Here is a 576716-nt window from a genome sequence, read left to right as displayed (position 1 = left end):
GGGACAACTTGGAATGAGAGTGAGTGGGGGGTGGCAGAAGACAGAGCCTCAGATGAGTCAAAAGGGCACCAGGACCCCATCAGGTGGGGACTTGCAAGCTGGTGACATAAAGTGTGATTGTCATTCAAAGGTCCATGGGAAGACATTGATGTTTTAATTGAATGTTAGAGGAACATTTCTCAAGTTGGGAGGACAGCACCCAGCAGTATTGAAAGAGCATTCAAAAGTGACATAGTGCTGCTATGAACATTTGGGTGCATGAATCCTTTTAAATTATGGTTTTCTCTGTATATGCCCAGTAGTTAGATTGATGGGCCACATGGCAGTTCTATTTTTAGTTTTCTTAAGGATGGACCTACTGGAGCTAGAGAACTTTCTTAAGGATGGACCTAGAGAGTGTTTTACAACGTGAAGTAAGCCAGAAAGAGAAAAACAAATATCAGATATTAACACATGCATGTGGAAATTAGAAAAATGGTATAGATCTTATTTGTAAAGAGATTCCCTGGGGTCTCAGATGGTAAAGTGTCTGCCCACAATGCTGGAGACCTGGCTTCCATCCCTGGGTTGGGAAAATCCCCTGGAGAAGGAAATGGCAACCCACTCCAGTATTCTTGCCTGGAAAATCCCATGGACAGATGAACCTGGTGGGCTACAGTCGATGGGGCCGCAAAGAGTCGGACACAACTGAGAAACTTCACTTATTTGTAAAGCAGAAATAGAGACTCAAGCATAGAAAACAAATGGAGAGAAATCAAGGGGGAAAGGGGAGGTGGAAGGGGAAATTGGGAGGTGGGGATTGATGCATATACACTGTTGATACTTGTATAAAAATAGATAACTAACAAGACCCCCACTCCAGTACTCTTGCCTGGAAAATCCCGTGGATGGAGGAGCCTGGTAGGCTGCAGTCCATGGGGTCACTAGGAGTCGGATATGACTGAGCGACTTCATTTTCACTTTTCAGTTTCATGCATTGGAGAAGGAAATGGCAACCCACTCCAGTGTTCTTGCCTGGAGAATCCCAGGGATGGGGGAGCCTGGTGGGCTTCCGTCTCTGGGGTCACACAGAGTTGGACACGACTGAAGTGACTTAGCAGCAGCAGCAACAAGACCCCACTGTATAGCAAAGGGTGCATCGTGGTGCCCTGAAAGGGAAGGAAGTCCAGAAGGGAGCAGGTATATGTATATGTATATGTATATGTATATGTATATGTATATGTATATGTATAGCTGATTCATTATGCTGTGAAGTAGAAACTAGTATAATATTGCAAAGCAACTATATTCCACTAAAAGTTAATTTTAAGAAAGTGATACAGGCTGGGCAAACTAGCTGCAGCCAATGGATTCAAGTAGGTGATATATTCCTATGTCCAGGACATAGCACAGTATTTTGAAGATGCTCCTTTCCCTCTTTTCCCATATCTTCTAACAAAGCAAATATCCTCAGGTCATTTGCTACATGTCCCACAATTAAAGCGTCCTCAAAGTAACCCCAAATATTCTAAAATGCTGTATCTGGATTCCTTTGCCATTCTAGGGGCAAATAATTTGAGCTCCAGTATTTGTATGCATCTGGCCTATATCCATAATCTTTTTTTACAAAATAAAACTGTTAAATATGAAACAGTTGTACAGAAGAAAACTTTATAAAGATTCATCCCCCTTAGCATAACTATTTACATTTTTCTGTATACACATAAAATTTCACATTGCTGCAATCAGTGTTTACATACAGTTGTTTGGCATTTTTATTTATATCTTTTGTAGGCATTTTCATGCTTCTATAATTTTGGCATTTGTTATTTTTATGGGTATATACCACTAACAGTTTCATGTATCATAGTTTAATTAATTCTTACTTAAGAGATAGATATATTATCCATACATTTTCCTACTCCAAATTGGTTCCTAGACCATTTTCAATATATTCCATGGTCCTTCCATGTTTCTGGAGCACCTACGACCTTTTAAAATAGAAATGAAAATTAAAGGAAAATGATTTTCCTAAAATGATCATATATTTCTGACATTCAAAGAGGTTTTTCCCCTCGATTCTTTTATATGTATATTTTTTACGAACTGCCATCTAACTTACTCCATTAGCTTTTAGACTTTATTCCTATAAACCTCTACTGGGTCTTTGCCCTTCTCATCAATTTTAGCTCTTTCTTTGTTTCCATTTTCATTAGACAGAAGGCCCAGAATAGCTAACACACTCAATTGTATTTCTTCATGCTTTTGTCATTTGAATTTCTTCCTTTAGGATCAGAGGCTGGCTTAGACTTCTTCCTTATGAAAAATAGACATTTTTCACCAAAAGAATTAGGGTGGCATGTACTTTAATAACTGTGAAAAATACAGAAAAATTTAAAACAGAAACATATAGGAATTTCTACTGATTAACTATGCTAGACTGAATTTGTTGGTATAGATTCATCCTTTTCTCTGTGTAGTAGTTTTACCTAGCTGTGGTCACACTGCTTTTGTAATTTTATACCATTTATAACAATTTAATAAGCATTTTTCATACTATGATGCTTTTTCATAGCTAATATTTTAATGGCTGCATAAACTTCCTTTGATTGGTGATGTTGTTTTTATTTAGTCTCTAAGTTGTATTCAACTCCTTGCAACCCCATGGATTGCAGCATGCCAAGCTTCCTTGTCCCTCGCTACATCCTGGAGTTTGCTCAGACTCATGTCTCTTGAGTTGGTTGATGCTATTCAACCATGTCGTTCTCTGTTGTCCCCCTCTCCTCCTGTTCTCAATCTTTCCCAGCATCAAGGTCTTTTCCACTGAGTCAGCTCTTTGCATCAGGGGGCCAAAGTATTGGAGCTTCAGCATTAGGCCTTCCAATGAATATTCAGGACTGATTTCCTTTAGGATTGACCTCCTTGCAGTCCAAGGAATTCTCCAGGATCTTCTCTAGCACCACAATTCAAAAGCATCAATTCTTCAGTGTTCAGCCTTCTTTATGGTCCAACTCTCACATCCATACATGACTACTAGTGATACTGCCATTGGTGAGCCTGCCATTTTGTTAACCACTTCTCCGTTTTCTAAATCTGCATAGCTTTCTTGCTGGAATTCAGTGGGTTACCAAGAAGATGAGAACATCCTTAAACAGCCTTAGAGCAGTGTCTCCTTTGTTTTACCAATTGATGCCATTTTTCAGGTATTTGCTTCTTATATTTTAGACTGTATTTTCACCTTGTCCCAGCTATTCCTTTTCTCTCTTGCTCTTTCTGCCTTTCAACATAGCTTGGAATTCCTGAAGACAGGCATTTGATTTTATTTTCCCCCTGTTACAAAGCACCTTCTAATCTGTCAGCAAAGCTCATTCCTTCCATCGCTTACCCTGTGAGCTGAAACCCAGGGAGGAATTGGTGATTGTCAAACACATCATAAGCGATATAAAGATGAGTCCAGAGGGCATTAATTCAGAGAGAGGGAGAGAGGAAGAAAGACAGGGCAGGAGCAACTCCTCTGTGAAAGAAGGGAAGAGTGATGATAAAGGGAAATGGAAGGGCAGCTTTGGTTTCTAGAAGAAACATTCTGCTGTGAGAAATGCCAAGGAATGAAATTGACCTCCATGATGGATCATTATGCATTGATAAGAGAGACCTGGAAAATGGCATCAGTTAAACACCACTATCCATTCAGTGCATTAATGAGACAGCTTTCAGAATTCGCTCGGATAAAGAGGGCTATCAATACTGGAGAAATCCAGAGGTTCTGTGGCAGGTTAGAGCAGGATGAATATTTGCTATGTGCATGGGGATTTTTCATTCTGTTTCTCATTTTCCTGCATACCACCGTCAAAACTCAACTGTGCCCAGAAGCCTGAGAAATCCAGCCTCATTTTTGCAATATTGTATGATAATTTCATAGTACTAAATGTGGAAAACACTAGTGGGTCTTCCATTCTGGTCAGTTTTCAAAGCTATCTAAGCATTCTGAGAATACAGGCTCCACAAAGCCTTGGAGTCAAAAAAATTTTATTTCACAGATGGTCCAAAGACCACACTGCATCTGATTGGGAGATTTTTTGTTGTTGCTGCTACTGTATTATATTAATAAATAACAGACATTCATTTATTGTTTATTTATATATTTAATATTTATTTATTTATATATTCCCTACTACATATTCCACAAAACATTTGAGGCCAGCCTTAGACTATTTTAGGAAAGCTTATATGATTAAAAAAAATGAGCTTATCATTAGTGAAATTTTATGTACTGTGATGAGATGGCTTTTATTGGTAATGACCAGACTATTCTCTCTACTGACTTAAAATATATCCTGGTTATATGTGCTATAACTAACATCAGTGTAAAGGACTCTGTGTATGTGGCTGGACAATTATGTAACAAATGACAATTGAGAAATAGGAGAAGCTTAAAGACTTCTAATTGCACATATGAATTATCTTTGTACCCCCAGGGAACTCCATAAAAATGTAAGAGAATAAATAAAAATAAATTGTAAACACATAAAAGGAGCAGCAATGAGAGGGGATTTTGAGAAGGTTTTGGAATGAGGCAAGTGGATGAATGAATCAGTTTTGCTAAGAAACCTGAGTTCTTTAGCAGAGGAAGGCCTGTAGGGTGTGAGCCAATTAGAACTCAGAACTCAGCATCAATCACAGCAGCACTGGAAGAGACAAAAGGGGGAGATGTTGGTAGGAGTCAGCACCCTGATCTATGATCTATTCTACCCAGTCAGGCATCTACATTTTCTTCACCCCAGCAGGTGCTTCATTTTAATTCTATAAAGGAATATAATCCAGAGAAGTTCCATTATAGGGGCAGGAGGCACAGTATGTAATGGGAAGAATAAGAAGGTTGAATTGAAGTTACCCCAGCCATCACCCACAACTAATTTTTCCCAAGAATGCTGGCACTGACTCCCCTATCTAACAATCAGCTATCCACACCAAACCCTCAGCCTGGACTTCGCTAAAGATAAAGCTGTTGTTTTCTCTTTTCATAAAAGGCATACATAAAATGCAGATTCAAAATATAGCCACTGAAATCCCCATAGTGCAATTTCTAAGACTAAACAATCACTGAATGATGTCCACTCCAGATCTCCTAATCAACTATTCAGTGGCTGTTCTCTAATATAAATTTAAAACACCAAGGGTAAAAATAAGTTCCTAAAATATCCTAGCTGGCAAACAAACAAGATTACCCACAAAGGAATAGGAAAGCTTCTTTCCCATTTTAAGGTTTCAAGTCTTTTCTTCTTGACCTAAGAAGCATTCCTTAACCACTATTGTTCACGATTTTCTATCTTTCTGAAACTTAGCATGATATAAGATTTTTCAGTAGCAACATTAGAAGCTGAATGAAAATGAAGCAATGTCTTCAAAACTCTAAGGGAAAGTGTATTTCTGACATAAGATGCCATACCTGGCCAAAGTATCAATCAAGTATGAGGGAAGCAAATTACATTTTCAGAAATACAAAGTCTCATGATTTCCTCTCATGTATCATTCTCAGAAAATTACTTGAAGCTGTGTCTCTCCAAAACAAGGAAATAGACCAAGAAAGACAAATATTAGTTCAACCAAAAGGCGAGTGAAGAAAAGTCCCAAGAGGTTAGCTGTGCAGTTCAGAATGCAACCAGTCTGGAGTAGAAGTGAAGGATGGAGAGCCCAGGAAGGAAGACTATTTCAAAGAAAAATAACTAAATAAATATTATTTCAGCTGGTGTAGGAAAAGGTATTCTAAAGGAATCTATACATCCTTTGTAGAGTTTGAAAAAAATGATTATGTATTGAAAAGCAAGCAATTTTTTCTATAAAAGCAATCAATAACTCTAATCTAGAAAGTGATGCCATAGTACCCTACTATTGAATAATACTTACATAATCATACAGTGTAACACATCAACATGTATTTAACCAAAACTGGATTGTAATTATATTTTACAAATGGAGGGAAGAGAAGAGGGGAAGCGGAGGTGTTGGAGGGGCTGAGACGGGGTCTAAGGATGTTAAATCCTTATTTACTACACTATCAAGTGAAGAAGTAATGCTCAAAAGTACAAGTCAACAATTGCTAATAGTATCATAGATACTGTAATTGTTAACATAATTATCATCAATGGATACTATTAGAAATATGGAAATCAACCCAAATTTTATTTTTATAGAAAGAGATAGAGATAAAGAGTTAGAAGGAGAAATATGGGTGTATAAGCATGTATATATATATAATCATTGATAGTAATTGACTCTGCAGAACAGGAGATTCAGGAATGAGGCATAGTGGGGGCTAGTAAAGAGAAAGTGTTCTGTGACAGTTTTACAGTATTTTTTATTCTTAATTTGCATGTTCTATATTTATAAATAATTTTTAGAAAAAGTAAAAAAAAAACTTGAAGGGGGAAAAATGGTAGATATTTTTATGTATAGAAGGTTAATATATTTAGATGGGAGACTAAAACAAGGAGAATTTTTTGTTGGTTACACTATTCCTGTGCATTTATGTATGTTTTTATAGTTTCATCATTAAATCCATAAGAGTTATAGTGGAGGTAGATGCTACAGAACCTGTTGACTGCTTAGCTGAATGGCTCATGAGAGGAAAGGATAAGCCAGTCCCTTCTTTTGAGGATGGAAATAGAGCTGTTTGAAGAACCAAACTTAAGGAAAAAGAATTTAAGCAATCAATCTGTTTGTGCTTTTCCCAACGATTCTTTCCCATTTTAAGGTTTCAAGTCTTTTCCACTTGATCTAAGAAGCATTCCTGAACCACTACTGTTCATAATTCTCAGTCCTTCTAGAAATAATAGGCCTTCTCTGGTCTCTGTCTGTTTTTGATGAGTGTAATTCTCTCTCTCATTCTCTGAGTTATACCCATAGTGTGGTAGGTTATACACACACACACAAACACATATATACACACACACACATACGCAGGCCCAGTGATGAGTCTCTATTCTCTACCAGGCATGGAATTAGACGCATGATCTTTTCTATTTTATTGAGTTGGCCAGAAAGTTCATCCTGGTTTCTCCATGTCATTTTATGGAAAAACCCAAACAAACAAACTTTCCAGCCAACCCAATACATTGCTGCCCTGAAGATACCAGGAACTAGGACTGAGGGAGCTTACCTATCTCAATACACTATTGAGAAAACAAAACAACACAACAACAAACCAGCCTCAACATACAGGAACTGGTCTGAGACAGCTGGGCCTTTGTGTGCGTGGGAGCTGGCTGGATATCCAGCTCACAGCTAGGCCAGGTCAGTGACCTGTTGGATGTAAACAATCTTACAAAACACCAACACCAGAAAAATAACTCTGAAACCAATACGAAATGAGACAAAACAAGGTCACTTTACAATTTTGTATATATGCCAACAAGATAAGTCTGCCTCATAACCCACAAAATGCCAAACACCCCTCCTCCACCCCAGCCTTGTATGAGTGACACTGCTTCTTTACCAATTACAACATGAGCCTCACTCCAGTGTGCTTTCCCCAAAGATTAAATATTTTTTACAACTTATTTTGCATTTTTTTTCCTGTAGTGTAAGCATCAATTCGGCAAAGGCAATGGCACCCCACTCCAGTACTCTTGCCTGGAAAATCCCATGGACAGAGGAGCCTGGTAGGCTGCAGTTCATGGGGTTGCGAAGAGTCGGACATAACTGAATGACTTCACTTTCACTTTTCACTTTCATACATTGGAAAAGGAAATGGCAACCCACTCCAGTGTCCTTGCCTGGAGAATCCCAGAGATGGCGGAGCCTGGTGGGCTGCCATCTATGGGGTCGCACAGAGTTGGACACGACTGATGCGACTTAGCAGCAGCAGTAACAGCTAGCATCAATTAAGTTATTAAAGAGTGAAAACATACTATATGTATTCAAAGTTGCCTTCTGGTATATTTGGAGAAAGGAATGGCAACCCACTCCAATATTCTTGCCTGGAGAATTTCATGGACAGCAGGCTATAGCCCGTGGGGTCACAAACAGTCGAACACAACTGAGTGACTAACATTTTCACTTTCTTGCTTCTGATGTATTAGTTAATGTGAATAAACAAAATTTAGGGACTTATTTTTAACTTCAAAATTTTCTTAACATGAGAGGCATAGCTGGAGTTTTGTCAAGCACTGAAATGTCTAGAGTCATGATGCATCTAATAGATTTATTTAAAATGTATCACTTTTGGGAAAAAATTGGGAAAATGTATCTAGCCTGATGAGATACTACAATCTTGTCTAAAGATGAAACTCCCAGTAAGATTTTTCACAGGTCTTACCAGTAGGTGGAATATTTCCACACAAGTCCTCCCACTAAAGTATCGCTTGTTTCTAAATAAATGTATCAATTACACATTGGAAAGAAAGTCTCCATCTATCATTCTTTGGAGATTTGGGAAGGAAGATGCAAAAGTCAGCAAGATCCACCTTTGGCAGCCATGATTAGGAACATATTGCAACAATCAAAGTTGACATTGCTACCAATTTATGTGGCTCAACCTTAATTCTGATGTACTGACAAGTGAAAAGCTGGCAGAAATACCTCGCCCAGATTCTCTAATGTTTCAAGTGCTCTATGATGCTTTCTTCCAAAATCCTTCAACTCAATCCATACCCTAACTCTGTCTTTCCATGGTATCTTTCACAGGCTTTCAACCTTGTTTTGTTATTGTCATGCAAGAACAAGTTTCAAGTTAAAAAGATTTAAATTGATCAATATGTCTTCCTGTTAGTACACATACATGTTTACATTTTTTATGTCAAAAATATCTCTAGTAAAATCTCAGTGATGGATTTTTAAAAAATAAATGATTTATGCAGTATCTTGGTTGAAATGGTGCTTTTGATTAATGTATGAAAAAAAGGTTCCAACGAAATTAATCCACAGCAGCCATTCTCAAACTTTTCCATATATTAGAATATACTCATTCATTTTAGAACTTTGGGGGATGAGGCTGCATCTCATTCCAGTGAAACCTCTGAAAGTGAAGACCAATCATCCATATTTCCAAAGCCCACTCCCAAGATGGTTCTAATGTGAAACCAAGTTTGGGATCAGTGATCCAAATGGGTAACTTGTGTGGAATGAACAGCACTCGTACTAGCTGGAAGCTTGTCAGGAATGCAGAGTGCTGGAGCCCTTCCTACACCTACTAGTTCAGAATCTGATCTAGACCGGGGCTTCCCAAACTTCAATGTACCTTCCAAGAACTTTGGAGTTCTTGAAATGCAGATTTGAATTCAGTTGTTCAGTCAGAGAGCCTGAGACACTATACTCTCAAAGAACATCTACGGGTCTGGTTCAAGACTAGTCTTTGAGAAGGATATAGCTGGTACAGCATGAGCCACATTCCTGGGTACGCAGTCATCAGAGCCTCCAACATAACAAGGATAATAATAGCTACATCTTTTTCAGTTCAGTTCAGATCAGTCTCTCAGTCGTGTCCGACTCTTTGCAACTCCATGGACCGCCGCACGCCAAGCCTCCCTGTCCATCACCAACTCCCAGAGTCTACCCAAACTCATGTCCATTGAGTCGGTGATGCCATCCAACCATCTCATCCTCTGTTGTCCCCTTCTCCTCCTGCCTTCAATCTTTCCCAGCATCAGGGTCTTTTCAAATGAGTCAGCTCTTCACATCAGGTGGCCAAAGTGTTGGAGATTCAGCTTCAACATCAGTCCTTCCAATGAACACTCAGGACTGATCTCCTTTAGGATGGACTGGTTGGATCTCCTCACTGTCCAAGGGACTCTGAAGAGTCTTCTCCAACACCACACTTCAAAAGCATCAGTTCTTCAGCACTCAGCTTTCTTTATAGTCTGATTCTCACATCCATACATGACCACTGGAAAAACCATAGCTTTGACTAGATGGACTGTTGTTGGCAAAGTAATGTCTCTGCTTTTTAAATGCTGTCTAGGTTGGTCATAACTTTTCTTCCAAGGAGTAAGCATCTTTTAATTTCATGGCTGCAGTCAACATCTGCAGTGATTTTGGAGCCCCAAAAAATAAAGTCAGCCACTGTTTACACTGTTTCCCCATCTATTTGCTATGAAGTGATGGGACCAGATGCCATGATCTTAGTATTCTGAATGTTGAGCTTTAAGCCAACTCTTACACTCTCCTCTTTCACTTTCATCTAGAGCCTTTTTAGTTCTTCTTCACTTTCTGCCATAAGGGTGGTGTCATCTGATTATCTGAGGTTATTGATATTTCTCCCAGCAATCTTGATTCCAGCTTGTGCTTCTTCCAGCCCAGCGTTTCTCATGATGTACTCTGCATATAAGTTAAATAAGCAGGGTGACAATATACAGCCTTGACGTACTCCTTTTCCTGTTTGAAACCAGTATGTTGTTCCATGTCCAGTTCTAACTATTGCTTCCTGACCTGCATACAGGTTTCTCAAGAGGCAGGTCAGATGGTCTGGTATTCCCATCTCTTTCAGAATTTTCCAGTTTATCGTTATCCACACAGTCAAAGGCTTTGGCATAATCAATAGAGCAGAAATAGGTGTTTTTCTGGAACTCTCTTGCTTTTTCGATATAGGCAGCTACTACATACCAGACAATAGGCTAAAAGCTTCTCTGTTGCAAGCTCTATGAGGAAGAACTATGATACTTTACATTTAAAAAATAAATTAAGTTTCAGGGAGGTAGAATGTGGCTCAAAACTACTCAGCTTCCCGTATATCAAAAGCTCTCAGAGGTCAGAGTCATTATGAAGCACCCAATGTGTTCATTATGTATGTCAACTATAAAACATTCTGCTTCAGCAGGGTTGAAGTGAGGGGACTCAATAATCTGTCATCATCCCAAGGGATAGTCTGAATCCCTTCTTAAGCTTCAAATGATGGCATCCCAACAAGACGATAGGACTACAAAGTGATGCTTAATGAACATGCCAAAAGAACCCAAACGGATTTCCACCTAGCAACTCTTTATAAGCGTTGGTAAATATTCATTTAACTGTATGTACTTAAAATGGCAAGGCATACTGTTGCAATGAATTTTTCAAGAGATGGGCTTCTTAGATTTCTAATAAATGAGAGGATACCATCACTCTGCTTACCCCTCCAGGACATTCAAAATAAGTGGAATACACAGCACGTCTCTGAAAGCCACTTTAAGAGGAGACAGATATAAACTCATAAAGTAGTTGAGCAATAACACGAGGTGGCATATGGTAGATGCCAAATGAGCGACAGAGGCAGTATTCATAACGATAGTAGCTACCACTTCCTGAATAACTATTACATGGCAGATGTTTTATATAAATTGCCTCATTCGATCACTACAATCCAAGTAAGGTTATAATTACTATTCCTATTTTACAGATAAGGAAAAGGAAACTCAAGGAATTATGTGACTTTCCCAAGGACTCACCAATATTAAAGGCCAAACTGGGATTCCAACCCTAGGTCTCTGTGACCCTAGATACTATTCTACTTTTAGACTACCTTATTGCCTCTCCTACACAATCCTACCTCCTTCGTGTTCTTAGAGATCAGTGAAAGAAAACATGTAGCAACAGAGAAAATTTTGTGGGGAGATTTTTACATGAGCTGTTTTCATAAAGATTTCTGGAATTTTGATAAACAGAGAAGGGCAGGAAAAGAATTTGAATCAGGAAAAGATCAGGAGCAGTATCAGGAAATGAGGGATGTTCAAATTTGGTAAGAATGTCTTGTCTGGGGAAGAATTGTGGGTTGGCGTTCATATGTATACCTGTGGCGGATTCATTTTGATATTTGGCAAAACTAATACAATTATGTAAAGTTTAAAAATAAAATAAAATTAAAAAAAAATAAAAACATTATGAAAGACCTTTAAGATCCTCTCAGGGTCATTGGTCTAAGGACAGTGTGGTCCTACAGAAATTTTAGGAGAGGGAGAGAAATGATGACCCTAGAGTTTGATGAATAAGACCCCAGTGTGATGAACAGTTTATAGGCTAAGATATGAAGGAATCTGTGAAGGACTCTAAGAAGCCACATTGAAGTTTTGTGAAAATACTGCAAATTTTGGGGCAGAGCAGTTCTTTATGAAAACTGAAAACACAAAGCAGTGATGTCTTGGCAGTTCAGAATTGTAGAGTTCTAAGGAGTTTTCTCCAGCAAGTGAAAAGCTATCATGAAGATATTTTAGGAAAGAAAGAAAAAAGAAATATCTATTAGAAAACAATGAGATTTTGGTTTGAGATGTTGTTCATGGAAATGTGAAAGAAATTATAAAATAATAGGAATCAAGGCTCTACAGAAAATCAAAAAATAAAGAATTACTGGAATATTGGCAGTTTGAAAGAATTCAGAATGACTAGAAGATAGCAACACTTGGAGGATTGTGAATTGCTCATCTATTTACTTGAACTTAAAATCTGGACATTTAATTTACAGTGTAAAGGAAACAATACCAAGTAGAATGTATTTTCCTTTCAAAAAAATCCATGGTGATAGATAATAATAGTAGCTTATGTTTATATACTCTGCTTTTACTTATGGGTTTTATTGTCTTATTTAAAAGACTCTTACATAGATTACCTCATTGAAATCTCACTTATCCATGAAGGGATTAGGGTAGAAATTATCACCCATATTTTCTATGTTGGGAAAGTGAAGCAGAGAGAGCTTCAGTCATGTACTTGAGGCCAATTGGAGTATAAAGAGCCAAACCAGAACTGGTCGCCTAGCTGTGTTTCAAGTCCAAGATCAGTCTCCTACAACAAAGACAGCAACTCCTAGCCAGAAGAAAGCTGAGATGGGTGGAGGATGAGCACAGCTTTCTGTAGCAATGTGTCATTCCTTCAGTTAGTCCATAAAGGAGAAGACAATTCAATAAAAGTAGGTAATGACTTTGCATTTTAATTGTCATTAGGCTTAAATTACAGAGGTACTTCTCATCAGCTTCCAGGAAAGTGAGAGAGCAAGAGGAATGAAAGTTGGTTAAAGATGAGGGTTTCCTCTCTCTTTTTCAAAGGGCAAATTATCTGTGTCTAACTGTAGAACATTTTGCATGAATCACTTACCCCTTGATTACTGAGTTCTAAAGCTATTCATCTGCCTGATCAGAAGAAGCCCACTCCAAATGAGGTCCCCCAGTGTCAACAACTCTCAGATACTGATCACAACCCGAAGCAGACATGGGGGTTACTTAAAGTTTCTCATATGCCAATTGGGCAGGGAGGTGATGAACCTTAAGATTGCATATGCCTCTAATTACATCCAACACTGCTTTTTGAAAGGAAACAAACAAAAGTGATGGAATTCTGGAGAATTGGATACACCAGTCTACAGATTGCATATACCTCGAGCATGTTATTCAATCACCCTGTGACTCAGTTCATCTATCAACTAACAATTAAGACATTAATTTCTAAATCTATCTACTGATTTACTGCATGAATTGAAGATTTTACTATATGCCCAAGTGTCAAGTTTAGTGCTAAAGAACTGCATGGGATAACATAGGTTCTAGCTTAAATGAATCTTTGGAATTACCAAGAAAAACTAATATTAAACAAATAATTACATGTAATAACACTAACGGGCTTCCCTGGTGGCTCAGTGGTAAAGAACCCACCCACCAATGCAGGAGATGTGGGTTCAATCACTGGGATGAGAAGATCCCTGGAGAAGGAAATTGAAACCCACTCCAGAATTCTTGCCTGGGAAATTCCATGGACATAGGAGACCGGTGGGCTATAGTTCAGAGGGTTGCAAAAGAATCAGACACAATTTCGCAATTAAAAAAACAACAAATAATACTAAGACCTCAATGTTTATTGGGGCTTTCTAGAATGAAGAGATTTCTAAACTTAAGACACAATATAAAAACAATCAACTTTAAGGTCAGGGGAAGAAAGCTAAGTTTTATTGAGAAGCCAGTCCCTATTAGATATTATGGTTGAAACTGTATATGCATTTTCTAATTTAATCTTCCCCTCAAACCACACATTATCTGCTATTACATGTGTTTTCTCATAAAAGAATGGAGACTCAAGGAAGTTATTTAACTTGCCCAAATTCATTATATTGTGGTGCTTAAGAACCCAAATTCTGGAGTAACATTACGTGAGTTCAAATTCCATCTCTGCCTCTTATTATCTGTGAACTTGGGAAGTTACTTAACTTTCCCTTTAGTTTAGTTATCTCATCCATTAAATGAGAATAATGGTATTATCCAGATCATAGTATTTTTTGAGAGTTTAATGAGTTCATTGTGCCTGGCCAAATGAAAATGTTATACAGATATTAAATTAGTATATTATTATTAATATTAGGTTGTATAATAGTTAATTTCATGTGTCAACTTGGTTAGGCCATGGTACCCATTTGTTTGGTCAAGTGACAGATTAGATACTGTGAAAGTATTTTTTAGATGTTGCTATGGAGGCATTAACATCTACATCAGTAGGATTTCAGTGAAGCAGATTACTCTCCATAATGTGGGTGGGCTCATCCAATCAGTTGAAGGCCAAGACAAAGACTGAAGTTTCCTAAAAGAGAAAGGATTCAGCCCCAAGACTGCAACATAGAAACCCAGTTTGAAGTCAATCCCAAAGTCCCAATTCATCACTCTCCCCAACCTTTCCCCTTTGGTAACTATAAGTTTGGGATTGACATACACACACCACTATATTTGATAGATAACCAACAAGAACCCACTACACAGCACAGGAAACTCTGCTCAATATTCTATAATAACCCAAACTGGGAAAGGAATTTGAAAAAGAATGGCTATATGTATATGTATAACTAAATCACTGCTATATGCCTGAAACTAACAAAATATTTTAAATCAATTATACTCGAATATATCAATAACCTCAGATACGCAGATGATACCACCCTTATGGCAGAAAATGAAGAGGAACTGAAGAGCCTCTTTTTTTTTTTGATGGTTTTGCACTGGTTTTTGTGACTGTTTCTTACAAAAAGAAAAAGGAACGAAGAATAAATAGTGACCATGAGGAACGGTGGTCTTGATTGGGAGTGGGGACGGAGGAGGCTGGGGCCGGGGCAGGAGCTTGGCGGGAGTGAACCGAGTAGAGCCATCCTGGATCTTCTCGAACCTTAGGAGGGACAGCGCCGTCCCTGTGGGCCCTCGTCCACCCTCTCCGGAGCCACGGCCGTGCCACCCACCCCAGCTTGGCCGGCTTGGCCTGACCCTGCTCCGGCGCCCACACTTCCCCCTTCCATGCCAGCCTCCCTCCCCTGCTCAGCAGTTGGTTCATAGGACAAACTGTCCATCACTTGCTGGCGCATTAGCCAGGCCTCAAAAAGCATGGGTCAGCTTTGACACAGCAGGGCCGGAGGGCATGGCCTGCCAGACACCAACACCACCTCCCAAAGGCTGCACTGGCTGCGGGCCTGCCTAGGACTCGGTGGGGGTGCAGGTGAAGAGCCTCTTGACGAAAGTGAAAGAGGAGAGTAAAAAGGTGGTTTAAAACTCAACATTCAAGAAACTAAGATCATTGCATCTGGTCCCATCACTTCATAGCAAATAAATGGGGAAACAATGAGAGACTATTTTATTAGGCTCCAAAATCACTGTAGATGGTGGCTGCAGCCATGAAATTAAAAAAACACTTGCTCCTTGGAAGAAAAGCTATGACCAACCTAAACAGCATATTAAAAAACAGAGACATTACTTTGCTAACAAAGGTCCATCTAGTCAAAGCTATGGTTTTCCAGTAGTCATGTATAGATGTGAGAGTTGGACTATAAAGAAAGCTAAGTGCAAAAGAATTGATGCTTTTGAACTGTGGTGTTGGAGAAGATTCTTGAGAGTCCCTTTACTGCAAGGAGATCAAACCAGTCAGTCTTAAAGGAAATCAGTCCTAAATATTCATTGGAAGGACTGATGCTGAAGCTGAAACTCAAACTCAATACTTTGGCTACCTGATGCAAAGAACTGACTCACTGGAAAAGACTCTGATGCTGAGAAAGATTGAAGGCAGAAGAAGGGGATGACAGAGGACAAGATGGTTGGATGGCATCACCAACTTGATGAACATGAGTTTGAGCAAGCTCTGGGAGTTGGTGATGGACAGGGAAGCCTGGCGTGCTGCAGTCCATGGGGCCGCAAAGAGTCAGACATAACTGAACAACTGAACTGAAGTGATCCTCCAATATGAATTCAAGTGATTTAAAAAATAATTTAAGGAAAAAAAAAAAAAAAAAACTTGCTTGAGTTTCCAGCTTGCCTGGTCTGATCTGTAGAATTTGGACTCAAGACTAGGTCACTTCTCACCTGTGTTTCCAGCCTACTGGCTTACCATATGGATTTTGAACTCATAAACCCCCATAATAGGATATATCCTCTTGGGCTTGTTTTTTTGGAGACCCTAATACCATTGATAAAGCCTGAATGTGAATCGAGCTCTGATTGCCAGGGTTAGCTCTTCATTTCGGAGTTTCAGTGGACTTGCCTGTCATTAAAAGCTGTTCAATCTACACTGCCCTCTTTTACTAATTTGTTTTTCAAAAAAACCAACCAAAGGATTTTGATGAGTTTTTTTTTTTTAAACTTTACAAAATTGTATTAGTTTCGCCAAATATCAAAATGAATCTGCCACAGGTATACTGAAAAAAAAACAGTGGTAGTCAAATCCAAAGAGACCTGACTGCAGGTCTTTTCTCTCTGTTGTCCAGAACGTTCCTTCCCTGAGGGCTTTGTCACGGTGAATGGGGCCACTGCTGACAAGTCATATTTCTTTCATAATGGAGAGAAAAGTTTAAAATGAGATCCTAGACTTTCATTAGTTTTTGTGCTGCCCTAATTTCTTTTCTCCTTTGCTTTCACACCAGCTGCAGACTTTAATTAAACTGTGGCAAGTCTCCTAAACTTGGCGGGCTTTGCAGAGAAAACAAGGGCATTTCCTCCCAGGGCAGAGCTTTCTCAGAGCCCTCCAGCTTGGATTTATTTCCCCCAACTGTCTGGATTAGTGGCTACAAACTTTGCATGTCCTCAAATCTTGCTTCCTCCCATCTTTGATTCTCTCTCTCTTCTCCAGATTTCACAAAAACTTCCCGAGCCATGTATTACTGCCATGAAATAATTCCATGTAATATTTCAGGGCTGTAATTATGGTAAATTACTATACTGGTTTATTATTTTGATTCTTTACTTGAAAGCACCATTTATAGCCATAGGATAAAACCATCATATCTGTATTCACAGATGAAATTAACACATCCCTTTATTATAGACAGTGATAAAATGAGAGGTGAAAAATGAAGGCTTATTTTCTTATTAGGCTGTAGACAATGACAAATATATTCTGGACCATCTCAAAATACTCCTGAAACTCAGTGGCTGTGTATCCTGGGCCTTGTTTTCTGCACCTGTTCTGTGATTATCAAACTGTGTAATATAGACAGTTGAAACTCACAATTCAGCTGTGCTTATATGACATAGTTATCTAAAAAAAAAAAAAACCCATATATTTCTTTATTTATGAGACTATCTCCCTCTATAAAGATTCTTCTAAAAGCTGCATCATGGGACCCCTTCTACCTCAAAATAATATAAGACAGTTTACAGGAAAATTATAGAAAATGTTGTTGTAAAGACACTTTGTTCAGTCACTAAGTCATGTCCAAATCTTTGCAGTTCCATGGACTGCAGCACAGTAGGCTCCTCTGTCCTCCACTGTCTCCCAGAGTTTGTTCAAATTGACGTCCACTGAGTCGGTGATGCTATCTAACCATCTTATCCTCTGTCATTACCAACTGAATAAATAAGGAGGCGTTAGTGACTGGATATGGAGAAGGCAATGGCACCCCACTCCAGTACTCTTGCCTAGAAAATCCCATGGATGGAGGAGCCTGGTAGGCTGCAGTCCATGGGGTCGCTGAGGGTCAGACACGACTGACACTTTCACTTTTCACTTTCATGCATTGGAGGAGATGGCAACCCACTCCAGTGTTCTTGCCTGGAGAATCCCAGGGATGGGGGAGCCTGGTGGGCTGCCGTCTATGGGGTCGCACAGAGTCGGACACGACTGAAGCGACTTAGCTGTAGCAGCAGCAGTGACTGGATAAATGACAGGGGGAAGAAGCTGAGAATCGAAGATTATGAAGAAGAAACACATATGTATCTTTTGCTGAGGAAAGATAATACAGGGGAATGGGGAAAACGGTACTGGGAAATAGCTGAAGACAAGGTTTTAATACCAAAAGTGGTGACATCTAGAATGTCCAGGAGAGCAAGCAAGAATCAAAGATAACCCTCTTTCTAAAACCTAATGTATAAAAGATCATTATTTATCAAAGCCATCCTTTTTAAGCACTGCTGCTGCTGCTGCTAAGTCGCTTCAGTCGTGTCCAACTTTGTGTGACCCCATAGACGGCAGCCCACCAGGCTCCCCCGTCCCTGGGATTCTCCAGGCAAGAACACTGGAGTGGGTTGCCATTTCCTTCTCCAATGCATGACAGTGAAAAGTGAAAGTGAAGTCACTCAGTCGTGTCCGACACTCAGCAACCCCATAGCCTGCAGCCTTCCAGACTTCTCCGTCCATGGGATTTTCCAGGCAAGAGTACTGGAGTGGGGTTCCATTGCCTTAAGTAATTCAACAAATATTTACAGAGAATCTACAGTATGCCTGGCCTCATCTAGGCACCAGGATATAGCAGTGAACAAGAGATATATGGGACCTGCCTGAGTGATGCTTAAAGTTTAATTAGAAAGAGACACATTAAATAATCTCTTAATAGTTTATTCTACTTAGAACTGTTAGAAGTTCTATAAAGAAAAACTACAGGATATTAATAGAGCATGTCATGGGGTGGAGGTTGTTTTAGCTAGCCAGAAATTTCAAAACAAACCTTCCTGAGAAGGTGATATTTTCAAACCTAAACCTGAGCGAGGTTATGCACTGGCTGTTCCCTCTGCCTGGGACTCCTCCCTTCCCTTATTATGGCCAAGAACCTAAGTGTGAAGAAGGCTGATCCTCAGAATGAAGAGTAGCAAACTTAGAGGACAGTGAGGCAGGAGGGAAGAGCCTGAGGTGAGAGGGTGGGTCTCAGGAGGACCATACCAGGATCCACAGACTACATGGAGAATCCAAGCTTTATTATCAGAGAAAGACAAGCAACTTCAGCATTCAAAACTGAGGAATAGCACAACTCGATTTGCCTTTTTAAAAGATGCCCTCTTCTGAGAACAGGTCACAGGTAGAAGAGCAGGGTTAGGGGCTATTGGAACATAATCTTGGTGATGGTTTGTGTCAAGAGCACTGTATATGACAGGCAATGCACTTGATGTCTTTGACCTCCCTTTGCCTCACTCTGTGTGGCTGGGATGGACTGGTTTTGTAGGCATGTTGCAAAGGACCAGCTCGGACAACAGGTCAGAAGAGCCCTGCACTGGGGGTTTAAGGCTCTGTGGCGTCTGTCTTGAAATCCCTAATAATTTGATCTCTGTGTGACTGGATGTAAGGACGGGACAATGGAACATGCCTGGAGCTTAGAGCCTCAGCTCACACACAGTCCTGCCTCCTCTGGCCTCTCTGCCTCTCTGAGATGGGCTCTCAGCTGTCTTCTCACAGCCCCCTGGCACCCTGGTTCCACCAGGCCTCCCTCTTTCCATCCCTGCCCCATGACCACTGCCATGGCCTGGTCATGTTGACCTGGAAAGGCCTGCTTTCACCATCATTTTTGCCCCCAGCAGGGACCTCCCCTCTGCATGAGTACAGGACGGAGCCAGGGCACAAGTGGCCGTCCCTGCCCACAGTCCAGGGCTGGCAGCACCATGGGGTTCTTCAAGGGTGAGAAACAAGGCCCTCATCTCCCCCAGACCAGGCACCAAGTACATCTTGGCAGAGAATGAAAACTTTTGGAGGTCATCATTGGCCCAGGGCTAGGAAGGCAGGCCCTGGGCAGGTGTTTGACTGGGGTATATTGCCATGGTCTGGACCCACTGCCACCTGCCCTCACAGGGTGGGACCCCAGGCCATATGTGACAGTCTATGTACTTCCATCCCTGAGGGTGCATGAGAGGAAAGAGCAAAACAGAAAATAAAAAACATACAAAAATACTGCCATGACAAATCAAGAGACAGACTGCAGAAAAAAAAAAAAAAGAAAGTTTTATATCTTAGTATCTTTAAGGGTTTATCCTGCTTTTTGAACAAGGGACCTTGAATTCATTTTGCACTAAGTTCCATAAATTATGTAGCCGGTCCTGCCCATTATTGTTACCACATTTTCCAGACATGGAAATTAAATTTTATGCAGCTAGTGATGTGACACAGGACAAGTTCTTTAAGGTCTCAGAGCCTGGGCTCTTAATCACCATGTGCAACTCCGTGTTTTAGAAAGAATAGAGTTTGGGATATATTTATTTAGGGTGTTATTGAGGCAACTAGAGGCAACTAGTAAAGATGTTATGGCAGAAATATGTGTGTATATATGTATATGCATATAAGTTAAATAAGCAGGGTGACAATATACAGCCTTGACTTACTCCTTTTCCTATTTGGAACCAGTCTGTTGTTCCATGTCCAGTTCTCACTGTTGCTTCTTGACCTGCATACAGATTGCTCAGGAGGCAGGTCAGGTGGTCTCATATTCCCATCTCTTTCAGAATTTTCCACAGTTTGTTGTGAGCCACACAGTCAAAGGCTTTGGCATAGTCAATAAAGCAGAAATAGATGTTTTTCTGGAACTCTCTTGCTTTTTCCATGATCCAGCGGGTGTTGGCAATTTGATCTCTGGTTCCTCTGCCTTTCCTAAAAGCAGTTTGAACATCTGGAAGTTCACGGTTCACATATTGCTGAAGCCTGGCTTGGAGAATTTTGAGCACTGCTTTACTAGTGTGTGAGATGAGTGGATGGCATCACTGACTCAATGGACGTGAGTCTGGGTGAACTCTGGGAGTTGGTGATGGACAGGGAGGCCTGGCGTGCTGTGTGAAGAGTCAGACACGACTAAGCAACCGAACTGAACTGATATGTATATGCATATATATATATATATATACACACATATATATTTTAAATTTTTCCTGTGAAATAATTTAGAATTGTAACTCTATCACTTATCTTTTTTATAGGTCAGCATTTCAAGAAAAAAGGGCATTATATTGAGTTATAAGTCTAAATTATGCCTCACAAGGAAGTTCTGGGAGTCAATTCAGATATCAAGGACTTTAGGGATCTTTTTAATGGAGATGCTCAGATCAAAAATAAACACATTGAGCATGTTATTATGTGACTGACCTAAAACTAGACACTATGCATGCATGATCTCCATTTATAACTAACTTTATTATAATCTAGCATTACCTCCATTTGACAAATAAAAGCCCAAGTCCTAAAGAGTTAGGTATAATAATTTGCCAGAGGTAACACAGCTTCATTTGCAGAAATGAAGCCTGTGTGTACAATTCACAGGGACGTGAAGTGGAGTCCCTCTTTCCAGGTTACCTTGTGAGGACTGAGGGTGTCTGAGTACGACACTGCTCAGAAAGTCCTCTGGGTCCAGAGCAAGTCTCCTGGTGAATGGCACAGTTAGCTTCTCCATCCTCTCCAGGCCCAGCCCTGGCCAAAGAAATGCCGGCTTCCCTCCCCCTTACTCTGAATGAGTGGGATATGACTATCAAGAGTTGTGCTGAGGTTCCTCACTCCAGTACAGTGACAAGATGCCTTGTACTTCTCTCCCCTCATCTTGACCCCCCACTATGTGAGCAGGTAAACAAGCAAGAATAAACACAAAACATATAAAACAAATACACAGTATATGCATCCTCAGTACTTTTGGACTTGTAAGAACTTCCCAAAAGACTTCATGGATAAATCAATTCAAATGATAAGTCATTCATTCCTTCATTCATTGATTTTGAATTATGTTTTGATTGGTTATCATTCAGGGACCAGAGCCCGCTCTGGGTGTGGGGGATTACAGTGGGGGAACAAAACAGGAAATGCAGCACTTTCCTGGATCTCATATTCTAGTTTGGGAGGTGACAAGATAATTAATTGGGCTTCCCTGGTGGCTCAGACAGTAAAGAATCTGCCTGCAATGTGGGAGACCCAGGTTCAACCCCTGAGTCAATAATTAATTATATGGCTAATGATGATAAATGCCATGGAGAAAAGCAAGCAGGTAAGTGCGAAAAGAAATGCAGGAGAGACCGTCAAGGTGCTATTTTAACAGGGGGTCAGGAAAAGCCTATCTCTCTGATATATTTAGGCAGAAATTTGAAAGCAACAAAAGGCTAACCTATATACTTACCCAAAGAAAAAACATTCCAGGAAGTATTACTATTTCAGCAAGTGCAAAAGCCCTGAGGCTGAAGCTTATTTATCCTGTGCAAGGAAGATAAAGAAGGCAGAGAGAACAGGTAAGAGAAAATGAGGTCAAAGAGGTGATGGCTGGGGAAGCAGGGAGATCACCTGAGGCTTTGTAGGTCAAAGCCTTTACTTTCATTTGGGAAACCACCAGAAAGTTTTGAACAGTGTGGTCACAGAATCTAACATTTCAATAGGCTCATCATGGTTGCTGTGCTGGGAAGAAACTACCAAACTGGGAGGAGGTAGAGGCAGAAAACAAGGTATCTGGTTAACAAGTGATGGTGATGATCCACGTGAGAAAGGAAGGTGGCTTGGCCCAGAGGGGTGGAGATGGAGGTGGTAAAAAGGAGTCAGCTCTCGACATATTTTGAAGACAGATGATAGGATTTGCTGGTAGACTGGCTGTGAAAAGGGGAAGAAACAAGATCATCCAAGTTTTTGGCCTGAGCCATCTGTGATGGGGAACGGAATTTGAGAGCCCAGTTTTGGACATGTTAAGTTTGATATGCTTATCAGATATCAAAAAGGAGGTGTTGAATAGATAAGGTTATTTATAGTCTGCTTTTAGGAGAGTGGTCCTGGCAAGAAATTAAAATGGCTTTTCTTTAGAACACTAATAGTGTTTAAAGCTATCACAAAATAAGATTCCATGGGGGAAATGTACTTCGAAAGAAAATATAATTAAAATGTGAATAATGTATTTAATATACATTAGCTTAAGGAATCTTACATTATCTCTGCAAAGCAAGTGATATGCATCTCATTTTACAAATGAGAAATGCAGGAAGGTCAAGTGACTTATCTAAGTTAATTCAAGCAAGAAATGACAAGATGAGTGACAAATCCAAGACACCTGCTTTCGGACCACACTCCTTCAGTGTAAATACATTGATCCCTCTGTGCTCCGGACACCCCAGCTTCTCCTCAATGTGTGTAATTTTCTCACCTGAGTTGGGAAGTGTTCTTAGGTACTAATCCCCCTGTGTGCAAAGCATCTGAGAGAGGCTGCTGAAGGATAAGGATCATTGCTCTAACATCCTCAGCCCATTTCCTTCCACACCAAGTCCCCCGCCTTGCAAAGTACCCAGGAGGGACCTCAAGAAAGGAGGCCATTGCAGCTGAATGATTTTGTTGTGGAAAGAAAGGACCAAAAAGTTTTACACACATCCCAGAGTTGAATGTTCCTAAAGTTTGTTGCTGATGCTAGGACAGGCTGTGAGCAATGGGATGCAGGACTAATAGGAGAAAGCATCTAATTCCCTGGGGGGATTTCCTGCCATGTGTGGCAGGGCTGCCTCCAGCCCAGGCTCTCCAGTGGAGGCTCCCTCTGCTTCCTAACCTGGATGGCTTGTGGGATTCTTGTGTTTGGTTAATTATAACTGTCTGTCTCTCTCTCATGAATGCACCACTTTTTACAGTGTTCATAGCTCTTAATTAATATAGACCTCTCTCCCTGAACAGCTGCTGGCGTCTTTAGTGAAGTTATGGATTTTCTTTCTCAATTGCTCCGGAGCCACCCCAGGGCTATTAATTTGGGCTATTAGCCTTGGGTGATTTCAAAATCCATATTGATAATGGTGAGGTTGCACTGGCAGCCTGCTACATGGGCTGTAAGTAAACAAGTGAGAGCCTCTTGTTATTTCTGCTGCAGACTGAATTTTCTGGGGTGCTCCTTGGGACTTAAGCTAGGCCAGGTCACTGTTATAAGAATCCTGTTCCACAGACACTTGGAGCCAATATCTGGCTTTCACAAAGGTAAAAATGACATTAATCATAATGATAATAATGATAAATTGACATATAGGCAGACCTCAGAGACTCTGGGGTCCATTGCAGACCATCACAGTAAAGCAAATATTGCACAGAATTTTTGATTTCCCAGTGTATATAAAAGTTATGTTTATACCATACTGTAGTCTATTAAGTGTGCAATAGCCTTTTGTCTAAAAAAAAAGTAAGTAATTTAATAATAAAAATCTATTTCTAAAAACTGTCAAAACAAGTAGTAACAAAGATCGCTGATCACAGATCATCATAACAAACATCATAGTAATGAACAAGCTTGAAATATCATGAGAATTACCAAAACGTGACACAGAGACACAAAGTAAACACTTACTATTGGAAAAATGACTCTGATGGATATGCTCAACACAGAAAGCCACACTTTCAATTCATAATAAATTCAATATCTAGAAGTACAATTAAATGAAGAGCAACAAATGAGGTATGTCTATAGTAAATGAAATTCTATTACTAATAATGTTCATTAGTATTGATTAATAATTCATCATTAGTAAATCTACTTAATAAGGTAAAAGACCTGTGCTTGGAAAATTATAAGACACTAATGAAAGAAGTTGAAGATGACACAAGCAGATGGAAAGATATACTGTGTTCCTGGACTGGTAGAATCAGTATTGTTAAAATGACCATACTACCTAAGGCCGTCTACAGACTCAATGCAATCCCTGTCAAAATACCAAGGGCATTTTTAAAACAACTAGAACAAATAATTTTAAAATTGGTATATTTTAAAATTACATGACTGTAAATTACATTTACAATAATTTTTAAATTGTCACATTTTGGTAATTCTCATGATATTTTAAGCTCATTCGTTATTATGATATTTGTTATGGTGATCTGTGATCAGCGATCTTTGTTACTACTTGTTTTGACAATTTTTAGAAATAGATTTTTATTATTAAAGTATGTACTTTGATTTTAATTTATAATTTAAAATTAATTTTTTAATTTAAAAATTTTTTTAAATGCAAAAGACTCCAAAAAGCCAACATAAATTCAAGAAAGAAGAACAGAGCTGGAGGAATCATGCTCCCTAACTTCAGCTTATATTACAAGCTGCAGCAATCAAAACAGTATGGTATTGGCACAAACACAGACACGTAGATCAATAAAGCAGAATAGACAGCCCGGAAATAAAGCCATCCGCTTATGGTCAATTAATCTACCACAAGGATGAGATAATATACAATGGAGAAAAGAGAGTTTCTTCAATAAGTGATGTTGGGAAAATTGGACAGCTACATGTAAAAGAACATTAAACATTCTCTAACACCGTATACAAAAATAAACTCAAAAGGGTATTAAAGACGTAAATGTAAGACCAGAAACCATAAGCTCCTAGGGAAAAACATAGGTAGAACATGGTTTATCATAAATCATAGCTATATATTTTGGATCTGTCTCCTAAAGCAAACAAAAGAAAAACAAACAAATGGGACCTAATTAAACTTGAAAACTTTTGCACAACAGAGGAAACCACTGACCATGTGAAAAAGCAACCTACTGAATGGGAGAAAATATGTGCAAATGATATGACTGAGAAAGCATTGCTATTAAAAATATGTAAGTTCATACAACTCAAGGGCAAGAAGACAGAGAGCTTGACTAAGGAATGAGCAGAGGACATGGATGGACATTTTTCCAGGGCAGACATGTGATGGCTGACAGGCACATGCAAAGATGATCAACGTTGCTAACCATCAGGTGTTGGTGAGGATATGAAGGAAAGGAAACTTGCATACCTTGTTGTTGGGAATGCTGATTGGTATGGACACTGTGGAAGGCAATGTGGAGGATTCTCAAAAACTAAGAATAGAACTTTCATATGATCCAGTAATTCCACTCCTGGGTATACATTTGAAAAAGAAAAACAAAACAAAAACACTAATTCAAAAAGATATACGCATCCCAATGTTTGTGGTGTCATTGCCTACAGTTGCCAAGATACAGAGGCAACAGATGATGGACGTATCCATCAACAGATGAGTGGATGGAGAAGATACACATATACAAAATGGAATATTACTCAGCTATAAAAGGGAGTGGGATTTTGCCATATGCAACGACACGGATGGACTTGAAGGGTATCTTGCTAAGTGGATTAAGTCATACAGAGAAAGACAAATACTGCATCATGTCACTTATATGTAAAATCTAAAACAATAAACTAATAAATAAAACAAAAAAGAATCAGATTCATAGATACAGAGAAAAAACTAGTGGTTATCAGTGGGTAGTGGAGAGGGGGAGGGGCAGGACACAGATACAGGATTAAGAGGTACAAACTTAAGTATAAAATGAGTAAGCTACAATGATATACAACACAGGGATTATAGCCAAAATTTATAGTAACTATAAATGACATATAACCTTTAAAAATTGTAAACCACCATGTTGTATAACTTATATAATATAGCACATTAACTATACCTAAACAAACCATAATTTATCATTAGTATTAACAATACAGATTTTAATAAGTATGGCATCTATTTCTATGATAATTCATTTATTTACTGCTACTGGCAAGATACTGTTCTAAGTAAGCAACACATTATTTTCATCGACTCCTCACACTGTCTCTAGTAGAGTTTGTTAGTGTTACCATTTTACAGGTGAGAAATCTAAAATTAGAAAATTTATGCAATCTTCCCCATCACCCTCTAAGTGTCTGGGCCTTAAACCTGCATCTGTCTAAATCCCAAACCAGTGCTCTTGGTTTCAGATGTTAGTCCTACAGATTGGCTGATTCTCAATCACTTGAAGGGACTAGTTAACATACAAATTATCACACTCCATTCTAGACCCATTCATCAGCACCTCTGTGCAGACCCCTGAATCTGCAGTAGTAAAAAGCTCGCCAAATGATACTCACCTCTGTATTAATAACTTCTTTAACCACCACATTTTTCCAAGAGTAGGCTCTTAAATATGACTGCTTGGCTATGAATGCCAAATTCATCATTTGCTGTATATCATTCATCTAAACTCTGCTTAGTTTCCTCATTTTTAAAGGAAGGATAATAATGATACATATTTTAATATGTTGTTCAACACTTGTGTTTTGAGCACTTAGTATGCACCAGGCTGCGAGTGGTCAGGATGAGGTACATTAACACAGATGGTTTTCCATCAGTGTCAGACACAGGGTATTCGTTTTTCAAATTTCTGTTGTCAAGAAATGGCTGGTGTGGGAGTTGACAAGTGGAGACAGGAAAATCTAAAAGCAAGAAGTCAAAAGCACCCATAAACACTCCCACGCAAATATAAGCATTTTGGTATATCTCTTTTCAAATATTTTCTGTGATTGCAAATATAATTTTTGCAGTGTCAAAGTCTTTCTGATTATAATGCTGCATTCTTATTTCACTTAATATTTGTATCATAAACATTCCCTATCTTTGAAAATTACTTAAACACATTATTTTATTGAGAGTCACAGTGTGGATGTGCCATAATTTATTCAAACAACCCACTATTCTTTGACATTTCAGTGGTTTCAACATTTTTGTCATTGTAAAAATGGTTACACTGAGCACAATAATGTGAAAATCTTTATTCACATTTTTATTATTATGATATTTACTAGGAAAGCTTCCTCAAAATAGGGTTATCAGGTTCCACTTCTTTAATGCTGTTGATATCCCTAATCCAAACTCCCAACAGCAGTTTATTAAAGGGCCTGATTAATGAAACTCTTGGGATTCCCCAGTGGCTCAGCAGTAAAGAACCCACCTGCAATGCAGGAGACACAGGGGACTCAGATTTGATACCTGGGTTGGGAAGATCCCCTGGAGAAGGAAATGGCAACCTATACCAGTATTCTTGCTTGGAAAATTCCACAGACAGAGTTGGCTCGTGGGATACAGTCCATGAAACCCTCCAGGAAACTTTCCTTTTACAAATGGTGAAAATGCTGAGATCAACACAAAATTTGAACTAGCTAATTTGAAATTAATGTAGCTTTCAGTTCAGATCAGTCGCTCAGTCATGTCCGACTCTGTGACCCCATGAATCGCAGCACACCAGGCCTCCCTGTCCATCACCACCTCCCAGAGTTTACCCAAACTCACGTGCATCAAGTTGGTGATGCCATCCAGCCATCTCATCCTCTGTCATCCCCTTCTCCTCCTGCCCCCAATCCCTCCCAGCATCAGAGTCTTTTCCAATGAGTCAACTCTTTGCATGAGGTGGCCAAAGAATTGGAGCTTCAGCCGCAGCATCAGTCCTTGCAATCAACACCAAGGACTGGTCTCCTTTAGAATGGACTGTTTAGATCTTGCAGTCCAAGGGACTTGCAAGAGTCTTCTCCAGTACCACAGTTCAAAAGCATCAATTCTTTGGCATTCAGATTTCTTCACAGTCCAACTCTCACATCCATACATGACCACTGGAAAAACCATAGCCTTGACTAGACGTACCTTAGTTGGCAAAGTAATGTCTCTGCTTTTTAATTTGCTATCTCAATTGGTCATAACTTTCCTTCTAAGGCATAAGCATCTTTTAATTTCATGGCTGCAATCATCATCTGCAGTGATTTTGGAGGCCCCAAAACTAAAGTCTGACACTGTTCCCACTTTTCCCCATCTATTTCCCATGAAGTGATGGGACCAGACGCCATGATCTTAGTTTTCTGCATGTTGAGCTTTAAGCCAACTTTTTCACTCTCCTCTTTCACTTTCATCAAGAGGCTTTTGAGTTCCTCTTCACTTTCTGCCATAAGGGTGGTGTCATCTGCATATCTGAGGTTATTGATATTTCTCCTAGCAATCTTGATTCCAGTTTGTGCTTCTTCTAGCCCAGTGTTTCTCATGATGTACTCTGCATAGAAGTTAAATAAGCAGGGTGACAATATACAGCCTTAATATACTCCTTTTCCTATTTGGAACCAGTCCGTTGTTCCATGTCCAGTTCTAACTGTTGCTTCCTGACCTGCATATAGCTTTCTCAAGAGGCAGGTCAGGTGGTCTGATATTCCCATGTCTTTGAGAATTTTCCACAGTTTATTGTGATCCACACAGTCAAAGGCTTTGGTATAGTCAATAAAGCAAAAATAGATGTTTTTCTAGAACTGTCTTGCTTTTTTCATGATTCAGCAGCAATTTGATCTCTGGTTCCTCTGCCTTTTCTAAAACCAGCTTGAACTTCAGGAAGTTCACGGTTCACGTATTGTTGAAGCCTGGCTTGGAGAATTTGAGCATTCCTTTACTAGTGTGTGAGATGAGTGCAAATGTGCGGTAGTTTGAACATTCTTTGGCATTGCCTTTCTTTGGGATTGGAATGAAAACTGACCTTTTTCAGTCCTGTGGCCACTGCTGAGTTTTACAAATTTGCTGGCATGTTGAGTGCAGCACTTTCACAGCATCATCTTTTAAGATTTGAAATAGCTCAACTGGAATTCCATCACCTCCACTAGCTTTATTCATAGTAATGCGTTTTAAGGCCCACTTGACTTCACGTTCCAGGATGTCTGGCTCTAGGTGAGTGATCACACCATGGTGATTATCTGGGTCGTGAAGATCTTTTTTGTACAGTTCTTCTGTGTATTCTTGCCACCTCTTCTTAATATCTTCTGCTTCTGTTAGGTCCATACCATTTCTTCCTTTATCGAGCCCATCTTTGCATGAAATTCAAAGTTCCCTTGGTATCTCTAATTTTCTTGAAGAGATCTCTAGGCTTTCCCATTCTGTTGTTTTCCTCTATTTCCTTGCATTGATCACTGAGGAAGGCTTTCTTATCTCTCCTTGCTATTCTTTGGATCTCTGCATTCAGATGCTTGTATCTTTCCTTTTCTTTGCTTTTCGCTTCTCTTCTTTTCACAGCTATTTTAAGGCCTCCTCAGACAACCATTTTGCTTTTTTCCTTTTCCATGGGGATGGTCTTGATCCCTGTCTCCTGTACAATGTCACGAACCTCCATCCATAGTTCATCAGGCACTCTATCAGATCTAGTCCCTTAAATCTATTTCTCACTTCCACTGTATAATCATAAGGGATTTGATTTAGGTCATACCTGAATGGTCTAGTGGTTTTCCCCAGTTTCTTCAATTTAAGTCTGAATTTGGCAATAAGGAGTTCATGATCTGAGCCAGTCAGCTCCCAGTCTTGTTTTTGCTGACTGTATAGAGCTTCTCCATCTTTGGCTGCAGAGAATATAATCAATCTGATTTCGGTGTTGACCATCTGGTGATGCCCATGTGTAGAGTCTTCTCTTGTATTGTTGGAAGAGGGTGTTTGCTATGACCAGTGCGTTCTTTTGGCAAAATTCTATTAGCCTTTGCCCTGCTTCATTCCATATTCCAAGGCCACATTTGCCTGTTACTCCAGGTGCTTCTTGACTTCCTACTTTTGTATTCCAGTCCCCTATAATGAAAAGGATACCTTTTTTAGGTGTTAGTTCTAAAAGGTCTTGTAGGTCTTCATATTACCGTTCAACTTCAGTTTCTTCAGTGCTACTGGTTGGGGCATAGGCTTGGATCACTGGGATATTGAATGGTTTGCCTTGGAAATGAACAGAGATAATTCTGTCATTTTTGAGAGTGCATTCAAGTACTGCATGTCGGACTCTTCTGCACAACCGTCCACGCGGAAGCACGCCAGCTGCGATGGACCGTGCAGAAGGGCAGCGGAGAGGAGCTACCCCACGTCCAAGGTCAGGGGCGGCGGCTGTGAGTAGCTATCCCACACCCGAGGTCAGGGGCGCCGGCCGAGAGGATCAACCCCACGTCAGAAGAGCGGCAGCTGCGCGGGTGCAGGAGGGCTGAGAGGAGCTTCTCCACGTTCAAGGTCAGGAGGGGCAACATCGTCCAAGGTAAGTAGCAGCGGCTGCGCTTTGCTGGAGCAGCCGTGAAGAGATACCCCACCTCCAAGGTAAGAGAAACCCAAGTAAGATGGTAGGTGTTGCAAGAGGGCGTCAGAGGGCAGACACACTGAAACCATAATCACAGAAAACTAGCCAATCTGATCACATGGACCACAGCCTTGTCTATCTCAATGAAACTAAGCCATGCTGTGTGGGGCCACCCAAGACGGATGGGTCATGGTGGAGAGGTCTGACAGAATGTGGTCCACTGGAGAAGGGAATGGCAAACCACTTTAGTATTCTTGCCTTGAGAACCCCATGAACAGTATGAAAAGGCAAAATGATAGGATACTGAAAGTGGAACTCCCCAGGTCAGTAGGTGCCCATATGCTACAGGAGATCAGTGGAGAGATAACTCCAGAAAGAATGAAAAGATGGAGCCAAAGCAAGAACAATACCCAGTTGTGGATGTGACTGGTGGTAGAAGCAAAGTCCGATGCTGTAAAGAGCAATATTGCATAGAAACCTGGAATGTTAGGTCCATGAATCAAGGCAAATTGGAAGTGGTCAAACAAGAGATGGCAAAAGTGAACATTGACATTCTAGGAATCAGTGAACTATGATGGACTGGGATGGGTGAATTTAACTCAGATGACCATTATATCTACTACTGTGGGCAGGAATCCTTTAGTACAAATGGAGTAGCCATCATAGTCAACAAAAGAGTCTGAAATGCAGTACTTGGATGCAAATGTAGCTTTACTGCAAATTTATTTTTCAATTATGTATTATACCCAGTAATCATCCCACGTTGAACCCCATCTGCAGAATTTGGGATAGAAATATATGACTGAGAACTAGATAGAATGACCTCAAGTTCACATATTTGGAGGATATCCAATTGATCTGATTTTTTATGATTCTCTCTGCTAATCTCACTTTTTAATCCATTCACTCATTTCACAAATATTTATTGGGCAACAACTAAACTCACCTTTTGATTCATTAAATAATGATTAAAATAATTTTCTGAGACAAGACACCAACCAAAATTCTAAGGCTATATAGGGGCAAATAAGACAATTATGCCCTCAAGTCACTTCTACATAATTGCACAGGTAATTACAAGTATGAAAAATGTTAGACAAGATAAAGGCAGGATACTATGGAAGAATATAATGGGAGCATATGATGGGAATATCAAGTCTATCTGGATTATGAAGGGTAAGCAGCAGTGGGTCAGTTGAAAAATAGGAGATAATTATATGAAGAAGGAACAACATATGAAAAGCAGTTGAAAAAGGAAGGTTCATGATATACTTGAGGAACTGAACACAATCTGATTAGAGCACAGAGAAGAAGGGCAGAGGAAAGTGCTAGGTTTGGATGGAGAGGATGCTGGCACAGATTAGATCTTACAGGCTGTTTGTAACTCAACAAGTTGGCCCAAGCACTGAAAATAATTGAATACTTAAAGGATTTTAAGAAAAAGAAAATCATTAGAACTGTGTTTTCAAAAGACAATTCCATTTGCTATTTATCACCGATTCAACGGACATGAGTTTGAGCAAGCTCAGGGAGTTGGTGAGGGACAGGGAAGCCTGGCGTGCTACAGTCCATGGGGTTGCAAAGGGTCAGACATGACTGAGCAACTGAACTGACTTGGAAAAGGAAAAAATTGAAAATCTAGTGGCCAGTTATCAGGTTAATGCAATCCAGGAGAGCGATGGTGGTGGTTCGAACTTCAGGATGTCTCAATGGTGATGGACAAAATGGACAGTCTTAATGTTAATAACCACAGTGGTAAAACTCATTGCTATTTGAGTCTTTTGTACAGCTATGGAAAAAATCTTTCTTCTTCTCCCTTTAGGATAAAGGATTCCTGATTACTTTTAATTCTGTAAGATCTTTTTCTGCATAAGATCTACACTATACCATTTCTCCGATCTTTCTTTCCCTTGTGTCAAGTAATCCTATCTCTTTTTATCTTGACTCTCAGGATATACCAGTTCCAATTTTTTAAACAGCTGTTTAAATACATTAGTTTAGGAAGTGGTAGGAAGAAAGCCTCCAAGCTTTGAAAGGTGTATATTTGTCATTGTCCTATGGCAAGAAATACTTAGGGATTATTTTCCTTGGTTATTGTAGAAACACTGCATATATTTAAGAACCTATTCATGAAATGCTAGAATTTTATAGTTTATAAGGCAATATGTTTATTCCATTTTCTACAGTTTGACGAAAATATGATAGGACAGGAGAAATATACCTGCAAATGCATTTATATTGAGGCATGAATGCAAGTGCTTCCTATGTTGGGCAAAAGTGCAAAACCCAGAATGACCACTTTTCTAGTTGTTTTTGACATGGAGGTGGGGGCAGTTATGATTCCTCCTCTGACACTTGCATTGGCTTGATCTTCAATTCTCTCTCTGCCCTGTGTCTGCTCATCACCTCATCTCACAAAAGAGAGAAGGAAGGATTAAGGAAACACTGTGACTTTATACAGCACCTCAAAATAAAAGGGCTATATATATTCAATGCATTATGAATCTGATTGTGTTTATATTCATGACTTTTGCAAACATTGACTTAGCCTGAAACACTTCCTGTTTTCTAATTCTGCACTAGGAGAGAAATCTAGTATTAATCCCATTAGGAAGATGTTTTTGTTTGATCAGGAGAAACCAGAGGCAAGCAGCCTTCTTTCATGGTTTATCTTCTCAATAGTCAACCCCTTTCTCTTTGCATGTTTTCTCTCATCTCAGGTGGACATAGCCCCACCTCTACATGATGTCAGAAAGTAACTATGTATACCTTAGTCACTGCTCTTGCCTCTTCCATTATTTACACCCAAGAGCTGCCTCTGCCTCTCTGTTAATTGGACTTGGGATTTGGAAATAAAGAGGGAAGGATGGTATGCAGGAAATCAAAGAGAACAATATCTGTCTAGCCATTTGCCTCAAGACCCTGCACACTGATCCCTTTTTGTAGGCTCCTGTATTGTATTTGATGTTGTCTGTTATGTTATCATTAATGAAAGCACCAGGCTGAGCATGACATTCTTCCTAAGTATGTCCAGCAGCCTGGGGTACCACAAAGCTGCTTCCCATAATTTCATGAAGATGCCTCAACCCTGATATTTAATTGCTTTTGCAGTTGTCAGACGGACTTGCTATGATTTAAAACAATTATTAGATGTGTTCGCAATCAAGGTGATTTTGTCAGGCTCAAGGAAGACGAAAATGAGCTTCCTCGCCCTGTTTCATGACTTTTTGCAGTACAGAACAATAGAGCAACAGTGAGGCAGGGGCGGGAGGTGGGTGGGGGGATGAGAGCTGAGCTTCCCCCATATTCCTGCCTGGAACCTGATCTACGCCTGGGATGAAGAGGGCGGGACCGAGCTCTGCAAGTCCACAGTCACTTGTGTCACCGTCCTCAGACTCCATTTGTTCAGCCTCCTGGATGCAAGTCTTGTGTTTACTTACTTGTGATTTGTAAAACTGCACCCTTGGCAAACTGCTGGTTTGGGGAGGAAGCACATAGCAGAAACTAGCCAGTAAGTCACATAAAGACTGGGATTGCCATCCCACCTCTGTCAGCAAGAACTGATTTAATGATCCCATTTCCTTCATCAGTAGCCATTAAGACAGGACTATTTACAAGGATGGGGCTTCCTTTGAGTTCAGAGAGAAGGGAGGTCAGGTTTCCTTCCCTTACGATTCCCAAATCCTCTTAGAGCAATTCTGCGTTATTTGTTCTTCGGACCCTTGATTCTTGACAATCTAGAGAGAAATTGTATCCCTAAGATGTCTGGGCAGATCTCAGCAAAACCTCTTCAATATAGAGCCTCCTGTGCCTGGTCTGGGGTAGTCCATGGGGCAGGTGAACACTTTCGAACCCTTTACTGCATCAATGTCTTTTGTGTCAAGGATAGAAATGATATCTCCTTCCAATCCTTATCTCAAGGACTTTGAAAGGGCAGTTCCCCTGGCCCCTTTAGCTGAGAAGATGAAGGAGCAGGGGAACCAGCCCCAGTCAGGAAATTAGCTTTCCAAATGAAGGAAAATAGCAAAGCTCTTGCCAGAGGGAGGGTGGTTAGGGAATCGGTAACATTTTGAAAATGTGATCTTGCCGTGTTCTTTGTTTAAGAGACACTGCACCAAGATGAGTAGTGGTAAGTCCTCTTTGTCCATATTGTTCATTAAGATTATCATTAGGACTAATGAATGATGATGACCTTAGATGACCCCTCTTCTTTCTGGTTCAGCCTCCTCTCCTTTCTCTAATTCCCTTTCACTGTCCTCTTTAAAGCAGAGATTGAGAGGATCAAGTATTCATTTAGAGGCAAGTATATCATTAATTCAAAGTTAGACTTTCTCTCTTATTGGCCTTTTAATTTTAGGAATCTCATTGATACATGGTACGGGTCTGGTAATTAAAGAATACAAGTTCTGTGTATTATAACTATGGATGCTAGCTGGGCCTGGATGTCCTTATTTGTTAAAAAAAAAAAAAAATGAGGTTAAAAATTTACCATATAGAACTAGTGTGAAGGTTAAATGAAGTAATGCATTATGACCAACATAGTAACTAAGAATACTAAAAAAAAAAACATATTGAATGTAGAGATGGATGACAGAGAGACCACTACATTTTTTAGTATCAATATAATCTGGATAAAAACATGAGTAACATGAATGTCCTTCCTTCTAATATTGTCTCAGGATACTCTATCAATATGCTCATGACAGAGCTTCTCAGTCAGGGCTGAATTTCTGGTCTCTCACTTTCTCTTCCTCACAGTCATCAGACCTGATATATGTCTTATTCCTAATAGAAATCTAATGGCAGCTGGCTGTCTAGGTAAGGAAAGGAAGAGGCAATCTCACAGCCACATTAGCATTAAATTGCTAATGACCAGCACAGTTTATTACATTTTTCCATTTAAAGATATTTGCATTTTAATCAGTGCCTTAGCCAAAAAAATGGGTATATGAAGGTGGCTTTTCAGGGTTCAGCATTTATAAGCTGTATCTTTCTAGATTATGAAGCAGTCATAACCCCACCTATCCCCAAGGCATTTAAGGATAAAATAATTTGTAAGTCAGAACATTCATAAAAAGCCTATAAGCAGTCTCTTTTATTCCTTCTTTGATCAAGAAGCCAGTTACCAAGCTGTAGCACACCCCTGTCTACTTGAAATATACACCTATGAGATGTATTTGGAAATTTGTCCATATAAGGTAAGGGTTGGAGGGAAAGCTCTTCTTGATCAATTTTTCTTTTTTTTCTTTTTCAGTAACCAAACACATGTCCTCTGATGGCCCAGGCCACCTACCAGGAAGTGCATCACTGCAACCATGAATGCAGACAAACTCAGAATCAGACCATGCCTTCTGACAAGTAGTGGGTTTATGGGACACGGGAGCAAGATAATTGAAATCTAGACTTTACTGGAAAGGCTTGGACATGGGATTCTCCTGTACCTCTATGTAGGTAAAGAAGCTGCCTTTATCTGACTGGATTAGACCCTGGACAGACAAGTCTGTGCTGTTAGCTACACAGGAGGGCTTAGCAAACAAAGGCATGGTCCCATGGCAGCAAACATCTCAGCAAAGGCCATGTAACAAAGGGATGCTCTTGCCCCTAATAAGGCTGAATATTGGAGGGCAGAAGGAGAAAAGGGTGACAGAGGATGAGATGGTTGGATGGTATCACTAACTCAATGGACACGAGTTTGAGCAAACTCTGGGAGATGGTGAAGGACAGGGAAGCCCGGGGTAGTTCAGTCCATATGGTCACGAAATCTCAAAGAGTTGGACATGATTTAGCAACTGAACAGCAACAAAAGTTGCATAAGGAAAAGATAGTTCTGGGGAGACACTGCACGGACCAGATTTTGCAGAAGGGGAGGTGTTTCTTGTGTTTCTCAGATGCAGATGTCTGTTCTCAAAATAGAAACCTAAGTGTAGCATTGTTGCCATTGGACCTACATGAGTCTCCTAATCTCTCCTGGCCTTAGTTTCCTCCTGTTTGAAATGACAACTGGCATTCCAGCCTTGCAGAACAGAGCCTGGGTGGGGGCTGAAGGGGGGCAGAGGTAAAGCAACAGGCAGTGGTGGGCACGGCTCACCCGCTGCGCCTCCCCAATCCTGAGTCCCCATCCAATGTTCTCACTGCCTTCACATCCATTCATGACAGTGAATCCTCTTTGCCTTGCCCTCTTCTTTAGGCGGCATTTGCTTCTGATACCTGCCCCGATGGAGAAGGCCTTAATAAATACTGCCTGTAGTACTTCTTCCCGAAAGTACTGCCAACTCCTGGGCCCTGACCTTGCTCTCTCAGCCCGAGCGTGTTTTCCCAGGCCTGGCTGAGAACAGCCCACCTCATCTTCAAGATTTTGACCTTTTCCCAATGTCTCTTTGTTGGTTGCAGCTGTCCTCTCTAAAAGCTTCCTATTGATGTTTGGCTCTAATAGAGAAACGTAAACAAGAGATAGATAAAGGTTAACAATACCCAATCAATGCTGCCAAGGGAGGCGGCCCTGGGAGGGACGTATTGAAAGGCCAAATGTAGGGGGGGCTCTATTGAGAATTTAATTGCATTCTTCCTTTCCTCCTTATACATTGAACTAATAACAAAGCTGCCTGATATTCTTTCATAGCTACAGTGAGGTTTTTTTTTTAATAGATGAGAAGAAAAATTGACATGCAAATATGTATAGCATCCTTTTCTGAATTTTTTAAAACTTTTTCTCAAACATCCTCCTAGGTTGCCTACTTTCAGTGTCCTAAGTTCCTCTTCCAGTGCCTGAAGTGTGCTCCCCTATCTTACCTTCACCTCTGTTAAGCTGACCACCCCCCACCCCCCACCCCCAGAGAAAGCCCAGTTCCCCGGCTGGTCTCCCTGTGAAGCATTTCCTGAGGTTCCCACCTGCAAGTGCTGCCCCTTCCTCTGCCACAGCCACCCAATCACAGCTTCCATGGAATCTGTGTTCTCAGATGGAGACTATCACTAAAACCCATCATGTGTGCAAGGAAGATGGAATTCAACAGTTGGCAGGGAAGGAAAATGAGGCTTAAAAGGGTTCCATCCATTTTCTGGAGTCATAAAAAAATCTGTCCAGATTTGGAGTTATCAGTCTTAAGGTCTAACTCTATTTTTCTATCATTTTGTGTGTTTCATTTAGTTTCTTATACAAACAGCATGAGATGAACATGGATAATTCATGCCTGAAGGATATTTAAAACACACATAGATCAAAAAAAAAAAAAAAAATGTGATCAAGAGAAAAGGCAAAAGGAAGGAAGGAAGGAAGGGAAGGAGGAAAAGGAGGAAGGCAGGCAGGCAGGAAGGAAACCCCATGCTGCCAATGAATAATGTAAAGCTCACTGGCGGAATCCCATGGGCCAGGTTCCAACTTCTGCAATTAATCCCAATATTACTTTTTCATTGTAATGATTTATTGGGTCCCACCCCTTATTTTCCATCTCCCTGCATACCTAGCTTAGAGTATTCCAAGAGCCAAAAATATTATTTTTTAAAAGAATTTGGTAGGTAAAAACCTGGTCTTGAAGAAAACATAGGTGGTAATCAGGAGGAATATGACTTATCACTACTGCCACCTGGGAAACCCCTTAATAACAACGTCTATGCCTAAATGATCCCACCTTTACTACATTTTTATATGCTTGGGATTTCCATTTCCATCATTTGATTGACCAGTTTTAAACTATAAAAACACCTATTTGCAAAAAATTAGGGCTACCTAGACAGAAAACTGTGCTTTTTCTACCTTGCCCATTGAGAAGCTTGTCCATCTCTTTGAGGCTTGTCAATAACATAATGCTTGTCTAGAAACCTCACATCTCATGTACAGAATAAGCCTGTGCTTTAGCAGAGATCTTGCAAACCAGTAACTGCAGGGTTCGTTCCAAAAGTGAAGAGATAGAAATCAAGGTCTCTGTTACCTCCAGCATAGAAAAGGAGGGAAGAGGATGCCAACAATTGGGAATCAATCAATTTTCTGTGTTCAGCTCCATTTATATGCTACAGAGAGAGAAACAGCAAAATACTGTTGCATCAAAGAAAAAATTCCATCAATTTTTAATTATGCACTTAACCATCCTCTTCCAGAAGAGCAAGCCATCTTTTGTGACATTTTTACATATTTGAAGGCAGCACTGAGTAAGCCCAGGGCAGGATGCTGGGTTTATTAGATGTCAGAGACAATTTCAACTGACATGAGTGGGTTGATTCAAGGGACAAGAGCTTTTAGAGCACTGTGAGTGCCAGACGTTAAGGAGACATGCAATGCCCAGCCTCAGAATTTATTTTCCTTCATATAGTCACTCAATGAATTTGTTAAGACTAATTCAATGAGGTATAATATTCTAAATGCAAGAGATACAGACATGAAAGATAGTACCTACTTTGAGAGAGCACACAGTGTAATTATTTAAGCAAACATGCCGATAATAAATTAAAAGATTAATGCAGGCACAGGGCAGGCTGAGAGTGCCCTGTTCTGGGGCAAGTAATTGTGAATGTTTCTGGTTTCTCAGGAAAGATTCAGAAGGCTTTAAGTAGCATTTTGAGGGTTTTGAACAGACAATATGGTTTTGTATGTCTGTTTGTACGCTTTTCCCAAGAGTGCATTTCAAAAGAGAAGGGGTGACTTCCAGTTAATGGAAAAAATTACCTTTGAAAGCCTGTAGATATTTGTTAAAAGGTAACATATTAGCTTTCAGGCTAGAGATGACCAAAGGCAGATGTATTCTACAGATGTTGAATTACTTTTCATAGTTCTTTCAACATAGAATCTTTGTTTCTGTGATGCAATTGAATGCAATCAAGGTAAGATAACAGGACAAAGCCAGAATTCTTATTGTTGACTATGGCTCCACTCTTGAAACATGTTAACTTTAAGCTGCCTTAACATTTTTGAAGTTCCTAGTCTTGTATGTTTCTTTTTTTAAATTGTGGCAAAACATATGTAACATAAAACTTACCATCCCAGTCCTTTTTAAATGCACAGTTCTGTGGCATTAAGTATATCCACATTGTTGTGCAAGTTTGACCAACATCTATCCACTAAACACTTTGCATTTTGCAAAACTTAAACTCTATCTTTTAAACAGTAACTCCCCATTACCTCTTCACTCATGTCCCTGGCAATCATAATTCTTTCTGTCTCTATGAATTTGACTACTTTTAAGTACCTCATATAAATGGAATCATATAATATTTGCCCTTCTGTGACTGACTTCTTTGGCATAGCATAATACCTTCAGAGCTCATCCACGTTGTATAATAGCACATGTCAGAATTTCCTTCCGTTGTATGTACACACCACATTTTGTTTTTCCATCACACATCCACGGATATTTGCACTGCTTCTACCTTTCGGTTATTGAAAATAACACTGCTATAAAAAATAGATATAACAAATATCCCTTTGAGACCTTGCTTTCAATTCTTTTGAATACATACCCAGAAGTGAAATTGATGGATGATACAGTTCTTTTTTCTTTAACAGTGAAATTTAGGATTAAGGATTAAACTAGTATCTAGGATATCTGACTCTGCCCTGTGGGGAAATGTCTTGGTACACAAGTCACAAAACATGGGCTTTCACCAAATTTGTATCATTAGCTTGCCACATAATCTTGAATAAGTTCCTTTGCCTATCGGGAACTTAGTTCTCATGTTAAAAGAAGAAGAGGGCCTATATATCATCTAAGTCCACTTTCACCCTGACATTCCAAGGTTTTACTCTTGTGACAGTTGAGTCTTCTCTCAGACTGCTAAAGAAATGAAATTTGCTTTATCCATTATGACGTTGCGCACCCATGCTCTGCCTAGTCCTAGACAGTGGAATGTCCTACAGCGAATACTCACGAGGGCAGGGATGGGGAGCAGTCTAGTTAGAACACCAAAGACTAAAATCAAGATTTAAATCACACTATATTAGGTAGCCTGATTATGAGCTAGTACCATATCCAAGAGGTCCTTTGGCTGTGGCAATCTAGTGATGGGGGGTGCAATTTATGGAACAAGACAACCTGGGTTTGAGTCCTAAATTTTCACTTATTAGCTGTTTGATCTTAGGCCAGTTTTTGAATTATCTTGTGCCTCAGTTTCCAAATTGTGAGACCAATACACATTCTATGGTATTGCTGTGTGGCTACAGCTCATGGGATCGCAAAGAGTCAGACATGACTGAACATGCACGCAACACAATCCTAACCCTACCTAGAGTAAGTAAAGTACCATGGACAGTGCTTTTCTGCCCTTCAGGTGCATGCGTGCATGCATGCTAAGTCTCTTCAGTTGTGTCTGACTGTTTGACACCCTATGGACTGTAGCCCGCCAGGCTCCTCTGTCCATGGGATTCTCCAGGCAAGAGCACTGGAGTGGGTTGCCATGCTCTCCTCCAGGGGATCTTCCTGATCAAGGGATAGAACCTGCATCTCTTATGTCTTCTGCATTGGCAGGTGGGTTCTTTACCACTAGCACCACTTGGGAAATCCTTCAGAGGAACTCTCAATAAATACTATAGAATTGGGTGGGTGGATAAACAAACATTTTCCTTCAGGAGTTGCCTCTCTCTTTAGAGATCAGCAATGATGCTATCATTTCTGGAGTGTGTGCAATGTCAGAAACTGATCTACACACTTACCAATCTTAAGCCATTTTTGCAAACAGTACTTAGCCACACTTTACAGATGAGAAATCTGAGGTACAAAGTTAATCAATCTGCCAAGTTCATACAGCTGCAAATTGGCAGTGGTGAAGGTAAAAATTCAAGCAGGGTAGTTTTAAAGCCTCACTCTCAACCATCGCATCCTCTGACCCCAGTTTCCACACAAGCCAACTCAAATCTCACTTTTTCCTGGTCGACAGTCTTGACTACTCTGGTCCTTTCCATGTTCCACATGACAGAATGAGCACCTACATAAGAGAATGTTCTCTGTTATTCATTCCTATGCAGCAGCAAGCATAAGCCCCCAGAAGTATGAGATGTAGACCCAGAAGGGGAAAGTGTATTTTGGGTTTCCATGTTCTAGCTGTTCGTCTTGGATGAATTTGACTTCTCTGCATCTAGTTTTCTGCCATAGCAATAGTTTTCTCTTGAGGTTCTTTCAAACATCCAATGAAGAAACATAGACGAATTCTGCAATTTTAAGGTGCTGTCCCGATATTTTTTACACTTCTCACTCACTCTCTGTCTGTTCCAAATTAGATTATATCTCAAATTCAGGGCTATTTTTGTCTCTCCCTTTATTTCCTCTCTCACAACTTTCAAATTTTTTATTTGTTTATGACCTTTGCTAGGATATCAGATGCAAAGCAGACTTGCTGAATACTGAAACATTGAGAGTCCCAGTTCTTAGTAACCTCCAAAGCTTTACTTCTCAATAGATTCTCCAGCCCAAAGATGACTCAGGAACCCAACAGGTCTTCCAGCTCCGAGACACACCTGGCCGAGCACACTGATTATATTACATAGGAGGCACAGAACACCATTTATGTTAGTCATATTGGTTTAGCTTCTATTTAGTTACATCATTCAGACATAATAACTGCTACTGCTAAATCACTTCAGTCGTGTCCGACTCTGTGCAACCCCATAGACGGCAGCCCACCAGGCTCCCCCGTCCCTGGGATTCTCCAGGCAAGAACACTGGAGTGGGTTGCCATCTCCTTCTCCAATGCGTGAAAGTGAAGTCGCTCAGTCGTGTCCGACCCTTAGCGACCCCATGGACTGCAGCCTTCCAGGCTTCTCCGTCCATGGGATTTTCCAGGCAAGAGTACTGGAGTGGCGTGCCATTGCCTTCTCCGAGACATAGTAAATGTACTTCTAATTCAGAACCAGCCTTGGGCAACATCATGAGGTTCAGAAGTTTCTCTTTGGTGTCTAACCCTTTCACTCTTCTCCCCTCCAAATCTGCATGTAGAATTCCTTTGATCCTTGGATCTTCTTTAGTGTAGATTAATCTTTTGATTTATGCATATGTGTGTTACTGTGGAGCTTCCTGATGGCTCAGACAGTAAAGAATCCACTTGCAATGCAAGAGACACAGATTCAATCCCTGGGTAAGGAAGATCCCCTGGAGAAGGCAATGGCAACCCACTCCAGTATCCTTGCCTGAAAAAAAATGGAGGCTTAACTTTTATTTATTCCTAGTGCAGATGAGCAATTTAATTGAAGTCTTTGGATGACCATAATTTTACATAAGGCATTAGCTCCAACAGTGGAAATGTTAGGCATTCCACTGGTGTTCGGGTCAGAGATAAAGGGAACTTGAGACAGATAAACATTTCAAAAATTTATCAGAGTGACTAGGAAACATATTCCACCTGTTAATCTATAAGGCAAGTTCATTCTTGATTTAAATATTGAGAATTTGTGAATAATTATTTCTCTTGTGAACTTTCAGAAATTTTTCTATTCTTCAAAAATGAACTGATCCTAATTTGATGTTCATTGCTGCATTGCAATTTGAATAAAGGTTATAATTTGAGTCTTAAGCTTGAAAAATGGCACACTTAGTTGCTGTGTGTTCACTGGAGTCAATTTTACAAGACTTATTGAGAATTTACTTTGCACAATAATTCACTTAAGCTGACAAAGATGTGAATTGTCTCTCTCTAGATAGGTATGCAAATGCAGAACAGTGGGAATGGACACATCTGAATTAAAGTTTAGAAGGAAATCTTACTAATTAAATTATTTAACCTCTCACACCTCAATTACTTTATCTGTAAAATACAAATTATAAAACAGGATATCCTGTATTACAAGTCACTTATAATGAGACAATATAAGAAAGTGCAGGATATATCACCATCTCTCAAACAAATAACAGTTCCATTTTTGTATATAATACACGGCTGCTGCTGCTATGTCACTTCAGTCGCTTCCGACTCTATGCGACCCCATGGACAGCAGCTCACCAGGCTCCCTCGTCCCTGGGATTCTCCAGGCAAGAACACTGGAGTGGGTTGCCATTTCCTTCTCCATAATACATGGCAGATTATGATAAATTTTATAACATAAGAGCAAAGTACCACAAACCTATGGGACAAGATTAATCCTGACTGAGAGATGTTTTATTGTCAAGCTATATCATTTCATCTAATGGGATCCTTAACTTTATTTGCTAGAGTCCATTAATCTCTCAACTTCAAATAGGTAGAGGGCTTGGTTTTAGAAAAATATCTTCAAAGACATCAATTTCCAACTCAGACTCTCCACCATGTAAGAGAATCTATGTTTGCCCGAAATGGAGGCTTTTCTCACTCTGCATTTTCTGCCCTACTCCCTTTCTAAGCCATGTCCAGTCAACTTGATGGGATCCTTGGGCATTACTCCTACCTTTATTCCTACCACCGTGTATCTCCCATAATCAGAGCCCCTGCAATTTATGTTAGCCATGTTTCAAAGAACACACACACGCACATACACACACTGAATTCTTAGGGGAGGTGTGTGTGTGTATGTGTGCGTGCACGTGTGGTGGGAAACAGAGAGCATTAATTCAAACTCCTGGACTCTCAGTTGGTGTTTACTATTCGGAAGACAACATAGATTATATAATATTCCCTCACTCATTCCTTCTTGTGCTTTGGGCTTTTTTTTTTTTTTTAATTGTTGTCATTTTCCTTTCCTTCTGCTTTTCCTATTACTTTTTTTTTTAATTTAATTTTATTTTTTAACTTTACAATATTGTATTGATTTTGCCATATATCAAAATGAATCCACCACAGGTATACATGTGTTCCCCATCCTGAACCCTCCTCCCTCCTCCCTCCCCATTCCATCCCTCTGGGTCGTCCCAGTGCACCAGCCCCAAGCATCCAGTATCGTGCATCGAACCTGGACTGCGACTCGTTTCATATATATTATACATGTTTCAATGCCATTACTTTTGAATTAAACCTGCTCTTACTGAATACTTAAGTGCCCACTGTATTTCCCACACTGTTCAAACATAACCAGGTACTTTTCGTATTTTGTTTTATTTTCAGAGAAATGAATGTCTGGCTGGCTGAAGCACATGGAGTCCACACATCAAAAAGGAAACTTCCAAAAAACTTACATGGATTCTCAGAGCCAAAGCCACATCGCCAGAAAAGGCCCATCCTCATTCACATGCACACAGTTGTTAATTTATCCCTTACACTTAAAATAAAGAAGATACATGAACACTGGATTTCCCAGCAAATTCTGTGTAAGGACAGATCTAAGCATATGGACTGGACAGACTTAACACTATTTTGAAAACACCTGAATTTACACTTACAATGCTATGCACTGAAAGATATATGTGTATCTGAAGTAGGGTAACTTTTTACTTCTGTCTTCAGTCAGTTCAGTTCAGTCGCTCAGTCGTGTCCGACTCTTTGCGACCCCATGAATCGCAGTACGCCATGCCTCCCTGTCCATCACCAACTCCTGGGTTCTGTCTTCAGCTATGTTGTTTAACCTATGCTGCCGTGTATGTTTTACTATTTTTTGTGACTATTAAAGTGGTTTTCTGCACACAGGACCTTGTACCAAGTAATTGAAAAACAAGTTTTTACATTTTCTTCAATTATTTGATAAGTTATTGATTTACAAATAGATATGCACTACAGGATTTTTTTAGAAAAATCTTTCTTTTCTACTTCTTGTATTTCTTGCATCTAACTGACTCTCTGCCAATAAAACCATTGAGTAACATCATCTCACCTCTGACCCTCCCTGAAAAAGGCAATAAACTACTTAATATACAGAATGCTTGCTAGACATTTGTTCAGTGTACATTGACCCTCTCTCTGTATCAGACCCTGTGCAGAGGCAGCTATGATGCAGTGGGATTCACATAACATCCTTGAGCCATAATGTTCTCTGCTATATAATGGAAATAACTATTTTGAACACTTAAAAGTTAGAATGGAGACTTCAGTTCAGTCGCTCAGTTGTGTCCAACTCTTTGCAACCCAATGAATTGCAGCACGCCAGGCTTCCCTGTCCATCACCAACTCCCAGAGTTCACCCAAACTCATGTCCATCGAGTCAGTGATGCCATCCAGCCATCTCATCCTCTGTCTCCCCCTTCTCCTCCTGCCCCCAATACCTCCCAGCATCAGAGTCTTTTCCAATGAGTCAACTCTTCGCATGAGGTGGCCAAAGTACTGGAGTTTCAGCTTTAGCATCAGTCCTTCCAAAGAACACCCAGGACTGATCTCCTTTAGAATGGACTGGTTGGATCTCCTTGCAGTCCATGGGACTCTCAAGAGTCTTTTCCAATACCACAGTTCAAAAGCATCAATTCTTCAGTGCTCAGCTTTCTTCACAGTCCAACTTTCACATCCATACATGACCACTGGAAAAACCATAGCCTTGACTAGACGGACCTTTGTTGGCAAAGTAATGTCTCTGCTTTTGAATATGCTATCTAGGTTGGTCATAACTTTCCTTCCAAGGAGTGTCTTTTAATTTCATGGCTGCAGTCACCATCTGCAGTGATTTTGGAGCCCCCAAAAATAAAGTCTGACACTGTTTCCACTGTTTCCCCATCTATTTCCCAGGAAGTGATGGGACCAGATGCCATGATCTTAGTTTTCTGCATGTTGAACTTTAAGCCAACTTTTTCACTCTCCTCTTTCACTTTCATCAAGAGGCTTTTTAGTTCCTCTTCACTTTCTGCCATAAGGGTGGTGTCATCTGCATATCTGAGGTTATTGATATCAAGAGTTAAACAGTTTTTTTTTTTAAGCCACATATTGGGATATAAATATTAAATTGATATCATGTTCTTTCCCAGCATATTTTCACCTCTTCTTAAACTCATATCATTTTTGAAAGGGCAAGGTTCTGAATACTTTTCAAATTCAGATATGAATACCTGCAATGACAGTCTATAGTCTTCATGGCCTAAAAAATAAAATATATTATATACAATAATTTCTGCCTAATGCATTTTTGGTTGCAAATGAAGAAGCAGTTTCAAGGAAGTTTAAGCAAATAAATAGACTTTGTGCATATGTGTTAAAGATAAAGGGATTATCTCACAAAGCCCAAGGACAAAGAATACTGCTGGCCTAAGCAAATAACTAAAAACATGGAATGGAAAAGATATCATAAACCAAGCTGGAGCAGCTTCTCAGCTTCAAATCTGGATCTCTGGTCTGTGCTTATGTATGTCTGCTTCATTATTCTCTCTCCTCCATTACCATGGTGGAGAATAATGCTGTACAGATCCCAAGGATATATAGTTACTATTGAAGTAAGCACACTTCAGAATTCCAAAGTGATAAATTCTCTAACAGCTTGGTTCAATATCCACTCATGGCCAATGTATATGGCTGCACCTGTTCATCCCTGTTGGTAGATGAGGTGGACTCAGGATGTGGTAGGACTGTTTTTCTAAGAAGACGGTTTCTATAAGCTTCACAGATATCTCAAAAGTTGTCTGCAACAACTATATTTACTTCTATTTTCTAATAACTTTACCTTCCAAGAAGATTCTAAGTATGTACAGAACCATGTATGAAAGTCAATAAGCCAGAAAGGAATATCCCTTCCTTAAGTGTACCCCACAACCATCACAGTTCACATTAGTACTGGAGAAATACTACAAAAGACACATTGACATGCACTCTATACAGGTAAACTAGAGCAAAATATATAAATATATATTAAATATCTCATATGTTTGGGCTTCCCTGGTAGCTCAGTTGGTAAGGAATCCACCTACAATTCAGGAGACCCCAGTTTGATTCCTGGGTTGGTAAGATCCCTTGGAGAAGGGATAAGCTACCCACTCCAGTATGCTTGGGCTTCAATTAAGGCTCGGTTGGTAAAGAATCTGCCTGCAATGTGGGAGACCTGGGTTTGATCCCTGGGTTGGGAAGGTCCCCTGTAGGAAGGCATGGCAGCACAATCCAGTATTCTTGCCTGGAGAATCCCCCTGAACAGAGGACACAACCACTACATTTACACTGGTACTGAAGAAATGCTGCAAAAGACACACAGCATGCACTCTATACAGGAAAACCAAAGCAAATATATAAATTTTATTACATATCTCATATGTTTACAAATAACATATGCAAGTATATAAGCTATATATAAATCATATTTGTATGTTTATATAATAAGCAGCAGCTGCGGGGCCGCAGGAGGGCTGAGAGGAGCTACTCCATCCAAGGCAAGGAGCAGCGGCTGCACTTTTCTGGAGCAGCCGTGAAGAGATACCCCACCTCCAAGGTAAGAGAAACCAAAGTGAGACAGTAGGTGTTGCGAGAGGGCAGACACACTGAAACCATAATCACAGAAAACTAGCCAACCTGATCACATAGACCATGGCCTTGTCTAACTCAGTGAAACTAAGCCATGCCATGTGGGGCCACCCAAGACGGACGGGTCATGGTGGAGAGGTCTGACAGAATGTGGTCCACTGGAGAAGGGAATGGCAAACCACTTCAGTATTCTTGCCTTGAGAACCCCATGATCAGCATGAAAAGGCAAAATGATAGGATACTGAAAGAGGAACTCCCCAGGTCAGTAGGTGCCCAATATGCTACAGGAGATCAGTGGAGAAATAACTCTAGAAAAAATGAAGGGATGGAGCCAAAGCAAAAGCAATACCCAGCTGTGGATGTGACTGGTGATAGAAGCAAGGTCCAATGCCATAAAGAGCAATATTGCATAGGAACCTGGAATGTCAGGTCCATGAATCAAGGCAAATTGGAAGTGGTCAAACAAGAGATGGCAAGAGTGAACATCAACATTCTAGGAATCAGCGAACTAAGATGGACTGGAATGGGTGAATTTAACTCAGATGACCATTATATCTACTACTGTGGGCAGGAATCCCTTAGAAGAAAGAGAGTAGCCATCATGGTCAACAAAAGAGTCCAAAATGCAGTACTTGGATGTAATCTCAAAAATGACAGAATGATCTCTGTTTCCAAGGCAAACCATTCAATATCATGGTAATCCAAGCCTATGCCACAAGCAGTAATGCTGAAGAAGCTGAAGTTGAAAGATTCTATGAAGACCTACAAGACCTTTCAGAACTAACACCCATAAAGAGTCCTTTTCATTATAGGGGACTGGAATGCAAAAGTCGGAAGTCAAGAAACACCAGGAGTAACAGATAAATTTGGCCTTGGAATATGCAATGAAGCAGGGAAAAGGCTAATAGAGTTTGGCCAAGAGAATGCACTTGTCATAGCAAACACATTTTCCAACAACACAAGGGAAGACTCTACACATGGACATCACCAGATGGTCAACACTGAAATCAGATTGATTATATTCTTTGCAGCCAAAGATGGACAAGATCTATACAGTCAGCAAAAAGAAGACTGGGAGCTGACTGTGGCTCAGATCATGAACTCCTTGTTGCCAAATTCAGACTGAAATTGAAAAAAGTAGGGAAAATCACTAGACCATTCAGGTATGACCTAAATCAAATCCCTTATGATTATACAGTGGAAGTGAGAAATAGATTTAAGGGACTATATCTGATAGACAGAGTGCCTGATGAACTATGGACTGAGGCTCGCAACGTCGTACAGGAGACAGGGATCAAGACCATCCCCATGGAAAAGAAATGCAAAAAAGCAAAAATGGCTGTCTGAAGAGGCCTCGCAAATAGCTGTGAAAAGAAGAGAAGCGAAAAGCAAAGGAGAAAAGAAAAGATATAAGCATCTGAATGCAGAGTTCCAAAGAATAGCAAGGAGAGATAAGAAAGCCTTCCTCGGTGATCAGTGCAAAGAAATAGAGGAAAACAACAGGATGGGAAAAACTAGAGATCTCTTCAAGAAAATTTGAGATATCAAGGGATCATTTCATGCAAAGATGGGCTCGATAAAGGACAGAAATGGTATGGACCTAACAGAAGCAGAAGATATTAAGAAGAGGTAGCAAGAATACATAGAAGAACTGTACAAAAAAGATCTTCACGACCAAGATAATCACCATAATGTGATCACTCACTTAGAACCAGACATCCTGGAATGTGAAGTCAAGTGGGCTTTAGAAAGCATCACTACGAACAAAGCTAGTGGAGGTGATGGAATTCCAGTTGAGCTATTTCAAATCCTGGAAGATGATGATGTGAAACTGCTGCACTCAATATGCCAGCAAATTTGGAAAACTCAGCAGTGGCCACAGGACTGGAAAAGGTCAGTTTTCATTCCAATCCAAAAGAAAGGCAATGCCAAAGAATGCTTAAACTACCCCACAATTGCACTCATCTCACATGCTAGTAAAGTAATGCTCAAAATTCTCCAAGCCAGGCTTCAGCAATACGTGAACCATGAACTTCCAGATGTTCAAGCTGGATTTAGAAAAGGCAGAGGAACCAGAGATCAAATTGCCAATATGCACTGGATCATGGAAAAAGCAAGAGAGTTCCAGAAAAATGTCTATTTCTGCTTTATTGACTATGCCAAAGGCTTTGACTGTGTGGATCACAATAAACTGTGGAAAACTCTGAAAGAGTTGGGAATACCAGACCATGTGACCTGCCTCTTGAGAAACCTATATGCAGGTTAGGAAGCAACAGTTAGAACTGGACATGGAACAACAAACTGCTTCCAAATAGGAAAAGGAGCACATCAAGGCTGTATATTGTCACCCTGCTTATTTAACTTCTATGCAGAGTACATCATGAGAAACACTGGGCTAGAAGAATCACAAGCTGGAATCAAGATTGCCAGGAGAAATATCAATAACCTCAGATATGCAGATGACACCACCCTTATGGCAGAAAGTGAAGAGGAACTAAAGAGCCTCTTGATGAAAGTGAAAGAGGAGAGTGAAAAAGTTGGCTTAAAGCTCAACATGCAGAAAACTAAGATCATGGCATCTGGTCCCATCACTTCCTGGGAAATAGATGGGGAAACAGTGGAAACAGTGTCAGACTTTATTTTTGGGGGCTCCAAAATCACTGCAGATGGTGACTGCAGCCATGAAATTAAAAGACACTTACTCCTGGGAAGGAGAGTTATGTCCAACCTAGATAGCATATTAAAAATTAGAGATAATACTTTGCCAACAAAGGTCCATCTACTCAAGGCTATGGTTTTTCCAGTGGTCATGTATGGATGTGAAAGTTGGACTGTGAAGAAAGCTGAGCGCAGAAGAATTGATGCTTTTGAACTGTGGTACTGGAGAAGACTGTTGCGAGTCCTTTGGACTGCAAGGACATCTAACCAGTCCATCCTAAAGGAGATCAGTCCTGGATGTTCATTGGAAGGACTGATGCTGAGGCTGAAACTCCAATACTTTGGCCACCTCATGTGAAGAGTTGACTCATTGGAAAAGACCCTGATGCTGGGAGGGATTGGGGGCAGGAGGAGAAGGGGAGGACAGAGGATGAGATGGCTGGATGGCATCACTGACTCGATGGACATGAGTTTGGGTGAATTCTGGAAGTTGGTGATGGACAGGGAGGCCTGGCGTGCTGCGATTCATGAGGTGGCAAAGAGTTGGACATGACTGAGAGACTGAACTAACCTGAACTGATAATATATACACAATATTCATTTTAACTTAAGCAAAGATATAATGGAAGTAAACTATAACTTATATATAGATCAATGTTTTGAAAAGAGGCAGAAAGGTTTTTTGAGTGTCCTTCAGTCCAGATGAAAAGGATAAGGGGAAATGCAATTGATGACTATCAATCTTTCCTGTGGATTATATTTCAGATGCCTCACCTACTATGTTTCATCATGAAAAAAAAATCCATAAATTGGGGACAATTTAAATGGCAGGAGGCTTTCTTATGAACATTCAATATTGTTTCTACCTAGAAAAATGAGGAATTCTGACCTAAGGCAAAGGGAAAGGAGGATTTGGAGAGAGTACATTCCATTCTCAGATAACCTTTCCAAAGGTAATATGCACATTTCAGTGTTGCTCTCCATTTTTATTGACTTGGGAATCTCCATCATGGTGGATTTATGAGACTTTAAATGTTTACCACCATAACACATGCCTTAAAGATGCATTATTATTTTTTAACCAACATTAAAGTTTAAAAACAGAATAAAAGCTCTGCTCCATGGTTGACCAGATTATCTCTCAGAACAACAACAGCAAAAGTGGACGAACAAATCAGCAGCAAAATTTAGAGTCCAGGGGGATGCAGTTTACTTTGGTTCCTTTGATGGGGCATTTGTATTCACGTACTTTCCTGCAGGAAGAGTTTGGAGAAGCAGGTTCTGCTTTAAGTTTTGTAGTTAACTGGTTTAGGACATTTCCATTTCAGAAATGGAACAATAACCTACAAATTAAATCAAATGCTAGTTAACTGCCCTTGGATGGGATCTAGTTTGAACAGTATTAGCCTATCCAGTGTCTTTAAAAACTGAGATACTTGTCAACATTTTAAAATCTGGCCTTCTTATATTCATATTGGATTTATGGCTCTATTTTTATACTTTTCTGAATTAAGAAGAGGCTGCTGTTCCCTTTACTTATCCTGTGTTCTAGGTTTCTCGAATCTTGTGCCTTGATTGTTGCCTAGACTCTGAGGTTGCACAACAATGGTCATTTAATACAAGGGAAGGTATTTTGGCTCTTTTCCCAGAAGTCAATTCAAAGAAAGAAAATTAAAGCAGGTCTGAGTGACCATATGTTTCAAGAAAAGTCAGATTCAGCATGTCTCTGAAATAAAGAACACTTTCATATGTGTAGGTAGGCAATGAAGTAATATACTTTAAGTGGCCACCATAAAATAAACCAAGCTGCTTCACTCATTTTTTATTAAAACACCAATAGCAATCAAGTATTTGACTCATGGATTTATTAGAATTCTTCTAGTTCTAATGCTTTATTATTCCACAGTAAATTCTGTTTGCTTTACTATTGTGACAGGTGTAGCAAAATAATTTCCTTGTGGGTTTATGAAAATGAACAGGGAAGAAAGGATAATCTTGTTCTATAAAAAGAGGGATACCAAACTAGAGATAGGAATCCAAGGCTCAGACTAAGATCCCTAGATCACAGCCCAGGATAACTTCTACCGTTTCTACTCTTTCTTAGAAGAGTTAGTCAACAGTGGGAGCATTGCTGAGCTCTTTGGGTCTCCAAACTTCTTTGCACTTCAGAGAAAAAAGAAAGTACAAATCTCTTAAATGTCACAAGAATGTCCTTTTCCATTTTCTTAATGACTTCACATTTTGTGAAGATAGTGTGTGTGTGTGTATATATATATATATATATATTTTTTTTTTTTTTCTCTCTCTCTATTCTCTAAGCATTTTTCAGATCTCTTTGGAAACTTCTCTCTTCTGAGCCTGTATAGTGTTTACTTTTTACTGCCATAGAAACAAGAAGTGAATGCTTTCTTAGTTTAACAATAGAATAGGCTTGCTTCCCAAGGCATGTGGTAATTGTGTTTGGTGCAAAATTGCCTACTGCATTTTGAGCACTGATGATTCATGATGTTTTCTAGTCTACTTGCAAATGCTGAGTTTTCTGTTTTCCAGTTTCTCCCTTTTCCAGCACAGAGGACTTCCTTGGACAGAACGCACAAAAACAAAGGGTTCATCAGTTTCATGAAAGAGCAAGTTAGAGTGCATTTAAGGAAGGCAGTGTTTCTAAGAGTCTAAGGAAGATCCTTCAGAAAACATGCACCCATACAGCGCTTGAGAATGAGGCTCTTATGAAAAGAAAACACTGGAAAGTTCAGTACTACAGGAATCAATCCTCAACTTACTGTGTGTTTGAAAGTGAAGCTATGCTTCATAAATCTAGGTAGGAATGTTTTTGCTGTAACAAACAAGTGTTGAAAGAATTTCTAACCTGTAGATTTGCTATAGATGATCTGATCACAGTTATTCACATTCCTCAAAAGACAACACTAAGGATTGCATTACCAAATGCAAAATAGCCAGATTCACATCTAAATCAACCAAAAGTCTGCCTGTATTTAGAGGAGTTCTAGAAGATCAAACAGAGCCCAGAATCTTGGAGCTCCTAAATAATAGAAAATGTACATTATTCTCTTCTAAGATGAGAAATTAGTATAAGACGTTTGGCTTAATTTACAAAATGCACAATTACAATTTTCTTTAAATAAATGTATCATGTAAATTAAGATGCTTCAAAAGCTATGTGGAACAAAAAGAATGACTATTTGCAATATATTTAGTGGATTAAAAGCCCATGAGTCCATAGTAACCATAAAAGGAAATAGCCAGTTACTGCCATTGGAGATGACTACCAATCAATTCCACACTGAAAATTGGCAATTAAGAACATAGAGGGGGTCAACATAGTAGAGTAGGAGGGCATGGAGTTTACCTCCCCCACCAAATACATCAAAAGTACATGTACATATAGAACAATTCTCCCAGAAAAATAACTGGAACCTTGTAGAAGATCCCCTATGCAACCAAGGCTAAAAGAATGACCTTCACATAACTAGGTAGGATAGCGAAAAAGGCATCAGGTCAGGACTGGCACCCTTGGCAGGGATCTGTAAGAAACAGAAGGTACACACAGGTGGACCCTTACCTTGGGGAGGGAGCAAATAGACCCATAGTCTGGGCATCCCAGTCCAGGAATCCTGTACAGAGAAGGCAAGCCTACTTGCCTACTGGGAAATCCAGTGAGACCAGCAGAAGGGCTGGAGAAGCCTAGACTCTACTTGCAAGGAGTGTCCCCATGCTGGCTTGCCAACAACAAGGGCAGAAAAAGCCTTGCACTAGAAGCTGCCTCTTCACCACACTTCCCAATCCAAACAGGCAAACATCCCAGCCTGCTCATTCCACATCACAGTCTGGAGGGAGATCAGGGAAAGATTTGGTTCAGCTGCACAGAGACGGACAGGGACACCTGGAGTGTGATCCAGGTGGAATCATGGAGACCATGGTTAGCACACACACGGGGGCAGCAAGTCGGGCGGGGGAGACACTGTCAGTGTGCACACCCGGCAGGCGGCACCACAGAACCCAGAGTGGCCAAACGCTGAGTCATGAGCAGACAAGCCCTAGGAGAGGACTCAGTCCATCTCCTCAGGGACGACCCCCATCTACTCCACACCACAGGCTTACACTAGATCTGGAACAAACACAACAGAGAAAGGGATGCAAACTTGGGCTGCTTCTAGGCTGAACTGTGGACCCCTACACAGGTTCCCTGTGATGTCAAGGGCCTCACTTGCTTCTGGAATCACCTCCTTTGGGGCAGGGCATGAACTCAAGGGAAATGGAGCCTTGAGACCTCAATGATCACCATGCAATTTGTAATAATGATTGTGGTACAGAGAAGATAAAACTCGAGACAACTGGCTAAGAGGATGTGGTATATATGTATACATATATATATATATACATATATGATGGAATGTTTTTGTTGTTGAGTCACTAAGTCATGTCCAACTCTTGTGACCCCATGGACTGTAGCCCATCAGACTCTTGTCCATAGGATTTCCAGGCAAGAATACTGGAGTGGGTTTCCATGGAATATTACTCAGCCATAAAAATAATGAAATATTGTCATTTCCATCCGTGGATGGACCTGGAGAATATTATACTTAATGAATTAAGTCAGCAGAGAAAGACATATGTTATCACTTACATGTAGAATCTAAAAATAATACAAATAAATATATATTCAACACAAATCCAGACTCACAGACATAGAAAACAAATGTATGGTTACCAAAGGGGAAAGGCGTGAGGGATAAATTAAGAGTCTTGGATTAATAGATACAAACTTCTGTACATAAAGTAGATAAACAACAGGTATTTGCTGTATAGCACAGGGAACTATATTCAATATCTTATAATAAGCTATAATGGAAAATATTCTGAAAATATATATAACTGAATCACTTACTTATACCTGAAAGTAACATAATATTGTAAATCAACTATACTTCAACAAAATTAAACCAAAAAGAATAATTTTTTCAACATTCATGTAAATGATAATAAAATCATTAGGTAAAAAATTAGAGAATGGGACGTTTACACAGTTTTTAAGTATTACTCCAAAAAGCAAACACTCCACAGATGTACTTGATTTATGTGGTTGCATAACAAATTACCACAGACATGTTTTTTTTTTTTCTCTCTCTCTCTCTCTCTCTTTTTCTGCTGTGCCACTCTTGCCTGGAAAATCCCATGGATGGAGGAGCCTGGTGGGCTGCAGTCCATGGGGTCGCTAAGAGTTGGACAAGACTCAGCGACTTCACTTTCACTTTTCACTTTCCTGCATTGGAGAAGGAAATGGCAACCCACTCCAGTGTTCTTGCCTGGAGAATCCCAGGGACGGGGGAGCCTTGTGGGCTGCCATCTATGGGGTAGCACAGAGTCAGACACGACTGAAGCGACTTAGCAGCAGCAGCAGCAGCAGTGCCATGCAGCTTGCAGGATCTTAGTTCCCCTACAAGAGATTGAGCCCAAAGCCTCAGCAGTGAAAGTGCCAAGCTCTAACCACTGAAACACCGGGGAATTCCCCAAAACTTAGTATCTTAAAATGGCACACAATATACAACACGGGGCCTCCCAAGACTGCCATCAAGGTGTCGCCGGGCTGTATGCCTTTGGAAGATTCCTGCAGTTCACTGTCAGGTGGCCTGTCACAGCCCCGTCCAAATAGGACAACTCATTGAAAGACAGGAAAGGACTAGGGGAGGTGGGAAAGGGAAGTCCTGTTCAATGAGCTTAGCATTTCAATTTTGCAAGATGCAAAGAGTTCTAGAGCTCTGTTGCATGACAATATGCAGAGTTAACACTACTCAACTGTAAAACTATAAAACTCCTAGAGGAGAACATAGGCAAAACACTCTCCGACACACATCACAGCAGGATCCTCTATGACCCACCTCCCAGAATATTGGAGATAAAAGCAGAAATAAACAAATGGGACCTAATTAAACTTAAAAGGAAACTATAAGCAAGGTGAAAAGACAGCCTTCAGAATGGGAGAAAATAATAGCAAATGAGGCAACAGACAAACAACTAATCTCAAAAATATACAAGCAACTCCTACAGCTCAATTCCAGAAAAGTAAATGACCCAATCAAAAAATGGGCCAAAGAACTAAATAGACATTTCTCCAAAGAAGACATACAGATGGCTAACAAACACATGAAAAGATGCTCAACATCACTCATTATCAGAGAAATGCAAATCAAAACCACTATGAGGTACCATTTCACGCCAGTCAGAAGGGCTGCGATCCAAAAGTCTACAAGCAATAAATGCCGGAGAGGGTGTGGAGAAAAGGGAACCCTCTTACACTGTTGGTGGGAATGCAAACTAGTACAGCCACTATGGAGAACAGTGTGGAGATGCCTTAAAAAACTGGAAATAGAACTGCCTTACGATCCAGCAATCCCACTGCTGGGCATACACACTGAGGAAACCAGAAGGGAAAGAGACACGTGTACCCCAATGTTCATCGCAGCACTGTTTATAATAGCCAGGACATGGAAGCAACCTAGATGTCCATCAGCAGATGAATGGATAAGAGAGCTGTGGTACATATACACAATGGAGTATTACTCAGCCATTAAAAAGAATACATTTGAATCAGTTCTAATGAGGTGGATGAAACTGGAGCCTATTATACAGAGTGAAGTAAGCCAGAAAGAAAAACACCAATACAGTATACTAACACATATATATGGAATTTAGAAAGATGGTAACAATAACCCTGTATACGAGACAGCAAAAGAGACACTGATGTATAGAACAGTCTTGTGGACTCTGTGGGAGAGGGAGAGGGTGGGATGATTTGGGAGAATGGCATTGAAATATGTATAATATCATATATGAAACGAGTTGCCAGTCCAGGTTCTATACACGATACTGGATGCTTGGGGCTGGTGCACTGGGATGACCCAGAGGGATGGTATGGGGAGGGAGGAGGGTTCAGGGTTCAGGATGGGGAACACATGTATACCTGTGGCAGATTCATTTTGATATATGGCAAAACCAATACAATATTGTAAAGTTAAATAAAATAAAATTTAAAAAAATAAAAAAAATTTAAAAAATGTTTTTATCAAAAAATAAAAATATGTATATATCAAAAAAAGACATCAATTATATTTGAAAAAAATAAATAAAATTGGTTAAGATGGCGAATTTGCATTATGTTTTTTACCAGATTTTTAAAATCCCTGCCAAACCGGAAACACAAACACCTTTTTGATCTAAGGATTAATATTGTAGGAGAGAGTTTACCTACCTGTTTTAGGTGTCTGAAATTGTCAGCTTTTATCAGCCCATGGTGCAACCTTTGTCTCAGGCCCCAAATCACTCTCAGTGATGTAGAATCTGTAGGGAGGTTGTGGCTGCTATATTTTAAACAATTAGAAGTGCCAGGAGGTTGCAAAGACCTTCCTGGCAAAGAGATCCTCCTGCTCCTGATTGGGTCAAAGAGGAGGTGGAGGTATCTTAGGCAGGCACAGCCACAATTTAACATGAGCACAACCCACCTGGAGGCTTGTTAAACTGCAAATTTCAATGAAGTATGTCTGGGTGGGATCTGAGATTCTACAAAGTTCTACACTCTTCAGGTGATGCTGAAGCTGCTGATTTAAGGGCCACACCTTGACTAGAGAAAGCTTAAAGAAATTCAAATAATTATCAAAGGTAATTTATCAAAGGCAGGATTTACCAAGTTCATCTTATCATAAGAATCACCTGGTACTCTTCTTAACATCAATATCTAGGCTCCTGCCCTGGGGATGATGCCTTACTTATTCTTTACGAGAAGTCTGGAATTTTTGTTTCAGCTTTTTGATTGTTATAATCAGCAAATTGGGGGAAATAATAACTAAATAATCTTTAAGATGGTTTTCAACAGTGACTTTCCCTGATCCTGCTTCTCTATGTTCCTCGTAGGGTTAGCTCTAGACTAGTTTTCAGTGGATACCTAGCTCCATCTTTCTCTTGATGTGCTGCTTCAGGGACCTTCACATTTCTATGAGAAGGATCACCACCTTTTATTTTTAATAACCAAATAAGCAACCAATATGTGAATCCACTTTCATCATTTGATGGGTAAGCTATTTCATTCAGTGATATAATTTTATTTGTGTAGATGTGAGGCTTATATTATTTCTCCCATTGTGTTGATTAAAAGATTGATAGAAACCAAATGACTTTCTCAAGATCATACATATGTAGGAACTCGTGAGGTCAAGATTTGGCTCTCATTTCAGTCTGAAGCTGGTCACACTCAGACACTAGACACCCAATCACACTCAGTGCCAATCTCCCTCTGCCTGTTAGCGATGAACAGCACCTGCACTGCTCATATCCTCTGCTCTTCTGTCCTTAATATAATGTCTCCCTTTACCTTGGCTTATGTCTCCTTGTCAGGACTTTATGTTCCTACTTTTGCCTCTGCTCTCCCCAGGTCTCCCAGCTCTAAATAAAGACCAGCCTTGATTCTGGGGGTCAGATTCACTCTTTCTAATCTCTCTCTCTGGTATTTGTGAATATCCACATTCATGAGGTTTGGACAAAAAGCCAAATTGTGATGCAGTGAGGTTCTGATGACAGGCTCCTCAAAACAGCAGTAAAATGCATTGTCTGAGCTATTCTTTAATCAGAACCAGCTATCCTGCACAGAGTCATGTGGTGGGCTTAGTGGGTGGGGAAATTAGCCCTCATAGGTGGTTAATGATGACTATTGCTGATTCTTCTCTGTACCTCAATCATCATTAGTGCAAATTACACAGTGATCATTCATTTAACAGATATACATTGAACACCTGCCTGACACTGTACAAGGTACTTGGAGATGCAGGGCTGAGCCCAGCTGACATGGAGGAAGGTAATTGTAATTAAATAAGCACAATATGAACTTCCCTGGTGGTCCAGTGGGTATGACTCCAGGCTCCTGATACAGGAGCCCAGGATTCGATCCCTGGTCAGGGAACTAGCCCACTCGCCACAAATAAAGATTCTGCATGCTGCAACTAAGCCAGGCACAGCCTAATAATTAATCACAACAACCCATGTGTGATTACAAATAGAAAGTGAAAGAAAGTGAAGTTGCTCAGTCGTGTCCGACTCTTTGTTACCCCATGGACTGTAGCCCGCCAGGCTCCTCTGTCCATGGGATTCTCCAGGCAAGAATACTGGAGTGGGTTGCCATTTCCTTCTCCAGGGAATCTTCCCAACCCAGGGATCTAACCCAGGTCTCCTTCATTGCAGGCAGACGCTTTATCCTCTGAGCCACCAGGGAAGCCCCTGATTACAAATAGAGACCAGGGCTAATAAGGAAAGGAATACAGACATAAAGTCTACAAACATGGTAGAAATCAGCAAAGATCTGATCAGATCAGATCCGATCTGATCTAAAGATTAAAGATCTGATAATCCAAGATCTCTGACAATCTAAAGATCTGATCTAACCTCATTTTTTCTTTATCCTCTTTAGTGAAGTTGTAATGTTTATAGATGTAAAAAGAGCTAACAATTAGAGAGTCCTTATTGTATGCAAGTAGCTTCTTATAAGTACTTGATATGCTTTATTATATTACATCTAAACAGATACCATATTAGCTGTACAAAATAGGGCATTCCCTGATCACTTCAGTTTCTTCCTTTGTGACTTTTGGACACAATTAAATGCTTACATAACCTGCCCACAGCCATACAGCTAAGTACTAGGTGCTGAATTCAACAGGAGTCTACCTGACTCCAGTGCTCAAGTTTATAAACAACTGTGGGTTAGTTACTGCCTTAAGGAGACATGATGATGTTGTGTATTGAGAGCCAGTAGGAACAGTAACAAGTTGTGTCATATAGTAATTGGACCCACGATGGAGAGATTATGACAAGATATAAGAACAATTAGGTAGATGAACCACTGGTTGAAAAAACAGAACCAAAGATGATTTTTTTTTTTTTTTTTTTTGGTGGTTAACAAATAGGAAGAAGGTTTGTAATATCTTGTGTGCATGCTAAGTTGCTTCAATGATGTCTGACTCTTTGCAACCCTGTAGACTGTAGCCTGCCAGGCTCCTCTGTCATGGGATTCTCCAGGCAAGAATACTGGAGTGGGTTGTCATGCCCTCCTCCAGGGGATCTTCTCGACCCAGGGATTGAATCTGCATCTCTCATGTCTCCTGCACTGGCAGGCAGGTTCTTTACCACTAGTGCCACCTATAATATCTTGGCCCTAAAGTATTTTATCACTGGATCTAGGTTAACATATGAAAGGTGAGGGTTCATTACATTTATGGATGAAAAAATGTTGGGAGTTAATACGTTGATTGACAAAATTAGTATACACAAAAATTCCCACCAACTGAAATGAAGGTCTGCATCTCATTAAATGTGCCTCACATTAAATGTGATATTTAATGCAAATGTAAGTGAGGTCTTGCCTTTTGAGTTAGGGATATCAGCTTTTGTGGGTAGGATACTCAAGATGAGGAAACAATAGAAGGTGGCATGTAAAAACTTTATGAGATCTGTGCTTTACTCTGAGATGTGCAAAGTTTAGAAAAAAATGTGAAAAATAAAGGCTATCAGAGACAGCATTGCTTTATCCAAGCTGACCATTTATGGAATAATGTATTCCACATGTCTTTGGTTACATATGAACCAATCATATCATTTAAAAGAGAAAAGCCAGGATGCTAAAAGCTAGGAAATAATGTCATATGAGGAGCAGTTAAAACACAAATGAATAAATAAAACTATGTTTTTACTCTAGGGCAGATATGACTCAGGGAAACTGATGAGCTGTCTGTAGTATTTGGAGTCTCCTGGAAGAGGTGGCATGACATCAAGTTGGGGCTTGGGATAGGGGTTATTGATGAGATCCCTGGGCACAGGAAGACAAAACCATGAGAGAATAACTGTTAGTCTCCATTTTACAGATGAGAAAACAGAGGTCAAGAAAGTTTCAGTAGCTTTAGTCTGAGTTAAGGACATGCTGGATAAATCAAGAGAGACAGAGAATAAAGTAGGTAAACCTTTTTAGGGAGAATGTCAAAAAACAATTCAAGAGTCACTACAAAAAGTACTTGGCAACAAAAATAATAATAGGTAAAAATGCATAGCTCTGATTTTATACCAGCCACTCTATTAAATGATTTCTATACCTGGACTCATTTAATATTCCTAGCAATCCTTTTTCCATTTGAAAGATGAGAAGATTGAGGCTGGAGGAGATGAAGTAACTTGCTTATACAAAGCTGAATTGTGACTCGGCCATATCTGGTCAGACTACAGAGGCTATACTAATACCCAACCCTTTGTTACTTCTAATATAGTTTATTTTTTATTTTTTTATTATTTTATTTTAATTTTACAATATTGTATTGGTTTTGCCATATATCAACATGAATCCACCACAGGTATACACGTGTTCCCCATCCTGAACCCTCCTCCCTCCTCCCTCCCTCCTCCCTATACCATCCCTCTGAGTCCTCCCAGTGCACCAGCCCCAAGCATCCAGTATCGTGCATAGAACCTGGACTGGTGACTCATTTCATATATGATATTATACATGTTTCAATGCCATTCTCCCAAATCATCTCACCCTCTCCCTCTCCCACAGAGTCCAAAAGACTGTTCTATACATCAGTGTCTCTTTTGCTGTCTCGTATACAGGGTTATTGTTACCATCTTTCTAAATTCCATATATATGCGTTAGTATACTGTATTGGTGTTTTTCTTTCTAGCTTACTTCACTCTGTATAATAGGCTCCAGTTTCATCCACCTCATTAGAACTGATTGAAATGTATTTCTTTTTAATGGCTGAGTAATACTCCATTGTGTATATGTACCACAGCTCTCTTATCCATTCATCTGCTGATGGACATCTAGGTTGCTTCCATGTCCTGGCTATTATAAACAGTGCTGCGATGAACATTGGGGTACACGTGTCTCTTTCAATTCTGGTTCCCTCAGTATGTATGCCCAGCAGTGGGATTGCTGGATCATAAGACAGTTCTATTTCCAGTTTTTTAAGGAATCTCCACACTGTTCTCCATAGTGGCTGTACTAGTTTGCATTCCCACCAACAGTGTAAGAGGGTTCCCTTGTCTCCACACCCTCTCCAGCATTTATTGCTTGTAGACTTTTGGATTGCAGCCATTCTGACTGGCGTGAAATGGTACCTCATAGTGGTTTTGATTTGCATTTCTCTGATAATGAGTGAAGTTGAGCATCTTTTCATGTGTTCGTTAGCCATCTGTATGTCTTCTTTGGAGAAATTTCTATTTAGTTCTTTGGCCCATTCTTTGATTGGGTCGTTTATTTTTCTGGAATTGAGCTGCAGGCGTTGATTATATATTTTTGAGATTAGTTGTTTGTCTGTTGCTTCATTTGCTATTATTTTCTCCCATTCTGAAGGCTGTCTTTTCACCTTGCTACTTCTAATATAGTTTAAAACAGGAGAATACCAAGAGGTTGTGGAGGACAGCAAGGGACAGCAGGCCTAGGAAAAGAGAGGTTTTGGATCTTGGGGAGCAATTGGCAGACTCTAGTGGCACCCCACTCCAGTACTCTTGCCTGGAAAATCCCATGGATGGAGGAGCCTGGTAGGCTGCAGTCCATGGGGTCGCTAAGAGTCAGATACGACTGAGCGACTTCACTTTGACTTTTCACTTTCATGCATTGGAGAAGGAAATGGCCACCCACTCCAGTGTTCTTGCCTGGAGAATCCCAGGGACTGGGGGAGCTTGGTGGGCTGCCGTCTCTGGGGTTGCACAGAGTCAGACATGACTGAAGTGACTTAGCAGCAGCAGCAGCAGTAAGATATTGGGGTGAAGATGCAGGGGTCTGGATGGGGAGTAATATGAGTAATCATGGGTTACTAGAATAATCAAGGGAGTGACAGTCCCTGGAAAGCAATGGCTACAACAAACTCCAGCTAATATCAACCTTCCCTGAGTTTGGGTCTTTCACCACATCAAGTCTTTTGACAAAGGTCCTGTATCCAGCAGGACCCCACATCTCTGTCCTTTCAGGGCAATATCACTCGGCTTGAGTGGTGTCTTCACTGCCTTTTGCCCTGATGGGTTGTCCACATTCAACCTATGAGTTTTTAATGAAAAGAAATCATTAACAACTAACATGATGCAAAGTGCTTCGAACAGCAGGGCTACCATACTGATACTGTAATTTGTATTGATGTCCTGCCTCCCTGCCCAAGCTTCTCGTATTTTCTTTCTTGTAGACGTCTCCATGTTCAAGGCAACAAACATTATCTTTCTCTCCAGGTGCTGGGGAAATAAAAGTCACCATGCTTTCTAATGTTAGACTTAGTCTTGGGGAAGTTGAGGCTGGTGAGATATGATTTGAATCCTCAACATCAAAGACCAAGTCATAGAGGAAAGCCCTAAACTAAGATTCTGCTTCTCAAGGCTGTTATCTCCCCTGATGCCCCATACCCACCTCCCCAGATTGCTGCCTCGGCTACTTATGCCAGAGGAATCATTTTCCTTTCAGCATTTTTCATCTGGAATGTCATAAGGCCACTTCTGAAACAGGGCAGAGGGCTGTTGGTAGAAAAAATATCTTGAGCCTCCCAGGATGGGTCCTGGTAGTAGAACTCTCTCTTGCCTCCTAAGCAACAGCTTCCATGTGAGTTAATTTCTTGCTCCCTGGCATCTTGCTGTGTACTGCTTTATTAAGAGGAATTTACTCTTCAATTTCCTGTAGTGATTTTAAATCCCCAAGGTTACTGTCACACCTTACTTTATAGCAACAATTACACACCACTCCCTAAGGTCGTAAAGGATTTGGAAATACATCCTCAGTGGAACCTTTACATGTCAGATGCCACCAGGTTGCAAAAACATTAACTTTCTCATTAGAAGCTCGAGTATGAGATGCTTTGAGATGGGGGGGTGGGGGGTGGGGAGAGAAGAAGCCTAAGAAGAATAAGTAAAGGTTTCTTTAAAAATCCTAACCTTGCCTCAATACTCAAAAGTGTGCCTTAAGAGAGAAGATCACAGTAATGGTTAACAACCATTGGTTTTCTCTTGCAGAGAGCAGTTTCATGCTTGTAGGGGGTCTGATTTCTTTCCTCCAGCCTCTAATCACAGAGCCACACAACTCTCCTCACAAGGGTGGTTGTTTTAAATGTTTAACATTTTTCAAGGAAAGTTACTGCTGAGGCTCTTTTAATCTACAGAGCCAGTTGGTAGGGGGCCTTCATCATGCTTATTTAATGGTTCTCGAACAATTCGCTCAGGGCAGCATCTCAAAGAATCAACCGCTCTCCAAATGGGAGTTGAGGACAATGCTATAGACCATTCAATGCAACTCCTGCATTTTATAAAGGGAAACTGACACTCTAACAGGGTAACTCAGTTGACACATTATCAAACTGTAAGTAAATTGGGAGAGATTTTCTTTATACTTTTATTGTCCATAAATTCCATAGTCGCCATAAAGAGATAAGTGATACACTGATTCACCCACAAGTTACTTTTTTTTTTTTTTCAATTTTATATTTTCTTTAATTCAGTTTGCCTTTATAACACCGCAAATTTGGGGAATTTATGAACAGAGTAAATTAGGAGTACACAACCACTGATTCTTGAAATAATTTAATCTACTTAGAAACAAAACAAGATGTGCAATCCCCATTTATGACAATAGTTATGGAAAGGCCAAGGATTTTGAAGGGTTTCTCATCAGCATACCAGCAAATATGAGATGAAAAAGTTCCCCACCAAATTGCAACCTTCTGGAGGCCTTTTCTAAATAAGATGAAAAATGGCAGCCACCCAGATGACCTGACTTGAAATTTGTCTCATTCTTTCTTATCAGTCCGTAGCCTCAGGGTATGAAATAGTGGTTTGTAGAAACATGTGTTGTTGTTTAGTTACTCAGTTGTATCCGACTCTTTTGCAACCCCATGGACTGCAGCCTACCAGGCTCTTCCGTCCATGGGATTTCCCAGGCAAGAATACTGGAGTGGGTTGTCATTTCCTTCTACAGGGGATCTTCCCAACCCAGAGACTGAACCTGCATTTCTTTTGTCTCCTGCATTGGCAGGCAGATTCTTTACCACTGAACCATCAAGGAAGCCTTGAAATACAAACAAGTTTGTATTTCAAATGACTATTTTGTACATGTAAGAACATATTACTTTTTCTCCTACCTCTGCTGTAGTAGAGACATCCATAGTTGGGGGGGGGGTGGTCGAATACATTGAGGAATATATCAGTGATCTTCATTTGAAAAAAAGTCCCTTCTGGAAAAGAAGATGACCTAGGAAATCTTGAGATCTGGATACTGGTCAGAAAGCTTGTCAAGGAACTTCCCTGGTGGGCCAATGGCTGGGACTCCATGCTCCCAATTCAGGAGGTCTGAGTTGGACCCCTGGTCAGGGAATTGTATTCCATATGCTACAACTAGGAGTTTGCACACCTCAACTAAGAGAGATCCCACATGCCACAACTAAGATCCAGTGCAGACAAATAAAGAAACATATTTTAAAAAAAGAAGCCTTGTGTAAAAATTAATTTATGTATTTATTCAGCAAGCAGTTTGAGAAATGTTTCAGTCTTTGCTTTCAGATGGGAAAATGCAGAAACCCAAAAAGAATAGTAGCAAAAATCTCAAATGGGGCATGATGATAGCCTACTAAGAAATTCAGGAATAAAAGTTTAGGAGAAGAGAAAAGCAATGAACATCTGCTGAACCCCTACCCTGTCCAACTGGATGCTTCAACATTATCATATTTTTGTTTAAAAAAGGAGTTTAAACTCTGCAGATCTTTTGAGCAGAAGAGCTTAATTGCATTAAGTAAATTACCATGAGCTCACCTTTAGGTCTGAGAAGGCAATGGCACCCCACTCCAGTACTCTTGCCTGGAAAATCCCATGGACGGAGGAGCCTAGTAGGCTGCAGTCTATGGGGTCGCTAAGAGTCGGACACGACTGAGCAACTTCACTTTCCCTTTTCACTTTCATGCATTGGAGAAGGAAATGGCAACCCACTCCAGTGTTCTTGCCCGGAGAATCCCAGGGACGGGGGAACCTGGTGGGCTGCCGTCTATGGGGTCGCACAGAGTCGGACACGACTGAAGTGACTTAGCAGCAGCAGCAGCACCTTTAGGTAAGTGCGGGATTAGAATGTAGGTTTGTCTGATTCCAAAGCCTATAGTGCCGGGAGCCGGCATATTGCATATTGAGTGAGGATCTGGAATAGCTCAACTAGAATTCTATCACTGCCGGGGGCCAGCGTGAGGCACTCCGCCCACGGCAAAGGTCATGAGGAAGGAGGCTTGGCATACGCAAAGGCGGGATCGAGCCTCAGGAGTCCCCCTGGAAATTCTCGAGCATCTACCCCCTAAACCAGAGTCTGACTACTTTCTGCTTTGTGCTCTCACCTACACCTCTGACTTTACGGGGGGCTGTCCCCCACTACCTCTCTCTGAAAAGAGAGTTAGCTTACAGCTCCAGTTAATAATTCCTGAGTGTGACAGTGTTTCAACCTACAAACTCCTTTGGAAATCCTCTAGCCTGCCTGAATAGGTTTTTCCGGCCACATGTGATTGTTCAGAGCCTCCCAACTGTGAGAGGCAGGACATGTTCTAAACTGCCTAAACACAGATTCCTTTGAGTAGTTAAAAGATTGATTAGAAATTGTATTGGTGAAGGGTTTTTTCACTTGTTGAGCCAATGTTTGCTGCTAAGTCTCCATACTCCTTACCTACTGTATCCTTGGCAGTGTATTGATTGATATAATGGGTGTACAGAAATGTAAAATGCAGCTTTGTCCAATGCTTTTTTGGAGGCTGGTGCCTGACTTTGGAATAATCACCTTTAGAGAAAAATAAGTTTCTTAAAATGTTAACAGGCCTCCGGGCCAGAAGATGATGTAAATCACCTGAACTTTTGCATATGATAAGTTTGAAAGCCTGGCTTCAATTAGAGCCAGGAACTGCTGTCCTTGCATGACTCCACCCCTTCCCCCATTATCCTTTATGCACAACTTAAGGTATAAAACTATTTTGGAAAATAAAGTACGCCCCTTTTTTTGTTCACCGAAATTTGGTCTCCCCATGTCGTTCTTTCTTTCACCTTCTGGCTGAATCTTTCCTCTGAGGCGGGGAAGGTCGTCAAGCCTACTAATTTTGCCTGGGCTTCTAAGATCCGACCGGGGAGGCCTTAGTGTCTCCTCTCCTTCGGGAGAACGGGAGGACGCCTGCGGCCTTCGTAGGTGATGTTAATACCCTGCTTTGGAATTTTATTCAGCCTCTTTTCTCCACTGAATTTTCCTGTTGAGCTATCCTTATTTCAGCCGCTTTTCTCCACTGAATTTCCTCACTGAGCTATCCTTATTCTATTACTCTTTGTATCCTTAATTAAAGTGTAATTAAGCAGTTGTTTCCTGACCCTCGCCTACGCCGTCTCTCCTTCGAATACCCTGGATCAGCTGGGGCTGGACCCCGGCACTATAGCATTTTTCACTTTCTGTGCGTGTTCAGTCGTGTCCAACTCTTTGCAACACCACGGACTGTACTGCAGCCTGCCAAGCCCCTCTGTCCGTGGATTTTCCAGGCAAGAATACTAGCTAAGTCACTTCAGTCGTGTCCGACTCTGTGCGACCCCAGAGATGGCAGCCCACCAGGCTCCCCCGTCCCTGGGATTCTCCAGGCAAGAACACTGGAGTGGGTTGCCATTTCCTTCTCCAATGCATGAAAGTGAAAAGTGAAAGTGAAGTCGCTCAGTCGTGTCTGACTCCTAGCGACCCCATGGACTGCAGCCTACCAGGCTCCTCCGTCCATGGGATTTTCCAGGCAAGAGTACTGGAGTGGGGTGCTGTTGCCTTCTCCAAGAATACTAGAGTGGCTGCCATTTCCTTCTTGATCACTTTCTGTATGAATTACTTAATGGTACAAGATTCATATATAGGCGGGGTCTAATACAATCCCCAGAAGTGTTAATGTTACTTTTCATAGAGTGTCAGAACAGTTTCCGAGACTAAGAGATAAATTAAACCTGGTTCTACATCAAGTAATCACTGACTTTATAGGGCAACAGAACATGGACATTACCCCCATGGGTTCTGAAATCCATCCTTGGATTTTGAATCCTACTTCAACCACTTAGGATAAAGACTAGGGAATTTGAGGAGAGTTTAATAATAGAGTTTTTCAACTGTTAATCTCAACTGTTAACAGTGCCAGGATCTGCTCCCTCTCCAGAGCTGAAGAGGGAGAAGGTGGAACATGCAGAGAGAGGAGAGCTGTGTGGGGATGGATGGCTGGCTGGCAGAAGATGCAAGTTTCAGTCAAGAGATGCCTCCATCCAAAGGGGACCCCACAGTGAGGGAGCTGGAGAATAAGTACTCCAACCTGACTCTTTCCCTTTCCTACAATTTCCTGCTCCCTGGTGGCAGAATTGAAACAGAAGCCAGAAAGAAGGAATAGCATTCACAGAAGTTGGCCTTCCATGTATTCCAACAGAATGGGAAATTATAGAGGGTGGATCTGAAAACCAATGTGCATCTATCAGATTGGGATGATAATAGTACCTACCTCTGAAAGCAGTTGCAAGGATTACACGAATTAAAACATATAAAGTACTGAGATGGATCCTGATCCCATGAAAGTCTTAGCTATAAGTCCAGAGTTGACATAAACTAAGAATGATCTACTTTAACATCCTCATCTGATGAATGAAGACACAGGGGCCCAAGAGAAGTGACTTGCTCCAAGTTACATAAGGAGTGAGTCAGGATGAAAATTCGGTGGTCTAGGTGCTAGAGATCTACATCTGTGCTGTGTCTAGGGAAGGGAGGGCTCACACTCAATCTCAAGTTTAAAAAGATGAGAAAAATGGGCTTTATGATCCACTGAGCTTACCTCTCCCTGAGATTTCCAGCAACGTCCCTACAGTGGTCTGCCTTCCGCAGTAGGGACTATGATTTCTTGGACTAGTTGGTGCATGAGCTGACCTGCATTTTTCTCTCTCATGGATTCCTCTGTGTAAATAAGAATCTACATGGTAAATTTCACAGGACCAATAAGCAAAGAGCAGGGACCGCTGTTACAGTCCCAACAGTTTTAAAGAGCAGATCCCCTCTGGTCTGCAGCGATTATGCCAGAGTAGGAAGCAGAACCAGGACATTTCAAAAAGCAACTTCCTCTTCCCAGAAACATGAGAACTATTCAGGGGCAAATTTAGCCTAGGGCCCTTCGTGATAACTGCAGCCAATTATATTTTGACCAATCAAGTCAGTTTGCCTGGGATTGTCCCAGTTTTATCACAGCAAGTCCGTCAATCTGCAATGACTATCCATCCCCAATCCTGTTCTCCCTTGCCCAGTCCAGGGCAAACCAGAATGGTCAGTCATGTTAGATGATTTACAGAGATTTAAAGACTTAAGACCAGGCCTTCCCCCGTGGCTCAGCAGTAAAGAATCCATCTACACAATGTTGGAGACAGGAATTTAATCCCTGAGTTGGGAAGATCCCCTGAAGGAGGGCAAGGCGACCCACTCTAGTATTCTTGCCTGGAGAACCCCTTGGACAAAGGAGCCTGGCAGGCTCAGTCCATAAGGTCGCAAAAAGTCGGACACGACTGAGCACACACACAGGCACAGGCTTCTGACCAGACAAGAGCCCTGTGCTTCTGTTCTTGCTGGTTCCTTAATTGCATCCTTTGGAATTTAAACAGTGGCATTTCTAAACAGTAACTTGCATTTGCCTCTGGGAATTCTGATAAGCATATGCTAATAAATCGAAAAATGGTCACAAGGATAGAAACAGAAATTAAGAGGCAGCTTAAAAACAAAACAGAGAACAGACGATCTAACTACTTGTAATTCAGAAAATGCTACATTCCTGCAAGAGACCACTCAAAGCACACGCCTATCTAGTGAGCATGGACTGGTGAAGCGTCCACAAGAAGACCAGTGGGAAACACAGAAAGTCTCAGACCCTCTACTGACTGGGGTGGTGACATGAAGGAGTAGACTCAATCATTCAAGACACCCCCAGTAGTATCTCACAAGGAACTTCGGCTACTTTAGAGTACAATCCATTCTTGGGGAATTAATGAGTGAAGAATGAAGGCATGAGAAATATGCTGCAAATGCTACGAGATATTGAGAAGGTCTTCAACATCACTATTTCTAGATGTTTCTGAACTTGAATGCAAGTGGGTTTCCTTGGCCAACCTGCTTTCCCTCAGTTCTCCCCCAGAGCACTATCCAACACGCTGAGTCCCTGGAGTCCATCAGATAGAGCCATGCACTATGCTCAGGGAGACCTGAATTATACTTGGGATGGTAAAAAAAAAAAAAAAAAAATCAAACAGTCTGTACTGATCCCAGCCATTTTCCTGTCCTAAATTAGGTTGTTTGAGCTTAGACTTTATCTTTCTAATTTCACCATATGAGAGGGAACTCTGATGCCCCAGATCAATTCTTGCAATATCTGTAGTGGATAATTAGGTGAAAAGGCAGGAGGGCTGTGTTTTTTCAGAGAATGGTTCAGTAGAAATGTGACACGGGGAGTTTTCAGTGATATTAATGGGACTATGATTCACTTGCATGATATCCTAGAAATCTAAGTTAAAAGTGAAATAATTAATGGTTAATTTTGTTGCATTAACTTTGCTTATTTTTTAAAACATGGCATCTTTATGGTATAGAAGCACACAGTCATACATATTTAAGTTTAAGGTAACATTCTGCATGATATTGCTTTATACTACTCATAGGACAGGAAAATTGGCTAGTCTGATATTTCAAGGTCAATGAATAGCAGTTGTTTATATCAGTGAACACAACTTACCCTGACATACATTGAAATCCATCTGATGATGGATCATTCTGTTACATATTCTGTTGATATTTTATAACCTAAAATCTTATATACAATTATTGCATTTTCAAGCAAGTCTACAGCATAAGCTAGTTCTGGGTAATAAAATGGTCTCCTTGATTTACAGTGAATGATGATCTTTTATTTAGTAAGGAAGTACACAGGATCAAAACTCCCAATGTCTGTGGCAATCCTAGCCAGGTTACTGATGGGCTATGTGAGTTTTGGAATTTTGATCCACTGCTTTCAGTCCTCAGCAGCTTAGATTTACAATATGTAAAGTCATAATCACAAGACTCAGGGTATCAGATTCTACCCTAAGTAAACCCATTGAAGTGGGCTTACCAGGTGCCAGTGCAGGAGACGTGGGTTTGATCCCTGGTTCGAGACGAGTCCCTAGAGGAGGAAATGGCAACACACTCCAGTATTCTTGCCTGAACAGAGAAGCCTGGCAGGCTACTGTCCATGGAGTCGCAAGGAGTTGGACACGATTGAGCTACTGAGCAAGCATGCAAACCCACTGAGAAAAACGTCAAAGTTTTATACAAATGAAAAGCTATGCATTTCATGAAAACTAACTAAAGAATTAGGAAGATATAAGTGTACCTAGTATTAAGTGGACTTGACTTATAATCTTCCTGTGATGATTCAGAATGAACAAAGGCAGAGCAAGCCCCACAAACTGAAGTGGGGTGATTTGGTTCAGTGGTAGTGCTACTATTTTTGGACTTGGGGATCAAGGTGCTAAACATTTTTAGTTTGCATTTAAATTTCCTCAAGGCTTAGCCTTTACTGATTTAGAGACCAGCTCCCACTGCCTTTCCCACCTCCTTTGCACAAAATGGTTCAATCTTCAGTTCAGTTCAGTTCAGTCACTCAGTCGTGTCCGACTCTTTGCAACCCCATGAATCGAAGCACACCACGCCTCCCTGTCCATCACCAACTCCCGGAGTTCACCCAGACTCACGTCCATCGACTCAGTGATGCCATCCAGCCATCTCATCCTCTGTCGTCCCCTTCTCCTCCTGCCCCCAATCCCTCCCAGCATCAGAGTCTTTTCCAATGAGTCAACTCTTTGCATGAGGTGGCCAAAGTACTGGAGTTTCAGCTTTAGCATTATTCCTTCCAAAGAAATCCCAGGGCTGATCTCCTTCAGAATGGACTGGTTGGATCTCCTTGCAGTCCAAGGGACTCTCAAGAGTCTTCTCCAACACCACAGTTCAAAAGCATCAATTCTTTGGCACTCAGCCTTCTTCACAGTCCAACTCTCACATCCATACATGACCACTGGAAAAACCATAGCCTTGACTAGACGAACCTTTGTTGGCCAAGTAATGTCTCTGCTTTTTAATATGCTGTCTAGCTTGGTCATAACTTTCCTTCCAAGGAGTAAGTGTCTTTTAATTTCATGGCTGCAGTCACCATCTGCAGTGATTTTGGAGCCCCCCAAAATAAAGTCTGACACTGTTTCCACTGTTTCCCCATCTATTTCCCATGAAGTGATGGGACCGGATGCCATGATCTTCATTTTCTGAATGTTGAGCTTTAAGCCAACTTTTCCACTCTCCTCTTTCACTTTCCTCAAGAGGCTTTTGAGTTCCTCTTCACTTTCTGCCATAAGGGTGGTGTCATCTGCATATCTGAGGTTATTGATATTCCAGTCTTACTGACCTCTTAATTCCTAGGTAGCAATTGCTACACACAATTTCAAACCAGGCAAACCTTGCCTTAAAAATCTCAGATAAACAACCTTTAGCCTCAAGGAGAACTAGCACTTGGGAACCCTGGCAGAGAACCTCAAATGGGAGCAGGATGGAGCAGTCTGTTCTGCACTAAATCCTGCAGGATTTCTCTCTGCTCTGACCAGATGGAATGAGTAGCCAGCAGGGAGCTTTAGTGGTCAGTGGAAGCACATACTGAGATTAAGCATTTACTGTTGAGCCTCAGCTTTCTCACCAATAATATGAGATAACTTGCCCATATGGCTGTTTTTAGGACAGCCTGAGATCATTCACATTCATTATCGAGTGAGAGGTACAAACTATTGGACGTAGTAAGATACTCAAGGATGTACTGTACAACATAGGGAATATAGTCCAAACTGCAAATGGAAAGTAATCTTTATAAATTGCATAAAATATTAATAATACATTTTGATTAAAAGCTACTTAATACAGTGTAGGACATGTAGTAAAGCACCAGGTATATATGTTTATCTATTATTATTTTCTGAGCCTTTAAATTAATTCCATTTCCACAGTTATAACTCAAGGAACTGGATTCCTTTGCTTCATGGTTCTGCTACTGGCATGTAATTACACTGTCATTATTGTGATTGTTTGTTTAAAATCTGACTCTCATTGGATCATCACTTCATGAGCACAGCATCCTTGTCTGCTTTAGAACAGTACTGTACCTCCAGCTACCAGATGGTGCCTGGCACATTGTAGGTGCTCAATGCATCTGTATAAAGTTAATAAAAAAAAAAAATGAGTTCCATGGAATTTATACCAATTATCACCAAGATCCAGAAAAGAAAATTAGCCAAAGTCACTATTAACCACCTATGAGGGCTAATTTCCCCATCCTACCAAGCCCACCACATAGCTCTAGGCAGGATAGTTGGTTCTGACTGAGGAAGAGCTCAGACAATGCATTTTACTGCCATTTTGAGAAGCCTGTCACCAGAACCTCACTGCATCACAATTTGACCTTTTGTCTAGACCCCTATGAATGTGGATGTTCACAAAGACCAGAGAGAGAGAGACTGGAAAGAGCGACCCTGACCCCTAGAATCAGGGCTGGTGTTGATTCAGGGCTGGGAGACTAGGGAGAGCAAAGACTAACGTAAGAACATAAAGTCCTGAGGAGCGGAAGTAAAGCCAAATTAAAAGGAGACATTGTGGTAAGGAAAGAACAGAGGATGTGAGCAGTGCACAGGCGCTGTGACTTGCAAGCACAGAGAGGGAGATGGCCCTGCAGGTGATCAAGGGTCTAGTGTCTGAGTAACCAGGCTACAGACTGAGATGAGAGCCAAATCCTGACTTCACGACCTCTTGCATCTGTATGACCTTGCACAAGTCACTTGGCTTCTATCAAGTTTTTAACCCACACAAATGAGGGAAATAATATGAAACTCAGAGTTGTTCTACAAATAAAATTATATTACTTACCCAAATCACTTAACCACCAAACCATGAGAGCAGGTTCACATACGGAGAGCTTGTGCTTGGTTATTAAAGATAAAAGGGGGTGATTCACTTCAGTAGAGATCTTATTGATTCTGAGACAAAAAAAGACAAAAGCAAAAGGCAAAAACTAACAAAAAATGTAGATATAAAATCAATAGCTAGCCCTATGGGAAATACAGAAGAAATACACTGTGGAAAGATCATGGAAGATCATCTACTTAGTGTTCTCCAATTGAAATGATCATAAGAATTTCCTTTTAAAGCACACAATTTCCAGACTTCCACCAAAATCAACTAAGTCACAGTCTCCTGGGGAGGAAGCTAGAAAGCTGGATTAACAAGGATATGAGGTGATTCTTATAACCTAGAAAGCTTGCTTCAGCTTCATCTTTCCTAATTACTTGAAAGCCCTCAGGTGTGCTCCATGGACCAGAAGCAGCAGCAGCATCTAGGGACTTGTTAGAAATTCAGAATCTCAGGTACCAGGGCAGATCACTGAATTAGAATCTGCATTTTAAGATGACCCCCAGCTGATTCTTAAGGTCTGTGGTCTAAGTCATCCCACAGGCCTTTGGATATCTTCAGTGACGGAAAACACACTACCTCTCAGGAAAGCTAGTTCCATCTCTTAGTATCTCTGAGCAGGGGCCACCCTGTTCCCCTGAGAAGTCTCATCATTGACAACCTTCAGGACCTGAACCAAAGATGGCAACATGGACTGGGTAGCAGCTGACATTTCCAGGATACCTAACGACACTTGTTTCTGTTTGTTTTGTTTTTCCTTCTATGTCTCTTCTTATATGTCTCCAAAACAGAACAAAAAGCAGTAAGATGAGTGACATTCTTACAGGGTTGTAAATCACTTTAATGTTTGGCTAAACAGAAGACAGCCAGACTCTCATATCTGATTCTGCACTTTTTCTGATGTGATAGTGCCGGGAGCCAGCGTGAGGAACTCCGCCCGTGGCAAAGGTTATGAGGAAGGAGGCTTGGCATACGCAAAGGCGGGATCAAGCCTCAGGAGTCCCCCTGGAAATTCTCGAGCATCTACCCCCATAACCAGAGTCTGCCTACTTTCTGCTTTGTGCTCTCACCTACACCTCTGACTTTACGAGGGGCTGTCCCCCACCACCTCTCTCTGAAAAAAGAGTTAACTTACAGCTCCAGTTAATAAAGTTCCTGGGTGTGACAGTGTTTCAACCTACAAACTCCTTTGGAAATCCTCTAGCCTGCCTGAATAGGTTTTTCCGGCCACATGTGACTGTTCAGAGCCTCCCAACTGTGAGAGGTATGAGATGTTCTAAACTGTCTAAATACAGATTCCTTTGAGCAGTTAAAAGATTGATTAGAAATTGTATTGGTGAAGGGATTTTCACTTGTTGGGCCAATGTTTGCTGCTAAGTTTCCATATCCCTTACCTGCTGTGTCCCTGGCAGTGTATTGATTAATATAATTGGTGTAAGTAGTAGCTTTAATGTTTGTAACTTTGGACCCTTGAGTTAATTCTTTTTCTTGTTATAGCCCACCACACCTTTGCCCTATAGGAATGCAACTTTATCTTATGCTTTTGGAGGGTGGCGCCTGACTAATCACCTTTAGAGAAAAATAAGTTTTCTGAAGAAAGGGTCTTAAAATGTTAACAGGCCTCCGGGCCAGAAGATGATGTAAATCACCTAAACTTATGCATATTATAAGCTTGCAGGAAGAAAGCCTGGCTTGCTGCATGACTCTACCCCTCCCCCATTATCCTCTATGCACAACTTAAGGTATAAAAACTGCTTTGGAAAATAAAGCGCGGGCCTTGTTCACCGAAGCTTGCTCTCCCCATGTCGTTCTTTTTCTCACCTTTTGGCTGAGTTATTCAGCCTCTTTTCTTCACTGAATTTTCCTACTGAGCTATCCTTATTCTATTACTCTTTATATCTCTAATTAATATTTAATTAAAGCTATTGTTTCCAGTTCGACGGAGCCATCCCCGCTTTGAATTCCCTGGATCCACCGGGGCTGGACCCCGGCATGATATATCGTTAGATTGAAATATAAGAAAAAATTGCCACATATTGATGGGAGGAGTATTTTAATAGTTTTTTGGCTAATGGTGAATATTATTTTCTGATACTATATCAAAACTAGAGAAGTGGTAGTTTATTTTTTGAAAAAATAACATCTTTGATCCCTGGTCAAGAATATTCTCTGGAGTAGGAAATGGCAATCTGCTCCAGTATTCTTGTCTAGAAAATTCCATGGAAAGGGGACCCTGGCAGGTTACAGTCCCTGGGGCCACAAACAGTTGGACATCACTGAGCACACACACAGTAAAAAATTAGTTACAATGTGGAATCTGATGCTCTATTAGTGAACTTTTACTACTCTATTAAAATCAGCTAACTAGTTTACCATACATTTTGGTAGCTCCTTTTATACCTTTGAATGGAAAATATTGGATCATTGAGTAATGAAGATATTCTAAATATAGACACATTTCATCAAAAAGTATCAAATGAATCCCATTCAATAATATCACCACAGATCTCATCAGAAGAGTCTTAAAATTTTGTTAATCTTTTAGGTCATGGTGGTTTAAACAAGTTTTCCAGATTCAATTTTCTTAAGCTTTTCATTGGTAACATCTATTCTAACTTGTTTTCCTTGGAGTGACATACTTACTGCATTTCTTTTTAAAAACATGTCTGTCACAAACTTAAGATGAATAATCTTAGTTTTCCTACCAGTTGTATTAGTCACTGTCTCTGCTCACCAAGGTGTGTTCTTGGTGGATGGTAAACTAGACAAAAAATGAGTAACTTTCAAACTTCTTCACATAGAATGCTTTCTTAAAATGACAGTTGATGCAGAAGCCCAGCCCAAAGAAGAGTCTGAATCAGATTTACTCTATACTCTAGACACAGTGGCTCCAAAAGAGTTCATCAGGTCCTTTGGGCTTGAAGAAGCATGCTTTGTGTACTCCTAGAGAGTGCCACTTCTAAACAAATTCTACATCTTAAAATCAGTGTTTGTATTATATACACAATTGTGGCTGACGTCTGCAGCCATGACTTACATGGTAAAGCCTCACTAATTTTGAATAATGATGCTAATATGACTCAGTAACAAAACCAAATTACAGATGTTTTGTTAACAAAATGCAATTTTATTACTCTCGAGTGAAGAGTGTTTTATAAACTGAGTTATAAATGAATACTATTAAGCTAAATGGAATAAGTTTATGTAAAATTACAACCCACTATAGGCCTACATAACATGGTGATGTATCACAAACACGTAAGTCCTTTAGCATAAGAGAAATAATTGCTGTGGTTGAAAAATTGAAAGCAGAGCAAAAAGGGTCTTCAGTTTATTGAATTTTTGGTTTTCAAAGCTATTACTTGTAATTTGAATATCTTTAAATAGAACACCCCGAAGAATCAACAATAATTATTCCAATATTTACCTGAAAAAAATGAACAGTACATAATTGTTGAAAATATTAATTGAATATTTGTTATTTAGTTGCTCAGTTGTGCCCAACTCTTTGCTACCCCATGGTCTGCAGCACACCAGGCTTCCCTGTCCTTCACTATCTCCAGGAGCTTGCTCAAACTCATGTCCATTGAGTCGGTGATGGCATCCAACCATCTCATCCCCAGTTGCCCCCTTCACTCCCTGCCATTAATCTTTCCCATCATCAGGGTCTTTTCCAATGAGTAGGCTCTTTGAGTCAGGTGGTCAAAGTATTGGAGCTTTAGTTTCAGCTTCAGCAACAGTCCTTCCAATGAATATTCAGGGTTGATTTCCTTTAGGATTGATTGGTTTGATCTCTTTGCTGTACCGTTCAGTTCAGTCACTCAGTTGTGTCCAACTATTTGCAGCCCCATGGACTGCAGCACGCTAGGCTGGCCTGCACCACCAACTCCCACCAACTCCTGGCGTTTACTCAAACTCATGTCCACCGAGTTGGTGATGACATTCAACCATCTCATCCTCTGTTGTCCCCTTCTCCTCCCACCTTCAATCTTTCCCAGCATCAGGATCTTTTGAAATGAGCCATTTCTTCACATCAAGTGGCCAAAGTATTGGAGCTTCAGCTTCAGCATCAGTCCTTCCAGTGAATATTTAGGACTGATTTCCTTTAGGATGGACTGGTTGGGTCTTCTTGCAGCCCAAGGGACTCTCAAGAGTCTTCTCCAACATCACAGTTCAAAAGCATCAATTCTTGGGTGCTCAGCTTTCTTTATGGTCCAAATCTCACATCCATACATGACTACTGGAAAAACCATAGCCTTGACCAGATGGACCTTTGTTGGCAAAGTAATGTCTCTGCTTTTTAATATGTTGTCTAGGTTGGTCAGAGCTTTTCTTCCAAGGAGCAAGCATCATTTAATTTCACGGTTGCAGTCACCACCTGCAGTGATTTTGGAGTCCAGGAAAATAAAGCCTGTCATTTTTTTCATCATTTCCCCATCTATTTGCCATGAAGTGATGGGACCAGATGCCATGGTCTTTGTTTTCTGAATGTTGAGCTTTAAGCCAACTTTTTCACTCTCCTCTTTCACTTTCAAAAGGCTCTTTAGTTCTTCTTCACTTTCTGCCTTAAGGGTGGTGTCATCTGCATATTGAGGCTTCCCTGATAGCTCAGTTGTTGTTTAAGGGACTTTCAAAGTCTTCTCCAGCACACAATACTGAAGTGGGTAGCCATTCCCTTCTCCAGGGAATCTTCCTGACCCAGGGGTCAAACCTGAGCCTCTTACACTTCAGGCAGATTCTTTAGCATCTGAGCCACCAAGGAAGCCTCCACTGAATATGATGAGGGATAAATTAAATTGTATATATAGGTCTAGGTCCTTGATGATATTCAAAGACAAGTACTGAGTCAAACAAGGTTAAATGATGTATATGGGTGTAGGAGTCTTCAAAAACATAATATACTAAAGCAGAGCATCTCAAACTTTCATGTATTTATGAATTGCTTGTAGATCATGTTAAAATCTGGATTTTGATTCCATAGGTCTGGGTGGGACCTGGGATTCTGAATTTTCCATGTGATACCACTACTGCAGGTCTGTGGACCACATTTGGAGTAAAAAAGTGCTTTAGTGCATCCAGACTTTATGTGAGAAAGCTGAATAGATATAATAAAACATTTTTGATTTTGCATCTTTTACAGGAAGAAGGAGAAAAGTTCAAAGATTATTTTATTGAACATATGATTTACCTTTACTCAGCAGGATGACCCTTTAAGTTCATCCTCTTGTTTGTTTTCTCATCTCACTTCCTCTAAGCACTTGGTAGGGGGCCTTTCGCCACTCCAGTACTCTTGCCTGGAAAATCCCATGGATGGAGGAGCCTGGTCGGCTGCAGTCCATGGGGTCACACAGAGTCAGACAGGACTGAAGCGACTTAGCAGCAGCAGCAGCAGCAGCAGGGGGCCTTTTTCATTAGAGTATTAGTGCATTATATTACATGGGAAGTCAAGTATAGAATTCCACAACCCCAGCTCTCTGATGTTGGCATAAGGGTCCTGTGATTGGCTGGCTTAAAAACTTTTTCAGTATTTTCTTTAAGTAAATTAATTTTAATTCATTAATACTATTTAATCAGTGACTTTGCTTAAAAATGCTTTCAGAAAATTAGTTGTTTTACTCAAGAGTAAAGCCAGCCACTATGGAGAACAGTATGGAGATTCCTTATAAAACTAAAACTAGAGCTATTGTGTGTGTGTGTGTGGTGTGTGTGTGTGCACGTGGTCAATTGTGTCTGACTCTTTGTGACCCCACAGACTAGAGCCTTTAGAGCTACTATATGATCCAGCAATACCATTCTTAGGCATGTATCTGGAGAAAACCATCCTTCAAGAAGATACATGCACCCCAATGCTCATTGCAGCGTTATTTGCAATAGCCAAGACATGGAAGCAACCTAAATGCCCATCAGCAGAGGAATGGGCCAAAGCAGGTGTGGTACATATATACAATGGAATATTACTCAGCCATAGAAAGCAATGAAAATGCCATTTGTAACAACATGGGTGGACCTGGGTATTATACTAACTGAAGTAAGTCATACAAAGAGACATATCATATGATATCACTTAAATGTGAAAACTAAAAAATAGAATGATACAAATGAAGTTATTTACAAAACAGAAACTGACACAGACTTAGATAACAATGCATGTTAATGGGTCAGGCTGCAGCCATGAAATTAAAAGACACTTACTCCTTGGAAGGAAAGTTATGACCAACCTAGGTAGCATATTGAAAAGCAGAGACATTACTTTGCCAACAAAGGTCCGTCTAGTCAAGGCTATGGTTTTTCCAGTGGTCATGTATGGATGTGAGAATTGGACTGTGAAGAAAGCTAAGGGCCGAAGAATGGATGCTTTTGAACTGTGGTGTTGGAGAAGACTCTTGAGAGTCCTTTGGTCTGCAAGGAGATCCAACCAGTCCATTCTGAAGGAGATCAGCCCTGGGATTTCTTTGGAAGGAATGATGCTAAAGCTGAAACTCCAGTACTTTGGCCACCTCATGCGAAGAGTTGACTCATTGGAAAAGACTCTGATTCTGGGAGGGATTGGGGGCAGGAGGAGAAGGAGACGACAGAGGATGAGATGGCCGGATGGCATCACTGAGTCGATGGACGTGAGTCTGGGTGAACTCCAGGTGTTGGTGGTGGACAGGGAGGCGTGGTGTGCTGCGATTCATGGGGTGGCAAAGCGTCGGACACGACTGAGCAACTGAACTGAACTGAATGGGGCAGGGGGAAGGTGGAGAGGAGGGATGCAATAGGAGGGTGAAATTGACATATAAAATAGATAAGCAGCAAGGACCTTCTGTACAGAACAGGGAACTGTACTTAATATTCTGTAATAAACTACATGGGAAACAAAACTGAAAAAGAATATATATAACTAAATACCATGATTGTACACCTGAAACCAACACAGCACTGTAAATCAAATATATGTCCAAATAAAAAATAAAAAAAGCCAGCAATTGCTCTTCAGATGCAGACTTATAAGATTTTAGGTTGAGCAGGTTATTAGAATGTGTATCATCTAAAAACCCTTGTTTTTCCTGTAAAAACTAGATTTTATGTTTAGTTCCTTTATCTTTAGTCTTTCCTTGAATTTTTAAAGGGAAATGTGATTCTCAGTGCCTCTTGAATTTAAATACAAATGTCATTTATCTTGTATACTTATGGCTTATGAAAATAGTCATCATATTGATATATTTGTAAGTATATCAGTGTAGAAACCACTTTATTATTTTTCAGATACTTAAAATATGTGCATCAAACTGTGTTACGATGAGTGATTTAACAGTCTAACATCCAGTTGCTTAATTTTGGCTGTCCACATTTATGTTCAGTGCCCATATGAACTGTGGTTCCCAGATAGATTTAATGGAATAGCCATATTGTTCTAGAAAGAAATGTGTTTTGGGGAGCTGTAATGCAGGTTCAGGATCACAGGCTTGCACAGCCTCTGATTATTGTCCACACAGGGTGCTGAATGGTCCCAGTAATCTGGTGAAGTATGCAGAAGACATGCTCTTCAGCTCCAGTCACTTGCCACTTAGCCCTGGTGATCTGGCTAGGCTCCAATTCAGGTAATTGCATCCTGTCTACTCAAATTTCCATTGCAATTTCAATCAGATCCGTTATCCTCCTTAGCATGGCTGCCCAGAATGACAGTTCAGGATTCCCTTATAGCTGCTAAACAGCTGTTGTGTTCAACCCAAGAGGTGACTGTGTTTCAGTGCTGGGTAAAATGATTCCTTGTTATTCCTTTTCCGCATCACAGAGGCATTCTGAAGCTTAATTAATTTAGATGTGTACAGCTTCCGAGAGGCAAGTTAGAGCAAAGATGGTAGACATTAATTATTAAGCATTTTTAAAGAGTTCTGCGTTTACCTTTGCCTCAAAGTGGAATCTGGGCATGATATGTTCCTTATACTATGATATTATCTGGTGTAAATTTAACAAGAAAACTATTGTCAGAAACCAGCATTGATTGAGTTATATGATATGTTCTCTCTTTTTATCACTTTAAATGATCTTCAGAATTAACAAAGCAAACTTCTAACTTAAAACTGCATTAATAAACTTTTCACTGATGGTTCAATTACTAATTACAGACATGGCAAGGGTATTGATCTATTTGGTCCATCACTTCCTAATTTTGCTTTATGAGTTTCTTTGCATGCACCTTTCTGTGAAAGAAGGCTTCATTTAAAAAAAGAAAAAACTATCCCCAAATTGAGTGGCTTTAATCACCATCACTTTATCATACCTTATGATTTTTTGACCAGGAATTTGGTAATAGGTCAACTGGGAAATTCTTGTGCTCCACGTGATGTAGAATAGGGTCATCTGGTGCTTGGAAGGCTCTGAAAATCTGAGACAGCCATGTTTTGTTTTTGTTTTTGTTTTTTAAACATGCTCAGTGCTTAGTTAGAATTATCTAACCCTGACAAGTTTGGGCTCAGCTGAGTCATCCTCCATTTAGTCTCTGGTCTCTTCATTGGTCTCTCCAGCAGGGAGTCCAACTATTACATGAAGACCTCGGACTTGAAAAGCCTGAGACAGAAGTTGGCAGTTCTCTTAAAGACTACACCTGGAAAAAGCTCAATATCACTTTAATTTTATTGTACTTTCTTTGTCAAAGCAAAGCCAGGTCAGATTCAAGGGAAAGAAAAATAGGTCCACCTCTTAATGAGAAGAATGTGAACGAAGCATGAGCACCTTCAGTCCAATACACTGACATTTTAATAATATGTATACATTTTAATAATAGTATTCTTTTCCATAGTGGTTTCAAAGAGATCTGAGGTTTTAATAAGGGACACCTCTACAATTAAACACATAGACATTCAGATATAAGAATAGACTCTGTATCAACCTCTTGGCTTTCACAATGGCCTAAAAAAGCTTTGGAGACAGCCAGTGCAGGTACTTCCTCAGCATTAGCATCTGTAAGAGGTGCTGACCACAGCTCTTTGTTTCTGCTCTCTAAATGATACAGTACCACTCCCCACACTATCACCTCAAATAAGCTTGCAGTTTTAATTATTTCAAGTGTATTTACACCTAAAATACTAAAAACCAAAACAAACCACAAAAACAAAAACCTTGCAGTGAATATAGGTCAGATATTATCCTTTTATTTTGCTGAGGAACGTGAAATAGAGAGGTAGGTAATTTGCTAAAAAGCCTCCAGGTAATGAATAATGGGCCACTCTGTCCAGGACTCCATCTACTTCCCTCCAAATCCTTTCACCCCGTTAAGATTCGACTTGCAACCTAAAAAATCCCAGATGATGTTCAAGGTTTCTGACTTTACTGCAATGACAATGCTTTTGCAAGGGAGCCAAGTTCTTCTCAAGTGGAGATTCCCATTTTCATTGAGAAATATCTAAATTGGGACCGACAGCTGCTGTTGTAGCTAGTCTGCTTTTTCAAGTGTGGAATACGAGTCTTGTATGGTTAAAGAATGCTGTTTGCTTCACTTAGCCAAATCACAGCCAAAGATTCAGGACTGTTCCAGTCCTCTGTGTTTTCTCTTCATAAGCAAAACACATTGTCTCCATTATTCTTGCCCTTTTGTCTAATGTTTCTCATCCACTCAACTCTGTTCTCTCAACTGCTCTAGAAAGACTTCTCCCATTCCTTCAGTCCACATTCTGCTCTTTCCCTTGAATTCAAAGAACTTTACAGTCTGGAGCACGTATTATCAACCATATTCTTTCCTTTACTCATTAAATGTGACATTACTAGTCAGTGACAGAAACAGGATTTAAACCCAGAACTAACTCCAGAAATAAAGCCTTGACCATTAGGTTATAACATTTTGAATTGTGTTATATATAGGCACTTATGTGTGCATGTATATGTGTGTATACAGTCATGCAGGAAAATGTATGGTGACATTTTATCTTTTAAATGTCATGTGTAGTGGCAAGGAGCTATGAGAGTTCAGATAGAAGCAAATAACTTCGTCTGATGTAAGATTCGTGGCATTTGACACCAGCTTACCAGGGGAACAGTGAGTGGTTTGGTTTAACATGAGAAAGGTGTAGGTTGAGCATGAAGTATAAGAATGCAGAAGGACAAACACAAAATATGCCATGAAATTTAAATGTAGTCATATAAGTCACTGCTAAGTTTTTGAAGGTGCTTAGTGTGGGTTGACAAGATTAGACATGAATTTCAGAGGACACATCTGTCAGCCTGAGCAGTAGGATGGATTGGAGTAGGATCTTGCTGAAGATACGAGTTAAGCCTTGCCCTTTTATTTCCTTCCAAAGGACATTATGAGTCTATTGAAACAGTCCAAGTAAAGCAAAGTAACACACAGACTTCAGTGTAAACCTACTCTTGACTTCTTTGTTGATTGTTTTAAGAATGCGGTTCTTGAATTATCACATATTAATAACAATAGTGATATTTTTGTGATATCCTTTCATCAGATCTTCACATATATTAGCCACTGTATTTTAAATGGACCACTGAACACACAAAGCTGAGGATCACAGACTAGCAATGTACTGAGGATATAGTTGCCATTCAAAATGTTGGGCTAACTTACTAATATATAAGCAGTCACTGTCCCTCTGTTCTTGGGGCCATTTTCCATGGTGTCTCTACTCACAGTTATCAAAGCATAATAATCACAAAAATAATGATAATAACTTCAAATAAATAAGTTATTACTATTCAACATCTTGGGTGTTTATTATATTTACTTATTAATATTTATTAATATTCAATATTCTTTTATAAAGAAACTGAGGCATAGAAGGATACATAAATACCCAAGCTTATGTAGCCATTAGGGATAGAGCTGAGATTCAATGTATGCATGATGACTCTTGAGTCTCCCAAATCTAGATTGTATAGTCTTAGTTCCCAAGTTTCTATGAGATAAGAGATCTTCCACTAAAGGCTGAAGGAAGAAAAGCTAATATTTTTGTTAAAAAATATTTTTTGGACACTCTAATCTAAATAGATATTTGGTGATGCATAATTATGTTTAGGATAAGGACCATCTACCTTGCAGATCATGAGTTTAAACTTCTTTGTGTTCTACTGAGGGTAACATGTCTAATGGCAAAAAGGACCTTGAAAACCAGTAGGTGGAAAGACTCCAAATTCCCTTATCTAAAATAAGACACAATTTCTAAATCCCCAAAAGGTTTTCTCCCTTCTAGTAGTCGGCTGCCAGGATCAGAGCGAGTTCACCACAGCCCTGCACAAGATTTAATGGGGTAATTAAGAAGTGTGCTGAGAATTTGGCCTGGGACGTGGTTCTGTTTTTGCTCTGCAGACTTTTTGTTGGTGGAAGCAGTTCAGGCAATCCATCATTTGCGCTTGGCAATGCCAGTGACACAAGTCAGTTCTTGGAATGCAGTAAGGGACAACGGTACTGAATGGGTAGCCAAGGATTGGCAGCAACCTAGAGAGGTTTGAGGGGTACTTTGGCTATGGTTACTGTTCCTCTCAGATAACTCTTAGCAGCACATGGCCGGGGAAAAATGGAACTTTCATTCCCCCAGTCTGTCTAGACTTTGCTACTTTTTTTGGCTTATTGTTTCTACATCTATATGCAGACTTTTCTTTTTATAAGAAAGCTTCACATAATATTACTAATCTTATATAAGTGAGAAATAGTATCTTTAGAGTATGTAAATATATGGGTGAGATAGATCACCTTTCAAATGTTAGAGAATCATTTGCATTTCTTTTTCTATGAGTATGTTTGTTCCATTAAGCAAAGATCCACAGACTTCTGCAGGGAGCTATGAAATGGGTGCCCACTTATGACGACTGTGGAATTACAAATGCATATAGTGATTTGTCAATATCTAGATGAAGGAGCCTGGTGGGCTACAGTCCATGGGGTCGCTGAGAGTAGGACACGACTCAGCGACTTCACTTTCACTTTTCACTCTTATGCATTGGAGAAGGAAATGGCAACCCACTCCAGTGTTCTTGCCTTGAGAATCCCAGGGACAGGGGAGCCTGGTGAGCTGCCGTCTATGGGGTCGCACAGAGTTGGACACGACTGAAGTGACTTAGCAGCAGCAGCAGCAGCAGTAAAAATTAAGTATTTTTGACAATTCCATTCTTCTGTACTTATCTTACAGACAAACTCACATATGTACAACATAAGACCTTCATTGAAACATAGGTAAAATTAAGGTAGGAAACAATATACACACACACACACACACATATATGTGTGTGTGCATATATATATAGCACCTGGTTAAGCGAACTATGGGAGGAACATCTACCTCCAGCCATGATGGAGTAACTGGTATGAGCTAACTCTCTAAACATAAATACTAAAAGGATATACAAAATACATGAGGCAATATTTTTGAGCACTAGATAATGAACCGTATAAGTTTGGTATTCCTAAGCCAAGGGAAACTAAAAAGGTGAGGGGCAAATTGTCCAACCTTCTACCTGAGGATAATTTCCTGACAATGTACAGAGAGTTGGAGTCAAAGCAGGCTGTCACAGTCCTTTTGAATTGCAAAGGCAGAGATCAGAATTTGGGGGAGAGGAGAAGGCTGAAATATACAGTGTGAGCTATCAGAAAGGAAGAGGGAGCTATGCTCAGATAGCTACAAAGAATCTACACAAAAGCTACATATACATTTACACTGGCAAACATCAGGGAATTGTAGTTAAAGCGAGTAATATTTACAAAAGCATAAAAAGTAGGAGAGATAAGAGATGCGGGTTTGATCCCTGTGTCAGGAAGATCTCCTGGAGGAGGGGGCCAACTCCAGCATTCTTGCCTGGAGAATCCCATGGACAGAGGAGCCTGCCAGGCTACAATTCATAGAGTATCAAAGAGTCAGACATGACTAAAGTGACTTACACACACACACACTTAGGTGTTAATATGCCAAATACATACAATATTTTTACTCTAAAAACTATAAAACATTATTAAGACAAATCAAAGAATACTTAAACAATAATGGATTGGAAGGTTAATTTTGTTAAGATGTCAATTTTTCCATAATTGATAAATAGATTTAAAGCAATTGCAATCACCTACAAGTGAATGTGCTAAAATCTATATGGGATAGCAAAGGAACTAAAATAGGCCAAACAATTTCCATAAAGAAGGACAAAGTTGCAAGTTTCACACTATCCAGTTTCAAGATTATTACAAAGCTACAGTAATCAAGACATAGATTAAATGAACACACAAGTGTCCAGAAATACACCCCATACATGTATGTTCAATAGATTTTTGACAAAGGAGTTAAGAAAATTCAACTTAGAAATTATGTTGGAACGACTTGAAATCCATATTAAAATAAATGAGAGAAAGAAAATAAACTGAGTCCACAGCTCACACACATAATTTAACTCAAAGTGAATTATAGTCTTAAATATAAAACTTTTCACAATAACATAGAGGACAATCTTTGTTACCTTGTATTAGATCAAGATTTTTTAGATAAGACACAAAGAGCATAATCCATAAGAGAAAAAAACAGATACATTATACATCATAAAATTAAAATTAAAGCCCTTTGAAAGTTACTGTGAAGAACATTAGAAGCTAAGCCACAGACTGGGATAAAAACATTTGAAAAAACTCATCTATTTCAAGTACATGTAAAGAACTATCACCACTCAATAGTAAACAAACAATCCAATTCCAATCAAGTGGGAAAGGGGAGTATTTTCAACAAACAGTGCCAAAACAACCACAGATCTACATGGGGGAGGGGAGGAAATTGACTGCCATATTACACCGCATGCAAAAATTAACTTGAAGTGAGTCATAGACCTGCTGCTGCTAAGTCCCTTCAGTCATGTCTGACTCTGTGCGACCCCATAGATGGCAGCCCACCAGGCTCCCGTCCCTGGGATTCTCCAGGCAAGAACACTGGAGTGGGTTGCCATTTCCTTCTCCAATGCATGAAAGTGAAAAGTGAAAGGGAATTCGCTCAGTCGTGCCCTACTCTTCGCGACCCCATGGACTGCAGCCCACCAGGCTCCTCCGCCCATGGGATTTTCCAGGCAAGAGTGCTGGAGTGGGGCGCCAGTGCCTTCACTGGAGTCATGGACCTACCTAAATGCAAAACCTAAATCTATAAGAAACTTCTATAAGGAAACATAAGGAAAAATCTTTGCAACCTAGAAGTAGGCAAGGATTTCAAAGCACACAAAAGAACAAACAAAATAATTTTGGTAGTTTGAACTTCATCATAATTAATATCCTTTTAGATTGAACTTCATTGTAATTAATGCCAGACAGAATTATGCCCCAATCCCCAACAAAAAATCCCATGTCTAAATCCCCAGAATGATTGTGAATATTCTACCTTATATGACAAAGGGAACGTTGCAGTTTCTAAATTAGGTTAACAATCAACATACCTTAAAATAGGCAGACTATCCTGAATTTCTGCATAGACAAAGTGTAGTCACATGAACCCTTAAAAGCTGAAGAGAAAAGCAGAGGGAAAAATCAGAGAAATTTAAAGCGCAAGAATGATTTAATGTTGCCAGTCAGAAGATATGGATAGGACCATGTGTTAAGGAAACAGGGAACTCGGTCCTAAAACCACAAGGAACTGAATTTTAATAACCTTAGTGAACTTGGAAACAGATTCTTCCCCAGGGCTTCTGGAAAGCTACACAGCCTTGACAACACTTTGGTGTTGTAAGACCCTTAGCAGAGAATCCAGTCACACAGTGCCAAACTTATAACCTACAGATCTGAGAGTTAATAAATGGGTGATGTTTAAGGCCACACTAATTATGGCAATTTGCTACACAGCAATAGAAAACTAACACAGACACCATTAAGAAAGTGAAAAGACAAGCCACAGAGAGGAAGACAATATTAGCAAGACATAAATTGAATAAAAGACATGTATCAAGAATACATGCAGAACACCTTCAATTAATAAGAAAACAAGCAACACGATTTAAAATTTAAACTGGGCTTCCCTGTTGATTCAGTGGTAAAGAATCTGCCTGTCAATGCAGGAGATGTGGGTTTGATACCTGGTCCGGGAAGATCCCACATGCTGCAGAACAACTAAGCCTGTGTGCCACACTATTGAGCCTGTGCTCTAGAGACTGTGAACCACAACGACTGAAGCCCATGTGGCCTAGAGCTCACTCTCTGCAAAGGAGAAGCAACCATAATGAGAAATCTGTGCACCACAACTCGAGAGCAGCCCTTGATCATTGCAACTAGAGAAAACCCCATGCAGCAATGAAGACCCAGCATAGTCAAAATAAATAAAAATGTTTAAAAAGCAACTTAAGTAGAATATTTTATAGAGAGTTCATGAAAGACAATATGTAAATGAACAACAAAACCATGAAAACATGTTGAACATCATGAATCATTAAGATTCATATCAAACACATGCTGAGATATTGCTGAATGTGCATTAAAATGGCTACAGTTCAAAAGGCTAGCCATACCATGGATTGGAGATCATGATATAAGTGGAATAGTTATACATTACTAGAAAAGAAGAAAGCACTACAGAGAACTACCATCCTGCTATTTCATTCTCAGATACTCGCCAAAGACAATTGAAAACATACAAATGTTCATACATTTATAAACAGAGAACTACCATCCTTCTATTTCATTCTCAGATACTCACCAAAGACAATTGAAAACATACAAATGTCCATACAAAAACTTGTTTGCAAACATACATGGAAGATTTGTTGGTAATAGTCAAAACTAGGGGAAAAATCCAGAGAAGGCAATGGCACCCCACTCCAGTACTCTTGCCTGGAAAATCCCATGGACGGAGGAGCCTGGTGGGCTACAGTCCATGGGGTCGCTAAGAGTCAGACACGACCGAGGACTTCACGACTTCACTTTCACGTGTTGGAGAAGGAAATGGCAACCCACTCCAGTGTTCTTGCCTGGAGAATCCCAGGGACAGGGGAGCCTCATGGGCTGCCGTCTCTGGGATCCCACAGAGTCGGACACGACTGAAGCGACAGCAGCAGCAGGGGAAAAATCCAAATGCCCATTGACAGGTAAATGGATTTTAATTCTGAAATTATGGTATATCTATACAATGGAGTACTACTCAGCAATTACTCAAAAAGGTAATGGACTATTGATATACACAACAAAATGGATTAATCTCAAAAGGGTGATGTTAAGCAAAGAAAGCCAGACCTCCCCCAAAAGTACATCATGTCAGATTGTATTTACATGAAATTCTGTGATATGCAAACAGATCTACAGTGACAGAAGCAGGTCAGTGCTTGCCTGAGCATGGGGATGGAGAAAGAGAAGGATGATAAAGCAGCATGAGGAATGTTAGAGTGACGGAAATATTTATTACCTTAATTGTGATGATGGTTTAACAGGTATATACATATGTCAAACTTTATCAAACTGTATACTTTAAACATTTGCAATTATTGTACTTCAATTATGTCTCCATAAAGCAGTTTAAACAATTATATGGCCCACAAAGCACATCTTCCAGCCAGAGAGGCCTGGCTGTGGTCCAGTAGTTTAAATTCTCAGAACATGATAAAAGTCAGAAGGACACTGAGATAATTAGGATTTTGTCACAGAGTGATCCAAGTTGGGATACCTCTGAGAAGCAGGTGGGAAAAGAGGGATCTCCTGTTCCCCATCTCTATAGGTAATAAGAAAAATTGGCCTCCTAAAAAACTATTTGCTCTGGCTGATTCCCTCGACCCACTTTGTCCTGAGCCACTGAACCTTAATAAGCACCGGGTACTGCAAAGTCAGGGGGATTTCTCAAGTACAGGACTTAGTCTTTAGGATTCTAGAAGACTATATCTGGGCCCCTGCTGTTATTAAGCATTGCCTTTGAGTTTGTTAATGGTGGCTGACAGAATTAGCTAGAGTCACATTTCAGGGACTCCCTCGGTTTAAAAGATAAAGGAAATCCCCTGAGGAATTTTCTAGCCAGCCCCAGAGCAACAAGAGGACTTTATCACATCTGGGAAAGAAAGAAAATTGCTCTCATCACATCTTTTGAATTTTTTATGCCAGAGCCTACTTAGAGGCCTTTGTATCTGCTGTTTCTGCCTGGCAGGGATAGTTTCTCAGCTCAGGAGTCCCATGAAGGCATAGCTGATTGCTGAACAGAAACCAAGGAACTGTCAGTGCCAGGGAGAATCTGCCTCCCCCTGATAGAAGCATCACAGCAGAGCAAGGCAGACCAGTCTCCGTCCTTCCTGCAATGTGCTTCAGCCCTGGCGCAGAGAACAGCCAGCTGCAGAGATGTTGATCCTTCCTCCACTAACAGAAGCAGTACCAGCTGGGAAAACAAGAGGACCTAATCTCTTCTCTGTCCTTAGCAGCCAGATCAGCAGGTACCTCAGATAAGGGTCCTCATGTGACATTGTTCCTGTTTGCCTCAAGAAATCCTTAGTCTCCAGAAAAAGCAACTCATTGCCTCTGAAGTAGGATAACTCATTAACCTCTCACTTCGTCATTTTCCCCATCATTTTCACATTCATTTATTCAATAAATAGTTAATGGATACCTACTTTGTATAGGTCACTCAGGAATGATTGGTAGGGAACAAAATTAAAATCTAGATCTGCTAGAAATTGGAACGATGATTTCTTTACATCATTAAGATTATAACCTGCCATCTTTGAAACACTTTTCTGTACCAGCTGTATTACAGACATGATTTGCTCTCTCATAACTCAAGGTAGGTATTATAATAGGCATTTTACAGTCGGCAAAACAAAGGTTAAGGAATTCATCCAAACTCTGATTAAAAATTTGACACAAATTTAGAAATATCTCAAATGCATGCAGTTTTCACTCTATCAGGCACCTCTGTCAGTCTCTTTCAAGTGATTTTTATATGGTGATGCTTCTTGATTTATAGCATTTCTGTAAACAAGTTCATGTTATTTTCTCTAGAACATTTATTGGGGCACTGAAACAGTAAGGTGACATCTGGCTGCACAGGCCTTCATGGAATTCCCATGGTCCAGTTTTAGGTTCCGGAGAAGGCAATGGCACCCCACTCCAGTACTCTTGCCTGGAAAATCCCATGGACGGAGGAGCCTGGTAGGCTGCAGTCCATGGGGTCGCTAAGGGTCGGACACGACTGAGCGACTTCACTTTCACTTTTCACTTTCATGCATTGGAGAAGGAAATGGCCACCGACTCCAGTGTTCTTGCCTGGAAAATCCCAGGGACAGGGGAAGCCTGGTGGGCTGCTGTCTATGGGGTCGCACAGAGTCGGACACGACTGAAGCGACTTAGCGGCAGTAGCAGTTTTAGGTTCTCAGCCTTTAGGTTCAGAACTCAATTTTATCCTTCATTAGAAAATAATTTTCTAAGTGCACAGGAATCTGATGTATGAGTAAGCATTCTAATTCATTATTTTAAAAGCTAAGTAGACCCAAAAAACAGAGAGGAACGTTGGCTATACTGACTCACCCATTCCACAAACATTTATCGTGTACTAGTTGCCAGAGTGGTTCTAGACGGTGGGGATAAAACAGAAAATATGAGCAGCAAAGGGACTGCTGTCATGGCTATTACAGTGTCACTCCTGATAATCCAGGTTGCTACTTGGGAGGAAAACAGTCACACAGGCCACAGGACATTTAGCTTTGACTAGGTAGAGTTTGCAATGGCACCCCACTCCAGTACTCTTGCCTGGAAAATCCCATGGATGGAGCCTGGTAGGCTGCAGTCCATGGGGTCGCTAAGAGTCGGGCATAACTGAACGACTTCACTTTCCCTTTTCACTTTCATGCATTGGAGAAGGAGATGGCAACCCACTCCAGTGTTCTTGCCTGGAGAATCCCAGGGATGGGGGAGCCTGGTGGGCTGCCGTCTATGGGGTCACACAGAGTCAGACATGACTGATGCGACTTAGCAGCAGCAGCAGCAGGTAGAGTTTGAGATGTCTAACAGTTGAGAGCCAATTGTTTAATTTTCAGTCATTTTGTGAACTGGTTGATGTCAGTTGGTAGCTAAAAATCAACCATGATCAGTATATTTATGTCATGGAAATTGGCAGACTTCACACTGGAGCGTGTCTTTCCTCTCCCTATGAGAGCTGGTTGGTAAAGATTTACTGGCGCATCACTGAGTAGAGGAGCAGAGGATGGATACACAGACCAGAGAGAGGCTGTGACTTCCTAGCATTCTAGAGCCTGTAGTGAAGTTTCCAGGTTAACAGAATACAGATGGTAATAAAAGTCTTGGGATAAATACACTAGCCCAGGGCAGAGTGATGAAAGCAGAAGATTGAGAAGAGGTTAAAACACATACATGCACGCACACACACAAAACAACAGGGGGTGGTTAGAGGAGGAGAAAGGGAAAAACAAGGGCAAGGCAAAGAGATTTGAACACATTGGTTTGAAGTATCAGGAAGGAGTTTTACAAAGGAAAGTGTAATAAGGCATTTCCAGAAGGAAGAGTTTTACTTTGCTCAGTTATTAAAATTATTGTTTAGTTTAGAAAGTGCCCAGGTTTTTTGGTGCCTGGAATGAGGTGATACACTTGGACAAAGCACTTTCAAAGAGTAATGGGGAACAAAGTTAGATGCATAAAAGTCAAAAGTTGATGGAGGTGGAAGTACAAATAGCAAGGGTAACAAACCAGAGAGTTCAAGTCTGATGAGAAGCCCTTCCCTTCCAGAAAGGCAAGAGCTGGATAGTCTTCTTCCAAGACACCGCTTGGACCCTCGTTCCCTTGTCTTCATGCAGAAACTATCCTCTGTTGGCACACTCCATCTTTACATGGAGGATGCAGAAAGCGTCAACTTTAGCTCTGCTAAGCAACCATACTCTCCTGAGATGGATGAGGCCCAAATTATTGAACCTGGAAGTTCGAATGCTTATCATTTAAGGTAGGTTTTTCTACAGATGGCTAATTTCATTTCCTGCATGTTGACTTTTTCCTAGCTCTTGGCTTGGAAGGGAATCTAAACTTCATGCTTAGGGAGTACCTTGCCCTTACCCATGAACATATGCTTAAAGACAGAATATTTTCTCTGCTCATTTTTAACTCATAAAAGATGCAGCAGGCTTGGGGCAGGGAGGAAGAAGAGTATGAAACTTACATGGTCTAGCAGTAGCCATCCCACCACCTTCTCAGAGGAACTGCCTCATCTCTATGTACACCAGAGGAATGGTCATCTCTGCACCACAATATTCCACTAGCCAGGTCTCAGCTGACGGGGCTAGAGTTGGACAATGACTCAAAATCTGCACAAAGACAGTACCTGGCTGGTTCAAAAAAACAAACTGCAATAACAAGATTCCCTCTATCTGAAACTTCCTTCTAAGACTCTTAGCTTGCAGGAGCTAGAAACTTTCTTCTAGGACCCTTACAGTTGGAGGAGCATGCACTGGAAAAGCAAGTGAAAACAGAGAGGGCTAAGAGCAAGCAGAGGAAATCAGAGATGCAAGATGATAGAGATTAAGACCCTATTTTCACGGTCCCCCAATAATTCTCAGAGTGGGAAAAAGAAAAGAGAAACTTGTGTTAAGGGTTCATTGCAAATGGGAGAAAAGGAGAATTAGAAACAGCAGCTAAAGTCATAGTTTGGGGGTAGAGCATTTCTGTCATAATCGAAGGGCAGCCTGATTTTCTGTCAGCAAACCAAGGGCAGCTTGGACTCCCATAAATGACCACAGGGTGCTTGCGGCTTACCTCTGTTTCTAATCATTGGTTCATCACTATAGGCAGTGTACATATTTTAGCCCACTTGAAAGGCTGGTTTATTTATTTATTTATTTTTTTACTTTACAATATTGTATTGGTTTTGCCATACATCAACATGCATCTGCCATGGGTGTACACGTGTTCCCCATCCTGAACCCCCCGCCCACCTCCCTCCCCATACCATCCCTCTGGGTCATCCCAGTGCACCAGCCCCAAGCTTCCTGTATCCTGCATCGAACCTGGACTGGCAATTTGTTTCTTATATGATATTATACATGTTTTAATGAAACTGGAGCCTATTATACAGAGTGAAGTAAGCCAGGAAGGCTGGTTTCTATCTCCGCTACAAAGCCATAGTCTGTCCACTACCTCTGGGTTGTAACTAGAGGGATATACTGATTTGGTCTGGATAATTTCTATAAAATGTAAATATATTTTTCTTCATTGAGAGTTCCAAACCAAGTCACAAGAATAATGTACAGACCAGAGGCACTCAGATTAGTATTTGATAAATGGAAGCTAAGTAGGGTACAAGAATTCTCTCATATAATCCTCAAATCGTACCATGGAACACCTACTATTATTATTATTTACACTTTGAGATGAAAAGAAATTAAGGCTTAGTGATGTGAATTCACTTGCCAAAGTCACCAGCCAAAGGTAATAGATAAGACCCAGTTCTATTTCTGTGGTCTTCATCATTACATCAAGAAGAGACATATACAGAAGACCCCCCTCCCACCCAAATTGATCCAGACTGCTAGCAAGAGCAAGGCAATCAATAGTTAAAGTTACATATTCACCAATCACACTCTTAGTAGTTATGGGCTTTGGGGAGAACAGTTGCAAAGAAAAAACTAGAAAAGCCTGGATTTAATTAAGTAAAAGATAATGTATGAGTAGATAATTTCTTTATAACATAAGGGTCCCAGGTAATATCTTCCATGTATATATGTAAAAACATATGAGTCTGGGTGTGTATGTATGTGTGAATATATATTCAGACCTATTGATGCAAAAATAGAGAAATTCACAGGTCTTATAACAATTATTGTCAGGAACAATGAGCTGGTCCTACTTAGCAGTAATTGAACAAGGTAAGATGGGAGTGTTTTCTTTGGCAAACAGAGATGTTGGAAACTTAATTAGCAAGAAAACCTCTCAAGTTGTGGGCCATACCTCCTCTCTCCAGACAAGGGTTCCACAAAAATAGTTTGTGCAGTGATGAAAATCTGGAGTTAAATAATGAAGCAGGTCTCCAATCCTTGGGAGAGAAGCAGGGCAGCCTTTGAAAGTATCACTTAGTGTTGACTGGAGGGAGGGAAGAGAAAAAATATAAGCGTTCCACTCACACACCAGATGTTCCCAGTAAACAATCACTTTCAAGAAAGCTCAGCTTGTGTGGTCAGTAATCGTTCTTGAGATTGAGGGCTTAGCAGCCACAGAAGAAAACTTCTAGCAGAGGCAGGGTTGTTGCTGTGATAGGCCATTACACCACAGATGTGCCCCATCCAGGAGGAGGCTGGGGTGTTAGAGAGAGACGGTGACCCCTCTGGGGCAGGAGCAAGTGAGGCATTAGCAGCCAACACTCACAGAGGTTGGTGCTGGGTGCACTGCTGTGGTCAAAGAAGTGCAAACAGGCCCAGGGGAAAGCCAGGAAATTGCTTTCATACTCAGCTCACTGCTGTAGCAGCTCTCAGCTAGTATATTAAATTCATTACAGGATGGGGTGTCTCATTTGGTACAAACAATGGCCTGATAAGACAGAAAGGGCAGACATCATTTCTCTTCAAAAGCTGAATCCTTTTTTATAGAAAAGGAAATATGCCAAGATAGATGGAATAACTAGCCAAAGACAACCAAAGAGTTTGAGAAGACTTGGAACTAGAATCTAGGACATGTGATCTCAGTTCCTTGTCCATTTCTGCTGCATCTCTCTGTCTCTTGCCCCTCTCATGGTGAACGGGGAGAGAAAAGTGGTGATAGTACAGTTCCAGGTTGTAGAGCAAACACATGGGAAACGGGGAAAGTAGAGGAAAATTGAGCTGGACTCACTAGGAAGGCTTGCTGAGGGAGTCACAACTGGGCTGGATTTAGATGGATGGAGAAAGTCTGAGAGTTTCTCAGACTCAGGTAGTCCAGAGACTGTAACAATCCTGGGTACATCTGAGGTATGGCATGTGGATTATTCTGGAGAAGGGCTAGATTTTCAGAAGCAGCTGTGTGAATGTGTTGGGAAGAGTGGTGTAGCCGTCTTTCCTCTCACTTATCTCTGTACCCACAGCATGCCCTTCTCTAGCTTCTAAATTCAGCTGTAGTTTCTGGTTGCATTAACTCCTGAATAATTGGTCCCACATGGTGGAGAGTTGCATGAAATTGCTTTCCTCCACCAAGAGGAATAAAGCTCTTTCAACTCAAGATGCAGACGCTATGGAGCAATGGCAGGATTTTATAGAAATAAGATGGTGTAAAATAGGACAGTGTATCAAAAATGCCCCACTCTTGTCTCAAACACTCCTACCTGAGTGGTTCCCAAGAGTCTCACAGAAAAAGACAAAGGGAAACCAATGACTACTTTCTTGTACCTAAGACCTGGGCCACAAACTGTAAATGCAGCATGTTTTAAGAAACCTGAGTGATACCTATGACTTAGCCTTGATATTTATGAAGCCTCTCTATCAACCTTTCCCGTAAGTACCAGTGAAATCACAGGATATAATGGCTCAATCTATTTTATGAAAATACAAGAATGCATACAAAAGAAAACTTTTTGCTGAGGACCAGCCACCTCGTAGCAGCAAAGTGACCCCAAAAATTAACCAAGGAAGTTCAACCAACCTGTGTTCTAGAATCTGAACAATCAGACCACTTTCTCTCCTTCTTTGAAGAGAAGTAGGGACAGGGGTGGAGAAGGCAATGGCAACCCACTCCAGTACTCTTGCCTGGAAAATCCCATGGGCAGAGGAGTCTGGTAGGCTGCAGTCCATGGGGTCATGAAGAGCTGGACATGACTGAGTGACTTCACTTTCACTTTTCACTTTCATGCATTGGAGAAGGAAATGGCAACCCACTCCAGTGTTCTTGCCTGGAGAATCCCAGCGACAGGGGAGCCTGGTGGGCTGCCGTCTATTGGGTCGCACAGAGTTGGACACGACTGAAGTGACTTAGCAGCAGCAGCAGCAGGGACAGGGGAATCAATGGGAAGTTTCTGTCAATGAGAAACCACTAGGCTAAGCTAAGACACCAGGTGATTATAATAGTTCACAACATGCAGATCAGAAAAACAAACCCAAGTGGACAGCCTGGATTCATGTTAGAAAGCTAAAGGGACCCTGGCATGGTAAGTTTTGATGGGGAAGGAAGCGTTAGAGGAAAGAAGTAGATCACAGGGCCTGGTATTGGGTGCTAGGAGTTTCTACACAGATATTCTGCCTATCCCAACTTTCATCCTTCTACCTACACCTTGGTTCATCTTTATTTTTAGGAATGGGTCTTGTAGTGAGTTGAAATGGTGACCCTCCAAAAGACATAACCACGCAGACCCTGTAAATGTGACAGGTTTCTTAGCTGGAAAAGGGATCTTTGCAGATATAATTTAAGGATCTCTGGATGAGATTAATCACCCTAGATTAATCAGATGGACCCTAAATCCAATGACAGATGTTCTTATGAGACAGGAGAACACACAAATGAGTCATGTGAAGATGGAGGAAGAGACTGGTGAGATACAGGTACAAGCCAAAGAATGCCAAGAATTGCCAGCAGGCAGCAGAATCCAGGAGAGAAACAGGAGATGAAGTTCTCTTCAGGGTTTCCAGAAAGAGCCCAAACTTTGCCACACTCTGATTTTGGACTTCTGGCCCTAGAACCGTGAGGGAATCCATTTCCATTGTCCTCGGTTACCTGGTATATGATAACCTGTTAGAGCAGCCCTAAGGAGAGGAATACAGCCAGTTGGGTGATGTTCCGTGGGAATATCCTTCGTAACAGTGGTGTGGGTGGATGGATGAACCGCCAGGATGCTACTTGCTCAGGTTCCCCAGCCATCGGAAAACAAGCTTACCCACCAGCACGGTAACCTACACCACAATGGGGGGGCTTCCAGAGTTCCTCTAGGGCCAGCCACCCCACACACAAGATTCTGGCTTTGGCCCCCAGGCAGCCCTGGGGCTCCAAAATATCCCATTAAACCCAGCTCAGGCACTTCTCAGGGCCCCTGGGAAATACACTCAAATGACAGAGACGTTCTCCTTTTTGGCAAAGGTCTTTCATCGAGCAATGCTGAGTGTATTTTCCATCATTCTCATACCACAGTGAAGAGACAAACCCTGTTGGTGTGTGTTCGCTGAGCAAGTAAAAAAAAAAAAAAAAAAAAAAAGGCAGACGTAAAATGCAGCAGCTTGGTACACCCAGGGACTAGCTGGGGCTTGGAGCGTCCATGAATCTTAGCAGTAGCCAGCGAAGTGTAATTCAATCTTTTTAACTTTATGATATATATTCATGTCAGTGGCTTTAAGATAAGGAAAAGACTTTAGTGAAAAATGAAACTTCTGACGAATAACTTGGAGGACGTTGAATAATATACAAATATTTCTTTCTTCACAGTCAGAGAGATGCCAAATCCTGCTGAATTTTCAGCCCTGTCACTCCCATTCTTTTCTAAGGAGAACAATTTAGGAGGAGGAAAGAAAAGAAACCTTGGCATTTGGGGAAGAGGGAGGGAGGGAGGGCGGAGGGGGAGGGGAGAGGCCAGGAGAAAGAAGGGGAGGGAAAAAACTCAGCATGCCATAATTGAAAGATCCTAAAAGATGCAGGAAAATTGGCACATTGTTGATAATAACCATAATAACAAAGTTAATGATAGGCTCCTGGAAGGCCCTTGCTTGGACTCAGATTTTTTATAAAGAGAAGGAGCTGTTCAGCTGGCAGGCAGGGCTGCTATTTGAAATGCAGCATTCATCCTCCAAAAGCCCACCAGCCTCCTCACTGGCAGGGCTGCTCGTCTCCTTCACTGTCCCAGCCCTCGGTTTGCCTCTACAAAATTATTGCTATCTTGGCTCTTTTCGGAGACTGGACAAAAGAACAGGTGGGGTGTGGGGTCAGGGGCTGTCTTTTCTCATTGTTTTCCATTGTTTCCTACACTAGGGAGGAGAGGCAGCTCTGGGTTGACGAATGGGCTGCAGCAGGGACCCGATGGCCGAGGGGACTGAGGAACACTCCTTGGGGGTCTGAGCCTCCCTGCACTGCTTCTACCTTAGCAAGGAGCCCCTTGCACCCTGACGTGCAGGTGTCCTCAGTTCAGTCGCTCAGTCGTGTCTGACTCTTTGCAACCCCATGAACTGCAGCATGCCAGGCCTCTCTGTCCATCGTCAACTCCCGAAGTTTACTCAAACTCATGTCCACTGAGTTGGTGATGCCATCCAACCATCTCATCCTCTGTCGTCCCCTTCTCCTCCCGCCTTCAGTCTTTCCCAGCATCAGGGTCTTTACAAAAGAGTCAGTTCTTCGCATCAACTGGCCAAAGTATTGGAGTTTCAGCTTCAGCATCAGTCCTCCCGATGAATATTCAGCACTGATCTCCTTTAGAATGGACTGGTTGGATCTCCTTGAAGTCCAAAGGACTCTCAAAAGTCTTCTCCAACACCACAGTTCAAAAGCATCAATTCTTTGGTTCTCAGCTTTCTTCACAGTCCAACTCTCACATCCATACATGACCACAGGACAAACCATAGCCTTGACTAGACGGACCCCTGTTGGCAAAGTAATGTCTCTGCTTTTTTAGTATGCTGTCTAGGTTGGTCATAACTTTTCTTTCAAGGAGCAAACATCTTTTAATTTCATGGCTGCAGTCACCATCTGCAGTGATTTTGGAGCCTAAGAAAATAAAGTCTGTCACTATTTCCACAGTTTCCCCATCTATTTGCCGTGAAGTGATGGGACCAGATGCCATGTGTCCTAGGAAAGCACAGAAGGGTGAGGGCAGAGGGTATGCTCACTTAGGCCCCTCTAGATGTGTCCTATTTCATTTTCTTCATAAGACAAAGGAGAAAATTGAGGCTTGGGAAGATAAGCATCTCACCCAAGACCACACAGGGAGGAAAGGCAGAAACTGGAATTGAACCAACATGGAAGCCCTTCAAAGGCTAAATCCTTCTGATAGCATCATGAGTCTGCCCCCAAATGTGGAGGCAATGCCCTAGCCATGTCTGCAGTGGGACACGATCTCTGAATTCTGAGAGCTCAGAATTCAGAAATCCACTAGGTTTGGAAAACCATTATAAATATTTGATGTGACTTTCACTTCATTGTAACAAAGGGAAGTTATGTGATACACTGATAAATGCTCATAAAAAACATATACTATAAATGAAAAATTGTTTAAAGAGCTGCTGGGGCTAGTTTGAACATGCTTACCTTCCATTTGATGTCTCCTGTGGGTCACCGCATCCAGGTCCATGGCTTCTATAGCTTCAATGCTGAACCTCTAGCTGTCACCCTTGTATCAGATGGTCAGCTGGGTGCTAAATCTCAAGGAAGAAATTTGCTCCAAGTTTCCCTTCTTTTCAAAATGTCTTCTAGCACTAGGCAATGCCTCCCTCAAGCTGAGTTCTTCACCTCACCGTTCATGCAGAATCCCTCACCATGTTTGATAGCCTTTTAAAACCTTAATTGGTGTTGTTTGGTTCCAACATTTGTTAACAACGGCAAATTACTTACAGATGGGACGGTGCCAGCAAAATTGCTCAACAAAAAAGTTTTTTTTTTTACTTTTGTGAAAGGAATAAGACAAAAGAGTAGCACAGAGCAAAATAAGAGCCCATTTATTTTGCCAAGAATCTTGAGTAATGATTTCCTGTATCTTTTTAATACTCATTGTGAAAGACCTAAGTAATTAGTTTCTTTTTCCATTTATAAAGACCAATAAACCATTCTCTCATAGATATTATGCTACCACAAGTCTCTTGAAATTATTGTGCATCTTTGACCTATAAATGTTCTTACTTTAATTATGCTTAATGATCAGTATTGAAGAACAATCTCTTATGATTTTTTAAAAGTGTATTAAAAAGGACTCTAGTGAAATACCTGGAAATCTACTAGATCTTGAAAACTTCTATAAACATTTAATGTGATTTGCACTTTCTTCTTTATTTTTTTAAGTTATGAAGTGAACATACACTCATCAAAAATATTTGAAGTTCATATAGAAAATACAAACTCTCCTGTGCAAATAAGGTCAACATTTTTCTAAACTTCTGACTTTTTTGTTATTTCCTAGTTGTTTTTCTAGCCAATTTCCTACCATTCCCTCATTCCCATTCATCCTCCTGTTCTGCTACTTCCTCAACTTTTAGAGCGCTATCACTTTGCTAGAGAAAGAAAGGAAAGGAACATGCTACATACAGAAAAATGTGAACAAAGACCAACATATTTAATGCCTAGTGTAAATGCCATTTACTTTGCTAATTCTTTCTCAGTTTTTACCACCATCCTTCCTCCGGATGGCAGGATTATCCCTCTCCATCACTCTATTAACTCTCTTTAAATTATCAGAGCATTTTGTCCCCTGAGAAAGTGCTAAAGAAAATTGAATACTTACAAGAATGTAAGGAGACACGGGTTTGGAGACCTGTTAGCACCCATGGAAATGATGGCTGCCTCTTTCAAAGGGATGCTTTTGAAAGGAAGGTATGAAGCCTGCCAGTTGTTAAAAAGCCTACCAAGATCTGAGTTCCACCGGACTTGAAGCTTTTCCTCCCCCTACCTGCCCTCCCTATCGCCTGAATGAGGCTCCGACTTGATCAGTAGGCAACCAACATGCCACTAATTAGGAGGCATGAGGCGTAGCAGAGGATGATTAGCTCGTGATGAGCACATGCTGCCTAGAGTTGTCTTGTTACCATTATAAATAGATTAGAAATCTGGGGAGCATCTGTATTCTCCCCTCACAGAGGAGAATCTGAAATTGACAGGTTGAAATGAGAATGTGTCAAGGAGAGCTTTGTAATTGACAAAGATTAACTTTATTTCTCTCACCTCATCTCTCTCCTCTTCTTCTCTTGGCACCCCACCCTCAGAATATCCCAGCTGCCAATGGAAGAAGCCCAGCAATTCTCTAATTGAACCATAAGATTTTGGAAGGTCAGTGTAAGAAAACCATTCTGGCGTTCCAAGGACCAGGTGTGTTGTTTATGGAGACAATTATGTGCTGCCCGGGTGATTGTAGCTGGAAACCAAGAAAGACAGATTAGTGACAAGAAAAACAATTCTGTTCTGTCTCTGTTTCCTTTGCATGGCCTGCTTTCTCTTCATACCCACCATGCTTGAACACACTCTTAATGGCAGCCAGTCCTGGACCATGGGCAGTGACAACCCTGCAACTTAAAAAAAAAAATTCTCAACGTGGAAGTTGTAAGTTAAGTTTTATTTGGGGTCAAATGAGGATGTTAGCCTGGGAGACAGCATCTCAGATACCTCTGAGAAACTTCTCCAAAGAGACAGGGGAAGGTTAGTATGTACATGACTTTGGCAAAGGGGAAGGACATGCACTCAAGCACACATTTTTTTTTGCAGGGGTTTTCTGCTCATCACAAGGATCAGTCATCACCATGAAGTATTTTAGTGCTTTTCTAGATATGAGGCAGTATAAGAATTGGGCTCACAAAACCAGCTCCTGAAAATATCTAACTATCTGAAGACCTGTTCTGCCAGGTTTTCCCAGAGCACCGACAAGCTCATTTCTGCCCTCCATCCTGAACTCCTTTCAGGGGGTGTTGTAGGCCAGCAGCTGCAGCAGCATGATTTAATCCTTGTAGAGGTAAATGGCAGGCACCCAGGGCATGTGCCAATTAATAGCCGACAACACTTTGCAAAAGAGAATATGCAAGAAAAGACCCTGTTGTGTAAGAAGAGGCTTCTAGGAGAGGCTCCAGGAGGAGAAGCAGGGCTTTCTTGGTGTGGCGAAATTCCTGGAGTCCAGCAGTCTTCAGCACATGGGACTCTCTGCCACAGACATTTCAGCAGAAGTTTCTGTTCTTCACGGACTGGACCACATGCTTTCTCAGGAGCAAATCACTGGAGGCCCCACTTTCTCTAGCTCATTTCTAATGGCTGCAAACAGCACCTTTCCCCAGAAACTAAGCCATAATGACAGATGGCATGTGTGCCTGTCATGATCTATTTTCTTCCATCTTTGCTGACATTTTGGGAAGAATCTGTCTCTTGTGCTCACTCTCTGAAAGAGCTCTTCTTAAGCTGTGACCAGAGTCAAAGGCAAGAAATCACTTCTTTGGTACCTCCATTTATATAAAAGGTATGTTTTTTACAGATAATTGTTTTATCTGATTATTTTTCAATGCATGGAGATAAACTCAATCAGTGACCCTCAGAGAGGCTTCAAGGGACACCAGGACCTAGAAATGTAGATCACAAAAGCTTTGTATGCGAAGCGAATATAAATAAGAAGCAAGTTATATTATAAAGGTTGGAGTAAAACCATAAACAAGCATGGCCAAATGGTTTACCTCCAGTAGAGTGGCTCTCTCCAGGGCATCATTGCATTCTGCAAGTCTAAGCATGGCGCAGGACCTGAAAACCTCCAGTCTTCAGTTTTATGAGGCATTTCTGACAGTCCTGATTGGAAATTTCCATTTCTTGTCCCCACCATATAGTCCAAGTAAAATTAGATCAGTTACATTCACATCAATAACAAAAAGCAATAAAATAAGCAGTGACTTTAGGGATCAAGGTGTAAATAGTGGATTTTAACCAAAAATCTCTTCCTTTCAGCTGGGGATGATGACATGTCAAGGAATTCTGAGTTCTTTCTCTAGCAGAATGGCTCTTGGCAAGAGACTGGTCATTAACTTTTATAACTTGAGGCCAGGAATGACAGAGGAGAAGGATCTAGCACAATACAACTAGAGCTTCTCAGATTCAATTACTTTCTGCTAAGGTCCAGTTATTTCCGGTGTGTTTACTCCAATTATTGGTTCCCTGATGGCTCAGTGGTAAAGAACCCTGCTGTCAAACAGGAGACGTAGGTTTGATCCCTGGGTCAGTAAGATCCCCTGGAGAAACAAATGGTAACCTACTCCAGTATTCTTGCTGGAGAATCCTATGGACAGAGAAGCCTGGAGGGCTACAGTTCATGGGGTTTGTAAAGAGTCAGACATGACTTAACAACTCTACATGAGCACTCCAATCATTCTATTTGATCACTGTTCCAGCACTTCGAGGTAGATGTCATTATTGTCAATTTATAGATAGGGAAACCAGACTCTAATGATGTCATTGTACCCCTCCAGGTCTGAAATAATTTAAAAGCAGTACTGTCAAGTTTTTTTGTTTGTTTTTTGTTTTTGTTTTTGAGATTTTGAGTCTCTGAATAAATTGAACACTGGCAGAGACTCTCCTATTTTGTATACAACATCCCATTGGTTTCTCTTTGAATGAACTGATATTTCATAATGATAATATGGTCTGAAAACACAGAGGCAAAGAGCAATTTAACTCTGCTACTGTCAAGTTAATGGTAAAGAAGCTAAGCTTAAGGACCTGGTGATGCAGGTACTTTGGGAGGTAATTGTTGGGCCACATCTGGTCCCCTTTGGCTGTAACATTGGACCAGACAAGAGAATTTGGCAGGATCTGGTGTGTGTCAGGATGAGGCATCCTCACTGCTTATGTTTGCTCTCTGGCCATCTGAACAAAGCCAAATGCTTTGCAGGGCAAGCAGCAAGGTGTGTGAAGCTGGAGCCTGGTAGCTGTCTGCTGAGAAGCCTTCCTTCAATCCAGTGAGGGAAGCAAGGACAGCAGGCCATAGGCTGCTAAACAGGTGGGGCAGCAGGGAAATGGCAAGTGGAGATGAGCCCTTGAATGATGAGCCCACCTGGGAAGTCAGATTCTAAAGCATTCTGTACATTATGAATATGGGGGCCACACTGCATACCCAATCAGACTCTCTGCTGACTCTCGACAAGGGCAGTTGGATCAGTTCTGCATTTGCTGAGGAGGTACGTGATAGAAATAATACTGCCCTACAATAAGGAGGATATGGATTCTATCTTCAGCTCTGCACTCATCTGTAGTGTAGCCTTAGAGAAGTAACTTTCCTCTCTGAGTCTCAGTTTATCCCTCTACAGAAGAAGAGAGTTCACCTAAGCACTCCTGAGTACCGGTCTCTTGATAACTGTGGAACTGGCAATGTGTTTTTCACATCTGTGGAAATCAAAACTAGCCAATGAGGAAGACCATAAGGTGTTTTCCTTTTACAAATGTAGAAATTGTGGTCTAGAATGACTTGCTGACGGTCAGAGCTCTTCTAATTCCTGGCTTACTATTTGTTGCAGGGCACAATCCATCACCACCCTGACTCACAGTGTGATTTGCTTTAGGTAACTCAATCCAGGAACTTGCCCAGAGTTGCAGCTGTTGCCCAGGAGAAAATGAGCAAATCTGGAAACTGTTCTCACTTCTGTAGGCCAAGATGCCTTGTATCATGGTAACAGGGGCTAGGGGAGGTGACTTTTACCCCAGTGACTCTTACTCTCGCTAAGCTATTTTAGTGGTAGACAGAGTAGTGATTCTCGAACTTCAGTGCACATGAGGATCCTCAGAGAATCACTTTATGGTGCTGATTCTGGGGCTCTGGCTCCAGAAGGCTTCTGTAGGCTTACTTCTCTGGTCTAGAACTCCCTTAGAGAAGACAATTCCCATGCACAGAGAACCCTCACCACTAGTGAGAGATCCTGCATAGAACTCACTACAAAGCCAGTCACACTCTCTGCCATTTGCCTTTCTCTGTCTACCACCGAGCAATCTGCCAGGCCCATGCTGGTGGTGGGTATGGAGGCTATATTCTAAGCATGACTTTGCTCCAATGAACCAATTGACTCATTCCATTTTACTACTGTATTTAATTTTCATCCTCTTTAATCTGGTGAGGCAATTTCATCAACCAGGACATAAAATGAACATGGGAAGAACTCAAATCTCATGGAAAGCAAAAGCCAATTCATTTAGAAAATTCTCCTTTGACTTAGGATAGCACTATTAGACACCCCACATTATTGGAGAAGTTCAAAACCATTAAAAATCCCTTAAAGATGGGGGCCACTTTATATTATGAACCACTGAGGTTAGACCCAAAACCACCACTTCTTTAGAGGTACCATAAATGATATTCTCAATATCTGTTAATTTTTTAAAGGTGTGTATAACTCAAGAAGAGTTATAGCAAGAATAATACATAATTTTAAAATGCATTCACAGAGCAAAAGAAAACCATCAGTTTTATCCTTCAAGTGAGTTCAGAAAATACAATTCCAGGATAGTCACTTATATCCAAAATATGGGATACCATTGACCAAAACTTCTGGTTTCTTGGATCCATGGAAATTTATCTCATATTTTGAATACTAAAACATTAAAACATCTAACTATAGCCCTTATTCTAGGTTTTGGTTCACTCCTTACTACCTAATATGCAGGAGAGCCACTCATTCCACCTTCCAAATTCCTCACTCAGTGTGGGAAAGAGATTTGTTGCTAGTTTGATGCATCAATCAGAATAAACAAGGTTTTAATAAGGGATATATGACTTACTTCATTCTGTATAACAGACTCTAGATCCATCCACATATCTACAAATGACCCAATTTCATTCTTTTTATGGCTGAATAATATTCCATCGTATATATGCACCACATCTTCTTTATCCACTCATCCGCCGATGGATATTTAGGTTGCTTCCATGTCCTGGCTGTTATAAACACTGCTGCAGTGAGCACGGGTGCCTGTGTTCTGTGGTGACCTAGATGGGTGGGCAGGAGGGCCAAGAGGGAGGGGATAGATATGGATATAGACATACATAGCTAATTTATTCTGTTGTACAACATTGTAAAGCAACTATACTCTAATTTAAAAAAAATAAATAAATAAATAAAAAGGATATATATCTTGTTGGTTTCCTCTCCTCTTTTCATTACTCTTTGCTGAAATCTTTCAGACCTGAGGTGGAGTCCCACCTCTACTACTTACTGGGAGCTTGTGTCAGACTCAAAGGCCTTGGAATTATAAGACTTCTGCTCAAAAGTCCTGGCCACAAATATTTGGGATGGGAAACTTGGATCCTGATTCAAATGGACCATCTAATGAAAGCTCCCCATGGGGTCACAGAAAATGAATAGGTAGACTAAACTGAACTATTGTCCTCAATTCTTCTTACCCTCCCTAGATTGGAATTATATATCTACACCTTTTGTCATGTAATTCAGTAATGCCTCGCACCAGTGTCTATTTCCCTAGCCGCTTAATATTGAACATGGCCGTATGGTTTTCTTTAATTAATGGAAGGTCAGTGACAGTAATAGAGGGGCCATTTTGAGCCAAGGCCTTAGAGGATAGCGTCTGCTGCTGGTCTCATTTGGAATTCTGTGATCTACCGTGAAAATAACATCCTGGGGGGCTGCTGGTCTCAGAATGATAAGCAGACTTGAACCAACTGAAGGGTGCATTCAGGAGAGCCTGGTCAACCCCAAGTGAGCTCAGCCAAATCACAGCCAACCTGAAGACTCACAAGCAAAACATCAATATCTGTTCTTACATACTTGTCAGATTCTTTTACCCATGGAGAATTATTGCAGCAATAGTTGAATGATACAATAGATAAAGACAACGGCCCAAAGAGAGAACTCTCAGCCAGGTATATAGCTTTGATGTACAAAAATACATTTATTTTCAACAATTTCAAAACCACTGTCTTTTTTTTTTTACAGTAGAAATATTCAAATGGAACAATAAAACCAAGAACAGTATATGTACATATACTGTATATATAGATATGACTCATGCATTTGTATTCCAGTGTTTAGTACAAGTATTGCAATTGTCTGCCCCATTTAACCCTTGAAATGAAAAAGCAGGATCTTTAGAAATAGTCCTAATTCTATGCTGTAGCCAGTCCAGTTTCTCGAGGTCACATTCTCTCAATGTCTCACAGAGAAGGATGTGAACAATATCCCACAAAAATGGACAGGTACAAAATTCAGCCTCTCCTCCCATATATATATACAGTATACCTTTTCTTTAAAACAAGTGTGCTCAGGCTGAGTCCAAAGTAAAACAATGCTACAGCATGGCTTCAAGCAACCCTCCTAAAAAGAATTGACATGTGAAATGTGTGAAGGGCTGGGGAGCGGGAGAACACTGGCTTTGAAAGTTACTCGCCCCAGATGCAAGAACTATCTTAAGAGAACTGAAGGCAGACATTTGACTGTAAGGAAGTTGTGTACATCTGACAAGCAAGTAGCATAGCTTTGCTAAAATCAACTTTGACTAAGATCATTAAAGGCTAGACCCCTATTTAGCCTGCAGGGTTTGCATGGTCACATGATTCCACTCGTGCCAGCTCCCTTCCCACCTCTAACTTCTCCCAGGCTGAGGCACTCACTGGACTTAACCTAGTGCCCAAGGGTCTTTTCTGAGTTACGAATAGCCAGAGAATTCCCTGTAAGCACTATACAATTCCATGGAATCCAACCAGAAAGCAGGATGCCATTTTTTTTTAGATCCATTGCCTGGCTTCTTTAGAGAAAACCTCAGACTGATAACTATCCTCAACCTCATTTTTCTGGAGGGGAAGCCTTGTTTGCCCATCTGGGTTTCAGTTTGAAGTCTCTAGTGGACTTCATCTTGCAACTTCTTCCACATCACGGATGGGACCAAAAACTCACACATTCTATGATGTTACTCTTGTCCTCCCTTTACCAGTTATTTGTTTCAAAGAAGTACTCCCCCTCCCCACTTTATATACAGAAATAGAAACCAGTGATGGCAGGGACACAGAGATGCAAGAGTTAAGTGCGACAGACAACTGGGGAGCATCCAGAACCCAACACATCAAGCAGGCCTGGGGGTGGTCAGCTCCAAAGCTGAGTGCATAAGCCAACAGACGCATCTTTCTTTTTTCAGTTTTCTTTTTTACTAAACATTAAATTATTTCTCAGGAAATAAAAAGCTATTTACATTGTAATTATATACAATAAGCCATCTGCAGCCTCGCAATGGACATGCATGAGGCAGGGTCTCTTCTGACAGGTGTGTACTTTCTACAGCCACCCTCACTCCCCACCAACCTACCTTCTGCAGATCTAGCTGGGAAATGGTTTCTGTTTTAGGTGGGTGTGCTGGGAGGGAGGAGCTGGGTACTGGTGGTTTGGTGTGGTACGGGGCAGGGAGAGGATGGGAGGTTAGTGGAAAACCAACCCAACTTAAAAAATAAAAAGACAGATCACAGGGGAAACAGGATTTCTTGCACTATAAATGGCAGAATGAAGTAAGAAAGCCATGGGAAGACGCATCCTTTGCCCTTAGCACAAAAAAAAGGCCATTTATTCTTCGTGGCTCATAATCAGCTAAGTATGCTTTGCCTCCCAAAGCTAAGCATCTGCCTGCTATTCATGGGGCCCTTGGTAAACAATAGGTAAAAAAGACACTTTCATTTTTCCATAATAAGAGTAATAGGAATCATCAAAAATAAAAAGTCAGAAAGATGGTTGACCACGCGGCTTCTTGGTGTTAAACGCTAGTGCAGTTGGGGATCTCCTTTGTGCTTTCGCTGTTTGCAATGGTGGCAATGCCTCCTGCAGGGGAGAGAAGACACAGGAAGGTGAGATGTGCATGTCACAGGAGGATGGTCTTTGCTTTATTTATTGCTAAATACCAAGCCACCTTGTTGTGTGTTTATCAAACAGGGCAGCTGGGTGGTCTATCCTATCAGTTCACTGCCTTATCGAATCTGTGTTTAATGTTTGCCCTCTCCCACGCCAGCACACAGGGTAGCATCAATACCTTGCCATCTTATACTCTTGTGATCGCAACAGTACTAGCCAATAGGAATCGAACACTTATTATGTGGCAGGCACTGTGCTCATGACATACGCCACTTTATGATCACAACAATCTTACAAGGCAGGTAATGTTATTCCCATTTCACAGATGAGGAATATGAGGCACAGAGAGACCACAGAACTAGCAGACTGACAGAGCAAGAAAATGAATCCAGGGCTCTCTGATGGCAGAGTCCCTATTTGTGTGATTATTAGGATGCATAATGTTTTTGCCTTAAAGGAAAAAAAATAAAAGTCCAATAGTAGCGGGTAGTTGGCCTCAGCCCTCTCCTACTCAGACTCCAGCACTTTGGATCTTGATCGACTTTTAAGAGAAAAAGTTCTGCCAATTTCATGTGGTCAGAGGAGGCAGACACTTTAAAACCTGGTTATGTCAGGTTTTATGTCACTGAGGCAACTGCTTGTTTTCCCCACCCTCCAGACTAGCTCTACCTAAGGACAGGCCACGTGGGCTGGCTGACTCAGTGTCTGGAAGACAGAGGAATCAGGAGCTCAGGGATTCCAGCACACATACCTATGACCCGGGTGTCCAGCTCTTTGTCCAGCAGTTCCTCGGGCTCGGTGAAGTCACTGAGTGTGATTTTGGGGGCGTTTTCACTTTGGCTCACTGACCCAATCATCTCCTGCTCCTTGTCATGTTGGACTTGAGCATAGATGTTAATCCAGGGTATTTTCCTACATGGGACAGGAGCAAAATCAGATTATAATCACAGAGTGTGCCACACTGAGGCAATTGGAAATCCTGGGTGATAATGGGGAGGAGGAAGCTATAGGATCAAAGTCAGGGAAAGGGGCTGGCCACCCAGATACTGTCTTCACGAGGTCAAAGAACATAAGGAGGGACCCAGATGCCCAGGGGAGTTGTAAACCACAGAACTCCCCAAGAAATTCACCTTTTTCTGGGGCAAAACCAGCAAGTGTAAAGAGAAGGGCAATACTATTGACCAGCTGTGCATTCAGTTCAGTTCAGTCGCTCAGTCGTGTCCGACTCTTTGCGACCCCATGAATCGCAGCACGCCAGTAAAACCCTTAAAACATTTACCAGTTATTACATTTATAAAGGAGCTGAACTTTGAGACTATGAGGTGGCATCACAGTGAAAAGACAGCTTTTTCTAAGTTTACATCAGTTTAATTAACTCACATTGGTTTCCTTTATAAATAGGAGAGGAGATAAAAGACTTATAGCCACTGTTACCATTTTCAGAACGCCATCCATGGACCAAGTATCATAAATACTTTCATAGTCAGTTTCCTCATCTGTTCAACAGGAATAACAATAGCTTTCTCTTAGGATTGTGGAGAGGATTAAGGCAAGGATTGCTGTTCTCTGTTCAGTCACTAAGTCATGTCCAACTCTTTGCAACCCTATGGACTGCAGTACGCCAGGGTTCCCTGTCCTTCACTATCTCCCAGAGCTCACTCAAAGTCATGTCCATTGAGTCAGTAATGCTATCTAAGGTAAGGAATAAAAGAAGTAACTTCCTTCAAAGACACCAAAGTAGTAGGTTTGTAAACAAGGCAGACAGACTCGAGGTTGAAGAAGCAGGCAGGTTAAGACTGAAATGTTATAGGAGTACTTATCTCCTGACTCATCTCTGTTATTTCCTGACCCACTGTGCACCAGCTTCTGTAGCCTCCTTTGATTTCTTTTAATCCCACACTCCTTAAACTTCAATGTGCTTATGCCTCACCAGGTTCCTATTAAAATGCATTTGTTGCTCTAGAGGTCTGAACAGGATGGGTTGAAATTCTACATTTCTACCTAGTTCCCAGCTGGTGCTGATGCCGCTAGTCTGAAACCCAATCTTTGAGTTTCAAGATTCTAATACATCAGGCTTGTCCCCACCTTGGGGACCTTGAATAAACTGTTCCCTCTGTAACACACCTTCTATTCTTTTTGTGATAGTGTCTTTCTTGCCCTTCAGAATTTGGCTTATAGGCCACTCTGAGAGGCTTCTCCTGACCACCCAAACTCTCCCACCATAAATGTGTAATAACAGGATGGTGTCTGTGAAAGAAATGAATAGGGTGTTGGTTTAGGGTGATGGAGTAGGTCATGTGTGTGGACTTGTTTTCTGTCTTTCTCTCCCACTAAAGCCCCATCTCTGCAAGGTCAACATTTTCCATTTTCAATGCTATACACTTAACATAATGCTTGGTATGTGGTTTATATTCAGTAAGTATTCGTTGAATAAACAGATAAATGACCTCAAAGCTAATGCTCTATTTTCATTTATTACGCCCTCAAACAAAAATACCACACTTCTATCTTAGAATTTTACAGGTAGAAGAGCCCTGTCTTACCTCATTAAATGGTGGGGAAATTGGCCTGAAGTTCAGACATTTCATGAAGTTGATTACTGGCATAGATGTTATTAAAACTCAAGACATATGACACCCATCCCAATACAGAACATTCTGTGAAAGTGTGAAGCAGAATCACTCTGCTGCCCTGGTGCCAACCAGCTGTATTTTTAAACATCTACATTCCCTTCCCTGCTTCAACCCCACAACCAGGTAGAACGTGGGCATTTAATAAGGTCTTCTGTAGCTAATTTGGAAAGCCCTCAAAATATGTTTGAAACATGGACAGTTTCTACCTTCCATTGACATCCAATTTTCATGTTTTTAATGGCTGCTTTCCATACATTAAGGGAGGTGTCCCTTGACTCCTACTAGTCTAAACTAGCTTAATATAATTTACAAGAACCTTAAATGAATAGATTATGTGTGTGGCAGCAAGCCACAGGCTCTCTAAATGTGACTAATTAAAATTTCATGCTAGCCCTTACTTTCTTCTTATCTAAATAGAAAGGCAGCCTAATGACTTAGATTTCTTCTAATCATAAAAGTACATATTACTCATGAATGTTGGGATCAACTGTAATATTTATTAGGTGCTGGGGCAGTCAAACCACTCCTGATCACACAAGTCTGGGTACTTCAGAGCTTCAGCCAGAGATCACTGTCTCCCCCTTCCTGCTTTTTTAATGATTGATACCTGTGAGAATTTGGATATACTTGCCCTTATAAAGATTGTTCACCTTATTTGCATCTCTGAAAACACACTTTTTTTCAATATTTTTAATAGATGGTTGGAAGAGAATGAATTTTATGTCACAATTTGGCAGCATTTAAATTTTTTTTTCAAATTGCTGTTCATTTTTTAACACATCTACCTGTAAGACTTTTGAGACTATGCTGCTGCTGCTGCTAAGTTGCTTCAGTCATGTCCGACTCTGTGCGACCCCATAGATGGCAGCCCACCAGGCTTCCCCGTCCCTGGGATTCTCCAGGCAAGAACACTGGAGTGGGTTGCCATTTCCTTCTCCAGTGCATGAAAGTGAAAAGTGAAAGTGAAGTCGCTTAGTCGTGTCCAACTCTAGCAACTCCGTGGACTGCAGCCTACCAGGCTCCTCTGTCCATGGGATTCTCCAGGCAAAAGTACTGGAGTGGGACTATAAGTCAAGACTAAACCCCACTTTGCAGAAAAGAAAGGTGGAAAATAAAGTTTAGAGGCACGCCCTGAGCTATACATTCATATAAGTTTTAATAAGAGGATCTTAATAAGATGAGTAAGATGGAGCAATCCAAATCATCTATATAAATTTCAGCTTTTATTTGTTTGTTCCAACTATGATTAAGTGTTAGAAGTTTGTCAGAAGAATTTAGAAGAAGCAGAGTAGGCGTCACACTATCATGAAAGCCTTACTGGAAAAAAAAAGACTAGAAAATACAACAACGCAAAAGTTTTCTTGGACAATAAGAAAAAAACAAATCTACAGTCTAGAAAGAAGGTGTTATTAGGCAGAATTTTCAGAAAATAAAAGCCATCACAAAATGATTTTTTATTATATTGCCTAAGATATCACAAAATAGCAGTCACTATCCAAGAATAAGATCAAATATAGTCCCTTAACAGAGGAAGGAGGAAAGAGTTATTTTGATCTCCAAGATTCCTTTAAATAATCCGATTCCCCTTCTATTAAGTGACCACTTGGGATGCTGAGATTGTAGACAATGCCTGGCACAGAGCAGGCACTCAATAAATGTTTGCTGAATGAATTATTGGCTTAATGAATTAATGTTGGAGATGGCAGAGAGAAAGTTTGGGGTCTGAAAACAGAGCCTGGTGAGTGATCTAGAAACAGAAAGAGAATGACACTTCCCCTAGCCTATGCTGTCCAAGTGTTTGCTAGTCAGCTATAGCTATTTAACGTTAAATTAATAAAAGTTAAATAAAACTGAAAATTCAGTTTTTTCACCATACCGGTGGCTACTGTATTGGGCAGTAGAGATCATGAAGAATTTTCATCATTGCAGAAAGTTCTATTGGACAGAAATGAAAGAAGCAAAGGAGACTCTGGGAACCATGGATAAGAACCTGACCTTTACTTGCTGGCAGGCCAGGTATCCTCCATATAGCCATCATTGGAGTTCCAGGTAGGTAGTGAAAGAGAAAGGAGAACAAAGATATAAAGGGAGATCCAACAGGACCTCAGCCAACAGGCTTGGGCACTGGAAGAAAAGCTTCCAGAAAAAGTGACTAGAAAAGAAAAGTTAACTGATGATTGGTTACTCTTAACTGACTCAAATCGTTTATCCGTTTTAACTAGTATTTGTTTCCTGTATCCTAATTCAGTGTCAGGGACATAGAAAGGGCTGACTGGTATTTAAGAAAGGGTTGGCTGGTATTTAATTATTCTAGAGAGGTAGAATAATTCAGAAGTGCCATTACCTGGCATAGATTCAAGTATTAAAGTCTACACATTAAGAGATAGCTACATGAATAAGTGGACTGTCTGGTGGCTCAGATGGTAAAGTGTCTGCTTATAATGCGGGAGACCCGGGTTCGATCCGTGGGTCGGGAAGATCCTCTGGAAAAGGAAATGGCACCCCACTCCAGTACTCTTGCCTGGAAAATCCCATGGATGGAGGAGCCTGGTGGGCTACAGTCCATGGGGTTGCAAAGAGTCGGACACGACTGAGCGACTTCACTTCACTCACAAGAGAAAGTTTTCTTAAGTCACAGGATACCTCTGGCCTTGATTTAGAGACACCTGACACAAACACCTCTTTGCAGGACTTCTACTGGCCCCTGTTCTAGCAAACGTGGAGTTCTAGGAGCCGGAAGGTGATAAATTTGGTTTAGCTGATCTTCAAGCCTCAGCAACCACCAGGCATCCCCAAAACCAAATCCTTGAATGAACGAAAATGTGCTTTGTATGTAACTGAAGTATCTCCATAAATGGGTATCGCTCTGACCAGGCCATTTCTATTAATATACTGAATCTTTGCTAATTGGATATGAAGGATTTTCCCTTCTTCAAAGGGAACACAGTGGTGGGTTGACACATCATGATCCAAGAGGACATGGACTCGATCATTAGTCCACATACTGAGAAGGACGGTAAACCCCACTTTGCCCTTCTAGTGGAGAGTGTTGAAGGATCCCTCTGTCTGGCCAGCGCTTAGATGTGCACTGAGTACAACTTTTTTTTTTTTTTTTAACCTGAGAAATCCACTAGCAGGGAGCTGACAGGGGCTGGGGGAAGGGAAGGTAGAGTGAAGCATGTTTACCACCGATCTCTTCCAAAATCTAAAAGCATTACCTTTGGAGTTTAGAAAAATTCCAAAGCTATACTTTCAAAATTCATCTGACAATAAATAGTAATACTTTTACTTTACACAGACCTCCTGTGAAGCACCTTTCTATGCCACTGATACATATGAGCCTACTATGTGCCAGTTTGTGACACAGGAGGCACCTTCCGGAGGCATGCTGTTATTCAAAATAGCTTAGCTTTCATGATTTTTTTTAATTATGTACTGGATATAGATATTTTTGCCTTGAAAACATGTAGCAAACCTATAAAGTATTATCGCTTTTCCATGTTACACATGAGGAAATGAAGGCTTAGAGAGGCAGATTCAACTGCCTAAGGCTGCAAGCACTAAAAGTTAAAACAGTCTGTCTGATTTTTGAGTTCACATTCTTAACCAGTCTATGCTTTGTAGATGCATTACATTATGTAAATAATGGTACAGAATTATTGATTTCAATTTCATGTTTTTAATGAGTATCCTATTATATCACCCCTCCTCTGGTCTTCAAAAATAAATTTTGAATACATGTGGGGTTTGGTTTTTCTGATCTATTTACCTTTAGAAACAGGAAAAATAGGGAGGAGGATTTAAAAATGTATACTTCTGCATGCAAATTTATACAGAGATACTGGATAATAACTACTATACAAGTATGTATGTGTATGTGTGTAACCAGATTTCAGCTATATTTTCTCTATTTAACATGTGAAGTGGGGCAGTGGTAAAGAATCCACCCGCCAATGCAGGAGATGCAAGAAACATGGGTTCGATCCCTGGGCCAGGAAGATGCCCTGGAGTTTGGACAGAGGTTCATGACATTGTACTGAAGACGGGGAACAAGACCATCCCCAGGAAAAAGAAATGCAAAATAGCAAAATGGCTGTCTGAGGAGGCCTTATAAATAGCTGTGAAAAGAAGAGAAGTGAAAAGCAAAGGAGAAAAGGAAAAATATACACATTGAATGCAGAGTTCCAAAGAATAGCAAGGAGAGATAAGAAAGCCTTCCTCAGTGATCAGTGTAAAGAAAGAGAAGAAAACAATAGAATGGGAAAGACTAGAGATCTCTTCAAAAAAATTAGAGATACCAAGGGAACATTTCATGCAAAGATGGGCTCGATAAAGGACAGAAATGGTATGGACCTAACAGAAGCAGAAGATATTAAGAAGAGGTGGCAAGAATACACAGAAGAACTGTACAAAAAAGATCTTCACGACCCAGATAATCACGATGGTGTGATCACTGACCTAGAGCCAGACATCCTGGAATGTGAAGGCAAGTGGGCCTTAGAAAGCATCACTATGAACAAAGCTAGTGGAGATGGTGTAATTCCAGCAGAGCTATTTGAAATCCTAAAAGATGATGCTGTGAAAAGTGCTGCACTCAATATGCCAGCAAATTTGGAAAACTCAGCAGTGGCCACAGGACTGGAAAAGGTCAATTTTTATTCCAATCCCTAAGAAAGGCAATGCCAAAGAATGTTCAAACTACCCCACAATTGCACTCATCTCACATGCTAGTAAAGTAATGCTCAAAATTCTCCATGCCATGCTTCAACAATACATGAACTGTGAACTTCCAGATGTTCAAGCTGGATTTAGAAAAGGCAGAGGAACCAGAGATCAAATTGCCAATATGCACTGGATCATGGAAAAAGCAAGAGAGTTCCAGAAAAACATCTATATCTGCTTTATTGACTACATCAAAGCCTTGATTGTGTGGATCACAATAAACTGAGAAAAATTCTTCAAGAGACAGGGATACCAGACCACCTGACCTGCCTCTTGAGAAATCTGTATGCAGGTCAGGAAGCAACAGTTAGAACTGGACATGGAACAACAGACTGGTTCCAAATAGGAAAAGGAGTATGTCAAGGCTGTATATTGTCACCCTGCTTATTTAACTTATATGCAAAGTACATCATGAGAAACGCTGGGCTGGAGGAAGCACAAGCTGGAATTAAGATTGCCGGGAGAAATATCAATAACCTCAGATATGCAGATGACACCACCCTTATGGCAGAAAGTGAAGAGGAACTAAAGAGCCTCTTGATGAAAGTGAAAGTGGAGAGTGAAAAAGTTAGCTTAAAGCTCAACATTCAGAAAACTAAGATCATGGCATCCAGTCCCATCACTTCATGGCAAATAGATGGGGAAACAGTGGAAACAGTGGCTGACTTTATTTTTGGGGGCTCCAAGATCACTGCAGATGGTGATTGCAGCCATGAAGTTAAAAGACGCTTACTCCTTGGAAGAAAAATTATGACCAACCTAGACAGCATATTAAAAGGCAGAGATATTACTTTACCAACAGAAGTCCATCTAGTCAAGGCTATAGTTTGTCCAGTGGTCACATATGGATGTGAGAGTTGGACTATAAAGAAAGCTGAGCGCTGAAAAATTGATGCTTTTGAACTGTGGTGTTAAAAAAGACTCTTGAGAGTCCCTTGGACTGCAAGGAGATCCAATCAGTCCATCCTAAAGGAAATCAGTCCTGAATATTCATTGGAAGGACTGATGTTGAAGCTGACATTCCAATACGTTGGTCACCTGATGTGAAGAGCTGACTCATTTGAAAAGACCCTGATGCTGGGAAAGATTGAGGGTGGGAGGAGAAGGGGACGACAGAGGATGAGATGGTTGGATGGCAACACTGACTCAATGGACATGAGTTTGAGTGAGCTCTGGGAGTTGGTGATGGACAGGGAGGCCTGTCCTGCTGCATGCAGTCCATGGGGCACAAAGATTTGGACATGACTGAGCAACTGCACTGAACTGAACTGAGAAAATACAACCCACTCCAATATTCTTGCCTGGAAAATTCCATGGATAGAGGAGCCTGGCAGGTTACAGTCCTTGGGGTATAAAAGAGTCTGATACCTCTGAGCACACACACACGCATTTCTCTACTTAGTCACCTTAAATGAGTGGTAAGCTGTAGAAAAAATCTCCTAAATATTTGAGACCCTACTGTAGAAACTTAAATGAGGTCTGCTGCTGCTGCAGCTGCTCAGTCGCTTCAGTCGTGTCCTACTCTGTGTGACCCCAGAGATGGCAGCCCACCAGGCTCCCCTGTCCCTGGGATTCTCCAGGCAAGAATGCTGGAGTGGGTTGCCATTTCCTTCTCCAATGCATGAAAGTGAAAAGTGAAAGTGAAGTCGCTCAGTTGTCTCCAACTCTTCGCGACCCCACGGACTGCAGCCTACCAGGCTCCTCCGTCCATGGGATTTTCCAGGCAAGAGTACTGGAGTGGGTTGCCATTGCCTTCTCCGAAATGAGGTCTGAAAACCCCTCAAACTTCCCTTCAAGAAAATAAACTGACTTCACAGGCTGCCCCTCATTTTCCTAGTGTTGTGTTAGTCACTCAGTCATGTCCGACTCTTTGTGATCCCATGGACGATGCCTGCAAGGCTCCTCTGTCCATGGAATTCTCCAGGCAAAAGTACTGAAGTGGGTTGCCATTCCCTTCTCCAAGGGATCTTTCTAACCCAGGGATCAAATCCAGGTCTCCCCCATTGCAGGCAGATTCTTTACCATCTAAGCCACTTCATTTTCCCAATTCAACATAATTATAAACTGGAGAGATTCATATTAAATCCATTTACTCTCTGACCCTAAAACATTTCCTGTTCTTTCCCAACGCCAAATACAGCTTCAGGGAAAGTTAATATCACATATTTGGGATGAGTTTAGCAATGTAAGTTACAGGAAGAATCAGCCCCCAGGAACCTAGCCCCATGCATAAAATTGAGTGATAGCAGCACATACCTTTTAAACTTGTAGATCAAAAACACAGCCAGGCCGACAAACACTACTGACAAGAGCATAAGCATGGCCGAGCTGCTGTGCCCAGCACCAGCGTCCACCAGCGGAGCTAGGAGGAAAGAACAGACTTGCTGATTCGGAAGCTATTAGCTGGGGGAGTATCCATTGGAGAATGAGGCCAGCTGGTCTCCAACCTTATATACAGCCTCCGATTGCCTTGCATGCTATCTTGGCAGAGGAAGCGTGGCTTCAGTGATGATGGTACCCTGATCACAGCTTCTTAGGGAAAGTAAACTCCTTGCTCTGCCTGGGGAAACCTGCTGTTCCTGCTGTAAATTGTACTCAGCTAAGGGGAGAAGTAATAGGGTATAAATGCTCCTTTTCTTAGACACCTGAGTGCTTGTCAATATGATTATAGGTGATAGAGTGTTTCTGTTTCTTCCTCTAGTCGATTCTGGTAAAACATGGCTAGATGGGCACATGTGGAACCTCTACATCTGAAAAGCTTTCATTAATTAGAAACAGTTAGCAAATAGGCTTTTCCAGAGAGCTAAAGATGGGTGTTCAATGGGACATGGCTTTTTAGAATTTCTTTCATAAATCAACCACCCAGAGCTAGTCCCTCTTTTCACTTTAGATTTAAACATTATAAATTGAAGGGAGTTTTAAAGTTATTTGATCTGGTCTCCCAATCAAGATTCATTGAATCAGATAACTGTAGAAATTAAGGGAGATTGAGAGCTATGTTATACTTAAGAAACTGTTATACATAAGAAACATAATAAAGTCAAGGCCCAAAGAAATTGTAGGTTTTCCTGAAGATCATCCAGAAATTCAATAGCAAAGCCACTTCTAAAGATGTGTTCTTGCCATCCTAACAGGAGGGCTCAAGAAAGATGTAATTAATCTTTCTTTGCCATCACTACACAAAGCCATTTATGAGCATTTATCGGAAAGCACTTAGTAACCATCTCCTCTGTTTTATCTCCAGGATATCAGATCACCATACCCATCTCCCCGCCCCATATGCCTTCAGGCACTTACCTAAGGTCAGCTGTGTGACATACACAATGACTTGAACCCCTGGCTTCAGCTCAAACTGGACCAAGTTTTGGTTTAGAGCATTAAACAGAGTCTCTACAATCTGGAGGAAAAAAGAGAAAGTGAGAAGCTGCGTGGGAAGTAATGTCATGTGATGGTGCCCCCTCATGGAGAAAGAAACCAGGGTCAACAGGGAAAAAAATAACCTATTCAATGAGAGGACAGGATACTGGAACATTTTTATCCATTTGGTTCTTCCAGCCCCTAGAGCCCTGTGAAGCCAAGGACAAGTTGGTATTATTTGCTATTATTGGAGAGTGAGACAGAGGTGTGTCCACAGTCACCTAGGGAATTTGAGTTGACAACGGACATAGATGTTTCATTCAACTCCCAGTTCAGTGTCTTTTCATCCAAGCCTGTATAACTTTCCATAGAGAGACGTGTTATGGGTCCCAATGAAAGAAAGTCAACCACCATTAGTTCTTTAATGTGAACAAGCAACACACACAGGATAGAGGCCCCTGCCAGGATTAAAGCAGGCATGTACACCACAGCCCACTCCTCTGCTGTTTCTCTGTTAGGGACAATGGGAGGCAAACATCAAAGCAGAAGCTGCCTCCTTTTTATGGGATAATTTTTCCTCTTTACTCTTCCCCAGCAAGTCTCAGAACACATAACATCGATTTAATCACTGTGTAATTCCCACATGAAAGCTGAGGCAGACTGAGGCTGTTGTCCCTAACTCTTATCTCGCTGTACGTGCCTTAATATCACAGCTGCTATTCATCACCGTAATTACCTATTTATCTAAATGGATGGATATTGTAGCTTCCAAATATAGTTCACACATGCCACTTGCTATTTCAGAATAAAGAGGTCTTGTAAAAGTGATGTATGCATTGAGAAGCTGAATTTATATCTGGCCGATTTCAATATGCAGCCCTGTAATGCAAGGATCCACTTCATTTCCAGAGAAACTGACCATGATGGCATCTGTGCAGCCCTTGGTGGACTGTGCCCAACGTGGGATGGGGTGGCAGCTAGGTGAGTGGCAGAGGGACTTGGAAGACGTCTGTACATTGATTAATTTGAAAGGGAGCAAATGTGTTTGATTCCTGTTGGCTTTTAGCAGCTCCTTTCTCATTTATTTCTAACTCATCACAGGAAGGCATGGGAAGGTAAAGCAAAGCCCAGTCAAGTAAGACCCCAGCAAGAGCAGGGAGTGAGAGAAGGAGACATGGGACCACTTCCGCCTTCATTCTAGGCAGGTATGCAGATCATAAGAGCTATATGCCATTTGATAAAGGCAGTAAATCATGATCCCTTTGGGGAACGCTGCTTCCTTAGTCAAAGCAAGATGAGGGAATCCATCTCTCTCCAAAGACACACGTTTAAAAGCAGTTCATTTTCTTCCTAGAAGCAGAACTTCTGTTGACCAGGCTCTTTCAAGACAGGAAGCACATTTTTGAGAAATAGACAGGGAAACTCAAATCCTTCTCTTCATCCCCCACAAAACCCCCACCCCATCTCTCTTTGCCAGGACAACTCATTAGCTGGGAAACATGAGCAAGTTACAAGAATGGCAACTCTTGGAATGAATGATTTCAGGAGTGCTTTTCTCTCCTGTGTGGCTAAATGTGCCAGGGTTTGTGCATTTGTGTTTATTCTGGGTAAAGCTGATTGCTCTCCAAAGCCCTGGTGCCAGACAATGAGTGACAGGTTGATGGACAAATAGGAAAGGGTTCAGTCTACCTTTTGGGCTAGAAATGCTTTGTGTTCCCTTAGAGGATGGTGCAGGAGAGTGTCCTAGCCAAGGTTTCTTTCACTTACTTGTTCCAGGTCCCCTTCATTGCCTTTCCTCCTCTCTGTCAAGTTCTTGGGGGGAAGAATGAAGAGCTCTGCAGAAGTGGGGAGGCCAGGGAACACAGCAATGAGGATCTGGTCTTCCGGGACACTGGTTACCTGCAAAGACGTTTTGACTGAAGAGTGGGGTCCTGGAGGATCCAGCCTTCCCCAAGTCAATAACACGGATATTGACTATGCATATTTAATACAGCATTTAAGGCACAGTTTCCAATATACATTCAGGCTTTCCTTTTGCTTTCCCTAGAACTGCTAAGCAGAGAATTAGTTTCTCTACCTCCTCTGCTCTTACATACACCTTTCATGAAACTGAAATACTACTATGAATGATCTGCAAAGTATTGTTTGCTGGCAACATTGGCAAAAGCTCCTCCCATATTTTCCATTTTTTCTACACTAAGAAGACTAGAGCTTCTGGCTAAAACATGAACAGACGGGCTGCAAATGAAGAATAAGAAGTTATAAACAAACACGGGAAAATGCAAATTTAAAAAAGAGCAAAGCAGTTCTTGTTTCCACTTACTAAAGCAGGATTTTTTATTAAGTTAAAATAGCTAATATTGGTGCAGCTTCAATTAAGAGGTTTCCTCAACTGTTGCTGGCAGCACTAAAAATTGATACATGTTGCCAATTTATTTTTCAAAAGGCTTACTGTAAAGTCATAAACATATTCAGACCCTTCATTCAGAAACTGTAACTTGGAGTGTTTGTCCTAAAGAAATAATCCAAAATATAGGAAAAGCCATTTGGAGGAAGAAACATTCATAACATTACTTATAATATCAAATAAATGGGAAAATATTAAATATTTTTAAAAGTTAAGTAAATAATGTTTATGCTACCATAAAGATGATAATTAGCACAGTGAGACAACATGGAAAAATGCTTAATGAGAGCTGTATTCTGATCTAGTTCTTTACATTTCCTTGGCTACAACTCTATAAAAATAAAAATGTATACACATGACAAATAAAACAAGACACTAAAAGTTGAGTTAAGATGCTGAAATTTTAAATGAATTTTTCTATTCCTGAGGGTTTAGTAACAGGATTGTATTGCTTTTTGATAAAAACTAAATGTAAGCTTCCATCTGAAGGTAAAATCCTCAGGAAAATAAAACTCTGAATTCTTCTCTGTAAAGAGTAGTCCTATTCTTTCCTATGTGCGTCCTGAAAGTCTTTTATCCAGAACTAATCTTTTGTCAATTCAGATATGATATCAGTTCCCTTCAGTTCAGTCGCTCAGTCGTGTCCAACTCTTTGCGACCCCACGAATCACAGCACGCCAGGCCTCCCTGTCCATCACCAACTCCCAGAGTTCACTTAGACTCACATCCATTGAGTCAGTGATGCCATCCAGCCATCTTATCCTCTGTCGTCCCCTTCTCCTCTTGCCCCCAATCCCTCCCAGAATCAGAGTCTTTTCCAATGAGTCAACTCTTCACATGAGGTGGCCAAAGTACTGGAGTTTCAGCTTTAGCATCATTCCTTCCAAAGAAATCCCAGGGCTGATCTCCTTCAGAATGGACTGGTTGGATCTCCTTTCAGTCCAAGGGACTCTCAAGGATCTTCTCCAACACCACAGTTCAAAAGCATCAATTCTTCGGTTCTCAGCCTTCTTCACAGTCCAACTCTCACATACAGTTTTTGACTTGGCAGAAATACCCATCTCCTAGAAGTCTCCCCTGACTATCTCACCTTCAATGACCTATTCCATGTCAGCCTCTTGCTCCTAGCACTTCAGATTTCCACGAAAGGAGTTTAGATCATGCCCACAGTAAGGTATGCCTATCTACAGTCTTTTCTCTAATAGGTTCTTATTGTATGTCTGCCCAGATATTCGGAGGAGGGGGGATGGTCTCTATGGCTACCTCACTGTTCCAAATGATGCCTGACAGTGAGGAAAGAATAAATAAACACTGGACTGAATATAAGTGGAGGGGCTGTCTTCCATTAGCTCAGCTCCGATTCGTATTTGGAACTAGAGACTAGCGTTAATTCTCAGGGATGTGATGAAGGAAATAGAGTGCCATCCTGCAGAGAACTAGTGAGTGGCAGTCAGAAGTCTGGAAAGCCCCCCAAAGTGGGAAGGCATCTCCAGGGAGCTCGACAAGGTTTTGCCAGATGCCTCAGTCCCCTGCTGGGAGGCAAGATGGATTTATTCTAACTAGGCAGGGGAAGTAATTCTCGGAGAACAGACTGAGGTCAGAAAATCACCCAGTGGAGAAAATGGGATAAGCCCAGGAGTGTCCTGGCAGGTGTGACCCCCGTGTCCCAGGGAAGAATGGTCACAGGGTGCATCACTCGGTTAGGGAATGTGGAAGGAACTAACTCCAATCATACAAATCCAGCACAATCCTAGATGTCTCATAGTCAAAGGCATACAAGATCAATTTCATTTTCATCCCTCTCTTTGAGCAAGTTTTTGTAAACAGATATGAAGTATGGTTCTTATAGACAGCTCCTCACAGGAATGCTCATATATTATTATCTTTTATCTGTTTTTCCTCTCTGGCAGCTTCTTTTCCATGTCCTTCCCTGGATCTTTCTCCTTTGCCTTGCAGAGCATTAGCATCCATCTCTGCCCTGCTCCCTCTCCCTTTCAGGGTGGTTGCGGGGAGGGGGCAGACTTAAAGACCTCCATGGCCTCAGTTGCAGCCTCACTACCTCCTACAGAAACCTCACTTGATCTCCAATCATATCTTTAACTCTCTTGGTTATCTTTACCCAGTTGTTTCTCAGATACTCCAGACTCATATAAAAGACCAAATCATCATTGTTCCCCAAGTATGTTTCTCCTACACAGTTGCCATCTTGATCAATGGCAAGGAAAATCCTCTCCTGCCTACTCTTATAATCAGAAAGCTTCTCCTTCTCTCTCATTCACAGTACATTTTATTAGTCACCAGTTCTATTTCTCAACAGGTTAAGTTAGCCTTTGGATCTTTCCTTTTCAGGATTTTATTATTACATCTGGTTTAGACAAGTGCAGTAGTCTTTTAACAGGTCATCTCCTGTGAAATCATCCCCTACCCTATTCACTTCCCACCTCTAGAGACCATCCTCTGTATTACCACAAGATTGGGTGTCTGAAATATAAAGCCACTAATCCCATCACGATAAAACCTGAGACTGTGAGCCATGTGGCAGAGCAGTTCTCCTGAGTTCCCTTACCCTACTGCTCTCCACCCAGGCACCACTTCCCAATAAAATCTCTTGCTTTGTTAGCAAAATAAATAAAGTACTTTTTTAATCTAAATAATAAAGAAAGAACACATTTCACACTTCTCAGAACCTACAGGAAGTATGTCAAAACCCCTTTTAGCTGCTTAGACCTTTCACAAAATGATCAATCCATCCCAGCATAACATCAGTCACACCTGCCCTTATAACTTATAGATTGGCTAAAATAAACTGTCATTTATCAAATATGCTGTACTTACCATAGACCATGGCTTTGCACATGCCTTCATTGTACCTGAGAGACATCATCCTGTCTCTGTTAACTACCGTTTATCCTTTAAAACAGAGTTCAAGTATTCCCTCCAAAGACGATTCCACTAGTTCACAAGTATTTACTGAATCACAAATATGTGTCAAGCCTGAACTTTTCTAGATAGAGTGAATTGCGCTTTTTTCCATGCTCCTTTGAAATGCTGGCCATGCCTCTCTCATAGAACTAGTTGCACATTAGACTTAAATTTGAATTGACCATGTTTTATCCATCATTATACTCTAGTGCCTAGGTCTGAGCAAATGGTTAACAAAACCATTTCAACTTGCTCTAAGGAAAATATACTGTTGTCGTTCAGTTGCCAAGTCATGTCTGACTCTTTGTGACGCCACAGACAGCAGAATGCCAGGCTTGGTGCCAACTATCACCCTAGAGTCTGCTGGCATGCTCTAATTCCTAGCTTGTCACCTTCTGACTGCGACATATGGTCAATGGAAATCCTGAAGTCTGATTGTCTGGTTAAAAAACAACAACAAAAGGGAGGGGATATATGTATACCTATGGCTGATTCATATTGAGGTTTGACAGAAAACAACAAAAGTCTGTAAAGCAATTATCCTTCAATTAAAAAACAAATAAATTTTTTAAAAAACAGCAACAAAAACAACAAACAAACAAAAGCTCTCTAAACTTTGGTGGGCCAAACGAGTGAGTGACATTAGTATATACTTAAGCAGTGGTCCATCAATCATTTTATTAAAGGGCTCAATCTCCTGTCTTAGAAAAATGTAGGAGAAAGATGGTGCCAATTTCCCATCCTCAAACATGGATTAATTGTCTTTATCTCTCTCTTCTGAATCTCTCCATCTTTCTTTTCCATCCTTCATTTCCTCTACCCTTCTCTCTCTTTTTACAGAGCAATAATCTTTATTTAACTGTAGAATGGTGGTCTGAATCCATGAAAATGCCTCCGGGACCACACCATCTGGTTCTTTATTCAAGAAGATTTAAGCAAAGATAAAGTCAACTTACTTTCACCAGAGCCCGCTTGATCACATTGGCAATATCTTGCCTCCACTCTGGAATGTCAGGATTGTGGTAATCCAGATTAGGAGAGAAAGATAAGAGCTGGGACTGGAAGTATTCTGCAAGGAGAGAGCATGTGTGAGTGAGGCTGAGAGAGGCTGCGATAAGGTGGGGAGACTCCACCATCTTTGTGCTTTAGGAAAAGGGCTTCCATGCGGCCTCATGTCTAATTCTGTCTTTTCAGCCTGTCTCTTGGCTTCTAAATGAAGTGGGATTTGGTGACTGGAAGTCACCTACTGGAAGTAGTTTTGTGCTCCTACCACTTTTTTTTTTTAATCTTAAGAATTTCTTCTTGTAAATAAACATCCAAAATGCAAGATAATTGTGAAACTCAGGGAAAAGGAGACTTTTGCTGCTACAGGTAGTCATGCAGAGGCAACAATAAAGCATTAATAAATTGAGCTAGATTAGAATGGAGCTTTTTCTTGTTCCATCGATACTGCTGTATCTAGGCTGTGGGTAACATTTGGTTTCTTGATCTGATTGGTAGATACACAGGTCTGTCCACTTTGTGGTAATTCATGAAGCTGAAACATTATCTGTGTACTTCTCTGTATTTTAATTTTTTAATTGAAGTATGGTTGATTTACAATGTTGTGCTCATTTATGCTGTACAGCAAAGTGACCCAGTTTTATACGGATATACATTCTTTTTTTATATTCTTTTCCATTATGGTTTATCCTAGGAGACTGGATATAGTTCCCTATGCTATACAGTAGGACCTTATTGTCTATCCCTTCAAAATGTAATAGTTTACATCTACAAACCCCAAACTCCCAGTTGCACTCCAATAAAAATGTTTAAAGTCTTCCAGGTGCCCAATGAGAGAGCCTGAACCTCAAGTTTGCAGAGTTGTAGGAAAAGGCACTCATCTGGGGTGAAGTGGAAGATATAAACTGAGTCAAAGTTTATAGTTTAAAGTCATATACCTTAGTATAACTTTCCAGAAAATCCTGTTTTCTAGGATTTTCTTTTGGCTTTCTTTTTTTCTATAGTGGCTGTTTTTAGGGTTTGAGGGAGGTTCACTGAATGGTGATAAAAGCACAGTTTGATTGAAAATTAACTTAATAATTAAGAATGGTCCTCCAGGATAGAGAACAGAATGGTGATTCTGTTTACCACTCTCCTGCCTTGTTTTATCCTTATATTCTTAGCCTTATTCTTATCCTTTGCAGCAAAAGATGTTAGAGTCTCCAACAACAAACAAAACACATCGGTTATGTATAGTTCATCTCAGTACTTAAGCTATGAGTTCCTCAAGAGCAGGTACTGTAACTTCTCCAGCTTTTGAAATTACTGGTTCACACCTCACAAAGAATGGATGCTACCTGTGTGTTATAGATACCTTGGCGGTTCAACAGATCAAGATGCTTCAATGATAGTCTTTTTAGCTCAGCATCTCTTCAACTTATGGTTTATCCCTGTCTAATGAGACCATCAGGTTATGATGCAGACATATCACGGAAGACAAACAATGCTTATCTGTACCTACTTCTCTAACAATCTCAGTATCTACTCAAGGACAAGTAAAGAAGTACCTTTAGATACCTTTTGTGGACCTACATAATTTTCCCACGGCCTGGGCAATTTCCAAAGCAGTCAGTGAATGCCACTCGGGTGGCTGGAGGGGATCACTGGGCAGAAAGGGGCATCACAGGGCTTACCGTGAACAGCGATATCTTTTGTGTCCTGGATGAGGGCATTCCCAGCAGCCACCTGGACAGTGATGGTATTAGTTCCCTCTGCTAGGAATGTGAAGGAAATGCTGCTGTCCAAGGTGATGAGGGGCTAAAAGAGAGAAGCCGAAACACTTACTTAGTCCTTTATGGGAATATCAGACTCCCTCCTTTCCTGTAAATCTCAGACTGTCACCAATCTGCATAGCATTTGCATATCCCCAAGGGATCCTAACTTGAAGAAGGAAGAAAAAAATTGCACAGCTTTCTAAATTATATAGCTAGTATCCAGGAAGCATATTAATATACTTGAAATACACTGTAAAATGCTAATTCTAAGAGACAAAGATAAGACTGGGCACCATGGATTTTGTCCATCATTCTGTTACTTCTCCTGGGGCAAAGTAGAAGCACCTTTTGTAATCTATTTCTAGTGACTCTGGGAATAGGTGATCACTTTCTCTTTTCCTCTAATGTTTTGTGCAACTTATATTTTCATCATGTATTCCATTGGGCTGCAAGATTTCTCAGAGAAGTGACCATATTTTATTTCTTTCTGAATCACCTACCTGCCTTTGGCATGTTGTCTTACATCTAGCAGAATCCATATATAAGTTGTATATACAGTCGTATTATTGACATTTTGTTTTATCATATCTATGTGTTCCATTGCAAGGCATTTCTAACAATTTAAATAAGCTGGGAAACAGAGAAACATGCATATCTGTGCTCACTTTTTAATCTTTTTTTCTTTTTCTGTCTTCCCCTGATCATAACAGATAGGACTTGCCAAAGATAAAGAGAGAAAGATAATAAGCACATGCTTTCCCTTAGAAATTAGGATCTCAGTAGAAGCAAGGGTTTATTGGAGAGAAGAGAATGCAGATTCTGAGATTAAAGTGTCATTATTCAGTGGTTATCTTGAGGCCCATGTCCTCTCAAGTTATCTGGTGTTTGCAAGGTAAGGCTTTTCTAAGGCAGCTCATGAATAGATGTCACAAGTGCGGATGAGCAGACCCCATCTCCTCTCTGTGGGTTGGATGACAATAGGCTAGAGCAGTGATGTCACCAGTTGTGAGGATGCATACACTTGGCTTTTAAGAGTGTGGATATCAGCCAGAGTTCACAGCACATCTGTGCGCCTGGATGCTGCAGAGGCTCAGAGATGCAGCATTCAGACTACAGCGTCCCTTCTGCAAAACTGAAGTCCCTTTCTAGCTCAGAATTTTCACCTGGGCCTCTGAAACAATAATTTGATTTCTTGGCTTTAAAATTCTATTGCTCTATTTTATGACCAAACTGATGGCTGGAGTCGGACAGGATTAGACATTGCTCTAAGCTTCCTGACACCCTTTCTTCTCTGTTTGCTAAATGAAAGAAGGAAGTGGGTGTGGAAAGAGTTATACTCTTTTTTGTTAACTAAGAGTAAGCCCAGAGTCCAAGCATGCTTCCTCATACTTATGGTTCTGTGATGATATGCACAAGGATGTGAACTCATTAATTAAACCACAAATGAGGCACAAGTAGTTCTGTGATGGACATCAACTCCAACAGACCAACGGTGGCTGTTCAGTGTCCTGTGCTGAGAAGTCAAGTCAGGCTTAACACGGCAATATTGGCCATGGACATGGACTAAAGGAAAGCTGTGTGCCACTGAGTGGCCATTGTTGGTGTAACAAGAACAGAGACTTGAAACTCTGGCTCTGTTACTATTTTAAGGAATAACCTTGGGAAAAGTCTGTCCCCACTGTGGGCCTTAGCTTAAAGTTGTAAGGACTTATTCAGCAATAAGAACACACAGAATTAATGAATGGCTTTCGGCTAATTTTCTAGTTCCTACTAGTCAACCCATTAGGGCTTGTCTGTCAGAATGCCTTCAACTGTTTCATTACCTTAGTCATATTCTTTGGAAGGAAAATGAAATTCATCTGTATACCCAACAGAATGACAAAAATTTCTTTAAAAATAAGGACAAATATTGTTGAGGATGTGGAGCAACTAGAACTCTCATACATTTTTGATGGGATGTACAATGGTGCAACTATGTAGGAAAAAGTTCACTTTTATAAGAAACTGTAATAATTTTTCCAAGATAATCATGCTATTTTATATTTATAGCTTAGCAATTGCAGTCTGGGAAATTTAGTCAAGATAAAAGAAAACATGTATCCACAAACAGAAGAAAATGCTCATAGCAGTTACATTCATAGTAGTCAAAAACTGAAACGAACCTAGAAGAATTTATCAATAGGAAAATGAATAAACAAGCCCAAGTGCATGCATTCAACAAAATAAAAAAGCAAATATTGATATACATAACAGTATGGATGAGTCTCAAAAACATGCTGCTGCTGCTAAGTCACTTCAGTCATGTCCGACTCTGTGCGACCCCTTAGACGGCAGCCCATCAGGCTCCACCATCCCTGGGATTTTCCAGGCAAGAACACTGGAGTGGGTTGCCATTTCCTTCTCCAATGCAGGAAAGTGAAAAGTGAAAGTGAAGTTGCTCAGTTGTGTCCAACTCTTAGCGACCCCATAGACTGCAGCCTACCAGGCTCCTCCGTCCATGGGATTTTCCAGGCAAGAGTACTGGAGTAGGGTGACATTGCCTTCTCAAAACCATAAGAAATGAAAGAAACCTTATATAAAGAATTCATATGGTATGAATATGAAGTTCTATTAATAGAAAAGATAGATCTAATTCATGATGGGAAAAAATAGTGGTTGGCTCTGGGGTTTGGGGTGGGAATTTACTGAGAAGGGGTATGGAGAACTTTTGGAAGCAATGCTAATAATATATATCTTGATAGGAGTTTAGGTTATAAGTATGTGTATTTCTCAGAACTCAGGAAGTACAGACTTCAGATCTGTCCATTTTGTGATTGATACATTTCATACCTCCATGGAGGAAAAAATGTAAACAAGTAAAGAATGATTTGTAGCCTGAAGCATTTAGGATAAAGTATATAGCTGTCTGAAATTTATTCTAAAATGAATTTTAAAAAATTAAGATCAGTTGATTGCTGGATAGAAGGATGGACAGATAAATAGACATGATAAAACAAGCAGAGTAGATGTTAATATAGACTATGTGTTAATGATAGACTAAGGATGGACAGATAAATAGACATGATAAAACAAGCAGAGTAGATGTTAATATATAATGTCCATGGGATTCTCCAGGCAAGAATACTGGAGTGGGTTGCCATGCCCTTCTCCAATGATAGACTACAGGTGGTGGGTATATGGATATTCACTGTAAAATTATTTCATTTTTTAATTTGTGTTTGAAGTTTTTAATAATAAAATGTTGGGAGAGAAACAAAACAGCAAAGGAATAACTGATGTGTTTTTAGTTTCTCTTGCTTCCATAAATTGTTCTCTCTGACCATAACTATATCACATTACCCTTCTGTTTTGGTTACTGCCCTCAGCTATCTCTAATCTCTTCCCACCTCTCACCATCAGGATCCTTTCTCCCCTAATGGTGTTCTCTTCAAGGAATCTGGCTACCCACTCCAGTATTCTGGCCTGGAGAATTCCATGGACTGTATAGTCTATGGGGTCACAAAGGGTCAGACACGACTGAGCTACTTTCACTTTTTTTTAAAGGAATCTGCACTACTCCCACATCATCCTCAGCACTCAGGGGTCTACGTGGTCCCCACTCTTCTTTCTCTGCACACTCTTCTTGTCTTAGACTGGGCTGGGCAACCTGAAAGGAGAGGGATTCCTCCCGCTCCAGCAGATCTGACTTTCTCCTCTCTGGCTGCTTTCCTAGCAGATCCAGGAACCAAGCAAGGAAATGCCAGCTGAGGTGGGAGGGAGCATGCCATCCCACCAGCCAGTCAGGGCTCTGAGCCACAGCAAACTGTGTCAAATGAGCACACTTGGCCTCCAGGGCAGCAGACCACAGGCTTCCATGCTAGAGAGATGGCAGAAGCTAATTTTGTTTTTCAAATTGCTTTTGTTTTTCATCAGCTATTATAGCATCATGGCTGATTTCACCTCCCTTGCAAAGCTGGAACACTCCACGGAATTCTTGAGTTCTTCACTGGCCACCCATGTCTAGTGCACAACACTAAATTAAATCAAGTATTTTAAGGTTCATTTACTAAATCTATTAGGCAAGCAGACACATTTATTAAGCCAGACCTCTGTTAATCCCAGCAAATTGGCCTTTTAGAGCCCCACAAATCCAACATGCGGCCAATTGACTTCTCTGTGTTTTGTCCAAGCTGCACGGGCAGCCCACGGCAAGGCTCATGGCCTGCATAGGCTGTGGGTTACATCCCTGCCCACAAAGAGTCCCTTATGTGCAACAGGTCACATCCTATCCAGTAAACCCAGCAAGACATCAGCAAAGCTCTTGAACGACTACATAGTTAGAAGATATCCCCCTGAATAATGGATCTGGGAGCTTCACGGAAATGTGTGGATGCAGCCTACACCATTTTCCCAAACACAGTAAATCAACATAGAATATTATCAAATGTCCACAGTTTAAATGTATACCCTGATAAAAACTTGCCATTCCCAAATTAGACAGACTATGCAATCACTACGCTTATCTCCCTTAAAAGTTTTAGCAGATTCCACAATAACATGTGCATGTATGTTTAGTTGCTTCAGTCAGCTCTGACTTTGTGCAATTCTATGGACTGCAGCTGGCCAGGCTCCTCTGCCCATGGGACTCTCCAGGGAAGAATTCTGGAGTAGGCTGCCATGCCCTCCTCCACGGGATCTTTCCAACCCAGGGATCGAACCCACTTTTCTTAAGTCTCCTGCACTGGCAGGGGGGTTCTTTACCACTGAGCCACCTGGAAAGCCCACTCTCTTACAATATCCTCTTCTAAATATGAATTTCTATGACAAAATAAAATGTATTCATTTATGTCATTTAAAGCCATTGGTCACCTATCCACTCCAGTTTTAGTTGTTATGCAATTCATCCCAAATGAATCCCACTTTGGTAGACTCAATCTACACAGAACAAAAACATACCCAAAGCCTTACCACTGCATACAAATCCCTTCCCTCCTTTCTGCCCCAATTCTATTGCTCCTTCAATGCCAGCTTAGGACCAGCTCCATACACGACTTGCTCTAAGACCAAGAAGCCCTGCATCCATCACCCCCTAAGCTGCTTGGCTGGGCCAATAATGTTATATTCCTATTACCATAGCTTATAGTATCTATTCTCGGATGTTAACCTCATATTTTCAAATAGAGGACTTTACCGTCTGAGCCTCAAATAGAGGCTCAGACGGTAAAGCATCTGCCTATAATGCGGGAGACCCGGGTTCGATCCCTAGATCAGGAAGATCTCCTGGAGAAGGAAATGGCAACCCACTCCAGTATTCTTGCCTGTAAAATCCCATGGACGGAGGAGCCTGGTAAGCTACAGTCCATGGGGTCGCAAAGAGTCAGACACGAATGAGCGACTTCACTCACTAAGGGGAACAAATGAAATTTATATTGTTTTTGTGTTCCTCATAACAGCTAGCACAAAATACAAGTTCTTGAGAAAGATTCATGGAACTCCTGATATAATTTCACATCTGCTAATAGGTTTGAAGGTATACGGGCCTACAGTTGGATTTTAGGAACACTGGATCTCTTCCATTTATGCATACATCATCACACTTGAGCACCAATAACTGTGTGTGTATTCACTGTGCCTTCTTATCAGAAATGTACTTTCCCTGAAGGTAGAGACAAAGTGCTCTTCTATTCCTAAGGGCACCAAACAGAAGGTTGACTATAAATATTTGGGGGGATGTCAACTGATTCTTTTTTAAATAAAATTTTATTTATTTATTTATTTGGCCTTACGCCAGGCCTTAGTTGTGGCATGTGAACTCTTGGTTGTACATAAGAGATCTAGTTTCCCAACTAGGGATAGAACCCAGGTTCTCTGCATTGGGAAAGAGGAGTCTTAGCCACTGAACCATGAGGGAAGACCCTCAACTGATTCTTACTGGGAGGTTGACTTAATTCAACCACTGGGGTGAAACTGTCCAATTCACCTGGTCACAACACACAGATATACACACACAAGCCAATTTCTCTTTCATCAGTGATATTCTGATGACTAAATACAATAATGTATATAAAGACAATAGTAGAAATAAATGCTCAAAATTAATATCTGCCCCTTTCACAGATCAGTTTGTTTATCAAAGGCAGCCAACTAGCTCGATACTCAGAGCACCCAACAACCACCCGAAGAAACTCATTTGCCAGGAAAAATCTCACTGGATCAACTTTTCAACACTATGGCCACCTTAATGTGTTTCTGTCTTGATGCTGGCAAAAGCACTGAAAATACACCTTTTTTTAACTAGCAGAATAACCATGCTTAGAAGTGGGAGAGAAATCTGTGGAACCATGTCAGATTTGCTCCCCAAGAGGTATATCCCACTGATACAAAGGATAAGCACAACAGTGACTGATAATATTCAAGTGCTTAGATAGGTTCTAAGCACTTAAGTACCTTTCCTTATTAATCTTCAAAGCAATATTAGAATATAGTCTCTGCTAGCCTTACTTAACTGAGGCACAGAGCAATTACCTGATTTGATCAAAGACATAGAACAAAGAAGAACCTGTATCGGGACTTGTCTCAATATCACTCTGTTTGAATGCCTCTAATGTACTCTCATTCTCTTGGTTCTTTGGAAACAAAAACCAACCAGTAGAATCTTTGATATCTAAGTATTTTTACAACACTTTATGCTCATTATAGGTGGAATTCTTAACCAAAGGAATACTTCAGGTCATTGTCATTAAAAAAATAAAACAATAATGGCTTTCTGCAATTTTAAAATTTCCCCTTCATAATATGGCACAATATAAATTAGAGAGGCAGATAATTTCAAATAATAACTCAGTGATGTTCATGGATTTGATGTTTTTATCCTTGACTTAGAGAAAAGTACATTGAGCTTCAAACTAACACAGATGATTATCTGAGAAATAGAAACAACTCTCTAATCACACTATCCACTTCTCCATTGATCAAATATTTATTAGACACTGCCTGGTATTTCAGGTCACAGAATCAACACACAAAGAAAAAAACTGGTGCCACAGAGAAGCCCTGTCCTCAGTTCCTTGTGGGCAGTTGAGTAAATCATTGGGCTTATGATGGCCAAGAACTGCCCTCTGTACACAGTCATCTCCCTGAAAAGTCCACAGGTGAACAAACACTACAGGAAAAGAACTCCCTGGCTGGACAGCCCAAACCTCACATCCTCTGAGGTGAAATGAACTTAAAGTCCTTCTCTTTCAGGTGTTCTCCTCCCGGAAAACTTTTTCTTTTTATTTCACCATGTTTATGTCTGCTAGTGTTTGAAGCAGAATTTTAGGGTCTATGAGCTGTTGGGCTTCCCTTGTGTCTCAGCTGGTAAAGAATCTGCCTTCAATTTGGGAGACCTGGGTTCGATCCCTGGGTGGGGAAGATCCCCTGGAGAAGGGAATAGCTACACATTCCAGTATTCTGGCCTGCAGAATTCCATGGACTGTATAGTCCATGGGGTTGCAAAGAGTTGGACATGACTGAGTAACTTTCACTTCACTGCACTTCGTGAGCTCCCAGAGACAAACTGAGTGATGCAAAGAAAGCATCCTGGGGCTGGGAATGGTACTGGTATAGACGGGAGTGAGGACACCTGGGTTCTGGCTCAAGAGTGAACCAGATGTTTGCCTTTAGAATGCTCATCTCACATAGGGAGCTTCAAGACTCTAATGTACCAAAGGGGCATCTTATTAACTAACCTCCTTACCTATTGTCCCAGTGAACAATAACACTAGAAATGCAAAAGCATCATAGCCTATACTAAGAAATTAAAAGTACACAGCACAAAGGATACAAACAGAAAATTGTCCTTGGGGTCCCATAAATCTAATTGTCTTTTATCAACCCATCCTAACTGCCATATTTTATACCAAAAAAAAAAAGCATCATTTAGTGAGTACCTAATCTATGCCAGGGAAATACAGATTATTTTACTTAGTTTTCACAAAAATCAAGATGACATAAGCATTAGTCTCTCAGTTTTCAGTTGAGTGCTTTAAATGTTAGGTTGAACCACTTGATCAAGCTCACACAAACAACATGCAGCAATGCTAGAAACCTCACCCTTTTCTTTCTGAACCCACAGTACATATTCTCTCCACCACATAATCAGTTCAGTCACTCAGTCATGTCCTAATCTTTGCGACCCCATGGACCGCAGCATGCCAGGACTTCCTGTCCATCACCAACTCCCAGAGTTTACTCAAACTCTTGTCCATTGAGTCAGTGATGCCATCCAACCATCTTATCCTCTGTCGTCTCCTTCTCCTCCTGCCTTCAATCTTTCCCAGCATCAGGGTCTTTGCCAACAAGTCAGTTTCTCGCATCAGGTGGTCAAAGTATTGGAGTTTCAGTTTCAGCATCAATCCTTCCAATGAATATTCAGGACTGATTTCCTTTAGGATGGACTGATTGGATCTCCTTGCAGTCCAAGGGACTCTCAAGAGTCTTCTCCAACACTACAGATCAAAAGTATCAATTCTTTGGCACTCAGCTTTCTTTATAGTCCAACTCTCACATCCATACATGACTACTAGAAAAACCATTGCTTTTATTGATTGACCTTTGTTGGCAAAGTAATGTCTCTGCTTTTTAATATGCTGTCTAGGTTGGTCACAGCTTTTCTTCCAAGGAGCAAGCATCTTTTAATTTCATGGCTGCAGTCAACATCTGCAGTGATTTTGGAGCCCCAAAAGTGAAGTCCCTCACTGTTTCCATTGTTTCCGCTTCTGTTTGCCATGAAGTGATGGGACCAGATGCCATGATCTTAGTTTTCTGAATGTTGAGTTTTAAGCCAACCTTTTCACTCTCCTCTTTCACTTTCATCAAGAGGCTCTTTAGTTCTTTTCTTTCTGCCATAAGGGTGGTGTCATCTGTGTATCTGAACTTATTGATATTTCTCCCAGCAATCTTGATTCCAGCTTATGCTTTATCCAGCTCGGCATTTCGCATGATATACTCTGCATATAAGTTAAATCAGCAGGGTACTCCTTTCCCTATTTGGAACCAGTCTGTTGTTTCATGTCCAGTTCTAACTGTTGCTTTCTGATCTGCATACAGATTTCTCAGGAGGCAGGTAAGCTGGTCTGGTATTTCCATGTCTTGAAAAATTTTCCAAGTTTGTTGTGATCCACACAGCCTAGGCTTTAGAGTAGTCAATAAAGCAGAAGTAAATGTTTTCCTGGAACTCTCTTGCTTGTTCGATGATCTTAGCTTTCTTACTAAGCACCATTATATGGCGCTTCATTTTACTGAGCACCATACAATGCTGCTTCCCTAAACAAAAGCAGGACTCACAATACTGTAAATCAACTCTACTTCAGTAAAAAACATTTTTTACTTGAAAATAAGAGCAGGAATGAATCATATCCTACTCTTATCATGCAAGAGCTGAAGTTCTATTTGTTCATCTCAAACAAACAAACAAAACTGGCATTGTTCCATTCCTTTTAAAAAGGAATTATTACATGGCAACTGAGTATTTATTTTTTGTACAGTTCTTCTGTGTATTCTTGCCACCTCTTCTTAATATCTTCTGCTTCTGTTAGGTCCATCCAATTTCTGTCCTTTATTGTGCTCATCTTTGCATGAAATGTTCCCTTGGTATCTCTAATTTTCTTGAACAGATTTCTAGTCTTTCCCATTCTATTGTTTTCCTCTATTTCTTTGCATTGATCACTGAGGAAGGCTTTCTTATCTCTCCTTGCTATTGTTTGGAACTCTGCATTCAAATGGGTATATCTTTTCTTCCCTCCTTTGCCTTTTGCTTCTCTTCTTTTCACAGCTATTTGTAAGGCCTCCTCAGACAACCATTTTGCCTTTGTGCATCTTATTCATTATGCCACAGCCTTTGACTGGGTGGATCACAACAAATTGTGTAAAGTTTTTAAAGAGATGGGAATACCAGACCACCTGACCTGCCTCCTGAGAAATCTGTATGTAGGTCGACAAGCAACAGTTAGAACTGGACATGGAACTACAGACTGGTATCGGGAAAGGAGTATGTCAAGGCTATATGCTGTCACCCAGCTTATTTAACTTATATGCAGAGTACATCATGTGAAATGCCAGGCTGGATGAAGCACAAGCTGGAATCAAGATTTTCAGGAGTAATATCAATAACCTCAGATATGCAGATGACACCACCCTGATGGCAGAAAGCGAAAAAGAACCTCTTGATAAAAGTGAAAGAAGAGAGTGAAAAAGTTGGCTTAAAACTCAACATTCAGAAAACTAAGATCATAATCACTTCATGGTAAATACATGGGGGAACAATGGAAACAGTGACAGACTTTATTTTTTTGGGCTCCAAAATCACTGCAGATGGTGACTGCAGCCATGAAATTAAAAGACACTTGCTCCTTGGAAGAAAAGCTATGACCAACTTAGACACCATATTAAAAAGCAGAGACATTATATTGCCAACAAAGGTCCATCTAGTCAAAGCTATAGTTTTTCCAGGAGTCACGTATGGATGAGAGAGTTGGACTATAAAGAAAGCTGAGTGCCAAAGAATTGATGCTTTTGAACTGTGGTGTTGGAGAAGACTCTTAAGAGTCCCTTGGATTGCAAGGAGATCCAATCAGTTCACCCCAAAGGAAATCAGTCCTGAATATTCATTGGAAGGACCGATGCTAAAGCTGAAACTCCAATACTTTGGACCATCTGATGCGAAGAACTGACTCATTTGAAAAGACCCTGATGCTGGGAAAGATTGAAGGCAGGAGGAGAAAGGGATGATCAAGGATGAGATAGTTGGATGGCATCACTGACTCAATGGACATGAGTTTGAGTAAACTCCGGGAGTTGGTGATGGACAGGGAGGCCTGGTGTGCTGCAGTCTATGGGGTCGCAAAGTCAGACACAACAGAGCAACTGAACTGAACTGAAGTGACTTTCTCGATGTGTGTGTGTGTGTGTGTGTGTGTATTAGTTGCTCAGTCATGTTCAACTCTTTGCGACCCATGGACTGTAGCCTCCAGGTTCCTCTCTGCATGGGATTCTCCAGGCAAGAATGTGGGAATGTGTTTCCATGCCCTTCTCCAGAGGATCTTCCCAACCCAGGGATTGAACCAAGGTCACCTGGAATTGCAGGCTGATTATTTACCATTAAATGACTTTCTTGATATTATACACCTAATGCGTAGAAAGGCTAGGATTAAAACAAAACAGAGCAAAATGAATATTAGAAAAATTGATCAGAAGAGCAAGAACAACCAGGTTTATATAATCTTTTCTTCCTTAGGATATTTGAAGTTCCCCTATTATAGCAATGAACTTGATGTGGGAAGGTATGTCATATTCATTGACATGGATTCCAAGCTTCATTGAGTATCTGTTATTGCCCACATCCCCCTGTGCTCCCAGCATCAAATAGAAGTTAGAACATGGGATCATCTAAGCAGATCCCAATCAGAAAGGGTCAAATCTAAGCAGATACTAATCGATAAGGGCCAAACCTTTGTACTATTGCCGAACCACCAGAAATACGTAAGAGTCCCCAGCTGGCTGGGCCACACAACTGCACTGATGTTGACCTCCTTATTTCTTATGGCAACAAAGGGGACCCGGAGATGAACATGCTCCACAGGACCTGAGGGAACAAGGAAAGCAATGTCAGTGTTTCTATTCCCGAATAAACAAAAGCTCACATTCCCAGATTCTTTATCTTTACCATCACCTATAATAAAACAACAATTGCAAACTCACAGATGTTGAGGTGTGTGTGTGTGTGTGTGTGCTTGAAATGAAGCACTGCAAACAACAGGGAACTCAATTTGGGCTTCAGATTGAGTGACATCTGAACTTAACTTCCGTCTGATGATCCCACCACAAATGCTTATGAACCTCAAATCTAAGGACAAAGCTAGTTTACTGGACACTTAGCCAAAAAATAGGAAGATAAAGAGCGAGCTCTTGCATATCTGCCGCCTAGCCTGTATCGTGATTGGGGGTCGGTGCATTGTATGGAGGGCTCTGCCATTATCCTCAATTGTTAATTGGTTCCATCTTGTTCAACAATCGGCCATTGTGCCTGTCATCTGCAACACTCAGTGGGTGTCACTCAGAAGCTGGCAGGGCTGTATTATGAAAAGGAAAAAGCCTGTCTCCTTAAATTGAAGAGAAATAAATGCCAGGTTCACAAATAATAATAATTTTAAAAGCTGTTTGCCAAAAGATGACCAAACTTTTCTTTTTTGCTCCTCAGAAAACTGATGTAAGCAGTCTCAAGTTCTAAACTAGCAAGTAAGAGAATACATTGGAATCCATTCTATGCACAATGAGTGAGAATTTTAATTTAATTCATTTTCAAAATAACATGAGAGGAGGAAAATGCTGAAGAAAAATGTTAATGAGTCAGCACTGCATTTGTGGGGCAGATATTTTTTTTTTTTTTAACTTTACATAATTGTATTAGTTTTGCCAAATATCAAAGTGAATCCGCCACAGGTATACATGTGTTCCCCATCCTGAACCCTCCTCCCTCCTCCCTCCCCATTCCATCCCTCTGGATCGTCCCAGTGCACCAGCCCCAAGCATCCAGTATCGTGCATCGAACCTGGACTGGCAACTCGTTTCATACATGATATTTTACATGTTTCAATGCCATTCTCCCAAATCTTCCCACCCTCTCCCTCTCCCATTTGTGGGGCAGATATGTTATTTTTTAATTCCGTGGGATTTTCTCCCCAACCCTTACCCCTTTCTTTTTCCTTTTCTTTTTTTTCCCTACCCACTGCCTTTCTTCCCTGTGTTCCCTTCCTCCACTTTTCCCTTTCTTACATCCTTTCTACTTCACCAGATCCAACTAAAATGTTCTAGTTCTCTGCCCACACTTTGCTGGAACACATTTTCTGGTTTCCAACATGATAATGCTGATGAGCTAAAGTGACTAAAGGTCACAGCTGCAGCAAGGACATCTCTTTATCCTTGGAACCTTGAGTTCGTCTCATGAGTGGGGCATTTTCCAGGCCACCAGGCCTTCACTAATGACATCCTTGGTTATTTTGGAGATGGCTGTTTAAAGGGAAGAAAGCAGAAAGATACTTTTTATTTCTGCTCCTATTTAATTTTGGCTGTATGACCTTTTCTTCTATTTTATATAACTTTGACCCTACACAGGCTGTTACACCGTCCTTTGCCTTCCTTACAGTAATAAGAAGATATGAAGGTGATCTGGGGATATTAAAAGTATCATATAATTAGTTATGGGCTGACACTATTTCCACCACCACCACCACACCATCATGGCTCCTGTTTATCACTGGGTTAAAGTCTCTCTTACAAGAGTGGGCATTATTGTGAATCTCATTCGTACCTCCTGTGTCATAGGTAAATTTATATTGGGAGAAAAGGTGTTTGGACAGGAACTGAGATCAGATGAGGAGATCAGCCAGACCTGCTTGCCACTGTCCAGATGGTATTTTTCTGAACAATCAACAAAGTATTCAAGAATCTGTGTATCTACAGTGCAAAAACACTCTCTGCCTACAGCTCTCTCAGCTGACCCCAGGCATACAGCATTTCAAGATTTCTTCCAACAAATAGTTTCAAACCTGTCACTTCAGATACACATTTGGCTAAAGGCTTAATTATTTTCAACTCGTGAGCCTGTTTAATTATTTTTGTATGGTTTGATTGTGGGCTAGAATTTAAAAAACACAGGTGTGAGAAAATACTGGCTAGTTTTCATTTCTTTACTCAATTTTAGGAGTTCATCTGGTTAAACTCTCTTTGCTGTTTGTGTTTTATTGATCTGTGTGGAAGAGAATACGGCAATGGGAAGGGGTCCCTGACCAGGCCGTGTCCTGGGAGGGAAATGAGAAACCTGGGTCTTACTTTAACACCTCTGAGTCCTTCTTCATGCCCACATTCAGATTTCTCACTCTCCCCGTAATGGGAATGGAGTCCCTTTATCCTCAAGGTCAATGCTTCTGTTTTGTTTTTCAATTGAAGTATAGTTGATTTACAATATTGCATTAGTTTCAGGTATACAGCAAAGTGATTTAGTTATACATACATACCTACCTACATACATAAATATATTCTTTTTTCTATTCTAGGTTATTATAAGATATTGGATAGAATTCCCTGTGTTGTACAGTAAATCCTTGTTGCTTATTTATCTTATATATGGTAGTGTGCATCTGGCATCACATGCTTCTAATTTACCCCCACCCTATTCCGCTTTGGTAACCATAAGTTTGTTTTCTATGTCTGTGAATCTGTTTCTGTCTTGTAAATAAGTTCATTTGTACTATTTTTTAGATAACGCTCCTATTCTTAGCTCTCTCCTTCAAAATGTGCAGAGCCCATCCTGCTGGCCAGCTCATGAGAACCCTGAGCTTTTTCCACATTGCTATGATTCACAGCACTGGAGGGGCTTCTCAGTTTTCTGTTACTCAGACATCTCCACTCATCTAAGACTTACATTGTTGGGCATTTTGATGCCCCCAAATATAAAATGAGACCTCCTTCTCCCTACTGTGCTCAGTCTCTCAGTCTTATTTGACTCCTTGTGACCTTACAGACTATAGCCTGCCAGGCTCCTCTGCCCGTGGAATCTTCCAGGCAAGAATACTGGAGTGGGGTGCCATTTCCTACTCCAGGAGATCTTCCCGATCCAGGGATTGAACCTGCATCTCTTACGTTTCCTGCATTGCCAGGGGAGTTCTTTACCACTAGCGTCACCTGGGAAGCCCTCTTCTTATCAAATTCATGCCAAACACAAAAGGGGTGGAGCATCCATGAATTAGAACACCATCAAACACAGCCACATATATGCCAGTTTCAGGACAAGTAAACATAATCTCAAGGAACACTAAACAGCTTTTTAGAGCAAAGAACCTGAGCCAGAAGCTCCAGGTTTCCACCTACAGATAAACCATGGATTGGAGAGAAGAGAGTTGGGAGGATTCAGAAGGGAATCCAGGAAACTCCTAAAATCCTCACTGTCAAAGAGTGTTCTTTTTAATAAAAATCTAATAATCTGTGTGAGATTGGTTATTATGGGCGGCTAACAGCTACTTTTGTTAGCTAATGGCCCAAGGTGAGGCCAAGAGCAGTTTCCACTATAATAACTGTCTGGTAAATGCAGCCATGATTGATTTGGAGGGAATTATGAGCACGATAAAAGTTTCAAGGAACATTTCCTCCTTCACGCACATAACCCACAATATAAACCTGTTCCTCGTTGTTGTTGTTTTTGCCACTGAAGTACACTGGTCTTTGTGCCCAGCAGACAAGGTCCACTCTTGGGAGAATTAGGAACATGAGTGGGGCAGGTCATTGGAACAGAGGAAAGTAAATTTGTTTTTTAAAAAAACCTGTGTGTCAGACTGGCCCTTTTCTGGCGTAAGGGAACTTGGCTCTCAGTGTATTTCCAGTCAACAGTTAGCTGATAGGACTGGTTCACTCTGCCTAGAATTTTTTTTCTTTTTTAAGCAATGATATGGTTTATTCTAGGGCTTCCCTGGTGGTTCACATGGTAAAGAATCTGCCTGCAATGCAGGAGACCTGGGTTCGATCCCTGGGTCAGGAAGATCCCCTGGAGATGGGAACAGCTACCCATACCAGTATTTTTGCCTGGAGAATTCTGTGGACAGAGGAGCTGGTAGACTACAGTCCATGGAGTAGCAAAGAGTCAGATATGACTGAGAGACTAGGCACACACACAGACATGGTTTATTCTGAAAAAAGTATTTTCCTCAGGAAGTCTGGAAATTTTGTGCACACTAGGCAGAGGATGGCTATTTGATCAGTCCCCAGTAGAAGCCACGGCCACTGAGTTTGCAATGAGCTCTTCATACGCATTGCTCTAACTCATTGCTGGGGAATTATGCATGTTCTGTGGGACTCCATGGGAGAGGACTTTTGGAAGTTTGCACTTTTTTTCCTACAGACTTTGACCCACAGGCCTTTTCTCTTTGTTGATCTCTCTCTGCTGATCAGTGTAATGAATCAAAGTCTGAACTATGACTATATGCTTAGACTTACAAGTCCTTCCAGCAAATCACTAAACCTGGGAGAGGATGTCTTGGGGACCCTGACACATACACATAATCCAATTTGATTCTCAAAGCCTCACTATAATCTAAATATTATAGGAGAGGGATCAGAAGTTTGTAAAGACTAAGAAAGTTGACAGATATTAAACATTTCACAAAAGGATATGATCAGTATTCAAATACAGGTCTTTTTTTTGCTCTAAAGTTGGCTTGTAAACACCCTGCACACCAGCCACCTGGGTTTCTGACCTGGTGCTGCTGGCACAGAAAGAGTATAGATGGTGTGGTGTGATTATCACCACGGGGCTACTGATGGCCCATTTCTAGCCGTGCTTTTCCTCTCTCACAAGAATGTAAACTCTGCAAGAGGGGGGCCATCTTTCTATACTGTGTCCCCAGTATCTAGCAATATATTAAGAACTCAACAAATAGTCATTGAATAAAATAGTGAATGACTGGATGTGTTATTTGTAATTCCTATCTACTATTGTTGCAAGAGACCTATAGAGCAAGGTACCAGTTGGAATTAAGCCATTTTAAAACGAGTTCAGAAGTTTCAGAGAAGAAATCATTTACCCCATGGTCCAGTAGCTTGGTGTCTTTAAGGATATATCACCCAGGTCTTTCTCCATGCACTTCCCTCATCGCTGCTGGGCCTTATACTATTAGTATAACCAGAATGCTAGGAGACCAGCTAGGTCACTGTTTGCCAGGGACTTTTCAAGTGTAGGTTGTTTATATTTTCACTGAGTTGTTAATAGGAAGTGTCTCTTATGTTCACCTAGGTTCTCTTAAGAATTTAATTTTCACCATATGTAGCATGTATGAGTGTGTGTGCTCAATCACTCAGTCATGCCTGAAACTTTGAGAGCCCACGGACTGCAGTCTGCCAGCCTCCTCTGTCCATAGGATTATTCTGGCAAGAACACTGGAGTTTTGTTGCAATTTCCCCAGCCAGGTGATCTTCCCAACCCAGGGATCGAAACTGCATCTCCTGTGACTCCTCCATTGGCGGGTGGATTCTTTACCACTGAGCCACCTGGGAAGACCATCAGATACAGCATAGCCTCTAAACTATTGTGGGGTATATAAGTAAAAACTACAGTAGTCCTTAGACCCATGATTATCACTATAAAGTATAGGAAACCAATAACAGTCCCCAAACAACATTTCCTTAACCCAACATTTTAAATCATATTTAGGTTTCAATTTATCTAAGTCAAGTTCCAGGATATAAAAGACACAAAATACATCCAGGATTAACATACTACTTTGGAACTTCAACTGTTTGGTTTGTTCCCTGGTGACTCAGACAGTAAAGAATCTGCCTGTGATGTGGGAGACTGGGGTTCAATCCCTGAGTCGGGAAGATCCCCTGAAGAAAGGAATGGCTACCCACTCCAGCATTCTTGCCTGGAAAATTTCATGGACAGAGAGCCTGGTGGGCTACAGTCCCTGGGGTAACAAAGAGTCAGATATGACTGAGTGACTTAACACTTACACTTTTCAAGCAACAGCCAACAGCCATGAAACAAATTCTAGGACAACAAAACTGTTGGGGAGTTCTTAGAATTATTTACATCTGGGATAAACTTGAAGTAACCTTGGGTGTAAGAATTAAGTTACTTTACGCGTTCAGTTCTACATATAAAACAATTTGGGCACATGTTTCTTTAATCCTTCTTTGGCTCTTTCAGTGGAAAGAACAATTTACTTTGATTTGTGCCGCCTTCACTCAGAGTAACTTGAAAATGAGCCTGTGGCTGTGAACCAGATGACTCCTCTCTCCCTCTATTTTAGCAGGCTCCAATGCAAGAGACTTTTACCTGAATATGTGTTTGCATGTGCACACTTATATCAGAACAGAGTGGAGCTGAAAAGGAGAGACGAGGTGGTAACATTTTCCAAACTTTCAAAATAATCCGTCTACTTTAGCATCAGGAAACGCCAACATAGATGAACTCACATCTGTCTTCTGACTGGGGTTATCATTTGTGGTAGTAGTCATACCAATTCCAGCTCAGTGAGGGATCTCAGGAAGCCTGAACAGAAGAGGTAGTCAACCGGGAGCAGGGTAAGGGAGGCGTGGTTCAAGCTACTTACAAACCACATGCAGGAAGAGCACCGCTGTGTCTGAGCCTAGGTTGTTCTCCGCATAGGCTGTCACCTGGAAGATGCCTGCATTCTTGTACACGTGCTTGATGCCGTCCTCAATGGGACTGAAATTAGCGTAGGACACTGCAATCCCGTCCCCAAAGTCAAGCTGGATGTTTGTCCTTTGGAGATCACCCTGCAAAGGGGAATAGCAGCTGGCCTGGGCCCATTTGCATGGTCCAGCCCGACTCCTCTCTGATGCTTGGTCCTCTGCCTTCAGCATCACCCCCAGAGGCCTGAATCTCCCCCAAACACCCTCCTGAAACACTCTCAACACAATCATCAGACTCCTGTCTGATAGCTACTGGGCACTGCGAACAGGTACTATGGGTCTATTGCCTTTGTATGCCCAAACTCAGGTAGCCTGATGTGGCTGATATTAGCAACTATGGAGAAGGTAGAGCCTCTATGAAGCTCTGAAGTGTGGAAGCCAAGGGCGTCCCTCAATCGCTCATGGACATTAATTGTTCCTCTCTTGTTTCATGATAATAATAATAGTAGTAGTAACAGCTAACACTGATAAAGCTTCTTTTCAGTTCCAAGGAATTAGTCCCCTCATAACTCTAAAATGTAGAAAGTATTACTGTTCCCATTTTAGAAATGAGGACACAAATAAAGGAATTAGACCAAAGTCTCTGTAGCCAATAGTGGAAGAGCCAAGTTTTGAACCCAAGTAGTCTGGTGTTGGGAGAAGGCAATGGCATCCTACTCCAGTACTCTTGCCTGGGGAATCCCATGGATGGAGGAGCCTGATGGGCTGCAGTCCATGGGGTCGCTAAGAGACACGACTGAGTGACTTCACTTTCACTTTTCACTTTCCTGCATTGGAGAAGGAAATGGCAACCCACTCCAGTGTTCTTGCCTGGAGAATTCCAGGGGCAGGGGAGCCTGGTGGGCTGACGTCTATGGGGTCACACAGTCATACAGTCGGACACGACTGAAGTGACTTAGCAGTAGCAGCAGCAGTCTGGTTTCAGTACTCTCATTCACTATGCTATTATTAAAATTTTCCTATATTTTAGTATTATCATTAGGTTCCAAACATGATGCTAATTGCTTAACACATATTATATGATATCACCTTCAAAATAACTCTGTGAGATAGGATAATTATTTCCATTCTACAGATAAATACTGCATACCTGCTGAAAATATACCTGTGCTCTATTGATCTTAGCTTTCCCTAAACTTGCCTAAGCCCCCTCTTCCCTGAAGCATTTTTTGACCATCTCAGCTCACAGGTATTTCTGCCTCAGGGATGCCAAGAGCCACCTGGGCCCACCTGAGGAGGTGATGTCAGTGGTTTAGTTGAGTGCATCTTACCATCCCAAGTCGATCCTTAGCTTCCTAAGAGCTGATACTGAACCCCATCCTTTCTTGTACTTTGTACTTTCTTGTACTTCATCCCACTTTATTGGGCTGAGAGTTTGGATAAATTCAACTGAACCTAACCATAAGATAAGGGTTCTGGATGAGAAAGAAGAATCAGGTTTCTCTGCTTATTTACAAAGATTGTTGATGGAGATGAAAGAAGAGAAATACATCATTTTGGAATTATGAGCCAATTCTCCTGCCCAGTGACTGTGCATTCATCACAGTTTCACTGTCTCTCCCGCCATGGCAACCCACATGTGAGTAAAATATTGATAGGTGCTACCTTGCCCCCAACACAATGTCAACTACCCTTGAGTTTATGAATATAAATTAAAGTGGAAATGAACTGAAGGCAATTCAAATGGATAAGATCATGGCTCTTCACATCCATTCAAGAGAAGGTTTTAATAGAGCTGATCCTGGAAACTCCCTAGTGGGAATGCGATAATGACCTCCTCTGAATATTAAAGTTCTTTAATTTAAGCACCCAGTGTGGATGAAGGCTAAAGAATGTGCCGACCCAGGATAAGGAGCCCTCACTGTCCTGTCCATTGTGGGCCAGACTTTAAAGATTTCTAAAGTATTCACAGTTGGGTGGAGGTGGGGGTGGGGGTGGGTGGGGCCGGGACACACTCCTGGCCTGCTTTGGTCTCTTTCCAAGATCTCAGGAGCACACAGTAATTTGCATTTAAATGTAGATGGCTTTGTAAATCAGGCAAACTTCCCTGCCCCAGCCCCTTAGCAAGGAGTGCCTGAAAACTTCCCTGGTATGGAAACAGATGAAACAACTCATATAGGAAGCAAAGAAGCATATAGCAAAGCTATTCTATCCAGAATGAATGAATCTGATCTGGTTTTACTCCCCAGACTGCAAATGACCTAAAAAGTGAACTAATGGAGCAGTCAGCTGATGGAAAGTCAACTCATATGACATTCTTTGACATTCTTTAGAAAAATAAGTTTAGAGGATTGGGATCACCCTCCTCCATCCTCATAATTTCAAGCACTCATACTTTCAAGACTCTCTAGAAGTCTTGTGGGCTTTTCTAATTAGTGGGGTTAAGGGTAAAAGAAAAAAAATAAGGATCCTGGAACAAACAGGAAAAAATGTGAATTCCATTCTGACAATGTTTATAGTATACAGTCTAATGATAATTAAGAGTCCTTTAACAATGCAGGCCCTAAAGGGGTACCTCAAAGAATATATTCAGATCTGCGCCTGCTCAGACACAAGGGGACCCCTTTGGCCTAGGTCTGTGTTGTGGGATGAAGGGAACAGGGTCCCTAAACATCCCAAGCCCTCTTTCACCCCTTCCATCTTATCACACAAGTGGTGCTTCTCACCATTGACTTTGTTTTAAGGTTAGTGGGAACACAAGCTCTTTCTTCTCTTCCCATCTGGATGTGGGACATGACCCATTTGTGAGTTCTGACCTCAGAGGCCCAGGAGGGGCGCCCCTACCTCCTCCATGAGGATGATGAAGGTTGCATTGTGCCCCTGCTCCGCCACCAGGCGCCCATCGGTCGTCGCCACGTGGAGGCCATGCGGGGCCTTTCCAGGGCACATCTGGGCCTTGGCGGTATACTTCTCCCTCAGGCCGTCTGTGCAGTTGTTGGACACGATTCGCCGGTACCTAAAGGGTATTGATTGTTGTCAGTGGTGTGGTTTATCACATGTGTGTGTGCTCGTGTGAAGCACGTACGGTAGGGTGTGCAAGAGAGCAAGAGCGAGACAGAGATTCCACACAGTTGCACCTGACGTCTGAGTCCCAGAGAAGACAGCCATTTAGGAAGCTAAACAAATGCTGAGAAGCCACTATCCCTTCATCTCAGGAAGAGCAGCTCTTTAAACACTATTATCGATCCTACCTGGTGAACCACGGATCAGATCAGTGTCTAAACCAGCCAAGAAAAATCAATGTCTGACTCACGCACGAGGCAGGAGGTGGCAGACCCACTAGTCTAGGGAAGCAAGAAAAGCAGGTTCTTCTCCCTGTGAGAGACAGACTTGTTTCTACCTCCCTGAGGCCAGAAAGCAGCTAGAAGATCAGCCTTCTTCTAACTCTGATTCCTCAGGAAGCCTCTTCCTGTCTTCCCTGGACCACCAGGACATCATGGCATCCCCTAACACCTACTAGTTCTTACTCTGGAGCCATTGGACTCTTTTATGGCAAATTTTCTCTCCTTGCTAATATTTTATTTCCCATTCATCACTAACACCAGACCAGAAGCACAAGTGTGAAACTCCTGTTTGATCCTGCTGTGGTAAAACTGTTCAGAGAAGAAGCCTGCATGGGAAAATCTCCCCATAAACACTGTGACTGTCTAAGATAAGAGCATCTTTGGGCATGGTGATGACATTCCATCTCTCTTGACCGCTGACCCAAGCACGTGAAGCCAAGGCGAGAGCTTGCCCACAGCCCTGACCTGCATGACAGACTTTATCTCCAGGCATACCACTATCCATAAAGCTGCATAAAATCAACGTTCTGGTAAAACCACATAAAATAAATGCACCACAGACACCACTACCACCATCATCATCATCATCACATCACTTCTTTCACTCTGTGTGTCAGGAGTAATTAACCAATCTATCCATGTTGCCTTCTTCTGGCGGCCTTGAAAGCAAATTTCTATATGAATGATATCGGTTCTCCATTATACCTGATATTTTGTCTCTCCCTGACCCCCACATACTGCTGAACTACTAGCCCAACATCTTCATCAGGAGATCTCAAGAGGATGTCAAGCAAATGTTATATGTAGTTACTGCTAATGTGAACTTATAATATATTCTCTTGTAGACACATATTATTTTAATTGCCAACTGAGTTCACAGTGGGTCCAGAGCTGCCCTGTCTAATATGCTAATCACTTTTCACCTGTGGCTACTCAGCACTTAAAATGTGGTTAGTAGTGCTCGTTGAAATGATAAGAATGTTTAGTTAAATAAAATATATTATTAAATTAATTTCACTTAAAAATATTTTTCAGTGTGGAAATTATAAACTTTTAAGTTATATATCCTTGGAAGGAAAGTTATGACCAACCTAGACAGCATATTAAAAAGCAGAGACATTACTTTGCCAACAAAGGTCGGTTTAGTCAAGGCTATGGTTTTTCCAGTGGTCGTGTATGGATGTGAAAGTTGGACTATAAAGAAAGCTGAGTGCCAAAGAATTGATGCTTTTGAACTGTGGTGTTGGAGAAGACTCTTGAGAGTCCCTTGGACAGCAAGGAGATCCAACCAGTCCATCCTAAAGGAGATCAGTCCTGGGTGTTCATTGGAAGGACTGATGTTGAAGCTGAAACTCCAATACTTTGGCCACCTGATGCAAAGAGCTGATTCATTAGAAAAGACCCTAATGCTGGGAAAGATTGAGGGTAGGAGAAAAAGGGGATGACAGAGGATGAGATGGTTGGATGCACACGGGTTTGGGTGGGACTCCGGGAGTTGGTGATGGACAGGGAGGCCTGGCATGCTGCAATTCATGGGGTCGCAAAGAGTCAGACATGACTGGGCGACTGAACTGAACTGAACTGAACTGATGTGGCTCATAGTATAGTTCTTTCAGTCAGCACTGGTCTATATAATCAAATTTTTATAATCTATAGCTTCTTGCTGACCTTTATTCATTTAGAATAATACTGAACTTTACCTGTGATAGACATTTTAGAGGATGTCACATCTTAATGTACACTTGATATCATCCACTCTTGCTCTTTAACTATGGCCAGCTGGTGGATGATTTGTAATAGAAGCTAACATTTAAATAACCTAGAGGTATGTATAGGCATTTTTAGAGAATCTTTAAAAAAAAAAAAAAAAAGAGTAGTTTTTCCCTTTTATCTTCTTGAATTATTTGTTTGGCTTTTAGCGGTTTTGGCACACTGAACTTGCTTAAAATTGGGTCCACATATCACATGATCATACGAGAAGCCCTAATGCAATTACCTGCTTGCTATGTCCAGGTGTGCTCTGGCTGAGACCTGGCCTAGCTGGTCATATATGCCTGTTACATTTCTCTTTCTCAAACCTCAAACTTGATTCTCTAACACCTCATGCCTTTAAATTTCACTCTGCAGGATCTGTAGTTTGAGTGACTTAACTCCCAAGACAGTCATCTACAATAATATTATGTCAACAGTGCTTAAACTTCAGCTCAGATCCCAAAAATAGCTCTCAAGAACCAAATATTTGGCTAAAAAAAAAATGTATACTTCTCAGAGTATCTCAGACCACTCGATACATCTCTTCCATCATGTTTTTTCTTCTCTCTAGACATCAGTTATGTAAATAGTACTCTGGCCACTATTTTAGATGGCTGGATGGCATCACTGACTCGATGGACGTGAGTCTGAGTGAACTCCAGGAGTTGGTGATGGACAGGGAGGCCTGGCGTGCTGCGATTCATGGGGTCGCAAAGAGTCGGACACGACTGAGCGACTGAACTGAACTGAACTGAAAGTAAAAATACTGAGATGGTGAGTAACTTGTGTGAGACGTTAGAAGATCCATCCACTGGAAGAGTTGAGACTGGATTCTAGTCCCTTGTTACTCAAAGATGAGTGCTGGGACCAGCAAAGACAACAATGTGTGGGAGTTTGTTGAAATAAAGAATTTCAATGCCACTGTAGATTGCCTAAATTAGGAGATGCCTTTTAACAAGATCCCCAGGTGATTCATAGCACATAAAATTGTAAAAACACTGTCTTCAACCACCAATCTGCTTTCCAAATCTGTACCTGGTCACCGAAGTGGCAAAGTAAAGGGGAAAGACAACAAATCATGGAAATTTTTTTTTTCAAGCATCTGAGGAAGTAATAAGTAACAAAAAGAGAAATATACATAATTTGACAATTATAGAAAGTATGCTTTGAGCTTCTTATTCCAGGAGTTCCCAGGATGGGACTTTGACTTTTCATTCAGTTTCCATCATTGGTCCACAAGAGCATCAGCTCATCTCTCACTAAAGAGAACCATAATATCTGCATACCACTTGTGTTAATTTATTTCCATCAGGGTCTGGAAAATATGGTGGCATCTCTTTCCAGAAGAGAAGACCTGACTAAAATAATAGCTATGATATTTCAGAGGCAAATAGCAAAAGGCATTGAAATCTGGGTAATCAGAAATCTCTTCTATGTTCAAAAAAGCTAGGCTCCTCTAAAGAACCCCTCGACTTTCTTCAGAAGCCACTTGCTGTAAACAGACTCTGTGTTCTTTCTTGCTTCACTAGCAATGCTCCTCTGATCCCAACTTAGTGAACAGTGAAATAGGAAGGCAGCGAGCAGGGTTCCTTCAGGTAAATTACTTACCCAGTACTGTTAAAGTAGCTTTGACCAAGGCTGCAGTCCTTGGATGGAGATGCTGGATTGTACCAGAAAGCAGGGATACACTGGCTCTCTCCATGTCTCTCATAGCCATAGTCACTGTCCGGAAAATAAACATTGAATGCTGCTGTAGAGGCACAAATGTGAAAATATCCACAAGCACATATAAACACAAATATATCTCTCTAACCATCCCCAAAGTCAAACACATTCTTTAAATATTCCCAGTAGGGGCAAAATTCATGCTTTGGAAACAGATTTTCAGACTCATTTGGAGTCCAGTGTACAGAAGACATGCTGCTGCTGCTGCTGAGTCGCTTCAGTCATGTCCGACTCTGTGCGACCCCATAGACGGCAGACCACCAGGCTCCCCCGTCCCTGGGATTCTCCAGGCAAGGATACTGGAGTGGGTTGCCATTTCCTTCTCCAATGCATGAAAGTGAAAAGTGAAAGTGAAGTTGCTCAGTTGTGTCTGACTCTTAGCAACCCCATGGACTGCAGCCTACCAGGCTCCTCCATCCATGGGGTTTTCCAGGCAAAAGTACTGGAGTGGGGTGCCATTTCCTTCTCCAATGCATGAAAGTGAAAAGTGAAAGTGAAGTTGCTCAGTCATACCCGACTCTTAGCAACCCCATGGACTGGAGCCTACCAGGCTCCTCTGTCTGTGGGATCCTCCAGGCAAGAGTACTGGAGTGGGGTGCCATTGCCTTCTCCAGACATAGATTAGCAAATGGAGAATCCAGGTTTAAAAAGGTGTGAATGTGTAAGGAACACTAGGTTGCGTGGGTGTGAGGGCTGTCATAAGCTTAAAAGCGTATTTTGGGTCACAGTGGATTTACTGAAATAAACGGATGACAATCAAGAAGATGATTTTAAAAGTAAAGATTTATTTATGTGATATGGTTCCACACTTTATTCCAAAATGGATTTCATTGATTTTATCTTCATATTTTCTGAAATTCTCTCTCAAACACATATACACATTTGCATTCACATTCAAACTTTCCCCAACTATTTATAACACAAGCCCCCTGTTTCCTTTAGGAAACAAATAAAAAACCCACAAAAGTTAAACCGTAGCTCTTCTCCATGTTTTTGTAAAAGCCGAGCCATAATAAAATGAAGAAAGGTCAGGTATGATCATGATCCCCTTCCTCTTCCCTCAGCACTCCAAAATGAGGGAGTCAAAGACCAGTGTGTGGTGTGAGAGGAGGGCTCCCATTGGAAATGTAAATGGTGTTGCCTTACTTCTTGAGGTTTTATAAAACTCCAAGAATTGTAAATGCCAAGGTAGAAAAAGAGTAAGAAAGTAGGCATTATTGCTACAACCAACCCCAGGTCATTGAAGGTGGCTTCACTTGGCAGAAGTCATGCCTTTCTAAGTCAAGCATCCAAGGGTTTCCTGAAACCCACAGACAACGCAGACAATCTGGACCTTTGAATATCGATTCACTGAGTGTTAATGAAACATGCAACAACAGGAAATTAACTCTTTCCTGACTCACTCCCCCTTTCTTTTTCTATTCCCATATTTTTTGAGACATGATTTAATTAAAGATCAGTGAAAATAGAGGCAAATTGTCTATGTGGGCCCCTAGGATAGGAATGAAAAGAAGAGAGGAAGAAAAGTTTAATTCTGCATTTATTTATTACTCAGTATGTGCCCTGTCCTGTGAAAGAAGGGCCATCATTCCTATTCTCAAGGGGTTTTCAGTCTTTTGGAGAGAGGAAGACACCATGCCTCCAATCCAACAAAAGAACAGGAATACAGTCTGAAGCAGAGTACAGTGTAACACAGTATGAAGCAGCACAGTTTAGAAGTACCAATTGACTGATGAGATTATATAAATATCTGCTGGGTTTGATCCCACCCTACTTCTCACCACCTTCCTCCAAACCAAACTCAGACCAATCTTTCAACATTCTTTGTCTTTGTATGTGGTATTCCCCGGAGCTTTTGAAGCACTCTACCCTTTTCTGTATTAGGCAGTTTCCTAAACATCCTTCAGTAGCTATGCCTGATGAAGCCATCCTTGCTTTCTAAAACCAAATCTTTGTGGCTCTACCACTTTGGGAAAACACTGAGGCTAAAAAAGGGCAGTTACTTCTGTTGGTTTTGTTCAGCAATATTAGGCTCTAGACTAGGACACTGCAGGTCTTGAATAAATATTTAGTGGATAAATGGTACTCTGACTGCATTTTTAAATAACCACTAATTATCCCATTGCATTGGTCTGTTTCTGCAGGGAGACTGTGAGCCTATGGCTAACTTCCCAGTGTGTACCACAAAGCATCCCAGGAGCTCAAAACATGTCTGTGGAGTGAGTATGAGCTCGAGTCATTGCAGATGGCTACACAAAAATGTGAAGCACAAGACCAGCTTCAATAAGGTGAGTTTAAATGAAACTAGAAGAAAAGGAGAATGGGACATGTTTGTCAAGGTAATCTTTTGCCATGCCTCCCAATTAATGATTGAAGATCTGCCCCCTGGGAGTTCATATGGACTTAGCATTGTGCCAGCTGCTAACAGCCCATGAGAGCCTACTTAAAATTCCAGGAACTTTGTGAGTTAGTTAAGGTTGTTAAACACAGTTTAAATAATGATTTAAAATTTATACAAAATTGTACTTATATTCAAAAGATAATACCTAAAACACAGAAATTCCCCCATTATTTTGCTGCATTTATTATTACTATATACAATAAATACTACATATAAGATGTCATGATATAATCATTATATGCTCTTGAAATCATTTATGTCTGTGTACCTGTGTATAGTAGAAATACATGTTGTGTTTCCTAAGTCTTCGTTCAGTGATGTCATGTTGGCAGCATGAAATCATATATCATGGGGATATTTACAGCAATCACCAATCAGTACTAATAAGGGCTTATTTACTTCTTTGTTCCTGAGAAAACTGAAAGTCACCCAGTTGTGTCCAACTCTGCGATTTCATGGACTACACAGTCCATGGAATTCTCCAGGCCGGAATACTGGAGTGGGTAGCCTTTCCCTTCTTCAGGGGATCTCCCCAACCCAGGGATCAAACCCAAGTCTTCCGCATTGCAGGTGGATTCTTTACCAACTGAGCCACAAGGGAAGCCCAAGAATACTGGGGTGGGTAGCCTATCCCTTCTCCAGAGGATCTTCCCAACCCAGGAATCGAACCAGGGTCTCCTGCATTGTAGGTGACTTCTTTATCAACTGAGCTATCAGGGAAGCCCAGGGAGCCAGTAATTAAATATTTTCCAGCACAGTACTGAATATCTGATTTCAAAGTATTATTTACCTGTAGAAGGATTTGGGCTGTGATGGGTCTGCACTACTAGAAAATCCCCTGATAGCTTTATGTGGTAAATCTATTGAATGTCCTGTTAATCCCAGAAATATTTGTAATTTTTGAAGGAAGGGCGCTCTCCTAAGCAGCTTTATAAGGGAGAGAAATGTCATATGCTCCTTGCTCAGTGTAACCATCTTTAGCAGTAATGTTCAGCTCTGCTACCTGTTAGTGATGCAGTAATTAAAGAAGGTGCATCAGCCATGCTGCTTTGCCCCAAAGAGAAAAAGCACCACATTAATATTTAATAACATTAATGGAAACATCACTAGCTGCCCCCAAGCTGTGGTTTTCTTCATTACCTTCTGCTAAATGTATACTATTGAATAAAATCTCTCATCCTATCCAAGTCCCCTCCCAGCTCTGAAGTTTTTATGATTTCAGCAAATAAGCAGGGCCAGCTGCTGCTCCAGCTTCCTAGGGAAACGTGTTTTTCTCTTGAATTGTGACATTTGGAAAGAATGTGCCAGAAAGTTCGATTCGCCTCAGGAAAGGAAGCTGCCACAGCTTCTGCAAACACACATGTAGTCTTCTTTAAGAAGTAAGTCACCTCTGTGTCTTCTTTGACTGTAAATGGGTTGAGAACTTCTAAAAGTTTAGAGGAAAATTGTCCATTTCCAGGGGCATGTGTGTCCTCAAAATCCCACCCCGAGAGAAGCCTCAAACAATCCAGAGAGGGGATAGATGAGGAAAGGCTCAGAAACCAAACGGTTTCTGCATGTCAGAAAAGGAAGGGACACTAGTATTACTTGGACCCAATCCCCTCAGTTCACAGAATGGAAAGGAGAAGAAAAAGAGAAAAAATGACTTGCTAAAGGTTGTACACAGCTGTTGGGATGTCAATCAAAGGTGATAACTGAGACTCCTGACCCCTGGCTTGGCATTAGTATAAGCCCATGAAATAGGCATTTAATTATCAGTTCAGTTCAGTCTCTCAGTCATGTCCGACTCTTTGCGACCCCATGGACTGCAGCATGCCAGGCTTCCCTGTCCATCATCAACTCCCAGAGCTTGCTCAGACTCATGTCCATCGAGTCGATGATGCCATCCAACCATCTCATTTCCTGTCATCCCCTTCTCCTCCTGCCTTCAATATTTCCCAGCATCAGGGTCTTTTCCAATGAGTCAGTTCTTCACATCAGGTGGCCAAAGTATTGGAGTTTCAGCTTCAGCATCAGTCCTTCCAATGAATATTCAGGACTGATTTCCTTTAGGATGGATGGACTGGTTGGATCTCCTTGCTGTTCAAGGGACTCTCAAGAGTCTTCTCCAACACCACAGTTCAAAAGCATCAATTCTTCAGTACTCAGCTTTCTTTATAGTCCAACTCTCGCATCCATACATGACCACAGGAAAAACCATAGCTTTGACTAGATGGACCTTTGTCAGTAAAATAATGTCTCTGCTTTTTAATATGCTATCTAGGTTGGTCATAGCTTTTCTCCCAGGGAGCAAGTATCTTTTAATTTCATGGCTGCAGTCACTATCTGCAGTGATTTTGGAGCCCAAGAAAATAAAGTCTGTCACTGTTACCATTGTTTCCCCATCTGTTTGCCATCAAGTGATGGGACTGGATGCCATGATCTTAGTTTTTTGAATTCTGAGTTTTAAGCCAGCTTTGATGCCAGATGTCATTCTGAGCCCCTTGGAGCTGGCCAAGAAGTCATGGTCTCTGCTGGCCCAGGGGTAGGGAGTATCCTACTCTCAGACCATGCACAGTCCCATCAAGACTCACTGATCCCCAGTTCTTCCAGTCTCCCATTTGGGATTTAAGGCTCTAGGATGAGTATTTCACAAATGTCTCTGTCTCATTTTAGGAGACAATAGAGTGTGGTTGATTTGGGGTCAGATAGAGGTTTTTAGCAGACACAGCATGAACACTCAGCAAAGAGAAGCAATCACAACAAAAACAATGGACTAATAAACAAATCATTTTGTAATGCATAAGTCTAAATGCAGCCATAGAAATAGAAAGATAATTATATCCCAACCATTTTCATAAATGGTTTGAAAAACCAAACAATGATGGCTCAAGTATTTCTCCTAATCTAACACCAAGCTACCTATCTGCCCTTACCCCTGTATGCATCAACAGCCTTCATATAACTGCTTTCTTAGATATGCTGCTCATTTTCCTCATACTTACTTAGCAGCAAGTCTACATAGCTCCATCACCACCTCCTACAGGAAGCCTTCCATCATTACTCCAGTCTTTGGTGGGCTCTTTGTTCTGAATACTCCCAATACTTTCAGGTAGGACCAATGTTGTCCTAAAGAACTTTCTGTCTGTGCTATCCAATATGGTAACCACTAGCCACATGTGACCATTAAGCACCCAATACATGGCTAACTGAAGAAATGAATACTTCGCTGTTTTTAATTTTAATGCAAATGACCACATGTGGCTAGTGGATACTATACTATACAGCATAGGTCTGGATCATGAAATTCAACACCCAATTATACTCTTTATTATTTGCTGTTATGCTTTTTTGCATCCAATAACTCTGCTTTATATATCTTCGATTTTTCTACAATGTGCTATCTATAGAAAAAATACAATTGATTGGAGTCTATACGTAGAATAATAATGTTGAGTAGATTTCAGACATGCCTGAATTTATGTACAATGGCATATCCAAGTCTCTTCCCCTCACTCGTCTACATTACCACTTGATAAATGCATTCTGTGGATCTGGAACCATACTGGACATGGAAGATAAACACTAAGACATACTGAGACTTAGGACTCTGGAGTCAGACTATTATAATTTTGAGTAAATATATTAACATTTTTTGTATCTCCATCCCTTCACCTATAAAATGTCTAAAATAGCAGACTCTCCTTCTGGTTGAGAAATTAAGTGAGATTATCCATCTAAAAATCTTGGCACATAGTAGATGCTCAGCAAAACTACTGCTGTGAGAGTGGTTGGATGAATGAGTAGTAAAAGAGAATAGAGAGGCATAATTTCTAGTCCATACGGGTTTCTCACTGAACAAATGCACTTGGACCTCCCAGGGGTCAACTACCTCCTAGGAGACTCCATAAGACTTGAGAGACCTCTTACTCTCCCTTTTCTAACTACCCACTAGTCTGCTTACTTCTCAGGGAGGATTTGCCCCTGGCCCCTCACCAGTACCACGATGGAGGATGCTTCAGAGTGGTTCTCTACAGTAAACCTGAGGCTGGGGGATTTATGAGGCTATTAAGTAGAAACATCCATATTTATGTAAACTGCATACTTATTACTGATACCCACTCTGCATAGAAGAGTAAGTGTAGCAAAAGTCAATGAAAAGTGAAAGCATTCGTCACTCAGTCATATCTGACTCTTTGCTATCCCAGGGACTGTAGCCTTCCAGGCTCCCCTATCCATGGAATTTCCCAGGCAAGAATACTAGAATGGGCAATCATTTCCTTCTCCAGGGGATCTTCCTAACCCAGGGATCGAACCCAGGTAATGGTTCCCTACAAATAACTGCATCTGAGCATCTATAAAGCCTTTCGTCTTCAAATAGAGAAGGGATACAAGTGGAAAATGCCTTTGCTTTGTGAATCCAGGCTGCACTCCTTAACTTTTTCACCAGAATCAAGGCATTTAATCCATCCTCCCAAGTCTCCACTCCCTGCTGTCTCTCAGATTTAAAAGTTGCCTGAACCAGTCCAATGAACATTACCTGATCTGATTTAGGGAAACAGCTAGGTAGAATGTGCATAAAGGCTTATACTAACCAAGTTGGACTTTTCATATTTCTTAGCTAACAATTCCTGGTAGGAAGAAGCCTTGAGAAGGAAGCAGGACTATGAAACTATTGCCATACATGGATTTTCCAGCACAATCATTAATAACAGACAAACTATTTTTGATGGAAAAACTGTATTTATGACTAACACTTATGCTTACTGAAGTTGACTTAAAAAGAAAAAATAAATACTCAGCCCCTTGTCTAAGACATCATCATAACAGCAAAAAAATCCCAGGAATTTCAGAAATCAAACTCTCTTTGCCATATTCAAAAGTAGTACCTAAATACTTTATTAGGTCACATGATTTTTTTTTTTTTTTTTTTGCTTTTTCTCTCAGATTATGACAACTAAGCCAGCCTCAAGTCTTGTGTGTTTGTTTGTCTTATCTCAGACTCAAGTTCTTCTATTTTCTTTTTAATATGAGGCGTGATCCCATTGTTCATTGCAGCACTATTTACAATTGCTAGAACATGGAAGCAACCTAGATGTCCATCTACAGATGAATGGATAAAGAAGTTGAGATACATATACATAATGCAATATTATTCAGCCTTAAAAAGAAATGCATTTGAGTCAGTTCTGATGATGTGGATGAACCTAGAATCTATTATACAGAGTGAAGTGAGTCAGAAAGATAAAGATAAAGATAGTATTCTAACACATATATATATGAAATCTAGAAGAATGGTACTGAAGAACTTATTTACAGGGCAGCAATGGAGAAACAAACATAGAGAATAGACTTATGGACACGGGGAGAGGGGAAGAGAGCGTGAGAAGTATGGAAAGAGTAACATGGAAACTTACATTACCATATGTAAAATAGATAGCTAATGGGAATTTGCTGTATGGCTCAGGAAACTCAAACAGGGGCTCTCTATCAACCTAGAGGGGTGGGATGGGAGGGAGGTTCAAAAGGGAGAGGATATATGTATACCTATGGCTGATTCATGTTGAGGTTTGACAGAAAACAACAAAATTCTGTAAAGCAATTATCCTTCAATAAAAAAAAATTTTAAAATGAGGCATGATTGGCTATAGAAAGGCAAATGTATCATATCTTATATATCTCCTCTTAGAATTCTATAAAGTCTTCTTGAATGCCATATACTTATTACAATTCTAATTATTGTTGTTTAGTTGCTAAGTCAAGTCTGACTCTTTTGCAACTGTATGGACTTTACAATTCTAGTACCAATGGCCTAAACTATTTGATTTGGCATTGGTTTAGAGTTAACGGCACATTCTATATTAAACCTCATCGCCAGCAGTTAACCTAAATCATTTGAGGATGAGTTTTAATTTTAGAATAATCAAATTTGGGGACTCTTTCTTTAAATAAAGTAAATCTAAAATAACAAAGACTTGTTTGATTTCTTGAGAAATGGCATAATATAGAGAAGAGAATGTGGAATTTGGCTAGATTTGCTTTTGCTCTTCGTCTCTTTCTCTCCCAGATTATGTGATCTCAGTCAAGTAATTTATATTCCAGATGCTAATTTTCTTCTCATTAAAATATCATAGTAACGCCACTGACATTATAGCGTGTTAGGTCCAGGTGGTACTTGCACTGGCAAGCTGAGAACCATAGAGCAGGGGCTCCCTTCCTCCACTTCCTCACTTAGAGATGCATTTTGACAGCAGTTTCCAAAGAAGCATTTAGGAATACTCTAAGCAAAGCCATCACCACTGAAATAAATGGATAACACCCCAAGGTACAACTCTGAACATAGTGCTTATATGGATATATGAGCTCTAGTTCACTTGCTAAAAATACCATGGGGACCACTTAACCCTGGGGTATAAGACTAACAATAACCACAACAGCAAAAGCTATGTACACCATTAGGATAAATTCCTTATTCACATTAACGATGAATATGAATTCATTTATTCCTCCCTAGGACCCAATGAGATACATGTTATACATTTGCAGTTTATAGCCCAGGATGTGAAGTTGTAGAGATTAAAAATTTTCCTAAGGTCAGAAATTGAGCATCAGAGCTGGGATATTTTTTTTTTCCAGACTAGTAAATATTAAAGTAATTGCTGAAGGAAAAATATTTACGTTACAATTCTTCCTTCAACTGTAAGGTTTCCCCAAAATGGGTGAGGGTCTAACAACTCAGAGAGACACAGGAGAAAATGTGGCATGACATACAGAAAGATGTGGAGTCAGTCTGCAGAAGGACACAAGGAAGGCTGACACTGACATTCTGAATACTCAGGGTGACATCAATATGTCATGTACCATAAATCTGAGTGGGCCACTGTATATACTGCTATGACTATTCTTCTGGATTATGGTTAATAATTAAAATTATTCTTCCCAAGTATGAAAATAGCCTTTGTTTCCAAAGGGTCAAAAATACCACAGATAGGATCCTGCTATTCAAATTAAATTCAACTTAGCACAATCCATTCAGATGATTCTTCCTGAAGTCAAGCTTTTCAAGGCGGGGATGAAGAGCAGGTTGGGAGCAGTCATGATTGTCTACTTTGATCGCTATTACCAGTATAGTCCTGGTAGAAAGCAGGAAATGAAAGATGGATTCCCAAACATAATCAAGAAACAAGCTGGATGAAATGAGAATGAAGGGCATGAGGCTGTTGGGCAGGGGCAGCTGTTCTGTGCCTATATGGACTTAATTTAGCTATTAGACACCATTTAGTGGTAAAGAATCTACCCACAATGCAAGAGACACAGGTCCGATCCCTGGGTCGGGAAGATCCCCTGGAGAAGGGAATGGCAACCCACTCCAGTATTCTTGCCTGGGAAATCCCATGGACAGAGGAGCCTGGTGGGCCACCGTCAATGGGATCACAGAGAGTCAGACACAACTTAGTGACCAAACAACAACAATAACAAAACCCTAATGCAACTCTGTCATAGTCCTGCCCCTTCCATGTTTATAGGCTGTTACCTGAGCCCTTAGATTTGTCTTTTAACCTATAATTAATATAATGAAAATATATAAACTGAACTTCAGCTTTTGAATATGACACAGAGAAAGAATTCATCCAGTTGGGATGAGCATGGAATCACTCTGCAATTACTAATGAGATCACTCATTCCCACATTTGGGAAGGTTTTTGCCTCTCCTAAAAGAAACAACATTCAGAAACACTGTACAACTGTTTTGTCCTTACACTGGGGAGGCACTGAGCATACAAAAATAAAGAAAATCAAAAATTCCTGCACTCACAGCACTTATTCTACTTGGGAAAGACAGGCAAATTATAAAGCAATCAAAAAACACAATCTCTCTATTTGTGATTAATACTAAGATGACAATTGAATGGGATGATACGCCTGAGAGTGCCAGGGTAGGGGTGAGGTTAGATGGTCTCAGAAAGCATTTCTGAGCTGCGGTTTTTGCTGAGGTATGAGTGCTCCAACACTGCCAGTCATACTGAGATTTGAAAGAAATATCTGTTCTTGCTGTTTCCTTTGCTTGGAATGAGTCTGGGTTAATCAAGGTGCAGGAGATAGTGGTATGGCTGCAAAATGGTGAACGAAGAGAGAATAGTAAGAAGTTAAGGAACAGTGCTAGTGGGTCAATCATCTACAGTGGGGCAAAGAAAGAAGGTTATATTATATTTTAAGGGAGAGGGAAAGCCACTGGAGTACTTAAAGCATAGGAATGATAAGATCTGACTTGGGTTTTTAAAATATAATTTTATTTCTTCTAAGGATGGATGGTGCTGGAGAAGGCTCTTGAGCCTTGAGCTTGAATCCTTGAGCCTTGAGCCTTGAGTCCACTGAACAGCAAGGAGATCAAACTAGTCAATCCTAAAGGAAATCAACCCTGAATATTCACTGGAAGGACTAATGCTGATGCTGAAGTTCCAATACTTTGGCCACCTGATGCAAAGAGCCAACTAACTGGAAAAGACTGATGCTGGGAAAGATTGAAGGCAGGAGAAGAGGGTGACAGAGGATGAGATGGTTGGATGGCATCACTGATTCAATGGACATGAGTTTGAGCAAACTCCAGGAGATAGTGAAAGACAGGGAAGCCTGCTGTGCTGCAGTCCATGGATTCACAAAGAATTGGATATGACTTAGTGACTGAACAACAAGGATGGATTTCAAGGTGATCAGAATGGACATAGAGAGTGAATTAGTAAGTTGTTGAGGTGATCCAGATTGCCATGGACATGGGTAGCAGTGCTTTGTGTTGGAATGTGTTTTGGAAATAGAGACGTGCAGGGACTTCTGGATGGCCTGCACATGAGGGTAAAGAGGAAAATTAAGCTCTCTTGGGATTTGGACTGAATGTCTATGTGTTTTACTGAATTTGGAAAACCTGGTCTGGGTTGGGGGCAGCTCAAGAGAAGCTGAAAAACTGCTTCTAATAATGGGCATTCAGGAAGAATTCTGCTTGGCAACATAAACTTTGAAATCCCTGTTACCAATTCAAGGGAAGATGGATGCTGAGTAAACAGATGGACACAAATGTCTTCATCTAAGAGGAGAGACAGGCTGGAGCTGGAGGTAAATATTTGGAAATTTGTGAGTCACTAGCTAAGAGGTGAGATCCAAACTCATTCTCTCTGGCTGTCATTAGAGGGAGGAAAAAAGAAATGGTGATAAGAGAATTCATTGGAAGGAGCACAGTTTGAGCTCACGTGCGTGCAGGTGACTACCCATGGTGGCAGCTCTCTAAGCTCTCCATGCCCAGCCCCTCCTCTTGGGGACTTTCCAGGACAGCTGCTAACTGAGAAGTCCCCTTGGACACACCACTCTGGTAGGACAATGATCTTCCCTGTGAAAAGCTTCCCCCTCCTCCTTCTGGGGCCGTAGACATCCCATCTGGCCAGGACCTGAGGCAGCCAGGCTGGCAGGCCAGCTGAGTCATGCCTCCCTCCTCAACTTCTTCTTCACTCTCATCCCCCAAACCAGTCAGTGTCCAGCTGGAACTGCTGATGAGACATAAAGAGACTCACCATTCAAAGTCCCAGTCAGCACAGACACAGGGTTCTGAGACCACTGTCCCTGAGGAGTCTCGGCCCAGGGCACACTGAGCTCCTGGCTTGCGTTTCTTGAATATTTTCCTTTCTCCCATGACGCAAGGCTCCCCCTTAGGAAGAAAGTCCACAGTGAGAGAGGCAGAAAAACACAAAAGACAGTAAAATAAGCCAGCATTAGTCTTTGCATTCTCTTTTGGTCACTTTATGTAGAAATCTCCCTTCCAGGAACCATTCAGGAGTATTCAAGCTTAAAAGACTGATCTTTTACTACCAGGCAAGAGGAGCAGTGTGGAAGACTGGACTATTACTGTCCCTCCACCCAACCTGGCCTGTGATGTCTGCTTCTCCACCTCTACAGAGAATGCACACACTCCAGTCATCCCCACAGACCACTTGGCAATTGCCTGAATTGCCGTAAATTCCAGTGGAAAGTAATCCACTGTTGGCATCTTTTTCACATCATCTTCAGAGTGAAACTGAAGTGGACTCGATATGTTCCCTCTCTATGATAAACAACCATGCCCGAGTCCTTATTCCTAGTCAAGAACAAAAAGAGAAGAAATTGGTACAAATTATAAGGACTCAATGGTTCTGAAGACAAAAGAATTCTGCCTGTGTTGAATAGCACTAAATATCTGCCTTGCTAGAGTCCCTCGCCCTCAGCTTTCTTTGGTGTCCTGTTCCCAGTGCTCCTGGGCCCCAACTTCAGGATGGCCTGAGAAATGCTCCCACTGTTTCCATTAGAAGGTAAGATGATCAAACCGTTAGAGGGTGTGCTGGTTTTCTGGGCTTCATTTTCCATGGGTAGCACTAAAACCCCAGGTCATCACTGCTGCCCCTCTTCCAGGCTGCTTGGTGATTTCAATGAGTAGATCAGGATTCCAGGGTGCACAGCAGTTCCAAAATATCATATGCCCTTGCTCAACCTGGTGTATGAATTCCAACCCCACCCCCACAATTCACCATTTTCCCCAGATGGCCCACGACTTCCCTCCTCCAAATAGGAAGACCCAACAGGACCAAACAGGGCTTGCAGTGGCCCCTGCTTCCAGGAGCCAGGATTCCCAAGCCGGTGTTGTACCTGATTGAGCAGGTGCCAGGTCTGATAGTCCTCCTTGCTACAGTGTCGGCTGAAGATTGATTTGTAGTCCACCTTCACCAACTGCCATTCTGAGCGGAGGCTGAAGTGGCCAAAAACTCTAAGTGTTTATGGAAGGAAGGAGAAAGACAAGCAGAGAGTCCCATAGTCAGTCACTAAAATGCAAAGACTAGAGAGAGAGGACTGAATTACAGCCTGGATTTTAAAGATTCTTCCAAAACCAAGTGTTGGAAGTCCATTGATGGTAAAGTCCACTGCCCACACAACTCCAGCCAACTGACATGGTATTCACTGTGGATTTAAAATCATATATATATATATATATATATATATATATATAATTGCTTTTGAATATATATATTTGCAAAATTAATATGTGTGCTTTATAGGAAGAATATGAAGTATAAAAAGGTATACAGAAGGAAAAACTTTTCCGGTTGTCTACAATCTTCTACACAGGTATTAATTTGATAGCCAGCCTTCTTCTTAATACAAGCAACTACTGTTATATCCACTGATGTCCAAAGGCAGGGTTTCAGTTTTCTCATCTGTAAAGTAAAATTTATGTGTGTATTTTTCTTTTGGGGGCGGGGGTTGGATTAGCTAATCTAAAGTACGATCCTGCCAACTCCAAAATTCTGACTGAATCTAAGCATGTTTTAGTTGAAATTGTCACCACTTAACTCACATGAATATCACCTTCTCTCCCTCTTCCCTGAAAAATCAGTCATCTCATAAAAAGAACTCATATTTATGTAAATCAAAAAAGCACACTGTCTGCATGACTTAGATAATCAATACTGACCTTTTCAAAGTCCAGCAGTTGATAGCCCTATAAATATGAATGATCAATCGTTTCTAGAAAAATAGGAAAAAGACTGATCACCCATACTCCACTCGGGTGGCATGTCTTATAATTACTATGCAAGGCATCTATCACAGTGATGTAAAGGGGAGACCAGTCATGTCCAGAACCAAAACCCACTGAAGTCTTTCAAGGAACTGGATGGCTTCCATCCCAGTAAGACTTAATCAGAGTCCTAGCTCTGAATTCTCCTTTTCCCAAATTCAAATATTCTTATGGTGACACCTAAAATACTAACTGCCCTCAAGAGACACTTCCTTCTGCTCTCTGAAAGATGAGGAAGCTTTGGGAGGGATGGAGTGGATTAAACCTGTGAAATGCAGTAAAAATTGTTTTGTAGATTATATAACTTAAAATACACTGTAGGAAATAACTTTTAATGTTTAAAAGCTATGACAAACCTAGACCATGTATTAAAAAGCAGAGATATTACTTTGCTAACAAAGGTCCATATAGTCAAAGCTATGGTTTTTCCAGTAGTCATGTATGGATGTGAGAGTTGGACCATAGAGAAGGCTGAGTGCCAAAGAATTGATGCTTTCAAACTGTGGTCTGGAGAAGACTCTTTATAGAGAGTCCCTTGGACAGCAAGGAGATCAAACTAGTAGATGCTAAAGGAAATAAACCCTGAATATTCAGCTTCAGCTTCAGCTTAATGCTGAAGCTGAAGTTCCAATACTTTGACCACCTGATGCAAAATGCCTACTCACTGGAAAAGACCCTGATGCTAGGAAAGACTGAGGGCAGAAGGAGAAGAGGGGCGACAGAGGAGGAGATGATTGGATGGCATCATCAACTCAATGGACATAAGCTTAAGCCAACTCTCAGAGATTGTGAAGATCCAGGAAGCCTGGTGTGCTGTGTAGTCCATGGGAGCACAAAGAGTCAGACACCACTGGGCGAGGCTGAACAGCAACAACAATAATCATTTACACATTAAATAAAGCTTTTTAGATCTTTGTCTGAGGAAAAAAAGATTAAATAGACTTCAAGGGAAAGACTGGTTTTCTCCTTTAGTAAAACTGTATGGTCTTTGCATGAACCTTACCTCACTCCTGACTAGTAGGAGCTGAGGGGTTAGAATATCCTAGATTGTGTGGCCAGTACTATGCGGGGTACCTGCTCTGCCATCCTTTCTGTTCCATCACATTCTTGCTACATTTAGTAGCAAATATAATATATCTATGCCAAGTCTATATTAAAGTATTTCTACCATTTACTAATAGATCTGATACAGTTCATGGAAAGGTCATGAGTCAATCAAATTTCAATCTTTAACAAAACACTTCTTTTTTATAAAAAGTTTCTATTTGTTTTAAGAGAGGAGAATAAGGGTAAGAGCTCATCAAAAAACAAAGAAACAGTGGGAGAAACTTTGAGGAATGTCTTCTTCCCTCCTTATCCAACCTATCTAAATCCTCCCACATTCGAATGCCACCTCCTCTAGAAAGTCTTCTCTGATTAGAGTACCCTGAGTAACAGGATATTAGTGATGCTAAACAAAAAATAAACACTTCTGCCTACTCTGCATAGTTTACAGTTATTGTATGGATCACAAAATACATTATGTCAGATTAATCACATTTCTTTCTATGGTAAGATAACTAGGCAGACAGAAGAAGGAAATATGAGGCACACGGTTTACCCGGATATCAATGAGGCATCTACAGAGTCTGCTGCTGCAGTCTTGAAGAAAAGATGAAAAATATAAGCCAGGTGCTGGTAAAATTACGTGGCTGAACAGGACCCAATTAAGGCATTAAAATCAACCAGGAGGGAGGGGGTGTGTAGTCAGCTGTATCTGCAGCTGTCTGCTCTTCCTTGTTCATCATTTTTATTAATGACTTTATGACATGGAAATAATGGTCATCATTGAAAATTGCATTTTCTGATGACACAAAACTGGAAGAAACAGTCAATATGCTTGATGGCAGAATAAGGAACCAAAAAGCTCTTGACAGATTAAAGAGACAGGCTGAATTTAATAACATGTGACGTAAGAGGGAAAAAACTGTCAGGTCCTTCCCTGGCAACTACATAAGTATTGGATAAAAGAAATGCGACTTGTTGCAGCCCAGGATAAATAATGATGATGATGACAATGAGGATGGTAGTTTAAGAATTTTCATATACAATGTGATTAACATAAGTAAACACTTTAGAGACCAAAAATACTTAAGATAATCTTAGAATGCATTAATGAATGAAAAATATTGTATATTACCTAGAACAAAGAGGCAATGTCCTGGTCTGTTTTACACTGACTAAATCACAAAGGAAAATTTTACTTAGTGTTGAGTGTCAGCTTTAATGCATAGAATAGACTGAGTATCTCCAGAATTGGGGGCTTTGGTAGTGGTGGTGGAGTTTTTATCTCTTGAAATTTTAAATAAAAATATGCATTTATTGGGATGTGTTTGTTTATCCATGGAGAAGTTACATATCTTTTATCAGATTTTCAAAAGGGTTCACAGTTCCCAAAGTTTAAGGACCATTGAAAAAAAGAGGATTAAGATGATGGACTAGATTAAATAGTGGATCCCCAAAGAGATATGACCACATTCTATTCCCTGTAACCTGTGAATGTGGCAGGTTAACTGCAAAAAAGTCTTTGCAGATGTGGGTTAAGAATCTCAAGATAAAATCATCCTGGCCCTAAGTCCAATGACAAGTGTGCTTATAAAAGATACAAAGAAGAGAGACATGTAGAGACGTGAAGCCTATGTGAAGACAGAGGTGAAGACGAGTTACACAGACATAAGCTAAGAAACACCTGGAGCCACCAAAAGATGGAACAAGCCTAGAATGAATTCTATTTCTTTTTCCATTTCATCTAAATTAAGGTTTATTCTTAAATGCCACCCAGTTTGTAGCAATCTGTTACGGGAGGCACAAATATAAGAAATAATAAATAAAATGAAATAATAAAAAAAGAAATAATACAAAAGGTGCTATGATTCGAGGCCAATTTTCAGCTACCAATCCAAGAAGTGGTGTAAACACTATGGCTGGTTAACCTGGAGATGACTTAGGGAAGGGTCAGGGGAGTGAAGACCAATAAACAGGTGCTCCAGGGAGATGTCTACAGTATTAAAAAATAACAGAAAATAAAAGTTCAGAAGTTTACAAAATAGGAGAGATTGTTCTAATGGACAAAGTTGCCCACACAGGAAACGAATAGCTCAAGAGTTAGTAACCAGAGAATCTCACCCTCAGACTTCATCATTTCCCAGGGCTGATGCTGAGGAGGATGCAGGAAACATCCAAGTACATAGCTGAACTGACACTGAGCCTCTAAGCAGGTCCACGGTGTTGGTCCTCCCAACTCTTTGGGATATCTGTTTCTGATCCCAGGGTGCTCATTTCAGAACTGAACACAATAGGTGCCCAGTCGGGACTTGGGGACTAATTCAGATTCTTCTCTTCTGCAATCCTGGCAGGTCACTTCCTTTCATCTACATTTCTTTGATATCTGTGACAGATTTCCTTGTACCATGTTTCCTAGGTCTTTCCCCAAACTCTAAATTGACTCACTAATATTTCCATTTGAAAGTTGGCTAGTCTGCTTCTCCCATGGGGTCACTTTCATGTGCCAGATGCAAAATTTTAAACATTTAATGCTAGCATTACTAGCTTTGTTCATTTTCTCACTGGACCCCAACTAAGATTAGTAGGGTAAAATCTCTTGGCAACGTTCAGACACTGATGTACTTCCATTATCAGTTCATGGTGGACTCCTTCCTGTGGGGCATGAGTGACTCTGATACAGGGTCTCTCTTTTGCAGAGATGTGGCTTCCCTAATTCTGTTCAATATTGAATTCACTCACTGATCTGATTAGAGTCGTGGAAGATGAAATGACAGAAACACAGCAAACTAAGTAGGAGATAAAATAAGGACTTATTTAATTTCAAGCATTTTTCAACCCTTTTCATATCTAACCTTAGAACATATGTTAATATTCCCAACAGGATCTGTAGAAGTGAGAACCCCGTAGAGAAGTCAGAGGGATTAGAAAACAAGCCCCTCACTTTGGGGTGATAAACACTAATTAGATCTACTTGGTCCTGGATTGGAGAAAGAGAAAGTCTAGACTGCTTTTAAATAATAGTATAAGAACAAAATTTCTCTGGTAAAAACTCCTCATCTCCTTAGGGAAATGTTCCCCTGAGCTTATGACCAATAAACTAGGAATAGCATACTCATCCCACTTGTGGTAACTTTTTGGGAAACAAAAAGTTTAATTTAATTGTATTTAATTTTCTTGTATTTTTGGTCAAATTTGTATCAGTGAGTTAGAAAGCTCCGTAAAGCTGGCAAGGTTCTTATACTTCTTTGGACCACATAAAAGCTTTCAATTGTGGTTGCTTGACAAAGAATGGCTGACTCCTGAGTACTAGTGGACCAAGCAATTCTAGAGCGTGGCTTCATTTTCAAGTCTGACAAAGAAAAGCCAATTCTTAGCATAGCCAAACCACAGTCATCCACAGCCGTACTTTCTTGCCATTATCAAGATAAACTATTCTGACCTCTGTTTTTTCAGAAATGTATTCCTAGTCTCCCTTAACTCAAAGTATATTTTCATCAACATAATCAAAACCCTGAGATAATGTATGGAAATATCTTGAAAATCCCAGTTGATAATAAGTGTTCATTCCTATCTCCATCATTCTCATTGTTGGGACCCCCATAGAGTCATACCCAAGACCCTGCTCATCAAGAGGTTTCAATAAGGTTGGCTCAAAATTCCCTTTCCAAGGTAAATACTAACCTCAAATGCAGGGCTTCTTTGTCTTTTGTGTGTGTGTGTGTGTGTGTGTGTGTGTGTGTGTGTGTGTGACATCTTCTATACAGCCTTGGAGAAAGTAGATAACTCATACAAAAATACAGATGACTGTCTGGAAAGGGTAGGCTACTCTTTAGTTCCTCTGAAGAAGCTACTCCCAACCATAGAACAAAACAAATGAATTCTCAGAGCCATTTCTCACAATATGGATTTTCAGGAAAAATCAATTAAAATTTATTACTTCTGTGTTTCTTTTTCTTTTTACCTTGTCACCTGTATTTTTTTTTTTTTCATGAGAGTTTTTGGCTCCACTCAAGATTCACCTACTTCTTGGGCTTTACAAACCTGAGAGCATCTCTATCCTTCTTTAACCTCCTCTGTTGCTATGTCTGTGCTGTTGTGACTCTGGTCACAAAGTGTCCTCCTAAGCTCTTGTGTGGTTGTTTAACTTTTAACATACAGGTAGTCTGGGCATGGCAATACCAGGTAAGGGAATAGAAGACTTGTCTTTTCCTAGTCCTTGTCTACTACTAAATTAGCGAGGTGACTTTGAGCAAATCACTTCATCTCTCAAGCTTTCAGCTTCCTTACACAACATTTTTATTCAGTGACACATATACTGAAAGGATGGGATGCAAAAATTGTCTAGATGAAACATGGCTCATTAAAAACAATTTCCAAGAGTTTATTTTCTTTTAATCCTTATGTTTACTTTGAGGTGAACGAACTATTTCCTGGTGACCCCATACACAAAGGATTTAACTATTAGAGTCACTAACCTTTTAATCTTTGCCTCCACTGGCACTTCTTTCATATAATAGATGCTCAATAAATAGTTCTGGGTTGATTAAGGGGTAGAATTAATCTATCAAAATTGTCTACTTCTTCCAAAATTGGGGTGATAGCTTTATCTGGCCTTATTTCTGGACCAAAGAACATGGTTGAGTTGTATGTCCTTTGGGGTTTAAACGAAAACAGTCTCAGGAAAAATAGCAGCAATATCTCTACCTGTTGTTATCATGGACTACACTAGAATTTCCACAAACATCTGTGATTTGTTGGGACCCTAAATAACACACCTTCTCTAATCACTATCCAGACCTGAGTAGGCCTTGTGGGGAGGGAAGTGATTAATTTGAGGGAGGGAGGTAGTTTATAAAAGTAAAAGACTTCATTAGAATTCCATCCACACAGAGGGTTAGCTACACATTAATTAAATGATTTCAAAGGGGATCTTCGTATATAATTGCTATAATTTAGGTGGAAACAATGCCACACTAAGTGTAATTAGAGGAGCAGACTCTGTAAGGATGTTTTCCTCTTTACTGGAGAGTAACTCTGGGTCACCTGATTCGCCCCTGCATAGTAACTGGGTGCTTTTTTCAACCTCCAAATGCACCAACTTTATATACAGTTGCGAAAGCTGAATGAAATTTCAAGAAGAGACTGGTTGACCACAATTCTTCCAAGAGGAAAATGACAAGAATTCATTATTAGAAAACCACTGGAAATACATAAATGAAAGAACAGTTCTTGGAGAGTCAGATTAGCAGGCATGTCACTGCAGACTGACTTTTGAGGAAACACTTGATCGAACTCAACTAAGACAATATTTTGCTGTCATCAACCTGCCCCAGGACTCCCTTCCTTTATCTTCCTCGGTGACTCCAGCACAAGCACCTTGACTTCTTGGAACCACCAGCTCTTGAGTTCTTGGAACCACCAGCTCTCTCATCTCTATCTGCCTCAAGAAAGAGAACAAGGCCAAAATTGGCTCTGTCAGTTTCTTCCTAATTTTCCTCTTTCTGTTAATATTAGGCTAGAAACCTCTGCATTAGCAGAGACTTAGCCCTCAGCCTGTCCTCGCTCTTAAACTCCAGGCTGGTACTCAATCCTTTTCTTACACTTCTACAAAATCCCTCACATCCACCAACTTCTGTATTCCACTCCTATGCCTTGATAGCTAATAACGGCTACCATTGACGGCTACCACTGACGACATGCTTGTCAGACTCCAGGGACTCTGCTGAATGTTCCTCAGCTATTATCATCCTGAATCCTCCACAGAATACCTGAGAATCTTAGGCACAGCCATTTCAGATGAGGAAAACTGTGGCTCTAGGACCATGCTCAAGGTCAAGACTGAGTTGGGAATCAAGCTGACATTCATGTGAAGCCAAAGCTCTTCCTGGCTGTGCTTCCTCCTGCTGAAGACGATATTCCAGGCTCTCAGTACCTCCTGCCTCACTAGTTTACACCTACATCTTCATGAAACCTGTCCCCCACCTGCTCCTAGACCGTTGTCTTAGAAATGGCACCCCACTCCAGTGCTCTTGCCTGGAAAATCCCATGGACAGAGGAGCCTGGTGGGCTGCAGTCCATGGGGTCTCGAAGAGTCGGACACGACTGAGCAACTTCACTTTCACTTTCATGCATTGGAGAAGGCAATGGCAACCCACTCCAGTATTCTTGCCTGGAGAATCCCAGGGACGGGGGAGCCTGGTGGGCTGCCGTCTATGGGGTTGCACAGAGTCGGACACGACTGAAGCGACTTAGCAGCAGCAGCAGCAGCAGCAGCACACACCTGCTCAGAAATTGCAGGTTATAGAACAGGGACCACTTCCTAGAATTAGTATTTCATCCTATGCCATTCCATCATACTCCTTTCCAAACTTTCTTCCTTCTCCCCTCTCTGTCCTAGCCAAACTGGTCTCTTTCCCTTTCTACAGGTGCCTGCTCTACATAGGTACTTGTGTTTGTGTGCACACACATGTGCTGATAATAATAGCTGCGGAATGCTTATCAGAGTCTCTAGCAAACACATGTACGTACATACATACATACGCACATACACACACCCACATATACTCCTGATTACACACTTTGTTTTTTTCCATGTTTTTCATTAGAAATAGCTCCTATGGTCTTTGCCTGCTCTAAAACCAACACAAGCTCCAACTTAAAGGCCACCTCCTCTTAAAAGTGTTCCTTATGTATTCAAAGTCTAAAGGATCTCTCTTCTAAACTTTTGACTTCCTATATGAACAGATGGTAATCTTCTCCTCCAGGCAGAGGGCTTCCTCGGTTTTTCAAACACCATACTTTCCACCTCCCTCTTCTCTAAGTATACTTCTCTCCTCACGCCTCCTCTTCACATCTGTGCTGGTAACTTAAGCCTTCTTTTTCTCTATCCCTACACTTGGCATTTGTGCTTCACATGTGGGTCAAGAGGTCCCCTAATGTCCTTCTATGACACTCATCTTTTCAACTTCAACTTCTATGCAGAAAATGCCCAAGGAACCTACTCTTGTTCCTGAACTCTTACAAGATTTAGTAGTGAATATGACACTAAGAACTGCGAATTTGATATAAGAGCCTCCCTATCTACCTTTGTAGTATTACGTCCTGCTACTTCATAGTATTCCTCATGCTCAGACAGAATTCCATTTGTTCCAGTAAAAGAAACATGACTTCCTAGTGCCTGCTCTTCTTCTGCCTAGGATGCCTCCCCCAACATCTTATATGTCCAACTCCTGCCCATTCTGCAAGTCCCAAGGCAAATAATATGCAGTGTTTCTTGGGAGGGAGATTAAGGGGGAGGAAAACTGTTCAAATCTAAGTATTTTGTAGTGACCATATTGATTTCTCTTTTCAAAAATAAACAGATGAAGGTTTTAAAATTTATTTTCTTATCACTTAAAGATTTTGATCAATTTGTAATGTTTAAAGAGAATATAATCTCAATGATATCAGTTCTTTGGAATTAGTCCAGCCTTTCTATGTGGTCCAGTATGTAGTCAATTAAAAAATATATTAAATGTTTTCTCTAAAAATGTATTCTCTATTTGTTGTATGGAGGGTTGTATACAGTTCTTTTAAATCCGGTTTCTTAATAGTGTCATTCATATCCAAAATCACATGAACTTTTGTACTGCTTGCTCTATGTGAAGTTTATTAAACTATTCCTCTATGATATTTTAAATCTTCCATTTCTTCTCGAGTCTTTGTAGGTTTTTATATTGTGTAAACATAGCACTCTACAGATTTTGAGATTTTTTCTATCTTCTTGATGGATTATTCTTTTTTTTATTTTAATGTAAAGGCTAACTTTTTGCTCTCTGTATCTTTCTTCTTCCTCTATTCCTTTCTTATAAAGAAAAAAAATGATCTCTACTTTGAATTTTTGTAGCATTTTTTTCTGTTTTGAGTATCATCCTTAGCACTTCCAACAGGTATCATAATTCATAAAATATGTCCCTATATATGGTATTGCCTTCACTAGATTTTAAACTCTTACAAGTCTTCAACTTGCACAAATTCTGCCTTGCACAGTACCATGTGTTGTCTGGGAAATGGTCCAACGTAAAAGATGCTGACTCCATATGGGCCAGCATGTGAGCCCCAGTCCTGGACCAATGGGAAGTTCTGCATACATATTAATTAGACTTCAGTTTTCTCATGTGCAAAGTGAAGATAACAGCATGACCTAGAAGAATTCTGAGGTTTAAATGTGTTGTATATTTGTAACATTTAGTAGAAATTAAGAAATGAATACTTTAAACTACCTTTCATATTTTATATAATAGGACTTAAATATTATAATTCACTTCCTATCTTTTGTTGGATGCCTGAGGATTTGTGGGCAGATAGTACATCTTATGCTTTTATATTCCCACTATCTCTACTTTAAGACCTTGAAAACAGTAGGTATTCTAGCAGAAGTCAATCAAATAACACCAATAATAATAAAAACATCAATATTAGTGATCATTTATTGAAACTTATAATGTGCTAACCACTTTGTGTGAATTATCTCATTTATTATTTCCATGTAACAGATAGGGAAGCTAAGGCTCAAAGAAGCTAAATAGCTCATATAAAAAGGTTATGCAGTGAATAGGTATTGGAGCCAGGAGTCCAATTGATGTGATTGCTGCTGATGTTATAACATGATTCTCAGCACTGTGCTTTCAACAAGACTTCATATCCCTTTTCAAACATTTTGTGACTTATTAGCAATCATCTGACTGCACTGTTTGGCACAGACGTATGGGTATGGGGGTCTATTAGGTTGCTTAAATAAAAGACAGAAACACCATGAAATATATAAAACTGAAAGCACAGTTGCTGTAAATAGAAAAGAGAAATAGGCAGAGAAGGTGTTATCTAGAGAACTCCAGTTATGGCCCAATTTGTCTCAAGGTCTAAAGCATTTACTACATGGAGAATTATGTACCTGTACGTGTACTATGACAATCTTCATTGCCTTGGCCTCTAGTTGGAAGTCCCTAGGGTAGGAAAATGAACAAACCAAGCTATAAAGTCTTAGTGCTCAAGACTAAAGGTCCTTAGGGATAAACCTTTGGCTGAAACCCTTCACCTGCTAACTGGGGAAACCAAAGCCTAGGTAGTGGTCTGCTCACGAACATAAAGGAGTAGAGTCCAAGTCACCTGAGCCCCAAGTCTTTCTCCTGGCTGACTGTTTTTCATGGAAACCTCTGCATCTTGCAGGATGAGTCATGCAACATCATATATGACAATAGCATCATGAGTAATTGCTGGAGGAACACAGGGTAAGAAGGTCATCACATCCAGAGCTAGGGTTGACCAGCGAAGGCTTTAGCCAAGACCCACTTTCCACACTTTGCTGGCTTTTCCTTAAGGCTCTTGTATCTAGAGAGTTCTGGGTTTTCCAAACTCTAGCCTGAAACTCTGGAACTATAAACTGAGCTACTAGGTTCTTCTAAGAGAGCATTATCTTTGATGTGCTAAGATGTAGCATTCCTCTGTATAGTCTAACGGATCAAATGAGTCATCAGAATGACATAGACAATGATGTATCCTGGTCTCTGGGAAATGAGCCCCCCTTCAGAGACAGTTTAGCTGCTCTCATCAAGTTCCTACGCTGGGTGAAGGTTGGAGATACTAGGGAGGGTGACAGAATCTAAATTGGACTTCATGGGTGGTCGGCAGGCTAGAAATAAGGCATAAACCTTCAGTTCACAAATGAGGGAGAATCTTTGTAGGTACTAGGGAAGAAGGATGCTCCATTGGTCCAGGTGTTGCCTTCATACTGACATGTAGACAAATATGCCCCAAGTCAAAGGTGGGCTTCCCTGGTGGCTCAGCTGGTAGAGAACCCATCTGCAATGCGGGAGACCAGGGCTCAATCCCTGGGTTGGGAAGATCCCCTGGAGAATGGAATGGCTACCCACTCCAGTATTCTGGCCTGGAGAATTCCATGGACTGTATCTATGGAGTCACAAAGAGTCAGACACGACCGAACAACTTTGATTTCATTTCAAGTCAAAGGCTCTGCAATGACAGTCTGGGTACTTGCAATTTCCCCTATAGACACACTGGATTTATTTCTCATTCTTCTAAGTAAACAATTAAACCAGCTGTGGATTCCGGTGAGTCACACACCATCTTCTATGCCACCTCCATCCAGGATTCAGAATTAGCCATTGCTAGGAAACCACAAATCCCAACTCAAACCTTTTACCCTGCCTTGATGCCTTTCACTGGCTGGATGTCATTAATTTGAGAGCAAATTATTAGAAACCTGGAAAACAGTTCTGAAATACCTATAGATTTATGATGAAGTCATTTCACAAAAGGTCACAGGCAACCCTGCTATAATTAAATCTTTCATTAATTTTTAAAATACACAATAACTTACAAATGAAGCATAAATTAACCAGATGACCTTGAAAAAATTATTTAGAGCACTGCTTCATCCAAAGCCACTATCTAGTAATTTCCTGAATTTTTATTTTACAAATAGGATTTATCTTTTTTCCTTCTTGTCTTTGATTAGGTTCTAGTAGCTTTCTTATTATTGGAGAAGGAAATGGCAACCCACTCCAGTGTTCTTGCCTGGAGAATCCCAGGGACTGGGGAGCCTGGTGGGCTGCCGTCTGTGGGGTCACACAGAGTCGGACACGACTGAAGTGACTTAGCAGCAGCAGCAGCTCTCTTATTTGAAATGACTTCGTATTAATTTACTCAGAGCATTAGTTAGCACTGAGGAGTGATGGTGGGTAGTTAAGACTCTTCCTTTCTTTAGGTCCTGACCTCAAAGGCAGAGTAAGTGTGACACAAACAATCATCTCCACATGCCTAAATGCAGCCTCTATTCTTTCTTTATCTGGAAGCTACTTTTTATTTCATGAGTACATTTTGATAAATGATTTCCATTTTCTCATTATAAAAAGAATGCATTCTCATTATAAAAATTGAAAACTATAAAAATCTATAGATGGGAACATAAAAACCTCACTAGAGGTAACCACTTTTAATATTCTGTGATATTCCCTTCCATTCACTGACAGTGTTCTTCTTTCTCAGACTAAGAGATAAGCAATAATCGCAGTTCTCAACTAGAGCTAAAGACTTTGGAAATTAGAAGTAATCCTGCACTCTCTCTCTCCCTACCCGCCTTTCTCTCTTTCTGTAACACACAGACACATACGTACCACCACCGCTACCGCCCCTATCACCACCACCACCATTAAAAATTTGATTATGGAGAATATTCCATAAATACTAGTGCTGAAATAAGCCTCATACAAATTTGCTTTCTTTTATAGGGTGTAGAAGAGCCTATAGAACATAGCACCTTTCCATCAGCAGAGACCCTGACTGTACTGTTTATGCCTTAGCTCAGCTCCTAGAGCAGTGTCTACCTTGTAGTGGGTACTCAATACATACCACTGAATAAAGAAATAATCAATGTTCTTGTATAGCAACTTGATACAGGTGGATTCCTGTGCCCTTCTTCAGGGGTTCCTGGAGAGTTCAGTTCTCTCTGAAAGACCTAGGCTCCCTCACGTCCTTTGCCTCCTGCCTCCATAAGCCCTCCTCTCTGCCTCCATGGAGGAAGCTGCCAAGGACCAATTTCACATCAAAGCAGAAAGAGCAGTGCCCTAGAAAGGTGAGGCTTGGAGGCCAGCAGTTGTTGGTCTCCAGAAATTCAGGCCACATCCTTGACTTTCTGAGTGTTTCCATGCCACCTGATACTCTTCCCATTAGGGAGCAGAGGGATTAGTGGTAAAGGAGGTCAGCAGCTACAGAGGAGCTGCACTGAGTAAAAGTGAGACACAAACTAGACCTTAATAGAAATAGACAGAAGATCAGCAGCAAGGATGGAGAAGGCGATGGCACCCCACTCCAGTACTCTTGCCTGGAGAACCCATGGACAGAGGAGCCTGGTGGGCTGCCATCTATGGGGTTGCACAGAGTCGGACACGACTGAGCGACTTCACTTTCACTTTTCACTTTCATGCATTGGAGAAGGAAATGGCAACCCACTCCAGTGTTCTTTCCTGGAGAATCCCAGGGATGGGGGAGCCTGGCGGGCTGCCGTCTGTGGGGTTGTACAGAGTTGGACATGACTGAAGTGACTTAGCAGCAGCAGCAGCAAGGAATCCTGCATGCAAAGCCTGTGTTAGTTACACAATATGATGATGAGTGAGATGGTAAAAAGAGGCAGGGATTAAAAGGTTTGAAATAAGTACCGGGAGAGAAGAAGGGAAGATTGAGAAAGAGACTAAAAGGCTTTGGATCTGAAGAGGCAAAAGAAAGAAAGTTGATTTTTAAATGCATTGAAAGAAATCATTCAATGTCCAAACAACTTTGACTCTTTTCTCAAAATTTAATAAGCTCCTTCAATGGGCTTGAATGTTTAAAGTCCACAACATTGGAAGTGTGTTCCATGAACCTGTGAAAGATAAGTCAGGAGTTGGTGATGAAGGAGAACCTAAGAGATGGAACCAAAAGGGAGAAGATGGATGTTCAAGATGAAATTTGAGAGAGGAGGAAATATCTGGGAATCAAATAAGCCATAGAGAACAGGGTAAAGAGGGACTGGTTTTCCTTTGTCATTTCTCAGTCTCCTACTTCGTGTCAAATCCTGAACCAAGAAGTAAAAAGAATCAGAAAAAAATTCAGCTCCTATCCTTAAATAGTGTGCAGTTCAGTTCAGTAATAGTATTACTCACTCTTTACATATCTGCTGAGCCCAATTATGGACAGGCATCCACATTCAGGGCTGTGGAGGATGACAAATCAGACAGCTGCCAACCTCATGAATCTTTCAGACTAAAAAAGACCTCAGACTATAACTGCAGAGATGACCAATATGTAAAACAGTTAGAACACGGTGAAAAATAAAAGTGACAACATCAAGTCACCATGAGCCAGCAATTCCATTTTTAGGTCTGCAGCTCAGAGAACTTCTGTGTGTGCATTTGGAGACACATATAAAGGCAGGACAATATTGTTTGCAATAGTGCAAACCAGGAAAAAAACTAAATGTCCATCAATAGGAGAATGGAGAAATAAACTATGTGTATTCATATCACAATAGAATGCCACAGCATTTATGTGTCTGTATCAGACGGATTTGTCCCAGGACAGGTAATACTCAGTGACAGCCACATAGAGGAATAATAGCATTTAGATAATTAGACATTTTTTAAAACAAAAGAATACTACATATATTTCTATGGATAATTAAATATGTACTAAATGTATCAATACCCTTACTAGAAGGATATACACCAAATTCACAGCAGTGGTTGATTAGTGTAGGAAGCAATGGGAAGGGGTTTGGAAATGGGCAACTCCAAGGAGACCAACTCTATCTAGGATCAGTTCAGTTCAGTCGCTCAGCCATGTCCAACTCTTTGCGACCCCATGGACTGCAGCACGCCAGGCTTCCCTGTCCATCACCAACTCCCGGAGTTTACCCAAACTCATGTCCATCATGTCAGTGATGCCATTCAACCATCTCATCCTCTGTCATCCCCTTCTCTTCACACCTTCAAACTTTCCCAGCGTCAGTGTCTTTTCCAATGAGTAGGTTCTTCACATTAGGTGACCAAAGTATTGGTTTCAGCTTCAGCATCAGTCCTTCCAATGAATATTAAGGACTGATTTCCTTTAGGATGGACTGTTGGATCTCCTTGCAGTCCAAGGGACTCTCAAGAGTCTTCTCCAATACCACAGTTCAAAAGCATCAATTCTTCAGCATTCAGCTTTCTTTATAGTCCAACTCTCACATCCATACATGACAACTGGAAAAACCATAGCTTTGACTAGATGGACCTTTGTTGTTAAAGTAATGTCTCTGCTTTGAAATATGCGATCTAGGTTGGTCATAGCTTTTCTTCCAAGGAGCAAGTGTCTATTAATTTCATGGCTGCAGTTACCATCTGCAGTGATTTTGAAGCCCCCCAAAATAAAATCTCTCACTGTTTCCACTGTTTCCCCATCTATTTGCCCTAAGTGATGGGACCGGATGCCATGATCTTAGTTTTCTGGATGTTGAATTTTAAGCCAACTTTTTCACTCTCTTCTTTCACTTTCATCAAGAAGCATTTTAGTTCTTCACTCTTTGCCATAAGGATGGTGTCCTCTGCTCATCTGAGGTCATTGATATTTCTCCCAGCAATCTTGATTCCAGCTTGTGCTTCATCCAGCCCAGCATTTTGCATGATACACTCTGCATATAAGTTAAATAAGCAGGGTGACAATATACAGCCTTGATGTACTCCTTTCCCAATTTGGAACCAGCCTTGTGTTCTATGTCCAATTCTAACTGTTGCTTTTTGGCCTGCATACAGATTTCTCAGGAGGCAGGTCAGGTGGTCTGGTATTCCCATCTCTTTAAGAATTTTCCATAGTTTGTTGTGATCTACAGTCAAAGACTTTGATGTAGTCAATAAGGCAAAAGTAGATGTTTTTCTGGAACTCTCTTGATTTTCGATGATCCAGCAGATGTTGGTAGTTTGATCTCTTGTTCCTCTGCCTTTTCTAAATCCAGCTTGAATATATGGAATTTCACAGTTCACATACTGTTGAAGCCTGGCTTAGAGAATTTTGAGCATTACTTTGCTAGCGTACCTAGAATACCCTGCATATTTATTTTAGAAATATAAAGCTAAAATGGTAACATGTTAGTATTTATTAAATTCCAAGGGGCTGGCACACAAGTGTTTGTAATACTATTCTTTGTGCTTTACTATATTTTAAAAGCTTTCTAAAAAGAACTATTAGGAAAAAAATAAAGGCATAAAATTAAGCATGTAGAGTCGATATTGGGAATCACAAACCCAAAATCATACAGGAGCCAGGGGGTCAACTTAAATGAACAATGAGTAAGCTGATACAGCTGGAGAAGATGTACACATCAGATGAGAGGCGGGCAAGAATCAGCTCAACCAGTGGAAAGTAGGCAGCTTCCACGTAGCTCCAGCAGCCTGTAGGATGATGGGCATTTGGGCTCAATGCCACAAGATGCTTCCGATTGAAAATTTTAGTTCCATTAAGAAAAATGTAGAGCAAACAATTTATCTGTGGTCCAAACGCAGAAGCTTAACATAGGAATTTAATGAAAGAAAATAAGAGCTGGAGGAACTGTGGAGGGCTTCCTGAAAGAGGTGAGATTTGTCTGTATGGCTAACATAAGAAATGAAGAAACTTCCTCAATAAGGAAATGAGGAAACTTCCTCAATGAAGAAATGAGGAAATCATTTCCAATGATTTGTCAATTCAATATAGTTAGCCCAACATATCTGCTGGTTTCATATCTACGATTTCAACCAACCATGGAACAAAACATTAAAAAAAAAAAATTCCAGAAAGTTCCAAAAAGCAAAACTTGACTTTGCCATACACTGGGAACTATTTATATAAATTTTATATTGAATTAAATATTATATAAGTAATCCAGAGATGATTTAAAGTATGTAGAAAGATATTATACAAATACTATGTTATTATATATAAGGGATTTGAGCATCTGTGAATTTTTGGTACCCACTATGGTGAGCAGTGTCCTGGAACCAATCACCAGTGGATACCAAGAGATCACTTCCTTCATTAGCAACTAAAATAGTTTATGGATAGGGGAAACTTGTATAAATCATTTCAAAAATTCATATTTGTAACAACAGCCACAAAAGATTAAACTGCATGTACCCTCTTGTTCAGAGTCAACAAACTATAGCCAATGGGACAGATCTGGCCCAATGCCTCTTCTGGCTGGCCTACAAGCAAACAATGATTTTTTACTTTAAATGGTTGGAGGGGAAGGCAAATGAAGAATCACATTTTACACCATGTGAAAATTGTATGAAATTCAAAGTTCAGCATCTATAATTGAATTTTCATGGGAAGACACTGCATGCTGTCTTCCATATTGCATATCCATTCACTGCATACTGTCTGTGGTGGCTTTCACACTGGACCAGGAAAACCAAGAAGATGCAGGAAAGACCCTGCAAAGTCTAAAATCTTTACACAGAGTCTGCTCACCTCTCCCCTAGTTGGCTAAAGTTCTTCCTGCAGGTGGCCCATTTCTTGATCATTAGACTATGGAGACTGAAAGCATCTCAAATGTCACTCAATGTTAGTTATTTCACTTAATTCTCACATTCACACGTGGAACCCAAAGCTAAGAAAGGTAAGTAAAACATTTACGATCAGAGGGATGGCAAGTGGCAGTCTGAGACCTGTCCCTGGAGAATGACTCTACAAAATCTACGCTCTCAGCCACCACTCATCCCACACAGCAATCTACTGGTCCACATAAGCCTTTTCTTTCCAGATTACTGCCAGCTTCCAGTATCTCCCAAAGGGCTTTGGAATCATTCAAAGCCCTTTGGAGTATCATCCAAAGCCCCTATGTAGGCGTGAATTCTGCTTTTGTACTCCTTGGCTCCCACTCAGCAGGCCTCTGAATGGATGGCAAGTCTGGTGACAACCTGAAGGACCTGAATCCAGCAAGCAGCCTGAGAGGCGATGATTTAAGAGTTCCACTGGATTTGCTGATTACTCAAATGACTTACTTCGGGCAAAGTAAAATCAGATTCTTCCAGCAAACAACAGAGAATTGAAAAACAGATCAATGGAAGCAGTGCTGGTTAATTTCCAATGACTTTATCGGATGCAGTCACTAGAGGCTAAACAATACATTTAAACTCAGGGCTGGGTCTCTGTGTTACACCAGGGCTGTATTTGAGAACATGTTTCTTGCTAAGCATGCAGTCACAGTCTCTTAAGTAGAAAGAAGGTCTTTGCTTTTTTTTTTCTTTAAAACCTCTGCAGCTTTGGGGTTTGCATAATTTTCTACAAAAATGTTATCTCTTCCCCTTCACTTCGGCTATTAGTTCTGCTGGTGGAACAATGGATCAGAGATTTATGCCAATTAGAAATGGATTTATACAGGGACTCAGCGAGGCAATTGGCCCTAGACAATTTGCTGAGAGCATCTCTGGCCCTTCCCATTTCTTGCTTTCCCCTCTTCAGGCCAAACAAGTTCTTATTGCTCCGTGTTTGCTCATACTCTCCCCACACCTGGATACCTTTGCTCCTCCCTCTCCGCAGAGATACAAAGCTGTATCTATTCTATTTTAATCACTTCTTTGATATTTAATGGCAACTGCAAGTTGTCCCACCCCTTTACCATTTACTTGTTTTCTAGTGTTTGTCATATTTTTTCAGATAGGTTGTGTTTGAATAGGTCTGTTGTGACTTCATATCTGGCAGCACAGTGGGTAAAATTCTTGGTGAATAACATCCCTGCCCTTCTTGTCCCAAACACCGTGATCCTTTAAGTGAACAATCCTTGGAGAACTCTAGTACCTTTCTTCAAATTTCAGTTCTGAGCCTAAAGTTTGAAACTCACATTCCTTGCTCTGCTTTCCTCTTACTGAATCTATGAGCTGAGCACTTAATTTCTCTGAGCTTCAGTGTTTTCCCTTGCCCAAGGACAATAATCCAATCTACCTGGTGGGATTACTGTGAGATGTCAATGAAATCAAGTTTGAGGGAGAGTTCAGCACGACAGCTGACACAAAGGAAGGAGTAGAGCAGATGCCAGCTAGCTGACACTTGCTCCTCCAAGGGAGTATCTGCTTTCTTCCAAGGAAGCTGAACCCCTCCCTTTGGGGATTTCTTTTCCCGTGACAGGCTGCCAGGTTCTCCTTGGCCCCTGTAAAGGATCAACTAAATCACAACCAATTGGTTAAAATATTTCATATCAAGAAAGAATTTCAAATGTTGCTTTGAGACTGCAGAATCTGATGCCACATCTGAGCCAAGCAAAAAAGAGCTCTCCTTAAAGCACTAATTTTGGGGCCAATAGGAGAAGGCAATGGCAACCCACTCCAGTACTCTTGCCTGGAAACTCCCATGGACAGGGGAGCCTAGGCTGCAGTCCGTGGGGTCTCGAAGAGTCAGACACGACTGAGTGACTTAACTTTCACTTTTCACTTTCATGCATTGGAGAAGGAAATGGCAACCCACTCCAGTGTTCTTGCCTGGAGAATCCTAGGGACGGGGGAGCCTGGTAGGCTGCTGTCTATGGGGTCACACAGAGTCGGACACGACTGAAGTGACTTAGCAGCAGCAGCGATCCAAAGAGAAGGCAATGGCAACCCACTCCAGTGTTCTTGCCTGGAGAATCCCAGGGACAGGGGAGCCTAGTGGGCTGCCGTCTATGGGGTCGCACAGAGTTGGATACAACTGAAGTGACTTAGCAGCAGCAGCAGCAGCAGCAGCGAACCAAAGAAACACAAGTGCTCTAACAGCCATGGGCATCTCTTTGACTGGAAAGCCTCTGCCTGAGATGGCAATAGGCCCTCCGGCTTGTCAATCATCCAGCCCCGTTCTCAGCCTTAAGTAATAGGAATGGTCACATTTCACTGTGAATTAGACTAGACTAGATGGTTCCTGTCAAGGTTACCTGGGGAATGTTGAAATAATAACCTTTGAAGAGACAGTGGAAAAAAGACCAATAAAAGCAAGCAAATCCCATGCCTGCAAGCTGGGGACTGTATCCCCCACACAAATATATAAAACCACAGTGTTAGAAGGTTGCCTGCTCCTGAGCTTTGGCTTCTGGTAGAAGTGGAAGCTGAAAGGAGTCTGTGGATGGTGGGGGAAATAAGAAATTCCTGGGATGTTCCTTATTTTCTAACTGCCGTTCTGGGCCCACTGCCATTCTACCCCCTGCTTCATCATCACACATTTGCACAGAGACATGCACTGCTCAGATTCCTCCCCAACTCCAGGGTCCCATAATTTGCAACTCCTGGATTCTGATCACATAGAGCACTTCAGAATATCTGGGGTCTATAACGTTCATTTCTGCATTCAATCAATCAATACATATATATGGTTAAATCCTCAGTGCTAGTACAAAACTGATGCAAATGGTAGTCAAAGAATAAGGCACACAGAGATCTGCCCTCATGGGAACTTAAAGCCTGTGTGTGTGTGCACACTTGTGTGCATGTTTGCCTGTGTGTGTGTTTACATGTATACACATATCTCTGTATCTTAAGGGTAGATGAAGAGGGAGGGGAAGCTACTAAACCAACTGCCACTTTTGTTAATATGTATTGCCTAAAGTGTTGTGAAGGAAAAAATATGTGAGGTAGGACTACATATAACATGGGGCCCCAACCTTTTCTGGTGGGCTAAAGGAAGATGTGCCAGAAAAGCTAATACATAAGCTGAGACCTGAAAGATACTTAATTAGAAGTTTGGTTATTCAAGTGGGGAAGACAGGTATATTCCAGATGGACACACAGATAAAGACCCCGGGGCAGGAAGGTACTAGTGAATCAGAGAAGGGAGGTTAGAGCATGGGGGCCCGAAATGAGTTCTAGACATGGACTCAGTGTAGGTATTTGTAGACCATTCAATGAGTTTAGACTTTATCTGAAAGGCAATGGAAAGCCTTCCACTTTGGAGAAGAGTTTTGAAGAAGGGTTTTGAGAAGAGGAGTGGTGTTTCCATGTTATCAATTTCAAGAACACTCTGAGTATAAGTCAAATTCCTAGATATAACCTAAGACCCTTCATTGGTTCTACTGCTTAATATCACGTAACCTCAGGCATATGCTCTCATGGTTCTTTCCTTTGTTTTGAAGTCACTCATTCTTTCAACCAATAACTACTGATTTCTACTCTGCGCCTACTCCCATTTCAGGCACTGCAGTTACAGCACTCGGCAAAACTATTAAAAATGCGTGCTTTCTTTGAACTTACATTCTATTACCTATAAATTGCTTTTCTACTGGTGAACTGCTATTGAAAATTCCAGACTGACTCAGTTCTCACCTTTCGTATATGTGAAGTTTTTACTTCCTTCTACTTATGTCCTGGTTTTCTAACTAGGATTTCCTGAAGATTGTGTATCTCATTTCCCCCCACACCAATACACTGGACTGAGAGCTCCTTAAAGGTAGAAAGAGTTGTATTTACCTCTTTAATACCCCTTAAAAGAGTCTAAAATATATTAGAATCTCATTAAATGTTTTTGAATTAATTAACTATGTAGTAGTCAGGGCTCTCTAGAGAAACAGAGTGAATAGGCGATAGCAATAGAAAAAGACACAGAGATAGGGATGGGAAAGAGAGAGAGAGACTTACTATATGGAACTGGCTCATACAGTTATGGAGGCTGACGTGTCCCAAGACCTGCAGAGTGGTTTAGCAAGCTGGACAGACAGGAGGGCCAGTGGTGGAATCCCAAGCTTGAATCTCAGGAAAAGTGGAAGTTTCAGTTGTAACCAAAGGCAAGAAAAAGCCATGTCCCATTTCAAATGCAGCCAGGCAAGAAGTCTTCATTCTCTCTTGCTCAGGGAAGAGTTAGCCTTTTAGTTCCTTTTAGTTCTATCTAGATTTTCAACTGATTGGATAAGTTCCACCACATTAGGGAGAATGATCTGTTTTACTGGGTCTACTGATTTACATGCTAATCTTACCCAAAAACACCTTCACAGAAGCATCCAAAATAATGTCTGACCAAGTATTTGGGTACCTCATGGCCTAGTCAAGTTGACACATAACATTAATCATCACAAACTTATAAATATTTAAATGAATGTAATAGGATAAGGCAATAAAACCTCAGTGTGAATGAGTTTGCTTTTACTTCTGCCTGACTCTAGTTGAGTATCAGAGTCAGGGTTAAACAGAAAGAGGAAAGATACAGAATTCAAATAACCAACATCATTATTTGAATTACATCATTAGTAAGTTTCTGTTTAAATGGCAAGGTTAAGCAATCTTGTCCCCAAATGAACTTCCTGTCCTTGAAATTCATAAGGGATATATAAAATTTTTTGAACTCCTGCTTCAGTCTCTGCATGGCCATTCCTTGAAGAAAAGCAGTGGTTATCCTAGTGGGTCACTTGGTTTTAAAGTCCTTTTTAAACCTAAAATCGAGACAGAAATTGCCTCTTGGCAATCATTCCAGAGACTACCCTTCTGCTATCTAAAGGGCCCTGGGTCATTTTCATACTACAGAAACTTTGATTTAATGAAAACTTAAAAATAGGAAGCTTGAATTGTTTATAGTCAGTTGGGTGTTTGCTTCCAAAACTCATCTTTATTTCATTAAAGACAAACACCTGCCTGTCTCAAATCCCATATAAAAAACTTATGCACTATTCTAGATCCTTTTCTGCTTACTAACCATTTAAAAGATCTTGATAAGCAAGGTAGAAGGGGGACAAACTCTACCACACTCCTTGGAGTCTTATTGGGGAGGAAAGGAAAACAGAAGGGCTATATTGTCTTTTCAGTAAATGGTTTAGCCCTGAGGTCAACCTCCTTCATATCCATGTGACCAACTAAACCCCATCTGAAGTTAAGAAAAAAAAAATATTACTGTTTATGATTAGATAAATACATAATTTAACTATGGCCTTAAACTTGCTGGGGAGTGCCAGGTCATGTACAGATTGGTGTATAAGCACTATTAGTCAAAGTAATGCCCAAGAGAAGCATGAGATGAGTTCAGAGTGGCCACACAGAGGAGCATGCAGGATATATCACATAAAGAGATGAGAACACAGAATAAAAGGAGGACTGGTGTATCTCTTTGCTACATAAACAGGGAAAAGCTAACCTTAGGACCACTTGTATCGTCACTGCCCGATCTTCTAGAGCTGTATCAATTTTCTAGGGCTTGTCATCAGATCTGAAAAGCCACATCTGGCTTGATAAATTCAAAGCAGATTGCACAATCTTGAGTGTAAGTACCTTTGCCTTATAGAACTTGGAACTCATAACTTAAAACTCTTTAGTGGTTGTATTACAGGAGGTTCTAGAAAGGAAGGCATTCTTTTCATAGCCAGTGACAAAGTATGGGAAATAATTTGTAAAAGTCAGCTTACAAAAAAAAGAAGGTGGTATTCCTAGTATTCTGTGATATGCTTCCTGGAGTTCCTACAAAAATATTTTAATCTCTCAGCAGAGTATTCTGCACAACATGACCGAGTCATTTGTGCCGTGTTTATTTAATGCACAGGTACGCGAAGTCCACAAGGACGGGGGTTTCTTCGTGATTTGCTCATCAATAAGAGTATCTGGCAAAAAGGTACCACTAGTTTTTTAGTAGTATAACTTTATAAAAGTTTTGCCACAATCCTAGATCCTTGGAATTTCTCTCTCATTTGTGTATCTCTGTTGTCTAAATCTCTCCATATATACATGTGTATCTATGTGTACAGGTATATGTGTGCATATGTCCATATACAAAAATACTTGCACATACATATTCACTATACAAATATATCTACATATTTCTCAAATCATTTATATTTTAGAAATAAAGTTTGTATTATGATAGTGTCTTTGAATATTTAGTCCTTGTGTATTCACCAAATGATGAAGCTTTAGATGCTAAGCATTGCTGCTGCTGCTAAGTCGCTTCAGTCATGTCCGACTCTGTGTGACCCCAGAGACGGCAGCCCACCAGGCTCCCCCATCCCTGGGATTCTCCAGGCAAGAACACTGGAGTGGGTTGCCATTTCCTTCTCCAATGCATGAAAGTGAAAAGTGAAAGGGAAGTCGCTCAGTCGTGTCCAACTCCTAGCAACCCCATGGACTGCAGCCTACCAGGCTCCTCCATCCATGGGATTTTCCAGGCAAGAGTACTGGAGTGGGGTGCCATTGCCTTCTCCACAATGGCTAAGCATTAATAACATCTATATCTTAAATATTGTCTATGGCTTGAACAGCTAAACTTGCATACAATATTGTTAACTCTTAATTAATCAAGTGACTCATCAGCTTACCCACAGAGTTCACTTGTTATCATAGAAACTTTAATCATAAATTTTGATGGTAAGATATCTGTTTTAGAGGATATTTTAGGAGAATGAAAAGAAATTGCTGGAAAAACTCAAATTAAAGCTGAACTTCCTTAGTAACAAATTCTACAGGAAATCCTCAAACTGTACAACAGAATTGTCTAGAGAAGTCCTGTCATGGCAAAGGTTTGCACCTAAAGACACCAGTTACAAATGAAATCCATCCACTGGGAAGATTTATAGTAGTTCCTCATAGGGTTTGACATCATGTCTTTCACTTTCCAACCATAGAGTCTATGTGCCAAGCACAAACAACATGCTCAAAAATGAGCATGTCTTTTAAGGCTTTAAAAGACACATTTTACAAACCCTTGAAGTTTGAGAGAAGTTTGTACAGGCAATTTGGAAAATTCGGGGAGAGTTAAAGATAATTTAAAATCGCTCTTTGCTGCATTTGTTCCAAATAATTTCAAAGACATACTGTGGAGCCAAATTTTCTGTTATAAACACTTTTTAAATAATGAGGACATTGAGAATCCTATAAGACTCTTGCTGTAGACAAGAAACCCCTTTGTAGTGTTTCTGCTGAATTTCTTAGGACTGGACTTTTGTCCATTTGTTTTGTTTGCTTGTTTTCCCCAATTTGTGCACCATTTTCCATCATGGCTGGGTTCTTTCTGTATTTCTGAAAGCTCAGAGAAGTGGCTGGACAACTCTCTGGATACGAGGCTGGAAGCGGAGGTGAGGAACATGGTAAAAGTGGTGCAGTCAGGGGCCAGATTATAACATTTGATCAAAACTGCATATCCACAGTTATAAATAATTTTTTAACATCACTCTGGGGGAAAAGTAAAGCATAGGAATTAGCCATTTGCCTCCTCCTCAAAGCTTATCAGTCTCTTTGGGAAGACTGATTCTAGCTATAAAGAAATTAATGAACACAAAGTTTAAAAGAACAGCAGTCTCTCTTAGAGTAAAAAGACAACCTTCCCCCAAACCAGTCCAGAAGCACTCTGTAAGCCTTTCTGTGACAACGCCACAGTACAGCAAATTCCCCTTAATCTTGCTCAGAAGACTCCCTTCATTTTGTTCAGTGAATGATTAAAATGTAAAGTATTCCAGTCTCGGGACCGGGGAAGATGAGGTGAGGTGCGGTTTGGTATTACTGGTGAAGTATTAGCATAACTATTCCCCCACACTCCTCTATTTACACAAGCGTGCACACACACACATGGGTCATCCATTTTTTGAGAATTAGATTTTGATATATTTTTAGAAAACATCAAGTTATCTTCTTTAATATTCAGAAAGTACTCTGGGGCTTTATCTAGCTTTCAGATATATATCCCCACCATCTATTCTCACTGTAAAGGACTACGGAAAACTTTTCACAGCAAATGAATCTGAAGTGGAACAGCAGTAACTCTGTGTATGTGACTCACAGACTCCAGGCGGTTCCCTTTAAACATCCCCTGTTTCCAGTAAGTTGGCTGCTTATTCCCTGTCCCCATCCTTAGTCCTTTACTGGGCTGTTTTGGAAAGAGAAAACACATCTGAAGCCTTAAGTTTCCTGTTGACTTGGGTTTTGGATAAATGGAAATTTGTTACAATACTGTAATTCTATGAGAAACCTTAACTTTTCTGTTAGAAGCCCAGCTTCTGTAATCCCGTCAGTAGCCATTTGAATCGGTGGCTGTGAGCATCTTACAGATGAGGAAACTTTGGCCCAGAGACTGAATTGCTTCAGTGTAAGCCTCCCTGGGGAAAACCCACGGCTTCCGTGGAAGCAGAAACCAAGCCCCTGGATTCCTCTCAGCCACAAAGAAGTACTCACGTCATAATCTGGGTCTCCACGCCTGCCTCCACCAGGGCCCCATCCACAAAGAGAGGAACCGAAGTGAAACCATACTTGTCCCAGGAGTGGCCCTCATCAAAACTCACCCTGGGTTGGAAACAAGAACATGGAAGAGACAGCTGAAGAGAAAACCACACTCTTTCACAACTGTTTTTCAGGTTATTAAATTCTCCTCTTATTTTATGGCAGTCTGGATTATCAATAGACATTAATCTTCAACATCTTTCTATATTATTAAGAGATTTGATAAAAATGGCATTTCCTGGCTCAAGCAGAGACAGCCCCAAGAAATGCAAAAAAAAAAAATATTTCAACATCTTAGAACTGGGGGAAAAAAAAAAAACAAGCCAGGCAGGAGGGCTTAGTGGATGAAGTGTCACGTTTCTAGTACTCAGAATGAAACCTGAGGTTCAGTTACAGCATAATCAATTCAGTCTCTGGACTTTTGGACACAGATAAATTGAGTAGTGTGGGGTGTACCCTATGGGAAGGGAGGTGTGTGTCTTTCAGATCAAAAATAGCAATTTCCTATTTGTTCAGAATGGATGAAGTATCATTTTCCCTCCCTGATGCCACTTTAAGGGGCTTTTAGGAACAAGTACTGAGTGCCTGAGACGTTCCGGGCAACTCTGTTCCATCTTTCGACCAGCGAGAAGAGGAAGGCCTGGCCCTTTGTGGACACAGCATCTGACACTCTTTAAAAGGATGCTGCTTAGTGAAGAAGAGTTGAGCAATCTTGAGCGGTCAGTTCCTTAATAATATCCCTTTCTTGATATTATGGAGTTCCCAACTGTTGCTTGATTTAACCAGAGGACAAAGTTCAAAGACCATCTTCTCTGAGAAACTTTTCTCAACTCTCCTCCTTCCCAAAAGCAGCTTTACTTGCTTCATTTTCTGCGATCCTTTTGCCTGGTTAGTTCTTAATTCTTCTCTGACTCCACAACACACAGTTCTCTGAGTTCAACTGTAGAAACTCTATTTTCCTACAACATTCATGCCTTCCCCTATCATAGTGCTGAGTGATGAATTCTTAACTCACCTGGAATCCCTCTGTTCAACATTATAATCGTGTGAATTCAGGGGTCACGTAGGTTATGTTCATTGTCTGACCCGCCACCCACTTGATATCACACCTTTATTATAATGCTTCTTACCTGATGTTACATACAGTTTTAAAACATGTCTGACTCTTTCAATGAACTGTAATCTTTTTGAGGTCAAAGACCATACTATTCATTTTTGCATTCCTAGCAATTAGCAGAAATATTGGCACATGGTACTATATAAATGTTAAATGAATATATAAATTTTTTAAAAAAGGAATGATTAAGAAAACTTCTAATCTATCCAGGCACTTTTCAAGCATGACTTATGCTAACATCCATGAACTAGATACAAATCTCTGTCCCCATTACTTGTCAACCTACTCAGTCCAGTCTCTGCAAATGTGTCTCTATCTTATCCTCTCTCCCCAAATAAACTGATCTTAAAAATAAGAAAGTCAATCTCTTTACTCAGCTAGAAAAACTAGTCTGTCATGAAACAAGTTTTATATTTCTGGTATACCTGGACCTGCTTTTATAAACAAAATCAGACAGCGGTCATAAAAATGTTTCAGTTCAGTTGCTCAGTTGTGTCCGACTCTTTGCAGCCCCATAGACTGCAGCATGCCAGGCTTCCCTGTCCATCATCAATTCCTGGAGCTTGCACAAACTCATGTCCATCGAGTTGGTGATGTCATCCAGCCATGTCATCCTCTATCATTCCTAAATTATCAACATCAGTCTTGACTTTTATTTTCTCTTAAACAACTTTACTGACATATCTTTGACATTAAAAAAATTGTACATATTTAAAGTGTAAAATGATACTTTGATAGACAGAGATATAGTGAAAGGTTGGTCATAATGAAGCTGGTCTCTAAGAGAGTGGGAGTGGAGAATGGGCGGAAGTGGAGAATGGGCAGGAGGGAGAAATGGTCAAAGGTACAAAGTTTCAGTTATGCAAGATGAATGAGTTCTTGGAGATCTAATGTACAGCATGATGATGACAGTTAATCTTATTTCAACTTTAATGGACTTGGCTTATTTTTTTAATAGGCTGAGGCTAAATAATCATTGATGTGGAACCAGAGGAAGTTGGGCAAATCTGAACTGCTTCTCATGGAAATGAGTTTCTCATTTCAAAAGTGAAAGTGAGTCCATAAGACTGTTCTCTACATCAGTGTCTCTTTTGCTGTCTCGTACACAGGGTTATTGTTACCATCTTTCTAAATTCCATATATATGCATTAGTATACTGTATTGGTGTTTTTCTTTCTGGCTTACTTCACTCTGTATAATAGGCTCCAGTTTCATCCACCTCATTACAACTGATTCAAATGTATTATTTTTAATGGCTATATCCTACATCCTATAACCCTATATCCTATATCCTATACCCTATAGGATATAGGATATAGGATATATATATAGGATATATATCCTATATCCTATAACCCTAACCCTAACCCTATATCCATTGTGTATATGTACCACTGCTTTCTTATCCATTCATCTGCTGATGGACATCTAGGTTGCTTCCATGTCCTGGCTATTATAAACAGTGCTGCGATGAACATTGGGGTACACGTGCCTCTTTCCCTTCTGGTTTCCTCAGTGTGTATGCCCAGCAGTGGGATTGCTGGGTCATAAGGCAGTTCTATTTCCAGTTTTTTAAGGAATCTCCACACTGTTCTCCATAGTGGCTGTACTAGTTTGCATTCCCACCAACAGTGTAAGAGGGTTCCCTTTTCTCCACACCCTCTCCAGCATTTATTGCTTGTAGACTTTTGGATCGCAGCCATTCTGACTGGTGTGAAATGGTACCTCATAGTGGTTTTGATTTGCATTTCTCTGATAATGAGTGATGTTGAGTTCTTTTCATGTGTTTGTTAGCCATCTGTATGTCTTCTTTGGAGAAATGTCTATTTAGTTCTTTGGCCCATTTTTTGATTGGGTCATTTATTTTTCTGGAGTTGAGCTGTAGGAGTTGCTTATATATTTTTGAGATTAGTTGTTTGTCAGTTGCTTCATTTGCTATTATTTTCTCCCATTTTGAAGGCTGCCTTTTCACCTTGCTGGAGAGGGAGAGGGTGGGAAGATTTGGGAGAATGGCATTGAAACATGTATAATATCATGTATGAAACAAGTTGCCAGTCCAGGTTCGATGCACGATACAGGATGCTTGGGGCTGGTGCACTGGGACGACCCAGAGGGATGGAATGGGGAGGGAGGAGGGAGGAGGGTTCAGGATGGGGAACACATGTATGCCTGTGGCAGATTCATTTCAATATATGGCAGAACCAATACAATATTGTAAAGTTTAAAAATAAAATAAAATTTCCAAAAAAATTTGAAATAAAACATAAAAAAATAAATTAAATTAAATTAAATTAAAAAAATAAAATAAAAGTGAAAGTGAGAGTATAATTAGGAATGAGTTTACCTTTCCTGCCATGTATCCTCTTGGTTTGATTCCTAATGAATCACAGGTGCTTCAAAATATGTCATGGCCGCTAACTAGTTAACTCTGTCTGCTAAGTACAGGAGGTTAAAAAAAAATGTATTTATTTAGCTCCTGGTTTATTTTGACAACTTTGGATTGACTATTGTCTTGATAGAAAGAAGTCAAAGTGGTTATTAAAGGCCTCTGTCCTGGTCTCATTCTCAGTTTCCTTAATGATGAAGTTCAGCAGAAAAAAATTGCAGTGAGTGCCACCAGCATCCCAGGGAAGGAGGAGCCTTCACGTCACTGCCATTAATAGGGCAGAGGACAACCATCTGTACTTTATACATGAAGATAAGATAGCAGTAAGTAGAAACAGAGGGACCATTCACAGCCTTCTGAGCTCTGAGTTCTGAGATGGAAGTTCCAAAGAAAAACTGAGCCCAAGGTGGAGCAATAGGTTGCTGGAAAATAAAAGCACGCTGCATGAACTGAATCTACATGAAGGAGCAAAAGCATGGATTAAATGGAAGGATAGGATCAGCCAAAAAAACTAGGAAATGCCAACATCCAAGTGGGAAGACTAACACAGACAATAACCAAAGTCTATAGATGATATAAAATGAGCACAAACGAGGAGACAATCTCCAGAGCCAGGCTGAGGGATGAAAGCTGGGACTATAATTTATGGTCTGCGTATCACTAGGAAGCCCAAGTCTGTGCCATTCAAGTGACTTTCTGAGGTCAGTAATTTCCAGCCCCCAAATTTCTCAAACTGAGATAATTATTAAAACCAAAACTCCTAAAGAAAATCCACAAAATACAACATTATAAAAGTTAATCTCTTGAGTATCAGAAATTTGGGTCTGCCATTTATGAGAGCTATTCTTTCAGATAACTAGGAGCTTTTAATGTTCTGAAGTAACTATACTGAATGGTAACCCTTCAGGACCCACCTTCTCCTTCCCAATTCGTAGCTCATTAATGGGCAAGACAAAGGAACTGGGAATTCCTTTAGGCCTACAGGTGAAGCTGAAATGATAAGATCACCAGTACCAGGGAGATAGGAGTAAAGTTACCATTGACCTCTAAATAGTGACAAGGCAGGACTATAAAACATAGAATTCACCTATAAATATCTAGTTATGTGCCTGGTCTGGCAGTAGCCTATGTGTAGGGATAAGCAGTGAACAAGAAATGCCGTAGTTTCACTGGGATCATATTCTAGTTTGAGGAGACAAACAACATGTAGGTAAATGGACTAAAAATACATGTTAAAAATAAGTGTCATGAAGGCAGTTAAAATAGAGTGATATGATAGAGAGTAAAGCTACTTTGCATTGAAAATTTAAGAAAGTCCTCTCTGAGGAGGTGACATTTAAACTGAGATCTGAATGATAATAAGGAATTTACTATGCAAAGATCAAGGTGAGAGCCATTCTGGAGGGCAGATCTGGTGTGAAATGAAGAATAGAAGGCCAGTAGGTGGTTGTAGATTAGTGGAAGAGGGATTGACAGGAGGAAATGGAGTCAAGAAAATAAGGCTGGGGCAGATTACAAATGACTTTGCTTTCAAATTGAAAAGAGAGACAGAGAGGACCTGATTTAACCATTACAAGATAACTTTTATTCCTTTGTGGTGAGTGGACTGTCAGGGCCCAAACAGGATGTAGGGAGATGAATCAGTGTGTGTGTTGGCGGAGTGGGGGGTGGTGGGGGGAGGAAGGTGTTGGGAGTGAGGGGAGGTGGGGTAATTGTAAGAGACCAAGTAAGAGAAGGGGCTTGGACAGAGGTTATAATAGTGGATATAGAAAGAGATGGAGAGATTGAGGCTATTCTTACAGGTCAAGTCAATAAGACTTTTAGGATATTTTTACAGATAAAATCAATAGGCTTTTGCTTGAACAAAAAGAAATCACAGACAACATGAATTTGGGGGGTTAAGCAACTGAGGTAGGGAAATGGGAAGAATAGGAGAAGCAAAGCTTTCTGTTGTTTTGTTTGTTTCTGCTCAGTCCACCTAGGCTGAGATGTGCTTTGGATTTCCATGCTGTAACACTGTCAAGAAGTCCTTTGGATGGATGCATCCAGATTTATGGAGAGAGATCAAAGCCAGGGATGTAGAATTGGCTGTCACTTATAAGATAGGACCAACTTAAAGCAGAATACTTTATTTAAAAAAAAAAAAAAAAGGCAAAGATTGCCATAGCCAGAGAAAGGAAAAATAATAACTTGCATGAGAAGCTCAAGCTGAAAAAAAAAAAAAAAAACTTACGTGATTGTCAATCACAAGATAAATATTTTCCAGCAAGGTCGCTTTTGTGATAATCAAGTCATTGTGAGTCTAGGGTGTGTTCACAGACAGCTAGCATACGCAAGAGAAGAAATTATCCTTTCACCAGATCCTAAACACTACGTTCAGTTTCAATCATTATAGAAAACTGACAATCAATGTGATTAAAATTAAGAAACAAGTTGTTCTAGAAACAGGTTCTATGAATTGAATCAAGTTAAGGGAAAGAAGAATTAGAGCTGAATAATTTACCATCGCCTTTTAACTTTCTAAGTAAGAAAGATCCAAATAGTTCAGCACACAAAAATAATTGTTGCCTACAGAAAAGGGGTAATGTCTGTGAATGAAATTAGAATGTGGATAGATGTGTGAAAATATCAGTTTAAAAACAGATAGAATAAGGTAGAAAAGATTTGTATTCTCATAATTGTTCTAAAAAAGAAAGTCAAATATTTGAACAACAACAACAACAAATGAGCATTCTGTCTTGTCCTTTGGCATATCCCAACCCCTACATTAATACTGGGGAAAGAGTATAGGCTCAATCAATATGTGAGAAATAAATGAACAAAGGCATGGGATCAGTCTTGAATTGCATATCTAATCGCTTTCCACAACTTAGAAAGCCTAGACCGAGCCATCTCTTTAGGTCCTTTCCAAGTGTAGGACTCTAAAATTCACACCCATTTCTGGAACAGATTTACTCTGCATAGGTCTGGGCAGCAGAACAAGGACTGGCAGACAGAAATTGCAAGTAGATTCATTATTGTTCGGCACAAAGCTAACTTTCTAACAACTAAAGCTGATGTACAGGGTGGGAATCCATCTGTATGTTGGTCAGCTCTGTGCTGTCCTGGTAAGGTGGGTGTCTCACGAGTTGTCAGAGAGGTATCTGCTGTACTGTCTCCTCAAGACCTTTCCTAACTCCATGCATTGGTGACTTTATCATACTGAGATGAGAGCCACTAAAAGAAATGAAATCTTTCAACAACAATCAGAGTCCTCCCCTGAAGACTCTAGCACAGAAATAGAGTTAAAATGGTCATCGATGATCAACGTTCCTCCCTTCGGTTAGGTGTATTGCTCCATTTTACATTATCCCAAATGCACGAGGTGATGGCAATGAAGCTACAAGGAAGTCCTTAAGAACAGCACCTGCACTTTCACTTCTCAGAGGCACATACTGGTTGCAACTATTGTTTTCATGTGAATGTTTCTCTGAACAAAAACGCCAGTGCTCATAACTACTTACAGAAGAGCAAAGGAACAAAAATGGCCAGGTGATGTTTTGTTTTCAGTTTCCAAGAACATTCCATTGAAAGGAGACACTGACAGTTTGTCAGGGCTAAGCAAACAGTGGGATCCCTGTCTACCTGCTGATGAGTAACTCTATTATAAGTTTTCATTAGAGCATTGCATTCCACGGGGCTCCATTGTTCATTTCACTCTAATGCTTCTAAGGTACAAAGGTAATACTAATAATACTGGATGGAGGGCTTACCTGAAATAGCACTTAAATTCTAATCTCAATGGATCTAAGTGTATACAGTCACAAATGGATGGGTTCATTTGTATGCTGTTTTGTCTCCATGCATATCTAGCTACCTATCATTTCAATTTATAGGAAACAGCATGCCTTGTTAGCTGAGCTCAAGTTTCCCCAGCTCTTCAATTATGGTTCCAATTTTTTCTGAAAGGTGATATAGCTATTATTTAAATTTGAGAGCCACTCTACCCTTACAGGAGAGTGGGTAGGCCAATGTCTTTTTCTTATGCAAATATATATACATCTGTGTGTGCTGCCAAAATAATGTCAGTCTGAGACCTACTACAGAAAAGAACAATGAACTGATTACTTAACCTTTCTTCCACTTAAAATAAGCTATTTGTTTACCTTGAAGGTTGTAACTTAATTAGAAGCTACTGGTGATGAAGAAATTGCATTTGAGTTTCACAAACTTGCAACTCATAAGCCAGCCAGAGACAAAGTCAAGAAGTTTATAAGGAAATATTGACGATAATGATAAGGTCAGGCCCTTATAAAACACTCACTCAGCTTTGAAAGAGGAGTGCAAAGAATCTGTGAACGAGTGAAGTGCCACTGCTGTCTGCTGACACACTCAGTAGCTGGCATTTAACCATTGCAGGGACTATTTCAGAGAAGGGCGTTCATAAGTGGGCGTGTAAGCAGACATCATGGGTGGTAACTAACTCTAGGGAAATATTTGTAGCATTTACGACAGTATCAACATCCTCTAAATGGAAAAAAAATTTGTTTCAAGAGCTTAGTTTGAACAATCATCTTTAATCTTTTGTAAACTGAAGTAAACAAGGTGAACAAATTGGGGTAATATTATCGTTACTATTTTAAGAGAAAATTCAATAGGAATGTAGCTTTTTTTTTTTTTTCTGAGCTCTATAAATATTTATTTTCCCAACAAAAAAAAATATTTCATGGGATAAGGGAAATATCAAACTTTGTATTAATGACTTTGAGAAGGAACATTTGATCTTATTACATTTTCCTGAGTAAATATTAAATAATTTTCCCAAGTTGGATAGCAATGCTTAGAATACAATGATAAGGACTAAGAGATGTGACTTTTCTTGGTTAAAAAAAAAATAACTTAATGAACTTAAGAGTCAAGCTTTCCTCTCTAGAAGTGTAAGCCCTACTCAGTCCTCAACAGAGAGAGCTCTTCCTACTACAGAGAGAGAGGTCTTGGTACTAGAAGGAATTACCTACGGATTCAACCCAAATGCCTGAAACTTGTGTTTTAGTTCTTCTGAATCCTACCCATCCTTACTTACTCACTTTCTTGATTCCAACCAAATACAGTCTTCAGAGCACTCCCTACGTCTTCTGAATTCCAGGCTTGGTCAGAGTTTTCTCGTCCCTTGGCTTTCCTCCCATCACTTCTACTCCTGCTCCTGGCATCCTTTCTTCAAGGATCAGCCCTCATGCCACCTATGGTATGAAGACCCCCACCCCTGTGCACACACTGGGGGTGTGGAGGCTCCATGCAGCCTCAGGATTCCAGCAATGCACAGAGTCAGCATCCTTGTGCAGGCATTGCTTAGATTTCTGATGATATGTGGACGATCTAAACTCCTTACCTTGATTATGATGTCCCAGAGGACAGGGACCATGTAATAACACTCTGTGTACTTATTAAAGTATCTGGAAAATGAGCAGGTAAAAGAGAAGCATATTGGTGATAGAAACCCAATTTGGTGCTTCCAGGTACTAGCTGTGTAGCTGAATAATGTATTTAATATGCTTGCATTTTAATACTATTCATTATACCTCCTCATCTAAGTCATCTGGTCTACTACTGTTACCTAAGAGTTGGATGATGTAATGTACATTAAATGAAGGGGTGGATAAAGAAATGGATGAAGAAATGGGTAAAATGGGTATAAAACCATGCATAGCAACTTGTCCCAATATTTTCCACTGAAAAGTTTTCCATTAATAGGGTAGGAAGCTGTCCTTACCACAAATGCCTGACTGGCAGAGGTGTGTGTTTCATGGCCACGAGGGCGCCACCCCAGTCTAGGAACCAGACATTGTACTCTTCATCAAAGATCTGGAACAACAACAACAACAACGATCATAGCAACACCTTACATTTGCATGGAGCTTGAAAGTTTACCAAGTTTTTCACATATATTTTTTCATCTAGATTCTGAGCCTTCCAACAATCTTATCAAGAAGTTTGACAAGCAATATCATCCTCATTTAATAGATGAAAAAATGGGCTAGCAGAGAACAAATAACTGTCAACTGTCCCTAATCCACTCAAATGGCATTTCCAGGGTTCTTTCCCCTCGTACTGTGAGTCAGTGTGCCACAAGAAGTTCAGGCAACAAGACCCATGCTCAACTAGATAACCCAATGGAAAACACAGCTTCAAAAAACTTTTTCATCTTTTCATCTGAGTATGTTACTAGTCAGCTTTCTCTTTCTCATCTTTTCAAATGAGACATTTGCTAATTTATAAATGGTGTGTGTCTCATTCAGTCGTTCAGTCATGCCAGACACTTTATGACCCCTTGGACTGTGGCATGCCAGGCTTTCCTATATTCCACCGTCTCCCAGAGTTTGCTCAAACTCATGTCCATTGAGTCGGTGATGTATCTTATAGTAGGGTTATAAACTTTCTAGGAATTTAAAGGACAATCCCTTTTAGACATGTGGACATTAAAGTCTACATGATAACTGAGTTCTCAGACTTAGCCACCACATCCTAATTTCCCATGCTGGTTGAATGAAGACTTAAGTTTAGTGCTTGGGGATCCTTACGCTAAATGTTCAATGGGATACTATGCTTCCTGAGATGCAGAGTTACTCATTCTTTGATTCATTCATTTGTCCATTACCTATCAATCCTTCCACTCACTCATCGATTTATTCAGTGATCCATCCATCCATCTGCATACGCATTTACTAAGCACCTACCATGACGCAAGTCTCAGAGCCTTAGCTCAGACCTAACTCCACATACAGCAACACTTCTACAATTTATGACTTTTAAGTCTTCAATCTAAGACAGAAAAAATTGTCTCCACCAGAGAACAAGTTCTCTCCTCTAGATCTTCTAGAGAAAAGTGGAATTAGAGAGTTCCTCCAGTTCTTAACCACTTATGTTGGCTCTTAAAAGCCAACATTATGGATGGAGAGGTTGGGGTGGTGGGTTAAGTGAGACATACTAGAAGGGGTAAAAAGATATAAACAGAGCTCAAAAGGAGGGGATAGGAAGAATGTATCCCTTGTAAATATGACTCAGAGAACACCACAGAGAAAAGCAAATGGACTCTTGGGCCTAAACCTTTCAATTGGTTTTCTTCTCATATTTGCCTTTAAATGTCCACACTAATGGTGTGGTTTTTTTATATTCCAGATATAAACACAGACTCTGAGTCTGAATTCAAAAGTGGACTCTATGAATAGAAGCACTGGATCAAAGTCTGAGAGTAAGGACTACAAGAAGATTCTCAGTACTGAGGAAAAGAAGTTATTTTTCTTCATACTATCTTCTCTAAAATAGTATTCTGGCCACTTCTAACTCTTGCCCTGTTCAGCACTGTAGTGGAAGCTGGAATGCTTAGTTGTTTGGGAAAAGAGACAAGGAAACCAAAGTGGTGATAACACAAGGAAGGAATGTTGCAGTGGCCACCTGGTCAGGTGAGCTATTTCTTGTATTCAGGGACAATATTTTGTCTGTTGTGAATTTCTGGACCAGAAGAATTTACGTTCCAATTTCTACCCTATTTGGCACTTATAAGAGAGTATCCTATGTTGAAAGTATGTTCTTATTTATGTGTCTGTTCCTCATCCAGTTGATTCCCTTGTGGGCAGGAATCTTCATTTATTCTTTGGAGTAGGCCTTATAGTAGTTAACACAGGAGTTGTGTCTAGTATGTCCTTGGTAATTTTTTTTGTTGTGATAAGTGGAAGTAGTGGAAGTGATGGCAATGGGGGTGGTGATGACGATGATGTTGGTGATGGTGATAATCTTCACTAAGGGACCCAAACAGAAAGTTGTGCAAGTAGATTTCAGACAGTTGCTTCATCTTCATCATTAAGACATTCAATACTCATCCTTTTTCTTCCTCAGATAGAAACCTTCTCATCTTTAAGGTTTAGTAAAATGTCAACTCTTCTCGTGAAGTCTTTCCCAGTTTGCCCAAGTAGAATTAATTCCTTCCGTTTCTCTGCAAGCTAATAATGACACTAAAATAACACAATCTAAGCTACAGTTATTTATGAACCCGTTTCCTCTACTTAATTTTGAGCTCCATGGGAAAAGGGACTCAACAGTATTCAATGGCCTCATCAGGTTTATACTTGACACCTTGTTGACACTGTATAAGTCTGTGTCGTCCAATATAGTAGCTAGAAGAAACAATTTAAATTTAAATTGATTAAAATAAAATTAAAAATTCGCTCCTGTGTCACCCTAGCCATATTTCAAGTGTGCAACAAACACAAAGGACAGCATATACACAGAACATTTTCCTTATTGCTGAAAGTTCTACTGGACAGCACTACAAACAAAAATGTTTGTAAAATTGAGTTAATTTTTCATATGGTCATATATCTATTAAGCAGTCTCATCCTTAACTAAGGTTGGGCCCACATATTATTTAAGCCATCACAGATGGCTTAAGCCACTTCTGTGGCTTTGCTGGTCTTAGTATTCTATACCCTTCACCTTGTAGATAAAGAAACAGATCTAGAAAGGTAAAGAGGCCTGCTTGCCAAGATCCCGTGGCACATTAATGATACAAAATTGTCTTATTGATTGTATCCCCTCACACAGGCATGGTAATTAGCATCTGGTGACTGTTCCATACCATTTGCTGAATGAAAGAATGAAAAAACTAGGGAAACCCCAGTTCTTCTTATTCCTTGCCCAGCTCTTTCCATTTTACCCCATTGCTCATTGATTCTTCCAGCTACTTTGACCAAACAGAATTGCTGCTTCAATTTTTTTTTTCAAACAAAAAGTCACAATGAGCCTGAGAATCCATTGATAAGAGAAATATTGGCAGAATTTGCCCTAAATATCTCTTCCCTGTTCCCGAATCTCTCAGTTACCTGTCTCCATGTGTTGCCCCCATCAGAAGAGATGAACACACTGATGTCAGTATATGAGAGCTCTGGACCAATGTTGCCTAAAACAGAAGCAGATTATTTGAAAATGTCAGGCACTTTACAGATTACATGTGCTTGGGGTTGAGGAAAGGGGTAGCAGAGAGTACAGGTTTTCCAAGTTATGTTTAGAATATATTTATGCAGTTTTTTCTTGGTGTCATATTAAAACCCCAGCAGGAAGATAACCTAACATGGAAAACAACAAATAAATAAATAATACAAGAGGGACGCCTGTGTAAAAGGCAACACCCAAAGACCAAATATTGATTAGCTTGGATCTCTTGAACTATTCATTCTGTATACCATCAGTCTCTCCAAAATTGATCTTGATTATGGCAAAGACCAGAAGAGTAAACAATTATGCTAGCCTAGGAACACCTTCCTCCTCATATGTAATTTTATGTTAAGAAAAACTGGTGTATGTGTGACTATATATATATGTGTGTGTGTGTGTGTGTGTGCATATGTGTATCTGTTTCCAAGTTAAACCTGTCAAAATATTTCTTGTGTGCCAGGCCATTGAATAAACCAACAGTACAGAATATGTAACCAAAGTGATAGAGTTTCCAGAAGAAGATGACAATATTCAGCAGACTGCGGTCGTCAAGTACCTGGAGAAGGAAATGGCAACCCATCCCAGTATTCTCACCTGGAGGATCCCATGGACAGAGGAGCCTGGTGGGCTACAGTCCATGGGATCACAGACTTAGCGACTTAGCGACTAAGCCATGGTCATCAAGCATGGTGGGAGAAGTCACCTGGATTACACCTAGACTGACCACAATTCCTGTCTTATTCCTTCACACCTTTTCCCTCTCCCCTTCTTTTTCTTCCCTTTGCATCACCTTGTGGTTATATTTGTAAAAACAAGAAAGTAGTTAAGATTTTCTAGCCTATCCATATTGCCCAAGTTTACCCACAAACCCTCTGGTCCCAGAACAAATGTCCCAAACTTAAAAGTGAGCTGCTCAATAAATAATTGTACAACAGATGAATGAGGAAACACGTGATTGAATTATGTTATGATGTTGATGTGCATTTGGGGAGGTCTTTAGAAGCAGGAGAGTGCCCTAAACATGTAAGAATTTATCATGGAGGCTGATATTTTTTCTTTAAAAATAGCAGGAAGGGAATGTTAGCTCCCACACATCTGTAGCCTAAATAAGAGCACAATAAAAATGCAATAATGAAAATGTTAATTGAGCTCCTGACATTTAATGCTTCAAAATGAGAAATTAAAGCCAGGCTACAGCTTGTCAAGCTCACATCAGCATCAGGGAGCACACAGCTAACCAATTTGTTTTGACACTCAGACTTCCAAAAATAACCCTAGGGCTCAGGGCTCAGGCAGTCAATACCAGTGGAGTGGGGAGTGGCATGGTGAACAGTTCTGAGGATCTATGTCTAGAATCTGGACTTCAACTCTTCAGATCCAGGTTTTGGAAGACACAAAAATGAAGAAGTAAAGAGGGATGGGACAGAGAATGTCAATATGGCCACCTGGAGCATTGTGCTAAATATTCTGAGCCCATGTTTGGTTTCAACAGAACAGAGTTTGGCGACTGATTAGTAACATCTACCAAGGGTGGTAGAGAGACAGGGAGGCAGGTGTATGTATAGTCCCCCAAGAGCTAGAATCTGCCGGCCCTGTCAGGGCTTAGCATCTGTTACATCCTCTTTAGGAGCTGGTTCTGCCTATATCTTAAACCTCTCTTGCAAAGCTCAAGGAGACTGATTTTGGAGGCATGGTGATGATGAGAATCCAAGGCTCCCAGTGAAGCTTGTTTTAGAAATATCTTGGGTCAATTGAAAGGATCCCTGAAAGAAATGTTACTGATCACAGAGACCAAAAGTCAGTTCCCAGAGGAAAGGACAGAAAAGGGGGTGTCCAGGATGACTTGATCTTTGAACACATTCTGTCCCCAATTGGACCTATAGCAAGGAAACCTCTGAGGGAGAGTCTGGATTACGGTGTGAGAGAAGGAAGATCTGAATGCTGTGCCTCACTTGTTACAATGAAACTGGAGGAGGGCTCCCAGTGTGGCCCCAGGCCAGGTTAGAGGAAGAGGCAGCTGGTCCCCCTTGGAGTGGTGTGATAGGAGAAATGGGGAGAGCCATGGAAAACAGCGAGCTCCTCACAACAACAGCTTGGCTGGTCAATCATCTGGGTTCTGCGGCCCATCTGGCCGGCTTTCAACAACATGCTTTTAGCCTCATGTCCTCCCAAGGTACCTTTCTCCCTAAGGCTTTATTTAGACACTCCCGGAAAAGAGAGCACGTCAAGGCTGTACATTGTCACCCTGCTTATTTAACTTATATGCAGAGTACATCATGAGAAACGCTGGACTGGAAGAAACACAAGCTGGAATCAAGATTGCCGGGAGAAATATCAATAACCTCAGATATGCAGATGACACCACCCTTATGGTAGAAAGTGAAGAGGAACTCAAAAGCCTCTTGATGAAAGTGAAAGTGGAGAGTGAAAAAGTTGGCTTAAAGCTCAACATTCAGAAAACGAAGATCATGGCATCTGGTCCCATCACTTCATGGGAAATAGATGGGGAAACAGTGGAAACAGTGTCAGACTTTATTTTTTTGAGCTCCAAAATCACTGCAGATGGTGACTGCAGCCAAGAAATTAAAAGACGCTTACTCCTTGGAAGGAAAGTTATGACCAACCTAGATAGCATATTAAAAAGCAGAGACATTACTTTGCCAACAAATGTCCATCTAGTCAAGGCTATGGTTTTTCCTGTGGTCATGTATGGATGTGAGAGTTGGACTGTGAAGAAGGCTGAATGCCAAAGAATTGATGCTTTTGAACTGTGGTGTTGGAGAAGACTCTTGAGAGTCCCTTGGACTGCAAGGAGATCCAACCAGTCCATTCTGAAGGAGATCAGCCCTGGGATTTCTTTGGAAGGAATGATACTAAAGCTGAAACTCCAGTACTTTGGCCACCTCGTGCGAAGAGTTGACTCATTGGAAAAGACTCTGATGCTGGGAGGGATTGGGGGCAGGAGGAGAAGGGGACGACAGAGGATGAGATGGCTGGATGGCATCACTGACTCGATGGACGTGAGTCTGAGTGAACTGCGGGAGTTGGTGATGGACAGGGAGGCCTGGCATGCTGCGATTCATGGGGTCGCAAAGAGTCGGACTCGACTGAGCGACTGAACTGAACTGAACTGAACTGGAAAAGAGAGAGAGAGACAGAAACACAAAGAGACAGGGGGAGAATTTTAACATGCTCTGAGGTTAGAGATGCTTCTCTCACCACCACTGATGTCCACTCAGGGTAATTAAATGCAAGAGGAAGCAGACAGTACAGGAAAACACCTCCAGGGAGGGGACAACATAAGGGTATGAACATTCAGAGTGTACAGGAAGCATGGCAGGGAGCCTGGAGTAGCTATGGGGCTGGCAGGTAAAGGGGCTCGGGACTAGGTCTGGCTGAATGGCTACTGGATGGACTAGACTTGGAGGCAGAGGGAGTGTGAGTGAGGGCAAGATACCTGTTCCTCCTGCCCTCCACCTCTTCACCCATAAATCATAGGGCCATTTGCAATCACAGCAGGAAAGTGCTCTGTACACCTTAAGAGCCTGGAAGGATGTATGGTCTCGATGACCAGCTTGAAACCACAGTGTACGGATACTTAGTACTCTGGTGCTTCTGCTGCTAAAAAGCAATTGCCAAACTCTCCAGACTGGAATTCTATCTGCCTTCAGAGGTGGTCTCAAGAGGCATAAGAGATGAATCCTGGCAGGCAGTGTCATCCATGCCGCTTCCCCGACCCCTGGTCTCAGTGGGAGATAGGAGGAGGCAGTGAAGAGTGAAGGTGAGAGGGACCAGAGCCATTGACACCTGAAGGCAGGAGACATGCATGGATCTGGAAAAGGCTTCTGGAGAGACATGTCCATCCAGACCACTGAAGGCATCCTCGGCTAAGTTCGTAATTATTTTTCCGATAGTGAAACGACCTTCAGGGAGAACCGGCAAGCAGGGTAAGGAGAAGCTGGGAATAAGGAGGCATCTGTCAGTGACCCAGTAAGGCTTTTCATGAGGATCTTGTCAGCTGTGTTATGCCCCTCTCGATGCACTATGCAAAGTTACAAGAGTTACAAAAGGGAGAGTATTAGTAAATTCTCATGCATATGGGCAAAAGAAGTTTCAGAATCCAGTCTTGAATGCCTATGTGTTTGTTAGCTCATAAAGACTTAGTTAGAGTAATTTAGAGCCCCATGATGGTTGTAGGTGATACCAGCCACAACTAACCCTCCTGACTATGCTCTGAGCCCTCAGCGGGATCTTGTAGGCACACTCTCCAATCTCTAATTCTTACAACACCCTCACAAGGCAGGGAAAGATAACTTGATTTGCAGATGAGGAAAATGAAGCACAGAGGTTAAAGAACTTGGTCAAATTCTTAAGGCTCCTAAGTGTCAGAGCTCAGCTTGGAAAGCAGGCCTACAGAGCTCCTAAGCGCATTCATTCATCCTGGAGATGCACACTGAACTGAATGCACATTATTTGTGGATTCTATTGAAAGAGGTGTACAAATCATGTTCTTCTGGTGCAATAAGAGCAGTTCTAAATTTCTGTAATATTAATGATGATATTATAAAAGGTATCATGTATTGAGCATTCAATATCTCCTAGGCACTGTTTTGAACACTTGAAACCCATCACTTTGTTTAATACTCCAGTTCCATTATGTCAGTACTATTTTTTCCACTGTCAGTGAAAACACCAATGTTTAGAGTGGCTAAGCCACAGAAGGCAATCCTGGCTACATAGTTAGCATTTACATAATGATAACTTTTATTATTTTTTTTTCCTTTTTTTACAATTTATTTTCATTGGAGGATAATTACTTTACAATATTGTGACGGCCTCTGCCACACATCAACATGAATCGGCCACAGGCATACATGTGTCCCCTCCCTACTGAAGCCCCCTGCCACCTCCCTTTCTACTCCATCCCACAGGGAACCCAAAGTCTGTGCTCTGTAACTTTTCTATTGATTACTGTTCTCCAGTGTTCCTTCCACTCCAGTCCAGGGCCTCCTGTAGGCCTGGAGGAGAGGCAAAGTACAGCAGTCCCACAGTTGGGAGGCCTAACAGGCATGGATGATGGAGTGTGGGGGTCACTCCCCCTGTCAGGAACATAGTACCAGAGCCTTCCTTCAGCACTCACTGTGCTGGGCTCCCTGAAGCCAGTGGTGTTAAATATGGTGGATCCAGTTTCTATGGGTGGAGAGTTGACTGAGGTATCTTCAGAAGGCTATGCTAGCTGTCACCCCAATTCGAGTGGATGGTCACTGGTGGTGTTTAAAAGTTCGTGCAGTTGAAGGGTTGGAGAAGGAAGTCATGGCTAGCAGAGCAGTAACTCCAGGGCCTGGAGCTTCAGGTTGATGAGTTTACCATCTCGGCAAGTCTCTGTGAATTTATCTACTTTCATTAGAAAAAAACTGCCTCATACCAGAGCTCTAACTTCGAAGATTAGAGGCCTGCTTTGCTTTATGCCATTAATGTATTCCTGAAAAGGTGTATGGAAATCAAATGCATGCTAATCAGAGCACTTTCCCCAGGAGACTTTCGTTTTCATCTCGGAGTTGTTTTATCTTCATTTCTGATTGATGTTCAGTGGACAGTGGTTCCAACAATGCAACCTGGAGTTTCTCTGCCCTTTCCCCCAGGCCCTCAGCCAAGTGGTTAATCATGTATAAACAAATCTTTACACGCACCAGAGACCTCCTGATTAAAAACAGCTCTGGGGTGAAACCTTTTGTAAAGAATCCTCTGTGCAAAGAGAAAACTACCCCAACTTATACTTGGTGAGCTAAGAAGTTCATATATCACATTTTCTTAAAGTGAGAATTCCCTATTGCAAACAACCTTTCTGATCAGTTAGATGACTTGAAAAGGAACTCTGGCCTCTAGCTAACACAGGGGACTGCCCTGTGACCACGTGAAATGTTGCATTTACCAAAAGTTACAAGGTTCTGGAGCTCTTTGCCTGGGTTATGAGGTTGGCCTTGCAGTTCCACAAATTCTGCCTGTTTTCTGGGATGAATGCCCACAGCTTTTACCTGATGCTCAAATGATTACATGAGGTCATGACGCATGCCAGAAGCCCTCAGTAAGAAGAAGCTCAGTCTTCCTTACCTGTAGCCACCACGAGCCCTGGAGCTGTCTCCTTGCTGGAGATTCTTCCTGAGGAATATGGATTTTCGGAGATCTGCAAGTGTAGGTGTAGGGAGCAGAAAGGCTAAAATGGAGAGAAAGAAAGTAGTTTCATTCCTGGGAACTTCATTCTTGTCAGGGAACTCCTGACATGCATCCCTGCCCCACCAGATGCAGGGCTCGCAGGTGCCAACCTTCCACGAACAGCAAGGGTTAGATGTGAGTCACTTATTCACTGCCCCAAGAGATGACCTGGGGCAGGAGTCATCTCTCCCTGAACAGCTGATAGAATCACATCAGAACCTGCCCTGAGCACCATTCATAGGCCCCTTCTTGTCCCTGCTCCCACCACAACTGTATGCTTCCCCTTTCTTACCCCCACTCTATCTATCAAGGTCCAGTTCATGGTCAGCCTCATGAAGCCTCCTGACCATTCCTTCCCACCCACAGGATGACATTGGCCTTCTCCCATCTTTCACCATGGCCATCACACTCTGCTTCTTGGAGCTCTGTGGGGGCCACTGGGAGCAGTGGAGGGGAAAGTGAAGTGAGACAGTCTTGACCCTCTACCCTCTTCTTCAATCAGATGGTCCCTCTTTCTGCTTCATGTGTTTGGTTCCTGTTTATAATTTTACTTTGAATTTCACTTTAATTGTCTGAAGCCATTATCTGAAATTTGTATAAGTTTGTCTTCTTTACTTATTTATCCCTAGTTGAGTTTCTTTAAAAGGATTAGGGATTTAGAAAGATGTAGACACATAATAGGAGAAGGCAATGGCACCCCACTCCAGTACTCTTGCCTGGAAAATCCCATGGATGGTGGAGCCTGGTAGGCTGCAGTCCATGGGGTCACTTAAGAGTCAGGCACGACTGAGCGACTTCACTTTCACTTTTCACTTTCATGCATTGGAGAAGGAAATGGCAACCCACTCCAGTATTCTTGCCTGGAGAATCCCAGGGACAGAGGAGCCTAGTGGGCTGCCGTCTATGGGGTCGCACAGAGTCGGACACGACTGAAGCGACTTAGCAGCAGCAGCAGCAGACACATAATAAAAATATATATATAAAAAAATTGTGAAATTGGGGAAAGGAGAAAATTAGGTTAATAAAAAAAGATGAATCCATGGGTAAGGTTTAGGGAGGGGGGAATTCTTGCTGTGACCAGTTCTTGGACACAGGCAGGCATATGTCTCTGACCTTCCTAGTACCCCAAGCCAAAAACATGGAGCTGGACTGAAAACTACAAAAGGAAAAGGCCATGTTAATCCTATTTACCACCATACTCCCAGTTTTTAACCTAATGTCTGGAATATTCAGTAAGTAGTGAAAAGCAACTTTTTTTGCAAAGGAGAAACATAATCATTTCTGGGACTGTAGAAATGTTTCTCACATATGTCCTCTTTAAGAGGGCACTGAGGGTTGTGAATTTCACTGTTAATGATATGGCTTCCCTCCTCATTTGGAGTTGCGGCCCCTGAGAACAGAGATCATGTCTTATACATTAGATCCTCCATGTGCCTATGTCAATATCCCATACAGCTGGAACCCTGGGAATGCTGAGAGATTAACTCTTGTCCATGTGGACATACCAGCCTGCATTTCTTGGGCTTCTAATGCAGCTTTTACTTACCTTACCCATTTTCAAGCACTTATCAAATGGCGTCATATCAGTATCAGCTAATAGGTATTTACCACTACTGAGCTCTGCCTGGGACCCTTGGGCACAGGCTTTGTCTTATGCATCTTTCTATTACTAGAAGTTGTAGCACATAGTATACGCTTAAGTAAAAGCTTGTAGAATCCAACTGAACTTTCCATCCAGATGATATGGCAGTTGGAGTCCACAGATCAATGCCCTAGGAGTTGTAGGAAATCCCTGCCCAGCACCAGGCACACTCCTCAGGCCTCTTTGGTGGAATGAGGCCCCTGATGGAGCAGCCCCAGGTAAGCAGTCTGCCCCGTGGTCTCCCTGAGACCGGGACACTGACCAGCAGGCAGTGCACTGGGTCCCCTCTCAGGTCCGCATCTGGAGCTTGCAGGAGGCGCCAATCCCTGCCTTTATTGTAGGTGATGTATGTCTTCACCTGGTCATCCACCTTCTTGTTTGCCAGGAATATCCCTTTGATACCGGCTACCTAGGAAAAAGGGCGAGAGATGGAGAACCATGTTGGGCCAAAATGCTTACAGTTTTGGAGAAGCCTAGGGAGAAATCCCCCAGGATTGTCCACAGTGTGTTGGAGAACACAAGAGGAAAAGAGGAGGAGCATGGTGAGAAATGTCACATTCCACATGGTCTACAGGAGAAGTTTAAGCTCATTATTCTTGCCTGGAGAATCCCAGGGACAGAGGAGCCTGGTGGGCTGCCGTCTATGGGGTCGCACAGAGTCGGACACGACTGAAGCGACTTAGCAGCATCAGCAGCTGCTGGCCTCCACACAACCCCCCTACTCCCTCAACCACCTCCCGCCACAAACCAGATATTCCATCCTCCTTGTACTCATCTTCTTTGCCCCACTCTACACATCTCTGTACTTTGTTCAGAGGACTTTACCCTTAATTAACTTATTTATCCTTAATTAACCACCAAAATTTCCTCTGGGGTGGAAGTGGATGATAACAACTCAAGTAGTTACTCCTAGAGAACATTTGAGATTAACCAACATATACTATACATAAAATAGATAAACAAGAAAGACCTGCTGCATAGCACCAAGAAGTATATTCAGTATTTTACAATAACTTATAATAATGGAAAAGAATTTGAAAAAGAATACACACACACATACTCATACACATATATGTATACATATGTGTGTGTGTATATATATATACATATACATATACATATATAACTGAATCACTTTTCTGTACACCTGAAATATTGTTCAGTTCACTTCAGTTGCTCAGTCATGTCCAACTCTTTGCGACCCCATGAACCACAGCACGCCAGGCCTCCCTGTCTATCACCAACTCCCAGAGTCCATCCAAACCCATGTCCATTGAGTTGGTGATGCCATCCAGGCATCTCATCCTCTGTCATCCCCTTCTCCTCCTGCCCTCAATCTTTCCCAGCATCAGGGTCTTTTCAAATGAGTCAGCTCTTCTCATCAGGTGGCCAAAGTATTGGAGTTTCAGCTTCAACATCAGTCCCTCCAATGAACACCCAGGACTGATCTCCTTTAGGATGGATTGGTTGGATCTCCTTGCAGTCCAACTGAGAAGACTCTCAAGAGTCTTCTCCAACACCACAGTTCAAAAATATCGATTCTTCAGTGTTCAGCTTTCTTTATAGTCCAACTCTCACATCCATACATGACTACTGGAAAAACCATAGCTTCAACTAGACAGACCTTTGTTGGCAAAGTAATGTGTCTGCTTTTTATATGCTGCCTAGGTTGGTCATAACTTTCCTCCCAAAGAGCGAGTGTCTTTTAATGTCATGGCTGCAATCACCATCTGCAGTGGTTTTGCAGCCCAGAAAATTAAGGTCAGCCACTGCGTCCACTGTTTCCACTTCTATTTGCCATGAAGTGATGGGACCAGATGCTATGATCTTAGTTTTCTGAATGTTGAGTTTTAAGCCAACCTTTTCACTCTTCTCTTTCACTTTCATAAAGAGGCTCTTTAGTTCTTCCTCACTTTCTGCCATAAGGGTGGTGTCATCTGCATATCTGAGGTTATTGATATTTCTCCCGGCAATCTTGATTCCAGCTTGTGCTTCCTCCAGCCGAGCATTTCTCATGATGTACTCTGCATAGAAGTTAAATAAGCAGGGTGACAATATACAGCCTTGACATACTCCTTTTCCTATTTGGAACCAGTCTGTTGTTCCATGTCCAGTTCTAACTGTTGCTTCCTGACCTGCATATAGGTTTCTCAAGAGGCAGGTCAGGTGGTCTGGTATTCCCATCTCTTTCAGAATTTTCCACAGTTTATTGTGATCCACACAGTCAAAGGCTTTGGCATAGTCAATAAAGCAGAAATAGATGTTTTTCTGGAACTCTCTTGTTTTTTCCATGATCCAGCGGATGCTGTCAACTTAATCTCTGGTTCCTCTGCCTTTTCTAAAACCAGCTTGAACATCTGGAAGTCCACAGTTCACTTATTGCTGAAGCCTGGCTTGGAGAATTGTTAGCATTACTTTACTAGCATGTGAGATGAGTGCAATTGTATGGTAGTTTGAGCATTCTTTGGCATTTCCTTTCTTTGTGACTGGAATGAAAACTGACCTTTTCCAGTCCTGTGGCCACTGCTGACATTGTAAATCAACTATATTTCAATAAAAATTAAAAATAAATAAAAACAGAGAACATAGGATTTTGCTCAGAGGGGGTTTGTAGACAAGTTTTCAAGGCATCAAGGTATAATCTGTAATGGTGCTAAGTTGAAGTGTCCTGACTAGTAGTGAGGTAGATGTTCTCTTAAAAAGTTAATCAATAAGATAATTAAGGATAAAGGATCACAATAAACTGTGGAAAATTCTGAAAGAGATGGGAATACCAGACCACCTGACCTGCCTCCTGAGAAATCTGCATGCAGGTCAAGAAACAACAGTCAGAACTGGACATGGAACAACAAACCGGTTCCAAATTGGGAAAGGAGTACGTCCAGGCTATATATTGTCACCCTGCTTGTTTAACTTATATGCAGAGTACATCATCGGAGAAGGCAATGGCACCCAACTCCAGTACTCTTGCCTAGAAAATCCCATGGATGGAGGAGCCTGGAAGGCTGCAGTCCATGGGGTCGCTGAGGGTCGGACACGACTGAGCGACTTCACTTTCACTTTTCACTTTCATGCATTGGAGAAGGAAATGGCAACCCACTCCAGTGTTCTTGCCTGGAGAATCCCAGGGATGGGGGAGCCTGCTGGGCTGCTGTCTATGGGGTCGCACAGAGTCGGACACAACTGAAGTGACTTAGCAGCAGCAGCAGCAGAGTACATCATGCGAAATGCTGGCCTGGATGAATCACAAGCTGGAATCAAGATTACCAGGAGAAATATCAATAACCTCAGATATGCAGATGACACCACACTTGTGGCAGAAAGCAAAGAAGAACTAAAGAGCCTCTTGATGAAAGTAAAGAGAGGAGAGTGAAAAGTTTGGCTTAAAACTCAACATTCAGAAAACTAAGATCATGGCATCTGACCCCATCACTTCATGGCAAATAGATGGGGAAACATTAGAAACAGTGACAGACTTTATTTATTTGGGCTCCAAAATCACTGCAGATGGTGACTGCAGCCATGAAATTAAAAGACACCTACTCCTTGGAAGAAAATTTATGACCAACTTAGACAGCATATTAAAAAGCAGAGATATTACTTTGCCAACAAAGGTCCATCTAGTCAAAACAAACTATGGTTTTTCCAGAAGTCATGTATGGATGTGAGTTGGACTATAAAGAAAGCTGAGCACTGAAGAATTGATGCTTATGGACTGTGGTGTTGGAGAAGACTCTTGAGAGTCCCTTGGACTGCAAGGAGATCCAACCAGTCCATCCTAAAGGAAATCAGTCCTGAATATTTATTGGAAGGGCTGATGTTTACGCTGAAACTCAAATATTTCAGCCACCAGATGTGAAGAACTGACTCATTGGAAAAGACCCTGATGCTGGAAAAGATTGAAGGTGGGAGGAGAAGGGGACGACAGAGGATGAGATGGCTGGATGGCATCACTGACTCAATGGACATGAGTTTGAGTAAACTCTAGGAGTTGGTGATGGACAGGGAGCCTGGCATGCTGCAGTCCATGAGGTTGCAAAGAGTTGGACACGACTGAGTGACTGAACTGAACTGAGATGTCTTCTATCTCAGATGACCCAGCTTGGTGACCTGGCCCCTATCATCGGCTGTGACACCAGTTCACTGTGGACTTTGGATAATTCTTATTTTATCTTGGGTCTCAGCCAACTGTCACTTTAAAAAATGTGGAATAAGCCCTTCCCTTTCTTTTTTTCCTCCGTTGGTTGGCAAAGGATATCACAGATAATGTAGACCACTCTTGCCAGAGTTCCCCATGTATTGGGATTTGCATACCTTTGATATTCTGAAGGAAGAAGAGCATCACCACAAGTAGCTACAGACTGAGGAGATTTATCATCCAGAACGGTTCAAGACTAAGCACAGATTTGACTCACTTTTATTACTTCTCTGCCCACATCTGAGCAATAAGAAGAGATATTTAGAATGACAGCAATCTATGTTGTCTTGACTTTCCATTTAAGTTCCAAAGGAAAGGTAATTCAAATTGTTTAGATACATATAAAAAAGACTTCAGCAGATTTTCTAGATAACACTCAGATATCTCGAAATTTTAATTGTATTCATACTTACCCCCATTCTTTGAGGGTCATCGTGAATTGAGGTGTATTGCAGTTCTGAGAGGATCCCAGTGGGAGCAAAGGGAAAGACTTTCATAGAAGTCAGCTCTTCCGTTTTTTGTTTGTTTGTTTGTTTGATTTTTAATGACATAATTTAGCTGATGAAACAAGAAGTGCTTTTTTTTTTTTAAGTAACCTGACTGACCTTGAAAGAGAATAAAGAATGCCAACCCAAATACAAAATAAATAAATAAATAACAAAAACCGAACAGGGCATGTCTGGAGGAGAACAGACTGGGAAGGACACCACTAGGGGAATTTGACAAAGGGCCAAGGGTGGAATTGATTAGAATCCTATTGTGAACAGAGGGTGGGAAAGGACAGAAGCCAGGGTGGGGTGAGGGACAGTGGTGTCAGCGTTATGCCCTTTCCCAGTGGTGCCCTCCCTGCCTTAGCTGCTCAGAGACAGTGCCATTTCAGGAAGGCTGGTACCTCACATACTCATCCAAGGTCTGTGAGGCTCTGCAGACACCTCAGTCTTTAAAACCAACTGCAAAGGTGTCTGTCTCAAACCCAGTTACTGATAATTCCTCACAGGGAATCGAATCTGAGTTTCCTTAGAACCTTCTGCCTAATGGAGGCCTTTTGTTATTCTCTTTAGACACAGGGCTGGTACCTTTTTTTGTGTATTACCAGTTAATAACGCCATCTCTCTCTCTCATACCAGTTGCCCCTCTCCATCGTGCACCAGAGGCCTTGCTATCTAATTTCTAGAACATAAACAGGTCAGAATCAGACTCTTGTCTGTCACCTGCACCCCCTGCCTCCTAGTTTGATGCATTTCAGCACGAATTACTAGCCACTCTGCTGCTTCTTGTGTTCTTCTGGATAAGCATGCTTGGAAAATATATGCCAATATTACATTAGCATTTTTCCCCTAAGAACCCCACCACACGGGTGGGTATTTTCTGTGTGCCTCACTTAGTCTGAGAACAAAATCATGAGAATGGAGACTGAAAAGATACAGAAAGGAGAGATTTTGAGGGAACCCAGATGCATCTCTGAGGGTGTTCCTCCTGCAGCTGCACATAATGCCAAAGAAATCTCAGTCTTGTCTGGGGGAAAAAAGGAACACTTTCCATTTGTATTTGGATTCTTCTAAGCCCCATCATTGCTGCTGAATTGCTTCTTGGCTCCATCTCTTGAATAAATGGGCTGCAAGTTTGGAGGGTACTTTGCTTTCTGTATCCTAGGCCAATAGCTTTCAAACTTTCCAAGCACAGCCCAAGTATGAAATCCATTTCCATTGCCACCTAGTAGACTCATAACCATATATGCATATATGTGTACACATGTAGCTATATATATATATATATATATATATATATATCCCAAACAAAAGTTCCATGAAACACTACTTGCCTTCACTACATGCAGTATAAAGAAACTGGAGAATAAGACACACATTTTAGCTTCTCCATTCAAGGAGGCATTTAGAATCTGATAAACTTAAACATGCTATGGGCCACTGTGGTTTGAAATCAGAAGCATAGCTGCTGCTGTTGGCCCCGAGAGCTCAAGGAGAAAGGTACCAGCTTGTGGTAGTCCCCACAGAAGAGAGTAGTATTGATACAAGATTTCAGGCCTGCATGGCCCAGTTTCCCCCTGGGAATCAGTCTGAGGTGCACAGGGACAGTGACAGCAGCCCCTTGGCAGAGCACTGAGTCCAGGTGGCATGCTCATCTGTCGCTCACTCTCCTGGGCCCCCAGGACAAGGGAACCAGGGTTCTGCTGAGAAAAGCAATTATCATGGTGTGCCTTGGGCTGTCCCTAGAGTTGGACCTGTGGTGAGGAGCTGAAGAAGATTAGTTTGGGTAAAATGTCCCCACGGAGTCTGTAAGTAGTTGTCCATCTGTCCAAAGAAGGGTAATGTAAGGTCAAGATAAAGCAGTGGGTGGAGGGCAGTCACTGGAGACAAGGAAAGCAACGAAACGTCAATAATATGGGCAAAGAGGCCAGAACACTAAGGGTGGCTCAGAGTTTCATTTTATCCATCCAACCAAGTATAGTGAGGTCAAGATATAATTAGTCATTAGGAAATCTAAATAGAACTAACAAAGTACCACTAGGCCTCTCAAAGAATGTCTAAACACACATGCATGCCACACACTCCCCACCTCCCCCCCACATGCACACACACACACCTGATAATACCAAGGTGAAGCAACTAGAACTTGTTTTCATCTCTGGTGGAGAACAAAATGATATTGCCAGTTAAGAAATGGCTTGGTGGCTTTTTATAAACATAAACACATTTTTGAGAGTCCCTTGGACAGCAAGGAGATCAAACCAGTCAATCCTGAAAGAAATCAATCCTGAATATTCATTGGAAGAACTGTTGCTAAAGTTGAAGCTCCAATACTTTGGCTACCTGATGTGAAGAGCTGACTCATTGGGGAAGAGCCTGATGCTGGGAAAGAATGAATGCAAAAGGAGAAGGAAGCAGCAGATGATGAGATGGTTAGACAGCATCACCGACTCAATGGACATGAATTTGAGCAAACTCTGGGAGACAGTGAAGGACAGAGGAGTCTATGGTGTTGCAGAGTTGGACATGACTTAGAACTGAACAACAACACACACACACATTGGACCTAGCAATTCTGCTTCTAGGTATTTATCCATGAGAAAGAAAAACTTATGTTCACACAAATGTTTACAGAAATTTCATTCATAGTCACACAGATCTGGAAACAACCTGAATAACCTTCAACTGGCAAATGAATGAACAAACAAGAACACATGCAGGCAATGCAGTGCTACTCAGCAATAGAAAGAAAGGACCATCTCTTGATATTTAATAAGAGGGGTGGATCTCAAAATAATAAGTGAAAGAAGCTAGACTCAAAAGACTCCCTACTGCACAATTTCATTCATATGAAAATGTAGAAAAGGCAAAACTGGAGGGAGAGAAATCATATCGGCTTGCCAGTGACTTTGGATGGGAGGAGAGTGATCACAAAAGGGCCATAAGAGGGAATATTTTGGGACAATATCCTATATATTCAGTGCTCTATATCTTGATTATGGTGGTAGATGTACATATCTCTGTTAAGACTCATAGAACCAAAAAGGTTAAATTTTACTGCACATGAATTATACCTCAATTTAAAAAAATGAATGTAAAAAAAAAAAATTTGTAATAGGAAGAGGCTGAACTTTTGGGTCAAATGGACGTAAGTTGGTTCACAGATAGCTTCTCCCTTTTACTAGCTGTGTGACCCGAATCAAGTTACCAAGTTCTCTGCATCTTTGTACTCTCACAGGCACAATAGGGAATAACATCTACCACATGGAGATGCTATAATAGATAAATAAGAAAAAGTGTATATATATATATATATATCATTAAGGGTTATGCTGTCCAATACCATAGCCACTAGCCCCATAGGGCTCCTGAACACTTGAAATGTGGCCAGTAGGAGTGAGAAACTGACTTTTAGTTTTATTTAATTTTAACCAATTTAAATATAAATTTAAAACTGATATCAGATTCAGTTACTGGCAAACTTCTAAATATGCTTGGAATCGCCAGGGTATGTGAATCTACCTTTTCTACTATAAATTTTATGAAATGTAAATGCTGATGAAGTATTTATGCTGAAAATTTAGCATATGAATTGAGATGCTTGGGAAGTGTAAAATACACCCAGGATACTATAGACTTGGTATGACAAAAATATAAAATATTTCATTAGTAATTTTTCATATTAAGTATACACTTAAATGATAGTATTTTCGATTTTTAGTTAAATAACATTTAACATTATAATTAATTTCACCTGTTTCTTTTTTACTTCTTTTTTTCTGGATTGTAAAAATGCCTGTGTAGCTTGTGTTATATATTCATTCAACGAGGGCATTTAAGGAATTATTTGGTATGCCATTGTTATTACTGTACAGATTTACAAGTTGGAAAATACTGAAGAAAATGCAGCAGCTCAAAGCATGTTTCCATAATACAATTGAGACTGTTGGAAATAATATTTGTTACCAGATTTATCAGTGGAGAACAGCTAAGAAGAAATGTAGTTTATATTTAGAGATATGAGAAAACAACAACAGAACTCTCCATGAAAAGAGTGTTGTAAGAGTAATGGTGAACACACCTAATCAACTACATTCATTGTCAACATTGACCTTGGATGGAATGGGCTCTGTTATCTTAAAGAAGAGATTATTATTTGGCCTTCAAGAAGTATTTTCTCCCCTGATTGTATAATTACAGCCATGACAATACTGCACTCTGAGGCAGGGAGTGGACAAGAGTCCCTCTTTAGCAGTAAACTGTTCCAACAGACCAGGAAATGAACAATATTTCCCTTTAGATTTTACGGAGTTGGGTGAGATTGATCCCCATTGATCTCCAAGGTGTCTTAGTGCCAAAGACTAGAAGGTAAATTTCTCAAATAAATTCTTAGTTTCTTTGTTCCCTTTCCAATGTCAAGAAGAGGTTCACGTAGAAGACAGAATGATACACCAGTAGCTTCAAGTGGCCACGGTCAGCTCAGGCCACTTCACATCTGTGTTAACTATACGTATCTTAGACAAGGAAAAACAGATGTGATATCCTGTTACACTAGAATATAAATCTTTGAATTAACTTCGCACAGGGACTAAGTCGTGCATATATTTATTTGCTAGATGTAAAGAGAAAACAGATACAGTAGCCTGGAGAATAAATGTCCAACTCTTTAGTCAAGCTCTTTCCTAGCATCTTTAAATTTTTATCCCCATTATTTTCCAAGGTCATCTCATATTCTAATAAAATGGACCTCTACTCATCAGACTCTTGTTCTCTTCTCATGCTGGGACTCAAGCATGCCTTACTCCCATGCTCTAATAATTCATCATTTAAACCTATGCATCTGAAAGACTTCGCAGATTCATCAAATTAGAATTAGCTTTACTCTTACAGTAATTCTATAACATACAGGAATTACACCTCTAATACAAATTAGACCATGATCACAACTCTATTAGAGTCACTTACATCTTTCCAGTAGATGGTCTCATGCACCAGCTTCATCAAACAAAATACACTTCACAAAAGTGTGTTAATTTAAATGCAATTGAATGTAAAAGCATGCTGTTTTTTTTTCCAGCTGTATTACTCAAGGGCATCTAGAGTCCACAAAAATTATAGTCTCTTTGTTAACTGGCCATATGGTACACAATCTCAGTTTCTATGAGAATCTCCAGTGAAGAAAGTTAAAGTCTAATGATCCCTAGAGACCAATTAAATTGAGCTTTATCTCCAGATCACAGAATGCATATCCAGGTGCAAAACAGCATCACCCTCTAAAAATCTTCAATATGGTCATGGTCCAGATAGTGTCAGGATACAATTTATTCCCTTGGTATTAAACACCTTTTAGAATCTGAACCATAACTTCTTATCCAGCATTCATTCTTGTACTTGACAACCAATTCTACACAATTAGACTGGCTAGTTCATGGACATAAAAATTTATACCATCTCTCTAACTCTTGGCTTATGTCATTCTTGACATTCCACTTCTTCCCTTCTTCCTCCTGACAGCAAACGTACTGATAGTCAGATCGATAACATTCTGGTGCACTGCATCCCTAACTCAACTATTTTTGGAACCTGCCTGCAAAGATCACATCCTCTGTATCACAAGGTTGTGGTGTTATGGAGACAGGCTTCCATAAGAGAGCTTTTGATTCACAGTTTCTGCCTGAGACTGGATGGATGAGTTCAATTCTGGGGAGCAGTATTACCAAGAACATTTCCTCCTTCATGCTTTTAAAAGCAATAAAGCTGGCATCTGATCTCCTTTTGTCTCACCCTTTGCTTCTATCTCAATTGTTTTCACTCTTGGGCAGGAAGAAGAGGAAATTCATTTATGGACCCCTTCAAAGCCCAACAAACTGGATTGCAAGCTCCCTGAGGTGAAGGGCCCTTGTCTTTCCTGCTTTCCTCATGGACTTGAGCACAATACAGGGACACAATCAACCCTGATAAAAATGAAGGAAGAACAAGGACAACAGAATTGGCTTTAGAGAAGTTACCTTGCCTAATATATCTTGCTTCTATGTGAACACAATGACACTATGTAATTTTTTCCCCTCAACAAGACCAACTTCAGCAAGATTAAAAAAAAAAAAAAAAATCACATGTATCTTGGCACATTCTTCATTTTGATTCATACTCCAGAGCAGAATGTCTCATTGTTCTAAATGACCAAGGAGTTTCAGGAACTTTTTTTTTTTTTTTTAAGGAAAAGGAACAGCACAGTGGCAAAATGCACTCCATACCATATCAGCAGAGTCTGAGAAACAGGGATTTCTCAACTAAAGGTCATCTGCAGCAACGTCTACCTCTCTTAATGGGCTCTGACCACAGGAGCATGAATAATCCTCTTACCTCTATAGGCTTACTTGTGCAAACAGGAATGGCCTCCATCCTGGGAACATTCATCCAAACCTTCCCACAGATACGACTTACTGCACAATAACAAAGGTATAGTTCTGCCTCCTGGTGTGATCAGAGGCATGAAAATGTAAGCTTCTCAAAGCCATTTACACTCTTTAGTCGTCTCTACCAGTCTTTACAACTTTGGGAAGAAATCTAGGTCATTTCCCAAGCTGGAATCTTGTTGCTAAGTGAATTATTTCAGCACCAGTCTACTTCCTAGAAAATCAGGGTATTTCTACCCTGACATTCATGTCTCTCCTTCTTTTTATATACTTCCATTCACCCCATGCCTTTTTGCAATCCTCCTTCTACCTTGTAAAATAATTGGGATCTTATATATTTCCATCACTGTTAGTAAAAGAGCAACCAACTTAGATACCAGAGTAGGGGATACTGGATCTTTGACATGAGAGGCTCAGAAGAGACCACTGTAAAGCAGAAGTCCATGTACCCATCTCTCTGTTTTGACAGCCACTCCCACATCCCAAAGGGGAAAACTCACATGGAAGTAGCTTCTGCAAGCAATCTGCAGCTACCACCCCCAAGAGGCAATGGGGAATGAATGACCTCCACCAGCACAGTATTTATGGGTCTGACCACAAGTTACTGGTAAATGTGGGAGATAATGAGACACACCTACTTTGCTAAAATCAATCCATCTAGTTGAAGTAGTCAGTCAAGTACTTTCACTGAGAAAGATCACATACATTGTTACTAGAAGTATAGACATACAATATATCATTAGGGTTACTGAAACAATTAGGTTGCTTTCTTAATATAGTCTCTAAATGGAGTCACTTGGTTTCCTAGATAAATTATTCTTTAACTGGTGTGTGTGTATATATATATATATAGTGATATACATATGTATATCTAGATAGATAGATAGATATATGTATATCTAGATAGATAGATATAAACTCAATGAAGGTTATCGTATTTAAAAATAAGAAAATTTCAATGTTAAGTCAAGGCCGGTTCTTTCCCACACATAGGTGTTGGCATCTGGCGGCATTTTAGAGGAACCTTCACTCTTACCACTGATATTTGCTTTCTTCTCTTATAAAGTTGCTCATAAAACATGATTTTCCAAATAATTTAAAGCATATAAATAGTACTAATCCCTCCACCTAGACTTCATAGAAAGAAGCAAAGATTTAAAAAGGGTACTTAAGAGACCACTGACATCAAGTATCTTCACTTCTGGCCTGCAATCATGCTATATTTAAGACATTGACTCGAGCTACCATTTGTTGAAGGCTTATTGAGTCAACTACCACACAAGGTGCTTTATAAACACTATCCCTCATTCTCACAATAATTTTATTAGATAGATGTTTTATCCCCATTGTACAGGTGAGGGAATTGAGGCACAGAGAAGTTAAGTCCCCTGCCCCAAATCACAACTGCTAAGCGCACAGCTGATATCTGAACTCAGGACTTCATGACTCCAATGCTTGTGTTCATATTGTTAGAACTCATGAAAAAGAGAGGCAGATTCAAGTGCAGGATAATGTTGGCTACATACCTCATACAATTCAATAATGATGTTTCCCATCAGACCTCGGCTGCTCTTAATGTTCTCCATGGCCAGGGTGAAGTAGATTCCACGTGTGTCTGAGATGTAGAGGTTGTATGTGTCATTCTGGTTCCATTCCTGGACGGCTGCAAACACTTGGTTCTCATTGGTACTAATGATGTGCATGTCCTGTAAGAAGATGGAAAGCCCATAAGGCAGCAGATCTCCGTATCTCCTTGCCCACTGGGACCCAGAGTAATTACCATGACTTATGAAATGGCTGAGGGAAAGCTTGAGTTATAGGCAATGTTAAACAATTCTGTGCTGGGCCAAGGCTATAAATTATGAGCTTCATGATTTCTGCTCCTTGCTAAGTGACAGTAAGATGGGTGTAAGGGGCTTTGGTGGGTATCATTTTCCATGGCTTCAAGGGATTTATCCACTTTCATTTTTTATTTTTATAACTGAAAATTGGTGTTAGCACTAACAGAGACATACAACCTTGCATGAGGAAACCCACACATGAAAAAAAGACAGGGCCTCTCCTTTCACTCAATCTTAATTCATGGTTTCAACATTTCTAGGATAGTGGTTTTCATGCCTTTCTTGGAAATCTTCAGATGGGGTTGAAAGAAGGGTGGCCCAGAGGCACAGCCAATGGGTGGGGCTCTGGGTTTCCAAATCAGTTTCAAACATACCAGCACTACTTAGATTTGCTGTATCATGGAGTTCTGTGTAATATTTTAGGAGAAAAAGGTGGGGGGGGGGTGGTTCTACTGCTAATAGAATAATATTTGAAAACCATGGTTTATAGAGGAAAGGATATTTAAGCTTGAATTCAGAGTTCTGGGTCATAATAGTGTTCTACTATAAGTCAGCTGCATGATATTGGATGTGTCAGCTTCGCTGAGCTTCCAATTTTCTCACTGAACAGAGTGAAGAGGTTAAGCTACCAATAAAAATAGCTAACATTTGGGCATACTCTAAGTCATCTAAATGCATTATTTCAATTAAAAAAATCCAAATAATTCTACAGTGGAGGTAGTATGATTATTTCCATTTTACTAAGAAATTAAATATGGCACACAGAGGTTTCCCAACTTGCTTCAGATTATATAACTCATAAGTAGCCAAACCATGTTTTGAACCTCTGTGACATGATTTTAACCTAATTGTTAGCTTCTAACTAGTTGTATACATAACTGCTAAGCCAGAAGTTGCAAATGAATGACCCATGAAATGAATATGAATCATAATTGTTTGGTCTGATTATTATTGTTGTTGTTGTTCAGTCACTAAGTCTTATATGACTTTTTCACAGCTCCATGGATTGAAGCCCACCAGGCTCCTCTGTCATATGGAGTGGGATGCCATTTCCTTTACCAGGAGATCTTCCTGACCCAGGGATTGAACCCACATCTGCTGCATTGGCAGGTGGATTTCTTTACCTCTCTGCCACCAGGGAAGCCCTTGGTTTGGCCAAAACCTCTACCATATACCTGAAAGTGTAGTATTTTAGATGGAGTCAGTACTCATTGAAGTCTTAGCCTTCCACACCCAAAGATTCCTATCATCTGCCTGCTACTGCTACTGCTGCTAAGTCACTCCAACTGTGTCCGACTGTGCGACCCCATAGACAGCAGCCCACCAGGCTCCCCCATACCTGGGATTCTCCAGGAAAGAACACTGGAGTGGGTTGCCATTTCCTTCTCCAATGCATGAAAGTGAAAAGTGAAAATGAAGTCGCTCACTCGTGTTCAACTCTTTGCAACCCCATGGACTGCAGCCTCCCAGGCTCCTCCATCCATGGGATTTTCCAGGCAAGAGAACTGGAGTGGGATGCCATTGCCTTCTCCAATCATCTGCCTATATATATATATTAATGTTACCTTCTTGGTCCCTCAAGCCACTTTGATTTGTATCCCTAATTCCTAATTCTAATTGTATTTAGAAATGACTGGGTCATTTCTAAAATCATTTCTAATAGTTCAGAATTCAAAATAGTTTTCAAAACCCAGTTTGCATATGTGGCTAGGAACTGTACACATATTATCACAAACTCAAGTCATTACCTAAATAACTTATACTGTCAGAAGGAAATGTTGACCTGGATAAACATTTGACAACACAAGAGTAATTTTTAAAATGAATAACTATGAGTATACAAATGCATATGCCAAGGAGTAATAGAATGCTGGAAAAGCAAAAGAGAGGCATCCTTGTCACTGATGCAGAAAGCACTGGTGACAGGGACACAGGCAAGGGAAGTGACAGTAAGTGAACACGTAGGGTGGATCTAGCCTTTACCTTATTAGACCAACCTTTCCCAGATATGCTTTCAACAAAAAAACAGGAGCAGCCACGTCTATAATATCAGAACCATGGAGAGCTCCTCCGAGCTGATTTCGAAAAGAAGCAAACTCATTTGATTTGGACAGCTGGGAGGTGGGGAAAGTAAGAAAAGGAGTTCTGGATCTTTTTTATTGGAGATCCTCTGTGAAATCTCAGCCTCTAGCCTTGGACTTCCGAGGTCACCTTGACTAAGACCTCACCTGCTCTGCTCGTTTGTGTTTACACACCTTGTAGAATTGCAGGTTCCTGCTGAGGTGCTTGAAAATGGAAATGAGGCTTACTCTTAAAAACCATCTGATGAAGTCATGTTGTGCTGGTGTGGAATGAAAGCCCAGGAACCCAGTAGGAGGGGAAATAGCAGCTGCAGGAAATTCGGATTAAATTCACTTACCCTGTTAAAAATGCAATAGAAATGCTTGGCTTTCCCCAGATGTTTTGGTCATAAAAATGAATGAGCTAAGTTATTTTAGACTAAACTAATGTAAAAGAATGGGGCGGGGGGAACAACTTAAAACACTGGGACATGGTCAGGATTAGAAGCAGCCAGATTTGCTGTGAGTGCATCTTAGTTTAGACCTGCACTGGGACTGTGTCACATGGTGAGCAGGAATTCCAGGCTCTAGGATGAGAGACTACTCTCTACTATATAGAGTTATGGGATTTCTGCTTGAGAATTCCTTAGCTAGTCAAAGTCACTTAGCTAATAAAGTACATTACTAAGATTTGAGCCTAAGACTACCTAAAGAAGTTAAACTCCTTACCAGTGGGTGTATAATGCAGTGTGCATCAGTATGACCTGGAGCTCCTGATAGCATGCAGACTCAGGGTACCCAATGCCTGAGATTCTGATTCAGTGTGTCTGGTGTGGAACCTTGGGTTCTATCACCTGAACAACCCTCCAGATGATGCTAGTACATGCAATTTGGTGCGTCAATTCTTGAAAAACTCTGAACGATGTGTCCTCTCTCCTAACAAGTCTTAGAATTGAACAGGGGTCAACCAAGAATCAGAATATTAAGTCTTCTAGAAAAACAACAACAAAAAAGCACTGTTACTTAAAATTGGTCCAATAGGAATCTGAATGACAACAAAACTTATTTCTTTCATCTTGCTACCCCAACCTAATTTCAAAGCATGTGTCACTTCCTTATTTAAATGATTATAAATAACACTCCCCCTACACCCTCTCAATACAGTCAATAGGAAGAATCATAGTTGCTTTTCGAAAAATTTAAGCTTATAACTTCCTAGGTGGACAATAATAAAAATACCTCTGCGTTATTGAAACATTTTATTTAATCTGGGCCCAGTATAACTTCATTCTTGTGCCAAACACCATAATAAATACAGAGAAGAACAAAACATGGGGCCTGACTCCCACTTGGTGGTGGAGACATCACAAACTTGTGTAGCCTTTTGTGAACTTGACTAAGGACTATAATAGACATCCTGAAAATGGTGAAAGGAGTACAAAGGCTTAGAGGTGAGAGAGAGGGTGGAGCATTCAGGGGAATGTATGGAACCTAGAAGAGCCTGAAGGCAATTTTCTGCTGAGGAAGATGAAGATAGAAAGTGGTCACATTACAAGGGATTCTGTATGGCACAGTGAAGTTCTACCCTGAAGAGGGTACAAAGGTGACACAAGATTTGAAGCAGAAGGAGAAAATTAGAGTTGGTTAATGCATAGATTTTGTTTAAGATGATCAAGTTCTTTACATGATAATATTCAGTGTGGAAGCAATGTGATGAGTGGATTTAAATGGGGCAATGCTAGAGGCAAGGAGAAGTTTTAAAAGGTCATGGCAACCTTCTAGGCAGGAGTGTACAAGGGCTGAACTGAGGAAGTAGATTCTCTATAAAAACCCTATGGAATGAACTGGTGAAGTAGTAAGGAGGTGGCATGTACAGGGGCTAAGGCAGAAGGCCATATCTTTAATATCTCAGATATCTGACTTACAAAATTTTCTATTTTTTCTTAGAGTATTCATTACAATCAAGATTAATAATCTACTTCTATAATTATCTGTGTGATGTCTGCCTCTCTCATTAGACTCTAAGCTCCCAGAGAGCGGAAGCTATGTCTCTCTTTTTTATTAGTTTATTTTTAGCACTTACCAGAGTATCTAGCATGTGGTAGACATCCAACACAAGCTTACTGAGTAAATAAATGAAGTAAATAAGTAAACATGTGAGGAGGAGGAGATATAAAGGACCAAAGGGAGAGACTCTGAGCTCAGTTGTTAAATGGGACTATTAAGGAGAGAAATATCAATAACCTCAGATATGCAGATGACACCACCCTTATGGCAGAAAGTGAAGAGGAACTCAAAAGCCTCTTGATGAAAGTGAAAGAGGAGAGTGGAAAAGTTGGCTTAAAGCTCAACATTCAGAAAACGAAGATCATGGCATCCGGTCCCATCACTTCATGGGAAATAGATAGGGAAACAGTGGAAACAGTGTCAGACTTTATTTTGGGGGGCTCCAAAATCACTGCAGATAGTGATTGCAGCCATGAAATTAAAAGACGCTTACTCCTTGGAAGGAAAGTTATGACCAACCTAGATAGCATATTCAAAAGCAGAGACATTACTTTGCCAACAAAGGTCCGTCTAGTCAAGGCTATGGTTTTTCCAGTGGTCATGTATGGATCTGAGAGTTGGACTGTGAAGAAAGCTGAGCATCAAAGAATTGATGCTTTTGAACTGTGGTGTTGGAGAAGACTCTTGAGAGTCCCTTGGACTGCAAGGAGATCCAACCAGTCCATTCTAAAGGAGATCAGTCCTGGGTGTTCTTTGGAAGGACTGATGTTGAAGCTGAAACTCCAGTACTTTGGCCACCTCATGCGAAGAGTTGACTCATTGGAAAAGACTCTGATGCTGGGAGGGATTGGGGGCAGGAGGAGAAGGGGACAACAGAGGATGAGATGGCTCGACAGCATCACCGACTCAATGGACGTGAGTTTGAGTGAACTCCGGGAGTTGGTGATGGACAGGGAGGCCTGGCGTGCTGCAATTCATGGGGTCGCAGAGAGTCGGACACAACTGAGTGACTGAACTGAACTGAACTGAAGGGGATGTCCATCTAAACGGCAGTTAACAATGCAGTTCAGAATTTAATGCACAGATGCGCATAGGAGCTGTGGATATAGAACTCATCGGTATGAAGAGAAGGAATGAGGTCACTCAGGAACCATGAAGGAAGCAAGGAGAACTTAGGAACATCAACATTTTAAGGATAGCAAGGGAAGGGGATCCAGGAAAGGAAATCGGGGGGTGGGGGGCGGGGAACACTGCCAAAGGGAATCTACACACCAAGTATTAATTTTTCTCCCACCAGTGTCAGATGCTCCAGAGAGGTTTAAAAAAACAAAAAAAGATAAAGATATGGAGATGTCTGGTTGGATTTGGCATGTAGGCAGTAACAATGGCTAACAGATTTTTAGTGGAATAGTGGAGAGATGGATGTGGGAGAGCTGAGGAAAACTAGCAGCAAGTTCAAGAGTGAATGAAAGTGAGAAAAGAGGTTAGAACTACAGATGACTCTTTAGGAAGTAAGGCTGTGACAGAGCAAGGAAGGCGAAATCAGCATTTGGGGAGATGCAAACATTAAGGAAAACATTCCTAAGGAAATTAAGGAAAAGGTTAACATCACTATGATTATAATAAAGTATCTGAAGCTTATTTCCCCCCTCCTCTTACATTATTCAAAGTGGGATTAACTGTGGGATTTATGCAAGCAGAACTCAGGAACATCAACATTTTAAGGATGGCAAGGGAACAGGATCCAGGAAAGGAAACCAGAAAAAAAAAAAAGTGGGGTTTCTACTGTCAGAAACAAACCTAGACTCAGGTAAGGAGAGATTTTATTTGAAAACACTATTGTAATAGGGAAAGCACTCTGATCAAAAGACCTGCAAGCACCCCCAGAGTGAGGGCAGAAAAGAATCACTTGTTTGGGGAGAAGTAAAGTAAGGCTGGAATGCGCTGTGGGGAGTGAGGTGAATAGGTAGGAAATTGTTTTCCTTAAGGTCAGGTGATTCTCAGAAGAAAAGTCAGACTTAAGTTTGGTCCAGTTGAATTAACAAGCATTTTATCCAGATTGGTCAGTGGGGACAAATGGTTCAGCTAATCATTTACGAGAAAAAGGACAGGAATCTGGTTTTGCCAAAGGTAAACACAAGGAACATTTAAGAGAAGGCAGGGGTGGGGGGTTTGCAGTAAACCATGTTCAGGAACACAAAAAGGTAGGAGGATTTCCTAAATGTTGCTGTTTTCCAGGAATCTGGAGCTCAAGTCAAGTTCAACATTGTCATCAATGAACTGAGTTCCACGTAAAAATAAACCAGCAAAAAACAATTTTTTCTCTTGCAGAAATGACTGTTACAATAGGAAGTCAAGAATAAGTCCAGAATCTAAGAGACAAGTGGAGGTCTATGAGACTCAGAGCGGTCCAGTGAGGCAAGCAGCTTTGAAAGCAAGGGAAGTCTGGGATATGACCCTATCAGGAACTCAACTGGCATGTTAAGAGCATTAGTAGTATTTCCCCTGATCACAAGTGTTGCTTAGACTTGCCCAGCACATTATGCTTTACTAAAAACAAGTCATTTGCTGCATCCTTACAACTTTACCACGTGGTATTATGGTACCCATTTCACAGATTAGAAGACATGGGCTCATAGATGAGCAGGTGGCAGAAAGTCCTGGTTTCTGTTCATCCTCTTCATGAGCTCCATTGTCTTTTCCCGAGGCTGCCAGGGCTCCCTTCATCTGGCTCCAAGCCCTCTGCTGGTGCGTGCTTTTCATGACAGTGGCTTGAGAGCGCCAACTCGATGCCCAGGGGCTGGGTTATGGAGGACTCAGCACAAGGTTGCTGCCCCTAGTAATGCTGCTCATTATTAATGGCCTTCATTTCCTTCCCTGCAAAACACTCCAAAGCCAAGGAGTGCCCCAGGAGAGCATATTCTGAACAGACTGGGAGTAGAAGTGTGAGAGCAATGATGACAGGGAGCTTTTCTGTGTCTTTGTGTTTAAGCAAGATGCCCAGCAGCAGCTGTGGCACTATGTGGAATGGCAACAACTTGTTTAAAAGCCATTTCAATTTTTAAACAATGGAAAGAACCAATCTCCTTCCGCCCACTCTGTCCTCACATCCTAGTCCGAGGTTACAAAAATCCGGGTCAATGCCGACTAATAAAGGGGATCAATAACCATCCAGCTATTTTCACAGCAGCCCTCATATTAATGAGAAGCTGTTCTGGATGAAGTTCTATCAAAGGAGCCGCATGGATGGTAGTCCATCGCAGTAAATTGCCATGGGGCTGCTAATCACTAATGGAGTGTTCTAGGGTTGTGATCAATGCCAGGCTTCATTTGTTCCCACCTGCAGACATACTGCCCAGGGGAGCAAACTGTTTGTTTTCCTGAGAAGGTTAAAAATACATAAAATAGGCATACATAAAGAAACAAAATAGGTGCTACATGGAGAATGTGGTTTAGAAAGTTCCTGAAACTCTTTTCCTGGGCCAATACATGGAAATCACCAGATTGCTGCTAAAGGTCATTCTCATGAGCATGAACTTCCTCTTCTTCATGTTCTGCAAGAAGCATACCTCTTTCCTGCTTGGGTTTAGAATAGCTGATGGGTACATCCTACAACCATGATCCTATAAAATGGTCCTATAAAGTCAATCACAAAGACATTACAGAAAGTGAGAGATTAATGCCTGTGGCCCCTGGGGCTACTTACTATGATCCTTGCCAACATCTCCATCTCTTCTATGCAACCCTGTCCCTTAACATGGCCTTCTAGTTTGTTAAACATGTGCACACATGTGTGCATGCTAAGTCACTTCAGTTGTGTCTGACTCTTTTAACCCTATGAACTGTAGCCCACCAGGCTCCTCTGTTCATGGGATTCTCCAGGGAAGAATACTGGAGTGGGTTGCCATTTCCTCCTCCAAGGGATCTTCTCGAACCAGGGATTGAACCTGTATCTCTTACATCTCCTGCACTGGCAGGTAGGCTGTTTACCTTTAGCACCACCTGGGAAGCCTTCTCTTAAAATAGGGCCAGTGTATGTATTTTCTACCAGTTTCCTAAACACTTATTTTCAGGGTTAACTCCTCATCTTCCTTGAATCATCTTAAGTATCACTTTCTTTAGAAAACTAGCCCTCACTACCCATATTTGGTGAGCTTCAACTATCATGTCACAGTGGACCTTGAACTTCTGTGCCTAGAACACCTCTCATACCCACAATTGCTTGTTTACCATCTCTACCAGAATACAAGCTTTATGAAGGTAGGGAATGTCTGTGTCTTATTTACCACTCTAACCACAAAGCTTAGCTCAATGCATGGCACTGAGTAAAAACCTAAATGGAAGAAAGACAAGATCAATAGGTGAATAAAGAAAGGAAAAAATGAATGAATATGTGCATGATTATATGAATAAATGAATGGATAAAAGCAACTAGGGGTAGATGGTTATCTACCTTCTTATCTCATAATCCCATCTGCCTCTGTACTCATTTCACTTTTCATGATATGCTTCCTAGCACCAGCTTGGAGATCTAAGTCTTTGTAACTTTACATTTGATATATGTCCAACCTGAGACTTGGCTTCTTTGCAGCCTCAATAATGCAACTGAGGCTTTAATGCAATTAAGGCCTGCCCATGTTCACACTGAGGTTCTAAGATCCATCTCCTCCAAGGAGCCACTGTTTACAAGGGATGAGGCCCACAGAATAAGTGTTGTGATTTTCCAAAACAGGAGTTAAAATGCCATGATTCAATATTAACATTATAGTAAATTATTCCTTTTTAATTACTCATTGTGGCAGAAGGGAGTGGAAGTACAAGCAGTGCATTTATATTTAGCATTAAAATGTAGAGAGAAGCATGAAAGACGTGGGACTCACCTGTGCACCTTACATATATATAACTGTATGTAGCCCCAGGGGCCATGGGCATTAATTTCTCATTTTCTGTAACATCTGTAATTGACTTTATAGGACCATTGTATAGGATCACAGTTGCAGAATGTACCCATCAGCTACACACTCTCTCTGATGTACCCATCAGCTACAGTCTCTCTCTTTCTCTCTGACACACACACACACACACACATATATGTGTGTGTGCATATAAAGTTTCTACCTAGGCCATTCTGAGTCTGGCCTTCTATTCATCAATAAGGCTCTTGTGAAAGATAGGGACCCACAGAAGAGATTTCAAAGCTAGTGTTCCTTTCACTACCAGTCCTGGGAAACGACACAAGGTTATACTGTATATTTGAGTCATAGGAAATCAAAACTCTTGCCTGGGTATCCTGCTGGGAGGGGAACACAGAACCCAGATTCACTGACATGCTGCTGCTGCTACTGCTGCTGCTAAGTCGCTTCAGTCATGTCCGACTCTGTGCGACCCCATAGATGGCAGCCCAGCAGGCTCCCCTGTCTCTTGCCTGGGATACTCCAGGCAAAAACACTGGAGTGGGTTGCCATTTGAGCAGAGGCCAAACCCCCAGTGGTAAGTCAGGCTGAATGCCTGCTGTCTCCCAGAAAGGGATCAAACCTTCCGCAGCCCAACAAGACAGAATTTCCCTGCTGCTTTGTCTGGCAGGACCCAGGGCAGCAGGTGATGAATACCTTGGGCAGTGAGTACTTGGGCAGCTTTATCTGAGCGAAGGCCTCTCTCCGGTAGGACACGTAGTAGCTGGCTCTTCCACCAGTTGTTACCTGGATCATAAGGAAACACAGAAAGGTCAGATGGGGCTACAGATCCAGTGCAAGGTGGAAAGTAGTAGCCTCTCCATCAAAAACCACGGTAGGTTTGTGACAACCTTTAAGGGAATATTCCCTGCTGCCTTTGATCCTCCAACCCCACGGCACCCTAAGTTACTCCCATGTCACAGCACTTAGACAATAAATGAGCAATTCCAGCAGTCTTTCCCCATGGCTGGTGATATCTGGGGGAGCAGGGACTCTCTACTTGGTCACTATGCTCTGAATTCATACACAATAAATATTTTCAACAGAAAACAGAGAAGCTATTGATATGGGCTATACTTATGATCTACATATTCTATTCTTTTCTTAACAGTTTTTAATCTATTGCAATGATGACATGATTATCAAAGAAAGTATTTTTCTGAATCTGGATAATTACTATTGCTCAAAGCTCTTGTTACTTTGCAATTAATTTCACTTCCCATTTGAGCACAATTTCCCTTTATTTTTACAAATCCATGCACTGAACAGATACTTATTGATTCTTTCCATATGCAAGTTAATTAAAGGCATCAAAAGTCAAAGAAAGAACTCTGGATTTGAAAATCAGAAATCCGAAGCCTGAATCTCAGTTCTACTAGTTCATGACTGGTGACATCAAGGTCTGAAACCTCACTAGAGGAAAGATGGCTTCTTAGAGGAACCCAGAAACCACAGCAAGAAATGGTCCTCTGGCTTGCACTTGCTGGAAAGCCTGCCAAATTGCATAGCTCTGCAGATGGCTGCTCTTGGTCCAATTACCCTAACTCAGGGGAGATTAATATTCACAGGAGAAGACAACATAGCCTGTTCAGAGAAAATAGCAGGGAGACAATAGCAACCAGACTTCTGTGCTGAGGAGGCAATTACTGGGAGCACAGGCTCTGTGCTCACTAAGACCCCAGCACTTGCTGGAGACAGGCCAGTCCCCCAAATCTGGTCCAACCCTGGTGCCCATCCATAGCGGCTGCTGAGAGTGGGAGGTTGTTACATTTCTAGTGAAAGCCACCCATCGCTCCTCACCCTGAGGCATGGCATCTCCTGTGGCTCCTCCTTAACCTCTGCAGATTGGAAGCCCACAAAGCAGGCACCACAAGCTGCCAGGGACAGCAGATGTTCGAGTCAGTGTGAGGGCAGAGCTGTGAAAAAAAACCTGGTGCAAAGACTTAGGCTGGAAACCAACAGGGGAGACCAGCTTTCTGCCTGATGGTCATTGCTGTCCTCACATCTCTATTTTCTAACTAGAATCACTCTTGTCTTGTATTCCAAGACCTTTATTTTTTTTTTTTCTGGGTAAGATATCTGTTCGAAATCTATGTTGTTCTATGTCAGCTTAGAGGTGGGATGTTGACAGATTAAGATCAATGAGTTGCAGAGAACTTTTTTTTTTCTTTTTAAAATAAATCTCAATTGCATAGAATCTGGTTAAAATGTAACCCTTGGTTCTAAACACAGTCACCATTAATCCTGGCAATTATTTGCTTCTTTAATTTGCTATTTATTTGCTTCTTTAATTTGGTTTTACTTTTAATTGTAAAACCAACACATGCAAACATACCTGCAAAACCCAAGAAGCAGATCAGTAGTTTTGAAATTTCGGGATGCACCAGAATCACCTGGAAAGCTTGTTAAAACTCAGACTGCTGGGCCCCACCCATGGAGACTCTGATTCAATCAGTCTGGGTGGGGTCCAAGAGTTGCTTTTTCTAATAAGTTTCCAGATGATGTTGATGCTGCTGGTCTGGGGACCACACTTGGAGCAGCACAGAAGCAGAACTTTAATGCCAACTGACATACAGCTCTGTGCCTCTCTGCTCCTCATCTATCTTGAACCCGGCCTCCCTCTCAGATGCAGCTTCTTTCCTGAATTTTGTGCTTAGTGATGATAAAATTTTGTTGTTGTTTTTTTTAACCAAGGTGAAATTCATATAAGAGAAAATTAACCATTTTACAGTGTACAATTCAGTGACATTCAGCATATTCACAGTGTTATACTACCACCACCTCGTATGGTTCTAAATCATTTTTATCACCCCCACAAGAAGACCATTTGCCCAGTGATAAAGCTTTTAAACCCCAGAATAATCCTCTATCAAATGCTTAAAAATCAGTTCTCTACAAGACATCCTGAACCTCACCATCCTCACTTTTAGTGAATGAGCCCAGCATCAGAAGAGGCAAATCCCAGCACTAACGCTGGCCAGAACTCAGCAACTAAAAACGCCTTTCCCCAGGAGACCCAGTCAGTCACCTCCATAGGGAACAGGATGACAGCAACTGCCAGACTTCTCATCAGTAGCACAGAGCAAGGCTGGTGGGGTTTCCAAATCACCGAGGCTTGAAGGAAAGCAAAGTCGTCCCCTTGAGTGTGTGTTCAGTCCCACTGACTCTGGAACTCAGGCCAGCTGTGCCTGTTATAGCCCTCTTCAAGCATAGACTCTCTCTCTTTCTCTCTCTCTCTCTCTCTTTCTCTCTCTCACACACACACACACACACACACACATACCACCCGGGAGAGTCTGCACTTAAGTATATCATAAAGATGGAACTACACTTCAGAAATACCATGGAATAAAGTATTAAACGGCTGCACAAAGCCCAAGGAGCGCAGAGGCTATCTGCTGCCTCTGACATCACAGCACCCCCCAGAGACATCCAGGGGCTCCTGCAGCCCTCCCTCTGTCCCAGTCATGCCACTGGCTGTTCTGCAGGATCCAACCTGAGGCTTCATACCTCATGTAAGGCCCAGGAGTTCACGGGCCTTGGTGTGGACAGCACCATTCTAACTTCTCCCTCCTCTTAGTTCCTGAATTTTGTTATTTCCATTTCTACAGCACTTTCAACATTTACTCCTGTGGTGTACATATACCTATAGTGATCCCTCCATGTCTTATTATAAGGTTATAACTTCTTAATTCCTAAATAATGCTGGTCTCATGGCAGGCAATCAGTGGATGCATGATGATAAAAATAATGATAAAATTGTCATCAATTGGGTTCATCTTCCATGCTCCAGAACTGCACGTAGCCCTTATATAAATTATCTATTAATAGTTTAACCCCACGGACAACCCTTCCGAGTCTATGGAATGACTTGCCCAAGACAAGTATGAACCTAGTGAAGTTTGGCTCTAAGCCTGCTCTCCTCCTCCTGTGACTGACAAATCCTCTCTTCATCTTATTCATGTCACCAGTTGTATTGTACTTACAGCACTACATTTCCTTGATTCCAATGTCTTTAAAACATGTTCTTTTAAATTGCTCTAACTGACATGTGTGTATATGTTTACATTCCCAGAAAATCTGTCATGGCATTGATGCTACATCTTAAAAATGATGCCTTCTTAGAAAAGAAGTGGTGAGTTAATAAAAACAAGCAGAGCAGTGATTACCATGCAGTGAAAACTTATAACATGGAAGATGCTACAATAAGCAGTTTCTAAATCATACTTCATTTACATATATACATATACACACACACATTATATTATATATTCCTGACCCATAGAGGATATAGCCTCTATAGGTCAGGAAATAGAGGCTAAAAGGTCACTAATTTGTCCAACAACATACAGCCCTTCATTGACCCTGCTGCTAAGCTGCTAAGTCACTTCAGTCGTGTCCAATTCTGTGTGACCCCATAGATGGCAGCCGACCAGGCTCCCCCATCCCTGGGATTCTCCAGGCAAGAACACTGGAGTGGGTTGCCATTTCCTTCTCCAGTGCATGAAAGTGAAAAGTGAAAGTGAAATCGCTCAGTCGTATCCGACCCTCAGCGATCCCATGGACTGCAGCCTTCCAGGCTCCTCCATCCATGGGATTTTCCAGGCAAGAGTACTGGAGTGGGGTGCCATTGCCTTCTCCATCACGCTCCTCACTCCTTCCCAAGAGTCCAAAGTGTCCCACCGACAAGCAGGAGCTCCTTGGGAAACACTTCTTACCTAAGAGTCACCCTGCTGATCTCAGTCTAACCCTCATTTCACTCACTCTGGAAATGGAGAGAACTTGAGGACCATTTACCCCAGTCTCCCTAAACTCTGCCAAGTTCCAACACCCAGGAGCCAAAGTTTTCCTGTGAACCCTGTATGTCCAATGGCAAAAAAATCATAAAACTACTTCAGATGATTTATAGCTATAATTTACAGCTAATTCATAACTTTTACCAAAACAAATCATTACTTATCTCTGGTCTTCAGTTTCCCCACCCATAAAGTACAGCTAATACTTCCCTAAGACAATTTATATGAAAAAGCCCAATACAATGCCCAACGTAAAGTAGGCATTAGATAACAGGTTGCTTTTATCTAAGAAGCAAAAGTCTGTAGGAAGAAGATAAAATATTTGGGCCTGAAAATAAATATGCCAAGAATCAAATATTTAGTGGTACTCAATCAAGGGAGTTAGAAATGTGTGCAGTGAGAGAGGAAGGGTGGCTGTCAAGATGAACAAGATGACCCAGCCATGTACAATTCCAGCCTATGCTTGAACATATAACCAGGAATGAACACATCCCCAAAAATGTCAGGCATAGGGCAGGAGGTCAGTACTTAACTAACTGGACAATGAAATGTGATTCATTCACTTAACTGGAGAGCCTTCAGATTCGATTTTCTCTGTTGTTTAGTGGCTAACGAACGGTGGCTACAGAAGCAGCCGCCATCCCTGCCCAGTGCCTGCTGGTCCCAGGGACTCACCTCCACACAGGAGTCCTAGCTCCTCCCCAGGGAGCAGAGTCCTCCCAGCACTGAGTGATACTAGCCTAGTGCATTCGCTGCCTCTCCGCTATTATTTGTGTGGTTCTCTGGCAATCACACAAGGAAGGAATAAAGTTTAGCAACTATTAATCTATTTTGATGAACTTTTCTCTTCCTTACAAGCAAATTTGCTGGCACTGTAAATCCCAGAGATTATTACCACTTTCCCTTTCAGTGACACCTTTTATTTTACATTTGATGAATGTCATCCAATTATTTGCTCTGGGCCCATCTGTCATGCTAAACACAGAATTAGCTGGGTCTTTTCCTCATTAATGACTGGCTCGTTAATCTGATTTTCTGGATTTCCATTTTACAGGTTTAATTGGGCTCCTGGCCAGTGAAAATGATTCCTTTGGACAAATGCATTGGCCATTAAACACATCTGTCTCTTCTGACTTGTTCCCATGCGTCTGTAACCAAGTCTAAACCGACATATCCTTTATTTTTTCCATTTCTCCTTGCTTCTGGATGATGACTTGTCTTGGAGGAGAGAGAGAAATCTGCCCCTCAAAATTGGAACCAGAAGGCCTTGAGTCATATTGAACCTTTTTCTGTCACAGAGAGAAGAAAACTTGTAATGTCTCTAGAATTCATAAGTGGACATATGGCTTCTGAGAAGAGAAGTAGAAACTAACACATCCAAATACCTATCATGCGATGAGTGCTCCAGATTCATTTTACTATTCAATATCCACAATAAATATTACTATTACTGTTATTGTTAAAACCATTATTAGTATCCTTACAAGGTAAAAGTATTGATAAATTTTTTGAGCATTTATTATATGCCAGGCACTGTTCTGTATGAACCAGCTTTCCGATTTATAATCAGGTGAGAAACTGAGGCATAGGGAACTTCTACAATACGCTCAAAGACACACAACTAGTAAATGCTGGAACTGGAATTTGAACCCAAGTTTATGTGACTGCAAAGCTTATTCTGGTCCCTCAGACTATGTGGGTTTCCATACCTCTCCATGGAAAAGAATGAATCCTGGTCACTCAACTCCCAATTTCCCAGGTAAGATACCCACCAACAAGGTAGATCTTTCATGTCAGTTCCCTATCCCTGAGAAATCAAGATTCTATTGTTGCATAGGAGTCAATGGTGTTGCTATTGGAACAGAGGGATAATGGAAATAGATTCAGCTTACACAAGAGCCGTCACCTTCATAGGAATTGACATTTAGAAGTTTTTCCAGCTAGAGGACTTTGCTAGGTCCAGGATGATGTGAAGAATCTAAGACAAGAGGAATGACTACCTTTATGGGCATACATTACTTATTTCTCTTGCAGCCTTTGCATTATTTCCTCCTTCTTAAAAAATGAAAGGGGACAGTTGAGTTGTTAAGATGCACAATTAACTTTTCCAATTTCTTTGCTCATTAATTCTATTCAGATTACTTAAAATACATTTTGACGTTGTTAGACCTTTCTCTTCTTCTCCTCCTACATAATTCCATTAAAGATCATAGTTCTTCTTCAAGAACAAAGAAACAGGCTTCTGACTACCAGGTCACAAGAGTCAATAAATAGCCACTTGTCTCATTAGGATGTGGCTCTATGTGTCAGGCTGGCCTGGGAGCTTCTACATGGTAGGTTACATCACCTCTGTCATCTTGAGCTCATTTCTGAAAGCTTTCTGCTAAGGCACTGCACTGTGTGTCTGAACCAGAATTGGGTACGGCATTTGGAACAAGACACCTATCAGCAAGCCATCTCCCCTACTAGACTGTTTGATGTTGAATTTAATGTTTGTCAAACTGGTGTTTGCTTGTTTTATGTCCTGGAGGCTCTGGTCTACTAATGAAATATGCAGTTTTATCTGCCTGTTTCTAGAAGGAGTGGGTCTAATGCCTAACAACACTCCTGCTGAGGCTGAACATTTTTGAAACAGATTTTCCCATAAAAATTTTTTATGGGGGCCCTAACGTAGCCCCCAAAAATAGCTTCATCAAGAATAGATTTGGGATAAGACAGCTGATGTGAAGCCAGTATTGCTCTGTGTTTGAGTGTGCGTGCACACGTGCATGCAGAGTGGCAGTGTTGGAGGAAAGGCATGTCCACCACACAACTGGCCAAAAAACTACTGACAAATCAAGTGCCCAGTCACCAGCCCTGCCAAGAGACTTCTTGGAGCCTTCACCAGCTATGGGGGATGCTAGCAAGGTGCAGAACAGGGGGCGATTTAGAAAAGCATGTTACAAAGACCATGTCTAGACCACACACAACACTATAATAAGAATCAGGAGGCCTAGTTCTCTGAGATTGTTTTTCAAATACAATGAAAGGGTTAGACTTGATAAGTTTCCAATTATCTATTTTCAAGGAAAACTCTTCTGATTGTTAAGCATTATAGTACATCAGCTGGGATCTCAGACATGTGTTTGAATCCTGCTTCTGTCATATGCTAGTTTGGTGACCTTGAACAGGTAATTTAACGTTCCTAATTTCTTCTTCTAGAAAATGGAGATATTAATGTTGAGTTCATTTCAGTCACTCAGTCGTGTCTGACTCTTTGCAACGCCATGGACTGCAGCACACCAGCCTTCCCTGTCCATCACCAACTCCCAGAGCTTATTCAAACTCATGTCCATTGAGTCAGTGACGCCATCCAACCATCTTATCATCTGTCGTCCCCTTTTCCTCCTGCCATCAATCTTCCCCAGGATCAGGGTCTTTTCCAATGAGTCAGTTCTTTGCATCAGGTGGCCAAAGTATTGAAGTTTCAGCTTCATCATCGTCCTTCCAATGAATATTAAAGACTGATTTCCTTCAGGGTTGACTGGTTTGCTCATCTTGCAGACCAAGGGACTCTCAAGGGTCTTCTCCAACACCACAGTTCAAAAGTATCAATTCTTTGGCACTCAGCTTTCCTTATAGTCCAACTCTCACATCCATACATGACTACCGAAAAAACCATAGCTTTGACTAGACAGACCTTTGTTGGCAAAGTAATGTCTCTGCTTTTCAATATGCTGTCTGGGGCTGATAAGTCATTTCAGTTGTGTCCGACTCTGTGCGACCCCATAGATGGCAGCCCACCAGGCTCCCCTGTCCCTGGGATTCTCCAGGTAAGAACACTGGAGTAGGTTGCCATTTCCTTCTCCAATGCATGAAAGTGAAAAGTGAAAATGAAGTCGCTCAGTCATGTCTGACTCTCAGCGACCCCATGGACTGCAGCCTTCCAGGCTCCTCCATCCATGGGATTTTCCAGACAAGAGTACTGGAGTGGGGTGCCAGTGCCTTCTCCAAATATGCTGTCTATGTTGGTCATAAATTTTCTTCCAAGGAGCAAGCATCTTTTAATTTCATGGCTACAGTCACCATCTGCAGTGATTTTAGAGCCCCAAAAAACAGTCTGTCACTGTTTCCACTGTTTCCCCCATCTATTTGCCATGAAGTAATGGGACCAGATGCCATGATCTTAGTTTTCTGAATGTTGAGCTTTAAGCCAACTTTTTCACTCTCCTCTTTCACTTTCATCAAGAGGCTCTTTAGTTCTTCTTCGCTTTCTGCCATAAGGGTGATATCATCTGCATATCTGAGGTTATTGATATTTCTCCCAGCAATCTTGATTCCAGTTTGTGCTTCATCCAGCCCAGCATTTCACATGATGTACTCTGCATGTAAGTTAAATAAACAGGGTGACAATATATAGCCTTGATGTACTCCTTTTCCCAATTTGGAACCAGTCTGTTGTTCCATGTCCTGTTCTAACTGTTGCTTCCTGACCTGCATACAGATTTCTCAGGAGGCAGGTCAGGTAGTCTGGTATCACCATCTCTTGAAGAATTTTCCACCGTTTGTTGGAATAATCCACACAAAGGCTTTGGCGTAGTCAATAAAGCAGAAATAGATGTTTTTCTGGAACTTTCTGATATTTTATCATGATGATTGAATCCACCATGGCATGTAAAGAATTTAACCTTAAACCTGGCACATGCTAAGTACTCGATGCATATTACCTGTCCCTGCTGAAATAGAGGCATAGATGCCTGTATCGGTCTAATATATTGGAGGGTTTATGGTGACTGACCATGGTGACAATTGACATGCAAACGGGGGACTTCAGGAAGTGCTGAGGCAGCCAAATGGGCTTCCTGGTCAAAACCAACCAGTGATGGAAGACTGAAATTCTTCTTGCCATAAGCAAGGATGACTTTGTGGAGAAGATTCATTTATAGAGACTGCCAGCCCAATGTGCTTTGTGCCAGATATTTGACCAAGACTGGTTACAAATCTTATCTTCATGTTCTAGCCTTTATGATTTAAAAAGAGTGAAAGAAGTTCTTGGGATGTTCACTTTACCCATAAAAATCGAAGTTCATTGCTTTTTCTCTCCTAGTTTTGTTGGTGGATGAAAAGGCAAAGATGGTTAGTGCAGCAATAAAACAAATTGATATGGATTTGAATTGTTATCCTGGAGTACAAAATTTGGGAGCATTTGAATACTCCCAGTTAATATAGTAATAGTTAAAAAAAAAAAAAGCTAAAACTCAGTCAGTCTACATTGAGTGTTCTAAATCAGGATGCCAGAGCTTCACAGAAAAAGGAAACACTACTTAGGGAAACCTTAAAGACAAATATTACAACTTACTATCAAAAGAGCCCGACTTCTGTTTTCACAAATGTTCCTTGTACACTGTGAGTGTAGTATGGTTTCATGAAAGATAGACTGAGAAAGGGCTTGAAAAGATATTGCAAGGAGTCAAGCTTATACAGTCTTCTTATACTTATATAAAAGTTTTTCTCTTTGAGATATTACATAGGCTAGTTCCTTTATACTGGTAGATACTATAAGGTCAATTGATTGGCTAAAATATTCCCAATCCAGACACTAGCCTCTGTCTTTTATATAACATTCCAGAATTTCAGAAAATTAAAACAAAAGAGTGGGAGAGGAGGAGGAAGAAAGGTAAAAGGTACCAGTATCTGTAATATTAGTGATTCTAGTTTCAACTCCATCATGTATCAGGCATGCATGTATCAGACATGCAATTTTAGGCATAGTAAATAGTCTGTTGGAGTTTCAAGGTTATTTGTCTATAAAATGGAAATAATAGTTACTCTTCTCTTACAGAAAGTAAATGAGATAAGATAGTAAAATGTTTTCATGTTATCTGTAAATTAGTCTATGAATACAATGAATAGGATGTAATGATTGACCTGTTTATGTATCCAGGAACCTAAAGATTTTAAAAGTATTTTCACTGACAAATTGCTATAAACTGAGTTTTTGTATCCCTCTGTAATTCATATGTTGAAACCTTATCCCCATTGTGATGGTATTTGGAGGTGTGGCCTTTGGGAGATGATTAGGTCATGGGGGTGGAGCCCCCATGAGGAGACTAGTGCTCTTACCAGAGAAACCCCAGAGAGCACTCTCATACTACACACGAGGACACAGGAACAAGTTGACCATCTATGAACAGACACCAAATCTGTCAGCGCCTTGATCTTGGACTTTCCAGCTCCAGACTTGTGAGAAATAAACTTCTGTTTTTCATAAACCACTCAGTCTACAGCTTTCATGGCAGCATTAGCACAGAACCCAAGCTGATGATCCAGACATGCCCAGTCTATAGATTGTGTAGGGCATGAACATTTGCCACTGGGGCAGAAGCTACATATACCCTGTGGGGTTACAGTCATCTGCAGACTGAAAGGTTAGCAGCAGTATGGAATATGAGACGAGAAGCAAGAAATGGACAGGCAGAGCTATAGAACAGACGTGTCTTCAGCCACATGGAATAAATGGCAGGTGCACATAGTTTCTTAGAGAATGACTAATTTTATTGATATGTTCACAGTATTTTAAAGAACTTAATAGGGCAAGGCAAACAAAGCCATTAATTTTCTAGAGAAGCAGGGATGTGTCTTTGAGATATGGGATTTCTAGGCAGACTTTGAGATACATGGGCTGCTAGATAGAACAGCCAAACTTCTCCAACATGGGATTTGCATCCCTCATGAGTGAATTTGGGGACAGCAGTGGATAGATTTAAACCATCTGTCAACCTGTTTTCTTCAGGAAACATTGCCACTTCCCCAAGAGAGCCATGAATACTTGTAAAATGCCAACTGCTATTTCTTGGAGCTTCCCCATTGTACTGTCTATGTCATTCTAGTCCTGTCCTCCACTAGCAGAAGCATCATTGTTGAAAAGTCAGACTTGGTGCTCACCTCTTGTTATGCACTGTCTGCCCTCATGCACAGCAACCTTGGTGGAGAGATACTGTACAGCCTCACTTTACTGATAAAGTTAATGATATGCATAAGGTCACTCAGCTTCAAAGCAGCAAAGCCTGGATTTGGACTTGGGTCTTTAAATTTTGACAATGTCCACTACCCTGTGCAACCCTGAACGAGTCTACTGCAGAGCCTCTCCAAAGAATAGCTAGTTTAGGACCAATTTCCTGAAGGGATTCATCCTGACCCAGATCCTTAGAAATACCAGCATTAAGGAAATCCACACTGGCTTACATCAAAAGCTACCTCCTTAAAGAATCGTCCTCCATCTGGATTTCCCAGCTGGAATGCATCCTTTCTTTTCTGATTCTCAGGGCTCTCTGTAGCTCTCTTGTTGCACTTATCAGCTGCTGAGGAAATTACTAGAAGAGGGTCTCTTGTATCATCTTTGAGGGGAGACAATATGTCCTGTTCCCATTTGACTGCCTCTTGGTACCTGGCACCTATGTCACGACTCATATTTGTAGAGCATTTTGCTTTGTACCATTCGTTTTCATCACTGGACTGAATCTCATTTGGCCGGAGCACAAGCATGCCAGGGAGGTCTAATTATCAATACATCCCCATGTTAGAATTCAGGGGCCCTGAGACCCAGACAGGCCCCACTAGGTCACCTTGCTACTAAAAGGTAAGGCTCACAGCCAACCTCTGAACTTCTGACTTGAAGCCCGAGGCTCTTTTCATGTTGCTAGGCTGCGTCATTCTGTGTTCACTAAATCAAGATTAGAAAAACACAAAGTGGAGATAATTGCATGGATTTCTACAAATGGGTCATGATTTTACATCAAATACTCCTTTGAGTGGTTGGCAACACCACAACATGGAAAACCAGGGGCCATAAGAAAGAGTGCTTTCCTGTGGGACATGAAGAAGCAGATTACAAGATGTTTTTCCCTATCTGCTGCCGAAACCACAGATTAATTAAAGGTCTGGCCAAATTCACATCATTCCTCGAACATTAATCACATTCAGACATCTCATTAGGGATATCAGCCCCAATTCTACTACGTGTTACATTGATCAATCAATCCACGTATTTACTTATTCAGCACTTTTGTGCCCAGGCTGTGTTAGATGTCACAGGAGTCATGGGCTGTGACCTCATGGAGTTCACCATTTCTTTGTAAAAATAAGCCAAACATGTAAGATGTACCAACGGCAATGCAGAATGAATGCCAATGCCATGGTACTCTGAGCAGAGCAAAAGCTAAGAACTTTAAAACAGAGAAACCCCTGAAGGAGGAAACAGACAAAACAGGTTCCATCTTGGAAGCAGGACTCCATCTTGGGCTGGACTGTGGACTTTGAGCTATGTGCCCTGTATCTATGGAAACAACATACAAACTAGAATATCAGACCCCCGGATGGGATAGCCCCAGGGCTTGTACCTAGACTCTCCATTGCCTAAAAAATACCCTAATTATCTGTGTAACCAAATAGAATCATAAATTCTATTATGCTTATTGGGGTATGACCACAGGCCTATTGATAATTGTCCACTGTTAACTACCTAGGCTTAAGGCATACGAATCATGGGTTAACTTTGATTATATCTTTCTTTTCCTTTGTTCAGACTAGTTTCAGAGAATCTGGGGAAGTGTGTTTGAGCACGTATACTTAGAGTATATAAGGTTTTCACAAAAACTGGTCGGTGTCCTTGGCTAAGAGAAGACTCTGCCTTGGGCCTGCACTCCACTATCTGCATTGTCCCTCTGAATGAGTTTGTTTCCTGGAACGCATGGTTACAACACCCCTACCCCAGAACCACACCAGTTTACTCAACTTATCCTCATGATCCTTCTAGAATTAAAATAAATCAATGCTGGACACTGTGGAGTCCATGCTCATCCTTTATCATTTTATAGATAACATGCCTAATACATGGAGATAGAAGAGTGACACAGCTGGTAGAGGGCTGAGCTTGGATTGCAGCTCATACCTGCCTGACTCCAGAGAGGTAGGCATAAGCCTTCTGTATCACCCTCCACAGTGTGGTGTGCATGTGTGTGCTGCTACTGCTAAGTCGCTTCAGTCGTGTCCGACTCTGTGTGACCCCATAGATGGCAGCCCACCAGGCTCCTCCGTCCCTGAGATTCTCCAGGCAAGACCACTGGAGTGGGTTGCCATTTCCTTCTCCAATGCACGAAAGTGAAAAGTAAAGTGAAGTCGCTCAGTCGTGTCCAACTCTTAGCGACCTCATGGACTGCAGCCCACCATGCTCCTCCGTCCATGGGATTTTCCAGGCAAGAGTACTGGAGTGGGGTGCCATTGCATGTGTGTACATACACACCAATAAGTGTATGAAAAGTAGAAGTGTTAGTTGCTCAGTTATGTCTGACTCTTTGCAACACCATGGACTGTAGCCTACCAGTCTCCTCTGTCCAAGGAATTCTCCAGGCAAACATACTGGAGGGTGCAGCCATTCCTTTCTCCAGAGGATTTTTCCCACTTAGAGATCAAACCCTGGTCTCCTCATTGCAGGCTGATTCTTTACCGTCTAAGTGTTATTTACACTCTCACTGCCTTAGGAGGAGAGGGGATTCTCACATTGAAGGACATCTTTGCCGAATGAGGAGATGGACATGAGGACAGAAAATTAGAGAAACCAGGTTACAGCTGAACTGACCTACACACCAAAGTGAGATGGGGAGAGTAAAGATGGGGTGGACCTGGCCAGAAGAGCTGGAGAGGCAGCAGGACAGGAGATCCACGTGAGTGGTTCAATGGTGCTTGACCGGTTCCACAAGAGGCACTTTGGAAGAAGGGCAAGAAACAGTGGGTGTGTGTAGGTTTTATTAAGGGTTTTTGCCATTCAATATCGGACATAAACACTCTGCTTCATTTTTACTTGACACTTTCAATAAAAAGTCTATACTATACTGCTCAATAATCTCATTAAAATTTTATTTGTTTATCTCTGCAGAGGTGGTTCACGTCAGGAATGTGATTTCACTTCAAGGAAACATCCAAGAGTTACAGCTGGGTTATCAGGGATTTTATCTTTCTGCATCTTTTGGGGTTACTGACTTAGTTCTTTGTTATAAAAATTTATGAAAAACATCAGAGCAGAAGCTCAGACATGGATGCCAAACTTCCCCCAGCCCATCAGCAATTAGGATTCTTTAGAAAAAAGCACTTAACTGCCCCACACCTCAGTTTCACCTCAAAGCAGATAAAAAACTCAAAATATAGGCCCAACACACACCTGACAAAAAGCAGAGGCTCAAAAATGTCACATCTCTGTGCACCTCATTTCACTTCCTGGTCCTGGTTTCTTCAGCATGAATGTTTTCTTCAATTTCCATCTCCTAAGAGGAGATCCAACCAGTCCATTCTAAAGGAGATCAGCCCTAGGTGTTCTTTGGAAGGAAAGATGCTAAAGCTGAAACTCCAGTACTTTGGCCACCTCATGCGAAGAGTTGACTCATTGGAAAAGACTCTGATGCTGGGAGGGATTGGGGGCAGGAGGAGAAGGGTACAACAGGGGATGAGATGGCTGATGGCATCACCGACTTGATGGACATGAGTTTGAGTGAACTCCGGGAGATGGTGATGGACAGGGAGGCCTAGCGTGCTGCAATTCATGGGGTCGCAAAGAGTCGGACATGACTGAGCGACTGAACTGAACTGAACTGAAGATCCTATGCTGTCAGTTTCTTTCTTTTTAACCTTTTATTTTATTTTGGCATATAGCCAATTAATAAAGTTATGACAGTTTCAGGTGGACAGCAAAGGGACTCAGCCATACATGTAGGTGTATAGCCATTCTCCCCCAAGCTCCCTCCCATGCAGGTTGTCACATAACATTGAGCAGAGTTCCCTGTGAAATACAGGGGCACCCTGCTGGTAATCTATTTTAAATACAGCAGTGTGGACATGTGATCTAACTCCCTCACTGTCCCTTCCCCACCCTTGCCCCCTGCTGTCAGTTTATTTTTTTTAATTTAATTAATTAATTTATTTTACTTTACAATATTGTATTTGTTTTGCCATACATTGACTTGAATTGGTCATGAGTGTACATGTGTTCCCCATCCTGAACCGCCCCCGCCACCTCCCTCCCCACCCCATCCTTCTGGATCATCCCAGTTTATTTTTGTTGTCATCATTCAATGACGCCACAAATCTGTTTTAAGCATCTACTCTGTGTTAAGCTTTCCACCCCTGCTCATGCCCCCTTACATAGTTCTTGACCCAATTTACTTCAGGCAAACAAGGAAGTTTACGTCGTGACTCTTATTTGAACAGCAGAACAAGAGCAGAGATTGAGAAAGAATGCTCTGGTGTCAGTCTGCCTAGGTCAAACCTCTGTTCCACTCTTTGCTGGCTGTGTGATCTTGGGAAAATGACTTAACTGCTCTGTGCCTCTTCTGTGAAATGGAATTAAGAGCAGGTCTCTCCAAATACAATGTCATAGCAATTAAATTCATTAACAATATTCCTAGCTCATACTAGCCTCTCAAGAAATGGTAGCTGATTCTTTATATACTATTGTTTCTCAAAGAACTATAGATTATTCAATACGAGAGAAAATTAGATAAGAGATAAAACTTGTGGAGGAAGGGCGAAGACAAATCTTAAGAGAAAAAATGCTTACATAGAAGAGGTACGTTCAGTCTGCTTCACAGGACTCATCTCAGATATTTCAGAGGAAGTAAGAAAGTCACGGATTCTACACCTTCCCTGCCTGCCCCCACAAACACCTAAGAAGCAATTACACAGCGCCCTGAGATAATAAACACAACGTACTAAGAGCCCTGGGATGATTTCTCCACACTGGAGTCTGGAAGCAGATGCCACCTGGGGCAGGCAGTAAAACTGCAGGCGTTTATTCTGGAGAGCCAGACAGAAGGCCTTGGGTATGGCTCCCTCTCCATTCTGATTGCATTCACTGGAATTACCACCACACAGAATCACAAGGTACACATGCCTTCCAAAAACATTTTTCATAGAAGAAAGTGGAAGCAATCTAGCCCAGCCTCGAGAGGTTTCCAAGGCTAGAGGGAGAGAGGGTAAGTGTCTAATTTCATGCTCCCATTACACACAAGCTGGATTAGAAGAAAACAAGGGAGGAAGAGGAGAGAATGGAGAGTAAAGAATCAGACAATTTTAAAGCCCAAGAAACACAGTGAGAGAAGAACCAATCAATTTCCTTTTTTTTTTCCAACAGATGTTTTGCTTGCAGTTCTGAATCTAACAGAGTTGATGTAGTAAGGATGAAATAGGAGAAGAAAGAAAAGGAAAGAGCTTAAAAGGAAGGGAGGGAGAGAGTCAGGTTGGCAAACAAGAAGCTGATCCCCAAGGCCTCCCCTCTTTCCAGCTTCACCCTGATAGGTTTTACCCACTGGGAATAACAGGATGTCCCGCTGCCTTACCCACCCCCCACCTGAAGGCATTTTTCTCCAGGAAGGCAGGGGTAATCAGGCCCATCCTTTAAACATCTTCATCCTATTACTTTCATAATCAGCTTCTGAAGTTCCGTTCAATAGATGTGGGGTCGACCAGACTGACTGCTTGAACAGCTGCTCAGGCCATGGAGCTATTCTCTCTGCCATTGATCACAAAGACAAAAATCAATCCTGGCTAAGGAGAAAGAAGTTAAAAATAAATTGCAGGAATTGATTTCTGTTCAGACCTTCTGACTCCCAGTTTAGGAAGGGGGAAGAATGAGGATGCATGAATCCGCCTATCATGAAAACACTTGACATGTCCCAGCCTCAAAAGCAAAATCAGGGAATGGTTTATACACACGCACAAGCACACACATACACAGTTTTTCTTAATTTATACTTTTACATTATTTTATTTTTGCCTCCTAATGACTATCAGAGATGAGAATCCATCTAAATCGTAAGCTCCCATAAGACTAGGGTCAGTCTTGTGTTCACTACAACATCTCCACAGTGGGGCCCCGTGCTTTGTGAGTAGTAGTAATTGCAGAAAAACATGTTGAGGGACTGATAGAATCAAAAAAAGAATGAAGTCCCCTCCTTGCTATTATTGGCTCTTACAGTTATGCCTATTTCTGCCCAGATTTCTCACATTTGCAATTATTTTTCTTCTTTATTGTTTTGCTTATGTATTATCTCCCTCTGTCCCACTAAGTACAAACCCTCCCATGGCAGGAACTTTTGGGTTTTTCTGCTGTTTAATTTTTGATCTGCTGCACTATCTCCACACTGAACCCTCAGTGAATGATGTGAAAGGAAAGACAGGAAGAATGATTCAGCAACTCTGTTGAGGAATTAGCTGCATCCCAATTTTTAAATTTTTTTTTCTGACGCTGGAGAAATGAGTTGGGAAATACTTCCAAATAGTAGTCCCTTCTCTGTGTCTGAATCCATGGACCGCCTGGTAGAGTGAGCAGTCTTGTGGAATTTTATAAGAGGAGGGAATTTCTGGAGTCATATCATACAGTCCACTGCCTTCCAAACTGGATTCTATGGCATTCTAGAATTCTACAGAGATACTTTGAGAGTGTCTGTAAAAAGGTGAAGAGGAGGCTGGGTGGATGAGAGAGCTGATATAACTCTTCACTCGCTTAGAACAGGATCCATTCCACCTGCATCTGTTTTACACATTGGAATTCCTTGAACATTGTTGTCTGAAAAGTGGTTCCCACTGTTAAGAACAGCAACAACAAAAAGTCTGAAAGCTCTACTTGGATGCCATCTTACCATTTTGTGATAAGGCAACTGAGTTCCAGGGAGGAAAAATAATGGCCCAAGGTCACAGAATGAGTTATGGTGAGACCAGACTTAAAGGCAGGAGTACTTGCCACCCCTTCCCCAGCCGCCTACTCCATACCACGGACACTGTCTCCTGCCATCAAACGTTTCTTTTCTTTCGAGCACTGGCTGGTCCTGAAGATGGACTCCTCAAATCAATTTCCTTCTTTGGGAACTGGCTTGAGCCTTGCATTCTCTAGGAAATGCCTCTGATCATATCATGCCCCATGGGTCTTTCTCTCTCTGGGAAGGAGCCTTACATACCTTAGCTGCTTTGAGCATCGCTCATGGAGACTGTCAGGCCATCCAGTCCTACTGCTTCATCTAAACTAACAAAACTGAAGACAGCCACTTGGTCAGTCTTGTCTACCATTATACCCCTTTCATTAAGCACAGTAATAGGAGCATCATAAGTGCTCAGTGAATGACTGTTGAATGAAAATGAATGAATGGATCTACCAAACAACACTTCAGTCTCATACAGCCTTGGGTACATAGTACGCATTCAATCAAATCAAGCTGATTGCTTACCCACTGGCTCCACTACTATAAAACTTCAAGAAGATCTTATTCTGGCTGACCCTGAGGATTTTCAGAATCTGAGTCTTAAAAGCTACTTGCAGAAATCCAAAATGTCTGTTTACCCCATTAGCTAGCAATGGAGTTAAACAAAGAGCGATTAAAATTTTTAAACGCTGAACCTCTGAAATATATATTCTAGTTAGAATGGTAATGGGGAGAGAACTGGACTTAATAGTCTGCTTCTCAGTCAACAGTCCAACTACCTTCATTATCAACACTGCTGTTTTTACAACAGTGCAATTATCTTTAATAGAAGGCCCCAGAACAGGGATCCTCCTGGGAGCTGGGCTTAGCAGAGTGTGTGGTAGAGACCTGCAGGAACTTGAAGGGGCAGGGTAACAGGGAGACCTGATTGGGTCATGACTCCACAGTTCTTCTGCACCCTGGAATGGAATACAAGAGACACAGTTTCCTGAAATATATCATGGAGATTGGCTCAAACATCAGAGGTGCAAGGCAAGTGGGGAAGGCTGGAGAAGAGTGGAGCTGGGGATGGCAATGATGATTAACCATGTTGTCACTCACCCCCTTGGCACCCCAGTGATGAGTATTTGAATAATCCTCTAAGTGTATCTGAGGGACAACTCTCAGAGATGCAGGCATGATTACCTTGTACTGAATTCCATTAAGCCTTTCTTTGGTTAATGATGCAGAAATTTTCTGATCTGAAGCAAAATTGAAACAGATCCTGACAAACAGGCCACTGAACTAGGAGGGGAATGAAGTTTTCCTGCCACTGCTATCTACCAAGACAGGGGCAGCATCTGCCTATTTCACCTTTACAGTCATCCAGAAAAGTTACTGAGAATACCAGCATACTCAGGGCTAATGTGAAGATCTTCAGATTGGAGACATGAATGAGAGGATCCTGGTTTAGTTTTGCCACCCTTTATGAACCCAGGCAGCCCTGAAGTCAGATCCTCCTCACTCTACCATTTATTAAGCTATACAACAAAGAGTGAGACTCTAAAATTTCCTGAAATTCAGTTTCCTCCTTTGCAAAATAAAGATGATGCTCTGCACCATACTGAGATCTTATGAAGATAAAGTAGAATAAAGTAAAATAAAATGCACACATACCAGGTAGGAACTTGGCACTAAATAAACATGAGGTCTTTTTCCAACAAAGAGAACAGTTCTTCTAATTTTCTGCTTGGTGGGTAAAAAATGGTGCGGTGGCTCGGTGGGAAATCATTCTGAAGAACCACTGCTTTGGAAATAGCAACTTGCAGATTTCCAAATAGCAGAAGAGATTTGAAAGTTGTGGAGCTGATCTCATTCCTTTGAGCTGAATTTAGAAGTGCTTGTAGCCCTGGACAGTGTACCAACCTTCCAGACCAGAACACACAGGTTGCATGCACCCACGTGAGGCTCCTGGATAGCAAGACACTGACTGCCACTTTCCCTGTAAGATGCACTGCCCAGCAGACACGTCACCACCCTCCCTCTCATGCCCACGGAGATACTGTTAATTAACAAAATCAGTCTTTCCTACAGAATCACGGTAACACAGTTTTCTATGCAGCTATTACCAATTACTCAGAGGTAATACATAAAATGAAAAAAAAAAAAAAATGACGCCCCTAAACCAGACATATCCCATCCATGTACTACTAAAAAGGCAAATACTTAGGTTTTAATACATAGCTAATCACAGAACAATTCTCTGAGATTAAGGAAAAACACTCCTTGTTATTTTGGCCTAGCAAGCAACCAGCACTGTATTTAATAACTTCCATGAAGCCTCAGCAGATCTCCTGGGAAGAAGCAAACTGGATTCACTTATTAGAGACAGGCACAACAAAGCTTTGAATAGAGTGAAGAGATCGCCATGCCAAAAAGATTGATGGGCATCCTGAAAATAAAGAAACCCTCCCCAGAGCCACTCTGTCTCAGCAGGAGACACTGGGGAATCATCAACATCTGGTTGGTAATTGATGCTCTGCTATAGGAATAGATGGGAGGGAATGATCACAGGGAAGAAGTGAGCAGAGAGAAGGAACCTAGTGTGGGCCCTGAGAAAAGACCAGACTTAAAAGGTGGGCAAAGGAAGAGGCACCTGTGTAGGAAAGGGAGAAGAGACTGAAGGGGTATGGGGAAGAGATGTGCTGCACATTATCAAAAAGGCAAATGAGAGAGGCTGCTTCGAGGAGGAAGGAGTAGTCAGATTAAAAAGCTGCAGATGAGTCCACCAATGTCATTATTGAGGGGTGTTGTCCAGATTCCATTCCAAACTACCTTTGATGAACTTGGCAAAGGTAATTTCAATGAAGTGGCAGATGCAGAAGTCAGACTCAAGTGGGTTTTAAAAAAAAGAAAATGAGAAAAAGGCGTAATGAATGTAGACTGAGCTCAAGAAATCTGGTTGTGAATGAAAGATGGGTCATTTATAGAAAGGAGTACAGAGTTCAAAAAAGCCTTGTTCTGTTTTGTTTTAATTGAAGGATGGTAGATACTTTAAAATATTTAAATGCTGATGGAAAAATCAGAAAAAGGAATGAATAAGCTACAGTTAGAGGGAACAGATGAATTAGCAATAATTCCAGGTCCCTGAACAGTTAGAAGAGATGGGAATGGGTGTTTGGATTGAGACATTTTATACAGGAATGAGGGTGATTCTTTCTATTTGTCTTGTATCATCCACCTGATCTGCAATCCTAGATGGATAGTTCAGTTCAGACGCTCAGTCATGTCCGACTCTTTGCGACCTAGATGCATAGCAGGGATTCAAAGAGAGTCTTTCCAAGTGGTCCTGAGTTGGGTTCCCCCCAAAATTAGAGCCTGATACAAAGGCTTTTGTGGAGATTGTTTGGGTTTTATTTGTTTTTCAGAAAGTTTCCTAGGGAACAGGAGGGGTAGAACTAGAAAGCAGGAGACAAGGAGGGAGAGAAAGCCATGCCAAGGTCCTTACTATAAGCCACTGGGGCTGTTCTACTGTGCACTCTATAAAGACTCAGGATGAAGCTCAGAATTGCCCTTCTGATGCAGGAAGAGAGGAGTTCTTATCCACTGGCCCATGACTCTGCTTGGTCAAATCATTACAGAGGACCTTGACACCTTTACAATTCAAGGTAGGCACCGGCACCAGAATGACTAAGGGGTCTCTCATTAGTCTCCTACTTAGGAACACGTCAGCCCTAGGACAAAAAACAAGAGGTCCAAAGAGCAGTTGAGACAAGGTGATATACTTTGCAGTAGAAGATGGAGAGGCTCTATACAGTCAGCAAAAACAAGACTGGGAGCTGACTGTGACTCAGATCACCAGCTTCTTATTGCAAAACTCAGACTTAAATTGAAGAAAGTAGGGAAAACCAGTAGACCATTCAAGTATGACCTAAATCAAATCCCTTAGGATTACACAATGGAAGTGACAAATAGACTCTAGGGATTAGATCTGATAGAGTGCCTGAATAACTATGGACAGAGGTTTGTAACATTGTACAGTAGACTATGATTGAAAGCATCCCCCAAAAGAAGAAATGCAAAAAGGCAACATGGTTGTCTGAGGAGGCCTTGCAAATAGCTGAGAAAAAAAGAGAAGCAAAAGGCAAAGGAGAAAAGATATATCCATTTGAATGCAGAGTTCCAAAGAATAGCAAGGAGAGATAAGAAGGCTTCCTAAGTGATCAATGAAAAGAAATAGAGGAAAACAATACAATGGGAAAGACTAGAGATCTCTTCAAGAAAATTAGAGATACCAAAGGAACATTTCATGCAAAGATGGATACAATAAATGACAGAAATGGTAAGGACCTAACAGAAGCAGAGGATATTAAGTAGAGGTGGCAAGAATACACAGAAGAACTATTCAAAAAAGATCTTCATGACCCAGATAATCACGATGGTGTGATCACTCACTTAGAGCCAGACATCCTGGAATGTGAAGTCAAGTGGGCCTTAGAAGCATCACTACAAACAAAGCTAGTGGAGGTGATGGAATTTCAGTTGAGCTATTTCAAATCCAAAAAGATGATGCTGTGAAAGTGCTGCACTCAATATGCCAGCAAATTTGGAAAACTCAGCAGTGGCCACAGGACTGGAAAAGGTCAGTTTTCATTCCAATCCCAAAGAAAGGCAATGTCAATGAATGTCCAAACTATTGCACAATTGCATTCATTTACATGCTAGTAAAATAATGCTCAAAATTCTCCAAGCCAGGCTTCAAAAGTACGTGAACCAAGAATTTCCAGATGTTCAAGTTGGATCTAGGAAAGGCATAGGAACCAGAGATCAAATTGCCAACATCCATTGGCTCATAGAAAAAGCAAGAGAGTTCCAGAAAAACATCTATTTTGGCTTCATTGAATACGCTAAAGCCTTTGACTTCATTGAATACACTAAAGCCTTTGATTGAATACACTAAAGCCTTTGACTGTGAGGATCACAACAAACACTGTGAGGATCACAAATGTAGGAAATTCTTGAGATGGGAATACCAGACCATCTTACCTGCCTCCTGAGAAATCTGTATGCAAGTCAAGAAGCAACAATTAGAACCGGACCTGAACAATGGACTGGTTCCAAATTGGGAAAGGAGTATGTCAAGGCTGTATATTGTCACCTTACTCATTAAACTTACATGCAGAGTACATCATGCAAAATGCTGGGCTAGATGAAGTACAAGCTGGATTCAAGATTGCTGGGATAAATATTAATAACCTCAGATATGCAGACGACACCACTGTTATGGCAGAAAGCACAGAGGAACTAAAGAGTCTCTTAATGAAAGAGGAGAGTGAAAAAGCTGGCTTAAAACTCAACATTCAAAAAACTAAGATCATGACATCCAGTCCCATCACTTTGTGGCAAATAGAGAGGAAACAATGGAAATAGTGACAGACTTTACTTTCTTATGCTCCAAAATCACTGCAGATTGTGACTGCAGCCATGAAATTAAAAGATGCTTACTCCTTGGAAGAAAAGCTATGACCAACCCAGACAGCATATTAAAAAACAGAGGCATTGCTTTGTTGACAAAGTTCCATCTAGTTAAAGCTATGACTTTTCCAACAGGCATGTATGGATGTGAGAGTTGGACTATAAAGAAAGCTGAGCACCAAAGAGTTGATGCTTTTGAACTGTGGTGTTGAAGAAAACTCTTGAGAGTCCCTTGGACTGCAAGGATATCAAATCAGTCAATCCTAAAGGAAATCAGTCCTGAATATTCATTGGGAGGACTGATGCTGAAGCTGAAGCTCCAATACTTTGGCCATTTGATGTAAAGAACTGACTCATTGGAAAAGACCCTGATGCTAGCAAAGATTGAAGGCGGGAGAAGGGGACAACAGAGGATGAGATGGTTGGATGGCATCACCAACTCAATGGACATGAGTTCAAATAAGCTCTGGGAGTTGGCGATGGACAGGGAGGCCTGGCATGCTGCAGTCCAAAGAGTTGGACATGACTGAGCAACTGAACAATGTCTTTATTGGATTTCTTTTGAAGATCATCTCTGAAACTCTTTCCTTTTTCTTTAAACTCCTGTGTTGTAAATGTATCCCTAATGATGAAATTGCTATTTATCTAACATTCAAAATCTCTCCCATTAAGACAAAATTAACATCATTTAAAGTATTGCCAAATAGTTTCTCTTTGAATGATTACACTCTATTAATTTCTGCCTCAGGGCTTTTTTTTTTCTTTCAGAAAGATAAAAATTTATTAGGGATATAGTAGCCACATCATAGAGGCTTTTCTACCACTCATGTGGGTGTATAAAGCAGGGTCTTAAACAAAGTATCAAAACCCAAGCAATCTGGGGACCAAGATGCTACAATAAGGTACTCAAGAATCTTGAAAGACAATTAAGTCCCAGAATATCTACAGTTATCTATACACAAAAGTTGGTTTCTTTGAAAAGGGTATGGAAGGTATGTGGGACGAGTTTATCATGCACACATGTCCATATATGAGTTGAAACCATGAATAATTAAAGGATGAATTTGAGGAAAAGATTAGTAATCTTTTATATGCTAGGCTTATAAAAACCCTTCAATGAGGAGGTGCATACACAAAATATAGTGAAGTGATTTTTGTATGTAGATTACTCTCTTGAACCTTGCATTTTATAGGGCTTGTTTTCAAAGGATTTCAAAGCCATTATTATCTTGCTTGATCCTCACAACAACCTCCTAATTTAGGCAGAACAACTACCATGATTCCATTCTACAAAGATCAGGAAATTAAAGCTATGATCATCCAAGTGATTTGCCCAATGTTCGTTCTCTGACTTGTAAGTGGCAGATTCCTGATTACAACCTAGGTCTTTGAGTTCAGGATTCATTTCCCCACATCAGCACCAGCTTTCAAATCATTAAGTACTTGAGAGGGGGGACAACAACTTCTGTCTCTTACATGCTCTGTTGTTTTTATTTCTAGTGGCTCAACAAACATCTGTGATTTGGCTGCTTGTACTTGTTAATTGCTAATACTTCTGGACTATCTCAAATAATACACAGGAATAATACAATGGTGCTATTTTTCTATATTTATACACAGAACTCTTAAAAACTAACAGCAACTTATATCCAAACTACCTGCTGGCTTCATTGTACTATTGGGATTATATGAGAACCACCCATATGTATGGCATTGCTCCACTCTCAGATTCTCTTGCTATAGAGGGGTCTTCTCTACACAATGTCACCAGCAGATGAAAGTGGCATTAAGTAGCAGAAAGATCGACACTAAATTACTGGTCTCCTTGTGGATATGGAGAAGGACCTGGCAGGCTGGGGTGGCCTTCCTTCCTTTGAATTTTTGGCTTTGTCCACCCCTCTAGAGTACTTTATTTGTATCTTAATTATGGATTTTTTCTCTTACACTTTAGACATTTGAAGATAGGTCAATATCATACATTCTTTTTTTTAAATTCAGTTGCATGTAAAATTAAAGCATTCAATGAGTGGCTGAATTCATATTACATTCAGGGCTACCTCCTGTGCCAGAAGAGAGGAAAGGACCAGGCTTCATATAGCTTAGTTAAGAAACATACAAATCTCTTGTGATGACTTATTAGGGTGTGGCTCCTGTTTCTTTAACACACTCCCTAAGAGCCAGGGTATGAATCATATCAGTGAAGGGATTTTACTGCTAACCACTGCTGAGCTACAGAAAAGCTATTCCATAAGGAGAAAAGACAGGATTTCCAAGCATCTTGGCTCAGAACACAGAAACCAACTTATCTCTCTCTACCCTGCCCCGACAGAGGAAAACTGATTTCTCTTTTATCCATGTGGAACTAAGGCATTTCAGGCCGACACTTTCCTATTAAAACAAGGGCTCTTCTGGGAAGGATTAACTCCTTTTGATTTCACTACGAAACCCTAGGCCCTGGGCCCCCTGCACAGAAAAGGCACTGACTGATGAACACATTTCACAGCTTCCTGTACATCTCCAGCTCAGCTTCTCCAACAGCAGGAGATCACACAGTAGTTTCCCTAAGCAAAACCATCGAGATGGCTACCTTTACCTCTTTGTCGATGAAACAGTAAAAGATGAGGCAGAATGTTTGGGGTCTCTCAAAACTGTAGGAGCTGAGTGAGTAAGTACATGGACCTTTCTCCATACAAGATACAGGATCAATGCTAATAATGTGTCTACAAAAAGGAAATTATACAGGGCATGGGAAGTTTGCCTGTAGAGGGGCATATGAGGGAGGGTGAATATTTTATGCAAAGTTAATATTATGAGAAGTACATTATGAAGAGGTAAGCTAGGTTTTGGGTTATTCAACCCGCTCTCTCAAATACCTATACATTTGTATATAATGATTCACTTGTGGGTAAATAATTATGCCTCAAAAACATGCACCTCATTTATGAATATGAAGAGACAGATGCAGACCTGGATATTACCTGAATTCCTAGTGGTTCAGTTGTCCACACACAAAAAACGCCTGACCTTGACCTACACAGTCAGCAGCTACAAAAACATCAGTGGATTTCAAACATTTCTCAGTGGCAGATTCCTTTTGCCAAATAAAAGTACTAAGAACCATGATACACAGAGCAAACAAAAGCAGAAATACACTTTTAAGGAGGGACTAAGAGTCCTGGAACCCCACCCTCCCAGACAACCTCTTCCATTTTTGTTAGCATCAAGAGAAGTTTTCTAAGAGCCAATGTACAAACTACCAAGAAACACCTGGGAACATAAAGGTATGAAAGAGTGAAGGGATAGACTTGTCTCCTTTTCATCAAGGCTTTGTTTGCTTTCCCCCTTTGGAGTTCTACCTCTGGTGGCATGAAACAAAATATAAGATATCAATACTTTAAAAAGCTAGCAAATTTAAGTGGTAAGTCCCTTAGAATTATGAAAAACCAAAGCCACTTAATACCCGTACTGCTGTTATTTAGCTCCTCAGGTCATTGGCATAGAAGCAAATAATCTGCCTTTACAAATCTCCCCTTCGGAAGTCAAATATGGAAGGAGGACAGACCCTGTCCGTGGCAGCATAATCCTCAGTGTCCAGCTCTGCCTTAGGAAGACTCCACGGGGATGGCACCCGTGAGCGCTGGGCTGGACCCAAGCCTGGGTGAGCTACAGCTGTTTCTCCCAAGACTGTTCTTTGGCAGACTTCTAGCCACTGTGGGAAGGATACAACCTATCCCAAACCCATGATAGTTTGATCAGATACAAATCTGTGGGTTCAAACTTTGGAGGCTGCTGGTGGTCTCTGAGGGTTTGCTGCTCTGACAAAAAGCTCTTCTGTAGCAGCTTTATCTCAACAAACAGAATGCGAAATCTTTGCTCTCTCCTTGCCTCAGAGGTTGATATTCATTCAATAAAGTGTAAATCTTACCTTTTCCATAAAGCCCTTCCTGACTATCTATTCAACTATCAAGCAAAAATGTGTAAAAACACACACACACACACACACACACACACAACTGAATAAATAGAAGAGAGGTGCCAAGTCATCAAAAATGACCAGTGGTAAGGAAAACAATATCATAGAGCTTAAATGGAAGCTGCTGAAACGGACACAAACATTAGTTTTGAAATTTTTAGCAGCTGTAAAGAGGGAAAAACAAAACTACCAATGTCTAATGACAGGAAACAGAAAAGGTTTGCCTCTCCAGGACAGTTTTCTAATTTATTTTCCAGCCACTTCATTTCCTCCTACAATTACAACTGTCCTTAGACAGAGGTCCTGATACACTATGGTCTCTCACTTCCTTCATTTTACCCCTGCCGCCCCTGCCTGCAATGCCCTTTGTCCTTCACCTGTCTAACTGATACTTACAGCCCAGCTGCCAGGAAGCTTGCACTGACCCAGGGCAGGGTGAAGAGCTCTTCCTCACTCTGAGAGCAACATGTGCTTCCCACAAATACATCTCTTATCACACTCGATTATATTTGTTTCATTGTCTGTTTTCCCCACTGGGCTGAATGTATTTTAATACATTTAAATGAATGAATATAAAAAAGACACTGAATAACATAATGGATAATTCCTGGACAGCAGTTCTATAAAGATACAGAGACATTCTACAAATGGTCATTTCTTATGCAGTGAGCAATTGCCAATTACCCTAAGTTGTCTTCTATTGTTAGTCGGAGAAACAAGACTTCCTTGCTTTTTAAAAAGATAACTAACTACACTCCCTGGGAATGAGGATGGTGTCTTATCTTCTCAGTTCAGTTCAGTTTAACAAACATTTATTAAGCACCAAGTCATTATGCCAAGTGCAGAAAAAACAATGATGAATAAGACATAGTCTCATTCCTCTTAAAGATTACAGAACTTGTTGCAGGAGGCTTAATGCACATAGATAAGTAATCAGCATAGGATCTGACTGAGGGTGTCAGGGATGATACCCTATAGGAGGCATTGCCTAAGTTGAATCTTAAAGATTGAGTTTGTCTGATAAAGGAACATTCCAAGCTGGGAAAAACAAAACAAGAAAAGCATATTAGGCAAGAAATGACATAGTGCAAAAATGACATGGTGCATGAATAGAGACTAAAATAGTTTATTTTTATTGAAGTGTAAACTATGAAAAAGAAAGTACATGGGGGACAGTGGTGGGAAAGGAATTCACACCTGATTCATTCCTGATGCAGTAGTCAGGATCCAGATCACAGAAGACCTTACAGGCAATTTTAAGGAAATTGGATTTTAACCTATAGGTGATGAGAAGCCACTGAAGGCAGGGACATTGATTTTTATTTTAAATAAATTACTTTGGAAGTAGTGTTGTGAACTGATTAGAGGTGTGCTGATCTGGGAGTAAGAAAATCATTTATTGCAACCTTTCAGAAAATATAAAAGGGTTTATAAATGGTTTTTAATAGCCAAGTAATAAAGATGCTTCCCCCTATTCTTTCATAAATCATCCTGGAGCTACAAGGAAAACATGCAAAAAGAAAAACATAAATTCTATACTTAAGGAAAACATAACCCTGAAACACTATACGTGGAAATGAAGCCAAAGGCAGTGAAGGACAAACAGGATACAGACAGGCACCAGAGCACAAATGCCTGCAGCTGCGGTCTTAGATCAAGCTGGAGAAATAGAGCTCTCTACAGACATTTTCAAAGGAGCAAAACTAACAACCTATTACTTGGAACAAAGGAATTGTAGCCCAGGAACTGGCAGTGGAAACGTTCCTGGAACTGGTTGGTGACAAGGAGAAGCTGGAGAGGTATGGCTGGATAGAGAAACACTCAGGTGGTTTTACCTTATAAGAAAAATCCACTAAAAGACTAATACTATTTCGCTTTATGGGCTTCCTTGATGGCTCAGTTGGTAAAGAATCCACTTGCAGTGTGGGTAGACCTGGGTTTGATCCCTGTGTTGGGAAGATCCCCTGGAGAAGGGAACGGCTACCCACTCTAGTATTCTGCCTGGAGAATTCCATGGACTGTCTAGTCCATGGGGAATAATTTAGTTTTATAGAAACTCACTGAGAACCAAAGGGGACTCTTATTAAGCTGAAAAAGAACCTTGATCAGAGCCCTGATCCCCAAGATGAACCTCTTCAAATAGTTCAGCTGGAAGAGCTCATATAATAAAACATAAAGATGGAAGAAAACACGGGTTATAAAACAACAAAATTAAAGAAGAGAGGAAAAAGAAAAAACAGAGCAGATATAGAAAAAAAAATGTGATCACACTGGTTAATTTTAATGATTCAAAATAACTCACATGATGAGATCACCATTATAAGAGAAGAGGTCAAAGCCTAAATACAAGAGCTCAGGGGAGATATGTTAAGACAACAAAAGTAGATAAAATATAAGCTGGTAAAGCACATGCAAAAAAACTTAAAAACAACAACAGCAAAACAGGGAGAGAGAAGCCTGTGTGTGCTAGTCACTCAGTCATGTCTGACTCTTCGACCCCATGGACTGTAGCCCTCCAGGCTCTTCTGTCCATGGAATTCTTCAGGCAAGAATACTGGAGTGGGGGATTTTCCTTCAGGGGATTTTTCCCAAACCAGGGATCAAACCCAGGTTTCCTGCATTGCGGGCAGATTCTTTACCATCTGAGCCACCAGGGAAGCCTGGACATGGCTAAATACTCATTCAAGGATAGTATGAATAAAACTGTTTCTATAAATCTCATTTTGCTCATACTGGAAGAAAAAAAATCTATGTCTCCCCTTTGCTTTTCTTGTCCATTGTACACATTCTAAGTGTCTAGAAGAAAGAGAGCCAAAACACAGAAACTTTTGAGTAATTAAAAAGGAAGGAGAAATTGAGCCAATTAAATGAGACATATTCCAGCAGAAAGAATCAACATAGTATTACCAACCATAAAACATACGCCAAAAAAATAAAACAGTATGCAAATATATATATATGCTAAGTCGCTTCAGTCGTGTCCGACTCTGTGTGACCCCATAGACGGCAGCCCACTAGGCTCCTCTGTCCCTGGGATTCTCCAGGCAAGAATACTGGAGTGGGTTGCCATTTCCTTCTCCAAGGCATGAAAGTGAAAAGTGATATGATCTTTACATATCAAGGGCGAAAAATACATAAAGATGCATAGCAAGTAAAAATATGAGACTAGCCACAGACAGTAACATTCCATAAGTTAACAAAACAAAGTTCTCATGGAAAGTAAATAACACATAAGTTTTATACTTAAAAGCTAATATTAAAGCATAAAGGGGATAAACAAACATTTTTGGCATTCAAGAATTCATCTTTCTTGAAGACTTTACTGAATGACAAATTTCAGACAACCAAGAGATAAATGGGAAACTCTAGTAAAAGGACTGATGGTGAGCACTGAATTCATTTACCTATAAAATTAAAATTAAAATAAATGCAGGAATTCTGGTTTGAGCAGAATATAAATGTTCCAAATGATTTAATTAGCAAACTGAGGTTGTATAGAAGGGAGACAGAAGGCGATCATAAACACACATACTATTTTTTCTACCTGTTTTCAACAGTGCTTAATAAAATATTTAAACTAATAGAAAATTGCATTTCAAGACAGGAAAGCAAACACTAAAAGATAATATAACCAATCAAAACTGGGTGGTAGAGGAATTAAAGAGGAAGCGGAAGAAAGGCATGGCAATGCACTAACTTTTAAACTGCTCACAGGAGGAAATCAATAGATTATACAAAATAGAAGATATGCTATACTCTATAATGTCATATTCATAAATCTTAGAACAAATATTCAAAATCCTCAAGGAAATACATATGCAGGGAAGCAAAGAAAACAGATCATATAATTTTTTAAAAATAAACAATTATAACTAAAAACTAAGCATACATACACTGTCAGAACTAAGATATATCTCTCACATTGATCAAAATCAACCCTCAAACCCACCTATGAGGAGGAAAGGACTCTGATTGAGTACTGATGGGCAACCTACTTACATCTGTACCTGCGGTGTGTATTATTGCTTACCTGCAACCCACTGACTTTATTTCATCTTACCTGATTGATAGTTGGAAATAACAGCATTTAATCTGTGTTTACTTCATTATTAATGAAATTCAATGCTTTGCTCAAGAGCATTAATCTTTTGCATTATTTGGAGCATTGCTATTTTACTGTTTTACATTTCTTTCTTATTATTTAGTAATAATAATAATAAATCCTTAAAAACCCTCAAGACTCTGGAGTCTACCAGCCTATGCCTTTCTGATGTCATCTCTAAACTTTTCAAGTCTCACTTGCCACTTCCCTCATCTCCCTGAGCTCTATATATTGGAGTACCCAGTGGCCCAGTCTTTAGATCTATTCTCTTCTCTTCTCTATCAACACTTACTCCTTTGGTGACTTCAATGTTGTGGTTCAAAAGTATCAATACACTGACACCCTCCCAATTTATATCCCCAGCCCCTACCTTTCCACCATTCCTGCTTCTAAACTCAGCCTCAAATTTCTACCTGCCTACGCCACATCTGTATCAGGGGCTCAAGAAAGCATAGAGCACAAGAGACCTGGCTCCTCATCCCCCTCTGACTGCAGACTCTGGCCATTCTCTCCCTGATCACCAACCAAAGAGGTCTCCCCAGGTCATCCTAAATAGAAGTATCTACAGACCCTCAAAATTCATGGCCCCTCATTTATTTTGACCCATAGCACTGCCATTATCTGATATATTCTATAACTAAATTAATAGATGGTATAGAAGATAGATAAAGAGAAAGCAACATTTATATAACATTGTTTTGGTGGTTCATAGATTTAATTGACAAATGTCATCCTCTTAGCAACCCATGAAGTAGATACCACAATTTTCCTCTTTTTATAGATGAGGTAAAGATCATTCAGCTGTTTGGCAAGGGGCTGCCGTCTATGGGGCCGCACAGAGTCGGACACGACTGAAGTGACTTAGCAGCAGCAGCAGAATAAATGCTGGCTGTCAGGCTCTAAACTACAGGTCATTAGCCACTACCCTTCATGGCCTTTCATATCAGTGTGTGTGTATATCTCTCTCTCTCTCTCTCTCTCTCTCTCAGTGTGTATATATATATATATATATATATATATATACACACACATCATCTACATATCTACATATTTTTCCTGTCTCCCATTAGCATGTAAAACAGGAACTCTATTGTGTTTAATATCTTACCCCAGCACTTAAAACAGGGGGTTTGCAATGTAGTACAGAATCAATAAACTTTATTGAATAATGGAACTCATATCTCTTTCAAAAGAAATTTTAATACTGATCAAAGAGAAAAAAATTCTATTGGTTTCCAGAACAATAATATTTTTTTAAAAAAAGAGTATTTCAGAACACTTAGAAAACAAATATAGATATTGGCCTGCAGTTACAGAAAACTTTATGCAATACAAGGAAATGAAACCAAAAAAACTGAACATTTTAAGTTCTAAGTCATATTTCCCAGAAACAATTCTGCCATGTTCATCATTTTATGCAGTATTAGCATTAAGAAAAGGGCAAAAAGATTGGTAAATTCATAAATCATTCCTGTGCTTTTACCTTAAAAAAGTAAACACTGAGAAAACAATAATAAAGCCTTAAACTGGGGCCATAACAATGGGGATAGAATGAAAGGAAACACTTGAGAAATAACTAACGGTGACATTAGCAGAGGCTGTGGGTTCATTTAATTTTAACTGATGACATCCAGGTTTCTACCTTGAATGATCTGGCAGAGTAACTCAACTCAACCACCAACTACCCTATCCTGAGGGTAGTTGAAATTCAAAGGGGACATGGCAATTATATTTTACCTATGTAATAGCTACACTGAGATGGCTGTTAGATATGCAGGTCTGCTGTACATGATAGAGGTCGTAGCACATTCACTTAAGAGTTATCAGAACATGGAGACGGCAGGCGGGGTGGAAGGGGTGGGTGCTGGTGGAGCTGGTGGTGGTTAAGGTCAAAGCAGAAAGCTAGGGAACACCAAGTGTAGTGCCTACTACTGTGTATTGTGGAATGTATGTATTCAATAAATGTCTATGAATAAGAAAATTGTAGTATCAATGACCTGCCAAAATTTAGAAAAAAAATTCCTAAAATTCTGGCTTTTAATTAAGCTGAGAAACCAGTGAGTATGTAAACATAAAAATCTCTCTTTTACTCCTTGTTTCAAGCTTGTTTTTGAATGGCTGGCTACTTTTGCTGTATCATGCATGCATGTGTGCTAAGTCACTTCGGTCGTGTCTGACTCTTTGTGACACTATGGACCATAGCCCACCAGGCTTCTCTGTCCGTGGAATTCTTCAGGCAAGAATACTGGAGTGGGTTGCCATGGCCTCCTCCAGGGGACCTTGCTGATCCAGGGATCAAATTGGTGCCTCTTATGTCTCCTGCATTGCCAGGAGTGTTCTTTAGCATGACTGCCACCTGTGAAACCTCTCCTGTATCATATTAGACCTCAAAAATCTATGCAGCTAATTTGTAAAAAAGAAAAAAAAAAAAGTAACTGCTACATGTAGAGTCAATCAATAAAACAAGTAGTCATTGAACATCCTTGATTTGCAAAGACATCTTGTTAGGGTGAAAGTTCAGTGTAAAATGTGTGTATAAAACATTGTCCTTATTCTCAGAGAGTGCAAAACACAATTTGGAAATAGACAACTCCACTAAGACTGAAGTAACAATGCCTAATAGCCTATGTGCTAGAGGAACAGCAGATAAGAGCTTCACAATTTCAAGGAAGAGTCGTACCCAGCTTGGAAATACACAGAAGGTCTCACAGAGAAGATAGTCCTGCTATGGACAGAGAGGCCAGTGAGGCAGAGAAAACTTAGGGAAATTTCAAAGGGCAAAGGTTCCTAAAGGAAGCAGTCTGGAAAACAATGGACTGGAGAAAGGTGGAAAGGCGGGGGTTGGGAGGAATCAAACTTGCCCTCAAATCCAAGTATGATTTATCTCAATAACACACACACACACACACACACACACACACACCCACAGAGTCCATCACTCAGTAGAGCATCTTCTTTTCTTTTCCCTCATTTTTAAATCTATTTTGCACCTCCTTCCAGTGAAACTCAAAGTCTAAACCAAGGCTTCCCTTGCCTGCCTAAAAATGTTAGTTCCATCCAGTTTTCTCTAAAAGTCATAGAGTTCTTGGAGTCAAGAATTTGGGGCTTCACATTTGAGGGTGTGGTAGGCACTGGAAAGGAAGGGGAAGATTTAGTGAGATTTTCACTAAATTAGATTTTCACAGAAATAAAATCCTAGAGAGGCTTAATTTTTTGGAGATTTTCATTCCCACATTAGACAAGTCACTTTGGACAGAAATAGAATGTGGCTTTGATAAATTACTTATCTCATCTCTGATTACTCATTTCTAATGAGACTTGATTCCAAGTAATCTCAAACCCCAGCCCAAGTCCTGGTCATTTCAACATCCCATTGATAGAATAAAACGGCAATTCCACCACAGGGTTCAGAGCGCCACTAAAGTTCCCTGTAACAATAATGACCCATAACACCTTCATCTTTCCCCAGAAGTCTGGGGTTTCCCCAGGGGACTGGGTACCCAAAGCAAAGAAGAGACAGCACCCCAGCTCCACATCTTTACAGCCTCTGGAAAGCCATCCTCATATTCCTAGTGATCAGCTGGACTTCACCCGTGCATCTTCCCTCTATCAGTGATGATGCATCTGGACTCACCTGAATGAATATATATTCATCCTGGACCACCAGGGAACTGATGTCGATGGAGCGGGCAAAAGGCCCACTCCGAGTAGTCTCGGCACATTCCTGGATCCTGCAGGTGAGGTAGTGAGCATCTGAAAGGGGAGGGAAGAGCGACACTTAGACACAGGGGAAAATGGTCAGCAAAGCTCTCAGCACACAGAGCTTTACCTCCTGGAAACAGGGATGCAATTTAAAACAACCATTCTATTGCATTTTCTTGTCCACAGAATTTGTAATAATTTTTTAAAAAAGCATATCTAGTTCAGGCAAGGGAGCAGGAAAGAGTTAATTTTATATCCTACCAGTTAAAGAGAAATTGGTACAGATTTCTGGAGGAACAAATTTGAAATATCTATCAGAATTTTAAATGTACATATCTTGTACCAATAATTCTAACTCAAGTGATGTTTTCTAGAGAAATGTTCGTATATCTTCACAAAGAGGCAAGGGCAAAAATGTTCATTGTGGTATTGCTCACAGCAATGAAAAACCAGAAACTGGCTAAATGTCCATGAACTAAGGAACGTTTAAATAATCAAAGGTAAGGATGTAACAAAGCACCGCTGCGAATAAAAGAGACTTCCCAGATGGTGGTAAAGAATCCACCGGAAATGTAGGAGACACAGGTGACGTAGGTTCGATCCCTTGATCAGGATGATCCCCTGGAGGAGGGTATGGCAACCCACTCCAGTATTCTTGCCTGGAGAATTTCATGGACAGAGGAGAGTGGTGGGCTATAGTTCATGGAGTTGCAAAGAGTCAGATACCACTGAAGCGACTGAGCATGCACAAGAATCCATGGCATGATCCAATTGATGAAAAAAAAAATCAAATAAAGATGTCTTTATAAATATAGGTTTGTGCCATAACTGCATAGAAATAAAATCTTTTAAAGAATACCTACACAAATGAGCTATGATTAATTCTGGGGAAAGGAATGGGCTTAAGGAGACAGAGTTGAAGTGGGGCCTTTCCTTTTTATATTATACACATCTTTATTTTGTCTACAATAAGAATATATTTACTTATTATATACTTGTAAAATCTTCCTCAATCAACCCCTGAAATCTATGCACTGAATGAGAAATCCAGGAGTCCACACAGGTGTGTTTCTATAAAGAAACCTCTGCATACACTTGCTTTAAAAATAATGGTGTTTAAAAATAAATGGGTCAAAGTAAAAAGTAGAGATCACTTTAGGGTTAAAAGCAGAGAACTCTTTGTTATTGTCTAAAATGACATGCATTACTACATACATCTAATGCATTTGCCCACTTAAATATGTACACAGGTGTGCATGAGTACTGGAGTCGACATTGGAAGGCGTGGTAAGCAGCAGAGACAAATGAAGGCAAAACTTTAAATGAACAAAAATTTATAATAACTGAGTTTATAACAAGGGTACTTTAAACTATCCCTATTTCGTGTTCTTTAATTAAGTGATTTATGGAATGATCCAGCAAGTGTTCCTTGTGTGTATATATCTAGTGGGTATTATTTTAAAAGCACCAGGAATATGGCAGCGAGTGAGGCAGAGATTTTCTATTCTGAAAGGCCCTGCTGTCTAAGAAGGGGTTCACACATATCTGTAGCTAGCTATTACACATATTTATTAATTAACACAATGCTAATTTAACAAAGAAACATGTTTTGGTAGGAAATGAGTTCATTACATGTGACAGCCCTATTTTTCAAATGTCTATATCTGGGCAAAGTCAATTTGCTTTAGTATCCTACACCCAGACACATCAAACACTGATTTCATTCCCTCCATCAGTAGTCTCATCATCTGCCCAGCAGCTCAAGCTCTTCACTTTTCTTTCTTCCACATGACATGCAACGACCCAGCTGGTCCAAACCTTGAATTCTGTCCCTAAAGTGCTTCCAGAATCTCTCTTCTTCTATCCATGACCCTTGCCACTTGCCTCAACAAGGCCTTCCGTTTCCCAACTGCTACTCAGGTGCAGGATGGATTGGAAACTGGCGGAACCTGAGGAAAGGAGCCAGCATCGTCTCTCAACCCTAACCTCAGCTAATCTCTCCTGGGTCAAAAACCATCAACAGTTCTGACTGACAGGGGACAAGGCCGAGAAATAGCAGGTGTTTTACAACTAGCCTTTGAAATCAAATGTCTAAGGGGCCAGGCGAATAACGTAAGAGGAAACTGAGTTGGGAAAGATGAGGAATGACAGCTGGCACATGGCCTCAGTATCCGGGATCGCTGCGGAACAGCTGGGACTATAGTAACATGGCCAACACTTGCCTCTTTATGGGGGAGCTGCTTCTCTGTATCAGTCATCACTGAGATGCAGGAATAAGCTGTTTTGAGTTTCTACATAAAGGTAAAGGTCCCAACTTTTTTAATGTGAAATTTCCTGATGCTTAAAAAATTGACAGCTAATTTAAATTTAAAATATGATGCAGGCCAAACAGTACAAGGCCAAACAAAACAAACCTACAGCCCAAACAAGCCCAGGAGCCATTCATTTTGCATCTTGATTCTGTGATTTGGTCCCTCCCTACCCTCCAGAGAAAAGACAGTGCCCCATCCCCCTATGCCTGAAGCATTAGCAAGACCAGCTTGCTTCCTGTTCCGTGAGTGCTGCCTGAAGACCCCTTCCTCTTTGTCTCCATCCACACAGAAAGCCAAGAGTGCCCTGGCTTTGCACGTCTGGCTGGGAGGACAGGGAAGGCAAGAAGCCCAGGCTACCATTTGGAGCACATGGCCTGTCCACCAGGAATATTCTTGGCCCCACACTGCCTGAGTAATTTGTTCCTAGAATAAAGCACTAAAACCCAGCAAAATGCTGTAAATACATGTAAAGAAACCACAAGTGTTGACATGACAACCTGCTTCTTTCTTGCCAGCCTGGAAAGCTCCTTATACCAGTAATCAAAGGTGTGCACAGGAGGACATCTGTTTATCCCTCCCACGGGCTCATTTCCTCCCTGTCTATTTATTATTTACTCCCACACTTGGACACTTTGAAAAAAGAATCAGGTGTATTCAAGGCCACCCCAAACAAAACCAAAACCTACCTAAACCTTGGCCCCTAATAGGTCAGCTATTGTGCCAAACATCTTATTTGCTGGCTCCCACCCTGCTTGCCACTGCCCAGCATGGAACAAAAGGTCCAATTCAACAGGAAAGCAGCACTAAAATGAATTTTAAAAGTCAGGGGCCTTGTAGTTTCTGGTCAGACTCATATTTGAGAAGTCTCAATACTTTTATTTTCCAAAACAAAGAGACACAATAATAAGTGCCTCTGCACCCACTGTCTGGGGAGAACCCAAAGTGGGGGGCCTGGGGAGAGGAAGGAGTCAGGCGGGCCAGGCTACCAGGTGAAAACGACCGAAGGTCACAGCACACTGTGGGGGTCATAGGTGAGCAGGAGTCACCACTTGGCTCAAGCCTCTGATTTGCCAAAGGTCTTAAATTTGGACTTGGGACATTATCTCCAAATGAGGCTGAATAAAGATTCTATGATGAAACTGAAAGCAGATATTTATCATATAACTTGAGATCCCCAAATAGGCTTCTAATGACTATGACACTTTTTTAAAAAATTATTCATTTATTTTCTTTTTGGCTGGACTGGTCCTCATTTCTACATGCAGGCTTTCTCTAGTTGTGGTGTGAGGACTTCTTACTGCAGTGGCTTCTCTTATTGTAGAGCACGGGCTCTAGGGTGTGCAGGCTTCAGTAGTTGTGGCTCTCCAGCTCGAGAGCACAGGCTCAGTAGAAGACTTAGATGCCCAGTGGCATGTGGAATCTTCCTGGACCAGGGATCGAACTCCTGTCCCCTGCATTGGCAGGAAGATTCTTAACCACTGAACACCAGGGAAGTCCCATGCCTGTGGCACTTCTGTATGTTTTAATAACACAAGATGCCCGATAAAAAGGAAGAGGTCCAGATCTCTCAAGGATATTGTGGTGTAAAACAAAGGCCTCTGAAGGTAGAAAGTTGTTATGTTGCTCAGTCACGTCTGACACTTTGCAACCACATGGACTGCAGCACACCAGGCTTCCCTGTCCTTTACCAACTCTGGGAGCTTGCTCGAACTCATGTCCATTGAGTCAGTGATGCCATCCAACCATTTCACTGTTCCCTTCTTCTGCCTTCAATCTTTCCAAGCATCAGGGTCTTTTCTAATGAGTCAGCTCTTTGAGTTAGGTGGCTAAAGTATTGGAGTTTCAGCATCAGCATCAGTCCTCCCAATGAATATTCAGGACTGATTTCCTATAGTACTGATGAGTTTGATCTCAGTGCAGTGCAAGGGACTCTCAAGAGTCTTCTCCAACACCACAGTTCAAAAGCATCAGTTCTTTGGCATTCAGCCTTCTTTATGGTCCAACTCTCACATCCAAACATGACTACTGGGGGAAAACTATAGCTTTGACTAGATGGACCTTTGTTGGCAAAGTAATGTCTCTGCTTTTTAACATGCTATAAGGAAAAGTGAGAAATTCAAATCCTGAACTTGCTACTTGCTGATTATCCGTGGTTAAGCAGTAGTACCACGTTTCATCTGTAAAGTGCAAACAAGCTAGTATTTGTCTCTCAGGACTGTCATCAGGATTAAATAAGATTAGGTATGTTGGTGATGGACAGGGAGGCCTGGCATGCTGCGATTCATGGGGTCGCAAAGAGTCAGACACGACTGAGCGACTGAACTGAACTGAATTGATGAAATACGCTTAGTATGTCGGAGAAGGCGATGGCATCCCACTCCAGTACTCTTGCCTGGAAAATCCCATGGACGGAGGAGCCTGGTAGACTGCAGTCCATGGGGTTGTGAAGAGTTGGACACAACTGAGCAACTTAATTTTCACTTTTCACTTTCATGCATTGAAGAAGGAAATGGCAACCCACTCCAGTGTTCTTGCCTGGAGAATCCCAGAGACGGTGGAGCCTGGTGGGCTGCCGTCAATGGGGTTGCACAGAGTCGGACACGACTGAAGCGACTTAGCAACAGCAACAGCAGCAGCAACCGCAGCAGCATGCTTAGTATGTAGTTGAATACATTTTAAAAAATCAAAAAAATTTAGTTCTTTTTGTATTATGAAGAGAGAAAGAAGGGGATTTAACATCAGTATCCTTCATACATTCAATTAATAGCAAGTAATGTTGTGCTTTATTGTGGAGAATCAAAAGACCATGATAGCACAAATCCTACTAGTAAAGTCATACTGTGGATGGACATCACTGTTCATTTTCTCTAAATGCTATAGGTGTTCAGACAAGAAAAAGCATGCCTGAGCTGGAATAACCAAGGAGGACTAATTGAAGAAGGAGAGATTGCTTGTGTTTAGCCTGGATGGAGAAGTGTTCTGTGAGAGAAGGGAATTTTTAAGAAAGAGAGTAAAAACTGTATGTGGATGTTTAGGTAGGGAAAGCCCTTGGAAGGTATTATATAATTACACAAAAATTGGTGGACATTGATAAATCCTTATTTTTGAACTTAAAACCAGAAAGACTAGACTGAATGAAATTATCATTTGGTTACTCTTGTGGTAAAACCTGAGAGGGATTTCCCAAATGGTTGAGAGCAACATAATCTTCATGACTAGTGTATTTCTAAATATCAAATGCCCTTATAAACTATTTCTAAGATTTGGTACAGTCACTCCTCAACTTACAAAAACTCAAAGTCAAAGGCTTTGTTCCTTGCCCTGTGAATAGAGATCTGCTTCATAACTTTATTGACTAGCTATAAGGTGGTACCATCACACCACTGTGCCAGCCTCATTCCTCCCCATCTAGCAGATGGCAGGCCAAGGGTCTCATTTGGTGAGAAAGGGTGACTTTAGATTCACTGATTCATTTCTTTTGTATTTGGTCAAGGTGTATAGAGAAGCTGCATGCATCAGACACTTCCTGAGGTTCCAGAAACCTGAGAATATGTCTGAGTCTTGCCCTCAGAGGAATCCCAGACCAGTGACAGAGACAGGATATTTACTCAAGTGAACATGCCTTGGGATCTGTGCTGCAGAGAGGCTAATCAGAGAACTTAGGAATTCTGAAAGAGTATGAAGAAGATACCCCAGCATCCTTAGTTTTCCCAATAGGCTGAATCTCCACCAGTTTTGTAAGGCAAGCTTCTCATCCATCTATATCAATGAGTTTCACAGTGAAGTCCAGCATTTTTCCTGTGTCAAACCTTTCCAAAAGGATCACCTCCTTAGAAGCCTGGATTAAAGTCTTGTCATCTTTGCTTCTCCCCTAGCACTGACTTTATAAAGCTTCAGTAAATGCAAAATGCCAAAGAATGCTCAAACTACCACACAAGTGCACTCATATCACACGCTAGTAAAGTAATGCTAAAAATTCTCCAAGCCAGGCTTCCGCAGTACATGAACCGTGAACTTCCAGATGTTCAAGCTGGATTTAGAAAAGGCAGAGGAACCACAGATCAAATTACCAACATCCACTGGAACATTGAAAAAGCAAGATAATTCCAGGAAAAAACATCTATTTCTGCTTTATTGACTAAGCCAAAGCCTTTGACTGTGTGGACCACAACAAACTCCGGAAAATTCTGAAAGAGATGGGAATACCAGACCACCTGATCTACCTCTTGAGAAAACTTCATGCAGATCAGGAAGCAAGAGTTAGAACTGGACATGGAACAACAGACTGGTTCCAAATAGGGAAAGGAGTACATCAAGGCTGTATATTGTCACTCTGCTTATTTAACTTATATGCAGAGTACATTATGAGAAATGCTGGGCTGGATGAAGCACAAGCTGGAATCAAGATTGTCAGTAGAAATATTAATAACCTCAGATATGCAGATGACACCACAACTTGTGCCAGAAAGTGAAGGGGAACTAAAAAGCCTCTTGATGAAAGTGAAAGCAGAGAGTGAAAAAGTTGGCTTAAAGCTCAACATTCAGAAAACTAAGATCATGGCATCTGGTCCCATCACTTCATGGCAAATAGGGAAACAGTGGAAACAGTGACAGACTTTATTTTTGGGGGCTTCAAAATCATTGCAGATAGTGACTGCAGCCATGAAATTAAAAGATGCTTGCTCCTTGGAAGGAAAGTTATGACCAACCTAGACAGCATATTTAAAAGCAGACACATTACTTTGCCAAAAAAGGTCTGTCTAGTCAAAGCTATGGTTTTTCCAGTAGTCACGTATGGATGTGAGAGTTGGACTATAAAGAAAGTTTGAGCACCGAAGAATTGATGCTTTTGAACCGTGGTGTTGGAGAAGACTCTTGAGAGTCCCTTGGACTGCAAGGAGATCCAACCAGTCAATCCTAAAGGAGATCAGTCCTAAGTGTTCATTGGAAGGACTGATGCTGAAGCTTAAAGTCCAATACTTTGGCCACCTGATGCAAAGAACTAACTCATTGGAAAAGACCCTGATGCTGGGAAAGATTGAGGGCAGGAGGAGAAGGGGACAACAGAGGATGAGATGGTTGGATGGTATCACCGACTCAACAGACATGAGTTTGTGTAAGCTCCAGGAGTTGGTAATGGACAGGAAGGCCTGGTGTGCTGCAGTACACAAGGTTGCAAAGAGTTAGACATGACTGAACTGAACTGAAATGCAAGTTAAGCTGAACTGAATTACATTACATTTTTGTTACATTCAGATTTACGAGTATGTTTTGCTTTTAAAAGTATTAAATATTCAAGCTATCCTAAATGTCATGCCTCCTGCCATCTCAGAGAGGAAAGAAAAAAAAAAAAAAAAAAACAACTTTCCATGATTCTCTCAACTTCCATCCCTTTGGGTATACACATATTGTCAAAATTTTAAAAAGTGAATTAAAATTGTGAACAAAAAGCAAATTCTGCTCTTCAGGTCTTTTCTTAGAGAAATATTCAGGAGCTATTTATTTTAAATAACAGTATTAACTCTCAAATGCAAATAAGTGAAATGGAGCAGATTCCAGGAAACTCTGAAAAAATATTTAGCTTCCAAAAGCCTCCCTTTTCTCGCCTGGGGAGTGGGGCTAACCTATTTGTAGGCATAGTGCAAAACAGCAGAGACTGACATTATCGAAAAAGTGTCCAATACAGCACCCAAGACAAGGTAGGTACCACAAAACAGCAAGAAAAGAGAAGATAGCTACCATTCCTTTCTATTGTGCTTATGGATTTAGAGTTTTGGTGAAACTTTTTTGTACCCACAGGAAAATTCTAGTGTTTTTTCCTTCCTATGGCATGAGGGTAATCTCACAGAGTTATAGACATTTAGAAATCATAGCAATTCTGAATGCCTTAGGATTCCTAATGCTCCATTCTAGGCTCTTTCTGCTCCACCCACTAAATACACTCACTGTGATATGATGACTAGGTGGTAACAATGATGATGATAATAAGTAACATTTTTGAGCCTTCACTCTGTTGTCTGGTCCAATAAAAAATATATGTGTTAAACTGATTATTACAAGAACATTAAGAGCCATGCAGGAATTATTGCAACCCAGATAAGAAGTTACAATTATTATGATTCCTTTTCATAGATGAGGGAACTTAAGCAACAATTAAGTAAATGTATCTGAATTCCATGGCTCTAGAAGGTGACAGAGCTGGGATTTGCCCAGGCGATTGGACACCAGAACCAGTAATCCTAACCATTGTGTATTTAAACTGTGAAAGGAAAACCAGGCTGAGAATCAGACCAGAATCCACATTCTGGTTCTTTCCCTGTCACCGACTATCTATGTGTGACCTTGGGCCAATTGTTACATATCTTGGTGCTTTTTGGAAAGTGATACAATTTGAAAACTTCAAATAGAGTCCAACTATTTTCTTTTTTTAAATTCTGAGATCCTTTATCAAGTGAGAGTGAAAGTCACTTAGTCATGTCCAACTCTTTGCGACCCCATGGACTATACAGTCCATGGAATTCTCCAGGCCAGAATACAGGAGTGGGAAGCCTTTCCCTTCTCCAGGGGAATCTTCCCAACCCAGGGATCAAACCCAGTCTCTCTCGCATTGCAGGCGGATTCTTTAAGGCAAAATTATTTGCCTTACTAATGACTGAATGCTCTGTTAAGATGTAGTGGGTTTAATCTTGGCTTAGTCAGAAGGTACAGTAACTCATGAAGAATTGATAATGGTCCCAAGACAAGGAATGGTACTACACATGGTATGGGCTTTGATTCTAGAAATGTGAAGTCTAGACATTTCAAAACCCTTAGCTCATGTACAGGTGCACTTATTTCAGAGTCCTATAAGGCACACATATAGCTTATGCTTGAGAATTTTCCATGAAGAGAAACTCACTACTTCACAAAGCAGTCAGCATCATTTTGGGGTTGGTTTAATGGTTACACATTTGTTCACTGAATTGAAATCTGCTCATTGTAAATTTTATTCCATATAAGACCCTTGTTAGACAATTGATGAAAAAATGATACCAAAAAATATCCCTTATATTTGTGTTTTCAACATGTGAAACACTGGAAGATCACAGAAAGGTTAGAAATCTCATCCAAGGTCAAACAGACCCAACTTAACTCTTAGTGAAAGTCACTCAGTCGTGTCCAACTCTTTGCAATCCCATGGAATATACAGTCCATGGAATTCTCTAGGCCAGATTACTGGAGTAGGTAGTCCTTCCCTCCTCCAGGGATCTTCCCAACCCAGGGATCGAACCCAGCTCTCCCGCATTGCAGGCAGATTCCTTATCAGCTGAGCCACCAGGGAAGCCCTAAACTCCTAGGGTACCACATTAATACTCTATTGATACTCAGTTGTCTCTTGGATGGGGAATGTGTATGTGACTGAGTAAGTGCGTAAAGGAGAAAGAAAGAGAAGAACATGAACAGGAATATTCACAAGGGACATTGACGACATTCCAGAGAGAGATGATTTCCAGAAGAGAATGGGAGAAAAAGCCATTTGAATCTTTAGTCTTGCAGCAGAAACAGGCTTTACACTGTTATTAACCAAATTGGGTTGGCTTTGCCCTGTTAAACTGTGCCAAGGCAAGAGAGAACTCAATGGTTTTAGTTTAATCTGGAAATCTGACTGCCAAAGAGGAGGACCAGGACTGGGAAGAGTGGAGATTCTTACAGCCAAAGAAGAAATGGGGCCTATTCATGTTGGATTTGTTCAGGAGTGTGGGAGCCAAGTTTAGAACAGGATTGTCAGTGCCACACCATGGCACTGAAGAGACACAAGCCCTGATGCCACACCTGCAGTCCCTTCATTCCAGGGCAGTGCTGTCCAATGGACACACAAGTGGAGACGCTGTGCTGTGCTCAGTCACTTCAGCCGTGTTGCTCTGCAAGTGCTACAGAGCAGTGTAATTCCCAACCCCAGTACCAAGGCTCCTTCTCCAGGCTTATTGAGGACAACTGCCCCTGGGCTGTGACTTCAGTACCGTGCAAGGTACAGGATCCACACAGCAGTGTTCCTGAATAGGCACCTGGATGAAAATCACGTTGGGAGTGTGTGCTTCATAATATGGAGACTCCCAAGTCCTGTATCAGACCCCTTAAAGCAAAACCTCTGGGGGAACCCAGGAATCTGCAATGAAAACTGCTCACCAGAGGATGGTCATGAATGCTACCTGTTGAGCAAAAGGGCCATGTGAACTGAGATGAAAGAAGATGAAGAGAAATAGAATTTACTGCTCAAGATCCCTTTGACTATAATTTTCAAAACAGCAATTGGCAAATGTATAACATAGGGTTAAGGGTCTGAAACAGGCTGATTAATGAGCAGACTTTTCAATATGCCAATAGAAGTGGTATAATGAAAGAAAGTCTGAGGAATTTAAAAAATATAATTATCTAAGATCCACTATTTCACCTGATTTAAGATTCTTAGAGACATTATTGTTCTTTTAAATATATGAATTACAAAAGGACTCAAGGGATCTAGTACTATTTAATATACAAACACAAATATTTGTGTTTATTTGTCACCTTTATATTTTCCTTGGTAAATGTTCTGTTCAACTTTTTCTTATTTTTTAATGGGTTGTTTCTTACTCCTATGTTTAAAAGTTCTTTATGTGTTCTGGGTATAAGCCCTCTGTTAGTTATACGACCTACAAATAGTTTCTCCCACTGTCTTAAATGCATCTCCTGAAGAACATTTTTTAAAAATTTTGATGAAGTCCTAATTTATCAATCTTTTACTTTATCAATTTTTCTCTTGGTGTCAATCTAAGGTCAAAAAGATTTTCTCCTCTATTTTATTCCAAAAGCTTTATAATTTTATATTCTACATTTAGAAATACGATCCATTTTAAATTAGATTTTGTATAAGTTGTAAATCACAGGTAAAGGTTTGTTTTTCCATATGGTTGCCCAATTTTTCCAAAGCCATTCATTAAAAATTATTATCCTCTCTCCACTGAATGTTTTGTATCCTATAACCCTGCTTTACATATTTGTTCTAGAAGCTTTGCCCCCCCCCAGATTCCTTGTGATATTCTATAAAGAGAATCATGTCAATGAGAATAAAACAGTTCAGTTTTTCCTTTGTAATCTATATGAATTACATTTCATTTTCCTACTTTTCATGCACTGACTGGACTTTCAGCATAATGTTGAAAAAAGGAGTTAATAGTAAACATCCCTGCCTTATTCATACACTTATGAGGGAAGCATTCAACATCTCATTATTAAATATGATGTTAGCATTGGATATTTCATAGTTTATTAGAAGTTCTCTTTCATTTGTAGTGTGTTGAGAGTTTTGTGTTCATGCTTTTATTCTTTCACTAGGCTAGCCATGTGAATTTGCTGAAATTCAAGTTTAAGTCAAATTCAAGTTTAAACTACCACATCAGGGTGAGGGGGAAGGAAATAAAATATATTTTGTGCCATGTTGCAATGATCAAAAAGATAGAGATGTAAGTTTATGCGTGAGTGTGTAAGAAAGCATTCACCACACACCAAAGAAGAAAGAAATCATGCATTTCATTACTGTATGCAAAATAAAACATCCCCAGTTCAGCTCAGTCTTCTGTGCACTTTCTAAATAAAGGGGGGGTTAGAGCTTAGAGCCAATTCACTAGGTTGAAAGAAGATTCTTTGAACTGTTGAAAAATTGATTTTATAAAACCTAAAAAATCACACAGAATTAATATATACCATACTTTAACATAAGTGTGGCACATGACATTTATTCCTATTTATATTTCTGTCTGCTGAGAAATGGAGTGTTTCCTGCTATAACAATGATTTCACATCATCAGCAATTCCGGCCCTCCAAATGTGAATTCCTGAGCCCTAAGAGCACTTAGGATGGAGGAGAATACCTGTGATCTGGCAGGCACCAGGCTGCAGCCACTCCCTATGGTGAGCACTGAGGAACTCAGGATGTGAAAAGCACAGAATGACCCCAGATATGAAAGGAATGATTTCAGTGAGCCCAGACTCTTGCATCTTCCCATATGAAGAAAAGTGCTGTATTCTTTAATTTGGGATATCTGGCTTTTCTTTAATTCACAAAATACTTTTGATGTTCAGACTACCTTCCCTTTGTTGCAGAATTCTATATAACCTGACTACTTCCCCCACCTCCTCAGATCAGCTCTCTGAGGGTTACTTGAGATGCTGTCTCCCAGGCGTGATGTCCTAAAAATTCCCACCAAATAAAATATAACTCTCAACTTTAGGTTTTGACTATTTTTTAAGTCGACTCTGCTTTTTTCAGTTTTTGACAAGAGGCCAGGAACTTTTCTATGTGTTTTGCATTTTTAATCTTATAAAATTCCACAGCAATCCTGCACTATAGGCCTTATTCTAATGTGGACCAGAATTCTTGAACTTTCAGAAAATAAGTTTAAGCTTAATGTAAGAAATTACTTTTTTTAAAAGGGACAGAAACTTTGTAATTTGTCCAGCAACAGAAAAGGATATGTGTTAAGCCTGAGCTCATGGAACCTGAGGACACACTATAAGGGGTTGTTGGTGAAGGGATTCCTGTATCAGGTAGAAGGTCACACAGGCAGATACCACAGACCACATATATGGCTTAAAAAGGTTGACATGCAATCAAGGCCAGGGCCGGCTTTGTCCTGAAAACTGGCCTGTGGTTCATTTTCTGAGAGCTGCTGTCTTCTCCCCTCTGGCTCCTCTACTACACCCCTTCAAACCCCTCCATCTCATCCTTCCTCCAGTGTTCCAGTTTTGTTTTGTTTTTTGTTTTTTTTTCTCCTCACCAGTAAGAGTAATTTAGAATTCAGGTTTCACCACACTTATGATCACTGAATTTGGATATGTGGCATTATCTCCCTAAATCTTAAATAGCTTTTCTGTTAAAAAAAAAAAAATGTACAAAGAGTGTGGGTCATCCCTTATCCTTGGATGCTTCAGAGGTACATTTACTCAAGAATCAAAAAAGAAAAAGGAACAAAGGCAGGAAGGAAGGAACTCAGTAGACTGACAGGCATAGAGTAACATGCCAATTGCCTTCTAACTCTTTTAAAAATAAAAGCAAAGCAAATAAAATATATTCCCCAAAGTGCATGTTTTTATCATACATCTGTGTTTGGCCTCAAAAGCGGTAGATTTCTCAAGGACACAGCTTACGCAGCTTCTTTACTTAATGTATCCTGAATGATATCCTAATGTCAGCATACAGGCCAAACACAATCTCCTTATGTTTGTACATTCAACCCATAACCCTGAGGTGAGCAGGGCAAGGATGAGTGTCCCCAGATAATAGGGAGCTGGAGAACAGAGTGGTTAGGGGGTCTCGGTCTCATAGCTAATGGGTAGCAGAATCCAGGACCTCAACTCACAGTATGGCACTTTGATCTGCTGCACTGCTAGATCACTGTTATTTTCATGGATTATTTAGGTCTATTTATGAGCTAGAATATGCTAATTAGTTTTCATATATTTTACATATTTCATGTATATCATATATATTCACATATTTAATACATTTTAAGTTGATCTTTTTTTTATTGGACAGGAAAGGCCCCTATGGATACTTTCAATTTCAGTTTAGTCTTAAGCTGGTACAAAATGATACTTTATCAGTCAAATTCTGTTTAAGATACATATAGGTGCATGATGGACTAAGGAGTGAAATCCTGGATTCCATTGCTAATTTGCAGGGACAATAGAGGTCTTGCTCAGCACGGTATTTCCAGGGCTGAGAAATTTGCCTGGCACACAGTAGGCCATTCCTAAATATTTGCTGAACGGATGAACAAATAGTTTGCAAATAATTTTTCTAGTTACATTTTTTTCGTAATCTTGACTATGTAAAGGTTTAGTTTTTCTAAAGCTTGCAATCCCTGCAATTCACCACGTGAATGCAAAATACCACGATGAGCTATGGACATTCCTATTCGAATTACACTGAAGATGCCAGGAAATTACTAACAGGAGCCTCAAAATTCATCTCATTAACTCCCATCCCCAGAAAATTCATTCCTGAGAGTTTATTTCAATGAAACGTCTCCCTGGGGACTGAAGGCCTCTCCCCCACTCTAGGAAATCAAGATGGATATGGCGGTAAGGGAGCGCAGGGCTTTTCATCTTCCCAAGTCATTAAAATGCAAATTGGTGGGGGTGGAGGAGAGAGGCCCGCGGGCAGATTTCCCCGCCCCGCCTGCGGCCACAGCACTCACATCCGTCCGCTGTCCGCACCTCCATGTGCACCAGGTCTGCCTCCTTATCCAGTCCGGCCACTGACCTGGGGAGGAAAGGAGAGTCAGAAGCTCAGTGACAAGGACAGCTGACAACAATGTGGGGAGGCATTTGGGGTTGTTACTCAGAAAGCTGCTTTCTAAAGGAGGCCTGTCTTATACTGAGGATCCACAGAATACGATGACTCCCAGGCCCTGCAGAGTGGTGGCCTCTGGCAGCTGCCACGTGTAATGGTTACAACTCAGGTGTCCTGGAGCTCTGCCAGGGAGTCACTAACTCTCAAAAACATAGAAACAAAAAGAGCACAGAATAATGTGCCCCATAGTAAAGCTGGTCTAAACTTCTGTCACTGACTCTCTGCCATGTCGCACCTGACTATTTCTATGACTTCCTTTCCACCTGAGGTGCCATAGTCCATACCACTTTCTTCTCCCTGGGGAAAGTGGTTAAACCTCCCTTCTGGCTGTTTGCTTCCAGACACTCCTGCCCTCCTGAGTTTGGACCTATCTGCCTTCCCTTACCTCTACCTTGTAAACAATAAATATTTGGTAATAAATATTCAATATCTGGTCTGACAAGGACACAATTCTGGTGGTAGGAATGGGGAACCTTAGAATTCTAAGGCCAACAGCCAGAAAAAGGAAGGCTGAGAAATCTTTACAATCTAATTCCTGTGGGCCTCCAACCTTCCACATATAGAGCCCAGTCTTGCATAAGATAGCCAGGCGAGAGTAGGACCCAGAAAGTCAGCTTAGAAAGGCAACACAGACATGAAAACATTCACATACTAAAGACATCGCATAACCCACTCTCTGCAGCAAAATTGGACACTTAGTCTTTCTACTCTTATTTTCAGTCTCATTCAAAGATTGGTTTTCTGTTTTTTTCAGTTCTAAATAGATAAGAGGCAGCAAGTTAGAAAGGAAAAGTCAAATTAAAACAATGAGAATCAACAGCTGGTACCCAGATAGCAAGACAAAGAGAAAACTTATGAAAAACAGACCAAAGAACCCAAAACCCAATCTTCCACACCATAAATCTACTATGCATCTTCTGGTCCTAAGGCCCTAACTGTTATTATATCACAGTTCACTATCTGACATCTGTGCCAAGAGGCTGCAGGCAGAGAAAATGGGAAGCAGAGGACTAATGATATCAGTTAGCTCAGTTTAAGAAAATAGGGCTGCAAATGACCTATGTTAGGAAAAATAAAATGATTTTTGTTAATGATTATTGTGTTGAATGGAGAAGGCAATGGCAACCCACTCCAGTACTCTTGCCTTGAAAATCCCATGGATGGAGGAGCCTAGTAGGCTGCAATCCATGGGGTCTCAAAGAGTCGGACATGACTGAGCGACTTCACTTTCACTTTTCACTTTCATGCATTGGAGAAGGAAATGGCAACCCACTCCAGTGTTCTTGCCTGGAGAATCCCAGGGACGGGGGAGCCTGGTGGGCTGCTGTCTATGGGGTCGCACAGAGTCAGACATGACTGAAGCGACTTAGCAGAAGCAGCAGCATTGTGTTGAATAGCTAAACTTCAGTTACTTAAAAAGTTCATTTATGTGGGCTTCCCTGGTGGTCCAGTGGTTGAGAGTCCGCCTGTCAGTGCAGGGAACATGAGTTCAATCCGGGTCTGGGAGGATCCCATACGCTGCCAGGAAACTAGGCCCGTGTACCACAACTACTGAGCCCCACGCCCTAGGGCCCGTGCTCCACAACATAACAAACCACTGCAATGAGAAGCCCAAGCACTGCAGCTAGAGAATAGCCCCCACTCACTGTACTGGAGAAAGCCTGTGCTCAGCAACAGACAAGGCTCATTTATGTGAAATAGTTCTTTCCCCAAAGAAGCTAAATGAAAGAGGTTTTTACTCTAGTGCTTTATTTTTTGCTTAATGGTCATCAATATACTATCTTTTAATTTTTCCTCATCTCATTTGACCTTAAAGCAAAACACTTAAGGTAAGGAGAACAGTTATCATTAGTTATATTTGAGTGAATGGGAAACTGTGGCACAGAGCAATGGACTTGTGTCTAAGATGACACAGGAACTAGGCCAGAACTAGACAGACTGACTGACTTAGTTCTCCATCTAGAGCAGCTCCCAGCTGTCTTGACTCCTATCCCTTCTGCCTGCAGTGCCCTTGTATCCAACACTCTCCCTGCCCCTTTTCTTCTCCAGATACCTCTTACCGTTCCTTCACTGCTTAGTTGGCCTCTTCCTTCCAGCAGCATCCTTCCCTCCAGCAGATAAAGAAGAACTTTATCTGCTTCCTTACCTTGGTGATTCTCAAACTTGGCTGCCTGAAAGAGTAACTGGGGAACCTTGGAAAATCCAGAGTCTTGAAGCCCTCCCCAAACCAACGAAATTAAAACCTTTGGGGTTGGATCAAGGCATCTGCATGTCTTAAACTCCGAGATGATTTCTATGCACAGCCAAGTCCTAGAATCACTGCTTTGCATGGTTTAATCACATCACTTATGCAATTGCCCTTGTATGTCTTCTATCAGTTCAGTTCAGTTACTCAGTCGTGTCCGACTCTTTGCGACCCCATGAATCACAACATGCCAGGCCTCCCTGTCCATCACCAACTCCCAGAGTTCACTCAAACTCATGTCCGTCGAGTTGGTGATGCCATCCAGCCATCTCATCCTCTGTCGTCCCCTTCTCCTCCTGCCACCAATCCCTCCCAGAATCAGGGTCTTTTCCAATGAGTCAACCCTTCACATGAGGTGGCCAAAGTACTGGAGTTTCAGCTTTAGCATCATTCCTTCCAAAGAACACCCAGGACTGATCTCCTTTAGGATGGACTGGTTGGATCTCCTTGCAGTCCAAGGGACTCTCAAGAGTCTTCTCCAACACCACAGTTCAAAAGCATCAATTTGTCGATGCTCAGCTTTCTTCACAGTCCAATTCTCACATCCATACATGACCACTGGAAAAATCATAGCCTTGACTAGATGGACCTTTGTTGGCAAAGTAATATCTCTGCTTTTCAATATACTATCTAAGTTCGTCATAACTTTCCTTCCAAGGAGTAAGAGTCTTTTAATTTCATGGCTGTACTCACCATCGGCAGTGATATTGGAGCCCAAAAAATAAAGCCTGACACTGTTTCCACTGTTTCCCCATCTATTTGCCATGAAGTGATGGGATTGGATGCCATAATCTAGGTTTTCTGAATGTTGAGCTTTAAGCCAGCTTTTTCACTCTCTTCTTTCACTTTCTTCAAGAGGCTTTTTAGTTCCCTTCACTTTCTGCCATAAGGGTGGTGTCATTTGCATATCTGAGGTTATTGATATTTCTCCCAGCAATCTTGATTCCAGCCTGTGCTTCATCCAGCCCAGCGTTTCTCATGATGTACTCTGCATAGAAGTTAAATAAGCAGGGTGACAATATACAGCCTTGACGTACTCCTTTTCCTATTTGGAACCAGTCTGTTGTTCCATGTCCACTTCTAACTGTTGCTTCCTGACATGCATATAGGTTTCTCAAGAGGCAGATCAGGTGGTCTGGTATTCCCATCTCTTTCAGAATTTCCCACAGTTTATTGTGATCCACACAGTCAAAGGCTTTGGCATAGTCAATAAAGCAGAAGTAGATGTTTTTCTGAAACTCTCTTGCTTTTTTGATGATCCAGGGGATGTTGGCAATTTGATCTGTGGTTCCTCTGCCTTTTCTAAATCCAGCTTGAACATCTGGAAGTTCATGGTTCAAGTATTGCTGAAGCCTGGCTAGGAGAATTTTGAGCATTACTTTACTAGCGTGTGAGATGAGTGCAATTGTGGGGTAGTTTGAGCATTCTTTGGCGCTGCCTTTCTTTGGAATTGGAATGATAACTGACGTTTTCCAGTCCTGTGGCCACTGATGAGTTTTCCAAATTGCTGGCATATTGAGTGCAGCACTTTCACAGCATCATCTTTCAGGATTTGAAATAGCTCAACTGGAATTCCATCACCTCCACTAGCTTTGTTCGTAGTGATGCTTTCTAAGGCCCACTTGACTTCACATTCCAGGATGTCTGGCTCTAGGTCAGTGATCACACCATCATGATTATCTGGGTCGTGAAGCTCTTTTTTGTACAGTTCTTCTGTGTATTCTTGCTACCTCTTCTTAATATCTTCTGCTTCTGTTAGGTCCATACCATTTCTGTCCTTTATCGAGCTCATCTTTGCATGAAATGTTCCCTTGATATCTCTAATTTTCTTGAAGAGATCTCTAGTCTTTCCCATTCTATTGTTTTCCTCTATTTCTTTGCACTGATCACTGAGGAAGGCTTTCTTATCTCTCCTTGCTATTCTTTGGAACTCTGCATTCAGAAGCTTATATCTTTCCTTTTCTCCTTTGCTTTTTGCTTCTCTTCTTTTCACAGCTATTTGTAAGGCCTCTTCAGACAGCCATTTTGCTTTTTTGCATTTCTTTTCCATGGAGATGGTCTTGATCCCTGTCTCCTATACAATGTCACAAACCTCCGTCCATAGTTCATCAGGCACTCTGTCTATCTAGTCCCTTAAATCTATTTCTCACTTCCACTGTATAATCATAAGGGATTTGATTTAGGTCATACCTGAATGGTCTAGTGGTTTTCCCCACTTTCTTCAATTTAAGTCTGAATTTGGCAATAAAGAGTTCATGATCTGAGCCACAGTCAGCTCCTGGTTTTGTTTTTGCTGACTGTACAGAGCTTCTCCATCTTTGGCTGCAAAGAATATAATCAATCTGATTTTGGTGTTGACTATCTGGTGATGTCCATGTGTAGAGTCTTCTTTTGTGTTGTTGGTAGAGAGAGTTTGTTATGACCAGTGCTTTACTTAGATACAAATTTCAAAGAAGTAGGATTCGATTTTTTTTTAATCCTTGGTAACATCCTTGGTAGACCATCAACAAATATGTTTTGAATAAATGATTACAACACTTTCACTCAAGCAAAACTTCATAAGGCCCCAAGTAAGCCCTGAGCTCACTTTTGGGTCTTAAAGAAAACTTTTCTTAGGCTCAAACAAGATCTCAGTTTCCTGTCTATGTCCCAGATCATTTTTTATCATGAAAATTACTCAACTGATGAGAAAACAGAAAAGAATCTACACAGACCTGAGTAACGTGTGAAGTGGTTTCCTCCTGGGGCTATTTAGTTTTTTTTTTGTTTTTTTTTTTTTGTTTTTTTTTTCAGTGAAAGAAAGATATCTTTATTTTTTTTATTCTTTTTTTTTTTTTTTACCTTTACAATATTTAGTTTTATAAAAATTACCAAACTCAGCATCAGCACACAGGATCATTTGAAATCCTAAAGGGGAAAGATAGGGATTCTTCTCCAAAATTGAGAGTTCTTGATCTGAGCAAGGACCAAGGACACAGAGGACAAAAGGACATAAGAAGCCACAGCCAAGCCTCCAGGGAAGAAACTGAAACTTCATGTGGCGCCTGGAACCACATGCTCACAGATGTTATGTCAGAACCACATGCTCACAGATGCTACGACGGAAGTGCAGCTGTTACTGATGGAAGTACCTGGAAAAGGACAAGTGGCTTTCAAACTTATTTTTAGCAACTGAATTCTCTGTTCATATACAGTCTCCAAGTTCTAACGTGTGCAATAGATCAAACAGGAACTTATCAGGAATCAGGAATGGCTCACCCAGACAACCATGCCCAAGAGAGCTGGGCGCAACTGTGAGCCCATGATCTCGTTCAGTCCCTTCATTAAGCAGATGAGAAAACTGAGCTTCACACAACTGTCCAAAGACACACAGTTATTAGCCAGTGTCACGTGGCTCTAAAATCCAGTTCAGAACTTCAGGACAGCCTCTTTGTAGCACATGGGCTGCCGTGAGGAAGTGACAGAGCAAAATTCTGGTGTGTTTTTCTCTCCTTGTGGATGTGAATTCTAGAGAAAAATCTTCCCCAGAAATAAGAACACTGGATATTGGTGTGTGCATCAGGGAGGTATTGGAGGGACAAAGGACAAATGCTTGACAAAATGATTTGCTAGACTGTTAAATTTCAAGATAATCTTGTCTCAACACATTTCTCCAGCTCACACCACCAACATTCTCGTCCTTGGTGTTTTGGCTCAAATTGACCCTCCACCTGGAAATTTCCTTCTGCATATTCCCCACTTATGCTGCTGCTGCTGCTAAGTCGCTTCAGTCGTGTCCGACTCTGTGCGACCCCATAGACGGCAGCCCATCAGGCTCCCCCATCCCTGGGATTCTCCAGGCAAGAACACTGGAGTGGGTTGCCATTTCCTTCTCCATCCCCACTTATGGTACAACTCAATACCACATTCCATGAAAGCCTCCTGATCTTGACTAAACATTATATTGCCATGAGAAACTTTCTAAAAATATTGAATACTAATGCACAGGTCCCAATCCCGTAAATTCTGGTTTCATTGGTCTGGAGCAATAGTCCTCTCACATTTTAGCTACATCAGAATCTTTTTATTAAAACAGATGCTAGGCTCAGCCCTCAGAGTTTTGTATTTGAGAGGTCTGGGGTAGGGCTCAATAATTTGCATTCTTAGCAAACACATAAAACATATGATGTTGATGGTCAGGGAACACACTCTGAGAACCACTACCCTGGAGTATCATCCAGGAATCAATAGCTTTTAGATGCTCGTGAGTGATAAGGATGTGCAGTCAGAGTTGAAAATCACTCATTAGAGATTGAAATGCAACCTTCACAAACCAAGCTGAAATATCCCTTCCTTTTTATATATCAGTGGGGTAGTTAAAAGCATACATTCCAGAATCAGACACTCTGAGTTAGAGTCTCAGCTCCATCACTCAGTTGCCTTGGGATCACAGGCAATTAACTCAATCTCCTTGCTGCATTTTTGTAATCTGCACACTGGGGATATCATAATAGCACCCTTTTCATTGTTTTTATGAGAACTAAATGCATGTAAACATTTCAAATAGAGGCATACATCAACAACTAACTCTATGTAATGCTTACTAATATACAGCTCACATTATGTGGAACTAATACTTTTTAAGTGTAATATTTATTGAGTATCTAATGTACCAAAAATGTTATTATCATCTTTGTTTTGGCCATGTGGCATGTGGGATCTTAGTTCCCCAACCAGGAATCGAACCCACACTCCCTGTAGTGGAAGCACAGAGTGCTAACCACTGGACCTTCAGGAAAGGCCCCTTTTATTATTAATTTAATATGTTGTCTCTCTTAATTCTTAAACAAACTTTTGAAATTGGCAGTATAATTTTTTCAGATGAGGAAATGAAAATTTTGAGATGGCAAATTGCCTAATCATTGGTACAGAGTGAGAAAGAGATGGATCTCAGATTCATACATAATTCGTTTATGCCACCATCAATTATCTGTGTACCTCAATTTTTTTTCTCCTTCTTTATTGTACTGTCCCTAAAGATACAATTTAGATCTGATTAAATTATTTTTCCACTAGCACCTACCATTGTGCCTTCTTGCTCTGTATTATTAAATATCGCCTGAGTAGAAAGATGAACACAGAAATGAAAGTAGTAATAACCCCAACAGTATGTTTAGGATAAATGTTGAAAACGGTTCCATAATATGGTGGAACAGATTTCATCTGTTTAATTAATCTCTAGGCAATTAAGTAAATAAAGTCTTCATTTTCCATTATTATGCTGTTATTTTCACCATTTATCCTCAAAGCAATATTGGATCTGTCAAACACAGTCATCTGTGATTTGCTTGGCAAATGCACGACCATCCTTTGAAAACACTAGGGCCACAAAAACCCAGGGATCTTATCTAGCTCAAATGAATACAGCTCCTCTAGTGGGCACTCTGGGAACCCTCTTTCTGCATCACAATAATCCCTGCCTCGGTCAACTGCTGGCTCCTCCCAGATCCACAGATTTCTAGGTGTAGAACCCTATGCCCATGTTGTACTACATGGCTCTGTTCCTGTCTATAGCCGATTAGACCAGGGTAGATCCTCACCGAAGCTGGTTCAGAGACACGTTTCCCAGACTTTAGGACTGCTTTGAGAAACTGTAGCATGAGACTCGGAGAAAGTTGTCTTGGACACCTTCAACTATTCAGCCAGAAAGAAGAGAGAAGCAGAGACGAGAAGAAAAAAAGAAAGAAAGAAAGAAGGCACTTTGTGAGGTTATGGGATAGGGACCTTTGTGAGGTCTAAATGCATTCCCTTTCTGGGATTCTAATAATGTCTCTCTCTCTTTCTCTTTATCTCTCTCTCTCTCTCAATAAGCACAGAGATCAAACCAATCAATCCTAAAGGAAATTAAACCTAAAATATTCACTGGAAGGACTGATGCTGTAGCTGAAGCTCCAATACTTTGGCCGCCTGATGCGAATAACTGACTCATTGGAAAAGACCCTGATGCTGGGAAAGATTGAGCCAGGAGGAGAAGGGGAAGACAGAGGATGAGATGGTTGGATGGCATCACCAACTCAATGGACATGAGTTTCAGCAAGCTCTGTGAGATGGTGAAAGACAGGGAAGCTTGGCACTTTGCAGTCCATGGGGCCACAGAGAGTCAGACATGACTAAGCAAGTGAACAACAACAAAATTAGTTACTGTTTCCCATACCCAGAATCATCATTAATATGCTCTCTAAAAGTTGCTCAGCATGTGCAGAGCCGTTTCTGGACATAAGGGTTAGCTACTGTTCCTTCAGCATTCTGGTGCTCCCAGAAAATTAAAAGGGCTACTGATTACTATATCACTATGTCTCTAACAATAGGCTATGTTCTACTGGTGGATTGTAAAATACATCTAGTGGATCAAATCCCAATTATTTTTTATAAAATATGGAATGGAAATATCAGAGAGCATCTCATGTGGTAGACTAAGTATTTTTCATAACATGTAAAGATATATAAGAAGATACAGGTTTATCCAGGGACATAAGTATAGCATTCCTTACCAGAGAAGCAGTATTGAAGGGAGGGAGGGAGGAACAGCAAGAGAGAGGGAAGGAAGGAGGAAGGAAGGTAAGGGCCAGGGAGGAAGGAAGGAAAGAGAAACTACATGGTCTAATTTAATATAATACCTTTCTAAATTCTAAATGGCTAGAATGAAATTCAGCAGTCACATGAACTATTTTCAGGACAAGGCATACACACATCAGGAGGTCACTTGCAACAGATGAGGAGTTTGAACTCAAATGAAGAATCTCAGTGAACCATAGCTAATATCATGCTCATGCTGGCAGTAGCAATTTGAAGCTAAGCTTTGGTCACTGGGGTTTGTGATTGTGCTAATATAATGACAATCCATGAGGTTTTCCCTGAATGCAACTGAACAGCTGGTCTACTAGGACTATAACCAGTAATCCCTTTGCAAGTGCTTACTGAATACTCACTATGTGTGAGCACTTAGGAAGCTGCCAACCAGTCTACCACACAGCCCATTTGTTTTCTACATACATATGGGCTATAGACTAGCATAGCTCTAGAAAACAAGATCATGTCATATGATCACAGCTTAAGGAAAGGCTGCTCATAGAAAACTATTTGATCCTATTAAACAGACCAAGCACATTGCCTCATTTGTAGAGGGACTGCAAAGAACATGCAATGCTCTTATTCCCAGCCATTAGATTTTGGAATGTTCATTCTCAGATCCCACTACCTATCTCCTGAGAGTACCTTTAATAGGTATTTATGGGGTAACACACAGAGGGAATTTCAGTCTTATTGGAAAGGTGCAGTGGATCAGGTAGGGTTTCACAGCGATGGGGAAACAAGGAGAAGGCTTGAAGAATGTGTGGGATTGGAAAGTCAGAAGGGAGAGAGGGATGATATGGCCCAAGGCGTGATGGTGCAAATAGACATGATGGGGAGGAGAATACTGAGCAGTAGTCATAAGAGACCACTTTGGAGACAGAATAAGAAAGGATCTGAAGTCAGTGAAAAGCCACCATGCCAGGAATTATGAATTGCTTCCTGCAAACTAAAATCTGTGACATTCCATAACATTGGACAAATTCCTGTCTTTCTGTAGGTACATTCACTCTATTTCTTTAGAAGTTAATTTCTATTAAAACATCTTTTATAAACTGCTACTTAGAAAAGTCTATACTTTTTAAAAATGTTTTATTGGGAGATTGGGACTGACATATACACACTACTGTGTATAATAAAATAGATAATAAGAACCAGCCATACATCACAGGGAACGCTACTCAATACTCTGTAATGACCCATATGGGAAAAGCATCTTTTAAAAAAGAGGATATATGTATATGTGTAACTGATTCACTTTGCTGTCCAGCAGGAACTAACACAATATTGCAAATCAACTGTAAGTTAAATGTTAGTCGCTCAGTCACGTCTGACTCTTTTTGCAACCCCATGGACTATAGTCTGCCAGACTCCTCTGTCCATGTGATTTTCCAGGCAAGAATATGGGAGTGGGTAGCCATTCCCCTCTTTAGGGGATTTTCCAGACCCAGGGATTGAACCTGGGGCTCCTACATTGCAGGCAGATTCTTTACTATCTGAGCCACCAGGGACAACTGAATCAACTGTACTCCAATACAATTTTTTAAAACTTAGAACAACTGAAGAATGTTGCTTTATCTTTATTTATTTTTGGTTTCTATGGGATATGCTTAACATATCACAACATGTGTTGTGTGACCCCCAAATGGCAGTGCATTGTGGGAATCCTCTCATGTCCTCATTCACTGAGGTCCTGAGCCAATACCTGAAACTTCCCAAATGCTTCTTGGGTATCCAGCATGGACCCCAGCAGAAAAATGAGGGTCAGGAGCCAGAGGTAGTGGAGGGGTTAGAAAGTGGGGTAGGATATAATTTGAGAGAGAAATAGGGTATAAATATATAATAAAGAATAGAGATCAGTTAAATAAAAACAATTCAATTCAGTTCAGTCACTCAGTCGTGTTTGACTCTTTGCAACCCCATGGACTGCAGCACGCAAGGCTTCCCTATCCATCACCAACTCCCGGAGCTTACTCAAACTCGTGTCCGTCGACTTGGCCATGCCATCCAACCATCTCATCCTCTGTCGTCTCTTCTCCTCCCACCTTCAATCTTTCCCAGCATCAGGGTCTTTTCCAATGTGTCAGTTCTTCACATCAGGTGGTCAAAGTATTGGACTTTCAGCTTCAGCATCAATACTTCCAATGAATACTCAGGACTGATTTCCTTCAGGATTGACTGATTTGATCACCTTGCAGTCCAAGGGACTCTCAAGAGTCTTCTCCAACACCACAGTTCAAAAGTATCAATTCTTTGGTGCTCAGCTTTCTTTATGGTCCAACTCTCGCATCCATATATGACTACTGGAAAAACCATAACTTTGACTAGACAGATCTTTGTTGGCAAAGTAATGTCTCTGCTTTTTAATATGCTGTCTAGGTTGGTCATAACTTTCCTTCCAAGTAGTAAGCGTCTTTTAATTTCATGGCTGCAATCACCATCCACAGGCAGTGATTTTTAAGCACAAAAAAATAAAGTCAGTCACTGTTTCCATTGTTTTCCCATCTATTTGCCATGAAGTGATGGGACCGGATGCCATAATCTTAGTTTTTTAAATGTTGGGTTTTAAGCCAACTTTTTCATTGTCCTCTTTCACTTTCATCAAGAGGCTCTTTAGTTCTTCTTCACTTTTTGCCATAAGGGTGGTGTCATCTGTGCATCTAAGGTTATCGATATTTTTCCAGGCTATCTTGATTCCAGCTTGTGCTTTACCCAGCCTGGCATTTTGCATGCTTTATTCTGCATGTAAGTTAAATAAGCAGGGTGACAATATACAGCCTTGATGTACTCCTTTCCCAATTTGGAACCAGTCTGTTATTCCATGTCCAGTTCTAACTTTTGCTTCTTGACCTGAATACAGATTTCTCAGGAGGCAGGTAAGGTGGTGTGGTATTCCCATCTCTTCAAGAATTTTCCACAGTTTATTGTGATCCACACAGTCAAAGGCTTTGGCATAGTCAATAAAGCAGAAGTAGATGTTTTTATGGAACTCTCTTGCTTTTTTGATGATCCAGTGGATGTTGGCAATTTGATCTCTGGTTCCTTTGTCTTTTCTAAATCCAGCTTGAACATCTGGAAGTTCACCAATCACGTACTGTTGAAGCCTGGTTTGGAGAATTTTGAGCATTACTTTGCTAGCGTGTGAATGAGTGCAATTGTGCAGTAGTTTGAACATTCTTTGGCATTGCCTTTCTTTGGGATTGGAATGAAAACTGACTTTTTCAGTCCTGTGGCCACTGCTGAGTTTTCCAAGTTTCCTGGCATATTGAGTGCAGCACTTTCACAGCATCATCTTTTAGGATTTGAAACAGCTCAAAGACAATTAGGAAGGAACAAAAGTCTCCCTGCGGGCTGGGGGACTGGAGAAGGAGAGAGTGGGACAAATAGAGAGAGTAGCATGGAAACATATAGATTACCATATGTAAAATAGATAGCCAGTGGGAATTTGCTGTGTGACTTAGGGAACTCAAACCAGGGCTCTGTGACAACCTAGAGGAGTGGGATGGGGTAGGAGCTGGGATGAAGGTTCAGGAGGGAAGGGACATATGCATACCTATGGCTGACACATGATGATGTAAGGCAGAAACCAATACAATATTGTAAAGCAATTATCCTTCAATTAAAAGTAAATAATTTTTTTAATGAGAAAAATCACATTATCTTATTAAAAAAAGAAGTTTCACTGCCCCACATTTCCTAAACTGGAGTCTGGGATGACACAGTCAGTGTTTACTGGGGTTGCCTGATCACACTAGGTATTATTTTTAACCCATAGTCTTTTTTTAGGACAAGAACTTGTCTCTTCTATGTCCAGTGGTTAGGAGCTTTGGAATCATCAGCCCTAGGTCCTAATCCTAGCTCTATATCTATTAGCTGTGTGACTTTGAGCAAGTTACTTAACCTCTCTAAACCTATAATTTTCCATAAGAGTTAAAACTTCCTTGTTTTGTCTTGATGAACATGAAATAGCATATGCATATATTTAGAGAATATTCCCAATGGTTCCTGGCATCTTACATTCAGACACACACAAAGATGTGCACACATACATACACTCATCTGAATACCACTGATTGTGTAGAAAGTCATTTCCTAGGCAGGTTGATAAGAAGTCTAGGGGTCCCCAAGGAGAGAGGGGTCTGGAATTCTCAAAGAGGAAGAAAGGACAAACTTTTCTTTCCTCGACATTCCTTAGGATTGTATAACAATAATGTATCCTGCCTGAAGATAGTCTCTGGATTAAACCTTCTGGCTAATCCTGTTATCTTAAAATGTAAATTATGGGAGTAGGTCTGGTGAGGTCTTTACAACCTCCAGACATTCTTTGGATTCATTGGAGAGTATATAACTCCATTGCTAACACTAGCAAGGGAGTACTCTTTCTGCCCCCTTCTGATGTCTATGTCAGAAGCTTTCTCTATCTCCTTTATACTTTAATAAAACTTTATTACACAAAAGCTCTGAGTGATCAAGCCTCGTCTCTTGCCCCAGATTGAATTCTTCTCCTCTGGAGGCCAAGAATCCCAGCATCTTTACATGGTTCAACAACAACCTTTCAAAAGTGTCTAAGGAAAACTTGCATTGGAGTGTAGGAGAAAGAGCACTGGGCTGGGGCAAAGACCTTAGTTCTGGTCACAGTCTAGCACTGTGGCTTTGGCTATGCCACTTGACCCCTCTGGGCACAGTTCCTCTCTCTGAAAATCACAGGGCTTGCCAGGTGTGGGGTGGGTGATGCCAGGATCCCCTCCCCCTCTGCCCTCTGGCATTGAGAGGCTCTGTGGCTGTGGAGGATGGAGGTACATGAGCTCTTCCTTTGCCCCTGTTCCATCCTGTTCTGCCCTACTTCTTTGAGGCAGGGGTGGGATATCTTTCTAATCAAGTGAGTGCATCAGAAGGGAGAGGAACCTCCTGCTGGGAAGGTCCCTGAGGTGTTGCTAGCCACTGGCAGGGTGCAGCTGCAGCTGAAGAGGGCTTTTCTCAACAGTCTTGTGCCACCAAATCCCATCTACCCTGCACCTCTATGGGGACCAGAAGACCAAGGGGGGAGCAGGAAGACAAAGTTACTGCTGGTGACCAGTGATCTGGAGGGCCCCACACGCAAGAGTTTACAGAGTACCTTCCCATCATCCTCCTGAAATCTCACTGTTTTATTCCTAGCAGGTATTGTTCCCATTTTGCAGATGATCAAACCGCAAGCCAAAGTCACTCAAGATAACCAGGTGAAGCTGGGGTTCCCACCAGACTCTGCTGACTCTGAGCCCAGAGCTCTCAGTGCTGTGGGCTTTCCCCAGCTGCTTCCCCGTACATCAGCACATGTAATTAGATGCAAGATTGTGTGGTATGGACTGGAAGTACTGGAGGAACTGAGAGAGTTAATTTTAAAAGGCAAAGGGCATTAAGGAGACAGCTTGGGTGGATATTTTGTAGAAATTCTAGAGAAGAAAGAGAAAGGAACCAGGTATATTTATAGACTAATAATGTGCAGAAGGGGGGAAAAATGTGCTGCCTCTGGCAATTCTCATCAAGTTAATGGATGTTGCCAATTACTGTGGTAACATTTTTAATTGTATCTTAGCTCTGAAGAGAATAAAAACAGAAATTCCTGATCTTTGCCTCAGGACTGTTAGGGGCACACATTCTGGTACATTATGGTAGCATGGACATGCTTGCTCAGAGCCTACAAAGACAGCCACTTCATGGGAAAGCCTTACTAATTAATGGCTGTGCCAGACCTAACCGGGGCTGAAAGGAATAGTTAGAGAAAAGGGTCTCTGCTTTATACACATGGGTTCATGTGTATAAATGGGTCTGGAAGACAACAGGAAATTATGTGAGGAAAGAGGCTATAATCACATGGGACCCTCATGAAGAAGACAGTAACCACAGCATCACTGATGCTCAGGTACTGATAGCTAGTATGTGTGTGCTATGCTATGGTCCCTGTGATATGAGGCATTGTGTGTGATACTATTTAAGACATAATAATTGGTGTGGTTATTTGAATAATGCCTGCCTCTCCTTGAGAATGTACGTTTCCTAAAGGGAGGGGGCCTTGCTTTGTCCACCATGGTGAATCCACTTCCTAGCATAAAGCTGGTACCTAATCATGAGGTTCAACCAATGATCAAAACTTCTAATTTTTGTCTGCATTTCACTAGCCAGGGACTACAGGCTCAGAGGAGCTAGGTTGGTGGATTGTCTAAGTCATCACAGCTAATAAGTGGCAGCTCTCAGATTTAAACCCAGGTCCACTGGACTCGGCCCTGGAGGACATTCTATGATGTACCATGGAGCCTGCCATTCTCCACTGGAGAAAGGAGGAGGGAGGTGAGAAAATGGCCAACACATGTTTATCAGCTACAATGTTCCAGGCACCTCATTTCTTTACATCATTACATCATTTAATTCTAACAAGAAATCTATGAAGCATGTATTGCCCAAAACTGAAAATGCATAAATGTATAAAGAAAGCCAAAGGGTATACAAAAAGATGTTCAACATCAATAATCATCAAGGAAACACAAAGCAAAATCACAATGAGACATTACTTCACACGTGTTAAAATGGCTATTTTCAACAAGACAAGAAATAACAAGTGTTGGCAAGGATGTAAAACAAGAAAGTTTTATTGCACTGTTGCTGGGAATTAAATTGCCAGCACTATGGAAAACTGTATGGAGGTTCCTCAAAAAATTAAAAACAGAGCTACCGCATGATCCAAAAAAATAAATGCATAAATAGAGATCCTGAGGATTTAAGTGGCTTACCCAAGATTCTTCAGCTGGAAAAGGAGATGAGAGAAGATTCAAATGATCCCATTAGTTAACCTCAACAGAGCTTCCTTTTACTGCATGTGTCCCAAAGAGTGACACAGATCAAACTAATCCTAGAAACACAGGCATGGATGGGTGGAAAATAAAAGTGTACAGTCTCCTGTTCCTTCAAACAACTCTTTTAGGGACAACTTGGGGACCAACTGTGGCACAGGCAGTTCTTTGATGATCCCTCCCACCCCCATCCCCGATCCCCAGTTCCCTTTCTGTACTTCTCTGATTTCTACATTCAGGGGTCTCACTCACGCTTCTCACCCTGCATGTGTGCCAGGACCCAAGACACTCATCTATCTACATAGGCCTGCCCTTCCTGAATAATATCCTGGGATCTAAAATCAACCACCAGCAGCTCATGGCAATGTCCAGACCCTCAGCCAATAGCAGCCCAAAAAAAGTAACTGAAAGAATCAAAGATCTCCTTCAGTAACAAGTGAGGAGATCTAGGGAGGGGCAGCAGAGCCAATGAATGCCAACCAGTTGCACTTAAGATGCAAGGATCAGTCACTGAACACCTTTGCCCAGCAGCCTCACTCTCTAAGCAGAGGGTATATGAGTGAATTACCCGCTTTCCTAGGCCTGGAAGGGAACACAGCCTACGTATTAACAGATTTGCAAACACTGTAAGATCTCTGCACCTGAGACCTGCACAGAGAGCTCATGCCACATGCCCAGGCTTCCCAGTTCAGGACACTAAACCTGGTTGATCTGAGTATCAGCCATTTCAACTCAAAGTCAGCACCAGTCCCTTCCTGTCTCTTCCTCTTCTGCATTTCTATCTTGTTCAGTGCATTTCACTAATAAGCAGGGACAAGAGGGGGCTTTGCAGCCCAAGCTCTCTCTGATTCTAGCTCCCCCACCAAGTTATGTGACCTTGACACTCATCTGACCTCTCTGAGCCTCAAAATCCCCTTCTCTGTTAAGAGAATAATAACATACTTACTTCTAAGGGTTGTTGTGAGGATCAAAGTCTGTGATAGTAAGGCTTTAATAGTAAGACATTCCTAGGCTTAGGAACACTCAACAACTCATGCCAGGTCTTCCCAGTGTGTTGTCAGTCTTTGACTCCCACTTCTGTTCCAAGCCCCCACACTCCCTTTTACCTGCATAGACACTGCTGGAGGCACATCTCCTGGCTAAGAGGAGAAACAGGTAAAATCACCAGCTTCTATCTAGGAGTTAGAGCTATTTCATCTACCCCCAAAGCCCCAGCACATTCCAGAGGCAACACATGAAAACTCCCAAGCCCTGGAAACTGAGACCGAGGTGAGGACTCAGAGCGCTGGCACAGGACAGCGTACTCCTCTGAGACATCACTCACACCTGCATCTGCCGGCCTGGAGAAGGGCTGCCTGGGGGAAGAGCAAGAAGTCAGACCCTCTGGGACAATTACAATTAAACTGAACCAGATGCTCTGAATTCCTCTCCTGGGAGCCATTCTGCTTAGTCCAGGGCTGGAGCAACATCAGTTAATAGGCCCTTTTTCATCTTTAATTTCTCTGATTCAGAAAGTTTACAAGATCAATTGCTAAGAGGGCTAATGTGAGGAGATGAGGCAGCAAGTTGCTCTGGGCCCAGAGTCAGCTAATTCCTTAGCTTCTAACTAGAGTCCACAGGGACTCACTTATATAAAGCCTGAGAACTTGCCTGCTTCAATAGACCCTCCCACCCACAAAGACCCTCTAAATAAAGAATTGAATTGTAATCCAGCAAAAATCGGGGCTTCCCTGGTACCTCAGCTGGTAAAGAATCTGCCTGCAATGCAGGAGACCCCAGTTCAACTCCTGGGTTGGGAAGATCCCCTGGAGGAGGGATAGGCTACCCACTCCAGTATTCTTGGTCTTCCCTGGTGGCTCAGACAGTAAAGAATCTTCCTGCAATGTGGGAGACCCAGGTTCGATCCCTGGGTTGGGAAGATCCCCTGGAGGAGGGCATGGCAACCCACTCCACTATTCTTGTATGGAGAATTCCCATGGATAGAGGAACCTGGTGGCTACAGTCCATGGGGTCACAAAGAGTCTGACATGGCTAAGTGACTAAGCACCAAAGAACAGCTTATCAGCCTCAAGGCAGCCAACATTTCCCAGGAATCTCAGGAAGATCTTGCTGAATATTTTTCTGCTCTGGCCCAGAGCAGGGCTCCTGAGCATGGAGCCTGCCCTACTCAGTCTTCACACCTAGCATCCCAGGGACCCTGATTCTTCAGACTAACAGAGACAATACAACATCATGACCACATCAATGGGAATCCAGACTGTATGAGTCTAAATCCCATATCTACCTGTTTCTAAGCTTTGGTTTCCTCATCTGTAGATGGGAGTAACAGAACAGGTTTGTGGGCATATAACTAAATGATGCCAGTGATGTGCTTAGCGTGGCACCTGCACTTGGTAAATGCTAACTATCACTCACTGTCCCTTCTGCTTGGGGCACCTGGGGCCAGCACATTGTGGTCATTCAAGGATGAATTCAAAATGGGCCAACACTGTGAATCACTTGTGTTTCATGGGGAAAATAGGATTATACTCAGACTTCATTTTAGCCAGTGTTCTAGTAGTAGGCACTACATCCCTAAGAGATGTGACAGCCTTTTCATTTCACTATTTTCCTTATCTCCTTTATTCTTATAGTAAGTTAAACCCTCCCCTCCTCCATTCCCTTCCCACAGGTAGCCACATACAGCAATGATGCTGGCTAATGACAAGTTTACCAAATGATTCTTGGAAACAGCATGGAAGAAGGGGAAAGAAAAAGAAAAAAAAAAGTGCCTCCCAACCAGAGGACATACATTCTCTGAAAGGAAAAACAAACCAGAAGGGGGCTAGCTCCCACCAACTGTTCTGGAGGACACATTCTCCAGGGTCCTTCATTTCCTAAACAGGACACTTGCCTCACTTCCCCCAACATGTCTGCATATTTTCCTTAATGATGGCAAAATTAAACTGAACTTTTTCTGCACAACTAGCTCTGGGGGATTCTAGAAAACCCAGGAAGGAAGTTTCAATTTGTGCACTTGCTGAGAATGAATTCTGCCTCATATAACTCCTGACAAATTGCCATTTTTAAAGGGTTTGTTAATTTCCAATGAGCAAATGGCACATCAGATATCTTGTTTATTCAACAGATGCTCCTGAGCTAAACAAATGGTTCTTGTTTAACAAATATGGAAACATCTTGTCAGCTTTGCTGAGATCATCCTGTGTAACCATCAAGGAAGGGTCCTGTGGTTTGTGGAGAAAATACGGGCTGCCTCCCTCCTATGCAGGGTTCTCCAAAGGGCTGGGGATGGAGGTTTTCCATTGAAAGACATGATGTGAAGCTCCTCGATCACAGGCTGGGAAGCCCTTAGACAAAGGTCCTGGGATTTCTCCCCTCCTGTGAAGATGTCAGGTATTTCTGATTCAGGTCTATTTGATCCAGAAATCTCCTTCCTGTTGAATCTGAAAATAACCTTGAAGGAGATAACCATCTGACACAGAAACGTGGTATAGGAATTGTGGTTAATATCTCAGCTCTGGAGTAAAGCCTAGGTTGGATTCTGTGTGAATTTGGGCTACTTACTTAACCTCTCAAGCTTAGTTTTCTCTTCTGTGAAAGAGGTCTAATAATGACATGAAAGGCAAAGATGCTAGTGATAGTAATAAATGTTCATGCTATTAATCCTAGTTACATTATTTTTTTTTAATGGAACTGAACCCAAGAATGGCTCTAAGGGGCAGAGAAAAGGTTAGGAAGGTCCCTGTTCCCATGTCCTCTATTGTCTGGGGACAGTAAATATGGCATCTTTGATAATGGGACAGCTTGATGACTCTGGTCAGAAATGAAATCTAAACAGAGAATGAAGTCCTTCCAAGTCTCAAAACTCCAGCCTGATATCATAATTAATTTCAGCCAATGAGCTAAGGATCTGGCTAGACTAAGAGGTAGGGTATGATGAGAAGGGCTGGGAAAGAAGGAAAGGAAAGAGGCCAGCTTGTCAGGAGCACACAAGGACATGTAGAGAGAGTTGAGGGCTGACCTCTGTCAAGTCCAAATGTGCAAGGATAAATCCCATCTGCTGATGAGCACAGCATAGTACATAGTACTAATTAGAAGAGGGATGTTATTTCAAAGCCTCCCTGCTGGGAAGAATCATGGAAAATTACCTTGAGACTGCATCTAACATGCTGAAAATTAATTTATTCCACACTTAAGGTGCTTTGGAGAGATGCAAAGTGAGGCTGATCCCAGATGAGCATAGTATTACCATGTACTGTCTGAAGGAGCTGCAGACGTTAACCGACCTGAACCTGTAAAAGGACTGCAGAAGATACCCAGCCCCAACCAGGCGTGGTTAATTACCTGATGCATCTCCACAGTAACTCTATAAGGTAGAGAACAGCATGATTATCATCGTTAGGTTGATAAAGAAACTTAGGCTTAGAAAAATGGCACAAAATATTAGAACTTTTCTAATGGAGAAGCCAAGATGCCTAGCTCAAGAAACCCCTTAACATGTCTGAAAATAAAATGGCAAAGAGTTCAGGTGGTTTCAAAAGTTAGGTAACTTTTGAGCAGAATTTTAGGAGATATTAAGTAGTTTGTCTGGAACTGCAATGTTCCGCCTCCACTATCCTGGCAAAGGGAAGGCATAACTGAAGACCTGGAGGTAAATGATCTCCTGATATGTATGAGATGAGTGATAGGTGTAGAGTGTAAGTCAGTAGGTGAATGTGAGTTTGGAAAGATGTTTCAAGTATTTGGTGTGAGAAGGCAGTCTACACCATGTTAAAGGGTTTGGAATTTAATCTCTAGGCTAGCCAAGACATGGAAGCCACTCAAATGCCATTGGCAATAAATGGGTAAAGAAGATATGGTACATATACACAATGGAATATTTCTCAGCCATAAAAAGAATTAAATAATGCCATTTGCAGCAACATAGATGGAACTGGAGATTACCACACTAAATGAAGTAAGCCAAAGACAAATATCATATGATATCATTTATACTTGGAATCTCAAAAAAAAAAAAATGATAAAAAAGAACTCATACACAAAACAGAAATAGATCCACACACAGAGAAAACAAACTTATGGTTACCAGAGATGAAAGTGGGGGTTAAGTTAGAAGTGAAGTGAAATTATGTCGCTCAGTTGTGTCCGACTCTGCGACCCTGTGGACTGTAGCCCACCAGGCTCCTCCGTCCATGGGATTCTCCAGGCAAGAATACTGGAGTGGGTTGCCATTTCCTTCTCCAGGGGATTTTCCTGACTCAGGGATTGAACCCAGGTCTCCCACATTGCAGGCAGACGCTTTAACCTCTGAGCCACCAGGGAAGTTAGAAGCTTGGGATTAACATATATGTGTGTGTATGCTCATTCGTGTCTGACTCTTTCTGACTCTACAGACTGCAGCTCACCAGGCTCCTCTGTCCACTGAATTTTCCAGGCAAGAATACTGGAGTGGGTTGCCATTTCCTACTCCAGGGGATCTTCCTGACCCAGGGATTGAACCCTCATCTCTTCCATCTCCTGCAATGGCAGGCAGATTCTTTAAAACTGTGCTACCTATGATCCTTACTACTCAATATAAAGTAGATAACCAACAAAGATTTACTGTATAGCACAGAGAACTACATTCATTATTTTGTAATACCCTATAAGGGAAAATAACCTGAAAAACTATACACACACACACACACACACACACACACACACACACTGGAAAAGGTCAGTTTTCATTCCAATCCCAAAGAAAGGCAATAATACCAAAGAATGTTCAAACTACCACACAATTACACAATTGCACTCTTCTCACACACTAGCAATGGAGAAGGCAATGGCACCCCACTCCAGTACTCTTGCCTGGAAAATCCCATGGATGGAGGAGCCTGGTGGGCTGCAGTCCATGGGGTCACGAAGAGTCAGACACGACTGAGCAACTTCATTTTCATTTTTCACTTTCATGCATTGAAGAAGGAAATGGCAACCCACTCCAGTGTTCTTGCCTGGAGAATCCCAGGGACAGAGGAGCCTGGTAGGCTGCAGTTTCTTGGGTCGCACAGAGTCGGACACAACTGAAGTGACTTAGCAGCAGCAGCAGCAGCACACGCTGGCAAAGCAATGCTCAGAATTCTCCAAGGTAGGCTTCAACAGTACGTGAACCCTGAATTTCCAGATGTTCAAGCTGGATTTAGAAAAGGCGGAAGAACCAGAGATCAAATTGCCAATAACCACTGGACCATCAAGAAAGCAAGAGAATTCCAGAAAAACATCTACTTCTGTTTTATTGACTACGCCAAAGCCTTTGACTGTGTGGATCACAACAAACTGGAAAATTCATCAAGAGATGGGACTACCAGACCACCTGACCTGTCTATTGAGAAATCTGTATGCAGGTCAAGAGGCAGCAGTTAGAACTGGACATGGAACAACAGACTGGTTCCCAATCGGGAAAGGAGTACATCAAGGCTGTATATTGCCACCCTACTTATTTAACTTATATGCAGAGTACATCATAAGAAATGTCAGGCTGGATGAAGCACAGGGTGGAGTCAAGATTGCTGGGAGAAATATCAATAACCTCAGATAAGCAGATGACACCACCCTTATGGCAAAAAGTGAAGAAGAACTAAAGAACTTCTTGATGAAAGTGAAAGAGGAGAGTGAAAAATTTGGCTTAAAGCTCAACATTCAGAAAACTAAGATTACGGCATCCAATCCCGTCACTTCATTACAAATAGATGGGGAAACAGGGAAAGACTATTTTTGGGCTTCAAAATCACTGCAGATGGTGACTGTAGCCATGAAATTAAAAAGATGTTTGCTCCTTGGAAGAAAAGGTATGACCAACCTAGACAGCATATTGAAAAGCAGAGACATTACTTTGCCAACAAAGGTCCGTCTGTCAAAGCTATGGTTTTTCCAGTAGTCATGTATGGATGTGAGAATTGGACTATAAAGAAAGCTGAGCACTGAAGAATTGATGCTTTTGAACTTTGGTGTTGGAGAAGACTCTTGAGAGTCCCTTGGACTGCAAGGAGATCCAACCAGTCCATCCTAAAGGAAATCAGTCCTGAGTATTCATTGGAAGGACTGGTGCTGAAGGACTGATGCTGAAGCTCCAGTCCTTTGGCCACCTGTTGTGAAGCACTCATTGGAAAAGACCAACGAGCTGGGAAAGACTGAAGGCAGGAGGAGAAGGAGATGACAGAGGGTGATATGGTTGGTTGGCATGGCCGACTTGATGGACATGAATTTGAGCAAGCTCCAGGAGTTGGTGATGGACAGGGAAGCCTGGTGCGCTGCAGTCCATGGGGTCGCAAAGAGTCAGACATGAATTGATGGCACTAGTGGTAAAAAACCTGCCTGCCAATCCAGGAAACATAAGAGACACGAGTTTGATCCCTGGCTCAGGAAGATCCCCTGGAGGAGGGCATGGCAACTCACTCCAGTACTCTTGCCTGGAGAATCCCATGGATGGAGGAGCCTGGCAGGCTGCAGTCAAGTGGGCTATAAACAGTCAGACACGACTGAAGTGACTCACACACATACACATATGTATGTGTGTATATATATATATATAACTGAGTCACTTTGGTATACACCTGAAGGTAACACAATGTTGTAAATCAACTATACTTCAATAAAAAAATCTCTGCTGCTGCTCCTGCTGCTAAGTCGCTTCGGTCGTGTCCGACTCTGTGCAACCCTATAGACGGCAGCCCACAAGGCTCCCCCATCCCTGGGATTCTCCAGGCAAATCTCTAGGCTAGTTTTTCTCAATCTTGATTCCCTGGTTAGGTTTATCACATAAGACACAATCTGGTGGGTACACCTTGATTTTGAGACTATCTCAAATAATCTTTAGTAAAATACTGCCCAACAATGATTCATGTTTATAGCATCTCTTTCTGGCTTGCCCAAAATGGCAGATTACTATGGGCAGTAAGACAGAAATGACTGGGGACACATTAGCTGTCACTCAATTGATTTCTGTTCATTTAGGAGCGCAAGTGTGTAAGAATGACGTAATGTTACTGGTAACCTTGGATTGCCTCAAATTTACCGAAGAAAAAAAAAAAACGAAGAAGTGATAACTCATCAACATCAGTTTTTATTATTGGTCACAAAATTTTTGTGACACACTTCGTATGTAATCATGACTCACCAGGGTGTCATTACATTTTTATTTTAAATTCTTTTACATATTTCTTTTAATTTCAACAGCAGTTTTTAACCAAAAGGATAACATCATTTTGTCTGCATTTCAAAACTTACAAGGCAACATTAAGATTCTTACTCAAGAGGAGCAAAACTGGAAGGCAGAGAGGACAGAAAGGAAGCTGGTCTAGGTGAAAGATGATGAGGATATATATTTTTTTTAAATGCCCATTGGGATGATAAAGACGCAGCTGAAAAAAAAAATCTTATAAGTATCGTAAACTGGCATGGGTTCAAGAGGCTGGGGATTACTGAGAGAATGAATGGAGTCCATGTGATTTGAAATTTCCATGTTGGAAAAGATGGGTGGTGAGATTGCTTACTAAGATAATTCAAGAACTCAAGAGGAATGATTTTAACTAACTTGGGGGAGGGAGGAAGGCAGTATGTTCTGTCATGGAGATTTTGGGCTTTGAGGTCTATGAGGAATATCTCACTAGGGCTATCCCTCAGTGTCTGAACAACATCAGGGTAGAGATGTCTAAGTGGGACATGGGAAGCACAAAATTCTGGAAAGCGTAGAGTAGGGGAAGGATTTGGTAATCGTTATAGGAACTAACCGTCTTGAAGATAGTGGGTATGCTTTTCGGGGGAAATGAATCTTTTTAAAAGCAAACAATAAAATGGTGAGGACATCCTGGGAAGATTGACATTTGTGGGGTCCCCAAATTAAGAGGAGCCAACAAAATACAAAAATGGGATGGTCAGAAAGACAGAAGAAAAAAAAAAAAAAAAACAGAAGAAAATCACAGTGACCAAGGAAGGACAAACTCTAGAAGGAAGCTGACACCAGTGAGAATATTGCAGAAGTGAGGAAGAATGAGGAATGAAAAGAAAGCACAGGATTCAACACTAAGAGCTCCCCAAGGATCATGGTCCAAGGAGTAGTGGTGCAGAGACCTGACTGAGTGGGTTTAAAGGTGATTTGAAGATGAGGAACCACACTCATTAATTATACATAGTTTCATAAAATTTGGCAATGGAGAAAAGAGTCAAATAGAAAAGTCACTTGAGTGGAAAGGACAGTTCTGTTTCCTTTTTTTTCTTAGATAGAGGAGAATTAAGGATCTTCTTAACTGCAAGGGAATAAAGAGTTTGAAGATACTGGACCCAGAGAGTAGCTGCTGAAGTAAAACTCCTAACAGGTTGGAAGAGACAGGATTAAAGGTGTAATTGAAATTTAAGTTCACTAAGAAGGTACTGTTAACACAGCAGAGAAATACAGAGAAAGAGAAAAGTTTTCAGGGAGAAGGGCAAAGGAAAGCCGGATGTATTTATATTCAGTCATCTCTAGCTTTTGGTGAAACAGAAGGCTCAACGATTGCTGAAAGTAAGGGACAGGGAAGGATAGGAATGAAGGCGAGTGGTGAAGGCATGGTAGAGAGTTGAACAAATCCACATCAGAACAGTAAATTAAAAAACACTCTGTGGCAAGAGCAAGGGCTGTTTGGCTAATCAAATAGGAGTGGAAGGAAGCAAGTCATGGCTGGTGTTGAGCTATTGTAATTCTCTTTGTTGAAGAATGGAGTGACATGCAGTGGTGCCTACCAAATGAATGACAGACAATAATGACAAAGCCAGTTAGGTCTCTAGGAGTAATGATCCGAACATGAGGTGGCAAATCCACAAGCCCATGCCAGCTCTGCTCCTGGAGAGGAAAAAGTAGCCTTCTGTGACCAATGAGATGAAACCCCAGGCTGTCCTTAATTTATCCCCAGCTCTTCCAAACCAGCTCTTTCAATCTCTAAACCTAGACCCTTCTATTGTCCATCTCAACTTACTCAAGTCCACTGTTTCCTAGCAAGACCATAAGTCTAGAATAGATCCCCCATGCCCTGAAGCATTGGAGAAGAGAGCCAAGAAATTGAGGTTCACAGGGAAAATTTCAGGGGGCAGCAGGGAGAAGCTGCTTTTTAGTAATAATGCAGGTCTTTTGTGCAACATGGTTACAAAATGTCAGCAGTGGATGGTTCCACTGGAAGAGTCCTGAATATTAATTTTTAAAAACCTTTTCTGAGTATTGGCTTTTTATAAAGCACAATGTTTACCCAGGGGACCATCCATAACAGTAGTTAAACAGAGACACTATAATTCGTTGTGTTTCCAGGGTCTTGGGAAATAGAAATCCTTTAAGTACCTTTACCTTGCTTCATGGGAGCTACTCTTCAAAGTTTAAATTGCTTATGTTTCAAACTACTCACTTCTTAAATTCCATTTATAAATCCAAGTAGCTTTTGAGCAGTTAGATGGGAGTGAAATGGATTAAGAAAGAGCAAACATACTGGGTCATTTGAGTTTATTGGATTTTTTCAAAATTTTTACTTCTAACCTCTTCTGAAAAGATGCTCTGAGTTAGCTCTGAGACTAGAGCTTTGGCCTGGAAATCAAGTACGTTGCCAGAAAAGGACATGTTGTGACTGTCTTCTTAAACCACCAACTCCCGCCTCCAGAGATATCATGTCTTCTTTACTCTGGAGTTGGCCTGGCTAATGTCTGAGAGATCTAGCTGAAGGAGAGTTCTTTCTAGAATAACATCTTCTCATTCATAATCACTCAACTCCAGGCTCTAAAACTCACATTGGATATTTTATAACAGTGATCTAGAAGTTTCTACCCTCATCCAATTAAAATCAAAGGCTCTAAGTGCCAGAAGGGTCCTCAGAGGACATCATGTAGAGTTGGTTTTCAAACCACTTGTGAATGAATAGATTTTCCTGAACTATTACCAAATGATATTTTTATAAATGCAATAAAAAAAAATCACAGAACATCAAACTGCCGTATGTCTTGGAAGATTCACAGTGAATGTGCTTATCTTTACTTGTCTGATCACAAATCAGTAGCAGTTGTGGACCAGTGCTGGTACCTGGACTATACTCTGAGTAGCACTGATGATGGTAAAAACTTCCTCATGTACATAAGAAAGCTGAAATGTATGAGGAAGAGGCAATTAACCACAAACATAGAATGTCACTGCGAGAGAGCCAGGCTAGGACTGATGCTAGCCAGAACTACTGCATCTCTCATATTCACTCACGCAGAGATCAAGAAAGATGGACCCCTACACGAAGAGTCCTCATTCCCTGCACCCTACATAGTTTGATTTTAAATATATTTGTTTATCTGACAAGTTCGGGTTCCTTGTTATATGTACACAATTCAGGCAGGCTTTTCAGACTCCCAGACTAGCTTAGGTCTCTCGGTTTTACCCTCACATTACAACCTTTACTCGTCCTTCACTGCTTTTACTAGAGTAAGCAATTACATCTTTATCTGATCATTTCATTACCATCTGTTTTCTCTGTTAGGCTATGAAGACTAAGAGGGTAAAGACCATGTCTGTTTTGCCTACCATCATAGCCTGGTGCCTAGCATAGTGCTTGGCTTGGAGCAGCTAATGAACACGTCTGTTGAAAGAATTCATCAGAGTATCGAAGCATGCTAGGGTGGCACTCTGGGGCCACCTGCAGGCACTACAGGAGCTAGCAGGATGCCCAGAACTGCCACCACAGGGGCGCTAGGAGAGCTCAGAGCTGAGCCTAGCCAAGCTTTCTCCAGGGCAGCTTAGTTCTTCATGCCCAGCAACTTCTCCAGGCTTATTTCAAGTGGCATTTTACCAATTCATTTCTTCCTTCTCTCCTTCTTGTAATTATTTCTTTAATTATTTCAGTGTGAGGCAATGTATACAGGGATAAACTATCTGGCAAGACCTCTGCCGAGCAAGTTTACAATATAGATGGGGGAAGAGAGAAGTGCAAACGATCAGCTGATGAGAAAAATTAGCAAAGATAAACATTAAAACAACATGAGTTCTAGGAATTTCAACTCCTCTGTGTAGGTCATGAGCCCTTCACAATCAGTTGGCATACTACTTGGCCAAGGTGTATTTGGCGTGCTTCAGAAAGTGCAAAGCTTTCTGAAAGTGCAAAGTTCCAAAACATCACCCTATTTCAGTCTCCAACCTTCAGCTCCTGCTGTGGCTCTGGCTGAAACTCTCTCCCTCGTTTGGCTTTGCTAGACCTCACCTCACCAGATGTAGCTCAAGTGCCACCACCTGTGAGACCTACCCCACCCTTTAGTTTCCTGAGGCACAGATTATCCAGATCGTACAGGTGAACACTGAAGCATTCAACACCTGATGATCAGGCCTCTCAGTTGATTATAAGCTTTTGAAGGAGGGATTGTGGCTGGTATATAGTCACTCTCCCCAGAGTACTTCAAATCCAAAATCGTGAATGTTTCACTAGAAATAGTTGGAAAGGCCAAAATGACTTAGTTTTAGGTCACTGTACTGAGTTTACCATCACCTAGCACATGTACAAGCAAATTTAGGGCAAAATGCAAGTCAGTGTCATTGGAAGGCAACACAATCTATTTCAGAAGTGGCTGTGCTTGGGGTAATGACAAGGGAGTTTTCCAATACTCGGTTTGTCATGTATAAAATGGGGACAGTTAGTCCAACTGGGAATAATGAGAACAATATGTAATTAAGAGTAACCATGGTATGAGGTAACAATGTCACGGCACCACTGTCTACACCATGAGTCGTAGTGAGTCTCTACTCTCTGGGCCTCAGTTTCCTTATCTGTAAGCTAAGTCTGCTTTCTCAAGACTCTTTCTGCTTTAATTGTCCAGGTGTATCTTGGAAACCAGTATGTCTCACTTGGGTTCCCAAGGTCGATGGCTGTTTCAGAAATGACTGCTGATCTCTTCTGAGCACGTGGAAGGAAATGTTCTTATTCATTACATACCCCCATCAATCATCTGGAGTCCAAAGGATGTTTAATATGGAATCACTTAATTTAATAGTCATTTTGACATAAGAAATTGTTTTCTTAAAGCAAGAACTGGCTGTAAAATCTCAAGTGATATTTTATGGCTGCTGTATAATAAAATCATTCAGCAATTAGTGATTAATGACATACAACAGTAAGTTTCTCCGTGGTCACCTCCCCCCACGGCTGTTTCCCTCTGGTCTTACCCACTTGCCAGTCCAGCAATCACACCAGCAGTGACAAGCCTCTTTCTATAACCAGGGTGGATTTCTGAGCCTAAAACGTCTTCATCTTCATCAAAAACTGTCCAAAGAAGCTTGGAGCCATAATGGGGCTGAATGAAAGCATTTATTAACAAATAGACACATTCCGTGGCATGGGGGAAAGTTAGAAAACATGGAACTCCCTCAGACAACCACGGCTAATGTTCAAAACAAAAGAACAAAGTGTTGACTCCCTAGGTTTCATTCTTCAGGGGCAGGGTTTTTGTGGGAAAGGCATGTAGACCCTGTGAGCTAACCATCTCCAGCAGTCTCCTGCCATCACACAGCCCTCTTAGCCCTGACCCTCCCACTCCACAAACGCCAAACACCCTCTCATTGAGCAAGGTCCCAGCTATGGCATCCATCTTTGGCCTATCCTCACAAGTACCAAAAATTAAACTTGACAGTGTGGGATTTTAACCCAGAAAGATCATCTCCACCCTTTCCTAGTTCATAACACTCATCCATACAGACTACTGGTACTAATCTCATCTTACAAAGGAAGAAACTGAGGCCCTGCATGCCCAAGAACACACGGCTAATATACAGCACAATCATGACTCCAACCTGGGTGTCTGCAGTCAGTCAGTGGACCCACCTTGGTCCACTGCACTGTTCTGCCTGCATGCCTGTTAACAGATAAACTGCAATAATAGGGGCCATGGATGAAGCACATTATTGGCCTAGCATAAGCCCTCAATAAATGATAATTTCTGATTATCATTGTTACTTATTTCACAATGCTGTTTATGACTGCCTTGTTATTTACTGCTATTATTATCAAAACTCACTTCCCTTTAGGAACAAGGACAGGATTTGGAGTAACCTCTGTGCCCCCGCTGTAGTGGATACAGTGGTGTGCTATCTAGACCCCACCCTCTTCAGGCATTCACTCCCCAGTGTTAGAAGTGTGAATGGCTGGTGACTCCCAGCTGAGTCACTGTCTGGAATATAACACAGCTGACAGCACTTCACCAAGGTCACACTTTTCCCCAGTGGTGGCCCACATCTGTGGACGGTCAATGTGAGGTAGGAGGGCTCAATTCCTTGGCTCAAGGCTGGACATCTCTGAAGGGCCAGCCCAGCTCCACAGCTCTCATGGGATCAGCAACTGCACCTACCTCACAGTAAACGTCTTCCCTGACCAACACTGCTCCCCCTCACCCCTCAATGGGGTGTTACTCCTGAGCTCCAGTAAACCTCCTGCCACAAATTCCTGACTCAAAGTCTAGTTGCCAAGGAAGCACTGCCTATAACATCCACCCCCCAAAAAAACTACACAAAAAACAAATACAAAAACAACAGAGAATATTGCTTCAGTGCCTTTTTACACGAGGGGAAATTACACCCAAGTCCAGAGTATGGTTTTCCATGAAGTGTGCAACTATCATGCTGAATTTAAATACTCATTAAAAAGGTATCTGTAAAGTCTTTGAATCTGTGGTCACTATAACTTGTTGATTTATTTCCAAGTAGAACTTGAGTTTTTAGATATTATAAAGACAGGAAACAACATTCTAGAATGGAAGATGGAGTTAGATTAATTTTCTATTCTTCAAGATGTTCTTTTTCTTTTTTAATTGCAAAGCACATCTTCCAGAATTTCCTGAAGTTCCATCTCCTCTTTCCAGTATTTGCTACTCCCAGTAATAGCCTTTTAATAGGCCACCTGGTCCCCAGCATTCCCTTTTATGACTTGCCCTTCATCCCACTGCAAGGATGACCTTCCTAAAGGCTGAATCTGAGTATGCCCATCACTGAGCAGAGCCCTTCAATTGTATTAACTGCAACCTAGCATTTAAAATCTCTAAGTTATCACTTTAATCTTCTTTCCCAGCCTTATCGGCATCTCTTCTCTCATGAGCATAGAACTTGAACCTCCTGATAGACTGAACTATTAACAATTTTCTAAACACACCCTATGCTCTCCTACTTTCAGACTCTCCTTCTCCTTTCTCTGCCTGAAATGCCACCATTATGTCACACTGCTGCTGCTGCTGCTGCTAAGTCTCTTCAGTTGTGTCCGACACTGTGTGACCCCATAGACAGCAGCCCACTAGGCTCCCCCGTCCCTGGAATTCTCCAGGCAAGAACACTGGAGTGGGCTGTCATTTCCTTCTCCAATGCATGAAAGTGAAAAGTGAAAGTGAAGTCGCTCAGTCGTGTCCAACTCTTAGTGACCGCATGGACTGCAGCCCACCAGGCTCCTCCGTCCATGGGATTTTCCAGGCAAGAGTTCTGGAGTGGGGTGCCATTGCCTTTGTTACGTCACACTAGAAGGCCCATAAGCACAAACATAGGTCTGCCTATGAAGCCATCTGTAAAGGCTCCTCTCAAATGCCACCTCCTCCATGAAGACTTTACTGATACCACTTCCCCTGGCCACAGTAATCTCAGATGGTACCTCTGTTGTGCCACTTCACCACTGTCCTTTGTACCAGGCACTTGTCTATTTGTCACAACTTTTCTTTGCTCTACTGTATCAGTAGTTTTGCTGCACAATAACCCATGCTAAAATGCAATGGCTTACAACAGCAATGATATATTTTGCTCATACATCCAGGGGATACTTGGGGAATTTGTCTAGACTGGGCTGCATAGAAGGCTCTGCTCCAAACTAGCGATTGGGGCGGAGCTGGGCTCTGCACAGAGGTACAGGTGTAGTGTGCCTCTTGTTGTTAATTATGGAACCTGGAATGAGAGGGTCACAGCTACCAGGGGATGGCAGAGGCAAAAGACACATGCCCCAACCAGGAAGGCCTTTAAAGCTTCTGCTGTGTTACATCTGCTAAATCTTGTCAACACACGTCAAATAGATGAGCCACAGCCAGGCTGAAAAAGTACCTGCTGTGTACAGTCAAAAGGCATCATAAAGTTAAATGGCAGCGAGTTTAGAAGTACAATTCTATTACTTAAGAGATAATTAAGCATTGAAACAATAACCCACATCTATAATCTTGGCCACTACCCAGTGGCAGAAATAGAATTATACTCAGATGCCCTGACTCCTTCTCAGACTCTTTCCACTACACCTCACAGGTCAGAGATTTGCTCTTCCTAATGTACTGAGTTTCTCTCAGCTCTGGAAAATCCTAAGAAATCTCATATTAAAAGAATAATATGAGATGTCCTTTGTATGAATACACGATGCACAGAGTTAGGGAGTCCAAATAGTCTCTTGAATAGAAGTCCTTAGTAAGTACAATGGACATAGATAAAATCCATAATCTCATTTATGCCACAGTGTTAACAAAAACTAGAGGCATTATTTTAATAATGACGAACATCTATATAGCACTTTACAGTTACAAAGCATTTTAATAATGCCTTACAGCTTTCAAGCACACTTGAATATATTATCTCATTTAGCAGGGACTGTATGCATTTTTAAAAGATGCCTGGAGGTGGCAATGTCTCCACTGGCTGTAACTACTCTTTCACTGCGGATGGCAAGTACTGAGGAGAAAGGAAAGAGGGTCTGGTAAGGGAGCTTTGGCAACCCCAGTCTGCAGGACTCAGAGCGCAACACCTAGGACCCCACTACCAAACCTCTCTGTTTCCAAAACCACTTCCTAACGAACTCCTCTGGTTTCTAAACCTAATATACAAAGAAACTGCTGGGAAAGAGTGCTGAAACAGCGATACCTGAGGCCAGGGTCTATTGATTTCAACTGAGGGTTTCAGGGTGGGGCCCAAGAATCTGTGCTTAAATAAGCAGCTTAGGTCAATGCACTTCAGGTTCTCCCATGACTACCATCTGAGAAGCAAAATTAGCTCTGTCAGAGGACTGACGGGATCTCCTTTCCTGCCACCACTTAACGTTGGAGATCAACACTCAGGCTGCAAGAGGATCATTGATGCCTAGGAAGAAAGCATGGAACCAAACCTTCAAGACCTTCAGCTCTTTGAATTTTACAGATTAATATGCAGAAAGTCACAGGAATCCCATGAGCACCCCAGGCTTGGCCACTACCCAGTGGCAGAAATAGAATTATACTCAGAAGCCCTGACTCCTTCTCAGACTCTCTCCACTACACCTCACAGGTCAGAGGTTTGCTCTTCCTAATGTATTGAGTTTCTCTCAGCTCTGGAAAATCCTAAGAAATCTCATATTAAAAGAATTAAAAAGAAAAGAAATTACAAAAGGAGACATAGCGTCACTCCCCTTACTATGTCATTCATGTTTCAAATCTCTTCTTCCATGAAAGTAGAAAATAGTCATAAAACCCAACTCTATTTGCTCTATTCTGCTGCCACTTCTTTTAGTGACACATGTTAAACAGGGGGGCGGTGATGCTAAGGAAGGTTATGACTCAGGATCCGGGACCTCTCATTCCCAGCATCACTTGGACAAGTGCATGACCACCCATTTTAAATCCCCCAGTGCTTCTGGCCCAGCTCCTTGGCAATTATTGCACACTTTGGTGCTTTTTATAGATCAGACTCACTCCAGGGTCTGACCTTTGCAACGCTTCAGTCTCCCCACATCCATATGAAATGCTTAGTGGGCAGAGCGAGAGATCCCCCTGGGGCTCTCTCTCTCTGCCTCCACTGTGCATGGTTCTGCCCAAATTACTTGACAGCTTGTCTTCAACACTGTGAAGGGAAAAGGTTGGAATGTCTGAACATGACACGGCTGGCCAGTGGGGAGATGAAAAGGGGCGGGGCATGCCCTTAATCCATCATCCAGACCCTCTTTCCAAAGAGCAGATTCAAATAAGAGGCCTGAAGGTGGAGAATGTGTTCTGATTTGGGAGGAACTGAGCAACTGAATGATAGTTCTGTCCCTCACTGTATTTGTAAACAAAGGGGATCAAGGTGGTAGCATACGTTAGTTGCTGGATTCAGAAATACACAAACATGTACATGGGAGGAAAACTGCTGCCTTTGAAAAGCAATTTGTTGACAGCTGAAAAAGCCTAACTGACTAAAGGAATTTCCTGTTTTAAGCATCCCTGGTGGCTCAGAGGGTAAAGCGTCTGCCTGCAATGAGGGAGAACCGGGTTCGATCCCTGGGTTGGGAAGATCCCCTGGAGAAGGAAATGGCCACCCACTCCAGTACTCTTGCCTGGAAAATCCCATGGACAGAGAAGCCTGGTAGGCTACAGTCCATGGGGTTGCAAAGAGCGACTTCACTTTCACTTTCACTTTGAGAACAAAACAAGCTAGGGTGTAGTCACAACACCTAGGCTCAGTGCCATTTACCACCAAGTAAATCAAAGTATACATTTTTTTCCAATTCAGTCACCAGTCATTCACCCACTCTCACATCTGGCTCTATGAATTATCACTTAACTCGTCAAAATCATTTCCATGTGAATGTGGACCTTTGTCTTCTCACCAAAATACGTTGAGCCCATTGATAGAGTGGAGGGTCAGCAGACAGTATCCTCATTAGCACAATAACTTAGGTACTTTGGCAAAATTTTAACCATTCAGTAAGTGTCTGCACTACAGGACTGAACACTTCAGGGTGGTGCAGCACTAAGGAAGGATAACCTTTAGACTATTACACCAGTAGGCAGCTTGTGGAAAATGAAAAGATCAATCTAGATCAGTGATTTTATAAATATTTTTGCTTCTTTATTGAATGGTCTTCTATCTTCAAAATAAATCTTATGCATAGCCTAATATATAAAACATTAAGAAGCTGAGTAGTTCTGACTGAGTAAAAATGATGGAGCCAAAGAACTGATCACTAAGCACTCCTAAGGCTTCTCTGTGTATCAGGTAGTTCCTGGGGCAATTAGTCACCCTTCTCATTTAACTTCTATGCAGAGCACATCATGTGAAATGCCAGGCTGGAGGAGGCACAAGCTGGAATCAAGATTGCTGGGAGAAATATCAATAACCTCAGATACGCAGATGACACCATCCTTATGGCAGAAAGTGAAGAACTAAAGAGCCTCTTGATGAAAGTGAAAGAGGAGAGTGGAAAAGTTGGCTTAAAACTCAACATTCAGAAAACAAAGATCATGGCATCCAATCCCATCACTTCCTGGAAAATAGTTGGGGAAACAATGGAAACAGTGACAGACTTTATTTTGGGGGGCCTAAAAATCACTGCAGATGGTGACTGCAGCCATGAAATTAAGACAGTTGCTCCTTGGAAGAAAAGCTATGACAAGCCTAGACAGCATATTAAAAAGCAGAGACATTATTTTACCAACAAAGGTCCATCTAGTCAAAGCTATGGTTTTTCCAGTAGTCATGTATGGATATGAGAGTTGGATTATAAAGAAAGCTGAGTGCTGAAGATTGATGCTTTTGAACTGTGGTGTTGGAGAAGACTCTTGAGAGTCCCTTGGACTGCAAGGAGATCCAGCCAGTCCATCCTGAAGGAAATCAGTCCTGAATATTCATTGGAAGGGCTGATGCTGAAGCTGAAACTCCAATACTTTGGCAACCTGATGTGAAGAACCGACTCATTTGAAAAGACCCTGATGCTGGGAAAGATTGAAGGCGGGAGGAGAAGGGGACAACAGAGTATGAGATGGTTGGATAGCATCACCGACATGATGGACATGAGTTTGAGTAGGCTCTGGGAGTTGGTGACACACAGGGAAGCCTGGCGTGCTGCAGCTCACAGGGTCTCAAAGAGTTGGACACAACTGAGTGACTGAACTCAATTTATCAGAACGTGCTTAGAATTTCCAAGAGCACTAGTGAAGAAATCACTAGACCAGGGTGATTAGTCCTGGTCTAATCACCTCTTAGATGTCTAATCACCTTAGAGATAGAATCACCTCTTAGAACTTCCAAGAACACTAGACCAAAATCACTGGATCTTTTAGGGTCCTTTCCACTCTAACTTTTCCATATTTCATTAGTATAAAAGAGAGTTTATTAATTCAGTATGATACTCTGCCACCATGAATATAATAATTATAAATACTCTGCCTATACACAGAAAATTGTTTAGGTTAGGAAAAAGTGAAAAAAAGACATAAATGGGGAAACCTATTACAACTATATTTTTGTGAAAAATTACTTTCATGTGTACAAAAATTAGAAGAGTACAAGAATAAAATGTGTGTTAAAGTGATTGCATCATTCAATAAAAATCTATAATGCTGTTGTATGATTAAAGTATAAACAGAAATGAATTATTTAAGAATACATACTAGGTTTATATTTTTTAAAGTTCACAATTCCATACTTTTTCCACCAGAGAAGGAAACTTGGGATCAAGATACGTTAGAGGAGCTGCATCTGTCTTGAGAAAAATCAGTAGCTTATCTATTGACAGAGAGTTGTGCAGAATGCACTTAAGCATCGCAAGGAAAGTGCCAAATGTTAATAAATCTTCATAAAATATGAATATCATGTCATTTCCCTGCACAAAAGATGAATTCCCTCCATTAGCCAGAGAGACATGTCTAAACCACTTACCGGGTATTTGAAGCCCTTCACAGTCTGAATCTAGTCTATATGTCCAGCTTCATTTCTCACTGCCCCTCAACACAAATCCTATCTTCCTAGCACAGTGACTCCTAGTCAGGGGTGAAGATGCCCCTCAGAGAATATTTGGCAGTGTCAGAATATTAGAGATACTTCTGGTTTTCACAACTAGAGGGATACTGTAAGCATTTATGGAATAAAGACCAAGGATCCAGCGAAACCTCTCAGAATGCACAGGATAATTATTCATACCAAAATGGTAAAGATGCTGAGGTTGAGAAACGCTATTTCAGCAGATATACTAACTGCTCTCCAAATATCCCGTGACTTCAGCTTTGTTCCAATCAGCTTCCCTTTGCAAGAAAACCTGTCTCCCTTTCTTACTCGCCAAGTAAACCCACTCTTCAAGGTTCATTAATCCCATTTTCTCTAAGAAACCTTCATTTGGTATACCAGACTAACCTGGGCTCTTCAACTTCTGAGCAATCATGACATTTCTTACTCATATTCTATTGGTGCTTCCCATTTCTAGCCATGTTCCATTCACAATCTGCATGGACATGTCTCAACATTTGCATCACATCTATTAAAGTACACAGGATAAGATACAATGCAATCTTTAGCTTATGGTTTTATGAATTTTATTAACATCAAGCTAGAAATATTTTCTCTAAAAATATCTTTAACAAATATAATAGTAAGACATATCCTGATAGCTGGAAAACAGATCAGAAATATGAACACTGACTATTAGGTAATGAATGGGATTTGAACATAGAATAAAAATAAGATATGCAGATGCATTCAACCTTGCTCAGTTTCAAAGAGATGCTAAGTATTATCTGCCACTAAATTAATGCAGATGGTCATTTCTTCCAATCATCTTCTCATAAGTTGTTTTATTATTAATTTTCTATCTAATATTTATTGAGCACTTACGATATTCCAAGCTAAAAAGACTGACATTTAGCCAGGAGGCAATGGCAGGGTATACTGATGTCCCACCAGCCAGAAAGGACACCAGCTGATTAAGTACCATTGCCCAATCTCATACAGCTATTAAGGGCAAAGCTCTCCTCCTATTTTAATTCCTAAACTCCCACAGGAATGAATCTGTAGTCATATCACACTCTCTTGATCACTTAAAAATCTTAAACGCATTTTCTTTATAATATAAAGAATCTTAGGGCACCAACTAAATATGCATGTAGGCAAATTACAGATATACCTCTGTTGGTTATAGATTATAGATACACTTCTTATATGTATCAGATTAGAGATCAGATCAGATCAGTCGCTCAGTCGTGTCCGACTCTTTGCGACCCCATGAATCGCAGCACGCCAGGCCTCCCTGTCCATCACCAACTCCTGGAGTTCACTCAAACTCATGTCCATCGAGTCAGTGATGCCAAATTATATATACACTTCTAACTGAATTGGTTACCAAATTCAGTCATGCCAGCCTGATAAAGATGTTACATACAAAATATATTTACTTATAATAATACCAAAAGTGAAAATTCCTAGAAATAATATTAACTAGAAATATGTAAGACTGATATAAAGAAAACTATACAATTTTTACTGAGAAACAAAGAAGTAATATAAAAGGAGATACAAACCATATGGCCAAAAATGAAAACTGGATATTGAAAAACATTCAGTTCTTGCCAAATGAATTTATAGCTTTGCCACAATTCTAACCAATAACCTAAATAGCTGCTTTATAGTGGTGGGGGGAAGCAGGACATTTTGAAACATGACAAAGTGATTCTAAATTTATTTGATGGACAGATGAGTAAAATAAGCCCAAGAATATTTGGGAAGAGAAGAAAAGGTTCTATTTTTGTTTTATGTTTTGTTACGTTTTGCAAGAGAGGAGACTTGCCCAGTTAGGCACTATGCTGTGTTACAAACAATCACTAAACACGGTCTGGTCTGGCTCAGGGCACAGAGGACTGACCAACCCAGCAGGATAAAGGCTGTTGACAAATGTTACCAACCTCAGTGGTCCCTAACTTCTGATCAGAGTTTCTCCTGCAGGAGACCATCAGAGAAAGTAGTCAGAAATATGGGCACAGAATTAAGTAGGAAGATGTTCAGTAGATTTTAATTACTTAAAAAAAATTAAAATCCTATAAATTCTAAAAATATCTATCCATCTAAATTCTAAAAATATGGATAAAAAAATTATAAAATGATTAAATTACAATACAGTCACAAGATGAAATAGACAATTATCAGTATGAGATTTCTGAAGCATAATATGGGAGAATACAGTCTTTTAATATATATAATCTAATATATAATATATATGTATTATATACACTGTTTAATAAAGGAGCGCTGCAAATCAGAAAACTCCAGCTAACAGTTGCATGATCACAGTTGAGGACATAATCTACACATAAAGTAAGAGGAGATATAGCAGAAAAAATAAAAAGATTTGAGCAATTTTTTTAAAAGTATGTTTGACATCATAAGCCGATTAAAATACAAAGAACAAACTGGAGACAACATTGAAACAAAATGAGAGACTATATAAAAAACTTATAATAAAGAAGAAGCAAAAACAGATGGTCACATAAAAGAAATACAATGGCTAATAAATACATGAAAACTTGTCTAAGCTCACCAGTCTGATAAGAAATGCAAATTAAAACAAGGGAAATCCATTTTTGCATATTAAATTAGATTACTTTTTTAAATTAAATTTTTATGAGGTGTTGAAATGGCATTTCACTAGTTCGAGTGGAAATTGGTATAAACTTTCCAGAGAACAATTTGGCATGCTAATATTTATATATATTGTTTTGGTAGTCTATCCTTAAAAATCATAATAAACCAACCTTGGAAAGATAATTACTTAGAGGCTTTCAAAATAACATTCCAGTAACTTCCTTAATAGTAAATGTTTAGAAGCAAGAACAATGTAAAATAATAGTAGAGTGATTAAATTACTATATAGCCACCAATTAAAATACAACTCAAATAATACAAATTTTAAATTATGTTTAGAGAGAGTACAGAATGGTACAGGAAAATCTTCAAGTATGTTTTAATAAGATACAAAATTTCATAAACAGCATGATTTCAATTGTCAAACAAGTATATTGAAAATTATACTACATTATAATAAAGGAAAAGTCTATGGAAAAGTACTTGATTTTTTTAAAGTGATGTCTTCTGGGCAGTGAAATTAGAAGTAATTATTTTCTTTTTATTTTCCTGCATTTTCTTGAATGTCTACAATAAGCTTTTGTTGATGCTACAATCAGAAAAAAAGAAGTATATTGTGTTTGTACCTTTTAAAAATTGTTTTTGTATTTTCAGTATTGCCTTCCCATCTATTCCTACAAGCCTGAGGCACTTCTGCTCCAGGATTCGTCTTGGTGAGAAGTTCTCTGGAAATTTTGCATTTCTTCTCAATGTCTTCCCTGCTTTATCAAGCTGTGGACTGAACTGTGTTCCCCACTCCCAACTCATCCTCATTCACATGTTGAAGCTTTAACCTCTAATGTAAAAGTGAAAGTGTTAGTTGCTCTGTCATGTCCAACTCTTTATGACCCCATGGACTGTAGCCTGTCAGGCTCCTCTGTCCATGGGATTTTCCAGGCAAGAGTACTGGAGTGGGTGCCATTCCCTTCTCCAGGGTATCTTCCTGACCCAGGGATTGAACCCAGGTCTCCTGCATTGCAGGCAGATCCTAAGGCAATGCTAGGCATTGCTATCTTGAGAGGAGACCTTTGGGAGGTAATTAGGGTTAGATGAAGTCATGAGGGTAGAGTCCTCCTCATGGCAATAGTGTCCTTATAAAAGGCAAAAGCATGAGAGGACACAGCAAGAAGATAGAAGTCTACAAGCCAGAAAGAGAGCTCTCTCCAGAAACCATGCTGGTACCCTGATCTCCTCCCAGCTGCCAGAAGCAGGAGAAAATACACACCTACTGTTGAAGACACCCAGTTCTAGGGCAGTTTGTTATGGTAGCCTCAGGTTAATACACACTCTTAACCCAACCAGAAACAGAGCAAGCTTAGATTTCCTCAGTGAGGAAAAGGGTGATTCCTCCTGCCTGTCACACTGTCTCCAACCTGCATATTAAACAACCTCCAACCCTTCAGTTGGGGCTTCCCTGGTGGCTCAGAGTATAAAGCGTCTGCCTGCAATACAGGAGGCCCGGGTTCGATCCCTGGGTTAGGAAGATCCCCTGGAGAAGGAAATGGCAACCCACCCCAGTATTCTTGCCTGAAGAATCCCAGGGACGGAGGAGCCTGGTGGGCTACAGTCCACAGGGTCACAAAGAGTTGGACACGACTGAGCGACTTCACTTTCACTTTCAACTCTTCAGTTGGATACTTTCTCCTTGAGCTGCTCAGCTCAATATCCTTTTCTTTCCTTTCTCTCTAGACCTCTCCTTGACCCTCCAATTCTCAGATTCCCTAGTCAAGGCCACTAAACACAGCTCATTACTATCAGTGGTCCACTGTCCCCACTTCTTCATATAGAGAGAAGAAGCTCTAAATGGACAATTTGAGTTTCAGGAAGATTAGAGCTGTCTAAGTGCTTTACTCCACGTGGGTCTCTCCTGGCCTCTCCTCAAAGGATAGTAACCTCTGAAATCTCACCCATTGTGAGAACAATCACATTTCATACCCTCTGAAATTTTATCAGTGAGATTCCCCTTTCTCTGAGCTGAAGAACTATTTCTCGTGTTTTCCACATAGTCATGGGGGGGAAGAAGCATTTGGAAGCCATGTGTCTCTAATTCCAGAGAAACCATCCAAGAAGCTGAGAAAAGAAGAAATTATGTTTCCCATTTCTATCTTGGAATTTTTCATAGACTGGATTAGGTAAGTGGATACATTACCTAATTCAGTGTTTGACTTCTCTGCTTGACACACAAATCTTTTCAGAGTTCCCAAGGCAGGGTCAAATATGACACCTTCTCTTCACAGCAAAGAGTTCGTTAAGTCTAGAAGTACCTACATCTCCTTGTTTACCCTCCTTCATAGAACCCATCTGTGCTTAGGATAATTATGAATGAGTCCAACAGGTCTTGATTGAGCTTTCTGTTTTCCTCAGTGCACGGGCTGAGAACCATGAATAGCTTTCAAGCGCTGCATTTGCTCTCAGCACTAAGATAGCTCTTCCAAGGCCAAGATGCAACCAGACATACAGCATATGGGTGGCCCTATCAGCAAAGTAGAAACTGATTTCTCCTTGAGAGCTGAGCTTTCACATCTCCCCTTCTGACCTTGCGTGTATTATTCTGAATGTAATGCATTTTTAAATTGCTGCACCATTTAAAAAATGTAAGGGAAAGTTGAATTAAATATTATTTGTGGCATACCCTGGTTTGCAAAGGGCCTCTAAATCTGATTCTATCAGGTCGATGCCTAAATCCCATTATTCGAGATTGCAAATGACTGTGTTTGCAAAATTGTAGAGGCTGCCTCAAAAATTCCGCCCATAATGGTAACTTTGTTTGAAAAGACCTTGATTTTCCAGGAAGCAATCTCAGGCCATTCTGCCTATCCCTTAACTCTCCTTCTGTCATGAGTAATGTATTAACAGACAAAGGATGACTCGCCATGCAGTTCCTCAGGAACCATAGTTTAGGAGCTTATCCTTGAAGCAAAACACAGAACACATTCCAGAACAGGTGAGATCTCAGAGTTTAAATTGAAGTCAAGATGTAAGAGGGTTCACTAGCCACGTTATCTCAAGGTAATCATGTCCCATTTTCACCTCCTGCTTCTCTGCTCTGTCTTCCACTCTCACAGCCACTACTAGGCTGAGCTAGGTAAGCCTAGGACTGAGATAAACGGGATTTTTGTAAGTGAGATTAGCATTTCTCTGAATGGGAATCTGCACACTGGACTCACCCTCACACAAACACACACAGGCATCAAAGAGTATACTCAGAGAGCAAAATCATGCCATCAGAATGTAAAACAGAATAGAATGAAACAAGTTCAGACAATCTCACTAGAAAACCTAGCAGCTAAAAACAACAAATGTTTATTGTCTCACAGTCCTGTGTGTCAGGAATCTGGGTGTGACTCCGCTGCGTGCCTCTGTCTCAAGGTCTCTCACAGGCTTGATGGCTGGCCAGAGCTGCACTCTCCCCTGAAGGCCTGACTGGAGAAGGACCTGCCTCCCAGCTCACTCACAAGATTGTTGGCAGGATTCAGCCGTTTCTTGCTAGAACCCAGCTGTTGGACTGAGGCCCTCACTTCCTCACTGACCACTGACTGCAGCCTCCCTCAGTTCCTTATCATATGGGCCTCTCCATAGGGCAGCTCACAAAGCAATCACAAGAAGGTCTCTAAGACAAAAACTTTTGTAGATGAATCTCTGAAGTGTCATCTTTTCACTTGTGCCATGCTCTAGTCACGAGAAGCAAGTTACTAAAAGGAGCTCAAACTCAATGAGAAGGTGCCCAGAAGACAGCGGGCACTGGGGACCATCTGGAAGCTGCCTGCCCCAAGAATGAAGTCAATATTAATTATAAGTAGACTCATACTTGCATATGTTTTAAGTGAGAACATACAACAGCACACAATTGACATTTTTAAAGAAAGGTATTAAAGATACTCAAAATGTATATATTTGATGTAATTATTCTTCTTTTAGTAGTGATTAAACCAGTTATTGGACTCTAACAATCACCTGCTCCTCCTCCTACGTTTTCTAAGGGCTGTGCAGCAAAGATTGATTTCCTGGAGGGAAGGGTAAGAGTGACAGATGGTGAGATGAGCTTTTCTATATAAGAAAAGCTGATGATACCTGGGGAGGAAGGTGTGTGGGATACAAGGTATTCTCTGGAAGGGGCCATGCTGTGGACAATGAACCTCTGTGACTGAGAATAGTTTTAGAGCCCATGGAAAGAGAAGGAAAAGATGAGACAGTAACTACCATGATGATCAGGATCTTGGACTGTTAGATATGGACAAAGGAAGTTTTATAAAGACTCACTGTATGCTGTGTGATGTGATGCTTCTTTGCAACTCTTTTAAGAAAACATTCAATAAAAAACGTTATTTCCCTAAAATGCTTCAGTGTTGAATTTTGGTCATTCCCTTTGAATGTGACACTCTGTTGAGACTGAGAAAAAACACAAGTTTTTATTTGGGCTACCAAGGACACTTGTCCAAGATATTAAGGAAATATGCATAAAATATTAAACTGTTATTTATGACAATGAAAAATATGAAAATTTCCAATGGTCAATAAAAACAGTGTTATAAAGTATGTCTCTTTACATAATGAAGTGTTGCATAGACAATTAAAATGATTGTAAAGATTTTATAATATCATAAAATTGTTATAATAGAACATTAAAAGGGGAGAAGGCAGATTATACAAATTGATGTGCAAAATATTTAAGCTATGTATAAAAGAGCATATGCATACAAAGAGACTGGAAAAAACAAGAACAATGGAAGATTGGAAAGGAAATATTGTGATGAAAGGAGTTTTTAGTCCATACCCTTCCTTTCTTCTTTAAAAGATATATTCCTAGGACATTCTAGTTCTACACACCAGACGAGACATGTTTTGCTTTTACATTTTTCCTACCCTCCCTAATGACCTTTCTGAAAGAAGAAAATAGAAGCTGCTGGCACAACCATCATTAGAAATCTACAAAGAATAAGCCAAATTAAATCAAAGGACAGTAGCGATGTGAAGCCCATCCTGGCTGTCCCTGCATGCCAGCCACTCTCAGCCTGCAGCCTGGCATTGTTACAGCTTCAAAGAGCCATCCATCAGGAGCCTTCTCTCCTTGAGCGCCCTGAAGTAGGCTGATCTAGAGCTTGTTCCACACCTGTTGACTACTTATAGGGCTTTCTTTTTTCTTCTACTCTAAAGACCAGTCCATTTTACAGCCCAAAGACCCCAGAAAAGGGGTAAGAATTTAAGTTCCTGGCAGCTTTGGATGTATTACTTTATCAGAACATTCTCCTGCAGTGACATCAAGGAAAAACAAAGGGACCCTGGTCTTTCAGGAGAGAGAACAATTAAGGGGAAGTCAGTAAGAAAGAGACATAGGAGACATTCTTTCTCTTGTTCATGATACTACACAAACAAAAGCTATCAGGGATCAGAGGCACTTAGAGGCCAGCCCAGTTACACAGAGAACTCAGCAAGGCCTAGGATGCCTGTCCCCTCATCGGAAAAGAAGCCAGAGGACGGTGAACACCTAGGGAGACTGAGGGGCCACCGAGGTAAAGCTGTGAACCATAACAAGTATTCAAATTGGATGTGCAATGAAAACAATCGTCCCACTGCAGAATGTACCTGCCTGTTAAATATCTCCCAACAGAAGAGTGGAGGTACTATTCATTTGCAGCTCAGTAGGCTATTAAACCAAAAACCACCTTTCCCTGTGATACCCTTGCCCAGGCAGAGACTAGAGAAAGATTACAGTAGGGTACTTAGCTACTCCTGTGTTCTCCCTGCAAACTAAACTTGCTAAAGCAACTGGGGTGATGAATAGGAGCATAAGACAGGGCTAGTAATCTGCCTGTTAACCACATATCAAATGAGTGAAAGGGTCACACATAAAAGAGTTTGCATGTCAGTCTGATGCTCAGGGCATGATGGTGGAGTCACTCAATAGTACAAGATTCCTAGGTGACCTTTCTTGATGGCATTAGAACATCTGGAATTCATAAAGAAAATTTTACCTCTAGTGAATCTTTTATTATTAATGCTAATATTATTGCCCATGGGAAAAGTATGGCCCATGCCCTGTCTAACTCATAGGCATTGTAGGCCACAAAGGAGGAAATGAATAATCATGATACCCCTTACAGTTCTTGATGCATTTTCACAGCCATTACACTGATCATCATCATAGATGGTTGATTCTTCTGCACCCTTGGCAGAAATCATTTCTGTATCACAGTGTTCTTCCCCACAGGTCCCCTCTAGGTTGCTACTTCCCACCAACTGAAGGCAGTATGGGAGAAGAAACCTATAGCATTCATGAAGGATCTATCCCTAGAAATTTGAAAATCTCCAAATTATAGACAACAATATTTGGGCAATATTCCGTCTGGGTTGCATGTTTACTCTATTTGTCTACTTACTGCAAGATAAGTCTTTTACTTCAATTTCTTGTTTTGGGCATGACTGCCCTTCCCTCCATGTGTCCCTATCAGCCCCAATACCACTTCACTCTGCATCATCCTCCAAAAAGAAGCAGTTTTAAGGCTTTTGGCTGTTGATTTGTCTTGTTTTTATGACATCAGAAAAATCAAGACTCAAGAAAGAGCGAGGAAAATAAAGTTAGGTTGAGATGTGGCTTCTCGGACCCATTCAATTGTTACTAGATGTACACAGGAAAAGTCTCACCGGGCATAGGATTTTCTGGATCCCAGAAAAAATGACAAATCAATTACGTGTTATGGTCTTCAGAACCTGATGCTGGGAAAGATAGAAGGCAGGAGGAGAAGGGGACGACAGAGGACAAGATGGTTGGATGGCATCATGGACATGAGTTTGAACAAGCTCTGGGAAATGGTGAAGGACAGGAGGGAAGCCTAGCAGGCTGCAGTCCATGGGGTTGCAAAGGGTCAGACATGACTGAGCAACTGAATAAATTCAGAACTACTAATAAATATAGTACTTAAAGATATAACTGACAAATTATAAATCTGAAACAGAGAAATAAAATTGCCAAGAGTCCAATTCTGAAAGGATGGTATCTTGTCCTTTCAATAACTATATGAAGTTAACAGGAAGAATACTGTTCCCATTTATATGGATGCAGAGACCAGATCCCCAAGAGGCTCTGTCTTAACCAAAGCTGTGTTCTATACCCTGACAAATGCACACTTTGTCTTTTCTCAAGGAGGTATCGAGTCGATATTTCCACACCTAACCCATACAAGCCAAGTCTTTTCAGCATAAGAGCTTTCTACAATCATGATTCTATCAATGGGGGAAAAAAGGTCTATGTAAAATGAGTTCTTTCTCTACAACTCCAGTGACACCTAAAAGAATAATCGTGGCAATTATATATCAGAAACAGAGAAGTGGTAATTACAAAAATGGAATTTTCAGCTACTACTTGACTAGCCAGCACAGGCACTAACTTTTATATTTCCCCATGGGGGTATATATGAAAGAAGTACAGGGTGGAAAAGAAATGAAACATAATTATCAGGACCTGGGGATTTACTCTTTTTGCTCTATAAAGGAAGGGGGAAGGCAGACAGAATCTGGAACATTCCCTTCTTGCCCTCTGCAAATAGGAAAATGCTACCCTTCATCCACTTAATTTAATTTCCTTCAGGAATGATCACAAGGCTTATCCAGTCTACTGTACTTCCCTTCTTCATCAACTTGACTTCCTAGTCAGCTAACTGCCTTACCATCTCAAGAATTTGTTTCAGAAATAGCAGAGGGTTTTTTTATTTTATTTTATTTTATTTTATTTTATTTTTTTTTTGAGGGACTTTTGAGTGATGGGTGGGCTTCCCTGGTGGCTCAACTTGTAAAGAATCCGCCTGCAATGTGGGAGATGTAGGTTTGATCCCCAGGTTGGGAAGATCCCTGGAAGAAGGAAACAGCTACCCACTATAGTATTCTGGACTGGAGAATTCCATGCACTATTCTACAGGGTTGCAAAGAGTCGGACATGACTGAGCAACTTTCACTTTCCACTTTCTTTTTGAGTGATGGTATGCCGAAGAATTGATGCTTTTGAACTGTGATGTTGGAGAAGACTCTTGAGAGTCCCTTGGACTGCAAGGAGATCCAACCAGTCCATTCTGAAGGAGATCAGCCCTGGGATTTCTTTGGAAGGAATGATGCTAAAGCTGAAACTCCAGTACTTTGGCCACCTCATGCGAAGACTTGACTCATTGGAAAAGACTCTGATGCTGGGAGGGATTGGGGGCAAGAGGAGAAGGAGACGACAGAGGATGAGATGGCTGGATGGCATCACTGACTGGATGGACGTGAGTTTGAGTGAACTCCGGGAGTTGGTGATGGACAGGGAGGCCTGGCGTGCTTCGGTTCATGGGGTCGCAGAGTCGGACACAACTGAGCGACTGAACTGAACTGAACTGAACTGACACTGAGAAACTGGTCCATCCTAGCTGAGCAAAAGGCAGTAATTATATAACTAGCACATCAGAAAAACAAATATTTCCTTTTTCTGTCTCGGTCTATTGAAAAAATCTTAATATAATTCTAAATACAGACCAAATAATAATTGAAATAGTAGTTATAGAACAAATAATAATTGGTCTGCAAAGGGAAAAATGACTGGGAATAGTCCAGGCATTGAGGTAAAGCAGTACTACCGGTTCCCTTTTTTCTCCAAGGACTTTGTATATAATAAGACATAGTTGATTTTTACAGTGTGCTTCAGCAATCATCATTTTAATTCTGAACATAGTTCTGTAGGTGCAGAGGGGATAGGGTGAAATGTTGCTTCCAAAGATGCTGGCATGGTTGTATATATATACATATGTTCAAAGAAGCATATATGTACATCCCCCCACTGCCCCCCCACACCACCCCCACCTTGTGGAAGGCATGAAGGGTCATCTCATGACTCTTTAAGGAAGCTGAACTAAGGTATTTAATATGAGACATGGAATAGGTACTACTTTTAAGTACTGTTAATTTTGTTTCTATTTCTAATTAAGCACATAATTAAGCATATTATACACTTTGGTATATACTTCCTACATACATTCCTAGATATATTTGGCCATTGCTTCTGCAGAAATGAAAGCATGATACATGTTAGAAGCATTTCATATAGCTAGGAAGAGTAAAAAGTAAACCTTATACCAAACCAAGTTTACTCTGCTACAACCAAATTAACAATAGAATTCATGTATAAAAAATACCAGTTAACAACACTTTCTGAATAGGGGAAAAGGCTAATTTTCCAGCTGAAATGTATTCACTCCTTGAAAAACTTGTCAAAATGTGCTCCACAGAAGTTGTTCTAAAGGATGATCAGGTATGACATGAGAAAGGGATTCTAGAGTACAGTGCGTTTGGGAATCTGTGGCTTCATGTCTGGCAGCTTCCTTTACTCTGCATTTCTCCAGAGGCTCTAATATCCTAATGTGAATCCTGAGTCTCCACGAGGCCAGAGTTGGATAACTGTTACCTAAAATTATGTGACCGCAGAAACACTTTTGGAAGGAGAAGCACTGCTAGTGTTCTTCATAGTATGTTTTAGGAAATGCTTGCTTTTCAGAATAGGTTCAAAAAACATCTACTTCTTACTAAAAGAGGGGAGATTAATACATAGCTAAGAGCACCCAGTCATGACCTTCTCAAGAAGCTGTCTAGCCCAGGGCTTCTACTTCAATGTGCACATAAAATCACCAGGGATTATACTACATGCAGAGTTCTGCTTAATAAGTTTCAATGGGCCCGAGATTCTGTATTTCTAAAACTTCCCAAGTGATGCTAATGCTACCAGTCCATGAACCAAACTGAGTAGCAAAGGACTAGGACACACAATGACCTCAAGTGCTGAAGGTGTTCAGGAATTGCCAGAGTGCCATGTTGCCTGATTCCTGTCCCAGAGAGTGGTGAGACTGTGGATGGGGCTTACCAGTAAAACCTGTTGGGTGTGATGCGTTCATGCATGAGTTGCCACCGTCTTCCAAAGTCCATGGAGCTGTAGAGCTGCAAAACAAGGAAGTGAGCAGAGCATAAGCGTCAAGGGACACTGTTTAACAGAAAGATATGTGCCATCCTTCTGGAGATGAACAATCCAACCCACCAGAGTGCCTAACACACTCAAGTAGACATGCATCCTATCCAGATAAAAATATTATGAACATGACCGTGCTACGCTTATCATGGGGTCTTCTAGCTCAATATATACCCAACCAACTAAGGCTTTTGAGTTGAGTGTAAACTATTTCTGATGCCATCCATGTCCCACTTTTAGAGGTAAAACCTTTAGTAAAATTATATCTTCCTATTTTCTTCAAATTCCATGAAGTCTTTAGCTATATCTAAAATAACTCAGCAACACTAATTTTTAAAATATTTACTGAACAACTGTTACATGAAAGACACTCTGATGGATAAGAAGATAAGAAAGAGGTAGATTCTGTGCTCATAGGAAAAATAAGACACATGGGTAAAAATGCTCATCAGCTGATACCTGAGCCAATATTACAAGCAAAATATTGTACTCTCAGCTTTATCTCTTACTTTATCAATCTTTCCTAAATGAAATGGACCTTTCAATGCCACTCAAGGTATCAGGCTCATTCACGCTCTCATGTCTGTGTAAGATGGCAAGGAAAAGACCACTCTTGTGCCTCAGAGTGCATGCAGGGCCACTGCAAGTGTGGCTTCTTCCCCAGAGCTTTTTCTGATCTTTAGCCCACTCACTATTCTTCCCTTTCAATGCACTGCACTCATCATTGATTTCCACCGAGCACTTATCATGGGTAAAATATAGCATGTCTTTCAGATTTGATTGTATTATTTAATTATATTTATACTCCTTGAATACATACAAAGTGTTCACTAAATGTGCATCACCTAAATCAGTAACTAAAACAGGTAGGTGAAGACAGGTATCAACTCACGGAATGAGAAAAAACAACAGCAACAACAGAAGAGCCCCACGACTTTGGAATTTAAAAAAAAACAACCCTCTGCAAGGCCAAATGACTCAGATCACACATTCTCTTATTTTATGAATGCAGAGTCTGATCCTTTATAACACAAAAGGGAAAACTCAACATCCCTGTAAGAGACTCACCAGGAGTGTGGAGTTCATTTTTCATTGAATACCTAAAAGTATAATATCTGAATGTGACTGATAATGGAACAATAATGATGTTTATTATTATTTATGTATTATTATTATTAGTGTCTGACAGTGTTGCTCTTTCACATACCTTTTAGCCTTACAAGGACATGGAAGGGAAGGCAAGACAATTATTACTAATGGAAAGCCCTGCTGTCAGACATCCTCTGACCCACTCAGGCACAGTTAACCACTTCCTCACAGTGTCACTGCTGTCCATACTACCTGCCTCCAAGAAGCGGTTCACACCTAGTCATTACTGGTTAGCTCTCCCCTCCCTAGATGGAGAGTCAATAGAGGGGCAGTGATCATGCCTTATTCACCTTTGTGGTCACACAATGCCTGGTACATAACCAAAGAACACACAAAGCTGTTTTAATGAGACAGTCCTCGAGAAATGACATTTTGGTCAAATGAACTATCAATAGGATATAGGTTTTTGGAGGCCCTAGCTCACATCTCCTTCCATGGAATCACAATGCCTAATTTATACTGAGAATTCCATCATGTTTACACTTTTCCACAAACATCTACAAATGGGGAAACTGAGTAAGGCAGAAGTAGGTGGCCTTCAAGTTTATGGGAATGGGGTCAGGAGAAGGCCATACACGTAATCCCAGGTAGCTGCTGACCCACAGTGCTCTCCAGTGTACCACACCCGGCAACGTTTCCACCTGTAAACTGTGAGCCCATAATCTCACAGTGCATACAGAATTAACTTTTGTATGAACTTCTGGTAATCTCAAAAAAGTTGTGAGGGGCCTGGAGAAGCCTGGTCCCATTTCAGTTTCATTCACCAAATATTCATTGAACATTGTCACCATGAACTACATTTTTGAAGTCTTCTTTTGGTCTAGTAATTAACAGATATGTTTGTGTGATGTTTTATATATATATATAACCTGAAGACACTGAAAGATACTGAAAACACAGAAACTCATTTCTACAAAGGGACTGTAGCAACAATATGGAAAGCCAGGATACCCAAGCTGATCGAGCTGATTCCAGGTTTAATACTATACCACAGCAACTCCACCAGCTCTCATGGTTTTTATTCAAACTGGGCTTTCACTCTGTGAAAGTGAAAGTTGCTCAGTCATGTCCAACTCTTTGTGACTCCATGGACTATAGAGTTCTCCAGGCCAGAATACTGGAGTGGGTAGCCACTCTCTTCTCCAGGGGATCTTCCCAACCCAGGAAGTGCCAGATACTATATGTGTCCAACTCTGCACATGGAAAAATGGGCAAAACTACTGTCCCATTGCTCCGAGTCTCTTTCTTCATTCACCAATGTAGTGAATAAAATGATGCAATGGACATGAACTTGGGAAAACTTCAGAAGATGGTGAGGTAGGTACACAGAGGCCTGGCATACTGTAGTCCATGGGGTAACAAAGAGTCAGACACAGAGTCACAAAGAGCTCAGTCACAAAGAGTGGCTGAACAACAACAGCAGCTCTACATCATAAATTAAAGAGCACTCGACCACATTTAATTATTCAGGAAGCTAAAAGGGCAACCACATCTGGCCCTCAAATATATATACAGTTCCACCATGTCAAAGAAGAAGCTGAAGCTGAATGGTTCTATGAAGACCTACAAGACCTTTTAGAACCAACACCCAAAAAAGATGTTCTTTTCATTATAGGGGACTAGAATGAAAAAGTAGGGAAGTCAAGAGATACCTGAAATAACAGGCAAATTTGGCCTTGGAGTACAAAATGAGGCAGGGCAAAGGCTACAGAGTTTTGCCAAGAGAAGGCACTGGTCAGAGCAAACACCCTCTTCTGGCAACAAAAGAGATGACTCTACACATGGACATCACCAGATGGTCAACACCGAAATCAGATTGACTATATTCTTTGCAGCCAAAGATGGAGAATCTCTGTACAGTCAGCAAAAACAAGATGGGGAGCTGATTGTGCCTCAGATCATGAACTCCTAATAGCCAAATTCAGACTTAAATTGAAGAAAGTAAGGAAAACCACTAGACCATTCAGGTATGACCTAAATCAAATCTCTTATTATTATACAGTGGAAGTGACAAATAGATTCAAGAGATTAGATCTGATAGACATATTGCCTGAAGAACTATGGATGGAGGTTCATGACATTATACAGAAGGCATTGATCAAGACCATCCCCAAGAAAAAGAAATACTAAAAAGGAAAATGGTTGTCTGAAGAGGTCTTATAAATACCTGAGAAAAGTGACAAATGAAAGGCAAAGGAGAAAAAGAAAGATATAATCATTTGAATGAAGAGTTCCAAAGAATAGAAAGGAGAGATAAGAAAGCCTTCCTCAGTGATCAATGCAAAGAAATAGAGGAAAACAATAGAATGGGAAAGACTATAGATCTCCTCAAGAAAATTAAAGATACCAATGAAACATTTCATGCAAAGATGGGCACAATAAAGGACAGAAACAGTATGGACCCAACTGAAGCAAAAAATATTAAGAGGTGGCAAGAATACACAGAAGAACTATACGAAAAAGATCTTCATGATCCAGATAACCATGATGGTGTGATCACTCACCTAGAGCCAGACATCTTGAAATGTGAAGTCAAGTGGGTCTTAGGAAGCATCACTAGGAACAAAGCTAGTGGAGGTGATAAAATTCCAATTGAGCTATTTCAAATCCTAAAAGATGATGCTGTGAAAGTGCTGCACTCAATATGCCAGCAAATTAGGAAAACTCAACAGTGGCCACAGGACTAGAAAAGGTCAGTTTTCATTCCAATCCCTAAGAAAAACAATGCCAAAACATGTTCAAATTACCGCACAATCGCACTCATTCACACACTAGCAAAATAATGCTCAAAATTCTCTAAGCCAGGCTTCGTGAACTAACAGATGTTAAAGCTGGATTTAGAAAAGGCAGAAGAACCAGAGATCAAATTGCCAACATCCACTGGATCATCAAAAAGGCAAGAGAGTTCGAGAAAATCATCTACTTCTGCTTTATTGACTAAGCCAAAGCATACTGACTGTGTGGATCATAACAAACTGTGGAAAATTCTTCAAGGGATGGGAACACTAGACCACTTTACCAGCCTCCTGAGAAATCTGTGTGCAGGTCAAGAAGCAACAGTTAGAACAGGACATGGAACAGACTGGTTCCAAATCAGGAAAGGAGTACATCAAGGCTGTATATTGTCACCCTGCTTATTTAACTTATATGCAGACTACGTCATGTGAAATGCTGGGCTGGATGAAGCACAAGCTGGAATCAAGATTACTGGGAGAAATATCAGTGACCTCAGATACACAGATGGCACCAGCTTTATGGCAGAAAATGTAGAACTAAAGAGCCTCTTGATGAAAGTGAAAGAGAAGAGTGGAAAAGTTGGCTCAAAACTCAACATTCAGAAAATTAAGATTATGGCATCTGATTCCATCACTTCATGGCAAAGATGGGGAAACAATGGAAATGGTGACACTTTTTTTTTTGTCTCCAAAATCACTGCAAATAGTGTCTGTAGCCATGAAATTAAAAGATGCTTGCTCCTTGGAAGCAAAGCTATGACCAACCTAGACAGCATATTAAAAGGCAGAGACATTACTTTGCCAACAACGGTCCTTCTAGTCAAAACCATAGTTTTTCCAGTAGTCATGCACAGATGTGAGAGATGGACCATAAAGAAAGCTGAATGCCAAAGAACCGATGATTTTGAACTGTGGTGTTGGAGAAGACTCTTTAGAGTTCCTTGGACTGCAAGGTGACCAAGCCAGTCCATCCTAAAGGAAATCAGTATTGAATAGTCTTGGAAGGACTGATGCTGAAGCTGAAACTCCAATATTCTGGCCACATGATGTGAAGAACTGACTCATTTGAAAAGACCCTGATACTCAGAGAGATTGAAGGCAGGAGAAGGGGACTTCAGAGGATGAGATGGTTGGATGGAATCACTGACTTGATGGACATGAGTTTGAGTAGGCTCCGGGAGTTGGTAATGGACAGGGAAGCCCAGGTGCTGCAGTCCATGGGGTTGCAAAGAGTTGGACACAATTGAGTGACTGACCTGAGCTGAACCATGTCAAAGAGGAAAATGGGGCAAAGGCTAACACACTAGAAAATGAGAGATAGGAAAGATAAATTGGGGTAGAAATGGAACAGTGAGGCTTCTTGGAGAAATGCACTTTGAGCTAGGCCTTTGGCAATAGGCAATATGGAAAAGAGGTATGTTAGATCAAGATTTTCCCGGGTGAGACACTAAGAACAAAGGTATGAATATGGTGAAGGTCTCGGGCTGGGTTCTGGGGAGCTTTTAAGAGAAGTAAGGGACATGATGGCAGTTTCTAGCCAAAAGCAGATGGAAACTGTCTATTTGTCTGCCTCCCTATTCATCCATTCATCTATATCTGTCTTTACCTTTGTGGTTATTGTTCAGTTGCTCACTTGTATCCGATTCTTTGCTCACCCATGGACTGCAGCACGCCAGGCTTCCCCGTCCTTCACCATCTCCCAGAGCTTCCTCAAACTTGTGTCCATAGAGTCAGTGATGCCATCCAACCATCTCATCCTTGTCCCCTTCTCCTCCTGCCTTCAAGCTTTCCCAGCATCAAGGTCTTTTTCAGTGAGTCAGTTCTTCATGTCATGTGGCCAAAGTATTGGAGTTTCAGCTTCAGCATCAGTCTTTCCAATAACTATTCAGGACTGATTTCCTTTAGGATTCACTGCTTTGATCTCTTTGCTGTCCAAGTAACTCTAAAGAGTCTTCTCCAACACCACAGTTCAAAAGCATCAATTCTTTGGAATTTCACTTTTTTATTGTCCAGCTCTCTCATCCGTACGTGACTACTGGGAAAACCATAGCTTGTCCAGGTTCAATGCACGATACTGGATGCTTGGGGCTAGTGCACTGGGACAACACAGAGGGATGGTATGGGGAGGGAGGAGGGAGGAGGGTTCAGGATGGGGAACACATGTATACCTGTGGCGGATTCATTTTGATGTTTGGCAAAACTAATACAATTTTGTAAAGTTTAAAAATAAAATAAAATTTAAAAAAAGGAAAAAAAAAACTATAGTCAAAGCCCCTTTGTTGGCAAAGTAATGTCTCTGCTTTTTAATATGCTGTCTAAGTTAGTTATGGAGAAGGCAATGGCACCCGACTCCAGTACTCTTGCCTGGAAAATCCCATGGACGAAGGAGCCTGGTGGGCTGCAGTCCATGGGGTCACTAAGAGTCAGACAAGACTGAGTGACTTCACTTTCAATTTCACTTTCATGCATTGGAGAAGGAAATGGCAACCCACTCCAGTGTTCTTGCCTGAAGAATCCCAGGGATGGGGGAGCCTGGTGGGCTGCCATCTATGGGGTCGCATAGAGTTGGACACGACTGAAGCAACTTAGCAGCAGCAGCAGCAGCTAAGTTTGTTATAGCTTTTCTTCCAAGAAGCAAGTGTCTTTTAATTTCATGGCTGCAGTCACCATCTGCAGTGATTTTGGAGCCCCAAAATATAAAGTCTCTCACTGTTTCCATTGTTTCCCCATCTATTTGCCATGAAGTGATGGGACTGGATGTCATGATCTTAGTTTTTGAATGTTGAGCTTTAAGCCAACTTTTCACTTTCCTCTCTCACCTTCATGAAGAGACTCTTTAGTTCCTCTTTGCTTTCTGCCATAAAGGTGGTATCATCTGCCTATCTGAGGTTATTGATATTTCTCCCAGCAATCTTGATTCCAGCTTGTGATTCAATCCAGTCTTGCATTTCACATGATGCCCTTTGTATATAAGTTAAATAAGCAGGGTGACAACATACAGCCTTCACATACTCTTTTCCCAATTTGGAACCAGTCCATTGTTCCATGTCTGGTTCTAACTACTGCTTCTTGACCTGCATACAGGTTTCTCAGGAGGCAGGTAAGGTAGTCTGGTATTCCCGTCTCTTTAAGAATTTTCCAGTTTGTTGTGATTCACACAGTCAAAGGCTTTATTTTAGTCAATGAAGAAGAAGTAGATGTTTTTCTGGAATTCTCTTGCCTTTTCTATGATCCAACGGATACTGGCCATTTGATCTTTTGTTCTTCTGCCTTTTCTAAATCCAGCTTGAACATCTGGAAGTTCTTGGTTGATGCACCGTTGAAGCCTAGCTTGGAGAATTTTGAGCATTATTTTGCTAGCGTGTGAAATGAGTGCAATTGTGTGGTAGTTTGAACATTCTTTGGCATTGCCTTTCTTTGGGAATGAAAACTGACTTTTTCTAGTCTTGTGACCACTGCTAAATGTTCCTAATTTGCTAGCATACTGGGTGCAGCACTTGCACAGCATCATCTTTCAGGATTTGAAATAGCTTCACTGGAGTTCCATCACCTCCACTAGCTTTGTTCGTAGTGATGCTTTCTAAGGCCCACTTGACTTCACATTCCAGGATGTCTGGCTCTAGGTCAGTGATCACACCATCATGGTTATCCGGATCATGAAGATCGTTTTTGTATAGTTCTTCTGTGTATTCTTGCCACCTCTTCTTAATATCTTCTGCTTCTGTTGGGTCCATACTTTTCTATCTTTTATTGTGCTCATCTTTGCATGAAATGTTCCTGTGGTATCTCTAATTTTCTTGAAGAGATCTCTAGTCTTTCCCATTCTATTGTTTTCCTCCTTTTCATTGCATTGTTCACTTAGGAAGGCTTTCCTTTTTATTCTTCAGAACTCTGCATTCAAATGGGTATATTTTTCCTTTTCTCCTTTGCCTTTTGCCTTTCTTCTTTTCTCAGCTATTTGTAAGGCCTCCTCAGACAACATTTTGCCTTTTTGTGTCTCTTTTTCTTGGGGACTGTTTTGATCACAGCCTATTGTACAATGTTACAAACCTCCGTCCATAATTCTTCAGCCACTCATGTATCATATTTAATCAGATCTAATCCGTATATTGGAGAGGTGTTTGGATGGAAGAAGAGGGTTTGTGAGGACCCCACCATCCCATTGGGAAGAATACACCTACATAATTTATTGCAAGGACCAAGTATCCCATGCAGGGTTTTAAGAAATGTGATCACCCTCTTTCTCATGGCATTGCTCAAACTTAAGACAGGTGTTTCTCAATTAAAAATAGAAGAGACTTCAATTGGTGCCTTCTATCCAAAGATATCAACCAGACTCTCTGTCAAAACAGATTCCAGACAGACAAAGTAGAACCCCAAATTCCTTCAAATAAACCCAGCATTATTGTGTCTTCCTCTGCTGCAAAACCTAGTGACAGGTCAGGGAAAAACCTTGAAGGTCACACTGATGCCACTGGAATCTTAATCCCCCAGGAAATCATCAGCCCTTCCATCACAGGGGACCCTGCACATGGCAGAATGCAACCCCCCACAGCTCCTGCTCGGGCATACTCTTGGGAGAAGCATGACTCCTCTCATCCCATGCTCTTCCCAACAGAAAGAGCAAGAGCTCAGCTGCCGATCTCCTCATCTAAGCCTGTTCCACTTCCTGCCTCCCATCTCTGGTTTTGCTTTTTCAGCTCTTCATTTTGATTGATGGGAGAAAAACTAAATTGAATTCTCTGTCTCAAGGCTGATTTGAATGAACAGAAACAGTTGGCTCCAATTCATTAAGGGTCTTGGGTTATCTACCTTGTCTCTCAATCTACAGTAAGTTGCTGAGTCTGAAACGAATTTTATTCTCCCACACGCTGGATCTTTGCAGCCTCTCCAATTCATTCATTCACTCATTCATTCACTAAAAGTGTTCCAACAATTACTATGCTTTAAGCACAGAACTAAATTCTGGGATTGCAAAGATGAAAAATATCATGGACAGTGGAAGACAGAAATTCAGACAATTACACTGCTATGAATTATATGTCATAATATTAATACTGATTATCTCTGCAATGGTAAGATTGTGAGCAATTGATATTGTCTTCTTTTGGTTACCGGGATTTTTAAAAATCATTTCAAACATCTATTACTTTAGTAATTTAAAGAATAAAAGCTTTAACACTGAGAGACAAAGTACATAGGCAATCATTCAATAGATGGTGCTAAAAGATTTTTTAGTAATATAAAAATGCTCATAATATATTATTTAAAATGTTATAAAACATGCATATTTTGATGCTAATTATATTTAAAATATTGCATATCTTGAAATATATTTGAAGAGAATATGCTAAAATATTAGCAGTGGTTACCTCTGAATTGTGGAATGATGGGTAATTTACATACTTTTTAAAGTTTCCCATCATTTTTAAATTTTTTAAAAATAGATACATATTATACTTCAATAGTAATATAAACTTATACTTTCTTCTATTTCTATTTTTATAATAATTTTCTATCTATAATGTATATATTTGTCTATTTTTCAAAAGGCCAAGGATTAAAATTGCAATTTTTCCACTAGGGAACTGGTGGAATTAGACAGAGCAATATGGGATTTTCCATAAAGTGGTATTTCAGAGAGATTATCACAGATAGTGGTGAATCCTTCCTAGGACAGGCAACATATTAGTGTTTATATAGTTCTGCGTGGCTTCCACCCAAAGTGTTTCATGCAACATTAAAATAAAATGTATTTTCCAAACAGCAAATATATTTAAAACATTCTTGTTTATACAAAGTTACATATGAGACTGTGTTCTCCATATCTAGCCTTATGATGTCCCCTTCCTGCAATGATGTCATTCCTGACTTTTACCAAAGAACAATCCAGATCCTCTTCTCTCCCTTCTTTCACTATATGACATGGTCTCATCTCTCTTAACAAGCACATATTCAGTAGCAACACACACAGCGACCTAAATGAATCATCAGCACAGCTGGAAAATATGAAAGAGCACGCTCTTTTCCTTATTGATTCAGTTATTCGTTTCCTAATTACATCAGCCTGCCAGGGAAAAGCATCTGATAGCTGAAGAACTAAAAAGGCAATTTAAGCAATGTTAAGGAATGTTCCTTAAGAAGAACAACATGTTGTATACAGAAAGCTTAAGTTCAAAGAATAATATGATTGTGTTAGGAGGTTATGGGTTGAATTATGCCCCATCCTCCTCCTCCCCTGAAATGGTCTGTCAAAGTTCTCACCCTCAGTATCTCAAAATGTGACCTTATATGGAAATAAGGTCTTTGCACATGTAATCAAGTTAAAATGAGGTCAGGCTGGATGGGCCTTAACCCGGTATTCTCCTAAGGAGAAATCTGGACGCACAGACAGACATAGAGGGAAGACAAGAAGATGCCCAGAGAGAAGACCACGTAAAGACAGAGAGTTTTAGTGATGTATCTACAAGCAAAGGGATGCCAAAAACTTCTGGCAAATTACCAAAAGACAGGGAGAATCAAAGACTCATCTATAGGTTTTAGAGGGCCCATGATCCTGCTACCAACTTTATTTTGGACTTCTAGTCTCCAGAATGGCAGTACAGTGGACTCCTATTGCCCCAGCACATCCAGTTTGTGACACTTTACTATAGCAGCCTCTTACACCTGATACTAGGGGTAATAATGACAGATTATGTTACATTTCTCTGTTGTTTTCTTGTCTCCACTACTAGATATTTAGTTGTAAGGCCAGAAGTTTTGTTTAGGTCCAGATTGTTTGTGGTTGAAAGCCAAAGTCTAATTTGCCTATATTTCTCTGTCCTGTGTATCTTTACCACACCCTTAAGGGTATTTTCTAAGAATATATTTGAATTCATAATAACCATATGGCAGTAACCAGACATAATCAGAAGAAGCAACAAAACACACATTTTATAGCAGCCTTTGGTATTCCAGCCAGATTCCCTAGAGCCAGCAGATCTTCCATGTACAGGGAAGGATGCTTTGGAATACATTTACACAAAAGCTCTAGTCTATAGGCAAACTCAAACTTACTATGTAACTGTTCTGACTTTTTTCTTCAAAACTCATATAGTTTATATAGCATTCTGCTGAATTGTGGTCATGACAGCCTGATCTTTCTAATAAGATGAGACTGGTTTCTGCTCAAAATAAGTTCTCTGTATCTATTTCCTTGGTAATCACAGAACGAGTGGGAGGGCTTAGCTGGGCTACAAAGGGCTACAGGAAACCGCCCCCCCTCCCTCCCCCACCCTTCCTGGGTTGTGGCAATAATTGCAGGAGACAGGAGAGAAACCAGGATCTCATAACAAGAGACAGCACTTTCCAGTATGTGCCCTGGCTCCTTCTACAGAGGGGATATTTCCACCTAATGTCCCTTTAAGCTCTGGGAACAGAGACAAGAACTTTTGTCCTCAGCAACCATTTTCCTCTGCCCTTGGCAGGTACAAGGCATCTACACCATAGACGTATTTATTAAAAGAGAGAGAGAGAGAGTCACCTAGTTATGCCATTCTATTGGAGATGGCAACATTTTTCTTCACTTTTTGAAGACTTCTAGCCACAAAGGTTTTCTCTCTCTCAAATGGTTCATATCATCTATTTCTTCAGTTAACAAATATTGATCAAATACCTATTAAGAGCCAGTCCTGATCCATGGGCTTAAGGTACATCAGTGAACCAAAATGACAAAAAGTCTCTGCTGTCAGGAATCTTACATTCTAGTGGAGATCAAGAACTCAAATGCTCTCAAGTCTGTTGTGTGAATATGTGAGGGGAGGTATAAGAAAAACAGGACCATTACTTGTATTCTTTAGAGGCAGGCTCATTTTGCTGGCACTTAAGGCACTAAGGAAATTTCTTTGCTTACCAAAGAAGATTTTTCACATTTTTATTGAAACCCTTGACACTCTTACGGCTATCTTTTCAGTTCAGTTCAGTCATTCAGTCGTGTCCAACTCTTTGCAACCCCATGGACTGCAGCACGCCAGGCTGCCCTGTCTATCACTAACTCCCAGAGCTTTCTCAAACTCATGTGCATCGAGTTGGTGATGCCATCCAACCATTTCATCCTCTGTCATCCCCTTCTCCTCTTGCCTTCAATCTTTCCCAGCTCATTGGTATTTTCCGATGAGTCAGTTCTTCTCATCAGGTGACCAAAGTATTGGAGTTTCAGCTTCAGCATCATTTCCTTGGAAGGAAAGTTACGACCAACCTAGATAGCATATTGAAAAGCAGAGACATTACTTTGCCAACAAAGGTTTGTCTAGTCAAGGCTATGGTTTTTCCTGTGGTCATGTATGGATGTGAGAGTTGGACTGTGAAGAAGGCTGAGCGCCGAAGAATTGATGCTTTTGAACTGTGGTGTTGGAAAAGACTCTTGAGAGTCCCTTGGACTGCAAGGAAAGCCAACCAGTCCATTCTGAAGGACATCAGCCCTGGGATTTCTTTGGAAAGAATGATGCTAAAGCTGAAACTCCAGTACTTTGGCCACCACATGCGAAGACTTGACTCATTGGAAAAGACTCTGATGCTGGGAGGGATTGGGGGCAAGAGGAGAAGGGGACAATAGAGGTTGAGATGGCTGGATGGCATCACTGACTCGATGGACATGAGTCTCAGTGAACTCCGGGAGTTGGTGATGGACAGGGAGGCCTGGCGTGCTGGGATTCATGGGGTCACAGAGTCGGACACAACTGAGCGACTGATCTGATCTGATGTGATCAGTCCTTCCAATGAATATTCAGGACTGATTTCCTTTAGGATTGATTGGTTTGATCTCCTTGCAGTCCAAGGGATTCTCAAGAGTCTTCTCCAACCCCACAGTTTAAAAGCATCAATTCTTTGGTGCTCATCTTTCTTTAACTCTCACATCCATACATGACTACTGGAAAAACCATATCTTTGACTAGACGGACCTTTGTCAGCAAAGTAACATCTCCGCTTTTTAATATGCTGTCTAGGTTGTTTATAGCTTTTCTTCCAAGGAGCGTCTTTTAATTTCATGGCTGCAGTCACCATCTGCAGTGATTTCGGAGCCCCCCAAAATAAAGTCTGTCACTGCTACCATTGTTTCCCCATCTATTTGCCATGAAGTAATGGGATCAAATGCCATAATCTTAGTTTTATGAATGCTGAGTTTTAAGCCAACTTTTCCACTCTCCTCTTTCACTTTCATCAAGAGGCTCTTTAGTTCTTCTTTGCTTTCTGCCATAAGGGTGGTGCCATCTGCGTATCTGAGATTATTGGTATTTCTCCCAGCAATCTCGATTCCAGCTTGTGCTTCATCCTGCCCAACACTTTGAATGATGTACTCTGCATAGAATTTAAATAGGCAGGGTGGTAATATACTGCCTTGACATACTCCTTTCCCAATTTGGAACCAGTCTATTGTTCCATGCCCAGTTCTAACTGTTGCTTCTTGACCTGTATACAGATTTCTCAGGATGCAAGTAAGGTAGGCTGATATTCCCATCTCTATAAGAATTTTCCACATTTTGTTGTGATCCACACAGTCAAAGGCTTTGGCATAGTCAATAAAGCAGATGTTTTTCTGGAACTCTCTTACTTTTTCGATGATCCAGTGGATGCTGGCAATTTGATTTCTGGTTCCTCTGCCTTTTCTAAATCCAGCTTGAATATCTGGAAGTTCATGGTTCATGTACTGTTTAAGTCTGGCTGGAGAATTTTGAGCATTATCACTTTCCTCTTAACTCTAAGAAAAACACCATATGTGATGTTCGGCAGGTGACATTTCCCCACAATCCTGGGGAGAAGCAGGTAGTCCTGAGAGCTCATGTTCCATCTGAAAATGGGCTCAGTTACTCCTTAGCTGGACAGAAATGCTAAGCCAATGTGTTCAGGTTTTACAACATTTAAGAGAACCTGAAAATTCTGATATTTTTAATGGGAAATTTCCATATTTTTTTCAATTTTGGCAAAAATTTAAAATGTATCGCAGGACAAATAAGATATGTTTTAAACCAAGTGACCAGGTGCTGCCTGAGGACTGCCAATCTGTGAACTGAATCTTAGTGTGGACTTACAACTGCCTGCAGTAGTGAAAGTCACTCAGTTGTGTCTGACTCTTTGCGACCCCATGGACTATAGTCCATGGGGTCGCCTATAGTCCATGGGATTCTCCAGGCCAGAATACTGGAGTGGGTAGCTTTTCCCTTCTCCAGGGGATCTTTCCAACCCAGGGATCGAATCGAGGTCTCCCACATTTCAGGCGAATTCTTTACCAGCTGAGCCTCAAGGGAAGCCCAAGAATACTGGAGTGGCCTGCAGGAGAGAGTAGGACTATTTGACCTTGGAGTAGGATTGCTGGATTTATCAAATAAAAATATAGAAGTCCCAGAGAATTCAAATTTCAGTTAAAAATGAACAAATATTTTGTGTAACTGTACACCATGTAACATTAAGGATATGCCTATTTTTTAATGTTATTTATGTGAAAATCAAATTAAATTGTGTATCCTATAATTTATCTGACAATATAACCTTGAAGTCCCACCCATTCCATTTCTACAAGTCTAGATTATAAGATGCATTCCCTTACATTGGGCTTATTTACTCTTGAACACTGGATGCCACCAATGAATAAAGTGAGTGAAGTTGCTCAGTCGTGTATGACTCTTTGCGACCCCATGGACTGTAGCCTACCAGGCTCCGCCATCCATGGGATTTTCCAGGCAAGAGTACTGGAATGAGTTGCCACTTCCTTCTCCAGAGGATATTCCTGACCCAGAGATCAAACCCAAGTCTCCCACATTGTAGGCAGATGCTTTACCATCTGAGCCACTGGGGAAGTGAATAAAAGAATCTCAAAATTATTATAAATATTTCCTGTAATCAACTAATTCAAACCATTTCACTTTATCTATTTAATGTCAACTGAGTACTGAGTGAGTGAGTGAGTGAGTAAGTGAGTGAAGTCGCTCAGTCGTGTCTGACTCTTTGAGACCCCGTGGACTGTAGCCCACCAGGCTCCTCCATCCATGGGATTCTCCAGGCAACCCAAGGTTCCCTGATCCTGTGAAATTCAAAGCCTGGAAGATACGATGGATGTGGCAACAACTAAGTGCATCATGACACAAGGAGACTCCTGCCCGTGGAAGCAGAGGAGAGCTAGGAGAACTCAAAGGAAGGAGTGGTCAGTTCTGCTGGACTTGACACTAGGCCAGGAGCTGAGTCAGAATAGATGAGTAGGACTTGGCCTGAAGGATAAGTTCCCCCCAAAACATTGCAGCTAACAAAGGTGAAGATTTCTGGACATTAGAAAAGATGTTGGAAATAAAACAAACATTATCTCATCCTCTTACAAAAGTAAAATTCATTTGGCTGTGGATCAGCGTACATTGGTTTAGCTGTCACATCTCAAAGGAGAAAGCAGAGATGGAAAAGGAGCTGAACAAGGTCATGTAAAAGATTCAAGAAGAAGAGGAGAAAACAATTCCAGAAGAGTGAGTGTGAGGAATAAAATGAAGACTTGAAGATGGGCTGTGAGAGTGCAGGCTATGAAAGCAGAGAGATGTAAATAGATACACACTTTTCTTATCCAATTTGAAACATCCTCCCTTGAAACTTAAAAGAGGTAAGATTACAACAGCAAAAATGAAGGACTATTTTTAAAAGCAAGTTCATAAGTTTCATTACTCTAAGAAGTCAGTGAGGAAAGCACAGGATGTCCTATACACAGTTTAAGACAATGCTTTCCAGAGTTTTTCATCAGAACACCTCTAATGGCCAAAGGGAATAAAGCATTCCACCAGGAATCTAGGGATTTCCCAGGTGGCGCTAGTGGTAAAAATCCATCTGCCAATGCAGGAGACGTAAGAGACACAGGTTTGATCCCTGAGTCAGGAAGATCCCCTGGAGAAGGAAATGGTAGTAATGGGTTTCTCTTATAAGCTTTCAAATTGCTTTTATGTAATCCATCCAACCATTAATCTGGTCATTTGTTCACTTAATGCACCATAACTTCAGGCAACCTCTTCAAATAAACTAGAGGCCCTTGGCTGACAGAAAACCATCTGAAATTATGATCCCTGTAAACAAACTTCTACTGAGCTGCTTGATGACACAGAATCAGAGAATAATACTTTTATTGCTGAGAGTGCCCAGTTCTTTTTACACATGGAGAGTCTAAGGCTCAGAAGACCTGCATGACTTGTCTAGTGACACATAGCTGGCTAGTTGTGAAGCTGGAATCTGAACCCAGGCTCTTGACTCCCAACCCAATGCTCTTATTACTGTGCTGTATTATCTTTTGGGGCGGGGCAGGGGGGGCGGTAACTGCTTAATCTAAGAGCAAAACAAGTTCACATAACCTCACAGGAATGATGGCTCATTTGGGTATACCATGCATGAATGACACTGTGCCTTGAATCTATTCAGCACTTTTATTTACAAATCATTTTCACAATTCATTTTATCCTCTTTTATGCTGAAGAGTATTTTCTGAGCTAACAGTCATATAAGAAAATCTTGTAAACAATTCACATATTATTTACCAAAATCTATTCTTTTGTCTCCATAGTCTTATTCTCTTGACCATTTTCCTTTGCAATCAGATTCTATTCATTTTTATGCATTATGATTCAGAAACATCTCATTTTAAGCAGTACCTTTTGAACACAAATGTTGATATTCCTCCTCTAACAGACTTTATTTGTTCTGACCCACAACCCTCCTCTTGCACCTGTGTTCTTTCTCCTTCATCTACTTTGGTCTCACATCACATCTTACAATTAATATCCTCTTTATCACTTATTTTCCTAGCTATTCACTACATTCAATTTGTCTTTAACTCTTCCAAGTTCAAATTTGTTTTTCTTTCCCCAAAACCTGAATCTAAAAGAGATGGGAAGAACATATTATTATTATTATTTAGTTTCAGGTCATTTAATTTAAATTGCTTTCTTTAAGTATCAAAACAATAATACTTGCTTTCAACATGAAAGAGATGAAGACTTCACTATACCTACCATATGAAACACCATTTGAAATATATTTTCAGGTGGACTATTTAAAAATGTTCATGATATTAGTATTAATATGTGGCCAGAAAATCTAAGAGTTCATTAAAACTCAAGACACTAAAGGGAATAATAGTGTGTACTTCAAAGTATTCTTTCAGAAAAATAATAATAAAGACAAAAATAAACCAATATTTATGGAGGATCTGCCCCTGACAGGTATTTTTATATACAGCCTGACTGATTCAAAATAAATACTGTTATATGTTTATTTCTCTCCCTACTTCCTGCAGGACGGCATGGAGGCCCCATGGGTGTAATGGACTTGCTCAAGATCCCAAAGTAAATTCCAAGCCATCTGATTCCAAAACCAGTGTTCATTCCAAAACATATACTCCCATTGAAAAATGAATGTTATCAAGGAAACAACCTGAATCGTAAGAGAACTCAAACTCTTTCCTTGGAAAGTTTTTGAAACTTGGGTTTACAACACAAAAAACTGACCAAGGCAAACTCTATCCTAGAAAAGTTGTCAGAACTTGGGTTTGTGACACAAAAACCTGACCAAGGGGCAAAGAGGTTTATAACTGTTTTCAAATATGGGGAAAAGTTGTTCTGTGGAAGGACAATGAGACTTTCTCCCGCTGTATCAAAGGGCAGAAGCAGGACCAGAAGGTGATCTAGACAGAAGTAAGTGTTGGTTTGACATAAGAAATAATATTTTAATGGAAAGAACTCCCTAGTGCTGAAAGAAGCTGTCTCGCATGGCAACAAGTTCTCCAGGGAGTTACTGGATGTGTTTAAGTAGAAAATGGATGAGCACTTGGATTAAAGTGATACCATCAGAAAATTAAAGTGTCAGATGGGGTTTAAGCCAATGAGTTCTTAGGTCCCTTTAGATTCATGATTTCTGATTCTTATTTTATGAGCAAAATCATGGAAGAGAACCCAAGGGAATATTCATTTATGATGTTCCCTAAACATTTGTAAAAGCTGACAGAGGACCATTTTTCAAAGGTACTCAAATGTTGAAAAGGCCAGGACACTGTGTGGCAGCTCTGATGAATTCATTCAGCCTCCCTGTTTCTAAAACCTTTGTAAAAGGATTCTCAGTTCCTCCCTTCAAGAACTAGTCTTTATTTCTTCACCCCGTGTTTTGGCATCAGAATGCAGTAGAAATGATGGTCCTGGTTCTGAGCATGGTCCCTAAGAAGCTGTGAACATTTCCAATCTTTCAGAATGCTGCCACTGTAGGTGAACAAAGCTGGGCTGGCCTGCTAGGGGATGTAGGACCACATACAACAGAACCCAGTCTACAGCCATCTCAGACCTGCATACAGCCAGCTGAGTGCTAACTAGAAGAGAAAGCCCACCCAAGATGAACTTAGCCACAGTGGACCATGGACACATGAATGAATCTAGCTGAGACAAAAAAAAAAAAAAAAAAAAAAAATCCACCCAACTAATCCACAGAGGTGGGAGTCATAATGAAGGTTTACTGTTGAAAACTTCTAAGTTTAGGGAGAGTTGGTTATACAACATTAACTACCTGATCCACAAAACTTTGATACAGGCCTTGGCTTTCTCAATGGACTGAGTTATTTTGAAGAATACTTTAAATCGCTCAATCTCAATGTTCTTATATAAGTATAACGAAGAGCTTTCTCCACAATTGCAGCTCTCAAATTGCAAAGTTACTCAGATGTCTTGTTAAAAAAAGTATATTTTGCACACCCCCTAAAAATTCTGATTCAGAGAGCCAAGAGTGGAGCCCAAAAATATGCATTTTAACAAGATATTAGATGATTCTAACATAAATGCCGAGGAATGATACATGGAGAAACTCTGTTCTAGATCTTTCTTATGTGAGCTTGGACATTTGCAACTAAGCTCATTGGGCTGTCTCAGTCAACCTCTACCTTCATCGCAGGTAGATGATGCCCAGCTGAATATTTGGAGCTCCTCAGAAATAGGAGTGTCACCATGACTCTGTGGCCCATTACAGAAGAGTGATTTGTCCTCAAGTCTGACACATTGTGACTTCTGGGAAACCCACTTCTAGCGCCATCCTAGAAACCAGAGCCTTGGAAAAGGAGATGGGCAGACTGCTTCCACTCAAAATGATTCTGTCCAACTGCCAGTGTTGGAACACAATTAAACAGCAAACAGCATAGCCCCAGCTAAAATGCACAGTAACAGCTGGACTGTGTGCCCTGAAAGTACAGTGCATTTATTACACAGATAATTAGATTTCCTTCTAGATCCAAAAGTCATACAATCTGGGCATTAAGCAAAGGGGACTTACCACAGTCTAGTCAACCTTTTCCCAGAGTGCACAGAAAAATGCTAATCCCTGGGTCCTAAAATGAGTGAGGAAGGAGCTGGGATAGAGCCAGAAGCCAGCAACTGCTCTGATGCTTTTCTGTTCTTGGCTTTAGTGACCCAAGTCAGTGGTTCTCAGCTCTTCATTAGAGTTGCCTAAAAGTTCTAAACAATACTAATACCTGGGCCCCATCTTGGAAAACTTAAATCAGAATCTCTAGGAATAGACTAGCTAGGCAAAGGTATTTTTAAAGGTCTCCAAGTAACTCTAATGTGTGAACGGGGTTGAATACTACTGGTCTAAGGCATAGATTGGCAAGCCATGATCCACATGTTTTCACAGAGAAAGTCTGACTGGAACCCAGCCACGTTCATTTGTCTATAGTTGAGTGTTGCGACAGAGATCACATGGCTGGCAACGTCTAACATAGCATTCAACCCTCTGCTGACCACTGCTCTTAGGTACTGATCTTCCACATGGGCTAAGAGGTCCCAATAGAGAAATTTTATCCTGAGTGCCCCTCACCTTGGTTGCACACCCTTTAATCTTATTTTTCCAACACCAAGAGCCCGAAGTACATGATGATAAAAATAACAACTAATGTCCAACAAGCACTTATTATATGTCAGGGATTAGGTTTGCATCAGTGTGTTTAAACCCTACAACTACCCTGAGAGGAATTCCAGTTAACATCATCTTACAGAACAGAAAACAGAGCTTTGGAGAGAACTAAGTCACTGGTCTGAAAACACAGAGTAAGTGTAGAGGTCATATTTAATCCAGGCTGTCTGATTCCATGGCCCGTGTGCTCAATAAACACACAAGCCAAGATTCACAACATGGAAATGTGGAGCTTCTGATCCAGACAGCAGCATGAGCTTGGGCAGGTTACTTCCATGGGCAGAGGTAGGGCAGTTCTAAGAATACATGTCTTACAGAGTTATGGTAAGATTAGGGGTAGCATGATCCATGCCTACTAAAATGATGTCTGGAAGGCCAAAACTAATTTTTGTCAAAATTTTTTCTGGAGACATTCTTGATAATATTTCATTAATTATCTTCATCCATTGAATCACTCAGTAATTTAGTGAACACTTCATCTCAACCATGCGTGGTTCTACATTCTAAGGATTCAGCAAAGAACAAGATGCTGGAAAACACAGTTGTTAAAAAATAAATACTGGGACTTCCCTGGTGGTCTAGTGGTTAAGAATCCACATTTCTACTGCAGCGAGTGGGGATTCAATCCTTGAAATAAGATCCTACATGCGAAGATATATTTTAAACATATTTTACCCACCTGCTGCCCATTTGTTTCTGCTACTATGTAAACTCCATGATATGAGGGGTCACCAGCCTTTTGTGCTATGAACAGTAGACAGGTCCCCAGTACTCTGCTTGGGTTCCATTGTAAATAGTGAAACCACCAAAGAAAAGCACAAAAATACACACACAAAAATGGCACAAAACAGTTGTTTATACTCCGAGAATTCAACAAGAAGGCAGAGCATTGCCTTATTCCACTTCTGTTGGGAACATGCGTATCAGGTGACTCAATTTTTTTGCCACTCAGCACAGGTTTCCAAATGTCCAAAATTATGAGTATTGATTTGGGGATTAGAAATGAATTTTACTGAGTAGATGAATTCACATATTCAGAATCTGAATCAATGACGATCAGCTGTCTAACATCATGCAAAGATAACTGCTAAGAAGAAAATCAAAGCAGGATAATGGGATGAAGCAAGACAAGCGGTACTATTTCTGTGAAGGCGGTCAAGGAAGACCACTCCAAATAGCTAACATTTGGCCAGAAACCTGAATTAAATGAAAAAGCAGGTGATATGAACATCTGAAGCATGACCTAGGATGGAAGAAGAGTGAGGGTGAAGGTCGTGAAGTGGGAACGTGGTGGTATGTGGGAGGAACAATCCAGCCCAGTGTATCTAGAACAGTGAGCACAGAAGAGAAGCTTCAGGAGACAAAGTCAGAGAGGAAGCAGGGAGGACTTCATGTATAAGGCATGTCTGTCTTTAATAGGATCTGGGGTCTTACATGCATGATGGAAGTGTACGGAAGCATTTCCGGAACAATCTGCCATAAATCTGATTAAAGTTTTAAAGAGCATTGGCAGAAAGTGGAGGAACCACAGAGAAGAGACTATTGAGGTGGTTCAGGGAAGAGGGACATTGCCTTAAATTAGCCTGTGAGTGGTGAAATTGGGAAGGTGAGAGATTTGCAAAATATTCTGGAGATAAACCAGTAAAATTTGGTGATAGTACAGTTGTGAGATCTGAGAATAAAAGAGGCATCACAGACAACTCAAAAATTTTGGACTCCTACCAATTGAGTAGTATAGGAAGATGAGTGAAATGATCATTTCAGGATATATTTTGCAGGTAGACATTACATGATTTTCTGTTGTACTAGAGCCAAGCTTGAGAGAAAGAGACAATTCCGAAATGTTGAGCCTTTAGAAAGGAATGTCATTTATTAAAATTCCAGTCTGGAAAAGGAAAGAGTATGTGGGGGGGTGGGGGTTGAGTTGCATGCATTAACTTAACTATTCTTTGGATTTTTATGTGTGTGTGTGACAGAGAGAGAGAGAAGAATGAAAATTATAAAGAAGTAATAGGTACCCAACAAATGTGTATAAATTACCTATTGGGTATACTCTGCTATACCCAATGGTATATGGTAGGGACCTAACAGAAGCAGAATATATTAAGAGTTTGCAAGAATACACAGAAGAACTGTATGAAAAAGATCTTCACGACCCAGATAATCACAATGGTGTGATCACTCACCTAGAGCCAGATGTCCTGGAATGTGAAGTCGAGTCAGCCTTAGAAGCTAGTGGAGGTGATGGAATTCCAGTTGAGCTATTTCAAATCCAAAAAGATGATGCTGTGAAAGTGCTGCACTTAATATGCCAGCAAATTTGGAAAACTCAGCAGTGGCCACAGGACTGGAACAGGTCAGTTTTCATTCCAATGCCAAAGAATGCTCAAACTACTGCACAACTGCACTCATCTCACACGCTAGTAAAGTAATGCTCAAAATTCTGCAAGCCAGGCTTCAGCAATACATGAACCATGAACTTCTAGATGTTCAAGCTGGTTTTAGAAAAGGCAAAGGAACCAGAGATCAAATTGCCAACATCTGCTGGATCATTGAAAAAGCAAAAGAGTTACAGAAAAACATCTATTTCTGCTTTATTGACTATGCCAACGCCTTTGACTGTGTAAATCACAATAAACTGTGGAATACCAAACCACCTGACCTGCTTCCTGAGAAATCTTTATGCAAGTCAGGAAGCAACAGTTAGAACTGGACATGGAACAACAGACTGGTTCCAAATAGGAAAAGGAGTACACCAAGGCTGTATATTGTCACCCTGCTTATTTAACCGGAGAAGGCAATGGCACCCCACTCCAGTACTCTTGCCTGGAAAATCCTATGGATGGAGGAGCCTGGTAGGCTGCAGTCCATGGGGTTGTTAAGAGTCAGACATGACTGAGTGACTTCACTTTCACTTTTCACTTTCATGCATTGGAGAAGGAAATGGCAACCCACTCCAGTGTTCTTTCCTGGAGAATCCCAGGGACGGGGGAGCCTGATGGGCTGCCATCTATGGGGTTGCACAAAGTCGGACATGACTTAAGTGACTTAGCAGCAGCAGCAGCTTATTTAACTTATATGCAGAGTACATCATGAGAAACGCTGGGCTTGAGGAAGTACAAGCTGGAATCAAGATTTCCAGGAGAAATATCAGTAACCTCAGATATGCAGATGACACCACCCTTATGGCAGAAAGCGAAGAAGAACTAAAGAGCCTCTTGATGAAAGTAAAAGAGGAGAGTGAAAAAGCTGGCTTAAAGCTCAACATTCAGAAAACTAATATCATGGCATCCGGTTCCATCACTTCATGGAAAATAGATGGGGAAACAGTGGCTGACTTTATTTTTCTGGGCTCCAAAATCACTGCAGATGGTGACCACAGCCATGAAATTAAAAGACGTTTACTCCTTGGAAGAAAAGTTATGACCAACGTAGACAGCATATTAAAAAGCAGAGACATTACTTTGCCAACAAAGGTCTGTCTAGTCAAGGCTATGGTTTTTCCAGTAGTCATGTATGGATGTGATAGTTGGACTATAAAGAAAGCTGAGCACTGAAGAATTGATGCTTTTGAACTGTGGTGTTGGAGAAGACTCTTGAGAGTCCCTTGGACTGCAAGGAGATCCAACCAGTCCATCCTATAGGAGATCAGTCCTGGGTGTTCATTGAAAGGTCTGATGTTGAAGCTGAAACTCCAATACTTTGGCCACCTGATGCGAAGAGCTGACTCATTGGAAAAGCCCTGATTGTGGGAAAGATTGAGGGCAGGAGGAGAAGGGGACGACAGAGGATGAGATGGTTGGATGGCATCACCGACTCAATGGACATGGGTTTGGGTGGACTCCAGGAGTTGGTGATGGACAGGGAGGCCTGGTGTGCTGCAGTTCATGGGGTTGCAAAGAGTCGGACACAACTGAGTGACTGAACTGAACTGATACTCTGCTAATTACTAGGGATGGTGGTGATGGTTTAGTTATTAAGTCATGTCTGACTGTTGTGACCCCATGGAATGTACCCAGCTAGGCTCCTCTGCTCATTGGATTTCCAGACAGGAATACTGGAGTGAGTTGCCATTTCCTTCTCCAGGGGATAGGCTTAAACAAAATACAGCCTCCATGGAGGAGCTCAAAATTTTATGGGGGAAACAGACAAGTAAACAGATGATTATTCTGTTAATAATTTTTTTTTTTTTTGCAATAAAGGTTCTAAAACCAGAGAATGACAGGCAATGCCCAGAGCAACACAGAAAGAACACTGGAGATTCAAAAATCCTAATCTGCTGAAACACCAAGTTATCCAAAGAAAGACCAGAGAAATAATGACTTTGTTAGTCTCATAAATATAGTGAAGAGTTTACAGCTCAGCTGCTGATTAAATTTCTACTAGTTCTCTTCGGAAAAAAGGCTCCTGAGAACCCTGGCAGGCCAATAGTTGCCATGACATCAAGTGGCACATAAATGCCTCCTTGCTCAGAGGGCAGCCTCAGCTCCCAGAACTGGAACCCCAGGTTCATTCATTCACCTGCTGAGCTTGTTGCCTTTAATATGTAACCAAGAGCAACCTTTGGAGAGAGATGCCAACAAAACTCAAAGTCCTCAAGCAAGGGAAATGCCTCCATAACCAAACAAAATACAATTTCCTCCAAAGTTTGAGCAAGGGGAAAAAAGCTCTCTTGAGGAAAAGCTCTGCTGAAAGCCATATTCTTTTCCCTCTGAGTATGTTTCTATCTTTCTCTCTGGTCTCAGTGCTGACAGAGACCAAACTGAAAGACACAATCCTTTCCCTTAGACCCCACAGTTCAGCTGGTAGAGGCCAGAATTTTCAAAAAGAACTTATGGTAGCAATGCAAGAGGGAAATAAACAAAGAAAATATAAAAGCCATGAAACCGTTGCACTCCCACAGCAGAGGTTCCTAACCCCATGATAGCTAAGAATGTTACCAGGCACACAGGCTGTTTTGTTACACATTCTGTCTGAAAGTTCTACCTTTAGAAAATGGCTCTATTTATTGCTCACACACACACGCGCGCGCGCACACACACGCTTTTATACACACTCCTTGACCACTTCTTTCCTAGATAATGCCTGCAACTTTTACTCTAGTCCAGAAGCATGAAAATATGTGGATATTGAGAATGCTGAAGCCCCCCTTGAAGGGGAATGAACAAGGCAAAACTCAGATTCCTTGAAACATAAGACAGCTAAGACAGGGGTTAGGTAAAGACTTGATCCCCTCTTCGCCATTTCTCCTGCCCCTATCCTGTTTCATGAAAACTTTGCATTTCAGGGCTGGAACCATGCAGGAGTACCCTGTGAACCCAGGGATGGGCATATTATATTTTTGTCTGATGGTAAAGTGGCCCCAAACCCCTCCATTGTTGACATTTTGTACTCAAAGAACAGTGAAGGACAACCAACAGTCAAATGCATTCTCAGCTATATCAGAAGATACCAGAACAAGACAGTCTGTATAATCTTTGAGGAAAACCAGTTACACAAGGGGCTATGCAATGAGCGCTCGCCCAGAGGTTAGTTTTGTGCCACTGTATATCACATAGCCAAATATACAGATGCCGTTTTATTTTTGATTTTAACATTATTGCACCAAAAACACTAAATTCCAACAGTGTTGTCATGATATGGTCAAATTACAATAATGAAAATAATGAGGAAAAGGGAAGGCTGGCTACTCCTTGAATTGGAGATTGCCCAGCTCCTGTCTGCCTAGGTAAGCACACAGGAACTACCCTGCCCGTGAGCACCTCCTCTCATTTGAAACTGGATTTTATGGTTTGCTAATTTATTACTGTTTGCCCGCTGCTCTCCCAGTCCTATCAGTGTTCAGCATTCATAATTTTGCCAGGAAACTTAGAATTTATTTTCTATTTCTTCCCCACTGGCAATGGCATCCCACTCCAGTACTTTTGCCTAGAAAATCCCATGGACAGAAGGGCCTGGTAGGCTGCAGTCCATGGGGTCGCTAGAGTCAGACACGACTGAGGGACTTCACTTTCACTTTTCACTTTCATGCATTGGAGAAGGAAATGGCAACCCACTCCAGTGTTTTTGCCTGGAGAATCCCAGGGACGGGAAGCCTGGTGGGCTGCCGTCTACGGGGTTGCACAGAGTCGGACACGACTGAAGCGACTTAGCAGCAGCAGCAGCAGCATTGCTCATCAACTACCGAGATACTTCAGACTGATTTTCCAATACTGCGCTCCCACCACCACTGTCCCCAGGCGAGGGACAGAAGTTCCTACTGGACCCATCACTTGGATGTGCTCATTCTCTGTGGCATGATTTATAGAAAGGCAGCCTCAATTACAATTTATCTTACTGTTTGCGTTGATGAAATGCTGAAAACACAGAATTGCCAAGATGGCACGGTACACAGCCTCCGACACAAACAGCTTTCTGCTAACAGCCTCAGGCATACGCACGCAAAAAAAGCTGCGGCACCAAAAACAAAGACTCAATCCATCAGTCTCAAAGACGGAAAGACCAGGGGCTGTTTTCCTGAGTCAGAAAAGTGGCCCCGGCGCAACTGTCCTCTCTCCAACACTGGGAACGCTCTGCTTTTTCTTCTGGCAGGAGCTTAGAGGCAGCCACCAGTATGGGCCAAGCAATTTCAGGAATGGCAGCCAGCAGACAGGAATCGGGAGAATAAAAAAATAAATCTGCATATGGACTTCTATTTCTAGCCCTTGTTTACTCACAGTAATAATAATAAAAAAATGAAACCAGTAACTGAAATAAAAACAAATAGACCCATTTATCTACTAGCTTTGGTTTCACTTTTATTCTGTCAATTTGAAACTGGTGACAACTCCATGATCGTGCTTCACTCAACAGGAGAGTTTGTAGAAATAGCTTATCCCAGTGCTCCTACCAGAAGTGAACCTGGAATGGGGCAGAGAGAGGGAACTGTAATATGTTTCATTGGGTGGTAGAACAAGGAGCATTTTAAATACAAGGTCATTCTTGGACTAACTACCCACAGATGCTCTATTATTTTTTTTTAATCCTGTCTCTTCTAAAGTATTTTTATTACAGACTTAATGATCATGACATCTTAGAAATAAATGCTTTAAAAGTTCTATGTTTGGAAAAAGTACTCAAGGGAATTAACTGTCATTTTGGCTTACCTAGTCTACTCTCCTGGAGAAGGCAATGGCACTGTACTCCAGTGCTCTTGCCTGAAAACCCCGTGGACGGAGGAGCCTGGTGGGCTGCCGTCTATGGTGTCGCACAGAGTCAGACACAACTGAAGCGACTTAGCAGCAGCAGCAGCAGCAGCAGTCTACTCTCCATCTCCTTAACCATAGAAATCCTTGCAATGGCCTTTCTCTAACTTCCCACGTTGACCAAAAAGAATTGCTTTAGGTAAAATATCTAAGAAGTCATCTCTTGACAATTGGGATATTTTAGTGTCTTAATTATTCAAATTAATGATTACTGATTATTTTCTGGAGCAATTTTCTGGAGCAATGGTTGCTGAAAAACAGGTGGCAATTCCCAGACAGCCTCTCTTTTTCTCACTATTATTAACATCTTGCATTAGTGCGGTACATTGGTTATAATTAACTAAAGCTCATTGTTTTTACTCTTTGTGTACATCCTATGAGTTTTGACAAATGTAGAAGGAATGATATATATCCACTGGTGGCACACAATAGTTTCAACTGCCCTTAAAAATTCTCCGTGCTCTACCCTTTCATCCTTCCTCTCTCCCTAGTCCTTGGAAACCACTGATTTTTTACTGTCTCCATAGCTTTACCTTTTCCAGAATTTCATATATTTGGAATTATACATTATGATTTGTAGCTTATACAAATTGGCTTATACATATTGGAAAACATAAATGTCTCCCAACTTTCTCTTAACTGTAAGCTCTGAACCAGATTGGGGACACCGTGAAAAACAAATCAAACAAAAGCCTAGTGCTTCCTAACATTATTAAGCGCAAATTCACAAAGATGCATTTTATATTATCCAGTGTGTTTATAGATATGTCAAGTGAGTCAACTGAAATTATCCCATCTCAGGGAACATTATTACAATTACCGGTTATTAGAATTATTCATTATTAAAATGAGAATGTGTCAGAGTTCAGGTGGGAAAATAAAAGAGTGTTTGAGCTCTGTAAAACAGCACAGAGAGATAGTCATGCAACTGGTTGGTTAATTCTATTTTAGTGTACACACACGCTGATGGATCAAGTACCAGCCAATGGGTGTTACCCAAGACTCTCTTAATGACAAGGCTTTGTGTGATGCACTTTGGACATATGGATGTCTAAGACACACGCCCTGCACTCTAGTAGCATATGATCTCCTGGGGGAATGCGTTGCTTGCAATAATTAACTACAATGTTGGATATTATGTGCTGGAGTAACAGAGGTACAGATGAGTGTAATGGGAGCTCAGACAAGGGAGATGCTTTCTGACTGACTGACATCTGAGCTGGTAGCTCTTCAGCAAGGGCAGAAACTCATACATAAGCAACGGTATAGTGACAGGACAGCATAAAGAGGATGAGGGAAATGGTGAAGATCAGGTGCCCTGCCCCCAACTCTGTAATCCAAATCCAGCTTTTGCTACTTCACGTGGAGAGTTTTGGGGGAGGAAAGGGAGTTGCTTTGGTTTATTTGTTTGTTTGCTAAAACAGCTCTTTAATGAGTTTGACTATCTCTAAGCAGAGCATGCTCACACTAATTTACTATAGTCCAAAACTGTTATTTCTATGATATTCCCATACTTAGTGTGTATCCAAGATACATCCAATGAATAGGGTTTGCAGAAAGAAGCAGAGGGTAATGCATATATGTTATAAACTGCATAAAGGTTGAATTCTGTGGTTACAAACTTGAACTTCACCCTGACAGCAAGGGAGAGCCATTCAAGATTTGGCAATTTCATTTAGAAGAAACTATCTTATATGGTCAAACTTTATGAGACCCTTGTCTTAAAAAATTCTCATTCCATAAAGAGCAAATCCCATATCCTAGACATCCAGTGACAAGTAAGTATGAGCAACCCTGTGGATTCTAATAGCAGATCCAGAAAGCTGTCTGGTACAGCAATAAGACCATGGATACAACGTATTTGAAACAAAATTGTGGATTTTCCAAGACAGCAAATTTGAGCTCTGGTTTAGTCACTTGGGCTTCCTTTGTGGCTCAGCTGGTAAAGAATCCATCTGCAATGCAGGAGACCTGGGTTCACTCCCTGGATTGGGAAGATTCCCTGGAGAAGGGAAAGGCTACCCACTCCAGTATTCTAGCCGAGAGAATGCCATGGACTGTATAGTCTATGGGGTCACAAAAAGCTGGACACGACTGAGCGACTTTCACTTTCACGTTAGTCACCTGAGTTAGGTGAAGTCAAGAAATATTAGAGCTCTAAGGCCTTGACATTGAAATGCAAGTTGTTGGTGCTTCTGCAAAATTCAGGTAAGAGAAAGGAATGCATTTCTATGGTAACCAGTCCCATTCTGACATAGAACAGAAAGATCATCTGCCATTTTCATCAGGAATAATGGACCCCTGCATCAAGCTGATCTTTAATTTAGAAATAATTGCATTCCTTCATTTATTGACTCTTTCATCCATTCAACAGATGCCCACTGATGATCTCCTGCATGCTGGGTATTATTCTGAGTAATGCGAAAGTAACAAAGATGACAAGATGGATTAACTCCAGCACGGTTATTAGATACAACATAGGAGTGGGCATCTTTGAGCAAGGTAGAATAAGTAAGGGCTTGACACAGGATGTGGCACAAAGTACACACCTGATAAATAGCTACCCTTGGTATTAGATGAAAGGATGAAGGAATATTAAGACTCAGAAGTAGCATGACCACTTTCTGTTGGATGACTAAAGGAAGCACTTGGGAAAATGGCATCTGCTCAAGGATTAGCATGTGGGTTGGAGAGGTAAGAGAAGGGAGAGAAAGAGGCAGAACAAGAAATTTTACAGAGGTGAACAGAACCCATATGTGTCTAGAATGTGAAGTACATGAAGCGGAAAAGTAGAGATGGAAGGTGCAGTCTAGAATGGAAGACACGAATGCTAACTCAAAATATGAGCAATGGAGAACAACTGGTTATTCCTCTGTGTGGGAATGACATATGACATATGCACAATACCACACCCTGACTTCATGACACTCCACGGTTATCTTGATCTCTTTTCAGTTGTATTACCTGTAAAATGAGGAAAGGGTAGAGATGACTTCTAAAGAATGATCAAATATGTTATTCTGTAGGAATTTTAACTTAGGTCAGTGCATAGGAAGCAGGTAGAGACACTGAAAGACATCTGAAAACTTAGGAAGCCTCTATAGGTGTTGTAAAACAGACAGAAACTGAGGTGGTAACAGTGGCAATAGAAAAGAAGCGAAGGTAATGAGAAGAGAGTACGATACAATGATTTCAACATGGGTGACATGGGAGAGAAGCCCCAGACTTAAGCAACAGGAAGAATGTATGGGGCATTGGTAGAACAAGGGAAGAAAAGAAACAAAATTAAGTTTGTAGTTCAGCAGGTAAGGTGGAAGAATTAAATAGTTCCTTGGTGCTCTCATGAAGAGAAGTTTAAGATACAGAGAGAAGAAGAAAGAAACTGAGTTCATAGTAACAGTAATTAGTCAAGGGAGAATCTAGATGAACAGCTATGGCTCTTCTAGACTCTACCAAGAGAAGCAATTCAACTCAACTGTGTTGAGTCTGTATTATATCAAAACTGTATATTCTGTTTCAAAATTAGAAGAGATAAAAGAGGAAAATACAGCCTCACATGTAATAACCTCCAAATGTAGCAGAGAAAAATGCCAAATCAATATAAGACCAATGTTCATCACAGCACTGTTTATAATAGCCAGGACATGGAAGCAACCTAGATGTCCATCAGCAGATGAATGGATAAGAAAGCTGTGGTACATATACACAATGGAGTATTACTCAGCCACTAAAAAGAATACATTTGAATCAGTTCTAATGAGATGGATGAAACTGGAGCCTATTATACAGAGTGAAGTAAGCCAGAAAGAAAAACACCAATACAGTATACTAACACATATATATGGAATTTAGAAAGATGGCAATGATAACCCTGTATGTGAGACAGCAAAAGAGACACAGATGTATAGAACAGTGTTTTGGACTCTGTGGGAGAGGGAGAGGGTGGGATGATTTGGGAGAATGGCATTGAAACATGTATAATATCATATATGAAACGAATCACCAGTCCAGGTTTGATGCATGATACTGGATGCTTGGGGCTGGTGCACTGGGACAACCCAGAGGGATAGTATGGGGAGGGTGGAGGGAGGGGGGTTCAGGATGGGGAACATGTGTATACCTGTGGCGGATTCATGTTGATGTATGGCAAAACCAATGCAATATTGTAAAGTAATTAACCTCCAATTAAAATAAATAAATTTATATTAAAAAAATAAAATTAGATTAGAAATTAAAAAAAAAAAGCATCAATTCTTCAGCACTCAGCTTTTTTTATATAGTCCAACTCTCACATCCATACATGACTACTGGAAAAACCATAGCCTTGACTAGATGAACATTTGTTGGCAAAGTAATGTCTCTGCTTTTTAATATGCTGTCTAGGTTGGTCATAACTTTCCTTCCAAGGAGTAATTAAATTTATATTAAAAAAAAGAAACTTAAAAAAAAAAAAAAAGACTTGTGTCTGTTGCTTTGCTACTCTGCTCATCTGTACAGTTTCCAGTAACTCTGAAATTCCCTGGCACCACCTGTCCTCCAACTAGTTCATGAGATTTGTGTGTGACTATTCCCCCATTCTCACCTGGATATCAGGGTCAACATGTGATCTAGACCTAAGCCAAATGTAATAGCCTTGGTGATTAGTTTTGGGGTAGGTATGTGGCACAGCCAGAAGCAATTGGAGCTAATATTGAGACTCTTTCCACCAGGGTTGTGAGAGACTAGGACAGAGGCATGGAATTGCTGGCCACCACTCTGTGGGGCAAGCTTACTTCTCAAGAACAAAGATGCAGTCAGAAAAAAGAAGAGCTGAAAGGCACAGGAAAAGAGCGCTGCCAGCATGTTTTGATCTCTTAGACTCAATCACACTTGAAATCTGATCTTCTCTTGAATGTCATACCTACTAACTCCACAAATTCCATCTGCTTATGTCAATTTGAGATGGGATTTCATCACTTCCAAACAAAATATTCCTTACTATATACAATATATATCCATAGGTAACACTGCATCATACAGAAACTAAGTCTGTATGTTCTGTAGGCTATGCTAGTCAGTGAATACTTCGTGCAAAAGGCCAGTTCTTAGAGGTTGGTTTGCTGTGCTTTGGCTAATGACATTTTTATATGGCACTGAAGGGAATATAAAAAATTATCTCAGTGCAGCTTTTGCTTATTGGGGGCCTCATGATTTCATGTAGGAAACAGCTGCACGCCAAATTCAACAAATGAATGAACAAAGCTTAAGGAGATGAAGAGTGGAATCTAACGGAGAAGGACCCATCCTTGTGAGACAAGTGAAATTAAAGAGGACCACTCCAATATTCATGCCTGGAAAATCCCATGGACCGAGGAACCTGGTGGGCTACAATCCATGGGGTTGCAGAGTCGGACACGACTGAGTGACTTCTGTGTGTGTGTATGTGTGTGTGTGTGGTGTTTTCTCAAATGAAGCATTTATTGAGCAACATTCTGTGTGCTAAAACTTCTCATATTTACTATCTCTGTAGTTCTGTTCTCAAAAGCATCAGTAATAATAACATGAGCCATAAAGTCCATGACTGCTTCCTCTATTTTGTTTTAGACTGGACTATGATGGACAGAGAGGCTTGGCGTGCTGCAATTCATGGGGTCGCAAAGAGTCGGCCATGACTGAGCGAATGAGCTGAACTGAACTGATGTAACCTAAAATCCGTGCTTTAACCAGTAAGCTATACTACCTAGCAACCTCTTGCTGCCTGGCTGATCCAACTGGCCTTTCTGGTTAATCTATCCTCTTTCCTCCCCTGAGTCTACAAAGACTCTTCATTTCACTTCTGGTAGTTAGAAGTGACTACTGCTACTGCTAAGTCGCTTAAGTCGTGTCCGACTCTGTGCGACCCCATAGACAGCAGTGACTAACTACCTTCCTATTGCTTGACTGCTTCTTGGAACCCTATATTCATCCAAGTTAGGACCTTTCTACCACCGCCACCACGACTGCCCCTACCCTGCCTCTGGCTACACACACCCTAGCAGTACAACGGTTTCATGCAGAGACCAGCAGAAGAAGCAGAGGGCTCTCTCAAAAAAGCCCCTTTCATTACAACAAATAAGCTTGATAATTATCCAGAAGTGGCAGAAAAAAAATATTACCAGCACAAAAAAACAAGCGACTTAATCTTTAAATGAGATATAATGCAATTTCTAGTACCACATCAAAGTCATTGTTAAAAATATTGTTCTCCAAATGAGAACACTGCTCTCCTGATTTCAAGAGTCAAACTGGTTCAAAAATTTCTTCCTTGAGACAGTTTTCAAGATTAATAGCAGTGTATATGTTGTTTTATGCAACTTTCCCTGCCCCACCCCCACCGTAACTTGAAATAACATTTATTTTTTGACCTTTGAGCAAGCATGCTGAGTGAAGAGAAAAAACAACTTTCACCAGGGATGTCAAGAAATTGGAGTGGCAGACAGGAATATCACTGGCTGCAGTCAGAGTCCACCTTCCAGACAATATGATAGAGCCCTCAGAAGGTTTATCTTTTATGATAATAATTTATATGAGGGAGCACAAAAAAACTGATGACTACTTACAAAAATAGTTACAATAATAAAAGTGACAGCAATCAGTCAAATACACGGTGCTAAGTTTATTTCGCTTTACAGTTTCTTCCCAGTGCTATTTCTCAGTTTTTTTATAAGTCCTATAAATATTTTCTTCTTATAAAATATGCAATATTTATAATATGCAATTATATAACATAAATGTAAGTTTTGAAGCACAACAGAATAAATACACCTGTGATTCCCTACTACCAAAAAACCTCACCTATTGCACTGAAGCTATCTATGTGCTCCCCCTGAACCCCAAAGGTAAGCAGTCACCAGAATTGGAGTTTTATTGTCCCCTTGATTTTAGAAGTAATTCTACTCCATAAATATGTAACTCTAAACACAACATTGTTAGGCAGTGTTTCTTTCTGAAATTTAAAAATGAAGTCATTACTGTTTAAAATCTACTTTGATAGGATTTGTTTTCTACCCAGGATATTTTTCCAAGATCCATCCATGCATGTTGTTCAATGCAGTTTTTAGTTTGTTGATTTTCATGGCTGAATAATATTCTATTGTGTGAGTATAACACAATTCATTTGTCCATCTGCCTATTGATGGATACTTATTTCCAGCGTTTTTTGCTGTAAAAAGCAATTATGTATGAGCATTCATGTGTGTGTCTCCTGGCAAGAGTTTCCCCAGGGTTTACACCAGGAGTTGATTGTTCAGTCATAGGCTCTGCATGTAGTTGGTGTCAAAGCTACTGCCAGACTGTTTCCCAAAGTGATTATTCAAATTTAAGCTGTTACCCAGGATGCACTAGGATTCCCAATGAACTTCAACCACCCTCATACTTGAAATGATGAGGTGTCATAATTTTGCCCATTTGGTTGGTATTAAATGCTATCTTATTGCCATCTTAATTAGCATTGCACCAATTACTAATGAGGTCGAGCGTTTTTTTCATGTTTATTTTCCATTAGTGTATCCCCTTAAATGTTATGCCTTGTCATTTATTCTGGCAATTATTCTGTTAATTTGCCTGTCATTCAATTATAAATTTGCACTTTTTCTTTATATAAAATAGATCCTTATCTTTTGATAGAGATATTACAAAAATTGCAAATATCTCCTCCAAGTTTGTGGCTTGTATTTTCACATACCATTTTTGGTATTTATTAGTGAAAAATTATTCCTCATTATTATGAACTTTAATTAATGTAACTTGAATGTATTTATTTTTAGGTTAGCATTTTTAGGGTCTTAATTAAGAAGCCCTTTTCTATAATAAAGTGTAAAATAAGACTTTCAGAATTTTCTCTTAAAGGTTAATATTTTCTTTCACATTTAATTCTTAGATTCATCTGGAATTTTATTTTTATGTATGTTAAGAAGTTCAAATCCAAATATATTTATTTCCTCTGAATAAACAGTTGTGCCATAATCATTAAACAATTCATTCTACACCTACTGTTCTGTTTTGCCAACACTGGTATTATTAATTTGCCATATGTTTTGCATGAATCTTTTCTGAGCTCTATATTCTGTAACCACTCGTCAATATGCCTATGTCTCTGTGTGTATGTATGTATGTGTGTTTGTGTGTGTGTGTGTATGCATGTATAAACTGAACAGGGACACAGAATAAAACTGAAACTGTTGATATCTGATAACCCAACAACATACACTTTATTCTCCTTTAGGTGAATCTGGGTTATTTTGAGGCCTTTGCTGTTTTTCATGTATTAGAAAATCAACTTAATAAGTTTCTACAAGCATATGTTGTTATTTTGATCAAATTATATTAAAACAAAACAACTTGAAGAGATTGCCTTTTTTATGCTACTGAGACTTCTATTAAATGTGCATGGTATATTTTTCCATTTAGTTTGCTTTCTTTTAAAGTTTTGAAGTTTTCTCCATAAAGGTTTTGCACTTTACTCTTATTTGAAAGTGAAACATGTTACACAGTATAAATTATGTTTTTAATTATGTTTTCTAACTAATTATTGTGGAGGAATAAAAATCCATTTGATATTGATAAGATTTATTAAGTTTAATAAATTGTAGTTTTTTTTGAGTCTTAAATGTAGAGAATCATATTATCAAAGGATGACTTTTTTTTCTTATTATGATGCTTAAGATTCTCAGTGCAACACTAATTCAAAGGCATAGTAAGTAGGCATTTTTGTCTTAGTCCTGATTTTAAAAGAAATATTTTTAATACTTAGCAATTTAAAATAACATTTATTACACTTTCTTATTGATAATCTTTATCATGTTAAAGAAGCACTCATCTTCTACACATTTGCTAAAGTTTTTGTTTGTTTTGTTGTTTTTGTTTTGTAAATCCTAGTGGATGTTGAATTCTATTCAAGAATTTTCATGAGTCAACTGAAATGTTAATGTAGTTTTTCTCCTTAAACCTTTAATACAGGTAATTTCATTTTTCTAACATTAAATGATACTGCATCCTAAAAATAAATTATATTTTAGAATAATACATTTTCTTTTGCATATGCTGCTGGATTCAGTTTATCCCACTGAATCTTCACATTATGAAGTAGGTGCTTTACAGTCTCCTTACAGAGTGTCATTTAGTAGAGATATGATCAAGGGTAAAGGTAGAACTTGCAGTCAAGCCTGTCTGGTTGCAAACTCCAAGATTTTAACCATCTGCCATAGCTCTTTGGATCCTTTGAAGTTTACAACTCATGAAAGTGCATCAACATACATTTGCATAGTGTCCACTAGTCTAGTTTTTTCCTCTTGAGACAGTAAGATCCAACAGGCTGATGTAATTAAACTGATGGACCTTGAAAATCAACCTTATAGATGTTTGAGTGTAAAAAGAGGAAAAGATGATTGAACTTCTGGCATTAACATGCTCCAAGACCAGAGGGATAGATTATAAATGCAGACTAAAATGTCTTTTAGGTCTATTAAAGGGAATGATTCTAAGTTTATCAAGTTACCATCTTAATAGGAAGGGAGGGACCTCATCTCCTTCCCATTTGTGTATTAATAGATTTAGGTATCTATCAAGTCTATTTACCCAAGCTCACCTGCACTTACATACTTCCTCATCAGAACCTTTACCATTGTCAATCGTTCAATACAAAAAAGACATTCACTGGAAAAAAAAAAAAAATTGGCAAGCTTTCACCAAACCATTCAATGTCCAAAAATTAATTCAGATCTCCTCTTAAGCATGTTTTTCCTTCACTTTGAACATGTATGTTTTCTCAACCTACTCCAGTTACTGCACATCCTTTTCTAAATTCAGTCACTAGAGCCAAAAACCATAGAGAACCCAAATGAACTGGAAAGAACCTAGGTCAAGGGAGGCAAATGCTTTGGAAAATTCAAGAATGGGTGTCAAGAGGCTCTGTCCTTTCAGTGCTGTTAAAAGCCTGCCCACATTCAAGAGATCATGTTCTAGGCATTAATGGTATGCTGGATATCCACAGAACTGACTGGAATCTCTGCTCTGGAACTTTGCTTCTCTCACATTGTCTTGAGGAGCCCTCTTTTGACCACCTTAAGTTGCAGCTCTCCCACGCTGACTCTCCCTAATCTTTCTTATGTTATTTTCCTTATAGCACTTATGACAATAATTAACAACACATGTTATTGTTAGACCAATTCCAATGATAGTTAGCCAACTACAGTTGACCTTGAACAATGCAGGTTTGCACTGCCCAGGTGCACTTACATGCAGATATTTTTCAATAGTAAATACCATAGGGAGGGCTACATAATCAGTGGCTGGTTGAATTCACAGATAAGAGGAACCAAGGATATAGAGGGCTGACAATAAATTATGCACGGATTGACCCCCACATGGTTCAAGGGTCAACTGTATATCAAGAGTTGGCCAACTATACAAACCAACAATAACAATAAATATAGCACTTTATTTTTAATTTGACACACATGGAAAGTTTCATGATGGGAGAAATTTTTTGTCTGCTTTTTGTTTGTTCCTTAATGTACTCAGGTACCTAGAGCAGTGCCTGGGACATAGTCACTGTGCCCTGAATAGTTCTAATGAGGTGGATGAAACTGGAGCCTATTATACAGAGTGAAGTAAGCCAGAAAGAAAAACACCAATACAGTATACTAACGCATATATATGGAATTTAGAAAGATGGTAACAATAACCCTGTGTATGAGACAGCAAAACAGACACTGATGTATAGAACAGTCTTATGGACTCTGTGAGAGAGGGAGAGGGTGGGAAGATTTGGGAGAATGGCATTGAAACATGTAAAATATCATGTATGAAATGAGTTGCCAGTCCAGGTTCAATGCACGATACTGGATGCTTGGGGCTGGTGCACTGGGACGACCCAGAGGGATGGAATGGGGAGGGAGGAGGGAGGAGGGTTCAGGATGGGGAACACATGTATACCTGTGGCAGATTCATTTTGATATTTGGCAAAACTAATACAGTTATGTAAAGTTTAAAAATAAAATAAAATTAAAAAAAAAAAAAAGAGAGAAAAGGAAACTGGAATGGAGGGAGGTAAGGAGAGGAAAGTGAAAGTGAAATCACTCAGTCACGTCTGAAGTTGGCCTCAATCTCTCACTGTGCAACCTGGATTGGAACATGCTGACCACCACTGTTGGTCACTAGAGCAGTGTCTATATTCCTAAAATGTGGAGACAAATGATCTCAGCTCAGATATGCATAGAGAGTTTCCCAAGTACACAACCAGCAAGAATAGCCATTTAAAGGTTTAAGAATTGTATTAACCTTAAAACACCAAAATCAATAGAAAGCAGTAGAAAGGAATGGACTACTGATATGCACAGTGACATGATGGAATCTGAGAATCCCTGTGCTTAATGAAAAAAGCCAGGCACACAAAAGAAGCGGGCATTGTATGACCCCATTTGTGTAAGATGCAAACTAATCTACAGTGATAAAAAGCAGAGTAGTGCTGGCCTGGGGCCACAGGTGGAGGGAAGAATGGACTGCACAGAGGCACGAGACACCTCTGGCAGAGGTGATGGAAATGCTCTGCTTCTTGGAAGTGGTTTTATAGGAGCTTATGACTGTCAAACCCCATTGAACTGTGTACTTTAAATAAGTGTGGTTTATTAGACAGAAAATATTTTTCAATAAAGTCAATAAGGAAAATAATACCATAACTAGCACAGGGAGAGGCAGATGGCTCTTTAGCTTGGTTTTCTATCCAAAGAACAGCAGCAACCAGACCTCTGTATAATCATCAGTCCAGATATCTACAATATGCAATCTCAATTATTTCTCTCACTTGCCCTTCCCCCCTTTCTAGCCATCACTCCTCCTCCTGATATGAAGAAATCCTGAAAAAGTATATCAGCATGCACAGTTCCACTCCTTCCATCTCAGTACCTGTGCGGCCACCCTAGATGTTGTTTGTACCGCTTGTCACCATACAAGGTTTAACCAACACTCCTTTTGAACCAAGGCAGCCATAATCCCCAGCATCTCCCTAAAGATTCACCCTGACCGTAGCCTCCCCTTACTGTCTTCTTAGAAGTGTTTAAAGATCAGGAAAGTACCACGGAAAGAAAGAAAAAAAAAAAGAAAGAAAGAAAGTGTACTTCCAATGGAAAGATTTTTCATTTAAATGCACTTTATTGTGTGATGTATTCCTTTAATTAAAGTGTGTGTCTGGGTGCATTGGTTGCTATTACAGTGCAATTCCTCATGTTTATTGAACGCAAGAGAAGCTAGGGCAGTGCAGTGGAAACTCACACATCAGCCAGAGTGCAACTTAAAGCTATAGTTCCCTGATCTTTTGAGCTTTTAAGAGGCAGATAATCTTCAGAGTTTGTGGCTCATTGTGATGAGATGCTCTCTATCAATTTGCATAGGTCTCTTCTGAAAAAACAATGTTTATTTCCAAAACCCTTAGGTGGTTCATCTTGTTGTCTCACCGAGATTGCATCTTTCACCCCTAGAAGAAACACAGAACCAGACAGAGAAAGGGCAGATGCTAGACAGTTTCTACAATCTTCAAAAGATGAGACAGGGATATTGCTAACACTCCCATCATCCATGTGACTTTATGGTTTATAGAGAACTCCTCCTAAAGGGCTTGTGAAGTGTTATTACCTCCCATTCTGACTGTGGAACTAAAGAGGCAGAGGGTGAATGAGGTACCCAGGTGGTACAGAAAACAGCAGAGATGTGCCAGACCCATGCCTCTGGCTCCAAGGCTGGTGCTCTTTCCACCACCACAGAGTTGGCAGAAAGGTGGCTGCTCTGATTCTGCCATGAGTCCTGACCAGCTTTAGAACAAATCCTGGAACCTCTCTGGGTTTTAGTCTCTTTATCTGTAATTAGAGGGGATATTTCAACATCCATTTAATTCTTAAATTCTAATAGTCTCTTAAATATTCTTTCATAAACTGAGAAATGGGAAACCAGAGAAAAGGGAGTTTTATTTATGATTATAGGAGAATGGTTAGTTTTCTTCCCTGTGAGGGCTCTGCAGCAGCATGAAAAAAGGCAGCATTTATTTCACTGTTGCTCCTGCCTTTTTCTCAAACATACTGAGAAAAATGCCATCATAAAATATCAGATCTTAAAAAATCAGTTATTAGTCAATTAACCCCAATAGAGCAACTGTATTCATTCCCTCATAATCTCTGACAGGTCTCCTCAACATACATCTATACATTTCCATGCTGATACATTATCTCACTGCGATTTTTTACAAAGAAGAAGGTTTATCCTTTTGTTCTTCTTTAGGGCAAATATTGCACCTCTTGAATACTTTTTCTCTCCACCTGGATTGTGAGCTTCTTGAGGGCAGAGATCCTAAATAACACATCTTCACATGTGCCTCAGTATTTATTATTTATTATTAGTAACACTAAAAGCCTTAATTGCAAGGAGATCCAACCAGTCCATTCTGAAGGAGATCAGCCCTGGGATTTCTTTGGAAGGAATGATGCTAAGGCTGAAACTCCAGTACTTTGGCCACCTCATGCGAAGAGTTGACTCATTGGAAAAGACTCTGGTGCTAGGAGGGATTGGGGGCAGGAGGAGAAGGGGACGACAGAGGATGAGATGGCTGGATGGCATCACCGACTCGAAGGACATGAGTTTGAGTGAACTCCGGGAGTTGGTGATGGACAGGGAGGCCTGGCGTGCTGCGATTCATGGGGTTGCAAAGAGTCGGACACGACCGAGCGACTGAACTGAACTGAACTGAACTGAAAAGCCTTAATAGACATTTCTAGTATGTTCTTCTGCTTCTTGAATTTGTCTTTCCACAATTAAAGCTCCTCTTTCTTTTTCAGATTCCTCTAATAAAGTCAATTTGTCATTTTGGCTCTGGCATTCACTAGCTTTCAGTATAGAGGCAAATCACATACTTCTCTATGACTTATTTTTAATTCTTCAATTTCAAAATTAAAAAAATTACCAATTCACCAGATAAATGTGGTATAAAAAGTACATGGAAGCACTTAGCACAATACCTAGTATATAACAAGGGCTCAATAAACATGTGTTAGACACAAGAATACAAAACAACATGTGTCTATGTTTATAGTTCCCCTTAGAGTTCAAGGGAAAAGAGAAGAAGAAGAAAAAAGAAAAACTATGCAGTCACAACTTGATCCAATCCGAACTTCTCAAAACTACTCACCATTACTCTGTCAGTAACGTTCAACAAGATGGACAACACCCTCTAAAAACACACTGGCTATAAAGTAGTCACCACAAGCCTCTTCTGATAACTCAAATGCAACAAAAACCATGATTCAGGTACCAAAGGATAGTTCAAAAATACATCAGAAGCATAAATGCACCCATAATACTATTATAGCCTTCAAGTTCATCCAGATTGGAATAAATTCAGGACTGCTGATGGGAAAAAAAAAAATGTCTCCATGGGGAATTTCTACTGGATATCAGGAAAATACAGACCTTCATCCAAGAACTGATTATTGGGTATATAGTATATGCTGGGCACTAGTGATTCACAAAGGGACAAGGATCTTCTCCACTGTACACACAGTCTATGCAAAAAATAAATAAATAAAAGAAAGAGTGTTTATAATATGAAGTGGTAGATGCTAAGATGAAGCTGTGTCTGTGCAAAACCGAAAAGGAACCTGAATTTTACATAAGGCAGTTGGGGAAGGCATTTTTTAAAAGATAGGATTTGAGCAGAGACTTGAAGGCAACGAGAACCTAAGTCAAGTGAATACCCTACAACCCAAACAGAGTGACAGAAAAGAGGGTTGAGCTAGGATTGTACTCGGCAATGGAAGCCTGTGTGATGGGGACTCTGAGAGACGGAGATGGGCCCAGGGCAGGGGATGGGCAGGCACACAGGGAAGACTACATATGGTGCCCGGGCCATGAAAGACTTTAAGGGTTTTACTGAGTGAGGTGGAATTGACTGGAGTTTGTGTTTTTTTTTTTTTTTTTAATTGAAGTAACATTGGTTTATCACATTATATGTTTCATGCGTATAATACTATATTTCTACTTCTGTATACCCTATATCATGCTCAGCACTAAAAATTTAATTTCCGTCTATCATCATCACATATGTCAATTCCCTTTACCCATTTCAGCCTTCCCTCCACTGGCCCCTTAAACTCGAGTAACTACTGCTCTCTTATCTATACCTTAATGTTTGTTTTTCTTTGGTTTAGTGTATTCATGACTTTTTTCTGTTTGTTCATTAGTTTTTTTTTATATTCCATATATGAATGAAATCACAAGATGTTTGTCTTTCTCCATCTGACTTATTTCACTTAGTGTAATACCCTCAAGAGGCATCCATGCTGTCATCATGGATAAGTAGCATTCCATTGTGTATAAATACCACATCTTTTCCCATTCATCCACTGAGGGGCACTTAGGTCATTTCTATAACTCGGCTATTGTAAATAATGCATGTGTCGTTTTTGAATCAGTATTTTTGTATTCTTTGGAGATATTTAATCAGGGATGACATAATACTTACATTTAGTAGATCATTTGGCTGCTTTATGAAGCCAAAATTGATGGTAGGTGGACAACAAAGGAAGAGAATGTGAGGGCGGGATGATGGAGCCACAGAGCAGACTGGAGCAGTGGAGGAGGGCATGAGCAGCACTGGGATTCTAGATACGTTTCAGAAATAGAGCCAAGATGACTTGCTTAGGGATGGATGGTAGAATATGAAATAAAGAGAAGCTCCAAGACTCTAAAGTATTTTCCCTGAAAATCTGGAAGAATGAAATGGTGAGAGGGGCAAATTTGTGAAGGGGAATGAATAGAAACCATATGCTTATTTTAGGATGGAATATTTGGCCCATTTATGAGATACCTATATTGGGAAGTTAAGTAGGCAGTTGGCGATGAACAAATCTGGTGTACAGAGGAGAAATCTGGGCTAATAATTAGGATAAATAAATGGTATTTAAAATCATGAGCCTGCCTGAGATCATAATAAGAGGTACAAGATCATAAGAGGTACAAGAATTGTGCCCAAGGGCTCTTCAGTATCTTAAGAGGTCAGAAAGATGAGGTAGCATCAATAAAGGCTTCTGATAAGGAGGAGCCAGTGAGGGAGAAGATATAGTGTTCCTTCTTCCATATAATTCCCCGCCACCCCTCACTCCTCCTCCTACTGAACACTTTTGACTGGCATTGCTGTATAACTTCTATCCATCTTCCAAATCTCAGTCTTCATACTAATTTCTCAGAAAGGACTTCTCTAATCCCCAATATAAAGTTTTCCCTAGTAATCACATCACATTGGTCTTTGCCTTCTTAACATTTTGGGTATAAGTCTGTGCACATATGTCTTTATTAATAGAATTAGATATGACAATTTGTATCATTCCATATTTGTTTACATGTATACCACAATGAATATCCTCCTTCAATTGGACTATCGGTTATCTGTATGCAAGTGAAAAGTGAAGTCACTCAGTCGTGTCTGACTCTTTGCAACCCCATGGACTGTAGCCTACCAGGCTCGTCTGTCCATGGAATTGTCCAGGCAAGAGTACTGGAGTGGGTTGCCATTTCCTTCTCCAGGGGATCTTCCCAACCCAGGGATTGAACCTGGATCTCCCGCATTGCAGACAGACACTTTACCATCTGAGCCACCAGAGAAGCCCTCTGCATGCAAGCTCATGGTCTAATCCCATCCACCACAGGGTGCAATTGTTGAATTAATACAAGAAGGAACATCAGACTCCTGGATAGGTGTCCTATGTTCATTATCTAATTTCAATGTAATAGCAATACTGTGATGTTTACAAAATTACTCCCACTTTGCAGGCATGAAAACTGAGGATGACAAAGTTGAATAACTGGTTGAAAGCCACCTTGCTAATAAGCAACTAGACCAAGATTTAAAAGAAAACATAAGTCTAATTCCAAGCAGATGCCCTTTCCATATTGCCCCTACATCATAGCAGTTCCGTTAGTATTTGATGCTGGTCTATTTAGAAAGTAGTCAATTGCAAATGGAAGAAGAAGTGAGGAGACTTGTTAAGCTCAAGCCTCATCTTCCTGGTCATTACCCCACACCTCTCAAGTTCTCCACCTTTACTCACTCACCACCTCACACACTACACACTGTGCATGTCTGTCTATGCTGAAAGGTCACCATTTGGCCTCCCTCTGTAGCCATAAATGGTATTTAAAATACCATTTCTGCCATCCTCTGGCCTGTTTTATGATCTCACAGGGCCCACCCACGTGGACTGCATCAGCCCACCTGGCTTCCTCACCTTCCAGGTGGATTCAGCCAAAGGAAGGCACCTGCAGGAGCTTGGCAGGTCGGAAGATGAAGATGGCAGGATTTGTCTTTCCCACTTCCTTCCTGCCTGCCTGGCCCCACATTTTCAGCAGGCGCTCCCTCTCCTATGACTTCAGCTGTTGGATGCTGCCCCAGGCCACTTCAGCTCACTCCAGGAATTCAAGTGTGCTTGCTCCTACAGGCTGTGAGGTCTGACAGCTTCCTATGGCTGCTTCCTACTGCTGGTCTTAGGGCCTTGTTGTGCTGGCCTGTTCCCTTCATGCTGTACACCCCTCTGAAGAGTCCCTTCTCTCCATTCTCACTGGAATTCTAGCTAGGGCCAACCTCCTCCTCTGGGCCTGAACCTTTGCAAGGTCAAAGCACACCCCTTCTTGGTGTCATCTTGCTCTGGCCCCAGCCCCTCCCATCTTCCTGCACAGCCCAGGCTGTCGGGCAGCCCACTGTACCATGCCCACTCTGATTTTACAGCCATCCACAGTCCCATAAAAATCAATGGAACAAAAACCCAGAGAATCTTTATCACACCTGAGAAATTTCCCATAACTGCCCTGAAATTGTCCTGGATCTCCTGTGGTAAAACTTAAAGAGATGAATAAAAGAAAAAGAAGGAAGAAGTTTTGACATCCACGTGTAAACAAGCAGTAATTCCCATCTTTTCCATGACTGGATGAGAAATGAAGTGCCCTGGAGGTGCTTGGCTGTCTGAAGACAGAGATAATGCCTCATGGGCCTCCAGTTCTGAGGGCCACACTGTTTGGATAAACATTTTCCAAACCCCAGCTCCCAATTCCTCGGGAGGGAGCCCTCGGCATCAAATAGAGCCTGGGCAGTAGGAACAGTGTGGGGGACAGGTGCCCAGCCTGGATTCCCACCTCTGCCCACTCATGCTAGGATGCTGGGTAAGCACAATTAATGACAAAGCAGTTTGTACAGTTTATGTAAACATATTAAGACCTTGCTCTGCACGTTTATCTGACATTAAGTGATTAACCAGCTGCATAAGCTAATATTTATACATGACTTGTAATTGTGCAATGCAAATTAGGCCCCATTTATCAAGGAATCGGAGAATTTAGAAAAGGAAACAAGAGTCCAGGGACACTCTAGTAAACCCTACATGTTCTAGGTGAGGAAACCAAAGCAGAGGAGGGGAATGAGATGTCCATAGTGGGGAAGAACAAGGGGTAAGGGTCCCAGTCTCCACAAGGTCTTTTTCCTGCTTTATTTTTTTCTATTTTCCACTCACAAGGAGAGCACAGTACCAAATTCTTAACGAGAATACAAATTCGAGTTTTTCTAACTTCTTTGAAGGCCAGAATAATAATAACTAACATTCTGTCAGCTCTCCCTCTATGCCAGTCAGATGCTAAGATCTCCATGGAGTAAAATGATTGAATCTCCCAACATCACTATGAGACTGATGCACTTGTCAGGAATTTAAAAGATTGAGAGCACAGATTCTATATCCTGGGTTCACATCCAGCTCTATTAAAGAGCTGCTTTCTGTCCCTGCCTTTACATCTATGAAATGGCAATGATGGCATTTATATCCTAGGGTGGTTGCATGATTAAGTAATAATCAAATAAAGCAGTTACCATGGTGCCTAAAACATAGCGAGCACTCTTAAGATGTTCCCTATTTTGTTGGTAATTATATTCTGTATTTTGTAGATAAAGGAAGAACGGCAGAGAGATATTTTTTAAATGTGCTCAAGGACACACACAGATTCCCAGCTGCTAAACGACAAGGCCAGGTTCCAACCCAGGCCTTCTGTTTCCAGAGCCAACATTCCTTCTCACTGATACTGTCCAATAGCACACTCCATGATGGTGGGAATGGCCTACAGTTGTGCTAACGCATACGCTGGGTACCAGCTGCATGTGGCTACTGAGAACTACAAAATGTGGCAAGGGCAGCTGGGGAGTGGGTTTTTTAATCTTATTTATTTGTAAGTAATTTATAGCCTTATTGAGTAATGACTACTGTATGGAACAGCTGACCTCTTCACTACCTTACTCATTTTGGAGTCTTTACACCTAGCTTAGTACCTGACCTACGGGAGGCACTCCATTCACTCTCTTAGATATAAACCCTTATCCCCACCTTCCTGACATCAGGGTCTTCACAAGGCTATCCTCTATAAGGGGTTATATAACTAAGATGATCCCATAAATGTCTGTAAAATGGATGAATAAATAAATGAACTGCCACCTCAGTGAGGTCGAAAATGGCTCCATGTGAAGCAAGGAGGGTCTCCTGGTCTCCCCTCCTCTGTCATGATGAAGACCCCTTACTCAGCCTGCAGCCTTTCAGGCTTTGTCTGCTCTTAAGGAAAAACAAGTGGCCAGATTCAGAGGCCATAAATTATTGGTCACTTGGTCCCTACCTGGGCATACAGTTGAGTGTCTGGAGGAGAATTTGGAATGCACTGATCTCTCATTTTGATTCTGGTGGATGTATCTCTCCATGTGCCTAGAGAACTTTTAAAATGCACTTAGAGTCCACTTATATCCTATCTGGGACCTGAAAAATTAAGACACCTCAGCATGCAGTCTGAGCAGCCTCTGTTTGAATCCCAGTTCTGTTGTTTCTAGCTTGGGTGTGTTGAGTCTATTGATGCTGTAAAACCTTAGTCATCTTATCTTTAAAATGGGAACAACAGGGCCCTTCCCCAAAGGGTGGAAAGAGAGGCTGAGTATGAAGAGCTTAGCGCAGTGCCCAATGTGTTGTACTTGTTCAAGAAACAATGTTCTACATCTCCCTGCAAGGTTGGAGTTATGGCAAACGCCCCCTCTAATCAGCCTGTCACTAGCCCATCCTTCCTTTCAATGTTTTTCCCTTGAGGGGATTCTACAGGCAACTTTTCAAAGAAAAAGAATATTCAAAGAGTGAGCATAATGCTGGACCCAATCCATATTTTTGCATAAATTTTCAAATGGCAAATGCAATTTCAGGGAAAATTTTGGATAATCACCATCACCATCAAAAAGCACTTTAGTGCCTCTTCCTAAGTGGTACTGAAGGAAGAGGACAAGACCACAGAGTCCTGCCCTCCAGGCACATTTCAAAAAATCACTTAGATACAATCTGTTCTGTTCAGAAAATCTCCAAACCCAATGGCTTTCTCAGCTCTTATCCCCCTAACAGCATTTGATTCTCATCGAAACCTTGAACCTCTTTCCTTCCTTATGGCATCGTGCATTTCTGGTTTTCTTCCTGCCTCAGGAACATTCAACATTCTTCCTTTGTCTCCTTGGCTGGCTGCTGTTATCTCTGTTCTGCTACTTACTGCCCACTAAGGTTACTTAGTGACCTCTGAAAACTAACCTAACCATCCTGAACCTTGATACCACTATCCACAAAATCAACATAACGATACCTACTTCAGAAGGTTAGTTTGAAGATTATATAGGAGAAATAGTCCATAACTAGATGGTATTTCATCTCTTAACAAGACTTTTTACATGATAAATAAAATAAAACTCAGAATCTTAAATAGTTTCCCAGGTTGGAAGGAAATTCCAAGGTGTCAAAATCAAACTGAAAACTCAAAAGTTATAATCAGGAGCTGTCTCAGTCATGATCAATGGTAAATACAGGCTCTTGGAACTGAGGGGTGGGTTCTAAGACCTATTGAAGGAAAAGAGAAATCTTTGTATCCTACAAGGTAAATAGTTGGAAACAGCCCATTTTAAAAGTTTGCAATGTTATCAGACATGAGACAGAGCCTTAAAATATGTTAGTCAGTGTCTGGACAAGCAACAACAAATTGCCTACTGATCAAAGTCTTGGATTAGGGTGTGTGGGAATAGCCACCAAAGGTAACAAAATCACAGGCTAATTACTGCTATGGATCTGGAGTTTGAATTCATATGACCTGCATGAGAGATAGACAAATAGACATACAGATAGATAGATACGGCATATCCATTCATATGCTAAGGGATCAAACAGAGGCAAATGCAAAACCACCTATGGGGGATATTCTACAAGCCAAGGAACCTCCTAAGAATTCAGAATAGAAAACTCCATGTGAAGATGAACTAATTACTTAAAACACATACATAATTCCCACCCCCAAAACACATACACACACACACAAATAAAACTCTATGATATCTGAAATTAATGGAATTAATGAATGAGTCAGAAAGAGGCTAGAATATTTAAACTAGTATAAGTAAAACAGAACAATGCTTAGTATATATCAGGTATTCAACAGGTTCAATTTTCCCACCCTCTTTTCTTCTATATCCTAAATATTGCTTCCAAAAGTCTGCCTTTGTCTCCTTGTGTGGGACATTTATTTTTGCTTTTGTTATAGTTTATTCATTCATTCAGCAAAGGAGCCCATGAACAGACCTGAGCTTTAGGAAGACTGTTCTTTGTGCTACCACCAAATTGACTCATCAGATCAGATCAGATCAGTCGCTCAGTCATGTCCGACTCTTTGCGACCCCATGAATCGCAGCACGCCAGGTCTCCCTGCCCGTCACCAACTCCCGGAGTTCACCCAAACTCACGTCCATTGAGTCAGTGATGCCATCCAGCCATCTCATCCTCTGTCATCCCCTTCTCCTCCTGCCCCCAATCCCTCCCAGCATCAGAGTCTTTTCCAATGAGTCAACTCTTCGCATGAGGTGGCCAAAGTACTGGAGTTTCAGCTTTAGCATCATTACTTCCAAAGAAATCCCAGGGTTGATCTCCTTCAGAATGGACTGGTTGGATCTCCTTGCAGTCCAAGGGATTCTCAAGAGTCTTCTCCAACACCAAAGTTCAAAAGCATCAATTCTTCGGTGCTCAGCCTTCTTCACAGTCCAACTCTCACATCCATACATGACCACAGGAAAAACCATAGCCTTGACTAGATGAACCTTTGTTGGCAAAGTAATGTCTCTGCTTTTGAATATGCTATCTAGGTTGGGCATAACTTTCCTTTCAAGGAGCAAGCGTCTTTTAATTTCATGGCTGCAGTCACCATCTGTAGTGATTTTGGAGCCCAGAAAAATAAAGTCTGACACTGTTTCCACTGTTTCCCCATCTATTTCCCATGAAGTGATGGGACCGGATGCCATGATCTTCATTTTCTGAATGTTGAGCTTTAAGCCAACTTTTTCCCTCTCCACTTTCACTTTCATCAAGAGGCTTTTGAGTTCCTCTTCACTTTCTGCCATAAGGGTGGTGTCATCTGCATAGCTGAGGTTATTGATACTTCTCCCGGCAATCTTGATTCCAGCTTGTGTTTCTTCCAGTCCAGCGTTTCTCATGATGTACTCTGCATGCAAGTTAAATAAATAGGGTGACAATATACAGCCTTGACGAACTCCTTTTCCTATTTGGAACCAGTCTGTTGTTCCATGTCCAGTTCTAACTGTTGCTTCCTGACCTGCGTACAGGTTTCTCAAGAGGCAGATCAGGTGTTCTGGTATTCCCATCTCTTTCAGAATTTTCCACAGTTTATTGTGATCTGCACAGTCAAAGGCTTTGGCATAGTCAATAAAGCAGAAATAGATGTTTTTCTGGAACTCTCTTGCTTTTTCTATGATCCAGCAGATGTTGGCAATTTGATCTCTGGTTCCTCTGTCTTTTCTAAAACCAGCTTGAACATCAGGAAGTTCACAGTTCACATATTGCTGAAGCCTGGCTTGGAGAATTTTGAGCATTACTTTACTAGCATGTAAGATGAGTGCAATTGTGTGGTAGTTTGAGCATTCCTTGGCATTGCCTTTCTTTGGGATTGGAATGAAAACTGACCTTTTCCAGTCCTGTGGCCACTGCTGAGTTTTCCAAAGTTGCTGGCATATTGAGGGCAGCACTTTCACAGCATCATCTTTCAGGATTTGGAATAGCTCAACTGGAATTCCATCACCTCCACTAGCTTTGTTCGTAGTGATGCTTTCTAAGGCCCACTTGACTTCACATTCCAGGATGTCTGGCTCTAGGTGAGTGATCACACCATCATGATTATCTGGGTCGTGAAGATCTTTTTTGTACAGTTTTTCTGTGTATTCTTGCCATCTCTTCTTAATATCTTCTGCTTCTGTTAGGTCCATACCATTTCTGTCCTTTATCGAGCCCATCTTTGCATGAAATGTTCCTTTGGTATCTCTGATTTTCTTGAAGAGATCCCTAGTCTTTCCCATTCTGTTGTTTTCCTCTATTTCTTTGCATTGATCGCTGAAGAAGACTTTCTTATCTTCTTGCTATTCTTGGGAACTCTGCATTCAGATGCTTATATCTTTCCTTTTCTCCTTTGCTTTTCGCTTCTCTTCTTTTCACAGCTATTTGTAAGGCCTCCCCAGACAGCCATTTTGCTTTTTTGCATTTCTTTTCTATGGGAATGGTCTTGATCCTTGTGTCCTGTACAATGTCATGAACCTCATTCCATAGTTCATCAGGCACTCTATCAGATCTAGGCCCTTAAATCTATTTCTCAATTCCACTGTATAATTGTAAGGGATTTGATTTAGGTCATACCTGAATGGTCTAGTGGTTTTCCCTACTTTCTTCAATTTGGCAATAAGGAGTTCATGGTCTGAGCCACAGTCAGCTCCTGGTCTTGTTTTTGCTGACTGTATAGAGCTTCTCCATCTTTGGCTGCAAAGAATATAATCAATCTGATTTCGGTGTTGACCATCTGGTGATGTCCATGTATAGAGTCTTCTCTTGTGTTGTTGGAAGAGGGTGTTTGTTATAACCAGTGCATTTTCTTGGCAAAACTCTATGAGTCTTTGCCCTGCTTCATTCCGTACTCCAAGGCCAAATTTGCCTGTTACTCCAGGTGTTTCTTGACTTCCTACTTTTGCATTCCTACACCAATGCAAAAAAAGGAATAAAAGAATTCAAGGCAATAATGGAGAACCAGGGACCAAGACAGAGGCAGGCAGTTCAAGGGAAAGGAAATCTATCTGCTTACAAGAGAGTAGCCATGTGGTTAAAAAATATATATGAGAGAAGGAGCTAGTGGGATAGAGCAGGGAGCCACTTGAGGAATCTTCAGTGCCACTAGTGGATTCTAATGGGTTGGGTCCCCAAGCTAGGAGTGGAAAGCATCCTTCCAAACTTTGTGTGTGTGTTTTAAAGGCCAAGAGTTGGACCATGGAAGAATGAATCCTCCTGATCCCTGATTATATAATAGGGCTACATTCAGGGTTTTCAGAAGTTACTCTTGGAGCAAGAGATGTTCACTCTGGAGGGGACAACAGTAACTGGAGCAAGTACTAAGCTGTGCCACCTATTTGAATGGTTTTCACAAGGAGAGAAAGAGGACTTCTGAGCTTTGGAAAATAGTGTTTGAATGAGGTGGTACCAAAAGAGAAATTATTTCCAGTAGATAGAAGAGTAAAGGAGGTAGATTTTTACTTTAATGTGATAAGGCCCTAGCTAATAATTAGAATTCTCCAAAACCAGAATTGGCTGCTTTGAGAAAATGAGCTCCCTGAAACTGGAAATGTGTAAACAGAAGCTCTGTGGTTGCTATCAGAGCTAATATACAAAGGATTTGGGAGCTGGACTAAAGACCTGTCCAGCTCACAGATTCTATGAGAAGACCCTAAGAAGATAAAAGGCAAAGAAAAAAGGTTAAAAGCTGCAGCAAACACACTGCAAAAATATTTACCAATGAGAATATATAAAAGAAATTCTATATCTAGAAGTATTAATGAAAACTAAAAGAATTTAATTAAATAAATGATAATAAGAGTGTTTTCCCTCTCTTCCTTTTTCCAGTTTCATAACAGAGGGTGAGTACTCATTCATATATGCAATCCAAAGGAACAGCACCAAGTGACACAGGCACAACTGAAATGCTAAAAATGTCATAGTTCCCACGCTGTCATCACTTCCCTCCTCTGTGTATATTTCCATGAGAAAGAGCTGGATCAAGCTCTGCTGTCTTCAACCCTGTGATTAGAGAACATGGGCCCTGATGCATAGAGTCAGAATCCCAGCTTGTGGCTTAAGGGGCAAAGATAGCCCAGTCACGGCCATCCACACTTCATGCTAACCAAGGGCTGATGCTTTCTCCTGGGAAACTCCTTACTGATATATGGTCCTATTATCCAACTATTGCCCAAGTGGCCCCCTTGGCCTAAGACCTCTGGCCTTTCTACTTTTGAGTCTAGACAAATAGACATTAAGGAGATTGAAGGATCAAAGAACCTTGGGAGGTAACTTCACTCAAGAGAAAATATCCTCTGAAGTCCTAGAAAAGTTAAAACTCAAGATATTACTAAAAAGAATTAAAAAGTTAAAAGAATTAAAAGTTAAAACTCAAGATATTACTAAAAAGAATTTTTTTAAAAATGCAGAATAAGAAAACAAACAGAAAAAAAAAAAAAACCTGCCAAGAAGGATAAGGACAATCAGAGGCCAAATCACATGGAGATCAGTGTCATCTGGTTGACTGCAGGGCCAAGCAGAGAGCTCACACTGAAAAAGGATTTAGCACAACCGTGATGTTGGAGAAGACTCTTGAGAGTCCCTTGGACTGCAAGGAGATCCAACCAGTCCATTCTGAAGGAGCTCAGCCCTGGGATTTCTTTGGAAGGAATGATGCTAAAGCTGAAACTCCAGTACTTTGGCCACCTCATGCGAAGAGTTGACTCATTGGAAAAGACTCTGATGCTGGGAGGGATTGGGGGCAGGAGGAAAAGGGGACAACAGAGGATGAGATAGCTGGAGGGCATCACCAACTCCATGGACATGAGTCTGAGTGAACTCTGGGAGTTGGTGATGGACAGGAAGGCCTGGCGTGCTGCAATTCATGGGGTCGCAAAGAGTTGGACATGACTGAGCGACTGAACTGGACTGAACTGAAGAATCCTTTACCCACAGGACTCTCATGGAACACCCATGAGCTTTATATCAGGATTCTCACCTACATAGAATGAAGTAAGTTCAGAAATGTAAAGTCACATACTCCAGGTCTCACCATTGGGAAAAAAGAGAAGCATGGAGTTATAAACCCAGGTTTTTTGAGTCCAAGTCAATTCTCTCCAGAGCCTAACTCTGTGTCCCTCAAGAGGGTCAACTTTCAGCTGACTATTAATTATGAATTGTCCTCTAAACTGTTTCCTTAACTGAGCCTTTTTCCATAACAGATCTGTCACCAAGCATGTGTCAAGTACCTAAGAAGTACCCCAGTGGGTTTCCCTCCTTGGTGAAATCTCCCTCATCCTTCAAAGTCCAGCTAACTCCCTCCCCCAATATTCTGTAGTCTCCACAATCCCTTCCCTGTTGGTGGTCTCAGAAAGTCATTAGTTTCTTAGATTCCTATGTCAACATATGTGATTAACAGTTCATTACTTTTTCTCTCTCATTAGACTGAGCTACTTCAGGGAAGGTCTGAGTCTGATTCATCATTATATCCACATAAGCACTGTATACAATTATTTCAACTTTTCAAGTTCTCAGTGAAGTTTTGTAGAATGGAAAAGCAACCTCCGGCATAAGAAAATGAGGGTCTTGTTACAGAGCCAAACTGTACACATGAAACAGACATTGAAGAAAAGATCATTACATGCTACACTATGTATCCCAGATTTTAATTACTGCAGAGATAATCCCTAAGGGACAGTCCCCGGAAAACAAAAAGCACACATATACCTCTCCCACCTCCAGCTCCAGATGTGCTCTCTCCTCTCAGAGATTGGAAGCATCAACAAAGGGTTGTTCCCTATGACTATAAAGACAGGTCACTGTCTGATCAAGACTGGATTTCTTGATATGATTATTGATGGAAAGTCCAAGTCTCACACCAAGAGAGACAGAGTTGGATAGAAAAGCACACATACTAAATTCTAAACAAAACTGAAAGTCTACATGAAGCTGATAAAAGGCAAAACTAAAGATTATCTCTGCTGCTGCTAAGTTGCTTCAGTCGTGTCCGACTCTGTGCAACCCCATAGACGGCAGCCCACCAGGCTCCCCTGTCCTTGGGATTCTCCAGGCAAGAACACTGGAGTGGGTTGCCATTTCCTTCTCCAGTGCATGAAAAGTGAAAGTGAAGTCGCTCAGTCGTGTCTGACTCTTCATGACCCCATGGACTGCAGCCTACCAGGCTCCTCCGTCCAAGGGATTTTCCAGGCAAGAGTACTGGAATGGGTTGCCATTGCCTTCTCCAAAGATTATCTCTAGGTTTTGGATAGTTTATGGTAAAGAACTGATGCACTCAAATAGCCTTTGTTATTTTAATACAGACAGTTCCCAACCTCCAGGTGAACTATGTCAAGAAGAAATCACCTTCACAAGATTACTTAGCCTTTTTATCACCTGTAATATCTTCTCTGTGTGGTAATCTGAGTTTCCAGGGACCATCTCTGGAAAAAAAGCCACGTTTTTCATTTTCCACACACCTTGGCTGCATCTTTCTTCACTGAAATACTGAAGTATTTCCTTTCATCTCTTCACTGGGATGTGAGGGCAGAAATTTGTATTTACCTGACATTTTAAAGTTACATTTTAGTAGTAAGGATTTTTTTTTCTCTATTACTAATTCTTTTCTCTCAAAGTCCCTTTAATAGCTTCACAGCATCTTCTCTTACACTAGGTAATTTTACTTTTCTGAAACTAGTTAAAATAGTTCTATTTTACAAGTGAAGAGGTACAAAGTATGCTCAGTCACAGAGGAACACAGTATGGCCAATCCTGGTAAGTATTCTACGTGCTCTTGGGAAGAATGTATTCTGCTTTGTTGGATGAAGTATTCTATCAATATCAGTTAGACTAAGTTGCTGTGTTGTTTAATTCTATATCCTTACTGATTTTTCTTTCCACTTGTCCTATAAACTAACAAAGAATCAAAAATTAAATTTTAAAATACCATTTAAAAATTATAATTATGAAATGCTTAGGGATAAATCTGGCAAAAAGAGATGCAAGACCTATAAAATATTTATATAAAATATTGCTGAGTTAGATTAAAGAAAACCCAAATAAATAAAGATAATATGTTCATGAATCAGAAGACTAAATATATGTAAAATGCCAATTATACTCAAATTGACCTATAGGCTTTCTGTAATCTTAATAAAAAATTCCAGAATCTTTTTCTGGAGAGGTGAAATCAACAAGCTGATATTCAAATTCATATGGAAATTTGAAGTACCTAGAATGACAACAACTTTGACAAATAAGAACTTTAACAGACTTACTCCCTGACTTCAAGACATTATAAAGTTACAATAATCAAGATATTGTAGCATTGGTGTCAAAAAGACAAATAAATGGTTGAAATGGAATAGAGTCCAGAAATATAACTGTATGTATATGGACAACTGATTCTTGACAAAAGTTCAAAGGCAATTCAATGGAGACGTTATGATCTTTTCAATAAGTGGCATTGGAATAATTTGGCATCCACATGCAATAATAATAAACTTTGACTTATACCTCGCATCATCTGCAAATTTAACTCAAAACAGATCATAAGGCCTAAATATAAAACTTAAAACTATAAAACATGTACAAAAGGGCAGAGGAAAAATCTTTGTAAACTTGACTTTGGCAAAGATTTCCTAGATGTTATACCAAAAATATGATCCAAAGACAAATAACTGAAAAATTACACTTTATCAAAGTGACAAGAGTTTCTTCATTGAAAGACACTGTTTAGAGAATTAAAAGACAACCTATGGTATGGGAGAAAAATATCTGGAAATCCTATATCTGATAAAGGACTTTCTTTCAGAATACAGAAGGATTCTCAATACTCAATAATAAGACAAAAACAACTGAATTTTTAAATAGGCAAAATATTTTCTCAGTGATATCATCAAATAAATAATATAGAAAGCAAAAAAGCACACAAAAAGATGATCAAAATATCCTTAGTCACTAAGAGAATGAAAACTAAAATCACTACATCACTACACACCTATTAGAATGATCAAAATTTTTTAAAAATAATCATAACAGATGGGAGTATGCTGCTGCTGCAGCTAAGTCGCTTCAGTCGTGTCTGACTCTGTGCAACCCCATAGATGGCAGCCCATCAGGCTCCACCGTCCCTGGGATTCTCCAGGCAAGAACACTGGAGTGGGTTGCCGTTTCCTTCTCCAATGCATGAAAGTGAAAAGGGAAAGTGAAGCCGCTCGGTCATGTCCGACTCTTCACGACCCCATGGACTGCAGCCCACCAGGCCCCTCCATCCATGGCATTCTCCAGGCAAGAGTACTGGAGTGGGGTGCCATTGCCTTCTCCGAGATGGGAGTATATCAAACTAAAAAGTCTTTGCAAAGCAAAGAAACTATCAACAAATGAAAAGGCAGCCTACTCAGTGGGAGAAGATATTTGCAAATGATATATCCAACAAGGGGTTAATATCCAAAGTGTACAAAGAACTAGCGATCTCTTCAATAAAATTTGAGATACCAAGGGAATATTTCATGCAAAGATGGGTACAATAAAGGACAGAAATGGTATGGACCTAACAGAAGCAGAAGATATTAAGAAGAGGTGGCAAGAATACACAGAAGAACTATACAAAAAAGATCTTCATGACCCAGATAACCACAATTGTGTGATCACTCACCTAGAGCCAGACATCCTGGAATGTGAAGTCATGTGGGCCTTAGGAAGCATCACTACCAGCAAACTAGTGGAGGTGATGGAATTGCAGTTGAGCTATTTCAAATCTGAAAAGATGATGCTGTGAATATGCTGCACTCAATACGCCAGCAAATTTGGAAAACTCAGCAGTGGCCACAGGATTGGAAAAGGTCAGTTTTCATTCCAATCCCAAAGAAAGGCAATGTCAAAGAATGTTCAAACTACCATACAATTACACTCATCTCACACACTAGCAAAGTAATGCTCAAAATTCTCCAAGCCAGGCTTCAGCAGTACATGACCCGTGAATTTCCAAATGTTCAAGATGGATTTAGAAAAGGCAGAGGAACCAGAGATCAAATTGTCAACAACCATTGGATCATTGAAAAAGCAAGAGAGTTCCAGAAAGCCTTTGACTGTGTAGATCACAACAAACTGTGGAAAATTCTTGAAGAGATGGGAATACCAGACCACCTGACCTGCCTCCTGAAAAATCTGTATTCAAGTCAAGAAGCAGCAGTTACAACTGGACATGGAACAACAGACTGATTCCAAATAGGGAAAAGAATACATCAAGATTGTATATTGTCACCCTGCTTATTTAAATTATATGCAGAGTACATCATGAGAAATGCTGGGCTGGAAGAAGCACAAGCTGGAATCAAGATTGCCAGGAGAAATATCAGTAACCCCAGATATGCAGATGACACCACCCTTATGGCAGAAAGCGAAGAACTAAAGAGCCTCTTGATGAAAGGGAAAGAGGAGAGTGACTTGGCTTAAAGCTCAACATTCAGAAAACTAAGATCATGGCATCTGGTCCCAACACTTCATGGCAAATAGATGGGTAAACAGTGGAAACAGTGGCTGACTTTATTTTATGGGGCTCCAAAATCACTGCAGATGGTGATAGCAGCCATGAAATTAAAAGACGCTTATTCCTTGGAAGAAAAGTTATGACCAACCTAGACAGCATATTAAAAAGCAGAGACAGTACTTTGCCAACAAATGTCCATCTAGTCAAGGCTATGGTTTTTCCAGTAGTCATATATGGATGTGAGAGTTGGACTATAAGGAAAGCTGAGCACCGAAGAATTGATGCTTTTGAACTGTGGTGTTGGAGAAGACTCTTGAGAGTCCCTTGGACTGCAAGGAGATCCAACCAGTCCATCCTAAAGGAAATCAGTTCTGAATATTCATTGGAAGGACTGATATCACAGCTGAAACTGCAATACTTTGGCCACCTGATATGAAAAACTGACTCATTTGAAAAGACCCTGATGCTGGGAAAGATTGAAGGCAGGAGGACAAGGGGACGACAGAGGATGAGATGGTTGGATGGCATCATCGACTCGATGGACATGAGTTTGAGTAAACTCCAGGAGTTGGTGATGGACAGGGAGGCCTGGTGTGCTGCAGTCCATGGGGTTGCAAAGAGTCAGACACAACTGAGCAAGCTGACACAACTGCCAGCCTCCTCGTCCATAGGATTTTCCAGGGAAGAATACTGGAGCTTATGCCATGCTCTCCTCCAGGGGATCTTCCCCACCCAAGGATTGAACCTGGGTCTCTTATGTCTCTTATGTCTCCTGCATTGGCAAGTGGGTTCTTAAGCCCTAGTGCCACCTGAAAAGTTCATTCATAACATATCCAAATGTCAAATCATTAAATCATCATGCAGTATACCTGAAACTAACATAATATTTTGTCAATTATATTTCAATTTAATTCATTAATTAAAAATTAATTACAACAAGTGTTAATGAGGAGGTGGCACAACTGTAAGTCTCATGTTCTACTCTTGGGAATGTGACATGGCATGAGGACCTTGGAGAACAGTTTGGCATGTTCACAAAAATTTGAACCTACAGCTATCATATGATCCAATCATTGCAGTATTAAGTAGTTGTCCAAGAGAAATAAAAGCATATATCTGTGCAAAACGTATGCAGGAGTGGTCATAGCAGCTTTATGCACAATAGCCAAAACCTAGATTAATCCATTAATACGTGAATGGATAAACCGATTTTGGTATAGAATGGAATACTCCCCAGAAAAACTAATAATAAACCACTGATACGTGCAACATGGATGGATCTCAAAATACTATGATAAGAGAAGAAAGCCATGCAGGAACAGAGTACATTCTGTTCCCTTTATACAAAATTCTAGAGAATGTATGCTAACCTATAGTTACTGTCAGCAAATCCCCAACTGTGAACACTGTGAGGGGTGGGAGGAAGGAATAACAAAGGAGCATAAGGGGGTGATAAATATGCTGATTTTCTTGACTCTAGTTATGAACACATGGGCATGCTAGTGTCAAAACTTATCAGATTAGTACAGTTTAATGTGTGCAGTTATTACACATCAATTATGCCTCAATAAAGTTGCTTATAAACATCTGAAAGCAATTCATAGACTGACCTTAGTTTTACTTTAAATAATGTTTATGAGCACTTAAAAATGCTTAACTCCAGAAGAACATCTTAACTCTTCAATATCTATATCTTCAAGATATCACTCCTCAAATGCCAAATAAACCATTTTTGAAACTAGCTCAGACCTTTTCCCTAAATATGTTTTCATAACCATGTAGAGTTCTATTTTTGTCGTGCCTAGCATTTGGGACAAGCCATAAACACCTTTGGGACAAGCAATTTCACAGTACAACTATTCAATACAATAATTAGTTGAAAAGCAATTTTGACATAAAAGATAAAATAATTGGTTGGCAACTTGGTTTCATTTTATCATTGACATGCTGCTCCTATTTTTATATTATATAAATTTTAGGTCTCATATGGTCTATACTGTGATGAGTGGACACGATGCCCTTAAATTAGTGGATAACAACTCTGGTCTTAGGAAATATGGCGCTAAGAAAACTTACAGGAAGTGTGAGGCAAGAGAGTATAAAGCAAGTCTGTACACTACTAGAAAATGATAACAAAACAGTCTGCAAATCTTTCAGGAAACCCAGCCACCTTCCCACTCGTCAAACCAAGCTACAGCAAATGAAAAAGAGGTTGCTTATGATTCACAACAGGCTTTGGGAGCTTTAATTATGGAGTCTTTGGCTGATTTAGATACAATAGCTTGTTCACTCATGTCATCTTTACCAACTTTATCACACAACACGAGAAACTGAAGGCAAGGAAGAAAAATCAAGCTCCCCCTATCCCCCTCAAAGACACGTTATGCGATTCCTGATGAACTTAAGTTTCTTGAAAATGATAAAAATTCTTTGCTATTTGTTAGTGCATAACATGATGCCAACAGAATTTCAGCATTCGATATGGAAATTGGCTTTGATGATTTGCTGAAATATGACTGGGCATGTGATGGAACATTTAACTGAAATCCACATATGTTCTGCCAGTTATGTACATTACACATATTGATGAAAAATAACAGCATCCCTCCTCTGTTTTCCTTCCAGGGAAATCTGAAGAGTTTTACAGCAGATTTTTCTGTATCATGAAGAATTTATGTCCAACATTAGATCCTGAAGCCTTAACAATCAACTTTGAGAAACAAATTAATTGTAGTTTTCTCTAAGATACACCCAAATATGATGATAACCATCAGTATACACATTTTAAATATATTCAATATTTTTTATAGTTTCATTTTTCACAATAAAATATTTTGCTAATTTTATTATTTTTCCATGTTTCATTGTGTTCTTTTAATGCCCTTCTTTTATTTTCATTATTTTATCTTTTACAGCAAATTATCTTCTGGTCAATTAGTTATGCAGTGAAACTGCCTGCAGTGAAGGTAGGGAAAAGATTCAATACCTACAACTCTATTTTGTAGACTTATCATCTTTGCCATCAATTACTCCGTTCATCAATGCTTCTCTGTCCATGACAGGTGAGATAGTATCAGTATCCTTCATTATTGCATCCCTATGTCATGGAACACAGTATGTGCTCAATAAGTACTTGTGGACTATAATATCTCTGACCTGTTATCTGGGTGATTAAGGAGGAGGTTGTTGATACTTTCAATATGGGGAGGGAGGAGGGAGGAGGGTTCAGGATGGGGAACACATGTATACCTGTGGCGGATTCATTTTGATATTTGGCAAAACTAATACAGTTATGTAAAGTTTAAAAATAAAAAAAAAATATGAGAGAGTTTTTGCTCTCTAAGCTTTTCTTCATTTTCCCATTTATTCTGTCAATATTCATTTGAGAAAAAAATTATTTCAAGATTCTAAAACATGAATTGATGCTTTTGAACTCTGGTGTTGGAGAAGACTCTTGAGAGTCCCATGGACTGCAAGGAGATCCAAGCGGTCTATTCTAAAGGAGATCAGTCCTGGGTGTTCTTTGGAAGGAAGGATGCTGAAGCTGAAACTCCAGTATTTTGGCCACCTCATGCGAAGAGTTGACTCATTGGAAAAGACTCTGATGCTGGGAGGGATTGGGGGCAGGAGGAGAAGGGGACGACAGAGGATGAGATGGCTGGATGGCATCACTGACTCAATGGACGTGAGTCTGAGTGAACTCCGGGAGTTGGTGATGGACAGGAAGGCCTGGCGTGCTGCGATTCATGGGGTCGCAAAGAGTCAGACACGACGGAGCAATTGAATTGAACTGGACTGAACTGAAAACATGAATCTTTGTAAGAATTTGTTAGGCCCTGGTATCAGTTAATAAGTTACTTGGGAGGGAAAAAAAAAAAAAAGACATACATCATGGCATACTTTTCAGTTATTTTTAATGATTAAGTTGTGATACCTGTAATGGTGATTAGATGAATAATATCAGTTGTTTACTTGATTTTTAAAGTGGTATTTCTCAGCATCAAAAAAGGGAAGAGATTGTAAAAACCTGAGGGTAAACAGACTATATCAAGGGTAATGATCTACTAGTTAAACTGGAAAGCTCCCTTCAAGGGCTGGAGCGTCTGGGCTAGAAGGTTCCAGAAACCATCCTTACCTGAGATTAAAAAAAAGGAGACAGTAGATACCTCAGCCACCTTCCAGCATCTCAATTATGAAAACACTCAAATCCAATATTAGTACAACAATACTGGAAGAGAGAAAAGTTAATGAATCTTTTCTCCCTCACTCATTTCCCAGCTGCTTATTACAAAGCTCTGAATTACGATCCCTGCTATCTCTACCAAGCGCTTCAAATCAGAAAGTCTTCATTTTAAAAAGACTGTTTCAATAACTTTCTCAGACAGATACTGCTGGATGCTGCCTCCAGTGCTCTGTGCAGCCAAGGGAGGCAATGGGCAAAATGTCAGAAAAGCAGCCGAACAGAAAAGCAACCACTAAAGAAGGTCTTTGTCCCTTTCATGCTACACCTTGGTGGCAACGCCCACCAGGGCCTTCCCCCTGCACTCAGTGTGTTTGAGAAACAAGTATCTCCTTGGTCAGGAAAGAAATGTGCTAAGGGCACAGCCTATGGCCTTAGATATTTTTGAAGGCAATTAGACCATCAGATCAATGATCCCTGTCACATCAGGGTTATCGGGCACCCCTCCTTCCTATAACTACTACACAATCATCAAGTTTGCTCCTATTTTCAAATCCCTCTATAATTTGTCTCCTTTCTTTTCCACTCCACAATTATTATCTTAACTCAGGTCTTCTTTATCTCTTGTCCAGGGACTTAAAACTTAAGATCTTTGGATGTCCTAAATACTCAGAAGCATTTTGGCCTCTCCACCCCTCATGTACTTACAGTATGTAAAACCATAAAATCAAAATGTTTCCAGTATGCTAACATTAAAATAGCTTTTTTTCTAAATTTTTCTTAAAAGTCAGGATAGTTATATTTCCATAGATAAGGTTGTCCAGGGAAAGTTTTATTTCAGAAGTCATATAAGCATTGAGTTGTAAAAGATAGAGATAGATAACTAGATAAAAAAGGAGAAAAGGACTCCCAGAGGGAAGTATCTATGCCAAGGTATTCTGGGCTGAACCAAGAGGATACATTTCCCTATTACATGAGTGAACAAAAGACTTGGGGAAAGGGTTAGAAAATGAGACAGTCTTCAAATTACAATGATCTCTCTGCTGAGCTGACTTTATCTTGCAAGCTATGGAGAAACATATTACAATGACGAATTTAAGAAGATGTGTACGTTTCCCTGCTGATTCAGTGGTAAAGAATCCACCTGCAATGCAGGAAACGTGGGTTTGATCCCTGGGTTGGGAAGATCTCCTGGAGGAGGGTATGACAATTCACTCCAGTATTCTTGCCTGGGAAGTCTCGTGGACAGAGGAGTCTGGCAGGCTACAATCCATGGGGTAGTGAAGAGTTGGATACGATTCAGCAACACCTTCAGGTCATTTAAACCTCTTTCTCTGAGATCTACTGACATTTTCAAATGCAAAGAGAAAATGAAAATCTTAGACATCAAAACCAAAAATCAAACACAACAAATCTAGCTTATACAAGCAAATAGCCATGATTCTCAAAAATAAGTTTCTAGCAGAGATTTCTTTCAAACTGTTCCCCTATATTCTCCATGGCCTGAGCACCATCTTTCCTCTCATACCTTCCATGATTCCCTAACCCAGAGTCAAAGCCAAAGACCGGGTTGAGACCTTCTTGACTAGTCTCAGGAACTCTCATGAGCATTTGGTTTTCATTCCAGGGATAAACCCCACCCTTACTTCCTTAACTTCCCACCCCAGCCTCCTAACACATTCTTCCTGGTGGCTGGTTACATTCCACTTGCCTCAGAAGCAATCGTGCTACACAGAGGAAACTCTTCAGGTCAGCACAGACCCAAAGCACAAGATTTTTATCACTTAGTAACCTGGACAAGCATTTATCAGCTGAATTGTATCTTCTCCAAATCCATTTGTGGAATGCTAATCCTAGTACCTTAGAATATGACTATATATGGAGATGAAGCTTTTAAAGAGTTAGAGTGAGCCCTAAAGAAATATGTTACTATAGGAAGAGGAAATTAGAACAGAGAAACACACAGAGGGAAGATTTCCTGAAGTACAAAGAGAACAGCCATCAAGAAGCCAAGGACAACATCCTCAGAAGAAACCAACCACACTGACACCTTGATCTAAGACTTCCAGCTTCCAAAACTGTGAGACCTTACATTTCTGCTCTTTAAGCCACCCAGTCTGTGGTACTTTACTACAGCAGATACTGTACACTAATACAATATGTGACAAGATGGGCAACAGGTTTGTATTTCTTTTCACTGTAATTCCTCTTTGGAGGAACTTTTCTTATTTCAAGATGGCATGGATTAATGTTGCTGCTGCTGCTAAGTCACTTCAGTAGTGTCCGACTCTGTGTGACCCCATAGACGGCAGCCCACCAGGCTCCCCCGTCCCTGGGATTCTCCAGGCAAGAACACTGGAGTGGGTTGCCATTTCCTTCTCCAATGCATGAAAGTGAAAGTGAAGTCACTCAGTCGTGTCCAACTCTTAGCGACCCCATGGACTGCAGCCCACCAGGCTCCTCCATCCAAGGGATTTTCCAGGCAAGAGTACTGGAGTGGGGTGCCACTGCCTTCTCTGGAACAATGTTAAGAGAAGTCAAACGTATGACCTGTGTCTGGAACTCTGGATACCTGGGCTTCCAGGAAGCAGAGCCAGGTAACTAGAGGATTTTGCCTGCTGTCAGACAGAAGATGCACTGAAGCTGGGGGAAGGTTAGTGAGTGTGTTAGCTTCCTCTCACAGCTGTAACAAACTACCATAAAGGTAGTGGCTTACAACAACTCAAGTTTATCATCTTATATTTCTGGAAGTCAGAAGTTCAAATGAGTCCGACAGGGTTAACACCAAAGTGTCAGCAGGGCTGTCTTCCTTCCAGAGGTTTTGGAGGAGAACCCATTGCCTTGTCTTTTCTAGCTTCTAGAGACTGCCTGCATCCCTTGGCCTGTGGCCCCATCTTCAGAAAGCATAATTTCAACATCTGCTCCTATTGTCACATCTCCTTTTTAAATGCTTATTCTTCTGTTTCCTTCTTGTAAAACCAAACCCCTGAGCACACCTGGTAATGCAGGATACCCTCCTCATCTCAAGGTCCTTAATTTCATCACATCCACCAAGTCCCCCTTTGCCCTTTATGGAAATGTATTTACAGGTCTGAGGATTCAGAGATGGGCATTATGTTGGGGGAGAGGATATTATTTGGTTAACAACAATGAGGAAAATGAGAGGGTGGCACAGCCCAGAAGGGACTTAAGAACACAGAAATGTCAAAGGAGACTTGCTTGTGTCCCCTGTCCTTCCCTTTAGAAATCTTCAGATACCACTACCAAAATCACAACACGCTTGTCACAGTTGGTTAGAGTTCCCCCAGGAGCAGACACTGAGATAAGAACTAAGTGGTGTGTTTGGGAAATAGCATGGGAGCACAGAAATTATAACCAATGGAGTGTAGAAATGATATGTTATAAAGTCAGCTAACTCTGAGCAACTAGAACTTCATTCCATTGGGACATTCTGGAAAAAAAGTGTAAAACTCTTTGGAGTTGTTCCACATGAGAAGAGAAGAAACTATGTTATCTCTACACCAAATTCTGTTGGTCATTGGCTGAGGGCTGCTCCTACATGTTAATTCCATGGCACTGCTATAGAAATGGATTCAGATCAGATTAGTCACTCAGTCGTGTCCAACTCTTTGCGACCCCATGAATCGCAGCACGCCAGGCCTCCCTGTCCATCACCAACTCCCGGAGTTCACTCAGACTCACGTCCATCGAGTCAGTGATGCCATCCAGCCATTTCATCCTCTGTCGTCCCCTTCTCCTCCTGCCCCCAATCCCTCCCAGCACCGGAGTCTTTTCCAATGAGTCAACTCTTTGCATGAGGAGGCCAAAGTACTGGAGTTTCAGCTTTAGCATCATTCCTTCCAAAGAAATCCCAGGGCTGATTGGGTAGCCTCAAAAGGCTTCAGAGAAAGCCCTCCAGCAAAGAAATGCAAATGTTGGAATCAGAGGTCAATGGGACCATTTCCTTTACAGTGGAAACACCAAATGGATATGGGCAGGACTGTTTAAATTAGATTTTTCAAGGAAATCAGTGACATGGCTGACTTTTCCATCCTTATTGATATGGGGTTGAACTATTTCATAAATACAAGGTAACAGCTGACACCTGGATTGCACAGAGAAGAAGCAACAACAGAAAGTGACTTCTGTGCTTGTCTTATACCTATAAACCTGCCACGGCTGCAACTCACAACAGTCTCTGTCCCTGAAAAAACCAGCCTTGAACTCATTGTTATCTGGCCCCCGTTCAGGACTTCTGTAGAGCCCTGTTTCCAGTATTTCCCTGGTCCAAAGCCAATTTCCCCCTCCTCTCACACTCCCACATTTGGCTTAGACGGAACATCAATCCGCAGTGTTGCGCATCTCTATTGCTCTTTTGAGTAGACAAAAATATATTGGATAGAGTTTCCCTCCACCTACTACTTCCTCCCTTCATTAAAAAAAGAAAATTAAAAAAGAAATTACCAAAAAAAAAAAATCTCCAACTGTTATTTTCTCCTTTCATTTCACTCCCAAGTCCTCAGCACTTCCTCTCCATTCTCAGCCATAAATCAGGCCTTTCTGGAGTTTCCATGTCCAAATGCACAAGGACAAAATGCATGTGGGTACTTTTCAGTAAGAAGTCAATGTTCTATAATTTAATTTTCTCCTCTGACATTAAACCTGCCATTCTTTGCGTAATCGGAGTGATAAATGCAGAGTCAGACTTCATCTTCCTGACATTAATACCTATCAGTACTCCAAATGCAAACAATTGTGACATTAGACTTTATAAAAATTACTAAGCACACTAACTTCGCTTAATTAAACCATTTAAAAGCTGCTTTTGTTACATTTAATGAATGATATATTATACTGCAATGAAACATGCAGCAATACAAATACTTCACAATGGTCCCAATTAAGACTCACTTCACTTATGCCAATTGACAACACAAGTATTCCACACTTCATTCAGTTTGTGCATTTTAAATGAACTGGTTAGTGAGAAGGGTGCTTCTTTGCTAATGAGTTTTGTAATCAAGGCATCTATTTTAATTTCAAATTGGTTAGATTGGGGGAAATTGCTAGACTAAATGACTGGTACTAATTAGGATTATAAAAATATTCATCATGCCATGGAATTAACATGGGGGTCTGATTTTCCTATATTTGCATATTGCTTGAGTTTTGGGGAAAAAATCTTGACAAATTGTCTTCTCTTTAGCAAACTGAACAAACACTATATCTGTTTTAGCCTTTCTTTTCATTTAAAGCATAATACATATTCATGGTTTGTAAATGAAGTTAAATGATTTCAACTTCTATCTTCATTACCATATTAAAGATGTCTCTATAAACTTCCTTAAAAAAACCAGATTATAGTATTACCTATTTGAACGGCAAAGACTTTTTTCATCTATATATGTTAACTCAAACACTGGAGCAAATGGATGGGAAAAGTGAGCAAAACTGCATGAAACCTGAGACACACACACACAAAACTGCTTTGTTGTTTATTTTCTGCCAGGGGGAAATTCTTCAGCCCTATGACTTATCAGGAAGCAGTCTGATGACTTTCCTGTTCAAGGCGCCACCTTGGCAAGTGACATCAGCTGAGGCGTGTGCTAGCAGTGCCTGGACTCCTCTGAGGGTCTGGTCTCCGCCTGGCTGATTTTGTTGTGTCGCTAGTACAGCGTTCTCTGAGGCTAAGGTTCAGTGTAAACTGGCCCCTATGGGATTCTGCCCCAGGTGGCGGAAAGTCTGTCCATCTACTAGTCAGAGTCAGGTGTGATGGTCATAGCTGAGGGTCTCAGCCAGATGCAGAGAGCAGGCCAGTGCCCTCACTGTCGGGGTGACCTTGAGCAAATGGATACTGCTTTCAGGAGTCACATACCTATAACTTGGAAATAACAATACCCACTTGGCAGATTCCTGTGAGAATTCAATGTAACCATGTACATAAAAGCACCCATTGGTGCCCATACACAGGGATACCTAAGGACATATTTGCTCTGTTTCCAAGAAGCACTTACATGCTCAATACTGAGTAACATAACATGAGGAATATAAGAGTTACTGAGCACAAATACCAATTCACTGCACATGTCTATACCTCTTGGCTCCAGAGTATTTGTTTCCATTAAAGCTGTCAAATCAAATAACCAAATGCCAAGTCAATTTTAGGATATAGTCACAAAATTCATCTGAAAAACCACCAGAAGAAATCACTTTCTTAATATCTAACTATAGTGGGTGCTTCTAAATAATAAAACCTATATCTATCACTGAGTTGTAAATAATATGGCTTGAGGTTATATCCAAAAAGAATATTTTTTGTTAGAAAAAAACATAGTTCCTTGAGTTTCACAGTTAAAAAGGGACCATACAGTGAGAAGCAAAGCTAAAGAAAAGAAAATCCTCAGACTTTATATATTCCCAGTCCAGGGAAAATTTCCTCTACACCACACCACCTCTTGAAAATGTAGTTAAATTATAACTTAAAGTGATTTTACCTAAATTGACCTTATTCACACTTAAACTGTTTTTTTAAATATCACTGTCTTATATTTGGGACTAAACATTCAAGGCAGCAAGGAGATCCAACCAGTCCATCCTAAAGGAAATAAGTCCTGAATATTCATTGGAAGGACTGATGCTGAAGCTGAAACTCCAATACTTTGGCCACCTGATGTGAAGAACTGACTCATTTGAAAAGACCCTGATGCTGGGAAAGACTGAAGGCAGGAGGAGAAGGGGACAACAGAGGATGAAATGGTTAGATGGCATCACCAACTCAATGGACATGAGTTTGAGTAAACTCTGGAAGTTGGTGATGGACAGGGAGGCCTGGTGTGCTGCAGTCCATGGGGTTGCAAAGAGTCAGACATGACTAAGCAACTGAACTGAACTGAATTGAATCATAAAAGTAATCTAACAAAATAATACAAAATCTAAAAAACAAATGGCATTAAAAAAAAACCCTAAAAACAATACCATCATCTTAACAGAACTCAAGTAATATTTGGCAATATCTTCTACCATTTTTAATTTTTTTCTTCTTCCTTCCCTCTTTGCTTCCTTCCTTCCTTCTTTTATTTGCTGCATACTTATACTCAAAGCATACTACTTAATTTTCTATGAATCATGTATTAATTTATATATATATATAATGTCTATGAGATATACAAGTACAAAATAGATATTAATATGTATCCATGTTGCTACATGGTCATCATAATCACCATTTTAATGGCTGCATAATATTCGGGCAAATGTATATACCCTGATTTAAAATCCCTTAGTGTTGAACACTCAGCAAATTTCTATCCAGATTTTATGAGTGATTTTGATAAATTTTATTATGCCTAAATCTTTTGGGTATTATTCTCTTGGTTCAGTCTCAGAAGTAAAGTAGCTGAATCAAGTTATGAAAACATGTTTGTCTTCTGATACATTGCCAAGATGTTTTTCAGGAAGGAAAACTCATTTGCATGACCATCAGTACAATTTCAGAATATGAGTTTCACCGAAACTTTGTCAACACTAGGTGTCTTCCTTATGGCACAGAAAGGAAAATATATTTAAATTAAAACTTATTAATTTTAAATGAGCATCTTTGGAAAGTTTCCTTATGAATTCTCTGGATTAACTAGACTTATTGAATGTCAATGAATTCTTGCCTTTGGCTTACACTAATTCTTTAACGCCAATATTTTTAAAGTCTCCTTCTCTGTCGGTTACCTCACTTGCTATCTTCCAACCTTTCTTCAAAGGAATTCATCTTGAGTCTATTTCTTCACCAGTTTAGCCAGCCATTAAAAACGACCCTACTGATAGCAGCTGGACTTGGGGTGGAAGGTAATAACTGAAAAAGTACATAAGAGGGATGCTGCTGGGATTCCAATCATGTTATGCTTCTTGATCAGGGTGCTGGTTCCATAGGTGCATTCAGTTTATGAAAATTCATTGAGCTCATGATATGTGTACTTTTCTGTATATATATTATACTTTGATTTAAAACATTTAGACTGACCCTGACTTTAAAAGGTCAGGTACCAGAGGAGTGGGTCATGGTAGAGGCAGAGAATGGAGGAAGGATAGGAGATTTGGCCATGTTAGATCAGCCAGATCATAAGCCCAGAGAGGCTTGCAAAGAAAGGAATAAGCAGAAGAACTCCTAGATTCAACTGGAAAACTGGAAACCTAGGGTCAGAATTAGGCAAAGGGATGAGAGTTAGGGACACTGGGCAGCAGTGTGAGCACAAAGGACCAGCATATATGTGAAGGTAAGGTCACTCCACACAGGAAGGGGCGGAGGAACACAGAGAAGCTTACATGCAACCAGAAGAGACTGCATCACACAAGCCCTTGCCCACCTCTTCCTATTCCTATTCCTATAGTCACCTCTTTCACCAAAGGATTACCACACCGGAATTTCTATCATGAAAGCATAACTGCTTCAGGAAAGGTGTTGTTGAGAAGAAACACCTGTATACCCTTCTTAATACATATATATGTCGCATCGTCCATTAATTACTTTAGCAAATGTTCTTTTCCTGACCGAAAGGTGTCAGGTTACCAAAAGGGACACCTGGAAGGCAGAGGCAGGGACCTGAAGTCCGGGACACTGTATAGAAAAGGCAGGCTGGGCAGATAAAGACTTCTGCTGAAGTCTGTTCCTTTGAGCCAGCATCCTTAGAGCAATGTTGCGAAGACTAGAGATTCTCACTGCATCCACCCTCACTGAATGCAAGTTAATATTGTGCATTAAATCAGTTTTGTCATTCAGAACTCAGCTCAAATAGGTTAATGCTCACATCTGAATAACATGGTGGTTGTGCCATCTTTTTTAATACAAAATAGGGCTGTTCTCTCTCAGTCCACTGTTTCTGTGTTCACCTTCAGGAAAGTGGCCTCCTGGAAACTGGTGTTTCTACGGTGATGGAGACAGCATATTTCTATTGTATGGATGAGACATCTGTGAGAGCAGTGTGGGCTCACCCTAGGTGAGTGGGGCTATGGATTTTCCTTTCTCCTCTTCAGTGATACACAAGTGATTTTATAGGCATGAAAGAGGACCCAATGAAAACGCAGTGTCTCTCTCTAAAATAAAATGTACCTTTTGTCCCAGTCTTATTCCAAAGGGAATAGGCTTCAACACCACAGCCAGCCCAAGGTAATTCCCCACAGCGCCATCCTCACCAGCTGGGGAGCCATGAAGCCTTTCTGTCAAGGCTGCTGAGGAAAATTCCCTTCTCCTGCTAATCCTGAAGGCTCTGAGCACAATTACATTTCTAATCAGAGGGTTTTCATGAGAATATAAATGAAAGAAACGTCTTCATTTGTACCAGCATTCCAGAAGTACAAATTTAAACTTCCCTTTGAGTTTTCAGGCCTTCTACACACTAGATACACCCTAATGCACTAGTGTCCTGCTCACGTGTGGCAGCCCATCCCCTCCACTGCAGACCCTGTTTGACCAGTGACCATGCCCAGAGGAGGCTCATGGGGTCACAAAAGAGTCAGACACAACGCAGCAACTAAACAACAATTCCCAAGATGGCATCAGTTTCTTAACCAGCTTGTCACTCTGTCAGCTGCTACTGAGCTTGGTGGGTGGCCAGCAATAAAAACAAGACACCCATAGCTGCACACCCCCCTCCCTCCCAATTACCATATAGCAACCCTTCATTATGTGTGCCAGTGTTTCAGAAAGTGGTTTTTACATTGAAATTTCAGGCCATTCTAGACTAGTCTAGCCCAGAAGCATTTGAAAAACAATCATGTCTGAAATCCCATTGAGATTCTCATTTCTGATGGCCAAAGCCAGCTAGGTGTGCTAAAGTTTCATTTTGCCAAGAAGACAAATGGTAACAGAGAGCCCTGCAATCCCACCTCTCATGCAGGAAAACAGCTATTATCAACTCTACATCTCTGCATCTCTGTGTCCAGGTTGTATGCATCTGTGAATACATGAGCATGTGCCCATTCAAAAAACTATACTGAGTTCCTTGTCAAAATGAGGGATTGTTTTTAAACATCAGCTTTCTGTAACTCTGAGAGTAACACCTAACTTTTTAAAGGACTGCAATGTCCTCAAAACCTATCACAAAATCTTTTCAAAACTTCTCGGTTTGAGTAAGATTATTGAGCCCTCCAGCTAATTCAAAATATCACAAAGTGAGTTGTTTCAGTCGTTAGCAAGGAAACAGTCTGATGGAGGCAAAAGAGAATCCTGCCTTCTAAATAACTGGTAAATACGCAGTTGCCCTAAGATGTTCTAGAGCTTTGGTTCTGAGAAGAGAGGAGTAGCTTTTCTTTTATTATTTCCAATTTGGTCAACCATAACATTATTTCTGTTGTGCTTTTTTTAAACCACCAAGATTCTTATAAAAACATCTCCAAGATTCTTGTACACAAGAAAGAATCTCATCTTTACTGAGTCAGTTAATGTTAAAATGCAAGATGGCAGGAGAATCTGTAAGGCAGAGGGGAGCTGGCATAGGAGGTAATAGGACCCATAGTATAGGCAGAACAGGACTTGATCAAAGGCCCACATCACACTGAGAAGGACACAGAAAGACTCTGTGAGACTGGGACGCATCGGAATTGGAGAGGCATGATCCTCCCACAGGGTCAAGTTCAAGGTGCATTTGCCCTACCTCCACGCCCCTTCATCGCTTTGGAAGTTGGAAGGCTTGGCTCTCTTTCACCGCCAACCTGGCCCTGACCAGCACAAGGTAGCCAAGTTTCCCAGGGGATTCACAAGCTGCCAACCAATATCTCAATGAACACAAGATTATGTGCACTCTCAATTTCTAGACACAATTTTGTTCTATCCAGAAGGTATTTCCTTAATTCTCCAGCAGTGCCTTTATTGAGTGAGAGCTCCTGGCAAGTTTCCTGCAGCTTTGGGGTAGCAATTTGGAAGGTAGAGCAATTGGATATTGTCCTTTTAAAATATCATTCAATTAGGTCTTTTGTAATACATACAACGTAAAGAGATAGCCTTACAGATTCCAAAGAAATTGCTAGTGCATTTCATCAAAGGCACAATAATGGAAGCATCGATTCTCTCCTCACCACAAACATCTCCCTTTGATGCTGCAGTTACCTTAATACAAGCACTTTTCATTCTCTTTGGAAGAAGCCCGCGCCTCAATGCATGCATGTCAGAGAAGGCTACAGTCCGAAACGAGACGTTTGTATATCAGTCTCGGCTACCCTTGCATCTTCATTTGCTGCTCCAAAGCATCCCTCTCCTTGACTCTAAACCAATGAATCACCCCCAAATAAAGAAAAACTCTGCTGTAACCTGAATGCCTGGATGATGTTTTATGGCATCTCTACAAATGTTGCGGGGGGCATCATCAGCCTTCTCATACCATTTATTTAAAAGAGTGTCAGGGCACCAGTTAGAAACTTTATGGACCTAAAGAACATTCAGCCACTTCACACAAAAGATGTCAACAAGAAAGAGAACTTAAGGAAGAATGCATCCAGAAATGTTCAGTGTGGTTAGGAAAATCCATCAGAGCCCACTGCCACATTTGCAAATATTTTCACCAGGTGAAAAAGCAACCACCGAGTCAGAAACTATCTTGAATGCATTATATCTGTAAGGGTACTTCACGAGCAATGCTGTAGATGTTCTCAGTGCTGTGGAGCTGGAGAAAAGGAACACTTCTATATTGCATTTGGTTTATCAACCTCTTGGCATGAGATGTCTGCTGCCTAGCTTGTCTAACCTAGCTTGTCTCTGCATAAATAAAAACATGGTTTAAGAGTTATGAGTTTCAGCTAAATAAATTATCATACAGCCATTTAATAACATCTAAATGATTTATTTTTTTCAACACATATTCAAAATTCCTGGCTATACTAAGCATTTAAACAGAGACTATCTGACATTTGGCTAAGTCTTTCATACGATATCCACCTGATGCCATGAAAGAAATGTATTTGCAATGGTTTTTGCTCTGCAAATGTCATGCGGGTGTCCTTAGGGGACTGCATTTAGCACCTGATGCCCACCTTGAGGCTCTATTAATGAGAGATATAAAGGTTATGTTGAAATTATTGTTTAAAGGTGCTGACACCTCATACACACACACTCACATTTACAAATTACAGATTCAAACATATAGTGAGGAGCAACTGTTTCAGGACTTGAGAGAACAGAGACAAGAAGCTATTTCAACAACATTATTCTGTAAACAACTCTATGTAGACAGTACTCGTAAGCATCCATCCCCTTTCATTGATTGATTCCACAACATTGTGACATAATAGTTTGTCATTACACACTATACTAAGGTTCTGGAAAAAGCAGGAAATACAAAGAACAATCTAAATTCTCTTCTCATAGATATAAATTGATCAACTATAAAGGGCTCCTTACCATAGCAATGCATCCATCCACTAATTCTTTTGCTTAACAAATATTTGTGCTGTGCTTAGTAGCTCAGTTGTGTCTGATTCTTTGTGATCCCATGGACTGTAGCTCTCCAGGCTCCTCTGTCCATGGGGGATTCTCCAGGCAAGAATACTGGAGTGGGTTGCCATGCCCTCCTCCAAGGCTCTTCCCAACCCAGGAATCGAACCCAGGTCTCCCGCATTGCAGGCTGATTCTTTACCGTCTGAACGCCCATGGAAGTCCAAACTTTCAAATATAACAAATATTTACTGATCATTATTAAATGGCAGGCACTGTCCTAGAGACTGGAGCTACAACAGTGAGTAAAAGTAGACACAACCCTGCTGTCCTGGAACTTGCAATCTAGAGAGAAATGCAAATGATGCCAAGTGCACATCAATCAACAGGAAAATCTCAACCATGACAGGTACTCTGAAGGGAAGTGTGCATAGCCTTGTAAGAAAGAACATCAAGGGGGATTTAACTTTGTCAGGGAGCTTAGGGACGATGTCCTGTGGAAGTGATGTCTGAGATCTGACAGTGAAGAGGTTTTACTGGATGGAAGACCCCAGGCCCAGGAAAGAGAGCAAGGGAGACAGCTGTGGGGAGGGACTGAAGATGGTCATTAAAGTACTATCAGTGAGTTAGAAGAGAGAAGGAGGGACCAGATCAAGCGGGTGCTATTGCAGCCTACTGATGACTTTGGACTAATCTGTGAGCAAAGAGAAGATGCAGAAGGAATTTAAGCAAAGGCATGAAATCTAAAGATCTACATTTGGGAAATACACAGTTCAAGTTATAGGATGAACACATACTGTGAGAACTATCAGGGCTACCTCCTAGGTTTCTGACTTTTGCAACTGAATGAATACAATTAGGAAATACTGGAAGAGAACCAGCTTAGATGTGGGAAGATCAAGAGTTCATCTTTGGAATATGTTGAATTGAAAGGCTTCCGAGACATATAGTAGACAAGTCAAGTACACAGCTGGATATAGGTATGGATCTGAAGCTCAAAGGGGAGGACTTATCAGGGTACTCTATCTTGAATGTACTTTTAGAAAACAATGAGATGGACATGTTTGAGGCTTTCCTCCTTTTGCTAAACTGAGAACAATGGTATATTCCAATTCAAGACAGCATGGTGTGATAGAATATGCCTAGACTTGAAGTCTGACAATAAGCTTCCAAGTTCTGGCTCCTCTAGCTACCAGGTGAGTGGTTTGGAACAAGTACCTTGGCTTTTCTGCACCTTTGCTTACTTCAGTCTCCATAAAATTATTTTGAATACACATTTCCCATTTATAGCACAGGGTTTGTTTTAAAGGTTAAATGAGTAAAATCACACAAAAACCCATCTTAAACCTGTGAAATGACAAATGGCATTGTCATTAATGAAATATACCCGCCTGCATATTTTGATATTAAAGACTAAAAAAGGAAAGTTAGATGCTGCAGACACAATCAATGTAGTTGGAACAATGCAATGTCATTGAATACCCTCGTGTATATGGACTGAGTAAATAGGCAAGTGCTTTTCACGGGTGGTACCTGGGTGACAGGATGTGAATGAAAACAGAATGTGTTCACCTTTTGATCCAAACTGTAGGCCAGTACCCAGTCCTCCTGCTTGGGGTGAAAGAGCAGACTCTGGATGTAGAAGGTGAGCCGGTATTTCTGATAGGTTGCCCCTTCATCTGAGCTGATCAATATGCTGCTCTCTATCTCAGGATCACTAAGAAGCATGATCTAAAGAAAGGAAAGAGAAGAAAATATAGACAGAGTCAGTAGCAGAGAATAAATACAAGAAATTAAAGCATAAATATAAAGTCATTTCTACTTATATATCACAGCACAGAAAAGGGCATCTGGTCTCTAGATGAAATACTGGTATTTTTTTTTTCCTGATTCAGTCCTTTATTGGTGAATTGAGCTAAAATACTGTGCAAGGTTAGGTCTGCATACAAATGAGGCTTCATTTTTCTGATGTCCATCTTCTAAATACTTTCATTTTTGATATTTATACTTGTACATATTGGAAGTTTATTCTTATGGTCCTCTGTCCCTTGACCTTGGGATCATCACACCTCTGTCTTTTCGTCTTCCCTCTGTCAATTCTCCACATCACTCTCCATCACTCTCTTGCTTTTAAGTCATGAAAAAGATCCCACTGTTTTGTTCCTTCTGAACAGTTTTAGAGATTTAATTGATTTAGGTGGTTTCATGATCCCTTTGCTCTAGTTGTTTTCCAAAGCACATAATCTCGAAGGCCATTTTGGACAAATACTGATGCTCAAGAAAGTCTGTCCTTCCCAAGCCGAATGCACAGAGTGGTGTAGTGAGCAGACATCTGAGACAGCAAGTCCAGGTCTCAACACTTCTCTGCATACTGTCACCTTGGAGCATTACTTAACTTCTAGAGGCCGCAGTTTCCTCAACAATAACTGAGTCTGATGATACCAGAACTGGCTTTGAATGCTTGGCATAATGCATATTCGTGACAAGTGATAGCTATGGTTACTATCAACCTCTCAGGAGTCAAAAGTCTTCTACTCATAGGACCTCAGTGGCATTGGTCTCACTAAATGTGTGAGTGACATTTCAGTATTTAAATCCAGTAGACACTCAGACCTATCTTTCCCTTAGTTAAACCCTTTGCAGTCTTTGTGGCCACTGACAACTCCATCCTTCTGGAAGCATTTTATTCCAGGGGCTTCTGTAACACCATACTTATCTTGGTTTTCCTTTCTACCTCTTTTGATTACTTAACTTTCTATGATTATCCTTATAGTATAACCATTGCTCAACCCTCAGTTTTGACCTTCTCTTTTCACTAGATATATTGTTCCTCAGTGACCTCTTCCACTCTCATTTTTATTTATTTTTTCATTACCACTTTTCTGGCAACAATTCATAAATTAAAAGTTAATCTAAGGTCTCCTCTCAGTTTCAGACTTGAACACTAAGTGTTCTGGCACTTTCTTCAGCTTGAATATCCCACAAGACCTAAAACTCAGCATGTCCCAGGATACTTCAACCAAGCCGTTGTCCCCACCCCTAGTGTTCCCTGGTTCAGTGAGGGTTTCCACCAGCCACCCATGTGAAGCTAAATGCCCGGGGTTCATCCCTAACTCTGCTTTCTCATTCACCTCCTATAATTAATTAGTCTCTAAGCTCTGCATGTTTTACCTACTAATTAACTCTAAAATCAGATCCATTCTCTCCCTGCCCATTGTGGTTCTGTTAGTCTGAAATGTGACCATTTCTGTATTGGATTCCTGTAAGATACCCCTAGTCCATCTCACAGATTCAACCAGTATTCCTCCAATTCCCTTTGTATACTGTGGCCAGAATAATCTAAAACCATTCAGTGACTTATCTTTGATTTTCCTATATCCTAAATTCTTCAAATGGGTCGACATAACCTGCCCCTTGTGTTTGTTTCGCTCCATCATTAGCGCAGCTCTTTTGACCTTTATCATCCAGCTCAACCCAACTTCCTTGAGTTCCTAATGTTTGTTAAGTGACTTAATGAGCAAATGAGTTTATTTCCTCTTGTAATTTGTCCTGTCTTGGGCTGTACTGCCACTAGTTGTTAGGGTTACAGCTACACACAGTATGTACCATGGGGTCCAAAGTACCAAGTAAAGTCAAAGAAACATTTCCTTATGCTTCTAAAATGAAACTCTTGAAGAGTAGAGTTTTAAAATTTTACCAATAGTATATATCAGTATTATAAAGTAAGCTTTACACAAATTCAATGCCTTTAACTGCTAAGATTCATAGCCATTTTCCTTTTTTGTTCCTGTATAACTTCCAAGACAAACCTACTTTCTTTTTCTCAAATATTTGCTTTGGCTTCATTGAAATAAGTTATTACTAGTTATCAGCAAATTTTTGAGAAATAGATGCAGTATAGGCAGTCTAGTTTCTTTTTTTTTTTTTTTTAATTCATGTGTGAATAATCTAGGACGAAAGCTCTTAGATTCGTAGACAGAATAGCTGTCTCCTCCCTTGGTACTGTGAAGGGTAAGGACTACTGGGAAAAGCACCCCTGCTGACCTTGAAAAAACCTCAGAGGATGCATCCACACTCCTTGAAGACTGCAAGGACAAATATACTGGGAAAGAATGAGGCTTTCCTAACTACTCTCCCTCACTTCTCACCAAGTACTGATGGGCTACATAACAGGCAATGAAATCATTTCTCCCCTGGTGCAGAGAAATTAAACTGCTTCTTTTATGCAGGTATAAAGAAGTTTCATGCCCATGATTTTAATTAGAAGATAAGACCAACATCATAAATGAACTTTATTTTATATACCATGAGTTACAATAAGGGTTACCATCAAATATCTAGTGCAATGTACTCTCTTCCTCTAGCCCTGTTTCTTCCTATACACACACTCCATACTTGCATATACAAAGCACATTAATCTGCACACAACACAAACGTTACATGTATGTGTACACACATATGCTTACACGTACACCTCTGTGGCACATTTATGCATACACATGTACAGAAAAGCAATTATATATAAGGTGTACTGACATTGTGAGCTGGTTTTAGGGGGCCCTTTTTGGCAAGAGTACATTTTTATTGCAATCTTTCTCTGAAATCCTTTTATATACTTTGATATCACTGGCAGTGTCTATATTCAATCTAGTGTCTGAGAAGAATGGAAGGAGGGATGTAGAAACCCATATGTTTTAGATTTCTGACCTACGCTGGGTATTTTGCAGGATATTTTATTGAAACCTCAAACAAATTATGTAATGGATCATTATTTGTGTTTTACAGGTAAGGAAACAGGCTCAGAGGAGGAAAGTAACTTGCCGATTACCCCCTCTAACTGACTCAAATGCACCACCTTGAGTCACACACACATACTAATGCTAATGCTTTGCTACATCTGGAAAAGCACTTTGTCATCTTTACCAAGGGACAAGGGGAAGTCAGAGAAGCAGCTTTTTAGTCTTTTTTTAAGCATCTTTAAGAAACTGGCTCACTAGTAAAGAATCCGCCTGCAATGAAAAAGACGTGGCTTCAATTCTTGGGTCAGGAAGATACCCTGGAGAAGGGAATGGCAACCTACTCCAGTGTTCTTGCCTGGGAAATCCCATGGACAGAGAAACCTGGAGGGCTACAGTCCATGGGATCACAAAAGAGTTGGACACGACTTCATAACTAAACAACAAGAAATCTACACACAAAAAAAGCAGTTTCAGGAAAGCCCCTTTCCTTCTCTGACTCATTCAACTTTGGTCAAGAGGACATGAAGAATTAAATGAATAGGAATCCAAAGGGACAGCAGAATGTTAGTGCTTGAAAAAGAAAAAGTGAAAAAAAAGAAAAAGAAGGAACCATAATATTAACATAAATGGAATCAGAAAGCAAAGCCTCAGTAGAAGTTAAGCCTCAAAGTAAAATATGTATATTTTGTATGACTCTACATAACAACTTCTATACCTACATATATAATGAAAATCACTCCACGTCCACCCAAATTGTTACTGGGAAGCAGGGATTTCAAAGGTAAAGAAAAGCCTACAAGGACAAAGCAGGTAAGCTAAGAGGGCAAAGCAGATAAAGCAAGACAAGAAGCAGTAAGTACTTTGTCAACATAGAGAGTGCACACATTTCCTTCAAATGTTTAAAATGAGATTGTTACCAAATACATTATACTCACATTAAATATCGTCTGTGGACTAAATTTGTGATATAGGCATGTGACTCTTGGCATAGTTATGAGAGTTTCATCCTACAAAGAAATTTACAACCCTTGCCTTTGAATCCATAATTGTAGGTGTATATGTAGAAAGCCTATGGCAATACAGGTTCAGACATCTGTGAATTCTGTATTTATGTAATTTTGATAGAATGAGCAGGAAAGAGTTCCCACTAGAGATTTTTGTTTTGTTTTGTTTTGTTTGGCTTTTGCTTCAGTTTGGCTTTGATTCTTTATCCAGCTTGTCCTGATACAAGATATGTATTGGGTATACACATATGCTGGAAGAGAAGGGGGTCTTTAAAACATGAACAGAGTTATCAATGCTATAGGCTCTGGGGCAGCTGTCCTGGGTTCACATCTCCAGTCTGCTATTTTATGTGTAAAAGTGAGGATATTACCCAGTTTTTCCAATCAGTTACCTCATCTAAGAAAAATACAGATAATAATCATGTTTAACTCACCATGCTATTGAAAGGATTAAATGAAATAATGATTAAAGAGCTTAGCATAGGGCCACAACTGCTAAATAAACATGAATGTTTATCTATAAATTACCCAGAATAAGAACATAACTAAAGGCAGAAGTCAGAGAAGGCAATGGCACCCCACTCCAGTATTCTTGCCTGGAAAATCCCATGGCGGAGGAGCCTGGTAGGCTGCAGTCCATGGGGTAGCGAAGAGTCAGACACGACTGACTGAGTGACTTCACTTTCACTTTTCACTTGCATACATTGGAGAAGGAAATGGCAACCCACTCCAGTATTCTCGCCTGGAGAATCCCAGGGAAGGGGGAGCCTGGTGGGCTGCCATCTATGGGGTCGCACAGAGTTGGACACGACTGAAGTGACTTAGCAGCAGCAGCAGCAAAGGCAGAAGTAATGCCAAACAGGCTGGAGATTTAGGTATTATTTGCCTCTGTCACGACACCCCTCGTTCCAGAATTTTGTTGATAAAAACCTAAGGGATGAGTGGTGGGGGTATAGGTATAGGGGAAATGCTGTTCAATGAGCATAAGGTTTTAGGCCTGCAAGATAACCAAGTTCTAGAGATCTGCTGAACAGCATTGTACCTGGAGTTAACAATACTGCATTGCACAATTGGAAGAGTTTGATAAGAGGATAAATCTCACATTGTGCATTATCACAATTTTTAAAAAAAATGTGAAAGGATGGGGGGAAAACAAAACTACATTTTACACTTATTTTACACGCATTTTACATTCCTGGCAACATTTTAAGAAAAGCACACTCTATTACCAAATATAAAACACCACCAAAATGAACACCAATCAGTAAATAACTGTCAACTCAGTAAATACAATTGCACTTTGAATGACCACTCTCATCTCTTCAGTGGGAGGCTCTGGCCCATGAAGTAACTAAACATACCTTACGGGTAAGAACATAACTAAACATTCCTTAGGAGTAAGAACCTCATACAACCTATCTCTTTGAATTGGATTATTCCCTGTACATGGGTTGTACCTCAGATTAGAGATGAATAAGTTTTAGAGTTTATCAATATACATATGGTCCTTTTATCTTTTAGTAGGAAATTCCTGGTAAAGTTGAATAATGGTGGCCCTAATTTTAATGCTGGGTTGCAAATTACAAGGGACACAGGTGGAAGTCATGAATCAGGCAGAGATTTTGCTTCATTAACTTAGATTTTCAAAAGCCTATAAAGCTTGTTTGTGTGTAAATCAATCAAAATCAGTACTGGAAATGATAAAATTCTCCCCAGAAATCTTTCTAGAATGCCTACCTTCCTGCTGCTGTGTAAGTCTTAAAGCACTCAAATTATAAAATTAATGAATATGTTAACTTTATTCAGTTGCCATACTCTGTTTCTCCTGTGTATGGTCTACAAAATGAGATGAAAGCTATAGGTTTCTCAGCCTCTCACTCTGCCAGAGTTTCCAGAAATGCAAAGGAAACAAATTGTAGTTCAATGCTTTGAAAACAGTCTCTGAATAGGAGTAAGCAGACTTCCTCTGAATAGAAAAGGAGAAATGCTATAATTTCCTGTATAATTGAGTCCTAATGGGAGACTCTTAGGAGCTCAGTAAGAAATAACAATAATATCAATATAAGCTCACAAAGAGTATAAGAGGCATTCTTTAGGCTGACCCCTAAACCTACTGACATAATCAATATGTAGTTGAATATTGGTTTACACACAAATAGAGCCTGTTACAGATTAGGCTCTTAATCACAATATAATAATATACTACCAGTATCCACCCAAACCACCCTCTATCTATTTACCTCTCTAACATTTCCTCTTATAGCAGACATTATAGCTGGCAGGAAAAGGGGTTGCCCCCAGGGGATATTCAACAATGCATGGAAACATTTTTTTCTATTAAATCAAAATTAACATACAATATTATATTAGTTTCAAGTGTAGAACATGGTGATTTATATTTTTATACATTCTGAAATTGCGTCAGTAAGACCAGATACCAACCTGTTACCATACAAAGTTATTAGAGTATTACTGACAACGCTCCTCATGTGTACTTCACCTCCTCCATAACTTATTACTTTATAGCTGGAACTGTGTACCTATGAAACCCCTCACTTATTTCATCCATTTCCCATCCCTGGAGACATTTTAATTGTTAAAACTGCGGGGTAGGGTCGAGAGTAACTGGCATTTAGTGGGTAGAGGCCAGGTATGCTGCTAAATAATTAAAATGCACAGGACAACACCGGACAACCAATAATTATCTAGGCCAAAATGTCAATAGTGCTGCTATTGAGAAGACTTGTTACCATATTTGTGCATTTATAAGTGTATGTATGGATATATATGTGTGTGTATATATATACATACACATATATGCACGTGTATATTATATATATCCTACTTAGGGGAAAATATGTAAACTACATATACATTCTTCAGATGGAACATCAATGAATATTTATGCTTATGTGCATGTCCCTTTCACTCATTACCATTTATACATGCCATTCTCTTTGCCAAGATTAGACTCCCCACCTTTTCAGCCCTGCTGCTGCTAAGTGGCTTCAGTCGTGTCCAACTCTGTGCTACCCCATAGACGGCAGCCCACCAGGCCCTGCCGTCCCTGGGATTCTCCAGGCAAGAACACTGGAGTGGGTCGCCATTTCCTCCTCCAATGCATGAAAGTGAAAAGTGAAAGTGAAGTCGCTCAGTCGTGTCCGACTCTTAGCGACCCCATGGACTGCAGCCTACCAGCCTCCTCCATCCATGGGATTTTCCAGGCAAGAGCACTGGAGTGGGGTGCCATTGCCTTCTCTGTTTTCAGCCCTACCCATTATATTAAGTATATTTCTACTTATCCTTCAGAAATTAACTCAAGCATCACCAGTAAAGCAACAATCATTGAGGTCAATCAGGAAAAAATATATAAAAATAACAAAATCAACAACAATAAAAAATAACTAAAAAATGAGCAAAGGACTTCAATAAACATTTTCCCCCAAAAAATACAAAATATATTTTTGATGAGGATTTAAGGAAATTGGAACCTTTGTGCATTGTTGATGGGAATTTAAAATGGTGTAACTGCTCTGGAAAACAGTATCATAGTTCCTCAAAAAATAAAAAATGGAATTACATATGATCCAGGCTTTTTCCTTCTGGATATATAGCCTAAAGAACTGAAAGCAAGATCTTGGAGAGATATTTGTACACCCATGTTCAATTATTAGTATTAACCACAGCCAAAATGTGGAAGCAACCCGTGTCTACTGATGGAAGAATAAACAAAATGTAGTATATACCTCAGAGAAGGCAATGGCACCCCACTCCAGTACCCTTGCCTGGAAAATTCCATGGACGGAGGAGCCTGGTAGGCTGCAGTCCATGGGGTCACTGAGAGTCGGACACAACTGAGTGACTTCACTTTCACTTTTCACTTTCATGCATTGGAGAGGGAAATGGCAACCCACTCCAGTGTTCTTGCCTGGAGAATCCCAGCAACGGCGGAGCCTGGTGGGCTGCCACCTATGGGGTCGCACAGACTCAGACACGACTGAAGCAACTTAGCAGCAGCAGTATATACCTATATTGGAATATTATTCAGTCTTAAGTAGGAAGGGGATTCTGACACATGCTACAATGTGGATTACACTTAAAGACATTATGTTAAATAGAATAAACCAGTCATAAAAAGACAAATACTATATGATTTCCACTAGAGTAATTACACTAGTCAAATTCATAAAGAGAGAAAGTAAAAAAATTACAGCCAGGAGCTGGGGGGAAACAGAAAATTAGGAGTTGCTTAATGGGCATAGTTTTACAGATAGAAAGTGTTCTGGAGACTGGCCGCACAACAATGTGGATGTGCTTAACAATTCTGAAATGCACATTTTAAAACAGTTATGTTAAACTATGTGGTATGTGTATTTTACCACAATTTAAAACATGAAATTAGATATGAAATGAGATGAAACAATGGTTTAAGAAAACTTAAAAACTAATCGGACATAAACACTATTCATTCAACCATTATTTCCAGTCTTTACTTTATGCCAGGCTCTACTATAAGGTCCAGGATAAGAGCAGTAATCAAGCCAAATGAAAATCCTGCCCTCAGAAAGCTTGCATCCAAGTGAGGGAAGAACAGAAAATAAGTAAATAAGTAAAATATATAGCTTATCAGATGGTAATGAGTACTTTAGAGTAAAATAAATCAGGAAAGGAGACAGGAAGTGCTGAAGTAGTGGGGTGGGGGTCTGAAGCGTGAAGAGCAGGGTCAGGAAAAGCCTCACTGAGAAGGTGACATTTCAGAAAGGATGTAGGAGTCCAGAGAGCTAGAACTGAACAAAGGCGGCAGAAGCCTCACTGAGAAGGTGACATTTCAGAAAGGATGTAGGAGTCCAGAGAGCTAGAACTGAACAAAGGTGGCAGAGTGCTGAATGTGGGGGGCAGTAAGTGATACAAGCACCCTGGCTTTATCCCAGTGATGTGGAAAGCATTGGTGGGCTTCCAGCTAGGCACTGGAGCCTACGGCTTGTATTTTGATCCTTTCACCATGGCTGAATAGTGCATTGTGAGAGGCAGGGAACAGCAAGGAAAGAATCAGAGAGACCAGTAGAAGGCCACTGAATCCAAGTGAGCGAGACTGTCAACACAGGGCCAGCTCAGTTACTGAGATGCGGTCCGTCTGTGGGTATAAAGGAAAAGTCCTCTTACAGATGAGCTGTGGGGAGTAAGAGAAACTGAACAGTGCATTAGAGAGCTTTATACTTGTATACCTGTATGTTCATCTCTGTGTTGCTTATCATGATCAAAAATCAGAAATAACTCAAATGATCAGGCAGATTTTTGGTCTGAATAAGCGGGAAAACAGAACTGGCCTTTATGAGACAGGAAAGCTCATGGGAGGAGTAGATTGCAGGCTGTAGAAATAAGGAGTATGATTTTGAAAAGGCTAGGTTTTGGATGCTTAATAGCCATGCAAAGGGACAGTAGATATACAAGGCTTATTTTCAGGAGATGGAGCTGGCCTGCAGATAAGAATTTAGGAGACATCAGTGTTCGAACAGCATTTAAAAATATGAATCTGGACATCAGGGAGACATGATAAAGATACAAAAGAGCCTGAGAACTGGGTTCTAGCATGCTTTGGAAGAGTCAAAGAGGTAAGGAGGGGCCAGAGATGGAGTGTGTGAATGAGGAGAACCCAGAGTGTGTTGTGTCCTCAACACCTTGAAACCAAGGGAAGAAAGTATATCTGAAAAGAGAGTTGTTCAACTGTGTCTGACACAGTTGTTCAATGTAGCTGACAGTTCAGTAGGATGAAATCTGGAGAACTGACCACTGAATCTAGCAATGCAGGGGATGCTGGTGACCATGGCAAAGGCAGAGGAGTGAAGCAGCCAGTCAGTGTTGATGCACGTATAAACTGGCATGACTGTTCTGAAAAGCAATGTGGCAGGAGGGAACAGGACTCATAAATATTCATAATTTTGACCCTATAATTTCTCTTCTAGGACTCTGTCCAAGGAAACCATCAGGGACCCAATAAAAGGCTTATGCACCTGTGTGTTCATCTCAGTGTTATTTATAAAAATAAAGCATTGGAAATAACTCATATATCTGATAGAATAATTAAAGTAGGCTAAATCCATTCAATGGAATATTATGCAGCTATTAAGTAAGAATTCAAGTAGTTTTATGAAATGTGAAAAATAATCATATGTGGAAGCAGTGCAGAAAAAGCAGGCTGAAAACATATGAGGCATAATCGCAAATTTGTTAAAAATGGTTTCTATCTCATGCCATATATATGCACAAAAGAATTGGAAGGAAAAACTCATTGCATGTTTAACAGTAGTTATTCCTGTGCAGCATGATCATGAGTAATTTTTTTCTTTACACTTTCCTATTTTTCTAATATTCTGCAATTACCTTTATAATGATGAAATGTTTCTATGCTCCTCCCCATACGCAGATATTCATACACACATACACACACTCACACATTCACTCTTTCCCACTAACCCTTTCAAGAATCCCAACAGAGTTATGCTAACCACTGTCTGGCCTTGGAAAAACTGAGAACCTGGACAAATAGGTGTGCACACTGTGACCACTGTTCTGAGAGCAGAACAGGCCTGGGTGAAGGTCAGGTAGACAGCGTACCTCACTGCAGAAGCAACAAGAGCACCTCCCAGCTCGGAGAGTTGATCTCTCTGGAGCAGGAATCCCTGGTGTCCGCCCCCACCCACGCTCTAAACCATCCACCTGCTTTGCACTGCATGATGGCTCCCCCCAGCACAGCTCTGATCCTGACCATGGCGTTTCCTCACCATAAGAAATTCCAGTCCCCTCAACAGGTCATGAAAATCAAGTCTGGCACCTCAAACATCGTATAAGTGGGTTCCTGTGCTGTTCTCAAGCTTGATCTCTACATCATAGCCATAAACCCTACCCAAGAATTCCCTAAAAGTTTTTTTTCCCCCCAATCACTATGCCCACTCCTCTAACATTCCTGTCTTTGCTAATGTTCTTCCCTTACCTAGAAAGCCCAGCATCTTCCCTCGTCCATACCTTCCTTCCAGGCCCATTTTAACTCTCTCCCTTCCATGAAGTTTCTCCAATGCTTCAGCAGAATGATCTCTACCTTCCACTAACTCCACTGCCAAATTCATTGTCACAGTGAACTATGGCTTCATGTTTAAAATATGTGAAAAGTTATAAATATATTCATATATTTTGACTTAGTTAAATTTTGTTTCACTTGTATTCATTTCACTGTGCCATCTGGATGTTAAGTTCCTGAAAAACAGAGAATGTCACATGCCCTGGTCCTTCTGGGGTTCAGAGAAGCACATGATAAATATCTGACGTGTGGTGAGTGAAGGTCATTCAAGAGTTTCTAAGTTTGCTTGACCAAACGTTTACTACATTGGATTTGTGGTTCACCAGTTCCCTGGCCAGAGAAGCTGGCTTCATCTCAGTAAGAACAGTCAGCAAATCTTTATGGAGAGCACTGTCTGCTGGCAGCCCACCCCACCCCAGCCCCACCTGCGGCAACGATTTCTCAGGGCAGTAATCTGTCACTGTGGTTCCTCTTGTCAAAGTCTAATACAGATCAGTTAATAAATTGATGGCCATGTTAGTTAATAAACTGATGGCCATGTTATTTTTCTGCAAGATGTTTAATTCCAATATTTTTAAGAAAGCAATTTTATCCCTGGAAGAGAAGAAAAAAAAAGTTTCACAATTAAAAAAAAACAAACCTGAAATCTGTAAGATTGGGTTGGAAGTCATTTTCATTCCTTCTGTCAAACTGTTTTAATGTTTTGTTATGGTTTGATTTGAGGGTCTTTGGTCTGCTTGTTTGGTCTTTCTCCATCTTAGGAACACTAAAGAAAGATGCAAAACCAGACACGCACACCTGAGATCAGAGGGAGGGTGCTGAGACACAGGTTAGAAGGCAAAGGATTTGGTACAGTGTTTACACAGCCATCAATCATAACCAGCTGTATTGGAGAAGATCCTGAGAAATATCCAACTAGCTGAATTAAGATCATCCACATTAGTTATTGTTTCAAGCCTCCAACTTGCTACTGTGCACGTCTGGGACCACAGTGGGGCCCCAGGGTTAAGAATCACTGTTCAAAATTCTAAAATCAGAAAGGCAATGACTATATAAAGAGATAAAGAAAATATGCTCACCAGCCTGCATATTATCTACCATCTACCACAAAACACACCTAATGTATAAGCATCTTGTTGAAGCCATGGGTGAGAAAGATTCTGAAAACACTCTAATGCACAAGGGATGGTAAATGGAAATTAATTGCATAGTACTCATTATGACTAATTTTAAAACTGCAGATTGTCATTGATACAGTATTTATCTAGTATGGTAGCTTTAGTATTTCATTCTGGGAACACTATAAAAAAAATAGGGAAACCTGCCAAACTATTTTTCCCAACAGATCTTGAATTCTTCCTATTAGAAGCCTTCAAAACCTATGCAATTTTCAGGGACTTAATCCTACTGGGATTAGCAATTTGGGAATAATTATTCTTGTTAAAAGAGGCAAGACAAGTAATAGCTTATGCCAAGGAAAACAAGTAGGGGAATAAATACTCTTGGAAATGTCCTATGTCCTGATCTAGTTGGAAGAAACTATGCTATGGAGAGCTTCATTAGCATCAGGAACAAATCACTCCATTCCAAGAGCACCTTCTCTTTTAAAAATTAATTAATTTATTTTAATTGCAGGCTAATTACTTTACCCAACAAGAATGAGAAGCATGTGAACACGAGTTAGAACTCAACTCCTCACCCCCATCACCATTTATGCTTCTGAGGGATAGAACCGGCTCCCAAACAGCTAAACGCTGGATGTGATCCACAGGGAGCAAGGTGACTTTCTGAAGAGCAGCCCTTGGGGCCAGTGGACCACCTAAAAGCCAGTGTGTCCCAGCTAGTGGTGTCTCACTGTCCCTCAGCAGCGCAGGAGCCATCCTAAGAGAGGCAACTGAGGCACTGGGTCCAGTCTTTCAGACCAGAGACACTGAGCTTCCAGAAAGAGTGAAAGTGAAAAAGAACCAGGCTCTGCAAGGAGCTGGAGGCGCTCGATCTGTGATCTCCACCTCTAGCTCAAGACATCTGCTCTGCCTTCCTTCACCTTTAAGTGGAGTTCATATCGAGGCCTTTGAGTGGCATCACATTTTATATTTTGCCAAGTCCTTCCACAGCTGTTTTCTCCTCAGTCTGCTCCCTGAGGAAGGCAGGGCTGGTATTGTTACCCACTTTATTAGCTTCCTGTGGCTGGAAACAAATTACCACAAGCTTAATGGCTTAAAAATACGTAATTTTATTACCTAACAGTCCTGGATGTCAGATGCCCAAAATGGGTCTCACTGGGCCAAAGTCAAGGTGTCAGCAGGGCTGCCTTCTCTCCTGGAGGCTTAGGGTGAGACTCTTCTCCCTTGTTTTGTCCAGCTTTTACAGGCTACTCCCAACCCTGGTCTCAAAGCCCCCTTCCATCTGCAAAGCCAGCAATGGCCAGTCCAGTCTTTCTCATATCACAACACCCTGACTCTTCTTCCCTCTTACAAACTATCAACTAAAAAAAGCACAACCTAAAAGCTGAGAATTCTGTTTTATTCAGTGAAATTGCTGAGGACTTAGGCCTAGGACGCATTCTTTCATATAGCTCTGAGGGATGGCTGTGAAGAGGCAAGCCAGGAGCCAGGATGCAAAGCAGTTTATGCAGCAAAACCAGGTAGTTAGAACATCAAAAGACTACTGTTAATTAAAGAAAACTCAAACATCTCACCTTAATGAATTTAGCGCTATTCTATACATGAGAAGATGCAATAGTCTGGGCTCATTGAAATCATTCTTTTGAGATGAACCCTGCCTTTCCAGGGCCAGTATCCTGTTTTTTCTCCTACCTGAATCTTTTCAGGGTACACAGCCAGGGTTGACAGCAGCAGCTTGATGGTCACAACCGCATTTACTTACTGATATGGCAGGGACAGTCTTTGTCCACACCACTTTTAAGGACCTTTCCAGAGCACTCCCCTGGCAACTGAGCCAGGCAGGTACTCTCTGTAACCATCACCATCCTAAGCCAGGCAGTTTCCAGACAGGAAGGGGAAATAAAGCCACAGTGACAGTACAAATTTTTAAGGGCAGCAGATGAACGACCTTAATTCCACCTACAATTTGAATCCCCCCTTATCATGTAACCTAACATATAAACAGTCCAGGGATTGGGATTTTTCCAGGCGGCCAACCACATCCCTTTCTAGGGGCAAGGAAACCAGGAGCCTGTGATGAGCAACTTGCCCAAGGTCACATCTGGTTTACACATCTGTAAAAACGGGGCTCAAACTCAGAACCTGCTTTCCCAAGTTGAGAGCTCTGTCCTTGCTGTTCTGTATTGGTAACACGTGAAGGAAAGCGAAAGGACACAGCAAGGGAACAGAGTGAGTGCAACACAGGAGCAGAAAGGAATCAGATCTGGAGAGACTCCTTAGGTCTTTGTCCACCACCACCCCCAACTCCCCCCACCCCATGCCCTGCTTTGGTTCCCACCCCACCAGTTGCAAATTTGACCCCTTTCTTCCCAAACAAAAGAGCCCTTGGCAGAATGTATTTTTCTTTTCCTTTTGGGTTTTCAGGGACTTGGGTTGTTTGGTGGGGTTTCCTCTCTTTCCCAACAGGAAGCAGGAAGGGAGGGGACCAAGAGGCAGCAGTTTTGCCGGGCAGGTATTCTCTGTGATGATCATCATCCTGTGCTGGGCGTCCCCAGACAGGCAGGGGGGAGAGAGGCACAATAACAGTAATAAGCAGAGAAGAGGGTCTCCCAGGTAACAGCATAATGAGGAGACCCAGCTGCTGCAGTCGGGGAGAGTGCGTAAAGGCAAGAGAGGAAAAACTGAAGCGGAGAGAGGATGGAGATGTCCAAAGGTTGTAGTTTTATATTTTGCCCCAGTGACTGCAACTCTGTGTATGTGTGTGCACGTGTGTGAGCTTGTGTGTGTGTTCTCTCCCCATAGCTCCAAGGAAGAAAGCACCACACACACCCTCACAAACTTTAAGTTGTTGTTAAGGATGAAGCAGCACATTTGTCAAAAGGTCCAACTGCCACCTCAGATTCCAAAGCTTGCAAAGGATCCACCCCTATGGTGATTTAGATTAATCGCTTCTCATTAAGAGCCAATAAACAAACGGCACCAGGAGCGCTCCTCTCAGCCACAGCCCACTGTTGTGGTGTCTAATTGCCAAGCAAGAGCAGAGGCAGGCCGGAGAGTTGTCAAATGTAATTTATAGGTTTTTAAGATCTAATCATTTTCTATAACATTAGATTAAATGACAGTTTGTATTAAAGAGGAAATTACATTTCGGCTCGCTTTCTTCACTTTTCCCCAGCTTTTCTAGCTATGGTTTTCAAAGAGCTCTAATTCCACAGCGCAGGGCCAGAAAATGCCCTTGACAGTGTACTTCAAAAGCATCAGTCCAAGGGCTTTCCTGCACCCAGAAGTCTGTCCAGAGAAGGGGGACCAGAGATGAATGGGAATATTCTCTTAACTGAGGCCCCTCCATTTAGGAGCCCCATAAAGTCACCCCCCCTCAACTTCACCAGAGCTGTGCTGTCTTACCCTGTGACCACCCTCATCACTGAGGCAAGGAAAAACTTGTACAAATAATATACCTACATTCCACTCCCAGGTATATATCCAAACAAATTCAAACCAGACACTCAAATACATGTACATTCCTGCTCACAGTGGCACTATGCACAGAATGTAGCTAAAACATGCAGAAACAGTCCAAACATTCATCAACAGACGAATGGATAAGCAAATTCTGGTACATATACATGGATCATTGCTGCTAAGTCACTTCAGTCGTATCCGACTCTGTGTGACCCCAGAGACGGCCTCCTACCACACTCCTCTGTCCCTGGGATTCTCCAGGCAAGAACACTGGAGTGGGTTGCCATTTCCGTCTCCAATGCATGAAAGTGAAAAGTGAAAGTGAAGTCTCTCAGTCGCGTCCAACTCTTAGCGACCCCATGGACTGCAGCCCATCAGGCTCCCCCGTCCCTGGGATTTTCCAGGCAAGAGTACTGGAGTGGGTTGCCATTTCCTTCTCCAACATGGATCATTACTCAGCCATAAAAAGGAATGAAGTACTGATAACCTGTCACAATATGGATGAACCTCAAAGGCATTATGCTAGTGAAAGAAGCTGGTCAAAAAAGGTCACATATCGTATGACTCCATTTGTATGAAATACTCACAAAAGGCCAGTCCCTAGAGATAGGCAAGTTGGTGGTTTCCAAGGACTGGCTAGGAAGGAACAGGAAGTGACAATTTAATAGTTACAGGGTTTAGGGGACGGTGATGAAATGTGTTGGACAAGATAGAGGTGGTAGTTGTACAGTATGGTGAAGGTATTCAATGTCACTGAAGGGTTCATTTTAAAATGGTTAATTTTATGTTATGTGAATTTCACCTCAATAAAAATACAATAAAAGAGCTACGGGCAGCACTGGTTGTCTCCAGTCTCCCCTGGGCAGGCGAAGAAAAACTAGGATGACAATACTAAACCAAAGTTACTAGTAAGCACAAAACTGACTCCCATCTGGCTTGTAAAGTAACTAGTCGCCTAACAAACCCCTCTCCTTGATGAAAAATAATAATGATATAGTTGGTCTAAACAGCTCCCACAGCCCACTGCCATGAGGAAAGCCTGAACAGCTACACTAACCCTGATTCCACGACTGGCTTGTGAGTCTCAGCACTGGTCTGCTTTCTTCCCACGATGCCCAACTGCAGCTCAGGCTGAAGAATCCACATGAAGAACTCATGTGTCCTGCTGATGTAAGTAACAGTTCCAGGCTGATGACCACTCCCAGGAACAAATCCCATTCGAATCGTCTCAAGCCTCCTCTTCCTATTTCTTGAAAATTAACATTACCAACAGATTTAATTAACAAGCAGAGGCTCCTTCATGCCTAAACACCATGCATGAATGCTCTCTTTTTAGAGGATGGAGTGCAGGTGCTTGCTTTATATAGCTTTATGAAGCATGTGTTATAAAACCACCTCATCCATATGGCTTTTCTATACCATGGCAGTCCATTCATTTCAATCCCATAAAATCCTAGCAATATTTAAGTGTTAAAGGTGACTTTCACTATGATATTTATTATTGGATAATGAAAAATGGGACAGATAGCCTTCAAACCTCCAGGCAATGGACTGAACCACGTCTCTTCTAAGCTTTTCATAACAGGACTACTATATTTCCTGGAAATGACACAAATTCCCAGAGTCCCCTTTGAGATTCTCTTTTGGCAGCATGAATTTTCTTAACAGTTCTTTTTATTTTTACTTTAGTGGAAACCAAATCTCATATCAGTCAGAGGAAAATCAGTTAGTTGAATATTTGAATCTGCTTTCTCCATCAGGCTGGACATTTTTAGCATAGCCCTGCCCTTCCCATTTGGCCAAGAATTCCCTATGACTCGTGTCTCCCCTTGCTGTAGATACCCCTATAGAACTCAACATAGAGAACTGTCAGAACACAGTGGGAACTAACTTATGTCACTGTTCCCATCTCTGGACACTCATGAATCCTATGTCCTGTTGCTATTATATGAGTTAGCTTGCTTATGGTCATCTATTACTCTGTATGTTTGTGTCTTTAGCAGACTGTGACATCTCTGAGAACAGTGACACCTGACTTGCCTTTCTATCCCTGGCATTCAGCATAGTATCTGGTATGTTGCAGATGCTAATAGCTATATCTGAGTAAAATAATAATTAACTAACTCTGAGAAAACTATAATAGAGTATGATCATCAATCACAACTATATCAACACATAGTTGAGAGCACATGAAAGATACAGTAATCTTCTTAAAATCCTACAGTTGTCAATGATATAATTGTTAGCCAACAGTGGCACCATGGAAAAGACCATCTGAATCCTCTGAAACCCCTGTTAAACACTACATCTTCCTACATTCTACCACAGATACCCCAAATTGGGATTTCGGACTCAGGAAGCAGACCCCTGAACTGACCTTATGACAAACACTGAGATTATTCTAATGCATACACGTGTTGGCATCTCCCCTTTAGAGTGTCTGCAGCAAGAATATCAATTTTCCTCCAGTTTCTTACAGAAAAGAAGTAAACTTCTAGTGTCTGATAGCCCTGTATTAAGGGGGTGGCCATGGAAAGTTTGAAGGGCTCTCACAAATTAAAATGGAGCATGAAATGCTGAGGCATCCGTTGCACAATGGGTTAGAGTTTCTGGACTCAATGGGAAACCAAGGGCTGCAGAAGAGATGAAGGTGGCCCAGGGGCAGAACCAACCACAGCAAGGGAATCATGGCAGCAATGATTAATATCCTCCTCTGACTAGTCTTTAACCCCCACTACTCTGTCACAGGGCTTCCCTGGTGGCTCAGCTGGTAAAGAAACCGCCTGCAATGCGAGAGACCTGGGTTTGATCCCTGGATTGGGAAGATGCCCTGGAAAAGGGAACAGCTACCCACTCCAGTATTCTGGCCTGGAGAATTCAATGGACTGTATAGTCCATGGGGCTGCAAAGAGTTGGACATGACTGAGTGACTCTCACTCACCTGTCAGAGGTGGGATCCCCAAACTGCCCCCCTTATAACTCTTTGTCTTCCCTGCTAAACAGCCTACATTTTTAGCTTTCTAAACATCACCCATTTACAGAACTGGCAAGAAATTAGCATCAACTGTGGAGCAATGAGCTGCTTTCTACATTTAGTTTCTGGACTAGAAATGAGCAGGAATTAGCCAGCTTCTCTCCTCATTAATAGGCAATAGTTGCCATCCTGCTAATTTACAACATGTTAACACAACTTGAGCTACTCCCTGGCTGTCATGACTAGCTTACGGTGACATCAAAGGGAAACACATAATATTTGGTGTCACTGTGTGAATTCATTTAGGCTAGAGAGGCAAGGATGTGGGAATGCAAACTTGAATTTGATCAGAATAGAGTAAGCATAGCTCTCAACTCAGTTCCAAGGTGGAAAGCTAGAGGACTTTCAGCCTTTGTTCCTGCCCCATGGTTTAAGGCAGACCCTAAGGATCCTGGACATCTAGACTAGGAAGGGCCAATTTAAGTCAAAGGGGAGAAAAAGATATAGTTGAGAGCAGTGAACTTCAAGTTTGAATATGTTCATGGATCACCAAAGATTGTATTAAAATACACACTCTGGTTCAATGGGTATAGTGATGGGTATGAGATTCTTTCTGTACTTCTAACAAGCTCCTAACTTAAGCCAATGCGTCCAGGTCTAACAGACCATACCTTGACTAACATGGACTTAGAGGAAGTAAGGACTCTGAGATATAAGTGGTGTAGTCTTGTGGTGCTTAGGCTTCAGTGTTTATCAGTCTCCCCTGGAGAACTTGTGGAACCACAGATTGCTGCCCCGCACCACAAAGTGTGATTCAGGGATTTAGTGGGGGAGGTCTGAGATTTTGCATCTCTAAGAAGTTCTCAAATGCTGCTGATGCTGTTGTTCAGGAATCACACTTTAGAAGCATTGAGTCACAAAAGGACACTAGACATAGAATCTGGCAGCCCTGGATTCAAACATCATTGTGGGGCCAACTCTCTCAGCTCTCAGAACCTGGTGCAAAAGCGAATAATAACAACTATGGGTTGGTTTGTTGGTTTGAGTGGGTGTTAAATAAATGAGATAACATACATAAAATTTTGAGCATAATTTGTTAGCCCCTCAACAATAGGCAACAGTGAACTTCCTTCTGGTTGTCAAGATTAGACAGAAGGAGGAATGTCTAAATGATAAGACTATCCCGGAATGTGGCTTCACCAAGATAAGCTTTCACATCAAAAGCCAGCTTTGCCCAGGAGTCAAGATAATCATGAATCTATATATTGTACCTGATTCAATTTGCCCATGTCTGACCTTCCACCTCTGATATGTAGACTGTTCTTTATTTTCTTGGGCTCCAAAATCACTGCAGATGGTGACTGCAGCCATGAAATTAAAAGACTCTTACTCTTGGGAAGACAAGCTATGACAAACCTAGACAACATGTTAAAAAGCAGAGATGTTACTTTGCTGACAAAGGTCTGTCTAATCAACGCTATGGCTTTTTCAGTAGTCATGTATGGATGTGAGAGTTGTACTATAAAGAAAGCTGAGCGCCGAAGAATTGACGCTTTTGAACTGTGGTGTTAGAGAAGACTCTTGAGAGTCCCTCGGACTGCAAGGAGATCCAATCAGTCCATCCTAAAGGAAGTAAGTCCTAAATATTTACTGGAAGGACTGATGCTGAAGCTGAAGCTCCAATACTTTGGCCACCTCATGCAAAGAACTGACTCCGTGGAAAAGATCCTGATGCTGGGAAAGATTGAAGGCAAGAGGAGAAGGGGCTGACAGGGGATGAGATAGTTGGATGGCATCACCGACTCAATGGGCATGACTTTGAGCAAGCTCCAGGAGCTGGTGATGGACAGGGAAGCCTGGCATGCTACAGTCCATGGGGTTGCAAAGAGTCAGACACGACTGAGAGAATGAACTGAACTGATGCAAGGCAGGTGAAAGGTGCCTCTGAGACTGGGGACTGAGCAAGATGGTTTGTACCCTCAAGAAACATACAATCTCACAGGGGACATGCAGTCCTAAGTAGTAAGAATTTGGTCTGTTATGTGTGAGACATTTCACAGGGAATATGCAAAACAAAGAATACAGTGAGTAGAATTAGTGAGGACTAAAAAGTAAATTATCTGTAAATAATAAAAAATAACCAGAAAATGGAAATACTGCTAGTATCCTCTGTAGATGTCTGAAGGGCTCAGTAAAGGAACAGCTATTCCTCTGTAGATAGGAAGGTCCAAAAAGCAGACTTTCTTCAAAAACACATTCCACTTAAGATACTCCTATTACACTATTACTTTGTTGAAATTGTTTATATTTAAGACCCAACCTTTCAGTTATGAGACCACTGACAGAACAGTATTTACATATCAATTTTGAAATGTTAACTTTAGTGTATATAAGAATCACCTGGAAATTTTGGAAGACCATCTGCATCCCATGCTACATGCTCTGGAGATGCTGATTCTGAAGTTCTCAGGTAAAACATAAACCTCCCAAGCCCACATTTTTTTCCAAGACACCATTTCTCCAGGCTGAGCTGAAGAAAAATGTTGCTTTTCCCCAAGCACTGAAACTAGCTCTGCTATTTCAAATGGAAATTTCCAGCGGGTTTTCTCCAAAACTGATTTATAAAACATTTTTGTAACTAAACCAGATCTATAAAAATAGCCTTAAAATTTTAATCACAATCATAATAGCTAATATTCCTTGCTCTTGCAATGTGCCAAACTGTATGCTAAGAATTTTTTACATGCAGCATTCACTTAACCCTCACAAGAACTCTAGGAATTAACATTCTTTATTAACCAGTTTTCAGAGAAAAGTCCAGCAATTTGAGGAAACATATAAGATTATACAGCTAGGAGGCAATGTTGCAGCAACAAAAATTTGATATTTTTAACTCTTAAACTTATTATTGTATACTAGTCTAAAATCAGTATTTGGTGTGTGTGTGTTGGGGGGAGGGGTGTCAAAAAAGGCAATAGGCAGTATCTCATTGGCTGTGAGTAGTGATCACACAGGGCTTCATTTCAAAAGGTGACGTTTTGAATGGGATAGAAAGTTAACAGGAAACAGAGAGTGTTGCAAAGAGAGCACAGTGTGTAAAGGTGGGGGATGCCCAGAGCACCCCTGGTTTCTCTACTCTGCTTGTTGTTGCTTTTATTTTTATTCCATCTTTACATCTCTTATTGCCCTGGCTTCTACCTCTAAATCTTATATTAATGTTTACTGTAACTCACACCTGTAACAGACACCTGTACAGGTGGTCTCATGCAGCTTAAACAAAAACTGCACACAAACTAAACTTGTGTATAAACTGGGAGTTTGGGATTGACACATAGCACTACTATATATAAAACAGGTAACCAACAAGGACCTACTATATAGCACAAGGAACCTGCTTAATATTCTGTAATAAATAACCTAAATGGGAAAAGAATTTGAAAAAGAATAGTATGTGTATATTCGAATCACTTTATTGTACACCTGAAACTAACGCATTACAAACCATAGTCCAATCTAAAATAAAAATTATAAAAAATTAAATGCATAAGTCAAATCTTATTCCTCCACTGGCTTAAAGTTTCTTTTAGGTTCTCTGCCATGTAGCTAATGATTTGTGAATCCACAGTGAACTATACCAAGGCATTGCCCAGTAAGTTCACTATTTGCTCCTCCGCTCCAACCTCCACACACACACACTCAAAGCCCACCTATTTTAAAATTCAAAATATTTATATTGTGGGTTTTCTTAAAGGGAACACAAATTTAAGTATACATTTGGTTCTGTTCAAAAAAGTCACAGTGAACAAAGGCCCCAAACCTGGACCAGGACAGATGACTGCTCTAAGGTTCTCTTTATTACATAAGTATATGGAATAAAAATAGAATGTATTTATGAAAGGCTGAAAGAAGTTCCAAGAGATAGCATCAAATTCCCTAAGAAGTAGAAGGTGGAAGTCATACTTATTTTCTTAATATGCTATACTTTGAACCCCTTAGAGAATGCCTACTCTGTTATAATGTTTCACTGTCTTACTGGGAAAAATAAATCAGTTCATCTATCATTTTCCTGAACTGCCAATTCCAACTAAAAGCCTGACTTCCCAGGCTTGAATTACTTTCCAAACTATTTCACTTTCCCTACGGCATCTAAGCAAAAAAGCTCCTTCCACCATCCGTGTCTCCCCATTGACACCCAAACACTAATATAGTATCTGTGGAAAACATAGCAATTTGGAAACAAAGTGAACATAGCAATTTTAAATAAAGCCAACTCTCAATTTTCTGCCTCTGGAGTGGGGTGGGGATTATGTGTGCTCAAGAAACCTGCTGATGTTTTAAACATGCAAGAAAAAAAAAAAAAAACTTGACTTTAACTGTCAAAGCTTGGTTATTCATAATGTGAAGAAGACCTGGAAGGGTGTGATCCCAAGTGGTGACTAATTAAAGCATTTGTATCCTGGATGGTGGTCCTTTCTGCAACAAATTAGCTTGAATGAGCTGGGCTACTATTAGCATGGATTTGCATTCCTTGACAAAGTAATATTTAGTGGGTGGTTGGCAGGAATGAGGGTGGTAGCAAATGTGACGGGGTGAAGAGTGGGCTATCATTAAATACTTTGCATAGAGACACAACTATGAACAATCAACATTACAGTAATGGAGTTGTCTGTCCCATTTATTAACTCCTAAGAGGCAAATCTGATTTTCACTCATTCATTTCCTATGTGTTCTTCCTCTTGATGAGGTTTCTTTCATTAGAGACTCTTTCTTTGGACTCATGAGGCATGTCAGGTCAAAGAAAAGGAAAGTCACTAATAGACACAAAACTGGAAAGTCAACAACATGAGGACAGGGCTATATTAAAATTTTAACTACTGTGTCCCCAGGCTTGGCACCCTGAAGATGCTATGAAATGAATTTTTTTAATTAATTATTTTAATTAGAGGTTGATTACTGTACAGTATTGTGGTGTTTTTGCCATACAACATGAATCAGTGACGGGTGTACATGTGCCCCCCCCATCCTGAACCCCATTCCCACCTCCCTCCCCACCCCATCCCTCTGCATTGTCCCAGAGCACTGGCTTTGATTGCCCTGCTTCATGCATGGAACTTGCACTGGTCATCTACTTTACATATTGTAATACACATGCTTCAGTGCTATTCTCTCATTATCACCCCACACTCGCCTCCTTCCACATAGTCCAAAAGTCTGTTCTTTACATCTGTGTCTCTTTTGCTGTCTTGCGTATAGGGTCACCATTACCATCTTTCTAAATTCCATGTATATGCACAATGTACTGTATTGGTGTTTCTCTTCCTAACTCACTTCACTCTGTATAATAGGCTTCAGTTTCATCCACCTCATTAGAACTGACTCAAACATCTCCTTTTTTATAGCTGAGTAATACTCCATTGTGTATATGTACCACAGCTCTCTTATCCATGCATCTGCCGATGGACATCTAGGTTGCTTCCATGTCCTAGCTATTGTAAACAGTGCGCAATAAACATTGGAGTGCATGTGTCTCTTTCAATTCTGGTTTCCTTGGTGTGTATGCCCAGTGGTGGGATTGCTGGGTTATATGGCAGTTCTATTTCCAGTTTTTTAAGGAATCTCCACACTGTTCTCCATAGTAGCTGTACTAGTTTGCTTCCCACCAATAGTGTAAGAGTGATCCCTTTTCTCCACACCCTCTCAAGCATTTATTGTTTGCAGACATTTTGATGGCAGCCATTCTGACCGGTGTGAGACGGTACCTCATTGTGGTTTTGATTTGCATTTCTCTGATAATGAGTGATGTTGAGCATGTTTTCATGTGTTTGTTAGCCATCTGTATGTCTTCTTTGGAGAAATGACTGTTTAGTTCTTTGGCCCATTTTTTGATTGGGTCATTTATTTTTCTGGTATTGAGCTGCTTGTATATTTTGGAGATTAATTCTTTGTCAGTTGTTTCATTTGCTATTATTTTCTCCCATTCTTAAGGCTGCCTTTTCTCCTTGCCTAGTTTTCTTCGTCGTGAAGTGAATTAATCCACGTCAACTAAGTTCCCAGCTGGATCTCTTCTTTCATGAGAGGTCCCTCCTTCTACTCCACTGAACTGCACACGCTGTCCTTGCCCATTCCATATAAATCACTTCCATACCCACCCAGCCTCTACAGTTTTCATGTCCAGTTGGATGTCATGTAATATCTGAATTTGGATTCCCAGATCTTTGATGCTGATTTCTTTATCTTGTATGATGCACCCACATCTCAGTTTATTGGTAATGATCTACTAATTTGGTAAAGTCCTCATTCTTGGGCTTTGCACACTGTGGTTTGTGACTTCCACCAGGCACAGTAGAACCCTGGGGATGGACTTAAATGCTAAGGGGGAACACAGCTGACCTCTGGGAGTAAGCAGAACCCAGGGGCACTCGGGACAGGGCTGGATAGGGGTCAGTATCCTGGATCAGTCAGAGAGGTGGACAATGTCCATGTGGGAAAAGCATGCTGCCTATATATGTGTTATTTGTTTCTTAATGCCAAGTCCATTTTTTATCCTGCTGGGAGTTCTCTATAAGGAGTTCTTTAAACATTCTCACTCACTTTTACAATGACAAAAATAGATCTGGTGTCTAGACAAAAGCAGTTTTATTTTCCAAATGCTTATGCTCAAGGTGTTTAAAAACCATAAAAGACAGCGTTGGGTCAGGAAGTGGGTCCTGGTAAGCAAGCAAATGGGGCAGACAACTCTTGAGTTGATGGGATAGACGTGTTACTAAGTGCATAAGCCTCACTGTCCATAGAGGGACGACATCCCTGTTCCGAGAGAGCCTTGGTATTTCTAGAATCACTGAGCCTCCCTCAAGAGGAGAGAGACAAAGCTCTTCTTTCTAAAACCCAGCATTTCCTATTCCTCCCTCAGTCCTAGCTGGAGTACGGAATTCCAAATCGTACCCGTTCTTCTTTCAAATACTGATAGAGAAGGAAAAACTTTCCCCAATCCACGAAAAACTACAGCAAGCATGGATCATACTGCTCGTCTCTGCCAGAGAACCTTTATTTTTCAAAGTGCACCTCTCTCCAACAGCCTTTCCTTGGTCAATCACATTCCCTCCTGGAAGAGGAAACAGAGGAATTCTTTACATGTGACCTAAAGAAAAAGCAATGTGATGGTAAGGAAGGGGGTAGCATATTAGACTAAGTATCAGTGCTAACCTCAACAGGCCACACCGTGGCTTTTTCTAAAACATGAGCGGCCATCACCTTTCTCCACCTCCCATGCCAGGTGCTGTAGACAACCCCAACCTGTCACCCCAAGAAGTGAGTTTGGCTTCAACACAGGCTCCTGTTCCCTGCAATCCTCATTTCTTCTACATCTGCCTTCACCTATTCCCACACAAAAGGGACAGGTGGAGAGCTCAGAGGGAGAGAGGGCTTCAGTTTCTCTAGGATGCAGAAACCCCACCAAGAAAGGATAAAACTATCAACTCCAAACAAAGAGAAGCTGCTCTGATGCCTTCACTTCTTGGGCCACATGTGATTGGTTCTCCCGCAGAAGAGGGGAAGGATAATGGGCTGTGTGATCCCAGGACGTGGGAGTGCTCGTTGCTAGGGGAAACAGAGAAATCATGGAGTAAGAAAAGCTACTGATCTGCAGCCAACTTCACCTCTGAGCAGAAGAGGGCTCCCAGCATTTACAAAGAACTCTGAATGTCCCATTCCCACGTCAAAGCCCAGTGATTGTCTAAATACCACAAAGTATTTATCAAATGATTTTGGTTTCTGCTGATACATGAGAAACAGACTGCTTCCTTTATAACCATACCTACCACTCAAAGAAAGGGAGGGACCATGTGGCCCAGGCAGGGGGCAGTGTGGCTGGAATTTACTAAACTGCTGTGAAACAGGAGAGGAGTGGGGCAGGGGGAGGGGGTTCCTAAGGAGAGAGAGCAGGGGAAAGGAGCCTTGAGCAGGAAAGCAGAAGGAACCAGCCTGGCAGTCCAAGGTTTGCAACTGTTTATTCTCAATCCCCTACAGGCGTCTTACACAGCCCCCTATTCCCTTCATAGCCAGTAGTATATAAAGAACTTGTGGTCCCCACCACCAAATCTGTCAATTCTTGAGTACATATGAAATGCCAGTCACTGTGTGAAGCATTTTCATGAGCTGTTTCATTTCATAACAACACCCTAGAGGGTAAGTATTAATATTATTCCCATTTCACAGACAAAAATTCTGAAGTTTTCAGAACTCAACCTACTCATTCAAATAACACTGGTAATAATAAGTTGTAGCACCTAAAACTCAAGTCTGCCTGATGCCAGCTTAGGGGTCTTAAAAACCACACTGGATAGCTGTAAAATGTCCCATTCCCATAGCCCCAAATTGGGTCTCCTAAGCCACACAACTTTCCCAACATGACTGAGGATTCACTGGTGAAGATAAAACACAGCACAGAGCAAACACCCTTTCCTTTTTGGTGGGAAAAGGTATGTGTGGCAAATGTTTTCAAAAAACTGTGTGCTGCTCAACAGAGCAGCCATGCTCCTCATTTTAAATCAAAATGTCTCCTTAACATCACAAAATAATATTATGTAAAGTATTAAAGTCAATATACACAGAGTTCACAGATCATTAGGGTGCAGCCTGGTGAATTTTCATAGGGGAGTGTGCTATATATATTCACTTTCAACATAAGCAAAAAGAACATTTAGCAGCCACTCAGAAAACCACCATGTGCCCACTCTCTTCCAAAAGTAACCCATATTCCCTCTTCTACAAACACTCATTAGTTTTGAGCATTTTTAAAATGTTGTATGGTAACAATAACCCTGCGTACAAGACAGCAAAAGAGACACTGATGTCTAGAACAGTCTTATGGACTCTGTGGGAGAGGGAGAGGGTGGGAAGATTTGGGAGAATGGCATTGAAACATGTATAATATCATGTATGAAACGAGTTGCCAGTCCAGGTTCGATGCACGATACTGGATGCTTGGGGCTAGTGCACTGGGACGACCCAGAGGGATGGTATGGGGAGGGAGGAGGGAGAAGGGTTCAGGATTGGGAACACATGTATACCTGTGGCAGATTCATTTTGATATTTGGCAAAACTAATACAGTTATGTAAAGTTTAAAAATAAAATAAAATAAAAAAAAAAAGCCTTTCACTCACAAAAACAAAACAAAACAAAATAAAATAAAATGTTGTATCAACAGAACTACACTTGTTTGTATGACTCCACATTCTATGAGATTAACCCATTTTGTTGCTTGCTTATCAAAGTGATTTCTTCTTTCCTTTGCTGTACAGTTTTCCATTGTATAAATATTCCACAACCTATTTGTCCATTTTTCTGTCAGTGGACATTTGAGTTGGTTCTAGATGGTGGCTTTTATTGGTATGAACAATAATGTTGGGAAGCTTTATGATTTCAACATTCACATTTATATCTGTAATCTATCAGGAATGACTCTTTGTAGAAGTAAGATAGGAGTTCAGAATCTTCTTTTAAAAATAATAGGACATTCAATAGACCAAGTTACATTTTTTAAAAAAAGAACATCCTCTTTATCACAGCATTTCACTGTTATTTTTGTTATACATCAAGAAACTATATATATGTGTGTGTGTGTGTGTGTGTGTGTGTGTCTATTTCTGGGCTCTAGTCCATTGGTCTATTTTTCTATCTTTGTGCTAATATCATATTGTCTTAATTACTGCAACTTTAAATAAGTCTTGATATCTGGTAGTGTAATTACTCCAGTGTTTTGTGTTTTTTTTCAAGATTGTCTTATATACTCATGGCCTTTTATATTTTTCTGTAAATTTTAGAATCAGTTTGTCAAATTCTACAGAAAAAGTACACTGGAATTTTTATTGGGGTTGTTTTGAATTAATAGATGAGTTTGGAAGAAAATTAACATGCTCATAATATTGAGTCTTTCTATTCATAAACATGATTTTTATCTCCAATGTATTTAAGTCTCCTTTATTTTCTCTCAGCAATATTTCACAGTCTTCTGTATCAAAATCTTGTTCACTGTGTACTACACTCTATTCATTACCTCATTATAGTTACCTATTCATTTATCAGATATTATTTGATGCTATTACACAGAACCTTTTTAATATTTTTATTTTCTATTTGCTTACCATCACATAGAATTTTATATAAATATATAAAATATAGAAAAATGGTATATACACACACTAAAGACATTATATTGAGTGATCTTGCCATATTCACTTATTAATTCTAGTGGTTTGTTTATAGACTCTCTTGAATACATAGACAATGACGTTATCATTTCCTTCTCTTCAAACCTCATACATTTCATTTCTTCCTTATCTTTTGCACTTGGTAGAACCTCAATTATAAAGCCAAATAAAAGAGAAAGTGAGCATCCTATTCAATTGTTAATTGTAGAGGAAAAAACATTAAAAATTTCACCATTAAGTGTTATTGATTTATATATATATATATATATATACACTTCATTATAGTAAGGAAATTCTCTTTTCTAGTTGGCTAAGGGTTATTGATACGAATGAGTGTTGAGAATGTTGAAAAGTGAAAGTCACTTAGTCCTGTCCAACTCTTTGTGACCCCCCTGGACTGTATAGTCCATGGAATTCTCCAGGCCAGAAAACTGGAGTGAGTAGCTTTTCCCTTCTCCAGGGGATCTTCCAACCCAGGGATCGAACCCAGGTTTCCCACATTGCGGGCAGATTCTTCACCAGTTGAGCCACAAGGGAAGCCCAAGAATACTGGAGTAGGTAGCCTATCTCTTCTCCAGCGGAGCTTCCTGACCCAGGAATAGAACCAGGGTCTCCTGCACTGCAGGCGGATTCTTTACCAACTGAGCGATCAGGGAAACCCCGTGAGTGTTGAGTGTTATCAAATATTTGTTCTGCATCAACTGAGATTAGCATATGATTTTTCTCCTTTATTATGTAATTGTGAATTATGTTTCATTTTTAATATTAACATCACCCTGCATTTCTGAAATAAACCCAACTTGGGTATAATATATTATCTTCTTTATATTTTGCTGGCTTGAATTAGCTAATGCTTTGTTAAAGACGTTTGCATCTATGTTTACAAGAGGAACTAATCTGTAATTTTTTATTTATTTTAATGTCATTCTCAGGTCTTGATATTCAGGTTATGCTGCCCTCATAATGAGCTGGAAAGACATCCACCTTTTTCTATTCCCTGAAGAATTTCTCTAATATTCCTTTTGTTTCTTCCCAAACATCTGGAAGAATTCACTGCTGAGGCCACCTCGGCCTGGTGACTTCTTGGTGAGAAGATTTTTCATCATTGATTCAGTTTCTCCAATAGACACTGGGCTCTTCAAATTTTCAGTATTCCAAAATATTTCAACAATTTCTCTAAGAAACTATGGTATTTGACTCCTAAGAGTTCTCAGAAAATGCTCCAACACATCCCATGGTCAGATTCCCTCCACATTGGTCAGACTCTCCTTCCTGAGTCCTGATCTTTTAGTCTGATCTTATTGACTTTCACCCTATCTCAGCACTGCCTCTCTGAAGAATACAATATGTTTTTATCTCTTAAAAAGAAAAGAAAATCCCTGTCCTTGCAGTAGGGTGATTTATTGAGAATTTAACACAGCAGGATAACCTATTAAGACAGAAACACTGTCTTCTTTCTCAACGCTCCAGACTCATCAGCTGGAACAAAGGCTAGGTCCCAATTCCCCACGTAAACTTTCCCAGACAGGCAGCCAGCACTTGGTTTCCAAGTACTGGACTCTCTTTTCCCCCAAAGGAGACTTCACAGCTTTTTTGTTACCGTGTTTCAGAGCCAGAGTGAGAAGAGAAAGAGGCTTGTACTTGGAAGTCAGTGCTAAAATCATCTTTGCTTGTTTCTCCAAGGCCTAGACCAGTCCAGGGAAGTTAGTCAGATTTGTTGAAGTTTTGGTACTCTGGTTGAAAAGAGAAAAGTCCAAATCACTGAAGTCTATTTCAATAACAGTAAGAAGAATTGTTGTTCTCTTAGCCAGATAAACAACATTCAGAATGGCAGATACTCACACAGGGTTGCCTGTGACTACTCACTGTATATAGACTATGAACGAAGCCTTGGGAAGGTGTGCACAACTTGATTCAACACAGAGGGAGTGAAGACGGCTTTGGAGGGAGCCACGTCTGAATGGGCCAGACAGACACCTGTCAAGGGCCAAGTGTAGTGAAGACCATCACCAAGTGACGTTAAAGCCATTCCCACCCTTCCCTGGGCTGTGTGACAGCCAGCATTTTTACAGGACCCAAGGCGGGAGAGAGCCTGAAATAACTGATATGAAATAGATCAATAACTGTAGTAATTAAGGGCTCTAGTCCCCAGTTTCTTTTTTCATTTTTCAATGAAAACAAATTTTTATATGTTTAAGGTTTCCTATCTTTTACTCTCCAAGTGTTATGGAACAAGGGGAATCCATGCCTGTATTTCTTTGGACAGTTTGGAACAGGGTCAACTGTGGAAACTGACCAGGAAATTAATTTTCTAAGTAGGTTTTTGGTGTGGGCAGTCACTTCACCGAGCCTCAGAGATGGTTTGGCCTGCCTTGACCTCCTTCTTCCCCAGGGGTACTTCCACCCAAAGGACAGAGATGTCCCCTAAAGTTGCAGGGTATGTTGCAAAGAGTAGCAGGAATGTGATATGAAGTTGGATGGTTCATCTGCTTTGTTTGGGCACTTCCTGAGGTTATTTTCACTCCATAATGGCTTATGAATTTCAGCTTAGTTAAAATGAATATCAGTGCAGTGCCATCCCGTGTTAGGTACCAGGAAGCCTGGACAGATAATGCTTGGTTCTGGCCCTGGGGGTCTTCAATGTTTATCAGGGGAGACAGACAGGTGAATGGCTAAACTACAGGGAGATTTATGCTAGGAGAGGAGAAACAGAATGCTGTAAAAGCAGTAGGGAGGGAGTAATCAACTCCACCACAAATGCTCCCCTCCCCTTCCTCGTCTCTCTCCCCCCAGCAGAAGGTGCTAGGCTCTGGATTCTGGCAGAGGATGCTGGCGAAAGATCATAAGCTATAACAGCTGGAAGCCATTAGTCCCGATGCAATGACAGGAGAGGCCAGCAGAAGGCTGAACACAGGAGGTGAGTCCAGGATGAAGCAGCCCAACTCAGGTGCCATCTGGATCAGGAAAGCAGATAGGGAAGAGATAAAACCTGAAGCAAGAGACCTCTTGCTTAGTTAACTCTCCACAGGCCATGCCCAGGGAAAGGCTGAGAACCATCGACATGTGACTGGGATCCAGCTATACTGGAAATGTCCTCAACACCTGCACCATGGTTTCTGTTCAAGGCAGCAACATGAATGCTGTTTTCTGAGAACTGGAGACCTTGTATCAGGCATTCTGACGGGTACAGGAATGGGAAAACTCAGGCCGGGCCCCAAAAGAGCTAGCCATGTTTCTACAGATAGAAACATTAAAAACAGTATGTAAAGTGGAAAGGCCAGTCAATGCAGGAGGAAACACTGGGTGAGTTGATAAGTAAAGGTCTCAAGGAGGAGATGACTCTGCACGGGGCCCTGAAGATGGTTGGAATCCAAGTAAGTAGAGAGAGAGCACGGGCAGAACTTCTAAGAAGACATAGTGAGCCCAAGCACAGGACCTGCTGGAGAAACGAAAGGGAACGTGGAGCATGTCTGAATTCTACGAGGGTAGAAGAGTGGGCAGGAGGAAATATCTGGTGCAGGTAAGTGTGTTAGTCGCTTAGTCGTGTCCAATTCTTTGCGACCTCATGGACTGTAGCCCTCCAGGCTTCTCTGTCCAAGGAATTCTCCAGGCAAGAACACTGGAGTGGGTAGCCATTCCCTTCTCCAGGGGATCTTCCTGACCCAGGGATTTGACCCAGGTCTCCTATGCTGCAGGTGGAGTCTTTACCATCTGAGTCACCAGGTGAGGGAGGAGCTTTAATCCCTTGCTATGGACGTTAGCCTGAATCCTGAAGCAATGTGCAGTGGCTAGCAGATTTTGAACAGGGTGGGGACTACATAAAAGCAAATTAACTTACATCATATTTTTCCCTGGAAAACAGACCTCCCTGCCCAATAAATGCCATCTGATTGCAAGATGTCAAAGCACAGCCTAGTCTCAGATTATAAATTTACCTGCCAACTACTGAGAGTCATATCAGCTTGAGAAGGTTTGGTCTCTGCCTTGTATTTATTTCCCAGTCAAAAATGCAAGGCACTAATAGCAGTAGAGAAAGAGGCAAGCTGAGGTTGAGTGGGTTCCCGGAGCACAGGAAGCCCTGGAAGTACAGAAAACACAGTAAAATGTAGCAAAATCAAAGGGTAAGATGGAAGTCCAAACTCTGCCATTCAGTCATCCTCCACCAGGTCAAGCATCTACCACTTGGCTGGCTTCCATCCCCACTGGTGGTCAAATGTGAACCGGTCCTTACTGCTGTGCCTCATAATTCAAGGCAGAAGTACATACAAGCACTGCCAAAGGAGAGCAACCAAACATGTGGGCAGCATCATTTGGAAGTGCCTGGTGGTGCAGCAAGGTACATGCAGCAGTGGGATCCCACCACCACTTTGCTAAGTGACCTTCAATAACCCCCTGGGAGGTGAGAAAAGGTGCATTCACCCGTTCTTATTAAAGCAACCGGGGGCATCTGCCTGGAGCTTAGGGAAGGGCTGTCCATCCAAAACCCATGCTTGACTTGGCTGTGATGAACAGGAGGAAAACATATCACAGGCACCATCTGTATTCAGGTATTCAATGCTTGCTTTGCCTCGTGGTAAGTGAAGGTGACATGAGCTCTTCAGTGAGAGAGAACTTAAACTGGCTTACAAAACACGTATTCAGTTTTAGCAATCACATAGAATGGAACTTGAATTTTATAGTGAAAGCTTCTAATGGATTTAATATTCAGCTTCCTGGGATTCAAATTAATACCTACTTTTTTCTACAACATGCCTTCTAAAGTGAAATTCAACTACAACCACTAATCCATTTGACAAACTCACTCATCTTTTAAAACTTAAGTCAAACATGACCTCAGTTCCATGTCTTCTACTAACCACTCTCAGTAGACTTAATCACTTCCTCTTTTGTTACCAAAGCATTTAATACACCTCTATCGTAATATGTTTCCCTGGACAAAGACTGAGTCTTGTTCATCTTGGTGATTCCTGTGCCTGGCACTGTGCTAACCACAGAGTAAATTTTTAATAAATGTCTGCTTTTTTGATGCCAAACTGGGTTTATTTGCTCTTAATCCTATGTTCAACAACAGAACTGCAAACATACTTTATTGTTGAATTCATCTTTGTTTGCCAAGACTTATGTGTGCTCTTAAGTATAAGCCTGTCTCCTAAGATCTAGACCCATAAATCCAATTGCCTAAAAACTTTCATACCTGGATGTTCCATGAGGTCAAGCTCAACATGCCCTAACCAAACTGATTATCTTTTGCCCAAAACCTGTTCTTTTTCTGTAGTTCATCCATGTCTAATTAATATCCCCAATCCCCACTCATTTATCTAATCAGCTGAAATCCTGAGAACCACCCTAAAATCTTTTGTATTGCAACATCCAAATAAACTCTAAGTTGAGTTGACTCCATGTCTTTAGCCCTTCTCAAAGCCAACCTTCCTCTCCAACCTTCCACCACTGCAGGAGTCCAGGCCCTCAGCATCCCTTGCCCAGAGCACCATGTCAGTCACTAGCGTTTCACTTGCTCTATTTCAAATACATAGGTCCATAACTTCTTTTTTTCTAATATATAATGAAGAACTTTTCATATCAACAAACCTGATCTTTAATTATTACATGATATTCTACCACACTAATGCATTTTAATTGACTAATAAATCTCTCATGGTTGGGCATTCAGATGACTTCTAATCTTTTAAATAATTATTTCAATAATAGCAATCATTTTAATGATAATTTTTATAAAGCATTGTCATACTGGACGCTGATGTCAATCTCACCATCCTTCACCCTTACCTCCCGGAGTGACCTTTCTAAGCAACAGATCTGTTCCAATGACACCCTACTCTGTATTCTGTTAAGAACAAAACAAAACACCCCACTACCTAGCCCAGAACAGGAGACCCTTACTCGGGCACTTTACCACCTCTCTTTCCTCCTCTGCCACCTCCTCACATGGGCTTTCAGTCTACCCCCTGCAAAGTTCCTGGGGCTTCCTGAACATACTTCATGCTCTCATATATCTAAGCTTTCACGCATGTTATTTCCTCTGCCCAGAAACCCCCTGTAACCCACCCCCACCACGAGTCCTCAGTAAACCCTTCCTGATGCGTTGACCTGGCTTCAATATTAGGTTCACTGTGAGCCCTCCTGCCCTGCCAGGTAGAGCCAGCACCTCCTTCCTCTGTGACCCAGAGCATCTATCACCCTCCTGGACAAGCCTCCATGAAAGCAAAGGCCAGGGACACAAGAAACACACTCCAACATATTCGATAGATAAATGATTTTTTTCTTTCTTCCAACTAGACCAGTGGTTCTTGACACATTTAAAAACTTGTCCCAGGTCAAAGAACTGATGCAGTTGAGCAGGACAAAGAAGCGTGGACAGGTGAGCTTAGAACCTGTAAAGGTAAACCACACATTGGTATAGACCTCTGCCCAGTGATACTGAGCAGGTCATGGAAGTTTCTGAGTAAGGAATGCCATGATCAAAGTGACAATTCCTAAAAATAAATGACACATTCTGACTGGTATCATTTTTTGAAAGGATGACTGGGGTAAGAGTCTGCTTCCTTACCACTTCCTCTCCCTCCATCACTTCTAGAGGTTGATGGTTCGGACCCTAAGTACTCACCTGAGGAGTTCAGAGTAAACTCAGCATGCGTGAGTTCATACACAAGCAGCTGGGGGTTTCTAAGGAAAGCATATTTATAGCTGCTTGAGAGGAGAGGGTGATGCAGAGTACTTTAAACCATTTATAGCTGTCTTAGGGTCCAACGGAGGCAAGATGGGCTCTCCAGACAGCCGCGTCATGAAGCTATTATTGTTGAGGAAATCTTCTTTAAGAAATAACTTTTTACAACCTTGCATCTCCAAGACTGCTCTCCTTTGAGCTATGGAATGCTGATGCACTGTGATTTGGGATCAAGGCAGGGCGGCTGAGACCAGGAAGCCAGTGCTTTATCATTCCAAGCCGACTTTCTGGAGCTAACCCGTGTGCTAAGAGTCTGCTCTGACATCAACTCACTCCTCTTCAAAGGTCCAGACTGGCGTCAGGAAATTGTCCATGCATATATCTCCTGTCACTGTCTCCCCAGGGATGATTAAAGATCGGAGGTTCAGGCCAAAGACCACTTTGGATAATTGCATCCTATCTCTCTGCTACTCTTCTTCTGTGTCCGTCCTTCTTGTCTGGCCTGGCTTGACTGTTTTAATCAGTCAAGTGCCTCTCCTGCTACCATCCCCCAACAAGGGAAAAGGACCCCCATGAAAACAGGCTGCTGATAACCTCACAGTCTCAGGAGCCTGTGCCCAGGCTTGCCTTGCACCCCTTTCCTCCAGCTCTCTTCCCTTCAGGTTGGTCTCTCCATTAGGCGTCTTTTCTCACCCTCTGACTGTAGCACACCTTCTTTCTCCAACTTGGACCTTTTCCCTCTTGGTTCAGCCTTGTCTCAGACTCTTTGATTTTTCTGCCTTGGCCTGCTCTGGGTCCAAGATGACCTTGAGGACCTTACCCATAGCCAGCTGCCCTTGGGAGACTCTCCACCTGAGTGACCCTGGTCTGAAAGACTGACTTGGCCCCTTCTGATCCCAGTGCCCTGCAGGCTCTAAGTTTACTGGACACACAAGAACCTCAGAGCTCCCAGTTGTCTGCATCCTCCTTGGCCACCTGTCTACCTAGATCTGTCGGCATTGGGCAGTGTCTTCTGTGCCACTTCACAAGAAGAGAACTGGGCTTGAAGCTAGGACTCTGATGTCCAAAGCCGTGCAAGTGAAAACATGAGTCGCTCAGCTGTGTCCAACTCTTTGCAACCCCACAGACTGTAGCCCACCAGGCTCCTCCGTCCATGGGATTCTCCAGGCAAGAAATCTGGAGTGGGGTGCCATTCCCTTCTCCAGGGGATCTTCCCAACCCAGGAATCAAACCCTCATCTCCTGCATTGCAGGCAGATGCTTTACCATCTGAGCCACCAGGGAAGTCCTTAGTTCTGACATTAAGAACCTGGGTAACCTTGAGTATATGAGAGTCTTCTCATGGGGACTTAGTTTCTTCATCAGTTTGATGAGAGGCTTGAACCTTCAGGTCACCTACTAGCTCTGCACTGCTCCAAACTGATCACATGATGCCTGAGAAGACCCTGAGTACCCAGCTAGGATGAGGGCCATTTGTCAATGGGCAGCCCCAGCATGGGATTACCCCTTGTTCATAGGCATCAGTTGTCCTGACATCAGGGAAATGATAAGAGTAATAGTAGTAGGACTTACTGACTTTGACACCTGGAGTCAGTCACTGGCTAAGCATTTGCAAGTATTTTTCATTTATTCCTCCTCTCAGCCTATGAGGTAGGTACTTGCATTATCATGATTACACAGATGAGGAAATAGAAGCTTAGAAATGGTTAGTAATGTGCCCCAGACACCAGCTGCTGAGAGGCAGAGCCAGGATTTGCACAAAGTGGCTTCTTGACCAAACAGCCCCCTAGGGACTAGCCAGCCTCGCCCTATGGGGGTTCCTCGTGGGAATGCCAGAGCAGAGCCCTGCAGCTCACTCCTGGGAACTACTGAATGCTCAGGCATCTTCTGCAGGTGACACGCCACTCCATTCTCCCTGGTTTATCGTCTGTCTGACTTTGAAGGAAACTCAGCACCCCTGCACTCCTTGACTTCTCCTCAGTGCAGGAAATGTTTTCCATAACTTCTTAGCACAGGGCCATGGCACAGCATATCGACACTATTTTAGATGTGTTAAAGAGATGATTCTGGAAGGTCAGAGTGTCCATCTAAGCCAAGGGAGGCCAATAAGCCATTGTATTATAGAGCTCATGTTTCCAATTTGGACAATCTGGGTTTGAAGCCTGGACTGGCCTCTCTGCAGCTGCAAGACCTTTGTCTTTTTGCTTCAATGTGCTCTCTCTCTCTCTCTCTCTCTCTTTCTCCCACTTTGAACACCCACATTCATTCTCACTCTGTTGCCTTCCCAACTTTCTCATAAAATGGGGATAATTTTCCATTCTAGCAGTTGTTGCCATAACTGCAGTTCCTGAGGTCTTACACCACCCACTTCTCTCCCAAGTCTCAGTCCTAAATGAAAGTTCCACTTAAATACAATCTCTGCCTGTGTGGGGTCCAGGCCTGAAGTGCCTATGTGCTCCCTGGGCCTGGCACAGAGCCCCCACAAAGCAAGGAGCTCCCCAGACGCAGTGTTGAGACAGATCATCTGTACACCACCAAGAGGGAGCAATGAGACTGTGTGCATGTCTGCACAGATGGAGATGGCTTTCCGTGGGGTTACAACGCTGGAGGGCTCTCTGGGGCTCTGGAGCCAGGCCGACCTGGATGCAAAGCCCTGTTTCACCAGCTCTATGTGCCTAATGGGGCTTGGGTAATAATGGGTGGAAACTTGCTCTGCACATACTGCCCAAGGCTGGCAACCATCGCTTTTAATTTATACTCCATTAAGAGAGATAGAAGCAATCAATGGATCAGTGAGAAAGTACACAAGACAGGTGGCTGGATAGAGGGAGAAATAGAAGGGATGCAGAAGGGACAACATTTACTGTTGTTTTGGAAGTTGAACAGACTTTGCCTAATGCTGGCTTGAGACAGGTAGAGATTCCTTTTCCCATGAAAAAATCAGCTATCAGAGATGGGCTACCTGGAAACTGGGAGACATCGCTGAGCAGACGGGAAGCCAAATTGAGGTTCCTTTAAGTGGGGTGGTGGTGGAAGGGGGTTGCAGTGTTGAACATCTACTCTTTGCACTCGATATAAATTCATTCATTCTTAGGTCTGCTTTTTTGACCCCATTGTGAGCCCCATCTACAGATGAGAAAGCTATGGTTTAGAGAAGGTAAACAGTGCATCCAAGGTCACACAGCCAGGCATGGAGTGTACTCTGAAGCCCTTTTCTCCATATCAGAGCTCCTTGCTGGGCACTAGGGAGGAACAGAAACAGTGAGTAAGTTTCTAAACCAAGCTGCACTCTGACCCTCTCTGACAGCTGGGAGATAGTCATCTACATTTCTCGCACCTCTGTCCTCTCTGGTTCATTTCTTTCCTCAGTTTGGTCATCATAAGACATCCTGGGCCATTCCTCAGGGTTACACTCATGCTGTGGAGGGACAGGCTGTATGTCTGCTCCTGCACCCAGGGCTCTCCACATGGAGGTGCCAGCACAAGTTGGGTGCCCGTTCGTCACTGAGGTCAGTGTCTCATGTGCACTGGCTGGTCTGACCCCAACTGCGGGGGTGGGGCTTTGCATCCTCCAAATCTGCCCTGGAGTTATTTGGCAGCCAGAGGATCCCAGGATGCTCGCCCCTCATTACCCAGACATGCCTGCCAGCTGAGCGTGTGCTGAACATTGACGTCTGTCATTCTGACCTTGGGCTGGTAATGGGGGGACAGGCTGCGGGCAAGGCACGTGTGCCGGGAGCAATCTCTCTGCTTGGCTGAGCTCACCAAGAAAGAAAACGATAGTCATCTCTTTCACTGGTGGTGATGGCTGTTTTTGTCCCAGGCATCTCTACCTTAGGGGCAGTGAGACCCATTTGCTATGTAACTGTGCATCAGAACATTAGGAAGAATATATCGCCCTGGCTTCCCAGACTCTCTGCAAAATTGTCTCTTGTCCGTGATGCTCAGAAACATACCCAGAAGGTCCGGGGAGGACAGGGCAGGGAGAAGAGATGGAGTAGGATGCCCGACATGGGCACCTCATCAGCCCAAGAGGTTCTTCTCATGTGCAGCTCTCTTGCTATCAGCCCCCAGCTCAGAAGCCTGCTATTGTTCCCCATGCCCTTTGCACCAAGTTCTAACTCCATTGCTGAGTTTCGACGGGTCTACAACATCTAGCCCCACCCATCCCTCTCCAGACGTGCCACTGCTAAACACAATATGCCTCTAAAGACCTCCAAACCCTCTTTCCCCTATGAGATTGTCATTTCTCTCTTCAAATCCCAAGCTTTATTCCAAAAGTCTGCCTGATTTGCACCTCTATCTTTCACTGGCTCAGACTATGCCACAGGATAGCATCTTTCTTCAAGTCTGGCACAGTATTAATTCTTCCAGTTATTTCTAAAGCTTGCATAATGTTCTTTGTTGAACATCTTCTATACACACATAGATGCATATATGCATCTAAAGAAACCCAAAACCAATAAAAATAAAATTACAAAAAAAAAAAAAAAAACAGGTTAGGCAAACATAAATCATGATGAAGTACAGTAAAGAGCTAATTTTTATTATTCCTCTTAAATGCATGAATAATCTTAGTACAAATCACATCTTTATTTTAAAAAATATGATATACTCAATGCAAACCTCAAAGGGCACTTTGGAGAGAAGCCAGGCTATAGGTTTATATTCTTCCCATTTTCAAATAAAATGCAAAAGAAAAAAAAAACTAGTAATCATTTTAATGAGCCTTTAAATAAAATTTTGGCTAGAGCACACTGCAGTAATTTATACAGCGGACCACATGCATATATTTGCTGAGAAAGGGACTTTGTGACTAAAGAGTGAATTTCCAAGAATCACTCTCGATTCCTTTCCTTTAAGTGATTAGCTTGAATTGAACCACACTTCACATCCACCCCATCGCTGAGTCACACTTACAAAGGCAAATGGAAACCTGTAAACCAGTGTCTTTCCCCTCATTGATTCACCTCTCTTTTGATTTCTTCTTTCCTTTATTCTGATTTCTCAGTCCCTGAAGTTAGCCACTTTCATTCTTGGGGTTCTACTTTCTGGTTCTTTTTCTGAACATACCGAGAAAAGAAAGGTTTGGAGTTGGAATCAGTTATAAATGAAGACAGTTTGGTCCAAGTTCCGTTCTTCTCCTCTTTTCACTCCTTCCTTTCACACATTTTCCCCTAAACTCATCTCCTGAAACACTGCTCTAGCCTCTCAGTAACTGTTAATTTATGAGGCAAGAAAAACGAGCTGGTTGTGAATTAACAAGAGTGGGACCATTTCTCTCCATCAGCAGAATAATCAATCTCTCTCAGTCAGGCAGCAGATTTGGTTTTAAAAGACAGGGAAGATGATTGGAAAAAAACACAGGTGGTGGTGTGCCTCCTGAACACGGCAGGATGTGAGGCTTTCAAAAAACCAGGGTTCTGGGGTCTGCTTCCTCCCTACAGAAGCCAGGAAGCAGGCAGCCCAGCAGTGGAGGTCCAGGAGCCCTGCGGCTGGCTCACGGGGCGCCTGGATTCCAGGGTGTGATCCTGGGGGCAGCTTCTTCTCAGGGGTCCTTTTCTGTAGTTGGTTTCCTCCAAAACAATAACACTTTTCTCATTTTACTCTAATTATGGTCCTAGGAGGAGGCGACAAGTAAACAGTCTTTTATCCCCACTTTACAGCTTAAGAAACAGAGGCTCAAGCAATTTAAGTGACTTGGTCAAAGTTCCCCAGCTACTGCAGAGAGAGGCCTAAACCAGAAATCCGATCTGTTTTTTTCCTGACACTCTGCCCTGAAGGACCCAGTCTGATTTCTCTGATAACTGTTTGCCTTGGGCACACTTTTCAACCATTGTGTGCTTCCAACATGCTAGAGGCAGCCTGGATTCCAGACCCTTGATTTCTCATTCAGGTTCATTTGAGACAGAATTCCAGCTGAGATATCCCTCAGGCTTCGAGACCAGAGATGTGAGAAGCTATAGATATTTGGATGAAGCCTATAGTTTGTAACACGCACTGACTGAGATGGGTAGGAAGTACATATTCCCAACTGCTCCCCACCTGCACCCACCGTGGAACCCAGTCAGGGTTCTCCATCAGATCTGTGCTCTCTAGCTGTCAAGAGCTCCCGGGCTTGGCAGAGAACATGGCTCTGCTGCAAATGACTTCATGACCTTGGGCAAGTCCGCAAGTGGTCTCTTCTGTTTAGTGATAGCCTTCCTAGACAGTCTCTGAGGGCCCTTTTATCCCTGATACACAGTGAGTCTAAGAATTAAGCATGAGTAAAAGTGAGTTACTGAGCACATTAGACCAAGGTAAGTGACCATCAGCAATCAAATCTGAATAGGTCACTGACCTCTTGGTGTCAAACTTTCATTGTCTGTAAATGGACTAATGATAGTACCAACATCATACAGTTGTTGGTGAATTATTAAATGGGTTAATTTACATAAAGCTGCCAAGTCGCTTCAGTCGTGTCTGACTCTGTGCGACCCCATAGACGGCAGCCCACCAGGCTCCCCCGTCCTGGGATTCTCCAGGCAAGAACACTGGAGTGGGTTGCCATTTCCTTCTCCAATGCATGAAAGTGAAAGTGAAAGTGAAGTCGTTCAGTCGTATCCGACCCTTAGCGACCCCATGGACTGCAGCCTACCAGGCTCCTCCGTCCATGGGATTTTCCAGGCAAGAGTACTGGAGTGGGGTGTCATTGCCTTCTCCGTTATATAAAGCACTTAGAATAATTTTGGCACATAGTGAAATTTCTCAAAAGCTGCTGGCTGCTATTTCACCTTCTTATCATCATTATCATCAACATCATTATTATTGCCATTTTATTACTACCATAAACACTTGTTACTTTTGTTTTTTAAGTTATTACTGTTGTTAAATTTTTATTTTATTTTGAAGTATAATTGATTTGCAGTGTGTTTTTAGTTTGAGGTGTATAGCAAAGTGATTCAGTTATATATATATATATATATATCCATTCTTTTTTAGATTCTTTGGAAACAGAAACAAATATTAGCTCTAAGAGGGATTTCTCTTATTTGCTTTTTAAATATAGTTTATTATGCTTCTTCTTCTGAAGGAAGAAATCAGGGTCAACAGAGATGAGATGCCTGGTTGAGACTGCAGGAAGTAGGTGGCTATGATGGAAGAAGTATGCCACAGAAGAGCTCTTCCCTTGCCTGCTATTTTGATATGCGGTATCCTCGCCCCTGGGTTGCCAGAACAGATGCAGACAGCTTCTCCAGCTCCCTTTCCTGCTGGAGGAGGGCTGTGCATGCCTAGCTGAGAAAGTGATGCTCATAGGAATTGCATCAGCTCATGCTGATGGGGCTCCTCAACTGTGCCATGGAAGATGCTACCGTTTTGAGTTCCACCAGCAGAGACAGTTGTTGCAGGGAATCAGCCACCTTCTGAACAAGGAACTCTGACTTCAGAAGACCTGACCTGAATGACAGGGCTTAGCTGGCCAATGAAGAGAAAGTGTTAGCCGCTCAGTCGTGTCTGACTTTTTGCAAGCCCACAGACTATAGCCCACCATGCTCCTCTGTCCATGGAACTCTTCAGGCAAGAATACAGGAGTGGGTAGCCATTCCCTTCTCTAGGGCATCTTCCTGAATACATGGCCATAAATCCAAGAGTTATGGGGATCACACCTTCCAAGGACTACCCACCTGACTGCCACCAAACCCAAAGTCCACAGATCGTCACATATCACCGTGTAGCCCTCTGAGAGGCATAGTCCAAATGGTGGCCAGCCAGACCATCTAAGCAGGAAGGAGCCTCAAATAGTTCAGGACCCACCCTAGCCACTGTACAAATAAGGGAATGGATGCTCTGCGAAGAAGCTCACTTATTCAAGAACACTCAGTCACCCAAGTGGAGAACCAGGACTGTAAAGAAGATCTCTGCCTCCTCTGCCTGTCTTAATGGTCTTACCTTACCTGATATAAAAGGTCCCTCTGCACTGCAGAACCTACTATGTGAGTCCTTTGAGTTGAAGGGAGTGCTCTGTGAGCATTGCTCAGCTTAATTTCTCTCTCACACAGATCATAAAAGCAGCACCGCAGGGCCCCAATAAGAGCACCTTCCATGTGTCATCCTTATCCTGTTGCCCCAAGGACCACACTAAATACCAGCTTTTTATCTGGAGACTTACTACTCAGAATATGACACATGAGGCCAATTGGGTCCAAGGGATTCAAGCAAATTGGGGACAGCCTGCCAGGTCCCACACACTGAACTCCACATCCTAGCCTATCTAAAACATTTCAAAATAAATTTATAAGAAAATAGGCAGAGAAAAATCTCTTAAGGAAATCAGGAAACAGGGACAATGACGGTGCGGCTGCTCTGAGCCTTTCTCCTCACATGAGGACGGTCACCAGGAGCCCAGGTTACCACGGCAGTCCCCGCCTAGCCCACACCTCTCACGGGCACTATCTGTCTGGCCCTTGTCTGCATTCACATTTGAGACCCTAGGTCTATGCATGCAGCTGTTTTCTGTGCACATCCTGTCTGGCTGAGTAGACTCCATATTTCTGAAAGCAGGAACCTCCCATCCAAAATACTTTGCTCAGAGCAAGACACTTAACAGATGGTTTAATAGCCTAAAATTATCCTTCTTTTTTTTTTTTTTTTTTTGCATTCTTCTTTTGCTTTGCTTTCGTGTAAGAGATTTTAATATCTGTGAATTGAAAGCATACTACCTTAGAACTGATTTTCCCTGACCCCCCAGCAATCTCAGGAGACATGGTCAGGGAAGGCAGGGGGTGCAAGATTTTAAGATTCTGTGTTTTGTTTGAAGGTTTTCCATTGTGTCAAAGAGAGCTCAGGGTTATGCTGCTGTATTGAGAGGCTGACATGGAAATAACCAACATCTGATCAGACACACAATGCCTCTTAACAGCTTGACAGAGATGGCCGGCTCATCAGAGAAATGTGAGTGGTGATTCCCACTGTATTTCTGCAGGGTAGCCTGGAAGTAATTATCCTTCTCACTGGTAAATCAATTAGGAAAGGAAGATCTAACACTCCTCTCCTCTTCCAAGAAACTGATAATCCTCTAACAGTAATGGGCAGAAAGCTCCAGGCAACAGAGTTACTACGCATCCAGGAATGAAAGCAACCTGGTCTTTGTACCTGTGGCAGGGGCAGCCAAGCTGAAGCAGGTCAGAGTAGAGAGCATGGCTTATGTGGTCAGACAGAGGTGAGCAGGGATCCTGAACCCCCTCTTACCAGCTACTTTAGAGAAAGCAAATGGCTCATCTGCCTGAGCCTCAGTTTCTTCACCTGCCAAATGGGAATAAAACTACCAGGGCTCAGGGGATTAAGAGAGAAACTAAAAACTAAATGTAGAAATGAGCTTAGCCCAGTGCCCAGAACTTATTAGGAGCTCAGTGTTAAAAAGTCCTCATTCTCTTCTGATATCAGTGCTTACCGTCTTCCCACACCCCCCTCACTCCATCCCCACACACAGGCACACACACCTCTACCCTGCAGCAGTTTGATCACACTCCCTGGCAGTCAGGACTTTCTGTGCTCTCTGTCGTTTCCAAAACACTGTTTCCAAATCTGCAGGTGGCAGCCGCTTTCGAACCAGAGCAATTAGGCCATAACCCGCCTGCATTTCTCCATTCACTCAAAGATTTGTTCTTAAATAGACACCCATGATAGCTGAGCCCCTCTCTTGTTGAGGCACAAAGACTTCAGCCTGTTTTACGAAGCACAGTGCCAGTAAATGCAGGCTTTTAACCTTGACATGTGTCATTCTGCATGGGTCTGTGGACAGAGTCAGCTGACAGTAATGAGTTCCAGGAACCCAGGGATGTTTATCTCCTACAAAGCGAAGGGTAGGCTGTGAGCTGGAGCTCAGATGCCACCAGAACAGAGGGCTCCTCCAGAGGCAAGCCTCAGACACACGATCAGAAACTAATGCACTGGTCCTCAAGCTCAAAGTGCCAGGCTCAGACATCACCCAGGAAATGATCAGAGAAAGGCAAACAGCAAGAAATGCAGAATCACATCAAATACAACTAGTGCAGATCAATGCCATTAAAACAGTGCTGAGGCCACCACAGGATGGCCTAGAACAACTTCAACTCAAGTAGTTCCCGGCATTTCGCATCTATACTCTATTTAGGTACAACTAGTCCAAATTGCAGAAGGCAATGGCACCCCACTCCAGTACTCTTGCCTGAAAAATTCCATGGACAGAAGAGCCTGGTGGGCTGTAGTCCATGGGGTTGCTAAGAGTCGGACACGACTGAGCGACTTCACTTTCACTTTTTACTTTCATGCGTTAGAGAAGGAAATGGCAGCCCACTCCAGTGTTCTTGCCTGGAGAATCCCAGGGACGGGGGAGCCTGGTGGGCTGACGTCTATGGGGTCGCATAGAGTCGGACATGATTGAAGCGACTTAGCAGCAGCAGCAGCAGTCCAAATTGCAGCTTCCTTAAGGGAGTATTTTTCCCTGGTGGCTCAGACGGTAAAGCATCTGCCTACAATGTGGGAGACCTGGGTTCGATCCCTGGGTGGGGAAGATCCCCTCAAGAAGGAAACAGCAACCCACCCCAATACTCTTGCCTGGAAAATCCCATGGATGGAGGAGCCTGGTAGGCTACAGTCCGTGGGGTCCCAAAGAGTTGGAGACGACTGAGCAACTTCATTTTCACTTTTAATGAAGTCTAGCATTGCCAGACGGAGAAGGAAATGAAAATCCACTCCAGTACTCTTGCCTGGAAACTCCCATGGATGGAGGAGCCTGGTAGGCTGCAGTCCATGGTGTCGCTAAGAGTTGGACACAACTGAGCAACTTCACTTTCACTTTTCACTTCCATGCATTGGAGAAGGAAATGGCAACCCACTCCAGTGTTCTTGCCTGGAGAATCCCAGGGACGGGGGAGCCTGCTGGGCTGCCTTCTATGGGGTTGCACGGAGTTGGACACGACTGAAGCAACTTAGCAGCAGCAGCAGCATTGCCAGATGTTTCCTAATTCATCCCCCAAATAAACCTTTATTTATAAATAAACCTGGGAAGACTCTTGAAGACTCACCATTTACAAGTATAACAAGCATGGTGTGATTTACAGAGAGGCTCTTTCCTTATCTTGCCTGCTTTCTAAAGTGGTTGGGAGGACTGGCAATTTATACAGATAACGATCCTAAAAAGAATCTGAGCACAGTAGATGCTCAATTAATGCTAAGATTAATACTAGTAGGAGATTCTACACACATCAACATTTCTACTTTCAACCTAATAGCTTATTAGCTTTCTACACTGAGAAATTTTATGTTGTCAAAAAAGTATTAAGACATCAACAATTAGCTTTGGGAACAACTATATAAATATGAGCATACTTTACTGTCTTGCTAAGGGTGACAGAACTCTGATGCACTCACAGCCTCCAGCGAAAGCAGTAGCCATCTGTTACATAAGTAACTCATTAGGTGAAAAGTCACTACTTCAACAAGATTAACTGAAAAATCTGCTAGAGACTACTGCCATTAGCCGCTTGATGAACATCGGGAGCTACAGATAATTTGAATGCTGAGAGAATCAAAAGAATCTTGCTTAATTGAGACAGATGAGAATTCAGATGACCGCTGGTTTAAACTCTGAGATACATGTAAGACAGGACCTTTTTAAAAAGTTGCATTACAAGGTCATAATGACCCACACATCACTAGACCAGTAAAGAAGCATACAAGGGTATTTTATTTATATCTATCATTTTTCCTGAGTGGCTTGAGAAGCGTAGGTCTAGTAAACTTAAACATTCTGGTTAAGAGAAAGTCACCACTTAGATTGTGCATTGCCAACATCTTGAGGCTCAGGATACAATCAAAAACACTGAACAATAAAATGAAACAGAATTTAGTTTCATCCCTCCTTGGATGATTCAGAAAGCACTTCAGGATCACTCAGTCTCCTTATGAAGTCAATTTCTATGGCTAGTTCCAAAATAAATAAACCAGCAAATCCATGGCACTAGCCAATTTTGGTCTCTTCCTGATCTGAGTGCAGAAAATATCTGCACTTTTAGCTTTCTGGGTGGCAGTGCCTCTTACATGGGATTTAACTGCGTTTTGGTGGTGTTTCTCTGAAAACACAGGCAAAATGGCCTTTTGGAAAGAGTTTGGGAGTTCCTTACGAAGTTAAAACATATGCGTGTGTGCATGCTTAGTCAGTCATGTCTGACTCTATGCAACCGTATAGACTATAGCCCACCAGGCTCCTCTGTCCATGGGATTCTCCAGGCAAGAATACTGGAGAGGGTTGCCATGCCCTTCTCCAGGGGATCTTCCTGACCCAGGGATTGAACCCACATCTCATATGTCTCCTGCATTGGCAGGCAGGTTCTTAACCACTAGCACCACCTGGGAAGCCCATAATTGGCTTAACATTTGTTAACTGGGCAATAATTCCTCTGAGAAATTGCTCCAGAGAGCCCATGGTCTGAACATCATCTCTGGGATGGGGAAATGGAGGTGCCTTCTCCACCAGTGGGCATCAAAGCCTAGCTTTACGTTCTTTCTAACCCTCAACATTTGTCTTATCCTCTCTTTGTCTCCCACCTGTAGGTTATACTAAGAAGAGATAAACTAGGAGTAGAGAAAAATGGCAGAAGACTGAAAGATATGTTATGAGTAGGAGTCTAATGGAAAACATATGCGACAGATGACTACCAGAATGGATGCAAACAGGCATGACTCTTCATATGCCCCTTGGCAAAACCCTTACAAAGATAGCTGATCTATCATCTCCATGAAGATATGATTACTTTTGTTGTGGTCCAGACACAGGTGAGAGATCATTGCTGAAGGACATCTGACATGTGTCAAACACCTACTTCTTTCTTCTCCCAGAGTGCAGACACTTCTTGTGATTTCACTTGACCCCAAGTCACTGTGTGGGTGGGAGGAGCTTTATGCTGAGAGTCAAAAACAAACTATCCATCCTGCCATTGACTATCTGAGCAACATGGGAAGGACATTTGTCCTCCGTTGCACTCAGCTTCCTTCTTAATATAAGGATAAGGCAGAGTGGAGATGGATTATGGCTGACTTGATTCAGTCAAGTTTAATCACATGTCCATCATGGACATGGCACTGAGCTTAAATTCCAGATCATGAAGCAAGCTGCCTCAAGCTCCCAGGTCAGGACTAAACCATCAATTTTAGAGCCCAGGGCTATGACCATATGGAAGGAAAAGGAGCAAAACATGGTCTGAAGCTAGAAAACCTGGACTGAGCATCAGGAGCCCTCAGCTCTTACTCTGGCTCCTTTTTTTTACCTGGCTTTGGGGGCTTTTCTGGCTTCAGTTTCTCATCTGGAAATTGAGACTATTGTTATACATGAAAGATTCTTAAACAAGACTCCATGGACATCTTGGGCCAAGAGATGGAATTAAGGGTGTTCATTAACATCCAAAAATTCTTAGCAAAATTTTGTGTGTGGGGGTGTGGTATGTGTCTAAGAGGAGATCTAGAGCTTTAGACATATTTGCTGAGGAGTTGCAGTTCAAAAACCATCAATAACTGCTTGTTCAGATGAAATCTATGATCCTTCCCAGGTCTAACATTCAATAATTCAAATAACAATATTGAAAAATGGAAAAATGACAACCCTTTGTGATTAAAAAAGAGAAACCACTCAGCTAAAACCAGGAACAGGCATGTACGCAGTCATCCTGATTATCAGTTTTTTGGCACCTGGCTGGTGGGCACACTCCCAGGTGTGGGCACCCCTGGAGCTGCTGGATCTTTGGACAACAGCCACCAATGCTGAGCCAGGAGTCAGTCACCAATTCTGCTCCTCCCTTCACTGGGGATAGCTAGGTGGGAGTGAGGAGAAGGGTTGGCTCTGGGTTATGATGCTAAGGGTTTGAGTCCAAGTTGCTCTGCTTTGAGTAGCACTGGCAATCATTGTTCTCGGTCACAGCTTGGACTCTGCCAGGTTGGAATCAGAAATCAGGGACACCTGAACAATGGGTTGAAGATCACCCCTGCACCTACCTCGCTAAAGAAAAGGTCTGCAAAACCACTGGGGAGTAAAAATCAGATGACAAGGGGAGAGCTGGACAGTGCAATGCCATTTTCAGTCCCTTCAGTTCAGTTCAGTCGCTCAGTTCAGTTCAGTTCAGTTCAGTCGCTCAGTTCAGTTCAGTTCAATTCAGTCGCTCAGTCGTGTCTGACTCTTTGTGACCCCATGAATCGCAGCACGCCAGGCCTCCCTGTCCATCACCAACTCCCGGAGTTCACTCAGACTCATGTCCATTGAGTCGGTGATGCCATCCAGCCATCTTATCCTCTGTCATCCCCTTCTCCTCCTGCCCTCAATCTTTCCCAGCATCAGGGTCTTTTCCAATGAGTCAACTCTTCCCATGAGGTGGCCAAAGTATTGGAGATTCAGCTTCAACATCAGTCTTTCCAATGAACACCCAGGACTGATCTCCTTTAGGATGGACTGGTTGGATCTCCTTGCAGTCCAAGGGACTCTCAAGAGTCTTCTCCAACACCACAGCTCAAAAGCATCAATTCTTCAGTGCTTAGCTTTCTTCACAGTCCAACTCTCACATCCATACATGACCACTGGAAATACCATGGCCTTGACTAGACGGACCTTTGTTGGCAAATTAGAAACCCTAAAATGGCCTTTCGTATCTGTGGGGTATCTACTGGGGCCAGGCCTGCCTAAGTTTCTGAATAGGAGTGCCTCCCTCGCTTGGGAAAGATCACATCTCCCCACAGCCAATAGATCATACAGCACTTATTTACTATAATCATCCATCATTCTTTGGAACCCAGGCTCTCTTCTTCCAAGAGGTCTCTGTGAGCAAAATCTGACCTTATACAATTTCACCCAGGGGATTTTTCCCAACCCAGGTATAGAACCCACATCTCTTACATGTCTCCTGCATTGGCAGGTGGGTTCTTTACCACTGCGCCACCTGGGAAACCCAGAGTCAAGCCAACCCATTCTCAAATCCCAGATCTGTTAATCACCATACTATCTGTTACTGTCTGGCTTTAGGCTAGAAAGTTACTTAAACTCTCTGAGCTTCAGTTTCTTCCTCTGTAAAATGGGGATAGTAATCATTTGTACCCTAGAGATTCACTGTGAGGACACATGAGATACAGTGTATAAAGCACACAGCACAAGCCCTCCTTGGCACAGAGAAGCTCCTAAAATAGTTACATCATTTTACCATTGTTGTTGTTATTACTGCCACTACTATCTCAAGGCAGTTGTCTGAATTAGTGTCTATGGTGTTCTTGACATATAAAATAGACATTCTGCAAGTGACTCCATGGCTACTGTCTTTTTCTTAACTCTTGGCCTTTGGCTTCCCTGCCAGTCCACAGGGAGTGCTCAGGACCCGATGATCCCCCTTCTCACCTTCCTTTTGTTGGTGGGGTTGACGTAGAGGTAACTGAGGACAGTCTTCAAACCCACTTTGTCATTCAGCTTTTCATAGGTGGTGCCATAATCTGTTGATCTGCAGGTAAAAGAGGAAGAAAGAAAGGAAAAGATTGTTTTACCAAATGGGGGATTGTGCTTCCAGGGGAGCCCAGCTCTACCCCAACCTGAATCTTTGTTCCCAAATTACATGAGTGCTTAGAAAGTGTTCCTCTGAGATGAAAGGCCCCATTAATTTTAGAACAGCAATTAGACTAATGCATCTGCTTACTACCTAAGCTTGCTCCCCTTTGTTCCCGGACTTTCTCAGAGACCTACTTTCCTGCCCTTTGTGAAGTGGTGCGGTGACAGGAACTGTGGAGGTAGGCTGCCTCTGGTGCTCAGCCCTCTATCCTCCCAGAGCTCTGTGGGGAGAGGCCTGAGTCCCTGCTGGGGGAACAATAAGGAGAAAGGCCAGACCTTCTCCTGAGGTACAACCACCTTCATGCCCCTCTACTGAGCCTGAAACCAGGAGACCCTCAGAGGGGCAGGAAGTGTTGCATCCAGGAGCCTCATGGGATCCAACAGCCAACCCCACCCACACGCAGCAGAGTCTGATGCTTCCTTCCCACAGGAGCAATGGTGGATTAGGGGGAAGAGCCAGCAACACTGAGCAGCTACCATTCGTTCTCCATGCCAATTTCCTGCTGGCTACCTGTTCCTCCTTTGGGTGCTCTGACCAAGACCACGAGCCAGGGCTCTGAGAACAAAGGCAGGCCAACCAATCCACAGGCTCCTTCCTTTCCATCCCGCCTCTCTCCTTTCCATGGAGGAGGGACAGCCAGTACCCAAAAGTGGATTCAAGAAGCCAAGCTTCCTGCTGCTCCCGCCTCGCTTCCCCACCCCCACCCCACACACCTCCCTCCCTTTTCAGGACCTGTATCATCAGGTTCTCATTCTGTCTGCCATCACCTTCCTTAGCTAGACTCAGGGAATCTCTCCCATTGGAACTTCAGGAAGCCACAGAGGACTACTCACCATCTCTACGGTCAGGTGACCCCAGGGGTGCCTGCATTCCAACTCTGGCCCTGTGCTCTCTTAGTAACAGTAACTACCTGCCCTTGCCTTTTCCTTGATTACCTTCTAATCTAATCTCCCTCGATTTACCCACCTTCTAACTTTAATCTGCTTCTGCCTTGGCCCACAGCTTAGCTTTATAAGCCAAGTGTCCCAGGCCTGGCTTAATTACCCACCCTCACCTCTGGTAAGGCTTCACTGGCCTTCTCCCTGGTTGCCGCTCATTTCTCCTCTGCACAAGTACAAAGTTCCCCATCTGTTGTACACCCAAGGCACATACTGTGCATGAAATGTACTCTTTGATTTTCTGATATTGTCGTGATTAGTTTCCTTATATTCTGTTTCCCTCGCCACAACATAAGGTCCTCAAGGACAAGGAAATTCAGGGAAGGCTATGGGAAGAGTAAAGAGCATGAACTTGGGGCACAGCAAACTCTAGTTCATTCTTAGATGGGCAGATCCCTGGTTTCAGGACCAAGTGCAGGTTACTGCACCTGCTGGAGCCTCAAATTTCCTACTCAAAAAAATGGGGATAATCTAATCTTACAGGGCATTTACGAGGATAAAAAATACAACATGTTGGAAACTTCCTAACAGGATGTAGGCATTCTGAAACGTCATAAAATAAATATACATAAATGAAAATACAAAGGACCTTCATGTCTTCTTTCAAAATGTACAGAACATCTTATACATCATGCACACTCGGCACATTTACTGAATAAACAAACGTCAGTATTTCTAATCCTTCCTTAGGCTACAGGCCCCACATGGTCATTGGTTATGCTAACTTTAATAATCAGCATCCCCCAAAAACTGAATTCTTATCTTCTGTCTCCTGTCTACCTTAGGCACTAGGAATCACTGCCGATGAGAGAAATCCTTGCCTTTATCTCTCGAACCCAGCTCGGTCTCCGGGTCTTAATGATTCTATCTCCTAAATAACTGAGACCCTGATCGTCTCATGCTCATTCCAATGCAGTGGCTAGTGCACCATCGTTTTTGCAACAATCCCCCAATCAGATGCTTTTCTTCAAACTTCTCCCCCTCCCACCAGTCTCTATGCTGTCATCAGGCTATATGTCAACCACACAGATCTGTCCACCGTACTCCCTGGTAGTAATCACCCACTGCCTACCCACAGTGAAGTTGTATCTTTCAAGCTTAGTCTTGTAAAGTCTGGGTGTAACTTCCCTTACTAGACCCATTTCCAGCCACTGGCTCCTCTGCCCCTTCCTCTCCAGCCTCATTCAGCTCCTGAATGTCCTGAATTTTTATTGCCTACATTTGTGGCACAGCATTCCTCTCTGTCTGAGCTATCTCTACCCCCTATTTCCTTTACTTAGTAAATTTCTCTCTAATCTTTATTCTCAACTCTATTATCACCCTCCTTCCAACTTTCTCACTGGGGAATTAATCTCCATTTCCTTCGTGTGCTTGTACTACCTCACACATTTTACTATTCTAGTGTTTATCCTATTGTTGTGATCATACTATTTTTATTCTGTAACTTTTTCCTCAACTATACTTCCCCAAGAGCAAAAAGCCATTTCTTATAATGGCCCAATGCATTGCACCATACATGGTACTAAGTGTGCTGAAAATCTACTGATTACTGTATTGTTTTGCTTTGTTTTTATTTTCAAGGGTTAATGAATACATGAATCTGTCTAAATCTACTCACATGTTCTCAAACACCTGCTGATGTCCAAGGACAACTCAACAGAGAGCCACACCTAGAAAACATACCTGATACTTCAGATGCTGGCCCAATTTGCAGAATGGTAAAGTCTTTTAGCATCTGGTACCAGGGAAGGATCTAGCATCAGGTTAAATGACACGAGAAGTAAGGTTAAATGACCAGTCATTCTGATCTCCTATCCTACCCAGGGCAGGGGAGAAGACATATCATAATCTTGAGAGACTATCAATAGTATATTTTTATTAATACAAATAAAAAATTTTTATAGAACAAACTGCTTCTTGATTCTACAGTCCTGAAGGCACAAAGATAGCACCAGGTGGGGAAAGAACATTGAACTTGGAATCTAGAGTAAAGAACTGACTCTGAAATGTACTCAAAGTGTTACCCTGGAAATGTCTTCTCTATGTCTGTTAAAGAAAGAATCACCCTGACATTTCTTAAAATGGCAAGGCAGACATAATTCAGGACTATTGCAACAGGTATAGGGACCACAGTAATGAGGTTTTGAAATAGAGAAGGGAGATTAGGCCATACTTCAAATACACCAAGGAAAATGTAGGAACTTAAAGCCAAAGAGAAGGGTGGGAAATCAGTGGATAGAACATTACTAAGAAGGTATGGAAATTCTTTGCTGACTGACAAGATTCTTGCTGAAGGCAGGCTGGGGTCATCAGATGTCACCTGGGTTATGGTTGGAGATGAGGACTTCGATCAGATATGGAGTGCAATGAGATATTGTGAGGGGTGGTGGGGATTCTGGCTAAACTCATTTAGCAGGATTGTTGCTAAAAATGGGCTCTTGAGGACATACCTAAGGACTGGCCCTAGGTGAAAAGAGCTCAGAGGATCCTGACTAGAGCCTGGTCAAGAAGAGAATCTTTGCCAAGCCCCATTCTATCTTCAACACAAGAGTTTTAACTCAGATAATCATAAGGCCCCTTCTGGACTTTAAATCTTATTATCCCACCAACACAGTGCTAAGCTGTTTCCAACTAACGACTTTTCTTCATGCTATATATAGTAAACATCTTGCTTGTAAGAGCTAAATTCTCAGGTCTCCTTTCATGACTGATGTCACAACAGACTTCCTTCCAGAATCCAAATAACCCTCATCAAAGGTAGTGTACTTAACATGACGCATAGTCTCTCTTTCTGGAAGCTGCACAACCAACTCACATTGACTTTGCTCTTTTCCAAAAGTGGCTGCTGAGGGTAGGAGCTTCCCAACAAAGGATATGCCATGGCTCAGCTTCCTTCGCTTCTGGGGCAGCGGCTGCTCAAGCAGGCACATAGACACAAGTCTCACTCAGTGAGGGTGCCTCAAGGAGCCAGTGGGCCCTGGACCAAAGGAGGCCTGGACTCTGTCCTTTCTAGCATGGTCACTGCACACTGCGCTGACCACAGAGTGTGGTGGGCTTCCTTCCCCTGGGCTAGGGGCAGCTGGCAGAAGCCTCTGCACCGCTGCCAGAGCCAGCAGTGCCTGGAAAAGTCACTTTGACAAAAAAGCAGATCATCCTTCACCTCCTGACTCTAGACATCTGCTGGCAGGGTCACTTAGAGGAAGCAGGCTCATTTCCCTATTTTAAAGCTAACTTCCCAAATCCTGATGCTAAACTCCTAAAGCTGAAATGTCCAGAAAGCTGGAGATGCCACACATGCACTGGGCACCTGCCATGGGCTGGGCCCTGGGCCAGTTACCATTTGGAACAGCTCAGAACACACAGCTAACCTGGCAGGCAGCATGTGAGAGGTGCCCAGCCACAGCGCTCCCAGCTTCTGTGTCTCTGCTCAGATTCCTCCAGTTCCAGAAGGTTATTCCACTGCTGTGTGTGTGTGTGTGTGTGTGTGTGTGTGTGTGTGTGTCTTGCTCTTCTGTTGTCTTTCATTATGAATTATTTTCAACACACAGAAAACTACAAGATGCCAACCATAAATCTACCACTAGATGTATGTGTTGTCCATCAACACAAATACTTGATTATCTTTTCAAGTGTTTTTACATTTACATAAATGTTATCCCACAGGATATATGGTCTGCAGCTAGTTTATTTTGTCCAACATTCAGTTTGGAGGATTTTATGCATGTTGACACACCTAGCCATAATCCATTCATTTTAACTGCTGTGGAGCATTGTAGTTTACCAATAAACCATTGTCTATTTATCCTTTCAAACTCTGATAAATATTTTGTCTTTTAAAATTTGCTATGATAAATATTTCAATCACCATTTTTACACAAGTCTTTTCCAGAGACATCTTGATGTGAAATTACAACTCATACCCCATGCACAACTCTCATACCCTAAACATAACTTCTCTGCTGGTTATTGACAAATTTTTCTCTAAGGGGGCTGTACCTTCAAAGAGACACTCCCTTAGTCTCCAGCTCCAGAAACTGAGTCCTTCTTTATTGCCAGGGTCTGAGTTCACAGCTCCTGACCAGTCTTGTCCCAGCTCTCTCTGTGTCCAAAATCTTCAATTCCAGAGCAACTGAATCCAGTTAGTAGCTGGACCCTGAGTCCTGGCCTCAAGACTCAACCATCTCTTGTTTTCCCATTTGCATCACTGTTGGTCATCTGCTCTGTGGCTTCACCCTGCCCAGGGACCTGCTTGTTGTCAGGTTGAGCCTCCCAGCTGCCAACTATTCACACTCCTCCCCAGGTACCCCAGGCTCACTGGTAGACTAGATGTCTACCCTCTTCAACTCCCCCAGGACTCCTGGTTTGAGCCCTCTAACTATTTAGGAGCTCCTGTCCCATCCTGATAAGCCTCCAGAAGACCTCCATGTGGGCCAGTACACTCTGGGAGCACCGCCGTACCTCACCAACCTAACCTGTCATAACCCAGGTAGCTACCCAAGGCCACTTTCTCAATGACAATTTCCAGAGCTGAGTTGTGAATATAGTATACTTTCATCCACCCAGCAAGCTCCCATTTCTCTGATGAGCTTCTAGTGGAGAGGCTGCTGGCAACAAACATATGGGCTGCTATTTTAAAAGTAAAAGAACAGAAAAGAAAAACTTCCAGCCAACGCAGCCAAGTCGGCTTCCCATTAGAACTGAGCTGGAGCTCAGTACTCACCCCCCAACCTCCACCCCAGCCCACTCTGCATTCCCAGCACCACGTTCCTGCCAGAGGTGAGAGGGCTCTGCAGGGCATGCTGCCAGTTCTTATGGGGCCACCAGATGTTCAGGATGGGCAGACGCACGGCTTTCCTAATCCTGCCAGCTGCCTGCCCCTTGTGTGCCACCTGTGCTCCTCAGCTCCCCCCTCCCGCTCCAAGGCTTGTCCCTGAGAAGGAACTATGAAATATCAAGTCTTTCACCTTTGATTCTCTTATACATCTTTCATCTTCTCGGTGGACTCCCTTCTCTGTGATATTATCTAAAATTAGTAAACCACCTCAGTCCTGATAGTTCCTTTTCCTGTTAGCAATTTTATTTTACGTTGCTTAGTTCTTCATGCATATCTGTCTGTTCTGTTTTATGGTGTTGACTATGTGCTAGATACTGGGCTTGCCCTCTGCTGCACCCAAGTCAGGGGCACTTATGAGGCGGTTTAGCACAGGCAGTGAGCTGTTTCCTGTAAAAGGGCCAGAGTGTAAGTATTTTCGGTTTTGATGATCTCTGTCAAAACTACTCAGCTCTGCTCTTGTAGTTCAAAACAAGCCAAGCAGGATACCCGATTGAATGGGTGTGCTGTGTTGCAATAAAGCATATTTACAAGAGCATGCAGGGCATAACTTGTGGGGCACTAGTCTAGCTGACTGCAATATCAACCCCTACCATCCCTACCAACAGCCAGGCTTCCACCTCACTTTTGTCTCTCAGACAGCTTCCCAAGATTTCAGCCAAGGTATCTGATGCCCTGTCTCACCATTCCCTGCCTGGTTGCCATCAGGTCTAAGTGTCTGCCTCAGCCTGGCACTCAGGTGTGTGTAGTCTGCCCCCTTTCCTCCCCTTTCCCACTCTCCCAATGAGATTACGGCTGGCAAGTGTCCGGATTTCCTCCTTTCTGACTCCCAGTTCTAGTACTAACTACATCGCAGAGACTTTTCCTACAACTTCAGCCCACACTCTCCTCTGAATATATCAACAGCATTAGAAGTTCCATATTTATTCTCTGAATATACATATGTGCTCTTTTCAGCAATGACTAAAAGCTCCTTAAAAGAAAAATAACAAATAAAATAAATATATTCTGAAACTCCAAAAGTGCAGAGCACTAAGTAGAGAAAACAAGGAAGACAGAAGCAGGGCAAAGACAACTATACCCAGGGCTGGGCAAACTAGACCATGCGCTCTTCACTTCTCTGAACAGTAGGGTCGCTATTGTAAGTGCTCCATAGAGAATGGTGAGAAACTTACTTTAGCATCTGATAAACCTTGTGCATAAATGTGTATGGCTGTCATTTTTATGACTACTCACCCAGATTGTCTTTTTCTCAAGGACAATCATCTTGTTTTTTTCCTTTGATTTATAAACTCCTTACTCTTAAGGGGTGAGGCACACGGATGCCCAATTAATCATTAAGGAATTTTTGGCTACTGTTTCCAATTGTGCCATGAAAATACACTATGGCCCAGCTGCTGGGGAATCAAAAGGAGGGCCCATGCTTCCCAGTGCCAGACCCAGGGACGTGCCCCACCCCCAGCCATTCCCCCTGAGTGTGCTGCACTGAGCTACCCTACACTGAGAACAGTCAGCAGTCAAACACCAGAGGCAATGAGGGCTCCAGTGTGCAGTGAACCTCAGCCCACTCTGCAGGCAGGTCAGGAGTTTCCACAGGGCAGCTCCAGACCCATGGCTGCCCAGAGAGTCTTTACCATCCAAATGGGAAAATCACTGATGCTCCCCTCTGGCCTGTTCCACTCCCAGTCTTAGGGCCAGTGCCTAAAGCCACATTAATTCATGTCTTTGCAGTGGCAGAAGCCCAACCTGACCACAAATAACCAGCCAGGAAACTAATTTCGGACTTCAAGCCAAAGGCAAGTGATTGAAATAGCTTCCCTCCTATGTGGGTATTGGCCCTATCCCCTACTTCAGAAAAACCATAGACAGGCTGAAGCCCAGGCGGAAGCTCACACAGCTCTCCACAATTCTTCATGTCATCCGACTCCACAGCCTCATTATCTCGTTTCACAAAGAGAGACACAATGATACAGAATAATTAATGTTCTCCTGCCCTGGCTATCTGAAAGAGAGCCATCATAGTGCTCCAAGTACAGGGAATTGAAGGTTACCTGACTCTGCAGACCAGATCATGCAGAATTCATAGTTTATATAAAATAAAATGTAGACCCACCAGCAGTACCGTTCCAGCTCAGATCTCGGAGGGAAGGATGGGGTGTGGGGAGTTAGACAAAACATTCAGATCTTTGGTCTTTCCCATTGAAGTATGAACACTTCAATTCTCACTGAAGAATCTCAGTTCAGAAAATAGGGTTACTGGATTGTTATTCTGAGGACTCAAAATGACAAAAGACCTCAACACTATCAGCCAAGAGGCCAGTTTGTGTCATAATGGGTGAAGGGAGGAAAGAAGTCCTCCAGAGAAAGGAAACAGCATGAGCAGACCTCTGAGAGGAGGTGGCATCCCATTGATTGTACCTTTATTCACATGAATATAGTGTATTTTATACAACACACATACACATACACTATACAACAGCATTAAAGAATCAGGTAATATCAAGATTATTGACCTAGAAACATCTCTAAGACATGACTAAATGAAAAAGTCTGCTGAATAATAATGCATTAAAGACACAAACAGTGTACCCAGACAAAACAAACCAATATATTTCCATTCGGTTTAGAAGTGTGTATCCAAGTGCATTTTAAAATTTCTAGAGGAAAACACAAATGCATGGTAATAGAAGTTACCTCTGATTAGGGGTCCAGGGTGGGTTGGTTGGCTATAAGAACTAGAGTTTATTTGTAATGTTATAATGTTTTCAAAACAAAAATATATCCATATATCACTCATGCAGTTAAAAATAATCACAATAAAGTGATTTGTTACAGAACAGTTACAAGGCAGATCAGTAAATTAACACATCTGTGAGGAACTCTATTATAGATAAGCATTTGCATTCAAAAAGACAGCCCTGGCATAACCATAAGAGGATTCGTTTCAGAGTCAAGCAGATTTGGTTTCAAATCCAGCCTGTGCAACCTTAGACTAATTACATAAGTCTCCTATTTCATAGCTGCTCAATGGGAATATAAATACCGCCTTCACAGGATTACCATGAAGCTTAAATAGCCCTAATATCATGCAGTTCACTTCACTGTCAGTTGTTGGGAGACCTCATGGTGGAACAATAATGTGATCACTGGAGGAGAAACTGTCTCATACATCTCTTAGCAAATAGAAGGTAAATTGTAGTTACATAAGCACCAGTGGGCAGGCTAAGGCCATCTCATCCCCACCATATAAGCAATCAGCGACCATAAGGCACATGGGAAGATGGAGGAGTTGCTACACATAATCAGAGATAGCCTCCAGCAGGTAGAAATTAAAGTCTAGGGAAAACAGACTTCACTTTTTTTCAGCAAGTTTTCCTGGGGAAAAAAATAATGAGGCACAAACTAGAAGGTTCTGGACAGTTTTAGCAAGGCATTTCTATCTGGGGAGTAGATGTTTACCATTTCCCTTTAAAATTACATGCAGCCAGTTGAGTCCCTATGACATGCACGCAATTATGTCTATCTGTGCACAACTAGAAACCCCCAGGATAAAATGGGTAGCTGCCTCATGGAGAGATGTGAACTCATGGAGAGCCTTCAGACCATCCCTCTACCCTGGAGAAGCTAAACTCTGTGCCTCATTCATTTGTAAATCGTTTTCTTCTCTGGCATAAGCATTATGTCTTCTATGTGGTAAGCACTCAAGGCATTAATTAATCTGTCAAAATGGTCTATTTCTTCTCTGAACAACCAGCCCTGTAGAGAAGACAGTGGTTCCTCTTGCTTCCTCTGAGAAGCCTCTCATCTTTCCTGCCTCTGGTTTCCTAGCACTCAGCATCAGCATCACTCTCAGGGAGCACTGTACCTACTCCCTAGGGATACACCTCTTTTCTCCTCTGCTGTTGTTTTATGTCATTATTTAACTTTTTGTGCATGAGGTTCCTTTTTCCAGAGAGAATAAGTCCTCTGAGGTCAAGGAGCTGTCTCTTTTAACCCCTAATGCATGCTGAATAATGCCATGCAGTTTAGATATTCAGGCTGAGCAAATGTGTTCCAGGGACTGAAATAGTCACATTCAGATTCCCTGCTGCTTGTGAAAGGTTCTCCTGGGAGATACTAACAGCAAAGCAGATGTTCCTTCAGGCAGAGCTGGTTCTATCAGTTTATCTTACTGGTCATTTGGGGAAGAAAGAAGACTAAAGTTATGCCAGCACCTGACATTGCCCAGCCCAAGGAAGAAGAGGAAATTCCCAGATACCCAAGAGTGGATCTCAGGAACCATGGACACTCCATCTCCTCATGGGCCCAGAAATCTGAAATCTCACTTATCCCTTCTTCTAAAAGAATTGTATGTTAATGGCTATGCTCCCTGTATATTATTTAAACATTGCCCTGTTGAGCACATTCTACACTCCAAATGCATTTGACATGAGATCAGAGCTGTAGGGCTTGAAAACCAATCTCAGTTTTTTAAAGCTTTCCTTAGAAAGGTTAAGTAAGAAAAATAAGCAATTAGCCAGAAGTTGGGTTTGTTCCCAAGTCACAGAGTATTTCTTAAACCATCCTGTGGCCCTTAAAGAAACGCTCCTCTGAGACCCGAGGCAGGGTTCATTAAGTCCAGGTGACATGGACTGCCTCATCAGACTGGTGCCCATGGCTTTAGGGCAAATGAATGCCATACTCTAGGGTATTTTTAGAATATACATAAAAGGACTGAAAAGCAATGATAGAAATATCATAGAATATAGAAAAGAATAATGTGCAACACAGACATCAATTATAGCCATGCTATACAAAGAAAAATCCACTTAATATTTTAGTATTTTTTTCCTCTAATCTGTGGGTATGTGTATATTTACAAAATTGGGAGTCGTTCTCTGTATACAGGTTGCTGTCCTACTTTTCCACTTAACATTTTAAATGTCTCCCCATGCTGCTACATAGCCTTCCAGAATAATTTTCAAAGCCTTACAGCATCTCAGTGTACAAACGTATCATAAATTACTTTAACTGCCTTCTTGGTCAGATGGTTGGTTTCTGGCCAAATGTTTACATTAAATAACTTTAGTGTGTATTCTTCTACATAAATCTTTATGTGCATCTCTATTTGTTTCCTTAAAGTACATTCGTGTAAGTGCAATTATTAGTTCAAAGGGTAAAAATTATCATTAACATTCTTGTTATAAAATATTCTATATGACATAAATATGCTGGTCAATCTGCACTTCCACTAACAGTACATGGAAGCGCCGGTTTCACTGAATACTGGCCAACACTGGGCATAACTGTTTTAAAATCTCCAGACATAGGTGTGGTGGCAACATGTATTGCAAAAATATAAGCCCTTAATCCTGCCTTCACAGTAAAATGCTTTGTCTTTAACAGTGGTCCCCAAACTTTTATGACTTGGGACTCCTTCATACTCTTAAAAAATAATTCATACATTACATTCACAAATTTGCAATTTTAGAAATTACATCTGGCAAAATTTTACAATATTTATGAATTTATTTTAAAGTAATAAATAGTTTTTTTATGATAAAGAAACTAGAGTTTCTCAAGCAAAAATAATTTAGTGAGAAAGCACTGCACTGTTTTACATTTTGTGCCGAGTCCCTTAATATCTCACTTAATGGAAAACAGTTGGATTATATCTACATCTGTGCTTGATCATTATGATATCACATATGTCATACAACTTCTAGAAACTCCACTGTACATTTGAGAATGAGAATTTTTTTTTAAGCCCATAACATTTTATTATCATTTAAAAATAGCTTTGACTTCATTAATCTGCTGATAGGGTCATGGACATTCCCCAGGGTTCCCAGGATCACACTTTGAGAACTGCTCTATGCCAAACAACTGGGTCCCAGGAGGACTGCAACTTACCAAGAGATCGTTTCTAATTTTAATAAAAGCTATGGACTTCTTGCAAATGTTCTCACTTCATTCTTCTTCCACCCGACCCTGTAAAGTTCAAATCCCATCTCCTGCATAAAGCCTTCTCATCTAACCTTTCAGTGATATTCCCTTTCTCTGATTCTTTACTGCTTTTATATAACTGCAGAACAATTTGGCCTACAATTTGGCCCTCTCATTTTCATAGTCTCTTGTCCCCACCCAAACTATAAGCTTCTTGAGGTCGGGGATCAAGTCGTTGGCACACACTTGGGCTCAATGACTGATTTCTCAGAAGAGAGCTGCTCTAAGTCACTGTGGCATTTAAGGAACTAACATTTGCATGGTACTTTACACAGAACACTTTCTCTTGAGATATTTTATTTAATTCTCACAAGGACCCTTTGACATAGACATTTTATCTTTGTCATAAAAATGAGGAAAGAGAGACTCAGAAAGGTTAAGTGACTAAAGCAAATGACAACACTGAAACTTGAACCTTGGTCAACAGATTCCAGATCCCATGCACGCTACTCTGGTGCTTGGCTACTAACTGGCAGCAGTGGAGACTGAGCCCCACGAAGTGTCACAGAGGAGAGATGTCACAGACTCATCCTTTCAGGGGAACTCCAAAGACATTCCTAAGGGGAGGTACTACACAAGTATTAAAAACAAGAGTGTTTGAAGTCAAAACTTAGTTGGAATTCCCATCCTCCCACCTACTAGCAATATGAAAGTGGCACACTTCCTTAGCTCTCCAGGCCCCGCTTTCCCCGTCTCTAATACAGGCATGACAATTGATACCAGGCAGAGTTGTTGAGAGAATCCAGTGAGAAAATCTACATAAAGCACAGTGCAAGAATCAGCTTAGTTCTTGGATATACTTCCATTCCTTCCAAAAACCATCTCATCACCATCCCTTATTTCCCCTCTGGAAAACAAGAAGGATTTCATGAAATGAAGCTAGGCACTGCCTAGAGCCTAAGCAATCTATTAAACAGGAAAATACTTCATCCCAGACACCTGGGTCTGGAGTCTTTGTAACATAAGGTTGCAGAAGCCCAGGCCAAAAGCATCACTGGAAAGAAAGGACGGTGTTTTGTACCAACAGACACTCACTGCCAATCCGTGTGAGAGCCTATATGGGTCTTAGCTCTGGAAGCCAGCCTACTCCTCTCAACATACACATAGATTCCTCAAGCTCTTGTCCCCTAGGAGTCTCTGGAACTCAGTACGTTTCCTGACACAGGTTGCTTCTCTGGGGAAAAGGTAGTGCTCAGTTGGTCAGGTCAAGATGCTGACAGAGGACAGAGGCCAGGCTGGGAACAGTGCCTCCCAGCCCATTAACAAATACTAGGACTGGCAGCAACACTGTGTGTTGACTATCTCCAGCGGCTCAAACTTCAGCCTTCAGCAAGTCCCATAAGTTATGGTCGACTGGGTTTCCAGAATCCTGTGGTTATCGACACTCCTAGTTTCTAACCAAAAACAATGATCCACAGTTTGAGTACTTTCCTCTTTTATAAAATGAGAGGGTTGAAATCAATGATCTCAAAGGTCCTGCCATCTCCAAACTTCTGTGCATCTGATCAAGCTCCAAATGGCTTCTGCTTGCTTTCAAAATGCAGATCTATGCTCTAAGGATGCAAATCTGTCATCACCAAGGGCCACTGAGGTCCTGCAAAAAACTGCCTGAGGTCAGACATGTCCCTAGAATAAGTGTTCAGCTTCCCAAACGTCTACGAGTCTATGGATCACCTAATCTAGACAACTAAGGAATGCTCTCAGAAAGTGTCATGTGGTCTTGGGGAGACAAGATCTTTTCTTACTAAATAACTAGGAAGCATGGCATGAGTCAGTCTTGGAAGCCAAGGGAAAATAATATGTGTCATTTTAAACACAACATCTGAACCATCATGAAATGATAGGCAAAATAACATAGGGTATCAGCGAAATTTTGATACAGCCCTCTCCTGGAAAGATTAGAGAGGAGGCAGAAGCTCAGAGAGAGGGACAATTAGTAAAGGGATACAAAAAAGCAATTAGATAAAACTCTGTGAGGACAAAGGTCCTACTAAGTCCCCAGTATCCACTCCCTTGGCCCTCAATCACTATTTTCAATAAATAAATGAATAAAGGACAAATGAGTAGGAAGCAGTTAGAACAAATTCAATAGGATAACAGTGTTGTTAAATGAACACATTTTGGAGTCGGAGACACAGCAAAGAGTCGAATGTGACTAATACACACACACACACACACACACACATCTATAAGTGGGCATGCTCAGTTGCTTCAGTCACGTCCGGCTCTTTGCCACCCTATGGACTATAGCCCGCCAGGCTCCTCTGTCCTTGGGATTCTCCAGGCAAGAATACTGGAATGGGTTGCCATGCCCTCGTCCAGGGGATCCTCCCAATCCAGTGATTGAACCTGCATCTTCTGTGGCTCCTGCGTTGCAGGTTGATTCTTTACTGCTGAGCACTGGGGAAGCACACTAAACCAAGCACCGCACAGGGTTATTTGAGAACTCAGTGATAACTCAGTGAGGAAAAGTGCATAAAACATTTATCACAATGTCAGGCTTATTATATGTGTGTGTGTGCTCAGTCACTCAGTCACGTTGACTCTTTGAGACCTCATGGACTGTAGCCCACCAGGCTCCTCTGTCCATGGAATTTTCCAGGCAAGAATACTAGAATGGGATGACATTTCCTACAGGGGATCTTCCCAACCCAGAAACTGAACCCACATTTCTTGTATCTCCTGCATTGGCAGGCAGATCCTTCACCACTGTGCCACCTGGGAAGCCTAGGCTTATTATTACTTAGGTTTTTAATATTGATGATGGCATATGATGGTAATGATGAAAATGATGCAGATAATGATATTCATCAGTGCTAGCGGGCTCAGAGAAAAAGGAAGGAAGATTTTATTGAAGAGGTGAGCTTTGAAGGAAAAGATGGAGAATCAGGAGTCCAGAGGAAGATAAAGGCTTGGAACCTAAAACACATGAATATTTTCAGAAAATAATATATATATTATAATATATATAATACATTAATATTAATATAATATATATATTATATATATATATAAACACATATAATAAGCCTGACATTGTGATAAATGTTTTATGCACTTTTCCTCACTGAGTTATCACTGAGTTCTCAAATAACCCTGTGCGGTGCTTGGTTTAGTGTGCTTCCCCAGTGCTCAGAAGGAAATGAGCCTGATCTGAAAGAAATGTTCTTACACAGGCATAAATGAGCATAAGTTTCTATAAGTAGAATAAGATTTGGTAGAGGGTCTTGAATATCTGCTAAAGAGCTTGAACTTTATCTTACAAACAACAGGGGCCTCCAAGGTTCTAGAATCTGGCAGAGACATAATAGAAGTCCATTTGGAAAGACTAATTGGTCGCTGATGGATATGATGGGCTGATGAAGCATGTTCTTCTAGAGGTAGAAAGACTTATTAGGAATCCATCTCACTAGCTTGATGACAGCAGGGTGTAAGAAATGAAGAGGGACACAGAAGAAGCATAATGTGTTTACTCGCTTGGGGCAGAGATGAAGGAGAAGAAACGTAAAGACAACTTCAAGATTCCAAACCTGAGTGCCTAAGAGAATAGTGTTACCACAGACGGAAACAAGAGTGGAGCTGACATCTCTGGAACAGCTTATAAAGTGTTTTTGAGAAAACAGAAAAACATCCTAGGCTCAGTTGGCTAAAACCAGAGCCTAAGACTGGCTCTAGAAGCTTGAGACAGAGAAGGCAATGGCACCCACTCCAGTACTCTTGCCTGGAAAATCCCATGGATGGAGGAGCCTGGTAGGCTGCAGTCCATGGGGTCGCAGAGTCAGACATGACTGAGCGACTTCACTTTCACTTTTTACTTTCATGCATTGGAGAAGGAAATGGCAACCCACTCCAGTGTTCTTGCCTGGAGAATCCCAGGGACGGGGGAGCCTGGTGGGCTGCCGTCTATGGGGTTGCACAGAGTTGGACACGACTAAAGCGACTTAGCAGCAGCAGCAGAAGCTTGAGAATGATTGAGGGAATACTGAAAGTGAAAGGCGTTCACTCGTGTCCGGCTCTTTGTGAGCCCATAGACTGTCCATGTAATTCTCCAGGCCAGAATGCTGGAGTGGGTAGCCTTTCCCTTTTCCAGGAGATCTTCCCAACCCAGGGGTCAAACCCAGGTCTCCCACATTGCAGGCAGATTCTTTACCAGCTGAGCCACAAGGGAAGCTGAAGAACACTGCAGTGGGTAACCTATCCCTTCTCCAGGGAATCTTCCCAACCCAGGAATCGAACCAGGGTCTCCCTCAATGCAGGCGGATTCTTCACCAACTGAGCTCTCAGGGAAGCCCTGACTGAGAGAATGCTTGTAGGCAAAACCTAATGGAAGAGAGGGAGGCAAGATCGGGGTTCAGGTTCCAGGTAAAGCCTGATCCACAGGGGGGCTCCAATGGGTAACTCTCTCCACAGACTTGACCCACTCTAAAGCAAGGGGCCAGGATTTTGTGCTCCACACCAGCCAGTTATTGGCCATCCCAGATGTAGGAAGTGGTGACCTCTGGAGGAAGTCATCACATCTTGAAGCTGATGGGTGCCTAAAGGGAATGTTAAGCTAAATTTAACCTAAGGCTTATTAGCATGTAACTCTCAGCAATTGCCTTCTATCATTACTGTGATTGTTAGCGTTGAGATGATGGCGAGATATCCAACAAAGTTGATGCATGAAAGAAAACAATACTGGGCAACTACAGTCCTCTGCCTCTGTACAACTTCCATCTGAGAATATCACTTCCCCTTTATTTTCTGCCCTGCTTTGTGTAAGCAGCAGATAGCCTAGGAGCTGTCATACTCCAGAGGTTCAACATCAGTCCTACAATTCATCAGAGGTGCAAAAGCATGAAAGAAAAGCTAGGTGAGGCTTTCTAAAAGTGAAGGAAAGATAGACTGTTTCTATTTTAAGCACTTGAATATGAATGGGAAAACCTCTGGGCCCTTACATTCTCTTCAAGTTCATATATCCTGGCCTAGAACCATTTCCTCTGGATGGAGCCCATCTGCAATGCTGCTCTAACACATCTAGAATTCTATATGGCTGGACTTTCCTTGTATGTGGTAGGAATCTCCCTGAACGGCTGTGTATACATTTAAAGTTAGTTTTAATGTTCCAGTTAAGCTGAACTCTCTGTTTAAGAGCTGTATACTAAATCCTGTAGTAGAGAACCACCCCCAAAAGTATATTTCCTCTGAAACTAAGATCTAACAGAAAGCATGCTTGCATTTTATAGGAAGCTGGGCTTCAGTCTTTGACCCAGAAATCAACAGATGTTTATCAGATGCCCATAGTGTGACAGGCACTATGCTAGATCCCGTACATCTTGGGAATAGTAAAAAGACATTCTGGCTAGAGAACAAAAATGAATATAGGAATAGAAAGGCTGCATGTGCATTCCAGAGAGTATATACATTGAAGCATTAGCTGCAATAGCAAACACCACCAACATGTCAGTGACTTAACACTATGCTAGTGTACTTCTGATCCACTTCATAGTCTATTACAGACGAGCAGTGAGGTGCGGGCAGGAAGGCGCTCTTGTCTGCACCATGATTCAGAAACCTGGGCTCTTATATCAAAATTCTGCTATCTTCTAGATGTATTAGGAATTCTCAGTTGAACTGGTGGAAAGAGAAATGAGTGAGAATTGTTTTTACCATGAATGGAAGTGGCATCCATCATTCCCAGCCTCTCTCTCTGTGGGCCAGGATTCAGTCATATGACTATGTTTAAGGGAAAGAATGCTGTTCAGTCACAAGTCATGTCCAACTCTTTGCGACCCCATGAGGTGTAACACTCCAGGCTCTGCTCTGTTCTTCACTATATCTGGGAGTTTGTTCAAACTTATGTCCATTGAGTCAATGATGCCATCCAACCATCTCATCCTCTGCATGACTGAGTGACTAAACAACAACAATAACACACGCACACACAGATATATATACATATATATTATATAGTGTGAGTCACACAGTCATATCCAACTCTTTGAGACCCCATGGACTATAGCCCACCAGGCTCCTCTGTCCATGGGATTTCCCAGGCAAAAATACTGGAGTGGATTGTCATTTCCTTCTCCAGGGAATCTTCCTGACTGAAGACTAAACCCAGGTCTCCTGCATTGCAGGCATGTTCTTTACCGTCTGAGCCATCAGCATTTGATTTTATATGTATATATATATATATATATACATATATATATATATACACACACATATACACACACACACACACACACACAAGTAAACAATGAAACAATATTTAGCCTTAAATAAGAAAAAATACTGCCATTTGTGACAACATGGATAAAGCTGGAGGGTATTAGTGAAATAAGCTGCTGCTGCTACTGCTGCTGCTAAGTCGCTTCAGTCATGGCTGACTCTGTGCAACCCCATAGATGGCAGCCCAGCAGGCTCCCCCGTCCCTGGGATTCTCCAGGCAAGAACACTGGAGTGGGTTGTCATTTCCTTCTTCAATGCATGAAAGTGAAGTCCCTCAGTCGTGTCCGACTCTTCGCGACCCCATGGACTGCAGCCCACCAGGCTCCTCCGTCCATGGGATTTTCCAGGCAAGAGTACTGGAGTGGGGTGCCATTGCCTTCGCCAATGCATGAAAGTGGAAAGTGAAAGTGAAGTCGCTCAGTCGTCCGACTCTTAGCGACCCCATGGACTGCAGCCTACCAGGCTCCTCCGTTCATGGGATTTTCCAGGAGTGGGGTGCCATTGCCTTCTCCTGAAATAAGCTAGTCAGGGACAAATACTGCATGATATAACTTTCATGTGGAATCTAAAAAAAAATAAAAGAATCAAAATCATAGAAATAGAGTAGAATAGTGGTTGTCAGGGGCTGTAGGTGAAGGAGTAGAGAGAGGCTTGCAAAAAGACACAAATTTTCAGTTTTAAGACTGAAAGGTTTTAAAGTCTGAGTATCTAATATCATGGCCACTGGTAATAATGTGTTATACAATTTAAATTTGCTAAAAGAGTAGAATTTAAGTGTCCTGACCCAATAATAATAATAAAATTATTCAACAAACTTGATCTCCCATGCAGTTAGAAACCTGTGCTCTTGGGGCTGGTGCGCTGGGATGACCCAGAGGGATGCTACAGGGAGGGAGGAGGGTTCAGGATGGGGAACACGTGTATATCTGTGGCGGGTTCATGTTGATATATGGCAAAACCAATACAATATTATAAAGTTAAAAAATAAAATAAATAAAAATAAAATTAAAAAAATAAATAAATAAAATCTATATAAGTTCTGGGAATAGGTAGTGGTGATTATTGTACAACTTTGTAAATATACTTAATGCTATTGAATTATGCCTTTAAAATGTCTAAAGTAGTAAATTTTATGTATATTTTTACCACGATAAAAAAAAAATGTTCGTTAGAAAGAAAGGGAAAAAAAAAAAAAAAACTAGTCTCAATGAGACCAAGTGGCTTGCTCTAGTTCACATGTCTGCTAAGCAGCGTGGGTATTTGAAACCATGTCTGCTTGACTTTAGAACACAAGTCATTCTTCTCTGAGCCAAAGAGACTGGCAGATGACTTAAAAAGAGGCCATTGCAACCCAATCCTAAATCACCTCCTCAATGGTGCTAAGGAACATATGTGTAACCAGGGAGATTTTGCCCTCTATTCTCCACCTCCATGAAAATGAATGAGCTGAACTGCGTGTAAGAAGTCAGGGTAGGCTGCAGGTATCTGAATCTGTGTCCCCAAAGGTTAGCTGGCAGGCATGAGTGGGGCTACTCCACTCAAAATTCGATATTCTTCTGTTTTTCAACCATTTAAAAATGTGAAAGCTGTACTTAGCACACAGGCTACACATAAAACAGGAGGGAGGCAGGATTTGGCTCATGGGCTACAGTCTGCTGACCTCTGCCTTTGGCCCCTGCCTTCTTGCCCCGTCCCCACTATTAGCTCCCTAACAGCTTGCTGACCTAGAAGCACCAACACTCAGCTTACCTCCTAGACCAAAATCTGCACGCATACTTCAAGCCATGCCTTCTCTGAGTGTGCCTTGCCTGAACCACCCCAGTCCCAGGGCACCATCCTGGACTTCGTCCTTGGTGGCTAGAATGCTCATCTGGTTTGTGCTAGCTTTAATAGTGGGAGAGCAAAGAAAAGGGCTGCTAAATGCTGTGCTCCTTCATGCCTTCAGAAGACCTGCACGTTAAGAGTGGCCAAGATGCAGCTTACCCAGTGGACCAACATGCAGACTGCCCAAGCTGGGGTTCTTCCCAAAGTGAACGGGAAGCATCCACCACCTCCCTTTCTTTGCCACAAGCCCAGGGATGAAGCATGTGTCCTGTGAAGAGGGGAAGTGACAACCCCTACAGGGGAAAAGATGCACCAAACCCATCTGGCCAGTGCAATCTGGCCAGGCCCATGCGGCTAAACTCATGTTGCCTAAAGCAACAGTTTACCTCCAGGTTGGAAAATGGCAGCAATAAAAATATAAATGGAACCCAGCCAGAGAGATGATTCTCAGTAAAAAAGCGACTCTGCATAAGGAGAAATGGGGGGAAAATATTTATATCCATAGAGAGAGAGAGACATTATCTTCTTCTCCAACACATTTTTCTGAAGTTACAAATCAATGGTTTCTATTTATTCCCATTGGAGAGAAAAACAAAAACCCTGAGATTTATGAGCAGTGTTGTTTATTTATAATCCAAAAACTCTTCTCATACCATATGGTTGGGAAATTTACAGAGAGACAAAGTGAGAGGAAATTGCCTGCTTAATTCAATGGTCTTGGCAAAGCTAGTAGGCAGAGAGCGCATCCCAAACTCTTCCTCTGACACATGTGTAAGCGTGTACGGGTGAGGAGGCCTGCATGCAGAGAGCAGAGGGAGCCCTTCCCTCACCAGAAAAGCCACAATGTAGTGTAGTGGGAATGAGAGCAGCTGATGAGCTCAGCTGAGAAGGACAGACTCATTTCTCTATACCAGCACAGGCCAGAGAAAGGGATACTGAGAAACAGACCAGAAAGGAGGGTGAGGGCTAAGAGATGTAGGAGCAACCAGTCTTCTGGACAAGTAAAGAGGATGCACAGCACATGAGGGTTCTCGGGAAGGCAAAGTACACACAGCTCTCTACTACACTTCTGTTCAATCATTTTCCTTCTCCATGTTAGTGAGAAATAAGCAGAAATTTCTGATTCCATCTCTGCTGCTCAGCGTGCTCTACAGAAAGGCAATCACTCTCTGCCTTGTAGGAACAAACACAAGTTTACACTGGACGCCTTCACTTCCTCCATGCTCTACCCTCCCCTTTCAGAATGATGACAAGCAGAAAAAAGGAAAACACTGAGGCTAAAGATGATTAATACAAAGGAAAAGAGTGGCCAGATATGAAAAGGGATTGAAAAGCATGGAAAAGGATACAAGTGGCACAGTGGGGCAAAGGAAAGTTCACCTCTTTGAGAAAATCCTCCCTGACGATCCTGGCCATGGGGCTCAATCCACTGAGTGTGCACAGCCCAGAGGACCTACTCACACGACACTAGGGTTCCACACCTGCTGCCTGCAGTACCAGCTACCTTTTAATACGCATACAGCTGCTCTCCTGGCTCACCTGCCACTTCTGTTTGGAGGACTCCCACAACTTCTCCTGCTCCAGCCTCTCCTGTGAACTCCAGTCTCACATCTCCAAATGCTGTGCAATGAGCCATTGGCACTTCAGTTCCAGGATGCTAAAACTGAGCTCAGCACTCCTCCACCATAACACTGTTCCCCCTCCCCACTTCCTCCCTCCTTTTCCTCTTCCATTCCCCACTTCTGTAATGGGACCAAACCCTCCCAGGTCTGAAAGCTTATAATCATCATGACAATTTCTCCTCCTCATTCTCCTCTAATCGCTGTCAAGTCCTGTTAACTGTGCTTCAGAAATCTCTCTTGCATTGGTCCTTCTCTCTCTCTTTCTGAACAACTGAAGTTTAACAGGATGGGCTGCATGGGCAGCTGTAATGCTCCACCAGATCTCTGTCCCACCTCTACACATCTTTCTCCTCAGCCCAGGGTTCACAGTGGTGTCCAGGCTACCTTCCTACAGCATAGTTATAGGCACAGTCATTAACCTCACAGTTTCTAGTTACTATAAGCTATAATTCTGGTTCAATATTCTGTGTCACCCTCCATCATCACTGTTCACCCCAACTCTAGGGGCTCCACACAGCTGAATCTCAGTAATTGCCTGATGACATCTGATGAATGGACAATATGCAGAACAGCAACGCTTTCTCTCTTCTCCTCCATGACCATTTGGGAGAAATGCTGCTGCTGAGAGGACCTGTGGCTTATAAAGCTGAACTGATTTGACAGTTACAAGTGTGTAAAACAATGATAAGAAAGCAAAGGGTGGATGAAAAAAAGGAGACTACACCAGAGTTCGTGACAAATAACAGGGAGGCAGCCACGTTGGTAAGCAGATCAAATAATTAAGAGCAAGACCCCCAAAAGATCTGCGAATAAAACAGAAGGTCCCAGGTGAGTGAGGAGAAGTAATTTATTGATGAGGAGTAGATGTAGCTAAACAATGAAATGAATTTGTCGGGGAGGAGTGTTGCAAGAAGGGAGGAGGGGACAGGTGCGGGAGGAAAGGCATAAATTTGCCATGGGAGAAAACCCAAAGTCTTTATCAGAATGGGTGAAGGAGCATCTCTGAAGAGCAGAAGGCTGACCAGACTGCTAAGTTGACAGGGCCTGCCTGAGAAGGAAATAATTGGAGGGAGCACAGAGCCATTCATCCTGCCATGGAAACTGCTGGCTCCTCTCAGCATGCAGAGCAGGTACGGCAAGGCGTCTTGGGTGCCTGGAAGGAAAGGAGCCCTAATTCAGAGAAACAGACTCCACAGAAGCACCTGTTAAAGGCCTCACACCAGGAGACTGGGCAACCAAAATGGGACAAGACACAAAAGGAGACAAGAGGGACACAAGGTGTGTCACGTGTCAGAGGCATTAGAAACAACTGGTAGGTAGCATTGATAAAATCTGATAACCAAAAAAAAAAAATCTGATAACCAGAAAATCACACAAATAGTGCCATCAAGCTGGAGTGAACTATGCCCTACCTTGTTCTGATTGCCAGAGCTGACAATGCAGACAGTGTGGGGATTGGATGGCATTGCCATCAATTGCTCTATACCCAGAATGAGGTTATGCTTTGTACCCAGTGGTGCCTTTGGTGATTCTATTCCACAAGTTCCTACTGAGTATCTCCATCAGCCTTTACGACATTATTTATAAACACAAATCTCAACAAATGGAAACCACACATTTTCCCATTGTCTCATCATCTAAATCAACCACTCCAGGAGTGATAAAGAAAATAAGATCCTAGACCTCATCAGTCTCACTATCTAAAATAAAAACAACAAGCCAGTATAATAATAAACAAATTCAAAAGCTAAGATTATGAAGGATGCTGAAGAAATGAAGAAGGACTAGGGAGAGAGACCAGTAGGGGGCAATATCTTCTAAGAGGAAATGTCATTTAGGCTGGATCTGAAGCATAAAAGCATGCAAAGTGTGGAAGAAAAAGCATCACAGTGCAAATGGCATGTGTAAAGGTCCTGTGGCAGGAAAGAGGCTGACCAGTTTAAGGAATTAAACAGAGGTAGTAAGGCTAGAGCATAGTGAACAAGGGAGAGAGAAGCACCTTTGTTGTCCAGTTTCATGTTCCACACTGGGATGACACAAAATTGGAGAAAATAACATGTATTGATTGCCTTATATGTTTTCTATGTGGGGTGAAGTATTTTTCAACTATGGTTTCTGTTTTTGCCTGCACAAGCTTATAGAAAGGACACAGTCAATCACAATGGAGATGTTTTCATTGGTCTTGGTTTGGCAAGAACTTGTAGATAAGACATAATCTCATTTTGCACCTTTAGGCAAAATAACAATCACAACTACCCTGATGCCTCTCCTTAAACACAGTTTTACTACATTTTTTATATACTTAAAATGTAAGTTTCTTAGCAACAGTGATGGACAGAACCCTGAATGGATATATCCTAAACATCAAACTGAAATTTTTTGAAGGGACACATCAACAACACGCACATAGTTTTACAACATCAAACAAAGCTGTAAAACTTAAAACAAGAATCTTCACGAAATATTCAGGCTGACACACCGTCTGCATATTCTTCCTGAGAATCACAACCCTGGCTACAGAAACATGTGTTTGACAAACAAGAATCAAAGAAGTAGGAATTCCATGAGATTCTGTCTAGGATTTCAAGCTTAGACGATTAAAGATCCAGTGGCCAAATAATTACATTTGGAGGTAACAGTTGCAGAGTGTAAAATGACTAAAAGAGGAAAAATATGGAAGAAAGAAATCTGGGATCCAAAGTCAGCTTTGCCTTTAGACTAGTTGAATAAACCTTAAGTACCATTCACCTCTCTGGACATTGATTTAAGAGTATAAACTAAGGAATGCTGCTGCTGCTGCTGCTGTGTCGCTCCAGTCGTGTCTGACTCTGTGCGACCCCAGAGGTGGCAGCCCACCAGGCTCCCCTGTCCCTGGGGTTCTCTAGGCAAGAGCACTGGAGTGGGTTGCCATTGCCTTCTCCAAACTAAGGAATAGACACTACTGATTCTGAACATGATGGAGTAACCAGAACTGAATCTACCTTTTCACATGAAATGACTGTAAAGTAACATAAATAAACAAAACAATTACTTTCAAGTCATCGGGCAACAGGCAACAAAAACCAGGGATCCCCAAGAGATTGGAAACAAATGAGGTAAGTCTTAAAACTGCCCTGGATCACTGCATGGAAAAAGTTTCCAGGCTATATGGTTATATGCAAAGTAAAGTATTCATATGAAGCCCAGTGATCTCCCTGAGTTGAGTTGATGAAATGGGGGATCTGGCCAGGCAAATGTACCTAGAATTTGCAAAAAATAGTACTAGAGAAGAGACAGCTGCAGAAGCAGAGAGAACTCTAGAGTGATGCAGAGCACCCACCTCTCAAGTCTTCAGCTGAGTGGTTCATTGGTTCATGAAAATGAAGAAACCAAAGGATGGAGAAAGAATCACCTGAAAGGACCAGAAGGAGCAAACCCAGAAGCTCGTTGTGTCCAGTCGCTTCAGTCATGTCCACCTCTCTGCAACCCTACGCACTGCCGCCCACCAGGCTCCTCCTCCATGGGATTCTTCAGGCAAGAATATGGAATGGGTTGCCATGCCCTCCTCCAGGGGATCTTCCCGACTTAGGGATTGAGCCTGTGTCTCTTGCTTCTCCTGCACTGGCAGACAGGTTCTTTACGCTAGTGCTTCCCTAGATGTTTACACAACGTCAGTAACCGTCACTGTGCCCACCAGCCAGAGTGCCAACCCTCATAAATCGTGGAATGAATACCTCAGAGAAGTTCTGCCTTCGTAGTGGGGCAAAATCAATCCTAAACAAAATGAGGTTCTGATCCCAGCTTATAAAGCTTAAAATTAACACCTGAAAGAATTCAAACACCCGCAAGTAACTTAAGTGTGTCCCAGAATGAGGCTCAACAATATTCACTGGAATTCAAAAATATCTAGCAACATGTAAGACAAAAATCTTAGAATCTGGCACTAAATAAAAATTATCTGGCATTGTAAGAAACAGAGAAAAAGCATGCCCATAATGAAGAGAAACATTAACCAATCTAAACTACTAGCTCTTAACTAGGGGTGATTTCCTACACTCTCCAATCTGGCAATCAAGGAACATGAGCCAATGATGAGAAACATCTAACTGTCAAGACTGAAGATGCTACTAGCGTCTAGTGAATGGAAAACGGGGATTCTGCTAAATACCCTACGATACACAGGAAATTCCACCACAACAACAAAAACAAAAAATTAGCCAATCTAAGATGTCACTACTACTAGTGTTGGAAATATTATTCAAAACCACCTCAGAAATGATACAAGTTATAGAATGAATAAATAAGGACATTAGTTATTAAAACTATATTGCATATGTTCAAGAAGCTAGAGGAAGAAGTGTATATGTTAATTATATACATACAAAAAATAAAAAGTAGATACAAACCAAACTTTCAGAGAGAAAAACTGTAATGTTTGACCCTAAAGTATGCTAAATGGAATGAATGGCAAATTAGACAATGCAGAGGAAAAGGCAAGTGAAAGTAAAACCATAATAACAGAAACTGCACAAATGAAACACAAGAGGAAAATCGGGGGAAAGCATCATCAGCGTGCTGGAGGACAGCATGTGTAACTAAGAGTTCCTGAAGAGGCAGGGAACAAAACGCATTTGAAGAAGTAATAGCTGAATATTTTCAAAAATTGATGAAAACTATAAAGCAACATCCAAGAGACACAAAAAAATCCCAAGTCATGAATAAAACAATATCAAAGTTCATCATAATCAGATTGCTTAACACCAATAATAAAGACACAGGCAAGAGAGAAAAAGGGTATGTCACAGTGAGAGGAACAAAGATACAGATGTTAGCAGATCTTCTGTTAGAAATAATGTAAATGACAAGGAAGTGAAGCAATATTTTTAAGTACAACAACAACAAATGCTGTACCACGTGGAAATCTTGATCTATATGAATGAAGAGCATGGAAATGGTAAATGCGTGGATAAATATAAGTTTTTGTTATTATTTACATACCCTTGTTAGATAAATGATTGCTTAAAGCAAAAATAATAACAATGTATTATGAGGGTTATAACAGAAGAAATGAAATTCATAGCTACACTGACTGAAGAAAATTAGAGATACCAAGGGAATATTTCATGCAAAGATGAGCACAATAAAGGACAGAAATGGTATGGACCTAACAGAAGCAGAAGAAAGAAGATCACTCACCTAGAGCCAGACATCCTGGAATGCAAAGTCAAGTGGGCCTTAGGACGAACCACCAAAAACAAAGCTAGTGGAGGTGATGGAATTCCAGTTGAGCTATTTCAAATTCTAAAAGATGATGCTGTGAAAGTGCTGTTTGGGAAACTCAGCAGTGGCCACAGGACTGGAAAAGGTCAGTTTTCATTCCAATCCCAAAGAAAGGCAATGCCAAAGAATGCTTAAACTACCACACAACTGCACTTATCTCATATGCTAGTAAAGTAGTGCTCAAAATTCTCCAAGCCAGGCTTAAACAGTACATGAACCATGAACTTCCAGATGTTCAAGCTGGATTTAGAAAAGGAAGAGGAGCCAGAGATCAAATTGCCAACATCCAATGGATCATCAAAAAAGCAAGAGAGTTCCAGAAAAACATCTATTTCTGCTTTATTGACTATGCCAAAGCCTTTGACTGTGTGGATCACAACAAACTGTGGAAAATTCTTCAAGAGATGGGAATACCAGACCACTTGACCTGCCACTGAGAAATCTCTATGCAGGTCAGGAAGCAACAGTTAGAACTGGACATGGAACAATAGACTGGTTCCAAATCGGGAAAGGAGTACATCAAGGCTGTATATTGTCACCCTGCTTATTTAACTTATATACAGAGTACATCATGAGAAACGCTGGGCTGGAGGAAGCACAAACTGGAATCAAGATTACTGGGAGAAATATCAATAACCTCAGATATGCAGATGATACCACCTTTATGGCAGAAAATGAAGAAGAACTAAAGAGCCTCTTGATGAAAGTGAAAGAGGAGAGTGAACAAGTTGGTTTAAAACTCAGCATTCAGAAAACTAAGATCATGGCATCTGGTCCCATCAATTCATGGCAAATAGATGGAGAAACAATGGAAACAGTGACAGACTTCATTGTGGGGGGCTCCAAAATCACTGGCAGATGGTGACTACAGCCATGAAATTAAAAGACACTTGCCCCTTGGAAGAAAAGTTATGACCAACCTAGACAGCACATTAAAAAGTAATGACATTACTTTGTCAACAAAGTTCCATCTAGTCAAGGCTATGGTTTTTCCAGTAGTCATGTATGGATGTGAGAGTTGGACCATAAAGAAAGCTGAGCACCAAAGAATGGATGCTTATGAACTGTGGTGTTGGAGAAGACTCTTGACAGTCCCGTGGACTGCAAGGAGATCCAACCAGTCCATCCTAAAGGAAATCAGTCCTGAATATTCATTGGAATGACTGATGTTGCAGCTGAAACTCCAATACTTTGGCCACCTGATGTGAAGAGCTGACTCATTTGAAAAGACTCTGGTGCTGGGAAAGATTGAAGGCAGGAGGAGAAAGGGATGACAGGATGAGATGATTGGATGGCATCACTGACTTAATGGACATGAGTTTGAGCAAAATCCAGGAGTTAGTGATGGACAGGGAGGCCTGGCATGCTACAGTCCATGGGGTTGCAAAGAGTCGGACATGACTTAGCGACTGAACTGACTGACTGATAATACTTTAAGGACACAAATAGGTTAAAAGCTAATGATAGGGGAAATAATGGAAAAAGATGTACCAATCAAAAGAAAGCCAGGGTGGATTTACTATTATCATGAAATGTAGGTTCTGGAGTAAAGAATATTACCATGGATTAAGAGGGCCATTATATCATAACACAGTAGTCAATCTCTCCAGAAGACATAACAATCCTATGTTTATGCACCTCCTAATAGAATTTCAAAATAGATAAAGCATAACAAGGCATAAACAGGGCTAATATTCAAACATAATAATGTTAAAATAATGGAATTTGGTAAATTAATGATTTTCCCAAGGCCCCTAAATATCCCCAACCATCCCTACCGCTCCCCCAAGATCTTCCCACAATTCTGTACAAGAGGCACATCTGTACCACATGGTGCCTCATCACCCTGTTCCAACCCTATTGCCTCTGTCTACTCTGATTGATTTAGTATTTTAAATATAATTTCTGAGCTTAGATAAAGGTAGTATCCAAATTTCCTGCCACTTATAAGGTTTTACCACTCCATGTATTCAAGTTGACTCACCACAGAGAAAAGAGCAGGTGCTGAAGGGGTGATTAGAGCAAAGAAACAAGAATGGGCGTCTTTATTTTGCACTGGTGGTATACGTAGAATACAAGTTTAGAGAAACATGAAACAAGGCCTCCTCCATTTCACATTTCTCACTAAACACTACAAGGTCTGATTCTCTGCAGGGAAATACAATTCAGCTCAATTCTTGGTATCAACCAGCACATAAGTCTCTTTGCCCAATCACCCAGACTGTCACTTTGCTCTGGGATTTATGGATTTGATTTCAACATTTAATTCTCAGTTTTATTCTCAGTACTAAGAGAATAAAAGAGTAAAATCGTTTAAAAGAGGTTAAGTGTTACAATTGTATGAGACTCTAAAAAGTGAAAGTGAGGGGAACGGTTTTACGGTGCTCTCTAAAAGAAATCTATGATGTCTCAATGCTGTAAGCAAGAAGAAAAGAGGCCTGGAGAAAAGCATAGCTTCCCAACCATCTCAGAAAAGATGACCATAAACCTGCAACTCTTTTTTTGTTTTTGTTTTTATTAATTAACTTATTTTTTAATTGAAGGATTAATTGCTTTACAGACTTTTGTTGTTTTCTGTCAAACCTCAACATGAATCAGCCATAAGTATACATATATCCCCTCCCCTTTTGAACCTCCCTCCCATCTCTCTCACCATTCCACACCTCTAGGCTGATACATAGCCCCTTTTTGAGTTTCCTGAGCCATACAGCAAATTCCCATTGGCTATCTATTTTACATATGGTAATGTAAGTTTCCATGTTGCTCTCTCCATACATCTTGCCCTCTCGTCCCCTCTCCCCATGTCCATAAGTCTCTTCTCTATGTCTGTTTCTCCATTGCTGTCCTGTAAATAAAATCTTCAGTACCATTTTTCTAGACTCTGTATATATGCTTTAGAATATGATATTTATCTTTCTCTTTCTGACTTACTTCACTCTGTATAATAAATTCTAGGTTCATCCACCTCTTTAGATCTGACTCAAATAGGTTCCTTTTTATGGCTGAGTAATATTCCATTCAGATAAGGCAATGGCACCCCACTTCAGTACTCTTGCCTGGAAAATCCCATGGACTGGTAGGCTGCAGTCCATGGGGTCGCGAAGAGTCGGACACGACTGAGTGACTTCACTTTCCCTTTTCACTTTCATGCATTGGAGAAGGAAATGGCAACCCACTCCAGTGTTCTTGCCTGGAGAATCCCAGGGACGGGGGAGCCTGGTGGGCTGCTGTCTTTGGGGTCGCACAGAGTCGGACTCGACTGAAGTGACTTACCTTACCTTACCTAATATTCCATTGTGTGTATGTACCACAACTTCTTTAGCTATTTGTCTATTGATGGACATCTATATTGCTTCCATGTTCTAGTTATTGCAAATAGTGTTGCAGTGAACAATGGGATGTATGTGTCTTTTTCAATTTTGGCATAAACTCCCAATTTTTTTTTTTTTAAACTCCCAACTCTTAATAGCACTCATACAGGTCTCAGGCTGTCTCCATGGGCTCACTCCTCTGCATGTTGCTGGGAGGGTACAGGAGATAGGAGAGATAGCCTGGCTTGTACTAAATGTGCAAGCATCTGTACCTGTACACCCAATGCAGATCTGGCCACTGTACATCATGATAGAAGCAGCAGAGCTTAAAACATACACAGAAACACAAGTAAAACAATAAGGTAACAGATTCAGAAGATATAAGCACAACTCTCAAAAGCAGTACCATTTGAAAAAAATTCAGTTCACATGAAATCTAGGTAATTTTCTGAATGAAAGCTGCATGTCATCAACATTACCATTACCACTTGGAGCTCCTGGAGCAGAGAGGATGCTGAGGTAAGCACCCATCGCCTAACCCACAGTGGCAAGTCCAGCCCTTCCTATCCCTGGACTCTTGTTTAGGGGCTGCATTCCATGTCACAAGCCTACAGGAGCAACTTAAGCTCCTTGGTGGAGCTTTTAAAGCCCTCTAGCACCTACATCTTCCGACCTCCATGTCTGTAACCATGTCTCTGATTATTCCTCTGCAGTCCCTCTCTACACCAGCAGGAATGAGTGAGTCCAAGTAACCACAAAGCCATGCTCATTTCTGATTCAAGCTTTTTCTCATGCCGAATCTTTTTCTAGAATACCCTCCATGACTTCCATGTCCTGCTCTTTCCTAGCCATCTTTTCTGCCTTAGCTCAAGCTGCTCCCACCCAAGTTCCCTTTCCCAAGCACTTCAGTCTGTAATGACTGCTTCTTACTCTGAAGTCCGTTAGCATTTACAAACAGTAAAGTGTCTATGCCATTTGTTCATAGAGGTTTTCCATTTGCATATAATTACTGCTTATGTGAATTTTAGCTCCCCAACTAAATCATAAATTCCTATAAAACAGACACTCTAAAATAAATAATTTTCCCTACTATGTTTAGGGACATATTCATTAAATTACTTGCAAAATGAAGAAATTTGAATATCTAGGATTACTCAGATGTCCCCACCTAAATATTACTTTTGAAAAATTCTGCTGTCAACCTGCACTGCATCTCCTAAGCTCACAGATACGAAAGTTAAAAAAAAAAATCATATATTACAAATTCCAATCAGATTACTCAAAAAGTTGGGCCAAGAAGATGGTGGGTAAACTGTGAAAAAAAAAAAAAAACAACTCTAAGCAGGACTGAAAGCTATCACCATAGATAAAAGTGTTAACATTTTAATTCAGGAAATCCAGGAAGAAATATTTTCTCCACTATCTTACAAATTTTATATATTATTTTAAACAAATAGCACAACAGTAAACAGGCTCTATCTGACATGTCATTTCTAGCTGATACCTAACTACTGTCCTGAGTTCTAATGCAAAAAATATTATAATTCCTAATCTATATCTAGAGAAAAAATGTACATATATACACCACCATCAGAATGAATTCAGCTTTTTGGGCTTCCCAGGTGGCACCAGTGGTAAAAAATCTGCCTGCAATGCAAGAGACACAAGAGATCCAGGCTCCATCTCTGGGTTGAGAAGGTCCCCTTGAGAAGGAAATGGCAACCCACTCCAGTATTCTTGCCTGGAAAATTCCACGGATAGAGGAGCCATTGGTCGCAAAGTCAGACACGACTGAGCACACACCACCACCATATATACATACATTATTGTATAAAATATACACTATACATATACACAAATATATGCAACTTTTTACTTATATGGTGCCAGGGCACATTCTGTGCAGGTGCCTATTCTGAACAAATGGAAATATATATAAAATTAAATCCATAAAGTAAGTGGAATGAATTCACCATTTATCGTTGTGACAAAGATATTTAAATTCAATTTCCAAGAATATTGAAAAGAGAGAAGCCATATCTGAACAAGAATTTTGGGACTGCTGATGAGAACGAGGGGATCCAAATAGATTTTGCTGCCTCCATACAGGGATGACCAATCATTATGTATCATAATCCCCAAAATAAAAGCCTCCACTCCACCCCCAATCCATTATATAAAACTCCGGATCAAGTAATTCTTACTAGGGAAAAAAAAAAAATAACGATGTATTTAAAGACTATGGAACAGGGAGCCAAGAGACATAAACATCCTGACACAACTACTATCTAGCTAGGAATCTATGAGATCATCGCCTGATATTTCTGAATTCTCAGTTTCCCAGTCTGTTAAACAGGAGGAAGAACTGTGATGTCTTTTCTGACTCTGAGGCTCTTGCTTTACTTTGAACATTACCAAATCACCTGTCACAGAGACTAGTTATAGCTATGCTCTCTCTTTTCTAACTATTCTGCTGACATTGCTGTCTTTGCTATTTCACTTCATATCACGTGAACTAAGAAAAATTCTTGGGAATTTTGAGAAAAAAAGTAGAAATCCTAAAGCTGAAATACTTTTGCATTAAGTTGCATTCAAAACCTTCCCAGGATATTAGGATAGCCATCCTATTTATGTTCTGTCAAATTTGATGGAGCATCTGCTTTATAGCAAACACTTCATGTAAGTAGGCTGGTATGGGAGTGGAAGAGAAGTAGAAAGAAACAAACTAAAAAGTAATTTCTTGGTTATGCATTTTATTTTTGAGGGAGAACCTTTTCTCCTAAGCCTTAATAACCTGCAAGTATTTTAAAAGATGATGACCATTAACCTTTTTTCTAAGTCCAACAAAATTTAAAAAATAAAATCCTGCTCAGTATTAAAGACCATATTACCACAAGGACCACCTGTACAGCAGGGTCTCTGGGATAGAAAGAAATGTTTTGAACATCTTTAAAGTGCTTCTTGGGCACTTGAGACATAAGTGTGTGCCCTCAGAAATCTAGGTCTCCTTGGCAGCATAAACTGAAATCTGTTGTCCTTGAGATCTTTGTTTACATGACCCTAATAAAGGCAACGGTTTTGGTTCCAAAATGTCCAATAATAGACATTGTTTCCATAGGAGACAGCAGTGCATTGGCTGTGCCTGTGAGCGTCCATAATGGAACGTGGTGATGATGCTTCCTGCATGGGCAAGCAGCAGTTCAGGTCCCTTGCATGGTCCGGGTTTTAGAGCAGAGATTAGCCTGTTCAATGTATTCCCAGCTCCCAGAACTTGGGGGATTCTCAGCTCTGTTAAAATACTGACTTGGAAATTTACTACTAGTCCATCTACAATTTCCTGATTTTCTACCAACTTTGATGAAACAGAAGAAATAGAATTAGAAAATCTACAAACAAGAAATACAAGAGATGCGCTGGGCAAGTACCTAGTGCAGGTGTACTATGATTAGTAGCAAGGATCTGTGGAGGAATGTGGAAGAAAGAAAACCTCGGAGAAGGCAATGGCACCCCACTCCAATACTCTTGCCTGGAAAATCCCATGGACGGAGGAGCCTGGTAGGCTGTAGTCCATGCGGTCGCTAAGAGTTGGACATGACTGAGCGACTTCACTTTCACTTTTCACTTTCATGCATTGGAGAAGGAAATGGCAACCCACTCCAGTGTTCTTGCCTGGAGAATCCCAGGGACTGGGGAGCCTGGTGGGCTGCCGTCTATGGGGTTGCACAGAGTCGGACACAACTGAAGTGACGCAGCAGAAATGTATATGGAACCATTTTCTGGAGAGCTTTACTGATGGGCACCTTCTTTTTCCTCAACTGATACTTATAGGAATTCAGTACTTCTTTTTGGAAATGTTTTCTTTTCCTTATACCTAAATGTCCCATTAAGTGTGATGGATTTTGTTCCATTCTAGTTCTCAAAAAGGTCACCTCTTGTCTATATCCAATGGACCCTAGTCCTTGTTTTCTAAGACCAACCTATTACATGCATCTCATACAGTATCACCTGATTATTTTTCCTAACTTCTACTTCTAATCTTTCTGCTGCTGCTGCTGCTGCTTCAGTCGTGTCCGACTCTGTGTGACCCCATAGACAGCAGCCCACCAGGCTCCCCTGTCCCTGGGATTCTCCAGGCAAGAACATTGGAGCAGGTTGCCATTTCCTTCTCCAATGCATGAAAGGAAAAGTGAAAGTGAAGTCACTCAGTCATGTCTGAGTCTTAGCGACCCCATGGACTGCAGCCTACCAGGCTCTTTCATCCATGGGACTTTCCAGGCGAGAGTACTGGAGTGGGTTGCCATTGCCTTCTCCCAAAATCTGATGACTGCTTCCTTGATCTGCTATCCAAAGTTCACCATCCTAGCTTCTCTCTGAACTTCACAGTATTTAAAGGTCTCTGATAGAACATACTGGTTTTTACATTGCAGATCCTAGATGTTAGATTGCTTTGTGTCACTTGTTACATCTCATTTATCTTTTTATCTGACCCAGGGTAACCTAGCAGGTGGTAGCCCTCAGTGTCTGAGGAATGAATTAAATAATTAAGTCATCAAAGCATACTTGTGTTAAATACCTCCTCTCTTTTCTGATGATCTGTATCACTTGTGGAATTGCAAACTGGAAGCTTATGGGCTAAGTCTTCCTGATTGTGTTTGATTTAGCCTGCCAAGAAGTATTTAAAAATCAGAACCTGAATGATTTCAGGGGGAATGTAAATGCTCCTGTTGACCACAGGCTCCGCCCTCCTCTATTATCTGTTCTGATTTATCCATTTGTTCTACTCTGAATATTTGATTCTGCAATATTTGACTTCAAATTTATATACTCTTGAATTATGACAGCAACCGACTTTTATTGGGAATTCACTTGTGCCAGGACTTGTTCCAGGGATTTTCACGTACTACTGCATTTAAACAATCTGAAAGTCAACAGTAATGGCCTGCTGTTAGGCATTTAATAGTTCAGTGGTGCTAGCATTATCCCCTCGGAGAAGGCAATGGCACCCCACTCCAGTACTCTTGCCTGGAAAACCCCATGGACGGAGGAGCCTGGTAGGCTGCAGTCCATGGGGTCACTGAGAGTCGGACACGACTGAGCAACTTCACTTTCACTTTTCACTTTCATGCATTGGAGAAGGAAATGGCAACCCACTCCAGTGTTCTTGCCTGGAGAGTCCCAGGGACAGGGGAGCCTGATGGGCTGCCGTCTATGGGGTCGCACAGAGTTGGACACGACTGAAGCGATGCAGCAGCAGCAGCAGCATTATCCCCAACTGGGCAGCTGGATCTACAAAAGTAGAGGCTGGTCCCTGCTGTGATTCATATACAGAAGGAACTTAAGGTATAATTACTGGCTGCTCACAGGAAAGAAGCCATGCCTTCTTTAAGAAGTTCAGGGAAGCTCGGGATAGTGGAGCATTGGTCTCAGGGACTACAGTAACAAACACAACTCCCAGTTTTCTCAGAGGAATAGAAGTTGAGTTGCCCCAGTCTGGCTCTCTAATACTTGAGAAGCTCCAAGTAAAAAGCTGTCTCCTTTTAGAGTCTTCTAATGCTTAGTAGGATCACCAATAAGAAATAAGACATTTCTGGGAGTTTTGGATCAACATGTACACACTACTATACTTAAAATGGATAACTAACAAGGACCTGCTGTATAGCACATGGAACTCTGCTCAATGCTACATGGCAGCCCAGATGGGAGGCGAGTTTGGGGGAGAATGGATACATGTATATGTATGGCTGAATCCCTTGGCTGTTAACCTGAAACTATCACAACATTGTTAGTTAGTCAGCTATACCCCAATACAAAATGAAAAGTTTAAAAAAGAGAAATAAGATGTCCCCCACAGATTCCTGCCCCAGTTGGCTGCTCTGTGCAATATCTCAGCAAGACTTGACCCAAAGAGCCATTTTTCTCAGTTCAGATTCTCCACCAAGCTTTTTATGATACTAATAAATGAGGTAGAATCTAAGGTTTTGCTTTTAAAAATACATATTTCAGAGTTTTCTTATCCTCCCTTCATTGCCGATGAATCCTTAACAGTCTTCTCATAGCCTTTGCGCAAAGGCACTTAATCTTCTCATCTAATGACACTGTCTACAGAGAGAAGCCGCTGTGTCTCCATTCACCAATAGCCAGATCAATCATGTGTCTCTAAGAAAATGAAGTCATACCAAGCTGGTTTTTAACATCACTGAGGGGTGTCATTAAGACCTCGGAGACTATGTCTGTCGACAGGCTCTGATAGGTTATGATTAATTAGGCAACTCTTTCCCATAGACTCCCGCCCTGCCTCTGCTGTCAAACCCACTCACCCAAAAGTGGAGACTCTTGGGCTCCCCAGGCCCTATGGCAAGCAACTTGAATGAGGTCCAGGAAACTTGCCCACACTCACTGTTCTGATCTGGAGCAGATAAAGGAAGCTTCTCCTTTTTCTGCTGAGGATGAACCAAGCAGATGGCACAGCCACCTGTAAACTTAAAATGTGTGTCCTTCCTCCCTGTGATTCTGTGATGTTGCTCTCCTGAGGACCCAATGCTTTCTTCTCGACTTCACTGTAAATCAGCAGCATTATCTTTGAAGTAGAAGAGACGGGTCAACAGGGTAAGTGATGTGTGACAATGAAACGGCAAATTAGCATTCTTTTCTCTAGTCCAACTGTTCACTGGCCTTTGTGATATTGGCAAAGATTCTCTCATTCAAGGCTGTGGCTGGGAGGGGACAGTGGATGGGGCTATTGGGATAGGTTATTACAGGCAACTATAGTTTGGGACTAGGCAGCACCAAACTGGAAGATTGTCCAAGGAAATTTACAAATCACAATGTATATTATGGACAAGGGAGATGCTTTTGATCTTGAGCATGATCTTGATCTGGATGCTCCTTCTCTAAATAGGAGGGTTGAGTCAGATCCATGAACACATTTCCCAATGGGCTTTTTCTCTTCAGGCTTCAGTATACTGATTCATAAAATGGTTCTGTAGAATTCTACAGTTCTGGGAGGCCATGCTCTTTACCATCACAAACAATGAGGTCATATTCATCAGGATTTCCCTGCAAAATCATAGCATTCTGAGGATACTTGCTTCATTAGCTGATGCTCTCATACTCATTTCTCCTTTCCCATTCCAAATATTAAGCTTTGCCCAAGAGTGTCTGAAGCCAGGAGGTTTCTTTTGACTCAGGACATAGTCACACTTTCAATCTTGCATCAAAGCCAAACTGAAAAAAGTTATTTGGGAACCACTTTTATGATAAATCTGGGCATTCCATGAGTGGTCAGATTGAGAATAAAGCAGAGATGGAAAGTAAATCAGGTGGATCTCTCTCCACACTTTATTGCAAATGGAAATTCAGATTATTTTTTCCTTTAACTCTACAAAACTAGGGTATTAATCAGTGACAGTAATCTGTTAAACTTCTTCAAAGGAGAACCTAAAATTTTCAAAGGGAAATCTACCTACCAAATTCCATTGTGCATCCACTGTGCATCACCTGTGGCTTCAGATTCCATATGGAATCTGAAAAAACTCACTTTTTTTCCCAATGGGAAACAGAGATACCTGCTGACTGCTGAAGAGGCAATGAGCTTTTATCACATTAAATATACCTGAAAAACATATGAATTCCTTAAGATAAGTATTGATGCTCCCATTTTACCAATAAGAAAAATTGAGCCCAGACAGTGTGGTGGCTTGGCCAAGGTCACAGAGCAAGCTAGGGATGGAGGTAGATCTGGCATTCAGGTGCATCCAGCACCATGCATTCTGATGATAAAACCCATTCCATAACCTTTCTGCTACGCTACTCTACTTGTTGTTTGTTTGTTTTTACAAAACTACAACACTCTTCTTCAATTGCCAGTGAAGCAAAGCTTCTGCCTTTATAGCTGTCAATGTGCATACTTACACACATACACACACATATATATATATAAGCAACTGAAAAAGTGAACACTGCCCATCCTTCCATTCTTAACATGAAGTTCTTTAGTCTGTTACTTTTTTCTCTATTAAAAGAATTCTCCTTAATCAAGGAAAAAGGCTCAGAATCTGTCTGCATATTGTAGGTTCCCTCCCAAGCTTGGTCTTTGAATCTGAATATTTCCATTTAAATGCTCCATCAATTCAATCAAAATGTTAATATTCTGATTACAAAGTATTGCTCTATGCATTTTTAACGTTTCTTTCCCACTTCTTTCCCTCAGCAAAGAACAGAGCTGGAGTTCACAAATAGGCAGGTCATTTTGGTTTAAAAGGGGAAAATTTACATATCACAATGCTATAGTAATTGATCAGTAGAAATATTTTGGCCGATTAAACTACAATCTATATGCACCCACCCATATTCAAATCACTTTTGTACTCTGCACACAGCTCCACAGTTGCTAAACCTCTGTGTGTTTATACTGATCAGGGGGACCAGTAAACTAGCAGCTATCCATTTAAATCTGCATTAAAAATGGGTTTAGTGATGTGATTATGAAGTGTAACTCTTTTTTCATACTTTGCTGCATAAATGATGCTGAAGTTGGAGCAAATAAATAATCACAGTTTCAACTTCAAGGCATTATCTCTCAGACTACAGAGATTATATATTTTAACAAGTCAGATACACAGAACCATGTCAGGAATTTTAAAATATTAATCTCTTTCTCCCCTGTATGAAGAGTGACAAACATGTGGTTTTGAAATCCAATTGTGGTTCACATCCTCACATTACCACTGCAAAATGGACAGCATGTAATTGGAGATTCGCTTAGTAATGACCCCATCAACATGAGCTACCTCTCTGCTCATCTGCATTACAATATTACAGAGCAAAGCAGGGAGGCCAGGCAGTGGAAAATGGGGTTTCTAATAAGGGGTTGGAGACTGTGCTTCAGTGTTCTGGAGGAAGGCTTCTCTCCCCACGGCGGGTGAAGGGGCAGTGTGGAGGGGAAAGGCTGCTAGAAGCATTGGGGGAGGAGGTGACAATCACAAGGATAGGTGTTGGAGGCACCAAGAAGCCCCTGACCCCAGAACACTCTTCCCACCTGCTCTGACAAATCTTTTAACACAAAGCAAAAATTTGAATTCTGTAATTAAGCATCAAACACACATATCCTGAAAGGATACAGTGATAGACTCAGTAACTGCTAGCAGATTTTGACAGAGGAAAGGAAAGGCAGAGAGTATGCAGCAGCCAAACCAGAGGAAGAAAAATCTCACAGAGAAAAGGAGTGTTTAAGGAAGGAAGATAAGCTCTGTGGTCTGACACATTTTTCTCCGTGTTGCCATTAGAAAAAGATAAAGACAGAGTGTGTTGGTAAGTCTCAAAAGTCTTTAACAAGTCCCACCACATTTTATCTCAGCCATTGGTTCATTTAGGCCACCAATGTCATTAAGTATCTAATAATGAGGTTGAGCTACAGTGAATGCAAGAAGAGAAAGAAGGCATGCCACCTTCCAGGAACTTCCAGCCTGGTTGGAGAGGTGATATAAAATTATTCAAAAGTATAGATGAACTATGAGTGAGTGAATTCAGGGTGGCTTGGGCCCTGGGGTAAAGGATCTGAGCTGTGGACTCCTCACCTGCCCCAGGGTATCACCCTGGTTAACCACCACAACCTTCACTGTCCTGAGAAAGAAGTAGTAGGTAAAATTCACTGGACTTGAACACTTTTTTCTGGATGTCTCCACCTTTTGACCTTGCCTACAGTCTCTGTATAGTGTTCAGCAGGTTAAGGACACTGTGCCAAGGGAGAGTGGGCCCAGTGTATGTTCTGCTAGGCAGGCTGTGAACCTGTTCAGTGGAACAGGGTTGGGGTTAAGGTTAGAGGAATTTCTCCAATTCACATGCACACACTGTCTTTTTTTTACCAAAGGGCTGTGTCCAACTAGAGGAAGTAACTTTGTGCACATTAGACAAATGTGTATGCTAGATGATAGGACAGTAATGGCCTAGCCCTACCATCCTTTGCATGTACATTGTGGTAGGAAGAATAATGGTCCATAAATTGTCCATGCCCTAATTCCTGGGATCCATGAATTCATCACCTGCAAAAGGGTCTTTGCAGATGTATCTACAGATTTTGAGATAAGGAGAGTATCCTGGATTATTCAGGTGTACCCAACCTAAGATGAGTCCTTAAAAGAGGAGAACTTTACCCAGCTGTGGCAGATTCAGAGTAACGGAGGATGAGAAAGCCTTGATCTGCCATTCTTGCCTTTGACACTGGCAAAAAGGATCATTAGCCAAGGGATACAGATCAGATCAGTTGCTTAGTCGTGTCCGACTCTTTGCGACCCCATGAATCGCAGCACTCCAGGCCTTCCTGTCCATCACCAACTCCAGGAGTTCACTCAGACTCATGTCCATCAAGTCAGTGATGCCATCCAGCCATCTCATCCTCTGTCGTCCCCTTCTCCTCCTGCCCCCAATCCCTCCCAGCATCAGAGTCTTTTCCAATGAGTCAACTCTTCGCATGAGGTGGCCAAAGTACTGAAGTTTCAGCTTTAGCATCATTCCTTCCAAAGAAATCCCAGGGCTGATCTCCTTCAGAATGGACTGGTTGGATCTCCTTGCATTCCAAGGGGCTCTCAAGAGTCTTCTCCAACACCACAGTTCAAAAGCATCAATTCTTCGGCACTCAGCCTTCTTCACAGTCCAACTCTCACATCCATACATGACCACAGGAAAAACCACAGCCTTGACTAGACAGACCTTTGTTGGCAAAGTAATGTCTCTGCTTTTGAATATGCTATCTAGGTTAGTCATAACTTTCCTTCCAAGGAGTAAGTGTCTTTTAATTTCATGGCTGCAGTCACCATCTGCAATGATTTTGGAGCCCAGAAAAATAAAGTCTGACACTGTTTCTACTGTTTCCCCATCTATTTCCCATGAAGTGATGGGACCGGATGCCATGATCTTAGTTTTCTGAATGTTGAGCTTTAAGCCAACTTTTTCACTCTCCACTTTCACTTTCATCAAGAGGCTTTTTAGTTCCTCTTCACTTTCTGCCATAAGGGTGCTGTCATCTGCATATCTGAGGTTATTGATATTTCTCCCAGCAATCTTGATTCCAGCTTGTGTTTCTTCCAGTCCAGTGTTTCTCATGATGTACTCTGCATATAACTTAAATAAATAGGGTGACAATATACAGCCTTGACGAACTCCTTTTCCTATTTGGAACCAGTCTGTTGTTCCATGTCCAGTTCTAACTGTTGCTTCCTGACCTGCATACAGATTTCTCAAGAGGCAGATCAGGGGGTCTGGTATTCCCATCTCTTTCAGAATTTTCCACAGTTTATTGTGATCCACACAGTCAAAGGCTTTGGCATAGTCAATAAAGCAGAAATAGATGTTTTTCTGGAACTCTCTTGCTTTTTCTATGATCCAGCGGATGTTGGCAATTTGATCTCTGGTTCCTCTGCCTTTTCTAAAACCAGCCTGAACATCAGGAAGTTCACGGTTCACATATTGCTGAAGCCTGGCTTGGAGAATTTTGAGCATTACTTTAGTAGCGTGTGAGATGAGTGCAAATACAAGCAGCCTCTAGAAGCTGGAAAAAAAGGAAACAGATGCCCCGCTGCCCCTCTTGAGCCTCTGGAACAGAATGCAGCCTGTGGAGACCTTGCTTTTAGCCCAGTGAGATCTGTCTCCAACTTCTAACCCATAGAACTGTGAACATAATAAACATTTGTTGTTTGAAGACATTAAATTTGTGATAAGTTGTTACAGCAGCAATATGTTAACTAATATAAGCTTGATCCATTATAGTCTACCTATCCTAAAACTCTCACTGGGACTCTCAGGAGTCCCAATGTGCAGCAGAAGTCTTGGGAAAAACATGTCCCAAGCAGTCTTTTGCAACATGCAGCTGTCCATGAAAACCAGCAACTTTGCCGATGTAAACTGATGGCATGGGTTGGCGTTTCCCAGAGGTTCCTAAATGTTTGTCATCATTTCAGAGTGAGCCCTTAAAAATATCCATTATGGTGCTGCTTTTCCTTTTCTTGGGGATGGTCTTGATCCCAGCCTACAGTACAATGTCATGAACCTCCATCCATAGTTCTTCAGGCACTCTATCAGATAGAATCCCTTTGAATCTATTTCTCACTTCCACTGTATAATCGTAAGGGATTTGATTTAGGTCATACCTCAGTGGTCTAGTGGTTTTCCCTACTTTCTTCAATTTAAGTCTGAATTTGGCAATAAAGAGTTCATGAACTGAGCCACAGTCAACTCCAGGTCTTATTTTTGCTGATTGTATAGAGCTTCTCCATCTCTGGCTGCAAAGAATATAATCAATCTGATTTCAGTATTGATCATCTGGTGATGTCCATGTGTACAGTCTTCTCTTGTGGGGTTGGAAGAAGGGTGTTTGTTATGATCAGTGCATTCTCTTGACAAAACTATTAGCCTTTGCCCTGCTTCATTCTGTACTCCAAGGTCAAATTTGCCTGTTACTCCAGGTGTTTCTTGACTTCCTACTTTTGCATTCCAGTCCCCTATAATGAAAAGGACATCTTTTGGGGGTGTTAGTTCTAGAAGATCTTGTAGGTCTTCATAGAACCGTTCAACTTCAGCTTCTTCAGCATTACTGCTCAGGGCATAGACTTGGATTACTGTGATATTGAATGGTTTGCCTTGGAAACAAAGAGAGACATTCTGTCGGTTTTGAGACTGCATCCAAGTACTGCATTTTGGACTCTTTTGTTAACTACGATGGCTACTCTATTTCTTCTAAGGGATTCTTGCCCACAGTAGTAGATATAATAATTATCTGAGTTAAATTCATCCATTCCAGTCCATTTTAGTTTGCTGATTCCTAAAACGTCGATGTTCACTCTTGCCATCTTCTGTTTGACCACTTCCAATTTACCTTGATTCATGTACCTAACATTCCAGGTTCCTATGCAATATTGCTATTTATAGCATCAGACTTTACTTCCATCACCAGTCACAGGCACATCTGGGTGTTGTTTTTGCTTTGGCTCCATCTCTTCATTCTTTCTGGATTTATTTCTCCACTGATCTCCAGTAGCATATTGGGCAGCTACCAACCTGGAGAGTTCATCTTTCAGTGTCCTATCTTATAGCCTTTTCAAACAGTTCAAGGGGTTCTCGGTGCAAGAATACTGAAGTGGTTTCCCATTCCCTTTCCAGTGGACCACATTAGTCAGAACTCTCCACTATGACCCGTCCGTCTTGGGTAGCCCTACAAGGCATGGCTCATAGGTTCATTGAGTTAGACAAAACTGTGGTCCATGTAATCATATTGGTTAGTTTTCTATGATTGTGGTTTTCAGTTCCTCTGCCCTCTGAGGGAGAAGGATGGGAGGTTTATAGAAGCTTCCTGATGGGAGAGACTGACTGAAACTGGGTCAACTGGGTTTTGTTCTGATGGGTGGGGCCATGCTCAGTAAAACTTTAATCCAATTTTCTGTTGATAGGTGGGGCTGTATTTCCTCCCTGTTATTTACCTGGGGCCAAACTATGGTGGAGGCAATGAAGATAATAGTGACCGCCTTCAAAATGTCCCATGCACACACTGCTACAGTCAGCACTCCCAACCCTGAAGCAAGCCACCACCAACTCACGACTTCGCCAGAGACTCCTGGACACTCACAGGCAAGTCAAGGTCAGTCTCTTGTGGAGTCGCTGCTCCTTTCTCCTGGGTCCTAGTGCACACAAAGTTTTGTTTGTGCCCTCCGAGAGGGATTAGATCTGATAGACAGGGTGCCAGAAACTATGGACAGAGATTCATAACACTGTACAGGAGGCTGCGATCAAAACCATCCCCAAGCAAAAGAAATGCAAAAAGGCAAAATGGTTGCCTGAGGAGGCCTTACAAATAGCTGTGGAAGAAGAGAAATAAAAGGCAAAGGAGAAAAGGAAAGATATACCCATTTGAATGCAGAGTTCCAAAGAATAGCAAGAAGAGATAAGAAAGACTTCCTCAGTGATCAATGCAAAGAAGTAGAGGAAAACAATAGAATGCAAAAGACTAGAGATCTCTTCAGGAAAATTAGAGATACCAAGGGAACATTTCATGCAAAGATGGGCACAATAAAGGACAGAAATGGTATGGACCTAACAGAAGCAGAGGATATTAAGAAGAGGTGGCAAGAATACATAGAACTATACAAAAAAGATCTTCATGATCCAGATAATCAAGATGGTGTGGTCACTCACCTAGAGCCAAACATCCTGGAATGCAAAGTCAAGTGGGCCTTAGGACAAATCACTACAAACAAAGCTAGTGGAGGTGATAGAATTCCAGTTGAGCTATTTCAAATCCTAAAAGATGATGCTGTGAAAGTGCTGCACTCAATATGCCAGCAACTTTGGAAAACTCAGCAGTGGCCACAGGACTGGAAAAGGTCAGTTTTCATTCCAATACCAAAGAAAGGCAATGCCAAAGAATGCTCAAACTACCACACAATTACACTCATCTCACACACTAGTAAAGTAATGCTCAAAATTCTCCAAGCATGGTTTCAACAGTATGTGAACTGAGAACTTCCTGATGTTCAAGCTGGATTTAGAAAAGGCAGAGGAACCAGAGATCAAATTCCCAACATCCACTGGATCATGGAAAAAGCAAGAGAGTTCCAGAAAAACGTCTATTTCTGCTTTATTGACTATGCCAAAGCATTTGACTGTGTGAATCACAATAAATTCTGAAAGAGATGGAAATACCAGACCACCTGACCTGCCTCTTGAGAAATCTGTATGCAAGTCAGGAAGCATCAGTTAGAACAGGACATCAAACAACAGACTGGTTCCAAATCGGGAAAGGAGTATGTCAAGGCTGTACATTGTCACCGTGCTTATTTAACTTATACTCAGAGTACATCATGAGAAACGCTGGGCTGAATAAAGCACAAGCTGGAATCAAGATTGCCGGGAGAAATATCAATAACCTCAGATATGCAGATGACACCACCTTTATGGCAGAAAGTGAAGAAGAACTAAAGAGCCTCTTGATGAAAGTGAAAGAGGAGAGTGAAAAAGTTGGCTTAAAGCTCAACATTCAGAAAACTAAGATCATGGCATCTGGCCTCATCACTTCATGGTAAATAGATGGAGAAACAATGGAAACAGTGACAGACTTCATTTTGGGGGGCTCCAAAATCACTGGCAGATGGTGACTCCAGCCATGAAATTAAAAGATGCTTGCCCCTTGGAAGAAAAGTTATGACCAACCTAGACAGCATATTAAAAAGCAGAGACAATTACTTTGCCAACAAAGGTCTGCCTAGTCAAAGCTATGGTTTTCCCAGGAGTCATGTATGGATGTGAGAGTTAGACAATAAAGAAAACTGAGCACCAAATAATTGGTGCTTTTACTGTGGTGCTGGAGAGACTCTTGAGAGTTCCTTGGACAGCAAGGACATCCAACCAGTACATCCTAAGGAAATCAGTCATGAATATTCATTGGAAGGACTGATGCTGAAGCTGAAACTCCAATACTTTGGCCACCTCATGTGAAGAGCTGACTCATTGGAAAAGACCCTGATGCTGGGAAAGATTGAATGTGGGAGGAGAAGGGGACAGCAGAGGATGAGATGGTTGGATGGCAACACCAACTCAATGGACATGAGTTTGAGTAAACTCCGGGAGTTGGTGATGTAAAGGGAGGCCTGGTGTGCTGCAGTCCATAGGGTCGCAAATAGTCGTTTGCAACTGAACTGAACTGATGGTGCTGCAGTCAGGGTTTCATGGTAGCATCTCTGGCCAGTTCCCCCTGCCCCAAGCACTTCCAACAGGTTGTGTAAATCCCTCCAATTCTCTGTATGAAAATTGTTGACAGTTGTAACACATAGAGTGTATTCCACAGAGACTAAAATATGAAAATGAGGAAGACAAATTTTATGTATTTACATTCTAACCCATATGGTTTTATTAATTTTTTTACAAAAGTATTTTATCATTATTTAAAACCCTTTGTCAAATCACTTAAACCGTCTCATAATATTTCATGATATTATATAAAATAAGTTGTTTAACCATTTTAATTGAGAATCCTCATCCTTTTCTATTGTGAACATCTTTTCCTAAATAATGCATACATGTGTACACTCACAGAGACACACACACACAGACGTTTATAGTTAAAGACGAGAAACACAAGAGGCAATAGTTCAAATTCTTCATAGGTTTTAAGTAAATCTTCTTGAACATCAAGTACCAAGTCCTTTGCTCAAAATGTTCATATAATGGAATTCTCCACAGCCCTACCCACAACCACATCCGTTTCCTTATCAAAGTAACTTTTCATTTCTTTCACAGCATTTACTACCAGCTTTCATTATATTGCCTATTAATTTACCTGATTTTTACATGCTTCCCTCACCAGCACACTGGCTTGCCAGGGGCATACCATGAATACTCTGTCTAACATCACCCCAAGAGCACAGCCCAGTTTCAGCAACAGAGTGTAGGCACAACATATTTGTAAAGTAAATAAAGAAATACAGTTCTCCATGGAAATCTCCAAGGCTGTATATCCTTGTCCCTAAGCTAGTGCCCAATAAAAAGACAAAAGAATTTCATGAACATATGTAACTGAAAAAACTGTGTATATTTCTTTAAAAGCTAGATTCAACATGACTATCTTGATGACAGTCAAGATACTATCAGGTCATCTGAAGTCCTTTCTGAAAAAATGGCAAGTTATAAACAAGCAAAAAATTGTCAAAATATAAATGTTATTACCAAAGAGACCTCTTTTTAAGAAAACTAACTTTATAACACAGAGACTATAGAAGACTTTCAAAGTCAATGATAATGACAAAATTACCTTTTGAAACTGGAAACTGTAGATAACAATACAGCAAGGACATCCTGTGTGGCATCTGATTCCTTCCCAGGAGATTTTCTTGCCCTCTCCCTGTATAATTAGCCTTCCTCTCCTCTCTTAGCCTGTTTTCTGCCCCTTATATAGCATTTCTTTATAAGGTCTTGCCTTGAAATTACTTGTGAACATCTTTCTTTCTTTGGTTCTGGGCCTCTTGAAGATGTGTTCAGATCATAATTTATCCCCTGTGCCCAGTCCAGGTCCCTACACACAAGACTTGAGGGAATAAATGACAATAAGCTAAATTAACAGTGACAGGAAATTATTTATATTGAATATCTATAATGAGTCAAATACTTGTGTACTGACTACTGACTTAATCCTCATAAAAGGCATGATAAAATTGTTTCCATTTTATAGATGAGGAAATGAGGGATCAATAAGATTGTCCAAGGTCACACATATCACTAAGGGTTGGAAAGAAGTGCGGCTAGGCATTGAAAGATGGAGAAGGTGAAAAAGACAAAGGAATGAGAGACATTTCAGGGTCAACAATAATGTGGGAAACTACAGGGCATGCTGGATGGTGGGGGTGGGTGGTGGTGGTGAAGCAGGGGTTAGAGTTACTGAGAAATTGTAGATACTGTGATTAGAACAGCTAGACCTGGACTGGGGTGTGGTGTGCATTTTATACGCCAGCACTCAACTGCCATGCAGAGTTGTGTGGCATTCAGAGGAGGCATCCTTTTCATTCCACAATCTGCAAGGGTCAGAGCCATGGAAAGCTCTACCCAAGCCTCCTAACCTCCAACTCAGGCTCTTTCTTCTACAGCAAACTGAAAGTATTATTATTTTCTAAAAGGACCTGAAGGCCTTTTGGAGTCTCTGGTATCATGCTCATAGAAACAGGTTTTTAATTGACATGCAATTTCTATCATTCGACAGATTAATTTGAAGGGCATATAACTAAAAAAATATTTTAGAACCTGACTTGCTTTGTTAATAGGTACAAGAAAATGCAGAAACCCAAAGACAAAGAATAACCTTAAGAAAATAAGCACCACTCCCCAGTGACCAGGAAAATCAAAGCAAGTAACTAACATCCGATGCTAATGTTATCCAGGACAAACTGGTTACAATAGGAGATGATTACAATCCTTAGAATACACTCCCTTTCAGGGATGTTGCCTGCTCTTTGTGACTTAAAACAATTGAAGCCACATCTTCCTTCGTCAGCAGCTTTGCTGTTTTTCTTAAGAAATGTCAGGTCTAACAACCACATTAAGGTGAGAAATACAATCTGCTACTTATTGGCATTTGACCTTGATGCATGGAGTAATACTAATGAGAGAGAAAAGACATGGTTCAAGAACTCCCCAATAAACTTGAGGAGTCTGTGGTGTATGTTTGGCAGTGCTGTGTGAAAAACAGCCACTTTCCTTTTGCCACGTTAGTCTAGCCATTCTAAAGTGTTCCCATCACTGTTATAGTGTCTAGAAATTCAAAAACACTAATAATTATGTCCACTGTAAAGTTCTGCATTGACCCTCAGCCTGGCACTTATTCACTCAGACAGGCATGTAAGTTTTACAATTTGGAAACATTTCTAATATGCGCCATTGAGCTCATGAGACCATCTATTTTTTCATGGACGTGGGCAGGCCAGCAGCAATAACTAACTAGGAATTTCATTAGAGCAGCTGGGTCTCAGCCACAATTTATAGACTCAAACATCTTCAACACTTTAGAGCTGAATCTGAAATTTCAGAGGTGCATTTAGGCAAACCCTGATTTGAAAACTGAGCAGGTCAGTGACTTCTAGTAATAACAATTAACACTCTTTAAAGAACTTACTAAGTTCCAAGAGCTATGCTAACCACTTTACAAATATTTATTAATGTAAATAACACAATTAATTTACAAGGTGGACCCTATCATCATGTGTCATTTTTTTTAATTACAACACAAATATATTTCTTATGCAAAATAGGACAAATGACACATATTTACATGATGCAAATAAAGTGGTGATAATGAAGTTTTGTCTCTGGGGTACCGCTGTGACTATGTGGTTTGAATGAGGGTTAGTGCCACACGGGGAATTTGCAACCATGATGAAGACAGTATAGAAAATGCGCTTGGGTAGAAAGCTAGGTATGTGACAGGTCGCTAGGAAAAAATGAAAACAGGAATGACAGCAGCATATATTCTTTTACACACAAAAATGAAGACCTCAAACATGATTTGCTGAAGTAGCCATCCACAAGACGTTAAATTACTTTTCCTTTGCTTTGGTTAAAACAGTCTAGGAACGACAATCAGTTCCCCTTCTATAAATAGTATATAAACACCGTGATAGGACTACTTTTAGGAGAAAATAATTAACTTTTAAGAAAAGAAATTAAATGAGTCTTAAACTAAATTAAACATTTACCAATTAATAAGTTTCTTAAAAAGGTACCATCTTCATCCTACAATCTTGGGCATAACACATACACTACTTTAAAAAATAAAATTTATCTCACAATAAGTGTTAATGCAATGAGCTAGAAAATGCAATTAATGTATCTTTTTAAAAAAATCCTAGCAACAAAAAATAAATTTTAAAAATAGACATTTTTGGAAGATAGTACATTCTAAAAGAATTAATACTTTATTACAGGACATAAGTCAAACAACTGTTGGTATTAATATTTCACTATATTCTTAAAGAAATATTTAAAAAGAAGTTTCATGCTTCAGAATTGGAACAGCACTTATAGTTCCATTTATGGCTATGAAAATGTAGTCAAGTTCCATTTAAAACTGTAGCCAGTGATGAAATATACTTCAAAAACATAAACATTTGGTCTGAAAATCTTTACTATAGGTTAAAAACAGACTGATGTCTATTGCTGATGGAAATAACTTTAATCCAATGTGCAAAAAATGTGCAGATATTTGTACTTAAGATACATAAGACCAAAGCTTCTGTATTATTTACACACTTAAAAAGATTTTATTTATTTTTATTTTTTAAATAGATTTATTTATTTTAATTGGAGGCTAACTACTTTACAATATTGTATTGGTTTTGCCATACATTGACATGAATCCACCATGGGTGTACATGTGTTCGCCATCCTGAACGCCACTCCCACCTCTCTCCCCATCCCATCCCTCTACACACTTAAAAAGATTTTAAACATAATGATTTCAGGAAGGACACTGCATCTCCTTTATGGATAATCATGTGCTACAGAGAACCCAAAAGCTTGATGACATTCTTTTAAATTACACAAATGTATCTAAAGAGGCATACCTGTTTCTGTCCTAATGTTATCCTAAAAAACAAAAAAAATTCAACTTCAAAGGCAATTATTTGGAATTGTTACAAATGTGTCTCTGAGAGCCAGGTTCCAAACATGCCTCATTTTGAAGATGGGAAAGTTGAAGCTGAGAGGAGTAACTTGCCCAAGGTCACACAGCTATTTTGTGGCAGAGCCAGGACTTAAACTCAAGATTGACTGTTCATGTAGACCACTGTTGTGAAAAAAAAAGTGCAAATAATGGTTTACATGCCAAGATGGCATCTTGACCCAATGTACATCCCAAAATACAAGATAGGGTATAATTTTCTTGATTGGTCAAATGTTCTTGACTTTCTGGGGAAAAAAATCTACATATTGACAAACATTCATTGATCATTTATTTTAAGCAAAGTACTGTGTATGTTGAAAACATGATTCTTGCCTTTGAAGAAGACAGTGTCTTAAGCATGATAAGCCATGTGCCTTGAGAACTTGAAGGTAAGGAGGAGTTGAAAAAATAAAAGACATCATGTATTCAAATAAAAACACAAATTCAGCAGACATAAAAGTATGAGAAAGTTGTAGAAGAAAGAGAATGTGATCAGAGAGGCAAATTTCAGGGTTCACATTATTATAAAAAAGCCAGCTCCAAATGATGATGAGAACCAAGAGTTGGTAATGCTAGCAGATAGCTGAAAGAGAGAGCTAAGACTATGAGGTCAAAGCACTGACCCAGTGACTTCCATTATGAATGGAGAAGTCATCACAGAGGGTAGATATTAAGGGACAATGATGAGAAGGAGAGTTGTAACCAGGGACATGGGAAGGAACATGGCAAAGCAGACTTGAGGTTGTTACAACCTAAAGGGTCAGTAGGCAGTAGTTGTCCTCCATTATGACACTTTCACAGAGGTGGAATAGACAGTAGCCATTCCTAATTTCACCTGTCTGAATTACATATCAGGTCTGCTTTCATTTATTAAGAAAATTACCTCTTGGGAGTTTTAGAAGGCCTCCAGTTTTGATGCCCCCAAACTTTGGTGAATTAGCCAGCCTACAATAGTCAAAAAGTATAGGTAATAAACATTGGAAAGGGACCAAGATACACAGTCCAGGGAACAGTAAGACCTTTAAAATCTTTCTCGTAATAGTTAAAATAGCCCTCAGCATCAGATATTCCCAACATCAACCAGAATGGCAACGTGTGCTGGAGTGTTAGTCGCTCAGTAATGTCTGACTCTTTGTGACCCCATGGACTGTAGCCCACCAGGTTCCTCTGTCCATGTGATTCTCCAGGTAAGAATACTGGATTGTGTTGCCATTTCCTCCTCCAGAGGATCTTCCCAACCCAGAGGATCAATCTCCCAACCCTTGTCTCCTGCATTGCAGGCACATTCCCTACCGTCTGAGTCACCAGAAAAGACCTGTGTGTGCTGGAGACAAGATAGCAAAGGGTAAATGGAGGTAAGAGAGAAACTCAGCAGGATGTTTGTGCCCCTCAGTGGCAGATCAGAATGGCAGATACCTACATCCAAACCAGGAACTATACAGAAATGTCTGGTATTCTGTCGTTTATCAGAATTTGTCAGCATGGCCAAACGCTCTCACTCAAACAAAGAAGGAAGGTTTGGAGGAAGCAAATGAGATAAGCCCATGGCATCCTCACCCCTATTAATGTGATTTCTTTGCATGGCCTTGTTCAGGATAAGCTCCCATTGCTGTGTTCACCTTACCACGGCAGTGAATTTTTAATGCAAGTCAACTGTCTAACAGTATTTGTATTACAGTAATAACCTGGAAGAACTTGTTTAATATCGGAAGACTTAGTGGAGCAGATGAATAGGTGCAACATGATATTCACGGGATAGAAATTCAATTAGAAGCCGCAAGTAGTGCTGGAGAGAGGTGGTTATTGTTCAACACGTACCACGGGGCCCTTTGCTGGAACACAGCTATTAGCCGAACTGGTTGAGAAATTCTGTTTTCCTTTATGGCAATCTGTTAGCTTGTACAAAGTTAAATTAATAAATACACCAAGCTGCCTCTGTGGTGGGAGAGCAGGATGAGGCCAAGGGCTAGTCACATATTTTAGAATTATGGATTAAATGCATTATGCCATGCAAATTAAAGATATGCCACAATTATAATAAAAATGAGAGACTGTGCATCTGCAAACGGTGAATGTATGACTACTGCATCCAAAAGAGAATGCTAGGGCCCTACCTGCAAAAAGCAATTGTTTCTGCTCTAAAGAAAAAAAGGGAGGAAATTACTTTTCAGGCACACTTTCTTTCTGAATAGGCAGAACAGTACTTCTTCTAAAGACAGTCAGGTGAAAGTCAAATGGGGCTCTTAACTGTCTCTACTCTGTGCTCAGAACTGGATCTCACTGCTCAGAACCTATACTGTTCAGTGGGGGGCACCTTGGAGTAAGTGGAGGTTGTCAAGTTATTTAGGAATGAATGGATTCCCAGCAACTAAGGAAGAACGGAAAGCCAGGGGTCTTATTCCACAGAGGGAAAGTGGTCTAGGAGAAAAAGACATCAAGCATTCCACCCACCTTACTGCATTTCTGCCTCAGAAGAAGAAGCCCTTGCTACGTTTTTCTATTTTCTTTTAGTTTTGAAAACAGGAAGCAACAGCCCTTCTTGTGAAAATGACTGACACATTGGCATCCCCTGCTCCCTGCTGCAGAGGGCACAGATTCCTTGGATTTTTCTTTGCTTTTTCTTACCACATTTGTTGTGTGGGAGCATACTCAAGTGTATGTGTCTGTGTGCCTGTGTGTGCATGTGATTATAAATCACGTTCTGCAAACAGAATATCAGTCCTTCAAGCCATTCGAGCCATAAGCTCTCACACAAGGCAAATGATGGTGCTTTCAGCACATAACACAATTTTCTTTCTGCCAAGATTCCAGCATATTGTGCTTTTCAGAAAACAAACTTTTCAACCCATATTGTTGGTAATAGTGCATGGGAGTGGGCGTGCGCCTGTGCATTTGGGCAAGCACATGAGATGCACACAAAGAAATGGAGCTAAAGAAAGGACGCTCATCAGAAACCCAGACACCCCAAAAGGAGGTGTCCATGTGATTAGCTGTTTCCTTCACTCCTGTATTATTTTTCTATTTCTGGGGTTCCCAAACGATGACTTATGGACTAACCTCTTAGGATTTTTGCAGAAGTATGAGGATTTTGAGGTCCAATTTCACACTTACTGGACCAGAGTCCCTGGAGGATAGGAGTGAGAAGGTAGAAATCTTAGCGAGATTGTGGTCTGTCATGGCCAGATGATACTGATGGACACTCAATTTGAAAAGCAATCATCTATTTTCTTGTCCAGACAAAAGACCCTAACTTGCAGATATATTCTCAAAAATACTTAAGCAGGAGTATCATCAGACACAGTCCCCTCACTTTCCAGACAATGAAGCCAAAATCCAGGAAGGAAAACCAACTTGCCCAAGGTCACACAGGAGTCACTGCTGGAGTTCAGGCCAGGTTGGCAACAATCTCTGCCATTTATAAGTTAACACATAATTTAAGAGCACTTTACCAATTACCATCACATGCATTGCTCATGGCATCTTATGCGTTTCATGCAGGAGTTATATTTATATGACATATTTGGGTACAGAGACTTGGAGAAGGAGGTGGCTGACCAGTGTATAAACTTTGCTTTATTCAGCCACGTAGACCAGTGTCTGGCTACATGTGAATGATTTTAATTTGAATCAAATGGTCAGTGAGCAAAGCAGTTAGTGTGGGACAGAGCAGAAGTCACCTCCTTGCCTAAAGTACAACTGTGTTCCAATCAGTTAAGACTCTCATCAGAAATATGAGGCAAAAGAATAAAATAAAGACCTCTCAGCAGGGTGGGAGAGTGCCAAGCAAGCATATCCCACAATCCAGAGTCTGCGCATCCCTGGGTACTCCCCACACTCCCCTCCCCTAGGTTTCCAGGAAGAGCAGAAGCAAGATTCCAGTTCAGTTGTGTCTTAGGGGCAGGCGCATCTGGGCTTCAGCTCACAAACACTGATAGAAAGGATTCCAGCAAGATGGCTCAAATAAAAATGGATCAAGGATTCAAAACCAATTACCAAAGTATAATCTCACTCAGATGGGCACGGTAAGAATAATTACTCTCAGTAAGAAAAATGTCTGTTGTAGGCACATTGCAGAAGGCTGCATAATTAAATACAGCTGCCAATTCTCATTTATCTTCCTGGCGATTTGCACTTGAGGGTCCACCTGCATTGCCAGAGGCCCGCAGCCAGCACACACAGTGGAGCTGAGAGCAGGGACCCCACACTTCTAAAGTAACCAAACTCTACTGAAGACACTGCACCTTCAAAGAATCCTGACTCTGAACATCAGCTGGCATCACCAGTTTAGTTAAGGGGATGACATACATAGACTGCATGTCTTTCCCCCTCCCTTCCTGGAAAGCTCTCACCAATCTCTTTCATAATTAAATCCTAGCCATCCAGCAAGGCCTAATCCACACTGGAGCGGGGTTCTCTGTGAAGCCATCTCTGTGCCTTTATCTCTTTATCTGCAGAATGTGGATCACGAGAGTAGTCACCTCCTCAGACTGTTGTGAGAACTTAATCTACATGTAATTTTTGAACAGCACATGGCACATAGTCATCTCTCAATAGATGCGACTATTGTTTTATCCTCTTACTCCTCTGGCCAACACTGGCTCACTTCTTCTGACTACTCCTGTCCCTAAGAACGCAGAGGATCCCTTGAGCATGCAGAGCTGTTTTTGCTCACCTTGATCTCTGCTCACTCCTGTGCTTTGTGTTGGTCTCTAGGCTCCTTGAGGGTTAGCAGCCTTAAATTCTTTGGCCTGTGACTATATAAGCTGCTCAGAAGACAGGCCGGCAATACAGTCAAAAGGATGCCTTAGAGGTGGGCTCCTTGCAAGATTCCTTCCAAGTCAAACATCCAGGGGAGGTAAGAGGAGCAGTGGCTAGAAGAGATGGGTGTGGGACAGGCATGCCTCATCCAAATCAAGCTGGGCACAGCCCTGCAGGGCCACTCTCAACATGGCAGACACCATCTCCACTATGGCCAGCTTATCCCTCTCCACCATGAACTTATTTCTCCCTCTGCTCCTCTGGTCACTCTGAGGTCTGCCCTCTCAGCCAGCTGTCCTATGCCCTTTGCTATCCCCAGGACAAAGGTAGCCTGAATCCTCACACCTTCCCCACTACCTCATTAAAGTCTCTCTCAAAACTTTCCCTCATGCTGAGGTCCCAGGAGATGACAGCAATTATAGGTATTACTTTTCTTTGAATTACTATAGTTTTAAAGAACAAAAATATTTATTAAATATAATAATGATCCATCAGTTTCATCAGGGAGACAGCACAGAGCCTGGCACATAGTGGGGTTTAACAAATATGTGTTCAATAAATGCATGCATGCATGAATGAATGAATGAATGGCTCCCATTCACTGCCACTTACTAAAGGTGGCTCAGTGCTTCTCTTTCCCAAGTATTTAGATTGGCCAGGAAGGAGAGTTGCAGATGATAGGATCAATATGGAAAAAAATAAATAGTAATTGATTTGAGTGCTTTTGTTTACACATATTTTATCTGAAAGATAAAAATAGGGTAAAATTTATGCCATCCTTTGAGAGTTATTGAGACTTAGAATATGCATCTACTATGCATCAAACCATAATAATAATAGGAACACTAACAACAACTATAACAATGACAAGAATCTATAGCATTTCTAGAGCTCTTTTGATGTGCCAGGCAGTGTTAACAAGAACTCCCTATTTACTCCAGAAAACAACTCTATGTAGTCGATGCCTTTATCATTATGCCCATTCTGCAGATAAGGACACCAAAATCCAACAATGGGAAAGGATGTGCAGCTAATAATAAGGAGGCCAAGCAAGAGCACTGCGGCAGTCAGAACTACACAATATGTGTGGTGATCATGCTTCCTGATATCCCAACTCAGATCTGAGTTCAGACATTCAATCTAACACATTCAAATATGACACATGGTATGTTCTGCTTCAGGTTTGAGGACAGACTGCTGGTAGAACTGCCTAGAAGGGCCTGAGAGATCCATCAGGAAATCAGAGGCAGGGGAAAGATCGCTGGACTGTTTGGGCAAATTCTGTCCTGGAAGCCATGGCCATGGACTAGCCAGGTTAAAGGGACCTCTATATGAAGTGAAAGACGCAAGTGAGCATCCCTGGCAAACTGCATGAAGCATGGGAGGTGGGCAGTCCCATGAGAAAACAGCTCTACAACAGCAGGAGATTCTACTGGGGGATGAACTCCTACCGAGTTCACATCAGACAGAGTAAGACATCAGACAGAGCTCAGGAGTTAGAACTTTCCTCATAGTTTTAGAACACTGCAATGTGGCATTTCTCAATGATGTGTTAATATCACTGGTTTGCTTTTAATTAATGATCTCTAGCTGCACATATTATTTATAAAGAGATATTTCTCCAAGAAAGCAGCCAAGACATTTTCCTTCAGTCAGAGAACAAGCCCCTGGAGCATTCTGAAGTTAGAGTAAAGGAAAAAATGGATGGAACCACCTAGGCTGAACCACAAGGCTCCTCAGCAATTAAAAGCAACCATATATGAAAAGAGGAGACTAGGATGGGGCGGGGGCAGCGGGGTGGTGTTTCTAAGAACCACACAGGGCCAGATCCCTGCGAGCTAATGAATTCAGAGAAGCTTGGGTTGTAAAACAAGATGAATACCACCCCTCATTAGTGCTGCATTTGATGGCTGTGTAAAAGGAAGAAAATGATCCACTTAAAAAGGGTCTTTAACATTGATGGGTCAATTTTGGCAATTACAGGATTTACGCAGCTATCTTTGCACCACACTGAAATAAGCCACAGCAAAAGCAATCTTCACTCACATGCTTAGCTGATGAGCATGCAGCTTTTTGAAAGCTTGTCTGCTCATTAGCTTTTAGGTCTTAGCTCAAATGTCAACCCCTAGGCAGGGCTGGGACCAGCAGGAGATAGGCACGCAGGGTGTCTAGAGCACAAAATGTAAGGAGGCCCATGCAGGACCCTAAAAGTGAATGCCTCCTTAAATAATGTGCCCTGGGCACCTCACCTGCCTCTTCTGTCTCATCCTAGTCCCAGCCCCTCTTGTAGGTGAGGTCATCTCTGACCATTCTAATAAAAGTGCCCCTTGTTGACTGAAAACACACACACACCATGACAGCTGTGAGTTCAGTTTTATTTGGGGCTTACTGATGACTACAGCCTGGGAGACAGCCTCTCAGATGGCTCTGAGGAAGTGCTCCAAAGAGGTAAGAGGGGAGGCCAATATATATGAGTTTAGTGAAGAGGATACATGCAACCAAGCACACATCTTGGTAGAAGGTTACTGCTAGTCATGAGGAGCAGATGTCTCTGTGACTGATTTTAGAGGTATTCTAGGTATGAGATGCATGAAATTGCATTCATAAAATTTTCTCCTGAAAGTATTAATTACTATCTGAAGGCCTATTCTCCCAGTTTTTTCCAGAACACAGAGTACCTCATTCCTGACCTCCACCCTGATCTTCTTTCAGGGTGTGTTAAAGGTCAGCTGATGCAGTCACTAGCAACTACTTCTTGTAGAAACTGATGGTGACAACATTCTTTATTTGGTCCCCTCACTACTCCTCCCCTCTACCCACTGGCCACACACCCCTGTGGCGCTCACCGTATTCAGTTATCACTGCTATGCATCTACTTCCTATTGTCCTCACTCTTGTGTCCACTCCATGAGAGCAAGGACATGGTGTATCTGTCTTCTCTACCCCTGCCAGGAGTCCCTATTGCCTCGCTGTGTCCAGCACATTGTAAGGAGGTTGCTGGGAATGTATGTGCTAAATGGGAATAAAACAAGAATGTTAAAACCTCCCAAGAGAATGGTATCCAATAACTCTAGACAACCCAACAAAACCCTCCTAAATCCTTTTTTTTTTCTTCTCATATTAAAGTTTACAGAAGGAACTAGTGGTGTGGGTCCATGTACAAAATTGAAATACTCCAAGAGAGACTTAGGGTGGGGGAAGCACCCGAGTTAGTAAAGAGCAATTCAGAAAATATGAACTCCCCAAGCATTAGAGCCACATTTTCCCAAAATGTTGACAGGAAAGAAAATAAACAATCAATGAACAGTCACTTATAATAAGCACTTTAAGATTATTTCAATTAAAGCTCACATTCAGATCAGATCAGATCAGATCAGTCGCTCAGTCGTGTCTGACTCTTTGCAACCCCATGAATCGCAGCACGTCAGGTTTCCCTGTCCATCACCAACTCCTGGAGTTCACTCAGACTCACATCCATAGAGTCAGTGATGCCATCCAGCCATCTCATCCTCTGTCGTCCCCTTCTCCTCCTGCCCCCAATCCCTCCCAGCATCAGAGTCTTTTCCAATGGGTCAACTCTTCGCATGAGGTGGCCAAAGTACTGGAGTTTCAGCTTTAGCATCATTCCTTCCAAAGAAATCCCAGGGCTGATCTCCTTCAGAATGGACTGGTTGGATCTCCTTGCAGTCCAAGGGGCTCTCAAGAGTCTTCTCCAACACCACAGTTCAAAAGCATCAATTCTTCGGTGCTCAGCCTTCTTCACAGTCCAACTCTCACATCCATACATGACCACAGGAAAAACCACAGCCTTGACTAGATGAACCTTTGTTGGCAAAGTAATGTCTCTGCTTTTCAATATGCTATATAGGTTGGTCATAACTTTCCTTCCAAGGAGTAAGCGTCTTTTAATTTCATGGCTGCAGTCACCATCTGTAGTGATTTTGGAGCCCAGAAAAATAAGGTCTGACACGGTTTCCACTGTTTCCCCATCTATTTCCCATGAAGTGGTGGGACCGGATGCCACGATCTTCATTTTCTGAATATTGAGCTTTAAGCCAACTTTTTCAGTCTCTACTTTCACTTTCATCAAGAGGCTTTTGAGTTCCTCTTCACTTTCTGCCATAAGGGTGGTGTCATCTGCATATCTGAGGTTATTGATATTTCTCCTGGCAATCTTGATTCCAGCTTGTGTTTCTTCCAGTCCAGCGTTTCTCATGATGTACTCTGCATATAAGTTAAATAAACAGGGTGACAATATACAGCCTTGATGAACTCCTTTTCCTATTTGGAACCAGTCTGTTGTTCCATGTCCAGTTCTAACTGTTGCTTCCTGACCTGCATACAAATTTCTCAAGAGGCAGATCAGGTGGTCTGGTATTCCCATCTCTTTCAGAATTTTCCACAGTTTATTGTGATCCACACAGTCAAAGGCTTTGGCATAGTCAATAAAGCAGAAATAGATGTTTTTCTGGAACTCTCTTGCTTTTTCTATGATCCAGCAGATGTTGGCAATTTGATCTCTGGTTCCTCTGCCTTTTCTAAAACCAGCTTGAACATCAGGAAGTTCACGGTTCACATATTGCTGAAGCCTGGCTTGGAGAATTTTGAGCATTACTTTACTAGCGTGTGAGATGAGTGCAATTGTGTGGTAGTTTGAGCATTCTTTGGCATTGCCTTTCTTTGGGATTGGAATGAACACTGACCTTTTCCAGTCCTGTGGCCACTGCTGAGTTTTCCAAATTTGCTGGCATATTGAGTGCAGCACTTTCACAGCATCATCTTTCAGGATTTGGAATAGCTCAACTGGAATTCCATCACCTCCACTAGCCCCATGAAATAAACTTTGTTCCTGTTTTCCAGATGAGGACATGAATATGAAGATTAAAGAGGTTACATAATCTGTCCATGATTTTACAGAGAATAACTGAGGTGCAGTGTTCAGATTCAGGTTTCCAAAATTATTCTTTCACATGGCTGCAGAAAGCATCTAGATTGATCTAACTTCAAGGACTCAAGGTGTAAACATAACAAATTCTGCTGGTCATGGGCTTCCCAGGTGGCCCTAGTGGTAAAGAACCAGCCTCCTAAGTCAGGAGATGTAAGAGACATGGGTTTGATCCCTGGGTCTGTAAGATTTGCTGGAGGAGGGCATAACAACCCATTCTAGTATTCTTGCCTGGAGAATCCCATGGACAGAGAAGCCTGGAAGGTTTACAGTCCATTGGGTCACAAAGAGCTGGACAGGAATGAAGCAACTTAGTACACACACACAGCTGGTCATGACTGTTCCTAACTCTGGTTATTCTAAAGAATTCCTGGATCAATAAATCCAATCCTGAAAGAGCAGTCAGCATGATGAGATAAAAAATTTTTTGGAAGTATATATCTTTTTACATGTTTTAAATATCTGTTGCTTTCCACAATAATTTCCATGAACTTCTACTATATAAGTCTCCCTTGCCTTAATCTGCATCTGTTTCTTCTTGATCAGATCTCTCTGCCTCAAGTAAGTAACGATGAAGTTAGGTCAAACTCCCTCAAAAGAAAACACCAATCACTGTGTCCCTCTTCCTTCTCAGACTTCTTTTCAAATTCACTGTTCACTGTTTTAGCTATATTTTACATGTATTTTCTTGCTCCCTCCCCTTTCAAATTTCAGGGATAATACATATGAGGTGTCAACCACAAGCTGATGAATGTCAAAAGTGAGGAGAGAACTATTGTTTGATCCCTACACATCTGTTGGCTTCCCAGGCAGCTCAGTGGTAAAGAATCCGTCTGCAATGCAGGAGATGCGGGTTCAGTCCCTGGGTTGGGAAGATCCCCTGGAGGAGGGCATGACAACACACTCCAGTATTCTTGCCTGGAAAATCCTATGGAGAGAGGAGCCTATCGGGCTACATTCCATGGGGTCACAAAGAGTAAGACGGGACTGAGTAAGCATGCACTCATGCTACACATCTGCCTCCCACAAAGACTCGTGACCAAGGACAGGAGCAGTGCAGTCAGCCTCTAAGTGTGAGCACAGGCCCGCAGAGAAGGTGCAAGATGCAGGAGCCTTGCAACCTGGTCAATTCCAAGACAGAGCCTGACTTTCTCATTGTTAGGTGCACTGTGCTCAGCTTGTAGCTTCACTTCAGGGAAAAGAAAAAAAGCCAAGATCCTCTCAGAGAAAGGCCTTTCAGACCCACAGATTTCTCCTGGGTGAAAGCCCCAGCATTTGATTACCTCCATGTCTTCAGTTTCCCACTTCTATTCAAAAGCAAAGGGTTTAGTCACAAACCCCTAAAGACTGGACTCCTAAGACCTTACAGGGTTGTCTGCCTTCCATCTGAAAGTGTGCTGGTTTCAGCTTTGGTCCAATGTCTTGCTCCAACCAAGTGACATGAAGTAAGTCACTTCCTTTCTCTGAATCTCACTTTCAGGAGGGAAGGCTTAACGAGATATTTTTCTCCTACAGGAAGTATCAGCAATCTAGTTGAGAGAATGTATAAAGGAAGAGATCTACGAGGAGTTATATCAAGAACTGCCATCCAGAGAGCTGAGAATCTTATGTCAACCTGTCTGCCTTGGCTTCTGCCTCCTGTCTCCCTTCTTGCTTCCCTCCCTCCACATGGTTCCCATCACATGTCAAGTACAATGCTTGGAAGTGAGAGAGAATGTTGTACGATACAAACACACTGCTGCTCTCAGTGAATCTCTGTTCAGTGGGAAAGGTAGCACAAAAGTAAAATAATTAACAGCTACATAAGACATAAAATCAAATTATGTTGTACAAAATGAAGTTGTATAATAGTTAGAATTGTTAGACACTAAGAGGCCAGATCTGAAACCTCTTTTAGAGAGGATGGACAAGTAACATCTCTCTGGAGAAGAGATGCTCAGATTGAAGAAATAAAAGGTGAAGAAGAACTAGACTTGCAAAAAATGCAACTGGAAGCAGAAGGAAAATGACAGTATTTTCCAGACAGATGTGAACTCCCCAGGCAGGAAGAAGGATGCTTTGTTCTAAAGCATCTGAGAAAGCACCAGCTTGCCTGTGGTGAGATGGGGCGGCATTCACTACCACTCCACTAATCGCTCTTAAGGTCTAGAAAAACTTGGTGCATTCATATTTTATCACTGATGCTGTAACAGTGGACAATGAGGAGCAAAATGATATGTCCAATAATATCTCTGATGCAAAGATGTTGGGAGTACCCTGGTCCAGCCCTCACGGGCTGAGGCTGTCCATCATAACATACACCAAAGGGCATGAAAGATAGTATAGCCCAGTGAGATCCTTATCAACAAACTTCCTGGAGCTTAATACCAAGATGTATCACCACTCCAGGATGTCTTGGCCACGGGAGTGAGCTGAACCCTGAAGGGACTGAATGTGGCTTTGGTACCAATGTGTATGAAATGTCACTGAGGTTTGCTTAGATGCCCAAGACTGGACAGGTCCCTCTGTGCTGCATCCAGCCAGTGGAGGCCACGCTTGCTAGGGCTCTGAGGCCGTGGCTGCAGTAAACACTAAGCACTTCCCAACTCCTGCAGATTCCTAGCAGGGGAAAGTCTATTTTAAAAATTTTAAACTTAAGACTTTTATAAACATGTAATAATTCCTGACACCTCTGAGCAAGACAGCAAACCCAGAACTCCATTCCCATACACAGAGACCATCCTGCTCAGCTCATACTACACCCCACACCTCTCCACACATCCTGCCATCAAGATGTTTAGATTGTAAATAATATCAGAAAGTACCTATTCCTGGTGCACAGCAGATATTCAGATATCTTAACAAATATGAAAACAGCCCCTAAACATACACTGCCCCCACTTAATCCCCCACTCTCTTGGAAATTTTCCTTTTGTCAAGCCCGATGAAACAATCTGGAAACTGCCTCAAAATGGCCAGTGAATTTTTATAACTGTGGCATGCTGTGTGTGGCATGCTCAGTTTTCAGCTGGCTGGCTTCCAACACATGCTGTCACTCCAAAATATCCATTTATCCCATCCCACACCATCTAACTGACAAAGGACAGGCTCCAGAGCAGAAAACACTGCTACTACAAAGCCGGTGATGACAGGAGAAGATGCACCAAGAACCTAATGTCTGCCGGGGGCTGCCTGGCACTTGGAGTCGCTGCAGGACCTGAGGCTACTGGACGCAGCCAGGTTTTCAATAGACCCATATCAATATCAAGTACACCCAGGTGGACCCCGGTCCTCTGACTACCCAAAAGACATCTATTCAGCACACAGACACTCAGAGCACACAGCCAAGTGCTGTGGGTGGTCTTAGGAAGCCATACATGGTAAGACCAAGTAGCAGGTAAGTGGGTAGAAAAGTAGATTCTAAGGGACTCAAGAGAGAAGAGAGTGCCGGGCTAGGGTGCTCAACAAAACAGAGCATACATCCTGAAAGTGGTTAGCAGGAGAGAGAAGGGAATTCCAGGACAGACAGGGCATAAATAAAGGCAGGGCTGTTGGGAAATGAGGTAGTACCCTGGCTAGAACAAAATCTATGGAAGCATTTTCTCTGCTGGGAACTTCCTAGTTTCCATCTGTGAAGTGGGTACTAAGCTCTGAAGTGATAGGGGGAAGGCCACCCAAGATACCACTCGAAGCTTGTAGTGGAAAAACTCCTTAGTTACAAATAAGTCATGAGTCTGTTCTTCTTGGTTAAAAGTGAAAATCACCTGTGTGAACTTAAGCAGATTACACATTTTATTAAAAACTCAGTTTCCCCACCTTCAAAAAAGAAAAGTAATAATAGTCCCTAATTCATAAATTTTGGTGAAGGACTAGATGAGATAATTGAGCACAAAACAAGCATATGTTTCCCCAACTGAATGTCACAGCTTATTCAACCATTTTTAGCACACATTTCCTAAATAAGAGATGGATGTGCTCTTTCATAAGAATAGATTAAAAAGGTAAGAGCTCTTCAATCTTAATAAAAGTAAGAAGGAATGTGATTTTTTAATAAAGATTAGCAGATTTGATTATTTACAAAATGTAAAACTTGTTCATGAAAAGCAAAACTATGATAACAGGAAAAAACAGGATGGGGGAAATATTGGCATAAGATTCAACAATGTTTTCCATTTATATATTGTATTAAAAGATGTATAAATGATAAGGCAAACAATCCACCAATAGATAAACACACAAAATGCATAAAAAGAAAAATGCATAAGGGATTACAAGTGAACAACAAAACAAAGAAAAAACTTCCACTCACAATAATAATACAAAATCAGTAATAAAAAAAAATTAAAGAAAATTCCAATAATAATAGTATTCATTAGGGCTTCGCTGGTGGCTCAGTGGTAAAGAATCCACCTGCAATGCAGGAGACCTGGATTTGATCCTTGGGTCAGGAAGATCCCCTGAAGAAGGAAATGGCTACTCACTCCAGTATTCTTGTCTGGAAAATCCTATGGACAGAGGAGCCTTGTGAGCTACAGTCCATGGGGTAGCAGAGAGTCGGATGTGACTTAGCAACTGAGTGCACACACAAAGTATTGATTAAATGATGGCACACTCCTGCTTAAAGCCTTCTAGTTATCTTCCGTATGCCCAAAGTAAAACCCGTGTTTTTAAACGGCCGACCAGACACCACAGGTGTGCCGCCTGTCACCTCCTTGCATTTTATAGGCCACTCCTCACTCACTCACTGGCTTACTTTGGCTTCTTGAAAAGGGAAGCCCCCGACCACCACAGAATCTTTGCACAGGGCTGCCTGGAATGTTTCCGCTCGCTCCTCTCCAACCCCTCAGCTCCTGGTTAATTCTGCCTCATCTTTCAGCCCCAGCTATGGGCACCTCCCAGATGTTATGGGTTGACTTATATCCGCCACAAGGATGCACACATTCATGTCCTCTCCCCAGTAGCTCAGAATGTGACCTGATTTAGAAACAAGTTTGTTGCTGGTGTCATTAGTTAAGATGAGGTCAAATTAGAGTAGGGGAGAGGGACTAATCCAATATGACTGGTATTCTTATAAAAAGGGGAAATTTGGATGCAGACATGCACATAAGGAGAAGGCCATGTAAGCATGATGGAAGGGACGGGGTGGTGATGCTTCCACAAGCCATAGAGCCCCGAAGACTGCCAGCAAATCACAGAAAGTAGGGGAGAGGCGTGGAACAGAGCCTCTCGCACAGACCTCAGAGGGAACCATCCCTGCCAATACCTTGTTCTCAGACTTCCAGCCTCCAGAATTATGAGGCATAGATTTCTGGGGTTTAAATCACCTACTTTGTGATATTTGTTACAGCGGCCCTAGGAAAGCCCTCCACGATCCTTCCCCCCTGGAGGAGCTCCTGCCATGGCAGTGCCTCATGGAGCCATGCTTTCTCTCACCCTCTGGAGAATCCTGGGTTACTGTCTGCCTCCACACTGGAGGAAAGCAGGAAAGGAGCCGGCAGCAGGCCTCTCTGCTCCCTTTCCACCCATGGAATCGCGCATGTGGCACACCCCACACGTATCTGCTGACCGTGTCTGGGAAACACGCAAATAAGCCCTGGCAGGCAGGAGACTGGATTGAGGGATGAGGACAAAAGGCAGAGTGGTCCAAGACTGAACACGCACAGAGGGCATGTGCTGTGAGCCCGTGTTCTTCCAAACGCTTCACCACGAGTAACTCACGGTGGCTCTCGGCTGCCCAGTGAGGTAGGTAGCGTCGTCACTCCTACTTCAGAAAATGATGAAGTGGGGCCCAGAAGTGGGGCCCAGAGAAGTTACTGCCCAAATCTCACAGCTGGAAATAGCTGAGATGTGAACCCTGGCAGTATGCACTAGAGTCTGTGCTCTCAACCTCTGCATACAGTGATTCTCAAGAACATATAGGCAAGCAGGTACAGATAATAGGAAAGACAGAACAGAACATATAAGTTTCTGCTCAGCAAGTCCCTCAAGGGTTATTAATAAAATTGTGGAGATGAGACCTATTTCAAACCTTTACAGGAAGGAAGAGACTAGGCCCTCCAGTGTTTCCACCCTTGATGATTCCATCACAGATCATACCCTGAGTTGGAGGAGCTGTAGGTAAAATCCAGTTGGAACTCCCTCCAGTCTCCCTCGTCCACATGAATCTTGCACCAAGATCTTGCATTAAGAACATTATAAATCTTAGACTGGTTGGAACCTCTATAACAACTTCCAGCCTCAGTCAGGTCATCCTTAGTGGCTGTCTAGACTAGGATGAAGTGCACAGGCTCTAGCATCCAAGCATTTGGATCCAAATCCCAGCTCTACCATCTGCTAAGTGCATGACTTGGGAAAGTCATTTAAATTCTCTGGCCTTGAGCTGTAAAATGGGGATGACAGCACTCTTTACCTAACCAAATTTTCATAAGGCTGAGTTAAACATATGTAAAGCACTTCAATCAGTACCTGACACATAGTGCTAAGTATGAATAGCTACTTATTGTGGTTGCTATTTTCATCTTATCAATGCAGATGGGCCTGAATATGCTCAGTGAGCAAGGGACATGTATACCCTTCTTGGAGACTGGGATACATTGCTTCCCAGGATCTTACTACCCAATCTTATTCCAATAATTTTACATAATAATTTAGGCACACTAACATATATGCAATATTCACATATTACATACATATATATGCACCCTGTAACTGTATTAACTTTTTAAATTTCAGAGGCTTCTTTTTCAGCATAAGAGTTTCAGAAATACACCTTTTTCATAACCAACTCAAATGTGCTGAAACTTATAATTTCTCCTCTAGAAGTCTACCCTAAGAAAATCATCTAAAATGCAGACAAAAGCAAAGCTTTATGTATCTAGATATTCATGGCAAAATTTTTAAATAGTGAAGAACTATAAGACAATCTAAATCTCTAGAAATAGAGAAATGAATATAGTTAAGTAAATTACAGAAAAGCAATATAATACACTATTATGTAAACATTAAAATTATGTTTGCAAACCATTTTGAATAACACAGAAAAATGCTTAGTCAAATGTTTTATGAAAATAAGAAACAAACCTGTTTATACAAGAAAATCACAATTATATAAAATTGTATAGGTAAAAAATGGCCAAGTATATATGCTAAAACTTAACAATGGTTTTAAACAGGATTGTATATAGTATTTTTATAGTACTCTTCATTTTTAAGTTTTGAAAAATATTTTATTATTGAAATTATTGCATGAAAATTTAAATATGTAAAAACTATTAACAAAAATAGAAGCTTAGGAGGCTTATTGTTTCTTCCTTGTTGGCCACACAAAATCTTGTATAACAATTCTATTCTCAAGTCCTAGAGAATTCAGGCAGATGTTTTAAAAGAGAATGCCAATATAAGGCACGAGAGTAAATCAGAATTTGGTCCAATTCCAAATTCTTTGCAGTTTGCATCGTTACTATCCAGTCTTCCATATCCCCAACAGTAAGTTATGAAATGGAATAATAATCTTAGGCAGTCAATCACATCCTTTTTCCTCTGCCCCATGCTTCCAGAATGCAAAAGTTTGAACTTTGTCTGAGTACAGAAAGCCAGTAAGGCATGCCTAGCTCCTGATGGCCCTTCATCAGGTCCAACTTGATAAGCCAGTCATTGGATTCTAACTTCAATGATATAGAACTTATGTTTATATAGCTGAAAGCCAGTCAGACACTCAGGGGTATGAAGAGAAAGTTTCTGGTTTCCTTCAGGCAAAGGGATTTTAAATTTCAGTTTCCTGCCTTCCTCATTCCTGATCCATAAATACCATTAGATCATTGGGCATTCTATAAAGGTAAGCAAATAAATAAGCACAGAAGCAAATGTGTGTATGGATGGATGGATGGAGGTAAAAAGCAATAAGAATGTCACACCAGTCTCAGAATAGATCATCCTTGCCTATAGCTTTTTTCCCACACTAAATCATATTTTCTAAACATATCTTTCTAACCCCATTTGGGGTTATATTTCTATAACCCCAAATTTTGTTAATGTTCATACTACTCAAAATGATCTACAGACCTGATGCAGTCTCTATCAAACCCCCAAAGGCATTTTACATAGAAATAGAAAAAAATTCTAAAGTTCATACAAAACCATAAAAGACCCTGAAAAGCCAATGAAAGGCCAATGAAATTTTGAACAAAACGAACAAAGTTGGAAGAATCACACTTCCTGATTTCTAAATACATTACAAAGCTACAGTATTCAAAACAATAGGTACTGGCAAAAAAACAGGCATGTATTAACCCTGAATACTCATTGGAAGGACTGATGCTGAAGCTGAAGCTCCAATACTTTGGCCACCTGATGCAAAGAGCCAAATCATTGGAAAAGACTTTCCCTGAAGGCAGAAGGATAAGAGGGTGACAAGATGAAATGGCTGGATGGCATCACTGATTCAGTGGACATGAATTTGGGCCAATTTCAGGAGATGGTGAAGGGCAGGGGCACCTGGCATGCTGCAGTCCAAAGGGTTGCAAAAAATCAGACACAACTTGGCGACTGAACACAAGACCAATGGAATTAGAATAGAGAGTCCAGAAATAAACCCACACAAACACAGTCAACTGACCTTTAACAAAGGTGCCAAAAACACACAATGAGGAAATGACAGTCTTTCCAACAAATAGTGTTGCAAAACTAGATATCACATGCAGAAGAATACACACACACACACGCACACAAAAGACTCAAAATGGATTAAAGACCTATATGTAAGACCACTATAAACTCCTAGAAGAAAAAAGGGGAAAAACTTCTTGACATTGGCCTTGGCAATGATTTCTTGCATATGGCACCAAAGCGTAAGCAACAAAAGCAAAAATAGATAAGCAGGATTACATCAAATCAAAAACCTTCTTCACCACAAAACAATCAACAAAATGAAAAGGCAACCTACAGAATGCTAGAAAGTACTTTAAAACCATATATCAGCATGATAAAGCCTTAATATTCAAAATATAAGGAACTTCTACAATTCAAGAGCAAAAAAAAATTTTTAATGGGCAAAGGAATTGAGCAGATATTTTTCCAAAGAGGATATACATTATACATGGAAATATGCTCAACATCACAAATCATCAGGGAAATATGAATCAAAACGATAATGAAATAGCACCTCACACTGTTAGGATGGCTGTTATCAAAAGACAAGAGATAAAAAATGCTTCTGAGAATGTAGAGAAAAGGGAACACTCAAATTATTGGTTGGAATGTAAACTGCTAGGACCACTATGGAGAAGAGTAACAAGGTTCCTTGAAAAATTAAAAATGGAACTACCATATATTCAACAATACCACTTCTGGGTATATATCCAAAGGAATTGAAAGGATCAAAGAGATATCTGTACTCCCAAGTTCATTGTAGCATTATTCATAACCATGAAGATGTGGATGCAACCTAATTGTCTATTAACAAAAGAATGGATTTTAAAAATGTGAAACTTTCTACCCTTTGTACAATGAAATATTATCCAGCCTTAAAGTGAATGAGACTGAAGGATGTCATGCTATATGAAATAAGCCAGACACAGAAAGATAAATACTACATAGTATTAATACAATTTACATGAGGAATCTAAATAGTGAAACTCAAAGAAGCAGAGAGTACATTGGTGACTGTCAAGGGTTATTGGTGGAGATGGGAAGTGGGGAGGTATTAAAGGGTACAAAGTTTCAATTATACAAGATGATTATGTCATAAAAATCTACTCTACAGCACAGAGCTACAACTAACAATACTGTACTGTATACTTAAAATTTTGCTAAGAGGGTAGTTCAGTTCAGTCACTCAGTCGTGTTCAACTCTTTGCGACCCCAGAAACTGCAGCACACCAGGCCTCCCTGTCCATCACCAACTCCCGGAGTCCTCCCAAACCCATATCCATTGGGTCGGTGATGCTATAGACCATCTCATTCTCTGTCATCCCCTTCTCCTCCTGCTCGCAATCGTTCCCAGCATCAGGGTCTTTTCAAATGAGTCAGTTCTTCACATCAGGTGGCCAAAGTATTGGAGTTTCAACTTCAACATCAGTCCTTCCAATGAATATTCAGGACTGATTTCCTTTAGGACGGACTGGTTGGATCTCCTTGCTGTCCAAGGGACTCTCAAGAGTCTTCTCTAACACCACAGTTCAAAAGCATCAATTCTTCAGCACTCAGCTTTCTTTATAATCCAACTCTCAAATCCATACATGACCACTGAAAAAACCATAGCCTTGACTAAATGGACCTTTGTGGACAAAGTAATGTCTCTGCTTTTTAATATGCTGTCTAGGTTGGTCATAACTTTCCTTCCTAGGAGTGTCATTTAATTTCATGGCTGCAATCACCATCTGCAGTGATTTTGGAGCCCATAAAAATAAAGTAGCCACTGTTTCCACTGTTTCCCCATCTATTGGCCATGAAGTGATGGGACCAGATGCCATGATCTTAGTTTTCTGAATGTTGAGCTTTAAGCCAACTTTTTCACTGTTCTCTTTCACCTTCATCAAGAGGCTCTTTAGTTCTTCTTCACTTTCTGCCATAAGGGTGGTGTCATCTGCATATCCAAGGTTATTGATATTTCTCCCAGTAATCTTGATTCCAGCTTGTGCTTCCTCCAGCCCAGCATTTCTCATGATGTACTCTGCATATAAGTTAAACACGCAGGGTGACAATATACAGCCTTGACATACTCCTTTTCCTATTTGGGACCAGTCCATTGCTCCATATCCAGTTCTAACTGTTGCTTCCTGACCTGCATACAGGTTTCTCAAGAGGCAGGTCAGGTGGTCTGGTATTCCCATCTCTTTCAGAATTTTCCACAGTTTATTGTGATCTACACAGTCAAAGGCTTTGGCATAGTCAATAAAGCAGAAGTAGATGTTTTTCTGGAACTCTCTTGCTTTTTCCATGATCCATTGGATGTTGGCAATTTGATCTCTGGTTCCTCTGCCTTTTCGAAAATCAGCTTGAACATCTGGAAGTTCACGGTTCACATATTGCTGAAGCCTGGCTTGGAGAATTTTAAGCATCACTTTACTAGCGTGTGAGATGAGTGCAATTGTGCCATAGTTTGAGCATTCTTTGGCATTGCCTTCTTTGGGATTGAAATGAAAACTGACCTTTTCTAGTCCTGTGGCCACTGCTGAGCTTTCCAAATTTTCTGGCATATTGAGTACAGCACTTTCACAGCATCATCTTTCAGGATTTGAAATAGCTCACCTGGAATTCCATCACCTCCACTAGCTTTGTTCGTAGTGATGCTTCCTAAAGCCCATTTGACTTCACATTCCAGGATGTCTGGCCATAGTTGAGTGATCACACCATCGTGATTATCTTGGTCATGAAGATCTTTTTTGTACAGTTCTTCTGTGTATTCTTGCCATCTTTTCTTAATATCTTCTGCTTCTGTTAGGTTCCTAACATTTCTGTCCTTTATTGAGCCCATCTTTGCATGAAATGTTCCCTTGGTATCTCTAATTTTCTTGTAGAGACCTCTAGTCTTTCCCATTCTATTGTTTTCTTCTATTTCTTTGCATTGATCACTGAGGATGGCATAGGGTAGATCTTATGTTAAATGTTGTAGTCACAGAAAATAAAAATAAAGAGGGCAGTATAGGAAAATTTCAGAGATCATATGTTTATGGCATAGATTATGGAGATGGCTTTGTGGATATACACTTATTTCCAAACTCATCAAGTTGTATACATTAAATATGTCTATTTTCAATCATATTTCCTCATGTGTTTAAAAAAAAAAAGGCAAAAGACAAACAGACATTTCACCAAAGAGAATATACAGATGGAAGGAAAAGCACATGAAAACTTGTACAACATCGTTAGCTATCAGGGAAATGCAAATTAAAACCATAAAAAGCTATTATTGCCCATCTACTTGGAGAAGGAAATGGGAACCCACTCCAGTATTCTTGCCTGGAGAATCCTGTGAGGAGAAGGGCCTGGTGGGCTGCTGTCCATAGGGTCGCACAGAGTCGGACACGACTGAAGTGACTTAGCATGCATGTGTGCACTGGAGAAGGAAATGGCAACCCACTCCAATATTCTTGCCTGGAGACTCCCAGGGGTGGAGGAGCCTGGTGGGCTGCCATCTATGGGGTCGCACAGAGTCGGACACAACTGAAGCAACTTAGCAGCAGCAGACCATCTACTGGAATGGGTAAAACCAGTTGTCATGGTGCCTGGAAATATACAGATCCATGATATCCTATGGTCCCTTGAGATGCCTAGGATTTTGCTATTCCTGTGGTTTTGTTGTTATTTCTTCCTCCAAATGTTGAGCTATACCAGTATGTTTCCTATAAATCCTATATGTGGCCCAAAGCCAGTGATGATTTTTGCTGCTTGTAAACAAAAAGTATGAATAGAAAGCCTTTCAAAGTTGCCTGAAAACCATCCCCCATTTGCTGCACTTTTTGATCCTCAGAAAGCCTAGACTTGCAGCTGCCAACTCACCCTTACAGATTTATCTCAACACAACTCCATGGAGAGCATCACCTTATAACCATTCTCCTATGGCACCAATCTCTGAAATGAGTGTTAATTGTCCAATTAAGAAGCCTGATGCTGACAGAATGTGAGCTAACTAGAAAGTGCCAAAGCTCATTCCAATTACTAACCTTTATGGTTGTCATCTATGAAGATGAGGGTACAACTATGTATTTTTGCATGAATGATTGCATTTGTCATTCTGAGCCAGCCAGAAGGAAAAATGGGTAAGAGGGCAAGAGGGCTGGGGAGAAGATTCTGAAAAATAAGTCTTCATAAGCATTTAAAAAATAAAAATAGCTATGAAGTCTCTTAGGTCAGTGGTCATATCAAAATCAAGTGGTGAGCTCTTTAAAACCATAAGTTCTTAGATCTTGATCCCAGAAATTGATTCAGTAGATTTGGAATAAGGCCCAGGAAACTGGACATTCTTGTATTTCCCTGGTGATTTTCATGAACAACCAGAAATGAAAATCACTGAGACAAGTGTCCAAGGAAACCCATTTCTGGTCCCCAAAGTAGTCCCTTGGTCATAGATCTCTTATGAAATAAATGTGAATGGTTGCTGAGCTGGAAAGGCCAGGAAAGACTGATTGCTAATGAAAGAGCAAGATCATGAGGCTGCTGAGAACTTGGAGACCTAGATCTGGGTACCAGATTTGAAATCACTGACCACCAACCTACTCAAGAAATTGAGTTAATCCATCTGTAAAATTACACAGGCCTCCCATTCCTCCTAGAAACATGAGACATGCTATGTACTCATGTGGGCAATGACTACAAATATTATACCAATTTAAGATATTAGAGCCATTGAAAGGGAGATCTTTTAAAAGATAACTATGTATTGCCTTATTTTTTTTTAAATTTGTCTTTAGTTGGAGGATAATTGCTTTACAATATTGTATTGCTTTCTGCCGTACATCACCATGAATTAGTCATAGATATATGCATGTCCCCTCCCTCTGGAAACTCCCTCCCACTTCCCACCCCATCTCACCCCTAGGTTATCACAGAGCACCACATTTGAGCTCCCTGCATCATACAGTAAATTTCCACTGGTTATCTAATTTTGCATACAGTAATGTATATGTTCCAATGCTACTCTCTCAATTCATTCCACCCTCTGCTTCCCCTCCTTGCCCACAAGTCTGTTCTCTATGTTTATGTCTCCACTGCTGCCCTGTAGATAGTTTCATCAGCACCATCTTTCTAGATTCCATATAAATGCATTAATATAAGATATTTGTCTTTCTCCTTCTGACTTCAAATTTTAGCTTGAATTTGGGCACAAACCATTTGGAAGCAAAAGTAAGCAGTGAAATGCTTCCCTTATAAGTTCAGCAATTTCTGAAAAGAAAGCTCACAGGCACTTAACATAAACAAGAGGTCTTTTTAACCAGTTTATGGCTCTCCAGATAAAGTCTAGGATAGTGGTCTTCATGGGAGAAGTTGCCAAGAGCCTCCTAATGACATTTACAGTCCATGTCCAATAAAGTAATTGGCTTCCAAAGGATGAGAAAGTAACTATGAAAGCTTGACTACCTAATCTTTATAGTCATTATATATCAATATATAAGCAGGAATGGAGTATATAAAAATTCACTCTCCTATAAACTTGAAAATAGATAGGCTCTGTGTGAATTGAAATTTTTCCCTTTATTGGGGGGGGGGGGCTTCAAATCACATCCCAAGGGCCCACCCATCATAGTTTTACACACGTGGACATCTGGCAGGAAAAAAATTAAGGCACTACCTGAGAGAGTTGGGGGAAAAAATCCATTTATAAATGTTATTTTAGAAGGAACTATCTGATCCTGTTTACTTATTAACTTCATTAGAAGGCTAATGAATCTACTGCTGAGAAAATGAGAGGGAGCTCAGGGTTAGGAGAGGGACGGGCAGAATTTCACACCCCTTCTCCTAATGGTGAGGTTATTTATGATCGTGATAAAACAGCACCACGTTTGGAGGGAAGGGAAAACAACAGAAAATAACAATCAACAGGCACAATCCGTACAAAAGGATTGCGTTCTCTCAGCCACTGGACAAAAATCAAGATTTACACATGTCAAGATGCAAGAAAAAAGACTAGGCCATAAAAAGAAACCTTTTTCCCATAATAAATAGGAAAATATTAAATCAGTAAACCAGATCTGTTTCTCCAGTGTTCACACTGCCCTATTCTCCAGCAAAGTTAAGATGTCTAAGGTTTCAATATTCAGGGCAAACTCTTTTCTCATTCTGTTTTTTGGGGGAGCAAAAAGTTTATAGCTTGGATGATGCTCTTTATGTTTAATGAATTTAAATTCAGTAGTTAGAGCAGGTGTTCTGGCTAACACCTGCCCCCTGGCTACTATCTGTCCATGAACAGCACATTAGTTTTCCTTAAGGGAGATGGCTGTGCTCACAATGTTAGCTCATAAAAGGTACCTGCTGCTGCTGCCAAGTCACTTCAGTCGTGTCCGACTCTGTGCGACTCCATGGACTGCAGCCTACCAGGCTTCTCCGTCCATGGGATTCTCCAGACAAGAACACTGGAGTGGGTTGCCATTTCCTTCTCCAATGCATGAAAGTGGAAAGTGAAAGTGAAGTCACTCAGTCGTGTCTGACTCTTAGTGACCCCATGGACTGCAGCCCACCAGGCTCCTCCATCCATGGGATTTTCCAGGCAACAGTACTGGAGTGGGGTGCCTTTGCCTTCTCCCTAAAAGGTACCTGTTGGCCATCATAAATCCTGTGTGTGTTTCTTGTTTGACTTCCCAGGTTGACAGCATCTGTGGACCTGGAGTGGAAAGGGACTTGAGATCATTTCATCTAATATCTTTATTTATGAGGAAATAGAAGATGGCATGAATTGATTAATTAGCAACTGAGACAGGCCTAGAACCCAAGCTTCCTCTGAGCTCAGTGGTTCCCAGTCCTACCTGAAAAACAAAAACAATCATGGGGCTTTTAAAAGTATACTTCCTGAGTAACCTCCAGCTTTACCAAACTGGAATCCCTTGGTTAGGGGCCAGGAATCTAGATTTTTAACACAGTCCACAAGTAATTCTGAGGATACACCAAATTTGAGAAACATGGATGACCCCAAAATGCCTTCCATATTAATTACGTAGGAGGTAAGAAAGCTCTTCAAGAGGCTTACATCCCTTAATAGTTGCAGTAAAAAGAAAATAACCAGCAACGAATGAGTTAACTCAACACTATGTTAAGGGAACTTAAATCGGATTGTGCTTTGCATCCTACACCCCAAATCAGCAGCAATAGCTGATGTAGCTGATGATGTAATATATTAACATCCCCCTTGTGCCAAGCACAGATGAATATCTGAAGGAAAAGACTCCAGAACATTCTCTCAAAAGAAATGTAACATTTCCAGGCCCCACATGCTTAGGATTCTAGGTATGTCCTGCACCCCAACCTCCTAAAAAATATTAGCACAACTGTCCTCCGGAGCTGGTAGAAGCTGCTGGGCTAGGAGGATATGGGCCTACGAACAAACAATAATTATTACATAAAGTACTAACTAAATAGCATGCATTTTTTGCATTCCATGCATTATCTCACTGAATCCTCACAAAGCTTCCATGAGATCTGTCTTACTGTCATCTTACTATATGGATAAGTAAACCTAGACATAGAGAAATGAAGACATTGCTTAAGCTGGTACAGTTAGCAAGCAGTAGATCTCAAATTTCTACCCAGGCAATTTGAAATCAGAACCTTTAACCACTACACATGCACTATCCCATCTGTGACCAGGGGTTTCTGAGAACTATGGGAACTACAAGTTCTCATATGAAGCAGTCTTTCCTCTGAAAATTTTCGTATCCTAATGGAGAAATTTAGTTTCATTGAAAGTGAAGAAGAACTAAAGAGCCTCTTGATGAAAGTGAAAGAGGAGAGTGAAAAAGTTGGCTTAAAGCTCAACATTCAGAAAACTAAGATCATGGCATCCGGTTCCATCACTTCATGGGAAATAGTTGGGGAAACAGTGGAAACAGTGGCTGACTTTATTTTTATGGGCTCCAAAATCACTGCAGATGGTGACTGCAGCCATGAAATTAAAACACACTTACTCCTTGGAAGGAAAGTTATGACCAACCTAGACAGCATATTAAAAAGCAGAGACATTACTTTGTCCACAAAGGTCCATCTAGTCAAGTCTATGGTTTTTTCTGTGGTCATGTATGGATGTGAGAGTTGGACTGTGAAGAAAGCTGAGCACCGAAGAATTGATGCTTTTGAACTGTGGTATTGGAGAAGACTCTTGAGAGTCCCTTAGACTGCAAGGAGATTCAACCAGTCCATCCTAAAGGAGATCAGTCCTGGGTGTTCATTGGAAGGACTGATATTGAAGCTGAAACTCCAATACTTTGGCCACCTGATGCGAAGAACTGACTCATTTGAAAAGACTCTGACGCTCGGAAAGATTGAGGGCAGGAGGAGAAGGGGACGACAGAGGATGCCATGGTTGGATGGCATCACCGACTCAATGGACATGGGTTTGGGAGGACTCCGGGAGTTGGTGATGGACAGGGAGGCCTGGCGTGCTGCGGTTTGTAGGGTCAGAAAGAGTCACACTGCTGAGCAACTGAACTGAACTTAACTGAATGGAGAAATAAGACATTTTATATTAAACAGCAAAACAAAATATATGAACCGCATTAATCATTCCTCTAATTCATTCCTAGAATTGCTTTACATCCTCATAGAGTGAGGTGTGATAATAATAAAAATGTAAGTACTTCTACAGTAGGGCCACTCATCACAGAATACAATGTGTTTTGCATGTACCTATATATACTTGTATATGCCTGACGCTGTTCCCTGTATGCATTAATCTTATCATTCAACCAAACTAAACATTCCTTGAGGATAGCAATCACGACATACTTATTCTGCATCCCCCAGCAATGAGCACAGGGCTGCTTACATAATGAATGCTCAATTAATATCTGTTCAGTTGAACTCTCTGTGACCAATACAGGAGTTTTCACCAGATTCATTACCACTGAAAACAAACAGAAAAAGACCCCAGTTCTAGAGGGAGGATTTCACAGCCTGTATCCACCCAGTCTTCAGGACCTCACATATGAAGAGCCTAGCGAATAGGATGGAAAGCTTTTAATTAACAGCCTAGCCAAAAAAAAAAAAAAAAAATGTCATTCCACTCTGCAGTTTTGTTTCCATTAATTCAGTCAGATTCAGCAGGAATTCCACTAAGGAATTGGGATGAACAGCTGTAGAGGGAGGGAAGTACATAAATAAATCATGAGTGTCATTAAAATTTGTAAACTAATAACTTCTGGGAAGTCTTGGCAATTATTATCAGGGTTTTCTTGGCAAACAAAAAAATTAATAAATTCAAAGGTCTCCACTTTCTATTAAAAAAAACCGCATCCCCCAGAAAGGTCAGTGACAGAACAATTAGAGGAGAAAATAAATGGTCCAGACAACAGCTTGCAAAGCAGATGAAAAGTCACAGGATTCCCCAGTGGCAGGGGGATAAGACAACTCAATACAAGGAGAGCAACAGGACAAGGCAAGGCTGGGGCTGGGATTGGTTTGGGGCAATTGGAACGTCAGTTCAATTCTTTCAGCTTTTACTTAGTGTAGCCCAAGTGCTGACAGTGTAGATCCAGAAACAGAAAGGGCACTGGTCCCTGTTCTGGGCTTCCAGGCTGGGAACACAATGTAAGGATGAGACATTAGTGGGAAGCAGAGGAGAGGCACCCGGCCCAGGGAGAAAGGAGAGGGAAGGTATTCAGGAAGTTGTAGGAAGGTGTCCAGGAGGATGTGCCCAGGAAGTGGGCGCATAAACACCCTAACCAGGAGCCCCTTGATTTGAAGTCCCCTTGCTGTGTGGGCCCTGAGACCAAGCACATAGCAGGAAGGGCTGAGAATACTTGTTGCTTTTCCAAGAGCATATTGATTCTCACACTGCCGGGCTGGGGATGGATGAAATGGAGCAAGAGGGGAAGAGGAAACTGAGGGGAAGTAGCAATACCAGGGGACCATCCACTGCAAAGGATTCCTGGTTCCTCTTATGCCCAGAAAACTGCAAATTTGTTTAGCTCTGTGAGGACCCCTAATCCAATAGGAATTCCAGATGAAACCTCGCGTGGGGACCTCACACCCAGTCAGAAGCTGGCCACTCACAGACCTTTGCCAGAGACTAGTGCTTGGGATGGACAGACAGAAGCTGGGGGATTGCCTGCTAGCTCATCCACCTCCATAAAATGGGACCTTCAATCCAAGTGTTAATGTTTAGGACATGGAGAACTGAGTCCAAGAAGCAATCTGCCAGTCCAAAACATAAATCCCTACCATGACTTATATTCAAAACTAAAGACTCAAAAACCTCAAGCAGTGGCTTAATCAGTCTTTTCACAGGGACCATTTCCAAAGAAAAGTGGCACACTTGCTCCCAAATCAAGGACCAGGAATGCCACCAAGCTCAGCAGAGATGCACAGATCCATGTGTGCAGAGGGGCATGAAGAAGACACCAAAGCATGTGCTACATGCCACTGTCATAGGAATAAGTGAGAATATGACCAGTCTCTGAATGTATGATGCCTGCACACCATGCAACAATGGTCTATTCTCAGTTGACAATGGAGATGTGAAGACTCTCTGAACAGACTCACAAACTTGAGAGAACAAACTTGTGGTTGCCAAGGGGTATAAAAAGGAGGGAGGAGGGTGATGGAGTGGGATTTCAGGTTAGCAGATGTAAATTATTATACATAGAATAAACAAGGTCATATGTATAGCACAGGGAATTATATTCAATATCCTTTGACAAACCATAATGAAAAAGTGTGTGAAAAAGGAGATATATATACACATATACACATAAAACCAAGTCACTTTGTTATACATTAGAAATTAACCCAACATTATAAATCAACTATACTTCAATTAAAAAAAAGGAAAGAAAAAAGAAGAGGGCTGTCTATCCAGTTCCAGGGTTTCCATTTAGGAGATGTGTGTGTTCATGGAAGGAGATCAGGAGCCAGGGAACCCTCTTTATTTTTAATTGGAGGCTAATTACAATATTGTGGTGGGTTTTGCCTTGCATTCACATGAATCAGCCATGGGTGTACATGTGTTCCCCCATCCTGACCCTCCGTCCTACCTCCCTCCCCATCCCATTCCTCAGGTTCATCACCAGAGCACCAGCCCTGAGCACCCTGTCTCATGCATCGAACCTGGTCTGGAGATCTATTTCACATATGATAATATACACCTTTCAATGCTATTCTCCCAAATCATCCCACCCTTGCCTTCTCCCACAGAGTCCAAAAGACTGTCTATACATCTGTGTCTCTTTTGCTGTCTTGCATATAGGGTCATCGTTAACATCTTTCTAAATTCCATATATATGCATTAATATACTGTATTGGTGTTTTTCTTTCTGACTTACTTTGCTCTGCATAATAGAGGAGCCAGGGAACACTTTTAGACTTCTTATCCAAGAAACTCAGCCGAAGTGTCTTCCTCTCCCTGAACTCACGTCCTTATCTTTGCAATGATAAGATTCTGGGGCTCAAGGAGAATGTTTGCTATGATCCTTTCTCACCCCAAGTCTCTTCAACTCTAGGGTCAATAGTCATGATTATTTCAGAATTACCAAGAATCACAGTTCAAAGACCTAGGAGTTCTGGTGACAACTTTTCCATTTCTGTGGACAGATTTCCACAGCCCTCGTTTCATTTTAGATGACCAGAGTTTTAATATGGATCAAGTTAGCCCTTGACACTTCCCATATTCCAAGTAGCATAACATTATAAAATAATTTCCTTCCAGAACAGGTGGAATTTTTTACATTTTGTCCTTTGATGAAACAGATATGCATTTCTATGGTGAAAAAAGTTTCCTGCCTCCCACCCCCACCTCACCCAATGAACTGATAATATTTGAAAGAGAGATTACTAGACCTCTACTGGGCACTGTGGTATCCAGCAGCCATATTTAACTATTAAACAAACTGTGGCTGCATTTTGTATGTAAACTTGAGATATGCCCTTAAGTGTGAGATACACATTCAATTTCAAAGACTTACTACAAAAATCTAATGCAAAATTGCCCATTAATAATTTTATTGATTGTCTATTGAAATGATAGTTCTATATAACTAGGTTAAAGAAAATTTATTAATAAAATTAATCTCTACTGTTTCTTTTCACATTATTGACTGCTGGGAAATTATGTGGCTCCTATATATTTCTAATCAGACAGTGCTGGACTAGAGAGCATCCATCTCAATTACAGAAGGAATATTTTAGCCTAGAAGTTGAAATCCCAGTCCAACCACTTGAGGGCAATTTTCCCACTCTGGGAACTTCTCCCTCTTCCACTTTCCATATCATCCCAATCTTCTAGTCATAAAAAATTATCTTATTCTGGAGGAGTCCATGAATCCACTCTTGCCCAGCATCAGGGCCAGCACACAGGCGGACTAAGCACAGGCTCAGGGTTCAGTAGGATCCCCCTACTTCTTAGTTTCACAATCTGGGGCATATTGTTTAACCTCTGCAATGCTCAATGTTCCCATCTGTAAATCGAGCCCAGTGATACCCGACTCTCAAGTTTCTCACAAGAGATAGAACAAGACAGCTCAGGTATAGGAACTCACAGAGAGAAGCAGCTCAAGTTGCAGATCGTACGATGACACCTAACTCTCTCCGAGCACCTCCCATGCATAGGTGCTGCAGGGCAGGTATTTTTCAAGGCAGTGGACATAGTTCATTTCAATGAAATTTCAAAACAACCTTATGCGGTAGGCGTGGATATAACCTTCATGGTACAGATAAGGAAATAGAGGCACAGCGAGGTTAAGGAACGTGTTCAAGATGACTCAGTGGCTCGGTGGAGGAATGTGGACTTGTAACCAGGCCATCAGTCCCAGAGCTTCACTTTTAATTACCTTGATGAGGAGGAAGCTGATTAGATCTGAGCCTCCTGATCTGGACTCATCGCTCCTCCTTGGGTCTGGCCTCTATAAAGTCTGATAGAGTCGGTCTCTAGTATCACTCCTGACAGATGGACAACCTCCAGGCTTGACACACTATGGACTGAAAACACCCTAAAAACAAATCCCTGGGTCTTTTTAAAAAGTCACTCCCCAGCCTCATTAATTCTACAGGCTTGACACTCCATATGTAAAATGTCCTTTGACTAAAGGATGCCAACAGATGGTTGTGCAAAATGACCAATTTATGCACCCATTCTTGTGCTGGTGGAGAGAAAATATTTTGACCACCCCCAGTATAATGGCACCTAGGCGTTCCAGAAAGAGTGTCACCAAGGACACACACTACTGCTATGCTACAGATTGCTTTTAAACAGCCTTTTGTCTATGTAGAAGTAGATGGCTTCTGAATTATTAATTCAGTGAGACAAATAATTATGTCATACTGCAACCTGGCGGGGCGCATCATCTTGTCATGACAGCCGCTGCTCCAGGCGCCTCTGCTGTACAGAAAATTGAAGAAGAATCACCAAATTCAATTTCAACTTAGTTAAGCATGTTGGACCAAATCACAGAAATGAAAAGGTGTGTGTTTAATTTAGTTTCTTTTCTGTGCTCACTGTATTAGTAAGGAACATCACAGTGCTCTAGGCTCTAACTGTAAAATACATCACTAACGGCAGAGAAAAGAGGATAGGGGCACGGATCCTTAGGGATAAGGATAACAATAAGAAGTCAGAAGACACACGGTGAGGGCCCAGGAAGCTGGAAAGTTTCCACAAAGTTTAGGATCAGTCCCTTTTCTCAACTGCCCCCTCTGCAGGGGTTCCTAAGCTGGGCTTTATCGGACCTGTGAACCCTCCGGATAACACAAATACATATTTGCATAACGCGTATCCATAGGGAATGCCTATAACATCTACCAGCTTGTTTCAAATCCCTGAAGGGTCACACCATATATACTCTGTTATTTACAGTCTATGCTGAGTAACCCCCATTGGTTTGGCCCCTCCTGTGAACCTGATGAGTCCTCCCACCCTCGTCCCTACCTAGTCCAGCACCCAGCTGCTCTCCCTGCCTCCTTCCTGGTCCCCTTATCTCCTACAACCCCGCCTTGCCTGGCCTTTGCCCTGTGTGAGGGACATTTTTCCACTTTCCATTTGCCAAACTGTAGCTCACCCATCACTCCAACAGCCATTCAGAGAATCTTTCTTACAAAGTAACATCTCCAACTAGGTAGAAACTGCTATTCCAATTCCCCCTCCCCAGTCAGCATGAGGAACAACATCATAAATCACTGTTCTCCCCTCCCTATCCCCCTGCCAACACCCTGGAAGGTCTGTGATAATTCCTAGACAGCACGGAATACAACCCTTTGCATGCACTTACAGTTTCCATCCCATGGATCCCTGCCTTGCTGGATTCTTACAAACAAAACTACACAAATACACAGGGTTACAATAATCATTAATTATTACAATTAACTGAGCACTCTCCACATGTAACTGTCCTAAATGTTTGCACATTTAATATTTAATTTAGTCCTTACAGTCCATCCATGAATTTATTCATCAAGCAAACATTTATTAAGTACCTCCTGTGTGCCAGATACTATTTGAGATATTGAGGATACAGCTCTGAAGCAAAATGGAAAAAAAAAATTCTATCTTTACAAGCTTAGATGTTAGTGGGTGTAGATTGAATATAAATAAATCAATAAGTAAATATTTAGCAGCTAGACGGTGACAGGTTCCAGGGAGGAAAATGCAGCCCAGTAATGAAATGCCAAGTCCTGAGACAAAGGCTTCACTGATGAGGTGAGCAGAGAGGAAGAAGCTCAGACCCAAGAAAAGCCAAGTGTAAGGGTCCTGAGGAAGATGCTGCCTTGTCCGAAGAACAGCAAGGACAATGTGGCTGGAGCAAAAGTGGGATTTGTACTGTCTCCAATTTACATTCAGAGAAACTGAGATTTATGAGAGCGAAGTGGGTTGAGTGGCACTGCCCCTATCAAAATACGTCCTAACCCCTAGAACCCACAATGGAATTATCCTTGAAAGAGCATCTCTGCAGATGTAATTAAACTAAGAATCTGAAAATGAGAGCATCCTGGATTATGGGACTGGCCCCTAAGTCCACTGGCAAGTGTCCTTCTAAGGGAGAGAAGAGGAGAAGACAGAGAGGGCAATAATGGAGCCCAAGGAATACTGACAGACACCACAAGCTGAAGGAGGTGAGGAAGGATTCTCTCTAGAGCCTCCAGAGGGAGGGGGCCCCAAAGACACCTTGATTTCAGACTTCTGGCCTTCAGACTGGAAGAGAACACATTTCTGCAGTTTGCAGCCACTCAATCTGTGGTCCTTGATTCCAGCATCCCCAAAAGTTGATCCAGAGAAGTTAGATAAAGTGCCCAAAGCCACAGAGCTCTTTAGGTGGACAACCTAGATTTTGAATCCTAGCAATGGGACATCAGGGTGCCCTTAGGGCCATTCGGCCATCTGCTGTCCTTGACACACACTAGTGAATATACTGACTCTTATGTCCATGGGGCACACACTCTATCACTTACTGGGCCTCCAGCATTAAGCATCTGGCCTTGGCTCCCTGGCTTTGCCTGGTTCACCCTTAGAACTACCAAACCTTTCCTGAAATATGATAGGGCTGCCAGGTATAGCTGTCTCTCATTATAAGGACAGGATTCTCTGGCTTATTTCATTATTTGCACCAAGCAGACAGCACTGGAGTCAGGCTTAAAGGATCACCACAGCATCACTATGATAGGGCCTGAGGGGATGGCTTCTGAGGCTCTCGTTCCCCAGGAGTCCTGTGTGAGTGGAAAGAGGCATGCTTTCATCTACGAGAGGCAGCCTGGTTACTTATACCTCTGCCAATTTCCACTGAGCACCAAATTAGGTTTTGGACATCCTGTGCAAATGAAGGCAAGCCCCGCCGATATGAGCAATTAACCCCTAAATATTTAATAGATGCTGTGACTGCTCCCCTCCCAGGAGAGAGGCTCTGGCTGGTCCTCTGCAAACAGGTCAGATAAAGAAGCAGCCAGGTTCACAGATACTCATGCCCCAGAGCCCTCTGCTCCAAGACTCCAGAGACCCTCAGGACAGGCGCTGGCATGAAAGACACCACCAAGTGAATGGCCTTTTGTGACCGTGTTCTCTCCAGTGTTTACAAATGACAGAGTAAACAGGATAGACACACAGCCCTCTTGAGGCCCACGGATGTAATAAGCAGAGCATGAAGCGCCGACTCAGAGAGGCTGATGAAACTCACTGGGGCCCTCTGCGACTGCCAGCAGCATAGCTGGAATAGTGAACTTGCATGTGAGGAGGTGTGTGCAAGAGTGAGTGTGTGGTGTCTCCTGTCCAGAGAAACTGTCAGGTTCATGGCTTCCTTAAAGCCCTCTCTGGCTTAATCCACTCACATCCTTCTCCCCATCCCGGCTTCTTGTCAGGGCTGATTTATTCAGCAGGTACAGAGACATAGAGCCTAGGGTTCACAAAAATGCTGTCATTTCTTTTAAAGTCAAAACCAAAGAATGAACATGTTAGGCTGAAAACAAGTTTTAATATACAATATTAATATATTTGTTTTTACTCCAATGTAGTTGTAAAATATATTTTTAATATTATTTTATGAAAGAAGGAGTCCAGGAAGGCTAGGGACCACAGAAGTCATCACACAGATCCAATTCTCATGTGTGTCTATGCCCAGAAGCACAGGCTTCTCAAGAGTCACAGCAAAGGACAAGAAACAGTCCTTAGGCCAAGACTCATGCCAAGGCTAGCATCCTTCCTATATCAGGCTCCCTTATCCACAGTTTCCTCTTGCATCAGACATGCTCTGATCTCTTTATCTTTCATTCACGTTTGTTGAGCCAAAGGAGACATGAAGCAACCATAATGCCAAGGAGAATGTGTGACGGGCCCCAAGCAAGATCAGCAGAGTGCTAAGGAATTCACAGATAGAGGCCATCATTGCCACCGGGGCATTAAAGTGGGCATCCAGGAGGAGGAGCATCTTCTGCTCCTTTCAAAACATGCTCTCCAGCTGCTCAGTTGGTGCTTCTCACGTGAGCCCAACCAGAGAAGCTAGTGAAGGACCTCTAATCCACTTACCTCCAAAGTGAGCTCTCTGTCACGCTCCCCAGGTTGAAGTCATACAGCTTCGTCAGGATAAGTATAACCTGAGAGAGGGATGCAGGGAAGGGCACAGGAGAGGAATGAGAGGGGGAAAAAAAGAGGAAGTCAACTTTAGTTTGTGCAACAATATTCATTGCATCTCAAATCACCCAGAGGAGGACTTAGCATTTATCTGTTGAGTTGAGGGGTATTATAGGATCAAGCATGGGGGAAAAATTATTAATTTAATGCTACCTCATAACTGGTAGCATTTATTTTAATCCTGACAGTGCTTTGCACTTGAAATAAAACGTGGCAACAGGGATTAACTGGATATCTACAGTTGTTTCCCCACATCTGTCCTCCTTCAAGGTCAGGCACAGGCTGGCTAGCTCTGTTCACTCAGATGGCCACCCAGAGATCAGAGGATGGGCTTGCCTTTGATCTAGAGATGACTCTGACTTACAGACGTGGACCTAAAAGGGTAAGAAAGAACTGGGCCTGATTCTGTCTGTCTACAGAGGGGTTCAAAGAGATTTCATGTTCCCACCCCACCGCTAGCACCTCACAACCATAAAATCTTGAACAACAAGCAAGCCCAGCTGCCAACGCTCTCTGATGCTGTCTGTCTTTCTCTGTGTCCCATCCATGGAGTAAGCAGACATTAGACTCCACCGGACTCCAGGACCACTTTCCTGACTCCAGTTAAAAGAAACCCAGAAGAAAGCTGCACATGAAAAACAGCTGGATGGCCCATAATAGGGTCAGCAGTTTTCTGAAATGAACTTCCATTGGCTAGACTACTCCCAGTCCCCTTAAACTTTTACAGCTGAGGACTTGGATCTCAGCCATTTCCCTGCTGCCCCCTCATGCACCTGGACAGTGGCTAAGGCACAATCCCATATCTACAAGGATGCAAAGTGCATGCACCTGAATCTATTTTAATCAAAACACAGGTGCCTAATATACAGCGCCTGCCTTGCCTGCACACGTGATAATCCAGTTACACATAATTGTGTTTATCTAAATTTAATGCACAACTCATTTCACTTTTCTCAACTCCTTCCCATTCCACAATTTAACTTCCTCCAGTTCATTTGCACAGCAGCCATTAAACTCTTTCCAAGATAATGAATTTCTGCTACCAAGATGGGGCTTTTGCATGCTAGGTATCCATTTAAGATTAAAGAAAAATAATCAGCCATTATATTGAACATTTTTATGGCATTTAACCAACTACAAGACACTCATTTTTTGAGATTTATTCTCATCCAGCACCCCATGGGGTCGGTCAGCACCATTTCCATCTCTTTTATGTAAACTAAGAAAAAATTAGAGGCAAGGATATGACCCCATTATGGGTCAGAAAGAGTCCCTGAAAAACCTGACTTGGAACCTTCAACTTCTCTGCAAGGTTATGACTGGAGGGTTCTTTAGGTCTCTTCCCAGATTTTGTCCTGTGATGAGGAATCGTAGGTTGGAAAGAAACAGCCAACCCAAGAAGAACATCAAAGACACAACTATTTTAAGAACAGTAGAATCTACCAAACCACCTGACCTATTGGTACCAAAAACGCAAGTTTGTGTGGTCGACGCACAATGGGGCCAAAAATACCAGAGTTTGGAGCAGAAGAAAGGTTTACTGCTGGGCCCTGCAAGGAGACAGGTGGCTTATGCCCTAAAAACTCTGAACTCGCCAAAAGCTTTCAGCAAAGCCTAGCTTTTCTAGCAAAGGTGAAGAAAGGGTGTGGTTAGTTGTGGCAAACTTTCTGGTGTTAGATCCTTTGTTCTTGAGGTCAGGTCATGGTCAGGTAACGATGTTCCTGTAAATCTCTACCGAATGTTATTCTCTATTCTGACAAGAAACGGCACAGCTTTTGCCCTCTGAGGTCCCGGTCCTGACTAAGAGGCAGATCTGTTAGCGACTCCCTCAGGGCCAGGTCACCAGACCCTGCCCAGCTTTCATTGCTGAGGGAGCCAGGCACCCATAACCCAACTGGTCCTCTAGCTCCTCAGGCAACCCCAATGGCGGGGGCAGGTCCTAGACTGCATCCAATGTGGACAGCTGTTGCCATTAGGTCGCAGAGGTGGAGATGGGGGAGAGGGTTCATGGTCACCTCAAGGCCTGGGATGAGGCCAATGGGTGTCCCCAGCGAGGGCTCTGGAGCCCTGCAGGACACAGCTCCCAGGCTGTTCCCTGGGAACCCCCCCCCCTCCCCAGCTTCCCTGCTGACCCCCAACCAGGAGCGCTGGCAGGCACTAAGGGAGAAGGCTGGATCCAACTCTTACCTCACTCTCCACCTGACGACCACCATTCCACTGACAGTTGGCTGAATGACCTACTAACAGTTGCTCATTGACAACTGGCCACTTGTGGGCGGGGCCCACTGTGGTGCCAACCAATGGCTGAGTAGAACCACCAAGAGTCGCTCATTGACAGTTGCTTGCTTGGGGGAGGGGCCAACTGTGGTGCTGACCAATGGCTAAGCGGGACCTCTAACTGCCACTCTAACCTCCCATAGGTCTTCAGGTAATTAGATAACTAACCGTTGCCTGGTAATGGGTCTTGAGGTAATGGCAACCAGAAGCAGCCTTGTGCTAAGGGCTGCACACGCTCCCACTCTATTACACTATTAGCACAGCACAAAAGCAAGGAGCATGTATCGTATGCAAAGTATTGCACTCCATGCCTTTCCCGTTTGCTTCCTCAGTTGTTAAATTCGGGGGCTAATGGAGACAGGACTTGTCCAAACCTTCTCCAACTAAATGCCTAGCAATGTGCCAATAATTCCGATTTGTTAAATTAATTCAAATGCATACACACCAGATTTCTCTTCATTTTACTGCTTTCATTGACGAGATCATTCTTTCACAGTCACTAGGTAAAAATATGAGTGGCTACATGTAGACCATCCCAAATTCTGGAGAAACTCAAAACTATGTTCTTCTAGAAACAGGTCAGAACCCCTTTAGTGTCTGCTGGAGCAAGTCAGACTACTTGAGTGTCTTCTGATATCAAGCTTTCTGGGGCACCAAGCAATTTCCCGGAGAAGGCAATGGCACCCCACTCCAGTACTCTTGCCTGGAAAATCCCATGGATGGAGGAGCCTGGAAGGCTGCAGTCCATGGGGTCGCTGAGGGTCGGACACGACTGAGCAACTTCACTTTCACTTTTCACTTTCATGCATTGGAGAAGGAAATGGCAACCCACTCCAGTGTTCTTGCCTGGAGAGTCCCAGGGACGGGGGAGCCTGGTGGGCTGCCGTCTATGGGGTGGCACAGAGTCGGACACGACTGAAGTGACTTAGCATAAGCAATTTCCAAAAAGTGCAAAGCCCATAAGGGGAGAAAAAAGAGATGTTGAGGGTTAGAGTCCTACTACTTAATAGAAGGTCTAACAAACAACTGAATCTGAGAACACTTCTAAGAACCCAGAGCTGTTCTCATTCTATCAGCATTTTTACCCAGTGCTTAGACCACAGTGTCAGACTTTATTTTGGGGGACTCCAAAATCACTGCAGATGGTGACTGCAGCCATGAAATTAAAAGACACTTACTCCTTGGAAGGAAAGTTATGACCAACCTAGATAGCATATTCAAAAGCAGAGACATTACTTTGCCAACAAAGGTCCGTCTAGTCAAGGCTATGGTTTTTCCAATGGTCATGTATGGATGTGAGAGTTGGACTGTGAAGAAAGCTGAGAACCGAAGAATTGATGCTTTTGAACTGTGGTGTTGGAGAAGACTCTTAAGAGTCCCTTGGACTGCAAGGAGATCCAACCAGTCCATTCTGAAGGAGATCAGCCCTGGGATTTCTTTGGAAGGAATGATGCTAAAGCTGAAACTCCAGTACTTTGGCTACCTCATGCGAAGAGTTGACTCATTAGGAAAGACTCTGATGCTGGGAGGGATTGGGGGGCAGGAGGAGAAGGGGACAACAGAGGATGAGATGGCTGGATGGCATCACTGACTCGATGAACGTGAGTCTGAGTGAACTCCAGGAGTTGGTGATGGACAGGGAGGTGTGGCATGCTGCAATTCATGGGGTCGCAAAGAGTCGGACGCGACTGAGCGACTGAACTGAATTGAACTAGACCACTCTCCTTCCCTCCCTCCATCTTCTCAGTCTTTATTATGTTTCTTACATATCTAATTTCTTTTTGGTGTCTACTTCTCAGAGGATTCAGATAAATACATCCTTCCACAACTCCATGAATTTTACTTCTGCCTTCATAATAGATAGTTTCAATTTTTTTCTTAATACACATACGTTTTTGGTTAGAAGCCTTTACTGGATCCTCTGCCTAAGGATGAAATCCAGATTCCTTACCTGGTATGTAAGGCACCCCATAGTCTGACCCACATACTGTCTCCAGGCACTTTTCCATAGATATCAAGAAACTGCCCTCTGCTTTAACAATCCAAGTTCCCAAGGTGCTGCAGATAAGGAAATCCATTTTCACGTCTCTGCTTTCGTTCTTTCCAGCTGTCTTGTGGTGTCATTGCCTGTGAACAGTCCTTTCATTACTGCCTGAATGTGTCTACCTTTGTTCAAGAAACAGCTCAGGATCCATCTCCCTCAAGTAGCCTGAAGTCCTATCACATTCAAAATTGCATTACATAATTTGCCACAAAGTTAAATACTATCTAGATAGCTTCTGGATGCCACAGGATCTGCCTTCTCAGCTCGATTCTGAACACCATGAGGCAGGCTTCACGTTTTCTACTCCTTTCTCCAAAGAGACAGGCTCAGTACATCAAAGGTTCCCAAAGATCATTATTTTTGAGTCAGTGGAAGATAATGGTGTCTTAGCTGTAAAGCATAGTCTTCAGAAGGGGATGGTGTCAATCCAGTCTATTATCCCTGTTTTACAGACAAGGAAACAGACAGAGAGAGACAAAGTGACTCAAGTTAAAGTTCCAACAATGTGTGGCCTTGGTCAAGGGCCCAGGGCACTGTTCCTCCCACGTTATGAGCAAAGTTGGAGCCTAACTGTCACTGGGGAGCCTGCTAAATGAAGATTGCCTGCAAGTCTGACTTGGTGAGTCTTGGGGAGGACCCAGAAATCTTCCTGTGGCTATTAGAGGACCAAGCTTTGAGAAAGACTCCATCACACCATGATTCCTCTCCCAAGTTCAGGCTGCAGTGACACTGGCTTCCAGTGTGGTGGATTCCTGATCTAGAACAGCATTCCTGCCTTTAAACTGAGCTGAACTTGACAAAGAAAACAGGTCATAGGCGATGCATGAGGAGGATGCTTCCCAACAAAATCACCCAGGCATTCCTCCAGAGGAAAGGTCCAAACAGAGAATTAGGAGCAGAAGCTTCCTTTCCCCTGGAGCCGGCATAGAAGGACAAGAATAAAGTTACCAAGAGATGATAATGTAGTCTTTAGCCCAAGATATCCTGTGCCTAGCAAAGAAAACCAAGACTGAAAGAAAGCCCACCAAACCCTTGCTTCTCTCACCAATCAAAGCCTTCCAAAGGCTCTGAGAAGGGAATTACCAGGGAAGAAAACCGAAAGCAGATGCAGAAAACCCACTAACAAGCCCCAGGCTACCTGGGAGATGACTCAGATCAGAAAGAAGTGAGTGTCACCAGTGGATAGATGAAGAAGGATGGAGGAGCTAGCCTGGGGTCCACAGCAAAGCTTGACATGACTCCTCTCCAGCAGATGTCCCCAGATGAGAGGTGCCAGTCCAATTCAAAGAAGAAAAAGCAGGGACCAAAGATTAACTGAACCATTACTATGTGCTAAATATTACACTGGGTGCTTCTCAATTCTCACAACAAACTGTCGAGACTGAGAAGATATAATATAGTTAGCACTCCATTTTACAGATGAGGAAAGTGAGTCCTAAGAGTTAAGCAGTCTGCTCCCCAATGTGCACAACTAGCAAGAGACCAAGTCAGCATTCCCACCCAGGGCTATGAGACTCTGCCATCCATGCTTGTTCTGCTCTAATACAATGCATCCTCCATTTAGCAAATGTTTATGTGAGCTTTTTGTGTGCAAGGCAATGAGCAGGCAAAGTGAATGGAGAAAAACACATTCCTGCCTTCAAAGAGTTTACCACTCAATCATGAATTCCACAAATATTTACTGAGCTCCTCTTATGTGAATTAGACACCTGCTGAACTCAGGGAATCAGAGAAAGATCCAGAGCTCAAGGCCCACAGATGAAAGTAACTTTTGTTTTCTTTGCTTTTGGAGAAAGAAATAGGAAACAGAGATGTGTAATGAAATGACAAGACAAATTGTTGAGAGACCCAGGTTTGTCAAATAGACTTTGTCAAGGGAGGGGACATATGTATACCTGTGGCTGATTCATGTTGAGGTTTGACAGAAAACAACAAAATTCTATAAAGCAATTATCCTTCAATAAAAAAAATAAATTAAAAAAAATGTCCTTTGTGACCAACAGGCTATAATGCTAGGGGAATTTTAGACAGAGGAGAAATTCAAATAAATTGGAATTATTCATGAGTAAATAGCACCTCTCTCTTAATATAAGCCACACACATACAGACACACACAGAGTAGTAAAGCCACCTAAATAAAAGCTCCTGTGTACAGGCACATATAACCTTAAATTAGCATCAGACACAATCTCCAGAAGAACATTTGCTCATACATCTCTTATAGTTTTTATCAATTTGGATTAATGTGACATCTCCATATGTCTCATCTGTTAGATTGTGACCTCTTTGAGGTCACAAGTCAGGTATCATTCAATTTTGCATCCCCAATGCCTAGCACACCACCTGACACATGGCAGGTGCTATCCATGGTCCGGTGAATGAATTATAAATGAATGACAATAAAAGGAGGGATGAGAAGATAAATGTATCTGAGAGGTACAGATAATGTGCTATAAGAGTTGAAAGGAGGAAGCAATTAAATCAGAAAATGTGGTCAGCAAAGTCTTCATGAGGGAAAGATTATATTATTTAATCTAATCCTAGATTAAAGATTATATGAACTCAAAGTATCAAGAATTTGGATATAGAGAAATGAAGCTCACTCCCTTGCTTGTCTGGCCTCTCTCTTTATTTCCCCGTCCCTCTCTTTCTTTCCTTCATGTTTTAATTGGACAGCAGTAGATAGAAGAAAGCAGGGTGGTAAGGTGCCATTTTCACCCTGCTTGGTGGAAAAGACAGCATGAAGGTAGAGCTGAATGGGCCATTAGAGGCAAGAGCAGTCATGTGTTGAGTGCAATGTCAGGGGGCACCAGCCACTCGGAGACACAGTCAAGCTGCACAAAGGTGGGAAAGACGGCACAAAGGATGATAGAATCATGCATGAGGGACACAGGAAGTCCAACCTACCACCAACTATGGGTTGATAAAGTTTGATAAAAATGAAGAGGGTGTTTACATAGAGGGACTATACTATAACAAAAGACTTAATATGTATAAACACAAAACATATATAATATTAATATATAATGTATATTAGATTACTAAAGCATAACAAGAGACTTACTGTGTATGTATATATTTCTTTGGAAGGAATGATGCTAAGGCTGAAACTCCAGTACTTTGGCCACCTCATGTGAAGAGTTGACTCATTGGAAAAGACTCAGATGCTGGGAGGGATTGGGGGCAGGAGGAGAAGGGGATGACAGAGGATGAGATGGCTGGATGGCATCACTGACTCGATGGACATGAGTCTGAGTGAACTCCGGGAGTTGGTAATGGACAAGGAGGCCTGGCATGCTGCAATTCATGGGGTTGCAAAGAGTGGGACATGACTGAGTGACTGAACTGAACTGAACTGATATATGGTGCTGTTGTTTAGTCACCAAGTCATGTCCGACTCTTTGTGACCCTGTGAACCGCAGCCTGCCAGGCTCCTCTGTCCATGGGATTCTCCAGGCAAGAATACTGAGACTCATATAATTAGTTGACCATAAGGAACATGGCTTGCCTCTGACAAAATCAGTTGGTGCTGCCCTTGCTGACCATCCACCTCCCATCTTCTTGTCTCTATGAATCTAATGACTTCTACTGCCCCCAGATGCTCAGACCAGCCCTCAGCCAACTACTTGGTCTTTGGACACACATAGTGCCAGTAACTGGAGAAGGCAATGGCACCCCACTCCAGCACTCTTGCCTGGAAAATCCCATGGACGGAGGAGCCTGGTGGGCCACAGTCCATGGGGTCGCTAATAATCAGACAAAACTCAGTGACTTCACTTTCACTTTCCACTTTCATGCATTGGAGAAGGAAATGGCAACCCACTCCAGCACTCTTGCCTGGAGAATCCCAGGGACGGGGGAGCCTGGTGGGCTGCCGTCAATGGGGTCGCACAGAGTCGGACACGACTGAAGCAACTTAGCAGCAGCAGCAGCAGCAGCAGTGCCAGTAACTAATGTCTTTATTTGTCACATCCCCTCTCCCTTTCATTCTTCTATTCCTACCTATGCCAAACACAACATAAGATTCTTGGTGATAAAGTGATCAGAAGAGAAATGGCTCTTCCTTTCGTAAGATTACATATTTCGTGAAGCCAGGACCCACTGGGTCCAGCCTTCTGCCTCCTTGATGGGGCTCTCCTGGCAGCGTGGAAAGAGCACTTACAACTAGAGGGCTGCACTCAAAACCCAGTCTCACCATATGCTACTGGGCGAGCCTGAGCAACTTATTTACGTTTTCAGAATCTGTTCCAATTTCCTAAAATGGGGATAATGATTCTCCTTCCCCTGCCAACCTCACAGGGTTTTTGAATCAAATCAAATAAGGAAAGTTGACCTGCTTTAGAAGCTGTACAATGCAAATATGAGTTATTAGTATGATAATTATTCTTCAGGAGGCAAGGCTTCCAAGTTATCCTTATTTGATGGGGTGGTGGGGGGGAGGATTCAGATACTCGAGTTGCTAAGCTCCCTCTGAAAAATACCCACACGTTCTAGACCCCAGTTGTGATACAGGAGGCTACAAATCAGACGTGGTGTGTTCTCTGGGCTCCTCTACTCAGCTTCAGCTTCAGAAGGAAGGCAGGAAGCCCCAGGGGAGCCCTGTCCTCTGAAAGGATAATGCATAATCTGCAAATTCATAAATCACTAGGACGCTCTCGCCCGTGAGCACATTCAGCGAAGTGAGGACCTTTAATGCCTGTAAAATTTTACTCTGAAGGAAAATTACTTTAGTTCATTAAACCTTCCTGAAACCTTGGTGTCTTTAAATCCATCAGGTTCTATACATGCCCCCTGAAGTTCCCCTCATGTCTCACCACCACATTCCTGCCCCTACCTGATAGTTCTTTGTTTCCAGCCAATTAAAATAGGGACCATGGCCTTTAGTGAAAGTGATCAACAGTGGTAATGTAGTAAGGATGCTAAAACATACTCCTCAGGGACTGTACACAAGAGTATATTTTTCAGTTTCAGCAGTGTCTAAATCCTGGAGTCCTCATCCCAACTCATGGGGCACTTCCCCCAGGGAACAGAAATTGAGTATTGGTAGTCCACAGCTGATGCTGGGAAAGATTGAGGGCAGGAGGCAAAGAGGGTGACAGAGGATGAGATGGTTGGATGGCATCATCGACTCAATGGACATGTGTTTAAACAGTGCAGGTTTGATGCACGATACTGGATGCTTGGGGCTGGTGCACTGGGATGACACAGAGGGATGGTACGGGGAGGGAGGAGGGAGGAGGGAGGAGGGTTCAGGATGGGGAACACGTGTATACCTGTGGCAGATTCATGTTGATATATGGCAAAACCAATACAATATTGTAAAGTTAAAAAATTTTTAAAAAAAGGAAAAAAAAAAGAAAAGAAAGAAAGAAAAAAAAAATGAAAAAAAAAAGAAAGAACCTCAGCATGACCCCTGATCCCACCCTCATCCCACATACAGCAAACAAACACAAAATCTTCTGAAATGTATGATAGTCCACTGAATCATCCAATTTCTGATTCTCATAATTTTTTCATTCACCCACTAAGCAAATATGCATGGAATGTTTCCCACTGGCCAAGGGCTATGGGTTCAGCAGTGAGGAAAACAAACCAGCTTCTCTGCCCTCAGAGAGCTTACATTCTGGCAAGGAAGATAAACAAACAGGAAGGTAAGTAACACAGTAGTCAGATGATGGTGAGTGTTAAGGGGTGGGGGTGGGGAGGGGCAGGTGGATAAACAAAAGGAGAAGAGCAAGTCCTAACATGCAGGGTAGTTCAGGGCTATGCAGCTGCAGCAGAATAAAAGGAGCCCAGGAAAACTATGAAAAACTGACACTCGAGCAAAATCCTGAATGAGATGAGGGATGAAGCCATGTAAGAGACAACAAATGCAAAGATGCTGAGGCCTTTCATATTCAATCAACATCAAGAGGACCAATGAGGATGGAGCTGAGAGACAAGAGAGAGCAGAAGGAGATGAAGTCCGGGAGATTTGGGGAGGCTTAGATCTTGCTGGGACTTGTGAAGGACTGTGAAGATCCTGGCTCTTACTGAGTGAGACGAGGAGCTACTGGAGGTTTATATCAGAGGACTTCAGTGTTCACAGGGTGACTCCGGTTGCGGTGTTAAGAAAGGAAGGGTGGGGAAAAATTCGAATTTGGATTGTGTTGTAACCATCCGGGTGAAAATGGCCCAAACAAGCATGGACAGGAAAAGAAACATGGTCTGAACATACTTTGAAGGTAAAGCCAGGAAGATTTGGTGAAAATTTGGATATGGGGTGTGAATAAAAGAGAAGAGTCCAAAATGACCTTCAGATTTGGGACTAAGTAACTGGAAGCATAGAGGTGCCGTTTTATGAGATAAAGACCACAGCAGAAGGAGGTTGGGAGGAAAGTTGAGATGTTTAGTTTTGGACATTAAGTTTGAGATGCCTAAGAGAATTCAAGTGGATGAGTCAAATAGCTGGATTAATGAGTCTGGAGTTCAGGGCAGAGAGTCCAGGCTAAAAATATCAATATGGGAGTTGTCAGTGATTCAGTTCAGTTCAGTTCAGTTGCTCAGTTGTGTCCAAACTCTTTGTGACCCCATGGACTGCAGCATGCCAGGCCTCCCTGTACATCACCAACTCCCGGAGTTTCCTCAAACTCATGTCCATTGAGTCCATGATGCCATCCAACCATCTCATCCTCTGTTTTCCCCTTCTCCTCCCACCTTCAATCTTTCCCAGCATCAGGGTCTTTTCCAATGAGTCAGTTATTTGCATCAGATGACCAAAGTATTGGAGTTTCAGCTTCAGCATCAGTCCCTCCAATGAATACTCAGGACTGATCTCCTTTAGGATGGACTGGTTGGATCTCCTTGCAGTCCAAGGGACTCTCAAGAGTCTTCTCCAACACCACAGTTCAAAAGCATCAATTCTTCGGCCCTCAGCTTTCTTTAGAGTCCAACTCTCACATCCATATACGACTACTGGAAAAAACATAGCTTTGACTAGACGGACCTTTGCTGGCAAAGTAATGTCTCTGCTTTATAATATGCTGTCTAGGTTGGTCATAACTAGGTTGTCAGTGATTAGATGGTATTTAAAGACATGAGACTAGGTTAGATTGCCAGGACATGGAGTTTGAATAGAGAGAGAAAGATTGAAAGTTGGGGCATTTCAGCATTGAGAGATCAGGGAAATGAAGAAGGGAAACCAGTATGTGCTTTAAACCTTTCGAAATTGGCACAGTGAGTATCAGTGTCCTGTATAAATATTCACCAAATGGTACTTACTACAGAAGAATCTCTCAATAAGTAGATGGAACAAGATGGCTTTCTGTTGAGGCCAGTAAGCCTTTCTCTCCAAAATGCCCCCATCTGCTCCATGGGCTCTTGTGTACAGTGGCTACTATGGTAGAGATAGAACCTTTGCCTACATTTGCCATGTACTGGTGGCTCAGACAGGAAAGAATTTGCCTGCAATCTGGGAGACCTGGGTTCCATATCAGGGTTGGAAAGATCCCCTGGAGAGGGGAACAGCTACCCACTCCAGTATTCTTGCCTGGAGAATTCCATGGACAGAGAAGTCTGGCAGGCTACAGTACCTGGGGTCACAAAGAGTCAGACACAACTAAGCAACTTTCACTTCACTTTCCCTTGGCCAAAGCTGACACAGGCATCAGTACTGCTGAGTCCCCAACCTGACAACCTCAGAAACCAACACTCAATATGGCACCTGGTGGCAAGTTGACTGCACCGTCTCACTCCTATCACATAGAGGAAGCAATTTCTTCTCCTTGAACTTGCTTTTCCTTGCCCGCAGTGAATACACTAGAATCAAAATTTTTAAATTTCTGAGCACCTTACTCACTCTCATGGATTCCCACACAATTGCATCTAACAAAGGAACACATTTCCCAGCAAATGAAGTGTGGTCATGGACATGTTGATGGAATCTGCTGGTCTTCCTGCAAATTTCATCAGCCAGAAGCAGCTGACCTGATACACTGATTGAATGGACTTTCAAAGATTCAACAGCAAGTACTAGCTGGAAGCCAGCACTGTGTGAGGTTGTGGTGCTATCTTCTAGGATGTGAATGTAACTAGAAAATAAACCAAAATTCTGATACAAAGGTTTGAGAACCAAGGGACAAAAGTGGGAGTGTTCCTCTCATTGTTCCTTGACATAAACCATCACAGAATGTTTTATTCACGTCCCCACAACTTTTGGCTCTGTCAATAAATTAACAGAGAACACCTGTCCCATTGAACTGGAAGCTGAACTGAATACTCAGCAACTTTGAGCTTCACGTGCTACCAGTGAACCAACAGGAAAAGAGGAGGCTACTTACAAACGGGATGAAGATGTACACTCACAGTAGCTAAAGGCGTGAACTGTGCTGCTGTTTACTCTCGGCTCAGCCCACTTTCCTGCCTAATTATAGAACATAACCAGGACCCTGAGAACTGTATTTCTCAGACCCTCCTGTCATGTGGCTTCTGATTCTGCCAGTGGGGCGAGGGGTACTTGTGCGGACATGTAGACAAAGGAGAAGCTACTCCCTGCACACTTCTGTAGGCAACAGGACACCAGCAGCAACACTGGGTCCCAGTGACATGTGAGGCAGGTCCCTGGGCCCTCCTTGTGCAGCTCAGCATACCCACAGGAATTGCAATGGGAGAGACCCTTGGCCTCTGTACTGCTCTTCTTCCTCCCGGGCAGGGGGGTTAATAGTTCTGCAGAGTTGAGCCACTACATTTTCTCCTTCTTGCTCCTCCAGTCTTGCTGGTACACTTGCAATCAATTCCTGTATTTGATGACTTCTCTCTAGAAATACCTAGAGTCGGGGACCCTCACTGACACAGAATGGTCTGCGAGCTTAGAGGAAACTCAGGGGAGTGTGTGTTCTGGAAGCCATGCAAAGAATGGGTTTCAAGAAGGAAGGAGTGATTGGCCATGTGAAATGCTGCTGACACCTCATGTTCAAGGAAGATGAACCACTGGATTAGCTACTAGTTGACTTCAGGGGCCTTCAAAATAACTAGTTGACTTAAGTTCTCCCCCTTCTTACATCCTTACACCAGAATGACCTTTCTAAAGTAGAGGCTGAATTCCATTGCCTATGCATTGTCAAAAGATCTATAGTGGCTCCAGGCCGCCTTTCAGATCAAATTCCCCAGCACAGCATAAAAGGTCTTTCTCAACTTGGCCCCAATTGACATTGTAACCCCCCTCTAGAGCCACTTTCACAAAACAACATCTAACTTCTAGCCACATCAGAATACCCATGTTTCTCCCTGTTCCATGCTCCCGCACATTCACACAAGCTCTTTTCTGTCTTCTGAAAGCTCTTCTCTCACTCTTCACGTGAGGATCCTTTTCTTCAAGGCCTAGCTCAAATACCATCAACACTCTGATGTCTTACCTGTCCTGCAAGACAGAACAGATCTCCGCTCCCATCCGTGCTCCTTTGCCTTGTTGCACATACTTCCACTATGCTACTCACAGTGGGTTATAATTGTCTATTTGCATAGGTATCTCCACCATAAGGGTATGTGCTCCTTGAGGACAGACATCATTTTTCTCATCATTGTACTACAAGAGTATTATCACACTCTTCATTAGCATGCTGCCTATTAGCCAACAGAGATATGATGCATTCAGTGAATTCAAAGTGTTGCCATAGGCATTCAAGGGAGGAGAAAATGAGTCTGGACTGGGGTGATCAAGATGTCCTCATAACGGATGAGAGGCATAAGTAAGGTCATAATAGATGGGTGGAAGTGGACATTCCCAGATGTCTTCTTTCTAGAGTATCTCATGTAGTTTTTCAAAAGTATCTTTTTCCTGGATAAATTAGTCTGCCAAATCTCCCCAAAAGGAAGAATTCAAAGCAACTGTGAAAGAACTTCAAGAAGGTCCAGAGGATAAAACAAAAGGAACACAAAGCCAAGGAGGGAAGATTGTGAAAGCAACCTTCCTATATGACTGCATGAAGTTGTTTGTTTGTTTAGACTTTTTTGATGTGGGCCATTTAAAAATCTTTATTGAATTTGTTACAATATTGCTTCTGTTTTAGGGTTTGGTTTTTTTGGTCATAAGTCATATGGGATCTTAACCCCTGAACCAGGAATCGAAGACTCACCCCCTGCATTGGAAGACAAAGTCTTAACCAGTGGACCACCGGGGATATCCCTATGACCAAATTAAGTTTTAGAGCGATTTTAGGGACTTCTAAAGATGACAAAGATATATACCTATACCTGACTGGACGTAAATGAAAGAAAACAGTATGTCTACAGCCAGAAACATGACTGAGTAATTTAGACAAGAGAAGAACAAACACAGAAAAGGTAGCAGTGGCAATGCTAGTATATCCTGAGCACCTACAAGATGCCAAGCACTGTGCTTGTGTTCTATGTGCATTACACAGGCAATAAGCATAACCACAGTGAAGAGCAGCTATCATCATCCACACAGTCCAGATGAAGAAACTGTCCAGGCCATGCTGCTGGGGAGAGGTAGGAGTCAGCACCCAAACACAGGTTTGTCTATTCCTATATGATTCAAGAAAGGGATACGAGATAGAGAAATTAATAGACATTAGGAGAAGGCAATGGCACCCCACTCCAGTACTCTTACCTGGGAAATCCCATGGACAGAGGAGCCTGGTAGGCTACAGTCCATGGGGTCGCGAAGAGTCGGACACGACTGAGTGACTTCACTTTCACTTTCATGCATTGGAGAAGGAAATGGCAACCCACTCCAGTGTTCTTGCTTGGAGAATCCCAGGGACGGGGGAGCCTGGTGAGCTGCCGTCTATGGGGTCGCACAGAGTCGGACACGACTGACGCAACTTAGCATTAGTCATCCCTAATTAAAATGGGACCATTGTTAAGAAACCACTTTGCAGCATGTGGCAGCTGAACAAGGCAAGTGGCAGATCAAGGAAGCAGAATGCAGCGTTGTTGAAACTAGGAGCTTGTGAAAAATGGCTGTTGAGTAGTGGGAGGTTGTCCTGGTTTTGTGTAATGAGCCATTAAAAATGAATTAAAAATCCATTCACTTTCATTTCCTAAGAGACACTGAAAAGGAAGGAGACAGCCATCTCTTAGAAATGATTTAGGTAGCATGCAGTCCAGTAAGGGGGTGGGGCCAAATGACCCCAGAATTCCCTGCCAATGTCTGTATTTCATGATGAGAGATCACCAGAACTAGAGTTCATTAGCTCAAAGTGTACCATTAACTAGGACTCTGAGCTCACACCTTCCTACATGTCCATCACGCCTTCCATCCAACCACCACCAGCACTACTCTCATGAGGAAGCCAAGGTCAGCAACAGGTGTAAACAGACAAAAGATGAAACCGTGGCTCCAAAGCCATTGGCGTGAAACTTCTAGAGATAATCATCAGTACAGAGGAAAATATAAGCAATCTGTTACCTTGGTAATAGAGCAAAAGCTCTGACCCAGACAGTCTTAGTGTAGAGTTCAGGCTCTGCCATTTACTCTCTGTGTGACCTAAGGCAAGTAGCTTGCCCCATGGAGTCTCGGTGTCCTTATCTGGACAATGAAGCCAGTATCATTCCCTTCACTGGATTTATGTGAGGATTAGAATTATGTTCCAGGCACATGGTCAGGCCTCAGTACACATTAGGTTCATCTCTGAGCAAACCAGGTCATTTGCCCACCCGAGTAGGAAAATGGCATGCCCCAAAATGGAACATGTCACTTCTTTAGTGATGACAACTCGAAGCTCAGAAAATAAAGAGCAATTTCACCAGGCCTCTCACTCATGTAGAGATGAAAGCCTGGAGCACTCCCTGGGTGCTGGTGCTTACCTTGAGTGGACATGCATTGACAGCCTCAGCAATGGGAAGATCACAGGCCCATCAAGTCCATTTTGCCTAGTGTGTGATCCTACCCACTTGTCACTTTCCATTTCAGAGTCTGTCTCTGCTTTTCCTGCCTACAGGAATGCACACTCTCCTTCCTTCCACCATTCCTGTCAAGGGGCATCATTCCCTCTTAGAGCTCAGGAACTGAAAGAGCTTTCAGCCAAACCATTGTAGCTGCTGAACCAAGGGGATTTTCAAGGGATAAGAAAGTCCCCAGATTGGAAGTAGCTAACAGCCCAAGAGACCCAGAGTAGGGATTTGAGGAGGCTGTAAAATGCCTCAGGGCAACACAACGGTCTGTCCTATTTTTCACAATATCTTCAGCACCTGGGACAGTACCTGACACGTCCCAGACTCCCCATATAGAAGGGTGGAATGAATGACCTACCATCTAATCCCACGATCTGATGTTTCTCACAGCCTATCTCCTACTCAACCTGACACATTACTACATAGTCTCTCATGGTCAGTGTGTGCATGTGCAGTAGCTCAGTTGTGTCCAACACTTTGTGACCCCAGGGACTGTAGCCTTCCAGGCTCCTCTGCCCATGGGATTATCCAGGCAAGAATACTGGAGCGGGTTGCCATTTTCCTCCTTCAGGGGATCTTCCCAACCCAGAGATCAAACTTGCACCTCCTGTGGCTTCTGCGTTGGCAGGCAGATTCTTTACCACTTGGGAAGCCCTCTTATGGTCAGTGTACCATACTAAATGCTGTGGAGGATGTAAGGATGAAGGACACAACGTTCCTGACACTTTCAGTGCAACCAGAGATACACATTTATACAACCACCTTCAGTGAAAGTTGCAACCACTCTGACTTGCACCTGGTTGTAAGTCGTTTCACCTTTTGTCTCACGGGAGTTTCACACTAAACCTGCAAGGTTGATATGTGATAGTGATTTCCTAACAGGGATGATGTAGAGGATTACCCTGTGTGAAAATTTTTACAAGAGTACTATTTGGACTGGCTTAATTTAGTAGGTGAAGAAGGCAATGAGCTTTTCAGGCTAAGGATAAGCATGGGAAGACTCAATTGGGCTGAAATTTCCTGTCATGTTCCAGGCTCGGGGTGGGAATTGGCAGGGCAGGGGGTCTGCTGAGGTTAGAGCCTCAGGTGTGTGGAGAAGGAGATGGAGACCCAGGTTGGAGTCAGACAATTCTTTTAACTACTAGGTATGTAAGTTTCCAATTGGATGTAACACATTATTACAAACAAAGTAGCTTCAGTTCAGTTCAGCTCAGTCGCTCAGTCGGTGTCCAACTCTTTGCGACCCCATGAATCGCAGCACGCCAGGCCTCCCTGTCCATCACCAACTCCCAGAGTTCACTCAGACTCACGTCCATTGAGTCAGTGATGCCATCCAGCCATCTCATCCTCTGTCGTCCCCTTCTCCTCCTGCCCCCAATCCCTCCCAGCATCAGAGTCTTTTCCAATGAGTCAACTCTTCACATGAGGTGGCCAAAGTACTGGAGTTTCAGCTTTAGCATCATTCCTTCCAAAGAAATCCCAGGGCTGATCTCCTTCAGAATGGACTGGTTGGATCTCCTTGCAGTCCAAGGGACTCTCAAGAGTCACAACATAAATGTATTATCTTACAGCTTGGGAGATCAGAAGTCCAAAATGGGTTTCAATGACTAAAACCAAGGTGTTGGCAGGGCTGTATTCCTATATCCCTTCTGGAGGTTCTAAGGGAGAATCTGTTTTCTCGCCTTTTCCAGGTTCTGGAGGTTATATGTGTTCCTTGGCTCCTGGTCCCCGTTCATCTTCAAAGCCAGCGATGACTGGTTGAGTCTCACATTGCATCACTCTCACTCAGACTCTTCTTCCTCCTTCTCCCCCATTGAAGGATCCTTCTGATTACATTAGACCCAACCAGATAACCCAGGATACTCACTTTATCTTTTACTCAACTGATTACAGCCATATTTCCATCTACTGTCCTAACTCCCCTTTGCTATGTAATCCAAGGTCCCAGAAATTAAGATATGGATATCTTTTGGGAGGACACTATTCTGCCTAGTACATCAGGTTAAAGAGTTCCAACTCTTCTCAGGAAATAACACACAAATGTCTACTGTGCTTGAGCAGGTGAAAAATCATTTGGCAACTGCATTTTGGAAATCAAACAGTCAGGAATATGAAGGGTAAATCAGTGAAGATGAAAAACAGAAAGTCAGGTGAGAAGGATATCGCAATATAAGAGATAAGAGAATTGAACTAAGACAATGGTGATAGAAAAGGAAACAGGGAAAGTAGTGGGTGGGAGCCCTAGGAAAATTGTTGCTAAAAATTGCAAACAGAGCACAATAAAAAAGCATTGAGTCATAGATACCTCTGATGTTTTCAAGAAGTTAATGTGCTTCATTTTAATTCAAAGGCTTGGGCTTGAAATCCAGCTCCAGCACTTTCAGGAGGACCATCTAACATGTTCCCATGGCCTAACCCTCTCATGCCCCTGCTTGGTTGAATGGGTTTTCAGCTTATTTCCCTGCACCTATGCATTCTCTCTTTGTTGGAAACATGTTTATGACCAATTTGTTCCTTGTGCCTCACCTTTTTCTTGCTCATCTGCCTAGGGGACTGAAGGGCATGTTTGTTAATTACTATCTGCTCAATGCCCGAGCTTCTGAGAATCTTCTTCCCTCGATTAACATTTCCTGGCTTCACTCACACAGCTGGTTACCTCTTGAGCTTCTTTGGCAGACTGCTTGCCTGGATCTTACCCATGGGTTGTCAAGAGAATGGACCATGGCAGTCAAATACCAAGACCTAACAGGTGAAGCACTGTAGCATTTGTGAGGTGGGAAATGAGGAGGGGGTGTTGATTTTAATCCGTTCAAGCTCCTGGACAAGCACTTGATCAAAACCCCAGGGTTCTAAATCATATAGTAAAAGGGCCATCCATTCAGGTAAGAGAATGCTCATAAATCCCAGACATTAGAGGTAAAAAATATTTAGGGTATAATCAGGGCCATGCCAGACCCAGAGAAGAATTGTTCTCCTCCAGTCTCCTGTAGTGGCCAACATTCCTCTAGCAGCCAAACCAATATTCCCGCTAGAAAGTTATCTGGATTGCCTAAAATAACACCAGCCTGGACTTCGTCTCCATATAACACCTTGGAAAGGAGCAGAACCTCCAACGGCTGATGGTGGATGATTTAAGAGCCCTCTTGTGTGTAGCCTAGGACATAATAACAAAGAACACACAATTTATTTGTATTGATTCACCAGCACACATTTGATCATATCTCCTTGTCATTCCTTTGGCTAAGAATCCATGGCCACAGTCCTGAGAAATTTATCTTTCACAAAATATCTCTGTAAAAAAATAAGTTCCTCACATATCTTAGCTACAGCAGAAGAGTCAGGTCAGAGAGGCTTGCCAAGGAAAAGGGAAAAAGGAGCCAGCAGCCTCTTTGTGTGCTGACCCTGTTCTAAACAATCTTCCTTCCACACACAAGGTGTGCTCGAAAATTAAAGCTTCAGTTCTGGGACAGGGACCATCAGATACACAAACAGAAATCAGAGCCAGATCAGATTATTGCTCTAGAAGAATAAGGAGCACAGAGGAATGGGTTGGACCTTGAGACAACGAGAAGGAATGTAAAATAAGGAGCAGAAACAAGTCTGGACCCCATGTGAGACTCAGGCAGCATGAAAGTGCCCAGATGTTCAGCACTACTTTCGCATAAGCTTGAACGAAGGTTATTCATCCAAATAATCTTGTGGTGGTGGTTTAGTTGCTCGTGTCCAACTCTTTTGCAACCCCATGGACTGTGGCCCTCCAGGGTCCTCTGTCCATGGGATTGCCCAGGGCAAAATACTAGAGTGGGTTTCCATTTTCTTCTCGAGGGGATCTTCCTGGCCCAAGGATCAAACCCCAGTCTCCTGCATTGCAGGTGGATTCTTTACCAACTGAGCCACCAGGGAAGCCCCTGCTTTGGAAGATTATTCCTTCCAAATAATGTTTTGCTAAGCATCTACTATGTGCCTGGTTCTGCTCCACAAGCTGGAAAAGGTTACACACAGTTGTTTGCTTTCCTCCAGAGACTCTCAATCTAGTGGGAGGGGGAAAAAAGGCAAGTAAGCATTTTATTTAATGTGATTTCTAGTGTACTACTTATTGCACTAACTCAAAAAATTCTGTGACTTATAATTCCATGGTACAGTGGCTCTTCTTATTCCATAATACAACAAAAAATCCTGGGAAAAATAAAGAGAGATGGCATGCATTTTAACAAGGTTGAGCAACCTGGGTGGACACAAGGATCTTTAAACTTGATGTGGAATATGTTGAATGGATATCTAGAAGGAAGCCATTTGCTATAGATGGTTTTATCTCATTGTAGGATTTCTTCTTCAGCCTATTCAGCTGCCCTCACCATTAATAACACTGACTGCTGCTGCTGCTAAATCGCGTCAGTCTTGTCTGACTCTGTGCGACCCCACAGACAGCAGCCCAACAGGCTCCTCTGTCCCTGCATAGCCCCAAAAGAAACAGAAATCCTTTCTGCTGTCACCAACAACATGCATGTATCCTTCTCTCCCTGCCAGCATCCCCTTACCTACCCTCAAGTGTCAGCTCCAACCTCACCCCCAGCAGAAAGCCATCCCTCCTTACTCCAGTCCCCACTCATCTCTCCATCAATGGTCAACATATTTCCTGGGATCTCCCATCCTATATGTTTATCTTACAATTTGACCTCAACACTCCTATTGAGTGGTAGAGGGAGTTCATGTCCCTCCCTTGAAAGCAGACCTATCTTTGTTATTACCTTAACCAACAGAGTAGAGGGGAAGTGGTGCTAAGTGACCTCCAAGGCTAGCTTGTGCACTCAGGATGGTCACTCTCAAGGTCCCAATGCCATGTGTAAGGATGCCCAAACCGGTCCACAGTGGGAAACACCACACACAGGGGCCACAGTGTTTCAGCCCACAGCCCAGCTGAGGACCCAGTGGGGAGCAGGCATCAGCCACCAACTCTGAGCAGGGACAACTTCAGAGCCTGCAACCCCCACTTTTGGGCCAGCCTCAGTTCTGGCTCCTTCCAGTGGAGGTTTCAGACAAGGTTTACCTAGTGCCCTGTCAAAACCCTTGACCCACAGAATCATGAACATAATATGTTCATGAACATGTTTTCCTTTTGCACTACTAAATTTTGGGGTGGTTTGTCATGCAGAAAAAGTACCTGGAACACAGGCATAAAACATGTGCAGCATTTAAGGCTTCCAGTCATTATGCATGTGGAATTAGTTTTCTAATGACTTAAGTTATGTAGATCTAATTTCCATAGATAGAATGTAAACTCCTTGAGAGAATAGATTAAGACCCTATCAGCCAACTTCCAATGGGTACACTAAATACCACCTGCCCTAAAACATGTTCATCAAGAACCACTCAGACTTGCCCCCTCCTTTGGGAATGCCACATCTCAAAGAGGGCATGATCACCCATTCTGTTGTCCAGGCCAAAAGTCCAGGAATCCTGCTATATTCTTCTGCACACCACATGCAAATCCACTCCATTACTCTTCCCCTACTTTTGTATCTCCCTCTTCCATGCATGGCTACCACTCCTTCCCAAGTTCAAATTCTCATCCTCTCTCATGAGCTCTGTTTTATCTGCCTCCTTACTGGTATCCCTGTCTCTAGTTGCACAAGTCCTTCTTCCACAAGTTGCCAGGTTGCCTTCCCAACAAGCAAGTAAGACCATGTCATTTCTACAAATCCTCGGTGACTCCCTACTGCCTACAGGGTAGAATGTAAAGTGACCAGCATGGCACAAAGGCCTTCTCAACCTTGTCCAGCCTAGGTCTCTATCCTCATTTTTTGTCACTAGCTCTTTACTTTCGTTTCTACTCTCTGCATTACTCTGAACCACAGAATGGAGAAAACTATTTCTGAAACTTTTTCAATTATCCCCCCAAAATAATATATAACCAGGGCATTTTGGCTTTATTTATTTCTATCTCTCTCTCTCTCTCTCTCTCTCTCTCTCTCTCTGTCTCTCTGTCAATCGTCTTTCACAACCCTATCTAGACTCTAGATCTGTGCTTTCCAATTAGCACTATAGGCATTAGCTACACAGCAATCACTTAAATTTAAAAAATAACTATTACTAATTCAGTTCTTCAGTCACACTAGTCACATTTCAAGCACTCCACAGTCACATGTGGCCAGTGGCTACCATACTGCAAATAGTAGATTACAGAATATCTCCATCATTGCACAAAGCTCTGTGGAACAGTGCTGCTCTAGAGATTCTCAGCTAAGAATTGTTCTTCAACTATACTCTGTTCTCACTTGCCCCCCGCTTTTTTTCACATCCAAATTACTGGTATAATAGATAGCCAGATTCTCTATGGGCTTCCCCAGTGGCTCAGAGGTAAAGAAACCACTTGCCAGTGCAGGAGATGTAGGTTCAATCTTTGGGTTGGGAAGAGCCCCTGGAGAAATGAATGGCAACCCACTCCAGTATTCTTGACTGGAAAATCCCAAGGCAGAGGAGCCTGGACAGCTACAGTTCATGGGGTTGCAAAAGAGCCAGACATGACTTGGCGACTAAGCAACAAAAAGATTCTCTATGCTGCCCAGAATCCATGCTCTCTCCTCATGGGAACAATATCACTTTGAGGAGGCAAGTCTCCCCATGATAAGACGTGGTTCAGATGGTATGGACCATGCACTGACCCATCCTAAGTTGAAGGAGTACACTCCGTTTGGCTCTATTCTACTCCTATGGCACAGTGGTTGGCTTAGGGGAAAAAAATATGTTACCTAACTAGAATGAAATGAAATGAAATTCAGCCTGAGTCTTACTGGGACTTCTGGGAGAGAGGACCATCCTCTTTCAGGAAACATCCTAACAACCCCACTTCTTTTGATAACATTGAATAAAGAAATGAGTTCTAGAATAACTACAACCATTTTGCTGTCTTGAAGGGAGCTTCTGAAGTTGCTGAAGGAAGACAAAGTAAAATTAGCCAACAATGCACAACCCAGTAGAAATACTAAGGGAACCTAATTCCTTGATAATATCATTTGAGCTGCTGGATCAAGCCTGACCTGAAGCTATTGACCTCTTACCTTCTATGTCACATCAGTCAATAAATCTTCCTTTTGTTTCAGCCCACATATTTTATTAACTATTATACTTGAAACACTACTCTCATATTTTAAGCTTCAAATTAAAGTTATCTTTTGCATAAAGCCTACCATGACTCTTTCAGCGGACTCTGCTACTCATTCTTTTATATGTCCCTCAATGCATCCTCGGAGAAGGCAATGGCAACCCACTCCAGTACTCTTGCCTGGAAAATCCCATGGACGGAGGAGCCTGGTGGGCTGCAGTCCATGGGGTCGCTAAGAGTCGGACACAACTGAGCGACTTCACTTTCACTTTTCACTTTCATGCATTGGAGAAGGAAATGGCAACCCACTCCAGTGTTCTTGCCTGGTGAATCCCAGGGATGGAGCCTGGTGGGCTGCTGTCTATGGGGTCGCACAGAGTCGGACATGACTGAAGTGACTTAGCAGCAATGCATCCTAATATTACATCAATGTTTCACTGAATTGTATTACTGATATTTTATTTTCTTTATATATTATGAAATATGTTGAGAGCAAGTTTTGAGCCTCTTAATCAGTATTATAAATAAATAAACTAAAATAACTAACTAAACCCTAACATAACCCTACCTGATACATAATAGACGCTTAAAATATCTGTTAACAAGTAAATATAGGACAAATAGTAGTCAACTGACACATTTCAATTAATAATAATAATAGAAATAGAAGTCAATATTCACATCCATTTTCACCTTTAATCCTCAAAACCCTATGAAATGTGACTACCCCTATTGCCAATTTTTTTCAGGGATGAACCAGAGTTTTTTTTAAAGTATTCATTGAATTTGTTACAATGTAGCTTCTGTTTTATGTTTTTGTTTTTTGGCCATGAGGCATGTGGTATTTTGGCTCCATGACCACGGGTTGAATGCACACCCCCTGCATTGGAAGGTGATATCTTAACCACTGGACTGCCAGGGAAGTCCTGAACCAGAGTCTTTAAAAGATTAAATAACTAAGTAAAGTCCCACAATACATAAATGGTAGTGCTGGTATATTCTTTCCTCTGAAAAATCTAGCCCTGTTCCCTCCCAATGTTTTATATTCCACCTCCTTCCTGATTAAGAGCATCAGTTAACTCAGCAATATCAGTGCCACTAAAGTTCCCAAGGCGGCTGGGGTACATTCGAACCTTTGCTGAATCTCTGCAAGACTAAGTTCAAAGTAAACCCAATGAAATCCTCAAGAGAGGACCACAAAGTCAACCTCAAGCCAACTCTTTATTCCAAGCTCAGTGCTTAAGGAAGACACAGGAACTGGCAGGTGGGCTTCCAGAGCTGTTTAAGCAAGCTCAGCTCTTCAGGAGTGAGAACTTGACACTCCTTCCACAATTCTGGCCACCTCTCCACTCTCCTGAAACCTAAGCTCCACCCTAAACTTTGCTTCACACCCCACGCTCAGGTTCTTCCTCCAGGCCACCTACCTGGGCTCAGGCTCTGGTTTTTCTTCTAAAGTTGGAACTCTGACTCAAGAGAATAGGTTCCCTGTGAGTAGGAGGTGACCTGGGGAAAGGGAAGGGGTGTGCCTACTATCACTGTACAGGACTCTAAAGGGTCCAGGTGGACGGTGTGCAGCTCTGCTTCAAGCAGAAATTAACCCAGAATCACAGCAGAGATGTCATTCAACCAGCTGGCAGGTGCCCGATACCTAAAACATGCCACAAGCTTCTCAGGTATTGTAGGCCTATGAGGCAGGGAGTGCACTAATACAGGTGAGCGAGTGGAAGGCTTGGGATGGGAGAATGTGCGGGAGAGCATCAGAAAGAAAGAGAGAAGCAGATGTACGCATGCGTGTGTGCACGTACCTGTGTACAACACATAATATGTAAGAACCTCTCTAAGTGTGGCTTGGGGACCATATGAATCAGACTCATCTGAGCAACTTACAAATACACAGATTCTGGATCCCACCCTTTCTACACTGAGTAACATCTCTGAGAGCTAGAACTCGTCATCTGCCTTTCACAGGCCATGCCTGTAGCCAAGGCAGCACCTGACTGACTCTTGCAGAAATCAAACCTCCTCTGGGCTTGGGGGCAATGGACACACACTGCACCCAAAGGCAGGGAAACGGGTCCATGAAAGCGCATACAGAGATGCTCACCTAGAATCTGGGCAATGTGACATCTTGGTACCCAAGCTGAAGGCTTGGCTGCTCTGCGACTCTGACAGCTGAGTGCCTCTAGGGCTGACCTGTGCCTGGGGGAGGCCTTTCCTCAGCAACTGTCTGGGCTGCAGGCTGCTACAGGGCTCTGTTCCCACACAGACCTAACTGCCTACAGGAGCCTCCAGAGGAGGCCAGAGGACACACTGCCTCTGGGGAAACTGGATTTGTTTCTAGAACTCTAGTAACTCAAGACAATCGAGAATTATTAATACATGAGCAGTCCTTCCAGAAGATACTGGGGCTGGGGGGTATGGGAAATACCAGAGTAGGGCCAAGGTGATGGAAGTCTTACAATGACTTTAATTTTTATTCCCAATGGGCCCAGAACAAGGAATATGAATCCCTGGCCTTTATGCAGTCAAGATCTCTGGTTCAGCCAGGAGCCTCCCTTCTCAGATATGAGCCTCACTCAAATTCTCCAGTAGCCTCTAATTAATCCAGCCCTGAGCAGCAGAAGTGTCACATCAGATAACCAGCATGGCAGGATGCAGCCACGGGACACCTACAAGCCACCATTGATGATACATCCTGTGCTGAAGAGTGGACGGCCCCACCAGAGGAGCTCACCCCCACCATGCAGCCAAGGTCTGCAGAGGCCCCCTGCATGCTGAGGAGGACAGAGTTCTCAGGATTAAGTCCTAGGCTCTCCCACAGCCAGTCTGGAGGAGGTAAGCCCGTCATCATGACACAGCTGTACCCTGGCTTCTGGACCAGGGACTGGCATGAAAGAGATACTCAACAAACAAGTTGGCTGAATGAAGGCAGGAGCAAAGTCACAGGTGGTTAATGAGCTCCTGGGATAGATATTATTTAACAGAGAAGAATTACCCAAAAAACTAAATGTATAGTAGAAAGTGAAAAGTGAAATTGAAGTCACTCAGTCCTGTCCAACTCTTTGCAACCCCATGGACTGTAGCCACCAGGCTCCTCTGTCCATGGGACTTTCCAGGCAAGAGTTCTGGAGTGAGCTGCCATTTCCTTCTCCAGGGGATCTTCCCAACCCAGGGATCAAACCGGGGTCTCCCGCACTGCATACAGACACTTTACCATCTGAGCCACCAGGGAAGCCCCAATGTGTAGTAGTCAAGCCCTAAATCACAGAAAGTAAACATTCTTGGGTTTGCTTACATCCTGGGTTACATCCAACACCACCACTTCCTGCATATCCTTGAGCAAGTTATTTAATCCCAAGAGCCTCCCTTTCTGCCTCTGCACACAGGCACGCAGCCTTCATAGGGCTGCCGTGAGGAATAAAGAAGAAAACTGTCAATCAGAACCTAGCATCTAACACATAGAAGGAAGTTAGGCAATGTTAGCTGGCATTAGAATTAGCTCCAGAAAGTCCCAGTTCTCTTAAGAGGTAGAGGAGAGAAGATATTCCAGAGAAACCCTCCAAGTTCAGGCCTGTTCTCCCCCTCATCCAGCTGAGGAAGCTCAGGCTCAGAGAAGCTAAGAAATCTCCCCCAGGCTACACAGTGCAGAGTCAAGACTCAAGTCCAGGTGGGACCTCAAGGCCATTGATCTTTCCTCAATGTGGTTTTTAAAAATCTCTGGTGGGTCTGGAAGATGACCTGGAGAACCAGGTCCTGCCTGGTCCCCTGGGCACAGTTGGGAATCCACTAAATTACCAATTCCCTGCCTTCAATTAGCTGTCATTCCTATAATGTGAAAACAAGCTGTCAGGGAAAGAGCAAATACAAGAACAAGTAAAACAACTAGCAAAGTGAGGAAGTTTGGTAGTTTCTCCTTATATTGGAAAGGATAACCACCTGATGGTCCAAGACCAGAAGTCGTGCTTATGGACACCAGGGAGAGACAGAGATGCCTGAAAGCACAGAACAGGTAGTTTAGAAGGGAAGAAAAGCAAGTGCCCGGCAGACCATCTTCAGCAGATTTCTAGA

General features: G+C 41.4%; 1 protein-coding gene and 1 long non-coding RNA gene across 4 annotated transcripts; one reads left to right on the top strand and one right to left on the bottom strand.

Annotated features, from left to right (window-relative positions):
• Window positions 1–99544: 99544 nt before the first annotated feature.
• LOC129636943 (uncharacterized) lies at window positions 99545–106156 on the top strand. Of its 3 annotated transcripts, XR_008707227.1 has the most exons (4): window positions 99545–100692; window positions 103685–103787; window positions 103953–104018; window positions 104181–106156. It is a non-coding gene; the product is annotated as an uncharacterized LOC129636943 (long non-coding RNA). The 3 variants fall into 3 exon arrangements; XR_008707225.1 differs by lacking the exon at window positions 99545–100692 and having other exon boundaries at window positions 103645–103787; window positions 103957–104018; XR_008707226.1 differs by lacking the exon at window positions 99545–100692 and having other exon boundaries at window positions 103645–103787.
• Window positions 106157–109320: 3164 nt separating this feature from the next.
• Window positions 109321–575496, bottom strand: SORCS3 (sortilin related VPS10 domain containing receptor 3). The gene is made up of 28 exons (XM_055561093.1): window positions 575322–575496; window positions 551518–551657; window positions 549226–549293; window positions 463526–463625; window positions 412436–412594; window positions 336413–336486; window positions 287335–287399; window positions 272737–272855; window positions 237711–237800; window positions 227720–227899; window positions 215354–215500; window positions 213348–213450; window positions 207125–207201; window positions 204019–204110; window positions 194722–194829; window positions 168106–168223; window positions 167001–167134; window positions 154944–155057; window positions 151084–151255; window positions 148197–148383; window positions 141546–141679; window positions 129997–130120; window positions 128278–128390; window positions 123760–123891; window positions 121933–122032; window positions 120892–120997; window positions 112032–112192; window positions 109321–111250 (listed from the first exon to the last, which is right to left on the bottom strand). Exons 1-28 carry the CDS (start codon window positions 575494–575496, stop codon window positions 111186–111188), a joined length of 3357 nt encoding a protein of 1118 aa, XP_055417068.1. The 3' UTR covers window positions 109321–111185.
• Between the last annotated feature and the right edge of the window lie 1220 nt (window positions 575497–576716).

The sequence above is a fragment of the Bubalus kerabau genome, chromosome 22 (assembly GCF_029407905.1).
Source record: "Bubalus kerabau isolate K-KA32 ecotype Philippines breed swamp buffalo chromosome 22, PCC_UOA_SB_1v2, whole genome shotgun sequence".
Classification (NCBI taxonomy): domain Eukaryota; kingdom Metazoa; phylum Chordata; class Mammalia; order Artiodactyla; family Bovidae; genus Bubalus; species Bubalus kerabau.
The sequence above is the reverse complement of the archived record's forward strand: the minus strand, read 5'-3'. Positions and strand labels throughout refer to the sequence as shown.

What these genes read in the sequence shown, in the direction of transcription:
- SORCS3 (XM_055561093.1), bottom strand. Translation starts at nt 575,496, where the DNA reads ATGACGGGCTTACCTCCTCCAGACTGGCTGTGGGAGAGCCTAGGACTT. An exon ending in GCTCTTCCTGCATGTGGTTT is followed by an intron (nt 141,680 to 148,196) that starts GTAAGTAGCTTG and finishes TTGTTCCCTCAG; the next exon opens with GTCCTGTGGAGCATGTTCAT. An exon ending in ATGAAGGGGACCTGGAACAA is followed by an intron (nt 122,033 to 123,759) that starts GTAAGTGAAAGA and finishes TTTTTCCTCCAG; the next exon opens with ATTGTAGAGACTCTGTTTAA.